This window comes from Podarcis liolepis, assembly GCF_965112155.1.
Source record: "Podarcis liolepis genome assembly, chromosome: 10".
Taxonomy (NCBI): domain Eukaryota; kingdom Metazoa; phylum Chordata; class Lepidosauria; order Squamata; family Lacertidae; genus Podarcis; species Podarcis liolepis.
The window spans coordinates 57,180,556-57,656,144 of record NC_139562.1 but is presented as its reverse complement, the minus strand read 5'-3'; the positions used below and the strand labels follow the sequence as shown (position 1 = coordinate 57,656,144).

At 43.1% G+C, this 475,589-nt stretch overlaps 11 protein-coding genes and 2 long non-coding RNA genes across 34 annotated transcripts in view; 8 read left to right on the top strand and 5 right to left on the bottom strand.

The window, feature by feature from the left end:
• Positions 1–23,818: 23,818 nt before the first annotated feature.
• Positions 23,819–258,083, bottom strand: LOC310687942. 2 transcript variants are annotated; one of them, XR_014516663.1, is made up of 6 exons: positions 257,976–258,068; positions 256,212–256,329; positions 247,168–247,205; positions 246,575–246,676; positions 244,317–246,104; positions 23,819–23,850 (listed from the first exon to the last, which is right to left on the bottom strand). It is a non-coding gene; the product is annotated as an uncharacterized lncRNA (long non-coding RNA). The 2 variants fall into 2 exon arrangements; XR_014516662.1 differs by lacking the exons at positions 23,819–23,850; positions 244,317–246,104; positions 246,575–246,676; positions 247,168–247,205 and adding an exon at positions 254,642–256,124 and having other exon boundaries at positions 256,212–256,317; positions 257,961–258,083.
• On the top strand, positions 42,245–119,693 carry LRRK2 (leucine rich repeat kinase 2). 2 transcript variants are annotated; one of them, XM_083463189.1, is made up of 51 exons: positions 42,245–42,893; positions 43,060–43,145; positions 47,513–47,622; positions 54,429–54,517; positions 55,863–55,997; positions 58,628–58,762; positions 59,884–60,015; positions 61,095–61,214; positions 63,151–63,275; positions 64,176–64,255; positions 65,177–65,283; positions 66,079–66,208; positions 68,078–68,202; positions 71,057–71,184; positions 71,823–71,967; positions 72,586–72,725; positions 76,088–76,216; positions 76,340–76,510; positions 77,576–77,831; positions 79,152–79,340; positions 81,716–81,834; positions 82,643–82,712; positions 85,179–85,378; positions 85,495–85,745; positions 86,200–86,348; positions 87,305–87,398; positions 88,742–88,928; positions 90,059–90,240; positions 91,682–91,911; positions 93,169–93,296; positions 93,929–94,147; positions 95,404–95,605; positions 97,067–97,155; positions 97,275–97,462; positions 97,689–97,843; positions 98,625–98,771; positions 98,882–99,073; positions 100,322–100,468; positions 100,867–100,967; positions 101,526–101,716; positions 101,956–102,116; positions 103,647–103,817; positions 104,984–105,084; positions 105,287–105,481; positions 107,648–107,841; positions 108,279–108,348; positions 109,197–109,381; positions 111,187–111,339; positions 111,944–112,152; positions 113,139–113,213; positions 114,762–119,693. In XM_083463189.1, the coding sequence occupies exons 1-51, from the start codon at positions 42,260–42,262 to the stop codon at positions 114,881–114,883; spliced, it is 8,043 nt and encodes a 2,680-aa protein (XP_083319315.1). In that variant the 5' UTR covers positions 42,245–42,259; the 3' UTR covers positions 114,884–119,693. The 2 variants fall into 2 exon arrangements, with proteins under 2 accessions (XP_083319315.1, XP_083319316.1); XM_083463190.1 differs by lacking the exon at positions 47,513–47,622 and having other exon boundaries at positions 42,605–42,893.
• Positions 115,287–133,648, top strand: LOC310687914 (mucin-6-like; the record flags this gene model as incomplete). Of its 3 annotated transcripts, none has more annotated exons than XM_083463866.1 (5): positions 115,287–115,466; positions 122,008–122,164; positions 131,293–131,310; positions 132,112–132,149; positions 133,495–133,622. In XM_083463866.1, 5 exons carry the CDS (start codon positions 115,287–115,289, stop codon positions 133,507–133,509), a joined length of 408 nt encoding a protein of 135 aa, XP_083319992.1. The 3 variants fall into 3 exon arrangements, with proteins under 3 accessions (XP_083319992.1, XP_083319993.1, XP_083319994.1); XM_083463868.1 differs by lacking the exon at positions 115,287–115,466 and adding an exon at positions 121,371–121,616; XM_083463867.1 differs by lacking the exon at positions 122,008–122,164 and having other exon boundaries at positions 133,495–133,648.
• On the bottom strand, positions 132,905–133,608 carry LOC310687982. Its single transcript, XR_014516708.1, has 2 exons — positions 133,505–133,608; positions 132,905–133,033 (listed from the first exon to the last, which is right to left on the bottom strand). It is a non-coding gene; the product is annotated as an uncharacterized lncRNA (long non-coding RNA).
• On the bottom strand, positions 138,161–172,103 carry ERGIC2 (ERGIC and golgi 2). Its single transcript, XM_083463737.1, has 15 exons — positions 171,752–172,103; positions 167,094–167,166; positions 165,120–165,265; positions 160,452–160,560; positions 156,639–156,685; positions 155,367–155,437; positions 154,626–154,666; positions 152,710–152,811; positions 151,459–151,554; positions 148,963–149,018; positions 145,437–145,535; positions 144,113–144,210; positions 143,096–143,258; positions 141,199–141,278; positions 138,161–138,772 (listed from the first exon to the last, which is right to left on the bottom strand). The coding sequence occupies exons 3-15, from the start codon at positions 165,223–165,225 to the stop codon at positions 138,707–138,709; spliced, it is 1,134 nt and encodes a 377-aa protein (XP_083319863.1). The 5' UTR covers positions 165,226–165,265; positions 167,094–167,166; positions 171,752–172,103; the 3' UTR covers positions 138,161–138,706.
• On the top strand, positions 171,841–241,429 carry LAMB4 (laminin subunit beta 4). Of its 5 annotated transcripts, XM_083463238.1 has the most exons (37): positions 171,841–172,164; positions 177,624–177,718; positions 178,824–178,906; positions 183,885–184,003; positions 189,279–189,439; positions 194,310–194,442; positions 195,886–195,959; positions 198,637–198,825; positions 199,413–199,476; positions 200,431–200,645; positions 202,322–202,442; positions 203,361–203,549; positions 205,478–205,657; positions 206,674–206,783; positions 208,734–208,813; positions 209,102–209,252; positions 210,921–211,052; positions 212,500–212,685; positions 213,208–213,329; positions 214,667–214,787; positions 215,188–215,365; positions 216,549–216,692; positions 217,133–217,364; positions 219,638–219,795; positions 220,581–220,805; positions 223,175–223,395; positions 224,690–224,786; positions 226,068–226,443; positions 229,556–229,716; positions 232,110–232,315; positions 233,685–233,888; positions 234,427–234,571; positions 235,224–235,431; positions 236,632–236,770; positions 238,191–238,367; positions 239,452–239,605; positions 241,187–241,429. In XM_083463238.1, exons 4-37 carry the CDS (start codon positions 183,958–183,960, stop codon positions 241,324–241,326), a joined length of 5,439 nt encoding a protein of 1,812 aa, XP_083319364.1. In that variant the 5' UTR covers positions 171,841–172,164; positions 177,624–177,718; positions 178,824–178,906; positions 183,885–183,957; the 3' UTR covers positions 241,327–241,429. The 5 variants fall into 5 exon arrangements, with proteins under 5 accessions (XP_083319364.1, XP_083319365.1, XP_083319366.1 ...); XM_083463239.1 differs by lacking the exons at positions 171,841–172,164; positions 178,824–178,906 and adding an exon at positions 177,455–177,504 and having other exon boundaries at positions 177,624–177,758; XM_083463237.1 differs by lacking the exons at positions 171,841–172,164; positions 177,624–177,718 and having other exon boundaries at positions 178,706–178,906.
• LAMB1 (laminin subunit beta 1) lies at positions 256,062–313,128 on the top strand. Of its 4 annotated transcripts, XM_083463244.1 has the most exons (34): positions 256,062–256,147; positions 256,235–256,333; positions 260,962–261,134; positions 266,616–266,751; positions 268,955–269,028; positions 271,234–271,422; positions 271,507–271,570; positions 273,165–273,367; positions 274,014–274,134; positions 274,374–274,562; positions 275,091–275,270; positions 276,596–276,708; positions 277,466–277,545; positions 280,111–280,246; positions 281,583–281,741; positions 282,966–283,093; positions 283,260–283,380; positions 284,158–284,362; positions 284,818–284,961; positions 285,240–285,471; positions 286,483–286,646; positions 287,390–287,614; positions 289,805–290,022; positions 292,169–292,265; positions 298,561–298,930; positions 302,030–302,214; positions 302,530–302,771; positions 304,614–304,817; positions 305,229–305,373; positions 306,921–307,128; positions 307,354–307,495; positions 310,253–310,429; positions 311,860–312,019; positions 312,363–313,128. In XM_083463244.1, exons 2-34 carry the CDS (start codon positions 256,297–256,299, stop codon positions 312,494–312,496), a joined length of 5,355 nt encoding a protein of 1,784 aa, XP_083319370.1. In that variant the 5' UTR covers positions 256,062–256,147; positions 256,235–256,296; the 3' UTR covers positions 312,497–313,128. The 4 variants fall into 4 exon arrangements, with proteins under 4 accessions (XP_083319370.1, XP_083319371.1, XP_083319368.1 ...); XM_083463245.1 differs by lacking the exons at positions 256,062–256,147; positions 256,235–256,333 and adding an exon at positions 257,924–258,038; XM_083463242.1 differs by lacking the exons at positions 256,062–256,147; positions 256,235–256,333 and adding an exon at positions 258,915–259,017.
• DLD (dihydrolipoamide dehydrogenase) lies at positions 312,949–332,581 on the bottom strand. Of its 2 annotated transcripts, XR_014516606.1 has the most exons (15): positions 332,202–332,581; positions 329,153–329,228; positions 328,084–328,163; positions 326,692–326,760; positions 324,346–324,415; positions 323,065–323,165; positions 322,055–322,198; positions 320,789–320,890; positions 319,798–319,988; positions 318,075–318,245; positions 317,605–317,794; positions 315,735–315,872; positions 314,498–314,587; positions 313,514–314,320; positions 312,949–313,427 (listed from the first exon to the last, which is right to left on the bottom strand). XR_014516606.1 is itself a non-coding variant. In XM_083463619.1 (14 exons), the coding sequence occupies exons 1-14, from the start codon at positions 332,238–332,240 to the stop codon at positions 314,255–314,257; spliced, it is 1,527 nt and encodes a 508-aa protein (XP_083319745.1). In that variant the 5' UTR covers positions 332,241–332,581; the 3' UTR covers positions 312,949–314,254. The 2 variants fall into 2 exon arrangements, 1 of the variants encoding a protein (XP_083319745.1); XM_083463619.1 differs by having other exon boundaries at positions 312,949–314,320.
• Positions 332,582–369,840: 37,259 nt separating this feature from the next.
• On the top strand, positions 369,841–395,896 carry SLC26A3 (solute carrier family 26 member 3). Of its 2 annotated transcripts, XM_083463455.1 has the most exons (21): positions 369,841–369,969; positions 370,054–370,247; positions 372,434–372,573; positions 372,831–372,941; positions 374,269–374,432; positions 376,067–376,231; positions 376,955–377,107; positions 378,888–378,970; positions 380,933–381,080; positions 381,243–381,356; positions 381,449–381,526; positions 382,652–382,747; positions 384,464–384,570; positions 386,655–386,724; positions 386,815–386,907; positions 387,783–387,878; positions 389,632–389,865; positions 390,858–390,912; positions 392,557–392,705; positions 393,724–393,786; positions 394,438–395,896. In XM_083463455.1, exons 2-21 carry the CDS (start codon positions 370,117–370,119, stop codon positions 394,459–394,461), a joined length of 2,274 nt encoding a protein of 757 aa, XP_083319581.1. In that variant the 5' UTR covers positions 369,841–369,969; positions 370,054–370,116; the 3' UTR covers positions 394,462–395,896. The 2 variants fall into 2 exon arrangements, with proteins under 2 accessions (XP_083319581.1, XP_083319582.1); XM_083463456.1 differs by lacking the exons at positions 369,841–369,969; positions 370,054–370,247 and adding an exon at positions 372,146–372,315.
• Positions 380,469–426,587, top strand: DUS4L (dihydrouridine synthase 4 like). Of its 7 annotated transcripts, none has more exons than XM_083463720.1 (7): positions 380,469–380,562; positions 415,058–415,188; positions 418,282–418,403; positions 419,592–419,709; positions 423,544–423,666; positions 424,031–424,257; positions 426,159–426,587. In XM_083463720.1, the coding sequence occupies exons 2-7, from the start codon at positions 415,058–415,060 to the stop codon at positions 426,407–426,409; spliced, it is 972 nt and encodes a 323-aa protein (XP_083319846.1). In that variant the 5' UTR covers positions 380,469–380,562; the 3' UTR covers positions 426,410–426,587. The 7 variants fall into 7 exon arrangements, with proteins under 7 accessions (XP_083319846.1, XP_083319841.1, XP_083319847.1 ...); XM_083463715.1 differs by lacking the exon at positions 380,469–380,562 and adding an exon at positions 411,302–411,667; XM_083463721.1 differs by lacking the exon at positions 380,469–380,562 and adding an exon at positions 411,698–411,716.
• Positions 400,360–412,179, bottom strand: CBLL1 (Cbl proto-oncogene like 1). 2 transcript variants are annotated; one of them, XM_083463588.1, is made up of 6 exons: positions 411,990–412,179; positions 406,294–406,458; positions 404,960–405,060; positions 404,076–404,159; positions 402,423–402,496; positions 400,360–401,843 (listed from the first exon to the last, which is right to left on the bottom strand). In XM_083463588.1, the coding sequence occupies exons 1-6, from the start codon at positions 412,174–412,176 to the stop codon at positions 400,805–400,807; spliced, it is 1,650 nt and encodes a 549-aa protein (XP_083319714.1). In that variant the 5' UTR covers positions 412,177–412,179; the 3' UTR covers positions 400,360–400,804. The 2 variants fall into 2 exon arrangements, with proteins under 2 accessions (XP_083319714.1, XP_083319715.1); XM_083463589.1 differs by having other exon boundaries at positions 404,960–405,057.
• A 1,169-nt stretch (positions 426,588–427,756) lies between the features above and the next one.
• On the top strand, positions 427,757–448,653 carry BCAP29 (B cell receptor associated protein 29). 2 transcript variants are annotated; one of them, XM_083463661.1, is made up of 8 exons: positions 427,757–428,397; positions 428,889–428,996; positions 432,154–432,254; positions 433,109–433,259; positions 435,576–435,708; positions 438,282–438,378; positions 445,627–445,727; positions 447,085–448,653. In XM_083463661.1, the coding sequence occupies exons 1-8, from the start codon at positions 427,772–427,774 to the stop codon at positions 447,121–447,123; spliced, it is 1,356 nt and encodes a 451-aa protein (XP_083319787.1). In that variant the 5' UTR covers positions 427,757–427,771; the 3' UTR covers positions 447,124–448,653. The 2 variants fall into 2 exon arrangements, with proteins under 2 accessions (XP_083319787.1, XP_083319788.1); XM_083463662.1 differs by having other exon boundaries at positions 427,784–428,371; positions 447,085–448,141.
• Positions 448,654–453,444: 4,791 nt separating this feature from the next.
• SLC26A4 (solute carrier family 26 member 4) overlaps positions 453,445–475,589 on the top strand; it is a 27,091-nt gene continuing 4,946 nt past the window's right edge. Inside the window, exons 1-18 of the mRNA XM_083463454.1 lie at positions 453,445–453,681; positions 454,530–454,703; positions 454,866–455,005; positions 455,399–455,509; positions 457,105–457,289; positions 458,604–458,768; positions 460,247–460,399; positions 460,940–461,022; positions 462,133–462,280; positions 464,218–464,331; positions 465,460–465,537; positions 465,740–465,835; positions 467,614–467,720; positions 469,994–470,063; positions 470,737–470,829; positions 471,610–471,705; positions 473,631–473,861; positions 474,544–474,598. Coding sequence (XP_083319580.1) covers positions 454,543–454,703; positions 454,866–455,005; positions 455,399–455,509; positions 457,105–457,289; positions 458,604–458,768; positions 460,247–460,399; positions 460,940–461,022; positions 462,133–462,280; positions 464,218–464,331; positions 465,460–465,537; positions 465,740–465,835; positions 467,614–467,720; positions 469,994–470,063; positions 470,737–470,829; positions 471,610–471,705; positions 473,631–473,861; positions 474,544–474,598 — 2,086 coding nt within the window. The 5' untranslated portion in view covers positions 453,445–453,681; positions 454,530–454,542. The remainder of the gene's footprint in view (positions 453,682–454,529; positions 454,704–454,865; positions 455,006–455,398; positions 455,510–457,104; positions 457,290–458,603; positions 458,769–460,246; positions 460,400–460,939; positions 461,023–462,132; positions 462,281–464,217; positions 464,332–465,459; positions 465,538–465,739; positions 465,836–467,613; positions 467,721–469,993; positions 470,064–470,736; positions 470,830–471,609; positions 471,706–473,630; positions 473,862–474,543; positions 474,599–475,589) is intronic.

Genomic DNA, 475,589 nt, shown 5'->3' with positions numbered 1-475,589 from the left:
TGGGCCCTATTGTCAATCATTTCCTCCTGCATCTTTTATAATAATCCAGAACTGTTATGTCCAAAATTCACCATTAAAGTACAAGTGATATTCCAATCCAGGGGTCAGCAAACTTTTTCAGCAGGGGGCCGGTCCACTGTCCCTCAGACCTTGCGGGGGGCCAGACTATATTTTGAATTGCTCAATGAACGCATTCTGTGCCCCACAAATAACCCAGAGATGCATTTAAAAAGGACACATTCTGCTCATGTAAAAACTCGCTGATTCCCGGACCGTCCAGATTGAGAAGGCGATTGGGCCGGATCTGCAAAGCTGCCAATGTTTCCCTTTTTTAAAGGAAAATTCCCTTATTCCAAATAGGATTCCTCACAAGAAAAGGGAAAAGTTGACAGCTATGCGGATCCAGCCCCCAGGCCTTAGTTTGCCTACCCATGTTCCAATCCTACTAATGATTTTAACTGTTTACAATGGTCTTTTAAGATAAGTTACCAATTTCCCCCATTCCTTGTTAAAATTTTGGTCTTCCTGATTTCTGATTCTTCTCGTCATTTGGGCCATTTCAGCATAATCCATCAACTTGATGTGCCATTCTTCTCTGGTTCTTCTTCTCTTTCCATCTCTGGGCCAATAACATCTGTGCAGCCGTGGTTGCATACATAAATAGTCTTTTCTGCTCCCATGGGATTTCGGCACCTAGAATTCCTAAAAGGAAGACTTTGGGTTCTCGGCCTTTTGGCTAAGATCAAGTATAATGTGTGTGTGTGAAGACTTTGGGTTGGTTTTTTTTTAAGAAAAGGTTATTTTAAACATTTTTTTCAACTCGTGTCACATTTTGAAGCATTCATCCCACACCCTCCCAACATTTCTCCCACGAAAATACGGATGTCCTATTCCATCGTCATCGTCATCATCATTTATTTTATTTATACCCCACTCATCCAACTGAGTTGCCCCAGGCCATTGTAGTCGGCTTCCAATGTATATTAAAGACATCATAAACATTGAAATCTTCCCCATGCAGGGCTGCCTTCAGATGTCTTCTAAAGGTTGTGTATAGTTCCTTATCTCCTTGGCTTGGTGGTTGCATAACTCCATATGCTCCAACATTTCTTTGATGAAAATAGGGATGTCCTCTTCAATAATAATAATAATAATAAATAATAATAAGTGCTATTTTTCTAGAGAAAGAGGTGCTGGAACTCACCATTAGCACCCCCCTTGTTCTCTTATAATGACAATAGTGCACATGATCTGAGAGATGTTGGGACAGAGTTCCAGTGAGTTCCAGCTGAAAAAAGCCCTAATAATAATAATAATAATAATAATAGTAATATTTATACCCCACCCATCTGACTGGGTTGCCCCAGCCACTCTAGGTGGCTTCCAATATATATATATAAACATAATAAACATAATAAAACATTAAATATGTTTTTAAAAGCTTTCCTATACAGGGCTGCCTTCAGATGTCTTCTAAAAGTTGCATAGTTACTTATCTGGAAAACAGGGACGTGGGAGGGGCTGTCATTCTGATCTGCTTGTGCAAATCGTACATGGAGGATCATAGAATTGTAGAGTTGGAAGGGGCTATGAGGGTCATCTTGTCCAAACCCATGCAATCCAGGAATCTTTTGCCCAACGGGGGGCTTGAACCCATGACACCCGGGTTAAGTGTCTCAACCTCTGCCAACTGAGCTATGCAGGCCTTAGGATAGTCTATGTCTGGTCTTTATTGAGTATCTGCTCTGATTTGTTTCCTGGAAGGCTTATACAACCATGAGGTGTCATCCTGATTTCGTTGTGGGTTGCTGATTGATTATTTTTTTAAAAATCTTCATTCCACACTTTTGGGTGTGTTTCCCCTTCGCTATGCTAACCCTAAAAAGCCACTTTTGTTGAAGTTTGCTAATGCAACAGAGCACTTTGATCTACTAACTGTGCAACCCTAAATTTCTGGTATGTGCTGGAATCCCTCCCGTAAAATAGTGGCTCCAAAGTGAAGTAAAATGTTAAAGAAGGGCTTATAGAAGACCGTTAAGTCTGAAATTACCTAGCTGCGCTAGGGACAACAGCTTGAACCACCCAAATGAAGACTGCAATTACTATTGAGTAAATATGAACAGGATCAGGCTGTAAAATGGCAATCCCATTCACGTTGAGTCGTTTGTGGCAAATCTCACTGAGTACAGGAATTGCAGTAGGACAGGGATAGGAGACTTGTGGGCCTTCAGACACAGTATTTCCAACTGCAGATTCAGATACAGTATTTCCAACATCACACACACTGCTTGGGCCTGTTGCGAGTTGCAATGCAACAACATCTGGGGGGCTGTAGGTACGCCATCCCTGCAGTAGAAAATTTGTTCCATGGCACACTCTCTTGGAATTCAGTAAGACTTGCTTTTGAGTAGATTTTTGTTTTGTTTTATATATATATATATATATATATATATATATATATATATATATATATATAGTGGTACCTCGGGTTAAGTACTTAATTCGTTCCGGAGGTCCGTTCTTAACCTGAAACTGTTCTTAACCTGAAGCACCACTTTAGCTAATGGGCCTCCTGCTGCCGCCGCGCCACCAGAGCACGATTTCTGTTCTCATCCTGAAGCAAAGTTCTTAATCTGAAGCACTATTTCTGGGTTAGCGGAGTCTGTAACCTGAAGCGTATGTAACCTGAAGCTTATATAACCTGAGGTACCACTGTATTCATATAGCACACCTTCACAAAGCGTCACGGCAGTGCACAACAGCACAAAACATTTTTCAAGCAGTTTGAAGCGATGGTTAAAATGGCTGGCTGCTCAAGGGACGTTTTAAACAATTGCATAGGCTCGTTGACATAAAAAAAGTCTTTAAGAGACTCCTGAAAGTCAAAAGTGAGGATATACAGTTAGGCCTCAGATTTTAGAACCCCAAACTCTTTAAATGTGGGGGTGGAAGTCTTGTGTAAAACTCCAGTGGATGCAACTCACTGGGTGGGTGGATCTTCCCTTAACAATAAGAAAGTTTCTTTCTTTCTTTCTTTCTTTCTTTCTTTCTTTCTTTCTTTCTTTCTTTCTTTCCTCTTCTTCCTCCCTTCCCCATCCCTATGGTTGCTTCCAGATGGGGGCTTAATTCTGCAAACAAGTCATTCAGATATAGAAAACAAGCTGTTGGCAACAGTTATTTTAAAAAAAACAACAACAACTTTGTTTTTCTCTGCAGAAAGGGTAAATCCTGATTAAACGAGAAAAAATATGGCATTTTAACACCAATGACATGCGGGTGCAATAGAACTTTCTTCTGAATAGAGAATTGCTGGGTTAAAATATAAGGCAAATGACATTGGTTCTACTTAACTGGTTTTGAACCTGTCTAGCTGGTTTTCTCTCATGTAGCCAAACTCCCCCCCCCCCAACTCATTAGCTTGGAAGCTAAGCATGCAAATGGCCCATGGGCAGGATTTTTTCAGTGGGAAAGAGGACAATTTCTAACTCATTTTCTTAGGAGGGTTGCAAAAATGCTCCTTATTTTTATAACAACGGATTAAACCAGCAAAGCCCCAGCTGAGTGTCTTTTCATTTAAAATTGCTTCTGCTTCATCCAGCTCTGTTAAACAAACCTTCCAGGTTCACATTCAGACATTTTAAATTGGATGGCTTATGAAAGCATGTTTGATATACGCCCTAGTCTTAAAATTAACAGGATGCTAAGAAAATAAAGAGGCCAGTCAGTGAAAATTTTAAAATAATAGATCTCTTTGTTTCCCAAAAAACTTTTTCAAATCTTCATTCTGCAATAAAAATATAGTAATGAAATAATATGGAATAAAATATGGAGCAGGATGAAATACAACCCAGTTGTGTGGATGTAAATCTCAGAATGCTCAATGGGACTTATTCCTAAGAAAGTATGCATATTATCTATCAATCTAAGCGCCACCTCTGTACGGGGCACAGCTGGGACACTCCAGGTAGTGCATAGATGGGACTCTGGAAATGTTAATGCATTTAAGGAACAATAGACAAAAGGGAAACAACATAGAATGAGGGGGGACAGAGGCAGGAGTAAACAAAAGAAGATGCAATGACATTCTGAGGGTTTAAATTATATTTCCGCAACTCTATGAAAGTAGTACGGATAGGATCACTATGCCTCCTAGTGGTTGAAAACATTAGGCTTAACAAAGGGGGAAAATATACAGTAGTCTAAGGCTTGGTCCTATTTTTGCCAGAACAAGGCTTTTAGTTTTGTTGGGTTTTTAAATAACAAAACTGTTATCTCTGATGAGTATATCCCTGATTCTTATATACACAGGACAGTTCACTCAGCTCAACATGTTTTCTGAACGCATTGCAAGGGACAAGTATTCCCAGGTTCTGTGGTGTACCAGATTCCAATGCCTGTTTATTCAGAAGCAAGTCCTCTTGATTTCACTGGGATTCTTCTTCTTCTTTGGCGATCCCTCATAACCGAGTAAGATTGTCTTCCATAAACACGGTTTTAACAATGAGTCCGTAAGTGACTGTGGAGGCCAATTCTGGATCCACACGTCCTTCCATAGTGGGGACATTGGTTTCCGGGCAGAAATTGGTCACGGTGTGGATTTGCCAAGCGTGCCTTCCTCTTAGAACATTTCTCCCTTGTGTCCTGAGTTTGAGCATCTTCAAAGTCCATGACACCTTTGGTAAAGGCTGTTCTCCAGTTGGAGCACTTGCAGGCCAGTGTTTTCCAGTTGTTGGTGTTTATCCTACATTTTTAAAGATTTGCTTTGAGAGAGTCTTTAAACCTCTTTTGTTGACCGCCAGCATTACGCTTTCCATTTTTAAGTTCGGAATAGAGTGGTTGCTTTGGAAGATGATAATCAGGCATCCGCACAACATGACCAGTCCAATGAAGTTGATGTTGAAGAATCATTGCTTCAATACTGGTGATCTTTGCTTCTTCCAGTACACTGGTAATTAGTTTGCCTGTCTTCCCAAGTAATGTGTAAAATTTTTCGGAGACATCATTGATGGAATCTTTTGAGCAGTTGGAGATGGAGTTTATAAGTGGTCCATGTTTCATAAGCATACAGTAAGGTTGGTAGTACAATAGCTTTGTAAACAAGCATTTTGTTTCCCTGCAAATGCCCTGGTCCTCAAACACTCCGCACTTCAATCTGGAGAAAGCCGCACTTGCCGAGCTCAGGTGATGCTGGATTTCGGCATTAATCCATACTACCCTGAACATGCCATGTCTGATCTTGGGGACTTATTCCCAGCTAAGTAGGAATACACATTTCACTTGCCTCCTGGTTACGTAAGTTATCACTGTAGTATTGCGTGAGCTTATAAGGAAGTAGACGGCTTATTCATCAGATGGCAAATATATGGCCGAACCTGTTATGTATTCAGTGGCCTGTGTTTGCCTGAGCTTGAGTCTGGACTAAGGATTCTGAGCCCCCGTGTTCTGATTCAATACATGATATCCAATCACAGAACAATTCAGGATTGGGGTCTCTGCCATTGGCCCTTAAACTCAGAATTATGATTCGCAGCTTGGAAGTTTAGATAGCCAATCACGTCAGGAGTGGGAGTGGCCTCAGGCCTTCAGAAATGTATATAAGCAGTTGCTTTGCCCCTGTTGTCTAGTTCTGTTAGCTCAAAAAAGGTTCTCGCTGTTATCACTGTGTCTTGCCTCATGGGAACCCACCTACACCTCATAACCTATCATGGTAGATGTTTAAGAACATAAGAAGAACCCGATGGATCAGGCTAATGGTCCAATTAGTCCAGCATCCTGTTTTTACAACCAGATACCTATGGGAAGCTCAAAAGTAGTACTAGGGAAAGTGTGTTCTCTTCATGGAGAGCACGTGTTGCGGTGGGGTCTAGCAAGACACCCCCTCTAGGTTTCTGGGTGGAACCGTTTGGGTGGCCATGATTGTGATTGGGCCAAATTGGTTTGTTGGGGAGATTTTGATGTTACCATTTAGAGGGTTGGCGCAAAGGTTATATATTCTTGGCACACAGGTTTTTTCAGTCTCTTTTGCTGCGTGCATCGGATCGGCCGCCCACCCACGCTCGCTAATTTAGGGCATAGCTGTCAAGTGTCCCTTATTTGAAGGGACAGTCCCTTATTCCAGCGCCATGTCCCGCTGCTGTCCCTTATTGATGGATGTCCCTTAAATGATGTCCCTTAAATTTCAAAGGAAGCAACTCCTCTCCCTCCCTGCCTGCCAGCCAGGGAGGAGGGAGGCTCCAACTGTGTTGCTTGGCTGTGTTGCTCACCCAATAAGAAGTCTGGGGGGTGGAGCTTGCATGCCTTGTGTGTGGCTAGTTAATGCAAGCTGAGGGGTTTTTTGAATGCTGGACGCCATTTTGTTGCATGTGCTGCTGCAAACTTTGCACTGCAAAGCCAAGCCGGGGAGCCATCTTAAGTTGAGGCTGCATAGGCCTTGTGGTGCATGTGATTCAGATTCTATTCAGTTGAACCTCTGGTTACAAAGTTGGTTGGACAGTGTTCTCGAAGCTACCAGCATGAGTTTGACCAGACTGCAGGAGGACAGGAAGACTGGAGTGCCTGGAACAGGTGACGCTGCAGGTCCCTTATTTTGGCTGCTGGTCCCTTATTTTCAAGGCTGCTGGTCCCTTATTTTCAAATCTGTAAGTTGACAGCTATGATTTAGGGCTGTTGCGTTTAACCTTGCTATGCCTGTCATGGGGTCATCTGCTTTTGGGGCAGGGGCCTGGTAGGATTTTTGTCTATTTGGCAGATTGGCTGGTGCCATTTGGTTTTTGCCTACTGCATAGCAAATCATCACAACTTGTAAGGTTGCGGTTAGGCATTGGTTAAAATTTGGTTGGTGGAGGGGTAAGTGTTGGCTGTGCCTACCCCTCCAATGCTGCGGCTGCAAGGGAATTCCATTAAAGGAATCCAGGGTCTTGCCATGCTTTTGTCCGTATCCCCGGCAAGGGGCTAGGGCCTTGCAAACCCCTGGGAGCATGCGGGGAAGGGTGACAGTATGGTGCCCAGTCCCATTCTCTCCCCAATATTGTTTTGCCTTACTGACTTTCACTGGAATCTGGAAGTCAGTTCTGTCCCAGGGCAGGAACAGATAGTCTTAACCAATGCCTAAGCAACCACTCACATTAGGTATTTTAATAAAGTTGTGACCAAAATTATGCCAAAAACCTTAAACAAAAATTCTTTGTGAATTCTGATTCATTTAGGGGGTGGCTTGGGGACCTCTACACGCAAAAACAGCATTCTTCTCTTGTGATTCCCAGCAAATGGTATTCAGAGGCACACTGCCTCCATCATGGCCAGTAGTCGCTGATTGCCATATCCCCCACAATTAGTCTTATAGCTGCATATGTCAAGGCTACCTTCATTCATTTGATTAGCTTACAATGATTAAGATAAATGTAGAACCGTGCATGCGAATATCTTAATAAAAATCTTTAAATTCCAAGACTTAAGAGAGAGAAATCCCCATGCGTCTTGATTCCCAAAGTCAAAGGGTCTTGGGTTCCATCCAGTAGACTTTTGACACATGTTAGATAGCACAATTATAGCAAAACAGATCGCCCCACCGCTAGATTTGATAGCGGTCTGTAAAATCAAGATGATTGCTTAGAAGATGATGCTCACTGACTATGAGATTTGTTACATGTCTCTTAATCAGCTCTTGTGTCCAATTTTACATGGGGAGAATAGTTTGGGAGGAACTTTAACTGGGCAAGTGAGCGCCACTGTAATGCGATAACAGCAACAGCTTATCTCAGAGAAGACGACTTTCTTGTAACTGCACCCACAAGTTTCTAAACAGGTAAAAATGATTCCTTTTAAAATACGCAAGCTTTCTGCTAAACTAACAGTAATGATTTTATACTTCACAATTAGTGCCCCAATTAGTTGCTAATTAGGAGGAGGACTAATAGGCAGACATACTTTTAAAAGCCAATTAAAAAACAACAACAAAGCTCATTGCGGAAGCAATTCCAATGGCAGTAAAGGCTCTTTAGTCAAGGTTGCCTTAGCCAAGCAGGTATGCTGCAATCTCTGAAGTAGATTACAAAAGAAAGATAAACGCAGGCATTCCTCACTGAATTCTCTTCTCTGTTCATCCTCCACCGGATCAATGGATTTGTAATGGTGTTTTGGATGTGTTGGCCCAGAATATGGTCTCAAGGTACATGCGGCCACTGTTTTGCTGAAGTTAGGCGGTTCTGGTTAGTGCACAGATGTATAGATGTCTTTCCTGGAAACCACATATATGTTGCCTTGGGTTCGATGATGGAAGAAAGATCAGATATAAATGGCAGAAAATAAATACCGTATTTTTCGCCCTATAGGGCGCACTGGCCCATAGGGTGCACCTCGGTTTTTTGGGGGAAAATAAATAAATAAATAAATAAATAAATATTCCCCCCCCCCCCAGCCGCGGGGCTGGTGCGGGTGAAGCCCGAGCTTCCCCCGACCCCAGAGCAGGCTGCTATCCGCAAGCCAAGCAGACATCTGCGCGAAGCATGGGGCGCGCTCCGGGGCGCGCCCCGTGCTTCGGGCTGCTGCCCGCAAGCCTGCGAGCCCGCAGGAACTCCCGCCGGGCTCGCAAGGCTTGCGGATAGCTTCCTGAAGCCTGGAGAGCGAGAGGGGTTCGGTGCGCACCGACACACCTCGCTCTCCAGGCTTCAGCGAAAGCCTGCATTCGCCCCATAGGACGCACACACATTTCCCCTTCATTTCTGGAGGGGGGAACGTGCATCATATAGGGCGAAACATACGGTAAGTAAATAAATGGTGCTAATTGGCTCCTTGCAGTAGGGAAGGAAACAACGTAATCTGTGACAGCTCTTTATCTGCAAAGCTCTTCTCTGAATTGGAGGTTTTTACGGAGGGCAAATGTTTCCAGAAGCAATGTGTCCACGTAGTTTTTGTCTATTACTCTTTTAGCATTTCAACCAATAAAAAAGTAGATACTTACAAGGTTCCCCCCCCCCCCACTTGTGAAGGAATAGTCAATCAGCGATCGTTATAGCAGGATCATTGACTTAGAAAGACCGTAAGAAATTAATCTAAAGTAGATCCCATGAAACAATTTAGATTCTCAGTGTTTCTGTTAGTTCTTTAATCCTTTGTTTATGAGTTAGCATTGCTGAAGATCACAGGGTATATCATTGCTCATTTTTAATTTCCTAGATAGTGGTTTTTGTTATCTAGCGCTGAGAGACCATTATTTTAATCTCCGGAAGGCCCTCTGCCTCTATTCCAAAAATTCTAGTTCCTTTTTTTTTTTTTAAGCACAGTCTTTCAAAAGGATTAAAGCATGTCATTCCTACGAAGGTAAAAATAGTAATGTTTATTCTATTCAGCCGGCACCACAGGATTAGCAAACAATTTATTGCTGTTATTATACTTAACATCTCTAAAATAATAAAGTAATAAATATGAAAAACATGTCATGGATACCCACAGAGAGCTTTTCGTCTGTACATGTGGAAAACAGAGGGGATTGCATTTCAGAGCCATGGATTATTGTGATGATGTACAATAAAGGATAACACAAATCTGCATAATAGAATTTGATGGAACACTGACTTTTCAAAGGAAACCTTTTAGCACATTGCTTTTCAACCAGCCTTCAAGGAGAAGGGGGGGGAAGGCCATTCTTCCCTGTGGTGTGATACATACCTAGCCCTGTATTTCTAGAAAGAATTATTTTGTTGGATTTTAGGTTTTGAGCACATTTTGATTGGGTCGCGGTTTTTCTTCTTAGCAAACTGTATCTGATGGAAAGAATGGAAAGGGAAATAAAAAGTTAAGACTGAAGATTGTGTTGTTTTTTTAAAAAAAGTTTCTATCATGACAAGTAACATAGTAGAATGGCACTCTAATTTATGTGGACATCCCATTTTTACTGGCCCTTCCACTGTACTTTTTGCAGCAGCCTGAAACAAACTGGCAAAGCTTTACCTGACACAGATGAAAGAAGTGGGAAAAGTTTGTCCTAGTTTATATTTGTGTAGGATACTGTTGAAGGCATAAGAGCAGTGCCATCAAATGAATGAATGAATGACAAGTTTTGTCTGACTAGAGCAGGGGTCTGCAACCCGCGGCTCCGGAGCCGCATGTGGCTCTTTTACACATTTGCCGCGGCTCCGGGGCGGATACTAGCGAGGGGAGGAGGCGCATTGTGCGCCCCGAGACTCCCCACTGTGGCAGGCACTGTACTGGCTGTGATGTCGCATGGGGGCGGTGCGTGCGTTAGTCACGCACCGTCCCGACATCACCTTCCCGCCTGCTGTCAGATCGCGGCTCCGGAGATATATTTGTTTTAAATGTTGCAATGGTTTTGCAGCTCCCAGTTGTTGTTTTTCCTTCGGAAATGGGTCCAAGTGGCTCTTTTTGTCTTAAAGGTTGCAGACCCCTGGTCTAGAGGCTGCAATCCTATCTGTTATGTACTGAAGTTCTCACCCTAGGCCAGCAGGGGGATACTGTAGATAGTTTTCACTCAGGTCCACATATGCAAATAAGGAATGGAAAGTGACATTCAGTGATAGTTGCAGAAAATTGTTACTGTTGCCTTGTAGTTGAGCTCTATATAAGCAGGTTGGCTGAATCCTTCAGCTCAGTTCTGTTCTGGCCTGTGAATAAACAAGAGCTGTTTGAAGAATTGCTGTGTCGTCTGATACGTTCACCCACAACTTAACAATATCCACTTACCTGGGAGTAAGAATGTACAGGGTTCGACTAACAGTGTCCTTTTCTCAGGTGATCTGTTCCTGGGAATTAAAGCATGCAATGAAGGAGATTTTTATGGGATACAGCAAGTCACAGGAACAAGCAGGATGAGTAAAGAAGGCCTTGCTAGGTTCAGTAGTTAAGGCCGTAACAAGACATTTCTCCACCTCCCTTGGTTTTGGTGACACACTTTAAGGCTCAGTGCCACCTATGTAAGATGGGTGCAAGAATACCTCTTTAAAATATACCCCATCAATAATGGGCTGGTTAAACCAAGTATGGGACATGGCATCAGTGGTTAAACCAATGATAATATGGATGTAAGAGCGAAGAGAGAGAATATCTTTATAGGAAATTACCTTTATTTTTGACACAGTAAATGTTCATGGAAGCCATATGCTACCATTCAACCACTTTTTAAAAAAAATAAATAAATTGTTATTTGATTTTCAAAAATATAAACATACACCAAAAACCAATTCAGAATCCAAATATCGAGATTACTCTGAATCTCCTGGCTTCCATCCATCCCTTCCATGGCTCTTATTGATAATATTTTCAACTACATATCAATACTTCTCCAATTTTTTGTCTTTCTAAATTATCCATACATTCCGTTACATTACAAGTGTGGTTAAAATCCTGCCAATGTTTTAACTTGCTTACAATGATCTCGTATATAAATTATAAACTTTCCCCATTCTTTTTTTAAAGTTCTTGTCTTCTTGATTTCTGAGCTTCCCAGTTAATTTTGCCATTTCGGCATAGTCCATCAACTTGGTTTGCCATTCTTCTCTGGTTGGGGTTGTCTCTTACTTCCATCTCTGGTCTAAAAGTATCTGTGCGGCTGTTGTCACATACATGAACAGTCTTTTCTGGTCCTTTGGAATCTCAGTACCTATGATCCCTAATAAGAAAGCTGGTTTTTTAAACAAACGTTATTTTAAATATTTGTTTCATTTCATTATATATCATTCCCCAGAATTTTTTAATTACCGTATTTTTCGCTCTATAACACGCACCTGACCATAACACGCACATAGTTTTTAGAGGAGGAAAACAAAACAAAAATTCTGAATGAAACAGTGGATGTATCATTTTTGTGCTTCATGCTGTGGCCACAGACATGTGATTTGATGGTGAGTTTTTTGGTGCAGGCTGTAGCCATGGACATGCTATGTGATCTGATGGTGAATTTGGGGTGACCCAATGCAAAGATCCTGAGGATCCATGTGAATCCATGCTTTGTAACCACGTTTTTGTACCATTGCAGCCCCAGGCAACAGTGGGTGCGTGATTTTTTTGGTGCAGGCTGTAGTCATGGACATGCTATGTGATCTGATGGTGAATTTGGAGTGACCCAATGCAAAAATCCTGAGGATCCATGTGGATCCGTGCTTTGTAACCACTTTTTGCACCATTGCAGCCCCAGGCAACAGTGGGTCCACGTTTTTGCACCATTGCAGCCCCAGGCAACAGTGGGTGCGTGATTTTTTTTGGTGCAGGCTGTAGTCATGGACATGCTATGTGATCTGATGGTGAATTTCAAACCTGTTTTCCATAGCCTTTCCCACTATTCAACCACTTTCCCTCCTTGATCTTGTTTGCGGACATCAACGTTATAAGAATTATCCATTCCATAGCATTGCTGTGAGGTAAACACATTTTTGTCTGCCCTGCAGTGTGAAACCAAACCAATCGGTAGCCCCTCTTGCTTCTTTCCATCTTACAACTATAATAATTATGATTTTATTATTTATACCCCACCCCCTCTGACTGGGTTTCCCCAGCCACTCTGGGCGGCTCCTAGCAGAATAGTAAAATCAAGCATTCAGCTGTGTAAGATCCCATTGAAGGAGTGCTGAGAGGGAGCTAGATAGCTTCTGCTCTACTTGCTTAAGTTGCCATTTTCACTCTGAGGCACAATCTTCTGCTTGCTCCAGAATCGCAACAGCAGGAGATGGAACTGGGCTGCCTGTCTCACGAGAGTCTCCAGAGAAATACCACTTCTGCTTGGAAATACCAGAGAACGAGCATATGTCAGAATGACCTTTTATGTTCTTATGTGTCAAACAGAAAACTCCCGCCTGCACTGCAAATAGGCTTAGCCGAAAAGAACATGGTATTCCTCAGTGACCTCCACAGTCTGAAAAACAGTTATTTGTAAAGTTATCGTTTCAATAACCCACGAAATGTGCAGCAAACCGGTCTGTACGAGAAGCGCAAATGCAACAACAAGATAATTGAATACAAAAAGAAGCACCTAATTCAAAAGCCTGTCATTTAATAATCACTTAACAGCATAATCCTATTATGAATGTTCCAAAGAAAGTCCCATGAGATGCTGTTCAGGTTGCTAGAACAGTATCTGGAGCCGGAAAGTGGCTGAATGAGAGTCAGGAAACTGAAGATGAATCCACTCAAAATGGAGGCCTTGTTAATGGTAGGCAGTTCTCAAGTCCAAGAGTTGGGTTGACAGCCTGTTCTGGAGGTGTTGGGCTGCCCCTAAAGGAGAAGGCTCACGGCTTAGTGTGTCATGGGACGCGGGTGGCGCTGTGGTCTAAACCACTAAGCCCCTTGGGCTTGCCAATTGAAAGGTTGGCGGTTTGAATCCCCGTGATGGGGTGAGCTCCCGTTGCACTCCTGCCAACCTAGCAGTTTGAAAGCAAGCAAGTGCAAGTAGATAAATAGGTAACGCTGCAGTGGGAAGGTAAACGACATTTCTGTGTGGTCTGGTTTCCATCACGGTGTCCCGTTGCACCAGAAGCGGTTTAGTCATGCTGGCCACATGACCCGGAAAGGACAGTCTGGCTATGGTTGCAAACACTCTGGCAATCTCATGTTTAAGTCCGTTGCAGTGCATTCAGCATGGGCCTGCCCTTGAAGGCAGGTCTGAAAGCTGCAGCTGGTACAAAGTGCAGCTGCCAAGGTGTTGACTGGCACTACAAAATGGGGTCATATTTCACAAGTCTTACAAGAGCTGCTCTAGATGCCTGTTGGCTCCCAAGCCCAGTTTAAGGTGCTGACTAAGTCATATTGTTGTTGTTGTTTAGTCGTTTAGTCATGTACGACTATTCGTGACCCCATGGACCAGAGCACGCCAGGCACTCCTGTCTTCCACTGCCTCCCACAGTTTGGTCAAACTCATGCTGGTAGCTTCGAGAACACTGTCCAACCATCTCGTCCTCTGTCGTCCCCTTCTCCTTGTGCCCTCCATCTTTCCCAACATCAGGGTCTTTTCCAGGGAGTCTTCTCCAAAGTATTGGAGTCTCAGCTTCAGGATCTGTCCTTCCAGTGAGCATTCAGGGCTGATTTCCTTAAGAATGGATAAGTTTGATCTTCTTGTAGTCCATGGGGCTCTCAAGAGTCTCCTCCAGCACCATAATCCAAAAGCACACAGTATATACCCTAAATTATTTGTGACCCAAACATGTGAAAGAGCACCTCTCCCCATAGCTACCAACCTGTGCCTTAAGATCTGGGGGTGGAAGCCATGCTTGTCGTTCAACTGACAACTGCAGTTCACTGTGCAATAATGTGAAGCAGGGTCTTTTCTGTTGTGGCACCCTGGATCTCTTTGCCATTAGAGCTATGCTTCTCCCTTACCTTAACAGCTTTTTGACATTGAGACATTTTTCTTTCTGATTTTTTTTTGGGGGGGTGGCATTTAAAGAACTGATGTCTCTTTCTGCTGAGGTGCTGTTTTGCATTATAAATTATAAATTGCTTTTATAGTTTCAATACGTTGGCAAATGCGTTTGTTTGTTTGTAATGCTTTTATTTACTTTAAATAGCTATGTTTGATCTTTTGTATGCTGGTGTGCGTCACTCTGGAAACCTTTGGGTTGCGGGCAGTGTGTAAGTATGCATGTCTGTCCTGCATAAATAAATAACTTTCAGCGCCTTCTGTGAAATGAAGCATACTGTGATCTTCAAATTAAAATCTCATTAAGTAAAATCAACCAACGGATCATTTTAGCAGCAAGCAGCAAGTCTCACATTCTTTCTGTCAAATAGATGTCCCGTGAGTGACATATGGGTAAATGAAATCATTTGAGCTGGGTTTGCAGATGAAAGAGAACACGGGATTGAGCAAATTGAATCTCTCAGCTCCTCCAGACTGGAGTGGACACATACTGTATAGTTCCTTATCATTTACACATAAGCCTTCTCAGGGCAGACATTACCCTTTACTAGTATGTCACTGTGCTTCCTTTCCACATTAATAGTGGGTTGTGCCTGAATTGAGAAATGTTCCATTTCCAATGTTCCAGTCTTCACACTCTTAATGTACCCTCATGTTCCCCCACTCTGTAAATGTTGGGAATTATGGGTATGGGCACAGTGACAGTCCTCTTTCCCCTCCCCCTATTTAATGCCTAGTATATCGTCTACTGATTATATAGGAGCATAGGAGATTAGAAGAGGAGCTACATGTCTTCCTGAGCTATGGCAAACCTGGTTATCGTGGTGAAGTTTTGCCTGCAGTTGGACAACTGTCTTTCTCAGCCATCTCTCTCCTCTGAACTGAGCTTGCAAGCAGATACCTTGCACAGACAGAGGTGTCTCCCAAACCACACACCCAACCCCTTCCTATAAAAAGTGGGATGGTGTTTGTGCACGTGCCACACTATAAAATATCGAGGATCGTGGTCTAAACCCCCCTTTAAATCCATATCAACGAGAAGAAAAGAACTCACTCTGAAACTCACCTACAGGTGGTACCTAACACCAAGAAAACTAGCGCTCATACGCCCAGGAACCTCACCAAAATGCTGGAGAGGGTGCACCTCCACAGGCACATACCTCCACATGTGGTGGGAATGCCCCAAAATCCAACTATTCTGGACAACAGCCACACGAGAAATATGTAAAATAACTAAGCAATTATTAGACATCACCCCAGAATTGGCCCTACTAAACATCTTCCAAGACAACAATGCCCATTTACACCACAAAGAATTCAGAACCCACCTACTTTCAGCAGCCAGAAACACCATAACCAGACACTGGAGAGACTGTCAGGAGTAAGCATGGACCAATGGTACCAAATAGTATGGGAAACAGCCCTACTAGAAAAATTAACCAATAAACTGAAACTGACACGGGGACAAACAGAAGAAGACGCCTTTACCCCGGTATGGCTCCCCTTTATCACATACACAGCCCAACAAGACAACGACAATAATCCACCAACAGCATACAAATCAATATGGCTGATCCAAAACACCCACCCCCCCACCCCACTCACGCACGAAAACAAAGACCACCACAGCCAACCACAAATGAACAGCCACACCCTAGGCCAACCCCAACCTCTCTCACCACCAAAGGAACACAAGTGAACAGCACAAGCAACGCTGACACCAAACCCTACATACATTAAGCATAATAGGAACATCGCCCCCGACCCCACCCCCACCCATCTTCCCTCCCTCCACCCCCTTTTTTTCCCTCCCCCCCCCCCCATGTCTCAACAAATGAAATGGATTTGTAAAAATGTTACTTGGAAAAAATACGAGAGACATTACACTTACTTCTGTAAAACAAGAAAATCTTTAATAAATAATAAAAAAAAAAACAAAGGAAAGGGAGGTTTCCCACTATGAATGGCAACTCCCAACTTTCAAGCATAGCCTTTTGCATTACATTAAATTGCTACGGGTGATATAAACAGCTTGTCTGGCCAGCACTGCAGTGAAATAAATGTCTTTTTGCTGCCATAAAAAAAAAAAAATAGAGGATCCATGCCAGATGTTTCGCAAAGTCAGATTTTGGGTGTTACAAGAAAAAGCGGGGTTTTGAGTATACATTATTCCAGAATGCTAGCTGAAGAGCCCCAGGTTCTTCAGCAATGTGTGCGCTAAATGCTTTTGTGGAACAGCTCCAGTAGAAAATTCTGTCCAAATTAACCAAAAATCCAGTAGTGGGTTTGCATTGCTACAGAAAAATAATTGCACCAAGCCCTGTACAGCACATTTTGCTTTGCTAGAGCACAATATACTCTTTTGTAAGGATGTATCAAATAATCTACTGACATGCAATGTATTTAAAATCTACTCCAACCTTGTGACCGTTGGTTTAAGGAGTGGCTTTTATGTGGTAGAAGACCAGCTCTTTCATTTCGGTTGAATTTTTTACCCTTTTGAGCCTTGTGTGCTGCACAGTTTGTGGAAGATGATATTAGAAAAGAAAGCTAATCAGTAGGGCAGGCTACATCTGTGAGCATCACATGATGGTGACTGCTACAGTTGGCTTCTTCTGGAACAAGATGTTATTAAAAATCATTACTCCCAAGACCAGACTTGTTCATCATGCAGCTGCACTGGGGAAAAGATTATGCACGGAAGGATCTAATAAGATGTGCTCGATTAGATTACAAACGGAAAAATCCTTAAAAAGTTATTTTCACACACATTAAAAAAAAGTGATAATTGGAAAATCAGATGAGTTTCTTTTCAATATATTTCAAACATCTGGGTCTTGTCTGGGGCAATCCTATACGTGTTTCCTGCTACAATGGGGCAGGTGTAATGTAAGATAAAGGAGGGGCATGACTCACCTGCCTCTTTTGTCACACAAAACAGGCCATTCCATCCCCTTTGAGGTGCCTCTATCACAGGTAAATCCTGGAGACTAGAATTTATCCGTAATAACCTTCAGCAAATTTCCACAAAATATTCAGGCTGAGAAAAGTTTGCCTTCTTTCCGGCGGTGATTCACTATTGCATTCTTGGAAAAACTATTAATTGAAGCGATAATTGAAAAGACCTTTGCAGGAGAAAGCTGATGGCGGTGTGACAAGTCAGGCTGCCCCAGGATCAGTTACTCATCCAGCTGGCTGGGCAATTAATATCTCTGAATTATGGAGAACACCTAAGGAAGCTTTTGTAGAAAAACTGAGAGTTAAAGGAAACCTCTTTCCCCCCCATTACTGTCTGTGAAGATTAAATAAATCCAGATGAGTTCCCTACTGCATCCAGGGTATGACTTAAAGGAGAATAGTGAAAGGAACTCTTTTTCATGTTCCAAAACAAATAGTCATCTCTGTAGCCTGGAGCAGGAATGAGGAATGCTTTCTTCTCCAGCTTTGAGGGACAAGGCAAAAGGGAGAATGTACCATATGACACTGCCATTCATTGCACTTGTGATATTTCTTTTGTCCTCTGTTGAAGTAGAAGCAGATCTGTTAACCGAAAGGATTGCTTCCATTAACTTTGGGCACAGATATGAATTTATTTAATATTTAAAGATTGCTACGCTGCCCGCTCGCTTGCTCTCTTTTGCTTTTCGCTTTTTCACTACAGCCTCAAGGTGGCTGACTAAGAACAATAAATATAAAAATAAGAAAACGGCAGTATCAATAACTGGAAAACAACAGATAAAGCACAAAGTAAAAGGGAGGTATCCACCTAAATGGTTCCACTAGGGATCAGCCAACTTTTTCAGCAGGGGGCCAGTCCACTGTCCCTCAGACCTTGTGGGAGGCCGGACTATATTTGGGGGGGGGGGGGGATGAACGAATTTCTATGCCCCACAAACAACCCAGAGATGCATTTTAAATAAAAGCTGTATTGGAAGAATATGAAAGGAGCAACGCTGGAAAAGTGATAAAGCAAAATGTGGCACATTGCCTTAAGAGAAAAACTTACTCAGATGCTTTGCTTATTAGAAGAACAAAAACACTCTGACATCTTTACAGTGGACTGGTATGACTTTAGTGCACATATAAATAAGAAAGAATACAACAGAGGAGCGTCTTCACATTATGCAGAAGAAGTGTGGGACCTCTAAGTACCATTTGGGATGCCAGTTCTTGGCTTTGCTGGATAAAACTACTTTTCCAGACCAAAGAGAAAATAGGATAATAGAACTGTGAATGTACTTTTCTTCTGGTATTTATGTGTAATTTTAGTATACAGTCATACCTCGGGTTACATACACTTCAGGTTGCGTTTTTTCGGGTTACGGACCTGCCGAAACCTGGAAATACCAGAATGGGTTACTTTCAAGTTTAGGCTGTCGCTTCTGTCAGCAGAAGCGCCAAATCACAACGTGCGTGTACGCAGATGCACCGCTGCGGGTTGCAAACATGCATCCCGCACGGATCAGGTTCGCAACCTGAGTGTCCACTGTCCGTTAACTTTGTATTAAGTTTTTTTAATAAAATAAAATAAAATAAAGCATGTACTCAGTGGCGTAGCGTGGGGGGTGCAGGAGGGGCCGGCCGCACCGGGCGCAACATCGGGGGTTAGGGTTAGGGGGCGCAAATCCACGGGTTAGGGGGCGCAAATCCACGGGTTAGGGGGCGCAAATTACTTGCCTTGCCCCGGGTGCTGACAACCCACGCTACGCCACTGCATGTACTAACAGTCAAAAGGGGGGGGGGGAAGCACCTGAAAAATGCTAGAACTTTAAGTAAAGGTAATGGTAAAGGGACCCCTGACCGTTAGGTCCAGTCGTGGCCGACTCTGGGGTTGCGGCGCTCATCTCACTTTATTGGCCAAGAGAGCCGGCGTACAGCTTCCGGGTCATGTGGCCAGCATGACTAAGCCGCTTCTGGCAAACCAGAGCAGTGCACGGAAACGCCGTTTACCTTCCTGTTGGAGCGGTACCTATTTATCTATATGCACTTTGAAGTGCTTTCAAACTGCTAGGTTGGCAGGAGCAGGGACCGAGCAACGGGAGCTCACCCCATCGCGGGGATTCGAACCGCCAACCTTCTGATCGGCAAGCCCTAGGCTCTGTGGTTTAGACCACAGCGCCACCGCATGTATTAAAAAGGGGGGAAAGCATCTGAAAAATGCTAGAACTTTACGGATGTGCTAATGCTTCCAAGTTTGTCAACATAGGAGAATGCCCTCCCTTCAGATGTCAAGGACATTAAGAACTACATAGCTTTTAGAAGGCACCTATAATGGGAAGTTATTAATGTTTGATGCTTTATTATGTTTTATATATTCTCTAAGCCCCCCAGAATGGTTGGGGAAACCCAGCCAGATGGGCTGGGTATAAACAACAACAACAACAACAACAACAACAACAACAACAACAACAACAACATGATTATAACACACCAAGTAGCCTTGCCACTAAGATTGTGTGACCATCTGTAGTGACCTTGAAGTGTTCCTGCCGGTCAGAATCTTCCATGTATTTTGGAAAGTTGTTTTGTTTGTTCATTATGCATTTGGAAACTGCCAAGAAAATTGTTCCCTAGCTTGGGTCTCTTCTTTTGGAAAGAAGCTACTTCCCAGTAATTGGGATGATCTCATCGAGTTGAAGCACCTGTGTTCTCTGGGCTTCAAGGCCAGGGAGGAAGCCTACTAATTGGGGACTCATTTCTGTGGAAAAAAAGTCTGCCCAAGTGCCAGAAAGTGTTTTTTACAATAAAGCTAGCTTTCGCCTTTGTCTCTAACCTATTTCTATGCAACCCCTGGGAGATTATATTTTTTTGTGCCACAGATTGATTCTTACGCCCAACAGTCATTGACAACTGTATTTTAGATCTGTAGTTTTTGTGGGCCTTTCCGTCGCCTTACATGCGGCTATCTTTATTCGATTTTACTCCTTTCTTTAAAAATAAATCTATCTCATTTAAAACTGGCTTCCATTTTGGGTCAAGCCTTGGTACTGGGCCCACTTCTTCTAACTTCTTTATGATTTGTTACTGCGTAAGTTATTTACCTGAGTTTCAGGGAGACGCTAGCTCTTTTCTGGAATCTTAGGGGTGTCTGGTAAGGCCTGGGAGTCTCCTGTGTCAGGAGTTCAGCCTACACTCGAGTAGGACCCTGGCAGAGACACACGCCCGACTGGCATGTTCCCTCCCTCCGGGTCAATCATTCAGGAGCTTCATAAGCTTTCTTCAGCCCGAACATCACAGCGACCGATGCCAACCGACACCGGCACACTTAGGGGTCCACAGACTTTGTGCATAATGCGTGTGACAGACCTCAGCGACTCAACATATTGGCTAATCTACTTTATTTACATATAAACACACATAGAATACTGCAAGATGGCTCCCTCTCTCTCTAGCATCAGACAGCAAAGAGAAAAAGGACAATAGTCCCACTTCAGGAAACACAGTAACACACAAACATCCTGTCTCCATCACTTCCCACTCTGTGGAGTCAAAACATACACCGTCATGTGATGGAAAACAATCCCATGACTGCAATCGTGGAGCAGGAATTCTAACATCCTGGCCTAGGCTGATTTGAGGAGTAAGGGCAGTGTACTACCTTGCAATGTTGGTGCTAGACCCTGGACATTATATGGCAGCCAAATCACCAAGGTCTGAGTTTTAGGGGTTTGGGGACAGAGGGGCCTTTTGCAGCCCTCCCTGGAGATGTTGGGGGCTGAAACTGGAACCTTCTGTGTGCAAAACAGATGCTTTACCACTGAGCTATGGTATAAGTGTATCCCCATTCCAATTAATCTTTGATTAACATCTTTCCCCTGCAATCCCATACCGCTGTGCTGCGACTCTAAGCTCAGCAATCAAACGTTTTGTTTTTGGAAGCTCCATAATTGTTTCCCTAGTCTTCCATATCTCTCCGTTCCTGTCCACTTTTGCCCCCGACTGCATTGCGGCATCTACCGGAGAAGAAACCATGCTCTGACAGATGTTAAAATTGTTCGTTATTCCTGCTTTTAAAAACAACCTATTGTCTTTGTCGAAAGACAGATCTGCAAGGTAGTGGATGAGTTCATGAATCATACGCTGACAGTTAAGCAGGTAAGAAGCAAAGATAATGGCAAAAAAAGAGTCATGTGTCAGTCAACTCCCCTACAGATCATTTTTCAAACGCTGCTGCTGGCAGGGTTTGAGGGGTAGATGTCAGGATGGCTGCTTCAAACTTTAAAATGTTCCTCCAAGTCCCAATGGGGAAACCTTGCTTCAGTGCCTGCAAGAGCTGCCAAACCAATCCAGTTTGCAGAAAGTTATAATGAAAGCCACAAATCTTGTCGGGAAGATCTGGGACCCAACAGCCGACACTACATGCCTGCAAATCTTCCCGGTAAACAAGCCAACAGTTTTCAGACATGGTCTATGAAGACACTTACAAAAGGACAGCGAAACAGAAATGGAGAGGGAAGTGTTATCTGTACTGCTTTATTTAACATTTACAGCTTGCTGACAGCTAGAAGGTTAGGAACAAAGGCAGCCATGTTGGTTTATAAGGAGAAGGAAAATATTGGGCGTTTTTGGTTATGGACCTTCGCCTTTTATTAAATCAGTAATAGTTCTCAAGATCACCTTCAAGGCTTGTTCTTAAATTCCAGCCTACATATCACATTGACTAGATACTTCCTGTTTCTAGATAGATAGCATACATCCCAATTTGTTTGTAGGGAGATTTGTTGTTGTTGTTTAGTCGTGCCCGACTCTTCGTGACCCCATGGTCCAGAGCACGCCAGGCACTCCTGTCTTCCACTGCCTCCCGCAGTTTGGTCAAACTCATGCTGGTAGCTTCGAGAACACTGTCCAACCATCTCGTCCTCCGTCGTCCCCTTCTCCTTGTGCTCTCCATCTTTCCCAACATCAGGGTCTTTTCCAGGGAGTCTTCTCTTCTCATGAGGTGGCCAAAGTACTGTAGTCTCAGCTTCACTATCTGTCCTTCCAGTGAGCACTCAGGGCTGATTTCCTTAAGAATGGATAAGTTTGATCTTCTTGCAGTCCATGGGACTCTCAAGAGTCTCCTCCAGCACCATAATTCAAAAGCACCCATTCTTCGGCGATCAGCCTTCTTTATGGTCCAGCTCTCACTTCCATACATCACTACTGGGAAAACCATAGCTTTTACTATACGGACCTTTGTCGGCAAGGTGATGTCTCTGCTTTTTAAGATGCTGTCTAGGTTTGTCATTGCTTTTCTCCCAAGAAGCAGGCGTCTTTTAATTTTGTGACTGCTGTCACCATCTGCAGTGATCATGGAGCCCAAGGAAGTAAAATCTCTCACTGCCTCCATTTCTTCCCCTTCTATTTGCCAGGAGGTGATGGGCCCAGTGGCCATGATCTTAGGTTTTTTGATGTTGAGCTTCAGACCATATTTTGCGCTCTTCCCCTTCTATTTGCCAGGAAGTAGAGTTGGAAGGGTTCCTCTCCCCAGAATCATCTAGACCAGCCCCTGCAATGCAGCAATAAACAGTTGCCCCATGTGGGGTTCAAACCTGCAACCTTGGCATTATCAGCACCACACTCTAACCAATGGAGCTATCATTACATTCCTCCTTGGAAAATGACCAATGAGGCAAGATCTAAAGGCAGTTCAAAGTTCAAACACAGGCCAGGGATGGGGAACTTGCGGCCCTCCAGATTTTCTGGACTCCAGCTCCCAGCAGTCCTAGCCAGTGCAGTGAAGGATCATGGGAGTCGTTGTCTCCAGCAGCAGTTGGAGGCCCACAAGTAGACGGCTTAAGAAATCATGACATTGGTTGACAAGACATGGTCCCACTGCTCTGACTGGAACGGAAGGCTTGTAAATCTTCATAGACCCACACAGAACACAACCGCAGGCCATCTGTGCTGCTGGAAGTTTTGGTCTGCTAATATGCAGTAGATTATTTCTGAATACAGTGGACACTCAGGTTGCGAACGTGTCTGTGCATGCGCAGGCTGCGATTCAGCGCTTGTGCACACGCACAAAGCACGATTTAGCACTTCTGCGCATGTGCGACCGCCGAAACCCGGAAGTAACCCGTTCCGGTCCTTCCAGGTTCCAGCAAGTCCCTAACCTGAAAAAACGCAACCTGAAGCGTCTGTAACCCGAGGTATGACTGTATCCCTTTACTCCTCAGGAGTCCTTGTTCCTCAGGAGGGTAATTGGGCATCTGGTGGCTGGCTGAGTTTGTATCTTTAGTCATTTGATCTTCCTAAGGCTTCGTGGCTGCTTGACATCGGCCTTCGATTCCAAGAAGGGGTTATCTATGTCTTGAGGGGGACACATTTATTTGTACTGGATGGAAACTTAACTGCAGGGGTAGCCAAATTGGTGCATTTCTTATATTGTTGGGCTATGTAAAAATGTAAAAGACCCCTGGACGGTTAAGTCCAGTCAAAGGTGACGATGGGGTTGCAGCACTCATTTTGCTTTCAGGCCGAGGGAGCCGGCGTTTGTCCACAGACAGCTTTCCGGGTCATGTCACCAGCATGACTGAACCGCTTCTGGTGCAACGGAACACTATGACAGAAGCCAGAGTGCGCGGAAATGCTGCTTACCTTCCCGCCGCAGTGATACCTATTTATCTACTTGCACTGGTGTGCTTTTGAACTGCTAGGTTGGCAGGAGCTGGGACAGAGCAATGGGAGCTCACCCCATCGCAGGGATTTGAACCGCCGACCTGATTGCCAAGCCCAAGGGGGCTTAGTGGTTTAGACCACAGCGCCACCTGCGTCCCTACTATTGTTGGGCTACATCATCCCTGGCCCTTGGCCATGTTGTCTGGGGTTGATGAGAACTGGAATCCAACCATGTCTAGAGTGGATCACTTTGGCTACTCCTGGCAACCTAGCAGTTCAAATGCTTACCAGTGCGAGTAGATAAATAGGTACCACTGCGACGGGAAGGTAAATGACGTTTCCATGTGCTCTGGCACTTGTCACGGTGTTCTGTTGTGCCAGAAGTGGTTTAGTCATGCTGGGCACATGACCCAGGAAGCTGTCTGCGGTCAAACGCCAGCTCCCTCAACCTGAAAGCAGAGATGAGCACTGCACACAAAGGCAAATTCGACTGGACTTAACCGTCCAAGGGTCCTTTACCTTTATGTTGGATAAATGGAGTGACATCTTTTCACATGTCAAAAAAGAACAATTTGCTTAAGTGGGCAGGTGCTAAATCAACTTTCGCTTTATTTGAAGAAGAAAAAGGAAATCAGCTGATTCTCACTGCTCACTATGAGAGTGAACTCTGCCAAACACCCACGCCTTCAATCTGGTACAGAGGCTAAGGATAACTTGCTCTCCTCAGAAATCAGGCTAAATGCCTATAATTCAAAAAGGAGGGAAAGAAATAAAAATAGATGTTTAAAAATGGATATGCAGTAACAAAAAGGGGGGAATAGCCAAGGACCAAATAGGAGGACATTTTAGATGGCATATTAGAGAGAGTGAATGGAATGTGGGCTTTTAAATATCAATAAACACTAATTACACATTTGGCAGAAATTTCTTTTTTCCTAACATTTCCTAATAATGGAACTAACATCCTGCTTCAGCCAGACTGCCAGCCCATGGGATGCTAAGCAGGGTTTAGAGGTGACTGGCATTCATTTATTCATTCATTCATTTATTTGTATGCCGCTTTTCCACACACACAAATAATAATGCTCCAAGTGGCATGGGTTGACAGTTACTTGTGCTCAAAGAGGCTTACAACAAAGAAACAGGGGTCCATTTCAAGCAAACACTACAAATATGATTTCATAATACAGTGATACCTTACAACCATAATCCGTTCCGGAGGTCCGGTTGTAAACCAAAACAGTTTGTAACCCAAGGCACGCTTTCGCCAATGAGGCCACCCAAAAAAAAAAATTGGTTGTACAGTAATCCACGCACTTCAGGGTTTGACGTGGTTGTAATCCAAAACGGTTGGAATCCAGGGTACCACTGTGTAGCACAGAAGGAAAACGATAAAAAGAGAAGAAAAATGTTTCGGTCCCTAAAACCTTCTTAGCTTGTTTGTACCGACTGCTCTGAATATGAGAAGAGCCTCCCAGTGGCCAACCAGACACCTGCAGGAAACCTGCAAGCCAGATTGGAGCCCCAAAGCACTCTCCCCTCCCGCCATTTCTAATACCTGGTATTCAGAAGCAAACTATTGTCCAACAGTGGAAGGAGAACGTAGCCATCAGGGTTAGTAGCCAGTCTGAATTCAGCTTAATGAAATATCTCCTGTTCCCCATCAGCTGAGCTGCTGAAGTTACAGGACGATTATAAAAGTGTGAACAATTACAGTTGTGTTTGCTGTATTATAAGGAGAGATATAGGGATTGGTGGTGTTAATAGGAAAGGGTGCATCATCGTCACAATGGTAGCCAGCTATTCGTTTGTGTGGGTTGTGTGTGTGTGTTAATGTGAATGTGAATGAATGAGTGAGTGGGATGTGAGTAGCAGCCGAGGGTAAAATGCAATTAAAACCCTGGTTTCCTGGCCAATACAGTGGCCATGGGGGGTCCCACTGAATAAGATTCTTCTGAATCATAATTCCTACGCCTCTCCAAAATGGGGCTAGAGAGCACAGCACCCCCTCACTCAGGCTTTCATAAATGTGTAGTGTGGAAATTGGATTTGTGACTATCTGCTGAATCAGAATTTCAGTGGTGTCATGCTCCAAGACATTTCTCAATTGGGGGTTCGGGAGGTTGTGTGCCATACCTTTTTTTTTTGCTGAAGTACAAATACCAGCTATTAAATGTACAGTGGTACCTCGGGTTACAGACACTTCAGGTTACAGACGCTTCAGGTTACTGACTCCGCTAACCAGAAATAGTACCTCGGGTTAAGAACTTTGCTTCAGAATGAGAACAGAAATCGTGCAGCAGCGGCAGCAGGAGGCCCCATTAGCTAAAGTGGTGCTTCAGGTTAAGAACAGTTTCAGGTTAAGAACAGACCTCCGGAACAAATTAAGTTCTTAACCCGAGGTACCACTGTACTTCAGTGGGTGTCATGGCCCCCAGTGTCCAGCAGCAGTCAAAATTCTGAGTCGGGGGTCAGCTAAGGAGAGTTACAGGGCTCTGAACCTGCTGCTGGAGATGAGGAATGCAAGGCCCTAGAACATGGGTAGGCAAACTAAGGCCCGGGGGCCGGATCGGGCTCAATCGTTTTCTAAATCCGGCCCACAGATGGTCCGGGAATCAGCGTTTTTTTTACATGAGCAGAATGTGTCCTTTTATTTAAAATGCATCTCTAGATTATTTGTGGGGCATAGGAATTCGTTCTCCCCCCCCCTCAAAATATAGTCCGGCCCCCCACAACGTTTGAGGGACAGTGGACCGGCTCCCTGCTGAAAAAGTTTGCTGACGCCTGCCCTAGAAGAACCCCCTGGATCTATAGGGCCAGAGCCTGAACCATCACAGGCACTTTCCTCTGAGCCTGAGGAACTAACCCCCCACTCCTCCTGAGACCTCACCAGTCAGTGATGAAGGGAGGGCACCAGGCAGGAGGTTGAGGAGTAGAGAAGTCCCCAGCTCCGGGCACAGTAGTTACAAAAGGGTGGAAACTGGGAGATGTTTTATGAGCAAAAGAGGCTCAGTCTGCGCTCAACCTGTCTTGAAACAAGTTGCTCACCTGGAGCTATCTGTGGTGCTGAAATTTCTAAGCAACCTCAATAATAAAATAATCCAACTGCTGTAATGTGCAGAACAAGGATTATGCTGAGTTTACTAAGATTGCACTATAGCACTACTGGGATCACTGGGTTTATTTCTTTGCAATAAACAAACAAACGAATAAAAAATGCAGTCTTAGTAAACTGACTAGGTTGTACCCCACAAATTGTGATGATTGTATTGACTCTTGTTATAGAGCCCAGAAACTTGTTTCAGCTTACAAAACTGTTTCCTTCCCCAGAGACAATCTCAATATGGGAACATTGCACCAAATGCCATTAGTTCCGCCCCACCCCCCAGTGTGAATGTGTGGATCGTGCATGCGAAGGAGCGAATGGGATATGGGCACAAAGAAGGGATTGCAAAAGGAAAATCATATCTGCACACAGTGTGGAGCCAGTGTGGTGTAGTGGTTAAGAGCGGTAGTCTTGTAATCTGGGGAACCGGGTTCGCGTCTCCGCTCCTCCACATGCAGCTGCTGGGTGACCTTGGGCTAGTCACACTTCTCTGAAGTCTCTCAGCCCCACTCACCTCACAGAGTGTTTGTTGTGGGGGAGGAAGGGAAAGGAGAATGTTAGCTGCTTTGAGACTCCTTCGGGTAGTGATAAAGCGGAATATCAAATCCAAACTCTTCTTCGTCTTCAGGTCTGCAGCTATACAAAGATAGTGAACAAGTCAGACGCTAGGGGTCTGCAACCCGCGGCTCCGGAGCCGCATGTGGCTCTTTTACACCTTTGCTGCGGCTCCAGGGCGGATACTAGCGAGGGGAGGAGGCGCATTGTGCGCCCCGACACTCCACTGTGGCGGGCGCTGTACTGGCTGTGACGTCGCATGGGGGCGGTGCGTGCGTTAGTCACGCACCGTCCCGACGTCACCTTCCCGCCCGCTGTCAGATCGCGGCTCCGGAGATATATTTGTTTTAAATGTCGCAATGGTTTTGCGGCTCCCAGGTTTTTTTTCCTTCTGAAACGGGTCCAAGTGGCTCTTTTTGTCTTAAAGGTTGCAGATCCCTGCACTAGATCATAATATTGCATGTACTGTAGGATGTTATTGTCAGCTCACAGTCATAGTAAATGAGGAACTCACAAGGTTGCAGTCTTTAATAGTGTTATCTACCATTTCGGAGACCTCTTTTAAAAAGCATCTTTAAAAGACATCTTAAAAAGCAGAGACATCACCTTGCTAACAAATGTCCGTATAGTTAAAGCCATGGTTTTCCCAGTAGTGATGTATGGAAGTGAGAGCTGGACCATAAAGAAGGCTGATCGCCGAAGAATTGATGCTTTTGAATTATGGTGCTGGAGGAAACTTTTGAGAGTCCCATGGTCTGCAAGAAGATCAAATGCATCCATTCTTAAGGAAATCAGCCTGGAGTGCTCACTGGAAGGACAGATCCTGAAGCTGAGGCTCCAATACTTTGGCCACCTCATGCGAAGAGAAGACTCCCTGGAAAAGACCCTGATGTTGGGAAAGATGGAGGGCCCAAGGAGAAGGGGGCGACAGAGGACAAGATGGTTGGACAGTGTTCTCGAAGCTACCAGCATGAGTTTGACCAAACTGCGGGAGGCAGTGGAAGACAGGAGTGCCTGGCGTGCTCTGGTCCATGGGGTCACAAAGAGTTGGACACGACTAAACAACAACAACCATTTCAGATAGCGGGTGGATTATTCAATAGGGGCAGTCTGACTTAGGCCCTATCTGCACTACACATTTAAACTTGCCACTCGAAATAGTTATAGCTTCCCCCAAAGGATTCTAGGAACAGTAGTTTGTTAAGAGTGCTGAGAGTTGCTATGAGGCCCCTTGTCCCCTCCCAAAACTACAATGCCCCAAGTTCCCTGATAAACAGGGATTACGCCACTCTATAGCGGGGGGGAGAGATGCAGATGAAGGGCGGTATACAAATTTAATAAATAACAACAATAAATAATTTGTAGTTTACCACACAGAGGAGCTGCACACATACCCAGAACTTCAAAATAGGGAGTTTGATGGTGGAGGTGGAGGTGAGCAGGGCACAATTTTGGATGCAGAGAAATTCAGTGGAGCACGGCATTGTGAGATTTCTCTTGCACTGCTTCAAAAAGGCAACACTGCTTGTTTTCTTACGAGCCCTGGCTGATGTGCTTTTCTCATTGCAATTGATTTCCCAAGCTGGGGTGAACTTACCTAATGAAGTCATTATTCATGACTTCTAATGTTTATTACTTCTAATCTTCTGGTAATTCCAGGGTATTTAATGCATAGCAAAATAGATTTTCTTCTTCTATTTCTATGTAAGGAATTGATCTAAAGTTATTCACTCATTAAGCCTTCAAATAGGATAAACTTCAATGAAGAGAGAGTGGAGGGTGGGGAACACTACAGGTATATCGTGCTGGTAGGTTCTAAATATTATTAGAGTATAGGGATGTCCTACTTAAAATCTGGGAGACATCCACGTCTTGCCCTTACTAGGCTCTGAGCTCCCAAGGAAATGGTCTTTAATTGTGGCACCTCTTAATAGAATGGTGTTGCAGCAGATACGGTGCATTAAGGCCTACTAGAGGAATTAATGCAGCCTCATTGACACAAATGCACTATAGTACAGTACTTAGTCAACCAGGTTTTCAGGGGATGCGAAAACCAGTGGCATCTTGGTATGTGCTCATGAGTTCTTGAAACAGCACCATCATAGATTCTGTGACTGGGAAGGAGGTTCCACTCTGGTCCATAGCAGTCCCATTATATGTACCAGGTTCCCAGCTAGGTGAAATTCTAAATTCAAATACTGGGTGTTGGGCACATGGAACAGAGTAAAGATTCTAATAGTGCACCAACCATCCTGCCGCCTAACAGAATGTGTGATGGCCTGGGATTCAGACTCGGATGCTGAACCTGAGGAATCCCAGCCTGCACAGGATTCCCCGCCTCCAGAACCAGCTGAGCCGGGGGCGGGGCTTGAGCCTGAAGGGTCCTCACCTGTGCTGGATCCTCAGGTGCAGGCACCAGCTGAGTCTGCTCTGGCTCCTGAGGTGATGGAGGACCCATTGCCTGCAGATGCTCCACTCTCAGCCCCGTCAGGGGAAGGTGAGGTTGCCTCTGGGTCCGGTAATCCTCCAGCCTCTCCTGAGCTGCAGAGGCTCAGGGCAGAGAGGCGGAGGGAACTAAGTTCCTGCAGGAGGAGTGCTTGCCTCCAGGCCAGGAGAGGTGAGTCACCTGTGGACTGGGACCGCCCTATGCCTCGGGGCAGATAAATGCCAGCCAGCCCAGTCCCAGGTTGTGGGAGCAACATTGTTGGTAGCCTGTTCCTGCCTGCACCCTGTCCTGCTCTTCTGCCAGAGTTCCTGACCTCACCCGACTCCCTGCCTTGGACCCCGCTTCAGCTTTGACGGACAGCCTCCATACTGTACCCTCGACCTCGGACTGGACTCGGACCTCGCCGCACGGTTAGCCCTCAGGACCAGCACATTCTGCCTGTACTGGCTACAGTGGCCCCCGACACAGGTTTTCAACCTTTTAGGGTCCACGGCTCTCTTGACCAACTATGTTTTTTCCTGTGGCACCCCTGTGGGGCTCAGGAGCCCAGTTATGTCCCCCCTTGCCTGTAGAGCCGGCAGTCCCTCACCCCTTTTTCAAACACCCTTCCTTGTGGAGTGTTCCCTCAGCCTCCTCTCCTCTCCCTTCTCCTTCGGAGTCCTCTGGGCAGCCGCCGCTGCTGCTGCCCTTGGTCTCTGAGCTGCCCCTCTGCCCCAAAGAGAGCTGCTTCCTCACACTGCCCTACATGGGCCTGGGAAGCACCTCCAGGCCAGTCCCAGAGGCACCATTCGCCTGCGGAGCTTGTAGCCAGGGCTGCTGCAACAAACGGCTGTGCAAGCCTTTGGGTGGCAGAGATGCGAGAGGAAGTCAGAGGAGGGAGGAAAGGACAGAGGGACAGAGACCAGTGTTGCCCGCGGCACCCCTGACCATCATTCAAGGCACCCCAGGGTGCCATGGCACTCTGGTTGAAAGCCACTGGCCTAAGACATAGTGTTGATGACTCCCAGCCTTTTGTATTAGACTATTGAGGCTGCCTTGTTTGGGATCACAGAGGACTGCTGTTATGTACTGAAGTTCTCACCCTGGGCCAGCAGGGGGATACTGTAGATAGTTTTCACTCAGGTCCACATATGCAAATAAGGAATTGAAAGTGACGGTTCACTGTTGCCTTGTAGTGGAGCTCTATATAAGTAGGTTGGCTGAACCTTTCTGTTCAGTTCTGTTCTGGGCCTGTGAATAAACAAGAGCTGTTTGAAGAATTGCTGTGTCGTCTGATATGTTCACCCACAACTTAACAACTGCCACAAAAGCTATAGAGCTTTCTGAAAATGTTTTGGTCCTGCATGTATGCCTGATTTTGTTTTCTCTGCTGGGTGGTTTGGTGTGATCTGCACCTGGGGGCTATGTCCAGTGAACAAGAACCCAGGTGTATTAGACACCATAACCCTTTTATTTTGCTTTCACATATTGTAAGAAAGAGGGGATTGTCTTATCACTGACATTTGTAATCTGTTCTGAGAATTCTTTTTAGGTGAAGAATGAGACAAAGCATACTTTAAATAAATAAATACACTTGTACCTTGGGTTAAGAACTTAATTCATTCTGGAGGTCTGTTATTAATCTGAAACTGTTCTGAACTTGAGGTACCACTTTAGCTAATGGGGCCTCCCGCTGCCGTTCTCATCCTGAAGCAAAGTTCTTAACCCGAGGTACTATTTCTGGGTTAACGGAGTCTGTAACCTGAAGCGTATGTAAACTGAAGTGTCTGTAACCCAAGGTACATGCTGGAGGTGTAAAACAAAAACCAGATGCAGCGGAAATGTATGGAGACTTAAATTTTGGATAAGGCAATGATGCCATTTGGACAAATAGATTTTAAGGCAAAAGGTAAAGGACTGCTGTACAGTTGAGTCCAAAGTCAAAGGCGACTATGGGGTGGCGACGCTCATCTCTCTTTCAGGCTGAGGGAGCTTGCGTTTGTCCACAGACAGCTTACCGGGTCACATGGCCAGCATGACTAAACCGCTTCTGGCGCAACGGAACACTATGACAGAAACCAGAGTGCACAGAAACACCGTTTACCTTCCCGCCGTGGTGGCACCAATTTATCTACTTGCACTGGTGTGCTTTCAAACTGCTAGGTTGGCAGGAGCTGGGACAAAGCAATGAGAGGTCACTCCGTCGCGGGGATTTGAACCGCTGACCTTCTGATTGGTTTAGACCACAATAGGTTGAAATACACATAAACCTTTTGGTTGTGTATCCTGCCCCTTCTTGCCTCCTTTTGTTTGCACTTGAATGTTGTATTGAAGTGTTCAATTAACCATAGTTTCTCATTTACCAGTAATTGAAACCAGTAAACAATGGTCACCAGGTTCTAACTAAGCCAGGCTCTTTAACCACAGCTACCAATGTGCAAGAAATGATGTCAGTTATGTTAGGTTTGTTATTGGCTTAATCCTTGTGGTTTGTTTAGGGGTAACAAACCATGGCCCCAGGCTCAGACATAATGCTAAACCAGACCGTGGTTTGGCTCCCAGCAGCAGGAGGAGCAAAGCACTCACAATTTCAGCGGTGTGCACTAGCATGCTGCATATTCACCTATAAACCATAGTTTACCTAGTTTAACTAATGTTTGAAATGACGTATGGACGTACGTGTTTGTGTATGGGTTTCTAATGTTATCCAAGGATGTGTATTTATGCATATATATATATTTGTTGCGCATTTGTAGGTCACATTTTCTCTGATCTGTTGTACCCAAAATAAGTGATTAAGACAGAAATAAAACAAGTATAAAGCAAAAGCATCAAGCATCAAAAAGAACATAGACACAGCAGTAAATTGCAGATAAAAACAAATAAGCACAAATTAAAAGTCTTAGCAGCCTATCTGCCATACCCAAATAGGCTTCAAGTAAAAAAACCCAAACAAACAGAACAATAACTATATACTAAACACCCCCAAAGTCAAATAATTAGGGTGGACTTTTCATAGTGTTTCAGAGAATAGAACATAAACTGGATTTTCTTATATAAACTCAATATATTCTGTTCCAATATTAACAGACAAGCATCATGACGTATAGCAGGTGTCAGCAAACTTTTGGCCGGTCCACTGTATCTCAGACCTTGTAGGGGGCCGGACTATATTTCAAAGAAAAATAAATGAACGAATTCCTATGCCCCACAAAAAACCCAGAGATGCATTTTAAATAAAAGCACACATTCTACTCATGTAAAAACACACTGGTTCCTGGACCATCCATGGGCCGGATTTAGAAGGTGATTGGAACGGATCCAGCCCCTGGGCCTTAGTTTGCCTACCCATGACATATAGATTCCGCATTAAAAATATTGCACACATGAAACACTAGATGTCACTCTAAAGTAAGACATATTCATAGACACAATGAAGGAATCGTGTTAGCAGCAGCTTTTATATATATTTTTAAGAAAGATAATATATTTAATTACCTTTTCCAAATTAATTCTTTTGCAGCTAAAACACATTCTATTCTCTCTCTCTCACACACACACACTCTATCTATCTATCTATCTATCTATCTATCTATCATCTATCTATCTATCTATCTATCATCTATCTATCTAATTTTTTGGGGATGCGGGTGGCGCTGTGGTCTGAACCACAGAGCCTCTTGGGCTTGCCGATCGGAAGGTCAGCGGTTCGAATCCCCGCGACAGGGTGAGCTCCAGTTGCTTGGCCCCTGCTCCTGCCAACCTAGCAGTTTGAAAGCATGTCAAAATGCAAGTAGATAAATAGGTACCGCTCCGGCGGGAAGGTAAACAGCGTTTCCGTGCACTGCTCTGGTGCGCTGCTCTGGCTTAGTCATGCTGGCCACATGACCCAGAAGCTGTACGCCGGCTCCCTTGGCCAGTAAAGCAAGATGAGTGCCGCAATCCCAGAGTCGGTCATGACTGGACCTAATGGTCAGGGGTCCCTTTACCTTTACCTTGGGTTACAAACTTAATTTGGTCCGGAGGTCCATTCTTAACCCGACTGGACCTAACGGTCAGGGCTCCCTTTACCTTTACCTATCTAATTTTTAAATATCAAGTATAAAAGCACTCATAGTTCAAACTACAGTCTGATATATCCTGGTTTAATTTTTGAGGGCAAACATATTTGTGCTTGCTTGCTTGCTTGCTGAAGTGACCTAATTGCAGCACATTGTACAGTACAAGGATTGTTCCCAGCAAAATAAAACCTTGCATTACTGCTTCCCAAACATTCCGCAAGAAGTACTTAAACAAGCATCTTTATACGAATCATTGGCTTGAGTGCTGTAAAGTCATGTTTCTCTTCCAGCGCTTGGACAACTCACTGCATCAACAATCTGAAATATGTCACAGATAGATTTGGTCACAGTTTATGGCCTCTAATTGTGAAGCAAATTGTGAAACGAAGACAAGAGTTTCTTTGTGGAGGAAGCCTTATAAAATATGTGATAATGACAGAAGCAAAGTGTCCCACTTTTCAGAAATTAGAGGACGCCGCTTATGCAACAACGTTTGCACATTTAAGCAGTCATTAGCCATGTTTTCAGCTGAAAAAGAATCCCAAACTGCTAAATGCAGGTGGATTTCTCGCAATCAGATGTCTTTAAAGAGCAGATTCATGACTTGGGCTAAAACTGCATTGTAAAGAAATAATCCAGAACTTTACATGCATCATGTACTTTGCTCTTTTCAGGAAACCAAAGCAGGGAAAATAGTGGATTGTAAATGACCATATAGGTATTTTTTTGCAGGTGATTTCCTCTTATCTCATATTTTATGCTGCTAAATTTAGATCACTTTGTCACCAAAGTGTTACATTGCTCCCAGGTTTTGCAATCACATGCATACTATACCCTGGCTTTTGACACCTGAGGTGTGTGTTTTCAGGGGCCAACCTAATACTGTGGTTGTAATCTGTTTCAACTGTTTTTCATTCTGAAATTTAAATTGCTGTAACCCATCCTGGGACCTGCTGCGGAAGAATGGGACATGGGTGGCGCTGTGGGTTAAACCACAGAGCCTAGGGCTTGCCGATCAGAAGGTTGGCAGTTCGAATCCCCGCAACAGGGTGAGCTCCCATTGCTCGGTCCCTGCTTCCTGCTAACCTAGCAGTTTGAAAGCACGTCAAAGTGCAAGTAGATAAATAGGTACCGCTCCAGCGGGAAGGTCAACGGCGTTTCCGTACGCTGCTCTGGTTCGCCAGAAGCGGCTTAGTCATGCTGGCCACATGACCCAGAAGCTGCACGCTGGCTCCCTTGGCCAATAAAGCGAGATGAGCACCACAACCCCAGAGTCAGTCACGACTGGACCTAATGGTCAGGGGTCCCTTTACCTTTACCTTGGGTTACAAACTTAATTTGGTCCGGAGGTCCGTTCTTAACCCGAAACCGTTCTTAACCTGAGGTGTGTTTCGCTAATGGGGCCTCACGCTGCCACCACACCGCCGCACGATTTCCATTCTCATCATGGGGCAAATTTCGCAACCCGGGGTACTACTTCCAGGTTAGCGGAGTTTGTAACCTGAGGTGTTTGTAACCCAAGGTACCACTGTAATACATAAAATGACACCATCCCCCATAAAATTGTCTTTTATAAGAACCATAGAAGTAAATGGAGCCACACAAGAGCGCATTTACAGACCCTCCAAGTGTCCCTACTTTCCAGGGACAGTCCTGGATTTACAGAAGGCATCCTGGTTTCTGATTTGATCCTGGAATGTCCCGCTTTTCCTTAGGATGTCCCAATTTTCATTGGAGAATGCTGGAGTATATGGAGTTATGCAACCTAAGGAAGTTAGATTGGCCTCAACCAGAGCCAGGGCCTTCTCAACACTGGCCCCGGTCTGGTGGAACACTCTGCCTCATGAGACCAGGGCCCTGCAGGATCTGATTTCTTTCCGCAATGCCTGTAAGACAGAGTTATTCCGCCTGGCCTTTGGCTTGGAGCCAATTTGATTCCCTCCCTCCCTCTCTTTCTTTTCCTTTTCCCTCTCCTCCTGCGATGAGGCATTTTAATGAGGCATTTTAATATTTTAATGTTTCAATATTTTAATGTTGTATTTTAATTTTGTTTTAAGTTGTAATCATTCAACTTGTTTTTATTATTGCTTGTTAGCCACCCTGAGCCCGGCCTTGGCTGGGGAGGGCGGGGAATAAATAAATTATTATTATTATTATTATTATTATTATTAACCTCTGAGCCAATGAGATAAGTAACTATTCAACCTTTAGAGGACATCTGAAGGCAGCCATGTACAGTGGTACCTTTGGTTACAAACACCTTGGGGTACAGACTCTGCTAACCCGGAAGTAGTACCTCGGGTTAAGAACTTTGCCCCAGGATGGGAACAGAAATTGCATGCCAGCGGGAGACCCCATTAGCTAAAGTGGTACCTCAGGTTAAGAACGGTTTCAGGTTTAGAACAGACCTCCAGAACGAATTAAGTTCGTAACCAGAGGTACCACTGTATAGGGAAGTTTGTTTAATGTTTAGTGACGTTTATATATATATTGAAAGCCACCCAGAGTGACTGAGGCAACCTAGTGAGATGGGTGGGGTATAAATAATGAAATTATTATTCTAATTATGGAATAGGATGTCTCTGTTTCATTGGAGATATGTTGGAGAGTATGCATTTGTATTCTTGCACAGCTTCTATTACTTGCACAGGACAATTTTCCAGACAACTGTGCTTTTACTTGGAAGTACGGTAAGTCCTATTGAACTTAGTGGGCACCTGCTTCTGATAATAATAATAATAATTTATTATTTGTACCCCGCCCATCTGGCTGGGTTCCCCCAGCCACTCTGGGCGGCTTCCACAGAAACCAAAAATACAGTAAAATCACACATTTAAAACTTCCCTAAAGGACTGGGGTAAAGTGACAGAATGAGGTTTTATTAAAAAACTGGCAAAGTAATAATGTCATTGCAATTTTCTTGCGGGCAAGTATCCCAGCTTAATGTTTAGGACCATTGAGGCAATTATATAACAAACAGAGCTTTCATATTAAGAATTCCCCAATAGATTGGTCTTAAGATCAAAGTCAATAATATACAGACTCTTTGTTAAAAAACAAGCAAACCATTCTATGTAATATCTAGTCTATGGAGGAATATATTACAGAATATTAGCAGGCAAGCTCGTTCACATAAGAAAAATACAACAATAAGCCAACAATTTTTCTGTTCCCAAGTATAATCTCTTCCTCTTGATCATCAGATTCCTTGACTCCTGGACCATCTGACCACTTGAACTGCTGTTGTCCAATCCTAGGACTGGACCTGACACTGGATATAGACTCTGCCTGCAGGCAAGTGCACCTCTGACACTCTGTTGGTTGGCTGGTTGCCCACTCCCCTTAGCTTGCTCGTTGTTTCTTCAGCACGAAATTGTGACACATTACACTTTACCCAACCCGCAATAGCTCCTTCAAATCCCCAACACTGTTGCCAATCCTCATTCCCTACAATTTGCCAAAATTTCCCCACACTTTATCTATAAGTTCTCCCTCCTCTACGCAGATTGGCCCAGGCCCAAGATCTCATGGCCACTTAAGGAGAGGATGATGAAGGGCAGAAATTATTGGATGGATTTGCAGCTAGCTGACTGACTGAACCTAAAGAACGCTCACTAATGATTCCTCATCAACTTGGGGAAAATGGACCCATTGTTGTTCAATGTCTTTATAAATGACTTGGATGAAGGCATTGAGGGGATGCTCATCCAATCTGCAGATGACACCAAGATGGGAGGGTTAGCCAATGCCGTTGAAGACAGATGTCTCAACAGACATGCAAAAGAATGCACACCTGCACACACACACACACACACTGATTCAGGTGTGTTTTAAACTTTCACACAAATAAGGTATTGGGAACTAGTAACCAAATTAAGCGTTGTACTGATGATGATGATGATGATGATGATGATGATGATGATGATGATATTTATATACCCCACCCTTCACCCAAAAGATCACAGGCTGGTTCACAGCATAAAAATACAAAATGAGAATATAAAATATAAAATAAATGTTTACTTGTAGGTAAGTTGCACTGTGTTCAATGGAGTTTACTACCAGGTAAGTATGCATAAATGATTTCAACTTAAAGATCTGAAATCACAACTTTGAATATGAACAAGGCTTTGTCAGCAGCCTGGATGCTACGTTCTAAACCAGCTGAAACTTCCAAAGGCTTTTCAAAAGTCACCCCATGTATAATTAGTAGGTTCACCAACCCCTGGGAACAGGAGACTAAGAGTTATGCGCTGAAATGCATTGTAACTGTTAGAAGGCCCAGGAGAAAGGTATTTAAATATCATCCTACGATTCTGGAAAAGCAGAGAAGCTCAGTAACATCTACATAATGTGTTCCTTGTCTTCTTTCCTGAATGCACCCGTTGTCCAGCATAACTTGACTTCTCATAATTACATATAATTAAATAAAGTAAAATTAAGTGTGACTGGCAAGATAGAAGACTAGGGTAGTAGTGGGAAAATACATGGCCTCTGTATGTGCAAATGTGAAATTCATTTCAGAATATGTTGTTATTAGTGTGCAGCATAATGCGTACATTTGAATGGTGGCACAGGGGCGTAGGAAAGGGGGCGGGTCGCCCCAGGTGCCATCATGGGGGGGGGGGTGTGACAATTTATCAAGGAACAATTACTGCCCTACTAGGGTGGTTCATAAAAAACATTTTTTTGGAAATGCCTGCTCCGAAGGTCTTATCTTACTATAGATTATATAGCTATATATGAAATTTCATGCATATCAGTTAATATAGTGACCCTCCTCCATGAAAACAGCTGTTTACTTATCCGTTTTCCTATGTCGTGAAGGCTGAAATTTCAATTCAGTGGAGCAGGGTCGTGATATGCATGAAATTTCAGATAGCGACTTTGAGAGTATGTTGTCCCTTACTCATGAAAAAGAACAGAAACTAAATCTCAAACACCTTATCCCCTTTTGACATGCCCCTGATAGCCATACATAGATAATTAGCGGCTCTGATTTGCCTTTCCAGGGACGAGCAACAGCCAGCTGTGCTGTTGTCAGTGAAAATAACATTTCCCCATAATTTTTGCACTGTATTGCAGGCCCACTGTGCATGGAAAGAGGAACCACAATTCCTACAGCCTTTTCAACACAATGGGGACATTGATGAATCACTGTATTTTAATATTCTGCTGGAAGCCGCCCAGAGAGGCTGGGGAAACTCAGTCAGATGGGTGGGGTATAAATAAATAAATAAATAAAATTATTATTATTAAGACCATTATCTGAAGGAAGGCAGAAGGTAGGCTTTTTTTGGGGGGGGAGCAGGACCACATCCCCTCCTATTTGTATTCAACAATTGCTTAAAAAAAAAAAGGACAAGGGGGACACAGATTGTGCATACATTTGCATACATACATTTGCATGTGCATGTGCATACATTTGCATACATACATATATGCACATTTAGAAAATGTGCATACATTTGCATACATACATATATGCACATTTAGAAATAAATGCTATAATTTAAATAGTCAAGTACATATCTTGCATTTCTATCTGCTGTCTGGGTTTTGTTTGATTGGCAACTTCAAGACCTCTGTCTCTTTTTGGTCCTAAGCTGGGACTGGAAAGGCCTTTAAACCGAGAACATCTTTAAAAAGAGGATTGTCCTCTGTACAGTAGGACATCTGGCCACATTAAAACAGTTGTGTGTACAAATTTTATACCAAAATTTGCAGATGGTAGGGAAGAGGAGGTGATGTCATTCTGTACATAGGTGGGGAATAGCTGAACAAGCTATGGGTTTACAAGGATTGCTATGAGTCACATTTTACTGTGTCATGAGCCCTCTGATATATTTACCAGAAAACTCCTGGTATCTGCTACTGCTGAATGTTTAATGTGAAGTATTTGTTCTACTGATATGCCGACCTTAGAGCAAGCATAAAAAAGAAATCATGAGATGGATAGACACTGTCCACTGAAGACTGAACTCAGTCCCTTTTCTGGGGTAGTTCTTGTATAATGACATCAGAAAATGAAAAAGAGTAATGCAAGCAACTCTCTCTCGTGGAATGATATGTAATCTGATATCAAAGTGCAAAATAAATATTTATCCATCTAACACTCAGGATAGATGTATGTCAGACCCTCCAAATGTCCCTATTTTTCAGGGACAGTTCTGGATTTACAGAAGCCGCCCCAGTTTCTGATTTGATCCTGGAACGTCCCGCTTCTCCTTAGGACGTCCCTATTTTCACGGGAGAAATGTTGGAAGATATGGTAGGGCCTTTTGGCAGTTCCCTGTGCGAGAAGCAAAGTTACAGGGAACTAGGGAGAGGGCCTTCTCGGTGGTGGCACCCGCCCTGTGGAACGCCCTCCCATCAGATGTCAAGGAAATAAACAACTATCTGATTTTTAGAAGACATCTGAAGGCAACAATGTTTAGGGGAGTTTTTAATGTCTAATGTTTTACGATTTTTTAGGTGCTGTATGCTGCCCAGAGTGGCTTGGGAAAGCCAGCCAGATGGGTGGGGTATAAATAATAAAATTAGTATTTATTATTATTATTATTATTTTATTATTATTATTATGTTGAACTGGCCATGTCCTTCTTTGTACTACCGTCCAAAAAAACCACTTCCCCCAGCTTCATTCCCGTCAAGTTTTGCAACAGCCTACAATCATTTTAAGCTGGGGTTCCCAATGGTCGTCTTCCCCTCAGATAAGAGGCACTTGCTGACAATTTGGCACAAAATGGAAAGAAATCCCAGCAAAGGAAGACTGGATATAAAAACTTATGGAATATACAGAAATGGCGAAACTTACTGGAAAAATAAAAAAATCAAGATAACCAACTTTTTATAAAAGAATGGAAATGGTTTATTGAATATTTACAGATAAATTGCAAACTGATAAAAACATTGGCAGGACTATTGTAACAACCTGCAGTTTCATTAAGAGCGTATATGTAAAGCAGATAAATAAACGAGCAAATTAAAGGAATTTGGATATGCAGAAGGTATTAAAAAATAAATTTAAGGAACTGCAGAAAGAGGGGGAAGGAAGTCAAGCTTTGAAATGTTAGAATGATTGTAAAATTAATTAAATGTATAAATCTGAAAAGTGGAGAGAGAGAGAGAGAGAGAATTTGGCGCAAAAGACAGCCTTTTGGAGGAAAGGAAATTAATAATAATAGTACTAATATACAAGGAAGAATGAAGGCAGGGATACCCGCTATGACCGGGGATATTTTCCCCTCAGCTTGCTTTTGTCAACTCATTACCACACTAACGATAACTTATGTTGGAAATGTAAAGAGAAAGAAGGCACTTTTTTCATGTGTGGTGGACGTGTCCCAAGGTGAAAGACTTCTGGGAAAAGATTTATAATGATTTTTTTTATAAAGTTGAAAAATACATTTATTAAGAAACCAGAAGCCTTTCTGTTTGGAATAACAGGACTGGAATTGCCCAAGAAGGCTGTTAGACTGTTTTTGTATGCCACTACAGCAGCAATACTTTTATTAGCCAAAAATTGGAAATACCGACATTAGAAGAATGGCAGATGAAGATGCGACTTTTTGGAGCTGGCTGACCTGACTGGAAGAATCCGCGATCAGAAAGAGGAGGAAACACAAGAAGACTGGAAGAAATTTAAAGAATATTTAGTGAGATTCTGTAATATAATTAGGAAATCCCTAGAAGTAACAGATCCTAATCTAGGGATAGAAAGGGATAGAAAATCTAGGGATAGAAAAAGATGAATAATAAAGATTATCATGGATGACAATTGGAAGTAAGCTTAAGAAGTTTGTAATGAAAGAAGAAAGTGATGTTATAAATATGAAATTGGGAACTGCTAAATATGTAATAGGATGAAATCCAGATTGGAGGGTGTCGGGGAAGTCTTTTAGCAATATAAATACACCAGGGAATAAGAAAAAAAAATCTTCTTTTGTTTTGTGTGTTTTTATTAAGTTTTTATGTTGTGTCAAATGTAACATTTTTCTTTTGTGTTTTTGTCTGTGTTATAAGAGAAAACTAATATATATTTTTTTGGGGGGGACAAAACTCTGAGGCGGTCGGGCGCCTCGAAACCGCCTTTTCCTCCCGCCTTCACACAACCACGAACGCGCAACCGCCGCCTTCTCGAGACCGCCATGAGGTCGCCATTCCTGCCCTCAGGAGAGCCGCCTTTTTGGCGCGGGCGAGGGGCACTTCGCCGCCCCCATCCCCTCACCCCGAGTTGCCCAGCCATCTCCCTCCGTAAAAATCCCTTTCCTCGCTCCCTCGGTTTCGTTTTCGGCGCCTGCGGCTCCTCCCGCTTCCCTCCCCTTGACGAAAGCCAAGCCGCCAGGCGGGCCGAGCTGATTTCCCGCCTCTTTTTCCCTCCCCGCTTCGAGGCCGGCGGGGCAAACGTCCGCAACGAAAGCGCCATCTACGGGCATGGGGCGCGCACTGCCGGCTCCCTTCGCCGCCACCCCTCCTCCTCCTCCTCCTCCTCCGTCGCGGCCGAGCGGGCAGGAGGGAGCCTGCCGTGGGGCTGCGGGGTTTGTGAGGGGGGATCCCTCCGAGCTGCTCTCGCTGAGGGAAAGTTTGTGTCCGCCGAGGGAGACATGAGCGGAGGCGGCGGCCGGAGGGGGAGCGGCAGGAGCTGCCGGGGCGACGAGGAGGAGAGGGAAGCGGCTCTCCAGAAGCTCATCGTCCGCCTGAAGAATGTCCAGGAAGGGAAGCAGATCGACACCCTCGTCCAGATCCTGAGGGATCTCCTCGCCTTCGCCTCGTCGCCCAGCGGTAAACTCCGGAGAGCAGCCTTCGCGTTTCGGGGTTTTATTCTTGCTTGGCTTTCCGAGCTGTTGAGTAACGTGGCAATAACTTTTTCGCTCTCTCCCCCCCCCGGCATTTTCCTATTTCGTTTTTCCTTTTTATTTCTTTTCTCTCCCTCTTCGGTCTCGCTCAGGTCCTCCCTTGCTCGTCGGCAAGAACGTCCACGTGCCTCTGTTGTTGGTGCTGGCCTCGTACATGAGGGTGGCGAGCGTGCAGCAGGTAAATAAAGAACAGCACGTGTAAAAGAAGAACGGAAAATGCTTGCATGGGTGAAAAATGTGTGCGTTTTTTTAAAAATACTCGCTGGCAGCACTGAGATGATAAATTCAACGGTGTAGATCAGTTTTGAGGGATGCAACACTGAATGGTTTTGCGTGTGTAAAATATTCAGGGATTAATGAGAATGAGAAAGAGAAGAAGGGAAGCCGTTGGTTTAAGGTGGTTTAAAAGAATACAGTGGTACCTCGGGTTACATACGTTTCAGGTTACACACTCCGTTAACCCAGAAACATTGCTTCAGGTTAAGAACTTTGCTTCAGGATAAGGACAGAAATCGGGCTCCAGCGGCAGCAGGAGGCCCCATTAGCTAAAGTGGTGCTTCAGGTTAAGAACAGTTTCAGGTTAAGAACAGACCTCCGGAACGAATTAAGTACTTAACCCGAGGTACCACTGTATTCTACAAAGTAAAATAGAAAAACTTAATAAAATCCTACAAAATAAAAAATAAATAACTGTTGGGTCGCAGAATTGAGCACTTGGAAGGGGACCCCCCCCCACCGGTCATCTCGTCCAAGGCAGGAAGAAGCAGGTGGCCCAAATGGCAATCAGACCCCTTGGCTTTATCAGCGACATGCTCTAACCCACTGAGCTATCGGCTCCTCCTTTTTTATACTTCTCCCACCCCTCCTCCCAGCCCAGCACATAGAGAATTGTGGAGTCGGAACCACAAGGGTCGTCTAGTCCAACCCCCTGAGATGCAGGAATCTTTTGCTCGAACCCAGAACCCTGAGATTAAGAGAGTCGTGATCTACTCACTGAGCTATCCCAGCAGATGAAGAACAATTCGACTTTGTTTTCTCCAACCTCACTTTATTGCAGGGTGATGTCTACTGCAAAGTTTGATATGATATCAGGATATAGAAAGGGATGCCCAAATGGAAATCCTAGGTCCGAAGATGCTCTTTGTGGTGATTGGGGATGTCTTAACTCAATTTGTACCCATTTCTAAAGCAAATTTGGGTTCAGTTCATATCTCTCTGAAAGGCGCATGTGTGAGTTACTTGAAAATGGGGAAGCAAGAAAAAAACGTGCCATCCTGAAGACAAATTATTAGGCTCAACATAAGCATTCATCCTTAAGGGGCCCTAAGACTTGATGTTTCAGCTGCTAGTGCATGAGACTATTATGTCTACCCTTTGAAAATGAGAGTACTGCAAAAATAAGTGACTTGAATGTTCAAGTTCAGCCATCATTCCAGTTCCGTAAATCCAATTGACCTTGTCTTGAAGCTCTTCCCCTGGGGCATTTCTACCTTTTGTAAACCACCCTTTGATCCTTGAATGAAGGGCAATATAGAAATTTAATAAATAAAAATAATACATTTTAACAATTTGATGACTGGCAATGGTGTAACCCATGAAATTCTTGACATTATTTTCATGTTGGGAAAAATGTTAACTGTAAAATATGTGCTGCAGGTATAGACTTCAGCATGCTGTCTCATTTTGGTTAAGTTTAAAAGCAGCGCAAGTTGAAAAGAAATGAACCCATCTATTACTGGTATATGTCTTAAGATTTGCCCTGGATGTTCTAACAGGCTAGCTCACTTTAAAACAACAATGTGCAAAGTATTATTTGAAGGAGTTATTCAACTTTGCTTGATTTGCATGTATAATTTTATTTGAGATATGTAATTATAAGTATTTTCAAACAGCGTTCTTAGAAAACATGAATACAAAATAGTTAGAGACTAAATGTCAAGAAATTTACGTATCTTTTCCATCCGGCTGATATAAATGGTTTCTGCTTTAAGTGCACGACATATTGTATAATGAGCAGAGAATATCACACCTCAAGCAGTAATTTTAAATAAAGGAAACTGTTGGAATGCGAACCATACATTTTAAAAAGGAAATTATGTGGGTGTGTTTAGTTATAATAATATGAGTGTTTTTCAGGCAGAAATGAACAAGAAGGCAGCTGGCAGCCTCTATGTCCTATCAAGTCTGGTTCTGCTTTTGGGGGAGGATACCTGTGAAGATCTCTCCATGATTAAGTTATCATACACTCAAATAAGAAGTGATCCCCCCCCCCCCCCGTTCTGTTCAGGGTTTGATATGGATGCTTTGGACAAAGTTGATGATTATGGACTCTTTGCACTGCTGTGGCCTTTTTTCATCAGGGCAAATCAACATGCTAGTTTATTATTGGCTTCATGGCTGCAATACAAGCAGTGGCTTGTGCCGTAAAGCCAAATGTGCATCCTACACAATGCATTTCTGGAAATAAGCCATTTGCTTTGGTTTTATAAAATCTACCAAATCAAGTGGTTAAAGCTTTTCCTTCAAAGTGTGAGGGGAGGAGTTTTAAAGAATGTGGACGAGGAAATATTTGATCTTTGCACTCTTGGGGGGAAAAGTAGAATACAATGGACGCTTGGGTTGCAAACGTGATCCGTACGGGATGCACTTTCGCAACCCGGAGCATTGGTAATCTGCCTGAAATGGTAGATTCCATGATAATTCCTCCCATTTTGATTCTGCTGATTATTTGAAGTGGCTTTTAGTTATGTTGTCACTTGAGGAACAGGGCTGCCCTGAGGGCCCTTAAAATGAGCGCAAGGCATTTCTGGCAGCTCTTGTCTTTTCATGCTACTCTCCAAAAGCACTTGAAGCAACACTCCTAAGAGTGACTTTCCCCCTACTTACTAGTAGTTCCATGTTCAAAGCTTGGACTGTTGCTGGGTAGCAAAGCACCTGATGCTGCCGTCACTGCAAAGGATTGGATCAGGAGAGAAATAACAAGAAAAACTTGGGCCAATCTCATCATATTTTGTGCCTTGTTAACGTGTATGCTGCGTCCTATTAATTTGTTGGACTAGATGACCCTTGGGATCCCTTCCGACTGTACAATTCCATGATTCTAGGAAGTGAAAACCAATTTCAGATCCTCATGACAGTGTGTTTTATCTCTTGAAATTGACAGAAGGAGAAGTACCATATTTTTCGCTCCATAAGACACACTTTTTTCCTCCTAAAAAGTAAGGGGAAATGTGTGTGCGTCTTATGGAGCGAATGGCGCTTCGCAGAGAGGGAGAGCTGTGCAGCGCCCCTTCAGCGAAGCGGGAGGAGAAATGGAAGGGGCTCCGTTCTTTCGCTTTGCTGGAGAGGCGCTGCGCCGAGGAGATATTTTTTTTCTTGTTTTCCTCCTCTAAAAACTAGGTGCGTCTTCTAGAGCGAAAAATACGGTAATGTCCTTAGGTGATTTGCCTTTACTATCTTAATGCCTTTAGGGTAAACTAGAAGTTTATATTTCAGACCTCAGTTTCTGAATTTGACTAAATAAGTAATACAGTTAAAATGCAAATATGTACTTGTGTTGCGAATTGGTCACATGGCATGCATAAATTGGCAGGACGCCTCTGGAATCCTTTCAGATTACCACTTCGATGTTTACTCTGCAGAGATCTGACCTTTTAAGTGTGTATTATTCACAGCTGAAAGTATATTCCATGTAGTTTACCATTTAAATGGATATTCTTTGAACTGGAGTGATGTGGGCATTGCTTCCACATTGTCTGGACATGCAGTGCATTGATAACACATTAATACACAATGCCTATCTCACTATGTATGATGCATACATTATCAGTGAATTACCAAGCTGAAGTCTCTCTTATGGAAGCTTGAGTAGTGTTGGGAAATCCCTAAGCATGTGAATGAGGCTCCAAAGGTGTCTTGTGACAATAGCAGTAGCTGTCAACTTTTTTTGGACTGGCAGTTGGAATCAAATGCAGAATGAAAATACCCAAATTGTGCCATAGGAGGAAGTGTTTTTGTGTATGTGTATTTAAATAGCAATTGTGCATGTATATATGTGTGTGTGTGTGTGTGAGAGAGAGAGAGAGATAATATTTTTGAAGCAAAAAATCAATTAAAAATCCCCTCAAACCACTACAAGTTAAAAACTTGTAAACTAGTACAGTGGTACCTTGGGTTACATAGGCTTCAAGTTACAGACTCCGCTAACCCAGAAATAGTACCTCAGGTTAAGAACTTTGCTTCAGGATGAGAACAGAAATCATGCTCCGGCGGCGCGGCAGCAGCATGAGGCCCCATTAGCTAAAGTGGTGCTTCAGGTTAAGAACAGTTTCAGGTTAAGAACAGACCTACAGAACGATTTAAGTACTTAACCCGAGGTACCACTGTATCTCAATCTGAATAGTGTAATAGCATGTTTTGAAAGTTGGGCTAAATCTGCCATTGTAACAGTCCATCCTAAAAACTTTGTAGTTGTAAAGTCTTGTGATGGTGCAAAAAAGAGCTTGATGTGTGTTTTGAAAACTAGTTGTGTTTTTTGCTTTTAAGGTGGGATGGTCGCTTCTTTGCAAACTTATTGAAGTTTGCCCAGACACGCTTCATAACTTAGCAGCTCCTCAAGGTGTTGGGAAGGATTGGGAAGTGCTTGGTGTTCACCAGTAAGTACATTAATGTTATAAAAATAGTGTAATGTGTACAATTCAGTGTTTCCACAAAATGGAAATACATAGAAATTACTGTTATTACTGGAGAAATGTGATAGTCTTCTCTAAACCTTTGTTAACTATTTCAATTTCTGGGCAAAATCAAGCAAGCCTTACTTTTATCACAGTTTTGGGGCAAGAGTTGTGGGGGTTGGGGTCTTTTTTACCTAATAATTTCCCATTTGAGATTGTGGGGCTGTTCGCTAGGTTTGGAAAGAAACAAAATATGGAAAGAAATTCCTAGAGTGGTGTGCCATTTTAGCTTTCTAATGTATAAATGTATTGTTGTTTTTGGTTTGGTTTTATTCTTTTGTGGCAGGGTGACTTTAGTGTAAATGTTTATGTTATGTTTAAAAGCTGTTTATCACCTTGTGCATTTGTATTGTTTTAAAATATGTGTTTTGACAGAGTTCCCTGCAAGAATATTGATAACTTACACCAAAAACAAGTGAATAATAAATTGTCAATAACAGTTGGCAGAAGATTTGCTTCTTCTCCTTTGACTCAATAACCAAATGTATGAATCGTTCTCAGAAGAGAAGAAAGAACAGTTGTAAATATAATAAATTGGTGTTTAATTTTGCATGTTGTTAGTGTGGACCAGAATATAATATCTGATGTCAGGAATACCTGATTGTCTCAGCCTCACTATGTGAAAAACACAGGATTAGACATCTGCATTTTTTAATTTTCCACTGCCACCAATTCTCTCAGAATGTTTACAAAACCTGCTGGTAGCTAGTGTATTAAGTTTAGGTGTGAAGTGGATGCCAGCACTAGATATTTTAACTAAGATTGTTTTATTGAGTGGAAACTATGTACATAAGGAAGCAGCATTATTTATGTTAAGGTCTTAAAAGTTCTTGACAAGAGTTACTGTAGCCTCAAGACAATGTTGCTGACCCTAGCCTTTTAGTGGCTTTTACCTCAGGCCAAATTCCATTAACTTCCACCCTAGCCAATTACTCCCACAACCCAGTCTAGCTGCTGGAGACAGTCTGCCTCCTAAATTTCCTTCTCTGCTTGTACAGTGGTACCTCTAGTTGTAGACTTACTCCGTTTTGGGGTGCCGTTCGCACCCCAAAAAGTCCACAACTAGAGTGCCTCTTTCTGCACATGTGCGCGGCACGATTGAGCGCTTCTGTGCATGCACGTGGCGCACAGATTGCTTATGCGCATGTGCATGCCACGTTTGTAAGCTGAAAGTCCATAACAAGAGCGGAACACAACTTGAGGTACCACTGTACTGGCTGCTTGGACAGGTTAGGCCACTTGTGTAATCTCAGGAGAACTTTTCAGCCCAACTCAATCACCAGGTCTTTTTCAATCTTGACCACACAAATATTAACAACACACAAAGTATTAATATCCAGGCCTTAGCTATTCTCCTCAGTTTTTCTCTCTGCTCCCTCCTTCCTTTTTTATTATGAATTTATTTATGATTTTCAATTTTACACATTTCAATAATTTTATAATCATTTTAACATTTCAAAACTTGTCTTCCTTCCCCCTCTTTCTGCAGTTCCTTAAATTTATTTTTAATATTTTCAGCATATCCAAATTTACTCATTTGTTCATCTACTTTAAATATATACTTTTATAAAACTGCAGGTTATTACAATAATCCTGCCAATGTTCTTATCTGTTTACAATTTATTTGTAAATATTCAATAAACCATTTCCATTCTTTTATAAAAAAGTTGGTTATCTTGATTTCTTATTCTTCCGGTAAGTTTCGCCATTTCTGCATATTCCATAAATTTTTGTATTCATTCTTCCTTTGCTGGGACTTCTTCTTTCCATATCTGGGCAAGTAATGTTCTTGCCGCTGTAGTAGCGTACATAAATAAATTTCTATACAGTTTGGGCAGTTCTGTCCCTATAATCCCAAAAGGAAATTGCTCACTCCTTTCTCGTCAACTCCTTTCTGTTCCACCTCCTCAACTGCTTTTCCTTAACTGACAGTTGACTTCCCTGCGACATATAACTCCCAACTGACTGGACCTTCAGCCAGTCAGATTCTTCTCTTAACCACACCAGCCAGACTAAGAAGGTAAAGGACCCCTGCATGGTTAAGTCCAGTCAAAGGTGACTGTAGCGTTCTTCAGGCCCGAGGAAGCCTAAATTAACCTGATTCAGGACCCACTTAATAAAATCTGAGATTGGCTCCCTCTCTCCTCTGTTAGAACCAGTCACCAAAAACTGCTGCTACCCAAGGCTGTGGCATCTTAACACAAGGGGTCCTGCCCAGATGGAACCACTGTTCAGATTATATTCCCCTCCAGTTTATATCATTTTCCTTCCAACAAGCCATTGTACTGCTTATAGGATCTATGCATAAGCTTCAAAGAAGCAAATGGGTGGGGTATAAATATTTTATTACTATTATTAGGTTTCTTGCAGAGGAAATTGATTACAAATGTGTGAGGTTGGGTAAAGCTAATTTGGGCAACAACTTCTATAGCACAGAAGGGGCCTGGGTGGAAGGTTTGGAGAAGATGGGCTTTTTCTCATTACATTCTTAGTTTTTCCTAAGTGTCTCTAGCTTTTGATGAGTTTTTAGGGTGGTAATAAGTCCATCTTTCTTTCTTATGAGCTGAGTAAAAAATCATGGAAATGTGATATCAATGCTTATTTTGTCTATTGTGTATATTTGTATATTAGTATCAAGCGGATGACCTGGATATGCTAAAGGAAATCTTAAAAATGTACACGCAACAGCAGTGCTGTAAGATGATTAAAACTTTCAGAAAAATATCTGTCCCTTTTTAGAGAACAGAAACTTCTGTAACTGATGAATTTTTCATGAAAGCTTCTGCCATAATGAATGTGTTAGTCTTTAAGATGCCACAGGACTCTTGGATGTTTCTGTTGTAGAACTAGGCTAAATCTGCCCAGACAGCCTACCTTGTCCCTTGGGTCTGATGACTAATGTTGTGGTAAATAGTACCGTAACCATTTTCAAGGAGGAAAAAAAGTAAAGTCTCCTAGTTACTTTCTGAATATTTCAACATCTGTTTTGTCACAGAGCTTTCAGGAAGTAGGGGAGGTGAAAACATTTCACTTCTGTCTTTAAACAGCTTTTGAGGTTGTGAATACTGGGAGAGAGGTTTCCGCAATAAGTTTTACTGTTGATCTGTGTGTTTTTTACCCCACCTTCGTATTGGTAGCTGCTTCTTACTATATTAGTTCATAGGCTTACACATATTTCCTACTCCTAATTTTCATGACGTTTGTCCCTTGATAAACACAGAGTTGGAGTTACATGTGTGGAGTTCTGCCTATTAAATGGGGTGTTGCAGCATCTCGATTCTGCCTTCTTCCTGTACCCTTAAACAATCTGCCTTAGGTAGGTGGGTAACCATAGCAGCAAGTGAAATTATACTTGGGGATGAGGGGGGTTTGGCAAAAATCCCCCCTTCTGTTCACAGGGGCCTCTTCTGGGCTCAAGCCCTTTCATCGGCAGGAGGACACTTGGATCCAGCCAAAAATGTTTTGTAAGGTCACATAAATGTATACTTCTCCAGAAATCAAGAAGAAAATCCATCATTTGATAGACCTGTCAAACTGTAGCAGGTTAGCTCCTGTCCCCTCCTGCTGTTTCCAGCAAATGGTATTCAGACGCATACTAGCTACGGCCATGAAGGCAAAGCGTAACCATTGCGGCTGGTAGCCACTTATCTTCCATGAATTTCCCCAGTCCTTCTTAAAAATAATCAAACACTACTACTTTGGGAGTGAAATCTACAGTTTAACTCTGAATCTTCCAACACTCAGTTTCACTGGATAGCCCTGAGTTCAAGTGTTAATGAGAGGGAGAAAAACTTTTCTCAATCCATTTTCTCCACACCATGCATCATTTCATACAACTCTTTCTCCCCTTACTCACCTTTTCTCTAAACTAAAAAGCCGCAGATTTTGTAACCTTTCCTTATAAGGGAGTTGCTCCATTCTCTTGATCATTTTGGTTTCCTTTTCCCAAACCTTTTCCAGCTCTACAATACCCCTTTCTGAGGTGGGGTGATGAAAACCGTGCACAGTATTCAAAATGTGTTTACACCATATATTTGTATAATGGCTTTATGATACTGATGTTTTTATTTTCAGTTCCTTTCCTAATGATTCCTACCATGACACTTGCCTTTTTTGCAGCTTCCATGCACTGGCTCAACACCTTCATGGAGCTATATCTGACACTATACACTACAGTTCCAAGGTTTCACTAGTTTAGACCCCATGAGTGTTTGTGTGAAATCACAGTTTTTTTGTCCCAGTGTGCCAACACATTGAATTGCATTTGCCATTGAAGCGCATTGTCCATAAACCCTGTTTGGAGATATCCTTTTGGAACTCTTTACAATCTCTCTTCATTTTAACCACCCTGCATGATTTCGTATCATTGGCAAACTTGCCTATCTCAGTGGTCACCATTGACTCTAAATAATATACCGTTCTAAGCTGCATATGTGGCAGTACTTGAACACAGCATGTGCAACTGGGAAGATAAAAAATTCTGAAGATCGGTTGATCTTAAGGAATAACAATACAGTATATAATATAAAAGCAGATGTGACACATTAAGAAAATGGGGAACCCACCTGACACATTAAGGGAAGAATAAGATTGACAGCAAAGCCAGCTGTTCTCTGTGTGTTCGTGTTTATACACACATGTATAAACTGACACCAGGTAATTGCCTTGCTGCCTGCTAAAAATATTTTTGTTCAGTTCTATTTGATCCAAAAAATGACCACTGAGCATATACAGAGTAACTTTCATCACTAAGAATAGGTTGCCATTGTCATACTCTTAAAATTAATTATCTCCAGGGCAGACAGCAAGGATGTCACATAGATCTGAGCCGTCTTTCTTGTTAGAGATTAAGCACTGCTTGCCCTCCCTGGATTATATTCTGAGAGCAATCCATTTTTTCTCTTATGAAACTGACAGTGCTCCTACTTTCACTACTACCAAATGACATGAAAGAATTTCATATCTGACTATATCTTCTTATTTTTTTATCGCTGCACACAGTTGAATGTGGGATGAGTTGAAGGTATACAGCACTGCTACCTAAGACGTTGTATTCCATAGCCTGTGGAGCCATTCTAAAAGTTTGGAGGAAATTTGCCCTATCCCTTCATTTCTGCATATCTTTGAAGCTTATTTACATGCACTGAATGCAAAGCTAATAATTAGACCCTTTGGGGAAATATCACCCTGGTATGTGACAAGGTTTTAAGCTGATTTGAATCTTTCCTTGGAGTCTGTCAGTGCAGAGTTTAATGATACAAGGCGGTTGCACAGGAGACAGTTGTGCCTTGGAGTACCCTCTACAGCATAATAAATATTGACAATGCACCATGGCAGCTTAACAAGTATCACGCTTAATTAGTGTGTTAAGCTGAATCTTCCTTTCTAACTGTCTCAGACTTCTTCAACAACCGCTAAATCACTCTTCCTATAGTTAGTGCAAAAAGCTGAGGATGCTCTGTCTTATTGGCAGAAGTTCAACAGTGATTTGTAGTCATTGCAGAACCATGGATGTATCATGTAGAAGCTTTCAGCTGCATTACATTTCACCAGTGTACCATAAATATCTTACAAATACTTTGCTATATGAGCACCTCCATGCATTTGTATGTAAAGGGGCAGTGGTCAAGGTCATTTGGTCGTTGTTTGCCTATGAGCCTTGCTATATCCTCAGCAACAATGCCAGTCCCTTCAGCCAGAACTCATTTTGGTTCAAGTGTATGCACGGAGTGGGGAGAATACATAGCATCTTCCTCTGATAATCCAGGAGATCCTTATATATTTTATTACACTTGTATCCCATTCACATCCCCACCACCTCCAAGGACCTTAGGGCAGTTCTATCCCCTTTTCATTCTTGGAACGCTTTGAGGTAGGTTAGGCTGATTTGATAGTGCCTGGCCTAGGGCTTTTGAAATTCATGGCTGAGTATTTGAACTTTAGTCTCCCCAATCTAACACTCTAACCCAGGGCAGTCCAACACACAGTCCTCAAGCCCTTTTTTAGCAGCTCTTGGCAACATTTCATGCCCCTTACCCTCCTGTGAAGTGCTGGATTTTGGCAAGGAGGTGCAAGGGCTCTGACAGGGTCCTAGAGTCCTCCATCCTCTTTCCCTAAGCCTAGTTCGTGCTTTCTCAGCTTTGGGAAGGAAGTGGAAGGGTTCTAGGACCCTGTCAGAGCCTCACACCTCCTTCTCAAAGCCTGGCTCCTCACTTATCCAGCTTTGGAAAGGCAGTATGAGGGTGTGTGTGTCAAATTTTGACTGCGCTCCCCCCACCTCTGCACAACAAGGCAGTGTGCAGCCTGTGGGTTATGTGTCAAAGTATTTTTGGATCCCATTTGGTCTGAAAAGTTGGGCTGCCCTGCTTTAATCAATTTGGCTCCCTTTGATTATTTGGGTGATGTGAGAGGGTCCCTAGAGATCTGAATGCTCAGTATAGAGGCCAGATATTTGATGACAGCCACCTGATATAGATAGTGAGATTTGTGTACATCTGGATATTCATCCATGTCGTGATATTCATTCAGATTCCATTAGTTAGTTGTGTCTTTTGAAGCATATATCCATCTCAATTGGTAGTTATTCATTGTTGCACTCAACTAGAGCAACTAGAAGCATGTCATGTGATTTTTATTAACTGATGTGGAAGGAAAGTACTAGCTTTCTTGAAACCTAACTTGAGTGTTTTATTCTGGTATCAAGTTCATTTTTTCTGTTTCCACTTCAGGCACATTCTTAAGATGCTTAAAAACCACAATGTGAACATACACCTTTCAACAGTTGGCCTCAAAGCATTAAATATGCTTCTCTCTTCAGGTACTGCCTTTTTCAAATGTTACAATTGCTTAGGGTTAGAATACTGTACAGAATGCTGCCAGTCTTGCATTTACCTTAACCTTTTACCTTTACCTTACCTTTAACAATTGGTGCTGGTGGCTGTTTAATCTAGATTGCATTAGTTAATGCATAAGTACCTCCTATCCCAGGAGAAAAAAAGTGTGTATGTGTGCCATCAGTATCCTATTCCTGGATTGAGCAGGCAGCTGTTCTAGTGTGGCAGAAGCTGTTCAAACATAGAACCAGAAGCATAATTGAAAATGGCACAAAACTCTTCCATCATTCTCCAACAATTATCTGTGGAAGCAGGGAGGTAAGCAGCCACCCACTTTATGCTCTTAAGAGGGTGGGAGAGATTGATTGTTAAATCACATTTCGGCATGAAACGAAGGTGTCTCCCTTCCTAGTAAAAGGATTCAAATTATTTTACATCATGAGAATTCTGGTCCTCAAAGCAAGCATGTTACCTGTTACTTTGCTGAGGGACACAAGCTTTACTTGTATTTTTTGCACAGCGGTAACACAATCATGTTTTTTGCTTGGATCTTGCATTGCCTATTATCAAATTATATGGATGCAGAAAATGTGTAAAACGGCTGCTAACACTTTTACTTTTGAGGACATTGCCATTTTTTATGATAACGGTAATGGATTGACAGTAGGATTAAGGATTAATGCTGTTCTAGTACAATATTTATTTGGTAGTACGTAGGCATGGGGAAGAAATTCAATTCAGTTTGCGTGTAATGGTGAATTTATGTAATCCATATACAGTGCTGTAAAATAATTCACACTTCTCATAATTTTCCAATGCCAAGCATTATGCACAAAAGTGTGTATACCAGGTTAAAGTGTGTGTGTAATTGCATATGTTAGTGAAAATTACATACAAAATGCATTACAGTATGGGAAATTGCTTTACAAAAATATGTGTACAGGCAAAATTGCACACAAAAATGTGTTTATCAGGAGAAATGTGCACTAAAATGGTGATAAATTATCCTATTTTTGTTTTGAATCACAAACTGATGTGGAAATGTGGAGGACTGAATTTAAGATTGGAAGAATCTGACAAATTGCCCATTCCTAGTAGGAAGTCCCATCAAATGCAGTGGGTTGTACTTCCATTGTACATAAACATGCACCAGGTTGTTGTGTAATTTAGGCATGCAATCTACATGCATACCTGGGAGTAAGTCCCACTGAATCTTTGTGGCTTATTTTTGACAATCCAATTCTGAGATAATGTATTTTTAAAGTGGTTTGTGACTGCAGAAAAATAATAATTGGTAAACCTGCAACTTCCCTCCCCCCCCATTTGTAGATGTAATAACACTTCTTCTCTTGGAGGAAGGAACAGACGTATTTTTACTGATATTTGATGCCATGGACACATTTTCTGATAATGAGGAGATCCAGAAATACGGATGTAAAGCTTTGCACGTGCTTCTTGAAAAAGGTAAATCATAAGAACAGGTATTTTTGCTCTTCAAGTTCTTGGTGTTGCCTAATGAAACAGGAAATATGTTTGTGAAATAAGGTGTTCCGGAAGAAAATACTTTGTAGTTAAATTTTCAGCTGAATCATTTAAATTACCCATTTTCCAAGCACTATTTTGGAAAATAAAGTGACAGCAGTAGTTCTGGATGGGTAGCAATGATAACCTGCAATTGTAAGCTGCTGCTTAGAAGAAGAGTTGATTAGCCAAGGTTATATTGATTAAAGAAACCACCTCTTCCTAAGATTGACAGCCGCAGGACTGTGTGGATATCTGCATCATCACTGGTGCAGGGAGCTACAGACTGTCCAGTAAATAAGGACACATATCCCAGATCACTTGATGTTGAATTGGTACCTTTATAGGCTTTAATTAACCTGTCTGTCTACTGATTGGTGTCAAAGCAGATCCCACCATTCCTTTAAATACATTCCTTGCCCTGCCAAGCACTGGAAAACCCAAGGTATAAAAGAGGTGCTATGCAGTTGCCTTTAGTGCTCCTTTGCTTGTGTCTGGAAAACTTTGTGACTGCTGTGGCCAGCTGCAAATCTTCTGTGACACAGCAGCAGGAGTGGTAATGGCATATGGTCAATACACAAATGCTGTATCTGGATCACGGGCATCTCTTGGATCTTGTGGCAGAGCTTGGCCTGTTAAGCATCCACCCACAATTTTTGTGAATTTAACATTTAGTTAATAGCACCAAAAACTGATCAGTTCATGCCGAAAAATCTATTTTAACCTTGGAAATCCTCTTCTGAAAATGGTACAGTTTTGTTTTTTAAAAAAATCATTTTCTGTAAGCAGATCGAAGTCAAAAAACTTGTTTGATGCCAAAAAGGTGTTACACATTATTCTTTCCACAATTTGCCATGTACAGTAGGGATTTCAGAACTTCCTAGTAGACTTTTATTTTTAAAATCTAATTTTCTTTGGAGATTGTCTATCTACTATCCTTTAATTATACAACAGTCCAAAGACCTTTGTGTCTGACTTGTGTTTTGTTTGGAAGACGATAATAAAAAGAAAATTGTATAAAGTTGGTTCATCGGTAAGGACTGCAACTCAGCGGTAGAGTGCGTGCTTAGCACACACAAGGCCCCAGGTACAATATCCAGAATCTTTAGGTAGGTCTAGGAGGGACCTTGGTCTGAAAACGTGGAAAACCGCTTCTAATGCACAATACTGAGCTAGATGGACCAGTGGTCCGACTCCGTATATGGCAGTTTCCTGTGTTCTGTGTTCAAAAGCCTCCTGCATGCTGTTATGTGGAAAGTAAATAAAATAAAAAGTCACTTTTGTAGTTAATGGTCTTGTTTTTGTTCACCAGAGCTCATACCCAACAACTATTATTAGTATCAAGGCAATAGCTAGAGCTAGAAATAATTCCCTAGGGAGGGGAGTTGAAATACAGTGGAGTAAATACATTTGGTGTGTACAGGAAGAATCAGGCATTCATGAAAACTATATTTTGGACCAGACAGGAAATGGAAATGTGTCACTCTTCCTATTCCTTTTCCTCTCTATCCTGTACAAAATTCCTATTTTGCAGACATCCAGCACACATTTTTAACAAGGGAAAATAAATCTCTCCCTGCTGATCCACACCCCCCCAAAAAAAACCCCAAAACCTGTGACTTCCACTGCCTAGGAGATGTGCAGACTGTTCTCCTTTCCGGAGTTGGCACATCTCTCAGATGGAGGAGATGTAGAAGTATTTTTTGCTAAAACAGAACCAATGAAGAAGTTAGCAACAACCAGCTCACACACTCCCACCTTAGGATAAAGAGTGGGTAAGTAATCAAATAAAAATAAGCGCTCACACAAGTGGTCTGCTCACGTTAGTTGTGTAACATTGGAAGATTGAAATGACACAGGTGAATGGAGAAATCCATTCATAAAAGAGGAGATATCTTTACCAGTTCAGATGTGGAGGATCAGGATGGATGAAACTCGAAGTTGCAACAGAGAGGTCGCCAAGAAGGGAAGTGGGTGAAGATGAAATAGAGGAAGTTTGGATGCTAAAGCAGGTACAGTGGAACCTTGGTTCCCAAACGGCTTAGTTTTTCGAACAAATTGGTTCCCGAATGCCGCAAACTCGGAAGTAAGTGTTCTGGTTTGTGAACGTTTTTTGGAAGCCTAACATCTGATGGGGCTTCTGCGGATTCCGATTGGGTGCAGGAAGCTCCTGCAGCCAATTGGAAGCCGTGCCTTGGTTTTTGAATGGTTTCGGGAGTCAAACGGACTCCTGGAACGGATTAAGTTCGAGAACCAAGGTACCACTGTACTTCCTCTGGGCTTGGGAGTCTGTTTTATTTTTCTTAACAGGCTCATGTCTCCCTAGATTCACTCTTAATTTTTCTTCCCTATTGTTAACTCACCTGAATCATAATTCCTTCTATCATTTGCTCATTATACTTTAGAACAGTCAGGTTTGCTTTGGAAAGAAGAAGAAAGCATGGATAGTGGTCTGGTGCTGGTAGACTGCTCTTGTGTTGTCCCAGGTGTATCCTTAGTTTGCCTTCAGTGAATGAAAATTTACACATATATCAAAGAGCTTATGTCTTTACGTCTTTATTTTTAAAATTCAGTTCCAGAGGAGCAGCTGATTGAATTTGTTGAGGACAAAGATCACATGATCATACTGAATGTGCTCAAAAAATTCCCCAAAAAAGAAAACTTAGTACTCCTTGCCCTGTTGTCTTTACATTCATTGGCAGGACCACGTAAGTATTGTAGTTTTTAATATTCAGAGTGTGCATGGGGTGAGGGTGTGCCCTTAAGAATTAATCAGCAGTTCCTGTCTGGACTTGAAAATGAAGGGCAGTTCTTAAAAGAGAGTTCATTGGTGTGCTCTGATCTGTATTTGATGTCTGAAAATTATTTCTGAACTGAAAGGTGGGTGCTACCTTTGTTTTGGCACAATTCCTCAGTTTAAGAGCTGTACTGAAATTCACATCCCCTTTGTGAAACCATTTGTACTGCATGAAAACAAGAGTGAGTAGAGATTGACTATGTGCAAATTTCATAAAACTCCCATAAAAAATTTTGGGAGTGACTTGCCTTACTTTATATGAGGTTTATAGGAGGTTTCTTCTCATTCATCTTTTCACTTTCTTAAAAATAATTTTAAAAGGTTAGCTGCTGCTTGTAGCAGTGGCAGGGCTCCCCACAGCCTCCTGGTCATGTTTCCTGTACCATAGCGCTCATGAGTATAATACTTAATAGGTTTAATCATGCTAGCTATATGACCTGGAAAGTTGTTTGCGGACAAATGCTGGTTCCCCATAGTTAAATTCGACTGGACTTAGCCGTCCAGGGATCCTTTACCTTTACCTTTTACCTGTGTTCCTAATGTAGAGATTAAGCAGGCAAAGCTTTTCCTGGCCTGGAGATATGGAGTGAAAAATTGGAAGTATAGTAAAGCAGTGCATGAAACAGAGCTAAGCACAACTGGAAGGTTCAACACAACACACTGAGATTCTTTTTTGGGTGGGTGTCAGTCTTTGAAATAGTGGCTGCTGGCACTCTTTTCTGCTCAGCCCACAGCTGGCATGCCAAAGCTAAAGTGGAAAACATTTGAAAATAAAGGTTTCTCATAATTCTGTGTTGAACATTATAACAGTACATTGAAACTGTGTGTTTGCCTAAGATATTGTGAATGTTCTGTTCAGAATGCAGGGGGAAAAACCATGCTTGGTCTAGCAGTAGAAATACACAAGGTGATTTTGTTGTGCACTTCAGTCTTACAACAAATTAATATTCCCACCAGTCAATTTTAAAAGAACACGTGTGCATGAATCTTTCTTCTTCTCTCAAATAAGTTTATTCCTTCTGTTGTGTTCAGCTAGCAATGCAGAAATTCTTATGTCTGGAAATGTGAGGTGTTACAATGTCATTGTTGAAATGATGAAAGAGTTCCCCGACAATGAACCAATTCAGGAAGTGAGCTGCTGCTTGTTGCACAAACTTGCATTGGGTGAGAACATGATCCCCTTTATTTAACATGGGTGATATTTCTAGAGTAAACTGGATTTAACTATAGAGAAAAATAGTAGTAAAAAGGGTGCAGAAAGAGCTCCATGAATATAGAGGAGCTTCTGAAGCCCTTCTTTCTAAGAGAGCATGTTATGCTGGCTGACAATATTTCCTGAAGCTCATGGGACTTTGGGGGAGCAGCCTCCAGTGCAGCAAGAGAAACTGCAGTTGAAAATAAAGCTGTGAAACCCCAGTGAATGCACAGAAGCACTCACTAAAGATCCAAGGAGTTCTTTGGATCTTGGGCACTTCATAATCTGAAAAGGTCTCATTTGTTCAGGCCTTTTCTCTTCTGGGTATAGCTGCCTTAATCAAGGGAAGAACCCCCTTTTGTGTGAGAAGAAATTGAGGAGAGGCCTGCTCACAGTTGTGTGTTTAGATTTGCTGCCTCACCAGAAAAACAAAACGCCACATTATTTAATGTGTCAGATTGGTACTGCTTGGGAGGGATTTTCCCGGTAGAAGCATAGCTTTTGGTTTCAAGATTTGAATTTGACTCCTTGGGACTGTTTCCTTTTTAAAGCAGGGATATGGAACCTGTGGCCCTCCAGATGTTGGAGTCCAGCTCCTGTTAGTCCCAGCCAACATGATCAATGGTCAGGTTGTTCAGAAATATAGTCCAGTCACATCTGGAGGGCTACAGAGCCACAATTGCAAAACCAAAACCAATCTTAAACGCCTTTGAATAGTTGTGATTCCTCAGAAGGAACAGAAAGCAGGCAAGGGATTGGACAGAGCTATCTATTTGACCTTCCCTAAAGCAACAAGGTTTTCCCACTGCAGCCACTATCACCCCAGTTCATGTACCCCCACTTTTGCAACTATGTTCAGATAAAAACAACTCATAGTTGTTTCAAGAGGAGAATTTTGGGGCCATTGATTGAAAAATTGTATTTACTTTGCATGAATTTATATTTTCTTCTTCATATGACGGCCATTGCTGCACAGTATGTGTGTAAAATGCACGCATCCAGTGTTTGCATGCGACTCAGTTAGCTTTTTTTAATCTCTTGTATGCAGAAAACTTTTTCAATATCCTGGTATTGAATGATGTACATCAATTCATTGTAACAGCTGTTGGAAAATACCCTGCTAGTGCAAAGCTGCAGGCTGCAGGCCTCAGTTGCTTGGCGCTTCTCAGTAAGTAGCTGTATAAGTTAAAGAAATTATGTTTCTCAACGCTCCTACAACTTGCTGATAGAATATTTTTGTCATATGTGACTGCAAAATTGAAAGAACAACAGCTTGCTCAGTAAGGAAAATGGTAGACCAGTCTTCCCCAATATGCTGCCCTTTAGATTTTGTTGGACTAAAACTCCAATAATCTCTGACATTTGGCCAAGCAAATAGGAGTTGGAATCCAAAATATTTGGACAGCACCGGTTGGGGAAGACTGCTCTAAAGGACTCTATAAACACTTTGCTGGAACCCCTCTGCCCCAAATCACCATTGTGTTTTCCACTTTTCTGAATCGATGGCCACTTTCTTTGTATCCCCTTTGCAGCCCATTGATCACTTCTTGTTAGAGCTGATCAGCACGTTCTTGCTTGCTGCTGAAAGCAGCCACATCCTGTTGAATCATCCATGTTCTTCCTAAAGGATGGAGGGGCTCCTGACCCTCTTCCTCACAAAATATTGTTGAGGTCCCCATGTTTGAAGCTAATGGAGACTTCCAACATGATAGCTGTAATCCATGTAATTATCCCACAGGTTATGGATGGAGCAGGTATTGACCACAAGGAGGATGCTTTGGGCAATGTTGCTTTGGCACCTCATAACAGACTCTATCCAGACTCCTGATAGCTTCCTCATCTCCAGTCAGGTTACCAGGCAGGCCACCAACTTCCCTTGACTTCTTATGCATTCATGTCAGCAGCACAGGGGCTTTCCTTTCTCCCTGAAATTTTCCTCAACCTTTGCATTTTACAGCCTTTCTGTGTGCACCCATCCTATGAGGTGGATCATGTGCCATAGAGTTTCTGTTCTTGTATTTATTTTTCTACCGCTCTGTGTGTGCTCTCTTGCTGGTGAGACACAGAGAGGCCACACTGTGTTTGGGACTTTTAAAAAGGGAGAGGAGAATGGCCGTCTTCTGCTTACCCTGTCAAGAGGGCAACCGTTCCCATTCTGGCCTAAAACAACGCATGTAGCTGAAAACCTGTAGCAGAAAACCTGAGAAGGTTTAGTAAATGGTAAATCTCCAGAATTCTTCAAAAAAAAATTCTTTTTTAAAAAATGAGGAAGGCAGAAGCAAGAGAAGAATAAGCAGAGTGCTGGATAAAAATATATATGCAAATGATCATTTTGTTTGCCTGGAGGAGCAGGTTGTGAGCATTTCATATGCTTGTGGTTGCAGAGTTTGGCTTCTCGTGGTCAGATAGGAAGGTGTCTTTGCAAATGAGTGTCATCTCCTTTTAAGACAACATATTAGCTGTATTAAATAACCTCAAACCATCTTTGTTTGAGTGTAATAGTTTTAATCAGTTAAGACTAAGACAGCCAAGCAGCTAAATACTTGGAATAGAAGACAGACCTAACACATAGTCTTAGCAGTCATAAGCTTGCTTTTAATTTTAAAGCATCTTCTTCTGGCTGAAAGAAAAGCAAATTGTAGATAATAGGAACACACCATGGGACTGGCAGCTGCCTCACCTAGATCAAGTAAATCAATAAAAACACTTAACTAACTGAGGTTCTGCTCCCACCCTAACGTGAAGGCTGCCCCTCCTAACATGGAGCGTGCCCCCATCCCAAATCCTGGCCATGCACATGGAGCTCACAGTCTAAAGTTTTAATGAACACCATTCTGTATCAAAATGCCCATTAATACCAGTGATGGGGTTTCAGCTTTAACAGAATTCAGTTGTTGTCTTAAATTCTTGAGTCAAATGGTAGCTTGCTGAAGCTTCTGTTAAAATGCTTCTGCTATAAATATGTCATTGTGCTTTTGGTTTTCCTAATGATAAGCAGTTTTTTGATCATTGTGTTTCATCACCTTCAGTAGTCTGTTCTAGAGTGTGAAAACAAGGGAATATTCATATTTTCAAAATGCGAATAAATAACTTTTTCCCCCAAGCGGAAACAATATTTTTAAGCAGAGACTTGGAAGAGGAGGAGGTGGAGGAGAAAGAAAAAGAATTGTGTTGGCTGGAAGCCTGTTATAAAGCATTAAATTTGCATCGGAAGAATATAGATGTACAGGTAAGAAACTGCAGGTAAAGAATTGGGAAACATGAAAAGAGTCCTAAATGATGTGCTGTATATAAATTGCAACCAGAAGAAACAGCAATAAAATTGGGTAGAAATATTTTTCTTAAGCATTTATTTGCTGCCAGTAATGTATTGCATTTTTTTAATGTATTGCATTCTTAATTTTCAAATCATACCTTACAATCTTCAGTGTGTTTTGTTCTCAGAAGTGGTTGGTTTTTTTCACCGTTTCTCTGTTTTATTTCTTATTTCTCTGTTCTCATTTCTCTGTTCTCATCTTACTGGAGAGGAACTAAAGTTCAGGGACAGTAGTTAGCATAGTTGGACTTGGCTTTACTGTGGTTCAGAGAGCAGGGTCCAAGGGCTTGAAGTCTTGGGCTTGGGATGGAGGAGCTTAAATGCTATGGCTTCCTTGATCCCTAACCTCTTGCTGCTTGACAGTCTTGTTTGGTCCAGATTTTTAAGCAAGCAGATACATTTTGTACTTCCCAGACTAAACCAGGATAATACAGAAGGCCATTATATCAATTGTATCTGCTTGTCTTATTCTAATATATGATGTCATTCCTTCTAATTTAGCCACAAGCCATATTTTATTAAACTTCTCTGTTCATGTGAAGTATTGTATGCTGTGATCCACATGACATCAAAACTGACTTGGAAATTTTTTTACATTACAGATTAAGCTCACATCATTTATTAACAACAGTACAGTAATCTCCCTTGCGTCTCAGTTACAGCAGCCACTATGGTGAAATTGTCTTAGCACTTTAGATTGAAGTACATGCTGTGGCCATGAATTATATTGATTATTCTTCTTGGAATAGTTTGGAAAGGTTTAATTGAATTTATTGACCAAATAGTTTCTTTTGTTGTTCCTTCCTTCACTAGGAGGCTGCATGTTGGGCTTTGAACAATCTGCTTATGTACCAACGTAATCTTCATGAGAAGATTGGAGATGGAGACAAAAAGTTAGTAGCCGAATTGAATGCTTGGAAATGTGAACCACTAGATTTATAGCCCAAGATCTGTTTTTCCCCTCTTCAATATCATTTGTCTTAAGAATCTAAACTGGGAGAAGGAGACTGCCTTCTGGTGACACTGGCATTGTTGCTTCCTGAAAGAGGACGGCCTGCACCTAGCCGCTCCCTTAAATACAACCAGGGCCGTCGCCATCTTGGACCCTCCTCACCCGTAAGGTCCTGTGCGGCCAGAGGTAGCCTTTCCCCCGGCTGTGCAGGAAGACGACAGCCTCCCAGAACCAGCCGTGGCCAGTACTAGGGGTAAAACACGAAAGAACATAAGGGGAATCCCCATGGACTAGGGTTTGTGTGTAGAACTCTGTTTGGAATACTCTCGCCAGGGAGGTTTGTTTGGTGCCTTCATTATATATTTTTAGGTGCCAGGCAAAAACATTCCTCTTCAACCAGGCCTTTGGCTAATATTTTACAGTCCTTTTAATGTGTCTGTGGGAAAGGGGGGTATTGTTTTGCTGTTTTGTTTTACTTATTTACTTGTTTTTATCTTGTATTTTATTCTATGAACCACCCTGAGATCTTATGATGAAGGGCAGTATATAAATCGAATTAACAACAACAACAACTTAAACCTTACCGTTTCTATGTTTTCTGGCACAGTTTGTTCATTGTTAACCTTTGGAGCAGGGGTAGAACTGGTGATAACACTGACAAGTTAGATGAAAATCTGACTTTGTTAAATTATAAATAAAAATTACCCTTGTTGCTTTTAGTTCCTGACTGCTTTGGAATGGCACTTTGGCCCAAGATGCATGGTGACAACTTGATGCTAGAACAGAATAATAACATTTATTGGCATCTCTTTTTGCTGTAACAATGTTTGATTGTTATCGTATCCTTTTCTGTTTGCATTAGATTCCCAGCCCACAGAGAAATGATGCTATCCATGTTGATGCATAATTCTTCAAAAGAATTATTTCAAGCTGCTGCAAATGCCTTGGCAACTCTACTGGAGCAAAGTGGTAAGGGATTGCGTAACACTAAACCTGAGGATGGAGTGGAGCACAAAACCTGTCCTTGACGCTGAATTTGTCAGATATAAATTCCAGTGATAATTTAAGATTTAACTAGGACGACAAACAATTAACAATTTGGGGCTGTGAATATAATAGTTGGTTAGATTTTTTCACAAATTCTTTTAGATATGCAGTTCCCCAATATCCTCTGCTGTCAACCTGACACATTGCTCCCTCCAATAACAGAAAAGTAAGGAGAGAAAAAGGAAAGTAAAAAGAAGAAGAAAAAAGTATTTTAAAATGTTCCACCGCATGATATGTCATCAGTTCTGTTGGTCTCCAGGTGTTAGCCTGCAAACAGCTCCACAAACCCATTCCAAATCTCAGGCAATTGTGGGCTAGATCTGCACTAAGCCTGCAATCCAAATCACATCTACTCTGGAGTAAATCCCATTAAATTCAACAGGGATTACTCCCAGGTAAGTGATGTTGGGATTGCAGCCTAAATTGGTTGCACGTTATACCATTTATATCAATGGCACCAAAGTCCTGTTGATTTCAGTAGTGCACCTAACTTAGACTGCACATCCCTTACATACTTAACAGAGAGTCAGTTGGATTGAATTCAATAGAACACACATCTGAGTAGACTTAAATCAGGCTGCTCGTTTAGTCTGCATCCAACCTGAAGTAGATTGTTACACATGTCTATTACCTTTTGGGTAAAAATGAAAAAGTTAGGTAGGTGTTTGCAGCCAACATTCATGCTCTTTTTCATATAGTACCCTATTCGTCTTGTAGTAAATATTAGAACAGTTCTGCTGGCAAAAGGAATACACATGAATGTGCTGGAGATTATGAAGAAACACTCCAACTCCCCGGAAGTTGCAGAAAGTGCTTGCAAGCTGCTGAACCGTGCTTTCGAAGGAAGGTAACGAAATGTAGTTCTGCGATAGGTACACCCGAAATCAGAACCATGATTTTGCAAATGTATCATTATATCCTAGAGCAAGTTTAAATTTTGCATTTCATTCATTGGATTTGTATGCCACTTTTCCAGGAAAAGAAATCACGCTCAAGGCAGCTTACAACAAAGAAACAGGGATGCATTTCAAACATGCTAAAAATCAATTTCACATTAATACAGCAAAACAGTAGCAAATATATTAATACACCAAAAACACATTTTATACAATAAATATAAGAAGCTCACTTAAACATTAAGCATCCCATAGAAAACATAACAAGGGAGCTTCACAGTTTCACCTTAGTCCTAGAAACATTCCTCCCATGATGTTGCTGAGTGTCCCTCTCCTTCTGCAGCTTCTTATAAGGCTTCCAAGGGCAAGGTGTGTGGGAACTGGAAACACTCAAACCCTTGATGTTACTCACAGACACTCTCCTTGCTTTTAACCCACCCTCCGTTGACAAACAATCGCAGAGAGAGGCACAACAAAACAAAATAGTTGTGCATAATACAAAAACAGGAGCAAATACCAAATCAACACAACAACTAGTACAGCAAAACCATAGCAGATCCTAGTACTAATTGTGGCGATCATACAGGGTCCCCGGACATTTAACAGTCTATTGATCCCTGTGCCACCACTGTGATCACTTCCCTGCTGCCACCAACCAGTTACTCTCTGGTAAAACACTGAGTCCAGTCAGTTGTTAAAAGTGAACCAAAAAAACCAAGTTTATTTTACAAACATTAACAAGTTTATGGTTTCTCAGATAATTTTCCTGTCAGTATCTTAACTTTAGTCTCTTTACCTTCCTAATACCTTCTGACTGATTATCTCAACTGTTTGACTGACTCCTCTTAACAAATTCTCTCCCTCTCTCACACCAGACTAGCCCAACCCACAGACGTATCTTCCCTCTCTCGTCTAACACCAGACTGTCTTCTCAACCACTCTAACTCCCCTTAACAAATTCTCTCTGTGCTTAAACCTTATACACAGTTAACTCTGCCCCTTGGGTTCCCATTGGTTAGTCATTTTACAATTAGTTAACCCTTTCCCTATGAACCCAGTATGATGATGTCACACACCTAGGAGGGCAAACGCTACACTAATGCTCTACAAATGTCTGTGGAAAAACATTTCTTTCAAACATGTGGCAGATACTACTACATATCTCATGGGGAATGGCATTCCATTAGCAGGTGCCACCACTGAGAAGGCATCTCTCATGTTGCATCATAACAGATCTCTTATGCCTGAAACACAGGCAAGAGGGCCTCCATTGCTGATCTAAGTCAAGGGGCCTCCCACCAGCCACCCAGGTTGATGCTGGATTTTATCATATTTAGTAGCTACCCGTGGGTCTTGGGCACTGCTCCCCACATTACTGCACAATCTCACCATGTGACAGCCACTGCTATGTAATGATTATATGGCTTTTCAACATAGCTGCATGTAAGTAGTGAAATCAAGACAATGATGATGATGTTGAAGAATATGTGGTTTGCGTATTTCTTAGTCCAAGCAGGTTTCAAAGCACTATGTTAGGTGTGCCCAAAGCATGCCCAGTAGGATATTTGATTCCCTTTCATTGAGGACCAGATTGCCACATGGATGGCCTTAGAGTGGAGAGGGGCTGGTGTTCAAGAAAGACAAGATCACAGCCCTTTTCAGTATAAGGAAATAGGTGTGTATTATATTGGATCGTTGCCAGGATACATAAATAATATACAAAAATTTAGAACAGATTATGCAATATTTCATAATGTAAAAATGAATGGATATTTAATAAACAGATGTGTATTTGAGGATGTGGTTCGTTGATCCTGCAGTTTCCCCCCTCTGGATATAATGACAGAAGTGGCATCGAGAGTTGTAAAGGCTATGAGAAAGCATAAATCATCCCCATCTGTACAGCTGGAGGCACTAAGAGTTATTTTACATTTTATGACTTCAGGTAAGAAAATGCATGAAGAATATTTGCTTACATCATAATCTAAATGAGCAACTAGAAATAAGGAGTTAATGAGCCTGCTGCCTAGTCATTTTGCTGTATGGCTTCTCATGAAAGAGTGATGGAAATGAAAACTTAATCAGTTTCTGCTAATAGGAAGCCAAGTGATTTTATGTGGGGGAGGGGGACTTGTTGTAGGAAATATACAAAGTTTTATATGTTTAGGTCCCATTGGTTTATGTGAGAAAGGTTTAAGTATGTACTGTACTTAACTTTCCCATTGAAATTAACAGAAGTTACAGGTGTTTTGACTTTAGATGGATTCTGGTTGTAATATATACTTATTCAAAGTGAAAACATCAAACCAATACATATTAATTCACAAATGCAAATTAATCTATGATGTGTCACATACCTGTTTTAGTTCAAGTTGCAAAGACATACACTAAAAATACACACACCAAGACACAGGAAATTCTGGGTCTGTGGTTCTATATATATTTAGTGTAAGTGTCATTTCCACTTTTTCACCTGAAAGGGAAATACAAGTGTTTGTGTTTTGTTGCTTGCTTGTATGCCAATATTTGTCCAGGTTTGTGTGGGGCTTATGAGGTAGACATGTGAAAGTTGTTGACTGAGGATGTAAGGCTGAATTATGGGAGTGTTTGCAGAGCGTGGTGAGTGATTTGAGATTGGTTTAGACTAGAGTACTGATGTGTTTGGCACACTTGCAACAATCAGTCAAGTAATGGTGTGCTTGAGTGAGATTGAATGGAAAGTATCCTTAGTTGTCGTTAGATTAAGTTTTGTGTATTGCAGTACAGGAAACCGGGAATTTAATTGGACTGATTTGCTTAATAGTATGATTGATTAGTGTATGGTGGTTTGGAAAAGTGAGTTGATTTTCTTTTGCCTAACAGTCAATCATGTATGTCATTTAAAAAGATGGAACTTAGAGCTCCTAGTTCATTTCTCATTTGTAGTATTTTACATCCTGACATTTAGAGGATAATTTGTTTGGCTGTTTACTGAGATGCACTATATTTCTGTAGCCAATATTTATGTGCAATGTTTATTTTGATACTAAAGAAGATACTTTGTTAAGTTGCTAATTGTGTTTGAATAGAATAGAAAGATTATGCTGTAATCTCTCAGCATGTTTTTTGGAAGTGAGTTTCACTGAACACAGTGGGTTATTTATGAGTAAACATGTTTAGGATCAGGTTGTTTGGGTTAAAAAAAAATCCAAAATGAACTTGGTAACTATCTGGTATAGAAACCTGCAGCTTTTTCCATTTTGAAAATGGGAAATATTCAGTGGTAATTTATCCCTTGCAGTAGCTTATTTAGCCTGCATTTTTAGTATGGCATCTTTTCTCATGACTGAGTCATGAGAATGCTCTAAATAAAGTAATTTAATTTAACAGTCATTGATTTTGGCATATTACAGCCAGTGATGGGGTTTGCTTTCCTTTCCTTTATTCATTCAGTGTATGACTTGCTAGCTGAAGATCTGCTTTTTTAAAATGCTAACATTTTGTAGGGTATAGAATGTGTGAAATTGAACACTAATGATCTGATCTTGTGGGTGTTTATAGAGAATAAGATGCCACTGGTTTGAATGGGACTTGGGTCTGCAAAAGCATGTTTAGAACTAGGCGCACCTAAATCAGAAGTGAGGCTATCGTAATTTACATTCCAGGAAATAATAATAAATTTGTAATAAGTTGCTGAACTCCCTCCTCACAGAGTTGCATCTGGCACCTTCATTATATAGTTGACTTGCAACTTGTGCAAGTGTTAGGTTCTGAGGATTGTGTGTAAAGCTGAAGTTGTGTATAGCAAGAGGAACCGCAGAACCGCCACTATGTGGTCATCCCTGCCTTTCTGAAGCTGTTTAGAGACCAACTAAGTTTGTTCTGGTTATAAGCTTTCGTGTGCATCCACGTTTCTTCAGATATGTTTAACACTTCAGATACATTTAATACTGGTATCTGAAGAAGTGTGCATGCTCCCGGAAGCTTATACCCGGAACAAACATAGTTGGTCTCTAAGGTGCTACTGGACAATTTTTTAATATATTTTGACTGCGTCAGACTAACATGGCTACCTACCTGAATTTCTGAAGCTGGCACGCCGAACAGGCCTTGTCCCCCACATAAGACAAAGAGCCTTTAAGTTCTCTGTCTTGCTTTCTGGGCTCTGGAAGGTCTCATGCAAGCTCTCAAAAAAGACCTTCCCAGAGTCCAGTAAGTTAGCCATAGAGCTTTTAAGCTCTCCACCTTGTGTGTGTTTAATTTGTGCAGTTGCATGCCGGCCATCCACGATGCACATAAAGCATTAAACACAAGTTTAATGCAAGTTGCAAGTTGACTGTGCAGTTTTTGGTACGTGCTGAAAATGTACCTCTTTATTCTGGCTTTTGACACTTGAGGTCTATGTTTTAGGACCCTTCGTATTTCTGTGATTTAAGTTACTTTGAATTGTTTTTAATACTGTGTTTCAGTAGTTGTAAACCACCCTGGGACCTTAGGTTATTAGAATTATAATAATTATTTATAATAATACTGTGTATTGTCTTCCCCAGCATACCATAAGGCACTGATAGATTAACCTTCTTTTTTACTTTTGAAGATATCAGCAAAATAAAATAACAAATTGCAAAAATTGTTATATAAAAAGAGGGAGGGAGAAACAATCAAACAGCTGATTACTTGGTCTGTAGTCATACCCAGAGAAATTTAAAGTGAAAATATTGGGCTTTAGATTCATATATATAGATCTATATATCCTTGACTCATTTTAACTACGTATTTCTTTTTACAAGGAAAATATTTTGGGGTTTTTTATGTTACAGGCGTGCTGAAAAAGCAACCAAATAATTCTGACTTGGGAGATACAGAGTTGGCGCTAATGCTGAAAGTGATAAAAAACCAATGTTTGTTGCAAGGTGCTCACTCATTAGTCCTTGATGCTCTCAACACGGTATGACTCAATTTTTTCCTCCCATGGCAAATTCCCTCTAAATAATTTCAGTCTCGTATTCCTTTCAAATCAAGATTTCTTCTGTTTCTCTCTACTCAAGTTGGAATATTCAGTCCATATTTAAAGTGTGAAACATAAATTGTAGCCTTGTGTATTGAAATGTAGATTTATTCAACTACACGGCATAATTGTCATTTAATCATATCAGTCACTTATTTACCCTGGTTATTTGAAGTCCCTAATTTTCATCTGTCACTTGGAGCTCTCTGAGGACATGATCCAGAGCTTTAATGTACTGATGCACACATTTCTGGCAGTCCAAGCAGCATATCACCAACACACCCCAACCTCTGCAAGGAGACTGGATGCTGCCGGGCAGTTGTGCCAAGTAGTATTCCATCTCTTAGGCATGTCTAGATTTTGCCAGTGCTTGCCTTCCTGTGCTGGAGCTGAAGGGCATTAGTGCAGTGATGCAGTGGTTATGAATCTCAGTGAGCATTGAAGAAGTCTTCCAGAATAATAGATGTTTTTAAATGTAACATCTGATCCTGCATTAATTACAAAACTTAGTAGAAATAACTTAACAGTTTGTTTTTGCTTTTTCCATATAAGATAACCATACTTGTTTTTGTTTCTAGTTTATTGGAAATCCTGGTATTCAGAAATGTGGATTTCAGGTACTTTCTTCTGTTGTGGAATGTTCAGGTGCGCTAGAAATGTTGACACAGCAAGGAATGACAGATACCGTACTCCATACGCTACAGATGTATCCTGATGATCAAGGTACAAAGCAAGATGGGGCTAATTGCACTTAATTGCATCTTGCCTAACTTAACTGCAGCTAACAAGCAAACTGAAAGTACCATTCCACATTAGAAGTGGCCCTTAACAGCTGTGATTTCCTGGCACTTTGGAGCTTGAATGGAGCCTTAATATGCTTAATCAAAAGTTTTTTCCGCTGACCAGATTTAATTATATTTTTTTTAAAAAAAAGGGAATGGAGCAAGAGAGGAAGAAATATATTTATTAATAAGAAATCACACACCATTTAGAAGAAAAGAATTCACATTCAGCAGATGAGACACACACAGAGCCACATGGTTTGCCCCAAAATCTCCCTCCCACTTTCTTCTGAAAGGAACTCCTGTGTTTTCAAAGCTGCACCTCTACCCTGCAGCCACCTGCACATCCTCTGGAAGGTTGGAGACCCTCTGGAGCAGATATGGGAGGAATGTGGAACGAGAGGAAGGGGAACTCCCTTGGGTGTGCAGAGTTCCACTTGTAGAATGTTGTGTACCGCCCTCTGTGCAACAGGAGCAAATAGGAAAGACACTATTCTGTGTTCAATACCACGCATTTATTTCAATATTCCTGACCTTCCTTTCCCTTTTCTCTTTCTAGAAATACAGTGCTTAGGCTTAAGTCTTCTGGGATCCTTGATTACAAGAAAGATATTGTGCATTGCAATTATACAAGTTCTGGCGGCAATCTTGGTTTCTACTTTACGGCGCTTTAAGGAGGTTGTTGAAATACAGGCACATGTATGTAATGTGTCTGGTATAAAAATCCAGCACTTTTCTGTTTGGCTGGGAGGCTTCTTTGGGGAAGGTTGATTTCGGAGATGTATTTTCATACTAGGTTTTGAATGTAACCACTTTTAGTGGGCTATAATTCTGTGTCTCACTGCTGGTTTACTCATGACACTAGGTCATATCATCTCGAAACTTATTTTGTTTTAGATCTTACAGCTACATCTCAAATCCCTGTTGTAGCCCTTCTGATTATAACATGCTTATAGTTGTTTCATGCACAAGTTGAACCCACCTCTCTTTGTGATCACCACCCATTGCCCCTTTCCCTCAAAACTTTTTTGGCCATGTTCTTGTGTCTCTGAGAATATTGTTTCTCCTGAAATACTTTCAGTTGTGACTGTGAAACAGCTAAGACAGTTTCATATTTTACATGCCACACAAATGATTGCTGCTTCAAATGTTGGTTTAAATTTACAGTAATCTTGGTGATCTGCAATTTCCCATTACTATCTCTGTACCATAGAGAAGCATGTTTTCATGGCTCTCTTCCTGGGGTATATAGCCTCTCATTCACTGAAACGTATGGCATTTCCAAGAGCATGAAAACTGCATCATGAGAATTTTGTGCAAATGCAGAAAATTCATTAACCAAACTAAGTTACTTTTGTGGAAGTGGATGTATACCACAAGCATGTTTGCTTGAGAACAGGTTCCATAGATTCCAAGTGTTATCCATGCATGTGTGTACCAGAATTTAGGTCTTCTCCATGAGGGATTACCTAAAAATTGCCTTCTGGTGGTTGGCAAGTGGTACTAGAAAATGAAATGGAGGAGTGGTTGTATGTCTTGTCTTATTAAGACCATATTTTTTTAGAGCTGAGCCGAAATATCTCAGAAAGCATGTTGTTGACATTTCTTATCTCCCCCCTCTCTTATCCCCGCCCCCGAAAAAGCCATTGCTGTTTGGTTGTGGTTGTGGTTTCTCTTGTGAATGTTAATCTGCCCTCATTGTGGGTGTTGAATGACACCTGGTGGTTGAAGGCAAAATTGCTGTTCACAAGAAAGCTTCCAACCTCTCATGAGCTCTTAGTTTTGATTTTGTCTTCACCATTATCACTGATTTTCAATAGTTATCTGCATCTCCACTTCTTACATGCTTGCTTCCCTTGTTTGTGTGTTTGTTAGCCCTGCTTTGTCCTCTGTTGTTCCTTAATAAAAAAGAGGCCCTTTTTCCTCTGCTCTTTGCTCAGCATTGCCGCTTCAGACTGCTAATACTTCCCATCATTCCACTCCACGAGCTGGGAATCTCCCTCCTATTAAAAAACAAAAAACCTACAGCTGCTCAGCCACGAGGAAGGTAACACAAGATTCCTCCATTTCCCACAGGTCCCAAGAGTTATTGTCTCCCTTGCCAACATCGCAAGCCTTCACTGCAAGTAAAAAGTTGGGGAAATTGCAAGAGCAACTACTGTAATGCAGCCTTAGTGTCAGGATAGGACCTCAACGTCAGCTGCAGGAGGGGCTGGAAATGGTGGCATTTCAGTGGACCCCTCTAGCCCTTCTATTCAGTCCTTCACTTCTTTTGGGCTCAGGTACCAGGTGGACCACCTCCAGTGTGCTGGGCTCCTTGCACTTCAGCTTCCCTGAAATGCAGGAGGGAGGAAGAGATGGAGAAAGGGGGCTCCAGACCCACCTCACAAGACAAGGAATCCTCTCAGTGTCTAGCACACATACCTCAGAGGGTTCAAGAAGGACAAAGGGGGATAGCCCCTAAAAGAACTGAGGACTATTTTTACTGCCCAGACCTTTTCTGGGAATTTTTCAGGCTGCCAGGGAGCTCAGAGCATTTCAGATTCCTAACCCGACTTTATCAGTTATTACCCTGACCACTGCCTCCCAGCTTCCAATGCAGGGCCTGCCCTTTGCTCACCAGCTCCTAACCCTTCCCTTGCTGCAACAGCTTAAGGCAGTGGTTTTCAACCAGTGTGCCGTGGCCCCCTGGGGTGCCTTGAATGATGGTCAGGGATGCCGCGGGCAACACTGGCCTCTGTCCCCCTTTCCTTCCTTCCCTCCCTCCTCTGATGCCCTCTTACGTCTCGCCTCCCAAAGGCTTGCACAGCTGTTTGTTGCAGCAGCCCTGGCTACAAGCTCCCCAGGCGAATGGTGCCTCTGGGGCTGGGGTTGCCAGGAGCTGAGGTGGCCTTGGAGCAAGCAAGCAAGTGGGTGAGGGAGCGCAGCCAGCCAGTCCGCCAGCCCTTGCTGTTATGAATGGACAGACAAGTCCCAGGCTCCTGTGGGGCAGTGTGAAGAGGCAGCTCTCTTTGGGGCAAGGGGGGGGGCAGCTCAGAGACCAGGGCAGGGACTTCCAAGGGAGAGGAGAGGAGGCTGAGCAAACACTCCACAAGGGAGGGTGTTTGAGAAAGGGTGAGAGGCTGCCAGCTCTGCAGACAAGGGGTGACATAACTGGGCTCCTGAGCCCCACAAGGCTGCCTCAGAAAGAATGTAGTTGGTCAAGGGAGCCGTGGACTTATAAAGGTTGAAAACTTCTGGCTTAAGGAGGTTTTGCTGTCAGATTTCGCCACGGAGCTGGCTTCTCATCTTTCTCTGATTCCTGCACTGGCTGTTTGTTACTTATAACCCAGCTCTTCCTTCTTCTGTGTCTCAGCAGCAACCCACTTTGAACTCTGGTGAAATAGTCCCTCCAGTTTCTCTGCCCATAAAAAAGGTAGAGGATTTTGAGAGGCCATTTTACCCATCTTTAATTTTTCCTCCTATGCTGCCTGTTTACTGTTCAGTGTAGAGAAGATACCTAGCTGGAAAATATTTATTCTGTAGAAAGAGTAATCATACACATGGGTTTTTTTAATGTGTAAAAACTTTCATACTCCCCCTCTGTTGTTTATGGAAGCTGCAGTTTCATTTCTAATTTGCTAGAATTCTGATGTGAAAGATAACAACGTCTTTGACATGCCATGGTATTATTCTGTCTTGTCAGTGCAGGAATCTTCTGTTCATGTGCACCAAGGCTTACTGTTCAATTCTGCCCTGTGGCAAAATTGAACAATATGATCAAGGGCTCATCTAACATTTCCCTTTGCACTGTGCTTTCAAGCACAGGTCTGGGATTTCCTGATCTGTGTCCAAGTGGTTATTGCCATTTGCTCCAATTCAGCAGTAAAACACTCTTGACACGGACTTGGAAACTGCAGACCTGTGGCTAGAAATGTGGCACAAAAGGAATTGTGGATGAGTACCAAAATATTTTTGGTCCTATTTGTCATTTGGTCTGAAGGTTTGTTGTTTTCTTGAATGTGTTTAGCAATATATTATTGACTGTTGTCCTAACCATTTTGATTTCATTTTATCTGTAGGGATTTAATGTGATTATAAAAATACTTGACCTGTCACCTTGTTTTGCAAAGCTGTTAATACAGGAGTCATTTGATGCAGCCATTTTTTATCAGATGTCCATGTGTTTCACTGAGCAAAGAGACCAGCAGGTATCTCATCTTTCAGTCTTCTCTTTTCCTCTGACCTTCTCCCTGCTCCTTCCCCAGGACATTTAATACGACATGCTCCGGAAGATGTTCACCCAGTTTCAATTGCATGTCTTCTCAATTTAGTTTCAGAGTCTTTGTTGTAAATGCTTTGCTAAAATAGCTGACAATGATGATTTAAAAAACCTGATGTTGGAGAAAGCCTGTGCTGAGTATAACAGTATTATGGTTGAATGCTTACTCTTGCTGGGAGCTGATGTGAATAAGGAGACGAAGAAAAACTCTTTAATCTATCAAGTACGTATGTTAAAATATAATTTTTTGCATTGGTTTGAAATATGTATGCCTGGCCTTTTTAAGAAAAACATGCTGCAGAAAAAGCTGAAACACAGATGCATCTGACACCATACTGAATACACAAGAGAAAAGTGTGACCATTGACTAGAACACAGAATGGTGCTACACAGGCAGCAACAAGCTTGAAAAATCTAGAGAAACACTAGAGACAATGAACACGCATAGCTCACAACTCCATAATGTTCTGGTTTACTTTCCAGTTCATTCTCCTATTTGAGTGACTGCCTTTCATTTTTATAGAGGAGCACCATTGCATTACTCTTAAATGCACGATGGCTGGCTCAGCCATGGCCAGAAGGGTTTCCCAGAGGCTCTTGAACAGTAAAAACCTTACTACTGCATAGTCATGTGGGTTTTCTGGAAAATTACAGTAATTTTGCATAGTGAAGAAACTGAAAACTTCAAAACAGGCATGTTTGCCTAATACTAATTTGCATTATGAAATTAAAAATGTTGATGGAAAAATAAAACACTAAAAGCAGGGGTGCCAACTTGCTTCCCACATTGAGGAGGCGTGGTCATGTGACGTGTCACATGATGCTGCCTGGCAGGGGCAGGCTGCATGGAGGACGATCTCTGCACTTGCTCATCCCAGCCTCAGCCCAGGAGCCAGGCAGCGGCTGGGACGAGCAAGCGCAAAGGTCGCCCTCCGCGCTTGTCCCAGCCACCGCTGGGCTGCTGGGTGGAGGCTGGGGCTGAGGTACGTGGAGGGCACCTGGCGGCAGCAGGGGATAGCAGCCCCCTCAATATTGGGGGGCAGTGCCCCCTGCCAAAAGATATTGGGGGAATTGAAGCCCCCTTTGCCCCATATACCTGGTGCTGCTGCTAGAAAGAGAGTGAGAGAGAGAGAGAGAGAGAAAAAGAAAGAAAGAAAGAAAGAAAGAAAGAAAGAAAGAAAGAAAGAAAGAAAGAAAGAAAGAAAAGAATTGTAGGAACAGGAGACACTCTCACTAACTTGCCAAAATCATGTGCCATTTGCATTAATCATCTATTTCTCTTTCATAGATTTGTGAGAAAGGGAGCAATCCTAAGTTGGTAGAACTGCTATTAAACGGTGGTGCTCGAGAGCAGGATGTTCGGAGTGCTCTCACAATCAGCATCAAGAAGGGGGATAGCCAGGTCATTAGCTTGCTCTTAAAAAAGCTTAGTCTGGATTTGGCCAACAGCAGCATATGTCTCGGCGGTTTCTGCATTGGTAGAATTGAACCTTCCTGGCTGAGCCCCTTGTTTCCAAGTAAACAAGGATCCTTCAAGAAACAAAGTAAGTGGCTGTAGATGTTCATGTTAAAGTATGTATTGTGCTGTTGATACCTGCATGGCCCAACTACATGTAATTTCAGCTTGTTTAAAGCTAGTTCCTTCAATAAGCAGTGTAGGTCCCTGATTTTTCTTTGCCATTGAGTTCATCTGTACATATTGCTGGAACTCAAACATGATTTGTAACAGGCCATGTTTTACCTCCAAAGTTCTGCCCAATCCAAGTTTCCTGGCTTTTTATGTAGGAGGTTAATAGTTCCAGGTGTGTTCTTTATTCACTGTATTGTAGCAACACTGGTGCATTCTTTCACATTGCGCCGGTTCAGATAATCGTAACTTGACTTAGTAAGCCAATAGATGAACGAGCCTTTTGCCCATAAGACTGGGAGACAGTGGTTATCAAGTCTGGAACTAGCCAGAATATTGACTCAAGTTCAAATTGTGGTTTAATATTTGGGAAAGGGTCACTGCTGAGTGGCAGAACATCTGCTTTGTAAAAGGCCCCAGGTTCAGTCCTCAGCATCTCTAGGAAGGACTGGGAGAGACACCTGCCTGAAACCCTGAGAGTCACTGCTAATTGATGTAGACAACACTGAACTGATGGTCTGAGTCAGTTTGAACCAGCTTCCTATATTCCTATTCTGGAGTAGGGTGGGGCTTCAGGGAATCCGATCCCTCTCACGGGGATCTTACCAAGTCTTTTATTCAATATTCACGGAGAGAGGCTTTGAAAAGTGCCTCTCTTGCAGTAATGGCATTGCTCCGAGTAAAGTCCCACTCCCTCTGTCTCTCCTACGTATTGAACATCATCCCTACGTTGGCTGATCTGTGCTTTCTTCCCAAGAGCTTTCTGTTCTACAATCCATGCCTGCTGGGTTCTGGGAGAAGGGGGGTGGGTCTGGAATGCTTTCTAAAGACACTGAGTTTGTCAGCTGTCTCTCCCTTGGTGCTTTTTCTTCTTCTTCCTGCTCCTCTCCCAATACTTCCCAGCTTCTCCCATCTGCAGCCTCTGAACTATGACCTTCTGCAAACCACTGTTGTAAATCTATGCTGTCTTCCTCTTCTCTGGGAAGTGTGGGGGGGGCAGTCTCCACCATTCCTCCTCAGACCAGTCCCTGACAAGTAGTAACCATAATTTCTTGTTTGGGATTAAATGGTTAATTAGAGACTTCTTGGTTTAATCACAGTTCACACAAAGGGCAAAAGACCTGTGCATATCTCTGCTTATTAAGCTGAGATACAATTGTCCAAATGCAACTATTGTATATATACCCTGTCCAATGCTTCTAAAAAAATGCGAGTTTTTTTGTTTCCTACCCATTAGATGCAGGCTCTGCGCTGGCCAGAATGGTGCTTCGATACCAAAAGAAAAGCAGCTATGAGGACCAGTCAAGTTCTAGTTTTGAAGAAAATATTGATGAAAATATAAAGGAGCAGCTTGATGACTGGGAACTTCTTCCTGACCATTTAGTCGACAGTGTTTTCTGCTTGAGTGATGGTATAGATAGTGAAGGTATATTTGCTAGATTAAATGAAGGATTTGCCACTCCATTACAATCTTTTATCCAAATACTTTTTATTGGTTTTCATGTGAATACAAGAACAACATATAACTACAGTAACTTGTCCAGTGGTTTATTCTTATTAAGTTTCATATGCAGTACACAAGCAATACCTTTATTTATGCATTGTCAGTTCAAGTATCCTCTCCACAGAGATTCTTGTGTTGTGGGTGGAATAAATGTATCTTCTGTCTCATTTATAAAAGAAAAAAATGGAAGCCAAGTCTCACACAAAGTGTCTTATCTTTGAAGTGCCTTTAATTACACTTCTGTGGTGAGTAAGGCATTCTGATAGAGGCACATTCCAAATATTATTTACCCAGGTTTCAATGGGGATTTCTATAGGTTATTTCCAGTATCGGGCTATTGTTAATCGAGCTGCTGATAACAGAAAAACATACTAAGTCCCTGCATTTAAGGTTATTATTTAAATTTGAGTCTAAAGATAACAAGGCAAGAGCTGAATTAGGTGGAAGGGATTGCTGTGTAATTTTGGAAATAATGTGGAACATGTATTTTCCAAAAGGAGTATACCAACGTGCAACTCCACCATGCATGAAAATATGAGCCTATCTCTCTGCAGCCTTTCCAGCATAGGGGAGAGATTGTAGTGATTATTTTGGCTAGACATGATGGAGTCCAGTGCCAGTGAAATATAATTTTAAGAGAAGCCTCCTGCAAACTCCATTACAATCTTAGCCTTCAATTTGTAGCCTTAACCTGACCTGTTTGACTGTTTGGCACAAGTGTACCTAGCTACCCTGTATACAGGGGTCTTGCATAGGGCTAAGGCTCCTACGGCTCCTAGGAAGGGACGTGGGTGGTGCTGTGGTCTAAACCACTGAACCTCTTGAGCATGCCGATCAGAAGGTCAGCGGTTCGAATCCCTGCGACGGGTGAGCTCCCATTGCTCGGTCCCAGCTCCTGCCAACCTAGCAGTTCGAAAGCACGTCAAAGTGCAAGTAGATAAATAGGTACCACTCCGGCAGGAAGGTAAACCGCGTTTCCATGCGCTGCTCTGATTTTGGTGTTCCGTTGCGCCAGAAGCAGCTTAGTCATGCTGGCCACATGACCTAGAAAAACTGCGGACAACCACCATCTCCCTCGGCTTGTAAAGCGAGATGAGCGCCGCAACCCCAGAGTCGTCTGTGACTGGACTTAACTGTCAGGGGACCTTTACCTTTACCTTTAAGGCTCCTAGTGCTACACCCTCCCTTCTTTGACCATGTTCTATGAACACAGTCCCTTGTATTCGCATTTATTTTTTATTTGTTGAAATAAAAATTAATTTAAAAGCACAGATGATTTCTATGTATGCACACATATACACACATGTACACCTGAGTTGAATGTGCAATGTAGAGGAATGGGGGGGGCGGAAGGTGGGTAAGAATTATGCTTCTGTAGAAAATAAAAAAGGAATGACTGTTCGGATGGAAAGATAAATGAACTGGACTTGTCGCTTGTGCACCTCTTTATTTTGTTTGACCTTATAATGCTGATGCTGGCAGAACTGAATCCCACCAGAGAAAAGTTGCTAAAATATAAAGTCACATCCAACGTTTAGTATTTGAAATGGTGATCACAAGTCAAATTGCCCTGCATGAGATGGAATGGAACGGATGGTAGGAAAGGGTATCTAGAAAGTGACAGCAGCATGGAAAATCATGAAGTTAAAGACTGTTAAAAGGAAGCTTTTTGAGAGGCACTGAAAGGTAGTAGATTCTACTGCTGAGCAACCATTTTATCAGTAAACCATTAAGAAAAAAACAGCAAGAGAAATCACTCTAATTAGGATGTAGTCAAAGAAAGGGCACGGGAAAAGAATAGGTTGCAAAGGAAAACAGTACAGTTGTACCTTGGTTCTCGAACGTAATCTGTTCCAGGAGTCTGTTCAACTTCTGAAACATTTGAAAACCAAGGCTCGGCTTCCGATTGGCTGCAGGAGCTTCCTGCACTCAAGCAGAAGCTACGTCGGACATTCGGCTTCCAAAAAAGTTCGAAAACCAGAACACTTCTTGGTTTTCGGCGTTTGGGAGCCAAAATGTACAAGTACCAAGGTGTTTGAGAACCAAGGTATGACTGTACAGAGAAATAGTGTCTGCTGTATGTGTAAATGTTAACATTTATTATTATTTTTTATTATTTTATATCCTGCCCTTCCTCCCAAAGGTGTCCAGGGTGGCAAGTATCAGTTCCTGCTCCTAGGGTTGTGCTGGTGGCATTTCTGGCATGTAGGCTTCTATTTGTTTGAATTCTTGGTTTCAGTTTATATAGCCATTCTTGCAATCTTATTTAACCCCCCCCTTTTTTTTTTTTGCCTCAGGGAGTGAAAACTCAATTATCGTGAAGAAGAAATCCAACTCCTTGGCTGTTGCAGACGTCCACAAAGACAGGGCTTTGCAGATGTGTTCTCAGACCCTGAAAAGGAATTCCAAGTCTGTGGTAAGAAAAATAATCAAATGGGTGTAAAGTCACATTAGATGGTTTATGTTGTAAGCCGCCCTGCAGTTTTTTTGATGAAGGGCAGTATGTAAACTGAAGGAATGAATGAATGAATGAATGAATGAATGAATGAATGAATGAATAAAAGGTGTATCTGTAAGTGGTAAAGGGACTTCTTTAGCTTTTTGTCTCTTGACTCCTTGTCTGGGGAAAGGGCAGGATATAAACAAATATCATCATCTACATACATAGCAGAAAGAAATGCAATAACTATAGCATAACAGTGCATTGCAGCTGTGCAATTTGTATAAGAAATAGCTCCTGGACCACATATCCTTCTTAAAGCACCTTTGTCCACAGTGCTAATCACATCAAACAATCTGCACTGATTTCTCATATGCTCATTAAGTGCACACGGGGCAGTATTCAACTAAAATAATTGTGGGAACACAAGGAACACCACAGGCGCAACAGGAATGACCTCTCTGTCCACCCACGTTCACCCCATGCCATTCCCAAATCTGCTCTAGAGGGTTGGAGGTGGTCAGTTAATGGGTTAATTCTCCACAAGTCAGCAGAAATTACTCATTTCCCGCAGTACACCTGCAGGTATCTTGTGATTCTCTTATCTGGAAAGTAACTTTCTATATAAAAGGGCTCAGGTTACAGCATACTGTGTGTTTCTGAAACTTAGGTTGCTTTGTTAATGCTGGTACTGCAAACAAAGCATAATAATTTGATCATTCACTCTTTTTAAATGCATCTAAATGTTCATAACTGCAACATTTAAGCTTTTGGTGTTTTCCAGGGACCTGGGTCACATCACGAACCATTTAAGAATCCAAGAAGAGGGCAAATGTCTTCTGAAGAATCGCACAGTAAGTGTATATCCACAGTAGGTTTTTAATTAAAGAAGTTTACATCATTCTGTATTCACTTAAATTCTACATACAGTTAAATTCTACATACAGTTACACATAAGAATATGTGTTTAAACATCTAAGAAGTAGATTACATAGTACAAACTGGTATAGTAAAGGTAAAGGGACCCCTGACCATTAGGTCCAGTCGTGACTGACTCTGGGGTTGCGGCGCTCATCGCGCTTTATTGGCTGAGGGAGCTGGCGTACAGCTTCCGGGTCATGTGGCCATCATGACTAAGCTGCTTCTGGCAAACCAGAGCAGCGCACGGAAACGCCGTTTACCTTCCCGCCGGAGCGATACCTATTTATCTACTTGCACTTTTGACGTGCTTTCGAACTGCTAGGTTCGCAGGAGCAGGGACCGAGCAACGGGAGCTCACCCCGTTGCGGGGATTTGAACCGCTGACCTTCTGATCAGCAAGTCCTAGGCTCTGTGGTTTAACCCACAGCGCCACCCGCGTCCCTTACAAACTGGTATAGAATTGTGCAATTGGAGAAATAAAATGCCCACCTAATTAAATTTCTTGCTACATCAGTGGGTACAGTCCCATCAACACATTGTATGCCCAAGTCTTCTACATGCCTAGAGAAAGTAGTTGTAAAGAACTATGCTTGTAAAGAACCGGATCTCTGGCCTGAAGCAAAATTCCTTCTTCATGCAAAATAAAGTAATACAGCCAAGATCTTGAGCATATGTAAAAACATTTGTGCATTTCCTCATACCTTGAACAGCATCATAGTATAGCTTGTACGTATTAAAGCTGCAAGAAAGAGAATAAGCATTGAATACGTGGAAGCTGTCAAGTTGTTTTTGGTCCGGCTAGCCTAGTGTTGTCTGCTCTGGCTGGCAGAAACTGAGGTTTCTGGAGGTGATATTTCTAACTCTACTTCCTGAGATCCTTTAGGTGAAGATAGGAGCATTTGAACCTGGGACTGTCTAGCTGTAACGCATGTACCTGGTTTATCTATAAAATATTTGTATACCAATTTGTCATTAAAAAAATCAAAGGGGTTTTGCAGCAGTAGAAACATAAAATCATACAGGAAAAACTATAAGAAAAATCAGACATCAGTTAACCATTCTTGATTGCCTGTCTAAGCCTGGTGCAATAGAAAATTTTTCAGCAAGCATTTAAAAGTTGGCACAGAAGGCCGCCTGAGCTATTTTATTTCTCCGCACCCCCTGAAGATGGAGGGGAAAGTTTCCTTATTTATTTATTTATTTAATTTAATTTTTAGTTTTTTTATTTGTTTTCCAAAAATGTCCGTTGCACAAAAAATACAGTGAAGCAAAAATTATATACACCTGGCTATCCTGAAGCTTACCATTCCAGAGCCTCACAAATAAAAACCATATTTCTATAAATTTATTTGACTGTTGTTCCTTACTCATTCTTCTGTAAGGTTAATTTAAATAAGATAACTATTTTCCATATTCTGCTAAAGCTGTTTGGTAACACTGGGACTGTACTCTTTTTCCCAATTTGCTGCTATACAAATCCTAGTGGTGATAAGAAGATTAATAACCATTTCCAAGTTAACGTAAATAATTAAGTCTTTTAAATATCCCAGTAATTATACCTTTGGATCTAGTGGTAATAAGTAACCAGTCATTTTCCTAATCAGACTTTGAATTGTAATCCAGAAAGTCGGAATTATAGGGCATTTCCAGAATATATACAAAAGAATGTCTGTTCTGCTTTACACCTCCAAAAACGACTCTACTGACAAATAAATCTTGCTTACTCTGTATGGTATTAAATGCCATTGATACTGAATTTTAGGAAATTTTCTCTGATATCAATCTGTGTAGTATCTTGTTTCACATCTGTTGAAATTCTCAGATATTTCTGTCTTAGATTTCTTACCCTTTTCATCATAAAGGTACCTAATTTCCCCCCAAGTAGAAATCAGCGTATTACAAATGTTCCAGCTGCGCAGTCATTTCAGCTTGCCAGATGGAACAATTGGCCTTCTCCCTCTGAATACTGTAATGGGGGTTCCCCTCCCCAGAGCCAGGGGGTCCAGGGCACAAGGGGAGGAGAGGGGGGGAAAGCCCCGTTACATGAAGGAAACCTTGCTCAGGCTTCTGCTTGATGAGCCATGTTAGGTGAATCCCGCTCAAAATACGTATTTTGCCTATGCTCGTTATATTGACATTTTGGTGACACTATGGCAGAGAAATGTATCTCTGCAAATACATTTCCATGTAAATCTATTTGTTTTCCTCTTTACTTCCATCCAAAATGGTAGATCCCGATGGTTAGCATTTTGAGGCAATTTCTCAACCATGTGGCAAACCAGTCAGGAAGTTCTTAAGTGTTCATAACTGCTGGTCAAAAAGAAATGTCATTTATACTGTAGCAAGCATTTCCTGATAAAGCTAATGTTTCTGCATTCATTCATTCATTTATAAAATAGACACCCCAAATCGATTGGACAGTTCCTCTTCGTCAATCCCTGACAGGGAATTTATTAAGTCACTTGATCTTTCATCAAATGAGCTGGAGAATATAGATAGCATCAGTCAAAGCTCTTGCTTAACTACTCATTTGGAACATCTTGAGAAATTAGAGCTTCATCAAAATGCCCTTCCATGCATTTCTGAACAATTGTGTGAGGTGAGTCTAACAGTGCTGGAATATATATTTATGCCATACTATCAACGTATTTACTGTATCATAAAGTAGTTTAAAGTGCCCACTAAAAAGATCCAATTCATCCTTCTTTCTTTCAGAGCTTGAAGTGTTTAACTTATCTGGATCTGCACAGTAACCGTTTTAAATCGTTTCCTCCATACCTGTGGAAAATGCCTCATATAGCACATCTTGATATCTCCCGCAATGAGATTGGTCCTTCCTTAATTTTGGATTCAAAGATTGCCTGTCCATCTCTAAAGCTACTGAATTTATCATACAACCAATTGTCATGCATTCCCGAATTTCTCTCCAATGTTGCACAAAACCTGGAGCACCTTATATTAGAAGGGTAAGAACAGGTCATGGTGATTTTGATAGATGGTTCTCAAGGGTTGTTGGCAGCAGTGAATTGAAAGATGAGGAAAGGACATGTAGGTCCCTCCATATGTTGTTGGATTACAACTCCCAGCATCTCTGACCATTGGAGACCAACATTTACAGGCTCACCCCTGCCCTACACAAAGGTTCTGTGGCTGTGTATGTCCCAGTTCATCATTTTATGAAACCCTATTAACCTCTCCGCTGCCACCCAGCCATACAGAAGGAGGAGTGGGAGCATGGGAGCCTGAGGTTTCCTCTGGCTCATTCCTCCACATAATGTTAAACTATGATTTAGCATGACATGCAAATGTGGCCAATGCACTGCAGCCCAAAGTGTGGGCTGCAGACCTCTAGCATCTTTCCATATGCATCTTTTTTGTGTATGCTACTTATAACTCTTATTTGGTTTTCTGTTTTCCTAGTAACAAGCTTTCAAGTGTGTGCTCACCGTTATGTTTGAAGGAACTGAAAGTGTTAAACATTAGTAAGAATGCTGTATCCTTCTTGGCTGAGAATTTTCTAAAAGACTGTTTGAAGCTGGAGACACTCAATGCTGGGATGAATTCACTCGGTGAGTGTATGAAGTGGCACAGTATTATGGCTGTGAGGCATGGGAGCAAGTGAAGTGGGGTGCGTAGGAGGAGAAGGAAAATGATGTAGTTAATATTTGTGGTATTGTTTGCTGTCTACTGCAGTGTATTTATAAGACTAGTACTGTCATGAGTCACTTTTAGTGTATATAAGTCCTTGGTTTTTGTATTGTATGTTTTTTTTAAAGGTGTTCGTCGCCTTGGATGCCTTTAGGCAGAGTGGTGACTGGGAAATACTATAAATTAAATATAAAACCAACCTGAAAAATAGAAAGCTTTAGTAATTGCTATGCCACTGTGAAAGGCCTTACTTTCAAGTATTGCTCTTAAAAGGAGAAAGCCATGATTTTCGCAAACGTGTGAACAATAAATGGGGGGGGGGGTTGTGCTTATACATCTGCACCCAAAAGAGAAATGTCTTGTTAGAAGTGGCCCTAATGTTGCCATTATTACAAGATGGGAAATTGAGGTTGAGAGATGATGACCTGCACAAAGCCGCTTGTCAAATTCATGACTTAGATGTGATTTTTAGTCCCATGCCATCTTTACATGTCTTTTCCAGGCTGATTAATTTTATAGCGCAAAACATCCATAGCTGCTGCTAATTTGTGCATTAGGATCCAGACATCTTCCAAATTCATGTCCAGTCCTGATGAGGCAGAACCCATGGGCGGATCAGGGAAATGGAGATCAGACAAATAGCCTGAGGCAGAGGATGTTGAAGCACGAAGTGTTAGGAAAGCAAAACAGTAGACGTCTCTTATTTCAGTGGTTGGCATCTGTCTGTCTCAGGAGACAATAAGAGTGTGCCTTCGGGGCTGAAGTCAAACTGTTGGTTATAGTTAGATTATATGATAACTGCCTTCCTATATTGTGTGTGTTATTTAACAATTTTACTAACTGGTAATGTAATTGCTTTTCTTTTTTCTGTTTTTAGAGGCCACACCTGATTTGCCGCCTAACATAACTACATTGAAATTATCTCAGAATAATTTTTCTAGTATTCCAGAAGCAATTCTTCTTCTCCCACAGTAAGTTTCTACAGTATTTCCCTTTCTGAATAATTGCATTCTCGTGTAGCCAGTGCAGAGATTTAAGGATCAGCAACATGTGTTGCTGCCCCACTAAAACAGCCCCTCACTGGCTTTCTGCATCAGCTGCAGAAACCAAACAGTCTTTGAAGTTAGCCCCACATACAGCACATTGCAATGCTCCAATTGTGAAGTTGCTACAGCATGGGCTGCTGAAACCACACCATCCTGCTCAAGCAGTGGCTGTAGCTGGTGAAGCAGCCATGCTGGGCAAAGGCACTTCTCAAGACTGAATCCACCTGGCACTCTAGTAACAGGGTGGAACTGAGGAGTGTCCCCAAGCTACACTCCTGTTCCTTCAACAAAAGCGCAATTCCATCCAGTTTCCCTAAATTCTAGACCTCAGAACCATGCACCCACAGCATCTCCATCTTTTCAGGATTCAGGCTCACTTTACTGGCCCCATCACTGCCTCCAGACAGCACCTGCACAGTCTCGATCCTGATTCAGATGGAATGGAGAGACAAAGCTGGGGGGGGGGTGTCATCAGCATATTGGTTACAGTGTGCTCCAAAACCCAAAATAAAGTCTTTCAGAGGTTTCATATAGCTATTAATTAGCATTGCTTCCTTAGGGGCAAAGCCCTTTTGGGAGAATGTAAGGTGGTCTTCCAAGTCAAACTGTCCCACGATCATCCAGGTTCTGCTTATGCATAGACTTTGGAAATTCAACTGTCTGTATTCAAAAGACTTAACATGTATGTTGCTTCAAAACTGCATTTTCTGTCTCTATCTTGAAGCTGAATGTCCAGCAACTCTGTCATAGTTCGGCTATATTAAGTCTTTCATAGACTGTCCTATGACTTTCTTAGTTTAAGAATGTCTGAGGATCAAAGCAGTCCTAGTCCATCTATCTGATGGAGACCACGATGAGTGTTCTAACAGATGCCACTTAGGCCTTATTAGTACAGTGGTGCCTCGCAAGACGAAATTAATTCATTCTGCGAGTTTTTTCGTCTTGCGAATTTTTCGTCTTGCGAAGCACGGTTTCCCATAGGAATGCGGTTTTAAGAAAAAGAAAACAAACTTGCAAGACGTTTTCGTCTTGCGAAGCAAGCCCATAGGGAAATTCGTCTTGCGGAGCAACTCAAAAAATGAAAAATTCTTTCGTCTTGCGAGGTACCACTGTATAGAAACAGAGATAAACAGGCATCCACTGGCTTAATCTTCAACACGGTGGGTAAAATAAATATGCCTGTTCCAGGATAATAATTTTTTTTAGTGTATAGTTCTTTGAAATAATCTTCTCATAACAAGTTTGCATATTCCTCATTTTCTTTTTAGTCTGAGATCAGTGGATTTAAGCAACAATAAGATTACAACTCTGCCTGGGCCAGTTCATTGGAAAACATCTAATTTAAGGGAGTTGCTGTTTAATCATAATCAAATAAGCATCCTGGATCTGAATACAAAAGCTTTCTTGTGGTCTCGGCTCGAAAAGCTTCACCTCTCCCACAACAACTTAAAAGAGGTAAGCTGTGAGCTTCACTATTAATAGGGTGGTTGCTTTTAAGAATGATATTCTTACTTTACCACAGCACAGTTCTATAAAAACACACACACACAACTGTTTGATGGGGACAAGGTTTTTCCTATGATTTCTTGCCGTTGTTGCTTTATTTTCAAAATTACTCTTTCAACACCAATTTCTTTGGATGCCTGAGTAGCAAGGTGGCTTTATCACTAAACAACTGCGTAGGGTAGTACTTCTGCCACAGAAGCCAATGGGGAAAATTATGCTGTGGAGGAATCACAAGAAGACAAAGGAAGAGCCACAAACTTGATAGTATAAGTATGCAAGGAAGGCTGAGGCAACAGGCAAAAGTCTCCCCAAAAACAGTTTAAACAGGATCAGGCTGTATTTCATTATGCCAACAGCTGTGTGTGATGGATGGACAGTGGCGCACTAATAAGACCCAGTAGTTGTCCTGGAAGGGGTCAGTTTACTGGCCTAGTTATGAGAAAAGAGTTATAGAAAGCTCTGCTTAAGCTTAGCAAGCCAGTGAACACAGTCAGTTTGGTGAGACTCTTAAGAGGAGGGAAGGAGAGGGACATCTGCTCAAAGATCCTCAAATGGTGAGGAGTGCAACTTTGATTAATCATTTGCTCCTTTTCAGAACCCTGTGTGTGTGTGTGTGTGTGTGTGTGTGTGTGTAGGTATGTGTAGATTCATATTTCTTTGGTCCATCAATGTTTTCAGAGGGATCACTAAGAATGAGTCACTAGGTCCAGGATCTGTAGGGTGATGTCTGAGCAGAAACAGAACACCATTTTTAAATAGCTCTCCAAGGGTATTAGCATGCCTAAAATCAGTTTTGCAAAGGAGTAATACAGCATTTCTATAGAAGGATGCATTGCTACTGGAGAAAAATGATTTATTCTAAATTAATCATTTGTTCCAAATTGCAAGCTATCCACTGTAGATAAAATATGTTGTCTATGTTGCAGATATTGTAGAATAGTAAATGAAACAAGGGATTTGCTATATTAATTATTATTTGTTCATTTTAGCTGTTGACATGCTTGATGTTGCACAGATAAATTACTCTATCCCTCCCCACAAGAAGGATTTTTGTTAATATGCTTCCTCTCTCTCTCTAGATTCCTCCTCAGATTGGGTTCCTTGAAAACTTAACATCTTTCGATGTAAGTTACAATCCAGAATTAAGAAGCTTTCCTGATGAAATGGGAAAGTTATCCAGAATATGGGACCTTCCTTTGGAAGGATTAAATCTTAACTTTGACTTCAAGTATGTGGGATGGAAAGCCAGAGACATTATAAGGTTAGTTATCTCAACATTCTTATGGGTGGGTGTGTATTGACTGTTTAAAAACAAAACAAAACAATACCAACAGTATACCTATCAATTCAATTAAATTTGTATGTTTAAAAAATGGACAAATTGTTCAAAACAGGAAGGCTGAAGTGGCAAATCTGTAAGAATAAATTTGGCTGCTTTTTTGTTAATGTTTTAGAATTTGCTGGTATCAACAGGATCTGTCTTAACAGGTAAAACTGCTAAGCTGCAGAACAAAACTATGCAATTGGAATAAATAAAAAATACGGACAATTTTTTACATAAGTAAAACTTTGTGGGATCATGGGCTTTCTGATGCTCTCCCTGCCCCCATGATGGTCACTGGCTTTAAACAAATAACTGAACTGAGCTGAGCTGAAATGTAATGTAATTAGTCTTAACAAATGGTTAATTGAAACAAGCCATAGAATCACAGAATTGTAGAGTTGGGACCCTGAGTGTCATCTACTCCAACCCTCTGGAGCAATGCAGGAATCTCAACTAGATCGTACATGACAGATGGCCATCCAACCTCTGCTTGAAAACCTCCAAGGAAGGAGAGTCCACAACTTCCCAAGGGAGACAGTTCCACTATCAAACAGCTTTTACTGTCAGAAAGTCATAGAATCATAGAATCATAGAGTTGGAAGAGACCACAAGGGCCATCGAGTCCAACCCCCTGCCAAGCAGGAAACAAGTCATTCCAGATGTTTAGTCAGAATCTCCTTTCTTGTAACTTGAATCCATGAGTTTGAAGTTGGCTTTTTTCAACTAACTATAGGTAAGATTAGCCACAGGTTGTCGACGTTCAAACAAAACACTACTTTGTAGTTGGTCTGAAATGAAAACTTTTGGTCACAACCTCCTGCTGCTCTGATGGGGAGTGCAGGAGTATACAAGTCTGTGACTTCTCTGCCTCCTTCTCATAGCAATAAACTATACATAATGCTGGGACGCGGGTGGCGCTGTGAGTAAAACCTCAGCGCCTAGGACTTGCCGATCGTCAGGTCGGCGGTTCGAATCCCCGCGGCGGGGTGCGCTCCAGTCGTTCGGTCCCAGCGCCTGCCAACCTAGCAGTTCGAAAGCACCCCCGGGTGCAAGTAGATAAATAGGGACCGCTTACTAGCGGGAAGGTAAACGGCGTTCCGTGTGCTGCGCTGGCTCACCAGATGCAGCTTGTCACGCTGGCCACGTGACCCGGAAGTGTTTGCGGACAGCTCTGGCTCCCGGCCTCTAGAGTGAGATGAGCACACAACCCTAGAGTCTGTCAAGACCGGCCTGTACGGGCAGGGGTACCTTTACCTTTATACATAATGCTAATATTAATGTTTTGCAACTTGATCTGCATGGTTCATATGTCTTTATATATGAAGGAGTGTTTTTTTTAATTACAATTTTCTTACAAAGGTTCCCTCCCTTACTCAAGGTTTCTTCAACAGCGTTTAAAGAAAGCTGTCCCTTATAACCGGATGAAGCTCATGATAGTTGGAAATACAGGCAGCGGTAAAACTACACTGTTACAACAATTAATGAAATGCAAGCGACAAGACATGGAAATTCCGAATGCGACAGTTGGCATTGATGTGATTGACTGGAGGGTTACAGTGAAGAGTAAAACAAAGAAAGAGCTTGAATTAAGTGTGTGGGATTTCGGAGGTATCTTGTCGTATTTACATTTAACATCAAACTTGGCTTATGCACAGTGGGGAGATGGAATCACAGCTACTTCCTTATCAGTTGTGCCCCCATTACATGTTTTTTTAAGGTCCAGTTGTGTAGTCTTAAATGGCATAGTTGTTGTTTCCTATATTTTATGTAGATTAATAACTGCATGGCCTTAGTCTGTTTGGTGCAGACCTATGCACACGGCAGCCTATGAGAGTGAACAGACCTGGCCAGTGGCTGGTGTAAGTCTCAGTATAAATGTGTGTTATGAACTTCCAGCCTTGTCCAAATCCAGCTTGCAATGATTCATCAAAACAATCTTAGGTTACATAGTAAATATTGGGTGGCTCATAACATTTTAGCAGTGTGAAAATACAAGTGGTCACTGAACGTTTGTAATGAAAGTGCGTTGTCAGCCTTGATAGGTAAGGTGTTCGGTCTGGTTTAGTAGTCATAGGAATAGAGATAATTGCTAGGTTTCAAAGACTTAAGCATGCAGACGCAAGAGAATTGTGCACAACCTGCAGCCTGCTTGCTTATTTATTTATTTATTCGATTTATATACCACCCTTCATTCAAGGATCACAGGGTGGTTTACAGTATAAAAAGACAAAAAACATAGCACAATGAAAAACAAAAATACCTCCCTCACCCCTGGACACACACACACACACACACACACACACACACACATAGTTTAAAAGGCCTTAGATTGTTTAAAAATCTCAGCGAAAAGGAATGTTTTCACCTAACACCTAATGAAAGCAACCAGGCAAACCTCCCTGGGGAGAGCATTCCACAAACAGGAAGCGACTGCAAAAAAGCCCATTCTGGAGTTGCCACCCTCTGGACCTTTCCCTTTACGTAGTTCATTTTGTAGCAAAATGTATAATATCCTTCCAATATTAAAAGTAGTGGAAATTGTTGCAGAGAAGAAAGAAACTGGATCCTGTCAAATCTGGGCATAAGAATATGAATACTGCTTCCAAATTTCAGGGTTCTTGGGAGTGTGGTTACCTAATTCGGACTCTCCTGGTGTGTTTGTGGGGAGCTTTTCAGAACAAGGTGCCTCTCAAGCTGTGCAATGCTATTTTTTTCTTAGCCTAAGAAGATTTGAACTCTGGGGTTTTTCTGTAAGAACTGGAGGTTGTGCAGATTACAGTATAGGAATGTTATTGTGGTTTTCTGTGACCTAGAGGAGAGAGAAAAAGCAAGTGCATAACACACAAAAATGATGTTGTTATTTAGGCCAGGAGGAATTCTACAGTGCTCACCCCCACTTTATGACCCAGAGAGCTCTGTACCTTACTGTTTATGACCTTAGCAAAGGAGAGGCTGAAGTGGATGCTATGAAGCCGTGGCTGTTTAATATCAAGGTAACTTTATCATACTGGAGGTACCCCCAGTAAGGTGGATCCAAAGTTTGTTGAAAACACATTTGTGTGCTCAGGCTTTTCCTGACAGTGTTATTGGCCTGTTGTTTTTTCTTCATATTTTATTTAGAGTTTATTAAATTATAAATTTAATAGATATAGTAACAATAACATGTTTTGTACTATGCTCATAAAATGTTATGTAAGATCATAGGTGGACAAATTTTCTATATTCGTTTTTCAAGTCTGCATATAGCATTACGTAATGTCCCAGTTTGCACATAATGCTAAGCCAAACCATGATTTAGCTCAAACAATCAAGATTCCAGACCAAAGTTCATGGTTGGGCAGTGCTCTTCTCCTAATCTACCTGAGGCTAAGTCTTGGTTTGGTTTAGCATTATGTCCAATCCTGGGCTAATAGTTTGTCTCGGTTCAGAGAAACCATAAACCTAGAACAAACCTAGAACTGGTGCAGTGACTGTTGAATGTCCAAACTATATGTGATGCACTTTATGGGAAATTTACTCCAAGGTGTAGGGGCAATGACTGACTCAGCAAAACCATCCTAAAAGCTGTATATTATGTACTGGATGAGAATCTTAATCAAGCACTGTAATTATATGTTCTTTGCAGGCCCGAGCTTCATCTTCACCTGTGATTCTCATTGGTACTCATTTAGACATCTCTAATGACAAACAGCGTAGAGCTTGTGTCAACAAAATTACCAAGGAACTGATGAATCAGAGGGGATTTCCAGCAATCCGAGATTACCATTTTGTGAATGCTACTGAAGAGTCTGATGCTATGATGAGACTTAGAAAAACTATAATAAAGGAGAGTCTGAATTTCAAAGTAAGCCATGCCATTCATATAGATACACGTTCACATGCAGGAAAGTTTACTGTAGCACTTTGTTCTTTAAGGCTTGCAAAGTTGAATCAAAGCTTATGGTGCCATTAATCGGAACTACTACACAATCTGCAGTATGGTATCTCCTTAATGAGCCAGTGTGGTGTAGTGGTTAAGAGTAGTAGACTCATAATCTGGTGAACCAGGTTCGCTTCCTGGCTCCTCCACAAGCAGCTGTTGTGGGGGAGGAAGGGAAATGAGATTGTTAGCCGCTTTGAGACTCCTTAGGGTAGCGATAAAGCGGATATCAGATCCAAACTCTTCTCTTCTAATGTGCAAAAAACATTTTACCAATCCTTATATCATAACCTTACAACAAAAAGTAGTTCATAAGTTATTCTCATTGCATAGACAGTGACTGTAAAGGAGAAGGGAGAAGAGATTTGGAACTAGAAGTCAAGTATTATGCACAGTGTCATGTGAATTGTAAGTCGAGAACAGTAGAAATAAGTCAGATGGATTTGTACATTTCTATGTCTTAAAACACACTCTCTTGTTTTCTCTTAAGATTTGTTGTGGTTGTTTTTGCTTGCCTTTTCCCCAGAGTGGGATTCAAGGTGGCTTGCACAAATTATCATGAAAAAATACAAAAAGGTAAAAAGATAAAAAAAGACAATAGTTTAAAAGTAATTAAATTCTAATAGAATGAAAACAATATGAAAACAAATCTATTAAAATACTGGTAATAAAAATAGCACAGCACTTTTAAAAGCACTCTCCTTAAAAAGTGTCAGTTCCAAATGGCCTGTTGGAATAAAACTGTCTTCACCTGCTAGCAGAAGGGCAATGAGTTTTGGCAGTGAAATAATAGAAGGAAATCTCCTTCCTCCACTGTCTTAGCACTCTGCTTTGACTGAGCCAGCACTGCTGAGGTCAGTAGCATTGGGAAAACCACCCCCTGCTCTGACAGAGTACAAGAGCAGGAGGTGAAGAACTTCCCATCTTCTTCCACCACAGCAGCTGCCCAGGCTACTGAATGGGCAGAGTGGAGGCCGGCCAGCCAGGATTTGGAGTTCCATTTCCCATGACATCTTGGTTGTGATGGGATCCAGTTTGGCCTAGAAATGGGCTCAGACTTGACCAAACTGTCCCCCAAGTTTTGGGATAAATCATTTAGCTTTCCAAACCTGAGTAGGGAGGTTTGACCAATCACTAAGGAATTCATAAAAAGGTCTAGACAAAGCATGTTTGTTCTACAGATCGGAGACCAGCCCGTTGTTGGGCAGCTAATCCCAGACAGCTACTTGGAACTTCAGAAGAGAATTTTAGAGGAATGCAAAAATGTTCCAGCTGAATTTCCTGTGATTGACCACAAGCGGTTGTTAGAATTGGTGCAAGAAAACCAATTGCAGTTGGATGAAAATGAGCTCCCACATGCTGTTCACTTTCTGAATGAATCAGGTAACATGCATCATCAAAATATGTTGTTCTTAGCTTTTGCATCCTTTCCACCCTCCCTCCCCCTCCATTTTTTCTTACAGCTGGATTCCTATAGACTCATACCCTTAACTAGGAGAGAGACGACCCTGAGGAAGGTATTTGTAGGGAGAATAGATAGGCAAGAAAAAAGGTAAAGATGCCACCCATCATTGCTCCTCTGCAAATGCCTCTCCTTGCATTTTAGCAAGTAGAAATGTGTTTAGGAAATGTATTTGCTGCAACAATGTATATTTCTTCCTTCGCTCTAGCATAGTTTTGGTGCGTGAGACTATTTTCAAGGGAATTTTTAAATGATTGGAAGCCCCTTGCTTACCTGCAGTACTGCCCCAAGATTTTAAACAATCTATCCATGTCTGAAAATGTACTACAGTGGAACCTCGGGTTATGTACCATCCTCCTTATGAACGCTTTGGGTAATGAGCTCCACAAACCTGGAAGTAGATGCTCCTGGTAGTGAACTTTGACCCAGGATGCGAACGGAAGTCGTGCACGGTGGCAGCAGAAGGCCCTATTAGCAAAAGCGTGCCTCAGATTGAGAACGGTTTCGGGTTAAGAACAGACCTCCGGAACAAATTAAGTTCGTAACCGGAGGTACCACTGTATGTACCTTTCTGTTTGTTTATTTCTGCTAAGAATAGCACACCCCACGTATAAAAGTTTTGATATTGATCTGAAGTAGAATATCTTAATTCTCCTCTAAAATAAATAGACAACTGCTGAGATTCGTATTGTTGCATTAGTGAAAATTGCTTTGCAAAAATGGGTATATTGGGAGAAATTTGCACTAAAATGCTGGTGAATCTTATTGAAGATCTTTTGAAGAAAATAAAATCACAAGCTGATGTGGAAATGTGAAGAAGTGAACATAAGATTGGAAAAAATAGAAAATGAAACTGACAGATTTCCCCATCCCTAATCCAAATGCACTGTTCCATCAAAATTGTCTTCTTCCTTTAAGATTCAGTGGAGTCTTGCTCTTGGCCATTTTGGGTCCAGCCTACCATAAGAACCAAGCAGTGCTAATATCTACAAGTACAATATGTGTTGATTAAAATACAGTGGTGCCTCGCAAGACGAAATTAATTTGTTCCGCGAGTTTTTTCGTCTTGCGGTTTTTTTCGTCTTGCGAAGCACGGTGTCGGAAAAGTTTTGGAAAAGCTTCAAAAATCACAAAAGTCTTCAAAAACCTCAAAAAAGGCTACCACACCGCATGCTATGAGTTGCTCCTCGAAGTCAAGTCGCAACTGTATTAACGGTTTTAAGAAAAAGGAAACAAACTTGCAAGACGTTTCCGTCTTGTGAAGCAAGCCCATAGGGAAAATCGTCTTGTGAAGCAACTCAAAAAACCAAAAACCCTTTCGTTTTGCGAATTTTCCGTCTTGCGAGGTACAACTGTATTAATTTGTGCTGCTCTTCACCCAGGTGTTCTGCTCCATTTTCAAGATCCGGCACTTCAGCTAAGTGACTTGTATTTTGTGGACCCTAAATGGCTATGTAAAATCATGGCACAGGTGAGTTTTCAGATGTTTTCTTTTTTTGTGACCAACTGAGTACACATCGACCTCTTGCCTTCCTGCTTCAGGCCCCACTTTTTTTTTCAAGAACTCTGAGTTTTGTTTCTTTTCCCTAGATCTTGACAGTGAAGGTCGAAGGCTTTCCTAAGTACCCAAAGGGAATCATAAAGCGTACCGATGTAGAGAACTTCCTGCTAAAGAAAAGCAAATTTCCTAAGGTTTACATGTGTAAATACTTCAGGCTTCTGGAGAAGTTTCAGATAGCACTGCCACTAGGAGAAGATCAGCTCCTTGTTCCAAGCAGGTAAACAAAAGGCTTGAAAGCAGGTGCTGTGTTAAGGAAATGTAGTGTTAGAACTTCATGACTTGTTTTATCTTTGGTCTTTTTAGACTTGCCCACTAATCAGAACTATGAAGAACACCTGAGAAAGAGACTCATTGCACATTCTGGCTACTTCTAACCCCTGCTTTCAGTCTATAGAAAAAAATAAAATCAGAAATGTTAAAAACAACTTTACTTTTTCTTCCAGCTTGTCAGACAATAGGCCTGTGATAGAGTTACCACACTGTGAAAACTCTGAAATTATCATAAGGCTGTATGAAATGCCCTATTTTCCCATGGGATTCTGGTCCAGGCTAATCAACAGGTTGCTTGAAGTGTCACCGTTTATTCTTTCAGGAAGAGGTACATTAATTTTCACATGGCTCCATTATTGTTCTCCTTGGCTAAAACGTGATTAAACATAGGGAGTCTTGGGTGGGAGAGGGGACAGTATCCCAATGCAATGTTGAAAGTAAGTCAGAACTCTTAATACTGAAATTGCAGGCTTCTTTTTGTTTCCTTTAAAAAAAATCTGTTGGGGTTTTTATATTTTCTGTTTGATTTCTAATATTTTTACATGGCATTAGTAAGGGGAAGTGACCATAGCCTATACAGAAGGCCCCAGATTCAATCCCTAGGATCTCTATTTAACAGAAATGCCTCTGCTGCTGGAAAATTGATGCCAAGTCAGGAATAAACAATAAGGAATTAAATGGTAGTCGGATCCAGTATAAATTAGTATTCTGAACTAGTATAAATCAGATTCCTGATACAGTAGTATGTTATTTACAAAATTACAAATTGGGGTGGGCACAGGGGAGGAAAGGTTGAAATAAATAATGGAGCTACTTCTTTTGCTTACTAATTTTTATTGTGTTATAGTTGAACCCTAGCCTTTGCTGAATCAATATTTCATTATTTCAGTTTATCTTTCTCAACTGATCCATCACATGTTATATATGCTCTGAGGCCATACTAACATGCAAATATGCAGTTACCTACGTGTTTATGCTTTGCACTTTCACGCAGTGATATAAAATCATGGCAATATATAGCTAAGAGGTGGTGTGCTTTGTCAGATAACCTGTGTAGACTTACAGCAGGAAAATAGTCTTTGCAAAGCTATTTTTTTCTTTCTCTGCAGAACGAGCTCTTCGTCCTAACAGGATGTACTGGAGGCAAGGCATATATCTGAACTGGTCACCTGAAGCCTATTGCCTGGTTGAATCAGCAGTTTTTGAAAACAACCCAAACAGTTTCCTCAAAATTACTGTGCCTTCTTGCAGAAAAGGTTAAACTTACATCAGAGTGAATATTTGGGGGAGGAGAATGCTGTTGGGTTTGCACTTTGTAGCTGTAGCACACCATGGTCCGAATAACATTTTCTTGACTCTCATTCAGGTTGCATCCTCTTGGGGCAAGTTGTTGATCACATTGATTCTCTTATGGAAGAATGGTTTCCGGGTTTGCTAGAAGTGGATGTTTGTGGTGAAGGAGAAACACTCTTGAAAAAATGGGCTTTGTATAGTTTTGAGGATGGTGAGGAGCACCAGCAAATATTACTTGATGACCTTCTGAAAAAAGCAGAAGAAGGTATCTAGTGCTTTAACAAAGCTATCCTGAAATACATTTTCAGTGTGCAAATAAATGTATGTCTGTTCTCATCAATATACTCGTATTTTTGGGACCACCAAGGATCCCTATTTGGTCATGAGACTGTTTTCCCCAAGTCCCACCAAGATGCCCCACACCTGACATCGTTTGATATCAGGCATGGCGTTTACGCAGCCATGTCTGCAAAAGAACTATTGTGAGCATAACAGTGCACTCCCAGTTGTTCCTCTGCAAGCAAAGCTTGCATTTGGTGCCAAATACAAGGCCCACTGTGATTGGTTCCAATCAGGAGCCTCCCAAGTGCAGCCAATCCGTCAGTGGCACAACTTGGTTGTTGTACTGAATCTAAATTCAGCACTGAATGCAAACACCGCTGAGATCGGCTGCACTCAGGAACTCCTAGGATCAACTTCATCCTGGATGGTAAACTCCAAACAGCTTCTGTTAACTGCCAGTACAAATATAATACATACTGCAGCTCTGGATATCATTAGATTTATCACTTCTGTGGTTTCTGTATGCTTCTATTCAGCTCCCAGTACAATGATGCATTACACAAATACATATATCTACAGCTATAAGCCAAGGTTTTGCACCTTCCAAAATAACAGAAGTTTCACAGTGGTAATAAGCAGTTTGATTTGATCTTTCAAGTTACAGAAACCCTCTGTCCAGAGGACCTTGAACAACAGATCAGTGTTTTCATTGGATGCTTCACAACAAATGATGCCATTTAACCTCTTTAAATACATGGCATTTATTATTCAAAGGTACATAGGATTTTATATGTATCCTAATACATATATGCATGGAATAATAGATATCATGAGTATTTGCAGGGGCCAGGTCCTGAGCGCAGTGAGGAGTTGCAGAACCAGGCCTTTGCTGTGTGTGTTTTGGGGGAGTCTGGTGCAGCCTGGCAGGTGTGGCCAGATCAGGAGATGCATTTTCCCCTGGCTCTTTGCCACAACAACATGGTTTATTTCCAGCTGTTGCCAGTTCCTACTTTTGTTCCTGATCCAGTTCCTGATCCTACTTCAGCATTCCTAGCCTTGCTCCAGTTCCTTCTCCTTCTCCAGTTTCTGCCCTCCATTGAACTTCTTAGCATTGTTATCATCTATAGCCTGGTCCCGGCGTGTCGGGTCTGGACTGCTGCCGCCAACGACCCGGACCGTGACAATCTGTTCATTCAATCTTTTGTATTTCTGTTTCTCTTTATCCATATAGGTGACCTCTTGGTGAATCCAGATCAGCCAAAATGTACTATTGCAATTGCCCGAATTGCTCCAGACCTGATACTGGCAGATTTACCTAGAAATATAATGTTGAAAAATGAGGAACTAGTATTTTGCCAAACACCAGAATTTCTTCTAGGTAACTATTATTGTTGCTATAGCTGTGAGACTGCCAGCTTGTATAATTTTCCAAATTGGTATACATTCCTTGAATCAAGAGGGGCATACTTATATGAGAGTAGGCCTATTGGCACTGAACACCCTGATTACCCTAGTACATAACATTTTAACATTTATCCATTTTATTCTGAGTTGACTGAAATAGATTAACTGTGCAAATTAATTGATAAATTATATGAAGCCTAATTTAACTTGTTCATTGACCAGTTCTTGAGAAGTATAGGGAGCACCTATATTGTAGAACATACAAAAAGGAATTCGTTGTACTGTATATTTTAAAGAACGGGCCCTGGCAAATTTGGGGTGGATTACAGTCTATATATTTTTAACATTGTGTTCTGTTTTCTTCCGTGAAAGGTGATGGTGGATTTGGATCTGTATACCGTGCTTCTTACAGTGGAAATGAGGCAGCTGTAAAGGTTTTTAATAAGCACACATCTCTTAGACTTCTAAGACAAGTAAGTCTTTGAAGAGCTTGTTTCAGAGAAGCACTCTTTCTAAAGGTTTCAGCAGCTTAAAAGAAGAAAAACTCACTTTCTAAATATTTTGAACCACTTTTTGAATGCTTTGAGGGACTGGGTGAACAATTTAAATCCAGATAAGACAGTAGTACTGCTAGTTGGGGAAACTGGTTATCCGCAGGTTTTTGTATCCCAGGGTTATTTTTGTGTTTTTGTATTTTTTATGTTTATATTTTAACTGCTTGTGCTTGGCCACCTTGGATTTCCTCTGTAAAAGAAATGGGGGCTATTAATATTTGAATTACCTTAACTTTTAAGAATTTGTGTTTCTGGCTATAGGGAAGTTATTACATGTTAACACAACAACTTGTCGTATAACATTGGCAAAGTAGAGATTTAGAAGCCCTTCCCAAATTGTTTTCTGACACTTTGTGCATACAAGATAGAGTTGGCTCCAATAATCTGTTTGACCTCCCACCCACCTGAGCACAGAACTGCCACTGAAAAACAAGTGCTTGTGCTTCTGGTGTTTCATTTTCATTTTGCTGTTTCTAGGAACTTGCAGTGCTTTGCCATCTTCATCACCCTAGTTTAGTGCTCTTGCTGGCTGCAGCAGTGCGTCCCCGAATGCTTGTCATGGAATTGGCACCAAAAGGGTCTCTAGATCGATTGCTGCAACAAGACAATGCCAGTCTAACCAGAACACTCCAGCACAGGATAGCTTTACATGTAGCCGATGGCTTAAGGTAAAACTATCTTAAAGTTTGTTTCAGCACAAAAAAATCAAAATGGATTTTTTCCCATTGTAATACATGTTTCTGAATATTCTATTTCTGCTAAGTAATATTCACTTATACTAATGGATTTCCTAAATTTGATAAATCTGAAGTGTTGTGCACTCTGTTCACATATGACTAGATGTTTTGAAGCTGCCTGGCACTACTACTAATTTTCAATATTTCCAATACATATATTTTTCTCACAGGTATCTGCATTCAGCAATGATCATCTACCGTGATCTAAAGCCCCACAATGTGCTTCTCTTTACACTGTATCCCAATTCAGCGGTCATTGCAAAGATTGCCGATTATGGTATCGCCCAGTATTGCTGTAGAATGGGGATAAAAACATCTGAGGGCACACCAGGTATGAAGGTCTTCATATTTAATCAAATCAAGGTATCACATGAGTCTCTTGTAGTGTAACAAGGTTAACATCATGACTCATTTGAGAAATGTAATTTAGAAGAACTAAATTTTCCAAAGCCAGTGACCAGCCTTACTCTCCCCATCCTAAGGGGAAATGGTTTTAAAGTAAATGATTACTCTCTTCCATTTGGGAACACAGGGTTAACTCCTCCTTCCTAGAACCCTGTCAGGGTCCTGCAGGTAGTGATGGCAATTTTTCATCTTCATAAGCCTTTCCTTGAACATACGCAATTGCTTCTTTTCCTATGTCTCTGTAAAACCACTGAGCAGGACTGTTTAGGGATACAGAATAAGATGTTTCAACATGCATTATTTTAATAAGATGGCTTGCAGTGCAATCCTAGTCACGTCTACTCATAAATAAGTTCCATTGGGTTAAATGGTGCTTACTCTGGTAAATCCACTCCACTTCCCAGTGGGGAGGAGTTGCGGTGGACCGCGTGGTCACCCACTCCCCACCAGGGGTGGGGGACTTTGTCCCCCATTGCCTGGGGATCCTGGCCAAGTCAGCCCGGCCAGCCAATCCGCTGGCCGGGGGGGCGTGGCGTGGCCAGGGCTGTTTAAATGGAGGAGCAAGCCAGAGGACTTCCACTTTGGCTCGCTTCCTCGATCACCCACCCTCCCTCCCTATTTTGCCAGGGGGAGCTTGAGTTGGTTCGCATTGACAGGGCTCCCGCTACTGGTGGCTTACCCTTACTGGACTTCCTGCACAATGGGCAGGAATCAGATATAGTCAGGTCCAATCAATGCCTAAGCCAATACCACTCACATTCTGTAATTCAATAAAGTCGTGGCCAAAATTTGCCCAATAACATAAACCTAATATCCGTGTCCTTGTGTGAGTTATTTCCAACGAGGGGGTGGCTGCGGGGTCTCAACACGCAAGTAGTGGTGGGGTTGCATCTTAAAACAGGCATATAATCTTTATAAAATATGCTTTGCACACAGAAGGTCCCATGTTTAATTCCAAGCGTATCCAGATTTGGCTGGGTCCTGGGAGAATCCCCTGACTTGAGAGCCATTCAGTGTAAACACTACTGAGCTAGATAGACTAATTGTCTGACTCGGTATAAGTCAGATCTCCATATTGCATACAGCCTCTCAAGGCCAAAAGTTTCACTTTACCTTTTTGGGGTTGTTGCTTGTTGACGCATAGCCAGCTTGGACTTTGAGTAGATGTATGAAAGCCTGTGTATAAAGTCTTTCAGTGACTTTCTTATTCTCCTTTGCATATTATGCTTCTGTGGAAAGAGAGACAGACAGAGTGTAAGAGATGGTTTTTCTTATTAACGTTCATGATTGCTTTCTGGAAGCTCTCGGGTCTTTTTAGGCCCTAAATAGTTGTTGCTCGTGTGAAGTTTCTTATGTCACTCAACATAACTTGAGATTCCTAAATTAAAACAACAAATACAGCAACAGCAGAATGGCAAGAAGCATAACAATTAATGACTTGGGTGTTATTTTTTAGGCTTCAGAGCACCAGAAGTTGCAAGAGGAAATGTTATTTACAATCAGCAAGCTGATGTTTATTCATTTGGCTTGCTCCTGTATGACATTTTAACAGCTGGTGGGAGAATATTAGAAGGCATGAAATTTCCTAATGAATTTGATGACTTAGCTATCCATGGAAAATTGCCAGGTATGTTTACTTCTCCTAGTGTTCAATACAGTGGTTGTTGCATGAGTAGTAGACAGTACTGAAAGCCAAAAAGGCAGAAGAGGAAAGGTTTGGAATAAAGATATCAAGTGGCCTAGAAACTGAAGGCACTGCAAACATTCGGTGCACAGTGTTCCATTAAAACCAACAGAAATTCAGGGCAGCTAATATTATCTGGCTCAACCACTTCCATGTAAGTTTACAGAATACATTGTGCCTCCTTAGTTATGTTGATATACTCAGGTTGTTCACTGGTGGTTTATTTTTCATTATTTAATGTCCTCATATAAGATGGTATGTGTAGGACATTATGTGTACAGTGGTACCTTGGGTTAAGTACTTAATTCGTTCCGGAGGTCCGTTCTTAACCTGAAACTGTTCTTAACCTGAAGCACCACTTTAGCTAATAGGGCCTCCCGCTGCTGCTGCGTCCCCAGAGCACAATTTCTGTTCTCATCCTGAAGCAAAGTTCTTAACCTGAAGAACTATTTCTGGGTTAGCAGAGTCTGTAACCTGAAGCGTATGTAACCCGAGGTACCACTGTATTATGTGTGCACACAATTCTGCATGGGTGGGGGTGGTCCATTCTAACATTAAAGCAAGGTTAAGGAAATACTTGTGTAAGCAGCAAATAGTTACATTGAAGAGAACAAGGTTACAAAACAGTATTAAATAACAGTGTACCATCTGCTGCTTGGAGTTCATGAGGACCAATATTTTAAAATTTGTAATTTGTTTAATTCTCTGTGTCTTGATGCTGAGAGTAAATTTTGGGCTCTTCTGTGAAAGAAACAAGACTTAGCAAAAAACCTTGTCTTATACACAGAAAAATAAGGTACTTATGGGAGGGATGTACATTCTTTTCAAACCCATTTTGACTGAAGGAATTCTTGCAGTAAGCAAGAATTTAAAAGCAATTGATTTTACTATAAAAAGGTAAAGGACCCTTGGACAGTTAAGTCCAGTCAAAGGTGACTATGGGGTTGTGGCACTCATCTCATTTTCAGGCCGAGAGAGCTGGTGTTTGTCCACAGAAAGCTTTCCGGGTCATGTAACTAAACGGCTTCTGGTGCGCAGAGGACTGTATACTTAACACTGGTCTGTGTAGTTCCTTTTCTTCATCTGAAACTCAAAAACTTAAATTCTAGATCCTGTCAAAGAATATAGCTGCACCCCCTGGCCAGAAGTTGAAGATTTAATTAAGAAGTGTTTGAAAGAAAATCCTCAGGAAAGACCTACATCTGCTCAGGTAGGCATTTGCTGTGGGTTATGTGTTCATAAGTGGAAAAGACCATCTGATCTGCTGTATAAATGAATGTGTCATTAAATGCCTTTCTAAACAATACAGTATATGCAGTATTGGCAGTTCATTTTATTACTGTGGTGTAAGGAACATAATGTATAAGAAGGAGCCATTACTCACTGTTGCTACTAATGTGCTATTTCTGCAGGTTTATGATATTTTGAACTCGGCAGAACTTGTCTGCTTGATGAGATACATCTCAGTACCCTCTCCTTTTGGAGCAGATTGCATGGTTGCTGCAAATCCAAGTTGTAAGAAGACAGGAATCTGGATAGGTAGCGGAAACTTAGAAGCAGCACAGATCTCATTTATTGATTTAAATTCAGATGGACACAGGTGTCAGGTAGGTGTAAAAGCTGGTTCTTAATGCAAATGCTTCAGTCCTGGTAGATGCAATACTTATATAATAAACTTCATACCTTAGTAGAATCTCAAAGGGCAGTTAATTCAGCATATATATATATTTGCAGGCCATAGAAAGGTTTGTTTTGTTTTGCATTTTGTAATGGAGATTTCTTTTACATCTCAGATCTATCAGTCTCATAATAGCATTCAATTACATACTCAATGGGTGTTGTTGTTTAGTCGTTTAGTCGTGTCCGACTCTTCGTGACCCCATGAACCAGAGCACGCCAGGCACTCAATGGGTAGAGGAACAATAATTGTTACCATAGCTGTTACAGTTTTCAATGTTAGCCTAGCAACAGTGAGTCCTATCTTTTAAACCTCTTTATGTGTCAATAAGTGCTATAATCTTACGGGCATATAAAACATTAAATAAAAATGTATGGAAGGAACCCTGACTAATAATAATAATAATAATAATAATAATAATAATAATAATAATAATAAATGCAACCTTGAGAGGTTTGGTTGTTTTTTTAAATTGTTGAGAGAGAAAAAGAGGACAGCCCAAATGAGATAATAGGAGGCAGGCTCAATATGTCTCTTCGCTGGAAAGAAGTCACAGCCCTGAACTGGAACAAGGGTTCTGGTTCAAAATAAAAGAACAAGTCTTCCAGGACCACAGTCAGCAATCATGCAGGAGAGCCTAGTACAGTGGTACCTCGGGTTACATACGCTTCAGGATACATACGCTTCAGGTTACAGACTCCGCTAACCCAGAAATATTATCTCAAGTTAAGAACTTTGCTTCAGAATGAGAACAGAAATCGTGTGGTGGTGGCGCGGCAGCAGCGGGAGGCCCCATTAGCTAAAGTGGTGCTTCAGGTTAAGAATGGACCTCCGGAATGAATTAAATACTTAACCTGAGGTACCACTGTATTCAGGTGGTAGGCTTTTCAAGCTGCTGGGACTTGGCCAATGGAAGCTGTGCAGGGCTTTCTTGGTCCTCAGAGGAGATGGAAGTCTATTAGCCTTCATAGATAAAGGTACAGTCATACATCGGGATAAATACGCTTCAGGATAAGTATTTTCGGGTTGCATTCCACGACGACCCAGAAGTAACGGAGCGTGTTACTTCTGGGTTTCGCCGCTCGCGCATGCGCAGACGGTCAAAATGACGTTGTGCGCAGAAAGCCACTCCCGACATAAGGGGGGTTTGCGGGCTCACGCCCCCATGTACATCCTCGCGGGGCGGGCGGCAGCCCCGCGGGACTCAGGGATTCCTGGGTCTCATTAATATTCATTATTCGCTCCGCCAGCCAATCGGCTGGCGGTGGGGGCAGGCTTACTAGGTGGCATTTAAGGTCGGGGCAGCCCGTGCTCGCCCCTTTCTTTCTTTTCAGCAGCTGCGGTTTCCCACCCACCCACCCTCTAGGTTTGCATTTGGACTTTGCTATGGGCTTTGGCTGGTCGCCGCAAGAGGCCTGGTAGGAGTTTTTCCATTTGGCTAATTGGCTGTATTTTGGAAGCCACTTGGTTTTTTCGCCTACCTCATAGCAAAACGTCACAACACCTTTGGTTTTGGCGGTTAGGCATTGGCAAGGGTATTATTATGCAAATGAGTTGGGGGGGAGGAACGCCATCACCTCCCCCAAATGATGAAGGGTAGTTCGTTAAAGGACTCCAGGGGGCGTTGCCTCGTCCAAAACCTATGGAGGCTAGGGCCTAAAGCGCGCTCCCGAGCGGTAACCCCTCGGGGAGCACCTAGGGATGTGCATCTCGGGGGCTCCCCCTGTTGGTTCTTAACTCTTCCCGGTTTTATACCGGTTAGTCTGATAGGGCCAGGTTCATTACTACTATGAGTACAGGAAGGGCAGCAGGGAACTGGTCACTTAATCTTTGCTCCTTAATGTACTGCTGCTTACAAAAGTGTAATATTCAGAGAAAGGGAAAGTGCACCCGACCAGCTGTCCTTAGAGAAAAAGAAGCATTTACATGTTCCATAGCCCCACAGTAGCTACTAATTTTGGAAAGATAAAGTAGTCAGTCGAATGGAGCTTTTTCTTGAATTCAAGGGAATTGGTAAAATAAAAAGATAATAATAAGATTAATGTGTTTATGTAATTGTGTCCAGATGTTTACTATATATATTGTTCCCCACCAGGAAATTGCAGATAACAGAGTATTGTGTATGGCCTTGGTAACTCTTTCTGCAGAGAAGGAGAACTGGATTGTAGCAGGAACTCATTCTGGTTGTTTGTGGGTCTTTCACGCAGAAGAGGAGATGCCCAGGCACCAACTTCAGAAGATGTCAGATTCTGTCACATGTCTTTACTGCTACTCTTATGCAAAGCAAAAGTACGGTTGTATCTAAGTATACATGAAATTTCATAATTATTAATTATTGATTAATTATTAATTATTGCATAATTATTAATTAGAAAAGTACAAAAAAGTCCACCCAGAAATAATTTTACATACCTTTGCATCTCATACCTACATATTCAAATGGCTTAAATGGGTTGTTGTGAGAATTATTATCACCTTTGTGCAGGTGTCTAATTGCAATATTACCTGAAGGGTAGATTTTTTAAAAATGAAGTTGAATGCTTTTGATTTGTGCTTCCAGTCATAATACCACACATGTATATTGGTGCATCTCACTAAAAATTATGCTTGTGTAGTAGTTCATTTAGTAAGCAGTGAACGGTTATTTCTATAAGAATCATGCAGTGCTTTAGTAAGATATATATAATCAGTTTATTTCAATGATATAATTCCCTGTTTCATTTCAGCAAACAGAACTATTTTTGTGCTGGTACAGCTGATGGACAGCTAGCGGTTTTTAAAGACACAGCAGTAAAGGTACATCTATGACACTATCTTCCATTAATTATGTAGCAATGAAACACATACCTAGTTTTTGATGCACTTCCCCCTTTTCATTTGTGTTGAAAGGTTAGAGGTCTTTCTAAAACTCTTTGACAGCAGATGTTATTGAAATATCACTGAATAGGGAAGCCACATAAAGGCCCCTTTCACACATCATGGTAAGCCATAGCCTGAAACAAATTATGGGTTACCACAAATGAGCAGTGGGATTTTGCACAATGATCAAATCATGGCTAACCTGCTCCTCTCTTTCCTTATAAATATAGTAAACTGTACAAACGGCTCAGGAATTTTAATCAAAATCCATTTTATAAACAATGTTAAATTCATTTGTAGCATTACAGAAGAATTGTGGATCATACTCAATGAGTTTCATTCCTTCACTAGTCATGTTTACCTCTTTAACAATTGTGTCTCCTCATATTTTCTCATTTTCCATAATGCTTATGAATGCATCTTCGTTTATATTTAAGTTGTTTATGCTTAGAACTTTTAGATTTTGTATATCCCAGTATTTTTTTTAATGTAATTATTTTTAGGTTTCAAACAGATTTTATATATGTATATAGTTTTAATTTTATCAGTGTTTAATTGTTTTTAATGATTGTTCCCCCTATATTTTTAGCATTTCTTAATTTTATTTGTAAGCTTCTTTGAGTACCCCCAGGGAAAAAGGCAGGATATTTTGTTGCTGTTGTTGTTGTTAGTATTGAATGACCATGCAACAACAACAACATGTAAAGTTATTTATATCAGCAGGGACTGGTGTTTTATTCATGCCTGGAGATTTTTCTCACCGATGTTTTTTGCTATACTTCCAGTGCAAAGATGCTGCACCTTTGAAGATTTTACAACTTGGAACCCGCAGCACCCCACTTATGTGCTTAAGAGAATCTGTTTATTCATGTGAAAAAAATACAATCTGGGGAGGCTGTGGAACAAAGATTATATCATTTTCTAATGACTTCTGCGTCCAAAAAATCATTGAGACAAAAACAAGCCAAATGTAAGTTCATTTGTTTTAATTTTCACTACATGCCTTTGTCTCTTTTGGTTGTGTTCTTTAAAATACATCATTTATTCTTTAAGTATCTTGCTTATCTTTTTGCCTGGTACAGTGGTGCCTCAGAAGACGAAATTAATTCGTTCCGCAAGTTTTTTCTTCTTGCGAGTTTTTCGTCTTGCGAAGCACGGTTTCCCATAGGAATGCATTGAAAATCAATCAATGCGTTCCTATGGAGACCGTCCGGGGACAGAGGCTGTCCCCTGACTGAGGTTCAGGGAGTCCCAAGTACTTTCACACTTGCATAAACGTTGCACACCTTTGTCAGATGTATTTTTCCATTTATTTCTATTATGCTGATCCATGTGTATTTCTTATAAACGCCCTGGAATACATTTTTGTGCGAACTCCCACTGATTTTTTCCTTGTGAACTTTGGACGCCCAGAAGCTGGTCTGAACAAATCCATGGATGTCATGGAGGTAGTCTTAAGTGACATCAATTTGCAATAAATCAAGCCCTCATTGAGCATATATAAACACTTGCACATTATCTGCACGTATCTACATCAGAGGCGGCCATGTGATGCCTTCCAGATGTTGTTGAACTCTCATTGGCCCCAGCCAGCATTTTCAGTGTGCAAGAATTATAGGAGTTGTATACCCTTCAACTTACAGATACTAGGCTGGGTATAGAACCGTGGTTCCCAATGTGGGGCACACACCCCACAACAGGGCAATTTGATTTTTAAGGGGGGCAATTTAAGAATGTGTTATTAACAGTTAATGTCCTTCTATGCTTCCTCCACGTGAATAGGAGTTCACTTTTTGAATAATAATAATAATTATACATCACAGGGTAACATCAGGGTTTTAGAGATACTTAGGTGTGGCATGGCCAATAAAAGGTTGAGAACCACTGGTATAGAACATGAAATACACCACAACAGAACAATGAAATTCAGAGCAAAGTCAGCTCAAAAAGCAGAGGAGGCTAAACAACCATCAGCTAAACCAGGGGTCTGCAACCTTTAAGACAAAAAGAGCCACTTGGACCCATTTCCGAAGAAAAAAAACCTGGGAGCCGCAAACATGCGCGCCGCTGCCCTCCGATCTGACAGCGGGCGGGAAGGTGACGTCGGGACGGTGCGTGACTAACGCACGCACTGCCCCCATGCGACGTCACAGCCAGTACAGTGCCCGCCACAGTGGAGAGTGTCGGGGCGCACAATGCGCCTCCTCCCCTCGCTAGTATCCGCCCCGGAGCTGCGGCAAAGATGTAAAAGAGCCACATGCGGCTCCGGAGCCGCGGGTTGCTGACCCCTGAGCTAAACCAACAACTATTGGGGGGGGGGATTAATTTGGCACTAGAGTGATGACAATATTGATGCCAGTCAGACTTGTGGGAGGAGGGCATTCCACAGCTGAAGGCTCTTAGTTTGGACACGCATTAAATTCAAACACGTAGCCACTGAGGATAGCTCTGAATATTGGCCAGTACCCAGAGATTTCTGTGTAGGAGCAGAAAGTACTTACCTGTGTGAGCTGGTGCTGGGGAAGGGAAGTATCCTCTCCCACTGTGGCACACATTTTTTTGAAGGGTACCTCGACGCCTAGGAGCAGATTTTCAGGGGAGGTGAACAGCTCTGGATATGGAACTTCTGCAGGTAGAATCTAGGTTATTGCAGGGATGGGGGGAGTCCACCAAGCTTTTCAGAGGTGTCTATTGTAAACTTCCCATCTTTGCAAACACATGTTATATGTTCTGTACTATCGTATGTCAATCTGTTTTTTCTTTTCTGCCCCTCAGATTATGCCACAGGGCTCACAGTGATGCCAATATCATTTCAATAGCAGTAGACAAATCCATCTACTTGGCGAAGAAAAATAGCTATTTTGTGGAAGTTTGGGATAAAAAGACAGAGAAGCTTTGTGAACTAATCGACTGCATGCATTTTCTAAAGTGAGTGTTTGATATTTTGTGTACAGCTGTCACAGAGAAGTCAGGGATATCATGGGTGGTTAAGCTGATTTTAAAAATGTGTTCCACAAGCAAAGCTTTAATAGTAAAAAATAAATAACAAGGCTTCCAGAAAACCTGTTTGTTCTGATTGCACAGAGGTTATACAGTGTGGTAGTTATCTGATACATTCCTATGCTTTCCCCCATCATTTTTCTTACTGTAATATATTTGCCCATTTAAAGTGGATTTGTAGCTCAAGAGTGCGGTAGAGATTTTACTATGTAATACAATGCACAAACTTTTCTTGTAGGTTTATTATGAAGGCACACTTTATTGCAAGAAGCACATATGTTGGCAACTACTCAAACTGGGCAGTTGTTCTCACAGGCAGGAAGTGACCAGAGATTGCTAGGTGTCTGCTTTTAGTATTCTAAATGATAGTGCAAAGAGAATAGGAAGTCGGTGTAGCTTAAAGCATTTCTGTCCTTCTTTCCATTAAACAAATGGCCGCTTAATGAGATGCTTATGTGAAAATATACGGGAAACGAAAGCAAAGGCATGACCCATTGCAACTTTAACATACAATGGTATCATATTGTTTTAGAGAGGAGGTGCCAAACCTGAATAAAGAATCAAAACAAGAAGTTGCTATTTTGGGAAGAGTGAAGAGCATCTGCCTGCAGAAGAATACAGCCCTTTGGATTGGCACAGGGGGAGGACATATCTTACTGCTTGACCTCTCAACTCGTCGGCCCATAAGAATAATAAGGGATTTCTGTGATTCTGTTAGATTCATGATGACAGCCCAGTTAGGTAAGTGAAGGCTTCACAGGAAATCATCATGGTCCCAGGAATGAAATGTATTTATGTATGGCTTATCCTTTGCTTCCTTCAAGGAACCGAGCACACATGTTTACCATTTTCATTTTTACTTTACACACATATGCGTGCAGTTTTTAACATCTGATCCATGACCATTTTGAACCATTTCGAAAGTAGTGCAGCACATCTACCCTCGTATACCTTTTTCACTAACCTCCGTTATTAAAATTAATGTGTGTTAGTTGAGCAAGACCACTTTGCTTGTGGGAAACGCATCTGCAGTCTCCAGTTCCCAAGTTAGATATTCATAAAGACCTTTTTCATTGCTCTACACACATGGTTCTTACAGTGTCATACTATACATGTCTATTCAAAAGTAAGTATTGTTTTCAGTGGAATTTACTCCCGGGTAAGTGTTTAGGCTCAAAACGTAAAGTCTAAACATTAACTGCAGTTGGTAAGGCTTACTATGGCTTGCTGCATGAGCTAAAAGTCGAGTTCCGAAGTCTCCTCCTCTTGTTTGTAAAAACTTGAGTATGGAATTTAGAGCAATAGTACTATTTGTCATAATTCTACAATACGTGCTGTAGTTTATTTTTGCCCTCTGCACTTTCTTGATTGTTTATTTTCTTGGCAGCCTTCCTCAAGTGCAGCCTTAAATTATAATACTTTGTCAAAGTACAGGGCCTGAATCTAAAGAAGCCTCAGTTTGCTTCTACTTACACAAAGAAACTTTCCTGCTTTCCTCCAAAAGCCCCTGTCAAAGGTTTGGGGGTGGCATTAGAGACTACAGTCAAAGGGATAGGACAATCCCTGCCGCTGCTGCCAATGCACGCATTGAGATACTTTCCATTTGCACACAGAGGGTGGGGCTGGATCCAAGCCGATGTACTTTTAATACTGAAACTGTTTCGTTACTAATTAAAGTTTAACTTTGGATACTGGATTATATCTTACTTTTGTTTGTTTGGTAAAAGGGAGCCTGAAGAACGTAGTTCTGGTGTTGGGCTACTGCCATAAAGGTGAAAGCAAAGACAGCGAATACGCCACAGGTAAGGATTACTGCCTTCTGTATTAAACATTTTAAAGGGAATCTGTACAGCTTTTGTGAGATCATGCCATGATAATATTTTTCACCGCTGTTTATTCACTCTTCTGCTCCTGCTGACTCTTGGCAAGTTTATGTTACACGGCGTCAATCATACACAACAGAATGCGATAATACACAATAGAAAGCCCCACATAGTCTTTCCGGGGACCATTTCTGTCTACCCAAAGTTTTAATATGCCACATAGCATGCTGATTAACTAGGAGTGCAGACCTTTGCAGACTTATTTCCAGGTAAGCGTGTAGGATTGCAGTTTACTGCTTAACTTATTGACTAAAGCATTCTGATGGATAGCTATTGTCCACCAGTCAAAGACCAAGGTCCAGTTCAGATGTAATGGGAAACCTTGGTTTTCTGTTGTGAAGCACAATTGTGCAGGGTTCTTCATACATGTTTCACTGCTCTTCAGTGAATCAAAAAAGGGGATCTAAAGCTCTCACTTCTGCTTTGAAACTTATCTCTGTTCTTGATTATGTCCAAATTCAGGCTTTGTTTATAAAAGGCACAGAACAGGAGACTGTGGTTTTCCATTATGTTTGAATCAGGCGTAAATAACCACATACAGTATAAAGTGCCCTTGTGAGGCTGTAGGTCCATCCAGCCCAGAACTCGGCAAATTCCTTCACAGAATAACCTGATACGCACCTCTTGGACTAGCGCAGATCAGAACTTGGCTTTGCCCTTGTCTGAATATTGTGATGCAGTTCATGTAAGCATGCAAGATGCTCATTTAAATAATTGCTTTGAGAAGATTTTAATTTAAATGTTCACAAATTAATGCAAAAATCAAATGGAATTGTGGGTAAAAGCACGCAAAAGTGATTCAGGCCATAAATGCAGAGTTGCCCATTACTGCTCCCAGGCCTCAGGAGGCAGAGGTCTTTCCTACCTTCTGCATGCAACCACGTAAAAGGCTGGATCTGCCTGGTTAAAAGTCAGGACTTTTCTCATGTGAGGCAACCATGATTAGTATTTCACTTACAGATACCATAGAACTCTGAGATCAGGAATCCCACTCACGTGTGGGTCTCATATATGCAAGATTTTCCTTTCTTAACCAGACTGATGAAAAATAAGCTTGGAGATAAATTCTGCTGCCATTATGGCTAGCTTGTCCCTTTCTCACACTTGGGCTACATGGGAACTGTGGTTTACCTATCACAGAGCTACATTTCCCAGCACCCTTTGCAAACGACTGTATCCAGGAATTTTTGCAGAACTGAGGCTGGGTACACACCGTACATTTAAAGCACATATTGCTAGCCATTAACAATGCAATCCTATGCCTGTCTACTCAGAAGTAATCTTATTGAGTTCGATGGCACTTTCCCCCCAGTTGTGTGCATAGGATTTCTGCCCAAGTGACTGCTTCAGCTCCTATTTCTAAAGTTTCTAAAGTCCTATTTCTAAGTTGCCCAACAGCTGGAAAAATGCTTGAGATATATTTCCTGATTAATATCTTCAACCATATTTGCCTCAATTTGTTCACAGGAATACAGTCATGTTTGACTATATGGGACATTAATCTGCCACATGAAGTGCAAAACCTGAGAAAACATATTGAGCTGAGACAAGAGTTAGCAGAAAAAATGAAGAGCATTTCTTTGGATTAACTGGCTATGAAAACACGTATCTCACTGGGCTCATACAGGAGGTTTCTGTTCTAGCTCCATTGAAATATGCAATGTAAATATTTCTCAGGATGCATCAGCATCAGTTTTGTTGAAAATATAGAGAATATTATTGACTGGGCAGTGCCTTAATTTTCCAGTGGTGAAAGGTACGTAGGAAACCCAGCTGTAACATGTAACCTGAACTCCTTTCATCTGGTTTTCAATGTCTTTTATACCACTCCACGTTTAGAGTAATTCCACTATCCCATGCTGTATTTATGTATGTATATTTAATCAAGCAATATTTTTATACTTTGTAACTTTTTGAAGCATTATGATATAAATAAAGGCATGTTATAGAGCAGGGGTCGGCAACCTAAGGCCCTTGGGCCAAAAGTGGCCCATGGGGTCATTTTACCGGCCCACGAGCCACCCCCGAGCCAAGCTACCTGCTTGGCGAGTCCTTGCACGCTACGCTAAACTGGCGCGGCGCGGAGACTCACTTTGGCGACGCCGGAAATCACAGATGCCAGTGCCGGAAATCGCTGTCGGAATAACTTCATTGGACACAACCACATGCCAGGTCAGCACTAAGTCCAACTGAATTAAATGGAATTTACTCTATGGTAAATGGGGGCTAGATTACAGCCCAGCTTTGGTCCCGTTGAGATCAATTCAACTTACATAATCCTGTTTGCATCCAACCTGTTTAAAGCACTTTAGATTGCTATTGTTGTGAATGTAATTATGATTTCATGGCGTCATTTCAGTTTGTGGGGCATTGTATCCAATGGAATGGGTGTTCACTCTGTCGTGAGACACTAGACAAGAGCAGACCTGCGGGAAGTTGGCTGGACTCCCTCGGTTTTTCCTCTTGTCTAGACACACACAGTACGTTCTCCTGACTCAGCTAAGTTTTTTACTAGATTATGAACCACCTTTTTTCTTTAGATTTCCTTTAACGTTGTTTTTGTTCTACAGTTTTTGTTCTACAGTTCTTTGTCCGCACATTGTGTTTTTCCCCACGAAAAAAGAAAACCCTTTCCATTGCTCTTTAGGTTTGGTCATCCCACTTATTTGCTTATTTAAAAACAGTTTGGCCACCTCCTCCCAGTTTGCTGTTTTGACACTGGCAACGGAGGGAGCGTTCCTATTACATCCCTGCCGGTTCGCTTTGGCAGAGACATAGTGCCTGCCCCTTGTCCTTATCTTCCTGGTCGGTGGTTGTCACAAGGAGAGTGTGTGCAGCTTCTGTTTTCCCCCATTCCAGGTCCACAGCGTGGCAAATGGAGTGTGTGGTGTGGTGTGAAGCTTTTGCCTGCCTTTTCTCCTGGTCCACGGTGTGGCAAATGGAGTTGAGTATTTATTTGGTGAAAAATTGAGTCTGTCTCTGTGTGTGCGCACGTGCACGCACGGACGCCTCTTTGCTGTCTTAATGGCTGCTATGGAGGACACTTGTGGCTTAAGCCGCCCACCTCTGAAGCAAAGCAAAAACTGAAGCACTTAATGTCCTATAAAGCCAGAGGACGTGCTAAGACTGCTCCCACAGCTCTTCCAATGAAGCGTCTTTCTTCCATAATTTTACCCCAGTCCCAGGCTCACAATACAGAGCAGGCGTCAGCTCCTAAAAGTGCTTCCACTCAGTTGAATGCTCAGACTATACCACCACCTGCTGATTTTATTACAGAAATTTCCGGGGAAGGGGGAAGTAGGCAGGTGTTTTTTTTCTCTTTAGGGACTCCGTCAGTACTTTCTGCTTGGTGAATCCGGAAAAATGAGGGAGTCCAGCCGACTTCCCACAAGTCTTTGCTCCAGTCTAGTGTCTCCATTGGATGCAACGCCCCCCCTCTCAAAACGATACTTCAGATGAGATCAATTGTTCTTTCTCTGTTGAATGCCAGTAGCATATTCCTGTCAGGATGCTCCTTCCCCTTTCCCACATTCTCCCTTGGCAAAATTGTATTTAATTCTGATATTCCAGGAGATGTTCTGTTTGCCCTTTCACACCATTCACCTTTCCCTTCTAACAAGCTGGAATTATAGTGGGAATGTAATTATAGTGGGAATGTAAAGCAAGGTGATTTAAGGCGGTTGCTGATGACCCGAAGGGGTTTGATTAGGACCCTCTTCACATGACAGAGGCAGGAGAGAAAAAAACTCCATCAACGGGGTGATGGCTCCTTACAGGATGAGTAAGTTACCACTCCAATGTGTCCAGAATCTTAACTTTACTACTGTGTTCTACAAGGTCATGTCTACTTTAGGTTTGGCTTCGCAAAAAGACAAATCTGCTGAGGCCTCAACTACTAGTGATATTTCTTTACTGACTGATAGCCGATAACAGGCCATTTAAAGAGGGTGACTAAGACTGAGCTGGGTGTTCCTTTGCAGTTTAGAAAGGGCACCAATTTGGCAGATAAGATTTATTTTCTGGAGACTGATTTCACGGCTTATATTAAGACTCTTCCTGTGGACTGTCCGGATGCCATTCTTTCCTCTTGCAATTTATTGCCTCAGGAAGTTGATGCTCAACTGAAGGATATGACAGATAGGCATTTGGATTTTGCCTTGCGTAAGGTGCATGAGGCCACAGCATTGTCTATGCAGGTGGCTTGCCCAGCTGCCTTTTGTGCAAGGGCATGCATGGTTTGGTTGGAGGACTTGCTGCAAAATCCACCGCAGGATATTGTGAGGCTGAGGCAGACCTTAAATAAATCACTGAAGGCGCAAGCCTTTATGGCTCATGCTACCTTGGGTGTGCCTCAGTTTTCTGCCAGGGCAATGTTGGCTCAAGTCGAGGCACGCCAAACTTTGTGGTTAAAAAATTGGTGGGCGGATGCAGCATCAGAAGTCAATTTGGCCACTGTCCCATTTGTGAGGGGAGTCACTGGTTTGGGGATGGGTCCCTGAAGGATGTGCTTATTGCATCTAAAGATAAAAGAAAGGTGCTGATGACAGTGGCGAAGCAAGCTGATCGGGTGACTGCGACGGCACGCGTGCCCTGTGCTCGGGGGTGCGGGCACCCACCCACATGGGCACCGCGGGGCCACTGAGGAGTCTGCCTGCCTCTTCCCACTCAGCGCGGAGCGTGCGGGCGCCCAAGCCACCGCGTCACTCCCAGGAGGGGCGTGTGGCTCAGGTGCGCTGCAGGCCCCGCGGTGAATGCCACCCACCATTTTGTCACCCCCCTCAGTGGGGACACCTGGGGCAGACCGCACCTACTGCACCCGCCTTGCTACGCCCCTGGCTGATGAGTCAGAAGGAGCATAGGAGGTATGCCAGGCGTTACTCCCCAGTCCTTTTGCACCTTTCGTAACCAATTCTGGCAAAGGGACTTTAGGTTTAGACCACAGAGGTTTAAGCCTAGATTCTATTTTTTTATTATTATCAAGTTCTTTTTTGCATACATCCATATACATTTTCCATCCTTAATTTGAACTATACCTAGGAATAAACAGTTATGAAAGAAATAAAGAAAAAATTACGTAGCCACTAGATTTTATGCTAGACAGGGTTCCCAGTGTTTCCCAAGCGCTGCTGGTTCCAAGTCCCCCAAGAACCATAACCAATGGTGGGACAGCCAGCCAAGTGAGGGGTTGACTGCAAAAAATTATTTGTGCTTGGGTGGAGGAGGCAAAAAAAACTGCTTGGGGTGGCTGGGTGGAATGGAACAGAAGATAGTTTAATAAAAATGCTAGTTTTGAGGGCTGGCAATGAGGGGTTGTGGCCTTCTCTTTTGATGTCCTAGGATGGTGAGTTCTTATTTCTGACTTACAAGACCAGTGCTTTAGGTTATTTAAGCTATTGGGCTGGTTATCATTTAAGGAGTTTGTTTTTTATTATAATGGCTATAGGTATGAGGAGAAGAAAGATTGTGAAGTAGAATGTTGAAACTAATTGGCCGATAATAATGAATGGGTGTTCTCCGGGTTGGCCCCCAATTTATGTTAAAATGGTGATGTCTGGGGTTAAAAGTCAGAATAGTATCTGGGACAGTGGATGCTAGCAGTAGGTGTGTTGTTTTGATAGATGAGTTATTGGCATAATAAGTAGGATGAGGATTGAAAATGACTAGGACACCACCCAGTTTGTTAGGGACTGAGTGAAGAATGGCACTGGATTGGGTAATTTCTCACCACGTGACTGAGGTAGGAGCAAAGAATTGTGGGAGGGAGGCTGAATCTCCTCAGTTTTTTCCCCCTGCCTTGATGGAGCAGGTCGTCGTCATCGTCGTCCCCCCCCCCCCCAGCATAAAACTTAATGCAAGTCCCCCATCCAGCTTCATTCCATCTCCAATTCCAAAGCACCCAGAGAGTTGAGCAGCAGTTGAGGCTTGCATGCCTCACCTACTAAACATGGGGGCCATTGGTACCCTCCCAGCAGAGCAGTGATATCAAGGACTTTACTCAATCTTTGTGGTTCCAAACAAAAGGCCACAAGAAGTGGAGGCCAGTGTTGGATCTCAAATTCCCCAATCGCTGGATAGTTTACAAGAAGTTCAGGATGCGCCCCATTCGACTCATCAGCAACCTATTAAAGCGCCACTTCGGGTAAGACCAATTGTCCTTTCTCATATAATGTCTTATACTTTTAAACTTCTTTTCTCTTTAAATAAAATAATGTGCTACCATTTTCTGTTTTTTGTCTATTTGTAATGTTATGGCTACATGCAGATTCAGGATTGTGAAGTTCTCTGCTTTAACACATTCTTGTTGATATACCACAAATTTTCTGTGTATATACGAATGTATAATTTGCAGACTGTACAGGACCTTTATGTAATAAAAATAAACATATTTTTTAACTTTCACACAAATTTCATTTTACAAGTCTTTTGACAGATGCTACACATAACTGTAAGCTGAGTGAAGTTTTCTGTTGAAATCAAATTGTTTTTAGTAGTAATTAATCAGTTACATTAATGAGATAATGTATGTGTATATCACTTGAAATACGTGTAAAATTTTATTCATTACGTATGATGTATCTGAAATGAGGTGAATTGGAGCAATCAAATTACGATGCCAGTAATCCCCTCCCCCAAATAAGATCAGGACCTCCACAAAGCCACACATACAGCTGCTTCCTTTGGGGAACTCTGATGATGGAAGCACAGACAGGAAGCCTTGCTTCTCCCCTAAACTGCTCTCATCACAGATTCTTTTACAGATTTATAAACTGCCTTACAGCTAGAAGCTGCTGGCATGGCATACAGGAAGATAAAATACAAAAGATTAAACTCCAGTCAAGTAATATACAAAATGTATATGTTAGGGTAAAGTGTGCCTAAAACACATAAATTAGTGAAAATAGCATATGCAAAATGGCCTACTGACTGTATTCTAATTATCTTGGCAAATGTGCACAAGTCCCTTTGAAACTATCAAAAGCTCCTATGAAAGGGCTTCAGGAATTTGGAAGGTACTACAGGGCTGGCCAATATGGTTCTCTCCAGATATAGCCCCTCATTGGCCGTGCTGGCCAGGCTAATGGGGGTTGGAGTCAAAATATCTGGAGGGCACTGTGTTGACTACATGTATTGGATACAGAGGGTCTTTGCTTTAATTCTCAACATCTCCCGCTAAAATTTTTGTTGTAGGTCAAGCAACGATTACATCAAACATTTAAAGAAGTTGCTGGACCGTATTGATCTAACTACCCACAAGCAAGCTTCATGTGATCACACAGAGGTTCAGTACTTTAAAAAGTGCTCTCCTGGCAAGGACAAGTTCTGGAAAGTGACAGACCCATGTTCTGGTTGGCATTTTTATTCTGTACTTGTTATTGGACTTCCTAGATTGTCGATGCTCAAATAATGACAGGAGCAAAGGGACACTGGTAATAGCATTTTGCCAACTTGTGACAGAACAGTGATGAATCAGAAGCAGCTGTGTACTCATTGAGATTGTCCCAAGAAGTAACAGCGCCAACCTTACAGGTTCTAGTTGAACTTTGTGGGGGAGTTTCTATTATAATGGAGCCAAACTGGAAGGTAAGCACAATGTAGATAATTTAAACACTTAACTATTTTTACGTAAGAATTTTGTTTAACAGTAAATTGTGCTTGATCATATCTCTGGCAATAATAATGCAAGCAGAACCCTGCTTCTTATATTGTTACATCAACTTCTTACATCATCTTCATTAGTGTTATTACCCCAACAACATATGTAACCTATACCTATACCTCAACCTCGACCCTTCAGATGTTTTGAGAATACAATTCCCATCCTGACCATTGGTCCTGCTAGCTAGGGATCATGGGAGTTGTAGGCCAAAAACATCTGGAGGGCCGAGGTTGAGGAAGCCTGCTATAGATTCTTATTTATACCTCAGGAGCAGACCAGAAGAGAGCAGTTCCCTCTCTGGTCCACACAGAGGGCCTGCCCCCAAGGAAACCTACTGGTGTGGCCAATTCCCTCCCGGGATAGGGCCCGGGATGCAGGCCAAGCCTACGAGGTGCCTCACCATATCTTTCTGCTTGCAATACCGAGACAACTATGTGGCCTTTGTGGAAATCGCAATGGAAATCTTCAGGACGAATTCACCACTAGGCATGGTTCACTAGCCACCAGACCAATGGAGTTTGGCAACAGTTGAAAGACAAGCTTTGCATGTTGGGACGCAATAGCCGAGACGTGCCCATGCGATGCAAATGCATACTGCAAAGAGTGGGCTGAGAAAAAAATGCAGAATTACTAGAGGCTGTGGGTTCGGAGCCTGCCACAGCCAGGTAGGCCTTTGGAAAGAAGATTTGCTCAACACTTTTATGCATAAAATCCCTGACAATACTTTGGGGTGGTTTAGACAATAGCCTCGTAAGGCCCTATATGAGGCAGCCGCTATGTTTCAGTCTAACCTACCTCACAAGCATAATAGTAGTAGTAGTAAGCATAGTAGTAGTAGTAGTAGTAAATAATAATAATAATAATAATAATAATAATAATAATAATAATAATAATTTTTATTATTTATACCCCACCCAATCTGGCTTGGTCATATGGTGGAGAGCAGACACATTCCCAACGCCATGCCGGGCAGCGGATCTTGGCGCCTGGCTAAGCAGTGGAACCGCAGACCTGCACCCTAACAATAATGGTAGTTCAACAACACCTTCTCCTTAGGTTGACCCCACTCCATTTCACAAGGCTTGCATCGAAGAAGCTTGCGCTTGCACCATGGAAGGGAAGTACCTTGGGCTCTGTACTGCTGTTGCGATGTACGCAGAGGCATGTGCAGCAACTGGCATCTGTGTACAGTGGCGTACCCCAGAACTTTGCCGTAAGTGAAACATCTACTAATTCACACGAACTGTTTCAGATAGTGTTTCAGACAGGGCTGGTGAGCTTGTCTCTCTCCAAATGTTATTGGGATGCAGTTCCCATCATCCCTGACCATTGGCTATCGGAGCTGAAGTGCATCAGCATCTAGAGGACCACAAGTTCCCCATCCCTGCGCTAAATAATCTCTGCTTCTCTTAAAACAGGGTGGGCCTTAAAGTGCATGCCCAGAGGTCAAGGCAAGGGTGGATTCAGCTGTAGCACCCATCAGTTGGTGGCTGGGGAAAGCAAAGCCATCCATCAGAGTCCCCTTGGCTGGCAAGCAGCAGTCCTCCAGAGACAAAATCATAAACCTGTAACACAGACTGGGGAAACATGAGACATATATCTGCTTAATATGGCCATTTTGGGAAGCACCAAAAACAAAAGGCGGAGATAAAGGGGAACAGGGGCTTTAAAAAACACTGAAATTGGTTTGGAAGTTACTAGAGTGTACAGATTCTGAGGCCTCATTCACAGCATGCATTTAAAGCTCCAGGATACCACTTTACAACAGTCACAGCTCCACAAAAATAATTCTAGGACCTGTAGTTTGTTAAGGGTGCTGAGAGTTGTTAGGAGACCCCTATACTCTCCCCCCCACCCCCCACAGAGCTACAATTCCCTAGGAGGAGGGATTGATGATTAAACCACTCTGGGACCAGTTGCCTGAATGTCCTTTATACCTTCTCCATCCCGGTTTTTAGCTTTATCACAGAAATTCTACCCAGCAAAGACAGTTTTAGTTTTTCCCAACTTAACATATCCTTTTTGATTTCCACCCACGTCATAACAAAATTATTTTGAAACAACATACAATTCATATTTGTCATAGTAATACCTAAATACTCTATTTTTTATACTTTTAAATCCAGAGTCTTTTGCTCTGCTATATTCTTTTTGGTTTTCTAATGGTTAACCTTAAAACCTGCTGGCATGCCAGATCCATTTATCCAAAAATCTTCCTGTCCAATCTTCTTTATTTTCCAGACCATGTGTCGCCTCTCATTGCTTATAAACTATTGTCATGTCTATAGTCTGGTATCAACACAGTTCACAATGTTGGAAATTTATGTTCATTCCTCTCGTAGTCTGTAATCCATTTTAGAAAAGGAATTTCAAGCATTACACAAACATCCAGGTTTTCTTTATAGACCTCACTTGAGATCCTTTTATTTCTTTAAACCAAATGGGATAAGTGTTAAGTCCTTGCAGATTTTAAATAATAAAAATAAAATTAATAATAATAAGTTCCCCTCCCCTCTTCTCTCCATTTTCAATCACGGCAGGACATTCAGATTTCATCCCTCCATCTCGATAGTCTCATTCAGATTGCAGCTCACTGTCCACATTTCCTCTAGAGGCGCCTTTAAGTTTGATCCAATATATCAAGAGGTGAAGGAGCTTTGCCTCTTGCAATGGCAGCCGTGGAGCCTGCCTCAGCGGCGCAGGGCTTGAGACCAGCAGGAGCAGGCACAAAGACGTCCACAGGTGCCTTATCCCCCGACTGCCTTCAGGGGTTTTTAGAGGGTTTAACAACCTCAGGTAACCCTCTCCCCTCTGTCTGAGTCTGGTCCCAGAAGGGAGAGACGTTGCCATGGCAGAGACCAGAACCGGAGACCCTACAGAACTTCAATAATGATGTACCCTGGAAGAGAACGGAAATGAGAAACTGAATTAACAGCCTCTCTCAAGAAAGCCCTCTAAACAATACCCAAACCCAAGGGTCCAACCACCTCAGCTTTTGTAGCTGGAGTCAGTCAGGGCCCTGCCTACTGAGGCGAAGTGAAAAATGCCTGCAAGGCACAGCAAGAAGGCCTGGGAGGTCTTTCTCGGGCATGAACCATAAGGCTACTAAGTGAAAAGTCCCCAAGGTGCGGAGATTCGTTTATCTTCCTTAGGTGCTGGCCAAACACGGGGCCGGTGTCATTGGGCTATTGCCTTCTGCAGAGGAAAGAGAAAGCTGGATGAGACGCCTTTGGTGAAACTGCAAAACCCACCATTGACAGGTGCAAGGGAGCCCACAAGCAGGCCCAAGCCAGGAAAGACTGGCCTCCCTCAGGCTTGGGCCCCATCCCTTGCCCCAGAGGACCTCCATGGGCCCTGCAGCCTCCTGAAGGGCAGAGGTGGAAGGGCAGCACCAGGGAAGAGGGCAGGACATGCCTCTGGCATCATCCTGACACCCCAAGATCCCATGCCACTGCAGAATTGGGGGCAAAGACCTCTTTTGTTTCCCCTACTACTAACCTCAAGATCAGGAAAAGTCCTGAAGAGTTTTGTCACCACTGCAAGAAGAGAAGGACATGGGGACAGGTTAGTTCGTCCTTTTGCAGCTTCCCAGATTGTTGCAATAATCTTCTCCTTGATTTCCCTGCTTCTACGCTCCTCCTACAGGGGTGGCAAACCCCAGGCCTTGGGGGCCAGACTTGGCCTGCAGCCCCCCGAATGCGGCTCACAAGAGAATGTGGCCCTCTAGCTGACCACTGCCCCCTAGCCCTGTCCTATCAGCTGCCTCGGCCTCCTGCCAGATCCAGCAGTCTGGCTCTTTCGACTTTTTTTCTTACTAGCTCCCCCCCCCACACAAATCCTATACCCTGAGCTGCCCCCCTAGCCTATTCCTGCCCTGCCCTTCCCAAAATGGTGTCTGTGGGGGGGAGGTGCTTCCTCACCTGGAGTCACAGGAGGCTCCTTGTGGTGCAGCGGGGCCACTTTATTGCTCCTTTTGACCTGAAGGAAGCTTCTCATTCGCCTGAGCCTAGAAGATGTGATGCAGAACAGAAATACATTTAGCCTAATAGAGAATTCCCAATAGGGGTCACCCCTATTCATGGAGGACGAGGGGAGTATCTACGGTTATGATCTGAAATAGCTATAATGAAACGAGCATTAGACAAAGGGAGGGTCGGGTGGGTGAAGCTCTGGAGCCAATCACATGGTTGCTGCCAGCTCCGCCTCCTATTTAAGCAGTCTGGCCCCGCCTCCCTGCAGGGCTGATTGGCTAACTGAGGTTTGGTGGGAACCTCCAAAGACTAGCACAGGGAGGTAGGCCAGCCCAACCAGCTGATGGGTCCCAAGTGGGCCGAGGTGCTGTGCGCGGTCCCTTTAAGGAAGGTGTGAGCGCTCACTGCGTGCCCAGGCGGAGACCCCAGCCCCCAGAGACCCACCAGAAGGAAAGATGACTCGTGACAACGTGTTCTGGAATAAAAAATTGGCCACAAATTTATTAAACCTTTCAGATGTAGGAAGACCTTGGCTTAGGCACTGGGCGTGTCTCCCTCCCAGCCCCCCAGCCGGGGGAAACGGGCTCCTCAGGGTGAATGAGATATGGGAGGAAGCACAGCAAGGTGTTGGTGTATGCTGGCAGCCCACCCCCATATCCCTGCAACGCAGGGGAGTTCACTGACAACCTTTCAGTGTATGGCCAGTAACTCCCATATACAAACCCCTTTAAGAGTTTGGACCCTGGAATCGCCACCACGGGGGGTGTCACCACTTCAGCCCCCCCCCCCAATTTAGGGAAGAGAGACTCAAGGATTCTGCAGGCAGTGCAGCTGTCCCATGCAGGGACCGAGCCTGCAACCTTGGCATTATCAGCACCACGTGATAATAAACCTATGGGAATAATTCTGGGGAGAAGGAGATGGGGCAAAGAATAGGATGGCGCCCCACAAACTTACCATTCTGTCCTGCCTTCCTCCTGGATTTCTGGAATTGACCGCATTGTTGCTGTTGCTGTTGCCTCCGCCTCCTATTTAAACAGTCCCTGCCTCTCCTAAACCAAAGCCTCTCCTAAATCTCCTTCTGCACTCCCACCTCTCTCTCTGTCTCTCCTCACTATCCCACAATGGACACCTGTAGTTGGTGGCTTTTAAGGGAGAAGCAGGAGATGTCACAAAGGAGGGCAGGTCATTGTTCCCATGGCAACCCACCCACCTTGACCCTGGGCCAAACTCCTCCCCCCTCCCATGTTTCTTCAGAACTTGGGAAGCACCTGCTGTTCCGTCTGCAGGTGAATCTTCTCTTTTGGAGTTCATGTTTATATATCAGATCATTCTTCATTCAGTCCCATTTCCAAAGGGAGACAATCCCAACATCCCTTGAAATGCAGTAGAAGATGCCCAAGTCTAGGGGTGTCCATAGCACAGGATTAGACAATCTGCTTTGCATTATCACCATCCTCATAGATAATCCTGGATGACATCTCCAGGTGGGGCAGGGAATGTTCCCTGTCTGAAACCGAGGAGAGCTGATCATTGTAGGCGATGCTGAGGTGGATGGGTGGATTCTGGCCTCTGTAATGAAGCAATAGGCAAAGGGTCCTGAAGCAGAGCAAGCTGGGGGGGGGGCATCTGTCAGGGACTCTTCACTGTGATTCCTGCATTGCAGGGGGTTGGGCTAGATGGCCTTTGGTGTGGCCCCCAGCTCCACGATTCTGTAATTTGAGGTTTGTACTCTGTCCTGGGTCCTGGTATATTTATGCGGCATCACTTTTCTATGTGCCTGCTTCAGTCCTTGGAGACCTAGTTCATTCACCCTTCAAAAGCATGTCTTTAATGTGGTACCTTGTCGAAGGTGCACACCTCATTCCTGGCATTTATCAACCCTGTGCACACCACAAACACATTTCTACTACAAACAACAACAACAACATAAACAAGCAGCAAACAACCAATCCTGCATTGAACATATATAATTTTCATTAAATTTTCTGTTTTGCAATTTAGAATATTCATTTAAACAACCTTAAAATAGCAATGACTTCCCTTCTTTTCTTTCCATGGTTCATTTTGCATAGCATAAATCCCTGCATATTTACATAAACTAAACTTCAGTATTCCATTACTGTATTACATCCAGCAAAACTTATTTACATTGTTGAATTTATCTTAAAGCTGCCAACGTTTTCAAGTATACACAATTTCCCCCCATATATTCAATAAACATTGTCCAATCTTTTTTAAACATATGTTCTTCTTGTTCTTTTATTCTATATGTTAGGTCTGCAAACTGTGCATATTCCAGCAGTTGAAGTTGCCATTCTTTCGTTAGATGTTAGCCCTGCCCTATAAATCTGTTGATTAGAATTCCGTTCCTCAATTTAAAAAACAACCTTGTTTATTTCCCCCCATTGTGTTCCCTGGGTGTAACCAGTGTGTGGTGATCTTGTGGGAGTGGCCCAAAGGGCCACAATAAATGTGATAATGTGTTCCCCTGTAAATCCTTGAGTGTGCTTCTAATAGAGAAATTATGGTAGCCTGTTACTTTATGAAACTGATGATTTTTCAACATGTGCCACTCTCGTTGGGGGCAGAGATACAGCTAATATGTACGGTAAATCACAAAGATACAGCACAAAGCTAGAACATAAGTTGCTCCATGATGCAAATGGCTGCACATGACACAGGTTCCCAACATGCGTACTAACACAATGTATTCCTGCAAGGTCATCGCAGAACACGGTGGGAATCCGAGCTTAGTCAGCAGAAACAGCCAGTGCTTATGCATATGATTGATCTATCAACTTAAATGAGGTAATGAAGTACAATTGGTGGAAACTGAATTGTTTTGTTTGAAACTTTATAAATACCACTGCCCGATCCACTGGGCGGGGTTGCAACTTTTGCAAAGCTATCCCATTGTAACCTATTGCTTTGCAATAAGCAATGTTGGACTTCTACCCCCCAGTCTCCTGAGTTTTCTTTACTAGCATGACACAGGAGATAAGGCATTTTTTGCTTACAACAATGTGTGTGTGTGTGTGTTCACCTGCATGCACTTGTGTGAGTTTATCTGGACCTGTTCCCTAAAAGAGGCACCCCAAGATCAGGGTTTTGAGACTCGAGAGCTTTTCCACAAGGAAGTTTTGATGTCATAGTAGGGTTATCCCCACGTACCTCTTTGGGCAGATCTTGATGTGGTTGGTGGGGAGTCCTAAGGCAGCTTTGATTTTGTGCAGATGGTTATGCTTTCAGCCCCATGGTGGAGACATGTGGCGCATCTGCTCATGCATCTTAGTAATGTGAAGTGCTTTTACTGCACCGTATTTTTCGCTCTATAAGACGCACCCGACCATAAGACGCACCTAGTTCTAGAGGAGGAGAACAAGAAAAAAAATGTTCTCTCCCTCTCTGCTCAGCGCCTCTCTAGCAAAGTGGCAGGAGAAACAGAAGGGGCTCCGTTTCTCCTGCCACTTCGCTGGAGAGGCACTGCACAGAGAGAGAGAGCTGTGCAGCACCCCTTTAGCGAAGCGGGAGGAGAAATGGAAGGGGCTCCGTTTTTCCTGCCGCTTTGCTGAAGGGGCGCTGTGCAGAGAGGGAAAGCTGCGCAGCGGCTCTCCACCAAAGCGAAGCCAGGAGAGCAAGAGGGATTGATCCCTCTTGCTCTCCTGGCTTCAGCGAAAGCAGCGCGAAGCCTCCTGAGCACAGCGGGAGCACTCCCGCTGCGCTCAGGAGGCTTCGGGCGGCTATCCCGGAAGCCAGGAGAGCAAGAGGGATCGGTGCGCACCAATCCCTCTTGCCCTCCTGGTTTCAGTGAAAGGTGCACAGCCTGCATTCGCCCCATAAGACGCACACACATTTCCCCTTACTTTTTAGGAGGGGGAAAGTGTGTCTTAATAGAGCGAAAAATACAGTAATTCGAGCCATTTTATTATGTGTCATGATTTATTAATATTTTTTTGTTAAATTGCTTTGGTTTTATAAAGAAAAGCAGGATATAATGTTTTAAATTAATAAGATAAGTCTTCTCTCTGCAGTCACCATCCCACTTAATTTCAGATTGTTGGGGAGTGGCGGGGAAGGGAGACCCAGAGGAGAAGCTCAGAGGGTAGATGCAAGGTTTTTCGGGCATGTTCATGCAGTAAAATGAAGCCTTTTAGGAATCCAGGTCCCAAAATATAGAATCGTAGAGCTGGAAAGGGCAGGAATCTTGACTAGATCACATATGACAGATGGCCACCCAACCTCTGCTTAAACGCTAGAAGGAGAGACCATCACCTTCTAAGAGACTCTGTTGAACAGCTCTTACTGTTGGAAAGTTCAGTCGGAATGTAGCAGAGATGGAGGACTCTCATCGTTGGCCGTGGTGTTTGGGGCTTCTGGGAGTTGGAGTCCAGCAACATCTGGAAGGCCACAGGGTCCCTACCCCTTGTACGCAAGCACCATTTGAAATGTGCCTGAAAATAGACCAGTAGAAAAATCTTCAGAGACAACAAAAAAATAGACTAGTAGCCAGTAGCTCCCTGCAACAATTTAGAGCTTGCCAGTGCTTGGGCAGCAGTGGCCAGACTTTCTCTATTCAAGAAGGTACTGCTATTATCTCAGTTATAACTTACTGTTTCTTGATCACCGTTCAGTTTCCCCTCTCAAAGTATAAAGGTAAAGGGACCCCTGACCGTTCAGTCCAGTTGTGGCCGACTCTGGGGTTGCGGCGCTCATCTCGCTTTACTGGCCGAGGGAGCCGGTGAACAGCTTCCGGTTCATGTGGCCAGCATGACTAAACCACTTCCGGCGCACCAGAGCAGCTCACGGAAACACCGTTTACCTTCCTGCTGGAGCAGTACTTATTTATCTACTTGCACTTTGACGTGCTTTCGAACAGCTAGGTTGGCAGGAGCAGGGACCGAGCAACGGGAGCTCACTCCATCACAGGATTCGAACTGCCGACCTTCTGATTGGCAATCCCTAGGCTCTGTGGTTTAGACCACAGCGCCACCCACATATAGCTCATAACTACCGTATTTTTCGCTCTATAACACGCACCTGACCATAACACGCACATCGTTTTTAGAGGAGGAAAACAAGGGAAAAAATATTCTGAATGAAACAGTGGACGTATCATTTTTGTGCTTCATGCTGTGGCCACAGACATGTGATCTGATGGTGAATTTGGGGTGACCCAATGCAGAAATCCTGAGAATCCCTGTGGATCCATGCTTTGTAACCACGTTTTTGCACCATTGCAGCCCCAGGCAACAGTGGGTGCGTGATTTTTTTTTTGGGGGGGGGGGGACAGGCTGTAGCCATGGACATGCTATGTGCTCTGATGGTGAATTTTGGCTGACCCAATGCAAAGATCCTGAGGATCCATGTGGATCCATGCTTTGTAACCACGTTTTTGCACCATTGCAGCCCCAGGCAACAATGGGTGTGTGATTTTGGGGGGGCAGGCTGTAGCCATGGACATGCTGTGTGCTCTGATGGTGAATTTGGGGTGACCCAATGCAAAGATCCTGAGGATCCATGTGGATCCATGCTTTGTAACCACATTTTAAGTGGGGAGGGAAGGAAAAACACAGAAGGCTAAGAATGCAGGAGAGGGCTATAACGTGAGGAAAGGAAGGCAAAAGTTTCCCCCCACCCACCCACCCACCCAAGCCAGCCAGCGTGCGCTCTCTCTCTCTCTCTCTCCCTCCCACCAGCATGACAGAAGAAAGCATTTTATCTGCATTAAGAACTATTTAGCAGCGAAACCTAAGCTTTGCCATCCCTTAAGAGGTACAGACACTGTAATCTTCCAGATCGCATGAATTTACAGGCAAAACACTGTTTAAGGATTTCATCCTTTTAAATGGAAGAAAGCATATTTGAATGCTGTGTGTCTCCAAAAACAAAAAGTAGGAAGTCAAATCAGAATTTTAAGCCGAACCTGTAATCTCTCTTCCCTTTACAAACATTGTTCCCTCCGGAGCAGGGACAGGATAGAGCGACGCTCTGCTCTCCTCTCTACTTGCCTGGAGGGGAGGGGCTTTCCCTGCTCTTTGTTCGGACGCTCTGCTTTCCTCTCTACTTGCCTGGAGGGGAGGGGCTTTCCCTGCTCTTTGTTCCGTTTGAGCAAACACAGCAACGAAACAGAGCAGGGTGGGCAGTAAGACCCTGAGGCAGAATGAAGGAAAACTGCCACTTCCTGTCTCACGGAGCTCCCTTCTCCCTGAAGCGCGGTTTGATTTTTGCCTCATTTTTCGGCTCCAGGGAGCACACGTTCGCTCCATAACACGCACAGACATTTCCCCTTCCTTTTTAGGAGCAAAAATCTGCGTGTTATAGAGCGAAAAATACGGTAATTTGCTTTTGCTTTTCCCTTTTCGTACAGAATGCCCTACAGTTCCAGGTATGTTTCCTTCTTCTTTGTTCCATATGTGACAAGAAGTAAGAGTTTTAAAGGAAGACCAATTAGAAGAAGCAATGCAGAAAACTGAATGCAGAGCTGGAGCTATGGGGGGGTTAGCCTTTTTTTGCCCCAGGTGAAGTCTCCAGAGGGGCACCATTGAGGCTCGCAGCCTGTGAGTGTGTGTATGCAAATGTGGGGTGGGTAGGTGCCAATCTGGGTCTTTGAACCGGGTGAAATAAAGGCAGATTTCACCCCTGCTTAATGAGAGATCTTCAGATGGAGGCTGGCTGTAGCATCTCCTTAGAGGAGAGGATTATTAATTCTTGGTGATGCAGATTTATAGTATACTGGTAGATTATACAGAGGAGACTCATAGGCATAGCCTAGGGGAGGGGTAAGCCCCCTCAATCAAGTAAGTAAAAAAAATTAAATGCTTCAGTAACTGAGGTTCTAATTTAAAGCCTGCCCCCACCCAATATATGCATGTATAAATTTATATGTATGTATAAATATATCTGCATTTATTACATTGCAAATAAGATTTTACCAACCCATTTAAGAGGTAAGAACTGCAATCTCTCACACACTTACCTGGGAATCATCCCAGGGGCTAACTTCAGAGCAAACCTAGAGAGAATTGGATAGCAAATAGCCTGAAGTGGATTGGGCAGGGCCCAAGGCGCATTTTGTAGGAATAGCAAGCCTCCCAGTTTATCAGCAATGCCCATTACTATTGGAGAAATGTACAGAATGTGCTTGCAGCAGCTAAATAATGAGATCTCTATATATTTGTTTTTTCAGTACCAACCTCATGTCGGTTTCAAAATAAATACTACCAGGTGAGCTGAATTTTCTCTCTCACAGCGAGAGTTCTGAATAAAAGCTTTCATTCCTGACCCTGTCGCTTGGACACACAGCAAGCACTTAATACAAGGCAATGTTCTTTTTTGTTAGCATTCAGGGTTGAAGGCCATTTTCTAGAATCATGAGGCAAACAAATTGCCTGTAGCTGGGGATGGGAGATAATTTTGATCACCATTAAAAGCTGCTCCTGCGGTATAAGCATAATGAAGCTGTGATCCAAATTGTGATTCGAAACTGCAGTTGTAAGAATCACAATTTTGAGAGAACAGGATCAGCTGAATTAAATCGTGCTGAATCGGGCTTTGGGGCCCACAGTTTTGCTTGGAGGCAACGCCAACATTGCTACCTTTCGTTATTTGGGTTTTCCAGATTGGGGAAACGTTTACTTCCCACTTTTCTTCTTAAAACCTAGCCTATCCAATAAATACAAAGAAACTACTGTACCTTGAGGCTCATAGTCCTTTATTTCTTGTGCAAGTTTAAAATACTCTTTGGGCATTTTCTAGAAGCAGGAGAGAAAACCCTTTTGTGATAAATCAGATAAAATCACAGTACAAGAGCAACAGTTATTTTATTTTGTGCTTTGTTGGAAGCCGCCCAGAGTGGCTGGGGAAACCCAGCCAGATGGGTGGGGTATAAATATTAAATTATTATTATTATTATTAGTTCAAAAACTTAGCTCTTTACTGATGCTCTTTCACGTCGTCCAATGCTTCAGCCGTGTTTACCATCCTTGCTAGGTGTAAATGAAGGTAACCCGGTTCCTGTGAAGGGAACAGTTAATGCAGACGGCTGCAAAGGCCAAATCCTGATGGCAAAGTGTGTTGGGGAATGCCAAAATAAGTTGACTTTGGTGCTTCTTCATAGACATCTAGAATAAGCTGCATACGTTGTATTGAACAGGGGAGGTGAAGTTACCGTAGATTGTGGTGAACAATTCTGCTAGACAATCACATAGTAGAATGTAGTGATTTTTCCCCAGCCATTTCCGCAGCACATGGTCCTCTCGATTCAGCATGCGAAAGGCAACACGGCTGCAGTGACACTTGGACCATGGTGTTCACAGGGGACGCACTGAACAATTTGGCTGCTTCCATTGATAGGGATCGGGGTGCCCAGTACATACAGCTAGAGCTGGAATGGGGCCAGTCTTTTTCATCTTTGCAGCTGTGGCTTTAAGGAATTTCCCCAAACACTAGAAAGTGCTAGAAAGTGCTTTAAAAACACAGGTTCGAACCCTTCAGCACTGTTCAATTTTAAAAAGAGTATTTTTATTATCAGCTCATCACATTTTTCTCTCCTGTTTTATTCTTGTTTCAGGTATGGGGACGTTGACCGTAAATTGCTGAACAGGTGTCCTTGCTGCAAGGCGAAGAAGCATATCGACAATACGTGCCCCACAGGAAAAATAGCACAGTATAAATGTCGGCACACAAATGTTGCCAGCAGCTGCCAGATTTGTGGTGGTCACTAAAGTAATCATATTTTAAATGGTTTCTTGTCCACCCTTGCTCCGTACTCTCAAACATTAATAAAATGTGGTTTTGAGATTTCCTATGTAACCACAGCCAGTGGTTTCAAGAATTGATACAATTAAGACAATGCCTCAATCTTCATAAAATTCCACAATACATGTTTTCGTAGTTATCTTCTGAAATGGAAAAATAAATTCTATTTTGAAATAGCTGTTCCCAGTTTTGTGTTGGTTTGGCGACTATTTGCACCACTAAACAGATGTGCTGTACAATCTTTCCATTGTTGTGACTGAAACAAGTTGCATCGTCAGTCTAACTTACGGTTGGATCAGGGTTTCCCAAACTTGGGTCTCCAGCTGATTTTGGACTAGAGTTCCCACCATCCCTGACCACTGGTCCTGCTAGCTTGGGATGATGGGAGTTGTAGTACAAAAACAACTGCAGACCCAAGTTTGGGAAACCCTGGGCTGGATGAAAGCATGATCCTGAAATATATTACCCAACTACTCATCTGAAAAGAAGTCCTGTGAAATATGTTTAGAGGAGGAAGTGTGATACAGTAAGCAGGAGGTTTCTCAAAGAAAGCTGGAAGATCACCTTGATAAATAAGCACCTTGCAGACCTCAAAATGAAGCCACCTGAAACCTTCTGAAAGTTTATACACAGACCATTTTCAGAAGCTTGTATCTCTAAACTTGGCCCTGTTTGTCAAGAACCAACAGCTGTTAGTTTGCATTCAATTTGCAAGTAAATGAAAGTAGTTCATTTCCTGCAGATGAATCTCAAACTGGAGAGCAGTCAACAAACAAAATAAGTTCCTCGGGCAAAAATTACCGTAAGTCTGGAATCTTAAGAATCCCGTTTCTGCAGGATTGCTTTCTTGCTGGAAAACAATTCCGTTAGAAAACTCCCCTCCTGCGCAGACAGCATGCAGTGCAGGAGCTGCTGATGGTATTTCCTATCATTTTGGGTCTTTGATGAATACACAGGCTACTTTCCACATAGAGAAAGCCTTAGGAGTTTAACTGGTTTAAATTATTTTTTCTAAAATACGAAAGCAGGAGAACATTTCGCACGCTTGTTCCTTGCAGCCATCAAGAAAACTCTTTAACTATGCTGAAGGTCAGTGGAGTAAGTCACCCTATATAACCTGTATTTGCTCCATAGCACTTCTGTAATTCTGACCATTAACAGTGTTATTAGAATATTTGGGGGGAGGGGGAAGGATTAAGGCTGCAAAGGAAAATGCAAGATAAAAGTGAATGGTTATGGGCAACTTCCAAATTAAATCATACTCAGAGGAGAACTACAGGCTGTATCTAACTAACTCGTTCCATCAGTAAAGGATTTACATAAAAAAAAATCTGCTTTCTCGGGGTGGGGAGGGAAAACCCCATAACAGATTAAGGGGGTTGGTTCATGGGGGTGGGACTCCACTGCACAAGCAGAAATCCTCACGCTGACCAGATTGGTTGGATATTGCCCATTGAAATTGACCACAGTCCAAAGATGTCTATGGTTCTACACTTGCGTATGAGATCACTTTATGACTTGCTCTATGACACCTGCTCCAGATGATGCCTTTCTCCTTTTGACTGCCAATATAGAGCCTAGGTCTTGCCGATCAGAAGGTCGTGGTTCGAATCCCCGTGACGAGCTGAGCTCCCGCTGCTCACTCCCTGCTCCTGCCAACCTAGCAGTTCGAAAGCACATCAAAGGGCAAGTAGATAAATAGGTACCGCTCTAGCAGGAAGGTAAACGGCGTTTCCGTGCACTGCTCTGGTTCTCCAGAAGTGGCTTAGTCATGCTGGCCACATGACCCGGAAGCTGTTCACCGGCTCCCTTGGCCAATAAAGCGAGATGAGCGCCGCAACCCCAGAGTTGGCCATGACTGGACTTAATGGTCAGGGGTCCCTTTACCTTTATATAAAATACATTATTATACTGCTGCCAACACAGCTGGTCTGCTCTCTTCTGCTTCTAACCAGAGTGCCTCTTACATGCATTTATGTAAGAATGGGTTAAGAACCTCTGAACCTGTGTGTGCTACCTGCGGCCCCCCAGGTGTAGCTGGGCTCCCAGCTGGCATCATCCATGGACACTGGCTTTGATGGTTGGGGCCAAAGGAAGCCAAAGTCCAACAGCAACCCCCGGGGGGCCACAGGTTCAGCATCCATGAACTCACTATAGACAGCCTTCAGGAAGTCATTCAACATGACAATACCTTATTCCCAGGGACAAGAGCAGGTGTGATGACATAGCAATGCTGCCAAAGAAGGCTTCTCAATGGCCTTAATGGTGTTGTTCTTCCTATGGATCAGAGTGATGCTGCCAATCTCTATACCAGGGTTTTCCAAACATTGGTCTCCAGCTCCTTTTGGACTACACTTCCCATCATTCCTGACCACTGGTCCTGCTAGCAAGGAATGATGGGAGTTGTAGTCCAAGAACAGCTGGAGACTCAGGTCTGGGAAAGCCTGCTCTACACCATGGCTTCACAAAACAGATAAAAAGACTCAGAAGACGGCCATAATTCCAAGCATGGAGGAATCAGTTGCAATCCGGAAGCTATTTCAGGCGGTCATTTCTCAGGCAAACGTAGGGCATGTTCCATCCTTTGTTCATCAAATGTCATTCTGACAATGTGGTTATCATTTTAGAATACTTTCAACACACTATTAAATCCTTATCACCTTCATCTTCACGAGGAGCCTGAAGGTCGGTCAGTTTTATTCCCATTTTACAGATGGGCAAACTTGGGAAGATAGACCAGTTTTAGCGAAGTTATGGTTGGGGGTGGCGTCAACCCAACTTTCCCAGCTCAAAGACCATCTTAGCCACATTGTTAAGCAACATCTACTTCAATAAACACCAGACACTTTTCCATCACTCAGGACTTCTTCCCGTTTTTTCACCTCGGCATCAAACCCATTGAAAATGGCGTCTGCAAGGCAGCATTCTACCCAGCAGCTGTCTGAATGCAATTTCCCGTGTGGTTTGACAATCGGGATGAGAAACACACACATACCCCATGTACCCCAGTCTTTGGCTATCTGCTTGGAGTTCCCGATAGTAGTACTGTCGTGGAAAGAGGCTTTCAATAGCTACCATCATATTCAGTGCTATCTGATTTTCCTTATACTTGAGCATCTAACTGTTATAAGAATTTTAAGGTCTCAAATATAGAAAAAATACTCATAAATGCACACATATCTAAATATATAAATCATGTATCTGAAATAGTACAGGAGAGCAATCCTGAAGCCATTTTGACTCTCCCAATGACCTCAAATATTCCTCCGCAGCAAGGGAGGCAAATGGAGAAAGGCTTCCCATTGTCTTTTTGCTTACAAATCCTGTCTTTGTGTATGAATAGGGTGAGCCTGGGACCTGGATTCAGGAACTAAAGTATTAACCATCACAAAAGAATGACCAGGCTGCCCGGTAATGCAACCAGGGACCATTATCAGGTATCCTGGCAGACAGGATTTCTGCTGCAGACCACCTCCTATGTTGTATATATGATGATTTTGGGGTGGTCAAAAGTTTTTTAAAGGTTCCAACACCCTTTTGTTCAGGGTCTCTCCCTCCTTGGAAGGAGGGGAGGGAAATCTGTTGCAAGAGAAAAATTAATATCTGCCTTGCTTTCCACTGGATCCTGCCTCCATCCATTCTTCTCTGACCAATCACGGACTAAGGGGAAACAAGAGTCCCATTGGAGAGTTCAGCAGCAAAAGCCAAACTCCAATTTTTACATCAAAACTCTGACTGGTCTTTCCACTTTGGCCTGTCTATCTAATATGGTCCCTTTCGGCCCATTGATATTCAAGTAGCACCAAGCATTGCACATTAAATTTATATCCTAATTTCTGCAATGCAAGGGATGCTTTTGAGAGCGTTCCACCTTTCCTTTCTTTTCTCTTCATCAAGTTCTTCAAATAAGTCTTTGGGAAATAAATATTAGCCAGCTGAAGTCCTAGGGCCCTGAATGAGAACCTGTCATATTCATTGTTTAAGTTCAATGCAGGTATATGTACCGATCTCAGGTCATGGGACCACAACCTAGCAACATTTATGTTGGGAATAAGCCCCACTGAATTCACTGGGACTGCAACTGTCAAGCATTCAGTATGCCTAAATGCATCGGTTTTTCCGAGTAGGCTCCATTCTGATGTTTTCTGTAATTACGTTGAACACTTATAAACGTCTGTACATTCAGGAGAACTTGCATCTAACGTGCAGGCATGTGAAATGCTTTAAACGTGCCCCAAATCTCCAGAAATTTCCCAGATTCGAATAACCCCCACCAGCTCCTTTTGCATTCGCCCCTCCACAGGCCCCAGCAAAATGAAGCCCCCGTTCTTCGAGACAACCTGTGAAATTATGAAGAGGCAGCATGACTTTCTGTCTTATCTGTTTTCCCTCTAGAAGCGAGGGGCTTGTTTTCCCAACACCGTTTGTTTCAAGCGAGAGCCGCCCCATTTAAAAAACTGCACCCACTCTCGGTAGTATGTTTCAAATTGCTTCCTTTCATGTGTTTGATTTCCATATTCCAATTATAGCAGTTAAAATACACCTTATGTTACCTGCTGCTGTTTTCTTTTCTAAAAAAACAACCCATAATGAAACTTCAATTCTGAAGCTTAGTTCTGTTAATTATCCTGCTACACTGTATATTGAAAAATACACATTTCACACGTCTGCGCATAGTTTTGGTCAGAAATAGGCAAAACCTGGAATCTAGAGTGCTGTACGTTGATATTTCAAGGCCCAAATTCTGTTTATGTGGAGGAGTCGAGTCCTGCTGTGAACTACAGACACATCCACAGTCTTGCTCATTCCGGAAGATTCCATGGCCTCTTTCTGAATTCTTAAAAGGACAGACAAGTCACACAGATATGGTTGGTTGCTTGCTTTTTCCTTTTTTTTCCCCTTTTCAAAGGCTTGATTATTTCTGCTGCCCATTAGCACGGTCTTAACATATTGCACAATGTTTCGTTATAAAAATGTCTTCTGCGTCAGGCAGAAAGAAAGGGCGAGAGTTTCTGAAGGAGATGTTACTGCATAGCGTCTTCTGTCAGCAGAGGTACGTGGTTGTTTAGGTGGCCATCTTGGACTGGGACCTACAAAGGAGAAAGCGAAGCAGGAAAAAAAGTCACTTTATTCGTTTTATCTGTTTTTCATTTACTGCCGCCCGCTTCCTCGCATCCGCCTAAGATTTTTAGACAAATAAACCCCATAAAGCCAATGGGGAACTCAGTTTGGGAACACTGGTGTGAGCATCTGCTTGGACCCAGTGTTGCAACAGGACCTCACTCAGGAGCAGGCAGTGACATGAGGCGTAGGGGATTTTCTGTATTTATTTCACAAGATTTATAGACCACCCGGTTGTAATAAAACTTCAACACACTTCACAAAAGTATTGTTAAAAAAAATAAAAATCTCTTGGGGGGAAAAAGTTCTCTGAAGCTTTCCTTTTAGGAATTCTAGGTGCCAAAATTTAACAGATCAGAAAAGACTATTTATGTACGCAGCCACTGCTGCTCAGATGTTATTGGCCCAGAGATGGAAAGATGACAGAGTCCCAACCAGAGAAGAATGGCAGATCAAGTTGATGGACTATGCTGAATTGGCAAAAATGACCAGAAGAATGAGGAAGACCAAAATTTTAATCAGGAATGGGGGAAATATATAATTTACCTTAAAAACCACTGTAAACAATTAAAATTATTAGTAGGATTGGAATAACACTTGAAGCTTTATGTTGAATTTGGGGTATAATGGAGTTTTAATAGATTTGGATTAATGGACAAGATGCAGGAGAAAAAGGTTAATATAAGGACCCACAAAGGGGAGGAGGGAAGCTCAGGAGATTATTCGGAATTCCCTTTCTATGTTGGCTGTTTGATAATTGTTTGTAAATTTTTTAAATCTGAAAAATAAATTATTATTTTTTTTGAGAAGTTCTCCGAATAGCCAAGTTTCTGGAGTAAACTTCATATTTTGATGCCAGGATTGTTCTCTCCGTGGACTAAAATTCAACTGTGCCTCAAGTTTTTAGCCAATAATTAAATATTTGCTGGAAAATCTTTATGGACCAGACAAGACTCCCTTTCCAGCTGCAAATGCCAGATCAGATCCAAAGAACATTTTGCCCAATTTTTCATTTCATTGGGTTCAGCATAAGGATCATCTGCCTTCCCTAGAGCCCATGGGTCATAAAGTACCAATGAACCAACAAAAATATATATATGGGAGTATCCCCCCCCAGTTGGTACCAATGATTGTTCCAAAGAAAGTGTGTTGGGTAGCAGATCTGCAAACATCAAAACCAGATTCCGCAAGTTTCACAACCAGAAGAGCAAGTGTATCCCTGGATCTTCCTTTCTGGTAGAGAGGAGTTATGATTCTCTCTATTGGTTCCTTTTGCCAGATCTGGAGGATGGCGGCAATTAAAATTCCCTGTTTAGGGAAGTTTTTAATGTTTAATGCTGCGTTGTGTTTTCCCCAGAGTGGCTGGGGAATCTGGGCGGGGTATAAATAATAAATTATTATTATTATTATTGTTGTTGTTGACAAAAGCAGGACTATGACGAGAAGAACTGAACAGAATACAGCTTCATGGGAGATTTTTGGAGATCAGCCTCTTTTGACAGAGATGGCTGGACAATACCATATTTTTCGCCCTATAGGACGCACCGGCCCATAGGACGCACTTATTTGGGGGGGGGAATAAAGGGGGGGAATTATTCCCCCCCCCCAGCCCCAAAGAGCAAAGAAGCCATGACAGCAAGCGGGATGGATCCCGCTCGCTTTCCTGGCTTCGTTTTTAGCCTTGGGGCTGGGGGTCCGGGAGCGAAGGCGAGGTTGCGCGCAACCTTGCCATCGCTCTCGGAGCTTGCGGGTGGGGGAAGTCCGAGCTTCCCCCAACCCCAGCCCCCAGAACAGGTCTGAGAGCGATGGAGAAGCTGCGCGCAAACTCGCCATCGCTCTGGGAGCTTGCCGGGCTGGGGGGATAGCTTCCTGAAGCCTGGATTCACCCCATAGGACGCACACACATTTCCCCTTCATTTTTGGAGGGGGAAAAGTGCGTCCTATAGAGCGAAAAATACGGTACTTCAAATAATGAGGAGTGTTATTGCTCTGCAGAATTCCTAATCTCCATCCCAGGACTACTATTATCACCTGCTCTAAAATCCTCCTCCAAAAGTAATCTCAGTTTTTCTGACTCCTTGGTCTAGGCTAGCATTCTCAGTGGCTTTATAAAATGAAATATTGGAAGCGGAAGTGCACTCAATAAGCATACACAAACAGCTGCATAATCTGGCTTCCTTGAGCAACTTTGTAGCCTGTCTGAGTTTAAATTAGTTTATAATGGTCTGGATCACGTCCCCATTGACTTTTAATTCCACTGGGCTGCTAGTAATGGCAAGTGTGTGTTCTATTATTCTCAGCCCCAAGGACGCCATCTATTATTATTATTTTTTAATTCTTTGGCATGCAAAACACACATTTAAGCACTGAGAGCCGTTCCTCAGAATACACTTACAGATGTAGATTTATGAGAGCCCAGTCTGAAACGACAGCAGATGATTTCCACTATGAATCCCCCAATGCCGTGTAAAATTCCTGCAAAAGGGAGAACAATTTGGACGTATGGAAATGCTGCTCTTTCATTATTGACGTAGCTTTGCAATCAGTCATAAAATGAGAACCATTTCGTACGTTCAGCTACCGGCTACACACACAACAGGGAATGGAAACCCATCCTAACGGGCACGCCTCGTGTTAAGGTACCATTTGGCAAACATGATAATAACCAGAATACCTATATTGTCAATGTACAACCTGTGTACAAAGAAATTAACCAAGCCCCCCCCACTCGATCTCATTGCACTCTGTGTGCTTGTCGCACAACACCCCAACCCTGAAAGTCAGTTGCACTATATTATTTTCCGTTCAGCAGCCTAACAGCCCAAGGATAGAAACTGTTTTTTAGCCCGTTGATACGACTGACTATACTTCTATATCTCCTGCCCGAGGGCAGAAGATTAAAGAGGTGCTGGCCGGGGTGTGTATCGTCCCTGAGAATTTTTCTCGCTCTCCTAAGGCAACGATCCCTTGCGATGTCATTTAGCGGCCTCAGGGGACATGATATCATGTGCTGTGTTCACCACCCTCTGTAAAGACTTTCTGTCCATGGCTTTCAAGCCAACGTACCACACTGTGATACAACATGAGAGGACACTTTCTATTGTGGCCCGGTAGAAGGAGGTCATCAATTGCTGTTTGACATTGTTCTTTCGCAAGACCCTGAGAAAATGGAGTCTCTGTTGGGCCTTCCTAACCTCTGTTGGGCCTTCACTTGTTTTTCCAAGTGAGGTCTTCACTAAGTTAAACTCCCAGGAATTTAAAGGAAGAGACTCACTCCACACTCACACTCTATGACCACACTCACACTCAGATGTTGCTAAACTCCCATCATCCTGGGCCACCGGATAAACCTAAGCTGATTTAGGTTTAGGCTGATGGAGTTGGGAATCTGATGATATTTGGAGGGCCACAGCTGCATTTCAGGTACACATTTAAAACATGTACACCTGAATATGCAGCATGTGAGAGTCCTGAAATTCTCCCGTGGTTAAGGAGTGTGGCTGTTCTTCCATGTGATGATGATGATGATGATGATTTGTACCCCGCCCATCTGGCTAGGTTTCCCCAGCCACTCTGGGCGGCTTCCAACAGAATAATAAAATACAATACAGTGGTACCTCGGGTTAAGTACTTAATTTGTTCCGGAGGTCCATTCTTAACCTGAAATTGTTCTTAACCTGAAGCACCATTTTAGCTAATGGGGCCTGCCCTGTTGCTGCCACGCCGCCGGAGCCCGATTTCTGTTCTTATCCTGAAGCAAAGTTCTTAACCTGAAGCACTATTTCTGGGTTAGCGGAGTGTGTAACCTGAAACATATGTAACCTGAAGCGTATGTAACCCGAGGTACCACTGTAGCCTATTAAACATTAAAAGCTTCCCTAAACAGGGCTGCCTTCAGACGTCTTCTAAAAGTCTGGTAGTTGTTTTTCTCTTTAACATCTGGTGGGAGGGTGTTCCACAGGGCGGGTGCCACTACTGAGAAGGCCCTCTGCCTTGTTCCCTGTAGCTTTGCTTCTCGCAGTGAGGGAACCGCCAGAAGGCCCTCGGTGCTGGACCTCAGCGTCTGGGCAGAACGATGGGGGTGGAGACACTCCAATACCACTGATTTAAAAGCAGTGACATGGTCGTCAGCAGGGTGGGAGTTTGGGAACAAATAACAAGAAGGAGGAAAGAGAGGGAGAACCTACTCTTGTTTATGCCATGGAGGGAGGGAAACAGTTCAAAGAGCAAAAGGAGGAAACAGGCCCTTGATATACTTAATGAAATTCTTGCAACATAATCTGAGTTTGTACCTGTCGTTGAAAAGATTCCTCCAATGATGCCACAAAGCCTCACTAAAAACTGCCAAAAGGGCATGTGTTCTTCTGTCACCGTCACCATAAGGGAACTGATGTCGTATTTCATGAAAATCCCGGACACTCCATGACTGCCTGCTGCGTGGTTTATCACTCTTTCCTAGCAACAGGGGGGAAAGCCGGACACAATTTAGCAACTTTAGATTGTGCGCAAGCAAAGACGGAGTATCTCGCCTGTACAAGACAGGAAAACAGAGCTTGTGAGCATCTTCTTGGCAACAGTGAGGTGGCACTGAAATGAAATGTTATTTAGTGAGGGTGGCAAAACTCCAACCTTGTTGGCACCAATCAGGCAAGCAATCGCTCATTTTATTTGCACACCTCCTTTCCAAAGTTAAAACTGTGCTGAAGGCAGCTTACAACACACACAAAAATTACATAATTTAAGCGTAACAAATGTAGCATTTGTCAATGATAATTCGTTTGCTGTTTTAATAAATAAAACAGAGAAAAACACACAACAAAATTGAACAATTTCTACATCAAACGTAAGATCTAGAATAAAGATACAAAATAATTAGTATCAGTAAATAACACTCCAGCCCAAGAGTCTGTTCAACAGCCTCAGCTTTTGTAGTTGGAGTCAGTCCGGGCCCCACCCTCCCAGGCCAGGAGGAAAAGGCCTGCAAAGCAGGGAGCAGGTCTTCCAGCACTAACAGCCAAGATGGTCTCTTGCCTCAGTTTTGCTCAGAGAAGACTCACCGAAATTAACAAGCATGACTGAATTGGCTCCATTAATTTCAGTGGGTCTTCTCTGAGTAAAATACAGTTGACTACCACCCTTCAATAGCATTTAAAGCTTTAGGGAGAGCTTGAATTCGTGAATTTTTGGAAAAAGAAAATCAGGTCACAATATAACGAGAGAGAGATTTTATTGATACATTTTTTAAAAAAACAAGATTTATATACGGCTTACACCGGCATTCCCCAAGTTATCGTCCCGCACAGACTTACCCTTTCTGTTACTGAAAACTGATGGGTTTCCGCTGCGATTTTATACGTATGAAGTTTCGTTGGCACAACAGTGATAAAGTACTGGAACATCTGGTTGTCTAAAAGGCAAAAAAAAGGTACCTATTGAAAGAAGACTCCCCATTTGGGAAAGAAACAGTCGGCACAAACGTGATTCGAGGTGGGTCGCAGTGTTTTAAAAACAAGCAAAAACTTTCATAAAGGCAACCAGTTTGAACCGTAGCCCAATACTGTGGTTTGCAACATACAGGCACGGCCCCTCACAGGTCTGTATTTTCAGAAGATCTGAAGAATCATAAGAGTTGGAAGGAAGCAGCCCTGCTAGATTAGACCGCAAGCTGATGTAGCTTGGATGCCTCTGGGTACCAGCTTCTGGAAATCACAAGCTGGGTAGATGCTTGGGGGCTGGTTGGCCACTGTGACAACAGGATGCTGGAATATCGTGGGCCTTTGGCTGGATCCAGGAGAGATCTTCTTGCACAACATCCTATTCTCACAATGGTAAACCAGAAGCCTATTGGAAGCCCTACTGGGTCCCCCTTAACCCGTGGTTCCCAACGTGGGGCACACACCCCACGGGGGGCAATTTGATTTTTAAGGGGGGCAATTTGAGAATGTTTAGACCAAGTTAATGGCCTTCCTCCATGTGAAAAGGAGTTCACTTTTTGAATAATAAGAATTATATTTCACGGGTGGGGGGGATCAGGATTTTAGAGATTAGGTGGGAACCACTGGCCTAAACCCATCATGATTAAAAGTATTGGGTTATTTGCTAAATAAATTTATATGTGTGGTTTTTTTGTATCTCTCTCTCTCTCTCTCTCTCTCTCTCTCTCTCTCTCTCTCACACACACACACACACAAAATATACTTCTGAATCAGTAAAAGGCTCACCCAGAATTTAAATACACGTTAGTCTTTATACAAAATTATAATACTTGCATTGTAGGGCTTCTTTGAATGGGATAAAAAAAACACAACCTCATACATAAGTGTCAAAATTGTACTGTTAAAGTTTAAGTGAAGATGGATTTTTAACGACTGAAAGATAGGCAAGAAAATCAAGCTTGCAGTAGGAAATAAAAACTGTAAAGTAAGGTTGAACGGAACTTTTTTTTACTTTTTAAACCTGCCTTTCAATATTATTCAGGGCAGTTTACAGCCCATACAACTGAGGAAGATACCCCCTCCCCTCCAAAAAAATCACATTCTACTAAGAATTCGGGGAACATAAATAATGTAAGAAGACATTGCTAAAAATAGAACAACATGAAAGATACTTTTCTGTGAGGTGAGTGACACTTACGATCTGATGCAATCTTTTCAGTGCCATCTAAAGGATTGATAACCCCCGTGATGAGCTCCCCAAAAGACAAGTGATCTATCCTGTGGGAGAAGTTGTACGCTGAAAAACAGAACAGAACAAAAGCCGCAGAGTTAGCAGCGCTGCTTAGCTTCCCCCAATACCGGTCGTTCTGTTTCAAGTTATGCAGTCCCTGAGAATTTCACTCTAAGCCAAACAACTTCTAACAGCTAACTTCAAGCAAGTAAGCCGTCTAACTACCTTTTAAAAGCATATTTTAAAAAGGTTTCTTTAAACCCCCAAAGCCCCGCACAAAGCAACGAACCTGGAGTCAAAACACAGAGCTCAAGCATGTGCAGTCTTCCAGAATGCAAAAATGGATGCAAATATTTACGCTAACGTCAGACTGCTTATAAGGAAAGAAAGGATTTGTCACAGACTTACCGTAAGCAGGATGCTCAAATAAAGAACAACTAAACAACATGGCAGTCATTGTGTTTCAGAATATTATATGGCTCAGTTCAGTCTGAAACCGTGGATGAGAGCCAACACACTGAAGCTCAGTCCAGATAGAACTGAGGCGCTGTTAGGGGGTGGTTCCCTAGACCAGATGGGTGGGAGATCGCCTGCTCTTGATGGGATTACACTTCCTCTGAAGGAGCAGGTTCATAGCTTGGGGTCCTCCTGGATCCTCTGTTGTCGCTCAAGGCTCAGGTGGCCTCAGTGGCCCAGAGTGCCTTCCATCAGCTTTGGCTGTTGACCCAGCTACGCCCCTACCTGGGCTGGGATAGTCTAACTACTGTTGTCTATGCTCTGGGAACCTCAAGGTTAGATTACTGCAATGCGTTATACGTAGGGCTGCCTCTGAAGATGGTTCAGAAACTTCGGCTGGTGCAGAATTCAGTGGCCAGGTTGCTCACAGTTTGAGCATATTACACCGATCCTGGTCCAACTGCACTGGCTACCAATTAGTTTCCGGGTCCAATTCAAAGTGCTGGTTTTGACCTATAAAGCCTTAAATGGCTCAGGACCGCAATACCCCAAGAACCGCCTCTTCCCATAAGAACCCACCTGGAGCCTGAGATCATCTTCTGAGGCCCTTCTTTGTGTGCTTCCTCCTCGAGAGGTCCGGAGGGTGGCAACACAAGAACGGGGCCTTCTCTGCAGTGGCTCCCCGTCTGTGGAATGCTCTCCCCAGGGAATTTTGCCTGGCGCCTTCATTGTACACCTTTAGGCACCAGGCAAAAACGTTCATTTTTAACCAGGCCTTTGGTTGATCTTATTGACATCCTATGTCCTTTTAAAATGTGACTCTTTTCTGGGGGGGTGTTTATTGGGTTGCTGTTTTTATTTGCATTACAGTAGACCTGGGTTTAAGAAAACCAAATGTTTACGAAAACCAAATGTTTAAGTAAACCAAATGTTTACAAACCATTTGGTTTACTAACTCCACAAAACCGGAAGTAGTGTCCCAGTTTGCAAACTTTACCTCGGTCTTAGAATGGAATCCGAATGGTGGAAGGGCACCAGCAGCGGGAGGCCTCATTAGGGAAAGCGTGCCTCAGTTTAAGAAGGGTTTTGGTTTAAGAATGGACTTCTGGAACAGAGTAAGTTCGTAAACCAAGGCACCACTGTATATATTTTGTGGTTTTATATTTCAGTTTTATTCTGTGAACTGCCCTGAGACCTCTGGGTATAGGGCAGCACATAAACTCAATAAATAATAACTTAATAAATAACAATAAATAAATAATAATAACCAGGTCTTTCCACCCACAGATCCCTCTTGTTCCCCTTACAAAATTTCAATCTTATGGATCGCTGTTATTAAAACAGGTAAAGGGGTTCACCTGGTTTCATTTTAATCTGAATGCCAATGACCACACAGAAGATGGAAGTTGGGTAGGGGAATTATTAATGGAAGGAAATTACTAATTGATTACAACCATATATGGAATGCAAGAGGGATTCAACAAGAACTTACAATTTTCCTTACGGAGTGCTTGAAAGAATAGACTCTGTGAAATACTGGGATGATTTGTAACATTGCCAGCTAAAGAGAGCTCTAGTTCTGATTTATGATGGCTTTGGTGAGACGCCAGCTCATTAGAAGAAACAAGGAGATAAACACTGAAAGTAAGCCATAAGTCGCGGCCTGACTTCTTTCTGCTTTCGGTCTCAGAGAGGCAAAATGAAGCTGTGACAAAATGAGCTTTCGAAGGAGGGGCCATGTTGAATAAAATTGACTGATCACAACATGAAAGAAATGAAGAAGGTAAACAAATACCGTATTTTTCGCTCTATAAGACACACTGGACCATAAGACGCATGAAGATGCACAGTGATCCCTCTTGATGTTCTGGCTTCTGGGATAGCTGTGCAACCTGTATTTGCTCCATAAGACGCACACACGTTTCCCCTTACTTTTGGGGAGGGAAAAAGTGAGTCTTATAGAGCAAAAAATACGGTATTTCACACAGCTACAGGATATAAATCCCCTCTGCAAGTTAATGGATTTGGATTTATTAAATACGATCGAAAGTCATCACATCAGTGGCTGCTAGAACAAAGGATTAAGATCGGAATTGTGGAACTTGGATTAAGAAAATTGGCGCAAGATCAAGAAATAACATCAACTCCTGATAGCCGGAACACAGGAAGCCATCCAAAAATGTTTAATTCGGAACTGTTTAATTGGCTCCTTTGATTGTATTGTGATTTGATATGATTTGGCATTGTATTAATGTGGCCTCCATTGGATTGTTATTAATGTAAAATTAATTTTAAAATAAGAAGAAGTTGGGTAGGGAGTGGGCAAGGGACAGATTTATCCATGAAAGAAGGGAGGGAGAGGTGTTCATCATCATACACAATGACCCCCCCCAAGCCAATACAGTGGTACCTTGGATCTCAAACGCCTTGGTACTCAAACAACTTGGAACCCAAACACTGCAAATCCGGAAGTGTTCTGGTTTGCGAACTGTTTTTGGAAGCCGAACGTGCTCTGGTTTGAGTGCCACACTTCTGTTTTGAGTGTTACGCTGAGGTCTCTCTATTTTTGCTATTTATTTTGCATTTTTGTGGCTTTTTTGTTTTGTTTCTGTCACTGAGTGGAACCCAGTTCAGCTACTGATTGTGTGACTGCGGTCCATTGTTTATTGCTTTCATTTTATGGATCAATGGTCTCGTTGGATAGTAAAATTCATGTTAAATTGCTGTTTTAGGGGTTGTTTTTAAAAGTCTGGAACGGATTAATCCATTTTGCATTACTTTCTATGGGAAAGCGCGCCTTGGTTTTGGAACGGACTTCTGGAACGGATTAAGTTTGGGAACCAAGGTACCACTATGTCTGTTCCACAAAACCTGGTGTCAGCGGTAGGTCTGAACTGGTCTGAAAGAAGCGGGCAGAGCTCTTTGAATGTGCCACATCACAGATGGAATATTTCAAAACGTTTTTCTTCCAGACGTATTTGCCCGAAACATCTCATAACTAACAATCTATGCACGCAAGATCACAAAAGGGACTCACATTCATGGCTCACAAGGGCTGCCAAGTGCGCATGGCCTCTTGGGTGTGGAATTGCCCTAAGGAAAGAGAGAAAAAGAGGGGGGAGGGAACAAAGTTTCAGAATCAAAAGGATGCGATAAGAAGGACAAACTTCAATAGGCAGAGCAAAGCACCACTTACAAGGGGACACAGCCATTTGGAGACAGCACACCTGGAGATCGTGAGAATGGCTACCCCTGGTGTATACAGAAGAGCAGCAGGCAACCAAAGACCTAACATTGCTCAGTGGAGCCCTGAAATAAGTCTATGTTCTGGGGCCAAGGCAGTTTTGTCTAGCATTCAAATGCATGGCAAAACTGCTGACAGATGCCATCAATGTAATTCAGTGTAAGCATTTTAGGAATCTGGTAAATGAAATCTTCACTGTGCCTGGCTTGTTAGTGGACATACTGCATACTGGCTACTCTTAATCGTGAGCAACCAAAACTTGAGACAGAAAAAAACCCTTTAAAGCCGCATGAGCTGAATGCAGCTTTTTCTCTCTCTACCCAGTGTCAAAATTAATAATAATAATAATAAATAATATATTTGTACCCTGCCCATCTGGCTGGGTTTCCCCAGCCACTCTGGGCGGCTTCCACAAAAAAACAAAAATACACTAAGATATCACACATTAAAAACTTCCCTGAACAAGGCTGCCTTAAGATGTTTATCTCTTTGACAAAGAGTTTGGATTTGATATCCCGCTTTATCACTACCCGAAGGAGTCTCAAAGCGGCTAACATTCTCCTTTCCCTTCCTCCCCCACAACAAACACTCTGTGAGGTGAGTGGGGCTGAGAGACTTCAAAGAAGTGTGACTAGCCCAAGGTCACCCAGCAGCTGCAGGTGGAGGAGCGGGGAAGCGAACCTGGTTCACCAGATTACGAGACTACCGCTCTTAACCACTACACCACACTGGCTCTCTGATGGTAGGGCGTTCCACAGGGCGGGTACCACTACCGAGAAGGCCCTCTGCCTGGTTCCCTATAGCTTTGCTTCTCGCAATGAGGGAACCGCCAGAAGGCCCTCAGTGCTGGACCTCAGCGTCCGGGCAGAACGATGGGGGTGGAGATGCTCCTTCAGGTATACTGGGCTGAAGCCCTCTCCGGAGGGTCATGTCCCTGCCCACCCATCCCCAAAACAGGGAGGGTTGTGTTGTGTGGGGCCACACCAGCAGAGTTCTTGCTGATGCAATATCCCTTTGCCCAATTTCCGGTGATTCACAAACTTGAGCCTCATATGGCACAGCCCACACCGTGCACAGGGTCTGAAGGAGAGATCCCATCAGATGTCAAGGAAATAAACAACTACCTGACTTTTAGAAGACATCTGAAGGCATCCCTGTATGGGGAAATTTTTATTGACTAATGTTTTACAATTTTTAATGTGGTGCCGTTGTGGGTTAAACCACAGAGCCTAGGGCCTGCCGATCAGAAGGTCAGTGGTTCGAATCCCGGCGACGGGGTGAGCTCCCGTTGCTCGGTCCCTGCTCCTGCCAACCTAGCAGTTCGAAAGCACGTCAAAGTGCAAGTAGATAAACTGGCGGGAAGGTAAACAGCGTTTCTGTGCGCTGCTCTGGTTAGCCAGAAGCGGCTTAGTCATGCTGGCCACATGACTCGGAAGCTGTACGCCGACTCCCTTGGCCAGTAAAGCAAGATGAGCGCCGCAACCCCAGAGTCGGTCACGACTGGACCTAATGGTCAGGGGTCCCTTTACCTTTACCTTTAAACCGCCCAGAGTGGCTGGGGAAACCCAGCCAGATGGGCGAGGTATAATATTATTATTATATCAGTTGCCTGAGCTGCCCTCTGCCAACACAACCACTGGATACAACCCTAACGCTAAAGGTCTGAGAAAAAGAACAAGCATGTGACTTAAGATTCCTTGGTGACAGGTTAAACAGAAAGTTAGGAAATCAGCATAGCACTTTGGCAGTCGTTCTGTCAGCTTGCCCAACAGAATGATCCACTCCCCACGGCGTACTGTTCTGGAGGTTTTCCAGACCCCACCGAGCCAATTTTTTTTTTGGGGGGGGGTGTCCTGTAGTGCTAGTGAAGTCCTTGCCCATGTTTTCGCAAGCAGGACCAGTTTGCTGACTCCCATCCCAAGGGGTTCACAGGTAGAGGGAGATATTCAAAACGTTTAATCTTGAGAGGAGAAAAATCCCAAAGGGCTTTTAAAAAAAATCAAAAGCAGTGTTATAAAAAAAGGGGATGGGAATCACCTCAGGGTCATGGATTTGAGCCCCACGTTGGGCGAAAGATTCTTGCATTGAGGGGCTGGACAAAATGAGGAAGGACACAATCATAGCTCGTGGTCCAAGTCTAAAAAATCTATGATTCTATGAATTTGCTTCAAGGTAGACATGCGTATGATCTCACTGCTGATCTGTCCATCATAAAGTGAAGCCCCCAACATGCCGATAACGGAGGGAGGAGTTGGTTTGTAGTGTTTTCAGTAAATGAAATGAACATACTTGCCCACAGTTATGTGAAAGTTCCCTGCGACTTTATTAACATACAGCTGCCCGTGAATTCTGCAGGCATCTGGAGGTTGGAATGACTTGTCCTCCCTGATGGAAGAAGGAAAACGAGTTACAGCCACGGATAGCGTTACTTTTCACGCACCGCGGGCATTTCTGTGTCACCAGTTACGCTATTTGCAGAACTGGGCAAACAAACAGCAGAAGAAGCCAAAAGTTGAGCTCCTCAGAAGCCCAGAAGTCATTGTTGACTTCAGCCTATGACAGGAAGAAAGGAAAGGGCATGCTTGATTTCAGAAGCAAAAAGAGACACAGCGCTAACAAGGGCAACATCCAGGAAGAATGTCCTTACAGGCCTGAGCTATTTTGGAATGCATGTCAGAACTGTCAAATCACTCCCTTTCCTTGCCCCTTAAGTTCCTCAAAAAACGCATTTAAGAGCCATTAGTTTCACTGGAACTTGCTGATGAGCAAGCGTAGCATTGTTTTCTGTGGGGAGGAGACTATAGAAGTGAGTAACCTGCAGATCAGTATGACGATCTTAAACACACCTTGAGGGCAATGGCATTTACCTCTGAAGAAACACGCATAAGACCACATGTATATACCATATTTTTCGCTCTATAGGACTCACTTTTTCCCCTCCAAAAATTGAGGGGAAAGGTGTGTGCGTCCTATGGGGCGAAAGCAGACTCCTTGGCTTGAGCAATAGCAACGCTAAGCCTCTGAAGCGCAGAGGGAGCACTCCCTCCGTGCTCCAAAGGCTTCACGTTGCTTTCGCTGAAGCCTGGAGAGCGAGAGGCATTGGTGCGCACTGACCCCTCTCGCTCTCCAGGCTTCAGGGATAGCCGCGCACAGCCCCTCCAGCAGGGAGAGGCTGCACGTGGCTATGGCTTCTTTAGCCCCACGCAGCCTCTCCCGGCAGGGAGAGGTTGCGTGGGGCTAAAGAGGAAGCCAAAACAGCGAGCGGGATCCATCCCGCTGGCTGCCTTGGCTTGTGCCATAGCCGCGCGCAACCCCTCCGGCAGGGAGAGGCTGCAGGCAGCCTGTACGCTGCTCTTTGGGGCTGGGGGGGGGGGGAAATAATATTTTTTTTCTTGATTCCCCCCCCCTAAAAACTAGGTGCACCCTATGGTCCGGTGCGCCCTATGGAGCAAAAAATACGGCAATTGTTATTATTTTTAATTCCCCTGAATATAGTAAATGCTTGAAGCAAAGGATGAACTGCGAACCGCAAACGTTTACCTTGGTGGTAGTGCCGTCGAGGCACTTTTTAGAGCACTTTTAAATATTATGTCTTGGAGGGAGTGTTCTTCCTGCAGCCTGCTCTGAATTATCTGCAGCATCCTGCAATTCAGATGGATAACGGAGAAAGAATTCAGCCGCGTAAAAGCAGGGTTGGGAAACCCATGGCCTTCCAGATGTTATTTGATGCCCAGCACACATCATCCTTGAGCCCAAGCACATCTGGAGGACAACAGGTTCCCCACTCCATGTGTGACATGGACACAATAAAGCTGTACAGGATTTAGTCATCTATACACAAACACGCACAAGATACTGGCTACTCTTATCTGCGAGCGACAACAATTTGAGACAGGGAAAAAACCTTTAAAGTTGCACCCAAATGTCATACAGTGAGGGAAAGAAGTATTTGACCCCCTGCTAAATTTTCCCTCTGACAAAGAAATGACCAGTCCGTAATTTTAATGGGACGTTTATTGTAGCTGTGAGAGACAGAATCTCTGACTTTTGTCTTCTGGGGTTCTGGGGGTTTTTCCTGTTGTTATTCTGTCTCTCGCAGCTACAATTAACCTACCATTAAAATTACGGACTGGTCATTTTTTCGTCAGAGGGCAAACGGGCAAACTTAGCAGGGGATCAAATACTTCTTTCCCTCCCTGTATGAGCAGAAGGCAGCTTTCTCTCTCCACCCAGTCTCAAAAAAGCCTCTCTACTTTGCACGTCAAAGTGCAAGTAGATAAATAGGTACCGCTCCGGCAGGAAGGTAAACGGTGTTTCCGTGCGCTGCTCTGGTTCACCAGAAGTGGCTTAGTCAGTCATGCTGGCCACATGACCCGGAAGCTGTACGCCAGCTCCCCCGCCAATAAAGTGAGATGAGCGCCGCAACCCCAGAGTCGGTCACGACTGGACCTAGTGGTCAGGGGTCCCTTTACCTTTAAGAGGGTCGTGTTCCAGCCCGCTCATCCCCAAAGCAGTGTGGCGTGGGGCTACGCCAGCATAGTTTTTGCTGACACAATATCCCTTCGCCCAGTTTTGGATGATTCCCAGACTTGAGTCCCATATGGCACAGCACCGTGCAAAGACGGTCTCAGCACCACTGTATGTTAATGCAGGAGCAAGGGAGCGCCTAAAAAACTCAGTGCCTGGAGGCAGGCAGTCAAGTCAAGTCAAAATGATCACTGGGAGGAGCGCAGAGAGAAGAAACGCAGTGGTGCATCTGCAGTGGCACAACTGGACGCCTTCATCTGAACCCAGCTGCAGCAAAACATGTCTCTCCTGTATCTGTCTCTACAGCCACAGAAGGCGCTGCAACCTTCCAACAGCTTGACCTCACCCCCAAAGGCACACTCTTCCAAAACAGATGGAGGCCAAGGAACCGGGGGATTGGAGACCAGCACTTTGTATTGTGCTCTGATGCAAACTGGTAGCCAGTACAGCTGCTTAAGAACCAGTGGGATGCGCTCCACCAGACTGGTTCCAGTCCACAGCTGTCTACTGAACTAAGCCAAGTTTCCGAGCTGTTTTTGAAAGGCAGCCCCACAAACAATGCGCTGCAGTAGTCCAGGGATGAGAGACCTTTGACCCCAAATATGTTGCAGGACTCCAAGTCCCATCAGCCCCAGTCATCGCAGCCACGGGTCAAGGAGCATGGGAGTTACTGCCCAGCAAAATCCGGAGGGACGCAGGTTTTCCCAACCAGGCAGTAGATCGATCTATGACGACTGCAGCCAGCTCCATTTGCAGAAATTACACAGCAAATGGACTTGAACTGCAGAAGGCCCCTAAGGGCATTGTGAGCCATTAGCTGTTTATTTTTATTTCTTAGTTTTAAGTGGAAACTGTGTGTGTCAAATTTAAACACCCACCCTTATTCGGCCTGCTTACATGCACTGTATTGCACCTGTATTATTTCTTACCTTTGCCACTCTCTTTGCAAAGGACTGAGTTCAAATATTACCTGCAAAGGAAAAGTTCAACATTCAGTAAAGCGTTCTGTAAACCAAGCAAAAATTAAAGAATGCTGTGTTAATTTCACACGCCGTGTAAATATCTTAATTTTCAAACAGCAACAAGAAAGATTTAAAAAGAGATAGTCACAGATTTGAAACTGGTTTTGTATCCCTCACATTACTAGATTTTATGAATTAAAAAAAAATAAAAATTAAGAAATGGAAAATGTTCAGCCCCACAGCAATGATTAATCCTCAAATTAAACTAAGCTTATGTTAATGCATGAACTTGCCTTCAAGCCTTGCTATTCTTGGCATTCCTCACCTCCCCCACCCCCCAGTCTAAAATCTGGACTACAATATCCTTGGAACAGGGACTTTTATGGTACTTGGTAAGGCAGTGTTTCTTAAACTCAAGTCCCTCGCTGTCGTTGGACTACAATGCCCATCATCCCTGACCACTGGTCCTGCTAGCTAGGGATCATGGGAGTTGTAGTCCAAGGATAGCAGGGGGAACCCTGCACATTCTCTAAGGTTCATCCATCTTGTTTTACACACCTAAACCTTGTGCACAGGGCCTCTTCAAACTGTGGATCTTTGCCTAGGCTCATTAAAATGAAAAGTAGTTTTCTATGCCCCTCTACCTTTGAATAGAATGTACATTTATGAATAGATTCTACATTTATGAATGGAATGGAGCGAACTTACTGGCTCGTAAACTAATCCATCCGCAGAGGATACCATTGTTTCTGCCAGATCTAGAACGTCGGCCCCGATATCTGTCGCAAAAAAAGTTCAAATGTTAAGGCAGACAGGTAAGAATAAAAACAGGCCTGTAAAACTGGCATATCTAACTGCTCTTTTTCTAACGGTTTGTCTTGAAAAATGTCGTGTTTTCTTCCTTCTGCCTCTTAAGGAGATCTCAGTTTGTCACAGCGACCTTTGGCGCCGCACACGTGAAAAAAGATTGTGCAATGGTGAGTTTTTTGAGCCGCCCAATTGCAGCACCTTAAGTGACCCGTTTCTTCCTAATGAGGACTTTGGAAATGTCACAGTCCTTCCATGACAGCAAAGCCTTGCGTGGTTTGTTGCTGCAGACTGCTGTCAGCACGTCTGATAAGTAAAAAAGGACAAACAAATTTTACAATGCCTTAGTTCAGGAGAAGGCTGCCGCAAAGTATATGGGCATTATTTCAGCTCATTTTGCTTTATATTAGCTCCAATGTGCAATTCTATTTTTCTTTTTCTTACAGTAAGAAAAGAATGAATGCTCCCCCCCCCCTAAAGACAGAAGTGGGTTGATTATTTCCCCTTTCCCTCTTCCAAGTAAAAAACATAATCGTTAGAGGCAACAGAAAAAAACCCACAAATGTCTTATTATCTAAAGTTTTATGTGATGCAAAGCTCATCCAGCTTAGCAAAGTTGAACTTAGTCCAGAGCATTAGTAAATGAGGATTTATACCAGAGAAAAATCAGAAAAATCAGGTTTACTTTGTGAATTAAAGAATGTCTGCACTTAGAAATATGGAAAGCACTTGCTCTGAGCAGATTTACCACATTAAGTTTGTTTTATAGAAAAATGGGGTAGTGTAATAAAGTACTAGAAAATGTAAATCCACACATTTTATTATAATCCATTCCAGTAAAACTTTACAGATATTATTATGTAGATCAAGAAAGCTATATATAATATATTTCCATTATTATCATTTATTATATTTTCAACATCACTTCTTTTGGATTACTACTGAATAAAAAGGAAAAAGGAAAAAAAATATGTGTGTGTGTATTTAAAAAAGAAATTATTGCTAAAATTAACATCCCCGTGCCATGAGGTAAATGATCACACAGTCCCGGGGACACAATTTTTTGGCATCAACTCTTGTTTTTGTGGGTAATAGATAGTGCCCTCCTATTACTGTAACAAAAACAGTAATTTCAAACTGAAAAAATTAACAGCATTGCATTAGAATACTTACACTGACACTTCATTGCGACAGTAATGTCTATATTGATTCTTAATTTGCTAGGGGGGAAAAAGAAGACACAGCATGTCAATTTCACTAAAGCTACGTGAGATTGCTGTAGAATACAGTCATACCTTGGTTGTTGAACGGAATCCGTTCAACTTCTGAAAACGTTCGACACAAAGGCGGGGCTTCCGATTGGCTGCAGAAGCTTCCTGCACGCAATCGGAAGCCGTGTCGGACGTTCGGGTTCCAAAGAATGTTCGCAAACTGGAACACTCACTCGGTGGTGTTCGGGAGCCAGAATATTTGACTCTCAAGGCGTTTGGGATCCAAGGTACAACTGTAATTCCTATGGCATACAGTGGCTCACAAGCTTCATAAGAGACAGCAGATCATTTGTATCTGAACTACGAGTGTATACCGTGAATTCTGAGCCAGAAGGCTAAAGGCAGATTTAGAGAGGCATTTGCCACATTGCAAAAGAATGGTGGGTGTCACCTCTTAACTTCTGGAACAATAAAATAAAATAAAATAAAATAAAATAAAATAAAATAAAATAAAATAAAATAAAATAAAATAAAATAAAATAAAATAAAATAAAATAAAATAAAATAAAATAAAATAAAATAAAATAAAATAAAATAAAATAAAAATAATAATAATTTATACCCAGCCCATCTGGCTGGGTTTCCCCAGCCACTCTGGGAGGTTTCCGACAAAAGATTAAAAATACATTAAAACATCAGTCATTAAAAACGTCCTTAAATAGGGCTGCCTTCAGATTTCTTTGACATCTGATGGGAGGGCATTCCACAGGGCAGGCGCCACCACCGAGAAGGCCCTCTGCCTGGTTCCCTGTAACTTCACTTCTTGCATATTTGGCCTTCCTCAGTTTGCACATAACGCTGCATGGAAACCATGAGCTAAGTCCCTAATCTCCCAAATCACAGTTTGTAGGATTCAAATAATTATGTTTGGGCTATCTCTCACATGACTGCTGCCCCAGAAGTGCAGTGAACATCTCATGACCGCAAAGTATTGTATTCCTGCTCCTCTTTCAAATTGCTGTTTGTGGATCCCGAGTAAAGAACATTCTGCTTGGTGCTCTATCTATGTCCAGTTAAAATGCCGATCATTTTGTACTCGAGGCCAATGACTACTGCAAAATCTCACCTTGGCAAAGCATTTCTTCTCGCAGAAAGCCTCAATTAAGCTATCTGAACGGGAATGCTTATAATTTGCTTCACTTCTGCTTGCGTTCACACCCACAAGAGGAAGTAAGGAAAGGAACCAAGATTGCATTTCTATTTAAAGCAAGACGTAACGTCTCTACGTACAAATCAGCACCAGATAAAAGTGGTTGTATCTGCGAGTTGAACAGACCCGTCTGAAGAAATCGGAAGAAACTCCTACAAAAGTACCTACATTCAGTGACTTCCGTGTGCGTAATACTGTGAACTATCACAGTGCTTCTTAAAAGGTTGGAAGGAAAATAATAATAATAATAATAATAATAATAATAATAATAATAATAATAATAATAATATCTTTATTGTCATTGCCCCCTCTCGGGGACAACGAAATTACTTGGCTGCTCCATCCACCCAGGTAGGGCACTCCACACAAAATCAAAACAACTATAAAAACACTAATTAAAACAATACAGTATAATACAGCAAGGAAGATTAGATGACTTTCAAAGTCCAGGCTTCCCATTCAGGGCCGAGATCGCTCTGGAGAAAGATATGCAGAGCCTCGGATAAGGTGGAAAGGCAGAAACACTCAAAATACTCTTTTTCTTTTATATAAGGAACAGGAAGTTGAAGCAACTCAACAGATTTAGGAAGGAGCCCCCACATTTAACTGGTCAAACATGACAAGATAGTTCACCTGGGACTTCTTACCAAGGGGTACAGCATCTCAAAATTTCCAGGCACCTCCTGCTCATTAGACTGCTGCTGACATCAGCCAATTATCTCCATGACAACAAAGCAAGGAGCCAAAATGCACAACAGCTATTATTTGCCAAAGCATTAAGATCACATCAGCTTCAAACAGAGAGGCAAGACGCTGATGACTCCCCAAAGCGATGCACAGCAGGCAGACACATGCTCTGATCTGAATATTATTATTATTTCTCAGCCATGTTTAAGAGACTGGGAGCAAGTCGCGGATTGTATGCTCTCTTCCCATCGATTACGAATTCGTTGCAAGCTTTAACCACTGTTATAGCGCTGAGATTAACTGTGGTTAAGATGAACTTGGGTTGGGCCATAAAGAAGAATTGAAGTCAGGGCTTCAAACAGCTCAAAAATCACGGTAAATAGCGAGCCCCAGACTTATAGCAGATTAAAAACCCTGGACGGAATGAAAAGGTGTTCAGCTGATTGAAAATGGCATGAAAAGTGTTGGGGGGGGGATAATTTTATAACCAGGATGCCACCACTGAAAGGACTCTTTCCCCAGTGGTTACCAAGTGGAAAACTCCCCAAAATAGGCCCCAATGAAGCCTTAAACTGGGGGTGCCCAAACTTTTTTCAAAGAGAGCCAGATCTGATGAAGTGAACAAGCATGAGGGCCGACCACAGTTGTTGAGCTTTTTTTTACAACTTTATCCCAAAATTATTGTTGAGCAGGGGCATGATTTATTTAATGATGGTTATTGAAGGATGGTTGTTAGCCGCCCTGAGCTCTTCTGTGAGGAAAGGAGATATATACTGGTTTTATATTTTGATTTTGTCCTGTGAACCACCCTGAGACCTCTGGGTATAGGGCGGTATAGAAATTCAATCAATCAATCAAAATAATAATAGGTAAATAAAGATGAAGTCTTGTGGGAAAGGGAAAGGAGACTTCACCCTTGAGGGGAATGACTGCACAATCCTGCAGGCCATTTTTAACTCTTAACCATAAAGGTAAAGGGACCCCTGACCATTAGGTCCAGTCGTGGCTGACTCTGGGGTTGCGGCGCTCATCTCGCTTTATTGGCTGAGGGAGCTGGCGTCCAGCTTCCGGGTCATGTGGCCAGCATGACTAAGCTGCTTCTGGCGAACCAGAGCAGCACACGGAAACGCCGTTTACCTTTCCGCCAGAGCGGTACCTATTTATCTACTTGCACTTTGACGTGCTTTCGAACTGCTAGGTTGGCAACAGGAGCTCCCCCCGTCGCGGGGATTCAAACCACCGACCTTCCGATCGGCAAGTCCTAGGCTCTGTGATTTAACCCACAGCGCCACCCGTGTCCCTGCACTCTTAACCATGGCCAGCATCAAATGGATAACTGCAAGAACATGCAAATCCAATGGTGTCAGACTTTTAAATACTATGTGCCCAACCAGCATGGCAGCTGATTCTGAAAGGCAGGAAAGCACATTAATTCCTACAGGATGTGACCAGCAACCTCATGGGCTTAGGTGATGGATTTGATCACAAGCTCAAGGACAACGTTCACATTAGAAGTAACCAAATCAATCGTCATGTGATTTCTTCCTACAGACATTACTGAGAAGGCATGGAGTTCAGCCACACAGTAATGGTTCTCGTGCTGCCAGAATAACATGAATTATCCCCAGGTAACTGGTCACATCTGTTGGACTCTGACTAAATGCCATGCTTCCTCTCCTCAATTCTTCTTGCCCCAGGAGATAGGTAATAATTTTGTTTTTCAGCTTCTCAAGCAGCTGGGCGTTGCTGTTACCAGGGCACCCTGGATTCAAAGGGAAATCTGAAAGCTATTGCCTGAGGGCAGCCAAGATGTTTTTAGGAAGCGTAAAACAGCATGCCATCCGCACAGGTTTGAAAAGCAAATGAGCGAAAAATTACCTTGTAAAATCTTTATCTACTTCATATTCATATTTCATCCAGGTGTCTCGATAGACCATAAACTCCATTATGGTTAAGAGAGCCATCGTTGTAAATGCTATTAAAGAAACTGGGAAGAAAGAAAGAAAGAAAGAGCTAGCATAAATACAATAGCCATTAAATTTGCAAGGAGAAAAAAGGTAATGTGGAACACACTTTCTACTAAACACATGAATATATTAAGTGATGCAGTTTGAAAAGTTTCTCCCTACTCTGCTTCAGGACAGTAATGCAAACTCAGGAAAAATTACTCTGCTCCTAGAAGCTGTCCGCATGCGACAGCAGCCACACCCCAAGAACAGCTTCGACTGGGCGACTAAACCAGGAGAGAGAGACCCTTGCATGCAAATACAGACTCTGGTGGATTGAGCAGACGAAGCCAGCAGTGGGTCCAGCAGTCAGGAAGACAGTTTCTGCATGTGCCATCGAGGGAAATGAGAGTCAGACTGGCCTCGGAAAACTGGGAAAGTAGCCCATCTAGGAGAAAGAAAACTCTGATCCTACACCTCTGCTGCCTTATGGGATATCTTCAGGAGGAAGAAACCCTACACAAATCCAGAGTGGAGATCCTAAGACGGCCGGATGGCGCCTTGCAAGCTTCCTTCTGGCAACTCTTGGAGCTAAGCTGGTGCCAAATGTCTTGCTCTGCTTTCCTTCGGCCCACATCAGCGAGGCCACGAAGGGTCTTGTCTAGGCAGCCCAGGACCTCCAGACACGCTGCCCAACCTTGTGTCCCCGAATTCATCTCCCCTTTCCCATTCTTCAGTGTGATTGATCAGTTCTCACGATGCCCCTCACAGGACATGGAAGGGGAGCGCTTAGGCGAATGTCACAATCGTTATTCCTAAAAGGCAATGGTCTACACAAGCAACAAGAACAAAAAAGAGCCTTGCTGAATCAGAGCACAGGCCTATCTGGCCCAGGCATCCTGTTCCAATTTCTCGCAGTGGCCAACCAAACGATTACGGGAAGCCTGCGAGCGCAAATACACAACTTGCAAATTCTATATCTGAGAAATCATAAAAATGGGTGAAGGGGTTGATCTGTGGTAGGAAAGAGCACACCATCTTCAGTAAAAGAAGCCCAATGAGTTCTTGCAATGCAAAAACCCGGAAAAGGTCTGCCAAAAAAAGAGAGAGGAGGAATGCCTTTTGTACCAATTACAGGTTTTAAAAAGCAAATTCTCAACCTTTTTTCTTTTTGCTCCTAATGAGCAAAGAGCACACATGAAAAGCACCAGAAAAGGACTAGAGGCCACTCTGTAGCACAATGTGTTCAGTTCAGGTATTCAGAAAGGAGCCTTTTCATTAAGGCTGAGTAATCATTCGGGCAAGCAAAACGTAACAATGCTAATCGTTCAAAAAGAAATCCAAGGCTGTGCACACTTCTTGGGGAGCAAGTCCTATGGCACAACCCCCCAAAATTCTGTGGGGAGGGAGGTATAATTTGGGGACTTTGGAGTCATAGCCTGCCTGTGCAAGAGGGCGAAAAAGGCAGCCACAAATAGTGTTTCTGTTCATTTAACGCCGCTGGCAAATCCCCTCAGTTGTATCCCAGAAACTGCTACGTAGGTGAATTAGCAACTAGCTATTTATCAAGGCCAGCCCCAACATCAGGTACGGTTTGGAAACCTGTCTCAGGTGGTAGATTTTGAGATATGATGAAAGGGAAGCAAATGGCAAATCATTTATTCATTATTAAATGGCGGAGTGCCATTTGGATTCTCTATCCTGGGCATGGAAATCCCTTGGGGCTGTTCCCAAGTGCACTATCTCCTTTTGCTAGAGTCGCTGGTCTTTCCAATCAGTGCATTAAAAAACAGAATCCAACCCTTGGAATCAGAATTCACTAAGAGGTTAAAGGAGAAACAGGAGCTGAACTCCGTGAGTTTCAGGATAATTCCAGGTGGGTACTGAAGCTGACTTCTGAGTAAAGGATTTAAACATAAAAAGTGGACCTCAGATTACCTTCAAGATGCTATATGCCATGCCAATGAAGTCATTCCTGTACAGGAACTTAATCCATTCCTGGAGTCAATTCAACTCCCAAAACTGTTCGAAAAGCAAGGCTCGGCTTCTGATTGGCTGCAGGAGCTTCCTGCACTCAACTGGAAGCTACGGAAACTGCGTTGGATATTCGGCTTCTGAAAAACGTTCGCAAACCGGAAAACTCACTTCGGGGTTTGTGGAGTTTGGGAGCCGATTTGCTTGGGAACCAAGCTGTTTGAGTACCAAGGTACCACTGTACACAAAAAACAGGGCCTTCACGCATGGCCACACTGAAGTATTTTCTGCACACAGCTAGTCCTTTTCTGTGTTTCCTCCCTGGTGGAGGAAAGCCTGAGAATCGCAAGCATTGGAACGCACCCTGAAAGTCATCTATCCTAACCCTCTGTGCACAATGCAAGATGCAGATATTGGCAGCCCTGACTGATCAGTGTCTCTGCTGCAACTCCTCCAGCGACAGAGAGGCAACCATCCCCCACGGTGGCCTGCTCCCACTGTCAAACATCTGGCTTCCTGACAGGAGGTTTCTCCTGATATTCAGCCAAGATCTGCTCCCCTGCAATTTCCAACCATTTGTTCTTGTCTTTCTCCTTCCCTCTGGAACAACAGAGAACAAGACCGCTCCACCTTCTGCATATCTGAAGATCATGATGTCTCGCTTTAATCACCTCTTCTCCGGGCTAAACATACCCACTCCTCGTCATAAAGTAAAGGGACCCCTGACCGTTAGGTCCAGTCGTGACTGACTCAGGTTGTGGCGCTCATCTTGCTTTATTGGCCGAGGGAGCCGGCGTACAGCTTCTGGGTCATGTGGCCAGCATGACTAAGCCGCTTCTGGCGAACCAGAGCAGCGCATGGAAACGCCGTTGACCTTCCCGCTGGAGGGGTACCTATTTATCTACTTGCACTTTGATGTGCTTTTGAACTGCTAGGTTGGCAGGAGCAGGGACTGAGCAATGGGCACTCGCCCCGTCGCGGGGATTCGAACCGCCAACCTTCTGATCGACAAGTCCTAGGCTCTGTGGTTTAACCCACAGTGCCACCCGTGTCCTCGTCATACTTGGCTTCTAAATCCTTCCCCCTTCTGGTCAGATTCCTCTGGACCCGATTCTCTTTGTCAGTGACAATCAACCTCCAAGCCACCCAAGACCTGTGCCATTCTGAACACTGCTACCAACAACAACACTTGGAGGAAGCAGCATTTTTTACATTAAGGTGCTACATTTAAAACACCATTACTGTATAATAATAATAATAATAATAATAATTTAAAAAAATATTTATATCCTGCCCTCCCCAGCCGAAGCCAGGCTCAGAGTGGCTAGCAACAGTAAAATAATACATCATTCTAAAATCAGTTCATTATAAAATCAGTTCAAATCAGATTAATGGCAACCATTGGGCTAGAGTTCTGTGAGGATTGCCAAAGGAGGGGGTCAGGCTGTGTCCTGGCCAAAGGCCTGGTGGAACAGCTCTGTCTTGCAGGCCCTGAGGAAAGATGTCAAGTCCCGCAGGGCCCTAGTCTCTTGTGACAGAGCGTTCCACCAGATCGGAGCTGCGGCCGAAAAAGCCCTGGCTCTGGTTGAGGCCAGCCTAACCTCCCTGTGGCCCGGGACCTCCAAAATGTTTTTGTTTGAAGACCGTAAGGTCCTCTGTGGGACATACCAGGAGAGGTGGTCCCGTAGGTACGAGGGTCCTAGGCTGTATAGGGCTTTAAAGCCTTTTCATCCAAGAGTGTTGACCCAAATTTGTAGGGTTATTTACCCAAATCAGGGGTCCTCCAGAGAATGAGAGTCATGAGAACTTCTGACTCTAGTCAACATGGGGTAGACAGGGGCGTACAAAGTGGGGGGGCAGAGGGGTACCACTCGTGTGTGTGTGTGTGTGTGTGTGTGTGTGTGTGTGTGTGTGTGTGACAAGATGGCTCCTGCCTCCCCCCAGCTGCAGAGTGTCCAAGGGCACGCGCAGTCAGTATGGGCGCTGCGCATACAGAGTGCCTCTCGCATGGCGACCGCACGGGATGCCACACATGAGCAGTCCGTATGGACGTCGTGTGTGTGTCACCGGGTGGTTTGCTCTGCCCCTTGGCGTCCTGCCCTCCACCACTGGGGGTAGAAGAAGAGATTTATACACAAATTTATTGTTGATAACATGATGGACAGATATGTAAGGATATATACAATTTTATCATATGAAGAGAAAATATGTGCAGTGAAATCAGGGAGAGGAGCTGAGGGAAGTCCTTGGTGGGGGGGGGAGGAAATAAAGGGGGGAAATTATGTAGGTGATTATATGGTTTGATAATTTGTTATGTGGAAATCGAGCAATAAAAAATATTTTTTTAAAAAAAGAAGAGGAGGGAGAAAATTGGGTGCAGTTCCGAATAGAACCAATTTGGGCTGTGGGGCCTCCATTACCTTTCTCAAACCATATTAAAACTATATTGGCAAGTTTCTTTAATGTGAAGTTTGAAAATCACTGTGCGACAGCTTGCTCTTCTAAATATTTGTATCCTTTTTTATTATGCTAATGCAGCTTGCTAGAGCAAATGATTCAACAGCGGCCCACCTTTGGTTGAACATAATTCTTAAAAATGGAAATTAAATCTGCCAGCAGGGCTTACCTGTTCCTCCAGTTGCCGTGGTCTCTATGTAGCTTTCAGGGACTTTTGGGAAGGCATCCAATTCCTTCATTAAATTCAAAGTCTTCTTCCGATTCAGTCGCCTCATCTTCAGCTGATTCCTCAACGCCTTCCTTCATATATTCACTCTGTATTTAAGAGAGGAAAGTCCAATGGTAACAAAATTGTAATTTAAAAAAAAACCGCTCCTTCTGAGCTTCTCAACATTCCCTACCGCAACTGAAATGAGGTGGCCAAGATGAGCACAAAACTCTCCGGGATTTAATAACCCCAGTTCTATAAAATTACTGAAGTGAAAAGGCACCCTGCCCTAGGATATCAGGCATCAGCATTAACGGTTATTTTCTTGGTTGGCTAAAGCAACTATCAACATTTGCAGCGTGAAATTAAATCAAGATTAAGTCTCTTTTTGAGGCACACGCCAACCTCACGCTTTTTAAAATCTCCTGCCAATGTCACTAATCTCTGTTTCACTTGAGAGTCCATGGCCCTTTTAGTCATAAGAATGGCTATGGAGACTTAACATTTTATGGGTCAGCAAAAAGGCATCATGTGACCTAGCCCAATAATACACAACTTAAGATCCTGGAAACAGATGCTGTTATTTAAATATTCCCACAACTCTGTTGACCTTGAGATACTCAACAAGCTCTTGTGATTTTCTTGCTGCTTATAAGTGACACCATGACTACAAATAATAACTGTGAGTGCAAATCAGGAAAAACGGAATTTGTGTGTCAACGTTAACTAAAAAAAGTTTCCTCTTCAAGTGTAAACAGATACCTGGAGCTATTTTGCTCTGACAGCCACTTTTGTGGAATCATTCATGGAAGTTGCAGTTTTCTTTTTCCCTGCCAGTTATGCTGACCTTTTTCAGTTATGCCAACCTTGACATCTAATGCATATGGCAGAATAATATTGAACCTAGTGCACGTACTAGGAATTTGTCCCTACAGCTAGGCTTCTTCCCAAGTGTGGTGCCTGTCTGGGGGAAAACAACCCCTAGAGGATTGGCTGCGGATTAACAGCAATCACAGCAGAAAGGTTAAACACTGCTTTTCCCCACCTGCTCGAGCATTCATGTTACCAAGCAAAGATGGATTTAGCAACACTTGCTAACCAAGATCAGCCTTGCTCAAGTTCAGATGCTTTTAGCCTGCATTCAAAAATTCGCCAGGCGCATTTCGCACCTGGCTATTGGCCACTTGCGACCATGCGGCGCATGCCTGGGGTTCCTTCAGTCTTGACTGTTTTCACATACTAATAACCCATTCCTGTAGAATTCTATCCGTTATATTTTATCTGCACAGAACGATTTTCAGGAACCAAAAAGTTGCACTGAAAAATACAACTTTCAAGCCATCTGACCCCAAAATGACAACCAGGCATTACATTTTGGCAACTGTAACCCCAGTTTAAGGAGCCATTTGGCACCTAGCTTATATATCTGAGCTTCTAACACTGCTTCTGGCAATTCCCCTCCACCATCTCTGACCATTGAACATGCTGGCTATTGCTGGTGGGAGTCAGAATTCAACCAAGGACATCAGGTAGGGGGTGGCTGTCCAAGGTAACACATGGCTGTGGCCAGAAGATTATATCCTGGCAAGAATATTTAAATGGTATTTATTTTTTTAACATAGCTTGCATTCAGGCAGTTATGAAACAGCTATGAAGTCTCCCACATTATGCTGTTTTAGATTTCACAACCTAAAAAGCTTTTAAAATACAAAGCGTACATGAATTATGTAAATTCCACTACTATTTGCTTTCCTCATTTGCAGTTACCAAGCTGGGCTTAAAATCATTTTGCTGGAAGTTTCCCTGGAAATTCAAACACATTAAAACTCAAACACAATTCCATTTGTGAAAGCACAGTTTTAGAAAGAAAGAAAGAAAGAAAGAAAGAAAGAAAGAAAGAAAGAAAGAAGGAATCTAGCAAATGAACGATCTTACCTTGGCCTTCAGTTCCTCTTGCAGTCGTTATTTGTATTGCAGAGGTCGTGCAACAGGACAATGAGCAGAGATGCTGAAAGGAAGAGACTACAGTCATGAAAGGTGTTTCAAATGCACCTAAACTCTCAGGGAGATGCTCTGTTTCCATCGCCCCATTGCATTTTGGAAACTTAATTCTCTTTGACAGCAGAGCCACTGGAACTGGAAAGGTGCTGCAACTTATTTGGGCACCTGGTAATGCTGAAATTGATTGGAGTCAGAGAAGGATAAATAATTCATAACCAGGTTTGGAGGGAAATGAAGCAGGTCAAAATAAGATAAGATAAAAAAATTTAAAAAAATAATTTTTATTTATACCCCGCCCTCCCTGGCCAAAACTGGGTTCAGAGTGGCTAACATCAAATGTATAACACATAACATAAAATCAGGCAATCAGTTAAAATATATCCTAAAATCAGATCAGCACCAGAATAAAATCCAATCAGATGGCCACCCACAAATTAGAGTTGGGGACCTTAAATGCTCAAAAAGCACAAAGGTGGGCACTAAAGTATTTAATAAATGGACAACGCAAAGTGAGAGAAAGGGAAGAGGCTAACTAAGACGCAGAATAGCTGAGATCTTTCATATTTTGAAATCCACTATATTGGCAGGGTTCTGATTACACTGGAAGACTATCTGCAATGAAATGCTTTTATATAGATGAAATGGACTCCCATGTGGTTGTTTGGTACGGAGTTTTGTAGCGATCACACAGGGTCCCCGGACATTTGACGGTCTATTGATCCCTGTGCCACCACTGTGCTCGCTTCCCCGCTGCCACTCTCGGGTACACACGGAGTCCAGACAGTTGTTAAAATTAAATCAAATAAACTAGTTTATTTTGTAAGCATTAACAAGTATGGTTTCTCAGTTAATTTTCTTGCCAGTTTCTTATGCTTAGTCTCTTTACCTTCCTAATACCTTCTGACTGATTATCTCAACTGTTTGGCTGACTCCTCTTAACAGATTCTCTCACTCTCTGGCATCAGACTAGCCCAACCCAAAGACTTATCTTCCCTCTCCCTTCTCTAACTCTAGACTGACTTCTTAACTCTAACTCCTCCCTTTGGGTTCCTATAGGTTAGTCATTTTACCATTAGTTAACCCTTTCCTTATGAACCCAGTATGATGTCACACACCTAGGAGGGCAAACGCACAAGCGGCAAGGGGAAAAAATCACTGATCAATCCACAGTGCACCTATAATCATGAATTACAAAGCTCTCGCCTTCCCAAGCATCATTTTTAGTGCAGGATGGAACAGAATCCATCCTGGCACCAAATACACTACAAATTCTCCAGTGTTACCAAATCCCTGCTATTTATCTAATGGGCATTAGTACAAGTCTCCAGAGCCTGTCTTCTCATGCAAGTGGAAGTCCTTAACTCACAGAGGGTTTGAGACTCACCAGGTACCCTCACCTGGTTTAGCCGATCCCGGGGTGTGACCGCTGTTGCATGCGGACAGGTTCTAGGAGCCACAGGTGAGAGCTGAGGGTCCCCTGCCAGAGGCATTACCCCTCTTAAACCTGAATCCTAGATACTGCAGGGACTAAGTGGCTTTAAAAGGGGGCAGAAATCAAGCATCATTCTAAGTAAGTTTTGATTAGCTGGACTCGTTGACCACATGACACCGCTTTGCCAAGCTTAACAGAAACATACATGTAAGAAGCCAGTAGACCTGTTATTAGAGAAAGGCTCTGATCCAATTAAAAGTTAGTCATGGCTTTCATTAAAAGCAATGGGATTTAAATTGGCTGTGACTCACATGCTCCACTGGGACACAATGGTGGCTAACTTTAGCAGGCCAAAGAGGTTTATTCCGTAGCCTTTCTCCTTCCTGTTCTTTCGAAGCAAACGGAGATCAGATCACAGATCAGAGAGTTCTCAAGGGAGTGTAATTCATGCCCTCTCACACATTTCCTGCAAAGCATTAAATCGCGTGCTAGTTTCCACTGCCCCGCTGCAAGGCGACACTTGGCTCCATAACTCACCCTTAGTTCCACTACAGCAGGACCCACAGGTAGCACAGAGCTGGAGAACAGATCTATGCAGTTGAGGGCTGAGCCAAGGACACAGGTGGTGGCAATGGCTCTGTCACCCTAGCACAGGGCCAGGAAACCAGCACTGCGGGACTCCGATTCCCATCAGCCCCGGATAGCCTGCCCAATGGTCAGGGATGATGGGATCTGAACTCCAGCAACATCTGGAAGATCACAGGTTCCCCATCCCCATCCAAGCATAAGCATGCGCCCCCAAGAAGCTACAGCAAGACTTAGATGCTAGCGTCCTGCAGCCAAGTTCAGGACAGGAATCAACGCTTGCAACCATTGTTGCATCAGAAGCATCCGCTGGCCCTATAGAAGGTGGAATTAGGCTGCAAATTTCTACCAAGCACAGGGACTCTCTTCCTACCTCTGGAAAGCATTTGTGAAAGAAGCAATTTCCATGCAGTGAATTCAAAAAGGCAGTAAGCAATGTTATAATGGATTGAGGGCAGGCTATACTACTGTGCTAATGTGCCCAACCATAATTACAATGTGAGTCAGTTAAGATAAACAGTTCTGGACATTAACTTTTCAACGTCAAACAGGAATCCTGTTCTGCAACCATCTTACCTGTCTCCCCCCACAAAACACACTCCTCTGCCACGGCAGCCTATCAGCAGCTGCCAAATTATCTTTAGCCACCTATCAGACAAAGCCAGATAGGAGGAAATGTGCCTGTCACAGGAACCCAGGAATTCTTTTTTCATTCCTCTCTCTCTCTCTCTCTCTCTCTCTCTCTCTCTCTCATCTATTTCTCAGCACTCTACCTAAGACTCCAATATTTAACAAGAGACCAACTCGCTACTCCTTTAGCAAGCAAAGTATTATTGCAATCTGTCAAGTAACCAAGGCAACAGGTTTCATTATCGGACAAATCTGAAGTCTGTTTGCACCCGAACTCAATGCAAGTGACTCCCAAAGTAATGTGTACATGGGATTACATTGCAAATCCAGTGGATGGACACTGAAATATATTTACATTATATATATACACACACAAATACACATACACACATTACATATCTGTTCTAAAGACCAGATTGCAAACCCATTTCTTGCAAGAAGTGTAGCCTCCACATGTTGCTTCAATAGCAGAAATGAATACTGTGATTTAAAAGACATTAACATCCCCCGGCAGACATCCTTTTATATGGTATTGGGTACTGATTCGGGCAAAGAATATAACGGAATGATGAAAGAATGAATCAAAGGGGAAGCCACTAGGAATAGCAAATTTGCATATCAGGAAAATAAACACTTTTAAGAGGAGAGAGAGGCAAGAATCAGGAGAGAAGTTTATAAAAACTCTCAAACTCATAAAAACTGCAAACATTCCAGGCGAGATTGAAGTGTATATGAACAGTTCATCGGCCACATCTTTATACTCTCAGAAATCCTAACGGTTATTAAAACAACAGGGAAAGGACAAGTGCCCTCGAGGAATTTTCATAAATGATGACCTACAATTGTGAATGTGAATTAAATCAGTTATTATGGGGGAGAAGAATTAAAAGGAATTTTCACACAGGGCACTTTTTGACTCCCTTACACCGTCCCTACACACACACACACAAACACACACACACACACACACACACGAATAGTATTAATGCAAGATAGAAGCTTGGCAGGGGGTTGTTTCCTGCTTGGCAGGGGGTTGGACTCGATGGCCCTTGTGGTCTCTTCCAACTCTATGATTCTATGATTCTAAGCCATTTACATTTTAGGATTTATGTTTGACTTTACAAACCAGTTTATAAGGTATTTTCACAGACTGAGATTTAGAACAGGTCTGGGGTCATATGCAGCGCTGTGGATCCACTGGCCCAAGAGTCCTTTTGCTAGCGCAAGTCTCTTTTTCAATGTTGTGCGTTAAGAGAAATGCAGCGCAGCAGGTCTGGTGGAGGAGCCTATGCACAAGAACATGGGCGTAGCCAGTATTTTTGATAGAGGAAGACAACCTCAGATTTGTCTTGTTTTGCATTGATTTAGTTGACTCCCCTCCCCCCACCACCTATGCCCACGCACCAGAGCATATGCCAGTGGAGATGTTGCAAAGCTGCCTTCCCATTTCCTAGACAAGTTCTACACGCGAGATCCACTTTCTCAAAATGCCCCACTAGTAATGGAACAAGTCCAGCGCTGACTAACTGAAAGAAACCGTGGTTAATACGCGGCAGGCTTCGCACTAGAGTCTTTTTCGCACCCCATCCATCACAGGACACCGTTCGCACACAGCACAGGCCAGGAAGGAGTTGCTCCCGGTCTCTAACATGTCAAACCCTGTACACGCTGCTTGCTTGCGCGTCCCCACGTTCCAGTTGCTCCCGGTCTCTAACATGTCAAACCCTGTGACAAGCTGCTTGCGTGCGCGTCCCCACGTCCTAGATTCGAAACCCGCTTCGGCGGCGACGCGATCCCGAAAGCCCTTTCCGTTCTGATCCGCAGGAGCGGCATTCACACGTGCGGAAAGAGGCGCGACCGGCGTCACGTGTGAAAGCGTCACGGGGCAAAATATTTAAGAGTCGAGGAAGCCACGAACATGGGGAAGGAGGAAGGAGAGATGTACCTCGATTCCCCTGCTTAGGGGGGTGGGGTGTCAGCGCGCCTCGGCGGGAGCGAGGGGCATCCAGGTGGGCGAAAACGGAGCGGGAGCTCGGCGATCGCGGCGAGTCAGGCGCCCGTTCCCTCTCCGCCTCCCGCGCTCAGCTTCCCCGCAGCATCTCCACCCGGTCCAGAGCGAGCCCGGCGGCACCGGCACCTCCTGCCCGTCTTCGACGGCGATCGGGGCGGCAGAGGCAGCAGGTGAAGCGCCCGGCAGCTCCGGCGAAGGCGGCGATGCCAGCCAGCCGGACCGATTCGGAAGCGGCTCAGGGCACCGCCGGTCGCCCCGCCCGCGCTCACCGGAAGCAGCGCGCCCGGAGGGGGAAAGAAGCCGGATCGGAAGTGGGCGCCTCTCTAGCCTCTACCCGAGGCTCTATGGTAAGATTCCGCGCCCTCGTCCGGCTCGTTTTTTGAAACGCGCGGCAGTCCGCGGCGCAAGAGTCTTTCCTCCCGGAACCAGCAGGGGTCGCTGGCGGCCTGCGTGCGCAGCCCAGTGCGCCGGGAGAGAAATGTTTCCTGTGGCGCAATAGATCAGCGCGTTTCGGTTGTTCATCAGAAGGTTGAGGGTTCAAGCCCGACCAAGGATGCCTGTGGGCAAAGTTGGACGAAGATGATCCTTCCAGTTCTATGATTCCCCTCAGGGCAGGGATTTCCCCCTATGCTTTTAGCAGTTCTTATTTTTATCTTTTATTTTTATCCGTCAGCCACCTTGAGACAGGCTGGGGGAAAGGCGAGGTATATATACACAGTATATATTTATATACATATTATATATATATATTTGTGTGTGTGTGCGCGCGCATATATATATACATTATATTGGCAGTTTGTCATTCAGGAAGAGGAAGAGTCATGTCTTCACTTATTCCTTCTGAAGATAAGGCTGTAACATTAGCAGCTGTGTGGAGAGGACGTGAGCCTAGAGCCTGCAAAATGTCAAAAATTGCAATTTTTAAAGCGCATGGGACTCAGAGTCCCATGGGAAGTTGGGCAGCAAAAGCCAAAGCCCAATTTTTACAATACAACATCATCGTATTCCATGTTATTAGGTCAACTTAGAACTTAGAAAGCCCTTGAAAAGTAGCATGTTTGGGAAGTATTGTGATAGGAAAGTCGCTATTGTCTTCTACAAGGGTGCAGATTCACCGTTGACTGTAGAGGTGACACCGCAAGAGCATGCACACAAAGCTTGCCACAGACTTCACTCCTGACATGACTTTTGTAGGCCGAAAATGTCACTTCTTGCTCAGCACAGAAGCTAATGCAACACGTTCCCGAAATGCATATTGCTGGTAAGATAGAGGGAAAGGAGGATTTTTCCTCTCTCCACCCTTGATGTTTCTGCTGCCGGTATGTTGATGTGATAGGAATTTTGAAGTCTTAGATATATGGTAATGTTCATAAGTGTTCATAACCAAGCACATACAGTGGTGCCTCGCAAGACGAAAATAATCCGTTCCGCGAGTCTCTTCGTCTAGCGGTTTTTTCGTCTTGCGAAGCAACCCTATTAGCGGATTAGCGCTATTAGCGGTTTAGCGGCTATTAAAGGCTTAGCGGCTATTAAAGGCTTAGCAGATTAGCGGCTAAAAGGCTATTAGCGGCTTAGAAAAAGGGGGGAAAGCGGGGGGAAATCGGAACACTGGCAAGACGTTTTCGTCTTGCAAAGCAAGCCCATAGGGAAAATCGTCTTGCGAAGCAGCTCAAAAACGGAAAACCCTTTCGTCTAGCGGGTTTTCCGTCTTGCGAGGCATTCGTCTTGCGGGGCACCACTGTACATAGATCAGCACAGGAAGACCGAACTGGAACCATTTTGATTCCTAAACTGAGCAAATGTTTTCTCTGTAAGGTCAAAGTGGGAAACCTCCCCATTGTCTTTTCCCTCACAAATCCTGTCTTAAGGGCATGTCTGTGTTTGAATAGGGTGTGAGCCTGTGACCTGGCCCAGGAACTAAGTATTTATCATTACAAAAGACTGGCCAGGCTACCCAGGAAATCCAATCAAGTAACCTGCCAGACAGGAGATAAACAACAACAGGAGAAAAACAATATTAAAATTTCTGTTTTAGACCGCCTTTTCTGTGATGTAGGTGTGATGTATCTGAGGGGTGGTCTTAGGTTACACCCCTTCTGTGATGTATGTATGATGTTTCTGGGGGTGGTCTTGATCTACAGGGTGGCAATTTCAAAAGTCTTTATAAGGCCTTGCGTGCCATTTTTCTGGGTCCTCCTCCTTTCCTGCGTGTGAGGGGAGCACCCTGTTGCAACAGATCAATCAAGAACAAGCTTACTAGCTGCTTTTGCTTCTCAATATTCTCTGATTGGCCTCTGTTATTTTCTCCTACCAATAGGGAATCTATGTAAGGACTCTATATGGGCTCCTGGATACCCCATAAGGGAAAAGGGTGATTTTTGTTTAAAACATCAACACTTCACAGTGTTATAAGAAAAATACCTCTAATTTCCTTACGGGGTATCTAAAGCCCATATACAGTCCCTCGGGAGATCTCTATTGGTCGGAGAGAAAGCAAAGGCCAACCAGAGTATATTGAAAGCCAAGTGGCTAGTAAGCCTGAGCTTTATTAAAGGAAATGAACTGTTGCAACAGGGTCCCCACTCACCACACGCAGGAGGGAGGAGAACCCCGAAGAAGGGTGCGCAAGCCCCTATAAAGACTTTTGAAATTGCCCACCCCGTAGCTCACGACTACCCCCCCCCAAAAAAAAACATCATACATACATCACAGAAGGAGGTGGTCTCCCACAGAAATGTGAGTGTGTTGCTTCTCTCCTGTCTGCCAGGATACCTGACAATGCCTTTCTTGGCTGCATTTTCTGGGTAGCCTGGCCAATCCTTTGAGATGGCAAATACTTTAGTTCCTGAATCTCTTACGCATATTGATAGTGTGCTCAGCTTAACAGATACTTGCCTGGCTGTATTTGCAGGGAGGTGTAAGCCCCTACAGTCCAAAGACAACTGGAAAGCTTTTCCCATTTCCTTCCTCCTTGCAGAGAAAAAATTGAGGTCCATTTGGGAAAGTCAAAATGGCTTCAGGATTGTTCCCCTGTAGTGTATCAGACATGTGCTTTATATACTTACGTATTTGTTTGCCTTCTGCATTTATAAACATTTATTCTATTTTGGAGACCTTAGAATTCTTATAACAACAGCCTCGTTGACAAATCAGTTAAGCCCCAGGATTTGGCATTTAATCCAGTTTAATATCCATGACCTAAGTGGGACTAAAGTTAACAGTTTAATCACCAAACTCTCTTAACTCTTGGTATTGATGTAAGATTAGGAGGGGATTGAGGGGAGTTAATGGGGCCAGAATGACTTCATTTTATATAGTCCTTGCATGGTTGTGGGGCTTCCTGCTGAAATCCTGTAACTTTTCATATCACAAATCATGGAAGATGAGGTCATTAGCCGGAAAGGCCCAATTCAAACTCTTAGCCATTTAGAATAATCAAATTGGAAGGGACCACTTCTCCACCGCCGCAGGTAGAACCTTATTGGCACAAAGGTGGAGAACAAGGATAGTAACCACTAAGGAAGAATGGCAGCGTAAAATGTTCAAATATGCTGAACTGGCTGGTCTGACGAACAGGATAAGAGAAAACGAAGATAAGGATTAAAAGGAGGAATGGAAAATGTTTATGGAATATTTTGAGAACCAGTATAAACAAATGCTTAGCAGGTCTCGAGTAAATCCAGCAGAGTTGAAATAGATAGAGTTTTTAAATAGATAACAAATTGGTTAATGATTAAAAAAAGATGTGGATTATTCGGAATGGTTGAAAAGCAAAGGGACCAGGAAAAGGGTGGAAGGGAAGTCATATGGTCTATGTACACATGCTGTATTTGGTACGAAGTTGTAAGTGGGTTGTAAGGGGGTTATGCTCTCTGTTCCTGTTTTGAAAATGCAAATAAATAAATAAATAAATAAATAAATAAATAGGGAAGGACCAAGAGGGTCATCTAGTCCAACCCCCTGTGATGCTCAAACCCACAACTTTGAGATTAAGAGTTGCATGCTACACCGACCGAGCCATCCCTTAGTGTCTATAATGTTCTGGTGGAAGGGGGTGGGGTTGTCTCACATTTGTTGTGCTTTGTTGCAAGAGCACCTCTCAAATGTTGCACACTGAGGAAGCATCACAGAATAACTAAGAAACTGCAAGGATGCGTAGCTGGACCATATAAATCCACCCTCGATGCTCTACTGTTGTGTCAATTACATGTTGCAGAATATACTGTTCGATTTTTGTTTATGCCACTGTGCAGTTTTTGGAGTCACAAGACTCTGTTTACATTCCAGACTGTTGGAAGTCTCACGGGAGATGGGAGACGGATGTTGTTGTTACTGGTTTCCTGTTTCTTTGTCTCAGTTGGTCTCTGTCTCTCACAGAGAGAAGATGTATATTCTTTTCTGTCTGCGTAGTTAGAAATAAAACGTAGCAATGTAGCTCATATTTTTCTCGTCCTTCTGCTGCTGTATGGGTACTCTGTGGAATGGGAATGTGCCTGGAGCCTCATCAAAGGCTTAGGTTGTTAATCACTGTCGAAGGAGATTCCGAAGACTTGACTGGAGGAGGAGGAGCTATCTCAGCTCGGTCGTGCAGAGTTCCGACATATACTAGCTAAAGATGCCCAAAGCCAGGCATCCTCAAACTTGGCCCTCCAGATGTTTTGGGACTACAACTCTCATCATCCCTAGCTAACAGGACCAGTGGGCAGGGATGATAGGAATTGTAGACCCAAAACATCTGGAGGGCCGAGTTTGGGGGTGCCTGCCCAAAGCTAACAATGTTTTGAGGGTGCTTGGTGTCCCCTGGAAATCTGCTTTGGGGCAGTGTCATTGGCTTTCAGCCTGATAGTGTCTACCTATGCTCAATTTGTATTTGTGTGAATGAATTTAAATAATACAATAATCCTCCACTGACCTCCTTCCAGTGGAAACCAAACCTGGGCAAGCTCTGCACCCCCTGGAAATTTTCAACATTCAGAGAAGCAGGGTGCATATAAGGTTATTTACTGTTTTACTGTAGCTGAATGCAGAAAAAGGTGTCATCCACAAACCATCTGGGGTGAGGAATAGCCGGTGGGGCAAGCTTTATGGGTTGCCTAAGTGGACTAATTTTAAACCAATGGTTTCACAGTTATGTCCTGTCTCTCCATTTTGGTAGCCTTTAAAATACCTTTGAGATTTTCATCAAAAGCACCCGCTCTCAACTTTTTACTAATTTCAGGTGCCTCTTCCTGGTAGGGTTAGCCGGCACTTGGCAAAGCCCCACGCTCTTTGCTGGGGCACAGTCATTCAATAAATGGAGACTATTCCATGTTATTATTTTTTAATAGTAAAACCCCCCAAAAACTACTGGACCCTGGAACAGTAAACCTCCGTTTCCTGACAATTTTACAAATAAATTTATCATCTGCAGAAATCTCTTCTTTCTAATGTGAAAGGTCTTGTCCTTAAATATCTCCACCTGCGCAAATTGGCTGAGTGTGGCTTGTTCCAGCAGGTCATACGGAGTATATTTGCCTGTACAAATGTTCTCTAAGCATGTTGACTCCTGTATACCAGGTGTGAAATCGCTTTGGAAATCTTCAAAGGGGATTTCATGCTCCTTTTCTCAGTATGAAACATTTCATTTGCTCAGTTAGAAGGAGGTGCAATAATCAAGAGACCTGACACAATACTACATATTTTTTTAAGTATTGCCATTTCTTAGCATTGTTTATTGAAACCCCTGCAAAAATGTAATGCTGATTGAATGACATTGGTTTTGCTGTAGAACAAAATTGCTTAAAATGCAATTTGTTGTTTTCCACAGAATCCGCAATATCTATGGGGCCTATGGAGTATGGATTTCACTTCTCTCTACATGCAATTTACACAGCAATTGAGACTTCTCCATGTGCAGTAGAGGTGAGGAAACACAGAGCACGTAAGAATGCAAGGACACAGAGTAAGTTTGATGACACTATAGAGATGGAGAATTTGACACAGGACTGCCAAGATGGTACCATCCTAAGATGTTGTTGGGACTACAGTTCTGTTGCCTCTTCGGTGTGACAGGTCACAATTGTGCCAGTCTGGTTGCCTCTTGAGTTATTTGGCACCCAGCTTGGCACAAAGATTCCCAAGGTGGAGGTGGTGGTCTTTGTCTATGTTCGGACATTGGGCGCCATTTTGAATCAAGATGGCAGACTGAAATTTGACTTTGGTGTGATAGTTACAAAAAAGGCTGCAGGAGGTGGGGGTTGGGGGGTTTTCACCTACGTTTGGTTGCCAACAGATGCACTGAGCATCAGTGTGTGTGTGCGCGTGCGTGCGTGCATGCATGCATGCATATGTGTGCACAATCACAGCCCCTCCACTCACAAATTACACTACCCATTTAAAAATCACAGATTTTTGGGTTTCTTGGAATTCCCAGGCAGCACCAGGAACTTTCTGCTAGTCTAATATAGTAGATGCATAATCTACTATAGGTTTTGGAAAGCTTTTTGTTTGTTCACTAAGCATTTGGACACCTCTTAAAGAGATTTTTATAAAAATAATAACCAAAGTCTGCATGATGATTCCTGAGATCAAGGAGCAGATTTTAATCTAGGTCAATTAGATGCCGTTTTGAGTCCCAATGACGGTCTGAACCTTTCAAAGCGCTCTGATTTTAACCACTGATTTCAAAACACATTTTTTTAAATTTCTTAAAATTCATGAGCAATGCCGGGTTTGAGGCCGTTAGTGAATAATATGCTATAAATCTATTAGTGCTGTTCTGAGAACCTTAATTCACATGCTTCAATGGCGTTTCCCCCTAATTACTTCTATAACCAAGTGAAAGTAATGACACCTCCCACTTTACCTACAGATGAATCTAATGCCGTCTTCAATACATACATCTGCTTTTGCCAAAAAAATCCAGGCAGGATAGCTTAACAAATCACCTCTTTGGCAGGTTTTAGACTAGCTCTCATTTTCATCTACACCCAGGTGCCTGAGGGGAAAACACTTTTCTTTCTTTTAGCTCTATCGGAGACTTACGACTTTACTTCCCTGCCTTCATTTTGCCGTACCTGTTTCTACAATCGCTTATAATTCAAAGACCAGGTAAGACATTTTGTAAGCTTCAATGTTCTTCCTGAGTTGTTGGAATATGGGATGTCTGCATTAAGCCAGTTAAGCTAAGCTTCTCCTATAAGGAGAGAGAACACTTTAATGACCACTAGCTTGTGCTGTGTTCTAAGTATTGTTAGACATACAAGAATCTTAATGTCAAATGTCGGCTTAAGATTGCGAGATAGCAGAAACCTATTGTTACAGCTGACATACCAAGCTTTCTAATGTTGCCACGTTGTTCAGTTGTGGTCCTGTGTGTTGGGGCTTTGGTACTTTGCAACGATACTTCCTTTGGATTTCCAGCTTATGAGGGGAATCTTTGCTATGTTTCAGTATTACTAGCCGCAACAGCTGTAAACTTTCTTTAGAAATGGTGCTATGAGGACTCTTCAACCAAAATGATTCAAAACTTAATATTGTAGAGCAGGCGTCTTCAACCTTTTCAGACCCAGAACCCACTTTAAACCCAAACATGCCTTTGGGGACCTGTTTCTTAAACTTTTACCATATATTTGAATGGTGAGTAGTGGTTCCGTTGTGATCCACTTTGCATCAGACAAGATCCACTTGTGGGTTCTGGCCCACCATTTGAAGACCAGTGTTGTAGAGATCTCATTATTTTGTCGAATGTAATTTTGCCATTAGTGCTCAGTGGTTCTGTGATAGTGAAAAGTCTAGTATAACGTTCTCATGTTTTCTATTAATAATTATCCTCCCACCACAAAAAAAATAAAAGAAACATTGGAAGAAAGTATTATATTCTTAGCACCCATCCTGTCCACTTATCTGAGCAAGGATGCTCCTTTCTGAATCAATTGGAATCAATTCCTCATCTTAGCAAAAAAAATTTCATAGTTACTTTCTTGTGATGGTCCTTATTTCTTTCCACTGAAAAATACAACATGTTTCCTGGAAGAATCTTTTGCTTCCTTTTGAACAAAGTTAACATGTTTATTAATGTGCCAGGAACTCCCAAGAGCTACATATAAACTTGCAGAAGAAGCTGGAGTTCAGTTAGAAATGCCTTTATCCATCACATGCGACTTTGACAGGGGTCATTTTGCATTTTTCTCTTTGTGTGGTGCAGATGTATTGTATCACTGTAATTAATAGCACTTCTTTTCCTTTAGTATTGCCGTTCTAGGCTTGAGACCTCAAGCATTTGCATGGTTGCCCATCAGAACAACTTCTCCATTTGTTTCAATATGTAATAATGAATATTTTGTGTGTGACTTTCTTCCCCTCGCTTGAAATTTATTGACATCCATTCTGCTTTTAAGAGATCTTTGAACACTTTCTTTTTTAATAATATTTTTTATTAAAATTTCTGTTTCACAATTTCAAATAAGCATTTTACAAACTTTAAAATACGCAATGACTTCCCTTCTTTTCTTTCCATGGTTCATTTTACATATTCTACATCCTTGCATGTTTTAGTATAACCATTCAAATCAATTTTCCACTTTTACATCCATCAATAATTCTTTACTCTGTTGAATTTATCTTAACGCTGCCAGCGTTTTCAGCTGTACACAGTCATTTTCCATATACTCAATAAATGTTTTCCAATCTTCTTTAAACGTATGTTCTTCTTGCTCTCTTCTTCTATATGTTAAATCTGCAAGTTGTGCATATTCTGTCAACTTAAGTTGCTAGTGCTCTTTAGTTGGGACCGCGCTCACTTTCCACATCCTTGAACACTTTCATGCCTGGAATGGGATGATTTTCTAGTAAGATTAAATAATAAGACTATTTTACTATTAAATTTAAGAGATCTGCATGTTGAAAGAACTAGCCTCTTCCTTGGGTTCACGGTTATATTTGTAAATGGCGAGACAAGTGATTTGGTGTCATTGTGTGAAATGTCATGTGACATGCCACCAATGGCCGCGGCATCCACTAGTCATGTGCCTAATGGGTGTTGCCTAGGGAGCTGTGACCTACAGCAGGGCCTTCTCCGTGGTGGGATCCCAATGATGGAACTCCCTCCCTGGTCAGCTGTGTTTGTCCCCATCTCAATCATCTGAAGACATTTCTGTTCACATTTGGTGCTGAAAGACAATGGTTTCCTGCTAGCTTAGAACCACTGCGCTTGGATATATTGCTGTGTTAAAATGTGTTTTTAAGCGTTTTAAAGTTTCGTAATGCTTTTAATTGGGTTGGATGGCAAGTCGTGGGTTTAGGAAGGGTGGGGCAGACATTTACGTAATTATAATGTAGCAGCTTCATGAGACTTTCAGGGATAACTCACTGTTTGTGTGTGCAGAATAATTTCCTTTCCAACAGTGCAGAAATCCATCTATGCCCATGCAATATAAACCTCTGTGGGAGAAAAAGCAGGAACAGTGTGGAAACGAAACATGATGTGTTATTATTACCGTATTTTTTGCACCATAACACTCACTTTTTTCCTCCTAAAAAGTACAGTGGTACCCCGCAAGACGAACGCCTCGCAAGACGGAAAACCCGCTAGACGAAAGGGTTTTCCGTTTTGGAGGCGCTTCGCAAAACGAATTTCCCTATGGGCTTGCTTCGCAAGACGAAAGCCCATAGGGAAATCTCCGGGACAGCGGGGAAGCGCAGCGTGTCTTCCCCGCTGTCCTCGGACCTCCTCCGAAGCCTGGCAGCGGGGCGGGGACACCTCTTCCTGCCGCCAGGCTTCGGAAGGATGCTCCGAAGCTAAAGAAGCTAAAGCAGCCTGCCGCGACCCTCTCCCGGCTGGAGAAGTGACGCACGCCTATGGCAGGAGCCTCCATAGGCGCCCGTCACCTCTCCAGCCGGGAGAGCGCGCGCGGGGCTAAAGAAGCCATAGCCCCGCGACCCTCTCCCAGCTGGAGAAGTGACGCGTGACTATGGCAGCAGCCTCTGAAGGATGCACCGAAGCCTGGCGTGGGGGGGGGGGGCGGAGAGACCTTCTCCCCGCGCCAGCCTTCGGATGGCTGTCCTGAAGACTTGGGGTGGGAGAAGGGTTTTCCTTCCCACCGCCAACATTCAGAATGCTGTTCTGAATGTTGGCGGTGGGGAGGAAAAACCCTCCTCCCACGCAAGCCCCGGGAACAGAGGGAAAGCGCAGCGCGCCTTCCCCTCTGTTCCCGTACCTGTGCTGAAGGCTTGCAGTGGGGAGAAAAGCCCTTCTCCGCACCGCCAGCCTGGCAAGCGGTTTCCCTAGGAACGCATTAATTGATTTTCAATGCATTCCTATGGGAAACCGTGCTTCGCAAGACGAAAAACTCGCAAGAAGAAAAAACTTGCGGAACGAATTAATTTTGTCTTGCGAGGCACCACTGTAATGGGAAATGTCTGTGCGTGTTATGGAGGGAATGCCTACGGGTGGCATGCTTACGGATTTTCCTCCTCTAAAAACTACGTGCGTGTTATGGTCGGGTGCGTGTTATAGAGCGAAAAATACGGTACTTCTTTTTATTTATGTCCTGTAATTTATACACTGCTTGATTTAAGAAAAAATCAAAGCAGATGACAAAGATTTTGCAGGCACAAAATCAATGTATTAACCCAGCTCCTATCTGACTATGGGACTGACTGTTGAGCAGCAGTTTAGCTAGGTACTTAAAAGATTTCGGGCATAAACATAAGTCTGCACAAAATTAATCTACAGTGGTACCTCAGGTTACATACACTTCAGGTTACATACGCTTCAGTTTACAGACTCCGCTAACCCAGAAATAGTACCTCGGGTTAAGAACTTTGCTTCAGGATGAGAACAGAAATCGTGCTCCGGCGGCGCAGCAGCAGCAGCAGGAGGCCCCATTAGCTTAAGTGGTGCTGATGGTTAAGAACAGTTTCAGGTTAAGAACGGACCTCCGGAACGAATTAAGTACTTAACCCGAGGTACCACTGTATATGTTTATTATACGTACAATTATATGTTTGCTATCATTTAAAAGAAAAATAATAATTACTATTACTTAAACAACTGCTGGGGACGCGGGTGGCGCTGTGGGTAAAACCTCAGTGCCTAGGACTTGCTGATCAGAAGGTTGGCGGTTCGAATCCCCGTGGCGGGGTGAGCTCCCGTTGTTCGGTCCCAGCTCCTGCCCACTTAGCGGTTCGAAAGCACCCCTAAGTGCAAGTAGATAAATAGGTACCTCTTTATAGCTGGAAGGTAAACGGTGTTTCCATGTGCGGCGCTGGTGCTGGCTCGCCAGCTGCAGCTTCGTCATGCTGGCCACGTGACCCGGAAGTGTCTTCGGATGGCGCCGGCTCCCGGCCTCTTGAGCGAGATGAGCGCACAACCCTAGAGTCGGACACGACTGGCCTGTACGGGCAGGGGTACCTTTACTAAACAACTGCTAGGGGACGCGCGACCACAGAGTCTAGGACTTGCCAATCAGAAGGTCGGCAGTTCGAATCCCCGCAACGGAGTGAGCTCCCGTTGCTCAGTCCCTTCTCCTGCCAACCTAGCAGTTTGAAAGCACGTCAGAGTGCAAGTAGATAAATAGGTACCGCTCCAGCGGGAAGGTAAACAGCGTTTCCGTGCGCTGCTCTGGTTCGCCAGAAGCAACTTAGTCATGCTGGCCACATGACCCGGAAGCTGTACGCCGGCTCTCTCGGCCAATAAAGCGAGATGAGCGCCGCAACCCCAGAGTCGGACACGACTGGACCTAATGGTTAGGTGTCCCTTTACCTTTAAACCACTGCTAACTCCCGGTTTGAGGACCCTGGTCCTCTCCCCCCGCCCCCAAGCAATTTTTTTCTGGTCCTCCAAGAGCCTACCAATTTCGGTAATAGCAACAAACAGTGGTGGGAGGAATTAAAACAGACAGAGCACTGGGATGGAACAAAACTCGGTTCCGGCACTTCTCAGGTGGGTGCCCTTGCCATTCTGAGAAATCAAGGGAGGCGTTCATGGTGAGTTCCAGCACCTCGTTTTCTAGAAAAGCAGCGCTGATTTTGAACACATGATAATAATGTTGGGAAGCCTTAAACATACTAACGTTTTTCATTTCAGGTCCCACTACCGATGCTCAGGCAAAGGGTGACGTCACACGGACAACGGTCGGTTTTTAGTCTAGATCTGAAAGATGCCCACCAAGAAATGGCTTCCGCTGGCCATCCTTTTCAAACTCGGTAAGTTCAAGGACTTTAAATACGCTCCTTCATTTCCCCTGTTATCTCTCCATTTGCAGCTCCTTCGGGACGTGGGTGACCAGCCCGCATCATGGATGCCACTAGTCAGTCAGTCAGTTTTATTGCACGTAGCCAAAGGCTGCCGCAATGTACACAGAATCATTCAACAATTAAAAGAAAATATGCTGGATTCATACAATAAACTTGAAACATTTATATTATCAAGACATTACCTACAGTACCTTAATATACAGGTTAAGACATTAAACAATAAAATTTATAGGCTAAAATTGTCACATGGCCACTAATACATTAAAAAATAATGTTAATTAATACAATGTGTAATTATATTCGGAGTTTGGTGATGAAGATAGAATATAGCTTGATGTAGATAGGGTCAAATAAATTCATCTCCTTTACAGTTGGTGACTATCTTGGCTATATAATTTGCTCTAATTTTCCTAGCGGCAAAGAGTTCTACACGCCAGGTCACATACTTATCTGTGTCTGCGAGGAGATCTAAAATCATCCCAGCGCTTGAGCCACTGCTCTTTACCAGGAAGTCACCTCCCTGCCACTTTGCCCCTGCCCCTCTCCTTCCTGGTAAGCAGCAGCAGCGACTCAGACACTGGGAGGTCAGGTGAGCGCTGATCCCCCCACCGTGCTTTAACTTATTGATGGCTGCCACAGTGGACATGGGGAGCAGCGCTTTGTGGCACAACTGAACAGGGTCAGGAGAACTCTTGGACCTGGCTATGCTGAGGTCTTGCCTGTCTATCCCACACTGTGTCGTTGCCCGTTCCCTGACGCAGTAGCCCAGATAAGCTCCATACTTTGGTCCTGTGGCGCACACTTACCCAAAATGGTACTGTTCACTACTCACTTTTGAATTTTACTTCAGTCATACCTCATGTTACGTTTGCTTCATGATACGTTTTTTCAGGTTGCGTCCTGTGGCGACCTGGAAGTACTAGAAGGGGTTACTTCTGGGTTTCGCCGCTCGCGCATGCGCATACGTGCAAAATGACATCACGCGCATGCGCAGAAACGGCGAGTCGCAACTCGCACATGCGCAGAAGTGCCGCCGCTGGTTTTCTTCTGCTCATGTTGTGAACGGGCCTCTGGAACGGATCCCGTTCACAACCAGAGGTACCACTGTCTGTAGTTTCTTTTTGTCAATCCTCTAATAGTTATTACAGAAAACAATTTTTCAGACTGGTTACGGGATCCTTTTTTTCAAGCCCTAGAGGTCTGCAGCCAAAGATTTGGCTGCTTATTTCAGTCTCCTCTCACCTCATACTGCTTTCTTGGTATTCGTGTCCCCTCAGCTTCCTTGCATAGTTTACTTGCCTCTCAAGTGATCCCTGGGTCTGGAATGAGGGTCAGGCATTGCCTTCGCCTCAACTATGTTCTTTGTCCTACGCTAGGGATGGGCAAATCTATCCAGTTTCTCTCAGTTCTTCTTTTTTCCCCGATTTTAAATTTAGTTCTCCACATTTCCTCATCTGTTTGCTATTTAAAAAAGAGAGGAAGTGAAGAAAAAGTCATCAAGAGATTTAATCAGCATTTTAGTGCAAATGTCTCCTAAAATGCACATTTTTCTATGAAACTTTGCCTAATATACACATTTTTTGCAAACCAGCTTTCCTTAATACGATGCATCATACATAATTTTCACAAACAGATGCATTTTGTACACACTTTACCCTGGGTACAGTGGTACCTCGGGTTACAAACACTTCAGGTTACAGACTCCGCTAACCCAGAAATAGTACCTCGAGTTAAGAACTTTGCTTCAGGATGAGAACAGAAATCGTGCAGCAGCGGTGCAGCGGTAGCAGGAGGCCCCATTAGCTAAAGTGGTACTTCAGGTTAAGAACAGTTTCAGGTTAAGAACGGACCTCCGGAACGAATTAAGTTCTTAACCAGAGGTACCACTGTATATGCATTTTTGTACAAATTAATTGGCTGGAGAATCGCATTGCAAAATTCAAAGGTGTGTGGATTTCAAAATATAGTTCTGTTTTAGTTAACATATTGTTTTAGACGGTGCAAATTACCGGTAGGTAGGTTTGCCTTGCGGGATGCGGGTGGCGCTGTGGGTTAAACCACAGAGCCTAGGACTTGCCGATTAGAAGGTCGGCGGTTCGAATCCCCGCGACGGGGTGAGCTCCCGTTGCTCAGTCCCTGCTCCTGCCAACCTAGCAGTTTGAAAGCACGTCAAAGTGCAAGTAGATAAATAGGTACTGCTCTGGCGGGAAGGTAAACGGCGTTCGCCAGAAGCGGCTTAGTCATGCTGGCCACATGACCCCGAAGCTGTACGCCGGCTCCCTTGGCCAATAAAGCGAGATGAGCGCTGCAACCCCAGAGTCGGTCACGACTGGACCTAATGGTCAGGGGTCCCTTTACCTTTACCTTAGGTTTGCCTTGAAATGCAAGCTGCATAAAATTTCTCTCCTAGCTCTGCATAGAACTGAGCCAGCTTCTATCTGTCTTGCTCCGTTCATCCTTTCCATTCCATACCCTGGGTTTCATTTCTTGTTATGTGTAACAGAATCCTTTTTCAAAAAGAATATTAATGTTTAGGGGCTGCCCACTGTATTGTTTCAGTTCTGTTGCACCTATCCTCTTTGCAGTAATAATATCCTTGTGCTAAAAAATTGAGCAACTATTGTGAGACAGATGAGGCTGCCTGGCATTAGAACTGGCCTTAGATGGATAAAAAGCAGGAAAGTGGACTTGCCTCCCAGATAGACATGCAATGGGAAAGAGTGTTGACTTTTAGAAGTGTGTCTTGAGAAGTAAACAAAATAATTGGCAGCTTCCGTGCTTATCTCATCATAAGCGTGGAGCAGGTGTTTCTAAAACTGTATGAAAAACATCTCTAGATTTCCTTGCAACCTGTACAAACTTCTAAGACACTCACATGCCCCATCATAACAAGTTGAGCCAAGAAGCACCTAAGAAGAAGTCTGCAAGGGCCCCAGACCTGTTCAGTGTTTCAGCTGAGAACATGTTTCAACAAGCAAAATCCCTGAAAGGAAAGTTAGCTCAGTGGAAGAAAAATGCTCAAAGTCATTTCAGGCAAGGTCTTTGTCCAAAGCAACTAGATTCCATTTTTCTGGGCTCTCCCAACTTCGATCAGTGTTTGGAAAATGTGGCTATTTATGGGGTTCAGTTAGAACCGATTGAAGCCTTAGGAATGGTGGGCTTGCCGTCAAGTTGTTGTCATGCCATTTATTACATTTCACATCTCCGGAAATCTAACGGTTGAGGTTTGTTTATTCTCCTCCTCGTTGAAGATCAGAGCCCAGACTTCATTGTAGACTTCACTTCCCATTAGCTGGGGATGTTTTGAAGTTGAAGGATAACAACATCTGAAGGGCTACAGGTTCTTCATTCCTGTCCTACATAATGATAAATCAGGCATGGGTGGAGGGGTTATTTAGAAAGATCAGAAGGCAGAGGGTAACACATACTTGCATGTTTTAGCTACCTTATAGGGAAGACCGTATCAGATTAATTCCATGCACATTTGTTTGTTTGTTTGTTTGTTTGTTTGTTTGCTTGCTTGCTTGCTTGCTTGCTTGTTTTATACTCCATCTTTCTCCCAGTGCAGGACCCAAGATGGCTCACAGCATGAGCTAAGCACAGATATAGCTACAAAACATACTGTATTTTTCGCTCTATAAGACGAACTTTTTCCCCTCCAAAAATTAAGGGGAAATGTGCGTGTGTCTTATGGAGCGAATGCAGGCTCCATGGCTTCAGCGATAGCAACGTGAAGCCTCTGAAGCGCAGTGGGAGCGCTCCCGCCGCGCTACGGAAGCTTGGCGTTGCTTTCGCTGAAGCCTGGAGAGCTAGAGGGGTTGGTGCGCACCGACCCCTCTCGCTCTCCAGGCTTCAGGGATAGCCGCGCGTAGCCCCTCTGCACGCAGCCCCTCCCTCTCTGCGCAGCGCCCCTTCAGCGAAGCAGGAGGAGAAATGGAAGGGACTCCGTTTCTCCTTCTGCTTCGCTGAAGGGGGCTGCGCAGAGAGGGAGAGAATTTGTTTTTCTTGTTCTCCTCCTCTAAAACAAGGTGCGTCCTATGGTCGGGTGCATCCTATAGAGCGAACAATACGGTACCTATCAGTTATACATATTAAAGCACATGTAAAGTACTAAACTGTAGCTTATAACTGTATTTTTCTATAAGATACCCCCATGTATAAGACACCCACCCCCCCAATTTTAGGGGACTCAATTTTAAGAAAATGAGGGGAGATGGCCCAGAGTTGTTGAGCTTCTCCCCCCATGTAGCTGCGGGCAGGAAACACTCCCTAGATCATTTCCTGCTCACTGCAGCATTGGGGGAAGTTGCGCTCCTGCCAACTGGCTGGCTGGCAGGCGTACCGCTTCTCCCCCCATTCCACTATCCGTGTATTGGACGACCCCAGTTTTTGGACATGATTTTTGGTCAAAAAACCTCGTTCCAATACATGGAAAAATACGGTATTTCTCTCCATAGGAGACTGAACGTTTGAGTTTTGTTTGGAGATAAAAAACATTTCCTAGTGCCCTTCACAGATTGCTGAAGGCTAAAAAGAAGCACACTAAATGTGTTTGGCACCTCCCCACACAAAAAGTCCCCTCGAGATTTCATAGAATCATAAAGTTGGAAGGGACCCACAAGGCTAATCTAGTCAAAATGCCTGCAGTGCAGGAATCTTAGCTAAAGCATCCATGACAGTTGACCATTCAACCTCTGCTTAAAACCTTCAAGCAAGGAAAGTCCACAACCTCCTGAGGGAAAACGTTCCACTGTCGAACAGCTCTTACTATCAGAAAGTTCTTCCTTTTCATTTTCATTTTTTTTTATTTTGACAAAGTAATAAGAATAAATAAAAAAGAATAAAATGTGTACCCAACTCCCGAGACCCTTCCACTGTAACTATCCAACCTCCCGAAATGTCAACACCTCTTTGAAAGTGCTTTAAAGGTACCCTGGGTGTGTAGACTTTGAGGCTTTCTTCTTATTTCTTTGAGATTCCAACGCGGAGACCAAGAGCTATCAGACTGATGATCTTATTTCCCATAGCCTAAAGCCATGTGCTTTGAAAGGTGGATTCTCAACAACTGCACACAAGCAGCTCCTTGACGGCTAGCGGCTGCCCGGAGAGGAAATTATCATAAAGACGTGTGCCAGCCTGGCAGGCCCTTTCCTTCGCTCCTTGCTGTCATATAAGTGCCAGTCCAAATAACATTTACTATGCTTCATCTTTCTTTTGTGGACAGCCCTGCTGACAGACTTCGTGCTTGGCCAGAATCCCTGTGAAAATGGTTTCTGTCACCAGCCTGTTGGAGATCTACTTGTGGGTCGCGGTGACAGCCTAACAGCTTCATCCACGTGCGGACTGTTTGAGCCTCAAAAATACTGCATTATCGGCTACCTGGAGGTGAGTTTATTTTATATATCGCTCCAACGTTTCAACGGGAAATAGCCCTAGAGCAGGCTTCCTCAACCTCGGCCCTCCAGGTGTTTTGAGACTACAATTCCCATCATCCCTGACCACTGGTCCTGCTAGCTAGGGATCATGGGAGTTGTAGGCCAAAAACATCTGGAGGGCCGAGTTTGAGGAAGTCTGCCCTAGAGAGTCTGTAACATCCAGCCAGAGTCCTCTTCCAGTTTACGCCTTCTTTAGGGGAGCTTCTTGAGTTTGGTCGGGAAACCACAACTTCCACAACCTGCCTGACAACCTGTCTTGTCTTGTCCGGTTTGTTTCAATGCTTTGTTCGCCTAGATGGAGAATGGTGTGTGTGTGTGTGTGTGAACCTTTGTGCGGCTGGGATGTAGCTGTTTGTGCAGAGGAGTCACCCAGTTTTGCATCTGAGCCCCTCCCCATCCCCCAGCGCCATGTGTCCTGCTGTTCCAAAGACTATCTACGATGACATTGCGGCTCACTGGCTGAAAACTGTCCCCGGTCTCAGCTGCACAGCAAATGATTTTTGGAAGGGGGAAGCTTTTCTAAAGTGAGTTTGATTGGGAAAATGCTCACTGCTTCCACAACCTGCCTGACAACCTGTCTTGTCTTGTCCAGTTTGTTTCGATGCTTTGTTGAAATCCCTATTTATGTTTGCATTATTCAGAAGTACACAACGTTGTGACCAAAAACTGCTGAAGTGGTTTGGAATAAATACAGTGGTGCCCCGCAAGACGAATGCCTCGCAAGACGGAAAACCCGCTAGACGAAAGGGTTTTCCGTTTTTGAGCTGCTTCGCAAGACGAATTTCCCTATGGGCTTGCTTCGCAAGACGAAAACGTCTTGCGAGTGTTCCGATTTTTTTTTGCTTCCCCCCTTTTTCTAAGACGCTAATCTGCTAATAGCCTTTTAGCCGCAAACCCTTAAAAGCCGCTAATCCGCTAATAGCGCTAATCCGCTAAGCCGCTAATAGGTTGCTTCGCAAGACGAAAAAACCGCTAGACGAAGAGACTCATGGAACGGATTATTTTCGTCTTGCGAGGCACCACTGTACTTGCAGAGTTTTCTTCGAAGTGAAATGCTCCATCTACAGCGCTGAACTTGCATATGCATAGAGCTTCTGGATCAGGGGTGTTGGAAACTTACAATTTCTGCTAGATTAAAACCCTGTATTGATTTTCCCCCTTCAGCGTGGTTAAAAGAGCAAAAGAAAACAAACCATTTGCAGGAGGACTTGCGAGCTCAGGAATCAATGCTACCTGGTAAACTTTGCTAAGCAGGCATGCAGATGCTTGTCACATTACCTTTTGCTTAGAAGGAGGTAGCACCAGGTAATACCTGTCTACGCACACCTGCAGGGACTCCACCTTTTGCAAATGCTCATTTGGTGTCTCAGTCCTATAAATAGGACTGAAAACCGAATGGTGCTAAAAATGCAAGAGGCAGTTGCTACACATCTCATGCCCGGGTTGTGCCTACAGTACTCGTAGCTGTGTGCTAATGTTTGTTTTCAACGCACTGAGTTTTATGTCCACACAGAACACAACAGCCCATGGGAACATATGCTGTGCACACATATTACCTAAATTAACCTGAGAAGGGAGGCAGGGGGGAAGAGCACCAATAGCTCTTTGAAGTGTGATTTCCTCCCCTAATGATAATTAGTAGCAAACCTACTAATGATCAATTCATTGGACGACTGTCAGCATATTTGCTGTCAGAAACTGCGATGTCTCAAGTGCGGCCAATTTAACTGATGGGCGGTAGGCTCAGAACAGAGGAAACGTCGTACTATTTCATGCTAGTGTATCATTAACATACAGAATTTACTACTGCAAGATGTGGAGATGGCCAGTAGCTTACACAGCTTTTAAAAAGGGCTAGATAAATTCATTGCAGGGAAGACTTTCGTGGACTGTTAGTCATGGACCTTTTCTGACAGGAGATGGAGTCTAGCAATAGCCAATAGTTCCCCATCCCTGGTTTAGACAGAAGAACCGAAACTAAGGCTGAATTTAAATTAATGCACCTGAGGCCTGAATAAGGGTGACCATACTTAGAGTTAGCCAAACTGCCAGATATAATAAGACAAAAACCAAAAAGTGTAGTGAAAAAGGAATGGGAGTGCCTAAACGAATACCTTAAAAGACAAGGTTTGAGGACAGAAATCTGGCTGAGTCTGCAATAACCTTGTGAAGTGAGAGGATAAGAAAGAGGGATATATATTTAGATGATAAGGAAAACAGGAAGATACAAAGAAGGGTAAAGGAAGGTGCTGTGGGATTGGTGGAAGCCAACGATTGTTTTCCTTTCTAGTGTTTATACTATTAATTTGTAAGATTTGGATTTGTTTTTCATAGGTTTGTTTTTGTGCATTGTTGTTTTTCGTTTTTTGTTTTCTGTTGTGTGGAAAATACTAATAAAATTTACTTTAAAATAATAATAATAATAAGAGTGACCAGTTGCAAATGAGGACAGGATTCCTGCACCCTTAATATCTGTGCTGAAGCAGTAATTTAAGCAGGTGTGGGTTGCTCACCTCTTTTGTATCTAGCCAGCCTAGGCCTGACACACACGAACAAACTGTTGAATACTTTGATTATATGCAAACCTTGAAATATATTCACTGGGCTCCAAAGCTCCATACAGCAGGGGTAGGGCAATTTGGCACCCGCCAGGTGTTTTGGACTACACTTCCCATCAGCCCCAGTTAGCATGGCCAGCGGCCAGGAATGATGGGGATTGTAGTCCATGACATCTAGAGAGTACCATGTTGGCTTCCCCTGCCATAAAGACTCCACGGGCCACGCAGGATCCTATATAGTCTGTTCCCTTTAATACCGGATAATTTTCAGCATAATCATGAAAACCACTAAATCAGAACCATACTCGTAAATATGTTATTGGTGCTTGCATGATTAAAACAATTATCTAGGAGGCATTTTGACAATCAAAGCCTAAACTTGTTAAAGAGGCTTTCCGCCCATTCATCCCAGAATAATCCATACATTTAAATTTTGCTGCATCACATTAATCATCCTTGAATGCTTTTAATTTGTCATAAAGGAATTTCTTCCCTAAACTCTGCCTGACTTCAAGGCAAGTGGCTTCCTACGCAGTCCGACACTCAATCATTTGTCACCACTTTAAACTTTTAACTCTTTCCAAAAAAAGAGAAAGAGAGAAAGTTGAGATAAGAATAGTTGATCTTATGATATATCCTTAGGTCTCCTGTTTGGACTAGGAGCACTGAAGGGTTGTTGGTTTTTAATCATCCTCAGCTACAATACAGTGGTACCTCGGGTTACATACGCTTCAGGTTACATACGCTTCAGGTTACAGACTCCGCTAACCCAGAAATAGAACTTTGCTTCAGGATGAGAACAGAAATCGTGCTCCAGCGGTAGCGGGAGGCCCCATTAGCTAAAGTGATTCCTTAGGTTAAAAATGGCTTCAGGTTAAGAACTGACCTCCGGAACGAATTAAGTACTTAACCCGAGGTACCACTGTATAGGCATCTCCCCTGCCCCTTTCAATATAACAAGTTGTAATCAAGGCTCAGGGACGCGGGTGGCGCTGTGGGTTAAACCACAGACCCTAGGGCTTGCCGATCAGAAGGTCGGTGGTTTGAATCCCCGTGACGGGGTGAGCTCCCGTTGCTCGGTCCCTGCTCCTGCCAACCTAGCAGTTCGAAAGCACATCAAAGTGCAAGTAGATAAATAGGTACCGCTCCGGCGGGAAGGTAAACAGCGTTTCCGTGCGCTGCTCTGGTTCGCCAGAAGCGGCTTGGTCATGCTGGCCACATGACCTGGAAGCTGACCCTCGGCCAATAAAGCGAGATGAGCGCCGCAACCCCAGAGTCGTCTGTGACTGGACCTAACCGTCAGGGGTCCCTTTACCTTTTAATCTGGGCTCAGGCTTCCTGTCTGAGGTCAAGTATAACTGAGGCTGTTGCTGTTTGCAGCCTGATCTGATGCATGCTTATTCAGAAATATTAAGCCCTATTGGTTTCAGTGGTGTACACGCTTAAGTGGGCATAGGACTGTAGCTTTAAGCGTATTCAGTACTAAGCCCCACTGTATACAATGGAAATTTCCCTATGAACTCCAAGCAACAAATTTCAGTATTTCCTACACTGTTTGGCAGCAGATAAATATCCCTGGCTAAGCTACTTCCCTCTGTACAGGCCGATGCACAGAAATCAGTAGTGGAGAAAGGAGAATTAGTGAACAAGGACCGGTCTAATCTCTTATCTGGGCTTCAGTGCCCCCTTCTTTCACTTGGGGGGGTTGTTGGTCAGATTTATCCCTTTCATTTTTCGAGAAGGCAGATTAGCCTCATCCATCCCAAACACTTAAAGCAACCTCTTGCCTCTGTTTGCAATCTAGGAAGCCCGCTATGTACGGTCCAGCTCCCCATTCCTTCCTTCATTGCTCCAAGGATCTCCAATGCTCAGAGCTAACTTAGATGCTTCCCAGTTCTCGGAATAGCATCTCAACAATGTCAGTACAGTGGTGCCTCGGGTTACATACGCTTCAGGTTACAGACTCCGCTAACCCAGAAATAGTACCTTGGGTTAAGAACTTTGCTTCAGGATGAGAACAGAAGTCATGCTCCGGCAGCGCAGCGGCAGCAGGAGGCCCTATTAGCTAAAGTGGTGCTTCAGGTTAAGAACAGTTTCAGGTTAAGAACGGACCTCCGGAACAAATTAAGTACTTAACCCGAGGTACCACTGTAGTTGGTGTTGCTTGCTGTCTAATCCTGTACTGCTGCTTCAGTTGTCCGCTGGGCACGAGTTACTGGTAGCCATAATAACCATTCATCTTGCCCACCATTCTTTTTCTAGGATGAGCAGAAATGTTTCACCTGTGATTCCAGATACCCGTATAATCCAGTTTTCCAGGCTGAGAGTCACTTAATTGAAAACGTTATCACCACTTTGGAGCCAGATCGAAAGAAGTGGTGGCAGTCTGAAAACGGTGAGTGGCTTTTCATTCATGTTCGTTTCTTAGTCTAATTTGAATTTACTGCAACCTCCAGCCGCATTATAGAGGGGGGGTTCAAAATGGAGGGGTTAATATCGTGAACGGGTCATTCAGATATTGCAAACAAGTAATTGGAAGCAGGTTTTTTAAAAACATCTCCCCCACCACCACCACGGAAGGGGTAACTCTTGATTAAAGCTGAAGGGAGACTCCCATGTTTATGCTCAAAATGAGTGAATATTAAAAAGAAACCTTGCATATGTGAGCATAAACTCACCATAAACACCTGGCTGGAAACAGCCAGAGGTCATTTCCAGATGACTTGTTTATGGAGCATTCATCCTGATTTGTTTGCACAAAGTTTTGCAAGGAGGTTATTCTACACCAGCTGTTTATTGAGCATTTATTCTGAATTCTTTCTAGGTTGCAGGATGTTGCCTTAAATAGTTATCCCACGCTACCCAGTGCATTTTCACATCACTTTCCTTGCTGCAAAAAAGTCAGGTTGTCGGGGAGGGGGGTGGCAGTAGGTTTGTTGCTAGGTGAGTGCCAAATCCATTTAAACTGCTCGCCCACATTATGAGAGCAGCGACCAGAATCTCAGTGAAGCAGAACTTTCCTGCTATCTCTACTTACATTACAGGGAATTTTAGATAAGAACATTAGCAGGATTATTGTAATAACCTGCAGTTTTATAAGCAGATGAAGAAATGATTAAGTTAATTTGGAATATGCAGAAAATATAAAAAAATAAATTTAAGGAACCGCAGAAAGAGGGGGAAGGAAGTCGAGTTTTGAAATGTTAACATGATTGTAAAATTATTGAAATGTATAAAATTGAAAATCATAAATATGATCAGAGCAGCCTTCTGCCCATAGTGGCATGGCTGCCATGTTTGGTTCCAGCCCCACTCCTCCCAATGTCCTGATGTCACACGTGCAGTGGTACCTCGGGTTACAAACACTTCAGGTTACAGACTCTGCTAACCTGGAAGTAGTACCTCGGGTTAAGAACGTTACCTCAGGATGAGAACAGAAATCACGCCGCAGTGGTGCGGTGGCAGCAGGAGACCCCATTAGCTAAAGTGGTACCTCAGGTTAAGAATGGTTTCAGGTTAAGAACGGACCTCTGGAACGAATTAAGTTTGTAACCAGAGATACCACTGTACAACGTCAGGTTCCCCTATCATCCTCATAAGCTGGTGCCTCTGTAGGGTTACAACAGTGGAGAGTTATTTTGCCCTCACTTCCTGCTCCTGAGCTTCCTATGCACATCTGGTTGGTCGTGTGAAAAACAAGATTGTGGACCAAGGTAGGCTTTTGGTCTGATCCAGCCGTGTTCCACCTAATGTTCTTTCGTACAGTTTGCCATATCGTACACTCATCAGATAAAATAGATAATTCGTACTACTTAACGCTTTTTTCATTCTATTTCAGGTGTTGACCATGTCAGCATCAGGCTGGATTTAGAAAATCTGTTTCAGTTCAGCCACCTTATCCTGACTTTCAAGGTACCCTGCACATAACTACATAATCGTGTAATATTTAAATTGATTTATAGACTAGTGACTTTCATTAAACCATGGAAAACCTTTGGAAAATCAAGCCGTCTGAATTGTTGACTAGGAAATGTGTCCAAGGAGTTCCACAGATGTGCAATGTATGTTGTTGTTTAATGTGCTATCTGTGTGTTGTGGCTAAAGTAAAAAGGTAAAGGGACCCCTGACCATTAGGTCCAGTCGAGGCCGACTCTGGGGTTGCGGCGCTCATCTCGCTTTACTGGCCGAGGGAGCCGGCGTACAGCTTCCGAGTCATGTGGCCAGCATGACTAAGCCGCTTCTGGCAAACAGGAGCAGCGCACGGAAACACCGTTTACCTTCCCGCCGGAGCAGTACCTATTTATCTACATGCACTTTGACGTGCTTTCGAACTGCTAGGTTGGCAGGAGCAGGGACCGAGCAACGGGAGCTCACCCCGTTGCGGGGATTCAAACCGCTGACCTTCTGATCGGCAAATCCTAGGCTCTGTGGTTTAACCCACTGCACCACCCGCGTCCTGTGGCTAAAGTACTTGTGTACTCACCCACCCATCAAGCTCCCAGGGTGATTTGGGGACAATCACTACTTCTGAGCTTAGACTACATCAGAGTGTTGTTTTAGGATAAGGATAACCCTTGCATATGTTGTCCTTTAGAGTTTAAGTAACAGTCAGATGGAAGCATTGGTTATTACATGAAGGATTGGCTATTATGTGATAGATATTAGACTTCAAATCTTCGTACTTTGTTAATCTTTATGAGGAAGTCATCTGGAGGTTTGGGTTGAAATGTCATCAGTATGCAGATGACACTCAACTTTGCATTTGTTTTCCATCTCCTCATCCTAAAGAGGCGGTTGAACTTCTGGATTGGCACCTTGAGGCAAGTTTGGGTTGGAAACTGCGATTAATCCAGATAAGATAGAAGTGCTGTGGGTGGGGAAAACCCAGATGAAGGCTTGTTATGAGGATCAAATTTGCATTTTAGCAGTGTTGTTGAGCTCAAGGCTACCAGGCAACAGCAATAGCTGGGTTGGTTTTTATCAGCTTCAGCTGCCTTGCCTTCCCTTCTCGAGAGAAAATGGACGGTGTCTCAGTTATCCACACACTAGTGATAGCCAGGCCTTACTACTACAATGTGCTCTGCGTGGGGCAGTGTTAGAAACTGAGATGTTAAAGCTAGGAGCTAAACAGCACCTTAAACCAAGGTTGTGGGTGCAACAATGGAATGTGTAGGCACACTTTTTAAAATATATAACAAGAATACAGTGCTGAAAATGAATGAACTGCAGCTAAAATATTATGGTCATTTTTCAAATGGTCTAGTCCTTCCCCTGCCCACCCCACTAATATTCTTAAGTGGGTCTCTTCTCCAGTCTTTGGAGAGTAGCTGGAAGTGGGGAGGCAGAAAAGGGTCCTTTTTCCTTTCCACTCTGCAGTTTTAATAGGAAATCTTAGGCTCCTTATGGAACATATTATATCTATATTGGACCAATCCCAATGGTTACAATGGCATTTCCAGACCTAATTTAAAGTGCCGGTGATGAACTTCAAAGCCCTGAAGAGTTTGGGACCCAGTTATTTAAAGAACTGTTTAAATCAGCCAACCCATGCCTTAAGATCTGCTTCATAGACCTGACAACAAAGAAAATTAGGCTGGCAGGCACATGGAATAGGGCCTTTTCGCTGTTCAAACCAGAGAAGCCCATCCCTCAATCCTTACAAGTATTGTGAAGACACAACTTTTTCTCATGGCATTCAGTGGTGAACTGTAACCTGAGATGTCGAAATAGTGTTGTGATCTTGGTTCATATGTTTAAATTACACTGGACTACACCCGCTCGCTTTGCTGGCTTTTATTGGTATTATGAAATAGATGTTTTAAGTGGCTTTGAATTCTGTTTTTATTGGTTATGTTTTGATGTGTATTTTGTAACACAGTTTTGCGAAGAATGTCTATTGAGAAGCAGGTAATGCTTAAACAAAGAAACAAATGAAAACCTTGATGAGTTCCAACCATGGGCAGTCTATGGCAAGCCAGTCATGTGCATCCACTGATGATGATGATGATTATTATTATTATGCCATTGTAAATATTAATATTAATATTAATAATAAAGTTATTTATATCCCGCCCTCTCCAGCCAAAGCCGGGCTCAGAGCAGCTAACAACAGTAAAATGCTACAACATTCTAAAATCATTTCATTATAAAATTATTTCAAATCAGATTAATGACAACCATCGGGCTAGAGTTCTGTGAGGCTTGCCATTTCAGTGGCTTTTCATCATAGCAGCAATAAATAGGAATTTTATAACTTTTATAAAACACATTATTTAAGAGAGTCACTTTCACTAACATGAAACCATTGTTAACACAACTGGGAATTTAAAATTAACATAACGCTTAGATAATTTGAGTTTGGACATGGAGCTGAGGAACGAAAATCTATCGCTGGGCTTCGCTATCATTTAGCGAATGCTTGAGAAACATCTGTAGTGTCACGTCAGAATCTGAATCCTGCCCAAGACAAGCTCACTATAAATGAGAACACATCTGGGAGTCCACAGATGCGGGTTTCCCCTGGTGCCACTGAGGACTGAAGTGGTCATTATAGTGGGAGTGATCTGAATGAAGTTCTCTCTCTTCACAGACATTTCGGCCTGCAGCAATGTTGGTGGAGCGCTCCACAGATTATGGTCAAACCTGGAAAGTGTTTAGATATTTTGCGCAAGACTGTGCTACTTCTTTCCCTAATATTCCTTCGAGGCCAGCCACCACTGTTGGAGATGTTGTTTGCGACTCAAGATATTCGGATATCGAGCCCTCCACTGAAGGGGAGGTATGCCTGTTCTTTGAGTTCATTTCATCGTAAGGATTTAGTCTTAATGTTGATTTCGGCTTCAGTGGTGTAGTCCTTAGCTATGCATTTCTTATGTAAGAACATATTCCAGTTACCGTCTTTTTCTGTGTATAAGACGATATTTTTTCCTTAGAAATAATAGGCAAAAATTGCGGGTTGTATTATACACGGATAGCAGAGGGGGGACAGGCGATTGGTGGCAGCAACCAGCAGGAGATTGGGAGCGGCGACTGGGCGTGTGATTGGTTGCTGCTGCAAGGCCTGCTGGCGATTTGCTGTGGCTGTGGCAGTTGGGCGTTGATTTTCGGCAGCTAGTGTGCAGACGATTGGTGGCCACGGCAATGTGATTTTCACTGGCGGGCATGCTGTAGAGTGATTGGCGGCTCAATAACTCTGGGCAATCTCCCCCCCCCCCAAAAAAAACTGAACAACTCTCCCTAAGTTTTTTTGTTGCTGTCCCAAAAAATAGGGGTCATCTTATACATGGGGGCATGTTATACACGGGAAAATACGGTAAGTCATTTACTTTTACAATGACAGTATAAATCTTCATTGCATTTCTACAGGTTGTTTTTAAAGCTCTGGATCCCAGCTTTGAAATAGAAGATCCCTACGCCTCATACATCCAAGGTAGTTTGGAGTTTCATAATGCCTTTAAAAATTCTTTTGCTTTCATGCAAAATACTAATGCAGAAATAGCCAAGATCCAGATATTGATGGTCTCAAACTCTGATCTCCCCTGACCACTGGCTAGGCTGCCTGGGGCTGATAGGAGTTGGAGTCCAACAACATCTGGAATAATACCACCTTGGCTACCCCTAAATGTATACTGTCATGGCAGTCTGCTGCCTTCAGCGAAGATTGGCATGTTTACGTCTATGGTAGAGCTACTATACTTGGGTATTTTAAGTGGAAAGGGCCAAAGCTCAGTAGCAAAGGTTGCTTTACACTGGGTGTGATGAACCTTTAACCTTCCAGATGTTGCTAAACTACAACTCCCATCATCCCTGGCCATTGGTCATGCTTGCTGTGGCTGATGGGAGTTGTAGTTTAGCAACAAGCGGGCCAAATTTTCCCTACATCTGCTTTACACATAGAAAGTACCAAGTTGAATTTTGTGATGGAGCAAGGTAGAGAAGACTGGAGGGCCATGGCCATCTGAACTATTCAATCTTTGACATGATGGGGACAAATGTCTGACTTGGTATATAAGGCAGCATTGTATGTTCACATTGTTAGCAAATTGCATAAATAAAACACAGTTCAGAGAGAAAAGGAAAAACCCCACTTTATTGCACAAAACTGAACAAAAACGGCATAGAACTTGAGGAGAAAGAAGCAGAGAGGTTTCGCCTTTCTCAGTTCAGACCTTGTACATAGCAGGGAAACATCCAATCAGAACATGTGCTAGCTCAGCAAAGCCCATGCCACTCTACCTGGTTGCTAAGCAACACCCCGTCTCTACCCTCTAATAACAGAATTAACCCTTTAGTCATACCCTGAATGATCTCTGCTGTTGTGCTTGAATTGCATCAACCCAATGTTGAGGCCAACTAACCAATTATTTCTTGTCCTTGCTCACAGAGCTCATTACCTTAACAAACCTGAGAATAAACTTTACTAAGCTTCACACGCTTGGCGATACTTTACTCGGACAAAAGCGGCGTGATCCTCTGGAAAAATACTACTATGCGCTTTACGAGATGATAGTTCGCGGAAGCTGTTTTTGCAATGGTCACGCCAGCTACTGTGGCCCAGTGCAAAATCTGAGGGGTGATGTTTTTCATGAGCCTGGAATGGTACGTCACAAATCTTCTAATTCTTGACCCTTTATTAGAGGCAAAAAAAATCCAGCTTCTGTAAGGTACTGCAGAGATATTCCTAAGAGTAATTAGATCATATTTGGCTAATAGCAGGGAAATGCCACAGCTGTAATTATGTGGATATAATGCAGTTAATAGCCAGTGCTGTGTGAGGACTTGAATTGTTTATAGATCAATGCAATAATTCTTAACTTGCCTAGAATAGCTTGTATAAGAAAGAGCGAGGGAAGTGACCAGTGATTTAAAAATGTAAAAATTATTCCTCTACAAATGCAACCTGCAGCAAAATGTTCCTGCGTGAAGTGCTCCTGTTCATGGTGCCAGCCAGCCAGTCACTAATGCCCTCTCCCAACATATTCCATTCCATTAATTATGTTTTTCTGTTCCCTTCTCTAACACTACCACTAAAAGTAAGGTTGTGTCTGCACTATTCCTTTGAAGCACGTTGAAAGCCTATATCTCTACTCCCCCACCCCCTGCCAAATTCTGAACACTATAATTTTACCCCTCACAGAGTTACAGTTCCAGCAACCCATAAAATACTACAGTGCCCAGAATCCTTTGAGGGAGAAAATGTGCTTTGAATATGGTTTAAAAGCATAGCATGTAGGAAGCATAAATCAGCATTCTGTGGGCCCTGATCATGCTTGGTTTTCATTGGACTGTTTTGGGGTCATCCCCCAACACCACCATTTTGTACTTCTATAAACCTCAGGGGGGTTTCTCCAACCTTGCTGATAATGACCATTTTTTGTATGTGTTGATGGTCAGGTCGGATCAGAAGAATCTTTATTTTCATCAGCCACTAGCCATAGCAATAAAGTAAAAAAAAAAAAATGTACTGAAGATAGAGGTAGAAACTTAACTATACAAAATACATTTTGGAGGTTTACATCAATAAGGTGAGCAGTTCCCCTTTTAGCTGCCAGAACTGAGAGCTGACTGTGATCCAGCAGAGATCTTGGAATTCCCCAGTTATCATGTGAGTGTAGATTGGACTGATTATCTTCGGAAAATGTTGCTTTTATAAAAAAGACGATAAAGATTTGGATAAGAATCAGTGAACAGTATTTAACAAACATAATCCACAAGGTTCTTCACCCTGGGAAACCTTCCATTTTTGTGGGCGAGAAAATTGGTGCAAATCCTTGTGGATGTCTCAGAGCACTGCTGCTAAATTGCCAAGATCATGTCGCTTGGATAGATGTCTCTTGCTCAGAAGATGTGCTGTGCAACACTGGAACACTTCTGTTGAAGCCTATCTGAAGGACCATATCTTTCAGAAAAAAACTCAACAACTTTTGGGGGGGTAAAATAATTTAAAAAACTCAACTTCTATCCTTAAAAAAGGTCAACAACTTTGTTCGGCCCTCACGGCCCTTCACTTCATCAAATCTGGCCCTCTTTGAAAAAAGTTTGGGCACCACTGAGCTAGTCCAACCCCCTCAATGTAGGCACATGCAGCTGTCCCATTCGGGGATCGAACCTGCAGCCTTGGTGTTCTCAGCACCACTCTCTAACCAACTGAGCTATGCACACCCAGTTAATTTCTGCAGGACATGGACAAGAGACATTTCTGTTGAATCACATCCCAGGAAAGAAAAGCACGGATGATAACTGTGTGTTTTAAATTTGTTGTTGACATGCTGCAGGTCCATGGGAGCTGCCTCTGCGAGCACAACACAGACGGCTTGTCCTGTGAGAGGTGCAAAGATTTCTACAACGATGCTCCCTGGAGGCCAGCAGAAGGATCGCAGGAAAATGCTTGCCAAAGTACCTCAAAGTGATTTACTTCGTTGTTATCAGTCTTGCGAATAGCAATCGGCCATCGCCGTGCGGTGCTTGGAAGTGCTGTGCATTGATAGGCTGAACTCTCTGTTGAAAGTGCCTTTCCACTTAAGAGCTATCCACGGTTCCTCATGCAAAGTTATTGAAGCTAGAGTAATAATAATAATAATAATAATAATAATAATAATAATAAGGCAGTCAGCAGGCAGATAGGGTCTCAGCCTATGTACCAGATGGAGCTGGTAAACAGCTGCCCTGGGCACAGATTTGACCTGTGCCTCCATGGACAGCTGTGAGTCCAAAATGACTCCCAGGCTGCACACCTGGTCCTTCAGGGGCACAGTTACCCCATTCAGGACCAGGGAATCCTCCATACCTGCCCACCTCCTGTCCCCCAAAAACAGTACTTCTGTCTTGTCAGGATTCAACCTCAATCTGTTAGCCGCCATCCATCCTCCAACCGCCTCCAGACACTCACACAGGACCTTCACCGCCTTCACTGGTTCTGATTTAAAAGAGAGGTAGAGCTGGGTATCATCCGCATACTGATGAACACCCAGCCCAAACCCCCTGGTGATCTCTCCCAGCGGCTGCATGTAAATGTTGAAAAGCATGGGGGAGAGGATGGAACCCTGAGGCACCCCACAAGTGAGAGCCCAGGGGTCTGAACACTCATCCCCCACCACCACTTTCTGAACACGGCCCAGGAGGAAGGAGCAGAACCACTGTATGACAGTGCTCCCAGCTCCCAGAGACGGTCCAGAAGGATGTTATGGTCAATGGTAGAATTCAGAGTCTGTTTTTCATATACTTGGATGAACATACCGTTAAGGGATTGGATTCACGGTGTCCCTATTCCTGTCTACATCATACATATGCCTCTGTTTTTGTCTTCTGTTTCAGAGTGTGAGTGCAATGGTCATTCTGAAAGCTGCCACTTTGATATGGCCGTGTACCTTTCTAATAACCGCATCAGTGGCGGGGTATGCGAAGATTGTCTGCATAATACCATGGGGCAGCACTGTGATCGCTGCAAGCTTTTCTTTTATCAAGACCCAGAGAGGACAATTTCGGACCCTCGTGCATGTATCCGTAAGTGTATGACCTTCCCTAGATGATGACCCATAGAACTGGATTCAGGTCTCAGTTAGTCGAATGCCATTCCTACCGAAAGCAACGATTTACTCGTCCCATTGATCTTGATGGGATCTAAATTCAGGATGCACAGTCTGGATCCAACTCATGTCATTTGCTTAGGTAAAGGGACCCCTGACCATTAGGTCCAGTTGTGGCCGACTCTGGGGTTGCGGCGCTCATCTCGCTTTATTGGTGGGGGAGCTGGCTTACAGCTTCCGGGTCATTTGGCCAGCAAGACTAAGCTGCTTCTGGCGAACCAGAGCAGCGCACGGAAACGCCATTTACCCTCGCGCCGGAGCGGTACCTATTTATCTACTTGCACTTTGATGTGCTTTCGAACTGCTAGGTTGGCAGGAGCAGGGACCGAGCAACGGGAGCTCACCCCGTCGCGGGGATTCGAACCGCCAACCTTCTGATCAGCAAGTCCTAGGCTCTGTGGTTTAACCCACAGCGCCACCTGCGTCCCAAATCAAGTATTTCGTATCGGTGATCCAAGATGCTAAGCAACAGGGGCCCAGACCAGCAAGTTGTACACGAGCTGATTTAGAAAATGTGGGAAATCTGACCTAGATTAGGAATGATCAGGCACATATGCAATGGGAAACACCTCTGCTCTTAAAGACCTTTTAAGATGCAGAGTACCAAAAAATGAATAGGACAACATCCCTTCTAGCCATGAGTGGCCAACGCTAGTGGAAAAATTCTAGAGTGGGGCATGGCTCCATCATAACACAGTTCCTTCTGGTTGCCCCATATTTCTAGTGCCGCTTCTGCAGTGGAGAGCCTTTTCTGCCATTTGTGTTACGAAGAGTTGCGATCTTCCAGGGTTCTTGAGAGCCAGTGTGGTGTAGTGGTTGAGAGCGGTAGTCTTGTAATCTGGGGAACCGGATTCGTGTCTCCGCTCCTCCACATGCAGCTGCTGGGTGACCTTGGGCCAGTCACACTTCCTTGAAGTCTCTCAGCCCCTCTCACCTCACAGAGTGTTTGTTGTGGAGGAGGAAGGGAAAGGAGAATGTTAGCCGCTTTGAGACTCCTTAAAGGGAGTAAAAGGCGGGATATCAAATCCAAACTCTTCTTATTCTTCTTTGTTGCACATGGATCCTCCATAAATAGAAAAGGCTCCCCGCTACAGAACACAGGTAAACTGGAAGGAGCTGTGTGATGGAAGAAGCTAAAGATGCATTCTCATCCCATCTCTGTACTTATATTGCTCCTTTGTGGCTGTATAGCCTGAATAGGGCTCCTCTTTCCTTAAGGCAACAAGGTAGGCCCTAAACATGGCCCATGTATTTCATTCCACACTCAAATCTTTTTTTCTGGCAAATTATCCCTGTTTCATCGTATTCATCCTGTTTGGATTTGGACGTCTGACTCCACAGGAGTATAAAAATGTGTACAATTTGCACTACTTGTTTCGTATTCTCTTACAGTCAAGGAGTCGACTGCTCTGTGATACAGTGGTACCTCAGGTTACATAGGCTTCAGGTTACATACGCTTCAGGTTACAGACTCCGCTAACCCTGAAATAGTGCTTCAGGTTAAGAACTTTGCTTCAGGATGAGAACAGAAATCGTGCTTCAGTGGCGCAGCGGCAGCAGGAGGCCCCATTAGCTAACGTGGTGCTTCAGGTTAAAAACAGTTTCAGATTAAGCACGGACCTCCGGAACGAATTAAGTACTTAACCTGAGGTACCACTGTATTAGTTTCAGACCCTTTCCCTAGGCAAACGTATATTAAATTTGAGCTTTTCACTAAAAGGGTATAGGGGTGAGCTTAGCCGTATCAAGGCTGACTATTGCAATGACTCGCGAACATTTCCGGCCTGTGAATGCTTCCATTTAACTGCTTTCCACTAACATCTGTGACTGCCTATCTGTCCATAGCTTGTGAATGTGACCCTGAAGGTACATTGTACAATGGGCTGTGTGAGGATCGTACAGACCCATTTCTTGGAACCACTGCTGGCCAATGCCACTGCAAGGAAAACGTCGAAGGAGTTCATTGCGACAAGTGCAAGCCAAACTACTATGGGCTGAGTGGAAGTGATCCCCTGGGCTGTCAGCGTATGTTTTTCTTTCTTTCTTTCTTTCTTTCTTTCTTTCTTTCTTTCTTTCTTTCTTTCTTTCTTTCTTTCTTTCTCTCTCTTCCTCCTCCCCATTAAAAGCTTTGATTATCAGAACACACCTGCCTTAAAACTGTGGCTCAGTCTGTACGTCACATGAAGCCGTAGTTTGAAACAAACCTTGGTTCAAGGTGCTTGCAAATGCAAGTATGCTGGTGAACACTGCTCTAAAGTTCGCGTGGTATTCCTCCCCTGCTCCTGCAGCAGAAACGCAAACTGCAAGCCCAGGTCAAGGCAATGTGAGAAGCCAGACTCTTGCTCAGTGGCGTAGCGTGGGTTGTCAGCACCTGGGGCAAGGCAAGTAATTTGCGCCTCCTAACCCGTGGATTTGCGCCCCCTAACCTGTGGATTTGCGCCCCCTAACCCTAACCCCCAGATGTTGTGCCTGGTGCGGCCGCCCCCCCCCGCCCCCCCACACTACGCCACTGCTCTTGCTTGTTTCATTGTGGTGTAGCAGGAGCACCACATGAACACACTAGTATGCAGCTCGTTCGCATTAAACTATGGCTTGCTGCAAACTATGGTTTAACCAGGCCATAATCATTTCATTCGTTCAGTACTGCAACCAAGGGATTGTAGAACTTTTTTTCCCCTTAAAGCAAACGCTGTATTATAAAACTCAGAGGAAATGAAGGGGGGAAAGGATCTTTTACATCCCCTAGCTGGGCATTTTACCCTAGTTGCCAATTGCAAAAGTGTCAGATATGCATAACAAATGGAAGTCCATTGTATTCCATGGCTTTTTCAAAACTACATATTGTTATGCACACCCGTTTCTTGAGTGGTAAGAGAGGTCAGGTGTCCTGCCAGCACATCCCTTGGGATTTGTGTCCTTTGAATGAAGGTTGCTGGAGGCAGAGGGTGTTTTCCGCCTTAGGTTTATTTCTACTGAGGGCTCATCCCTGCTGCCTGTGAAGGGAGCCTCACGGAGATGGTGATTCTTTTGTGTCCTTTCAGCCTGCAGCTGCAACCCTTCAGGAAGCTTGTCTTTCCCTGCTTGCGACCCAGTGACTGGAGAGTGTCTGTGCCAGCGGTTTGCCACTGGGCAACATTGCGAGGAATGCCCTGTAGGTACCTGTGAGAGGTTCGGAGACAGATACTGCAGTATTCTGCGTTGACAAAAGTTCCCGTGGGTTTGTCTTTTACCTTTTGAAAAATCTCTTCCGCTGTGGAAGTGATGAAGCAAAGGTCAAAGTGGCAATCCGTGGTATTCAGCTGAGAATTCTTTGTCTTTTACAAATTGCTAAGGAAACAGGGATCAGAGTTAGTGTACTGCCATAGGGAGAACCCAAGAAACATGGCTTGCTGCTAGGTTACAGGCCCAGGAAAAGCCCATATGGGTTTTGGACGTGCCACTTTTGGAGAGGGTGGGAGTCCGTTCTAGGACTGAAAGCAGGGAAATTCAACCCAACTCTTTACTTAGCCTGTTTCCATTTTTGAAGCAAGTGCCGCCCACCTGCACCCCTTTCCATGTTAATCTGTTCATACGCTCAATGTTCCTTAGCAGGTGTAGGGGACCTACCATATTTTTCGCTCCATAAGACGCACCTGACCATAAGACGCACCTAGTTTTTAGAGGAAAACAAGAAAAAAAATTGTTCTGAATGAAACAGTGGGTGCGTGATTTTTGTGGTTCATGCTGTGGCCATAGACATGTGCTCTGACGCTGAGTTTGGGGTAGCCCAATGCAAAAATCCTGAGAATCCATGTGGATCCGTGCTTTGTAACCACGTTTTTGCACCACTGCGGCCCCAGGCAACAGTGGGTGCGTGATTCTTTTGGTGCAGGTTGTAGCCATGGACATGCTATGTGATCTGATGGTGAACTTGGGGTGACCCAATACAAAAATCCTGAGAATCCATGTGGATCTGTGCTTTGTAACCACGTTTTTGCACCACTGCGGCCCCAGGCAACAGTGGGTGCGTGATTCTTTTGGTGCAGGTTGTAGCCATGGACATGCTATGTGATCTGATGGTGAACTTGGGGTGACCCAATACAAAAATCCTGAGAATCCATGTGGATCTGTGCTTTGTAACCACGTTTTTGCACCACCGCGGCCCCAGGCAACAGTGGGTGCGTGATTCTTTTGGTGCAGGTTGTAGCCATGGACATGCTATGTGATCTGATGGTGAACTTGGGGTGACCCAATACAAAAATCCTGAGAATCCATGTGGATCTGTGCTTTGTAACCACGTTTTTGCACCACCGCGGCCCCAGGCAACAGTGGGTGCGTGATTCTTTTGGTGCAGGTTGTAGCCATGGACATGCTATGTGCTCTGATGGTGAACTTGGGGTGACCCAATACAAAAATCCTGAGAATCCATGTGGATCTGTGCTTTGTAACCACGTTTTTGCACCACCGCGGCCCCAGGCAACAATGGGTGCGTGATTTTTTTGGTGCAGGCTGTAGCCATGGACACTCGTGTAAGCGGCTCCTCTTCTCTCCTGCTTTGTCCTTTAAAGCAAGCAGGCTCTCCTTATCTCCCGCCTCCCCAGCTCAGCGAGCTGAAAAGCTTTGCTGCTATTCAGCCAGCTGAGTGGGGAACGAAGGAGGGAAAGAGAGCATGCTCACTTTAAAGCAGCCAACCGGACAGGAGCCGCTTACACTCGTGTAAGCAGCTCCTCTCCTGCTTTGCTGCTTGAAAGCGAGCGACAGAGGAGGGAAGGAAGGGGAACCATGGATTCTCCTTGCAACTGCAGCGGATCCCCCCCGCCATCTGTAGGCATTCGCTCCATAAGACGCACAGACATTTCCCCTTACTTTTTAGGAGAAAAAAGTGCATCCTATGGAGCGAAAAATACGATATGACTCTCCAGATATTGCTGGACTTCATTTTCCATCTTTCAGCCCTATTGGCCATACTGGCTGGAGCTTATGGAAGTTGGAGCCCGATGAGATCTGAAGGGCCACATGTTCTCCATCCCCGGAGAATGGGATGGAATCAAAAGGTTCAGTAAGTAAAACGGTTTTTAATATCAAATGGGGTTAACTGGTTTCCATTTTTATTTTACTGCAGCAAGGATACTGGGGCCTTGGGAGCAATCTACACGGATGTTCTCCCTGTGGCTGTGACATTGGCGGTGCCCACAGTAACTTGTAAGTCTGTGAATTCCCATTTCAAATGCTTCATTTAGCATCTAAGAAATGTTGCGCCACAAACTCCCACTGAAAGTGGTGCAGATTTTTGCCCTTCTTTCCTTTGCCATTAGAGTCATTGGAAATGGCAAGAGTGGATTTATGGATTGGATTCAAGCATCAGTGCAACAGGCTACTAGCTGTATTGGGGAGACTCTACAAACAAAGAAAGAATGTATTGTGATGTATAGCATCTGTCCATGGTTGTGCAGTTTTTGTACTATTTCGTTTTCCTCTCTTTTCTGCTAGGTGCGCACCTACTAATGGTCAGTGTGAGTGCCTTCCCAACATCGTGGGCCGTCAGTGTTCTGAGCCAGCCCCAGGCTACTTCTTCTTACCTTTGGACTATTATATATATGAAGCCGAAGACTCAATGCCACTCCCAGGATCTTCACCTTTGGTATTTTATTTGGCATTACTTCCCATATTCATATACATAGAGGACGTGGGTGGCGCTGTGGTCTAAACTACTGTTGGGCTTGCTGATCAGAAGGTCGGCAGTTTGAATGCCTGCGATGGAGTGAGCTCCCATTGCTTGGTCCCTGCTGCTCCCGACCTAGCATTTCGAAAGCACACCAGTGCAAGTAGATAAATAGGTACTGCTCTGGTGGGAAGGTAAACGGCGTTTCCGTGCGCTGCTCTGGTTTTGGTGTTCTGTTGCGCCAGAAGCGACTTAGTCATGCTGGCCACATGACCCGGAAAAACTGTCTGCAGACAAGCGCCGGCTCCCTCGGCCTGTAAAGCGACATGAGCGCCCAACCCCAGAGTCATCCGCGACTGGACTTAACTGTCAGGGGTCCTTTCCCTTTCCCTTTCCCATATTCAAAGTGCAGTTGTGGTAATATAGATCAAACCTAAAGAGGGGAGTCAGAGCAGAAACAGAAGTGAGAGAGGAAGAATGAAAGATGTTGATCGAATGGCAGTATATTTTAATTTATATTATTTACAATATTTATAGACAATGTTACCGCAAAAATCCGTCCGTGTATGGGATGTAGTAAGATGTACTTTTAAGCACGGTTGTGTTTCTGTTAGTTAGTTAGTTAGTTAGTTAGTTAGTTAGTTAGTTAGTCTCTTTATCTTGTCCCGGGCAACCCAAAGTGACTTACAACCAACCAAACAGACAGACAGACAGAAAACCTCACACAAGATACATTAAAACCAAGGTAAAAGGAAGTACATTAGAAACATCCCACACACTTCTAAATGGTCATAGATAGGTAAAGGCCAAAGACCTGATTACAGAGGAGAGTTTTTGCCTGATGCCTAAATATAAATGATGTTGCCACCATGCAAGCCTCCTTGAGGAGTGTTCTACAAATGGGGAGCCACTGAAGAAAAGGCCCTGTTCTCATGTTACCACCCTCCAGACCTTTTGAGGGGGCACATGAATAAGGGCCTGAGAGAATGATCACAGGGTCAATTCACATGGAGGTCCTTGAGGTACTGCAGTCCTGACCATTTAAGGCTTTATGGGTCAATACCAGCTCTCTGAACTGGGCATAAAAACTAATTGGCAGCCAGCGCGGTTGGGCCAGGATTGGTGTTATATGCTCAAATTGTCTTGCCCTGGTGAGCAACCTGTATGCTGGAATCTGGCAGTGGACAGAAGGTAGATCTGGATCTACTGGTAAATCTCTGGGTGATTGGCAATAAATAGTCAAGTATTACTATTTTCTTTTACTCCCAATTGTTTAACAATAGAAACAGCACAATTATCCACCCAGCACCACGGCCCTAAAGTTATAAAACTTCATAGCTAATCAATAGTTGTGCCCACTTCTTAATTTTCTCTTTTTATTCCCTTCCTTAATTAACATGATTACAGTTTAAGAATTAGAAGCTTGATTTTCTTGGATTTAGATCCCCACCCCAAGTTAAGCAGAGTTCTCTTTGTGTGTAGGATAGTAGTACAAAGTTCCTTGACATGGAGAATAATATATGGTTTAGACTATTAATTATGCAGATTCATTACTTTCCTAGTTGTCCATTGTTTGATTGTGTTTGTGTGTCAACTAAAAAACCAAAGAAAACCAGCATTTTGACACTTAAAACACCTGTTTATAAGGTTCAGCCCACAGCTTTACCATGGTGTGATGTCTATTTTCGGCAACAAGGTTATGATTTCAAAATTGAAAATGGAAAGATCGTATTGAACAGAAACAAGAAACGAGGCATAAGAAAAGCAGCCGTTGGACAGGTAACACGAATGTCCCATTAATTGGTTTGTAAGGGATTTCAAGGAAGGGAAACCCATCTCTTAAAAGTGTGGGGTAGGATCCTTGGAGAACTGTAATATATGTGCCTTATTTGAGTCACTTCACATTATCTGTAGCTTCTGGCTTGTGCAAAACAATGAGTAACCTTTTAGGTTATTGGTGAGATGATTTGAGAATTTACTGACGCTTGGTTTGTATGTATAAAGTTCCACATTCAATCCCTGGATCTCTGGTAGGAGGACTAGGAGCCTGTAGATCTTTCAGTATTGTGAGTCAAGATTGACATTTTTTGATTAGATGGACCATTGGTCTGATTTGTGTACATAATTTTCTCATATTTTGCAGTCTTCATGAATGGGACATTCCTCTAATCCATCCCAATCCTATGCAATTATTCCCCCTCCCCACCAATAAAGGCTTCAGAATGCTGTTAACATTTCCAAAAGATTTAAGATATCTCAAAGAAATGTAATTAATCTGGTCATAATGCACTGACATGTTGGCCTGAAATACTCAGATATCAAGGGTGTAAAGTAAAATTTAAAAAACTATTTATGTTCTGCATAGTTCACACATATTCCTGATTATGTGTTAGTCTGCTGAGATATAAGAAATATTGCTGATAACCTGGATGGAGATAGTAGCCAGGTTTCTGCAACACTCAATGAGTACAGTCGTACCTTGTATCCCAAACACCTTGGTACTTGGACGTTTTGGCTCCCGAACGCCGCAAACCCGGAAGTGAGTGTTCCAGTTTGCAAACATCCTTTGGAACCCGAACATCGGCCAGGGCTGCTGCGGCTTCCAATTGGCTGCAAGAACTTCCTGCAGCCAATCAGAAGCTGTGCCTTGGTTTCTGAACATTTTGAAAGTCGAATGGACTTCTGGAACAGATTCCATTCGACTTCCAAGGTACAAGTGTATTTGTGAATGTTATATAGCACTAACTTAACTGTTAGATGCTGGGGGGGGGGGTTTAATGAGTGGTATTTATTTGTGGCTGGATCTACATTGATCTTCTAGAACGTTATATTTAATAATGCTTAAAACGTGTAATGCAGTTTCTCAATGGTGGTGGCTTACTGCTCTGCAACACCCTCTGGTGTCACATTTTAATAACATATTTTTAACGTTATAAACTAAGAGTGTAGATCCGCCCTGATTGTAAGTAAGAAGGCCCTAGTAGCCTAACTTCAATTATTCATACTACTGTTGAACTTGAAGCTGGCTTAACTCATCTTCCCTTTTCACAAAGGACTTATGGGACTGGCAGGGACCTTCTACTCAAGAGTAGGCTTTGAAGAGGGGAAATTCAAGAGTTCATGGCTACCCTGGCTAAGGGTGTGTGTTGCTCTACACCTAGCAAGACAGGATTCATTTTGTTTCCTGAATAAATGTGATATTTAAAACGCAAATCTATCCTTTCAGGATTCAATTCTGTTTGGCAGGAACCCTGCTCTGGATGTTGTTATTAGAGAGTCTGTTCCTGGAAAACCTGTGACATGGTCAGGGCCGGGTTTTGCACGAGTTCGGAATGGAGCGGGGTTAAGATTTACCGTCAACAACATCCCTTTCCTGATGGATTTTAATATCATCATTCGCTATGAGCCAGAGGTAATTCTTACACTTTTTCCACGGCGGTTTCAACTCGTATTCAAATCCTCAAAAAAAGAGCAAAGACTTCAAAGTAAAGCAAAATATGGACCATACGTATCAAAATTGTGTATGTGGAATATATTGAACAAAACCGCACAAAAATTATCCTGATCTTCAAATTTATCTTTGTCGTGTTAATAGTCACCACTACATGACTTTCCCTCATTAGTTTTGTGGTGCGAACATTTCTCAACATATGAAAATTGTAGAACCGTAGATGCAGACACTGCATAATGCCCAAATCTTAGGATCTGCGTTTGTATGGATGCCATGTATGTGTATTGCAGAAGCGGATTGTCACCGACTATTTATAAGTGTAAATTTCTGGTGGAACAAGAGCATTTATGCAACTCTTGTTGGATTTCCTTCTTCCCTGGTCAATTAAACTCACAATGTTCTTGTTTATAGGCACGGAAAGAATCAAGCATGTTTCAACTTTGTATGAAAACCAACTTATTTTTTTTCTTCCCAAACACATAGACTTTAGAAGACTGGATAGCAAGCATTGCTGTAAAGACTTCAGGTTCTAGAGGAAGCGAACACTGTGAGAAAACAGCAGCCCTGCAAGAACCACACTCACTTGCTCTACCATATACATCAAGGTTTGTATATTGCGTGGACAGGAGGAGTCCCCCCGATCCCAGGCGACCCCTAAGCAGAATAATGACTCAAGACAACGTGCTATGGGATTAAAATTGGCCACAACTTTATTAAGTTTCAGATGTAGGGAGACCTTGGCTCAGGCATTGGGCGTTTATCCTTTCCAGTCCCCAGCCGGGGATCTGGGAGACATCAGGGTTATCCAAAATGTGTGGGGATTGGGATGGCTCTGGAGAACATCTGTTCAAGCAGAGAGCCCGCCTCCCGTTTCACCGCCGTCACAGGGGAGAGCAATGACTACCTATTGGTGTATGCCTCCCCTCAAACAACCCCTTTAACGAGGAACCCTGGGATCACTGCCGCAAGGGGGGCGTGGGTCACCGCTTCATGCCCCCCCCCCATTTAGGAAGATAAAGGATTCCGCCCAAGGCCTGAAATCACCACCCGAGACCACAAAATCGTGGTCTCACCACCAAGACTACCTACACCTGAAAAGGCCCTTTGCCATCCAACATCCATTCCAAAAGGCCATGCCTAATGTCACCTTGCCAACAAAGGTCCGTATAGTTAAAGCTATGGTTTTCCCAGTACTGATGTATGGAAGTGAGAGCTGGACCATAAAGAAGGCTGATCGCTGAAGAATTGATGCTTTTGAATTATGGTGCTGGAGGAGACTCTTGAGAGTCCCATGGACTGCAAGAAGATCAAACCTATCCATTCTGAAGGAAATCAGCCCTGAGAGTGATCACTGGAAGGACAGAGCCTGAAGCTGAGGCTCCAGTACTTTGGACACCTCATGAGAAGAGAGGACTCCCTGGAAAAGACCCTGGTGCTGGGAAAGATGGAGGGCACAAGGAGAAGGGGACGACAGAGGACAAGATGGTTGGACACTGTTCTGGAAGCTACCAGCATGAGTTTGACCAAACTGCGGGAGGCAGTGGAAGACAGAAGTGCCTGGCATGCTCTGGTCCATGGGGTCACGAAGAGTCAGACACGACTAAAGGACTAAACAACAACAAATGTCGAGTTCCTTCCTGTAGATTTGGATGCTGGGATGCTTCAAGATCCAGGGGGGCTACGCGCGACCATGCAAAAGGCACCCCCCATTTGATGTGGGGAGCGGTCATTATCTGTTTGTTTCTTCAAAGAAGATATATTGGGGGAGAAACCCAAGGAGAGGCCATCCTTTCCCCTTATGTCTTCCAACACTTGGTCATTTCTGTTCTGTTACTGTTCTGTTACTCATGCACACGAATAGCTCCACCAAATGAGCATCATAAAACCTTGGGGGAAAGAATGACAGAATTCTTTAATTTGTTTTGACTTTTCAATTAAACAGAATGGAGCTGCTACCTACTGCTGTATGCTTTGAACCAGGAACAGAATATTTTGTAGATGTCTATTTTTCCAAGTCTTCTGCCTCTGATCCAGGGACCCGGTCATCCATATTGGTTGATTCAGTAAGTATCTGTGCTGCGTAGCAACTTTTATTTTGTGTTTGATCACATTTTCTTGGGACGTTGGTTGGTTCATCCATCTGTTTGCCCGTTCCCTTATTTATATCCTACCTGTCAGGTGGCCAGCAACCGCCATTACAGACATTAATCAATAAAACGGATAGGGCATCCGTGATTTTGTAGGCTGTGTGCCTTTAAGACAGCGGGGAGTGTAAGTGACTAAAGGAAGGCAGACTGGAAAAGGAAGGAGGAAGCAATTCAAGGTTGCTTAGGCCAATAATAACAACTCTAGTGTAAAAATATATTATTAATCCAATTCAGCTGTTAAAAGGGATCCCCCTGCCCTGAACTATACTTCTCTATGCAGTTGTTTAAAACTTCTTTGCTTTTGTCAATTTTGAAGCTTGGACTTATTCCTAGAATCAGTTCAGTGGAAAACTTTTGCGACAAATCTGATTTAGAAGAGTACCAGCAGTATCACTGCATTGAAATAGCTTCAGAAATTGGACCGCATATCCTACCAGAAGCATGTGAAAAACTAATAGCAAGTCTGTCTGCCCGTATTCACAATGGAGCGGTTTGTAAGTATCTATACCACTGGCTGCTTTTTCATGCTGCCAATGTTTTCCAAGGAGAAGCAAAAGTGAAAGTAACTTTTGTTGTTCTGACTTTTTAAAATAAACTTAAAAATTTAAGAGGCACTAAAACTGTTTTCCATGCCATTGAAAGATGTTTGCAAATTTCAACAGCCTGTTTCTTGCTCGGTAGGATACCACAGTATATAGCAGAGGTTTTTTTAATGTACTGGCTTTTGCTTTGACCATTTGCTGATTCCTTTCACAAAGCATGAGGTTTGCAGTACAAAACAGTACAACATGATTGCAAAGGTTTGGCACCAGTTTGGAGGGAATCAGACAATCTTGGGTTTTGGAGGGATACCTGTGGCCTGTGGTCACTTAGGGTTTTACTTTTGGGGGTTTGTGCATGGTTTGTGATACAAAACGATTGCAAAACTTTGCCTCCAGTTTGGAGTGAATCAGACAATGTTTGGTTTGGGGCTGGGAGACCTGTGGCCACTAGTTTGAGTATCAATCACTCAGTTTGGTGGGAAATGCACAATGTGGGGTTTGCAGTACAAAACTATTGCAAAAGTTTGGCGTGAATCGGACAATGTTGGGAGTTAGGGGTTAACCTCGGTTTGAATTGTCCACTACTCAGTTTGGAGGGGACAGTGCAAAATGAGTACAAAACTTTGGCACCAGTTTGGAGGGGACCCCAAATTTCAGGGTTCATAGTAAATAAAGCTGAAGTGAGAGGTGGAGGCAGTGTCACAGGCTGGTCTTCAAGGCTAGAGAGGCATCTTCCATCCCTGCCATCCATTAAGGTCACCAGGGGAAGCAGTGCTAAGGATGCCAACACCTTGCACAGTGAGATCAACATGGAAAAGGAGCAAGATCTTTACAGTAGCAGCTTCTGCCTTTGCTTCCCAATCTGATAAAGCTCAGCATTGGCTATTCCTACTTGTTAATCGAAGCAAGCCAAAAAGAAACCACTCCATAGCATGTTTTTTAAAATACATTTTCACCTTATCTTGGCTGGCTTTCCTGCTATTTGTTTTTTTTAAATATTCAGGTTTTGTTGTCGGTATTTTACCTTTTGATTTACTACCCTGAGGAAGAGGAGAATGCAAATAATTTAAATTAATAAATGCAGAGTTTGGTTGCAATCATCTGTTTGTATGAGAAAGCATGTTTCTGTTAAAAGCCTGCAGGTGCCATCCACAAGGGTCAATAAACTCTAACTGCGAGAAGCTTGGAGGTCAATGTCAATGCAAACCGAATGTCATGGGGCGCTGTTGTGATAAATGCTCAGCCGGAAGCCATAGTTTTGGGTCTCAAGGTTGTCTTTGTAAGTACTGGTTGCCACTTGCTTTCAGTTGTGTGTGTGTGTGTGTGTGTGTGTGTGTGTGTGTGTGTGTCTGTGTGTGTGTGTTTTAAATTTTAAGCTATTTAAGAAAAACAACGTTTAAGACATGTGGGCAGTCTTTTGTTTTCCTTGAACCTGGGAAACCCAAACTGAAATCTCTTGATGAATGTGAACACTCTGGGTTGTCTTAGGCAAGTCATTATTTCACATCAAACATTCCTCATCTGTAAAATGGGGATAAGGCTGATTGGTCTTGCATTGCCCTCTATGAGAATGGGTATGGACTGTTGATCATATGGTCAACAAAGAGCAAGAGACTTCTATCTATACAGAGATCGTGGTCATGTCACATTGAGGGCTTTATATTAAGATAACGCAAGGATTTGTCATTTAAGTATCATCTCTGCTTCTTTTCCATCAAGCATGTGACTGCCATCCTCAAGGATCCGTGAGTGCTCTGTGTGACCAGGTGACAGGGCAATGTTTATGCCGGCCAGAAACAGACGGCCGACGGTGCAGTCAATGCCTGGCTGGGTATTTTGGATTTCCCCATTGTCGGCCTTGCCCTTGCAATGGCTTTGCGGAACTGTGTGACGCTCAGACTGGAGCATGCTTGGACTGCAGAGGGTTTACAGCAGGAGCCAACTGTGAAAGGTATGGGTGGGTGGACACTGAGAAGATGCAAATTTAATGCACATCTTTAAGTGGCAGGGATAGAAAATAGATGGGGGTTTTGGTTGGGGGGCAAATAATTTTTATGGGTGGACTTGATGCCCATAGGGGTGCAGACCAACTTCACATTCCCCAGCTTTTGTGCTGCCATTGTGCATGCACACATTTATTTTTTATGTGTAAATGCACACATATTTTTTATATTTATTTATTGAATTTATGTGCCGCCCTATACCCAGAGGTCTCAGGGCATTTCACAGAACAAGATCAACATATAAAACCACAATATGTATAATCAAAATCAAAACAGCAACCTAATAACAACTTCAAAAGAGCCACGTTTTAAAAGGGCATAGGATTTCAATCAGATCAACCAAAGGCCTGGTTAAAAAGGAACGTTTTTGCCTGGTGCCTAAAGGTGTCTAATGAAGGCGCCAGGTGAAATTCCCTGGGGAGAGCATTCCACAGACGGGGAGCCACTGCAGAGAAGGCCCTGTTCTCGTGTTGCCACCCTCTGGACCTCTCGAGGAGGAGGCACACAAAGAACGGCCTCAGAAGATGATCTCAGGCCCCGGGTGGGTTCATATGGAAAGAGGCGGTTCTTGGGGTATTGCTGTCCTGAGCCATTTAAGGCTTTATAGTTCAAAACCAGCACTTTGAATTGGGCCCAGAAACTAATTGGTAGCCAGTGCAGTTGGACCAGGATCGGTGTAATATGCTCAAACCGTCTTGCTCCAGTGAGCAACCTGGCCGCTGAATTCTGCACCAGCTGAAGTTTCTGAACCATCTTCAGAGGCAGCCCTACGTATAACACATTGCAGTAATCTAACCTTGAGGTTCCCAGAGCATAGACAACAGTAGTTAGACTATCCCTGCCCAGATAGGGGCGTAGCTGAGCCACATGCTCACACATAGGCAGTGGGTCCACTCCATCAGTTACGTCAGTGATGCCACAGCCACAAAACGAGGAAAGGTGAACTGTTGCTGGGGTTTCTTATGGAAAGACTCTCCTCCTGCAAAGAGGGGAGGGGTTGTGGGCGGGATCCGATCTCTGCCTCAAGCAGGGGGCGTTAGCCCCCTGCCACCCACTCACCTGGCTGGCGCACCACGCCCATGGGCAAGCACCCAACCAGGTGCCTTGGAAGGGGCGTGGACGGCAGCTTAACTTGCTGCTGCACCAGCCACGCGGCCTCACTTTTCGCCGTCCCGTCGTGAGTCACCCACCCTCCACTCCCTGAGAGCTCAGGGTTTCAGTTTTCTCTTGGCCTTGCTATGGACCTTAGGTTTGTCGCCCTGGTTGTCTGGGGGGCCTGGTAGGAATTTTTCCATTTGGCATTAGGCTTTGTGGTTTTTTCGCCTACCTCGTAGCAATCGTCACAGCTTTTGTGGTATTGGTGGGTAGGTTAGGCATTGGAATAATGTGTTTGTGGTGTGTCGAAGGGCTAGGTGTGGCCATCGCCTATGCCTTCAATTTTTGGGTATTCCGTTAAAGGAATCTGGCGGTCGTGTAATCTGTCCGATGCCTGCTTGGTGGGAGGCCATGGCACGACCCTCGGTGACATCAGGGGAGAGCTTATAGTTGGATTAGCATCAACAGGCTCCACCTACTGGTGAATAAACCCCCCTTTTAGACTCACCCCTCTCCGAGTGGGTGGAGTCAACTGACGTGATCCAATGCCTAAGCCAATACCTTTTCACTTGCTGTAATCAATAAAGTTGTGGCCTTTTCTTGCCCATTAACCTTATATCACGTGTCCGTGTGTTTTCATTCCACTACGCGGGGATCGGGTCCTCGAACCACAATAGAAACCCTGCGTGCTACTTTCAGGTTCAGAGGCCGTATGAATCATAGCAAGAGAGGGCTGGTTGCAATCTTACCAGACGGTTGGCCACTCTGAGAAAAGAATACTGGGCTAGGTTTGCCTTTTGGCAAAATCCAAAAGAGCTCTCTCTTCTTATGTTCTTGCCTTCTTCTGATGCCATTTTGAAATAGGTTCATAAGAACGTAAGAAGGGCGTGCTGGACCCAGCCAATGGGCCATGTAGTCCAGAATTCCTGTTTTCACCGTGGCCAACCAGATGCCAATGGGAAATCCGTAAGCAGGATACGAGCGCAAGGGAACTCTCCCATCCTGTGGTTTCCAGCAACTAGTATTCAGAAGCATTACTGCCTCAAACCTTGGAAGAAGATTATAGCCATGATGGCGAGGAGCCTTCAATAGCCTTATTCTCCATATTCACTGTTCTTTTTGGCAGATGTGTAGATGGTTATTATGGAAACCCTCTCAAAGGAGAGCCATGTCGTCCATGCATGTGCCCAGACGCTCCAACAAGCAGTAGGTACTTTGCCCATTCCTGTTACCAAGATCCTTGGACTTTGCTATTAGTCTGCAACTGTCTTGTGGGCTATTCAGGTAGGAAACATGACATCTTCTATGAGTTTCACAATTTCTGTTTTATGTTGTCAGAGACGGAGGAAATTCACAATCCATTCTAACTTTGTCTATTAGTCTGTATCCCCCTTAAAAAAAAAAAAGTTTGCGTTGTGGGATATAGGGTAGGAGGACATGGTTTGACCCAAACTCCCAAAATACAGGCTGAATTGGGAGGCCTGGTGGACCACAGGCTAAAGGTTCCCAAGTACTGATGGAGGAACTAAACAGATGCAATATTCAGTGAAGTTTCTAGGTTTGGGGGCAGTGACATTTAAGACTGCAGTCCTATACAACTCTTGCTGAACTCACTTCTGAGTTCAGCATAGGAATGCATGGTTAAGTTCCTTCCAAGTATGGTAGTGGAGAACCCATTTTTAAAAGTTTGAGGAAACACTAGCACAAGTATTTCCAAATATTTATTATTTGTGTGTCTTTGTGGGTTTGTTTTATTTTAACAAACTTTAATATACCACTCGATTGTTTAAAAAAACCCTCTGAGCAATTTACAACAATATAAAACAAAATATTGTTTTTTAAAAAATTCAAAAGATGATTGAAATCAATAGTAACTAAACAATAAAACACATGTAACTTCTATATGTCTGGATAGAACTAACCTATATTTATTTATTTATCTGTTTAACTCTTAACAGTTAGGGTTCTTTATATTTATATTATGGAATCTGCTGGTGTAATGTTATTTCTGGAAAGGTGAGCCGTGTCTGACTGTCACCAGCAATTGTGTGTGAATTTTGGTTTGTTAGGTGATCGGTGTGATGAATGCCCCGGTGGGTTCTACAGGAATCCAAATGCAGTAGCCAGCCAGTGTCTTCCATGCTCCTGTAATAATAACATTGACGTGGCAGATCCAGACTCCTGCAACAAGGATACTGGGGAGTGTTTGAAATGCTTGCACAACACCCATGGACCAAGCTGCGAGTTCTGTAAACCAGGTTACTTTGGATCAGCATTCCTTCAAAACTGTAGAAGTAAGCAAACAACTTTTATAGATTACAAATCAAGGACTGAGCACATAAAGGAAAAGAAAATAGGTGTGGCTAGAATGAATTATGCACGTTAATGAAAGCATAATGGATTCTCCTTAGTAGCATGATCTATTCTGGCTACAATATTATTGCATAAGGTGGAATGTTTGGGAGTAGAGCAATTGATGGCAAGATGAAAGAAGGTTACACAGTTGGCTAAAGGTGTTCTAGGACCAATGCTGATAGGGAGAGTCAAAAGGCACGTACAGAGAATTCAGTTTTGAAAATACCATAATTTTCGCTCCATAAGACACACTTTTTTCTTCCTACAAAGTAAGGGGAAATGTCTGTGCGTCTTATGGAGCGCATGCGTGGTCCCTGGAGCCGAATTGCCCAGGGGCGAAAAGCAGATCATGCTTTTTATATATATATATATATAAAGAGGGAAGTGTATGTTGAAACAAAGCTGCTGATCACAAGTGATCGGAAGCAGGATAAGGGAAACTAGCAATAAAGGAGGCTGCCTGGGAGGGGAGAGGTAAAGACAGCAAACTTGCAAGGAGAGGAGACAGGAAGACTAAATCAATGAGAAGAGAAATTAGAAGAAAAGGAGGAGCAAAAAGCTGCTCCAGCTAAGGAAAAGACACTAAGGCAAACAAGAGGGAAGGGAGTGTTGAAAGGAAGCAGCTGATCGTTAAGCGATCGGGAGGGAGATAAGGGACGCTAGCGATAAAGGAGGCTGCCTGGGAGTGGGGAGGTAAAAGAACATGGATCCTCAGGATTTTTACATTGGGTCACCCCAAATTCATCATCAGATCACATAGCATGTACATGGCTATAGCCTACACCCAAAAAAACACGCATCCACTGTTTTGTGGGGCCAAAATGGCGCAAAAACGTGCTTACAAAGCACGAACCCACATGGATCCTCAGGATTTTTGCATTGGGCTACCCCAAACTCACCGTCAAATCACATGTCTGTGGCCACAGCATGAACCACAAAAATCACGCACCCACTGTTTCGTTCAGAATATTTTTTTTCTTGTTTTCCTCCTCTAAAAACTAGGTGCGTCTTATGGTCAGGTGCATCTTATGGAGTGAAAAATATGGTACCTGGTTTACACATGCACCTGTGAGCTTAAGGCACCATCCCTAACCTACTTCGACGTGACAGGATAGGCACTTTCATGCCAGTTTCTAATATACTTCACAGAATTGTAGAGTTGGAAGGGACCAAGGGTCATCTAGTCCACCCCCCCAGAAATACATGAATTCTGACTATAGCCATCCCTGGGTGTGCTCAAGCAACCAACATTCTGGTTAATAGCCAGATGCACTGACCCACAGCGCCACGGGAACAAATTTGTCTGTTATGGAGGGAGCACTATTACAACGAAAGTGACAGATATATAAGAAATACAGGACAGGAAGACTCCGAGATGAAGCCTGTTGACCTGGTTCATGCCTAGTTGACAGACTGGATAGTGATGACAACAAAGGACACAGAGGGAACCCTGGGAAAGACAGTTTCAGAGAATTTCAGTCTTGGACATATTGCAGCTGAGGTGGTAATGAGACACACAAGGGTAAATGTTTGAGATGCAGATGTGGATTCAGGATTGAGCAGAGGGGAAGGGGTTTTGGTCAAGGACAGAAGATGCAGGAGTGCTATTCTGAGGTAGAGAAAACAGCAGAGGGACCAAAAACTGAACCCCAAGGAACTCCACTAGAAAGGGATGAAAGCAGAGGGGAACATGTTCCTGATGGAAGTAATGAACAAAGAACTACTAGACAGACAGGAAGAAAACAAGCTGAGAACAGAGGTCACGGCCTAGGACCCTCGTGCCCACAGGACCGCCTCTTCCGGTATGCCCCATGGAGGTCCTTAAGGTCCATATATAGCAACACCCTAGAGGTCCCGGGCCCTAAGGAAGTCAGATTAGCCTCAACCAGAACCAGGGCCTTTTCAACACTGGCTCCGGCCCGGTGGAACGCTCTGCCTCATGAGACCAGGGCCCTGCGGGATCTGATTTCTTTCCGCAGGGCCTATAAGACAAGAGTTGTTCCGCCTGGCCTTTGGCTTAGAATCAATTTGATTCCCTCCCCCTCTTTCTTTTTTCCTTCCTCCTCCTGTGAAGAGGCTGTATTTTAATGTTGATTTTTATGTTGTATTTTAATCAACTTGTTTTTATTATTGATTGTTAGCCACCCTGAGCCCGGTCTTGGCTGGGGAGGGCAGGGTATAAATAAAATTTATTATTATTATTACAGATAAATTGATGTTTACAATGTAAGGTAACTTAAATTCCTGGTAGAACATTCCTTTTTTAATATAAAGGGAATATTTCCATAACTAACTGTTCTCTTTACAGAATGTGACTGCAATCCTTTGGGTGTGGACCCAGTGAAATGCCCATCTGGAAATGGCTTTTGCATGTGTGATCAGATGACGGGAATATGCCCTTGCTTGCCTCATGTGGTAGGCGCCAAGTGTGATCAGTGTGCTGCTGGCTACTGGAATATGATCCAAGGAACCGGATGTCGCATCTGTGACTGCAATCCAAGACATTCCCAGAACAACTTATGTGATCAGGCAAGGCTACTGAGCTGAGTCTCCATTTATAAATTATAATGTCGCTAAATTTTAATGCCTGTCTTAAGGATTTCCTCTTACCCACTGTTTCTCAAACAGTGGGCCAGGATAGGGTTACCAGACGTCCCCATTTCCCAGGGACAGTCCCTGGATTTGCAAATAAATCCCCGGACAAATTCCAACCCCAGAATGTCCCCGGATTTCATCTCATGTCCCCGGGAAATGCAGCAGCGGCAGTCTCAGCTGCCCAGAGCAGTTGGCTCTGGCTGGCTTCAGGAGCTGCTCAGAAGTCCCCATATGATGGTGCTGCAGGGGCTCTTAAGATGGAGCTTCTGGGCTGCCTCCACCTTCCCTGACCCCAGCAACTAAGCTGTGAAGGGAGGCTTCATGCTGCCTATCGGAGCAGCTTCCCAACTGCTACTTGCGTGCAAGCAGGAGCGGGGCAGGGATGTCTCAGGTAGGCAACACTAATGTCTCACATCATATGTAACTGATATATAGAAAAGACTTTGCAACCTGAGAAAAGAGACAATGCACATACCGTATTTTTCGCCCCATAGGACGCACCTAGTTTTTTGGGGGGAAATAAAGGGGGGGAATTATCCCCCCCCCAGGTGCGGGGCTGGGGCGGGGGAAGCCCGAGCTTCCCCCGACCCCAGCCCCCAGAACAGGCTGCTATCCGCAAGCCGTGGGAGAGCCGCGCGGCTCTCCCATGGCTAGCGGAGAGCTGCGCGAAGCCCAAAGCTTGGGGCATGCTGAGCTCAGCACGCCCCAAACTTCTGGGTGCCGGCAAGCTCTCCGCTAGCCGTGGGAGAGCTGCGTCTCCCACGGCTAGCAGATAGCTTCCTGAAGCCTGGAGAGTTAGAGGGGTCAGTGCGCACCGACCCCCCTCGCTCTCCAGGCTTCAGCGAAAGCCTGCATTCGCCCCATAGGATGCACACACATTTCCCCTTCATTTTTGGAGGGGAAAAAGTGCGTCCTATAGGGCGAAAAATACGGTACTTTTGTAAACAAAGAAAATATTTTTTAAAAAATTTAAAAACCTGCCCTTTAAGACAGTAATCTGAAAACACACACATTCTGAAAAGAAACTATTCTTGCTTTGTTGATGGAAATGCAAAAATAAGAGCAATTTTTAAGGTTTTTTTCAGAGCTAGAGATCAGAAAAAACCCTGGAAAAGAAGTGCTCACATACATATGAGTTGGCAGTTTAAGTAGCATGGGGGGGGGGGGGAATTGCAAAGAAGGCAGGGAGTCCATTAAGCCCGTTTCTCACGGTAGACTCTTTTTGCAGCTCACAGGTCAATGTCCGTGTAAAGTGGGCTATACTGGAAGACGTTGCGACACATGCGATGAAAATTATTTTGGTGATTCTCAAATCCATTGTTTCTGTAAGTACTGTAGTAGTATGTAGCAGAAATCCTAACATTCTTTTAATTGAAAACAGAATATTTGTACCCCTCAGATTTGAACAATCATTGCATTGTTTTAGATGTTTATAGATGTCTTTCTTTTATTTTTAATTGTATTATTTAGTTGTTTTGATATTTGCCTCCTTTGCCTCCTTTCGGAGGAAGTGTGAGATATAAATTATCATTATTATTAATGTCTAGAAACTCTTTTTTGGGGCAAGCGAATGAGTGGATTGTAATGCAAGCTGCAGATGAAATTGATTATCTCAATTCCTTCCAATCTTGCTTCCACATAAGGAATGGTCTCAGGGAACCTTCAGACTGGAGTACTGTATTGCACTCCAGAAGGGACTGTCCATGAAAATCATTCAGAAATGACAAACAGTACAACATGCTTATACGTACTACGTATTTTTATTCCATCATGCTAGTTTTGTGTGATCTGTACTGGTGGACCTTTAAGGCCTTAAACAGCTTGGGACCTGGGTACATTAAGAACTTCTTTCTTCTGTATATTGGTTTTTAAAATCTGATTATTTATTTGCTAGTTTACTCTGATTTTTTAATAATTATTCTGATGACTATTTTAGAATTTGTATTGTTCTTTTAGGGTTTTTTATGTTAATGTTTTGACTTTCTGATTGAGTTTAGCTCTAGAGATTGCATTTTTATATTGTCAGATTTTGATGAGTAAACTGGGCTGAGTTTCCTCAAAAAATTAGGCAGGATATACATTAAATGAATGAATGAATGAATGACCTTATTCTGTTTCTATCCTATTTCTCTAACATGTAACTTATACATTTCAATTGCGGGTATTTATTTTAAGGTTTGGGTGAAATTGTTTTATTGTGTATTTTAATTATGCATGTTTACCTTGGATCATGAGCGCCTTGGTACTCGGATGTTTTGGCTCCTGAACACCGCAAACCCGGAAGTGAGTGTTCCATTTTGCGAATGTTCTTTGGAACCCGAACATCCAATGGGGCTTCCGATTGGCTGCAGGAGCTTCCTGCAGCCAATCAGAAGCCACACCTTGGTTTCCAAACATTTTGGAAGTCGAACAGACTTCCGGAACGGATTCCATTCGTCTTCCAAGGTATGACTGTATATTTTTTTGAAATCTGTTCTGCATGTACAAACTGCTTAGAAACCATCTTGGAAATTAAGTGGCATATAAATGTACTGTAATTATAATTGTAATAACTTCATTCGTCAATTATCAGCAGTTATAACATATTGTGCTTTCACCCCCGCCAGCGTGTAAGTGTAGCACGGACGGCACTCTGACACCCGGGTGTGATAAAGACACTGGAGCCTGCAACTGCCGTGTTGGGGTCACTGGAAGATTCTGTGACCAATGTGCTCGGGGCTACATCCAGGAATTTCCTTCCTGCCGCCGCTGCCATGTTTGTTTTGATCAGTGGGATAACGCCATTACTTCCCTGTCTCAGAAAATCCAAATATTAATGAGGTTTGCCGCAACGCTGGGAGATAAGACACAGACAATGCCTGGCTGTGATGTAGACCTCAAAGGCCATGAAGATACAATTTCTGAAATAGAAAGAATCCTAAAAAGCCCCACCCTCTTGCCAGAGGTGCTGTTGAGCATGAAGAAGGAGCATGACTACATTCGGTGAGATGCGTTTCCTTAGACAGGAGTTGCTCATTTGTTCATCATTTAACAGATATTTATTTAAGCATAATCTCAGGTCTCAGGCTGGGGAGAAGCTACTGAAAGCTTGGGGTCCAAATTCAGCTCCCTAAGATGTTGCACATCTTGTTCCTCCTCCAAAAAAACAATGGTACCTCAGGTTAAGTACTTAATTCGTTCCAGAGGTCTGTACTTAACCTGAAACTGTTCTTAACCTGAAGCACCACTTTAGCTAATGGGGCTTCCTGCTGCCGCCGCGCCGTCAGAGCACGATTTCTCATCCTGAAGCAAAGTTCTTAACCTGAAGCACTGTTTCTGGGTTAGCGGAATCTGTAACCTGAAGTGTATGTAACCTGAGGTACCACTGTACTCAGTTCAGCTGCTTTCAACCATGCTAAGGCATAAAAGGGGCGTCTTAATTCACCCTCCTGTAGCATGAACAATAACAAAATCTCCAGCAGGGTCCTTTGCTTGTCTTTTTACATCAGTTGCTCTTTTTTTTCAAAAGCTAAGGTACAGGGAAACGGGAATGAGCAACTGAGGGACCTAGAGGAAGAACTCTGCCAAAGTTTCTCTTTTGACCAGGCCTCAGCACCCACGGGACGCAGGTGGTGCTGTGGTCTAAACCACTGAGCCTCTTGGGCTTGCTGATCAGAAGGTCGGCGGTTCGAATCCCCGCGACAGGGTGAGCTCCCGTTGTTCGGTCCCAGCTCCTGCTAACCTAGCAGTTCAAAAGCACGCCCAAAAGTGCAAGTAGATAAATAGGTACCACTCGGGCAGGAAGGTAAATGGCGTTTCCGTGCGCTGCTCTGGTTTCGGTGTTCCATTGCGCCAGAAGCGGCTTAGTCATGCTGGCCACATGACCCGGACTGTTTGCAGACAAATGCCGACTCCCTTGGCCTGTAAAGCGAGATGAGAGTCGCAACCCCAGAGTCGTCTGCAACTGGACCTAACAGTCAGGGGTCCCTTTACCTTTACCTTACTGGGTGCTGTAAAGGTAAAGTAAAGGTAAAGGACCCCTAACCGTTAAGTCCAGTCGCGAACGACTCCGGGGTTGCGACGCTCATCTTGCTTTTACTGGCTGAGGGAGCCGGCGTACAGCTTCCGGGTCATGTGGCCAGCATGACTAACTAAGCCACTTCTGGCAAACCAGAGCAGTGCGCGGAAACGCTGTTTACGTTCCCGCCGGAGTGTTACCTATTTATCTACTTGCAGTTTGACGTGCTTTCGAACTGCTATGTTGGCAGGAGCAGGGACCGAGCAACAGGAGCTCACCCTGTCGCAGGGATTCGAACCGCAGACCTTCTGATCAGCAAGCCCAAGAGGCCCAGTGGTTTAAAAAAACTTCAGGGAAGTTTTTAATGTGTGACATTTTAGTGTATTTTTGGTCTTTGTTGGAAGCCGCCCAGAGTGGACCACAGCGCCACCCACGTCCCTTATATGGTAGGCTAAAATGCTAGGCCCCATAGGGCCCACTGCAGCTGAAAGTGGCCTTTCTTTACATTAATAAGAACATCTTTGCTGGCCCAGTGCTCTGACGAAAGCACTGGGCAAAGCAGCCGCAGCACCTGCCATCATCTTTATTTCCCCAGAATGCATCTAGGCCTTGACATGAGCTAAGCGTGATAATACATAACCTCAGATGACCTTTTTCAGGGTCAATTTTGTATTTTCACGTTCATTGTAACTGGGGTAGGGCTGACCCAAAGACCAGAAGAGTAAAATAAATAAAAACATTATTTTTCACAAAATGAAGGAAAGATGCTCCAGAAATACCAATTCATTTGTGGTATACCTGGAACATCAAATGGTGGAAGACTGACATAAAAGTTTTATGGGGTTCCCCCACCCCCACCAGTGCTGCTTTTAATTCCACCTGTCAACAGAGGATGTCACATTTCCAGAAAGAGACCTATAAATATTTGGGGCTTGCCTCCAATCTTAGGGTAGCTGTGGTGCCACAAACTGGCATTTCCTTTACGTTTAGCATGTGCTGCCTTTCCAACTGATCCTATGAATTTTTTTAGTCTGGGATACATCACTTGGAAATATTGCCAAAGTGAATTAGACAGCTATTGCTTAAATTGAATGTGCAATAGGGAAAAAGGAGGAACTCGATTCAGTTTTTTGCATTTAAAGCTGAATCGATCAAATTTGCAATTCCCAAAACAATACTAGAAACTGAAACATGGCCATCCTTTGAAATTTGCGCTTTCCTGAATTTTGCGGCGCAGTTCTCCAACCAATACATATATTAGGGGAAATTGTGCCTAAAAATGAATATATTCGTGAAAATAACATGCATGCACCATATTAGGCAAAATTGCTCAACAAATTTGCACATCTGTCAAAACTGCATATAAGAATGTGTTTATTAGGAGAAATTAACACTAAAAGTTTCACGAGGAATTATTTTTAAACCGCAGATTGCTGCAGAAATGTAGAGAGCTGAATTTAAGATAAATGAGAAGATAAGTCAAAATAAAAAAATTCCTTCCAGTAGCACCTTAAAGACCAACTAAGTTAGTTCTTGGTATGAGCTTTCGTGTGCAGATACTGAAGAAGTGTGCATGCACACGAAAGCTCATACCAAGAACTAACTTAGTTGGTCTTTAAGGTGCTACTGGAAGGAATTTTTTTATTTTGACTATGGCAGACCAACACGGCTACCTATCTACTACTGAGAAGATAAGATAAATGAGAAACTGAGAAGACTGAAACCGACAGATGCTTCCATCCCTAATGTCATAGCCATGTCAATGTAGATATTTAATCTGCCAAATACAGAAAGTACAAAAAAGAATGTCACTCCTCAAAACAAGCTAAAGTGATGTGCATCTAGATTCAGTAAAAGAAAATTTAGAATTTAGGAGTTTGAAGGGAACTTGGAAACCATCTAGTGCAGCTGCCTCCCTGCTCAAAGCAGGAATCCTGTCCAAAAACTGTTGGGTTCAAGATGCTGTGATTTCCCAGGAATATAGTCAAGACTAGTAAAAGCCCATTAGTGTACTAGGTTAGGATGCTAAGTTTAGGCAAAGTGCGGTTCTTAACCCTAAATCTTAGGGGGCTGCTGATCTGTTGTTGTTCTTTTTAGACAAAAGGTTTTGGAAATGTATCGGCAACCTGACTTTCTGGACCAGTTCCCTGACCTCAGCAGTATGATAGAAGGCATTAGGAAAGATGCTGACCATCTGTCTGAAACCCTGCAAAAGATGTCTGAGCTGCATCAAAGGAATAATTACATGCACCTCCAAGGTAGGAAGGGCCAATAATTAAACTTTATTAAATTACATGGGGGTGGGGGGAACATCGCCACAATCCCTTGTAGTGCAGAGGTTTCAGACCTTCGGAATTTATATTTAAATTGAAACACTTAATTTATCAAGGTGAAAACTCGGTTACTAGTCCTCTTGAGCAGCTTGAACGTCCCATAGCGATATAGTTTCAGTCCTTCCAAATTTAACCAAGTTGCGTTGTTTCAGAAAGCAAACTAAATCTGAGAAGTCTGTCTGGGTCCTGTGATCCCAAGAATGCTCAGGCCCCTCTGCAGCTCATGTTTAATTTATTTTCTTTTTTAACGTGCATGTTAATTGCACTCATGCAATTAATGTCAATCCAGTTTAGTCCTTTGTAAACCCGTTTAACCGAAGCGCAAAGGAGGAGCCGTGCAATGCAATCATATGCATAGTTGCTTAGAAGTAGGACCCACTGTAAGCGGGGACGCCGGTGGCGCCTAGGGCTTGCCGATCAGAAGGTTGGTGGTTTGAATCCCCATGGCGGGATGAGCTCCTGTTTCTCGGTCCCTGTTCCTGCCAACCCAGCAGTTCGAAAGCACGTCAAAGTGCAAGTAAATAGGTACCGCTCCAGCGGGAAGGTAAATGGTGTTTCCGTATGCTGCTCTGGTTCACCAGAAGCGGCTTAGTCATGCTGGCCACATGACCCAGAAGCTCCCTCGGCCAGTAAAGCGAGATGAATGCCGCAACCCCAGAGTCATCCGCGAGTGGACCTAACAGTCAGGGGTCCCTTTACCTTTACCTTAGGACCCACTGTGTTCAGTGTGGGTTCCTTCTCGGAAACTGGGCACTGGACTGCACCCTTCATTGCAAGTGAATTCCTTTGAAAGCAAAAGAAGTCAGCAGCTCTGGGTGTATTCCACTTGACCACAACTGGAACTGGGGTGTGTGGGTGGGAAACCCATGTAAGCTTCTGTTTCCCCTGAAGAGTTTTGGTCGAAAGCAAGTAAGAGTCTCAGATTATTCTGTCATTCCCACAGAAGTGGGAAAGACGTGTGATGATCATGCACATCAATTTCTGTTTCACCGTGAGTGCAGCACCAGGCATGGATGCAAACAATGCTCTGGTTTCTACGTTTGACTACTGTATAAACTAAATGCTAAATCGGGGTCAGCAAACTTTTTCAGCAGGGGGCTGGTCCACTGTCCCTCAGACCTTGGGGGGGGCAGACTATATTTTTTTTGGGGGGGGGGAAATGAACGAATTCCTATGCCCCACAAAAAACCCAGAGATGCATTTTAAATAAAAGGACACATTCTGCTCATGTAAAAACATGCTGATTCTCGGACCGTCCATGGGCCGGATGTAAAAGACGATTAGGCCGGATCCGGCCGCTGGGCTTTAGTTTGCCTACATATGTGTTAAATGCATCTAGTTTAAATGCATCACTTGAAGTTGTGTGTGCATGGCTGTGTACACACTCCCATTTACTTTGCATCCACCACCAGTTTCAGAAGCAGTGTACACAATCCACATCTATCCTGCCATTTTTTATTGAAATACTATGTTTTGATGCATTCTTCTCTGAATTGAGGGAGGGGGGAGAAGCATGACCTAGCTATGTTTTAAGCAGATAAAGTGTACAAAAGCATATGTGTGTGTTTGACTCTCAATGGCTATTGTAAAGGGACCCCTGACCATTAGGTCCAGTTGTGACAGACTCTGGGGTTGCGGCGCTCATCTCGCTTTATTGGCTGAGGGAGCCGGCGTACAGCTTCCGGGTCATGTGGCCAGCATGACTAAGCCGCTTCTGGCGAACCAGAGCAGCGCATGGAAACGCTGTTTACCTTCCCACCGGAGTGGTGCCTATTTATCTACTTGCACTTTGATGAGCTTTCAAACTGCTAGATTGGCAGGAGCTGGGACCGAGCAACAGGAGCTCACCCCATTGCAGGGATTCGAACCACTGGCCTTCTGATCGGCAAGTCCTAGGCTCTGTGATTTAACCCACAGTGCCACCCGCATCCCACATGGCTATTGTAGGACCCCTTTTTTGTCAGAACCGTGGTGCAAGGGAAAGTGGATTAACTCTTTCCTCCTCCTGCCACAGAATTGGGAAAATTATCTTTCTGAAGCTGCTATTACCCCCGGAGTAAGAATTTCCATGAATGCCAGTGCAAACTTCCATCTCTGGGCTGATAGCAGCTTTGGGTAGGGGCTGGATGATTTTCATCAGACCTGTGATAGAGGAGGAAAGAGTTTAAACTCCCTCCTCACATACCATGATCCTGGCAACAGGACACCTCACACACCCTGAGTTGGGATCTCAAAGAGGAGAGCCCATTTATTTCAGTGGGTCCCATCTTCAATATATGAAGTGAAACAAGGCAAAGTAACGTTGTCATTTGATTCAGATTCCCTCAACAAAATAAATAACTATTACCAAATAACGTTGTCGGCCGGAGAGAGAATCAGTGGCTCAAAGTCTGTCCTAACACACGGAGGAAAAACCAGGAGTAATACATTTCGCATGTTAGATGATTTAGTTTCAAAAGAAAGTGCTGCATTGGGGCAGCTGAAGTTGTTCAACACTTCAGATATTCAACATCTAAATGAAAAGGTAAGTCTTAGTTCCTTGCGGGAAGTATAACTTTACTGCTCATAATGAATAATTCAGCCAACACAGCATGGCTGGTGAGACATCATATGTATTTGTTTTATTGTGTAAATTGCCCTGAAAAAATATATATTCTTAGCCAGTTTGGAAGGCTTTGACCCGATAAAGAGGGGCATAGATTGTGAAAACGAACAAAGACAACCTGTAAACCACAGCCGCAGAACTCTGCATTTTTGCTTGAAAGTGAACCCCATTAAACCCCAACAAGTCATATTCTGTAGTAAATGTGGTTCATATTGATATGTATAAATAAGAAACATGCTTCTTCACAGTTACTACTGGGAATGCATGTCTGGTGTGAACAGGGTTTAACGTCTGCAAGAGAAGAAAATGCTTTTATCATTGCATCCAGTGTTCTGGAGTGCCATAGAAACTTTTTAAAGGGTTCCTTATTGGAAACATTAGTAATGCTGTCCTTAGAGACTTTGGGAGGAATTCAACATCACAGTCTTTCCGATTGTTCTGTCAGTGCAAACATTTCTGCTTGCAAGACTGAATTATCACCCCTCCCCTCTACCAATGCACTCTTCTGCGGGTTCTCCTGACCCTCCAGAGCAGATTGGGGAGAGGTGTGCGGAGCACACAGTGGGGAGAAGGGGAAAGGGAAAGTCCTGTTGCACTGGCTTCCGCAAGCATGCTAGGTTAGTTGAATCCGGGCCTATGGGTTGTATCCAACACTCGTCCTAGAACGATTGAAATGAATGGTCGTAAATTAGTCATGTCTGTTAACTTCAATGGGTCTACAATGGGCATTTACCACCACACAGCTTCTGCTGCAGGGGAAACTTGGTTGTGTTCCAAAGTGTGTTCTCAGGGCCAAGTTAAATGTGACACTTCTTCTCTTTTCTTTTGCAAAATGCAGCTGCACAGCAAATCTCAATTCACATTAGATTACAGTGAGGCACAACAGGCCTAGTTAGTGCATTGTGCACACCCTGAAAGTTGTTGAGCTTTTCTCTACAAAAACACAGTTTTTGTTGTTGACTTGTCTAAGATCCAGGACAAAGCGCCTCCTTGCAGAAGTTCCCGCCCAGATGTCAATTCCGCCTTTGAAGTTCCGGGAAAATCCTGATATATGGCAGCCCTCCCTAATCCATACCTCAGATTGCTTTGCAAATCAGTGTGGGGAGGGTTCTCTCAAGGTAGAAAGTTTTTGAAAAACCATTAATTTAAAAGAAGGCTTCATATTTCACCTTTCTGAGGTAGATGAAGAGCATACAAATGTAATGTTTTCGAGCTCTCTTCTAGCATATTTCGTTAATCTCATGTTGTATTATTGCTTCCTTCAACCAGTACATTTGTTTCGATGCAGATATGTGGGTTACCAGGAAACTTTCCTTGCGGTGTGTCAGATTGTGGTGGGGCTTTATGCCGAGATAGCCGGGGAAACAGACATTGTGGCGGCCCAAATTGTAATGGAGCACTCCCTCTTTCTACAAATGCTATCAGAGAAGGACGTCAGACAGTCCTGTTGTTAAATAACTTGACCAACCAAATGCAAGGATCTGAAGAGAAGGTACCGCATGTAACAGCAATCTTGTGTGTTTCAATGTAAACTTATTGAACATAGCACATTTGAGCTACGAAAGGTTTTTACAAAATTCTATTTTTCCCCCAAGATATGCCAGTATCTTATTATATCTACAGTATTGAAATGTAGGTTTTTGTATGTTACTACATTTTCGTTTTGCTATCTTATTATGACTTTGTTTTCGTAGTGTTTGTTTGAAATGCATCCCTGTTTCTTTGTTGTAAGCCGCTTCTGAGCATGGTTGTTTTTTGTGGGAAAATGGCATACAAATAAAATGAATGAATGAACGACCCAACCCTTAGGCTCCTTAAGTATGGCTTAGAGAGTTCCAGATTCAGATGGGCCCAGAAGTTACAAAAACAAATGGTGTTATTACACCCAATGGAACCATCTTATCAGTTAGGGATGTCAGATGTAGAAACAGGTTTAGGAAATACAAATTTGCTTTGTCAGGGAAAGTTAAACTTTAAAGAGATCAGTTCATTATTTAAATATATGTCTATATATGTATCTACACTCACAGATTGAAAGCGTAAGGAAAATGACTGGGGATACCAAAAAGAAAGCCTCGCTGATGGCTGAAGAGCTGGAGAAAAATAAAGGTCAAATAGAAAGGGAAAGAGAAAGCATCAAATTGCTCATCAAGAGATTGAAGAACTTTCTCGTAGGCAAGTATGCTCAAAACCCATTTTTTGATCCACCTGTCTTAGATATATCTGTTGTTGTTGTTCGTTTAGTCATGTCTGGCTCTTCGTGACCCCATGGACCAGAGCACGCCAGGCACTCCTGTCTTCCACTGCCTCCCACAGTTTGGTCAAACTCATGCTGGTAGCTTTGAGAACACTGTCCAACCATCTCATCCTCTGTCGTCCCCTTCTCCTTGTGTCCTCCATCTTTCCCAACATCAGGGTCTTTTCCAGGGAGTCTTTTCTTTTCATGAGGTGGCCAAAGTCTTGGAGCCTCAGCTTCAGGATCTGTCCTTCCAGTGAGCACTCAGGACTGATTTCCTTCAGAATGGATAGGTTTGATCTTCTTGCAGTCCATGGGACTCTCAAGAGTCTCCTCCAGCACCATAATTCAAAAGCATCAATTCTTTGGCGATCAGCCTTCCTTATGGTCCAGCTCTCACTTCCATACATCACTACTGGGAAAACCATAGCTTTAACTATACGGACCTTTGTTGGCAAGGTGATGTCTCTGCTTTTTAAGATGCTGTCTAGGTTTGTCATTGCTTTTCTCCCAAGATATATCTGTATATTCATATTATATGTTAGACCAAGGATATTGGGACTTAAACAGTTCTTTCTCCACTTTTCCAAGAGGAGAGTGCCCCACCAGAAGACATAGAGAAAGTTGCAAACTATGTCCTGGGCCTCCAGTTGCCAGGGTCTCCCCAAGAGCTAAGCATGGTGCTCGACAAACTCAAGAGCCTCATGGCACACTGCGAGGTCTCCCCGACAGAGGTGAATGGGTTAAGTAAGCAAATGGAAGAAGCACAGGGACTATTGGCGAAAGCACAAGAAGCTGAGTAAGTACAAGATTGTCTGTCTTTACAGTCCTGCCATTGGGTGGGAGAGATTGGATGTGGCTGAGCAACTGCTACGCAAAGCCATGCTGACTGCTTCCAGGCTGAATCGGAGATGAAGGATGAGATATACTCGGAGTCAAGAGTGGATTTCATGCTCTTTATTCAGCTCATAGTGGTGAGGAGGAATGCAAGTTCCCCCAAAGTATCTGCTTTATATACATTATTTACACAATGGGCTGCACGTGATTGGCTAATTCCGGAATTCTACTGTAGGCCAATCAGGTTGTGGATTCACTTCCATCTGGAGCTGGATTGGGTGGCTCCTGCCAACCAATCATACTGCTGCATTGTTCTAGGACCAATCAGACTGCTGCATTCGGAATCCTATTGTTCTAGGACCAATCAGACTGCTGCATTTTGGATCCTATTGTTCTAGGACCAATCAGACTGCTGCATTTTGGATCCTATTCAACTCAGTACATAACAAAGGAGTAGCTTTTTCTCAATTGTCCCTTTCCCCATTCCACGTCCCCACTGACTGTAAGGGGAGGGAAATTAGCTATGCCAGCTCCAGGCCTGACATACTTTCAGTTCTGATTCACGGGAATATCAGAGGAACAAGAGTGTTTTAGAACCTGTAAATCCAAAGGAGCCCCATCCTGCACCCTCAATATGCCCATGGAAGACCCTGCTTCAGGTCCTACCACCAGTGGTACATGTACTCCAGTGAGTTTTCCACTGGTATATTGTGTGGTCCTTCGTGGACATAAATGCTGCGCTTATGACCCAGTCAGTAGAACAGCATTCAGGCCACCCCCAACAATCTCTCAGGTAGCCTTTAGCTAACTTTTGGACCATTGTGTTGTGTTTGTGATTTGGAAACTATCCCTAAATCATAGAAAATTGTATATCTGTCTGCCTTTGTTTTACATTCTGAAGTGCATTTTCAGCCCCACAATGAACCGATGTGAACTAAGTCATCTAAACATTCTATAAATATACTCTTATACTAATGTTCTTGCCTCTCTCTTTCATCCTCTATTTTTATTGTAAGCTCCTTGGGGCAAAAACCTATTGTTTGTTAGAGCTCCATGTGAGTGTGAGTGTGTGTGTGTGTGTTGCATATCCATATCTAACCGTCTATCTATATCTCAGTGCCGTTTTTATACTTCTGAAGATCTGGGTTTTTTTATTACTTAGGAAAGTAGCAAAAGGTCTCCCAACACCTGATGAATTGATAAGCAGCTTGAAAGACATTGAAAATATTCAACGGCAAACCAGAGATGACTTTGCAAAGTTAAATGGATCAATAGAAGAAACTAAAACAAAAATCGCAAAGGTATCCTCTTTACAGTTAACTTTCATCAGAGACTTTTCAAAAGCGAGTAAGAGAATGTGCCAACAAGAGAATTTCACTAACATTTATTTTCTTAGGCTTCCAGTTCTTCATTCAGTTGGCTTCAACCCATTATCAAAGCAGTCTGTGGGTTTTTCTTTTTAATGTTATTGATGTTATTGCATCAATGTATTCCTATCAGCTTCTGCAAATAACAAAATTGCTCTTGTTCTTTTTGCCATGTGTTTTCACATATTTCTGTCTTAAAGGGGGGAGGGCAGAATGAAGCTGCCAAGTATTTTCCGCTTTCAAAAGACTCCCTTTATCACAGTTATTTCTCTGAACTTTGAACATCAGCATAGTAGTGGGGTGGACCAGGCGCCAACTCCCACATGGCTCCTGTTGATTAAGCCCTACCATTCCCATTTTGGAGCTTATTCCTGTCTCAACTTTGTGGGCCATATCAGTCAGGTGGGTGGGAATAGCCTGGTGGAATGAGTTGCTTAGATAACAATGTTCCTTCCCAAACTGGTCCTGACAGAGGAAAATAATTTTTTATACCAGGACAGTTTTATATGTGCTCCTCCATAAGTCTGTTCTATCCCATTTCTACATAAATCTGTGATTTTTGTATTTTAAAAATCCTTCACCAGCAGGTACCAGGTTGGGTTATAACAATTTTAAAATGCATTTTTTAAAAAGCATGCCAGCTTTTAGGATACATCCCCCCATGCCCTGGTAATTTATTTATTAACTTGCTAACTTGATTTGCTATTTAAATAATGTACCTCTGTCAGGAAACTGACATCAGAGCAACAGGCGAAGGAGAGGCTCTCCGATTCTGCAGGGGAAGGTACAAGCACTAGGGGGAGACGCAGCTTGATGGAGGGGGAAGGAAATCAGCGTAACACCAAAGATCCAGGAGAGCAAATGGGAGAAGAGGTGGAAGGGCTCCGGGATTCTTCCTTGGAAGTCAGTGAGGAGAGCCCAGGCACCCCGCTACCCACGCCCTCCTTGCGCAGGAGACTCCCGCGCAATGAGAGGCGGAGACGATTGGGAGTCAAACAACTCTTATGCTGGCAACGGTTTAAGAAACGCCCACAGACAGATTCTGCGAGCAACTGAGGCAGCCACGCTGAGATGGGCTGTGCAGTCAGGACGGTTTAACCCAGGCAGCCAAGCTCCAAAAGGGGACAGTTTACGCACGAGTAACTCCAAACCACTACAACCTCCCATCCACACTATAGAGTATAGCTATGGAATCCTTGCTTAGTCTGTTTTGTGCATCTGAAGGAGCAGACCCATTGAAATTACTGGGCCTAAGTAACTGAAGCCCATTGATTTCAGTTGGTCTCCTCTAAAATTGTCTTGTTGGGTAATGAGTTACAAGCATCCCGTTGATTACATGATGGTTCTTCTGCAGGCTGCGGACCAAATGAACAAGACGGATGATGAATTAGTGGACTTTTCAGAAAAGCAGTCAGAGCTGGAAGATGAAATCGCTTCCTTGAAGACAAAATTGCAGATGAGCAGGGGCCAAGTCACCAATGCTAAATCAGAGGCCGAAAAAGCACAGAATCAAGCTGTAGCGACTAATAAGGTAATGCTGTAAGCTCACAATTTAGGCAGGGGTTATGTTCTGAAAATCCCACCTAAAGAATACCCAAAATTGAAATCACTGGGCCTTCACACTGGCAACTGTGTAAAAAAAACAACAGACAAATGCTACAGTTAAAGGCACTGAATTACTCTACATGCAGATCACCAGCGAACCTAGGCTGAAGGAAATTTAAAAAGTCAATGACCTCAGCCTGTTGCAAATTTCTGATATCACGAGTTCAACACAAGCATTGTCTCAGTATGGGATTGACTAGAATCAACCATATCATGACATGTCAAATGGAGTGGCTCATTTTGCGGCTAAAATGGGGGATTGACATCTCAATTGGCCTTAAGCCTTATTTATTGTCCTATCTCTAACACCATTTTGGTTTGTTGCAAATAAAATATTTTAATCAATTCATGAAGTAGGCAAATATACCATTGGGTCAAGCAACCCTTGTATAATCCCTGGTGGGAATAAATAAGTGCAAAAGCCGGGATACCATATTTGAGTAGAGTACAACCAATCACATGCTATAATAATCTCAACCTCTTATCATCGTGGCAGAGAACAGGAAAGGGAGAGAATCTACACCTGCCAGGGGCCTTGCAAGCAAGCCAGGACCCCTGCAAGAATAAAATGTTAGCTGTGTGCCATTAATCCACTTTAATTTCATTCAGATTCTGATTGACCTGAGATCTTTACTCTCTTTGTTGGAATTCACAAGAATAAAACTCAGAAGGGTATTCTGCTTTGTTTTTTGTTTTGAATGTATGTATAATGACAGCATTAATGAAAAATGAAGATGAAAGTCAAATAGGATAGTGGGACTCTCCCTCTTTCTTAACATGTTGGATTACTTACTGAGATTTATTTATTTATTTTTACTGCCAGAAATAGTATGTTTATTTTTCTTCCATAGTGGTATTTTTTCTTCAGTGACAACGTTTATTTTTTGGCCATAAAAATTGTTACTTGATTAAACCTTTAAAAAGCAAGCAAGAAAAACCAGACAACTAAATTTCGTAGCAGAGGTATAAAAAACAACAACACTTTTCATTGGGAAATATTGTCGTTACAGGAATTTGCTAATCTTAAAAAAGAATATGCCAGTTTACAAGAAAAGCTCAAAGCCAAAGGCCTTCCTTTGGAAACCTTAGAGAAACTGAATCGGTTGAGAAATGAGGCTGAGAAACTGGCTAAAGAGACTGAAAAGAAAATGAAAAGAATAGCAGGTATATATATTGCATTTACATATCCACTCAAGGATTCTTGCATGTTCCTCAGTGAATTATCGGGGGACCCTCAATGAGAATATCAGTAATGATGCAAAAACATCCCAGAATATAGCTTGTCTTCCACCACTGGTCTTTTCCTACAATACACGGCCACAGGGAATGTTCTGGGTCAGGGGTAGGGAGACTCCACGCTTGTGCAATATATTGAGATGCACCAATACGAGCCAGGTACAAAATAGTGGCTCAGTGGAAAAAGCCAATTACAGTGGTACCTTGGTTTAAGAACAGCTTAGTTTATGAACAACTTGGATTAAGTTTGTGAACTTTGCCTTAGAAGCAGAACATGTTCCGCTTCCTGTTGAGTGTGTTCCATTTGTAAATTGAGTCCCCCGCTGCTATGGGAAAGCACACCTTGGTTTAAGAACCCTTTGGTTTAAGAACGGACTTCTGGAACGGATTAAGTTCATAAACCAAAGTACCACTGTACTTACTGTTAGAATTTCTGCTCCTTGATTGCAGTCATGGGATTTTTGTCTATTACATGACGGTGTATGTTTTGAAGGGACGCGGGTGGGCGCTGTGGGTAAAAGCCTCAGCGCCTAGGACTTGCCGATCGAAAGGTTGGCGGTTCGAATCCCCGCGGCGGGGTGCGCTCCCGTCGCTCGGTCCCAGCGCCTGCCAACCTAGCAGTTCGAAAGCACTTCCGGGTGCAAGTAGATAAATAGGGACCGCTTACTAGCGGGAAGGTAAACGGCGTTCTGTGTGCTGCACTGGCTCGCCAGATGCAGCTTGTCACGCTGGCCCCGTGACCCGGAAGTGTCTGCGGACAGCGTGGCTCCCGGCCTATAGAGTGAGATGAGCGCACAACCCTAGAGTCTGTCAAGACTGGCCCGTACGGGCAGGGGTACCTTTACCTTTTACCTATATGTTTTGACTTCACAGAGTGGGAAGTGACGGAGACAAGGTGTTTGTGTTACTGTGTTCCGTGAAGTGGGACTATTGTCCTTTCTCTCTTTGCTGTCTGGTGCTAGAGAGAGTGGGAGCCATGTTGCAGTGCTCCTTGTGTTATATGTAAATAAAGTAGATTAGCCAAAATGCTGAGTTGCTGAGGTCTGTTAACGCAACTGCACAAACTCTGCAGATCCCTAAGTGTGCCAATGTCTGTTGGCATCGGTCGCTGTGATGTTCGGGCTGAAGAAAGCTTTTGAAGCTCCCGAACGAAAGACCAGGAGGGAGAGAACATGCCAGTCTTCTTATGTCCTCAGATCAGAGTTTCTGCTAACCACGGGAGGGAAGCGGGTGTGGAAGACAGGACTACGAAATGAAAAGGAACTATAGCTGCATTATTCCGCCTCCCTCCTTGCACCAGGAGATTTAAAGGCCCATATCTGGTGTCTGGGTTGCAAGATGGCAGCCCTAATGCAGAGGTTCCTTGACTGCCAAGCCAAAATGAAAAAGAGGTCTTTCAAAGGAGAAAGTTTGGAAACTCACAGTTTTTTGGGGGGGGGCAGTGATTTACAAGGATTTTACTTACTTAATTGTACGTAACCACCTGATGTTTTCTTTTTTTAATTTCAGATTTGGAAAATAAGATACAGGATCTGAACCGGATTAAACAAAACAAGGCTGATCAGCTGAGACAACTGGAAGATCAAGTCACAGCTATCAAAGATGAGATTATGCAGCAGTCAAATAAATACGCTATTTGCAAAAGTTAATGAGTCTAATAATCTAACAATAGAACTGTAAATGAACAAAGAGCTTTCCACGACCACTTTGTAATGATGAACAGTTTATAAATTGTATAATTATAACATCTAAGGTGATGTTGTGTGGTTTTCTGTGCTAGTCCTTGACCTTTATGGGGATCGGTACTTTGCAGGGATGAGGTACACTACAGTATATGGATTGCTTTGCTGCTACACCAGGCACCCCCAAACTCGGCTCTCCAGATATTTTGGGACTACAACTCCCATCATCCCCATCTAACAGGACCAGTGGTCAGGAATGATAGGAATTGTAGTCCCAAAACATCTGGAGGGCAGAGTTTGGGGATGCCTGTGCTACACCGTTATTTAGAAACTTAAGGATAATTTTCTTCTCACACACTAGGTGGCAGCAGGAAACTATTTAAATTTTTCATCTAGGAATGACTTAAAAGCATATTATTATTTCCTTTTTTAAAAAGTAAATTACCACAGAAGAGGAGCCTGGTGTATCAGGCCACTGGCAAAACTAGTACTGCATCTGTTCTCACAGTGGCCAATCAGATGCCCGTGAGATGCCTGCAAGCTGGACATAAGCTCAACAGCATATTAGCAATTTAGGACAATTCACTCTTTTAGCAGAAATTAATGGCATAGTAGGCAAGAAATGAAGCAGAGTGCTACTTGTAAAAGGACACGGGTGGCGCTGTGGATTAAACCACAGAGCCTAGGACTTGCCGATCAGAAGGTTGGCGGTTCGAATCCCAGCAACGGGGTGAGCACCCGTTTCTCAGTCCCTGCTCCTGCCAACCTAGCAGTTCGAAAGCATGTCAAAGTGCAAGTAGATAAAAAAGTACCACTCCGGTGGGAAGGTAAACAGCGTTTCCGTGCGCTGCTCTGGTTTGCCAGAAGCGGCTTAGTCATGCTGGCCACATGACCCGGAAGCTGTACGCCGGCTCCCTCGGCCAGTAAAGCGAGATGAGCGTCGCAACCCCAGAGTCGGTCACGACTGGACCTAATGGTCAGGGGTTCCTTTACCTTTACCTTAGGCAAGAAATGAAGCAGAGTGCTACTTGTAAAAGTATTTTAACTGTTTAAGCCCCACATCAAGCATGGCAAATCATCCAGATGTTGATGAACTACATATCCCATCATTCATGGCTGTTGGCTATGGTGGAAAAGGCAGGTGGGAGTTGGGTCAACCTCTGCCCTACAGCATGTCCAGTTGTGCATTCAGTACCAAGATCAGTTAACAGCAGAAGCGGAGCAATAGTCATCAAATGGAAACTATAGCAGCATTTTATGAATTGTCAGCTGACCTTAGCTACATGCAAGGAAATGGCTAATTTAGCCCATCCCAATGGGCTAGATTCTCCTGTCCATTTATTCACCCATGTAGGGATGGCCAGACATTCATCCAATATTGAAATTCTGATGGCATGTGCTCCATCACCTGTAGGAAGTGGTTTATAACTTGAGCATGCATCTTGCATGCTTGATATTTGCTGATTTCCTTCCATCTATCTTTGTTCTGGTGTGATTTGATTATGCTAATCTGGTATGTCATACATAAATCGGGCAATGTCATGCATACGAGTGGTAGCCTATGTGGCACCCTCTAGAGGCTGTGAACTACAACACTCATTATTCTTGAGCGTTGGCCCTGCTACCTGGGGTTGAGGGGGTTGTAGTCCACAATATCTGTTGGGTACCTGATATAGACAGATTACACATGCAATCCAAATTACACTTCGCTTCAAATGGCCAGAGTGGGTTATGAGGATGCCATGCCTAAACTCCACAACATGTGATTTTTTTAATCACATTGAGTAACATGTAAAACAGCCCATCAGCTCTCATGCTCATACAGCAGTACCTCAGGTTACATACACTTCAGGTTGCATACACTTCAGGTTACAGACTCCGCTAACCCAGAAATAGTGCTTCAGGTTAAGAACTTTGCTTCAGGATAAGAACAGAAATCGTGCTCCGGCGGCGCAGCAGCAGCAGGAGGCCCATTAGCTAAAGTTGTGCTTCAGGTTAAGAACAGTTTCAGGTTAAGTACGGACCTCCGGAACGAATTAAGTACTTAACCCGAGGTACCACTGTACTTAGACAATTATCCTTTCTTTGTTTCCAAATGCCTCATTGCTTGGAATACAGTCAGCCATACTACAAAGGCTACCACTATCTGAAATTCACCCACAACTGAAAACAGATGTATTTCCAGCTCAAGGGATGAGAAAACTCATCTGCACCACATACTAATGCTGACAGCTAGGGCTTCTGTTTAGCTGCACCTAATAGTGACAAATGTTTTTCTAATAAATCTGCCATTTAATCTAGTACAATGTCTTAAAACGGCATTTAGAATCATAGAATCATAGAGTTGGAATAGACCACAAGGGCCATCGAGTCCAACCCCCTGCCAAGCACTTTGGAAAGAGTACACAGTATATTTTAAGTTAATACTGTATTGCAGAAGACTCAAAACACCAACAGCGATTGAGTTTCTATTTGAGAGTAAGAAGATATGGTTATGGACTCTCCTTCCTGGAGGTTCTTAAGCAGAGGTTGGATAGACACCTGTCATGGTACTCAATGGAATTAGATTCATCTTGTCATTGAGACGTTAATTTTCCCATGGAAGCCAATTTTGCTTTTAATAACTGCACCTGACCTAACCCAAAACCAATTCACAAATCATGGTTGGGCTAGAAACACAGGAAACCAAGCTATTGCATGTCAGTTTTTTTTGTATGTATAACCTAATATTGTCTAGTCTGATTTGCAGTGGTCACCAGGGTCTTATGCAGAGGCTTTTCACATCAGCCGCTCCTACCTTATTCCTAGAGGTGCCAGGGACTGAAACCCAGAGCTCATACAACTCAAGCATGGGTTAGGAAAAGGTAAAGGGACCCCTGACCGTTAGGTCCAGTTGTGGCTGACTCTGGGGTTGCAGCGCTCATCTCGCTTTATTGGCCGAGGGGGCCAGCGTACACCTTCCGGGTCTTGTGGCCAGCATGACTAAGCTGCTTCTGGCAAACCAGAGCAGCACACGGAAACGCCGTTTACCTTCCCGCTGGAGCGGTACCTATTTATCTACTTGTACTTTGACATGCTTTCAAACTGCTAGGTTGGCTGGAGCAGGGACTGAGCAACGGAAGCTCACCCCGTCACGGGGATTCGAACTGCCGACCTTCTGATCGGCAAGTCCTAGGCTCTGTGGTTTAACCCACAGCACCACCTGCGTCCCTCAAGCATGGGTTGCCAGTTGGCAAAATGATGCTTCTGTAAGGTAACTGTCTTGTCCTTTGCTATTGTGTAGAAATTCACTGCAAATGCACTCTTCTCGATGAGGCCTGGGAATTCTGCACAGAGTAGCAACTAACTGCAGCCACACTACGCCACCATGACTGTTCTCCACAAATAGCCTCTTGTGGCCTTTCAATGCATCTGGAAATGGCATCTTCCAGTTGCTTCTGAAACTATAGATATCCTTTTAAAACCCAGAAACAAAACTGATTAAAACCAACCCCAAAGTTAAGCTTTTTTTCTTCTCAACTCAGAATAATTTATGTCACTGAGAGGTTGGAATTTCCTGTGGGATGGGAAATCTGTGTCCTGTTCTGCCTCTTGTTCTGACTTGGCTGATAATTTGAAATCATTACCATAGCTTTAGACTTGTTTAAAAAATTGCCCCATTGACAGTAATGGTTTCCAGCCGACAGATTTTGTTCATAGATTATCAAATCACCAGATGTAGAATTCAGGAGGTTACAACAGTTTCTTTCCTCCAACTACAAGCTATAACACTGGGAATGTTGTCTGAAACATTCCTAAATAGCTAGTAAGCCAAGAGTTTGATCCAGAAAAGATAAAACGCTCACAGCACAGCATGGTGGTTTTATGAGCTGAGATAGTATTATTTGTCTCATCTAAAGTCAGAGAAGGGAATTTATAGCAGGCATGGGCATACATTAAATTAAATGTAAAAGTATTCTAATTATATGTCCCCCAGGGCAATGGACAGACAATATGCATTTGTTGTGAAGGCAGTGGAACAAAAGAATTGATTACATCTAATAAAGAATTCTCAGCACAGGAATGCAAAATATGTGTGGTTTCAACTTTGCTGCATTTCCCCCTATTTAAAAATATTAGTCTACAAGGATCCCTTACAAGCTACACATTTGGACAGTAATACAAGACCAGCCATGCTTTGCAGTTCTATCTACATGCAACACATTTACTGACATACCTATTCAGAACTGAGTCTTACTTAATTCAATGGGACTTACTTCCAGCTAAATGGGGCTAAGATTGCAGCCTTAAATTACTGATTAAATCAATTAAAGCTATGGTTGATGGACAAATTTGAATCAGTGGGGTTGTGAATTAAGGTCACATGTTTATTCTGTATGGCTATTTTGTTTCTAGTGTTACTATAATAAACAAGAAATTATTAACTTTACAGACACAAGCAGAGAGTGCCTAGCACTGCCTAGGAATTTTTAGAACCCCCAAAATATTGAGATGTTTTAAAATGGATAGTGTGCTTTGTGAGTTTGGGCCCATCACACTACATATCACTTGAAGTCACACTAAAATCCCTTTTTGGTCTGCCATCTTGATTCAAAATGGCACCTGGCACCCAAACATCAGTAAAGACCCTCCCACCCCCACATTGGAAACCCTCCTGCTAAGTTTGGGAAAAATATTCAGGAGGTGGCCAAACCTGTGCCAAAAATCAGCTGCAATAAGGCCCCAGTCATGTTTTGGTCAGCCATCTTGATTCAAAATGGTGCCTGGCGAGACCAGGGAGAAGAGTCGGTGGAAGAAGATTGGAAAAAGTTCAAAGATTATCTACAGAAATACTAACTAAGTTAGTTCTTGGTATGAGCTTTCGTGTGCAGACCAACACGGCTACCTATCTACTACAGAAATACTGTAAAATTAATGAATGTTAGAATGATGTTGGATAGAAACTAAGTGGTCTTTAGCTGTAATGCTATAAGAGAATATGAGAAAATGGTTATTAATAGGTAAAAATTTAATGTTAAAATATTTTAAAATTGAAGATTAAGATGAATGAAGAGGGGAGGGATTTGCTGAATTAACAATTTGAACTGGAATACAGAAAAGGGAGGCGTGAAAGATATGTGACGGAAAGACTGAATTGTTTTTAACTATTTTTATTTATTTTTTCTTTTTATTTTGTATTTTTTTGAAAATCTCAATAAATATCTTATAAAAAAACAAAAAATCAAAATGGTGTCTGGCACCCAAACATTGATATAGACGTCCACCTCAGGAACCCCTATGCCAATTTTGGTGACAATATGTCAAGAGGCGGCCAAACCTATGTAGAATATTGGTTAAGAGACCTTAAAAAAAGTTTGTATATCTTTCTGTGAGCAAGCAAGTGGAGGAAAAATGTTAACTTGGTCAATTATTTTTAGCTAGAACACTTTTAAAGGGCAAGTTTTTCTTTTGAGATGATGACTTTCACGTTTCCAGTTAATTGGAGGAAAGTGAGATTGAAACTCTCCTAGTTTTTAGGCTCTTTATGAAACTTCTGTATGCTTTGATGGAGTGGCATTTACTCGTATGGAAACAAAAGTAAGTTAACTAGACTAAATGGTAGCAAATAAGGAATACATTGCAACAGAAGAATGAAATTGCCATGGTTGTTTCTTAGGTTTGTTAGGGAAGGGATGTAGTCAGGTATAAAATTACAAGCCTAATTTGCCTAATTCCCAAGGACACTGAATGACAGTTAAGAAACCTTGGGGTTTCTGTTTTGTTTTAAAGGATTTTAAAGACTTGAGATGCAATATTATAGATACTTACCTGGAAGTAAGTCCTGTCGATCTAAGCAGATCTTACTTCTAAAAAGACATGCATAGGATTAAACGTAATTCAACCCATAGTGTCATGCATTCTAATAACTTATATGCAGGAAAAAATTGACAAGCAGTAAAAGGCTTGTCATGTGAAGTGAAGAATGTATTGTCTTCCAAGCACTGGACTTGACAACCATATGTCAGGAGTGCTCTGACGGTGTTTCCTGCTTGCAGGGGGTTGGACTCGATGGCCCTTGTGGTCTCTTCCAACTCTATGATTCTATGATTCTATGACTGGGGTGCATTGGGTCAGATTATATGCTCTTCATTAGACTGAGTTGATCAGGGAGAAAAATATACTGTGTGGCTCAGCTGTTCGTGTCATGGCTGAATTTGCTGTGCTGTGATAGGCAGTCGGATCAGCACCCAGATCTCTTCATGTTGTTTTACCTATCAAACTAGGTTCTTCATATTCCAGCCAATGAAACAAGGAAAATCAGAGTGTTAAGGTAAAGGTAAAGGACCCCTGACAGTTACGTAAGTCCAGTCACGAACGACTCTGGGGTTGCGGTGCTCATCTCGCTTTACTGGCCGAGGGGGCCGACGTTTGTCTGCAGACAGTTTTTCCGGGTCATGTGGCCAGCACGAATAAGCCGCTTCTGGCAAACCAGAGCAGTGCACGAAAACGCCGTTTACCTTCCCGCCGGAGTGGTACCTATTTATCTACTTGCACTTTGATGTTCTTTCGAACTGCTAGGTTGGCAGGAGCTGGGACTGAACAACGGGAGCTCACCCTGTTGCGGGGATTCGAACCGCGGACCTTCCGATCGGCAAGCCTTAGGCTCAGTGGTTTAGACCACAGCACTACCCACGTCCCTTAATATCCCAGCTGATGAAACGAGAAAAATTAGAGTGTTGCTTAGAATGCATTCTAAGTATAGTACAGTGGTACCTCGGGTTACAAACGCTTTGGGTTACAAACACTTTAGGTTACAGACTCCGCTAACCTGGTAGTACTTTGGGTTGAGAACTTTACTTCAGGATAAGAACAGAAATCGCACAGCGGCGGTGGAGGGGCAGCAGGAGGCCCCATTAGTTAAAGTGGTACCTCAGGTTAAGAACAGTTTCCGGTTAAGAATGGACCTCCGGAACGAATTAAGTTCTTAACCAGAGGTACCACTGTATATTTTTACAGTTATATTATAACCCTAACTCTTAAATAGGGCCAATCTATTCAAGTGCAACGTACTTTTTTGATAGTAGCAGCAGTGATGATGATGACTGTTCCTCCCTTGCCATACTCCTACCATGTTCTGTGGCTAATACGAGTTATGAACCTGCAAAGAGGCAATTCTCACAAGAGCGAAAACAGATTGGTCTCAAAATGTAGGCATGTCCTGGCTTAGTTTCGCCCTGTATGTTCAGACTTTACCTTGGGGCACATAGGCCATTTTCACCACTGATACTACTCCCCTCACAATCAGTTTCCTTCCGTTTCCCTGCTGTTTTCCTCCACAGGTCAAGTACTCTCTTTCTTGAGATCACCTTGTTAAAGAGAGAGTAAACAACAGCCTGGCTATCCGCCTCTCCTCTCCATGGAAGCAAGGCTGTGTGCTGGTTGGATCCAAAGCTATTTCTTCTTTCAGTAAGTGCAGATGGGATATCTTGCCTTTAAATTAGGGCTTTCTGGATCAGGTTAGCCATATTGATTTGTATGCTGTTGGTGGATTATTGTCATTGTCTTGTTGGGCTGTGTAAGTGATAAAGGGGAGCCATACCAGGGTAAAGGCGTCTTCTTCTGTTTGTCCCCGTGTCAGTTTCAGTTTACAGTGGTACCTCGGGTTAAGTACTTAATTCGTTCCGGAGGTCCGTACTTAACCTGAAACTGTTCTTAACCTGAAGCACCACTTTAGCTAATGGGGCCTCCTGCTGCTGCCGCGCCGCCGGAGCACGATTTCTGTTCTCATCCTGAAGCAAAGTTCTTAACTCAAGGTACTATTTCTGGGTTAGCAGAGTCTGTAACCTGAAGTGTATGTAACCTGAGGTACCACTGTATTGGTTAATTTTTCTAGTAGGGCTGTTTCCCATACTATTTGGTACCATTGGTCCATGCTTACTCCTGACAGGTCTCTCCAGTGCCTGGTTATGGTGTTTCTGGCTGCTGAACATAGGTGGGTTATGAGTGCTTTGTGGTGTAAATGGGCATTGTTGTCTTGGAAGATACATACCGTAGTTTGTAAAAATGTTACATGGAAAAAATACGAGAGACATTCCACATACCTCTGTAAAACAAAAAAATCTTTAATAAAATAATAATAATTAGGGCTTTCTGAATTATCCTTCAGAAGCCTAAAATATTGTGAAGGCACACTTTGAACAGATTGTCTGGATAAGCCAAGGTACGTAGACGTACGTATGTGTGTGTGTGTGTGTGTGTGTGTGTGTGTGACTGCAAGCTTTGTTCTATAAAACATTCTCATGCCCTTTCAGGTGACCTCATGCTTCTGAGACCTCCTGGACTGTATTTTAAACACCTGGTGTCAGCTATCTTGGAGTTCTTTCACACGCAATAACTCTCAGAATTCACAACCTATATTTATTATTTTCTCAATTATAAATCTTTCCCCTCCCTCTTAATTTCCAGAAAGCCTCAATAGTCACAGCAGGAGGGGAATGCTTTCATCTTGCATAACGCTTTACCTACCAACATTTATTTACCAGCGGACCACTTTTCCCTCGGTAATACCCTAACCTCGCTGCCTAATGATTAAACCCATATGCCTCTTTCTGGAGCCTGGGGAGCTTAATAATTAGGTCAGGGGAGTGGGAGGAAAAGTTGAGGAGTGGTTTGCTAGACCCCACTCCTACCCCTCACCCTACGCCTGCAATGCCGTTCCCAGATTGATTGATGAGGCAGCAAGAACTTTTAAACATTGCGATAATAAATTCCCTCTCCCAATCACGTCTCCTCCTGCCCCCACGCAAAGTGCAGGGAAAAGAAGAAAACATGTGCAATACTCTGGAAGGATTTCCAGCAACGCTGTTCAAAGCAGCTTGTGTTTACATTCAGATCTCTAAAACATGAATGTTTGGGTATTCCGAAGTGGGTGGATGTGCCCCCTAATCCACCTCAACATCTAAATCTCTCCGCTACCTGTGACAAACCAGCTGCCATATTTGTCCCGGGCAGCATTATTCGGAGTATATTTCAGGCTTTCTTTGTCACTGGTGTTTATGTATAAATTATTGGGATGGTGCTCAGCACCAGAGCATATGCTTTGCACCAAAAGGTGCCAAGTTTGTTGCAGGAACCCCCCCCCCAATCATTCAGTTTGTACAAACACAACACACACACACACCCATTCACAAATGACATATGCGACGTTTCTGTTATAAATTCATAGTAAATCAACCGTACATCGGATTTACACCGGTCCACTTTTATTTTGCTCCATGAAGGAAGGACTATCAAAGGGGGACGGTTTGATACAGGACGGCCATAATCCCTTAAGCGTACCAACACGTACTCAGGAGCCCTGCCCAGTTGGCATGGCAACCTTGATGGTCCCAGACAGAAGACCATCAAGGACACAACGGACTTGCATATGGGAGTGGATTCAACACGGACTGGAACAAAGGACAATGATCAGATCTTCCCTCTGGGGGCCGGAAACTGCCAACTCCCCTTTGTCCTCTGGAAATGACTCATGGTGAGGGGGAAAGGAGGAACCAGCCAGGTGACAAGATACTCAGGTTACTTCCACAACCCCTCCCTCAACCCCTCCTTTTTGTGATGTTTCAATGATGTAATGATGTAGTTGTGATGTAGTTCTAGGGGTGTAGCTTGGGGGATTAGTCGCTAATAAAAGTTGGGGTCTTCTTTTGTTCGGGACTTCCATCTTGCTTCATCTTGTTGTGGGTGGGAGTCCTGTCACGACAGTTTTCAATAAAGGCCAAGCCTACAGGCTGCTGTTTTGCTCCAAATTGTCCTGGTTGGTGTCTTTGTCCTTTTGTCCAAGGGAGCCCTCAGATTCCTCAGTTAACAAATTCAATCCCTGACATCTCCAGGCAAGGCAGAGAGAGAATTTTGCCTGACACCTTGGATAGCCACTGCCAGTTGGCATTGATCAAGGAGAAGTAACCTGTGGTCCTTCAGTTGTTATGGCATTTGACCTCTCAGCAGCCCCAACAAGCATGGACAAGAGTTAGGGCTGATGGGGGTTGTAGTTCCACAACATCTGGGAAGCCGGAGCTTCTCCATCACTGGTGTAGGCCATACTGACTGGACTAGAGTACCTCTGACTGCATAGAAGGCTGCTTTCTATGTTTTGTCCAGCAATCTTTACAGCAGTTGCCTAATTTTGTGAACCCAACTAGTGATAACAGTCTGTAGTTTTGTGAAAATAGACTCTGTGTGTTAACATTTATGCCGTATCTTAAAAACAAAAAAATTATTGTTTTTGTACAGCCTACTTCATCAGATCATCTGACCAACTGCACTGCCATCCACAGAAGCTAGTTCTTGTTCTAGTTTTTAATGTGCCACAAGACTTTTACTTTTTCTGCAGACTCTGGAAGCTGCATACAGAGTTGCTGTACGTACTAAGCTAGCTGCAACTTTATTGGCTTGACATGTTGCTCCATGCATCATAGCGACTCTTATCTGTGGACTAATATGCAAACTATGCAAGAAAGATATTGGTGGTTGTGACAGACTCCAGTTGGTGGGCCCCATACAACTATGTCTCAGTTGGGTTTTAAAGATAGGGAGTCTGAAACAGTGTGGTTTCAAGTCTTGAAGCACCATGTGTCACCCAAAAAGATTACCACCACTCAGGCCCAGTTCCCGGCTGGGAACAGAAAGCTAGATTATTAGGGACACAACTAAGCTGGAAACCTTCTGACTTTCCACTTTGTATGTACAAGCAGCCTTCACTCATGTGACTGCAATCTGAAGTAGCATTGTCCAGACACATGTTTTCCACCCTAGCTGCTCTTTGTGCAAATAAAGCCTCAGTTAGGTTAGATGTGAGACAAAATGAGGCTGTTCTCTCACCGTTAGAAATGTTTCTAACCCAATTTATACTTCTAATTCATAATTTTATCAAATTTATTTTTATAGTCTGGATATACAGTGGTACCTCGGGTTACATACGCTTCAGATTACATATGCTTCAGGTTACAGACTCTGCTAACCCACAAATAGTACCTCTGGTTAAGAACTTTGCTTCAGGATGAGAACAGAAATCGCACAGCAGCGGCACGGCGGCAGCAGGAGGCCCCATTAGCTAAAGTGGTGCTTCAGGTTAAGAACAGTTTCAGGTTAAGAATGGACCTCCGGAATGAATTAAGTACTTAACCCGAGGTACCACTGTATAGACACTGCCTTCTTGTATCACTGTGTATTTGCATAATCAAATAAAAGTGTTTTTTCCTAGGAGTTCACATATTTTGACTGAGTGACAAGTCATCAGATGCAAACAGTGAGTGGTGTAGGAGAATTCCAGTAAATTTTTTAAAAAATCCTCTGTGTTAAATCATACTCTAATGCTGCAACCCTATGCAAGTTTACCAAGAAGGCCTTATTGTAGTCAATGGCACTTACTCCCAAGTATAGAATTATAGAATTGTAGAGTCAGAAGGGACCCCAACGGTCATCTGGTCCAACATGCTTCAAATGCAGGAATCTCAACTAAAGCTTCCATGACAAATGGCCATCCAGTCTCTGGATCCTTTTCACATGTACATGTCTCTCACAATTGCACACACATGTAGGACGCGGGTGGTGCTGTGGGTTAAACCCACAGAGCCTAGGACTTGCCAATCAGAAGGTCGGCAGTTCGAATCCCCACAACGGGGTGAGCTCCTGTTGCTCAGTCCCTGCTCCTGCCAACGTAGCAGTTCGAAAGCACGTCAAAGTGCAAGTAGATAAATAGGTACCACTCCGGCGGGAAGGTAAACGCCGTTTCCGTGTGCTGCTCTGGTTCACCAGAAGTGGCTTAGTCATGCTGGCCACATGACCCAGAAGCTGTACGCTGGCTCCCTCGGCCAGTAAAGTGAGATGAGCACCGCAACCCCAGAGTCGTTCACGACTGGACCTAATGGTCAGGGGTCCCTTTACCTTTACCTTTATTGGACAAGCATGAAATGATTGTTGCCTGTACAATAAAACATAATGTGTTTGCTGCTTTTAATCCTCTTCACAACCCTTTCAAATTGTTTCCAGCCCATTCCGGAGAAGCCCCAGATTCAGTTGTTCACAGGCACACCCAGGGACCACCTGAATTGAACTCAGTGGTTGTGGACCAGTTTGGGAAGCCCTGACTTAAAGGGTTAAGTAGCCTTGGCTCCCTGTGAGTTTTAAGAGCCTCCAGCCGTTTCCTCATGACTCACCTCTCTCAAATGTGGGTGGCCTAATCAGTGGGTGGCTGCCCTTCCCCCCAGGCTATAAACATCTCCAGGACATAAACTGTATCCAACAGTGCTTTGGGGTGGTGGTGGTGGTGTTGCATTCTCTTGCCATGGGCAGAAGGGGGGGGGGCGGGAAGGGAAGAGATGCTAAATCAGGTTTTCTAAGCAAGATGTTGGCAAGTCTACAAGCTCACACATTGCCTAAACTGTGGTTACAAAAATGGTAGGGTTGCAAATTTCAAGATATTGATCAGCACAATAATCAGTTAAAGATTTAATAAGGAGTACACACCAGCTAAGTGGCCATATCAGTTGATTTCTGGGACGTTGTGTCCCAGGTTGTTTTTCACAAACAGCATTAAAAGTCACACACAGAGTGAAGGTAGCTGTGTTGACCCATAAGCAAGATGCTAAAGACCATAATAGGGCAATACCTTTGTATGATATTTTGGTTGGCATAATAAAGGTATTTCCCCAGTAATATAGAATATGGAACATTAAATGCACCTTTCAGACTTTTTTGTCATTTGTGCTTGCATGGAAATTACTGGGGCACAGTTCTGAATGTGAAAAAATACAGTTTAACTCAATTGAAGGCTGTATAAAAGGTAGGTTTCTACTGACAAGAAGAGACAAGGGTTGCGTTACCAACAAATTTGTTGAAATACACCTTATTCATGATTAGATAATCTGCCATGTATTCAAGATAAAGGTATTAGCTACAACACATTATGGAATTTTTTTTGTGCTGGACAGGACTAGAATACTAGAATCTTATGCCTTTCCTACCTCAGCACCCCACACATCAACCCAATAATCCACAATACTGCCTGAGACAAACACAGAACAGATCATAAACCTTCAGCTTAATGCCTAGAGATGTTAAGGTCAATGTTGCACATAATTCTACAAAGCACCCTGTGATTTTAAAAAAACAACAACCCATAGTCCTCAGAGACCAAGCCATTCAATCAATGAAACAGGTGCTCTACTTCATCATCAATTTGGTCCAAACTAATTGTGAATGAAAAGTTCAAAAACTCAAACCTTCAGGACAACATAGAGATGGGTAAGATGAGATAAAACTTTATTTGCATTAGCCAATGGCTATAACAACAGTAAAATATATTTTATAAGGAACAGTTAAAATGTCCGTCTTCAGAACTTCTTCAGGTTGGATGTCAAAAAACAAAACAAAACATGGATGGCATGATATTGGAGCCCAAAACTCTGCAGTTCGTTACAGACTTGACATGAAGTACATAGGAGGTAATAAGTATACTCAGCCTACAATACACACCTGGAAGTAGGTCCCATTGAATTCAGTGGGACTTACTGTTGAGTAAAGATGGGTAGGTTAGTGCTGTGAGTTATTGTCACTTATAACATACCTCAGGGGGTAGCTAGACTTCAGCCTTACAGGAGCAACATTGCCTTTTACTAGAACCCTGAGTTCCACCAACAAGATCCAGGTGCAAAATATTTAGAATTAAAGAATTCTCAGCCTAGAAACTGGTTCTGAGTACCAGAACTAAACTGAATAGCAATTTTCCAATTCTTCCACACAAAAATACACTCTTTGTTACATCATGCATTTTCCCCATGCCTGGTCTTCAAATCACCAATGTAACTTGAGAAAAGGGTTTGTTTTGTTGTTGCCTTTGTTAAACAGGGTGAAAAATCCTTGCTTGTCTACTTCAAATCACCCAGAGATCTACCAGTAGATCACCACTAGGTCTACTCACCAGTAGATCTACTCACCCCTGCCATTGATAGTTACTATAGACAACTATGACTTACATGGAACCCAAAACATTTTGTCTATCAATAGCTTTCACATATATTTGGTAAGAGGAAACAGCTTGTTTCACTTGTCTCAGTAAACTACTACTAACACAGAGGGGGTTTTTTTTGGGGTGGGTGGGAATCAGGGGTTGAAACTGCATCATTTAAGGAAATTTCTGACGGAATTGTTAACATTTTAAAATGCTTCTAGGTCCCAGTCGGTGTGGAATACAAAACCATATTTGATCCAAGTAAATCCAGAAGTTTTGTGACTAGTATTTCATTTAGTCACAGCATCCCTGCGAGGTAGGTTAGGCGGAGAGCAGCAAGTGACCCAGGGGCGCCAAGTGAGTGGGAATTTGAAACCTGGTCCTCCTAAGTCATGCTCCCAAACGCTAACTGATAACCCAAAACTCACATTGCCTTCTAGAGTTCTGGAGGTCCTGTTTTAGCAACCTATGAAGCAACCGATGAGCATACCAAAGTCAAGTCCCGAGTCTAAATATTTGCAGCAGAAATAACCTGAAGGCGCTAAGCTCTTTGCCCGACTGTAAAGTAAACAACTGTCATACTGGTGCTTCGGCGCGGAGACAAAGGACAGAAGTTCCTGTGCAACCCTCGAGGGTCTCTTTGCAGGAGCTCTCCCGAAAGTTGCCCTGCCCGGATTGCAGCCTCCCCGACCCTCCCTCTAGCGCCTGCGTAGTGGAGCCTCCCTCTCTCTAGGGCAAGCGGAGATTCCTTTCTCCCAGTGTCAGATTTGCATCCCGGCTGGAAGGAAGGAGCAGAAAAGGGTAAGGAGATAAAACAGCATGCCTTGCTGCCTTTGCTGTGGGAGATAAAAACCCTGCAACTTACTCTTTTTCCTCTCCCTTTTGCAGAAAGAAAGGTGAAGTCCGGGTGGCTGTTTTGTTCTCTTTTCTTTCCTGGCAGAAGTAATGAGATGGGGCTTCTCCGGGTGCTTCTTTGCTGTTTCCTAGGTAATTAAACATTATTGTTTAATGTTGTTATGAACTGCCTTCTTGTTTTAAGCGGTCGGTGTGTATTCCCTGTTCCCCAAGCTGAGAAGAACTTTGTTAGTCCCGGAGCAGAACTTTTGTTTTTCATTCAAACCATCCCGTTTTAACAAATTTCAGATGTGCGGCAGCAACAAAAGGGGCTGCAGCACGAACTTTTGCAAGCGATGGCATTTGCCCAAGTAACTTAGAAAACTCCCTTGTTGCAATTTAACCATCACCCCCCTCCTCTCGTTTCTCGCTGCCCTTATCTCTTCCCCTTCCTCTCCCTAGAGATTGCAAGCTCATTGCGGGCATAGACCGGTTTTCTAGCTACATCCGCCTTTATGTTACTCATGTCTTACGAACGATCAAGCGGGCTGCTTCCTCCGAAAGTTCCTTGCAGCTGTAAGGATGCGCTGGAAGTTGGGGCATTTGCATGCCTAAGGCTGCAATCCTGCGCCCACTTACATGGGAGCAAGCCAGACTTACTTTCGAGGAAGTGCGCGTGGGATCGGCTGGCAATCAAAGAGTTGGAGAGTTGGAAGGGACCCTAAGGGTCATGTAGTCCAACCGCCTGCAATGTAGGAATGCACGTTGATGTGGGAGTACATTTTACGGAAGTGGGTTTACTTCCGCGTAAACCTGCATAGGATGAGGCTGCAAATAGGCTCGGGATGTAAGGCTGAAGTTCCAACTCCCACCTGGGAGTAAGTCCCATTGAATCCACTAGGGCAGGCACCCCCAAACCCGGCCCTCCAGATGTTTTGGGACTACAATTCCCATCATCGCTGACCACGGGTCCTGTTAGCTAGGGATGATGGGAATTGTAGTCCCAAAACATCTGGAGGGCCGAGTTTGGGGTGTGTGCCTGCGCTGGGGCTTACTTCCCATAGGATGGCACTGTATAAGGCTTCGATCCTGTGCGCATTCTTCATGGTGCAAGTCCCATCGAACACAGTGACATTTACTTCCGAGTAAACGGGCATCGGGCTGCGCTTTACATAAGTCAATACTATGTTACGATTTTTTTTTGCCTGCATTTTCGCAGTGACTCATAGCCCACTCCGTCCTGAAAGATGCTAAGAACCGATTTTTAAAGTAGCCTGTGAACAATTCAGGCAAACTCAGACCTTTAAAAGAATCCCCACAGCCCCAACGGACACGCTGATAGAGACAGATCCACACGTCTGGGGAGTGCAGAAAAGTCCCCAGTTGTTTTTATTTTGATTATACATTTTGTGGTTTTATATTTTGATTTTATTCTGTGAACCGGTAAGGGAGAGTGTGTGTAACCCAACCCGGTTTATGCCGCGATTCCTATACATCCCAGGCTGTAAACCCCATTGAAAGCAAATTGGGTCGCGTTCCTTGAGCATCAGCTTGCTTCGTTAGCTTGCAGCCGTGTAGACAAGCGCGAAGCCTGGGAATCCAAAACCCCGCTGAACTCAGTAAGGAGGACGACGCCCGTGGGCGCGCTCGTGAGAATGGCGCGACACCCGAGTCGCGGGGAAACGCAACCGCCTTGTCTGCTGCTCAAGCCCTCTGTTAGCAAAGTGAAATGATGCCCTGGAACCGCTTCAGCCTCCATAAACCCTGCGCGCGCGCACACCCACCCACCCCATACCATAGCGCGTTCCTAGTCAGGTCTACTCGGAAGCAAGGCCCGCCGCGTCGTGCTTGCTCCCAGGTAAGCGCCAAGAGGCCTTGGCTTTCCGCTCCGCCTTCTTCGCGCTCTTCCTCGCCGCCGCCGCCGCCCCTGGTTTGCGTGTGCTCAGCTCCCCAGAGGGAGAAGCGGCCCGGCGTGGATTTGGGAAGAGTCGTCGCCTGGCGCCATATGGCTTTCCTTGCCCGCTTGTTCTCCGCCGCTAGAGAGTCTCCGTCGCGGCCGCGTCGCTGGGCGAGGAGGGGAGGGAATGGCGCCGGCTCCGTGAGGGGGAAATTGGCGGGAACTTGTTCCCCCTCAGCCAGGTTCCCCTCAGCCTCGTGGCTCCCTCCGAAGCCTTCAGACGTGGCCTCCTCTTTGGAGCACGCTTCGCCTCACGACCCTCCAGTTAACATATTCATATTCCTATCCCACTCCTTCCTCCAAGGTGGCCTCCATATCGTCCTCAGGACAACCCTGTGACTTTGGTCATGGTGTGTCCAGAGCGAGGACAAAAATGTGGAGCCCTCCAAATATTTCTGATTTCTTATTCAGGATGGTGCAGGCGGTTTTACACACACACTGCATTGAGCAGAGAGGGCACAATATGGAGACCATCCCGTTTGGGGGGCACCAAGTTTTGGCCTTGCACAGTGTTGCAAAAGATGGCCAAACTTCTTTTCGCAAAAGTTCCTTTGGGAATGGAGTTTGTTGAAGCACCTCGCCTCCTGCGCATGCTCTCAAGGGCGCTGTTTATGCGCCCCTTTGGCTCACACCCAGTGCTGGCGAAGTGTTGCCTGTGGGGCAGGTTAGGAAGAGAGATGGCGGCTGCGCCAAGGCCACCAAGTGAGATTCATGACGGAAAGGGGATTTGAACCCAGGTCCTGGTTCGGTTTTTTTTTAACAACCACACAGACTCTCGAAAGTTAGTCTCATTGGGACTGCAGCCTTTATGGGTTGCGCATGTGCAAGCTTGGTACAACTGCGCCAGTGGCTAGGATTCAGTCTAAAAACAGAACCCTATGTACATTTACACAGAAGTATATTCATTTCACGTACATCTCATTGTTCATCCAAGGCTCAAGGCAGCATACAAGCTTCCTTCTATTTTTCAAACAAGAGATTGAAGAAAGAATCCCTGGCCTAAGGCCCCTTGGTCCCATCCACACCAGCCATATTACTTTAACAGTAATGGTTTCCCCCAAAGAATCCTGGGAATTTTGTGTTTATCTTCTCACAGAACTGCCATTTTTAGCGCCCTTAACAAACAGCAGTTCTCGGGATTCTTTTTTTATTTTTTTGAGGGGGGAGGGTTATTGGGTTGTTGTTTTTATTTTGATTATATATTTTGTGGTTTTATATTTTGATTTTGTTCTGTGAACCTCCCTGAGACCTCGGGGTATAGGGGGGTATATAAATTCAGTAATTAATAATAACAATGCTTTGAATGTGGATGTACCCTGGTCAGCTTCATTTGAATCGGGGTCTCATCGGTCCCAGCCTGACGCACTAATCCAATGGTAGCTAACAAGGGATCCACCAGATCGCTTGGACCACAACTCTCATCATCCTGGTGGGAACTGTAGTCCACAAATCCAGAGGGCACCTGGTTGGCTGCCCCTTTTGTAACCATTTTTCTACACTGGTATTCTATCATACTGCCTTCTTTGTTCTTATTTCTAGGTAAAAAATGGGAGGCAGTGTAAAATTGTGCCTGCTGTCTTTTTCCCCAGTATCACTGAATGCTTTAAACTGAAGGGGGAAATGGTAGTTAATAACAAATGCTTGTCACCTTTTGCTCATCCTGTACTAAGTTTAAATAACTCAGTGGGTAGATAACCATTCTCCCCTATAAGTGTTTGGGCTCCTTTTCTATTTAATTTTTATGGTAACGTGCATGTGTCGTGGATGGGAAATGGAAGGAATTGTGGTCTGGATGCTCCACCACAGATGCATTTCACAAGTTACTGCATCTTGCACAAATAACTTTCTGAAGTATTTTCAGTGGTGCACTCAACTGAGGCCTCACTGTGAAGTGAATCACTTTGATTTCTCTTTCATCACCTGGGTGTCCCATTTGTGGCAACCTAAATGAAAAAAATAAACAAACCTAAACCACAGCTCTCCCCAGACAGGAATGAGACAGAGTTGTGTGATTTGTCCTGTGCTGCTGAGGGGCCCCTATATTTTCAATAAATCTGGTTTGGTTTTTTTGCTACTTGCCCAGCTTAAATAACCATAGAATCCAGATTCCTTTTATTCTAATCTGGGACAGGAATCGGTGGCTATCGCCTGCTTACTTGCAAGTTCACAAGAGCATTGACAGAGATTGCTTATTCTTCAGCAAGAAAATGATTTGGCACAACTACGTAGGGTTTAGTGTCTATCCCTTATTATTGTTAGCATCAACACATTTATGAAATTGCCATCTGGCAATTACCGTGTGTGTAAGGTGATGCTTACACACGGGGTAATTGCCAGACGGCAATTTTATAAATTTGTTGATTTATGAAATGTGTTGATTTAAGGGATGTGGGTGGCGCTGTGGGTTAAACCACAGAGCCTAGGACTTGCCGATCAGATGGTCGGCGGTTCGAATCGCCGCAACAGGGTGAGCACCTGTTGCTCGGTCCCTACTCCTGCCAACCTAGCAGTTCAAAAGCACGTCAAAGTGCAAGTAGATAAATAGGTACCACTCTGGTGGGAAGGTAAACGGCATTTCCATGCGCTGCTCTGGTTCGCCAGAAGCGGCTTAGTCATGCTGGCCGCATGACCCAGAAGCTGTATGCCAGCTCCCTCGGCCAATAAAGCGAGATGAGCGCTGCAACCCCAGAGCCTGTCACGACTGGACCAAATGGTCAGGGGACCCTTTACCTTTAAGGTGATGCTAATCATGGCATCCACCACTGAAACATCTCTTCCAAATGCTGATCTGCTCCTGGCCCTTGCTTCTCCTTCCCATTTTTAGGCCTTTGGACCATTGTAGTAGCTCAGGAACCAGAATTCAGCTACGGATGTGCGGAGGGGAGCTGCTATCCAGCCACAGGAGACTTGCTGATTGGCCGGGCTGACAAGCTAACTGTCACGTCCACATGTGGGCTTCCAAAGCCTGAACCATACTGCATTGTGAGCCACCTCCAGGTAAGTTTTTGCAGAAGAAGACTGTCTCAGAGCAAAGGGGAATTTGGTTGAGTGTAGTTGAAGGGCAATTGATCATAACAGTCCTGGGTCTTCCTCTCTCTCCCCCCTTAGCTGACCAAGCAGCCCCACACCCTCTCTAGATAAGTAGAAACATCTGGTGCTGTCCAGAGCTTTGAGAGGAAGCAGACACCATCCCCCTGGCTCAGATTTGTTTGTACAGTTGCATGTGTCCTGCTGTTTCCTGCTCTTGTTTGTTTTTGCTCCCTGAATGCACCAAACCACCTTCTCCCAGGATCATTAGGAGCGTGAGCCCTTCTTTCCCGCAGTCCTAGCTGTGACACCAACAAAAATTCTTAGCTCAAACTTCTGGGAATCCTGTCCAAAAACGCAGATAAACCCCAAGGCTCTTAGTTTTAACAAAATATCTATGTCACTGGGCATGTCTGCATGGGAAGTTACCCCATTTCTGATTCAGCTTTTTTTAGTGCTGAAGTGAAGTCACATCAGGAAGAAGCAAATGATGTGGGTGGGCTATCCCATTCTTTAATTGTGTTTCAAGTAATTTGGATAATGGTGGCCTAAGATATTTTGATGCCCCAAAGTTAAACAAAAAACAAAATACCATCACCAACATCAACAGTCTTATACTTAAAAGCCAAGTGTGCACTGCAGACAGAGTAGCTACTGTTTGGGAAAGTCAGTTATTGCCTCCTTGAATGGATAGATCTCACTATCTATGGATCAAGACCACCGGTCAGAACTCGGGCTGCGTTCCTATATGCACTTGCAAGGGAGTAAATCCCATAGAACACATTAGGATTACTCTTGATTAAATATTCATAGGAGTGTGCTGTCTACTTGCACTGAGATTAGTATTGGGACCACACTGATGTTAATGGCTACTAATTTCCCTCAAACTAGCATTTATAGTTCATATTCTGCATACTGATAAGATGGTTCTTATAACTAGCCATTACTTGTGGGGGGGGGGGTGGCATTTCCGCATCAGTGTCAAATTTCTCTTCTGTAGTTCAGGTCACAATTAAGCAGGTCTTAATTCCCAATGCATTATAAGTACATGCAAAATTTCAGCTGAAGTTACTTGTTCTTAAACTATAATTGTTTATAGACTAGGAATGTTAATGGTTTATGTGATTGTGGTGTAATGTGTCCAGATATATTAATAAAAACATTCTGCTGATTGCACTACCCCCAGCATGATATATGAGAGCTGTCTAGACTACTTCCTTCATTTACAGTCTCTGGAAAGATATATAGCTAAAATTCTAGCAATTTCAGTGCGGTTGTAGATATAGACTAAGGAAATACAGTTAAGCAAACAAGGTCTTTTCCCAGAACATTTTTCAGATAGAAAACAAATTTTGTCAAAAAGAAAATGAAATATGAAATATGAATTATGGGGAAAAGCAATATCCAGTTTTGGAAGACTCAACCCTTAGAGGTGATGGTGAAAATGTTTCTGGTTATCCAGGTGAGAACAGGGCAATGAGCATATGGAAAGTAAAGATATCTATTTGAAGAAACCAATAATTGTAAGAGGAAGTTATAAACAAAAAGGGAGTTGGTGTATTGGTGATTATATTTAATACTAGAAGCCTACAAGCCAATCTGGGGAAGAGGGAGCGCTCAGGTTGAAAAGAGAACATGGATAATACTGAGTATATGAGAATCATGTTATCGTGAGATAAAGAAAGAAATTGGGAATAATCGAGACAGAAAGAGTTTGCAGTAATGAGGGACTTTAAAAACCTTCACAGTGACCATGCAAAATAGATGTTCATGTTGCAAGAAAAAGGCAAACTTTCTGGATAGCACAAATAGCTGTGCCTTGGAATGTACTATAATGGCATCTGGTGCTCCCTCAAAGGTTGGCTACAAGTCTACCCACTCTGCCATTCCACTCCCACCAGCAGAATATAGCTAGTCAGGGGGCACAGCCCACAGAAAATACGTTAATCTAAGATTTATAGCTATTGGTCATGCTTATAAATTCCTTGCCATCCACACATGATATTAGGCCACCACAGAGCAACACAATGCAGACTGCAACTGTACCACAATCAGCAAAAAAGGAATTAACTTGTCTTGAGAGCAGATAACTCAAGGAAAAAATGTCACTCAATACAGAATTATATGCACATAGTTAAATATGCAGGCTATATCCTAGAAAACATTCACACATTTTAGTGATAGAGAACATCAGATGGGATAGTGGTTTTCTTATAACCACCTGGATAAGTTTATGACAGTGTTGAGACTCATGGCATTTGGCCCATCACTTTTAATAGAGAGAAGTGCAGTTAGGAAACTAACTGGGTCAGATGCATTCTTATGGGTCTGGTTTGTCAACAAAAAGACTAACGTGTTCTCCTACCCAATCAATACCTTTTTGCTGCTGCCCCTGCATTCACCATAAATTTTTGTCTAGGGCATTTATACTGTATTGACAGCACTGCAATGCAATATGCCACATTGGTTTCCATAGCCGATTGTTGACAGTGACATCAGTGTTCCTTCAGGAGAATCCCTCCAAACCATCCTAACATAACTGCAGAGGAGAGGCTAATCATTAATGCAAACTGATTACCCTCCAGTCTCCAGCGAATAACTGGATCATAAAATCTGTCTCACCGCATAACTAAAACCAGCAGACAGTAATTTGGACAGGACCCATCACCACATCGGAAGCACAGCAGTGGCGACACTATGACACCCTGTTCAAGGCCAAAATTTGCCCCTCCCCCTGTCTTCACACTGCCTTCCCAAAGGTGAGTAGGCGCATGGCTTTGGGAAGGAGACAGGGGGACCCTAGGACCCTTTCAGAGCCTTATGCCTCCTTCCCAAATATATATCTTTAATATTCAGATTTATTGTGTTTCTAGTTGTATCTCTTTTAATTTATGCTAATGCACTGAGAGAAAGGTGGGACATAAAATAAAATTTAAAAGTAGTGCTTATTCAGAATTATACACTTTTAAATACATTCTAAGATGCTGCTATGGATCTATAACCATGTGCAATTAGGTCATTCTGTAAGAGACACTGAGTCAGACTGACAATGTCAAGGCATCCAGGAATGAAGTATCACTCTGGTAGACTAGACTGCACAGTATCTTGCAAATGACAGTTTCATGCTAGGCAGAAAAAGCTCGAGCCAGTAAAATCACTTCAAAGCAAACACAGACTTCAAAGCAATCAAACCATTTAGATTATTCTACAACTTTGTTCTACAATTATTCTACAACTTAGCATGTTTGTCTTTACTTCTGCTCTCTGAGTACATTCACATGTAAAGCTAAACCATGGTTTTCCACTATGCAGACAAGCCTTAAAGCTCTGGCAAGGTGGCAGAGTACCAAGCTCACCCCCTTCCCCCTCTCTTCTTCCCACACGTCTGGGAGAAGGAACATTTCAGTTCCTTTGAATCTCAGCTTAGTGCTATGAATGCAGCATAAATTCTGCTTTAAATTCTGATCAATTTCAAGATAAGCCAGCTTCAATCCATGTGTTATAAAGCTGATTTATTAAACTAGCCATATTTTGTTTTAAACCGGGATGCTAAGCCAAGATTTAAAGAAACCAAAACGGATAACAATCTCAGCAGGAAGGAGCCAGGCGTTTTGCTTCAAATCACTGAGGCTCATCAGTGTAGTGCTAAGCCAGCCAGGTAGCCAACAGGCTGCCCTTCAGATATTTTGGTCTCAAACTCCTACAACAGCCTCAGTAAGCAGCACGGCCAATGGTCAAGGAAGATGGGAGTTGTTATCCACAACACCTGGAAGTCAGCATGTTGACGGCCCCTGCACTAAACCACAGTTTAGCATTACAGTGGTACCTCGGGTTAAGTATTTAATTCGTTCCGGAGGTCCGTACTTAACCTGAAACTGTTCTTAACCTGAAGCACCACTTTCGCTAATGGGGCCTCCTGCTGCCGCCACACCACCGGAGCACGATTTCTGTTCTCATCCTGAAGCAAAGTTCTTAACCTGAAGCACTGTTTCTGGGTTAGCGGAGTCTGTAACCTGAAGCGTATGTAACCTGAAGTGTATGTAACCCAAGGTACCACTGTACATGTGAACAATCCCTTTGCCTTCCAAGAGACCCATGTGTTCTAATAAGCATGGCAGACTGAACCAAGTAACTACTGGATTTTATATTTTCGAAACTGGGGAAACAACCCATTATCTTTTCTTTATCTTGATAGCCCTTAGAGTGCCTCCTGTGATCTGTCTTGCACCTGGTGAGGCTAATCTAAAGACATATATCCAACTTATCCTGCAGTTCTTCTTTGACTATTAGAAGCTACAAAATTTGGGCCAACGACATGCCCACCTTTTCCTCTGCCCTCCTCTACCCCCTTTTTAATTAACATTCTGTTCTGTTCTGTTCAAAAACTCTCTCATAACTTTATGGTGTTTTTGCTAGACCCTAATAAAGGCAGTCACATCTTGTGGCTTTTGGATCCCTCCCCAACCTACCTTCAAAGCAATCAATCCCTGGAGTCTCTCAAGTGACTCAGTGATGCTGAACAAGACATTCAGAGATTGCTCCTCCATCACCCCTCCCCCAAGTTAAAGGCACAGATAAGTACAATAGTATGAAGCAACCATCCATTGTGCTAGAGCATAGTGACTGTCCATGTAAAAGACAGAGGCATGCAAGGGTATTTATCTTTAGTCCGATGCATATCCTAGCATCAGGCTCAGACAGTAGCAGAAGTGAGATAAGAGAACAATAAAAGACAAATATGTTGGGTCGACTGAATGCCTGTTTCCAGAAATGCTTGCAGGAGTTGCATGCAAATAGCTCAGATAAATATGCTATAAATATTTTTTTATAACCATTTTGAGCCCCCAGCAAGTTGAACTTAATGTGAAGCCTTCCTTTGATGTGACCCTAGACTTTATTCTGAATGGTGCTCAGGATCTGGTGCAAGTGTTGTCAGATGGATTTTGAGACGTGACCACAATGCTATCAAATGCAACATATATGTCAGTGACAAAATCCCCAGAGAGTTCCAACGTTTGATTTCAAAAGCAGAAATGAGATCAAAAGAAAGTCAGAAGCAAGAGTTAGAATGATAAAATATATTCAGGAAACTTGCAGGTTCATTAAAACCCTAGTAAGAGAAGCTCAGATAGAATTAATACCATCGATTAGGAAAGGTTCCAAAAAATCCAAGAGCATGTCAAAAGGCAAGATGGGGATTTCCAAAAATGGAAGTCTTGCCCATACAAAACACAAGCTCTGGTTAAACAAATACAAGACAAGATGAAAAATGGCCAAAGTTACCCTCTGTCTTTGAATAAGGCGTCGTATTCAAGTCAGAAGAGGAGTACTGCTGCCCCTCCCTTTCATGTGCTGCTGTTGACTGTAAGGATAAGTGCAGCATAGTTGTGAATTGGGTGGTTGGTGGTATTTAGGGACTTCTGCAAGATTGATCTGTCTTGTTTGTTTCAGGAGGATAAAAAGTGTTTCACCTGCTCTTCACGGGACCCATTCCATGAGACACTCAATCCTGACAGCCATCGTATTGAAAATGTGGTCACTACCTTTGCTCCAAACCGTCTCAAGTTATGGTGGCAGTCAGAAAATGGTAAGCTGTTTATGTGGGAAGAATTTCCCCAACACTTAGTTGGTTGCCCTCAGTTGATCTTAAAACGTTGCTTTGTATTCAGAATCATCTATACAGCTGTTTGCCTTGTAATTACTTCTGCTTCATAGTTTCAGTCTTTTGAACATGGTTTTTTTTTTGTATGTGTGTGTGTAAAACTATACCCTTTAATTATAGGTTGCTGTTTTTTCAGGCAATGTCTCAAAATGCTTGAAAGGCAGGAATTAATAGTTCCAATTATCTAGTTATTTTAAATAGGAGAAATTTTCACATATTGCCCTCAATCTTTTTCTCCTTTAAGATCAGAATGAGGCATATGAGAAAATGTTTCATCAGGAATAATCCTAGGCAATTCCGTGATTGGTTGTGAAACTCCTACAATTTTAGTTTACACAGAGTTTCTTTCATGAACAAATACAAGTGTATTATTGATTTCAGTGATACTTACTTATAAGTAAGTACTCTTTAGAAAAACTCTTCCTTAGATTACAGAGAAAAAAAATCATTAAGAATTAAGTAACTTGAGCTCTCTATCTTCAGTATTTTCCATTTGGTATTCTAAACAGCCGTCATGTAATTTTATTGTACTAAACTTGGCAGCAGCAGCGCATAAATGTTTCAGCATAAAAGTTCACACAAGTATCCCTCAGAAATAAATAACACATGGTTCTTCTTGCCTGGTTTGTTTGTTGTTGTGGGGGTTTTTTGCATTAGACCAGGCTCCAGTAAGGTCATTTATAATGATTCATAGTTCAATGGAAATTATTGTTGTCTAAAATGTTGAGAGCACAGTTCTTTCCTTTCTTCTTGTGTCTGTCTCCTGTACTTAAAAGGATTCACAGGCTTACATTTTATGGCAGAGGGACATCAAACTTCTGCCATTGGCTGAGAAAAACTTGAAACTTATTTAGGCTTAGTAAGCTGCAAGCAGCAGCCTCTCCTGACATGGTGTGGCTACGTTGGCTGAAGGCGGCACCATAAAGGGGAAGGCAGAGGCAAGTAAATCAGACAAACCAATCCTTCCTTCTCAGTGCTATGCCCAAGTGGGCACATTATACCCTGTTTTCCCCAGCTGCCTCTATGAAAGAATCCTTTAACATTTCGGACTTTTAACTGGCCCGACCTATTCCATGCACTGGGAAGAATGGAATGTCACTTGAGTGACAGGGTGAATGACAAGGCCTCAGACCACATTTTTCCAGAAGAAACAAGGTGTTAACTGGGGTCTTCCTCTGTGTGCTCCCTCAGAGAGAGATTTAGAAGGTGGTGATAAGGGAAGAGGGCCTTTTCAGTTGTAACTCCTTGGTTGTCAAATATTCGTCCCAGTGAGACCTACCTGTGCCAGATATTTGACAAGTTTAAGATGACTTGGTTGTGTGTTGATGCTGGGGTTTTTTTTTTGCTGAAGTTTTTGAAACTGTTTTATTGCAGCTGTTTTACATACTGCTTTTTTATTATTCTAGCAGGCATTTTAACTGAAATCTGATTTTACAGTTTTAACTAATTTCTACCTTTTCTGTATAGTATTTCTTGTGCACTGCTTAGAGACAACTATAGTTAAGTGGTATATAAACTTCCTACTAAATAAATAAATCAAGCAAGCAAGCCTTTCTGGCCATAGCAATGAACTTTGGTATGCCATAGTTAGTTACTGCTGTTTAATCATATAAAGCATTCTATACCAAGTTTAGTATTCTGTGGTTTCAGGCACAGCATTCTAATGTTACTATGGAAAAGGGGTTCTGAAGTGATGTCTAAAAAGCACATTACATATTCCATTGATGCTGTGTGAGAATTTTTTTTAAAATGATGGTGTTCTTCACAGTTTTATTCAGGTCTCCCATTGATTTTTATACAGCTTGTTTCCAAACAACTGAGCTTAAGGATAAGAACACTATGTAGAATTTGTCCCTGGTTTCCTTTTGACTCTGTGAATGTTCCCAAATATAAACGCTAGAGATCTTTTAAAAATAAAACCCTGTGATTTTTTAATTTCTACAACAAATAGCTGATTAGTACTTTGTTGTTATGTTACTCTATATTGCACCCTTTCACAGAGAACAAAAACAAAAAACAAACTGGCTTTTTTGTAACCAAACACATACCCCCAGGAAAAAAAATGATGAAATTAGACTTTTGACAAATGTTCTTGTTTACTGTGCAACTTCCTCTCTTGGTTTTGTAGGAGTAGAAAATGTAACCATCCAGTTGGATCTGGAAGCCGAATTCCATTTCACTCATCTCATTATGACCTTCAAGGTAAAGAATCCATAACATTCTCGCAAATCACAAATGACCCTTGTGTAATCTGGTACTGGTCATGGAAGGCAGTTAACTAGCTGCTTGAGAATAAAATGCATAGCACCCCATGTTTTGAGGAGATCTTTTAAAAAGGATTTTAAAAGCTATTAAAACTGGAATGCAAGAGGTAAGATAAACCACATCAGTTTTACGATACAGGCTAATTGGCTTCTTCTGCATTCTTAGGTAAGTCTTTAAATAAATTCCAAACACTCAGAAAGGAAAAACAAAGATTAGGACTGCAATCCTGATTCCTCTAGCCCCACTGAATTTTGTAAAACTTACTACTGAAAGGTCATGGTTAGGATTGCAGTCTTACTGTTGCTTTTTCATCTGTGCCCTCTGCAGCAGTAATCAGTAGCTGGTCTATCACTAATTTTTTGTTGATAAAGTTGAGGGTTCTGTAGGATGTTTTGTCCACATAGCCTTCTCTGTTCTCCTTATAGTTGTATCAGATCCAAACCGGGGAATGTGATTCTTTAAGACAACAAAATTATTGGCTTTAGAATTCTCTCAAATTTGGCAGCTGAAATAATCTCCAGGAAAAAAAGAACATCTGTATACAAAGTTCTTTTGTTTCCTTCTGAACAGATGTCTTGGCAGGGCAGATGCGCCCATATGGTTTAAAATATATTTCATTGGGGAGGTACACAATAGTTTGACTCTCCTGAGATGTGCATTCAGAAAATCTGTGCTGGGATTACATTTAATGCATTGCTTATGTGAAAATAATTTAGACGCTTAATTTCATACCAAGTGAGCAGTACCTAATAATAATCAGTACCTGCACCCAAGAAGCACCATATATGTTTGTACAGTATAGCATTTGTAATCAATTGAATACCCGACTTTTAACTGATATAATCAATCTCTTCCATTTTCCCCATCTTTATCAAAGCATCAATACAGGTGCCTTTCTATGAACACACATAACTGCCTAATATTTGGTCAGGCCACTGGACTGTATAAACCAGCAGTCCTCAACCATGGAGCCAAGGGGTACATCAGGAAATCCAAGAAACACTCATGACTATCACAGAACACCTATTTCATTTAAGATAAATTGGCAATACTCAGAGCGCCCCCCCCCCCCCCGAGCAGTCAAAACACTCCCTGAAACAAACAAACTGCAGGCAGGGCTTTTTTCAGCTGGAACTCACCAGAAATGAGGTCCAGCAACTCTTTATTGCATTCTGGCACCTCTTTGGTGCTGTTCCCCTGCATGGCACTCTGGGCTGTGTGACAGAGGCGGCGGGCAACAGGTTGAGATATATTCCTGTTCCTGTGGCGGTGGGGTGAGCAGGTAAAGAAGAAATGTCCCACCCCCATAAAAGGCTCAACAACTTATTCGGGTGGGTGCTCCCCCTGAAAAAAGCTACACAAGTTCCAACACCTCTTTTTCTATATAAAAAAAACCCCTACATCCAAAAAACCTCCTCAAAATGCAAAAAAAAAATGAATAAAAACGCTTAGGAGGCGTGGGGGCATTGGTGAGAGCCTTAGGAGGAGGTTTTCTGAAGGCACCACACTGGGGCAACTGGGTCCAAACCAAGTGACTCTTAAGATATGAAGCAGACATATTTCTCAGCCCTGCTACCTGCTATCTAGAAATACCAGAGATTAAATATTGTGCCCACAAAGCATTGCTGTACTGCTGAGCAATGGTCCTTATTATGTTAGTCTGGTTGATAACCCATACTGATCTATTTGTGGCAAAATAAACTGCAACGCAGCCTTATTGCTACTGATACATTTGCTCGCGCTGTGACTTCATGAGTCCTCCATCCATCAAGCAACACCATTCCTATACAATCTGGGGATTTAGCTGGTGCAGCTGTGCCTTTTTCTGGTACAGCCTGGACGAATGAATGAATATCACTATTAACACGCTCCTTGGCCCATGAGGGGGCCTTGACCTGTTGGAGCACCTGCAATTACAAGAGGCTTATTGTTGTTTAAAAGCATATTCTGTAGACTGACGTGCATAGGCCACACAGATCTGAGCATAATCAGTGCAAGAAGAAGCAGCGGCAGAAAAGTCAAATAAACGTTCAGGAAATTGTAAATGATACTGGAAAATTATTTCAACTATTTGATGAACATTGTTCCAAATAATTTGTAGCTTAACATTCATTAAAATCTATTCTTCTTCTTGATTCTTAGACGTTTCGCCCAGCTGCAATGCTGATTGAAAGATCCTCAGATTTTGGGAAAACTTGGCAAGTATATAGATACTTTGCCTATGACTGTGAGACTTCATTCCCAGGTGTTTACAATGGACCAATGAAGAAAGTAGATGACATAATTTGTGATTCCCGTTACTCTGATATTGAACCTTCAACTGAGGGAGAGGTTCGTAGTTTTATCTACAATTGATCTGCCTTACTAGTGAGGCTGTATCTCTGTGACGCTGATGAATCCTCATGTTTGTTTCAGGTAATTTATCGTGCTCTGGACCCTGCTTTTAGAATAGAGGACCCATATAGCCCAAGAATTCAAAGTAAGTATGCAAGCTTCTTATCTTCCTATACATTTTTAGGATTGCGCTTGTACTGCATTAAATGCTTTACAATAATTACCTTACATGTCAGCCTTGTGTGGTGAAGTCCTCTTCACTTTTTGCAGACAGAGAAAGAAGGGTGAGAAATAGTTACTTATTCAAGGTTATTCAGTAATTCTTTCACCAAGCTGGCAGATCGTAGGTTCCTTGCGTACTCATGTTTTAATACTACTTGCACTGATTGCACAACCTCTTAGTCTTGAAAGTTAAAAAGAATTACAAGTTGTTGTTACAGAATATGGAAAAACTTGCATCCTTGTACTGGCTTGTTGGAGCCAGTATGTTTCAACAATTCAGAGCCCAGGTTTGTTTCAGATGGATTTCAAGTGAGCTTGGAAATGTATGTGTTTGCAAGACTGGAGTGCCTGAAGAATTTTCATTAACACCAACCTGTGATCCCCACTAGGATCAAAGGCGCTCTTAAACATGCATGCCTAGAAGCTGATGAAAGGGTTAGGCTGAAATGTCCTCAGGTGTCCCATCACAAACAACAGTGGTGATGAACATACGGAAATTTTAAATGACTCAATAGAGCTAAGTCTATTTAAATCAATATTTCAGCTACATAAATTCCTGCTTCATTTCAGCATATACTATTAATGAGTGACATTTACAAGAAACCTGCTGATGAACAATCATCATACATTTAAATGTATTTATTTAATAGGGCATACTTCCTTTCCTATCGCAGAGCTTCAGGTTGATTAAAATCAGGCTAGGCCCAGGGCATGGATTTAAGGTTCATGATACAGTAACTTTGCAAAAGCTGAGCAGGACCAAGTCTGCTCAGCGACTGAATGGAAGACTGGATGAGAACCCTACTTATGCGTCTTTGGTGTCCGTGATGGAAGAAAGGCAGGGTATAGATGTAATAGAATAGATTTAACATTGGAAAACAGTTCTTTAATAATAATACTTTGAATTTGTATAGTGCTTAAACTTAGTTGCCTTAGCCTAAGTGTATTTTCAGGAAAACTTCTTGCTGGTATATTTATTTTATTTTAACGAATTTCCACCTCACTATTTAGCCAAAAGAGGCTCCCAGGAAAGCTTATACACTAAAAACAAGATAGACCCTGCTTCTAAATGGTACAAAACAAAAGGAAAATGGATTGGGGGCGTGGAGAAAGAAATGAGCACACACAGGCACCAGATATTCATTACAGCATCTTCTAGTGATCAGCTGGGATGGAAACAGTTAATTGAGAAGAGGTCCCCAATGGTTGCTGGTGTCTTTTAAGTTGCACCAGTTGTTGCATCCCCCAACTCATAACTGCTTGGTGGAATGGCTTGCAGTTGGGGGAATGGGAGGAGATAAATATGTGCAACTCCCATCATCCCTGACTGCTGGTCCTGTTAGCTAGGGATGATGGGAGTTGTAGTCCAACAACAGCTGGGGACCCAAGTTTGAGAAACGCTTTGTTAGACTCATAAGTTTTTCATAATAAATGTTCTCTTGTCTCTTGCAACGAAACTAAATTTCTTTTTTAAAAAAACAACAACACCCTTACTTTATTTATCTTTGGCTTTTCAGATATGTTAAAAATCACAAATTTAAGAATCAAATTTACGAAACTGCACACACTGGGAGACAACCTTCTGGATTCAAGAATGGAAATCAGAGAAAAATATTATTATGCCATTTATGACATGGTGGTCCGTGGAAATTGCTTCTGTTATGGACATGCCAGTGAGTGCGCACCGGTGCATGGATATGATGAAGAGGTGGAAGGAATGGTAAATCTTTATATATTTTTCATAACAAGCAGTGTTAAGGTCAGATAGGTTACAATTCTGCCACTCAGACTCTAAGAGGTTCCCCCCTTGAGGAGAGCTACCAATGTAAACAAAGGTAACGAAACTAGATTTTCTGTCAATTTAAATTATTGTTGAAGGTCAAAGTAAATGAGACATCAGTAGCCATGGATAAGGGGGAGGTTTAGCACAACCGTGTCCCAGTCCCTGAAAAGCTTGGATGTAGAACAGCTCTAAAACTTGTATATAGCTACTTGGTATAAACTCTGGATTAAACAAACTGAGCTGTCACAATCTAATTTGGCCCTAGAGCCAAATTAGCATCTCATCTTAAGGGTGTTCTGTAGTTCCTTTTTACATTAGACAGGTGAGAAAGGAGCCACTGCTGCCCTGGCAGTCAACATCTTCCGAGTCAAAGATGAAGTAACTTGTTCTTCTTGTTGTTCCATTATTTCCAAGCCACTGGATTTTTGTAAAAAAGTCCCTAGAAATTCTTGCAACAATCAAAGACTACTATTTCTTTATATGAACCCTTAGTCAATGAGAGGAAATGAGCATTGCTTTTATTTTCAATATATTGTGTCTTTGTATGTATGTTCCAATCTCTCTCTCTTTCTTTAAATGAAAGGTCCATGGTCACTGCATGTGCAGGCACAACACCAAAGGCCTAAACTGTGAACAGTGCTTGGACTTTTACCATGACTTGCCATGGCGACCTGCCGAGGGTCGCAACAGCAATGCGTGCAAAAGTAGGTGTGACAAATTTAAATTCTGCTTTGTAAAATCTATGGTACTAATGTCTGATGAGCCTTTCATGAGAAACTGTGCTCTCTGTCTTATAAATGGCACAGATTACCCAACTTTTAACCGATTTTGCTAATAAAAATACTCAACTGCTGCTGCACTCCTTTCTAAATAAGTTAATGTAGTTGTTTTAGTTTTAAAAATGGATTGTCGCTTAGAATTAGTTTGTTTATCTTTATCCTAGAATGCAATTGCAACGAACACTCTGCACAGTGCCACTTTGACATGGCCGTGTACATGGCAACTGGAAATACCAGCGGTGGAGTGTGTGATGACTGTCAGCACAACACGGTGGGGCGTAATTGTGAGCAGTGCAAACCCTTCTACTTCCAGCATCCAGAGAAAGATATTCGGGACCCCAACATTTGTGAACGTAAGTACATTGTCCTCAAAGTGTAGACAAAGACAAAGTGTAGACAAAGACAGCCTGTTGAGATAAATGAGAATTCCTCTGTCATTTAATATACAAGTGTGATTCTGAAATAATGAATAAAACTTTGTAGTTCTTTTTTATCCTAAAATGTACAAATGGAAGACTTACTGCATGTTCCAGAAACATTGTGGGTTATATCTGATGTAGGCCACAGTCAGAGTAAATCCACTGAAATTAATGGGCATGGCTAATTTAAGTCCATTCATTTCATTGGGTCTACTCTGAATATGACCACTTATGTGTACTGATTTGTAATAGCAGAGGCTCCTGTATTCAAAGTGGTATAGCATAAGATTTTGGCTAAATGGGAAAGCTAGTTGCCATTTGGTGGGGCACAGCAGCTTCAGACAGTGGGAGGCTTTGATGACAGAATTTTCGGGAAATGGAATTGGTGTTGTATTTGGCTATAATATATGCTTCCTGCCTAGTAGCTATGATTACATAGTAAAGAGCTGCTATTTCTTTTAGCATGCAACTGTGATCCAATTGGCTCCCAGGATGGCGGGGTATGTGATCGCTACACTGACTACTCAACTGGCCTTATTGCTGGACAGTGCCGTTGCAAATTATACGTGGAAGGGGAGCGCTGTGATTTCTGCAAGGAAGGATTCTATGGATTAAGTTCCGATAATCCACTTGGTTGTCTGTGTAAGTAAAACAAAAAGAAACCACTTTGTAGTTTTGAACAAGAGGAGTGTTGCTAATGCTGCACCTCACTGATTAACTGAATCTTATTAAGTTTAGAGCTATATTTTTTATTTGTAAATACATTGCCTGCCCTGCCCGCCATTGTGTGTGTGTGTGTGTGTGTGTGTGTGTGTGTGTGTTTTACTGACATAGAGGATCAGGAAGGTATAAATTCATATTATCTTGCATTGTTTACTTTCCTGGCCTTTCCTGTACGTTCAAATTTAATTTTGGTGTGGGGATACAAGGGCTGTTTTTTGTTTTTATTTGTTTTGTTTTCCAAGCAACAGAAGTCTCTTATCCTGTTCCTTGCACACCGGAGGGGGAAACCCATCACCTTTCAGTATTCTGGCCAACAAGTGCAAAGGTGCTGGGATGGTCTATAAGCACATGAGCATTTGGGGGCAGAGAGTTGTATTAAATTTAAGTGACTCACTTTAAATATATCAGACTTCTTGCAGTTTGCTTTTTACTAGGTTATATTTAATTACAATGCCCTTATAAATGATTGCTTAGCAGTGCTGGCTCTAGAACTTCGAGGACCCCACAGCACCCATATTTGGAGTCCTAACCTGGAAGAGGCGGATGATGCATACCCTCAAACAGGTTGCCACAGAAAACCAGGATGTGTATCTACTGTAACACACTCCCATGCGAGTTACCTGACCTGGATGAGATCATACCCCATGTCTTTTGAGGCTGAGGCCCCTGCGAAACAGGAAATCCCGATTTAATTGGGGCAGTTGAGGGGTATGTGCTTGCAGACTGAGAATTCTCCTAGGCTTCAGCCAACCATATTGAATACTCTGTGCAAGGTTAACACTGTTAGGGTGATGGGCCATTTTTCTGGTCCTGGGGACCTGGGAAATTGCCAGTCTTGCCACACTGTGGAGCCAGCTGTGAGCCTTAGAAAACGCCACAAAATTTCTAACTGTAGGATTTCAATTTATGGTATACGCTTCTACTTCACAGCTTTTGTTTTGTTGTTTGTGCTGTTTTTTATCACTGACTGTAGGTTATGCTGACTGGTTTTTTGTTTTTGTTATGTATTGTTCAGTATGACCTTTGGTCAACAGGCAATACATCTGTCTCCTTGGCTTTACTTATACACAGGATGGTGTGTGAATGTGTTTTTGTGAGCTGGGTAAGAGAGAAAAGCCATTTGTCAGTAAGTCTGCAGTGAAAATGAGGGATAGTGTTGATGTAAATATTTGTATTCAATGCTGTGCAAATTTATAACTTAAACAACTGTATCCTGATTTATTTACTTACACTTCCTAATATAGCTTGTGAATGTAATCCTTTGGGCACAATTCCTGGAGGGAATCCTTGTGACTCAGAGAGAGGAAGCTGCTATTGTAAACGTCTTGTTACGGGAAGACGTTGTGATCAATGTCTGGTAAGTCGCCTTGCTTAAAAGAACAGAGCTTTTATTGTGTGTGCGCGCATGTTTGTTGTTTTTTTAAAAAACCCTTTCCAAATAAGGCGACAAGTGTCATTTGTCTGGTAAGCTTCATTTAAAAACTTCAAAATAATCAAACTGATTTGCACTACCAAGCTCCTCTACTCAAATGCCTAAAGGGCATTCTCGATACTTCATGGTGCAGTGTTTAAATTCAAAAAAGTTGCATACATTTGTTTTGGAATGCCAAATTATTAGGCCTGGGACATCCTGCTTCGGTCTCAGCTGCCTGTTATATCACATGGGCAGCCAAAGGTGCTAGGCTTGCCCCTCACGCACAGGCTCTCTGTAACACCAAAACACCAAAGCCAATAACAGTGATTGGGGCTGTGACCCCTCTGCTTGCAGTGTCCCATCCTCATGTCAGAGCTGGTCAGCAGCTTCCTGGCTATGACTACTGCTTCCTGAACTTCCTTCAGGATTGCACACTTGGTTCTCCTCCCCCAGTCATTTATTCTCACAACATCCCTGTGAGGTAGGTTATGGTGAGAGTTTGTGACTTAACAGCTGAGCAGATAGTTGAACCTGGCTCTTGCCAGTCTTAGCCACTACCCCACGTAGCAGATAGTTCTGCCATTACTCATTGGTGTTAGCCTTGGACATGTCCACCTTTTTGCACAACCTTGAGCTTGAACTATGCTTGAGTTTCGCAACATCCTGTTATACCAGTAACAGTCTCAATCTTCCCTTGCAGCCTGAGCACTGGGGCTTGAGCAATGATATGGATGGTTGCCGACCGTGTGATTGTGACCAAGGAGGGGCGCTGAACAATAAGTAAGTCTCAAAAGAAGCAATGTGCCGTATTTTTCGCTCCATAAGAGGCACCTAGTTTTTAGAGGAAAACAAGGGAAAAAATTATTCTGAATGAAACAGTGGGTGCGTGATTTTTGTGGTTCATGCTGTGGCCACAGACATGTGATTTGATGGTGAGTTTGGGGTAGCCCAATGCAAAAATCCTGAGAAACCATGTGATCCGTGCTTTGTAACCACGTTTTTGCACCATTGCGGCCCCACGCAACAGTAGGTGCGTGATTTTTTTGATGCAGGCTGTAGCCATGGACATGCTGTGTGATCTGATGGTGAATTTAGGGTGACCCAATGCATTGACTTTTACCTCCCCCCTCCCATGCAGCTTCCTTTATGGCTAGCGTCCCTTATCTCTCTCCCGATCCCACTGATCAGCTGCTTCCTTTCAACACTCCCTTCCCGCTTGTTTGCCTTAGTGTCTTTTCCTTAGCTGGAGCAGTTTTTTTTGTCCTCCTTTTATTCTAATTTCTCTTCTCATTGATTTAGTCCTGTCTCCTCTCCTTGCAAGTTTGCTGTCTTTACCTCCCCCCTCCCCGGCAGCCTCCTTTATTGCTAGTGTCCCTTATCTCACTTCCGATCACTTGCAATCAAGGGCTTTGTTTCAACACCCACTTCCCTCTTTCAAAAAAAAAGAGAAAAAAAGCATGATCTGCTTTTCGCCCCTGGGCAATTTGGCTCCAAGGACCATGCATTCGCTCCATAAGACACACAGACATGTCCCCTTACTTTTTAGGAAGAAAAAAGTGTGTCTTATGGAGCGAAAAAATACGGTACTTGGTTTTTCTTTTCTTTTCAGAAGCACCTGATTCAACTGCAACTTACCTCTGTTTTTAAAAACAATAATGATAATAATAAAAACAACACTTACTGTTTACATAGTGAATTTCAAGTATTTAAAGCATTTCACCATTGTTAGCTCAGTAATTCTTACAACAGCCCTGTATAGTACATTGATAATTTTATCACTATTTCGCAGATAGGAGAGGGGCAGGGCATGGATCCAAATTTAGTCATATTTTGAGTAGCGTAACTCTTGCCTAGGTCATGGCTAACTTAAATTCCATAAATTTCAGTAGGTCTTCTCTAAGTATGGCTGAATACAATCTGCCAGTGGCCGAGTCGCCTAGCCAGGATGTTTCCCAGCTGCATCTCTAGATAGTTAGATAATCATTTAAAGCTTTCCTGTTTAGTTACTCACTTCTACATGTGTTGAATGGAAAGGAGGAAGAATGCATGAGCCGAAGATCTGATTGCACTTAAATAAACCTCAAGGGCCAAGTAAATGGCCTGTTTTTTTCTTAATTTTGTTCAGTTAGTTAGTTTACACTTGGGAAATAACTATTGCACAATCAAATTACATCAACACAAATCTTTCTGTCATTTCAAACTTACTTGCCAATCTGTCTGAAGTAATCACAAAGAAGATAATTCCAGCAGGCTCATGTTTGTACCCCTGTTGTTGGCCCCTAGTTATTTGTTTTCCCATGCAAGTATCAGATGTCCTCAGAAGTACTATTAAAATTGTTTGATAGAACCACGAAGCTGCCTACCCTTTGAATGTTAATGACACTGATTGCAAAACCATCTGAAAGTGGGTGTTGCCCACTAGCAGAAGTCAAGCCAATTCGCTTTTCCTTTTTGTCTCCCAAGAGAATGGGCTCATTCATCCTGAAGATTCTCCTTTAAAACGGCTGCAGTTGAGATGCCTATTCTTACAAGCCTGTTTTCTATTTTTACAACAGCCTGTCAAGAAGGATAGAGGGCCTTATTCCAAAAAGTTTCGAACTGCAGTTTTATCCAGCATAGATCATGGTGTCTTGATACAGCACCTGAAATGCACATCTGGGTTGGAATACTAACTTGTGATTTTGAATGTTGAAAAAATACATGGGAAGCAAAACAGAGGATGGACTTGTTGTTCAACTATAGGGTACTTTCCATAGTTAAAATCTATCTGGGATAAATACAGAAATTTCACAGGAAGGAACAATGTTTAATTACAACAGTTTTTCCCCATGGAATTTTCCCCTCTGCCATAATTTGTATTCTGCCCCCAAAGTTTTAAGCGGACTCATATGCAAGAAAATGCACTTGTATTTGAGTCTAAACATCTGTGCCAGCGTATCTCCCTGTGTCGTCCAAACAGTGGTGGGACTTAGCAGTACAATTTGTGATGGTTTATAGAATCATATAATTGTAGATGGTTGGACAGTGTTCTCAAAGCCACAAACATGAGTCTGACCAAACTGCGGGAGGCAGTGGAAGATAGGAGTGCCTGGCGTGCTCTGGTCCATGGGGTCACGAAGAGTCGGACACGACTAAACAACAACAACATAATTGTAGAATTGGATGGTACTTTGAATGAGAGCCATCTAGTCCAACTCCCTGCAATTCAGGTTGTATTGCTACAGTGTCAGTGTCAGTCTCAACCCTAATTTACTTTTGTGCATTGAATGGTTATAGGTTCTTTTAAATTTGTCTGTCTGTATTTGCTTTTAGAAGATTGCAATATAAATGCATTATCTTTTTCAGCTGCTCGAGTGAATCTGGTCAGTGTCAATGCAGGCCTCATATGATTGGCCGCCAGTGCAACGAAGTGGAACCGGGGTATTTTTTCATTTCTTTAGATCATTATGTCTATGAGGCTGAGGAAGGCATCTTTGGCCCTGTGAGTACCTACTCAGTTAAACTTCCACAGGCCCTTTTCTAATGCTCTGATGTTTCCATGTACGGTAATCTGTTCTGTTTCTAGCCTGTTGGTTTTACACTATACCTACTGAGGGATGCGGGTGGTCTAAACCACCAAGCCTCTTGGGCTTGCTAATTGGAAAATTGGTGGTTCAAATCCCCACAACGGGGTGAGCTCCCGTTGCTTGGTCCCAGCTCCTGCCAACATAGCAGTTTGAAAGCACGCCAGTGGAAGTAGATAAATAGGTACTGCTGCGGCGGGAAGGTAAACAGCATTTCTGTGCAGTCTGGCTTCTGTCATGGGGTTCTGTTGTGCCAGAAGCGGTTTAGTCATGCTGGCCACATGACCCAGAAAGCTGTCTGTGGGCAAACTTCAGCTCCCTCAGCCTGAAAGTGAAATGAGCGCCACACCCCATAGTCACCTTTGAACTAGACTTAACCGTCCAGGGGTCTTTTACCTTTACTTTTTTTTCCAAACATGGTCTGAAATAAACATGAGCTGTCTTAGGTGATCTGTTTAGGAAAGACAGTGTGAAAATAAAAGTAAATAAATACAAGTGTGGTAACAGGCCACTAGAGAGTTGGCCACTGGACCTTGATGGTTATGAGTTTTAGCAGTCTACACTGAGAAGGTATATGGGCCAGGGTCTGCTTAGAGGCAGGTTCATCTAGAACACTGGCCTTCAGCTGGTAGGTTCTAACTCACAACTGGTTCATACCAGCAGCCATCTTGAATGACCATGTTTTGGACAGAGGGAGAGAAGGAAAAAGGTACAGAGAGCAAGGGTGGGAAGATGGGTCTAAACAGAGTAAAGGTTAGTATAAGATTTTTTAAAAAGTAAATATTAAAGCATAATTATGTGTCTATCGAAGTTGAAGATCACTTGCTAAGTCTAACTTCTTGTTTAGGAAGCTCATTCCATTTATGTTAGGTAAGGTATCTCCCTGAAACCATCAGCTGAAGATTCCTGCCTTTAGTTATTTCATAAACATTAGGCATTTCTGTTTTCTCTACAGTTATATTATGCCTGATAAAGATGTTAATAGTACAAGTGATTTTTACACTTCACATCTCATTACGCTAAACAGAAGTGAATTTGTGCAGTATACTTTATCTCAATGAAGTGGCCTATGTAAATGTAGGAGAAGATGTAAACAAAAAACATTTGTCAGCAAATAGGAATAGGAAGCAAGAAGAAATTAAGGTCAAAATAACCTGTAGTGCTACTCTTCTACTGTGTCTTTCCCTTCAATTCTTTGAAAGTGCATGTGCCAACTTAAAATAATATGTAATAACACCTGATTCTGTTCCACAGGGAGTGAGCATAGTTGAACGTCAGTATTCCCAGGATCGCATACCTTCATGGACTGGAATAGGATTTGTGAGAGTTCCTGAAGGAGCATTCCTGGAATTCTACATAGACAATATTCCTTACTCTATGGAGTATGAAGTTCTGATTCGCTATGAACCACAGGTAAATACCAACCCTAGACCCATGCTCTTTCATAGTGTTGAATCTGAGTGATGGAGTTTTCAAGAAGGTTTAAAGCCTGCCTATATAGGTTGATGTGGCTTGCTTTTCTTTTGCCTTAAGGTCACGCAGATATTCCAGTGGCTATTTTAACAGCACTAGGCACAATAATCTCTCAAGTGTTCATCATTAACAATAGACCTCTGCACACATGGTGAAAGTGACTGTTCCTCTTGTTCCTATTTTGCATAAACATTCCAAATTTGCATATATTTAGCATTTTTATTTGTATATTCTGCAGGTAGTTGTATGGTGTTATGAGCAGAAAGATGAGTAAATAAACAGCAGTTGTGGTGTATGAGTAAGGGAAAGGAGTCAAGTGCATATAATCATGCAGAGTTCAGAAATGCTGGAGCATAGAATTTATTTTCTTTTCTTTTTAGATTTATCTAAGAAACTATGAGGGCTGAAACATTATTTTATTTCCCCCCTCTCCCCCCCCAAAGTCTAAGATGTTCCTCCTCCTATTTGCAGAGGTTCAGAAAATGTCCAGACCTATTTATAGATCATTAACTATAGATTATTAATGGTAGATTATTAAACATTTAAAGGGGATGCGGGTGGCGCTGTGGTCTAAACCACTGAGCCTCTTGGGCTTGCTGATCAGAAGGTTGGCAGTGATGGGGTGAGCTCCTGTTGCTCGGTCCAAGCTCCTGCCAACCTAACAGTTCGAAAGCATGCGAAAGTGCAAGTAGATAAATAGATACCGCTCCGGCGGGAAGGTAAACAGCGTTTCTGTGCGCTACTCTGGTTTCGCCAGAAGTGGCTTAGTCATGCTGGCCACATGACCCGGGAAAACTATCTGTGGACAAACGTCAGCTCCCTCAGCCTGTAAAGCAAGATGAGCACTGCAACCCCAGTCGTCTGCTACTGGACTTAACTGTCAGGGGTCCTTTACCGTTTTAACTGCCATTCATACTGGATAAAATCTGGTAATTGTTTGCTATAGGTAGCAGAGATAGCTACAAGTAGCAACCTTGCACGTTTACTCAGAAGTGTATTCCACTGTCCAATGAGAATTCCTTCAATGTATTTACAGCAGCTTACCATGGTTGCTAATACAGTCCCAATTCCTGCATCAGGAGAAAAAGATGGTTCATCTCCATGGAGAGAACTTTGATTACTTCTCAGCAAAGAAAATATGTTAACATGTGCCAATTTTTCCAGTTACCAGATCAATGGGAGAAAGCTGTCATCACTGTATTTCGCCCAGACAGGATTCCAACCAGCAGCAGATGTGGCAATACAGTTCCTGATGATGACAACCAGGACGTATCGTTATCTCCTGGTTCAAGGTGAGTATCACAACAGAAGGATAAACAAAGGAGCAATGAAGACATGATGGGAGGCAGAGGGAGAATCAACAATCTCACTCTAATCATTTGTTGTTTTAACATCCCATTGTTTTATCTCCAATGCACTCTTCTCTATATGAACGTTGTGTCCGTCCTGGTCTTGCAGATACGTAGTCCTTCCACATCCAATATGCTTTGAAAAGGGTCTGAATTACACGGTTCGTCTGGAGCTGCCACAGTACTCCCATGATACGGAAGTGGAAAATCCATACACACTCATAGATTCTGTAAGTGCATGTTTAAATAAAAATCTGTTTACATAGTTTGCAATTTTACCCAGTTAAATAAAACTACATGCATTGTGCTTCCTCTCCACGAGCACAGAATTTTAGCACAAGTAGACTGCAAGCAGGGGCAGCCTTGAGAGAAGCAGTGTGAATGGATTCCTCCTCATGAGAGAAGGAAAGGCTCAGTGGCAATGGCTGTGATTTATTATGGTGTGCCTGGAACACTGCGTGCCTTGCTGAGTGCCAGCAGGTGAAAAGGGCAGGAGAATCAGTTCCATTGCACTTCGCTCAGAAAGCTGTGAGCATAGAAAGGGATGGATTGTGCTTCCCCTTCCTCCACCTGTAACTTTCCCTAAGAACATCTTGTGTGTCAGGGGAAACTTTGGGAACTGTCGCCAACAGTGTTGGTTGAGGGAGGGAAAGCAAAACACCCTGCTGCTTATGTAGTTACTCTTTTGTGCCCCTAAACCAGTGGTGGTCAAACTTGGCCCACCAGCTGTTTTTGGACTACAACTCCCATCATCCCTAGCTAACAGGCCCAGTGGCCAGGGATGATGGGCATTGTAGTCCCAAAACAGCTGGAGGGCCAAGTTTGGCCACCACTGGCCTAAACACTCCTTGGAAAGCATTTTTAGGTGACACTGTGCATATTAATGATCAACCATCTAATTTTTTAAACTATTGTAGATTTCTTTTTCTAACAATATCGCGTGGCACTGTACAAGGTTCGGCTACAGATCTAAATAGTAATTTTGCCATGTTAAAATCAACCCACAGCTTGTTCTCATGCCTTTTTGCAAATCCCTGGACATATTCTCAGTTGGAGGCAGAGGTGATGATGTGATGACTAACAGTGCCTGGGAAGCCTTTCAGAGATACCGGTGCCTGGAGAACAGCAGGAGTGTTGTTAAAACACCCATGACTGATGTTTGCAGGAATATCATTTTTAGCATCTCAGCCTTGCTGCATGAGACAGCATTAGGTAAGTAGATGTAACTGATTATTGAACTGAATTTCACAAAGTGCGATTGGGGTTAACTAGGAGGAAAAGGCAGGAGCCATGTTTACTACCAAAATAGGTAGCCATCCAGATGTTGTTGGACTCCATTATTCCGGCTTGCATGTCCAGTGGATAAGGGGAGTGGTAGTCCAACACCACTCGCAGGGCAACAGGTTTCCCAGCCCCTGTTAAACTTAGCATCTGAACAACCCCATTGATAGAAGACAGGACCCTGGATAAATATATATAAGTGATTCATAAATGAAATTATTATCATCATCTTAATCAGAAATAATATTTAATATCTGTCCAATCAGGTTTACACAGATCATTCCTTTACTAACCCATTGGCACCTTGCATAATACTATTGCTGCCAAGATGGCCCACACTTGTGCATTTGCCACTCCTGCAAAACCTGTGTCTTTCCCTCTTTCAGCTTGCCAGTGTGACCCACAAGGCTCATTAAGCTCTGTTTGTGACCCTAATGGAGGCCATTGCCAGTGCCGGCCAAATGTTGTTGGAAGAAGATGCGACAGATGTGCTCCAGGCACTTTTGGATTCGGACCTAGTGGATGCAAACGTACGTTGCTGCTTTATTCTAATCAAAATGTCATATGTTGCTGTTGTTTAACCCTTACCCAGTAAGTTTGATTGAAAGGAAGAAGGAAAATCCCTTGAGCCCCTTTGTTTCAGTATACATCTGTAAGAATCCATTAAGAAAATAAAACCTTCACTCTCCAAATATTTTATTTTTAAGTAATTTGAGGCTTCATGTCCTAGTGTCATCATAACCTCATGAATGTAAGCAATGTATCCAGTTTCAGTATCATTCAAGATTGATACCTATGTTCTTTTTAGCTTGTGAGTGTCATGTCCAAGCGTCAGTTAATGCTTTCTGCCACCCGGAGACTGGTCAGTGCCACTGTTTCCATGGAATATATGGCCGTCAGTGTGACAGATGCTTGCCTGGTTACTGGGGATTTCCAAGCTGCCAGCCCTGCCAGTGCAATGGTCATGCGGATGATTGTGACCCGTACAGCGGACAGTGTTTTAATTGCCGTGATCATACCTCTGGCCACAACTGTGAAAGGTATGCCTTCTTTTTGGATTAACTGGGATAGTCGTTAAATGATATATTACTTTTCAAGCAAGAATTTATCATGCTGCCCTCTGAAATGCTGAGTTCAAACCCATTTACTTAGGCTGCACTTATTTGCAGGATATTTTGTAGATCAGATGCACTGATCTCCACTCCTACTCCTACCACTACTCATTTCAAAATGATTCCTGCCTGTTTAATGGCTGTGAATCTTGAGCACGCACACACTTTAATTGGCACCTGTTGTATAGTTTTCCAGCTTGGCCACTCTGCCTCAATTGCCTCTTCCTTTTTAATTTTTTTTTACTCACAGAGAACTTAATTTTGCTTACACAGGTCCAAAGACTGCTCTAGGACTAGCACAGTTATTTCTAGAGCCATCTGGAGTTTGGGGAAGGGGGGAAAGACAGCAAAGTAACCATTTGCAAGATCTTAGAAACGGAGCTCTTCTAAACTCTCAAAACTTTCAGCAGTGCACATTCGCTTGTGAACTGAAGTGTATGTTTATGTGATACATGAAATAAATGGGTTTGGTTTGGCACTCCTTCCACTAACATCAAGGAAGAGCCAAGGAAAACATATGTAAAATAGTGATTTTACAGATTATGGTGGGCTGCAAAAAACCTGCTGAACTGTGTGCTATGGACTGTCACCAGCCCATATCAGATATGCAAATATATGTGTGGCAATGAAGGGCAGCTCGCTCAGGGTGAGAGACTGGGAGAAGAGAGAGGTGCTCCCAGGTAAGAGCTGGGAGGGCTCACCTTTTTCTGTGTGGGATAAAAGTTAAGGTATGTCTGTGAGAGAGGATCTTGTATTCTTCTTTCGCTTTTCTTCTTTTCAGTCTTTTTCTTTTTCTTTGTGTAGATTAGTTTGTGGGTTTTTTTGTATTGTGAGAATGTTTAATGAAACTTTACTATAAAAATAATAATAAAAGATATGCAAATATATGTGTTCTATTCCTTGGGCATGCTTAACAGACTTTTATATTGTAAAATTAAGATGCCTTGGTGGTTATTATGGAGATCCTGTCCTGGGATCTGGGGATCACTGCCGTCCTTGTCCTTGTCCAGATGGGCCAGAAAGTGGCCGCCAGTTTGCCTCTGGCTGTTATCAAGAACGTTCTACTCTGCAGGTGGTGTGTGTCTGCGAGACAGGATATAAAGGTAAAATACTTTGTGAAACCAAGTATAGTGAATGCTATTAAATTGAAGCCGTTTCAATGAGCATACATATTTTGATTATCACAAAGTGTCATATTTTACACTTACAATTATTATTATTGTTATTTTATTAAATTAGTTGTTAGGAATGTTTCACATGTTAGTAATAATAATTCTACCATCAACAAATGTGCCATCCACATAAGTGATGCATTATAAATGATATGTGATGCTTTGTGCACCAAAGGCAGTGGCAGACTTTTGGGTCTCAAATTTGAGCAGCACCCTGTGTGACACCAAAATTTGGCAGACCCACCCACTTAATTTCCCTCCATTCTTCATCACAGTTCTTGGTGACTCCGATGCTCCACCCCCAGTGCAACCAAATTGGTCATGTTCCCCTAAATCTGCCTCTGTTAAAGAGAAACTTTGAAACATTTTGAATGGAGCACAGACATTGCAACATATTAGGTTTCAAAATCTACACAAAAGCCAGATTCTCAACAAAGCCTAAGTAATATTCTCTCTTTTGGCATGTGAATTGATAGTGGCGAATCTATCTGAAATCTTTCTGATGGTTTTCTTGTTTGTTGTGTGTTAAGTTTCTCCAGACAAACTTCCATCCTGCATCTTAGCACATACCTTGATCTTTTCCTCCCCTTTATCATGCTTTCTTTTGTAGCTAATGTTTATGTTTGAGTGAGCTGAAGAGATTTCTTCTTCCTTTGATTTGGTTTGTTGAGCAGGGAGCAGATGTGGCGAGTGTGCTTCTGGTTTCTTTGGAAACCCTGAGGATGTTGGTGGAATTTGCCAGCCCTGCCAGTGCAACAACAACATTGACTCAACTGATCCGGAGGCCTGCGACAAGAAGACTGGATTGTGCCTGAAGTGCTTGTATCACACAGAGGGTGAAAACTGCCAACTGTGTAAACACGGTTATTATGGCCGGGCTGTTCAGCAGGACTGTAGAAGTAAGTAGGGGAAGGTCTCTGCTGCTGACCTTTGCAAGCATCACTTTGTCTTCTTTTAAGCACTAAGGTATTATTTTGGTGCACTGGGAATTTGCAGATTGGGAGCATAATCCTTCATTAAAGGTCAACAGATAACTCAAACCTAGTTTGCATGGGGCACTTAAGTGAAGAAGAACTCCAAGCCTGATCTTGAAAAGATGAGGCTTTTGTGTGAGAGAAGGTTTTCTTGTTAGCTTTCATTGTTTTCTTCTTATCAGGAGAAAAGCCCAGGCCATTTCCTGCAGCCCCTCAGGCTTTGGAGGAAGAAGAGGGGATTGTCTTTTGTTTACAGAGACATTCCTGGTAAAGAGTAGAAGTGGATTTCTGAAAAGTCATAGGGGGAGGGGAGAGAATATGCACCGTAACAAGCAACAATATTCAGAAATCCTCTTCTTCTACTCTTTGTTTTTCTGTTATATTTTATGCATCAGGCAGTAGTGAATAACCTCAGCTGATAGGTATAGAACTATATGTGTTAAGAAAAAGGCTTAAAAGTGTGTGTGTTAAAAGTTTTATGCTGTGAAGTATGACCTAGAAACTAGCAGTGTTTTAATGTTTAGATGACTGCCCCATCCCAAAGACTTCAGGTACACTTCCATATCTATTAATCTTTTCAAAACAATCTCCTGAAGTAGATCGGTATCATTTCCATTTTAAACTTTGGGAATATACCATGAGAAATTGTTGCTTGCTCTGTGCCTGCTTATGAGTCCATGGCTGATGCAGTATTTTAATGCAAATCTCATAGTTCCTACCAGGTGGATAGTGGTTGTTTTGCTCCCCAAGAATGAAAGGCCTAAAGAGAGTGAGTTTGTTGGATCAGGCGATGTTCACAAATGAGAGAAGCTGAGCTTTTGAATAATGCAGAACTCTCCTCTAGGTAGTTGTGAGGATTCATTGAGATAATTAAATTTTGAAACCCGACTTCAGCAACTTCATTTTGCTTTGACATGTAGAGAGCAAGTGGGGGATCTGTAGGAAATGACTCACAGATGCTGCTTATATTCTTGTGTCTGGAGCAGGGAAATGGCAGCTGCACATTTCTGGCTCTCTGCTGGAGACATTTATGCTTGGTGGGCCTCTTTTTCTCCAAACCTCCTCCCCCCATACTAGGAGCTCATTTTCACATTTTCACACCATTATATATAGCGGCCCACGAAACTCTCACCCTTCCTATAATCTTTTGGAAATATAAAAGTGGCTATAGAGAAATAAATCTAGTTTTACCTTGTTCTGCTGGGGTTGAGTTGTCCCAGCAAGACAGTAACTGTGGTGTGGGTCTGGCCGGCAGCCTCTGCCCCTCAATCCCTTTCCCCCATGTGGAAGTTAGGTTGAGAAAAATGATCCTATTTGCACCAAAGGGAAGTTTTCCTCCCCCGAAACTGGTTCTTGCAGATGTTTATTGTTTTTCTTCTTAGAATGAAGCAATCCTGACTAAAGCTATCCACTTATGCCAGGCATGTCCAAAGTCCATTGCAGGGGCCTAATTCAGCCTGCCGGTCAGTTTAATCTGGCTCATGTGGCAGTTTATTTCCTGGGGTAAAATCCTAAAAAACCTCAACAACTTCCAATTCTTAAAAAAAGGGTCAACAACTTTGGTTGGCCCTCTGGTCAGCCCTTCACTTCATCAAATCTGGCCCTCTTTGAAAAAAATTTGGACACCACTGACTTATGCCAATGGGAGCTTTTCTCTAAGCCTAATTGCTGAGGGAAGTGGTTGCTCTTTTTCCATGATGGTAGCAGGGAAGGATTCATCCTCCCTTCCCTGCACTCAGAAAAATTATGCTTTGGGGGTTGGGAGCAGGCAAGATCCCACTGCTGCCAATGGGAGCTTTGTTGCCATGCCTGATTGCCACACAAGGCACTAGCTGATAACCCTTCTTTTCCCATGAACTCTTATTTTGACAAAATACCACCCCCATGTGAAGGAAATGCAAAAGAGAGGAGGCAACCTTTCCTACCACTGGCTTTGGCCTTGCCCACCCTGATTGCACAGCCTGAAAGAGATTGTCCCCAGGGAATGTGACCCTTGATATCTCACAAAGCTTCTCCAAATCTGCTACAATACCTTCTTACATGTCACAGTTTGATAACATATTAATCACCCAAGTGTACTGCAACACGTTACATTGTCTGCTCTTTCACCCCCAGAGTGTGTCTGCAACTACCTGGGAACAGTGCGTGAGCATTGCAACAGCACTGAAGAATGTCAGTGTGAGAAAGAAACTGGCCAATGCCAATGCCTTCCTAATGTGATTGGACAGAACTGTGACCACTGTGCCCCCAATACTTGGAGGTTGGCTAGTGGGACAGGGTGTGAACCATGTGGCTGCGATTCTGAACGTTCCTTTGGCTCATCTTGTAACGAGGTAAGAAAAGACGATTGCTGTGGAGTCAGACCATTCAGGGCTAGCTCTGCTCTCCCACCTCTGCTACTACTACTATGACTACTACTCCTACTAATATTTTATTTATACCCTGCCCATGTGGCTGGGCTGCCCCAGCCACTCTGGGTGGCTTCCAACACATAAAAACATAGTAAAACATCAAACATTAATAGTAACAATCTGATCTGTTATAAAAGTCACAATAACTTTGAAATAAACAACTTATATCAAACAAAGCAAAATTCAACAATACATCAGAATCTAATAGTAAACAGTAAAATTAAACTCAGCACACTCTCACATTTGAGAAGTTTAATAGCAGCAAGAACATATGATGTTGATAATGGTAAGAATATGAGATAACAATAATAGTATGAGATCTAATGGTAGTGTTGGCAGTTTTATCTAATTTTTTATTGCGTTTGCTTAAACTTGTGTTCTGCCTTGATATTTCATCTGAATAGAGGGTGTAGAAATGCGTTTAGGAATTAAATAAATTCACATGCCACAGGGATTTTAAATAATCCAACAGAAAGCAACTCTGTGCATACTGAGCTCTGTGAGTTTTGTATGTACCAGTTTTGTTTGTTGTCTTAATATTGAGGAGCATTCAAATGCATGTTCTTGCAAAAGTCACACTATTTGAGTACAGTGGATGACTACTGTATCACAGTGCTTGGCAGTATGACAAATTGCTTTGTATTAGTGTTGAGAGAGAATTTCCAACAGGTTATTTTGGCCAGTGGCCCTGTGGGCTGTTTGCTTTAGCTTGACTTGCCTGCTTACATAAATCTATAGCTGCTTGTTCTGCTGGCATCATTTGTACATGGTGCCTGCTGCCTGCAAAATCCTGTTTGGACCTGACTTAATTTACCAGGGCAATCAGAGTCTGGTACATAAGATTGTCATGCTCTGGGACATGGCAATCAGCTGTGAGTGGTGCTGAAAAGTTACATCAAGGATAATGGTTAAAATTTAATATCCCATCAGATGTGATGATGCTTTAGATGTTTCTTGAAGAGCTATTGCTGCAGCAATAGCTACAATGCAGACTAGCTATGACTTGTAGTAAAAACCCATTCATTTCACTAATTCATTCATAATCACCTGATGATTTCCATAGAAGGTTGCATTAACAGTTGAAAACATTTCTCTACAGAGTTAGTGTGCCACACATTTGCACTTGGTATACAGTACTAGGAAGCAGCAGCCAACTGATCTGCTAACTCATGTTATATGCAGCAAAATACACACGTGTAATTGTCACACATAATGGGTTGCTCCCTAATTCTTACATGAAACCAAGAAGCTTGCTGATATTTCAAGTTCCTTTTCTCTTTATTAATGTGACATTCAACCTGATTTTTCTATTTACTGAGCCTTTGCAAGTATTCAGAGACCACAAAGGGTAATAACGGGAAGAGCATGCACTCAGCTCTATGTTGGTGTGATATATTATGTATATTTGTGTATTAATTAATATGAACCATTGTAATTCCTTTGAAAATCTGATGAACTGTTAATAGTAAAGGACCTAATACAGCTACTTGAAAGTGTTCTTCACCATAAGCTTGAAACCCTGCAAGTAACTGATATGAAGTCGGAAACAGTGGAATCTATTGTTTAGCCAACTTCTGTTATTGTAAAGATACGAAAGTTACAGAGAATGCTTGGTGTGGGAGACCCATATTTTCAAAAGGAATTGCAACCGAGGGAGAAGAATTTAAATTGACACTGTGGTACTGGAAAGGGCTTAATCCTTTCTCCTGTTCCACTTTTCCAAAGGAATATGTCTTTGTGTGATCTTTGACCTACAGTCTCAGCTGCAAGGGGAACATCCTTTCTTGGGGAAACAGTGCAAGAAGTATTGGTTTTCTGAGTAGCCTCTTCCCAAGCTGCTATTGACTCTTAACAAAACTAACTGAGATCCTATTTAAGGATCTCCAGAGTCATGTGTACTATGTCCATAATTCTGATAGGTGGCCAGTTAACATTTTTAGCTCTTTTGACACTTAATGTATCATATTGACAGATGGCTCTAGTGGCCTAATAAAGTCCCTGTGGCTTGTTCACTTTGTGAAATGCACCCTGTTCAGCTTATTTTTGTTGCATTTGTTTGAATTAACAGTTTACTGGGCAGTGCCAGTGCATGCCAGGATTTGGAGGGCGCACATGCAACGAGTGCCAGGAGTTTTTCTGGGGTGATCCTGGTGTGGACTGCCAAGGTGAGCACATTACTTTCATTGTTCCACGTGCATTATTAGCCTTTTGAAGGAGCACTTCTGTTTGTGAAATCTGCATGCGTTTCCCATATTGTAGCTTCTGCTGCGGTTGGGAGCCTAGGGATAATTGCTGATAGCTTGCCCTGTGCCTATGCGTGTAGAAAGGAAACAAAGCAGCATTCATATTGGCTCCCTCATGCTATGTTGCAAGGAATTAGATACACGAGAGAACTATGATTCTATAGTGCATTCATTAGCCTCTTCATGTTGCAATGTTTGTTACTATACAGCACTTAAAAAAGAAGCTCACTGATCTTAGCTGGCTTTTTTTAATGCTATTTTTGTGAAGCTAAATTTAATTCTAGTAAGAGTTTGGTTTTGAAGTGGATTTTTGCAGCTTTGTAACAGAAATGGCAGACTGGCTTTAGATGATAGAGATTTAGATGTTCATTTTCTAGTTTCTAGTAGTTGGGTTTTTTCATATTGTTAACAAAAATAATGTGAAAAGAGTATTTTCAGTTTTCCATATGGGGAGAATAGTGTCTTCTCGTTTTGGTTCTGTAAGAAAAGCACAGCATAGAATAAAAGGGGAGCAGCACCTAGGTGTATAAATAAATTAAGAACTCATTTACTGAGGCATGTTTTGTAAATATGCCTGGTCACTTCAGTTGCTATCCAAACCAGAACACCATACATTTAGAACACATTTAATGCCACTTAAAGCACATGACTTATGCCAAAGAACTCTGGGCACTGTAGTTCACCCTTAACAGAGCTACAATTCCCAGCACCCTTAACAAAATACAGTTCCCATCATTCTTTGGGGAAAGCCTCTTAGGCTGTCACATTTTGCCATTAACTATGGTGGTTGCCTCACCGCAAAAAGGGAACTGAAGAGCTGGAAAGGGTTCAGAAAAGGGCAGTCAAAATGATCAAGGGGTTGGAAAGGTTCCAACTTTGGGGTCTTTTTTGTTTGCAGAAAAGGTAAGTAAGAGGGGGTATGATAGGTTAAGGTAAAGCTACCCCTGCCCGTACGGGCCAGTCTTGACAGACTCTAGGGTTGTGCGCTCATCTCACTCTATAGGCCGGGAGCCAGCGCTGTCCACAGACACTTCCGGGTCACGTGGCCAGCGTGACAAGCTGCATCTGGTGAGCCAGCGCAGCACACGGAACGCCGTTTACCTTCCTGCTAGTAAGCGGTCCCTATTTATCTACTTGCACCTAGGGGTGCTTTCAAACTGCTAGGTTGGCAGGCGCTGGGACCGAACGACGGGAGCACACCCCACCGCGGGGATTCGAACCGCCGACCATGTGATCGGCAAGTCCTAGGCGCTGAGGTTTTACCCACAGCGCCACCCGCGTCCCATAGGGGGCATGATAGAAGTGTATAAAATTATGCACAGTCTTGAGAAAGGGGATAGAGAAAAGCTTTTCTGCCTCTCTCATAAAACTTGAACCCTGGAGTACCCAATTAAGCTGAGATTCAGGACAGACTGAATATTGTTCTCCATACAGTGTATAGTTAAACTATGGAATTTGCTCTTAGAAGAGGTAGTGATGGCTACCAACTTGAATTACTTTAAGAGGAGGATTAGACAAATTCATGGAGCGTAAAGGCTCTGAATGGCTACAAGCCACAACGGCTATGTTCTGCTTCCCCTGTTGGAGGCAATATGCCTCTGCTGAATAGAGACGGCAAGTCTAGTAACTGCAGACGATTGCACTCAGGTCCTTGTGAGCTTCCCATACACATCTGGTTGTTTACTGGGAGAAGAGAGTGCTGACCCAGATGGTCCTCTAGCGTGATCCTACAGGGTGCTTCTTATTTTCTTAATTTCTGAAAATATCAGATCTAGTTGTATTCAATGGATTTCAAACCAATTCTTGCCTAAGTGTGTATATGAGAGAAAGGTATCTGGGTATCTGCATTTAAAAATTGGTTCAGCTGAATAAAAAGGCCCCAATAACTTCATTTTTTTGGCATCAAGCATATAAAGGATTAGCCATTACACAGGGGGGAAATTGTGTTTAATGGATAGGCTGGAATCAGATCAGAATTCTATTATCTTTCGAGACTAAATGACTTTGTTATAAGAGTCCAAATCCTACTGAATCCCCCAGATTTCCTCTATCTGGAAGAGCATGCCTAAGAGACAAAAATACTGGTGAGCTTGGGATTTAGCATTAAAATAGGGCTTATTGCCAGGAGCTTTTGGAGTATTGTTTTAAATTAAAATGCAGTTGTGCTTGTTTTAACTCAACACAACTGCTAATATTTGCATTGTATGTATTATTGAATAAAAACCTCAAGAACAGGAAGAAGAGATGGGGGGAAGTTTTGTACTTATTGTACAAAATAGTAGTTACTGAAGGTAGGATTTCTGAAATTTTCAGAAGTTTCCCAAAGGTGTACTTAAGGTAGGTGCAGGTCTGTTTCTATGAAACAGGTTTAGAAAACATGTAAAGACTTGCAAAACTCTAAAGCATCCCATCAACTGAGACCTGGCTCACAGGTAATCACAGGCTGGTTCACAGGTATTGTTTCTGTGACCTTCCAAGGTTATCTCAGGTTTCCAAGCCTGGTTTGAAAGGCAAGAACAAACCATAGATTGTTAGTTCAGGTGTAATGACAAACTATGGTTTGCCTGGACTAGGAAGTAACTGACCCTGAACATACAAGGAGGAATACGGCATTTAATTCTAGATTTTATAAGCTATGACTTGAAGGGTAGCAAACATTCAGCATAAACTATATTCTAGCTTGAATGCTGTTCAAATTTGTTTACATGTGAGGATATACAGCATTAGGTAAAAGAAACTGAAGCATACATAGTTTAATTTTACTGATACTTCAGTTCAGACCTATGTTTAAGCCAATATATATACTATGTAAGCCATCACCAACCTGATGTCCTCCAGATGTTTTGGACTACAACTCCCATAAGCCCCAGACAGCCAGATGTCTTTCCAGTGTGTTTTTTGTCCTCCATTGGGAAAATATGATGGGCATTTTTATATATAAAAAACCCCTAATTATTTTGCATAAATTTCATAGACTACAAGTTGTCTGTGTGCTACAGGGTTTGTCATATCTAAATGAGAAAAAACCAAGGGGGATTTTGCACTTTGGTAGGTAAGATAAGAGACTTGCAATGTCTTCATCATGTTCTATGGAACTTGGGTGTCCTAGAGATCCCGTTCAATAAGAGTTTTCTAGCTACATACATTGTAATTGTGGAATGTATGAGATTTGGCTTCTTTACATTTCTTATTAGGATTGTCTACTCCAGGCATCCAGATGTGCTACCTAGGGATTTGCACTGACGTTGTTGTTTTTTTTAAAAAAACATTCCTCTATTCCACATGTGTATTGTTCTAATCAAGTACTGGATGATCCAGCAACAGTTAGTGTTCCCAAGTGTGTCCAGCACTAGGAAGTTCGTATGGGAATTTTCCAAGTACATGCTATCCTGATTTGATCCTCTAAAGAGGTTTCTGAGGAGTATGGAATAGCTTTTTAGTGTTTATTCAATAGTCAAAAATAAAAACAAGAGAAAAATTGGGGCCCCTGAAGAACTGTAGCACACAGAAATTAGGTAGGAAATCGGATTGCACTTGATTCACTGCTAGTCATATAGGACTCACTTTTATTTATATATTTACTTATATTTTACTATTACATTTATATACCACCTTTATCTTCCAAGGAGTTCTCCTTCCCATTTCATCCTCAACCCTGTGAGGTAGGTCAGGCTAAGAGATGGTGACTGGCCCAAGGTCACTCACTCAATGAGCTTTCATGGTTGATTGAGGATTCGAACCCTGGCCCAACACTCTAACCATTACACCAGGGAAATGCCATTGTTAGGTTCTTTAGGGGCACTGGATCATTTACAGAGCTCTGTACCAGGTTGATTGGTTATCTTGACAGGTTTATTTTGACATATAAGCGGAAGAGGGATCAAATTATTTATCACTTTTAATTCTTCTGTAGTTACCTGTTCATACATGGCATTAAATTATGGTTCCAGTAGTAGATAGGTAGCCGTGTTGGTCTGCCATAGTCAAAATAAAAAAATTCCTTCCAGTAGCACCTTAAAGACCAACTAAGTTAGTTCTTGGTATGAGCTTTCGTGTGCATGCACACTTCTTCAGATACACACCTCTCAGTGTATCTGAAGAAGTGTGCATGCACACGAAAGCTCATACCAAGAACTAACTTAGTTGGTCTTTAAGGTGCTACTGGAAGGAATTTTTTTACATTAAATTATGGTTTATTCAACTACACACACACACACACACACACACACACACACACACACACACGTATGTATTAAAAGTTCTGTATTATCCTTGTTACAACTGGAATTTGGTCTTTTCGTATACCATAAATGAACATGCAATTTTGTGTTCTGTTTATTATATTCATAAAAATGCCTCTGAATCACCGGCATTTGAGGGGAAATCCCAATTCCTTCAAGGAAAAGATAAATATAAATGCCCATTCATTTCAGTGTGATCAGGATCGTGTGCTCAAAAGTGAAACAAAAAATAACTTGACATGCTAAAATGGATTGAATGTGTAATGTGATATTATCTTGGGATCTTCAAGAGAAGGCAGCCATATACTGGTGGGCTTCTGTTTTCGTTACACCCATGTAAGGAATCCGAATAATTCACCATTATCCAGATAGTCTAATTTCCCACAAAGTAATAATAGTTTACTGGTGGTGGAAAGGGTTAAGTGCCTCCTTTCCCCTTCAATCTTCAAAGAGGAATGAGTTGCCGGAGGGGGTTTAAGAGGGGGTTTATGTTCCATTGCAATTCACTGTGGGAATGCTGAAGTCTCTTTGATGGAAATAAAACCCCTTGTGTTGGCTTATAATTCTGAGAACAAAAAGGCCATTTTGTTAAATTGCACCAACATAAGTTGAACAGCAGGACAACACATTTTTTTTGTATCCTATGTATTGAATTCCTCTCTACAAGAAAGCTGGTTTTGTTTATGGTAACTTGTTCTTTTAAATGGTTTTTAAGAAACTTGGCCAAGAGATGTGAATATTTAAACAACAGTATGTGCCCAAAGTATTAGCCCAACCCGAAGCTTCCCTTTCTTACATGTTCTTATGGGAAGTTTGAATATTTGTGGAAGAAACCTTGACAATAGGCCACAACATCCAGACAATACCTTACAGGATTCCTGATTGATGGATCATTTGCATATGTTAAATTTGTAAAGCCTTTTTGAAGGATGTGCATTTTCCTATGGGCTTTACATTGCTAGGGGTCAAACTCCTGTCATTTTGGATGCTGGCAGCATGTGCCTTTTTAAAATCATTTCATTTCACCTGCAGCTGTGATGGAAAGGATTCTCCCAACTGTCTCATCCCTTGTTAAAATGAAGCTTTTCAACACTGGTAGCTTCTAGTTTTCTTGCCCTGCTTGGCTATTTGGGGTCGACTAATGGAAAGCGCCAACTACCTATTGATTGTAAATTCTATTTCTGCTACACTAATAAGCGCGGTCCAGAGCCATTCATATCCATGGGAGTTTTGTCATTGACCTTAGTGGGATGTAAAGTGCATTCATACTGCAGACTGTTGGTCTTCAGACTGGTGGGATGGGACCTGCTGGTGAGTCATGGGTTGATTTAAAGTGGGTCACAACAGTAGCCATACAACATACCCTCATGCAAATATATTTCAATAAATTAAGAAACATGGCTCCAAGGTCTGAAAATCTTGCAGACTACTGGTTTTTAGACTATAGTACAAATACTTTTGATGAGAAATAAAACAGCTAAACTTAACCAGTACTGCACTTTAAACCCCTGTGGATTATCTCTGACCCACAAGTGGGGAGCAGAAGCAAGAAAGGGAGGAGAATTGGGAGTGTCAGGAACAGGGAAGCACTCCCTTGTGTCAGTTCACTAATTCACATTTAATTTGCACGCATTTCACTTCTATTCCAACCTTCCTCCAAGGAATTCAGGGCAGCAAACATGAGCCTCACAGCAACTTTCTGGAGCAGGACAGGCTAAGGTGTAAGACAGGCTTCAGTAGGGACTTTATGGTTGGATAGAGATTTGAATGCAGATCTCACTGGTGTTGGCATGCACAGCTATGGAGTGTGATCTGTACATTCACCCAACAAATAGATGGATAATCCCCGAGCTGCAGGAGTAGCAATTTTTCAGGAGAATTGGCATGGTTTGTTCATTTGTAAAACCGCTGCCATATTTGGTGGTTCCCCGCCCTTTGTTTGTGGTGTGTCTCCATTTATTTTTGTCTCTTTGCAGCTTGTGACTGTGATCAACGTGGCATCCAGACCCCACAATGCAACCGCACGACTGGGCAATGCATCTGCAACGCAGGGGTTGAGGGAACCCGTTGCGATAAGTGCACCCGAGGCTACTCCGGCACTTTCCCAGACTGTGCACCATGTCACCAGTGTTTTGCTCTTTGGGATGTCATCATTAGTGAGCTGACTAACAGGACACAGAGATTCCTGGAAAGAGCGAAAGCCCTGAAAATCACAGGGCTCAGTGGTCCTTACCGGCAGACACTCAGCTCTGTGGAGGAAAAACTGAATGAGATTAAAAGTATCATTGCTCAAAATCCTGCTGCTGAACCTCTTAAGAACATTGGAAATCTATTTGAGGAAGCAGAGTAAGTGTGGCATAAAACACAAATAGTCTTCTTTCGCATTTGCTCAGACATGGGGAGTGGGGATCTCATCATTCTGCAATTTTAATTAGACTTGTAAGCAGAAAGTAAAGAAAAAGAAGGTTGGAACTGTGCCTTACAGTGATTATGGAAAATTTGAAGGAAACTGTGAAACAGCTTTTCAATTAACAAGGTGGCACACCTGTTCGTTCCTTATCTTCTCCCTGAGTATAGGATAGAGACTTCCGTTAAAATGAAGGAATGTGGGATGAGAAATGATGTGCTTGAAATGTTCAGCCTCTAGCAAATTGCTCCTTCCTGTCCCTCCTTTCAGTCTAAGGAAGGGAAACTGCAAGACTGATTTGGTTTCTTGATATCACCAGTTGTTTTTGTAGCCTTAATGACAGTCGAGCAATTAAAGTAGCTTAACTGTATTAGGCAACTTAATTGGGTACAAATTAGGTGACTTAACTGTACCAACCTCTGTTAATGGATGATCATACAATCCTTTCAGGTTTTTAGTTTAACCTAACAGCTTGTGCAGTTTCCCCTGCAGAACTTGGTCCTGCATAAGAAAAACCAAAATACATTACCCCTTTTAGTACTTTGTATGCATTCGGCACCGACCATTTCCCTTGGAGCGCTGTGCAATAATTTCCCCCCACTGCAGATAATAATTTAAGAATTAAGCACTGTTGAACATGTTTAGACATAATTTATACCCACCCTGATTTGTACTTTGATCAGTTGCGAAGACCTGTTGTATATGGATGCCAAAAGAGAGGAACTGCAGTTTCAAAATCTCAGGCTTGGCAGACGACCACAGCACAATCTTGCCCAAGTGTTGTCTCGCAAGGGCTTTCAGTACCTTTTGTTTTCTGGCACTGTTATTCTTCAGGTGGTGCCAAATTATAAGCAACTCCTGTATGGATTAGCCTGTGTGAATCAACTTTCCCCCAGTATTATCAGTGTGGTCTTGCTTTGGTTTACTCGCCTACCCTGTTTGTGAGTTTTGCTTGCCATCATATAGATCTTACTACTGGATCTTCTTTATTTTTCAGTTATGCAGTTTTAAGGCACACACAGAGAAATTTCCCAAGAAAATATCCCGGAGAGTTAAAAATGCAAAAACAAAACAATTGCCATGCCCTAACAACTCCTTAATTCACATGCATCTTTGAAGAAAGAGTTCACTACATTCTCCCTTCCTTGCTAAACTGTTGTTGCATTTTTAAAGCTATAATAAGCAGCAGCATTTGAACACTAGTTTTCTACATTCAGTTTTCATTTGCAGAACAAATCAATCTCAAACGATGCATGATGGAAAGAAGTGTTCTTAATTCAGGGCCTAACTCTGACTACTTGCCCCTGTTGATTCCACCCTAGGAACAAAAGAAGTCATGCTAGATCAGGTCAGAGGGCCATCTGGTCCTAGTTCTCACAATGGCCAACCAGGTGCCTACTGTTTTTAATATTCAGTTGGAAGCCGCCCAGAGTGGCTGGGGAAACCCAGCCAGATGGGCGGGGTATAAATAATAAATTATTATTATTATTATTATTATTATTATTATTATTATTATTATTATTATTATTATTATTATTGGAAGACTGTAAGTAGGAATTGAGTTGAACAGCACTCTCCCCACCTGGTATTACCAGCAATTGGTATATGAAGGCATACTCCCTTGGCCACTGGAAGTACCGTATTTTTCGCTCTATAGGACGCACCTTGTTTTGGAGGGGGAGAACAAGAAAAAAAATTATCTCCCTCTCTGCTCAGCGCCCCTTCAACGAAGCGGCAGGAGAAACGGAGCCCCTTCCATTTCTCCTCCCGCTTCGCTGAAGGGGCGCCGCACAGCTCTCCCTCTCTGCTGAAGCCGGGAGAGTCTTGCTCTCCCGGCTTCAGCAAAAGGAACCCAAAGCCTTCGGAGCGCAGTGCGAGGTCCCGCCGTGCTCCAAAGGCTTCAGGCAGCTATCCCTGAAGCCTGGAGAACGAGAGGGGTCGGTGCGCACCGACCCCTCTCGCTTTCCAGGCTTCAGCGAAAGCAACGCGTAGCCTCCAGAGCGCGGAGGGAGCGCTCCCACTGCGCTTTGGAGGCTTTGCGTTGCTATCGCTGAAGCCAAGGAGCCTGCATTTGCTCCATAGGACGCACACACATTTCCCCTTAATTTTTGGAGGGGGAAAAGTGTGCCCTGTGGAGCGAAAAATATGGTATAATATAGCCATCATGTTGCCCTACCCTAAAAATTCCTACTGAGCTTTTGCATAAAACATTTTCCACAGGCATTTTCCACATGTGAGGGTTAGGGAAAGTGGGTTCTGTTCCCTGCTGTATGTGCATTTGGTGTAACTGAGGACTACAGAAGAACACAAATGCTGGGACAGTCGTTATAGTAGGGTTAAGGAGAATTTCCCCTTTTTAAAGCAAGATACCTTGCACAAATACATTAATATCTCATTTCATTTGTTCAGAGGTTGAGTCCATGCAGATAATGCGCATGCCCAAGGACTAATTCTCTAGGCTTGGCAACTTCCCTCAAAATGTTGTTTATGTTCATTATGATGAGTCCTACTTTGTGTTAAACGTGGAGGAAGTCTACAGCACAGCCAGCTTCCATTTTGTCTCATATTTTACGGAATAAAATAATCTATTATGCATTGACCCTCCCACCCCTTAATCATAACTAGTTCGTCTGGGAAAGAGTCTGGGAAAAATAAATTAACAACCATTTGTTAACTATGTGGGATACAAAAGAAATTATGTATGGATTCTATGAGCCAATGCTATGACCTATGCAGTTGGCAAAGTTCAAGCACATTACAGCAGACTTCTGGAATCCAGATTGAGTTAAATCTCACACAAAACAGCTGTTCTCTGAGCTCTTTGCTGCTTTCTGCTTATAAAATGTGATTTTGTTTTTAAGCCACAAATTCTGATTAATGAGTATTTTGAGTAGGGAAGTTGTAACAAACTCATTAACCACATTCTTGGGGTGAAAAGGAAGGAATTAACCTATCATTTGGATTTATTTATATTTTAAATTCAAGGCCAGTAGGTTTTTGTTTTGTAACAATAAATGTTGGTTCTGTTTGGTTCACAGGAAGTTAACAGCAGATGTTACAGAAAAGATAGCTGAAGTAGAAGAAAAAGTATCGAAGGTGGCCTCTGAAAGCAATACCACAGACACTCAACTGAGCGCCCTGGAGGCAGATGCAAAGAGCCTAGACAATGTTGTGAAAGAACTTGCAGAGCAACTAGAATTCATAAAAATATCTGATGTTCGGGGTCAGTGTTTGTATGCTTGTGTTTTGGGAATAAGTTTAATTAGGGGGGAGGAATCCAACCAAAATTAAGTGCTTTGAACTATCATTTATTTCAGAGCAACAAAATTAAGTTTGTGCTTAATATGCCCAGTCAATTATATGTGCTTAACGATGGCTGTAGCATGCCTTTCATTTTCTTGGAAGAGCACGCAGAGATCTTGGGTCTGTTGACTTCCAGGGCAATTACACCCAGTGTATTGTGTACATGCTTCTCATGTTACAATTTCAAATGAGGCCAGCCAGAATACTCAATAATCATCACATTGGATTTTTACAGGAGCCTTGGACAGCATCACCCAGTATTTCCAGAGGTCCCTGGATGCTGAAAGGAGAGCCAATGCCTCAACTCTTCTTCCTGGTAGTGTAGTAGAGCAGTCAGCTGAGATGCGCCTAGAGGTGGAGAGCTTGATGAATGAGACTGAGGCCAGCTTCAAGGCTAAGCAAGAAGAGCAGTCACGCCTCTTGGATGAACTTGCAGGCAAGCTCCAAAGTCTGGATCTTGCAGAAGTGTCTGAGAAGGTAAAGTGCAGAGCCTTTGGTAAAAGGGCCAGTGACTGCAGAAAAGGGCCAGAGAATGGTCATAAAACAAGAGGAGCTAAAAGACAGGAGCAGCGTTGAATATGCTGCATGTAAATGGAAAAGTGTGAGAGCTGCAGTTGGGCACATTGCAATGGATTACAGAGGCTAATGTGCTCTTTTACAGATACATTACAAATGAGGCACATATATAGAAAACTAAAGCCCTATTTAGGCAGTCACCTTCATGTATGGCGTAACAGGGAGAGGGGGGCTATTCTGTGTGGGGTGGTGGGCATTTCAAATTCCTGATCCCATCCACCCATGTATTGGGTGCTGAAGTGTGGAAGGGGGCAATAAAATCCCTCCTGCATAACAAGAGAACATAAATGAGAAGAGGGTCTAACCGGGCAGCCACTTTCTGGAACAAAAAAGGATGAGAATTCCACACCTTTGGACCATTCAGTAATGATTGGAACAAAGTTTTAAAAAAGAAGGGACCAATGTTTTCCACAAGAAGGGAGTTTTGGGTTACAGCCACTGGCTTGAGAATATCTAATAAAAGTTCATTTTTTTCAGTTACTGGAAGTTAGTAAGGACATAAGATGAGTCTGTTGGTTCAGGCCAATGACCCATCTAGGCCAGATCCTGTTCTCAGTGGCTGACCAGATGCATGTGCAAGTTGAACATGAGTGCAACAGCTGAAATCTGACCACCTGGTAATCAGAAGCACAGTACCTCTAACAGAGGTAGAACATGGCTATTATGGCTGCTAGCAACTGATAGCCTTGCCCTCCATGAATTTGCCTGATCCTCTTTTAAAGCCATCCAGTTTGAGGACCATCTTTGCCTCCTGTGGCGCAAGTTCCACAGTTTAGCTGTGTGTTGAGTGAAGAAGTACTTGCTTTTATCTGTTCTGAATCTTCCAGTGTTCAGCTTCATAGGATGTTCAGTGTTATGAGCGGGCGAGAATGCCTTTTCTTTACTCACTTTCTCCATGCTATGCAGAATTTCTTAAAATTCTCTAAACTCAAAAGTCCGAAGAAGCTGCAACCTTTCCTCATCGTCATTCCACCCTTAATCATTTTGGTTTCCCTTTTCTGAATGATTTGGAACTCTACAATATCATTTTCTTGAGACTGCGCACTGTACCTGACAAGATAGCTAACCTAGGTAAATGGAGAGACACTTAATGCTCTGTCTAGCAACCTCACCCACCCACCCTGGTTTTAAGAAAATGCTAACCTTTCACTTTTGTTCATTCTTTTCTTGGGGTTGCCCAAAGGCAACTGCTGTTGTCAACATTCTGCTGTCAGTTATAATTAAAAGTAACATACTGTAGGCATAAGGTGGGCTAATCACTTCCCTAAAGCAAACTAGTGTGGCCAAGGTACCGCTCTCCCAAGGTAGAATAATTTCATGCTAACCCCTTCTCCTTTTCAAATGGGAATACTAAACTGTATCGAAATCTGATAGCCATGAAAGAAAACTGCACATGCAAATCCTGGTTACGTGCGTCTCAAAGGCCAATACAAACACTGAGGGGGCATAATTTTTCACTGCCCGAGCTGGAGCAGTGCCCCTATGAGGAAAGGTCACCATGCTTGGGGCTTTTGTGTTTAGAAAAACAGGCCAGTACAGAAAGGAGCATCATAGAGGCGAAGAGAGTAGCAGGAGAATAAACATTTTCTAACAGCCTTTGTGTTCTCGATGGGGCTCTGGAAATTTGTCAAGCCGCAACTAATAGGATAGGGCTTTAGGGAGCTGGCTCGGAAATTTGTTTGGAAAGGGTGATAACCTCACCGCCACCCCACTCTTTCCTCTGTCTAATCCTGTCTGCTGCAGACGTGCGGAACTCCCCTCGGGTCTTCCTGTGCTGATTCAGAATGTGGTGGCCTGAGCTGCCGCACAGAAGATGGAAAAAGGAAATGTGGAGGACCAGGCTGTGATGGGTTGGTCACTGTGGCCCACAATACCTGGCAGAAGGCGATGGATTTCGACAGAGACATACTCAGCGCTTTGGCAGAAGTTGAACAGCTCTCCAGAATGGTGATTTTATTATTGACTGTTGTTTTTAAAAGGTAGATCAACCAGAATGAATTTTAGAATAGTAATAAAAAGCTTAATCAGTAGATTGGGCAGGTCTGGACAATTGCAAACAAAACTTCTCCCCAAAATAATTGGTTCTTTACAGTTTGCATGATCCTGCTAAGTACCCTCATTAAAGAAAAAGGTCTGGCTTAAGTAGAGATTCCGATGAGTACTACACAAAGCATCTTGGGCTGTTTAAAATATTGTTGTGTTTACATCAATTTAAGAATGTTCTCTAACTTTTATGAGAACCGCTCTCACACAGCTTCAATGCTGACGAATTGCTTTCTCAATGTCTCTTCTTCTTATCCCTGAGCATTTTTAAAGATGGTCAGAAATAGAAAATAATGGCCCATTTATTTCACTTAGGTCTCAGAGGCAAAACAGAGAGCAGACGAAGCAAAACAGAATGCACAAGAGGTTCTCCTAAAAACCAACGCCACCAAAGAGCAAGTGGACCGGAGCAACAAGGATCTGCGGAATCTTATTAAGCAAATCAGGGAATTTCTGATGAGTAGGTCTTGTTTTAATATGGTTAGCTTGCTGTTTTGGGACTGTTGTGAATAAGCGCTTCCTCTTCTTAACCTAGTATTTTAATTATGCACATTTATTCAATTGCATGTACTTATATGAGACATTCCAAAGTCATGCGTAAACAAAAGGGTTTTCACTTTGTGCCTAGATTAAATCATTGCAACAGTTTTCTGGGGGGAATCCCATAGTATCTTTCCCATTCAAGCACCTCTCTCTTCCTTGGGACTATGTCCTCCTTTCCTAAGTTCCCATGCTTCCCTGTTGCTGCTGGACAGGCAGACCAAGCCTGCTTTGGGTGTGTTTCTACTTCCTTCATTTATGTCTCTCCTGCCTGTTCTAGCCAATAGCTTTATGACTGCCCCATCCAATTCTGGCATCAGGGCAGCTCAGCTAATCACTGGTAGTGACTTCACTTCTCCCACTCCAACCCTTACTGTGTTACCATACAAAAGTGTACTGATGATTTGAACATCCTCTGAAGGCAGGAAACTGCGATGGGGCAACACGAAGAACTGCTTTTCCTCACATTCCACGATCAGTACAGTTAGTGCTGAAGTGACTTTATTCATGGTACTTTGTGCGCTGAGAACCTGGATCAAAGTATTTGGGTTTTTCTAGGAGGAAAGTAGTTTGCAGAGTACAGATATAAATCCACCCACAAAGATTTAACTAGTGGCAACAAAGAGCAGTAAGATCATTATTCTTTGAAGAAGTTGGAATACGCTTTTAACAGCATCCAGCATCCTTTTAACAGCATCCTTTTAACAGCATCCAAGATTCCTGGCCCAGAACATGTGGAACAGCTTATATAACTGCTTCAGCTCATCACACCAGCCTGATTAGCTGCGTAGCATCACTCCTGTACAGGCAAAAAAATGGCTATGCAACACGATAGACGTTCACTTTTAGTGGAGATATATATATATATATATATATATATATATATATATATATATATATATATGCATATGCAGAAACAGGATTTTTATCTGCTCCATGCAGTGTTCCATGCACATACACTCTCTCTCTTGACTTCTTCATCCATATAAGTCATAGAATGCATGAACACCTTTTGTTATATAAGCTACAATGTTATATCAATTGATCAGAGATTGAAGTAAGTTGAATGCAGGATGGAACGACCTGCATAATTTTAACTCTCCATATTACTCAAAAGTAATTTTGTCAATGACAGAAAGTTCATTACATTTGCTATGATACATTATTGATCAAAATCCACCACATGCCTGAGGCCATCATTTATTTTTGATGTTACTTCCATCTGCCATTGCCCTTTGGCAAGAATTCCTTCCCAATACTCAACTGCCTGATCAGATGCGAGATTCTTAAGACGTCTTAGAAATTCATCAAAGCTAAAGCACTTCCAAAGAGTGTGGACTTTTATACCTTTTTTATTATTATAAAAAAGTGCCACCTGGCCCCTGTTTTTTCTTGGCTTTATAGGAAATAAAACGTGATGAGGAAGGGAGCCATCTCACTCACTGTTTCTGTTTACCATTTCAACAGAAGACAGTGCTGATCTGGACAGCATTGAGGCAGTTGCTAACGAAGTGCTCAACATGGAGATGCCCAGCACACCTGAGCAGTTGCAAACACTTGCAGATAATATTCGTGAACGGGTGGAGAGCCTTTCGGATGTTGAGACTGTCCTACAGCAGAGTGCCGGAGACATAGCAAGGGCAAAAACGCTGTTAGATGAAGCTAAAAAAGCCAGGTACCTATTTTTTACTCCCCCTTGCTCTGAAACAGGTTGTCTTTTTTACCTTTCAGTGGAATCCTAGAAGACTATATTTGTGCCCTGAAAAGTGTTCAGTATTTAATAAGCATGTTGAGAAACTGGGAGTAAGTTTAGCCTGTTGCATATTCTTTGAAAAGGCCAACCCAAAAGAATCCTTTTTAAGGAGAGTCTGTCCTTTTGTAATTAATTTCCATTCCACAGTAAAAGTGCAACAGATGTCAAAGTCACTGCAGACATGGTGAAAGAAGCTCTGGAAGAAGCCGAAAAAGCCCAAGATGCAGCTGAAAAGGCCATCAAACTAGCAGATGAAGACATACAAGGAACACAAGACCTACTTACCTCTGTGAGTTTCAATCACCTAAATCTGCTTTTGGAAGTAGAGTTATGGCCATGTATGTTCTCATGCTGTCCTACTTTTGTACAGGATACACAATAATCTTATCTTCTGGTTCATTCTATTATCACCTAATACTATCTGTTCCTTAAATCAGTGTTTCAATATAGCTAGGCTTTGTCTAGAAAAGTACAGAAACTGAGAAAACAAAAACAGTTGATGGCTGATTTGGGGTGGGATGAACAAGAAGCGAAAAATCCGTTCACCACCCTTTGTACAAAAGCAGTGGAGGTAGAATGGAAGAAAGCCTTTGTTACTAATGTACTGGCCCTGTTACATGCTCAGTCAGATACCGTACCACAAGCATTAGTCACTTGCATCCAGGTTGTTTGTCTTGCTGCCTCTATAATCTGATCTTCCTTTCATACCATAGCAGAGGAAATGCAAAGGTGGTCAGAAGGGGTTCCAAGGGGCTCCTGTGTCAGTTATCTGTGTTGGCAGTCGGGTCCAGAAACAGAAAAGGCAATCAGTAGGAAAGAAATCAGTGAAAAACAGTGGCAACCAATTTAGCACATTGGTTGAACAATTATGACTAGCCCATCTGCACCCTGAATTAAGATTGCAATTCAGCCTTTTACCCCATATGATGATGGTCTCAACATAGCAAGCAAACTTTCAATGCTCCCCTTATATCAGGTTGTACATCACAGCTGTTGGTTTAGGCAGGGAGTTGCTGGAAATATTAGGGATGCGGGTGGCACTGTGGGTTAAACCACAGAGCCTAGGGCTTGCCAATCAGAAGGTCGGCGGTTCGAATCCCTGCGATGGGGTGAGCTCCCTTTGCTCGGTCCCTGCTCCTGCCAACCTAGCAGTTCAAAAGCATGAAGTGCAAGTAGATAAATAGGTACCGCTCCGGTGGGAAGGTAAATGGCATTTCTGTGCGCTGCTCTGGTATGCCAGAAGCGGCTTAGTCATGCTAGCCACATGACCCAGAAGCTGTATGCCAGCTCCCTCGGCCAGTAAAGTGATATGAGCGCTGCAACCCCAGAGTCATCTGCGACTGGACCTAATGGTCAGTCCTTTTGCTGGAAATAGGGCATTTTTAAAACCATGACAGCAGCAAAACAACTCTCTGCCCCTTAAATTACTCTGCTGAAATAGAGAAAGCTTGGGTAACAGAGAGTGGATTTTTGTCTGGAAGGATTGGTGAGCTGTAGTCTCAAACATTTTTAATTCTTAGTGTGCCTTTTGCCCCAGGCTGATTGAGATACCTTGGGCTTATAGTAAAATAAAAACTGTAGGTCCTGCAAGCGTGGTGCCTGCCTGCCCTGCCTAGATGACAATTGCACTTAGGCCTGTCTTGGTACTACTTCTTTCATCCAGCTAGGCCAGAGCTTTCCAAACTTTTCATGTTGGTGAGACACTTTTTCGACATGCATCACTTCTCAACATAGTAATTCAGTTTTACTAGGGAACACAAGCTTAAACTAACCCCTTTCCAGCCCCGGGAGGAGCGTTAATGTGACACACCTACACACTGCAGTCGACACACTTAATGTGTTGTGACACAGAGTTTGGAAAGCTCTGAACTAGATAGACCTTGGTGATATATGGCAGATTGGTAGCCATGCCCTTGCTCAAATCATAGGAGATCTCTTTTTTCTTAGTAAACTGGATTTAGTAATTAGCCGAATGAGTGATTTACTACTGAATTTTATTTGGGACACTGTTAACAGGCAGCAAAGCAACCATCTACATTCCCTTCCCCTGAAACCCCTCCTTCCTCCAATTGTTTTGCTCGCAATTCAGTGCGCCAAAAGGTAGCACAGCAACTTAACTCAATAGGGTTTAAGCATCTAACTGTAGTTAGTTCAAAGACTGTAATGAAGGGGATCACAGCTCAACAGTAGAGTATCTGCTTTGCATGCAGACGATCCCAACTTCTATTCCCAAGCAGTGTCTCGTGGAAGTGTACTGTATAGAACAGGCATAGGCAAACTCAGCCCTCCAGATGTTTTGGGACTACAACTCCCATCATCCCTGACCACTAGTCCTGTTAGCTAGGGATTATGGGAGTTGTAGTCCCAAAAACATATGGAGGGCCGAGTTTGCCTATGCCTGGTATAGAACAACAAAATAATTACAGTGGTGCCTCGCAAGACGAAAAGAATCCGTTCTGTGATTCTCTTCGTCTAGCGGTTTTTTCGTCTTGCGAAGCAAGCCCATTGACGGATTAGCGCTATTAGCGGCTTTTAGCGGCTTATCTGCTGATCAGATCAGCTAATAAGCGGCTTAGAAAAAGGGGGGGAGGGGGAAAAACCAGCAGGAACTCGCAAGACATTGTCGTCTTGCGAAGCAAGCCCATAGGAGATTCGTTTTGCGAAGCACCTCCAAAACGGAAAACTCTTTCATCTAGCGAGTTTTCCGTCTTGCGAGGCATTCGTCTTGCGGGGCACCACTGCATTGGACAGGCTACCCTTGTCTTCCCTCATTTTTGCATGAAGACCACAACCACCTCTTCCCACTGGGCCGGAGAAAAACTATCAGCTGTATAGCAGCAACATCCCAGGTCAGTGGAAAGGAAAGGAAGGCAAGTGTCACCTCATGCAGTTGATGAAAGCTGGGGGAAAGAGGAGGAAAAGCATAAGCCTGCCAGAACACAGAGATTTAAACGCTTGGAAAACTTTGTAAGCTGAACAAGTATGTCGTTAAAGTACTGTGGTTTGGGAAGAAATTTGTGCATCATGTTCTCATTTGCAATGCTAGATTGAATCTGAAACTGCAGCTTCGGAAGAAACTCTGAACAACGCCACTCTGCGCATTGCTGAGCTAGAGAAGAACGTGGAAGTGCTTCGACAAAAGACTGCTACAAACATAGAGGACATTAGAGCAGCTGAAGAAACTGTTGCGACTGTGAATCAAAGTACCACAGATACCAAAAGAGTAAGGCTCTCCATTTGAAATTACTTTCTATGTTCTCAAGAAACAAAGGCATTTTCTTAGGTACCAGCTTGTGTTGTCTGGTTTGCCCTTGGATTTGTAAGTAAAATCAGGCCTGGCCAAAGAAACTATCAAAGCAGTTTGGCCATAACACAATGCAAACCATCGGACTGTAAAAAGCATGTGCCATTTTAACTGTTGTGTGACGTGCATCTCACTATCCCGTGGAACTGAATGAGGTTTTCTTGAGGCAGGAATCTGACATTCCATTTTCAGTGGTGGTTAAAAGTGCTTCACATCTTGAGAGCACACATAACTTTATGCAGCGGTGAGCTATGGATTCTTGCTTGCATGGCTATTGGGACTGTGTAGTTCCTGGGGCAGGGAGCTAGCTAAACCAGGCACAACTCAGTGAGTGTATGGGTGATGTAAGACAGTAGTAAAGAAGCTTCACTTTGTAGGCTTAATTAGGCCCACTAGGCCTATTTGACTGAAGCCAGGCCCACTGTTCAGCACCTTACTTTCTGTAACAGCAGGCTCAGAACTGTGCAGTCCCTGGTACCAATTGCATTCGGCACTTTTCTGATGCCCTGCGGCAACAAAATAAGGTGCTAAAATTGAAAAAGGCATTGAATTAGAGCTACGGAGAAAGTATTGGAACCGTGGACTACGCTCTCAATTCTTCATTTGAAGGTGTACCACTTGATAAGTCACCCACCTGTCCAAGTTGACTCTGGAGTTTGGGCACAGCCCCATTTTGGGATCTGAGGCAAAGCACTATATGGTGTTCCCCTTTCCCGTCAAGGAAGAGGTGGTAATGAAGATCTACATCAGGAACAAGGGAATAGATAATGGAAAGATCTTCTGCCACTATGGATCCTGATGTCTGAGGCTGTCACCTCACCTTGCCTCATGGGGCCTGAGGATGGGGCAGTTCTGGATCAGTCTCACCCGCTGGATCCAGCGCCTCACACCAATGTAATGCAATGGCTTATGAAAACACCTGCTTGCAGGATTGAATAGTAGTTTATTTCTATTTAAAAACATTGTCAAACATTGTCTGTTGAAGGAAGTATTGTTCCATTCTTAAAATTGGAAGTCAGCTGCTGTCAATAAGGGAGCAGGACCTTTATTTTCATTTCCAAAAAGAGTACGGACACTAGTGCATGTATCTACTCCAGCTGTGACCCATTTTTAAAGGCTGGGAACAACAAACCACAGTTCTTTTTCTTCTCATGGGGTAAAGAGAGTAGAAGGGAAGGGATGCTTTGAACGATACTGAAAGAGAGGTCCATTTCCATGGACTCCACTCAGGATGTGTGTGGTCTCTGCTCAGTAGATCCTTGTTATGAGTGAAAGTAGGACGCCAAACAAAGAATGTGTTCCATTTCTGTGTTCTGAGTAATACTGCCACCTTGTGTCTCAAATCGCAGGTACTAGATAACGATGTGGACGACAAGTATAGAACAGTAGAAAGCTTAATTGCCAAGAAATCAAGCGAGTCTGCAGCTGCCAGGAAGAAAGCAGAGGCACTACAGAATGAAGCTAAAACACTGCTAGAACAAGCAAACAGCAAACTTCAGCAGCTCAAGGGTAAAGTCTAATATGGAAAAAGGGGTTGAAAATTTCTTTAAAACAGCCATATGTTCTCAGTTACAGCTGAGCACTCCTTCCCCACCTCCTAAGCCCATTTCCGCAGCGCCGTGACGTAAAACATCATCATCATCAAATACAGCTGTTTCTCCTTTTTATTGGAAGCCTCTCACATTCTGTAAAGCCAAATAACTGAGTACAATGGGGTTTGACTTCTTTCCAATTCCACCTTTACTTTAGCTTTCAAACTACCCAACATGTAGTGTCTACTGTTGGAATAACCTGACTCTTCTCTCTCTCTCTCTCTCTCTCCCCCCCCCCCTCGTTTTTTCTTTCTTTGCAGAATTGGAAAACACATATGAAAAGAATCAAAGAATTCTGGAAGACAAAGCCAAGCAAGTGGTGCAGCTGGAAGAAACAGTCCGCAGCCTCTTGCAGGCCATCAGCCAAAAAGTCGCTGTTTACAGCACTTGCTAGTAACTGATTGGAAAATGGAACCAGAAAAAAAACAACCCTTTGGAAAGGGAACGTGTAAATCCAAAGAGAGAGAAGTCTTAAACTGACATACATTCTTTTCATAACTTAAGACCTCATAATTTGACTAAATACCAGCTTTAATATCTTAAAACCAAAGACTTTCTCTTTTACTTAATAAACAGTACTTTTGTAACAAAGCATATGATTCATTTAACCAGTGTTACATTCATTATCCTGAAATGGTATTTTAACCCTTTTAAGTACTCTAATAATAAAACCTTAGATGGGAAGTTAATTTCAATTTAAAGAGTTCTGCTTAAGAGTTTATGAATGCAGCTCCAGGACTTCCTCTGCTATGTAAACAGATGTTAGGAAAGTGAAACGCTAAGTTCATAAAATAAAGCCACAGAGGACCAAACATTTGCAGAATCAGAGTGAGGGAAAAAGACACCTGAAACAAGACAGAAACATAATTTATTTCATTGTGTTTTGACTGTCACTGTGTCAGGTGCTTGCTTGCCTTAGCACTCCCTGGAACAGGTGCTAATTTTTGCCTGCAAGACATGAGTTTTGATATTATGTATTTGTACTCTTTGGAAAACAGTAGAAAATAAAATACCCTTTTTACATTAGCTGGGGTGTCTGCATGAGTTAAAGGGTGTGTGTGAACCTTTAGGCCCGTAAGATCCCTGAACCAGTGCCATCCAGGAAGCAAATTCGAGGTTTTTTTTCTGATCTCCCTCTTGTTTGAACAGATTCATTCCCCCACTATTTCTAACAAAGGAAGAACGCCACCATAAAAATGAGCATGAATTATTTTTATGCAACTCTAGGGACAAGAAAAGGGATCCTCCACCACAATAGAGGTCATGAAACCCAGTATGTGAAGCGCAGGCATAGGGAAAGAAGCAGGGAAACTGCATCATGGATTCTATTACCTGGATTCAGCTGTGCATATAAGCAGAAAGGAAGGAGACTGCTGCTTGCACACCCCATGTCAGAACATTGTGAGAGGACAATGGCGCTAAAGCCAAAAATGTTGGCCTGCTTGTCCAACAGCTTTGTACGAACTCTTCCACTTGCCTTCCACACAGTGTATTTTTTTTATATACCAATTTTTGTTTCTCCAAAAGAACTTGATTTTCTTTCAATAAGTTTCACAAAAACGGAGGTGTGTTTCCATTTTAAAAAAATGTCTCGATACAAATGGCTGTTCACAGAGCAAAACCAGCCGTACTCATTTTGTCCTACATATCAAGAAGAGCCGAGACAAAGACTAGCCTTGGTTAAAAAATAACTTTTAAAAGATTGTGACGCGTTGAAACCTATTGCTATCCCTCTCACTGAAATTACCACGACAGCATTGTGCAAAGGTGACAGTGGCTTATTTTAAGTATCATGATATTACAGTATCAGTTCCTCAGCAATGACAGAACAGCAACACTGGATAGTATCAACAATTATATTTTGCCCAAGAACATGATGGACTATTTTTAAGCACGCTACAACCTTCAGCTGTCATTGCTGTAGCTTGTCTTCTGCAGAAACCTAGAATGTACAAACAAGCAAATATACTTAATGTACAGCTGTTGGGTGATTTCCCAACCCCAAATCTGTTTAAATAGCTGTTGAATCTGTTGAAAAGAAAAGTTCACTTAGTTAAGTCCCAGAAGTTTTCAAATGACTCAGCTTTTCACAAAGCCTCCTGTCAGTTTTCAAAGGAAAATATGCTTTGTGCGTTAACTGTATGCTTTTGCTTTAGAAATTGATCGCTTTGCCAAATGATGCTGCTAGGTTGGCTTCCCTGAAGGCTTCAGACACAGTCTGTTGAGAACAAAAGAAAGTAATTAGGAAAAGTTAATAGGGGGTCATGAAGAGTCGGACACAACTAAACAACAATGGGGGGGAAAGAGTAATGGTGGGGGAGAACCTTGCAATTATCTGGATCTTCAATTAACCCACAGACAGACAAAAATGACTAGACAGCTCACACCAACTTACTGGATGTGCGTGGCAAACTCTGGCAACATCTTCACATGATGCTCCATATTCCATTGCAAGCGCAGCTTCATTAATCATTTCTCCAGCACCCTGGAGGGGGGGAAATTATTATGATACCAGTAATAAATGTACGAGAAAAAATTTAAAGCAGAGGTACAGAGAACTATAAATAGAGCTCTGTGTATTCTGTGCTTTTACAAAGATTATCAAAATTTGGTGTCAAATCTGATCTGCGTTAAATGCTTAAGGTAAGCAACTATACACCTAGCAAAGGCTTAGGGCTATCAATGAAATCTTCATTAAATTATGCAAGTACTGATTAAAAAAAACCACAAGATTTACACATTATACATGTGCATATTTCATCAGCTGCCATCTTTGAAGAGTTATTACCTTGTGAGAGAAAGCAACTGGGGAACACCACTTCTAAGAGGCCATTGGCTTCTTATATTTGTATGTAATAGTATCATAAATCTGGGTTTGGGTGCCTGTTTGCATGCTTTCAAGCATAGCTTCATAGTTATAAGGACTCAAGACATGCTATTTAAAAAACACCACCCCCATGAAAGTTGAGACGCTCAGGATGTTTAAAGTTGTGCATAAGACCAAATTATATGCTTTTATCACTGCACACAGAGTGCTCTGAACGCAGTGTGCATGATGGGGGTTTTCATGTTCTGGTTTGCTTTTGTTTTTAAAGAATTGCATTCTGCTGGCGAATGCTATGACTGTCAAAAACCTCAGACTGAGAAGCATAGAGTAAGAGAAAAATCATACAACACAAAACTGTGGCCAAGTCCACTGTGCCGCACTTGGTAGTGGCACATGGTAATAGCACACCATGACTGGGGATTTGGGAGCCAGCATGTGAAAAGCCTTAAGTCTGCAATCCAAAAAAAAATCAAATTCTGCAGTGCACTAAGTTATGCAAGGAGGCATGTGTTTATTTAAAATGCCCATGAATCCATCATTTGTTGTGGCATTCTTAGGTTATCTTCTTGAATTATGGAAGGAAAAGGTACACAGAACACCCAAGAGGCATGTAAGAAGAGCAACTGAGCTGCGGTAAACAAAACAGTCTTGGGGATATAAACATTTTTCTGAAGTTTTAACAAGCCACCAGCAAATGCTTAGAGGCCAGAAGTATACATGGTTGCATATTATGAACTCCTGACCACCAGAACCAAATACATTCAAGATTCTGAAGCGCTACGTGCAGATTCCGCATAGTACTCACTGCTCCTAAAATATGCGCTCCCAGCATCCTGTCTGTCGTTTTGTGACTTAGCATCTTCACCAAGCCGTCTGTGTCAGCGTTGGTCTTAGCTCGGCTGTTGGCAGCAAAAGGAAACTTGCCAATCTTGTATTCTACCCCCTAGAAAGCAAAAGACAGATCTGAGAAGCTGGACATTATCTCCTGCACCTGGCAGAAAAACTAAAGTATGACTTCTCTGGCAGTTCGCTGCATCTGAGCTCCGAAAGGCCAAGTTAGGGAGGGGATGCTCACATCCTGCTCCACACAAAAGTATTTCCTACATAGAAAACTAGGTGTCCAGGAGAGGGTTTCATCCTAGCCGCCTCCCAAACACAAATGTTTTGTGTGGAGAAGCATTCAGTCCTGGAGTTGCAACCCTGCCATCAGATGTGGTGCAGCCCAGTTTACATTTCTGTGAGTTCCAAAGAAGACATGACCATTATAGATCCATGTACAGAAACTGCTGCAATTGCTAAAGAATATGGAGTGGGGAGTGGACACTTGATTTAAGGCAGTGGCGCTCTCAAAACAGCCCCTTTCTCCAAATTGTTTTCTCCTCACTGAGGCTGCTGTAGCAGAACCTTACAGAAAAGCACTTGCTACTTGGGGACAAAAGGCAGGAAAACTGAAGAGCACTCAGAAGACACGTATGACACCACGTATGGTATGTAACATTCAGAACTGCAGCAGCATTGTTTCCAACATCCATGGGGTTCTCACTTCCGCAAGCTTTTAACAGTGGTTTGTTTCTGGGAGCAGGACTGAACGACATCTATGATTCCTAGCACCTGGCTTTGTGGACTCATGGCTGCTCTATAGCTATCTAAAACAATAACAATAAAATCATGAAAGGCTCCCTCTTCTCTCCGCTATAAACAGAAACACTGATATTCAAGCACATAGTTGCTACTGCCAGATCCATTCTTCTACCCTTTGCTTCAAAAGAAATGCAAGTCCAGTTTGCACATCACATTTAGCTATGGCTAGCTTAGTGTTAACACACAAGCATTCAGGTACTCACAGTAAAAAAATAATAATCACATTGCTCCACTCCTCCCCCCAGCTGTTCTGGTGCAGTGTTACTTGGCACTAAGCCATGGTTTGGTTTAGCTTTATGTCGGGACCCAAGTTGGTGGTTTGCCTCCCCTGAACGAACCATGGTTTAATGCAAAAGTTAAAAATAGATTTGAAAAGAAGACAGCACCTCAAATGATCCAAACAAAAAAGGAGAGCAGTGCTAACTGCTGCTGAACTCCAATGCCCTTTTAAAACATGTTGTAGAAAAGGGGGGGGGCATTGGGTTCTTTTTGTCTTTGGTTTTTTTAATGTTTTTATGTTGTGATTTTATGTGGCCAGACCTGGGGGAGGTATACAAATTTGATAGACAGATAATAATAATAATTCTTTAGTGAAGCTCAAAGCAGTTGAAAGCAAAAAATACATTCAGGAGTCTGAAAAGTTCTTAAAATTCATGGGTTGTCTGGAGCAAGAGCCTGGGATTTGGATGGTATTCTAAGCCAGCCTTTCTCAACCTGTTGGTCCCCAGATGTTGTTGAACTACAACTCCCATCACCCCTAGCTAGCAAGGCCAGAGCTCAGGGATGATGGGAGTTGTAGTCCAACAACATCTGGGGACCCACAGGTTGAGAACCACTGTTCTAAGCTAAGCTATGGTTTAGCTCTGGGCAGCAGGACTACTGGGTGAGAAGTAAACTGGCCGAGACGTTTGCAGCAAGTACCTGCACAATCATTAAGTTCATGCTTAGCTGTGGTTTGGCTTAGTGACACAAGCAAACCAGGGCATAGACACACTGCTCTACTATGAGCAGACAGAAGAAACTCCGAATAGTACCTCTTCTTTCAGCTGTTCCTCCGATTTTCCAATCCAGGCAACTTCAGGATGTGTGTAAATGACGGAGGGCACACAGTTGTAGTCAATGTGAACTGCACCTCCAGCGATTCCTTCAACACACAAAATACCTTCATCTTCCGCTTTGTGAGCAAGCATCGGTCCAGCAACTACATCGCCAATAGCATAGATGCTGCCAAGGAAAGAAAAACAGGTAGATAGACATAAAAACATGCACTGTAACAGCAGCGTTTGACCCACTGTCCTGAATATACATGGAAGAGGCTAAAAATAAAATAAAAAATACAACAAAGAGCCAAATCTCTAATCTAATTTGAAACTTTTCATTTTTTAAGGTAAGTTTTTATACCCATCTTGCTAATACAACTGAACCTTAAATTTAAACTCAAAGTACCAACTCAGAAAAAAACAATTTCCAACAGCCCAACAACCCATCTGATTACTTCACTTACTTTGGGACTTTGGTTTGGAATCTGTTGTTGATCGGGATTCTTCCCCTATTATCTAGTTCAATACCCACATCTTCCAGGCCAAGATTCTTAGTGAATGGGCGCCGCCCGATACAAACCAGAAGTACGTCACAAGTGATCACTTCTGCCTTGCCACCAGCAGCAGCTTCAATTCTGGGGAGAAAGGAGTAGGAGAGTGCTCATGAATGGAGAAGCAACGTACTATTAGTACACGTGCTGTCACTGAATCCTGATCACTCCTTTTTATCTAACAGTTATGGGTCGTTACACGGATAATATGTCAAGGCCCTGCAAAACTACAGCAAATTATAGTTAAGCCATACTAAATTTACACATTTTTACATTCATGTCACAGTAAGTGACTACGGCAGTTCTCCAACAAACAGCTTAAACAAAAGAAATGTTATAATCATCTCATAACTGTCACAACACCAACATGTCTATAATGAATAGGTGGGATTGTCTCTTAACCCCCCTCTGAATTGTTTCGACTGCGCATTGTCCAGCTCTTTTCTGAATCTTGCCAGCTGTGGCACAAACAATACAATCAAACTGCATAGGAATTTTGTGAAATGCATAGAGTCTACACATCAAGAGAGTAACAAATGCAAGTTTAAACTTTGTGGTTTTTATCCAGCCACTTTAATTCTGAAGGATAAAAAATGCAACTCATGTAAGATTTTGAACATGTGAACAGGATGCCAATGCCTATTACATTAGAAACATTTCAATTTGTGCAGTGTAAGAGGCATAGGTAACTGTCATTATCCAAGATTAGCAGCTCCAAGAGGACTTGTCTGTGTTGTGTGTTTTTTTAAAGCATAAACTAATGGATTGCATCACCTATGTCAGCGGTAGCTCTGCAGATGTTGGACTCCCAACATCCATCAACCCCATCCAGCCTAGCCAATGGTCAGCAGGGATGCCTGGCCATGAGGAAGGGTGAAGCAGTCGCCTCAGGCAGTGTGGGCACCACCTGCAGAGAAACACCACTGCTTCCAATGAGACTGCAGCAAAATCTCATGAGATCTCACTGGAACCTGTCACTTTGCATTGCAGGTTATGGAGGCTTTGGCACCAGCAGCACGTGAAAATTGAAACCCAACACAACACATAAGACGGCACCACGCTGGGTAACACTGAAAAAAAATCAATGGACCAGAATAACTTCAGTGGGTCTACTCCCTGAGCGTGACTCAGACAGATACAACCCAGTATATTTGATTCTACAATATACACTTTCCATGCCGATAGCTACAATTCTGTAAACATGTTTCCAGAGATGAAAATATATTTGAAATAGCCTAAGAATCAGTCTCATACACAGTAATACCTCCGTGAATGTCCGCCTTGTCTAGCATCCATTCTGGTGAATGTCCACGGCAAACCCGGAAGTACTGGAACGGGTTACTTCCGGGTTTGCCGCTTGCGCATGCGCAGAAGCGCTAAATTGTGCTTTGTGCATAAGCACAAACCGCTCTGTGCACGTTCGCAGATGTGGTGCTTTGCCATGCGTCCTTTTCAGCTAGCGGCCGGGGCTCCAGAACGGATCCCGGCTGCAAAACGAGGTACGACCGTATATAGATGCCAGTAATTCCACCACTCCTTTGATCCCAAGTCTGATCTGGGGCTAATTCAGGTTTTATAAAGAGAAGACAACCTGTTTCTTTAAGTTACATATTTACATAGTTGCATACATACTTACGAAACATCAATCTTTCCATCGGGTCTCTTGGTAGCACCGGTAACTTTAGTATTCAGTTTAAATTTAAAGCCTTGCTTCTGGAGAATACGCTGGAAGTTCTTAGATATCTCCATATCAATACCCAATCCACCTACATGGCCCAAGAACTCCACAGCTGTCACATCTGCACCGAGACGCTGCCAGACTGAACCCTGCGATGTAAACAAGCCCATTTTTACTTTATTTTTAAAAAATTCATTTGACTAATGGCAACCATGGAAGATTAAACTCCACCAGAAATCTTTAAACAGCCCGGGAATGTTTTGTAACCTTTTGCACAACGCCTGCTACACTTCCATGACAATTTCACTGACTGATAAATTTCCTTAACTGGGAACACAATAAACCAGGAATGGGGAACCTGTGATCCTCCAGAGGTTATTGGATTGTAACTCCCATCATCTGAGTCCATTGGCCATGCTAGCTGGGCCTGATGGGAATTGGGCGGGGTACAAATAATAAATTACAATTACAACATCTTCTGGAGGGTAACTTCCCCAATAGGTCTTGGAATAACAGCAGATTTTTTTATCGAAATTCAAAGGCTTCCAGTCCTGCAGAAGCCCTGCTATATCAGCCCTGTGCTCCACGTGTTCGATCGTGCAAGCATGCAAGGCTGCAAACCAGAACAGCCTGGAAATAAAGCCTGGATGGCGTGGCACCTCCACGTGCCAGTGGCTAGAGAGCGGCTGCCATTTGCACAATTGTTCCCATATGGAAAACTATTTCTGCAATTGCAAGAATCGTAACAGCCGTATAAGCAGCCCCCATAGAAGAGCACTGGTTTATTCAACCCATGTTTCCTTAGTACCTTGATTGGTTTGCGTGACTCCCGACAGCCCAATAGACCCCTACAGGCAACTGCATGAGGCCCAGAAATATGTTTTCGCATGTCAACTGGGAATATTGACAGATGCTGAAAAAAATTAAAAGGAGGTAGAGCACTTCTTACCAGTTCCACACCAATGACTCCTGCACCAATGACCACCATTTTTTCAGGGACTTGCTTCAAAGAAAGAGCCCCCGTGGATGATACAACCGTATCCTCATCAATCTAAACAAAAGAAAAATAATTTCCCCCAAATATGAGACTTTTGCATACAAGCATACACTGTGTATAAAATGCCAACATTTTTTTCAAGGTTGTATGTAAGACAACAGCCATACCACTATTAACACACCCAATTTCCTCTGATCCCAGAAGTGAATATTTAACAGCTACCACACCATGGGGTGTTTAGCCTATTTGTAATTGCAAACGGGATTTGTTGCACAATATATATTTGAGCTAGTTTGCATGTTGCAAACACCTCTGGCCATAAGCAAGAAAAGTTTGACCTGGCCTAATTATGGTTTCTCTGAACTTAACCAGGGTTTAATTCAGGGCAGCAAACCACCATTTGAAACCATGTTTTGCTGCTGGCTTACAAATCTTGGCTTCCTATCAAGTGTGGTTTGCTATTACATTTGAACTCAGAAGCCTAGCTTTAACCCTTGTTGGTTTGGTGCACTATTCTTGCCATTCAACTAGTTACATCAGCACAGGACAGAAGCAGCTAGAAAATGAAACCATTCTCCAGACCAAGCAACTCTCAATGGCACTTTTCCAGAAATGATCCTCCTCATTCTGGATTGTATACAACGTTAGTCACACAGAGGAGACCCCCTGAATGGAATGGGCAGAACTAACTTGGGCCTTTTAATTTCAATGGACTTAAGTGGATACAACTCTTTGCCTAGCAACAGGCTCCCTTCATCACACAAGCCCTCCTGTCTACCTTTGCTGTGGCTGTGCAAGGTGAAGGGACCTCAGCCTCAGATACATGCAACTCAAGTCCTAGCAAACTAGCATGATTCTTACACCTATGGAAGGTAACATAAATAACACTGGAAACAGAAGCAACAAAGACTACTAATGTTCCTATTTGACAGCCCTGTCACTGGAAAATTATAACTTGTTACTGCAACATATTAAAAGACCAAACAATGGCACCTGAGAGCTATCTGCTGCAGGGGTAGAAAAGGGTTAAGAATTTCTGATCCCAATACAATGTTAGGCATGTATCTGATTGAGGGCAGGGAGAGGGAGGGAGATTTCTTGACTCAGGGCATGCCAAGCACAGCTGAAAATTTGGGTTTGCTGGCCCGTTTTTGCAGTCAATCAATGGCAAGTAAGCAGTGAGCACACCAGTAAAAAAGTTTAAAAATCAAGTCATACCGTAATTCCCGGGAAAGGTGTTACTTCTGAGCCAGTGGCTATGAGGATGTTCTTTGTATTAATGACCTGAGTGCTGCCGTCATCTTTCGTTGCGGTGACCTGGTTTTTGCCAGTTATTTTTCCAAACCCAGAAACATGTGTCACCTTCAAAAAAGAAAGCTCTTGTTAAACAAAATTAACTAAGAAACATTTCAGGTTGCAGCAATGCTATTCTTTACCCTGTTTAAAAGGAGGCACTGAAATCTGATACACAGAGGCTGATGGAGTAAAAAGCTTTTTGTATTTTTTGTGACACAGGGCACACATGAGATGTTTCAGCTTTTTATTGTGGCACACACTAGTGTTTCTAATCTAAGCAAACAACTCTTTAAGTTTCCGTGCATTTAATGAGTACAACTTTATCCTATCAGCATGCGGGTCCCAGTGATTCCCAAGAACACCCAAGAGGACGCCAGCCAGCCACCTGCTTTTAAAAGTGTGAAGAAAGTATATAAATCAGTATCTTCACTTTGAAAAGAAGCTTGGCCTACATATGAAGCAGATTAGATGGCTGGCAAGCCTTTAAAGAACGGGGGAAACTGTAAACAGCACACATATTGATGGAGCTTCCACCTTCAGCAGTTGCTGGTGGATACGAAGCCCATGATATCCTAACCAAGTCAAGAAAACTTCATTCTGTGGTTCTTCGGGGATGTATTTGACCATGCTCAGACTATATATCTGAGCAAAAGGAGTTAATTATTGCTCTGGCTTCTCTCGCCAAGAACTATCAGTTTAGATTTGAAGATGGGATTAAAACCACTAATCTTTGGGGCAATAGCCAACGTGAATCACCCTCAGGCAACATCCATCAATTTCAATGGGTCCACTCCCTGTAAATTGGGCTGCCGTCCTGGCAACCATTTATAGAAAAGTGGCAACTTACACCAGCATCAACTTCTAAAGTGACTAAGAAATGGCCAGGAATAGCGCAAGCAGTAAACTGCTTTTGGTTCAGAGTCCAGACATACCTTGTTCTGTTTAAACAAGTGAGCAATTCCCCCTGTTAAGGCCTTGACTGCACCACTTTTCTGCTCCATCATCTTCTCTAAATTCAATTTGAGTCCTGTAACTATATAAATATGTGCAAACATAACAAAGTCTTTATTTTTGCAGACCTAAGCACATGGCAAAGTTCTTACAGTTCTATTAGATGCACTATTATTCCAAGCTTTTAGTGGAAGATGTATCCTTTATGCTGCTGGTGATATCTTAATTGCTTTTTTACTGATAGACTATTCTGTAACATTTTGGACTTAGTAATTTTAATTTGTTTTACTTTTCATTTGTTAACTACCTTGAAACCACTATTAAAAGGGGGGAATACAAATGTCTTGAATAATAAAACAATGTTCAGTTTATTTATCATTTCAATTTATTCATTTAAAAGGTGTCTCTGATTTTTCTTAAATAAAGCCCTCCTCCCCTTTCCTTCACATAGGAGAGCACGCCTCTTCTAAGAAGATGCCTGTTGCAAGAAACGTTTAAAATGTTAGGGTTATTTCTGTGAATTCAGAAGACAGGTTAATACATACAGCATGGCATGGTGACTAAAAGAAAAAGAAGCAGACCTATAAAATTGGCTTAAATACATATTTTCTAATGATTTAAGTTTGCTTAGATCAGAATCAAGACCATAGCCATGGAATAACCTGACTCTTTCAGGCTGCTTCCCTGAATTTTTAGCTTTCATTTAGAACAAAACTGAAAGGCAAGGCTTCAAAAGCCAAAGAACATTCTGCTTTTTCATGCAGAGGGTGGAAGAGCATTGCTTATTCTCCCACCTGCTCTAAATCAAGCAGTGATTTATCAAATCCCACCCACAGGAGCAGCTTGGGGAACGGAACACAGGGCTGCACCAGGAAGCACGTGAAAGCCCTGCTGTGCGCAAGGAATGTTAAGCACAATTCTTTCTATCAAAATTTAAGTCTTTTGCCCTTTCCTCTACAGAAAAGAGCAACTCGCGGACAATATTCTACCCAGTAGCTTAGACCAAAGTAATGTACAGGTTTCCAGCTAAGTATTGGCCTGGCAAGTTTCTGGGGATATATAATTTTAATTTAATTAACATTATTTAATGCACTGCATCCTGTTAAATATGCAGAGTAGACTCCCTATATTTAGGGCTTTACACTATCTTAAGAGGATGCAGCCGTCTAACCCAATATCCAATCCCGTAAATTATCTCACTATGCACCAGCACAGCAGAACCAGGATATTTGGAATGTCAACAGATGGTATTTCATACTAACCCTCGATTCCTCTACTAGCAAAGTCTTTTCCATGGGCCAAATGATACAGGTGTGAATTGTTCAGCAAGGCCTGTAACATAAAACAAAATTAAACTAAGCATGTGATTTCCACAGGGGATATTGTACTAAAAGATTACTGAAGTTCAGGAGTGGCTAACCTGCAGCCTTCCAGATATCGTTGGACTGACTGGGGCTGATGGGAGTTGGAGTCCAATTGGATGAGCATGGGTTAAGTCACCCTTGCTATAGTGTGACATCCCTACTATTTATCCTAAGATCAGAATGAAGTAATTTCACATTGCTTTTCAGGAAAACGCTACCATGTTCAGCACTTGATGCCTGCAGTATCAAGTGAATGAATGAATGGAAGTCTGAATGGACTACATAAGTTTCCACAAAGAACTTCCTAATCAATTCACATTATCTCAAATGCAATGTTATTCAAGGGAGTCAGTTCACGCAATCAGCTGCTTGTCATGAAGTAATCAAGTGACATAGGTGCATGTGTGAACCAATGCTCCAATGATACATCTTTGTAACTTTCGTGGGTCGGCAAACTAAGGTCTGCGGGCCGGATCAGGCCCAACTGCCTTCTAGATCCGGCCCGTGGACGGTCTGGGAATGCAGGCAGCCGGCATAGCGTGCACACGATGGTTTTTGCAACTCAGCCAGCCTCGGGGGTCAAATGAGGCGGACAGCTGCTCGAGACAAGCCCCTTTTCCGTTCGTCACGCCCGCACAGCAATCTTTTCTTCCGGGGTGGGGGGTGGGGAAGAGGGAAAAGGAGCCACAGTTTGGATTTCCACCATGGAGCTGCCAGTGACTGACTTCAGGAAGGGCAGTTATGGCGGCAGGGGCTCAGAGGTGCCTCGGGAGCGGCGCTCGCCGGTGTCTGTGGCGGCGGTGCCTCCTGCCGGAGGAAGCGGGGAGAGCCTCAGTGGCTGCACTCCGAAGCAGTTCTGTGCCCTGCTGGGGAGGCCACGCATTAGCTACATGGAAAAGTAAACAGCCACTGCCTCGTCTTCCCTCACGTGGGGAAAAGAACATTTTTGCTTGAGCGGCGCTGGCCTGACTTAGCGTAGCCAACGGCTTTTCCCTTGACCCACGCATGCGCACACGCTCTCCAGAGCTGACAGGAATGGTGCGCTTACCTCAGCCCCCACTATGAGAGAAATAATAACTGTCAACACGTAAAACACAAAGGAAGCAGTGTGGGTGTATGAGGGAACACCAAAAAATACACACATTTGGGCAATGTTTGGGTTGGTCCCAATAAGGGTTTTTGCCAAAAATGCAGGTCATAATCATGGAAACATATAGTGCAGCCCCCCACAAGGTCTGAGGGACAGTGGACCAGCCCCCTGCTGAAAAAGTTTGCTGACCCCTGAGCTGGACACTTAAAAGCAACTCACTTTCACAAAATCATCAGGAATTACCGTATTTTTCGCACCATAGGACGCACCGGACAATAGGACGCACCTTGTTTTAGAGGGGGGAGAACAAGAAAAAAAAATTATCCCCCTCTCTGCCCAGTGCCCCTTCAGCGAAGCGGCAGGAGGCACTGCGCAGAGAGAGGGAGAATTTTCCCCCTTTTGTTTTCCCGCTCTAAAACAAGGTGCCGTTTAAGGTGCGTTCAGGCAGCTACCTTGGAAGCCTGTTTAGGAGTTCTTGTTGCTGTTATTGATATTGAATTTTTTTGTATTTTTATTTTTAGATCTTCTATTAATTATGTGGATTTTTTTCAGTTCAGCTGTGTACAGGGCCATTTTTGGCATATGCAGCGCTGAGGTGCAAAAAACTGCCCAGCGCCCCCATTTGGGAGGGGGAGGCCAAAGTTGTTGAGCTTTTTTTAGGGGGGCAGCTGCGCCAATCCAGCCACGCAGGAGGGCGGAGCTGACTGGCTACCTCAGTGCCCGCAGCAGAAAAGCCTGCAACGTTCCAAGGGGCTCTGCTCCGCTTGGTGGTGGCGGCTGTCGACTGGCCTGGCTCTTCAATCCCGGACTCCAAATCTCAGCCCTGGACTCTCGCCCTGTCGCCCCTGAGAGTTTATGGCCCTGTCGCCCCTGAGAGTTTATGGGTTTATGGGTAAGCCAGCCATGGCTGTGTACTTTTTGAAGAGCTTTATTTATTTATGACTACTTCTGTTATGCTTGTGATTATATAAATCTTTTCTTGGCTTTAACTATGGAAAGGCAGCATACAAATAAAATGATGATGACAACGATTTGATTAAGTATTTTCCCACCATGAAGCTGATGAGCCCCAGTAGAACTTCTGTGCAAAAATGAATGTAGATGTTCCTCCAATCTAGATACAGCACAAGGTGAGAACTAAAAACTGTACCTACCTTAGAAGGTATGCATCCCACATTCAGACAGGTTCCTCCTAGTGTTGCATTCTTCTCCACACAGACAGTCTAAGAATTAAAAGGAAAAGGAATTTTCATAAAACAGTCTCCCCTCCATAGATCAAATAGGCCACAATGGGTTCCTACACTTTTATTTTCAAACAATTCATTCTTTTTCCTTTCTTTTTTTTTGAATACTCCTATAAGCATTTTTTCTAATAGCAAAACATTCATTTTGTTAGACAGCTCCCATTGTTCCTAACTAATGGCTATTCTGACCAGGGCTGATCAGAGTTGGATTGCAACAACATCTAGCGACTCATAAGTTCTCCATCACTGCTAGAGAGAAACAGAGCATCACAGATCTCCTTCTGAAGAAATGTCTGATATAACCTTATCTGATTCAAAGACACCATTATTGTCTACTACACTGGTACCTCGGGTTAAGTACTTAATTCGTTCTGGAGGTCCGTTCTTAACCTGAAACGGTTCTTAACCTGAAGCACCACTTTAGCTAATGGGGCCTCCTGCTGCTGCTGCGCTGCCGGAGCACAATTTCTGTTCTCATCCTGAAGCAAAGTTATTAACCCAAGGTACTACTTCTGGGTTAGCGGAGTCTGTAACCTGAAGCGTATGTAACCCAAGGTACCACTGTACATAATAAAAGCCACATCTCTATATGAAAGAGACACACTGCTGAAGAGTTTATTCTTAAAGCTTTTATTTCAAAATCAGCCTGCTATAATGTGTATTCTCTATTTATTAGATGTATCTGGCATATTTAGCCTCCTAGCTGTGCCAAGTGAAGTCTGCACATTACCTTTCCAATGTGACGCAGCTTTTGTTCAACAAACAACTCTTTCCCCCAAGTTTGTATAGCAGGTTCTTTAGACTGCAGGCAATTCAGAAGATCACAAGGGATCCTGCTGGATCAGGCAAATATCCCATCTAGTTGAGCTTTCTCACAGTGGCCAACCAGATGCTGATGGGAAACCCGTAAGACCCAAAAGCGCTCTCCCCTTTCCAGTTTCCAGTAGCTGGTATTCAAAAGCATACTGCTTCTAACAGGTAGTCTTGCCCTCAATGAAATTGCCCAATCCAGGCATAAGCAAACTCAGACCTCCAGATGTTTTGGGACTACAACTCCCATCATCCCTAGCTAACAGGACCAGTGGTCAGGGATGATGGGAGTTGTAGTCCCAAAGCATCTGGAGGACCGAGTTTGCCTATGCCTGGAATCCTCTTTTAAAGCCATCCAATTTGCATCTTCAAGATACAGACGGCAAAGCTACAAATGGTCGTCTTCCTTTTGACTTAATTGCAAGAACCACAACTGCAAGATTATCTGTGCCACGGCTACATTATGCGATTCTTCTCATCCTGTTTCCTTACCTTAAAGCCAAGTTGAGCAGCTTTGATTGCTGCAACATACCCTCCAGGGCCAGATCCAATGACAGTAACATCGGCATCAACTGACAGAAAAAGATGTCAGATGTTTATAAGATGTGGAAGATGTAAGAAAATATTTTACATTAAAAAAATTTCCAGTCAAATATTTCAGACAGAAAAAGAGATCACACAGGGTTGTGCGATCCATTGAAGCAGATCCACTGAAATCAACGAACATGACTAAGTCCCTTTTCTTCAGTGGGTCTGCCCAGAGTATCTTTCTTGGATACAATCCCTCTACATATTCTTTAAAATGGGAGAAAGAAAGCAATGCAATACTTTCCATTTAAAAAGAAGAAAGTTTCTGAACATGTACCAGTGCTGCATTAATTTTGATTGGAATGCAATCAAAGTCCATTTGCATGTGTTCCAATGCAATTAATTGCACATACTTAAGAGATGTGTGAGGACATTTACATGATTACATATTTATTAAAATTATTTATATACTGGCTTAAAACCAGAAGTTACCAAGACAGTGTACAACATAATAATGCAAGATAGTCCACTAAAAGATATTTCAGTAAAAAAAAGCCTACAGGAACAATAACAACTGATACAACAATCCAAGTAAGCAATCTGACCGATCAGTCTTCCATGGCTACAGAATTGTTATTTATCATCATCTTTTTTATTATAGCTAAAATCACAAAAATACATTGGTAAGCTTGAAGTATTGTAACACAATGTTTGTGGTATCTCAGCTGTATTTTCCTTTTAAATACATGGAAAAGGGGCCTGATCCTTTCCAGTCACTACTTCCATGTATCTTGAAGGAAAACATTTTTTTTTTTTTGCTCTTCTGGAATCTGCATTGCTACCACAAAAAATGTGGATAAGCAATCTTCATGTGTTGGTCAGGCAACGATGCAACTTTTCACAATGTAGTAACATCTTAATAATCCTGAGGAACATCACATAGGCAGAAATGGCGAAACAATGACCCAAAATATTTAAATGTACAGTTTGATGTGGCTATTGAATGTAATGTTTAAAGTTACATAATATTTACCTTGGTCAGCATAGGTTCTTAAAGGCACTACAGAAATGCCTTGTAAGCCAGGCTGGATCCGGTTAAAATGGCTTCTCTGATTTGAAAAACAAGAAGAAATAAATTTATGTTCTCCATTAAGGATAGTTTATGTATTAAAGAAACAAACAAATTGTTACAGGATTAACTAAACTCATTCAAATTCAAAATTCATTTTAAAACCTTCACTTGTACTCCCACTTTAGTTCCTAAGGAATCATACTTTCTATGGGTCATTTCCTTCTTCAGATCCTCAATATCTGTATTTATCATTTGAAACAACTAGGGGGGGTGGGGGGTGGAAATTATCACAGTGTATTGGTAAAAACCCTGCCTCACTTGTGTGATTTCTGCACACTAAGGAACACTTTTGTTTACTATGCATCATTAGCTGCTGGAGTTCGAAAAATAAATGTTGGGAAAGTTCCACTGAAATCTATTTTAATGAGCACCTATTCTGAACACTGCCTTTCACTGCTGATAGGAAGTGGCAAAGTCTATGTACAGATAAATCCACAAGTCAACACTTCCTCACTTCTTTTTGACCTCTGACTTATTAGAAAATACAAAGACTGATAACTTTTGAACACCAAAGGTCTCTGTGGAGCATGCAAAAGGCCTCGCAGACCGCCTGGCATCTCTTATCATACTCTCTAGTGCAGAACAGCTAACAAAATATGTCCTTTATTTCAGAATACGACAGAAGAAGAGTCTCTTCTTTTTGAATTCTCCTCCTGGAAAAGTCAAAGGAATAAGCCTCTCTACCAGGCTCAGACACAGATGCCATAAAAAGAAACAAGTAATGCAAAGTAGAATTAAGTAGATCAAAGGATTGCCAAGTCAAAGGGGGCTTCTTGTTTTTTTTAAAAAGAGATGGTAAGAAAAAATTTGCAGGAAGCTGCTGCAATCCCCCTCTTTACCAGCCCATGTTTCTTGCTTAGGTTTGCTACAACCACATACAAAGATGCCAAGCCCATTCACCACCCACGAGCACAGGCAGCATGGCTTGGTGGTCAAAACAGTAGCAGAGTCCTCCTTGCCTCTCTCAAACTACCCTGACACCTTCTCCTCAGCTAAGGGGGAACTTAAAACCCACCCCAGCAGAGAGAGAAGCAGCAGCATATACCGTATCTTTCACTCCGTAAGACACACTTTTTTCCTCTTAAAAACTAAGGGGAAATGTCTGTGCGTCTTATGGAGCGAATGTGGGGTCCCTGGAGCTAAATTGCCGGAGTGCGGCACGCTCCTGAGCCACTCCTTGGGGCTGGCGGGGGAAACCCGGGCTTCCCCAGTCAGCCAGCCCTGACAAGCGCTCCCTCTAGCTGTTCTAGCTTCTGCCTTAGCGGCGTGAAGCCTCCGCAGGGCAGCGGGGAGCCTTCATCCCGCTGCCCTGCGGAGGCTTCTCGCGGCTATCCCTGGCTTTTGTGGGAGGTGGGGGAAGGGACAGAGCACGTGGCTCTGTCCCTTCTCCCACCTCCCGCAAAAGTCCCCAAGAGCCGTGCTCCCTTTAAAGAGCGTGCGGCTCTTGCAGGAGGTAGGGGGAAAGCCAGGAGGGCAAGAGGGATCGGTGCGCACCGATCCCGCTTGCTCTCCTGGCTTCAGGGATAGCCCCGCAAAGCCTCCTGAGCGAAGAGGGAGGAGCGTTCCCTCTTAGCTCAGGGTGCTTTGCGTTGCTTTCTTATTTCTTGTTTTCCTCCCCTAAAAACTAAGAGCATCTTATGGTCTGGTGCATCTAATAGAGCGAAAAATACGGTATACTGCAGCCTACACTAGATGCAAGGTGCAATACACCTGCTGGGATAGCTCAATTCCAACGCTGCAATTCTATGAAATGGCCACCACAGCACTAACAGCTGTTGGGCTTTTGAAGTTTTGTGGCCTTCTCTCCTCTGCCCTGCCCCAACGCTCCATGTGCATAACAAGCTGGAAAGGGCAGCTTCGTCTTCTTGTTGAAATCCATCTGTCTCGGGAGGCAATTGAGTTGTGCATCTTTGGGGGTGAAATTAAACCAGTGGGACAGTTGCAGAGTTTTGTTGCTGCTCTGGAGCAGATGACAGCGTACCGTTGTTGTGCTGCTGCAGCAGCAATAAAAACTTCATAGCGGCGAATAAAACTTCTTATTCCTGCCCCAATAAAACAGCAAAGCGAAGCAGGGTCCAGTATGGTTTCAAACTGGATTTTTTTTTGGGGGGGGGGGGAGCTGCAAGTTGAGATTCTTACATTGCAGAGAATAGGATTTAGATGACCCTCCAGATCTCTTGCAACTCTACGATTCCATGATAAAGGAACACACAAAAATTATCTTACACCAAACAGTGTTTGGTCTGGGATGGCTAAATTGGTAGAGCAAGTGATGCTCCAGCTCAGGGCTCCAGTTCGAGCCCCACGTTGGGCAAAAGATTCCTGTAGTGCAGGGGGTTGGACTAGATGCTATGCCCTTTTAAAATGTGGCTCTTTGGGGGCTGTTACTGGGTTGTTGTTTTTATTTTGATTATATCTGTTGTGGCTTTATCTGTTGACCTTGTTCTGTGAACCGCCCTGAGACCTTCGGGTAGAGGGCGGTATATAAATTCACTGAATAAAATAAAATAAAAATAGATGACCCCCGTGGTCCCTTTTCCAACTCTGCAATTCAGACCATACGGGCTGATCACCGCCTAAAGCACAGCTCTTTCTTCGGCCTCAGGGCGCCCCACGTCGCCGCACTACGACCACCGGCCTCGGGGGCGGCGGGGAGGCTGTAGCCCCGACGGGACTCCCAAGGGGGGAGCACAGCGGCCTCCTCAGCGGGCGGCCGATTCCCCCTCACAGCCGCTACCTGGAGGGGCTTCCCGCCCGCGAAGCATGTGCTCCGCCTCGGAGCTTCCCCTGTTGAACAGCTGCCTGCCAGAGGCGCCAAGACCCGACCGGGCCCAAGGTCGGAGCGCGGCCTCGCCGGGGCGTCGCCTGAGCTCCCGCCCGCCCGCCCTCTCGCCCGAGGCAGCGGTGAGGCCCGCCACTCCTCCCCGCCCGCCCGCCTCCGGGCCGCTACCTGGGCGAGAGCGCAGTAGACGCGGCTCCAGCTCTGCATGTCGGCCTCGTTCGGGCAGCGTCGCCGCCGCCTCAGCGCCAAGCACCTTCAAGGTTCGCCCTTCTCCGCCCGGCGCTCTCCGAGGCGGCTACGGCGACGAGTCGCGCAGGCGCGCGGCGGGGAAGCGAAGCAGGCCTCCGCGCGAATGCCAGGTCTCGGGAAAGGGCACGCCGAGCGTGCCCCCCCCCCTAGCGGAGGAGGTCTCCGAGTGCAGCAGAAGTCCGCGCAGGCGCAGGAGGGGAACGTGAAGCCTCGCGCAGACGGCAGGTCCCGGAAAAGGGCACGCAGCGTACCCACCCACCCCTAGCGGAGGAAGTCTCTTAGCGCAACCCCGGCGCGAGTAGGGGAAGCGAAGCCGGCCTCTCGCGAACGCCAGGTCCCGGGAAAGGGCACGCAGCGTGCCCCACCCTCCTAGCAGAGGACGACGCCTAGCGCGGTAGAGGCTCGCGCAGGCGCAAGGAGGGAATGTGAAGCCTGCCCCGCGCGAAGGGCAGCCCCCGCGGCGATAAGGCGCCTGGGATGCTGAGTGGGCCTTGCGCCTCCGAGGGTCCCAGGGAGCGCCTGGGAAGGGACAATGTGGTTTAAGCGCGCGGCTCTGCACTTACATTTCAAGACGGATAGCCGTGTCAGCTTGTTGGCAGCGGGAAGAAAACAAAAGCGAGTCGAGGTTAACACATGTATTAGTCACGTGTGGAAGGAGTCGAGGCATGCTTGCGCCCAGCAGCAGGAAACAAGTTTGGGTCCCTGGGCAATTAAGATACTAATTAAAATCTACTGTGGCTTCAAGGCTGAACCCTTTCTTCAGGAATATTGCACTTACTGTGCGAGTAATAACTTCCTAGTAAACACAGCTGCCAATGACTAACTGACCACTTAAGATACGAGGGAAAACACATCAAACACTGTACTCCCAATTCACAGTCAAATACCTGAATAAACAGAAATATTTTAGCCTGGCAGCTTAAAGCAAACAATGATGGTATCAGGCATACTGGGGAGAGCATCGCACAAATGGAAAGCCATCTCTGAGGCGGCCCATTCTCATGTTGCCACTCTCTGCACCTCCCTTAGAGATGGCCCACTGAGAAAGACCTCTGATAACAAACAGAGGCTGGATCTACATTGATCTGATAACCTTTTTTAAAAAAAAAAGTTTTATAAAGTTTAAAAGGAGTCTCCCATTGTAACTGGCTCGCCACAGAGCTGTCTGGTGTCACGTTTTAATAACGCATTTATAACGTTTTAAATTACGAGTGTGGATTAGTCCACAGTGTCCAAGTAGGTTCGTACGAGGAAAGGCAGCCCTTGCGGGATTGAGGTCCTGAACATTAAGCTTTGTAGCTTAAAATTAACACATCAAACTGAGAGCAGAAACTCAAGGATAAGCAGACCTCATATCATTGCCTATTACCAACCACACACTTCAAAACTCCAAATGAACCACTCAGCATAAAAAGCAAGGGGGTTAAAATTATGAATACAACAAATGTGATTTTGTAAGAGACCTCAAAATATCCACCTTTTCATACATGGAGGAACTCTCCTCAAAGAGCGAAATAGATTTTCCAGTACTCATCTTTTAGTTAGCTCAACATGACAGAGTCTTCCATAAGGTGGCAGCATATGCCAATTTGCAATATTCTTACTATTCCCTTCCTCAGCTTTTAACAGCCAGAGACAAATTAGAATGCTGTGATTTAGTGGTCGGCAGGATATAAGGAAAAATACATAGGGATGGCAACCCTATTGATTCCAGTAGTTCGTGAAGACACTTTATTAATCAAGAATTAATCCTGACTCAGTTCTGGCATAAGGCTTTATAGGTTAAAACCAGTACTTTCAATTGAACCCAGAAATGAATTGATAGACAGTACAGTTATGCAAGAATCAATGCTATGCATTCAGATCGCCTCACCCCAGTCAGCAATTTTGCCACTCAATTCTACACTACCGACCTTGAATAGGATATGGTATAACTCAACACCAAAACCCAGCGTACCATCCGAGAGAGAGAGAGACTGCTAGTCTCCATGAGACTACCATATTTCCTTAGCCCCACGTCATGCATAGTTAATGTTCCCAAGGACGAACTTTGGCGATAGGAAACTAGAGAGAAAAGGCTCTTTACACAGAACAGCCTGGCTTCACGATGTACGTGGCACGAGTGCACATTGCTGACACTTCTCTGTTTAGAACCCTAATAAGTCCATTGCCTTGAGACCCCAGAGACAAACTAAACAGTTATTTGTGCCCACTGTCAGGTCTATCCCTTGGTGGCTCCCCAAATAGGGCTGGCTCCTCGCTTGACTGGCGGTGATGTAGCACTTCAGATATCCGGTGACACAGAGGTGGACTGTTCCCTAGACAACCCACTTGGTCCTTGCCCAGAATCCAAATCTTCGCTGCCAGGGCCTTTCCCAGGATCAGGCTCCGCTCACAGTTCCTGAGCCCTGCACCCCAGCATGCTAGGACCTTCCCCTGGGTTGGACTCCTCCAACTCCCCAAGCTCCTCCATTCCTTGTCTTCTGACCACATCTCTATGGGGCTCCGTACAGATTTCAAACATGCCTCTCAGAATGCTTTTGAGCCTCGTCTGTGCTAGTGGAATGCACACATGGAAGATGGAAGTGCAGTTTTAAAGGCCGTTGTAATAGGTGTCTTAATTCTATCAGATGACCAGGCATGAAAGTTGATTTTTCAACTGCATCACAAACTCCCTCTGTCACTACATGCATTCTAACTGAAGCACATTTTGATCTGTGTATAGTTAGGGATGACTCTCCCCCCCCCCCCCACGTTTTCCCCTTTCCTTCCTGCAGAGAAGTGTGGAGGAAACCCACAGCAGATTTCCTTCACCTTTCTTCTTCTCTGCTGCCTATTAAAACCGTCTCAGCTGTCAGAACTTCATTCATCCCCTACTGCTACTGGTATTCCAAGGTGGTGGTCAGTTGTGGGTTGGGGTTTTTCTTCAAAACAGCATGTACAAGTGTGTCTGGCAATTGTGCATCAGTGCAAGTATATATGGCAATACTAGAAAAGGCACTACTGAAGCTGATAAGGTTTTCCAATCTCCTTGTGAGTTTTCCTGGAAAGCCACATTTAGGTGAGGGGCACAGTAAGGAAATGCAGTTGGTCAGGTTGATACCTGTGAGGTTGCATCAAAGTAATATGGGCCAACATCCAGTTGGGTAGGTGGGGAAGGACTTTTTATTTAAATTGGGAAGGGGGGTCCCCACGTTAGCTGGAGGAGAGCATGGTGACATTTAAAGTGGCCAAAGTGTCATGGTAAGCTCTGAATGGTAGTAATCCAGATTCCCAAGCGATCGCTGAAATGTTTTCAAATGCACCTGCGATTTTTGGATCAAGCATCCTCTTACATCATCATCAATCCTTTTATTGGCATCACATACAAACATCCAAAACAAATCAATACAGAATTACCACTTCCCCAGTGGCACAAAACATTTGCTAAAAGAAAGGAGGCAGAGCAGTCTATCGTCACATCTCTTGGTCTCCAGGGAGATCAGACGTCTGCAGTGTATTTTGACGACAAAAAACCAAATAGAGATATTTAACTTGGTGAGCTCCTGATCATTCCCCAGTAATAGAAAATGTATGACCTCTGACTCTGGTTTCCATTTGGGGATACAGAGTTGATCTAGAAATTGCTGTCGGAGATCAGCATATAGTTTACAATTAAGAACTGTATGTGTAAGGGTTTCCAGCAGGTGGTCTTCACATGGGCAAGTTCTTTCTCCTTCCACCCTGCCTTAGAACCTTCCCCAAAGGAGGTTGGATGGATTTGAATTAAACCTGGCCAGCGAAAATGCCCTTCTTTCTTGAGGGTTAAGCAGAAATTCAAGGTAATTGTGGTTAGTTTCATGTGCCCAAGAAAGTTGAAAATAAAGTGGGGAACATGTTTTCTCTGCTGCTACTGTTAGTTCTTGGCGTTCAATATCCCACAACCTAGTTTTATATTACAGTATAGCCTTGGCAGATGGTAGGGACATCACAAAAGTTCCACTGACAGCCCGAGTTGCTGTACCTTCTTGTTAAACTGTTGTAGCCCTGGGGAAAGAAAGGGGTCTAACAAAATTTCGCTGAGGAGAGGATCTTTATCTGATGTAAGGCACAAGGGTGCATAGGGTACACAGCATGGGACAGCAAAAAACTTAAAAAGGAAACCTGCCTGCACTCGTTCTACCAACTGGGTAAATCCTGGCAGCCAGACTGGAATTCCATAGAGCAATTGAGCTATTATTTTGGTGTTGAAGACCTTGAGGGCAGAGGGGATATGCAAATTACCTCTTGTTATGAAAAAACGCATTATGGCCTGCATAGACATCTTACTGGCATTCACCGCTGTTGCACGGTACAAGGACCATAGAAGCCTATGATGGAATGTAATTCCCAGATAGTTGAATTTGAATACCTGCTGGATAGGTTTTCCACCAAATACCCAGCTATAGCTCTTGCGCGAATTCCCCAAAACCATTATTTTGCTTTTGTCAAAGTTCATGCACAATTTCATTCTGGACAGATAGTCAATACAGGAGTTTAACAATAGCTTTAAACCAATTCTTGTCCGTGAAAGCAAAATCATATCATCTGCGTATAGGAGGATGGGAATGCTCAATGCATTGAGTTTGGGGCCAGTGCTGAGTCAGACTTTATGATGCCGAATCACTGCTGTTGAGTCATAAACATACCTTTCATAGAACAGTGCATACAGGATTTTAGTGCAACAACAGTGGGAACGGTATGGATATAAATGACTTTTCAACTCTGCTGCTCCTAAATTAGATTTTAAGAGCTAGCTCTCCTGGTATAATTCCACTTCCATCCTTCTGTGTAGCCTCAGGTTTATAATTTGTTCCACCACGGATACACACCCATCCTTGAGTGGTTTGTGTAGGCCAAATTGTCATGTAAGAGTAGAGGCTGAGTTGACCTGTGCAAACATTGGCATGCGCCGATGAAATGTTTGTGCAATTTCTTCAGCCACTTTACAGATTCACCTACATTTACCAACCCCATTTTTCAACCCACCTTTGGGCACCCTTCGTAGGCGAAGACTCAAACTACCTACATGAGAGCCAGTGTGGTGTAGTGGTTAAGAGCGGTGGACTCGTAATCTGGTGAACCGGGTTTGCTTCCCTGCTCCTCCACATGCAGCTGCTGGGTGACCTTGAGCTAGTCACACTTCTCTGAACTCTCTCACCCCACTCACCTCACAGAGTGTTGTGGGGGAGGAAGGGAAAGGAGAATGTTAGCCGCTTTGAGACTCCTTCGGGTAGTGATAAAGCGGGATATCAAATCCAAACTCTTCTTCTTCTACATGTAATTATAGCCCACAGCCCCTTTACAGGACAAACATCCAGGGCCGTCTTAAGCATATCCGGTGCCGTGGTGCAAAGATCCCTATGGTACCCCCCTCTTCCTACAGTTGTAGACCTTTTTTTAGGGCTGGAGGAAGCGGGCAGAAGCTAGAGGGCAGCTCCTCTGGCAGAGAAGAGGCGGAGGCTGGACACAGCGCCTCCCGGCTCAGCTGGTCGCTTCGTGCCACGGTGGCCATGGCAGGCAGCACACCGAGCAAGGCGCCCCGCAGAATTCAGCACCTGCAGGCTAAAAGGGAAAAAACTGAGCCGACACTCGGCGGGAGCAGCACACGCACCCTCTGTTGTGGAAACCATGTAATAAGTAGTTTGGGCCGTGCTAAAGCAATCATATAAGGGATTCCCTACATGCTTAATGTCATGGACTGGCTGGATGCAGAGAAGTGGTTGGAGGAACCAGCTGGGGAACCACCCAGGGAAGAAGAAGGCTCAGAGCCCTGGGAGTGAGACAACAATGAGAGATCAGAGGGTGAAGACTGGGAAGTAGAGGTGTTGGAAGCTGAAGAGATAACAGGGCTTAAGTGATCTGGGAGAGTCTGTGGCAGAGAGAAGTTCAGAATCAGAGGCAGAAGCTGAAGCAAGGAGGGTGGGAGGAGAGAGACCAAGAGGCAGAGATGAGTCAGGCTGGTGAAGATTCACAGGTGTCTCCCCTTTCTGCTGAGACAAGCTTCTTTGTCTCCCAGAACCAGAAGAGGCATGAAAAGGATGGAGGAGACATTAGCTGTGTGTAGACACAGTCTCCGATTGCTTCGGGGAAACCCCCTGCAGACAAGGAGATTAGGCAGCTGTGGGAAGGCAGGGACCTTCGGTTCCAGCAACTGCTTTTTGAGGGCAAGACCTACCAGAGATGAGTTGCTCTGCTCATTCGGCCTGATGCTTCTGTGTCACTCATGTGTTTCCTAATAAAGAGTTAATTCCAACTTGCATGGTGTGATTCACTGCTGGCTCACTTCTGACACTTCTGATATATTTATCCCACATTGTGACCAAGCCCACTTAGACAAAGACTGGGCAATACCCACTGAATGGTCAATATTTTATGGGAGGAATTCAAGCACATGCTGGGAAGCTGGGTTTACACAACGGAAGTGGATTAAAGCGCTCTGTTGCCCTAGTGGAACAAATCCATATTTATTTTTATTCCATTTTTTAAAAATTGATTTTTTGGCAGGTAGGAAAGTGACACAGAAATACATTGCAAAGTATGGACAGAGCAAATGCTTAACAGGAAGATGAATGTACACCCCAGGATGGATGCTCGTTTTCATCAGACAAATCCGAACAAGTGCTCAAGAAGGCCTGGGCATGGTCTAACCTGTTGTTTTTTTGTCCATGGAGTTTTCTTGGCAGGGATACTGGAGTGGTTTGCCAGTTCCTGCTCTGGGTGGGTCACGTTTAGTCAAAACTCTCCACTATGACCTGTCTGACTTGGGTGGCCCTGCATGAAAGACCCTGATGTTGGGAAAGATAGAGGGCACAAGGAGAAGGGGACGACAGAGGACGAGATGGTTGGACAGTGTTCTCGAAGCTACTAACATGAGTTTGACCAAATTGCGGGAGGCAGTGGAAGACAGGAGTGCCTGGCGGTCACAAAGAGTTGGACATGACTAAACGACTAAACAACAACATGGTCTAACCTCTGTATAAGGTTTGTGCAAATGAAGCAGGAAGAATGCTTAATAAGCAAGTCATCTGAAGGAGCCCAGAGAATAATGCTACTAAGTTTAACACACCCTATCTAGCATAGTCCACAGTGAGGGTACAACTGAATTCCTACACGGTGTCGTCTGCTTTTCCTTTCCTGTTTCTTCTCCCTTTGAACCTGAGCTGATCTTGAAGTGAAAGGCAAGGCAGTGTGCAGGAATCCACTGGAATGTAGCCATCGAGGGACATTCCTTTCACCCAAACAATAAGCAGGAAGGGTCACAAACATAATAGCTGCTGTTAACCTTGCAAGCCGTGCTACAGTAACACGCTTGCAAGGTTTACCAGGGAACCGATGTTAATGATTATCTCTCAGCAGGCCGGATCGCGGCCGCTCTGTACTTAAGTTGCACCACGGTGCCTACCTTCAACCAGCTTTCCGCAGCCACCAAGAGCATCATTACGTGACATATTAATGGTGGCGTGGGATGGGAGAGGAATGGAAAGTTTGGGGGCAGCCTGACTTGATCTTTGCAGGTGGGATGCTCAGGCCTTCTTTGGATGAGACATTTGCATGGGTGGAACCAGCGGGCTGGAAAAGGCAGGTGGGAATTCAGGATCCAAACAGAAGCCACGTTCTCCATGTACGCATAATGCAGCAGAGGGACTTCTCCCATAAACAACTTCTGTTATTAGAGTATATTATATTAAATCTGGCTCCCTGCTTACTCGATCGGTAGGAAGATCCAGGAACAGCTGCCACAGGGTCCGTTTCCTTGGAAAGAAAGACTCCGGGAAACTTAGGGTGTAATATCTGTTTATTTACAACTACAGCCATTGAACATGGAGGAGCAGGCAAATATTGAAATCCAGCAGCAATCCACTTCTTCTCCCTCCCTGGCAAAAAAGAACTGTGTCCCGTCCCCCCCAGCTGCAATCCAAGGCCCAACTAGTTTTTCTCTACGTGCTCCTGCATAGGCCAGGTGTATGTGCCCAGGAAAGAGCAGCTATCACAAGTCACTGAAGAAACACCTTCAAACTCGGGGGTGGGTTTGTTTTTTTCCACCCAGCTCATGGGCCACATTCCCTCTGGGTAACCTTCTAGGAGCAACACGAGCAGGTCCAGAGGATCAGAATGGTCAAGGCTAGAGGCCAAGAGGGAGTGGAGCAATGGAGGAGGTTCTTACGTTTGCACAGTAGCCTCCATCAGAAGTTTCCACACAGACAAACACACGACTTGGTTCTCCATCTAGGCAAGCAAGACGCATGATCACAGTTCGAGAAAACATCCCAGCCAAGCAAAAGCAGTTCAGGAGGTGCAAAGCACGGCCAGTCAAGATATGGTGGGGCCAGGAAGAATCTTGAAGGTGGATCGAGAGGGTCACATTTAGTCATTTGGGTCCACTGAATCTGTTGAGAAAAGTCGGCATTACTTAAATCCCAATATAATACAGCAGTACTGAATGGAGAGAGGGCACAATTGCATCATCTAACAGGATGTGTGCATGGCGATATTATGCTTTTATTGGCCCATTTGTGGGTGGCATAGGATCATCAAGGTTGGCACAATATCTGATTAGTGGCCACTAATAGAGTTTCCAGGAATGCTGACGGCGTGTCTACTGTTCTCGTACCATTTATATATTTTTCTACTTGTATGTTATTCTTCTATTTATTTTTATTTATTAAATTTGTATACTGCCCTCCATCTGAAGGTGATAGGGTGTCAGGATGCTGTCAGCGGCTCCCGGCTGGTTGCCCAGGAAAGTATACAGGCAAGGAAAAGTTTCTTACTGTCCTTTTTTATTTCAATATGTACAGAGAGAGGCTATAGAACCCAGCCTCTTGGGTAATGGTGTTGTCTTGAGTTAATCTCCACACACCCCCGTCTCTCCCACTTCCTCATTCATCACGTCTACGGGTGCTGCTATGTGCCCTCTGTCTTTGAGCTCTTTGCTCTCCTACTTTTAAGGCTCGCCGGGTTCTGGGAGACGGAAGGTGTGGAATGCTTTATAATGACAATGTGTCAGCCAGCTGCCGTTCCAGTTCTGCCTCCTCCTCTTCCTCTCCTATTATTTTCCAACTTTTCCCCTTATCTGCCTCTGAGCTGTAACCTTCTGCAAACAGTGGCGTAGCGTGGGGGGTGCAGGGGGGGCCGGCCGCACCGGGCGCAACATCTGGGGGTTAGGGTTAGGGGGCGCAAATCCACGGGTTAGGGGGCGCAAATTACTTGCCTTGCCCCGGGTGCTGGCAACCCACGCTACGCCACTGCCTGCAAACCACTGTTGTAAATCTATACTGTCTTCCTTTTCCTCGTCCCTGGAAGGATCAGGATGGGGAGGCCATTTCCACCATTCCTCCTCTGCCAAGTCCATGACATCGGGCGGCTCACAATATAAAAATGAGAACACAAAACTCATGTTACGTCTGCTTCATTTTACGTTCTTTCAGGTTATGTCCCACAGCGACCCGGAAGTACCGGAAAGGGTTGCTTCTGGGTTTCACCGCTCACGCATGTGCAGAAGCGCAAAATGATGTCACACGCATGCGCAGAAGTGACGAATCGCAACCCGCACGTGCGCAGTCACGCCGCTGCGGGTTGCGCTCTTTTCATGTTGTGAACAGGCCTCCGGAACGGATCCCGTTCGCAACCAGAGGTACCACTGTAGATAATAAAACAAAAGCAAGCCAATAACCCCTGTCCCACGCAGAATGGCCAGGTGATAGAGAAATGTTTCCCCGTGGTGCCTGAAGAGATGTAATGAAGGCGCCAGGCGAGCCTCCCTTGGGAGAGCATTCCAGAAATGGGGAGCCACCACAAAAAAGGCCCTTTCTTGTGTTGCCGCCCTCCGGACTTTTGTGGATGAGGCACACAAAGAAGGGCGTCAGATGATGATCTCAGGGTCCAGATCGGTTAATGTGGGGAGTGTTCCAATTTCGAATTTAGAGCCGTGCGGGTGGATACAGAATGCTGGGTGCCATGGGGCAATCATCATCATCTAAAAACCTTTCTTTATATGGGTACCTAAGGAGAGGATCCATAAAAAGGCAACTATATGAAAACGACTTGGCTGTCCTGCTGGTATATCTTTGGGTCTAGCTTAATGTGAGTGTGGGTTATTTCTTACTCCGTTTATTCACACACCCCAGTCAGAGACCATCCTTATTACGTCTCCTGCTGCAAAGGAAAGCCAATCACCTTGAGATCATTCCATGAAAAGTGCTACAGAAAATGTTGTGACCATTCTTAAGGCTCTAGAAAAAAGCTATTTATTGTGAAACATTAACTGTGGCCTATTGGCACATAAGTTTAAATAATGCCTTAAATTTACCTAGGTAAATGCTGGATTTGCTAAGGAAACCATGCCTGCTGATTCCCAACATTTAATAGTTTCAAGGAGTACAACGGTCTTCTAACACACCTTGTTACAGAGAAACCACATTTTCCCAGCAAAAAAACCCAACATTTTCACCCAAACTCCAATAGTTTGTCACAGAGGGGGGAAACAGCTTTACAATTTTATATACATATTAATATTTTACCCCATTTTCTTAGCCCAAAGGAACCCCTTCTCTTTTGCACTTTATAGGTGAGAGTGTTACTCACCTGATCTCTGATCACCTGCATCACTGCCACATACTGGGATGAAGGGAAGGCCAGTTGGTTGGCACAGTGCAAACGCACTGGTGGGCGTGTCAGATTTGCCTCACCCCTTCCTTTCTCCATCCTGGTATGCAGCAACAATGTGAGTGACCAGAGGTTAGCTGAACGCTGCTGTCCCATCTTGCCGTCTCTGCTACGTGATTGTCGTGGGCATCTATTGGCTAGTGCCTATGAGGAGAAGCACACTTGCTCTGCACGAAGAACTCATTTTTTCTTGCAATTTTTGTCCCATTATAATGCAACTGTATTCCACACAGCTCCACGCAGTTATGGTAACTGAGAGGGAAAACACAGTTCCCCAAAGTATTGTACTCAGTGCTGGAAAATGTGATTATCCTACAACCTTGGCAGAAAGATACTTAGATATGTCCCGATGAAAAGCAAGCGACAACTGATTACTACGCAGAACGCAGCTGGTAAATAGACAGGGAAGGGAGGGAAAGCGTTGGCAGATTATCTTGGAAAGTATTGCTCAGTGTATCAAAGTATATCAGTATTAAAGGTTTATTAACTTTCGTCTAGCTAATAAAAAGATTGCTCTGCTATGTTCTGTCGGATACTACGCAATCTTCAATAATGTTCCTTCCACTTAGAACTGGCTTATTTCCAAGGATCTATGCAGTCAGTAGTATTACAGGCCCAAGGGAGTTTGGACTTGCATTTCTTGAATGGCAGCACGCTGCAATGCCACACACAGCAACACTCACCTTTTCAGAGGCAGATTGTGGACTGTTTCCTTCCCCGGAAGCTCACACAACATTTACTCGGATCTAGGGATAGACAAATCTAGCCATTTCGGTTCTTCGAGCTTCTGCTTTCCCCAATCTTAAATCCACTTCTTCATATTTCTGCAACAATTTGCTATTTTTAAAATATATATATATTTAAAAGAAATGCCATGAAAATTAATTAGTATTTTTGTGCAAATTTCTCCTGATGAAACTTTTTTTATTCAGTTTTGATTTGATTTCGCACATTTCTGGAAGCAGTTTCCCCATACCTAACGCATTTCTGCACATTACTTTCACCTATATATGCATTTATCTGCACCCTTCACAGCATCAGATGCATTTTTGTACACATTATTGGCTGGAAAACTGCGTTGCAAAAATTTGGAGAAGTGCACATTTCGAAAGGTGGCTGTGCTTTGGTTTGCACGGTGTTCCAAAAAGTATGAATTTGGGAAGTTTCACCTTTCAGTGCAAACTGAACAGAATTTCTCCTCCACCCCTACCTTTCCCTTCGAAATTATAGGAAGGCTTTGAAATATACTCGGAGTCGAGAGTGGATTTCATGCTCTTTACTCAGCTCATAGTGGTGAGGAGGAATGTAAGTTCCCCCACAATAGCTGCTTTATATACATTATTTACACAATGGGCCCCACGTGATTGGCTAATTCTGGGGTTCTCCTGTAGGCCAATCAGGTTGTGGATTCACTTCCACCTTGAGCTGGATTGGGCGGCTCCTGCGGACCAATCATACTGCTGCATTGTTCTAGGACCAATCAGACTCTTGCATTCTGAATCCTATTGTTCTAGGACCAATCAGACTGCTGCATTTTGGATCCTATTTAACTCAGTACATAACAGGCTTTATATGCCAGCTTCACTGTAGCCTTCATTTGGTTCAGGAATTTTACTTCCAGCATAAACAGGACTCAATTTTTGCACTTACACAGACACACACACCACTTTTAATTGTTCCCCAAGACATGGAAGGGAGGAAAAAGGAAAACCAGGCCATTTCAGGATTGAATCAGAAACCAGGACAGCTTCTGTAATTCCGGGACTGTCCCTGGAAAATCAGGACACTTTGAGGGTATGGAGTCACAAATAAGGGCCAGACTACAGGTAACATTCCCTTTGCATCTAAGGTAGGATTGCCATATTTCAAAAGTGAATATCTGGATTTCCCTGGACATTTCCCCTATTTCCGCTTGGACACTGTTTCCGACGACCAAATTCTGGACCTATGGAGACCCTGATAAGGGCAGGGGTTTTTTTTAAAAGTGCAAAGCTGCAAGGGATGAAGCAACTGATAATTGATGAGATCAGATAAGGAACTAACACATGCATTGGAGTTGCCAGTGGTGTATTTCCTCCCAATGCAAACTACCTTCCAAACAGGGGTATTTGCCAGTCCTTCCCCACATATATATAACTGATGCAATTTGCACTTTCTTTGTAAAAAAAAGTGCATTATCCTACATAGTTTATAGAACAGCGTGACAACAGTTGACTAGTACTTTTACGAAGTATTTCACCTAAATCACACACAGGGTCACATGTAGCAGCCACACTTGACAACATGGGTTCTGTCTGCGTTTTTTAAAAAACGCAAGACTGCGTTTTTACAAGACTTTAACAGTGCATAAACTTCAGATTGCACACGTGTAGCCAGGCCCGTGCAGAGCTTGTCTGAGGGAAAAAGTCTAGTTAGAATAATCTTGAACAAAAAGGTCCTCCTCCCCGGCCAGCTTAGCTCTCCTAGGCTTGGGGCAAATGTCCTTGGCTGCCCCTGCTGCTCCTTGCAGGGGCCTGGTATAGCAATTTAAATTTAAACCCAGAGCATTTTGAGGCAGGATTCAACCACATACCAGCAAATGGAGGTTGCACGATTTAAGTTGATTTGGAGGTCTAACTGCTATGATGACCATGTGTCAAACTTTACACTGAAGAATTTGAAAGAAGACGACGAAGCGTTTGGACTTGATATCCCACCTTTCACTCCCCTTAAGGAGTCTCAAAGCGGCTAACAATCTCCTTTTCCCCACAACAAACACTCTGTGAGGTGAGTGAGGCTGAGAGACTTCAGAGAAGTGTGACTGGCCCAAGGTCACCCAGCAGCTGCATGTGGAGGAGCGGAGACGCGAACCCAGTTCACCAGATTACGAGTCCACTGCTCTTAACCACTACACCACGCTGGCTACAACAAAGAACCATAAAAGAGGAGAATAGGTTCCTTAACATTGCCTGCTTAGCACCTGAACAGCAGACTGAGTTGACACGTGGTCAGGCTTCCTGCCTATAGCAAGATGAACGGTGTTAAAAATGCAATTAAATTGTAGTAACTGTTTTAAAATTTGCTTCCTTTCTTTTAAAAGTAGAACATATTTAAATATTTGTATGTATATATATATTCTTCTTTTTTGCTGCCACTTTACTCACTGCACTACTGATAGGACTGTACCACTTCAGACCGCAGTTGGAGAATTCAATGTCTGAAGGCTCCTTCACATTTTTTTAAAAAAAGGCTTATTCCTGATATGGTACTTTGTACCTGCAGGTGAAGGTAAAGAGACCCCTGACCATTAGGTCCAGTTGTGGCCAACTCTGGGGTTGCAGCACTCATCTCGCTTTATTGGCCGAAGGAGCCGGCGTAAAGGTTCCAGGTCATGTGGCCAGCATGACTAAGTCGCTTCTGGCGAACCAGAGCAGCGCACAGAAACATTGTTTACCTTCCCACCGGAGGGGTACCTATTTATCTACTTGCACTTTTACATGCTTTCGAACTGCTAGGTTGGCAGGAGCAGGAACCAAGCAACGGGAGCTCACACTGTTGCAGGGATTCGAACCACCAACCTTCTGATCGGCAAGTCCTAGGCTCTGTGGCTTAACCCACAGCGCCACCCGCGTCCCTGTACTTGCAGGTAGTCTTTTCTTAAACACACACACACACACACACACACACACACACACATGAGGGAACATGTCAGGATATGGCTATTTTTCTAGAAAAGGGGGTTCTGGAATTCACCATGAATGCCTTCCGTGTTCTCTTAGAATATCAATGGCGCCCACCTGAGAGGGGCCGGAACTGAGTTCCGGCTGAAAAAAAGCTCTAGTCCCACACTTGCGTTCTGAAGTATCACCCAGCCATAGTTATGGCACACAACCAATGCTGATCAAGTGTTTCAGATCTCAGATCCATAGGATTCAAAGCGGTGGCAGGAAATCAGAATGCCTGAGACATGCCTTGATGTTAGACAAGTCTAATCCCAGACATACTCCTCAGCCAAATGCCCACTCATAGTTTCATCCCCTCAGCGGAAACGGTTTTTGGCAAGAGCATCAGTGCTCTGAATGTATGAGGCCAGAAAGAGCCGTGTCCCAATGGTACGTGATCAAAGGCCTGCTCTTTCCTCTATTTCATAGGATGTCACACAAGGTCACAAAGGTCCCAGAATTCTTGGAGAAATGTTGAGATGCTTCCTTTTTGTGTGTTGGCGTTTCAAACAACAACCCCAAGGATTATGCCAGTAAAAATAAATGTGACTATGAATTAAGAAAGCAGCTTTGTGATCATCCACTACTACAGAGCAGAGGCCAGGCTACGGTTAGTCCAATGTTATTTCTCCTCGGCGACTCTATCAAAAGTGTGGCCGAGTTGCTAGAAGTCCTGATTTCACGCACAAAATGCCCTCTTTTGTGTTTGGCCATGTAATAAAATGCACGTATAAAATGCACGTATTTCTATGGAACTATGTGATGCTGTGCTTTGGGGCCAACACTATTACGGAATGAAATGCTTCCATACCCTGGGCTCCCTTTTTGGAGAAAAGAGTTATTCCAAGATGAAAAGAGCAGGCTATCTCTGGAATAAAGGATGTGGCCTACAAGGACTCTCAGGGAGACAGCCCTCCCTTGCCTATGTTGGACTGAAAAGGTCTAAGTTTGATGTGTACCAAGCTGTACAGACAGCCCCCCTGCCCCTAGATCTGGTGTCACAGAACTGATCTTGGTTTTCATCACTTGGTCTTTTAACTACCACATTTTTCGCTCCATAAGATGCACGTTTTTCCTTCTAAAAAGTAAGGGGAAATGTGTGTGCGTCTTATGGAGCAAATGGTGCTGCGCAGCTCTCCCTCTCTGCGCAGCGCCTCTTCAGCAAAGCGGGAGGAGAAATAGAAGGGGCTCCGTTTTCTCCTCCCGCTTCGCTGGAGAGATGCTGTGCAGAGAGGGAGAGCTGCGCAGCGCCTCTTCAGTGCTGAAGAGGCTCTGTGCAGAGAGGGCCACCTTAACCTCACTGGGTTGTTGTGAGGTTGTTGTGTGATAGCCCTTGTTTAGCCCCCTGAGCAACCTGACAAACAGACAGGAGAACATTATTCTTCTTTTCCCTCTTCAGTCAGTCTTAGATTCCATCACTGCCCAAACCATATTCCTCTGTCTCTCCAAACGGCCAGATGATCCCATTTTTTTTCTGGGGCTTTCTGTGAGAGAATGAAATCCAAGCACTAATGCCTGTTAAAATGCTTCTACTGTTCACTTGCAAAATCAAGCTTTTGAAAAGAGGCTCTACAGAAATAAAAGATTCAGAATATTTTTTTCTTGTTTTCCTCCTCTAAAAACTTTGTGCGTCTTATGGTCGGGTGCGTCTTATACAGCGAAAAATACGGTATATCTGTCCGGCTCCTAGAAGAGGATTGTGTGCATGAACACCATTTATAGGGTTGGGTTGTTGTTATTTAAAACACACACACACACCAATTTTTAAATACAAGATAATATTTTTCTCGATACCTAAGAAGTGCCCAAAATATGCAGCATCCCTTTCTCTGTATATTGATGGAAGCTTCTGTTTCACAGTCTTGCTCGCCCACACATTGCCACCACGTTTGATATCTAACTGGAGAGCCCACAATGAACTATTCCACCTGTATCCTCCGCAGTGTAGAATCATAGAATTGTAGCATTGGAAAGGGCCACAGGGGTCATCTAGTCCAACCCTCTGCAATGAAGGAATCTTTCATCCAACGTAGGGCTCAAACCCACGACCCTGGGCATTTCATGCTTCACCAACTGAGCTGTCTAATTTGGCTAAATGTAGCTTGACAGCATTCCTGCTCTGGGGTCTAAATAGTGAAATCTGTCAATTTCAGTTTCTATTTTATGCAGTATTAAATCTGATCCCCCACATTTCCACACCAGCTTGCTATGATGTTTTTTTTTGAAGTCCTCGTGAAAATTCTAATGTGAATTTCTCCCGAGTATATGAATTTCTGTATGTAGTATTTTTTCCCGAACGTGCACATTTTTTTTTGCAAAGCAGCTATGATGCATTTTGTATGTAGTTCTCACGAATATATTTACCCGAGGATATTTTATTTGGCACTGTAAAATTCTTCTTTTTTTGCCATTCATCTTTATTGGTTTCTTTTGACAAACATTCACAAAATCACGTTGTAACCTCTCAATTCTCCTGTAACTAAACATGTGATTCTAAAACATAATAAAGAAAACGAAATATATACTTATTCATTTGATTCATTTGTACTCCATTTGCACTTGACTTCCCTCCCCTTCTTTCTTGGGTCCTCTATTTTACTTAGTTAAATGCCCCTTATAACACATCTATATATTTGATAACCTATTTTCCCACTATATTTTAATATTTTTTTCTTACAAGAGTTATTCTAAACCAGTCAAAAAATTTACTTCTCAATAATGATCTTTCAGATATTGTTTAAATATATTCCAATCATTTTTGTATTTTTGTTTTGATTGATTTCTTATCTGCTCTGTCAGATAAGACACTAAAATTCAGAGGCACGCACATTTTGAAGGATGGTGGTGTTTTGGTTCACATACTGTTTTGGAAACTGGAAGTTAGCCTTTCATGCAAACTGAGCTGAATTTGTCACCCATCTCTATTCCCAGATATATTTTTTTTCTACATACCTGTGAGTTCCTTAGGGACGCGGGTGGCGCTGTGGGTTAAACCACAGAGCCTAGGACTTGCCGATGAGAAGGTCGGCAGTTCGAATCCCCGTGATGGGGTGAGCTCCCGTTCCTCGGTCCCTGCTCCTGCCAACCTAGCAGTTCAAAAGCACATCAAAGTGCAAGTATAGTGGTACCTCGGGTTAAGTACTTAATTCGTTCCCAAGGTCCGTTCTTAACCTGAAACTGCTCTTAACCTGAAGACCACTTTAGCTAATGGGGCCTCCTGCTGCCGCCGCGCCACCAGAGCACGATTTCTGTTCTCATCCTGAAGCAAAGTTCTTAACCTGAAGCACTATTTCTGGGTTAGCAGAGTCTGTAACCTGAAGCATATGTAACCTGAAGTGTATGTAACCCGAGGTACCACTGTAGATAAATAGGGACCACTCCGGCGGGAAGGTAAACGGCGTTTCTGTGCACTGCTCTGGTTCGCCAGAAGCGGCTTAGTCATGCTGGCCACATGACCCGGAAAAACTGTCTGCGGACAAACGCCAGCTCCCTTGGCCTATAGAGCGAGATGAGCACGCAACCATAGAGTTGGTCACGACTGGACCTAATGATCAGCGGTCCCCTTTACCCTTACCTATGGGTTCCTTTGGGTAGGCAGATTCACCCCATGTTGCTCTCCTTCTGGTTAGAATGGATTGGAACCATGAACTATATTATTAGAGGGAATAGTATCTTTTAAAACAAGACCTGGGCCCTTTGTTCTTTTCAGTGTTTCCCTTCTCATGCTAAATTTAGCTCATGGACTTTCCCCTTATTTTCCTCTACTCTTAACTAATGCAAGCCATCATCAAGATAAAGTAAAGTCATGTTTTTTTCTCACTTACATTGGCCAGTAAGAAGTGCCTCTTCAGTTTACAATTAGCAGCCGTGGGAATGAAACTCAGCACTGCTCCAAGGGTTAAACCAACCAGCTCCATGAACATTTTGCATAATTCTAGTGCCATCCATAAGGCTGTGAACAGAAAACAGCAGATACTTAGGGAAGCAGAAATTTCCATGCCATCCCGGCTTGGTCACAATGAGTGGCATTCCTGTTTGGCTATTGTTCAAATTTTGCCGAAATTTTTTTGGAAGCGAAACTTAAGTCGGGTTTGGGGTATGCATCTGACTTTGAAAGAATACGTGAACCAGAATGTGATGTTCAAAGATGTCCCTCTTCTGTTTTCTGCACTTTTTATTCACGCAGCTTGCACATTATTTCCTACTCAGAATAATTCCATCTAGGAATTTTATAATTGCATCATTGTCCTGGGGAAAACATACTGCATTACTGATACTATTGCTATAAAGTGGGGGCTTTATAACTTATGGAAAAGCATGGTAGTTTTGATGAGCCATGGGAAATAAAACCCTGTACAACAACGCCATACAAAGCAAACAACATTCACGCTACCTCTCTGTCAAATCGGAACCAGTGAAGGTGGTGAAGGTCCTGTGTGAGTGTCTGGAGGCGGTTGGAGGATGGATGGCGGCTAACAGATTGAGGTTGAATCCTGACAAGACAGAAGTACTGTTTTTGGGGGACAGGAGGCAGGCGGGTGTGGAGGACTCCCGGGTCCTGAATGGGGTAACTGTGCCCCTGAAGGACCAGGTGCGCAGCCTGGGAGTCATCCTGGACTCACAGCTGTCCATGGAGGTGCAGGTCAATTCTGTGTCCAGGGCAGCTCCATCTGGTACGCAGGCTGAGACCCTACCTGCCTCGCCAGAGTGGTGCATGCTCTAGTTACCTCTCGCTTGGACTACTGCAATGCGCTCTATGTGGGGCTACCTTTGAAGGTGACTCGGAAACTACAACTAATTCAGAATGCGGCAGCTAGACTGGTGACTGGGAGCGGCTGCAGAGACCATATAACACTGGTCTTGAAAGACCTACATTGGCTCCCAGTACATTTCTGAGCACAATTCAAAGTGTTGGTGCTGACCTTTAAAGCCCTAAACAGCCTCAGCCCAGTATACCTGAAGGAGCGTCTCCACCCCCATCGTTCAGCCCGGACGCTGAGGTCCAGTGCCGATGGCCTTCTGATGGTTCCCTCGCTGCGAGAAGCCAAGTTACAGGGAACCAGGCAGAGGGCTTCTCGGTAGTGGCACCCGCCCTGTGGAACACCCTCCCACCAGATGTCAAAGAGAAAAATAACTACCAAACTTTTAGAAGACATCTGAAGGCAGCCCTGTTTAGGGAAGCTTTTAATGTTTAATAGGTTATTGTATTTTAGTGTTTTGTTGGAAGTCACCCAGAGTACAGTGGTGCCTCGCAAGACGAAATTAATTCATTCCGCGAGTTTTTTCGTCTAGTGAATTTTTCGTCTTGCGAAGCACGAAATCCCATAGGAATGCATTGAAATTCAATTAATGCGTTCCTATGGTCAAAAAAAGTCCAAACAAAGCCAAATTTGGTACAACAAGAGTTTATTAAGTGCTCTTTAAAGTCACACATACTGTAAAGAGCATTTCAAAAATTGAAGGAACAATAAATTAAGTTTCTAAACATGACAGAAAAACATTTAAAAATCAACAAAGTGTACAGTACATTTTCTAAGACTCTGGGGGACAACTCGAAGAAGGTTCCTCTTCCACACTTTGCTTCTTGCTGAAGAACCCCCTCCTCAACTGTTCCCCCAGCCACCCACCACACAGAAATTCAAATCCAGAATTTTTTAAAAAAAACAGCAGAGTGGCCCAATGGTCACAGAAAATCATAAAAATGCAGAAAAAAAACCACACAAGCTTCCAGATTCTTGCAAACCCCTCCTCAACTGTTCCCCCAGCCACCCACCACACAGAAATTCAAATCCAGATTTTTTTTTTTAAAAAAAAGCAGAGTGGCCCAATGGTCACAGAAAATCATAAAAATGCAGAAAAAAACACACAAGCTTCCAGATTCTTGCAAACCCCTCCTCAACACCAAGTCCTTGAATTCCAAACACCCCAACCCAAAATCCAAAACCCCCCAAAAAAGTTTTAAAAGTTTAAAATAAGTTTTGGAAAAGCTTCAAAAATCACCAAAGTCTTCAAAAACCTCAAAAAAGGATACCACACCGCGTTCTATTAGTTGCTCCTCGAAGTCAAGTCGCAACTGTATTAACGGTGTTAAGAAAAAGGAAACAAACTTGCAAGACATTTTCGTTTTTCGTCTTGCGAAGCAAGCCCATAGGGAAATTCGTCTTGCGAAGCAGCTCAAAAAACGGAAAACCCTTTCGTCTAGCGAGTTTTCCGTCTTGCGAGGCATTCGTCTTGCGGGGCACCACTGTATTATCATCATCATCATCATCATCATCATATGTCCACATGACTTAAACATTATTTCCCCCCCAGGCAATTCATACTTATGATGACGTCCTGTGAAAGTTCTACGCCAGTCAACCTCATCTGGTTGCAATACATTTTATTGGAAAAGTCAGATTGAAGCAGCCTTTGAGGATGGGGAGAAGCAGGCTTTTCATAGCTTTCATTCTGCAAAGCAAGCAGAAACAGACAGGGAAATGAGTGCAGATAAGGAGACCAGTGAGAAGATATTGAGAAATATGTTCACACACCATAAATAACCTCCCAGAGAAACCTTTGGCATGATCTCTCCAGCCCAACAGGTAAAGTCATTTCCTCTGGATGGCCACTGTTCGATGCAGAATCAGATGTGTGCATGCTCACTGAAATCAATAGGATTAAGGGAATCTAAATGCATTGGCCCGTAACCCAAATGCTAATAATAATAATAATAATAATAATAATAATAATAATAATAATAATAATTGTTCCCTGTGGGTTGCATTGCCCCTAAGTTTATAAACAGTCCTTTGTTAGGAATGCAGTAAATTACACCTGGAAATCTTAACTGTTAATACATGTCATGTTTTATTTTAGTAAACACATATCTCTATCCATTATGACATATGTACCTGTGTTTCATTTTAGTAAATAAAAGATACATCAATGTTTCTACTAGAAGAACATCTGAAATCAGGATTCAGTAGTGTACTACACTGTGTAGAAGAAACATTCGCTCTTCATTTCAGAATGTGCTCACAACACATTCCAGCAACTATCCATTTGCTCAGTCACTGGTGATTATTTCATGAATTGATTTTCTTCTTAATAGGTTTTCTGTTTCCTGTATTATAACAAATGTTTATTTGTCCTTGCTTCAGCTTAAATTACTTACAAAGTGATTATAATAAATGATGATGCCTTTTAACTAGTTATTAATGGGCTGGAACAGGAAATGTCCAGCATTTTGTGAAACATAAAGAAGTCAAACCACAAAGAAACTGTGGTTGCAATGTTGGCAAAACCCAACATGTGAATGCAAGGTTGCCCAGAGAATTCTACTGAATTTGAAAGGTGGGGGTAATAATAGGATTAGTTTAAAGGATGCTGTAGAACATTACATTTGCCCTATTAAAATTCACTTTGTTAGCTTGGGCCCAGTTCTCCAATCTGTTAAGGTTATCTTGAATCCCAATTCTGCCTTCAGCGTCATTGGCTACCTCTCCCAGTCTGGTGTCATCTGCAAATTTGATGCGTATCCCCTCATTTCTTTCGTCCAAGTTGTTTATATAGATGTTGAACAGGCCTACCCTACCAATGACCTCCACCCACTTTCCAACTTTGCAAATACAGAGCCTATGCAAGTACAAGCTAGATACAACCCGTAGACTCTGTATTGGCAATCAGGAACCCTGTAAAAAAAGTAAGGTTGCTGATCATGCAGAGGCTGCGTGCGTAGAAGTTGGGTTGTGGGTCTGGCACAGATTCTTCTACCAAGACTAGTCTGTCAGAGACACAACCCAACTCTCACACACAACTGCTGGGTGGAAACGTAAAGATTTACAAGGAAAGTAAAAAGAAAGGAGCTAAAAACCCTCATCAATAGTAAAATAAACTTGTCTTCTTGATGGTTTTATAATGCAAACACATTCTAATCTAAACTCGAACCAAAATTGCAGCCTTCGAGTGTTTATTACATTCCATCATGTTATAAAATGAACTAAAATCCCCGCAAGACAATGGGATGGGCCTGTTTTGTTACTACCGTTGTCTGGAAATTTCCATGGCGAGAGAGCAGACACTGGAATGTCAAGGCTTCATCATATAGCTGCAAAAGGCTCTTCTATTACTGTGTCCCACCCACATATGCCCCTCATATTTCTAAGGAACTGGGCCAGATTTGCAGGTCAAACCAAGGGCAGAAGATGAATAGCAGTGTAGACGGGAACACAGCAATTATTAACCCTGAATCTAGGTGTGTGGTTGGGCAGCTTTGGCACACATTGCAGGGGCATGGAAGCTCTCCACAGCATTTGAGGATGAAGCTGAGAGTGAATTGCTGGTGGAGAAAACAAGCAGGCCCGTGGTTGTCCTCACATGTTTGCCACTGAGCCAAGGTGTGGTAATGCAGGGGTGAAGAACTTCTGGCCCAACAACAACAACAATTTGGCCTGCTCTGCTGCTTCTTCTTCTTCTTTGGCAATCACTCATAGTTAAATAAGGTTGTCTTTCATGAACACGGTCTTAACAGTGAGTCCGTAATTGACTGTGGAGGCCAATTCTGGAACCACACATCCTTCCATAGTGGGGACATAGGCATAGCTGTCAACTTTTCCCTTTTCTTGCAAGGAATCCTATTCGGAATAAGGGAATTCCCTTAAAAAAAGGGAAACGTTGACAGCTATGGACATAGGTTACTGGGTGGGAGTTGATCATGGTGAGGGTTTTCCAAGTGTGCCTTCCTCTTAGCACGTTTCTCCCTTTCGTCCTGAGTTTGAGTGTCTTATAAGCCCATGACACCTTTGGTAAAGGCTGTTCTCCAACTGGAGTGCTCGCAGGCAAGTGTTTCCCAGTTGTCAGTGTTTATTCTGCATTTTTTAAGATTTGCCTTGAGACAGTCTTTAAGCCTCTTTTGTTGACCGCCCGCATTACACTTTCCACTTTTAAGTTTGGAATAGCGTGTTGCTTTGGAAGACGATCATCAGGCATTCGCACAACATGACCAGTCCAACGAAGCTGATGTTGAAGAACCATTGCTTTGACATCATTGCCTGCCCTGCTAACCTGCTGCCTTAATGTGCAGTAACACGACCTAGTCTCCAATTGCCACGGAAATGCCAGGACCTTCACAAAAACCCTTCAGCCATCACTGCTTGCCTCTTTGTCACGCAATGTCCCGGATTCCCAATTGCAAGCTTCTTTAAGCTGCTTTTAAAAGGGCTATGGGTAAAATTGCAGCTAGCTTGCAAGAGTCTGTAAAAGTGAGGGGAAACGTTCCTGCGTGATATAGGAAAAGCGTTATCCTCTGCCTGCTTTACGTGCCCAGAAGCAATGTGATCGGACATGGGGAGGGAGTCCAGGGAGAGTCCATACTGGGTGGCATGGAAGCCTATAAGGGACAAAAAAAGAAAGGAAAAGAAAAGGGAGCTCTGGCCAGCAGGGTACCTAGCCGCTTGGGTGCCCAGTACGGCGTGTATGTCCTACAGCTGGGGGTGGGGCAAGCTGCCCATGGTGGCGGGGTGAGCCAAGGCATGGTGCGCTGTGTGGAGCCTCTCCACAGCCTCCCCCTCAGCTGTAGGGCGGCTGAGGCGGTTGGCAGACGCAAGCCCAAGGCTGCTCAAAAAAGCAGTGTGGAGCTTGCAGGCAGCCTGCCCCCCGCCTCCCCCTCAGGAGAGACGTGTGGCTCAGGCACACTGCAGGCCACCCAGTGCCACCCGCCTTACCTAGCTACCAGTGGCGTAGGAAAGGGGGTGTGGTGGATGCGGGAGTTATTCTTTTTTTAAAAAAAGTATTGTGAGTCCAATTTTTTTATTTTATTTTAAAAACAAATATTTTTGCCATTTTGTCACCTCCCCTCAGTGATGACGCCCGGGGCGGTCGGCACTCACTGCACCCCCTTCCTACGCCACTGGTTCTGGCCAACTTTATGGGTAAAGGTAAAGGGATCCCTGCCCATTAGGTCCAGTCGTGGACAACTCTGGGGTTGCGGCGCTCATCTCACTTTTTTTGGCCATGGGAGCCGGTGTACAGCTTCTGGGTCATGTGGCCAGCATGACTAAGCCGCTTCTGGCGAACCAGAGCAGCGCACGGAAACGCCGTTTACCTTCCCGATGGAGTGGTACCTATTTATCTACTTGCACTTTGACGTGTTTTTGAACTGCTAGGTTGGCAGGAGCAGGGACCGAGCAACGGGAGCTCACCCCGTCACGGGGATTCAAACTGCCGACCTTCTGATCGGCAAGTCCTAGACCCACAGCGTCACCCGCATCCAACTCTATGGGTAGAGGTGGCAAAATGCTTTCTGTGACCCTGAGAGAAGTGAACCCAAAAAGTTGTGTTTGCACAGTACAACTTGTACCACATTAAAAAGCAGGGACTGCATCTGCTATAGCTTGACCTGAGGTGGTTTTAGGATAACATGACTGGTTTGACCACACTGGGTGCTGTGCTGCTTGGGGGGGGGGGTGGCGTGGCCACAACAATGCTGAGGAATGGGACATGAGAGACGGGTGGGCACCAAATTTTAGTGTCATACAGGGCACCACTGAAACCTGAGAGCCCAAAGTCTGCCACTGGCTTTTTACAAGATACAAAAATATGTGATGGGATTTGAGAATTTAACATATGCACATGAAGAATGGCACTTGTTTGTCTGAATAACTCCATCTCTGCCTTTGCCTTCTGTTTTTATCTATTACCCTGGCACTGAAAAGTTGCACTTATTACATGTGTAATGAATATGCAAGGAAGTAACACATCAAAAGAGTGGTTTTCTGAAGACTACCCAATTGCCCTTGCGAAGAAACAGCCATTTGTTTCACTTGGAAACCCAACATTCTTATCTGATCTACTACACTGGCTACTGCAAAAGGTAATAAATTACCAGGGGAACCTATGAATCACTTGGTTCATTGGGGTTCAGGGGTCTGTTTCTGCTATGCTTAAGTACACAGATTGGCAGCCTTGTGCCTCTGCATATTTGTTGATGGTAGGAATGGAGGAGCAATTTGATTTAATTTGTGTTTAAAGGCACATTCTGAAAAAAATGAAAAGATTCTTTCAAAATTCTCACTTATCCAGCCAAGTAAGGAAATGCACACACCAAGGTAAAGTGTGCATATAAATGCATATATTAGCGACAATCTCACACAAGCATGCCTTATTTTAGGGGGAAATGTGCACGCAAGTCAAAACTGCATACAGTGGTACCTCGGGTTAAGTACTTAATTCATTCCAGAGGTCCGTTCTTAACCTGAAACTGTACTTAACCTGAAACAGCACTTTAGCTAATGGGGCCTCCTGCTGCTGCTGTGCCACCAGAGCATAATTTCTGTTCTCATCCTGAAGCAAAGTTCTTAACCTGAAGCACTATTTCTGGGTTAGCGGAGTCCGTAACCTGAAGCGTATGTAACCGAGGTACCACTGTACAAGGAATTCACACTAAAATGCCGATACATTTTAATTGTTGCAGAACTGAGAGAGAACTGAGTTTACGATTGGAAAAAAATGAGAAACACACAGAACCGAAACGGACACATTCATTCTTTCCCGGGCGATGGAAAATAAAATATAAACAATTTAGGAGGATCTTGCCCAAGTGGCGTGGAAAGAAATCCACAAAAAGAAAAGTTTGGAAACTTTTACTTTTGGGCCCTGGACAGGCCAGTCAAGATTCATTTACTAATTTGGCCATAGTTATAAGAGTTGGCATAACAGAAACATTACACGTTGCCCACCAGGCAGGTTTGAATTGCCCTAAACTGAGAATCCCTTAAGCCTATATTATCTTCTTCATAGAATCAAAGATTTGTAGAATTGGAAGGGACCATGGCTTGGTCAACGGTTTTCAGTGGTGTTAGTGGGATCGCTGAGTGAATCCCATCTACCCCAAACCCCTTTCCCCCTTTTCTCACCCTCTCTGTGGGATTTCTTCTTTATTTTATTTTGTATATGTGCAAAAGTCACTACACGGAAAATGGTTCAAAATCAGATAGAATCTCTTAATATAACTTTAAATAAACATAATTTCAGAACATAGGATTGCTGTCCAACTAAGTTAGTTGAACTCAGATCTTATTTTAATCATGGGGACAAGTTAGCAATGTAAGTCCAAGGGTACGTTTTCTCATACGTGGTGGACTTGTAAAAGAATATTGAGAATTGATATATAATGACTTGGAAAAAATGTTTTAAAGTACCTTTCCAAAAAAAATCCAGAGTCTTTTTTGTAGGGGATAATTCAGAGGGAAATTACCAGGTGTCAAAAAAGACCATTTATATATGCTACTACTGTGGCCCGTTTTCCAAAAATGGAAAACAAGCAAGGTGCCAACCAAAGAAGAATGGCAACTTAAACTGATGGAATACATGCAGCTTGCAGATTTAACATATAGAATAAGAGAACAAGAAGAATGTAGGTTTAAAGAAGAAAATGTTTACTGAATATATGTGTGAAAATTGTGTTTGTTTAAAAAAGCTGGTAGCCTTAAGGTAAATTCAGCAGTATAAATCAGTTTTGATGGATGTAACAATGGATTACTGAATGGTTTATTTCATGTAAAATATGCAGGGGTGTATGGTATGCAAAATGAACCATGGAAAGAGAAGAAGGGAAGCCATTGATTTAAGGTTGTTTAAATGAATATTTTGAAATGTAAATTAGAAAATGTAATAGAAATTATATATATAAATAAAAAAGCAATGTAAGTCCAATTTCTTTCAGTGGGAACTAACTGCAATTAATTTAGTCTGGATCTAGTATCATCACTTAGCGTTTGCAGTAATGTGACTTTAAGAAGGAAGACGCCATTGTACTTTGTGTTGGAGAAATGAATTAGGGGTGGCCTTCAACAAAGTATTGCTCAGAGCAGACCCGCTGAAATTAAAGGACACGGCAAAGTTTAGTTTACTCCTTTCAATAGATCTGTTCTCTGTATAAATTTTAGTTGAAAACCACGCTATGTTACTTTCCCAAAGAGTTGACAACTACACCAAAAACAAAAAACCATGCCAAAAATTTGAACAGGTCCAGTTCCCACTGCTACACCACATTGGTTCACACAAATGGTGGGTGAATTACCAGTCAATTGGTGAGTGGGGGGGGGGGGGAGATTGGGTGTTAAAGGAAGTGTTATTTCATGCACAGGTGCGCAAATTGGCAGCAGGAACTTGTTCTCCGTTGCAATTAGATCGTGTCCCTGAATGGTAGTTATTGATGATCTTTGCTAGGTGCCAGAAGCATTCCAGGTAAAGTTGAATGTTCTCCGCTCTATGAATGTTTTTGCACCTGCTGGCTATTTCAGTTTTTTTTAAAGCTGGCACACTGATAGCCAATTCTATCTGTTGGGATCACGGTGCCTGAACCCAAAGCTCTTGCTGCTTCCTCTCTTACATAACGTACCCTTCAACCCAAAGATTCCTAGGAGAGTGCACAGGATTACACTCAAACACCACAGAGCAAACTTTCCATAAAACCATAAAACCAAGAAATGAAAGTTAAAAGAGCAGCAAGAGCCAAGTCATGACTCCTGTCATTTCCAAATGCCCATAAGGGAAAAAAAAGGCTTAATTCCAGCTAAACTCTACTCAAAGTAGACCTGCTAAAAAATAATGGACCTAAGTTAGTCTTATGGAAGTCAGCCCTGAGTGCTCACTGGAAGGACAGATCCTGAAGCTGAGGCTCCAAGACTTTGGCCACCTCATGAGAAGAGAAGACTCCCTGGAAAAGACCCTGATGTTGGGAAAGATGGAGGGCACAAGGAGAAGGGGGCGACAGAGGACGAGATGGTTGGACAGTGTTCTCGAAGCTACCAGCATGAGTTTGACCAAACTGCGGGAGGCAGTGGAAGACAGGAGTGCCTGGTGTGCTCTGGTCCAGGGGGTCACGAAGAATCGGACACGACTAAACGACTAAACAACAACAACAAAGTTTGTCATGTCCATTAATTTTAATGTCTTTAGCCTGAGCATGACTAATACTGAATGCAACCAAATGGGATTCAGTGCTGTGCCAGGGGGGTTCTGTTGGTGCAATTGGACTTCCTTTCCTCCACCCTGTGCCCCCTCAATCTTCTCCAGATGATTCCCCAACCCTCCAGAGCTGTTTTTGAGTGTGTGCAGGAGGCTGGAGGGGACAGGAAAAGAAGTTCCATTGCACACCAGCTGAGCGTTGGAGACGGCCCCATGTCTTAACTTGATGTTGAAAAGCTGGTAACAACGGAGACAACTGCATCTCCGATGGGAGAGAATTCAACATCCAGGTGCCACCACAGAGAAGGCCCTGCTCCACATTGTCATACAATGAACCATGGCTGACCTTGGGCCAATCACTATCTTGTAGCCTAAACTAACTCACAGTGTTGTGATGATAAAATGGCACCAGCTCCTTGGAGCAAAGGTGGAATAGAAATCTAATAAAAATCAAATGTAGTCCCAGGCAGATGCTGAAATTTTGTAATCTGATTTAACTAACTGTGGACTAGGAAACAAGATTCAGCAATCCATAAACTGGCATCTTTAGTAAAACAATCCCTTTATCCTTACAGGAAGTGAGGGCCTCTTCTTTCACAACATTTATGGTTGTCCCTATTAGTGGCCTTCTGCTCCCTTGTTGTTCTAACGCAATTTAGGCTGGGATATACCATTACCGCCATTCTTAAGCAGAATTTGTAACCTATGCAAACCAATGTTAGGCAATCACCAAGAAAACGTGGAAGCAATTGGCATGAGAGGGTTCCTTATCATCCTTATTGATCACGGGCTCAAAGGTCAAGGCCACAATGAAGTCTTCCTACCCTGTAAAAGTTAATGGAAGTTAGCTATTAAAGTTGTATGTGATTGTGCTTTCCACAGCTATATAAAAGGAGGCATTTTAAATGGACAGTCACCTTTTCTGACTCGTCTCTGCCTTCCTCCTATCTACATGCTTCCTCCCAGCTTCACTGAAGAATCCCTCAGGTAAGATACAGACAGAAATCTGCTTTACACACATAGAGGCTATGTAAACTTTAGCAGATTGGCAAGTGTGTTTAAATAATCAGAAGCCTGGGTAAACTGATGCACTGATTTTTTTAGATTTGCACGGACACCAACTCCCAAACCACACACAGTTAGCTCTGTGCGGCTATTGGGTTTAGACTGCTGCTGGTTTGATTATGTTGTTGTTTCAATTTGGGGCTTGCATTTCCCAAAGCAGAGCTGTGCCAGCCTTCGAGGCAAACTCAGAATGTGCATAGGGTGCCCACAATTCAGGGACATGGGCCTCAAAGATGTCAATGGAGAAAGCACTACTGCACTTCTTGGAAGAGGTTCACAAAGGTAGCTTGGCCAGTCTTTAGTTGGGTGATATCTATAGATCCCTGTATACCCTGGGAAACCATCTAAAACTTTCTAATCCCAATCGACCGCCCGGGATATAGGCACGTTGTAATGGCAGACGAGATAGTCAAATGAAAATGAGGAAAGGTGGGAAGTATTGCTTCAAATCCTTGATTGTGAAGGCTGCAATCCTGTACAATGGTACCTCAGGTTAAGAACTTAATTAGTTCTGGAGGTCTGTTCTTAACCTGAAACTGTTCTTAACCTGAAGCACCACTTTAGCTAATGGGGCCTCCTGCTGTCGCCGTGCCACCAGAGCACAATTTCTGTTCTCATCCTGAACCAAAGTTCTTAACCCGAGGTAATATTTCTGGGTTAGCGGAGGCTGTAACCTGAAGTGTATGTAACCTGAGGTACCACTGTATTCGCTTTCCTGGGAATAAGCCCCATTGAACTCTGTTCAAGGTGCCAGGGCTGGCCCAGGATGTTTTGCTGCTTGAGGCAAAATGCCCCACCAGCACCATCTCTGCTGTGGCCATGCCATGCCCCTGCTGCCATGGGCATGCCCTACTGCCACTGCGGACACATCCTGCCACAGCAGAATCAGGGCAGCTGTGGTGGAAGTGCACATATGTTGAGGTGGCGGCCATGGGGAGCAGCGTGCTCCTCAGGCCCAGATCGGCCGCCTGAGGTGACGGCTTCAAATTGCCTCATGGGTGGGCCAGCCCAGTCAGGTGTTGCTGTTCAACATACTACAAATCAGAAAGGGCAGCAAAACTTTTAACTGGACTGGGGGACGAGAGAAAGAGAGGAGGAAAAGGCCCTTGAACCAGCCCTGTCTCAAACAGAGCCCTGTGGCACAGACGCATGGCTTCTTTAACTTAAGGGGATTTTCAGAAGTAAAGATGTTCTGATCAAAGCAGCAGGGAGAGAGGGACCCATTAATCCCCACATGTGGTGCCACAGTAGGATGAGGGAGGACAAGTCATCACACTCTCACCCACACATCCATTGCTGAACCCCTGTGGTTGTGTGAAGGAGCTATGCATGCTAATTGTAATTCAATCATAAACTGGAAATTGAAATAAGGACGTAAGCCTAAGCATGCTTACTTTTGAAAGTTAATTCCATCAGACTCAGTAGGACTTACTTTAGGGAAAATATGTGCAGGGAACATGCTAATAAACAGAATAACTGAAAAGAAGTGAGGGAACGGTGCTTTAAAATAATTAACAAACTACAAGGAGCTTTTGTGGTTCTCTCCCCTTTTCGAAGTTGAAACTGGAGCTAAGCAAACAGGTACATTGAGCAAAAGTGTTGTGTAAGGACACAGCACTAAATAGTTTTTGGTTACAACATTTTTGTTGTTGGGGGGGGGAACAAGGATGCAAGCAGAAAAGAGTAAAGATGTTTAAAGAACTTAGAATTTGTGGGTGAAAATCTAAGGAACACGTTTCCAAGGCCTAAGTTAAACCAGGATAAGAACAGGGAACAAATGTTCAATGTTTTCAATGCCTTTGTATCAGGTGTAGTAACAATTATTAAACAACAAAACAACAACACCAGAACTGGCTTATGAATATAAAGCACAATTATACTGGAATAAATATATAACTTCATAAACCTACTAGACAATGAACTAACTAAAGTGCAATGTGCATAACCAAGCCTGGAGATACTCATAAACATAGAATGAACCAATGTCTCTCTCGTTGCTATATCGATTATGCATGTAGTAAGTACTGTATTTTTCGCTCCATAGGGCGCACCTAGTTTTTAGGGGGGGGGGAATCAAGAAAAAAAATCTTATTTTCCCCCCAGCCCCAAAGAGCAGCATACAGGCTAAAGAGGCCATAGCCCAGTGCAGCCTCTCCTTGGCAGAGGGGTTGCGCGCAGCTATGGCACAAGCCAAGGCAGCCAGTGGGATCCATCTCACTGGCTGTTTTGGCTTCCTCTTTAGCCCCACGCAACGGGGCTAAAGAGGAAGCCATAGCCATGTGCAGCCTCTCCCTGCTGGAGGGGCTGTGTGGGGCTATCCCTGAAGCCTGGAGAGTGAGAGGGGTCTTGCCTAGACACCGACGCCTCTCGCTCTCCAGGCTTCAGCGAAAGCAACACGAAGCCTTTGGAGCGGGGAGGGAGTGCTCCCTCTGAGCTTTGGAGGCTTAGTGTTGCTATCACTGAAGTCAAGGAGCCTGCATTCGCTCCATAGGACGCACACACATTTCCCCTCAATTTTTCCAGGGGAAAAAGTGTGTCCTATAGAGCGAAAAATACAGTATGTAATAACACGCTGGAACAAATAAGATGTTCTTCAAGTAGTCGTTCACTGGAAGCACAAAGCCATGAACATAGGAACAGTTGCCAGAAAGCCTTCTTTAAGTAGTCATTAGCAGGAAGCGCAATGCCAAATGATCAGTTGAAGCCAAATTGATGAGACCTGTTCTCCGGATATTATCCAGGTTTCGCAGCAAGCTTCATCAGTCGATAATGCTAAATAATACAGAATGGCATTCCAGTTACAATAAATGAACGACCACAAACTACATGCAATACCCATCCCATGTTGTGTCTTACCTAATCACTCAACACGGTTCGCTCAAGACAAAATACTCACAGGCACAGCAATTGTAATACCAAACATTTAAATACATTACAGGTGCATAGAATCAATCATCACATTCATACATGGTTAAAGGTACAGTAACACTTCTCTGTTATTGCTAAACCAACAAAGGCACAAAAATTGATTATATATAACAACCAAGGTCAAATTCGGTATTCAAACCTTTTGGAAACAAGGTTCCTAGTTGAAATATTAATTTGTACTCTTTTTGTAGCAAGGCTCTTCGTACATCAACAGATCTAAAAGGTAGTTTTTTAAAGGTCCACAGAATGAAAAAAACACCTCAGGTCATTTTCAGTATGAGCCTCTTGCTGGAAATGCTGGACTAACGGGGCATCTAGACAAGCATTGTGTATTTTGGACCTATGTTCAGAAATTCTAGTCCTGATTGGACGGGTAGTACTACCTACATATAGAAGCCCACAAGCACAACGGATACAGTACACTCAGTTTTTTGTAGAACAATTTGTAAACTGTTGCAAAACAATCTTTCGCCCATTTATTGTGTTGCTAAATGATTTCACGGCAACACAAATCTGCAACATGTGCAATGACCGCATCTATAATGCCCTTTCAGCGTTGTACGTGGGTCATCATTATGGTATTCAAGTAGATCAGTGTGGGAAAGAACGTCCCTAAACAATCTAGTATGCCTTTTGCCTAAAATAGGCACATTTTCACAGCCTGGAATATTGTCCTTTATATTCACAAGCCAGTTCTGTTGTTGTTCTTTTGTTGTTCAATGCCTTTGGGTCATTCCATCTCTCACGCCAAGGGTTCTTGATATTGTGAGATGTTGGGACATGAATAAGGAGTCTTGAGTAGCTGACAGTGTGCAGAAAAGTCTCCGCTCTGCCCATGAGGATCATGAAAAATCCCACACATTCAGAAAGAGATGCAATGGGATGTGATCCGTCGTCTTGAAAAGTTATTTGTTTTGAACGTTGCCCAGACACACCTCTCGCTCAAAACCCCTAGGGTTTATCCCCAAAGCTCTATCAGTTAATAGAAAGTCAAGAGAAAGACTTTAGTTTAGAACATATTTTGGGTTCCAAATATTTGCCCCATGTTTGTATTTTTTACTTTCCATCTTGAGGACAAGTCTGAATGCACAAAGCTCCCTTATACCAAGTCCCAGAATGAGAACAGCTAATGCTCAGTGTTAGAACAGGTAGGTAGCAGTGTTGGTCTGATGCAGTTGAAATATATATATATATATATATGCTTTCGTAGATTTTCACGGGTACAGGAATGCAGGTTTTGGTGTCTTCGGGTGTCTTCCCGTGTAAGAGTTGGGGTGTCTAGGCGACGTTTCGACGAGGTCTCACTCGTCATCTTCAGGCTGGTGCTTTCGGCTTCTTGTTACTGGAACAGAGCAGGATCTCAGTGTTTGAGTTCCTATAAATACTGTTGAGGGGGTGTGGTATATAGCCTCCAACGTTCTGGGCAGAGGGGAAGTTCTTGACAGCCATTCAAAACAAATACAATCCCCCCGAATACATCCTGGACCTGACCAACCACTGCCTAACCAACACGTACTTCATCCACAATGGACAAAGATACAAACAGATAGAAGGAGCACCTATGGGATCACCCCTCTCACCGGTCATCGCAAATTTGTACATGGAACACTTTGAAACCAATGCTTTAGACAAGTCAGAACACAAACCCAAACTTTGGCTCAGATATGTTGACGACACCTTTGTAATTTGGCCACACGGGAAAGAAAAACTAGATAGCTTCCTCACACATCTCAACAGCCTACACCCCAAAATACAATTCACTATGGAAATAGAAGCCAACAACCAACTTCCCTTCCTTGACGTCCTAATCTACAAAAAACCTGATGGCTCCTTAGGACACACTATCTACCGGAAAAAAACACACACCAACCGCTACTTACATGCACAATCACACCACCACCCTGCACAAATAAACTCCGTAGCCAAGACTCTCATCTCTAGAACCAAACGCCTGGCTGACAAAGACCACTTGACAACTGAGTTACAGAATCTCTCAAATGTGTTAATCGCCAATGGATACCAGCAAAACAGGGTTACGAAGCTAATCCAAAAAGAAACACCCCCCAAAAACCAAGACACAGAAGAAAACAATGGCATGGCCCTCCTTCCTTATATCAAGGGCACTACAGATAAAATTAGCAAAATCCTCCATAAACACAATATCAAAACAGCCTTTTGCACCAACCAAAAAATAGCCAATATCCTCAGAAACCCCAAAGATAAAATCCAGTTGGAAAACCAAGGGGTCTATGAAATACCCTGCAAAGTCTGCCCAGCCACGTACATTGGACAAACAAACAGACGAATAAATGCACGTATCGCAGAACACAAGAATGCCGTCAAAAAAGAAGAAAAAACCTCCTCTCTTTTCCAACACATGAAAGAAACAGGACACGAAATTAATTTTGCAGATTCCAAATTGCTCTTTAACATGGAACATCACCACAAGAGAATAATCATGGAAGCCATCGAGATAGAGAAACACCCCCACAACATGAACAAGCGTGACGACACGTCCCGCCTGCCAGACATCTGGAAATTAGCCCTCCCCACAAAAACCGACACCAGAACCAGAGGCACACAGAACGCCATCACCAATCAACCACACCAGACCCAAACCCAGACCCTCTCCACAGATAAATTACAGACTCCATCCAGTAGCCAAACCATAGTGGCACCTCCGGATGCTGCACCCCTCTGCAATCCCTACACAGATCTGGCTGGCACAGGGCACAAAACCACAGCTCGCCCCTATACACGAAGCCAAGCCAGAGCACAACTAAGTGCAGTACAGCCATCTTCTCAGAAAAACTCTTCACAAGCTCAAGAGGTCAAGACACGAAAGCTTTAGCAACTAATCCACACTTAATGACCCACCTAAGTGGTACTCAGAATATCACTCAAGAAATCACTCAAGATATCCCTCAAGTAATTAAGGAACAAAAGAAGAAAAGACACACTAACCTGGGAACTTCCCCTCTGCCCAGAACGTTGGAGGCTATATACCACACCCCCTCAACAGTATTTATAGGAACTCAAACACTGAGATCCTGCTCTGTTCCAGTAACAAGAAGCCGAAAGCACCAGCCTGAAGATGACGAGTGAGACCTCGTCGAAACGTCGCCTAGACACCCCAACTCTTACACGGGAAGACACCCGAAGACACCAAAACCTGCATATATATATATATATATATATATATATATATATATATATATTGTCCAGTAGCACCTTAGAACCAACTAAGTTTGTTTTTGGTATGAGCTTTCGTGTGCATGCACAGCCTGGCAGCTGCTCTCCAAGGTCTCAAGATATTTCCCAGCCCAGTGACCCCAAATCCTTAAAACTACACTAGGTGCCTTCTGCATGCAAACAGCATGCTTTTGCTGAGGAGTAGACCCTCTCCATACCTAATCGTTCAACAAGTATGCTTTTTAAGCCAAACCATCTCATTCCTGGAGAAGTTAAAGTAGAAAGTATCAGAAAAAGAGACCTAGGATTTATCCTAGATAGGCCCTTCATATCAGTTTGGAGAAGGATGCTCTAAAACATCTAACATCATAGAAATAACTTTTTGAAAATCTTTTGATGTTTCCAAAATGTTTTCGTGTAAGTGCCGCGTCCTTGGTCCTTTATTTTGGAGTAGTCCTGTTGAAGTGACTGTCACGGTTGATGTATGCCCCACGGAGGAACTTAAGGTCCATAAATAGCAACACCCTAGAGGTCCCAGGCCCTAAGTTAGATTAGCCTCAACCAGAGCCAGGGCCTTTTCAACACTGGCTCTGGCCTGGTGGAACACTCTGTCTCATGAGACCAGGGCCCTGCAGGATCTGATTTTTTTCGCTGGGCCTGTAAGACAGAGTTGTTCCGCCTGGCCTTTGGCTTGGAGCCAATTTGATTCCCTCCCCCTCTTTCTTTTTTCCTTCCTCCTCCTGTGAAGAGGCTGCATTTTAATGTTTTAATGTTGTATTTTAATCTTGCTTTTTTAAGTTGTATTTTAATCAACTTGTTTTTATTATTGGTTGTTAGCTGCCCTGAGCCTGGTCTTGGCTGGGGAGGGTGGGGTATAAATAAAAATTATTATTATTATTATTATTATTATCATCATCATCATCATCATCATTATCATTATGTATTGCAAGATGCCCTGCATAATAAGATGGGTCCAGTGCTTTTTTCTGGGGGTACGCATACCCCTAAACATTTTGTGAATCTAAGTTTGGCCTCATTGAGGGGCAGTATTTCAATATGAGTAGGAAAATGAGAGTACCCCTAAACATTTTTTAAAGAAAAAAAAAGCATTGGAGGGTCCCTTCTCTTCATTGGGCATTAATGAATTAGGATAATTTCCTTCTTTCTGCTAATAGTCTCACCAAAGGATGGAATTGCAGGACTGCCACTTAAGTAATCATGAAACGGTATTTATTTTTGTTGTTGTTTAGTTGTTTAGTCATGCCCGACTCTTCATGACTCCCTGGACCAGAGCACTTCAGGCACTCCTGTCTTCCACTGCCTCCCGCAGTTTGGTCAAACTCATGCTGGTAGCTTCGAGAACACTATCCAACCATCTCGTCCTCTGTCGTCCCCTTCTCCTTGTTATAACATCCCTTAAATGTTAGTGTTCCATTTCCCCACCATATAAAAGAGCCAGTGTTGTGTAAAATGGTCAAGAAGGTGGCTTCTACATGGGCTGTGGAGGAAAGTGAGGGGCAGATGGGGCTCATTCACCTGGGAAGGGAGCCCATCTAGGAGAAGGAAAACTTCTTAATACATCTAAATACATCTAAAAGCTAGAAGCAACACAAATATTTAGAATGATCACTTTAAAACAGAAGCAATTGAGAAGAACTAATAACTATTGTAAAGCCAGAGTATTAAGGACAGGCCATAATAATAAATTACTGGAACAAGTCAAAATCCCCCCAATTATAACTAATAGGTTTCTTCCTCATGTCTGGGAATTCTCAGTTTACAGAGAATGAACCTTTGGCTGTTGCTTACTGTAAATCTCAATATGACTCCAAACTCACCCACAAACCAAGTTTCAGGTTCCAAAATTTGCTGAAGTGTAAAAACAATGAAAGCCAATAGTGTTCCCTTTTCTCGTGATTATTACAGGAAACATTAAAGAAACACACACACACACACACACACACACACACACATCCTGGCCATTTCAAATTCCAAACTTTTGGCTCCTTTATAAGCAGCCTGCCTCCTTTATTTTTGAGCTTTCCTTTTAGGGGCAAGGGACTGCCCCAGAGATCCACCACTTTGCAGTGTGAAGAGGAAGGAGGAAGCAGGCCATTGAGAAAAATATAACGCCTCAATACTGTTCCGTTTGATCTTCAAAGGTGGTAATGCTTAATTTAGAGTTCACTCATCTGTGGGCTTCGTAATACTAAGCTATTTTAAAAGCACACTCTGTTATTTGATTTCAGGGCTTTACGGGATTAACGCTAAGGAGGACTCCAAAAGCTCGTAAGGGAGCGTTTTCTGGAAACATGGTGGAACCAGTTGGCAACCAGTATGTTGTGGCTCGGCCACTGTACTCAGACCTGGCATTTGATGAAGAGCATCAGAAAGTGCCCAGATACCATAAAAACTTTGTGGACCATCTCAGATTATGCTTTAGGTAAGAGATGTTCTTTTGTAAACATGGATAAAAATAATACTAATGGTGCCATGGGGTAATTATTCAGGATTTTCTACTATTATTCAGATTTTTCAGCTGGTTTCCGAAAAGATTTCCAATCATTTGTTTCCCACTGGGTCCTGCATATAGCATTCTGGCATGTTAAAGGAGAAAACAAGAAAGAACCACCAGCTTGAAGGACTCGTCTTAATTCTCTGAGTAGTTCAATGCACAAGGGACGCGGGTGGAGCTGTGGGTTAAACCACAGAGCCTAGGACTTGCTGATCAGAAGGTTGGCGGTTTGAATCCCCGCGACGGGGTGAGCTCCCGTTGCTCAGTCCCTGCTCCTGCCAACCTAGCAGCTCGAAAGCACGTCAAAGTGCAAGTAGATAAATAGCTACTGCTCAGGTGGGAAGGTAAACGGCGCTTCCGTGCGCTGCTCTGGTTCGCCAGAAGCGGCTTAGTCATGCTGGCCACATGACCCAGAAGCTGTATGCTGGCTTCCTCGGCCAATAAAGCGAGATGAGTGCCGCAACCCCAGAGTCGGCCACGACTGGACCTAATGGTCAGGGGTCCCTTTACCTTTACCTAGTTCAATGCACATAACCAAACTGCTACTCAAATCAATCCCGTTCGCATAATGCTCTGTGACCCATCCAAACAAGGAGGCAAGACCAATCCTGAAGAGTGCGGGAGACAATACAGTGGTACCTCTGGTTAAGAACTTAATTTGTTCTGGAGATCCATTCTTAACCTGAAACTGTTCTTAACCTGAGGTACCACTTTAGCAAATGGGGCCTCCTGCCGCCGCTGCCACTGCGCGATTTCTATTCTCATCCTGAAGCAAAGTTCTTAACCCGAGGTACTATTTCTGGGTTAGCGGAGTCTGTAACCTGAAGTGTCTGTAACCTGAAGCGTCTATAACCCAAGGTACCACTATATAATATTATCCCTACATGTCAAGGCTGGCCCAGGACCTTTTGCCACCTGAGATGAAAGACAAGAGATTTCCACTACATTTCCTTGTTCAGAAGCTGGCTGGGCTGGCGGCTGAATCTTCGGCTGTGTACATGTTGCCAGTTACTCTAGCTGCACTGCCGGTGCATGTAGACACAGTGTTGCCCAGAGCTAACCTGTAGTTTCTTAAATGCTGCTGTGCTGCTTGATGCTTTTTCTCTCAAACCAGCATCAGTCTGAAAGGAACCCTCAAGCCACATTCATTTCACAGCTAAGCAGAGGTGTGTACGTTTGATTTAGCTGTTGCCCATGGGCAGATGGCAACGCAGAAGGAGCCGTCAGAAAATCAAGATCAAAAAACCAAGATCAAGCGAGCTATTGGCCCCTTCTGCGCTATCAGAAGTTTCTGTCCTCCCTGAGCATTCCTTATCGTAAACCACTCTGGAAATATTTGAACCAGAGAACAACCTAGGAGGGTTTTAAGAGATCAACAAACAAGTAGGCCCCAAACCTAATGCACTGGTATCGTGTTAAGAATGTGTTGCCGAATAATACCACAATAAAGCACCAGTCTATGGGGCCATAACAATGCAATTCTAACCATAGTATGTAAGACATCCTGAGTTCAAGGAGGCTTACTCCCTCCCAGGTAAGTGGGTTTGGGCTTGCAGAGCCTCCAAGTGTCCCTGTTTTCCAGGGACAGTCCCGGATTTACAGAAGCTATCCTGGTTTCTGATTTGATCCTGAAATGTCCCGCTTTTCTTTAGGACTTTTGTATTTTTATCAGAGAAATGTTTGAGGGTAGGAAGTTATGTGACCCCGGAGCCAAGGGGATAAGTAACTATACAACCTTTTGAAGACATCTGAAGGCAGCCCTGTATAGTTAATGTTTAATGGTTTATCATGTTTTTAAATATGTTGGAAGCCATCCAGAGTGGCTGGGGCAACCCAGTCAAATGGGCAGGGTATAAATAATAAATGTTGTTGTTGTTGAATTAGACGTTCCTATTTTCATCAGAAAAATGATGAAGGGCATAATTTACTGTCTTCAAAACAAAGTTTGGGTATTTGCAGGTTCTTTGCTTCTGCTTAGAGTTTCCTGATGAAAAAGGTATCGTCGTCTTGGTAGCAAACATTTTTTCCGTTATATACATTCTCATCCTTTTATTAGACCCAGCTGATGACACCAGTAGTTTAACTTTTGCATGATTCAGTCATTCTCTTTTCAGCTGCACTCCACAGAAAGCAAAGAAAGTAGCTTTTAATTTGTTTCCTGTCATCTCCTGGCTACCTGCCTACCGCTTCAAAGACTGGATTCTCAGCGACATTGTTTCGGGAATTAGCACGGGGCTCGTTGCTGTTCTACAAGGTAAATATTTTCAGTTCTTTCATAAATAGCACATCATTTATTTTCATATTAGAGGTTCCTCTATATCATTGGTTGGGAATCCATGGCTCTCCAGATGTTCAGCTCGACTACATCTCCCATCATCCCTGACCACTGACCATGCTGGTGAGGGGTTATGGGAGTCCAACAGGTTCTGGAAGGTAGCCAACTGCTCACCTCTTCCCTACATGCAATCATATTCTCCAAGGTGATACACTTTTTCTTCTTTCTAATTTTAGGTCTAGCATTTGCTTTGCTGGTAAACATTCCTCCAGGCTATGGACTCTATGCAGCCTTTTTCCCAGTGATTATATATTTTTTCTTCGGCTCTTCCAGACATATATCGGTTGGTAAGTTGAACGGCATTCCAAGGGACCTTGGCACGGTGCCACCTTCTCCAAGATTTTAATTCACCTTACCTAGACTTCTTCCAATAGAACATACTGTAGCTACGCATCACTTGTAAGAATGGCTGCTCCAGTACATTGTGTGATAAGGGAGCCAATAGTGCTACTGGCACAACACCATAAAACAAGATGCTATACCTCCATGGTGATATTTTGATAGAATCACATGCAGATATGTCAGCATAAATATTTAGGAACAGGGTGATTTCAGTGGGTATCGCAGAAAGAAACATGGAACAGGTAAAGAATAGGACCGTAATTCAGAGTTATGTGCAAGGAGCCGATAATGTTCCATCTACTTTCATGATGGGAAATATTCCATGTCTACAAAGCATTTCCTACCACTTAAGGGGAGAGCTCCTTTTCTCATGGAGCATGCGCACGAGAAAGGCGCTCTCATGTACCCTAGATCACTTAGTCAGAGGTGATTTGACTAAAGGCCTGCTCACACAGAGGCCTACGTAAGTCGGTCCCATTGATGTGATCTGTCCACTACATGTATGTGTAAACACACACACACACACACAGAGAGAGAGAGAGAGAGAGAGAGAGAGAGAGAGAGAGAGGCATTTGCTTCCAGTCACAATGCAGTGGATTTTTATCAACAACCTTGTTATGGAATCATAGAAGTGGAGGGGGCCTCGTGAGCCATCTAGTCCAACTTCCCGCTTAATGAAAGAAATCTTGAAGCAGAGAATCCTTTAAAAATGGCTGTCGAGCCTCTGCTGGAAGACCTTCAGTGGAGGAGAGCCCACCATTCCTCTAGGTCAGTGTTTCCCAAACTTGGGCCGCCATCTGTTTTTGGACTACAGTCCCCATCATCCCTGACCACTGGTCCTGCTAGCTAGGGATGATGGGAGTTGTAGTCCAAAACAGCTGGAGACCCAAGTTTGGGAAACACTGCTCTAGGTCAAGGGTGGGGAACCTTTGCCCTCCAGATGTTGCTGGACTACAACTCACAGCATCCCTGACTATTGGCCACGTTGGCTGGGCTTGATGGGAGTTGGAGTCAACAGCACCTTGGTGACCCAACAGCTCCCCATCTCTGTTTGAGGTAATCGGCTTCGTTGTTGAACCATCAAAAGGTTACCCAGAAAACAAAATTCAGGATGAAGAACATGGTGTGATCTGAATGGCTGAGGAACACCTTAACGAATGGAGGGGGATTCTAATCCTATTTACTCTGTGCTCACACACTTAAGAGTGCATGGCGCAAGTTTCTCTTATTGATAGGATATTTTAAGCTGAAGCTCTTACAATGTCCACACAGGTCCTTTTCCTGTCCTGAGCTTGATGGTAGGAGGCGCCGTTATACGAATAGTCCCAGATCCAGTGAGTAACAGCACGCTAGCAAACAGTACATTGATGGATGAGATAAATCAGAAGAGAGTCGTGGTGGCCGCATCGGTGACTATGCTTGCGGGCATCTTTCAGGTAAGTATTTCCAAGCAATATCTGTAACTCTTGTCTTCATCTGTTTATCCATCCCTGATGCTCCAGTCCATTCAAGCATTAGATCATGCCACAAAATCACTCCATAGTGTCCTGTGAGAAGGAAGTAAGCACACTGATGAAAAGGGCCAGAGACACAGGTCACTCTAATGCCCAGATGCTCCCTTTGCACCTTACACGAGTCAGTTCATGGGCCGTTGTTCCAATGGATGGAAAGGTTATGGACCATAATACTTTATATGGTTATGGACCATAATACTTTAAGGACCACCTCTCCCCATCTGAACCAGCCTGAACTCTGAGGTCTTCATCAGAAGTTCTTCTTCACATGCCTCACCCAAGGGAGGTGCGGAGGGTGACCATATGAGAACAGGTCTTTTCAATGGTGGCCTCTCCATTTGCGGAATGATATTCCCAAGTAGACTCGCCTGGCACCATCCTTGTCCGTCTTTAGGCACCAGGCTAAGAATTTTGTTTTGTTTTGTTTACCTGGGTCTTTGGTTAATTAGGTTGCCTCCAAAGGTAGTGCTTATCTTTTAGCGAGCAGGGGGACAGGACTTGTTCTTAGTAATATTTTACTGGGTGAGCGTTTTATGTCTTTTGTATTGCTTTGACACTTTTTCTGGTTTTAAGTTCCCAGCATGCAGTTGGACCAGGGATCAGGGAGGGAGCATTTCAGTGTGATTGTGAAGCCACCACAGGGTGTTCTCATGGCACCTAGCCCAACATGAGGGAGTGTGATGATGTAAGAAAATGTACATGAAGAGCGCTTTTTAAAAAGCCCGGTTTATAGATACTAAGCAGTAATATCAGGAGACTAGCAAGAAGGACACTGACAAACTGGAACGTGTCCAGAGGAGGGCAACCAAAATGGTCAAAGGCCTGGAAACGATGCCTTATGAGGAACGGCTAAGGGAGCTGGGCATGTTTAGCCTGGAGAAGAGGAGGTTAAGGGGTGATATGATAGCCATGTTCAAATATATAAAAGGATGTCACATAGAGGAGGGAGAAAGGTTGTTTTCTGCTGCTCCAGAGAAGCGGACACGGAGCAATGGATCCAAACTACAAGAAAGAAGATTCCACCTAAACATTAGGAAGAACTTCCTGACAGTAAGAGCTGTTCGACAGTGGAATTTGCTGCCAAGGAGTGTGGTGGAGTCTCCTACTTTGGAGGTCTTTAAGCAGAGGCTTGACAACCATATGTCAGGAGTGCTCTGATGGTGTTTCCTGCTTGGCAGGGGGTTGGACTCGATGGCCCTTGTGGTCTCTTCCAACTCTATGATTCTATGATTCTAAGATTGCTGTTTCTTTTCTGTTCTCCCCCTCCCCCCCAATTCTTAAGACCTTTATTAAGAGATGCTTGCCGTTTGACTTGAAAAAATCAGGTGTATATTTCATACAAATTATAAATGAGGTTCTTAAAAATCCAAACTCACCAGATATGAAACAATTTAAAAACCTTTAAAGGTGTATTGAGAAAAAAACAGGCCTTTAAAAAACATGTTTGTCGCTGCAAAAAGGAGACCACTTTAGGTAAAAATAATAAAAATCCCATAATGTTTCTTTTCTGTTCTGCTCCCATAAAAGCAGCGTTTGTTTCTTTATGTCTCTTCCAGCTGCTGTTGGGTGTGTTGAGAGTCGGCTTCATTGTTATCTATTTATCCCAATCGTTGATAAGCGGATTCACAACAGCTGCAGCCATCCATGTTGTTGTGTCCCAACTGAAATTCATCTTTCAGCTGACGGTTCCTGGATATAATATACCTTTGGGAATTATATGGGTAAGTGTTTCTGACCCGCACCTGATTATTCCTCAGGAGCGCCACCACTTTCTCTAGCTATTGTGAGGTATTTGAGAAGTAATCACAAGAAATTCTTTTAAATACCCTGGTGACTTTTTGCAGTTAAAAAACTTGTCTCCAGCCCTTGCAAGCTCCTTTTTGCTTAGCCTGTGGGTTAAACCACAGAGCCTAGAATTTGGCAATCAGAAGGTCAGCAGTTCGAATCCCCGCGACAGGATGAGCTCCCGTTGCTCAGTCCCTGCTCCTGCTCACCTAGCAGTTCAAAAGCACCCCCAAGTGCAAGTAGATAAATAGGTACCGCTCCGGTGGGAAGGTAAACGGCGTTTCCGTGTGCTGCTCTGGTTTGCCAGAAGCGGCTTCGTCATGCTGGCCACATAACCCGGAAGCTGTACGCCGGCTCCCTCTGGCAATAAGGCGAGATGAGCACCGCAACCCCAGAGTTGGTCACGACTAGACCTAACGGTCAGGGTCCCCAGCCCAACGTTTGCAATATCAATTTATATATTATATACAGTTTCCTCCAAGCAGCTCAGTGCAGTATTCTTTATTCCTCCTTCCACCGCTTATAAGTGATGGACTCTGAGGCATCCAGTATCATTACTACCTTAGTAGTGCTTGAAACAAGATGTACAATTGCTAAAGTAAATTACCGTAACCCTTTCCTGCATAATGGTTGTTGTTGTTTTCTTGTGTGTGCAACAGACGCTGAAAGGTATATTCGAGCAGATTACAAAAACGAACATTGCAGACCTTGTCACTTCGCTGATCATCTTGGTCATCGTGTTTTTCGTGAAAGAATTGAATGAACGTTACAAAACCAAGCTCCCAGCACCTATCCCCATTGAACTCATTGTGGTAATTGTTTATCTCTCTCTGTTTTTGTTGTTTTTTTAAAAGGAGGGGGAACCAAGAGTTATTTATTTGTTTGTTTACACCAGGGGTCAGCAATCTTTTTCAGCCGGGGGCTGGTCCACTGTCCCTCAGACCTTGTGAGGGGCTGGACTATATTTTGGGGGTGAAATCAAGAATGAATTCCTATGCTCCACAAATAACCCAGAGATGCATTTTAAATAAAAGGACACATTCTACTCATGTAAAAACATGTTGATTCCCGGACCATCTGTGGGCCAGATTTAGAAGGCGATTGGGCCAGATCCGGCCCCTGGGCCTTAGTTTGCCAACCCATGGTTTACACAGCTGGTCCTACATACTGATACAAACCATTACACTTCTGTTCAGCTTGAGGAAAATAAAATTGTTATACAAAAAGAAAGAAAGAAAAAGAGAGCCACCTATAATCCTCTTCAGTTGGTGTTTTCCTGGTGTATCAGGTTGTCTTTTATGAGGAAATACAGCTCATTTAAACTTGCATCACATTATAGTTAACAAGATGGGTGGCGCTGTGGTCTAAACCACAGAGCCTAGGGCTTGCTGATCGGAAGGTTGGCAATCCAAATCCTCGTGACCGGATGAGCTCCCATTGTTCGGTCCCAGCTCCAGCCCACCTAGCAGTTTGAAAGCACATCAAGTTTGGAAGAAGAAGAGTTTGGTACCACTCTGGCAGGAAAGGTAAATGGCGTTTCTGTGCGCTGCTCTGGTTTCACCAGAAGTGGCTTAGTCATGCTGACCCTGAAACTGTCTGCGGACAAACGTTGGCTCCCTCGGCCAGTAAAGCGAGATGAGTGCCGCAACCCCAGAGTCTTCCGCGACTGGACCTAACGGTCAGGAGTACCTTTACCTTTATAGTTAACAAGATAGGTTTAGCAAACTATGGGCACAGCAGAAGCCCTGTGCAAGGACTTCTGTTTGTACAACAAAGCTTATCCCACTGTCCTCTCCAAACAACCCAAAATTGCCACAGGGGGCTTGAGATGCTCAAAACAGATGGAATGTTTGTCATGGTGCGACACTGAATTCCGCCGTGTGTTACAATATTTTTGACAAGGTCACCGCAAAAACGATGCCAAACTGTTCTTATTGTGATGGACTACAACAAGGTGCCAGCCCCCTTTCCCATTTCGATATATTTCAATATAGCCTGGGCTTGTTTGGCCATTTTAATGAACAATTTTTTTCTGGAGCCTCAGGTGTAATCAGCTAATATAAATGTAAGTAGCTAAGATAAATATGACAATATGGAGGCAAGTATTATGGCAAAGGTTTAGCAAATGGAAGATATGTCCACTCGCTAGCTGAGAAACACCTTGCTGAAATCTTATGCCGGCTACTTTGCTTCTTTCCTTTTTTTAAAAAAAAGATATTTATTAGAGTTTCCAATTTTTTACAAACAAAAAGAAAAAAACAAACATAAGAATATTAAAAACACATAAATTTCACAACTTATTTTCTCATAACTTATTTCCCCGACCTCCCCATACCTCCCCTTCTTGTATGTCCAGTTTAGATTATTTATACAGCAAATCCTTATCTCAAAGCATTACAGCTTAAAAAGAGGGGGAAAAACAAAGAAAAAAAGAAACACCTTATTTTCTCTCCAACATCTTAAATTATTATAACTTTAAATTTTTACTTACAAAAATAAAGTCATTTTATCATAATTACAGCTTGAAACCACTTAATTTCAATCCAACATCATTCAACATCCTTTAATTTTCTTTAATTTGCTTCTTTCCAGACTGTCATCGCAACTGGGTTATCCTATGGTTTCGATTTCAAAGGGAAATTCCAGGTAGACACTGTTGGAAAGCTTGAAAAGGGGTAAGTACTCCCTATTCTTGAATACATAGGCGCCGACTCCATGGGGCCTGAGGGGGCCCGAGCCCCCTCAAAAATTCGTTCGGGGGGCTCTGCCCCCCCAATAATCTCGGGCGCCCCTCCAGCAGAGCGCCGCCGCCGGTTTGGACCACACCATGTTTCAGTGAAGGGGAGGAGGAAAAGGAAAAAAAGAGCTTTAGAAGGAGATCGCTCTGCACTCTCCCCCCCCCCATCATCATCATCATCATCATCACACCCCACGGCCATCCCCTTTTCTCCTCCTCCAGCCACTGTCTCTCCTCCCCTTCTGTTTCCATTCGAAACGTCAAAGAAGAAATTGCTAGGTGGAAAACACGCACCACCATCTGACCCGACCGTGCAGCCAATCAGGAATCCGCTCGGCGTTTTTGTTTGTTTTAAACGGGGCTGCAGCTGAAGCCACTTCGCTTTTGGCCCGCTGCGCTGCCGGGGAACAGGCGCGCGTGGCGCAGAGGGAGCGGGCGGCTTCTTTTCGGCCCAGTTCCTCAGTAGCGGAACTGGGTTCCACACAGTCACAAAAACGAAACAAAAAAGCCTGCAAAAACAAAAACGCAAAATAAATAGCAAAAAAGGACAGACCTCAGTGTAACACTCAAAATGGAAGCGTGGCACTCAAATCAGAAGCCTAACACTCAAAATAGAAGTGTGGCACTCAAAACGGAGCACGTTCGGCTTCTGAAAAAAGTTCGCAAACTGGAACACTTACTGCAGTGTTTGGGTTCCAAGTTGTTTGAGTACCAAGGCATTTGAGAACCAAGGTACCACTCTATACTGTTATCTCACAGGGCCCGATTCTCTGCTTTCCTCTTCTCTGTTGCTCCCTGGGTCCATCTTGTTTTCTGACCCAAACTACTGTTTCTATTATTTCTTTTCACACGGAGACTGAAGTATATCCACCTTAGCAGGGGGTGGAAGGAAAGAGACAAAGGGAAGTGTTGCTTCAGGACCTTCCAGTTATTTCTTGAAAAGTCAATAACAAAAGCCAGCCTTGGGGAGGAGGAGAGGGGAGAGCCATTATTATCACAGTGTAGAACGTATCTGCTGCTGTTGTTTCCAATCCTGGTGGTGCTGGTTCATGGTGGGGGTGGCTGTGAGAGCCAGTGTGGTGTAGTGGTTAAGAGCGGTAGTCACGTAATCTGGGTAACCGGGTTCGCGTCTCCGCTCCTCCACATGCAGCTGCTGGGTGACCTTGGGCCAGTCACACTTCTGTGAAGTCTCTCAGCCCCACTCACCTCATAGAGTGTTTGTTGTGGGGGAGGAAGGGAAAGGAGAATGTTAGCCGCTTTGAGACTCCTTAAAGGGAGTGAAAGGCGGGATATCAAATCCAAACTCTTCTTCTTCTTCTTCTTCAGGCTCATTGACCTGCATTAAAAAGGTAAAGGGACCCCTGACCATTAGGTCCAGTCGTGACCGACTCTGGGGTTGCAGCGCTCATCTCGCTTTATTGGCTGAGGGAGCCGGCGTACAGCTTCCGGGTCATGTGGCCAGCATGACTAAGCTGCTTCTGGCAAACCAGAGCAGCGCACGGAAACGCTGTTTACCTTCCCGCCAAAGCAGTACCTATTTATCTACTTGCACTTTGACGTGCTTTCGAACTGCTAGGTTGGCAGGAGCAGGGACCGAGCAACAGGAGCTCACCCTGTCACAGGGATTCGAACCACCGACCTTCTGATCAGCAAGTCCTAGGCTCTGTGGTTTAACCCACAGTGCCACCCGCGTCCCAGCTTGACCTGCATTAAGAGACAGCAAAAATGGAGTTAATTCACTCTGTCCTGTCGATATTAAAGTCAGTCACACTTGCAAACACTGTGGATTGTGCTGTGTGTGATACACACACATGGAGGCAGCACATCACATCTTTCTTAACATGCTACAAAGGTTATTTATGCCCTGCTTTTTTAACCCCCCCCCGACCTTTGCTTTCAGGTTTCAGGCTCCTTTTTCGCCAGATGTAGGTATCTTTGAAAGCTGTGTGGGTGACGGTTTCGCGATCGCAATCGTTGGCTTTGCTGTGGCCTTTTCCGTGGCGAAGGTGTATTCCATAAAGCACGATTATCCCATCGATGCTAACCAGGTAAGTGATTGCTGCAGATGCCAGTTCTACATTTAAAGAACCTAGGACACTGAGAGGAATGTGAATACTTTTGAATAAAATAAATAAATTGCTAGAGAAAGAAGGCTTACAGAATGCCTTGTCTGGTCATAATATATAAATATCCTTTTGGTGTTTTTGAAGGAATTAATCGCCTTTGGAATAGGCAATGTCTTTGGCGGTGCGTTCAAAGGTTTTGCTGCAAGCACTTCGCTGTCCAGGTCGGGTGTGCAAGAAAGCACGGGAGGCAAAACACAAGTAGGTATTGGATAAGACGAGATCCTGCACTAACTGAATTTGAGAAAGCAGTATTCTAGGATGCAGACTGACAACGGGCTTTTCTCATGCAGATTGCTGGACTCCTCTCAGCTGTCATTGTCTTGATTGTCATCTTGGCCATAGGTCATCTTTTGGAACCATTGCAGAAGGTACAGACTTCTATGTGAATAATAGCCATTCAACAAATAATGCCATTCTTTCCAATGGGACGGAACAAAAACTGTAGCATCGCCAGTGGAACCTAACGCCATGCTTGCCAGATATTCCCCAGATCTACATAGAGTCATTTTCTGTGCAAGGAATTACCTGGCAGCAGGAAAGCAAGGCTCCAAAATGGCCCACATTTTTTCACTTCCTGAGCTAGAGAATAAAAACAACGCCCCACTTCCCAATAACAATGGTAATAGTAAAAATAACAGGCAATTTGCCATGTCTCGATGCCCCAAATTTGTTCTGCCTAACAGTATAGGTGTTTCTGTTGGGGTCTACATGGTTTACTTGACACCTACACCATACATTTAAATCAAATTTATATCGCTTTACTGGTCATGGCTCCCTCTCCACCCCCCGTCGGGAATCTTAGAGACTGTAGTTTACTCCTTGCAGAGCTACAAATCCCAGCACCCCAAACAAACTGAAGTTCCCAGAATTCTTTGGGAAATGAACTTTAAATCTCTGGTGTGGATGGAACAACTAGTCTCATCACAGGGTTTTAGAGAGAATCAAGGCCCTTCTATAGAATAATTAAGTGTGTAAGAAGGCCTCTCATCTCCATTTTTTTTTAAAAAAAGTATTGTTGGGTTATTTTGAGCTTGCTTAATATTTTAGCACTTTCCTCATCGTGGGCAAGTGGGGGGGGGGGGAAGGTATATTTGGTGCCACTATTTTTCCCCTCATGGTGAATATTTCATGTTGCAGTATATGCATTACACACAGCGAAGTTTGACACCATAGTGGTGGCAGGAAGCAAGGAAGAAACGGGAGAGAAGCAGCAACACCCTGGGAATCACAGCATTTTAGTACACACAGTACTATTCCCCCCCCCCATCTGACCTTAAACATGGGTCTCAGCTATACAGCTGCAAATATAACATTTTAAATGCATTTTAAGTGCATTACACAAATGTGACACTAGGTGGCGATGGTGAGCTTATGACAAATTCCAAATATTTTTCGAAAAAGTTTTTTTTTTAAAAAAAAAGCAATTTCACAGCGTTTTTTAAAATATGTGTCTAGATTCCACCATGAAGTGCGTTTTGTTTTTTCATTGACAGTCAGTCCTCGCAGCTTTGGCTCTGGGAAATTTAAAAGGAATGCTTATGCAGTTCAAGGAGATCAAGATTTTGTGGGGCAAGGACAGATACGACTGCGTAAGTATCCGTAACAACAGAAACCTCGCTGAGAAAGACTCTTGAAATCTCTCCTTTAAAACTGATTGTGAAAGGTGTTCATTCAGAAAATTGTTGCCATTTGAGTTTCGCCAGACAGAACAAGGAATTCTGACATGGGCGGGGGGGAGAGGCATGAATGTTGTGAGGATCCTATGCCCTTTTAAAATGTGGGTTATTGGGTTGTTGTTTTTATTTTGATTATGTATTTTGTGGTTTTATCTTTTGATTTTATTCTGTGAAACGCCCTTGAGACCTCCGGGCATAGGGCGGTGTAATAATAATAATAATAATAATAATAATAATAATAATAATAATAATAATAATGTGCACTCATTGGCTCCCTTGTAGCGAGCTTTGTTTTATATTTGTTGGGAGAAATGCTTCACAAATCCATAGCACCCACTTAATGTAATTGCACTTAGTCAATAGAATTGGAACGCATTCATGATATGTACCGTATTTTTTGCGCCATAAGACACACCTGACCATAAGACGCACCTAGTTTTTAGAGGAGGAAAGGGGGAAAGCCCTGCTTTTTTGAGGATCAGTTCACAGTTGTGCAGCTTCTTTTGCAAAGGAAAAAAGCCCCCTTTTTTTGAGGATCAGCTCAAAGTTGTTGAGCTTACTTTGCAAAGGGGGGAAATCCTGTTTTTATGGGGTTCAACTCACAGTTCTGCAACTTCTTTAGGAAAGGAAAGAGAGCTGTTTCTACAGTTTCCAGACAGATAATCTAATCAGCCAGTCACATGGCGCAGTGGAAACAAACAGCCTCCGTCTGCAGAACATTCAACAATGGAGGCCTGGGCAAGGGGGCGGAGCCAGAAAGGGAGCCAGCGATCGACCGCGCATTCGCTCCACAACACGCACAGACATTTCCCCTTATTTTTTAGGAGAAAAGTGTGTCTTATAGAGCGAAAAATATGGCATTCCACAGTAAGAGCAATACAGTGGTGCCTCGCAAGACAAAAAGAATCCGTTCCGTGATTCTCTTCGTCTAGCGGTTTTTTCGTCTTGCGAAGCAAGCCCATTGATGGATTAGAGGATTAGCGCTATTAGCGGCTTTTAGCGGCTTTTAGCGGCTTATCAGCTTATCGGATCAGCTGATAAGCGGCTTAGCGGCTTAGAAAAGGGGGGGAGGGGGAAAAAACCCACAGGAACTCGCAAGACATTTTCGTCTTGCGAAGCAAGCCCATAGGAGATTCGTTTTGCGAAGCACCTCCAAAACGGAAAACCCTTTCGTCTAGCGAGTTTTCCGTCTTGCGAGGCATTCGTCTTGCGGGGCACCACTGTAGTTTTCAAAAGGCCTATCTATAAGAAGGCCAAGCTCAGCATGCATATAAAACCTGCACTATCACAGAGGCAGCTGAACAATCCATACGCTCCAAAACCCGAGAGAAGCGTTTTGGTCACATCAACACCATACATTGGAAGTGTATTTAATGAACAACAGTTCCCAGAATGCCTTTGGGGGAAACCATGTGTTTTAAGGTGGCACGGGTGGCGCTGTGGTCTAAACCACTGAGCCTCTCGGGCTTGCCGATCAGAAGGTCGGCGGTTCGAATCCCCGCGACGGGGTGAGCTCCCGTTGCTCGGTCCCAGCTCCTGCCAACCTAGCAGTTCGAAAGCACGTCAGAGTGCAAGTAGATAAATGTGTCCATGATACCTGATTGTTCAATATCTATCTATGTTTCTCAGCTTATCTGGATCGTGACCTTCCTTGCTGGCATCTTGCTGGGTCTGGATCTTGGGTTGGCAGCTGGAGTAGGATTCGAACTCCTCACTGTTATATTCCGTGCACAATTGTGAGTCCATCTTCCTAACTTGTCAGATTCATGTAATAATTATTAATTTAAAAATAATAATTAAAAATGCAATCCATACAGTTAAATGGTTAAAAAAAAAGATTAACGGCCAGAAGACAGAGGCATAGCGTGATGGGGGTGCCATGGCCCCAGGCGCAATTTTGAGAGGGGGCGCACACAGCGGTGTAGCGTGAGTTGTCAACACCCGGGGCAAGGCAAGTAATTTGCGCCCCCTAACCCGGGGTGAGGCAAGTAATTTGCGCCCCCCCCTAACCCCTAACCTGCCGATCTGAGGCGAGTTGCCGCTGGCGCTGCCGCCCAAACGACGCCGCTTGCCCGGAGGAGGAGGGGGGCAGAGAGGCGAGGAAAATGCAACATGGCCCAGCAGCTGCAGCAGCAGCGGCGGAGGCGGGGCTGTGAGGAGGGGCTGCCTGGCGCGTCCTCCGCGGCCCTGACGCGCGGGGACTGCGACGAGCGCTGAGAGCCGCTGCCTGCCGGATGCCTTCAGCCCGGGCGCGCACACAGCTCGTCGGTTCTGCGAGACATGGGGCTCTGTTACAGTCTGCGCCCGAGGCTCTTTGGCGACTCCGGAGGCAGCGAGCGCGCCCCCAGATGTTGCGCCCGGTGCGGCCGGCCCCCCTTGCACCCCCCATGCTACGCCACTGGGCGTACATTAGCGCCCCCACGGCAGGCTCCTTCATCGCAACCTGGCTCTGCGGCAGAAGGAACTATGCCTTAGCTGCGGGGCTTGTGCCTGACACCGCTGCTCCCCCCATTTTTTATGCAAGTTGGCACCCCTGCATCACAGCAAACATTTTCGTAGAGTAAAATGCTGCAGGATGTATTGAGTGTCTACCAAACTTCCATACTGCTGCAATCCTATGTACATTAACTTGAGAATATAAGTCCCATTGGACTTTCTGAGCATTAGACTTGGTCAAACGTAAACATGTATCCGTTTCATACCAGTATATCCTAGCTGACTCCCCTCCCCAGAAAAATCCAGAAATTTATAATTTGATGAGGCTATGGAGAACTTACTGCTAGAAAGAGAACGACACCCCCTTACAGAATTGCAGCTATCAGGGCTTCGTAGGGCAAGGAAATTACTTTGCTAAAGCCTCTCCTCCTCCCGGAAGGAAGGGGTTGTGATCTGGAGCTGTTCCCATACTTCACAGGGGGTGTTCCGGCCCCTGCTTGCCTTCATTGCTGCCGCGCCACGCTCCCCAGTCAGTCTTCCAATCGGAGGGAAGCTCGGGGGCGGGGTTTAGCCGCTCAAATGCGGCCGCGGCAGCTCTTTCCCCCCATTGCGCTGCCAGGTTTCAATGGGTCACCCACCCACCCTTCCCTTTAGTTCATCGCTTCATGCTTGACCTTGCTATGGACCTCTGGTTGGTCGCCTTGGTTGCCCAAGGGGGCTGGTAGGAGTTTTTACCCAATTGGCAAATTGGCACTGGCCACTTGTTTTTTCGCCTACCTCGTAGCAAATCGTCACAACTTTCTGGTATTGGCAGTTAGGCATTGGAATATGTGGTTGGTGTATGGAAGGGCAGAGTGTGACCATCGCCTGCCCCTTCACTTTACGGGGATTCCCTTAAAGGAATCCGGCGGTCGTGGATCCTGTCCGATGCTCTGCTGGTGGCTAGGGCCATGGCACGACCCCTGGTGACATCAGGGGAGAACTTTCGGTTGTATTTGCATCAACAGGCTCCTCCCACTGGTGGTTAACCCTTGTTAGACTCACCCCTCCCTGAGGGGGTGGAGTCAAGCTCTGCTGTTTATCCATTGCCTATGCCAATACCTCTCACATGCTGTAATCAATAAAGTTGTGGCCTTTTCTAGCCAATTAATACTGTGTCCTTGTGTCTTTCTTATCCCCAAGCCGGGGGAGGGGGGGGCGGGCTCTCGAATCACAAGTTGGTTTAAACTTAACAATACCATTCTATACATGGGGAACCTATGGCCCTACAGTTGTTGGACTACAAGTCCCATCAAAGGCGTTCATCTTTATTGAAATGGAAGTCTGATGAATACCCCTTACGGTGTGTTAGTCAACTCATTTGATTTTTCTATTTGTTTTTCAGTCCAAAATGCACAGTTTTGGCTAATGTTGGAAGAAGCGACATCTACAGAAACAGGAAGGATTATAGAGATGTAAGAACCTGATTCTTGGTTGCAGCAGTTGGTGTCTGCCTGTTGATTGTGAAACGATGTGCTAAACTAATATGCGTATTTTTGACCTAGATATATGAGCCAGAGGGAGTGAAAATTTTCAGATGCCCATCCCCAATCTTCTTTGCTAATATTGAATTCTTCAAGGACAAATTGATTGCAGCGGTAAGCATATTGTCATAGATTTGGGGAGGAGACCCCCTGAAATGCTAGAAATTAATAAATGGTAGTGCAAATTTGGAAGTAAGTGTTCCGGTTTGCGAACATTTTTTGGAAGCTGAACGTCTGACGCAGCTTCTGCTTGAGTGCAGGAAGCTCCTGCAGCCAATCAGAAGTCACGCCTTGGTTTTTGAATGGTTTGGGGAGTTGAATGGACTCCCGGAACAGATTAATTCCAAGAACCATGGTACCACTGTATTTGGGATGTGAAGGGAGAAATACAAGCTGCAGAGGAATTCCTGGAATAGCCTATGCAAGACGACCTGGCCATGCCAGGGCCATTAAGAAACAAGACAGGGCCATTGAGGACCATTGGCAATGCAAGAGAACTCTTTCCCCCTTGCTCTGAGGTGTGAACAGAGACTGGGAATTTGGAAGGTTGCCAGGGTAACTGGGTGAATAAGTCATATTTCTTAAATCTACAATAGTCTCCGCTGTGTTTCAATTCTCCAAAAGAACACAGACCCTGGGTGAGTGCCCAGAACCCCTAAGAATCTTGGAGACAGTGGGTGATAATTCCTTAACAGAAATTATTTTTCATGTAATATTGGATACTGGACAGTGAACCAAAGGCTAGATCTACGCAGCTATTAAAAAACGCTCTGAAAACGCTATGCAAAAAACGGTTGGAAAGCTCACAACCGAAAAAAGCATTGAGTCGCGATTTCAGCTGTACGGTTCCGTCTGGTGTCACAGTGTTATAACGCATTTATAACGCTGTATTTTGACTAATGTAGCTGAGTACAAGGTGCATGTAACACTCAGAACTTACAAGAGCGGTGAATTTAACAAGCTAAACCAAATCAAACCAAATGTTTCAGGTTGGGTTCAAGCCACTGAGGGTGCTACGCAAGCGCAACAAAGCCCTGAGGAAAATCAGAAGGATGCTGAAGAAAGGCGAGCTTCAAGTCACACCTGTAAGTATCCTGCATTCATTCAATAGTGCAGACCTCTCACGGAATTTACAAGGGTCTCATCCCAGTCAACAAACCTTGCAGGAGTCTGAAGATCATTTTTTGAAAGTCAATGGGGCTAGTGGGTGCTCACAAATATTGTTGTTGTTTAGTTGTTTAGTTGTGTCCGACTCTTCGTGACCCCCTGGACCAGAGCACGCCAGGCACTCCTGACTTCCACTGCCTCCCGCAGTCTGGTCAAACTCATGCTGGTAGCTTCGACAACACTATCCAACCATCTCATCCTCTGTCGTCCCCTTCTCCTTGTGCCCTCCGTCTTTCCCAACATCAGGGTCTTTTCCAGAGAGTCTTCTCTTCTCATGAGGTATCCAAAATACTGGAGCCTCAGCTTCAGGATCTGCCCTTCCAGTGAGCACTCAGGGCTGATTTCCTTCAGAATGGAGATGTTTGATCTTCTTGCAGTCCATGGGACTCTCAAGAGTCTCCTCCAGCACCATAATTCAAAAGCATCCATTCTTCGGTGATCAGCCTTCTTTATGATCCAGCTCTCACTTCCATTCATCACTACTGGGAAAGCAAATATTACATATACTCCAAATATTACATATACTCAAAACAAGTAGGCATTAGCAGTAGTCTTAGGTGTAAGACACATGCCAGGCTGCCATCAAGTGATACAATGTTCAGCAATGCCATTTTACCATAAGAGACGGAAAGCGGCAGTTTTTAGAGCCTTCCTGAGATCATAAAAAGCTGGCAGTTGAGGAAAGTTTTTGAATAAAAACTAAGATTTCTTTTAAAAAAAACAAGCAAACCCTAAAATCTCTTGGACTGGGGTGTGCAACATTTTCTCTCTCCAGGATCACGTTCCTTCATGAATAATCTATTTGGGGTTGCTCTAGCTCCTGGGTAGGCAAACTAAGGTCCAGGGGCCGGATCTGGCCCAATCGCCTTCTAAATCCGGCCGGTGGATGGTCTGGGAACCAGCGTGTTTTTACAAGAGTAGAATGTGTCCTTTTATTTAAAATGCATCTCTGGGTTATTTGTGGGGCATAGGAATTCGTTCATTATTATTATTATTATTTCCAAAATATAGTCCAGCCCCCCACAAGGTCTGAGGGACAGTGGACCGGCCCCCTGCTGAAAAGGTTTCCTGACCCCTGCTCTAGGTTTACTAATCTGGAACGTAGACCAATTGTCTACTACTCTGAAAAAGTATGCCAGTTTGTTCTCAGCTGGTGGGAAAATGTACTTTTACTAAGTCATATGACCAGGAAAAAATGTTTATACACACACACATATATATATATACACACATATATATATACACACACACTCAAATAAAATACTGCCAGCTGTTCTGAAACTATGTAGGAGGTTGGTGGAGGGACATTAAAAAAAACCCAGGGAAAACAAGGAGGAAATGAATGAACAGGAAGGAAGGAACTCTTAAGTGACTGAAGAAAAGACCAGCTTTAGGAGGCATTGGGAGCGGCATAAAATGAAGTTTGGGACTTAGAGCCTAGGAATCACAAAAAAATATTGCCTGAAGTAGCCCTATGCTTTCTCTTTCTCACTTACGTTCTTCTAAGATTTACAAACCATTACTATCTTAAAGAATTTCTCTCTCATTCCTGTTTCCCCCTGCCCAGCAACTTATAGGTAAACAGGTTACCTGTAGAAATGGCAGTCTAGTGTACTAAGTTATCTTTTCATTAATAATTGGAATTCTGATCATTTTCTTCCTTTGATACAGAAAGGCTTGATTTGCACTGTTAATGGCATAAGCGACTCTGACGAAGAGCTGGACAACAACAGAATTGAAGAACTGGACCAGCCCACATATACCAGCGACTTGCCAGTTCAGATAGACTGGAACTCAGACCTTCCTCCCAACATCATGGTTCCGAAAATCGACACACACAGCGTCATCCTTGATTTCTCGGCTGTGTCGTTTCTTGATGTTTCTGCTTTGAGAGTCCTTGGACAGGTAATTGTCCTCCGTACATCTTCCAGCCAACAAGTGTAAAGCTAATTATTCATTCATTTTATTACATTTGTGTCTCAGATTTACTCTAAGAACCCCAAAGCACAGTGTACATTGCTTTTTTCTGTACCCCTTTTTGTAATGCGCACTACAAACCTGTGAGATAAGTTAGACTGATAAATGGCGAACAACTGAATTTAGTCCAAGTAACAATTTCAACCTCAGCTTCCCAAATCCTAGTCTGACGTTATACCACGCTGGAACAAAATACATGTTTATTCTGCACAGCTCATTCAGTGGACAAAAACCTGTAACCCTAAAGAGCCACAGAACAGGCATGTTTTAGAAATCCATTGATTGTTTGCATTCTTCAGGACATGTCAGATCTCACCATGCGGCAAGAGGGAGTGAAAAACCAGGCATATGAAAGTGACGGGCAAAAGTTGACTTTACTGTGTCAAACACAAAATCCAACCGAAAATGACTACAGTGTACCTTGGAAGTCGAACAGAATCTGTTCCGGAAGTCCATTCGACTTCCAAAATGTTTGAAAACCAAAGCACAGCTTCCTATTGGCTGCAGGAGCTTCCTGCAGCCAATCGGAAGCCACTTAAGCCCCATCAGACATTCGGATTCTGAAAGAACATTTGAAAACCGGAACACTCACTTCTGGGTTTCAATAGTTCGGGAGCCAATTTGTTCGGGAGCCAAGGCGTTTGAGATTCAAGGTACGACTGTATACTGCACCAATAAGACACGGCATGGATATATTACTTCGGTGTGTTCAAACCACATTGCGCATGTTATTTCATTAATCCTGTATGGAAAGCCAGAATTACCATCCAAATATTGCCGAAAGGAATGGGAGAGTGGGGAGGAACTCTGAAGTTTGGAAGTGGTGACTTGCTTACAGTCACCTAGTAAGCTTGTGACAGAAGCAAGCTTTTAACAGTTAATCCTGCCGTCAACCTATCTGTAAATTTCTCATTTAACAGACTTTGAAAGAATTTGTCCGGATTGATGTGGATGTATATATTGTGGGAGCACACGGTAAGTTGACCCCGTTCTATTTTTGATTATTTAAAGAACAGCAGTGGCATGCTCAAAGTTTGTTTCTTATCTTAAGTCTGTCCCTAAAATGCTAAAAGTACTTACTTACGCATGATTCCCAGAAATTTCAGTGGCACTTTTTCTTCATTTGTACGAGTGATGAACACAGTGTAGCCTGGCACCCCAATCTTAAATATAGTTACCCAGAAATAGATCTCAGCTACTTACAGTAGGCAGTTAGAACAATTTCCTCAGAGGCTATCTGAGGATGAGGCTATTTGGCGCTGTGGGTTAAACCATAGAGCCTAGGGCATGCTGATCGGAATGTCGGCGGTTCGAATCCCTGCGATGGGGTGAACTCCCATTGCTCAGTCCCAGCTCCTGCCAACCTAGCAGTTTGAAAACACGTCAAAGTGCAAGTAGATAAATAGGTACCACTTCAGCGGGAAGGTGAACAGTGTTTCCGTGCGCTGCTCTGGTTTCGCCAGAAGCAGCTTAGTCATGCTGGCCACGTGACCCGGAAAAACTATCTGCGGACAAACGTCTGCTCCCTCGGCCAGTAAAGCGAGGTGAGTGCCGCAACCCCAAAGTTGTTCTCGACTGGACAACTGTCAGGGGTCCTTTACCTTTACCCTTTTTAATCTATATTTTAAGCTTTAGGGTCACATGGAATACTCTTGCTTTGTACCAAATGGCATCAACGTTAAACCAAGGTCCTGTGGAGTTTGGGGTGATGTTGCCTGACGTAGAAAGGCAGAGCACAGCTAACAATGAGCAATTAAAACTGAGTCTTCTAGTTGCTCATATGAGTAAGCCTGACCTTTTGCAATGATGAGAGATACCAGCTGATCTGCTCTGGCCTGATAGTGTAAAGAGATTTCCTTGCTGTGGAGGCTTATCTACCTAGAGCTTCTTAGGCAGAGCAAGATGGGTGCATCCCTGCCTATCATCTCTCCGGTTGCCAGTTCCAAAATCTACTGCCAGCTTGACACCTGACAATCAGTGTCAGGTGCTGGGTTTGCCCCTCTGTTTGTTTCAAAGCGAAACATTTATGAAAGTGACGAGTTGGGAAGCCCGCGACCAAGTTCCTGAATCTGAAATAAAATATTGAAAGACCTACATTGGCTCCCAGTACGTTTCCGAGCACAATTCAAAGTGTTGGTGCTGACCTTTAAAGCCCTAAACGGCCTCGGTCCAGTATACCTGAAGGAGCGTCTCCACCCCCATCATTCTGCCCGGACACTGAGGTCCAGTGCCGAGGGCCTTCTGGCGGTTCCCTTGCTGTGAGAAGCCAAGTTACAGGGAACCAGGCAGAGGGCCTTCTTGGTAGTGGCACCCGCCCTTTGGAACGCCCTCCCACCAGATGTCAAAGAGAAAAATAACTACCAAACTTTTAGAAGACATCTAAAGGCAGCCCTGTTTAGGGAAGCTTTTAATGTTTAATAGGTTATTGTATTTTAGTGTTTTGTTGGAAGCCGCCCAGAGTGGCTGGAGAGACCCAGCCAGATGGGTATAAATAATAATGTATTATTATTATTATTATTATTATTATTATTATTATTATTATTAATTTGAATGTTGTGCTTGAGATTTTTTACTAACCTTTTTTCCTGGTTTGGAAACCTGTTTTCTTTCCCCCTCCAGACGGCGTTCTGGATAAACTGGAAAGATGTGGATTTTTTGATGATGAAATTAAGCCGTCCATGTTTTTCCTCACCATCCATGATGCAGTTTTATACATATTGCTAAAAAAGGACCTTGAGCTCAGCACACCAAAGTACAAACCCAATATGGTAAGAAAAAGGCTGCAGTAACTGATCTCCACTTGGGCAAACGTCTTACCTTTTGTTCATATTAGAAACCACAGCTGTACATTTGCATATAGGTAGGTTTCTAAGACTACCCCTCCATCCATAGTAACTTGGCCTGGAGACAGATTTAGTTGAAATAAAAGTAATTCCTGTTGTGAGTAGAATCTCAAACTGAATTACAGTACTGAGGTCAGTTTGGCAAAACTACGAACAAACTGATACTTTAAATGCTGTGTTGGCTAGGGCTGGTAGGGTGAAAAGCAGGGAGGCCAACAGTAGGTGGCACTGTAGGCAGAGCCAATTCATTCTATGTTTTGCCCCCATGTTCCTCCCTGCTGAATTTTACAAGGGACAGCACAGAGACAAATGAGTTTGAACCTAAGCCGTCTCCTGGACCAGATATAAAGAAGGCAGGAAGGGACTGCCTGAGTGCAGACTAAAGGTGGTGGGCAGTGGCCGACTTGGGCTTTAAAATTTCAGTGACGCCCTGTGCCACACCAAAACTTAGTGCCCCCTCCACCTCCCACCTCCCATTGTTTGTCATTGTTGAGGTGCCCTTTGTGGCACCCTCTTGGCTTGGCAGGTGAACCGGTTGCGCTCCCTTAAACCCGCCTATGTGGTGTGGCAGCACCCCACTTGCCCTAATGGACCAGTGCCCACTACTAAGGCTGGGCGATATCTGGTTTTCAACATCGCGATATATATCACCAGATAAACATTGCGATATGCCTATATATCGCAATGTCTGGAATAAGGGTGGAGCTACGCAGAGCAAGATGGCTTCCTGGTTTTCCCCGCATTGTGATTTTTCCATAGCCCACAAACGTCATGATTCACGATATATTGCCAGGTCAAAAATCAAGAAACTGATACCACAATATGGACTTCAAACCGATTTTGGATGATGTATTGATATATCGCTCAACCCTACCAGCTACTTAAAGGAAAGAAGAGAAACCCATATCCCTCACTAACTCTTAACACGTCTATTCCGTTACAGGAAAAAGAAGACAAGGATCATTATGTAATCAATACGAATGGACTACGCAGTCGGGAGCTCATGGTAAGGGACACTTCCCTACCCAATTTTTTAAATCATCAGTAAAGATAGTAGCATGGGGGGGGGGCTATTGCCCTGAAACCGATCTGCTAAAAGAAAGAAGTGAAGTCCCTTTTACAGGAAGGTAGAACTGAGGCCCCAATAGGCATGGTCAGTTTAAGTATGCAATGCAAGTAGATAAATAGGTACCGCTCCAGCGGGAAGGTAAACGGTGTTTCCGTGCGCTGTTCTGGTTTGCCAGAAGCGGCTTAGTCATGCTGGCCACATGACCCAGAAGCTGTACGCCGGCTCCCTCGGCCAATAAAGCGAGATGAGCGCCGCAACCCCAGAGTCCGGCCACAACTGGACCTAATGGTCAGGGGTCCCTTTGCCTTTACCTTATGCCTTCCATTTGACTGGCTCCATCAATATTGCTATACCTTATGGCAGCGACAAATTAAGCAGTGGCTGCGTATCTAGTCAACAGAAGACACAACTGCATAGTGACGGTCAACTCCTAACATAACTTGAAATTTTGGGAGACTGCTGGGGAAGGCGTTTTTTACTTTCTTTTTGATATTAATATTTATTCGTCTTTTTCTCCCAAAAGGCAAACTCAAAAGCAACTTGCAAAAGCTGAGAGCCATTTTTAATTTGCTTCTTTCCACCCCACAGGCACCATCAGAAACAAAATTCTAATTGTCATACCCACTGATGAGCAGGAAACCAATTGTTGGGAGTATAAAACCGCTGGAAAAACATCTAGGCATTGTCGCTGTTGGGGGAACCAGTTCAATCTTGGAGGAAACCGCTTTATACTATGGGTGTGTATCTATATGCCAATATTAATTCTGATTTGACTCTTCCCACCCTTGTGCTAATGTAACCAGAACTGTACCACTGAGACACAAGAGAGAAGTACTGGCTGACAAAGGACGCACAGGTACAAAAAGTCTGAAGATAAAAAAAACCCAGCTCCTTGATGGCTAAGGGGCACAGAAAGTTGAGAGGGGGGAATTGACAACTTAGTCAGGTGGCTGGAACAGGAAGACAGAAAAATGTGGAGTAGAATCACCTCATTGTCTGCAAGTGCTATTTTTCTAGAAAAATGAGGTGCCGGAAAACACCATGAACACCTCTTCTTCCCTTATACAGTGGATGCTCAGGTTGCGAACGTGATCCGTGAGGGAAGCACGTTCGTAACCCGCAGCAGCGTGTCTGTGCATGTGCGGGTCGCAATTCAGCGCTTCTGCGCATGTGCCGAAACCCGGAGGTAACCTGTTCTGGTACTTCCGGGTTCGGAGCAGTGTGCAACCCGAAATCACACAACCTGAAGCTTCTGTAAGCCAAGGTATGACTGTAATGGCAATGGCACCCATCTGAGAGATGCTGGAACTGAGTTCCGGCGAGTTCCGGCTGAAAAACTAGGTGACTTCCTAGTTCACACTGGTAATATGTTTTTCAGTGTCCCAGTGGCCAGAAGAGAAAATTACGCATATAAATCAATGGAGAAACATCTAAAAATCAACGTAGCTAGGACTGAGCAGTGGGTGGGGTGGTTCACCCACCCCACCCCACAACAAAACCCCACCCCATGCAGGGGAAAGGGGGGGATACTTGAAACAGGGGAACTAAGCATACCCATAGCTGTCAACATTTCCCTTGTCTTGCGAGGAATCCTATTCGGAATAAGGGAATTCCGCTTTAAAAAAGGGAAACGTTGGCAGCTATGAGCATACCCCGTGGGCATGGATGGAGGAGGGGGGTTGCAATAACCAAGGGTGTGTATTTGTGTGAATGGAGTCATGTAGCTGGAGCCCTGAACAGAAGCACTCCTCACGGCAACATTTTGTATATGTATACTATCAAAAAAAGCCACACTTGTAAATGTATAAAATGAAAAAGTGGAAGTTTGATATTATAAAATACTGAATTGTCAATCTGCCATCTCAAAAGTTCAATGTAAATTCAGCACCAGCTCATAGAACATGTATATCTGTAAATAATTCAAAGATAAATTGTACAGTCAAGAGTGTAAAATTGTTTGTATGACAGTTCAAAATATTTTCCATTTTATACTGTCTTCTGTTTTATCTTGTATATGTGACCTACATAAAGTTTTTTTTTTAAAGGCTTTCAGGACTCTTAATTTTTTATCTATTGCTTTTTCAACTATGTTTAAAATAGTGTGTATTTTTACACTAGCGTAGATTCAAGAGCATTTTACAAAGAATGCCATTCCTGTTTTGAATAGTTAACTTTTCAAAACTTCTGCAGTCTAATATACAGCATCGGATACAAATCCAGTTACTTAAGTTTCCAAATGGGGAAAACAAACAATTGACACACCTCAGTTATATAATAACACACCTGACCTTTATTGTTAGTTAACGAGTATTCCCAAATCCTAACTCCCCACTGACAAAGACTGTTGTTTCGATGTAAGTCTTAAAAGAAACTGAGAAAATCATGGGTTCCTACTAAACTTTTAATATGCAATAGGAGCCAAACCAGAAGCACAGTCCTATGAAAAGATTTACCAAAAAAGCCCAGTGTGTAACAAAGTACCGTATTTTTCAGTGTATAAGACTACACCCCCCAAAAAAATATAATGTCAAAAATTAAGGGGCGTCTTATATGTGGGCCAACTCCCCCCATTTTCTTAAAACTGAGTCCCCAAAAATAGGGGACAGAAAAATACGGCATATTGGATTGTATGTGTTTAATGCCCTTATTCCACTGCAATAGCTATTATTCCACGCTGCTTAAAAAACAGCTTCAAAACAGGCAGTAAATATGATGACAGCTTAATGTTTCTATCCCTGTCACATTTTCCTTCCAGGGGTGAGAAATTCTAAGAATGTGGAACTTAAGCAAGTGTCATTTCTTTTGTTAGATCACTGGGGTCTTATTGGGCTTTGGAACGGTTGGGCATAGGTGGAGGCAGAGAGTAGCTCTCCTAACAGCCAAACCCACATAAAACCTTAAAGAACGTAAGAGGTTTTTGGATTGGACCAATCTTCCCCGGCATCTGCTTTCATGGTAGCCTACCAGATGCCTGGGATGCGGGTGGCGCTGTGGGTTAAACCACAGAGTTTAGGACTTGCCTATCAGAAGGTCGCGGTTCGAATCCCTGCGATGGGGTGAGCTCCCGTTGCTCGGTCCCTGCTCCTGCCAACCTAGCAGTTCCAAAGCACGTCAAAGTGCAAGTAGATAAATAGGTACCGCTCCGGCGGGAAGGTAAACGGCATTTCCACGCGCTGCTCTGGTTAGCCAGAAGTGGCTTAGTCATGCTGGCCACATGACCCGGAAGCTGTACGCCGGCTCCCTCGGCCAATAAAGTGAGATGAGCGCCGCAACCCCAGAGTCGGCCGTGACTGGACCTTATGGTCAGGGGTCCCTTTATCCTTTACCTTACCAGATGCCTAAGCAAAGGCCAAATTCAGGCCCTGAGCACAACAGCACTCTCCCAGCTTGTGAGTCACAGCAACACACATTCAGAGGCATACTGTTTCTGACAGTAGACATACACATGGATAGTATCATCAGAAAGAGTCCCCTGCAAAAGGCACTTTCCAGAGCTTGCGGAGTCCCAAACTCGGCTCTCTCTGCATCTTTCTATCCTCAGAAACTTCATCGAAACACATCAGCACAAAGGTTTAAAAAAGAATCTGAAAGTGAGTAAGGATTTATACGGAAAGAGAATAAGGGTTTAAACATCATACTCATTTGCAAGCATTCCCCTCTGCCCCACATTATTGTAATTGAGGGAAGGGCAAAACCGTCAAACACATGCAAGCCAAAAGCAGATGTGCATTTTCGTAATCTGAGCACCACTGAATTTGCTAGTTTTATCTGTTATTACTCGGATGAGAGTATTTTTCCGTGTATAAGACACCCCCCATGTATAAGACGACCCCTATTTTTTTAAACCCAAAATTAAGAAATTTTGGGGGTTGGGGGAGGTCACTTCTGCCAATCACTCACCCGCCCGCCCCTGCCGATTGCACACCTCACCACAGCTACCAATTGTCTGCCCACTAGCCGCCACCAACAGCCCACCCGCCCAATTGTCACAGCCAATCGCAGCCACCAATAGCCTGCCCAATTGCCGCAGCCAATCACCAGCAGGCTTTGCCGCAGCCACCAATCACTCGCCCAATCACCACTGCCAATCTCCTGCTTGCTGCTGCCATTAATCACACATCCCCGCTCTGTATTCCCTATCCGTGTATAAGACGACGCCCAATTTTTGCCTTTTTTATAGCAAAAAGCATGGTCTTATTCACAGAAAAATATGGTATGTATCTCCATTCAGGGTCACAATTCATTCCACACACCATAAACAATAAATGATCTTGTGGCATTGTAAAAGACTCATACACCTATTATACCATATGCATTTATGAACTAGAGTCTAGCCCGAAACAGCCTGTGCCATAATAAAAACACCAGTCTTTTCAAGTGTCACAGCAATCTTGCTGCTGCTACAGCCAACAAACATGGCTATGGAAACTTGTGACAATATTATGGTGCCCCCAACTACCTCTGAATCACGATGGATGATTAGAAAAGTGACAGATGCAGTTATGAAAGTTACCCAAAAATTATAGCTTTACAGAGATTATTATCATTAAAAGAGAACAACCAACTGAAATTACGAATGGAAAAAGCAGAACACAGTATTAAATATTTACAGCTACCGTAAAAACCCTACACCACAAAACTGGAATAGGCAAGTGTCATTATCTACACGCCAACATGAATTTCAGATCCCCATCCAGCTGAGTAATGCAAACCACTGGAGTACATGGTATATGGCAGGCATAGGCAAACTCGGCCCTCCAGATGTTTTGGGACTACAATTCCCATCATCCCTAGCTAACAGGACCAGTGGTCAGGGATGATGGGAATTGTAGTCTCAAAAACATCTGGAGGGCTGAGGTTGCCTATGCCTGGTATATGGCAACTGAGCCCACACACTATTAAGAGGTCAGTGGAAACATAAATAGAACAACCGCTTAACTGCAGTTAAGAAATCAAAAGCAGGCTCTCTCCTCTTTTTCCACCACAAATCCCTCCCATTCATAAAAAGTTGGGTGATGAATTGGCACCAACTGCAGTGAACAGCCAACAAGGCTCTCTTCCGACAAGTTTGTTGTACGGCTTCAAACGCAGCTAAAATCCCGATTACTCTTGAATCACAGGTGCTGGTACCCAACGGAGGCTGGTCCACGAGTGTGAATGGGGTGGTCTCCTCTGCATCAGCATGGCCTCAGCTACTCACTTTCTTACTTAGAATCAGTCCAAGGGGTGACACCACCCGTCCGCTTCCTCTTGCTTAGGCTTGGTGCTGCCCTTATAGAATTCAGCAGCGAGGAGCATGGCCTCTGCCTGCCATTGCCTCTGGCTCCACTGACTGCTGGTTTCCTTGCCTTCAGTCCCAAAAGACACCACTGCTGGTGCCTAAGTAACAACGAAGCGTTGTGAAGACGGTCAGGGGAATTTCGTAATAGATGGGAGATCTCCTGATTTATAACACCGGTAGACAGATTGCCTGTTTTCTCTGTACATGCCCCAAGTAAATGTGTGAAGTGTGAAAGATCTCCAGTCTACCAGAATTCTTTTTATCATTAGCCGAAAGTACTTTACAGTGCAATCCTGTACTTCTATTCACAAGTCTAAGGTGTATTCCCAGCTATTTACAGGATTGCAGCCATGCAGTACAATCTTAGGCATGTTTACACAGAAGTAGCACTCCCGTTTATTTTTTTAGAAAACGCACTCCCCCCCTAAAAAATGCATATAGCAACACAGCCTGACAGTGTGGTGTTCCTCCTATCAGCAGAACTGCGTTCCAGTTCCTAAGCACTGTTATTTATCTGCATAAACCTGCTTCCACGTTGCGTATTACATGGTGCTAAACGTATTTACCACCACATCAAATATAGCCAATCGCAGTTAACAGTTGCCTCTATAATGCACACAGTGGAAAACACTAGTTTTCTGAACGTGCAATTTACATTTCGGGCAGTATATGAAATATTCTGCATGTTAAAAGTTTAACATAGGAAGTGGCCCTTAGTTTATAAACCTTTCAATGATGTCCATAAGGAATATTCTCCATAAAGCAAAACCAATTTTTGATTTCTTTAACATGTAACAAGTGAATTTGTGATTCCAACACTAACATGACTTTAAAATGAATTACCCATAAATGGCATTGGCACTATGAGTTTCAAATAAACAGAAAACCTTAGGCTGTATAGTCATTGCTGTAAGGTCAATGTTATCGCCTGAAAACTGAAGCACTAAAATTGATAAAGGGATGTTTTGGAATATTTAACAAGTCTGAGGTTTTAAAGTGAAAATTTTTAAGACCTTCATGAGACTCAAAATGTCTGTGCCTGCTTAGCAAAAGATATTAACTCAATGAAAGGTCTGTTTTAACTGTTATTTTTTCTCACACTTCGAAAAGACTACAAATTTCCTACGTGAAAATGCCATCATGCTTGCATGAAAAACAGTAACGCCAAATTCATTATTTCTTACTCCCCACTCCACCCCAACATTTAAAATTCATGCAAAAAAGCAAACTTTTTTGGACCATATTTTAAATTTAATTATACACAGGTTGACAAAAAAAAAGGAAACGTATCACAAATAAAACTAACCATCAGATTTAACAAAAATACCTTCAAGTGGTACAGTAAGTGTTCGGCTGTTTGGGAAATATTACAAATGTTCATTTCTGGGGTACTTCAACCGGACTATGGGTACAACGTCTGTTAAAATGTCACTGTCAACTACAGAGCCATACAGCACTACAGTATATCAGTCGTCAAAGAGTCCTACGGTCAAGGTTTCAAAAATTTACCTTAAGAATTAAGTCCCCAGAGTTTTACAGTCACATTTTAAAACTTTTTTATTTCTTCAAATAAATGAAGCAGAACAGAAAAAAAGAGCGCTCTCCATTAAAAGGCTGCTGTTTAGAAAGTTACCCTTCCTATGTCTTACTTCTTAGTTCAAATTACTATTAATATCATTGATAGTATGGCCTGTATCTGGCTTGATCAGGATGGTGTGGTCCGGAAAGCTGAGCTTGAGAAGGCGGGCCTTGCATCCGCGGTGGTGGCGGCGGCCCCCGTGGAGCCGGCCACATGCCTGGACTCATCCCCCCCGGCTGAGTGAATGGGGGGCTGAGAGTTCCTTGGTCTTCACTGAACTTTGGCAAAGCGTTCGGGTTGTAGTGATGGGGAGGGGGAGCGTTTACATTGACCGGCGGGCCGCCGTGCTGAGGAGGGGGCGGTCCCGGTGGAGGATGATTCATATATGGTGGCAGCTGGGCAATGATGTGTCCGGGGGGAGGAGTGATGGGTGGAGGAGCGGAGGTCATGGGCGGAGGCGGAGCTTGGCTATACACCAGGTGAGGAGTGCCTCCGGCCTGGGGAGGGTGTTGCATGGGGTGGCTGATGGGCGGCGGCGGGGGAGGGGGAGGGGCGTAATGCTGCTGGGGCGGCATGATATGGTGGGGGTGGGACACCACTTGCTGGCCCTGGTACTCGGGGTGGTGGTGAGCAGGTGTGGGGGCCGGGGGCGGCGGTTCTCGAGCGCCGGAATTCGAATCGTCTTGGATGGGGACCGTGATCAGATTGCTGTGTTTCCTGGTCGAGATGCGGAAGGTGTCCTGGCTGACCGAGCGAGGGGGCGGGGGAGCCATGGACATCTCCGCCGGGGAGGCCCGGATGTCTTCGTGAGGCTGGTTGTAATGCTCGTGAGGGACGTGCTGCAGCGGGGGTGGCATCAGGATATGCTGCTTCGGTGGGATGTGGCTGAGGTGGTGCTTATCGGGAGGCAGGATGAAGCGCTCCGGGATTTCGGCAGGAGGAGGAGCGATCGGAGGGTGGACGGGTTCCAGCGGGGGCCGCGCGACTGGCTTGCCAGCTCTCATGTGGCGGTGGTTGATGTGAGCCTGCAAGTCCCTCTGGGATAAATAGGTTCTCTTGCAACCTTGCACAATGCTACACATGAAGAGAGACCCCCGGACACACTGCTCAATTCGCTGCACGGATTCGTTACAGCTATATCGGGGGGGGGGGGACAAAAAAGCGGTTTGCAGGCATTACTACGAGTTGTACAAGTTCATAAACAAACAATCATGGGGGACAGGGCGGACAAGATTAGCTGCTTCGTATTGTAATAGCTTATGTATACCTTGGGATAATATTCTGAACACAATCGTTCTCCGTTAATATCAATTTAAAATTTGTGGCAGGGATAGCGCCCTTGATTAGAAAGAAAGCACACTGAATTTTGCAATGTAAAGTTTAGAGCTGAACCCAGCCAGATGGGTGGGGTATAAATAGTAATAATAATAATAATAATAATAATAATAATAATAATAATAATCCCTTAATCTTGCTGCAGACTACTGTGTTGCCTATCTAATATAATTGGTGGATACAACTCCTTTTGTCATGGGCCACTACAGATCCTGTCCAACTTACCAGCCTCTTCCTTCCTCTCATCCCCAGTCAAGAGCTGAGTTACATGTTAACTCTTAGTGAGGGAACACATAAAGTCGCATACAACTGATCACCAGAAAAAAGGAGCAGTGTATTTCCCCAACCCACAAAAACACACTCCTCAGTTTAACTTACCCTGGGCACATCTTGTCACCTTTTTTCTCATGCAAAATAGCACAATCATAGCAGAAAACATGCTTGCAGGGTATCTAAAAAACCAGGAAAGAAAACCACATGAGCAAATCAATGCTTTGCAAACTCTTCACTTTTAAATAGGATTCCATCCAATGCTTTGTTCAGAATAGATTCTTACCCAGCTACCAGGACTGTAAGATGTTTTGCACACTAATAAGCAAATAACAGCAAGAATACTCCAAAGCATGTTGCTGAGAATAAAATTCTTACATTTAAAATGTCCACGAAGCTGCAGAGAAATTAGATGCCTAGTGGTGCTGTATTTCATACACTTCCTTATTACATAGGCTTCCCTTTCCATCTGCTGGACACTCTTTGGTTCTGCAAGTGTCTCCCAATTAAAATACATAACCACAATGTTAGGAATCTGGATTGTTCCATGTACAAATGGGTTGCAAACTAAAACATCCAAAATCCAGTACTAGGATTTAATTTTAACAACCCAGTTCTGAGAGCAATCTGAGCTTCTTCAAAGCTAACGACAAACTTCCATTAACTTGGGTACTCTATAGTTGGAGGAAACTGTCCACACCTAAACTACAATAAAAAAACCTGATATGGGGGGGTCAAATCCCCACTCAGCCATGATCCTCTCTAGGTGCTCTTGGGCCAGTCACTATCTCTCAGCCTAACCGACCTTGCAGTTCTTGTGAGAATAAAACAGAGTAGGAAGGAATAATGGAGGAAAGGCAGGATACAAATGGAATACAAAATAAGAGACGAACGAAACCAACGACAATTCTACATTCAGTTTGCTAAACTGGAAGAGCTTTCACCAAAAAAAAAGCAAACTGAAATCATATGTACAGTGGTGCCCCGCAAGACGAATGCCTCGCAAGACGGAAAACCCGCTAGACGAAAGGGTTTTCCGTTTTGGAGGTGCTTCGCAAAACGAATTTCCTATGGGCTTGCTTCGCAAGACGGAAATGTCTTGCGAGTTCCTGCAGGGTTCCCCCCCCTTTTCCCAGGCCGCTAAGCCGCTTATCAGCTGATCCTAAGCCGCTTAACAGCTGATCTGCTAAGCCGCTAATCAGCTGATCAGCTAATCAGCTGATCCGCTAAACCGCTAATGGGCTTGCTTCGCAAGACGAAAAAAACGCAAGACGAAGAGACTCGCGGAACAGATTCTTTTCGTCTTGCGAGGCACCACTGTATAGGCCAGTGTTTTGGAAAACACACTATTGAAAAAGAACATCAAAATATTTTTTCCATGATATTTTTCAATAAACACCATATCAAATTTAATTTAACAGGGTTCTGCATGATACAAAAGCAAGAGTGATTTTACAGCTCATCAGACAGGTGACTCAACTTACGCTGTGATTACATTCTAGGGATAGCGCCTACAGCCAAAATCACGTATAGTCCAAACACACTGGCTTCAATGGTGGCTGGGATTGTCAAAGATTACCTGCTCCCCCCACCCAATTGTCTGCCCCTTTGCATATTTTAAAATTTTTGCCAAGCACGTAAAGCTGAATGCACACAAGTTAAATGAGCATATATTGTAAGTTAGCTGCATTGAGAAGACATGGCTATCCATATGACATAGCTGTACGATTGTGTTGAGTTGATCAATATAGTTCTGCTTACCATGCGTCCATACATTTTGATTGGCAGCCCACACTTGTCACAGAAATGGACTGGAGTATCATCCTTTTCTCCTAGTAAATTTATCTGTCAAAATGGCAAGCATCGTATTTCATCAGCTGATTATCACAATACACTTGCATATTTTAAATGCATAGAAATCGACAAAAATCCTGGGTACGTTTTTCTGGAAGGTATAAGCCCACTTTCTCTCCCCGCCCCCCATAACTTTTGTGAAGAGGACAAAAATTTCTATTCAGTTGTATTAAGTAATAGCAACAGATTAGGCACTATACGGTACAGTGATACCTTGGTTCTCAAACGCCTTGGTACTCAAACAACTTGGAACCTGAACACAGCAAACCTGGAAGTAAGTGTTCCGGTTTGCGAACTTTTTTCAGAAGCTGAACAAAGCTGAACATGATTTGAGTATTAAACTTCCATTTTGAGTGTTACGCTGAGGTCTGTCTGTTTTTGCTATTTATTTGGGGTTTTTGTTTTTGCTGCTTTTTTTGTTTGTGTTTGTGACTGTGTGGAACCCAGTTCAGCTACTGATTGATTTGATTATGTGACTGCAGTACATTGTTTATTGCCTTCATTTTATGGATCAATGGTCTCGTTAGATAGCAAAATTCACGTTAAATGGCTGTTTTAGGCGTTGTTTTTAAAAATCTGGAACGGATTAATCCGTTTTGCATTACTTTCTATGGGAAAGCACACCTTGGTTTTGGAATGCTTTGGTTTTGGAATGGACATCCGGAACGGATTAAGTTTGAGAACCAAGGTACCACTGTATTAAAAAATAAATCCCTGTTTAAAAACAACATTTTGACTTTATAATTTTTAAATCAGAATGCATTTCGGAACTACGGAGTCAATTACTGAACCTTGAAGTCCCAGAAGAGGTGTCCGGGAAATCTTCTTTGATTACTAAACACATCACCACCTTTGCATTCATATCGTTCTTCTTCGTTGTAGTCAAATTCTTCTGTGGAGGAAAAAACCAAAAATTTAGATCAACCTTGCTGGTTACTGGTTGTGGGTGGGGGGTTTTAGCTAGACTCACACTGACACATAATGCCATTTTGTCATATGCTGAAAGGTTTAGGACAGATAGAAGAAAGTGCATCACACGGCACATAGTCAAGCTATGGCTCTCGTTCCCCCAGGAGGCTGTGATGGCCACCAACGTGAATGGCTTTAAAAAGAGCATTGTACAAATTCACGGAGAAGAGGACTATCAATGGCCTCTAGCCATGTTGGCCATGCTCCAACTCCACCATTGGAGGCAGGAATACTTCTGAATACCAGTTTCTGGGAACCACGTGAAGAGAGGGTGCTCTTGGGCTCGTGTTTTGCTCCCAGGTTTCCCAAAGGCATGTGTTTGGCCACAGTGAAAACAGGATGCTGGACTAGACAGGCCTTTGGTCTGATCCAGAAGGTTGTTCTTTTTGTTGGGAAGGGCACAACAGATTGGATAATGACGAGCAAGCAGGGTGGATAAAAATCAATGATATTTTTTTTGAAAAAAATCGATTTTTTAAAATTTAAATTGGATTTTTTAAAATTTAAATTGGATTTTTACAATAAAAAGCTTTTGGAGGAAAAATCCTTCTACAGATAGTTTTCTATTTAAGTTACATTACAGTCCAAGGGCTATTCATCAGGAAATAAGGATTTGTTTTAAGTTTTTCATGTGTGCTAAAACTCAAGTCTAGGTTTTTTAAAAAAATTGTTTAACCACATCAGTTAACAAACATGGATGCATATGCTATAATGTTATTGTTTTAGTTAAATGAATTGTTTAAATTGTTATTAAGGAAATGATTATTTTTCTCCTTCCAATCAAGTACAGCAGAAAAGTTGTCCAAATATAGTTAAACCTCATGATAATTTCATAATAATCTATGTATTTCTAATTGTACAACCAAAACAGTAGTTTTTGATATAACTGTAAAAACTACTCTGAAAATTTATTATTCCAAAAATGAAACCTTCATCTGGTTGTAAATATTAAGATTATGCAAGCAAGAAAGAGTCTTTCTGTAAAAAAATGATTTAAATCAAGTCTTACTGACTAGTGATTTAAATCAAATCCACCTTGCTTTTGCCCCATGGACCCTTCAGCTTATCTTTTGCAAACTGCCAATTCTGAAATACCTTTTATAAATGGCAAAAGCTGCTAAAGCCTTTTGGAATTATGATACAGCTTCTCTCTTACCTTCTTCACCAGCCTTTGATGGCAACCTATTCATACTTCTCGCAGGACGAGGTGGCGTAGGTTTAGCTTTGTTTGTTTGCTTAGAGATTAGCTTTATAGGGATGCGTCGACGAACATCAAGACCTCCCAATGATCCGGAACTATTTGTACCTTGCAAATCATTGTCTATGTAAAAAAGAAGCAGAAGATATGTATCTGTTCTGATTTATCCAAATGCTAAAAAGAATTTTTACCCCTTCAAATTGACCCAATATTCACAGATGAGCACAGTTTTCAAAGAGTTTCTACAGAATAACAGGCTATAAAAACAATGTAAAATTATTATTAACCAGCTCTCTCTGACACTAGACTCTCTCCTGAAGAACGGATTTATGTTTAATAGTACTAAAAAATGTATTCGCCTGGTGCTTCTGTATGAATGATTACAATAGCAAGTGACAAAATCATGCTTTAATAGATTACCTTTTGCAAACAGCAACCACAATAGCTAAGTCAAACTAAAGCATTTATTTGTAGTGTGGCATAGCCAAAAAAAGGCCCAAATCAGACAAAACTCACCACATGGCAAACATATTCCGAGAGTGTACTACTTCAGACTACAAAGGGAAAACAATCTGTTTGAAAGTTCACACGCACAAAACTCTCTACATATTAAAAATGGCAAGGAATAGACTATAACTCCACCCTGTGATGCAGTTTTCTACTTTTTAAAAAAAGTTTGAAGCATTCCATTCCATTTCCCCAATCCCACACCTCACCCTGAAGGCGGGGGGAAGCCCAGATGTGATAAGATTGAGAAACAGTGAACATCTGGTTTGTAATTGATCAAAAAAGATTTGCTCAAATACTGTCAATTTAAGGTCAAATAATTATACAGCATTAACTTTACTGGAAGGGACGCGGGTGGCGCTGTGGGTTAAACCACAGAGCCTAGGACTTGCCAATCAGAAGGTCGGCAGTTCGAATCCCTGCGAGGGGGTGAGCTCCCGTTGCTCGGTCCCTGCTCCTGCCAACCTAGCAGTTCGAAAGCACTTCAAAGTGCAAGTAGATAAATAGGTACCGCTCTAGCGGGAAGGTAAACAGCGTTTCCGTGTGCTGCTCTGGTTCGCCAGAAGCGGCTTAGCCATGCTGGCCACATGACCCAGAAGCTGTACGCCGGCTCCCCCGGCCAGTAAAGTGAGATGAGCGACGCAACCCCAGTCGGTCACGACTGGACCTAATGGCTATAAATTCAAATAAATGAATGAATATAAACAGGTAAATAGAACCATTTCTGAATATCCTCTCATGAAGAACTCTGCATTTTGCAAACCATTGCTTTTAAGAAAGGTTAGCATAACAAAGTTGTTAGGTCAGATCTCCTCAAAACTCAAGTTTTCTGTGACACCTTTAGCTTAACAAACCTGGTTCCCTGTCAGATGTTTGCTGTGGCCAATGGGGAGTTGTAATCCAAAACATCTGGAAGGTGCCAAGTTAGTCCTAATTCCCAAATGAGATAAAGTTGAAGTAAATGTGACTGCATTCCTCCCTGGTTACTCTGGCCTCTTATCCCATCTCTCCTTGCTGTCTGCCATGCTGTAGAACAGGCTTCCTCAAACTCAGCCCTCCAGCTGTTTTTGAGATTACAATTCTCATCATCCCTGACCACTGGTCCTGCTAGTTAGGAATCATGGGAGCTGTAGGCCAAAAACATCTGGGGGGGGGGCAAGGTTGAGGAAGCCTGCTGTAGACTATGAACTGCTTGGGAAGGGACCAGTCTTTTCTTGCACAATACATGACTGATAAAAACTGAAGTGACGCTTTTCATTTTTCCAGCTTCATTAGCTGAAAGAACTCCGCAAATTAGTAGGACTGCTTCTCTTCTTCACCCTCTGAAAGATGCAATCTTACTTTCAAAGAGGATTTCCTGTACTTTTCACCTGTACCTCTCTAGACTCAATTCGGAAGCAGCTCAGTGGTTTCAACAGCAAGGAAAACAGGAAGAATCTTTGGAGCAGTTACCGCATCATCACAAATCAAACTAACAGAAGGCTCATCCAGACTTCCTTTTTGTGCCCCATTTCTAGGCCACACTTTAAAGCTCGATGTCTGAGTACTTTCTCCATTAACACCTGCTCTTTGCTGCTGCATCAGAGCAAACAGCAATCCACAGAAAATCCAAAATACTCCAATTCAGTGTTAAAGAGTGGGTTTTCCTGGGGGTAATGGCAGGGCAAAATAAACAAATAATTGCTTGGCTACAGACTGAGAAAGCACAGACTTGTGCCTAGAAAGCAAAGGGCAATAGGTAAATGTGAATAAGCCCAAAGTTATTCAAATCTAGAGTGCATAATGAGGAATCATCTCATCAGACACGCAGTCTATTCTGTTTGTTAATTCAGTCCTATGTACAAAATAAAGCTAAACTCTGATACTAGAAACTATATATACATGTAAAGGTGTTGAAGAAACTAATAATTGCCTGCAAATTAGGCCACTTACAGTACAATTCTAGCCATGTATGCTCAGAAGTAAATCCTACTTAATTCAAGTGGGGTTGCTCCTAGGTAAGTAGGGTGAGGATTACAACCAAGTATTGTTATTATTTGGCTCCAAGTAAAAAGAGCAAAACATACGGAAAAATTCAATGAAGGGTTAGCATTTCTCATCTCTCTCACTGTATAATGAAGTAACTGGAAATCAACCCAAGGTTACACATCTGAGACTCTATAATTCTATCTAAAACTTTGAATTCTATTAAAAACTTTGACGTGCTTTCGAACTGCTAAGTTGGCAGGATCTAAACTGCACCTGCTTCTAAATAATTATTTTGTTCCTTTGTTATAATAGATCCCAATCCATATCAGATGTGTTTCACTGCAAGTGTTTCAAACTACAACTGATCCATAGTTTAAGCCCACAGCAAATGTTCCTAATTTTTTTTAATTATTGCATATTTATTCTACCCTTCCTCCCAGGAGTTCTGGGTGGCCGTCCCCTCCTTTACTACATTCCCACAACAGCTGTGTGAGCTAGGTACAGGTAAAAGAGAATGGCCAGGAGTCACTCAGTGTGCTTCATAGGTAAAAGGGGATTTGACCAGGGTCTCCCTGGTCTTAGCCCATCTTTACACATAAGCTGACAGTGACATATTCAGAAATCTTATAACTCTGTGATGGATTCAGCTTTGTCCCCAGCCAGCATGACTAATGGTCAGGGATGATAGGGGTTGTAGTACAGCAGCGTATGGAGGAGCAGAGACTCCTCAGCTGCTTTTAATAAATTCCAATATGGCAAACAAAATCAGTAGACCTATGAAAAGATGCAGGCTTTAAAAGGGCATGAGCAGGTAAGTGTTTCACAAACTTGATTCTCCAGCTGTTTTTGGACTACAACTCCCAGCATCCCTAGGTAGAAAGATGAGTGGTCAGGGATGATGGGAACTGTAGCCCAAAAGCAGCCGGATAAATGCTGCAGTAGATCAATAGCTACCAACGTTTACACATTTTACTTCATGAGAGATAAAATGAGTTTCTATCAATACACTCTATCTAGTAAAGATGCTTAAACCCTGCCTTGTTTTGTTTGCGTTTTTTGTTTTAAAGCAGCAAGAATTTTTAAAATAATTTTATTAGCTTTCAATTACAATCCAGTTACAACAATACCAATTTATAATACAATTATTAATATGAATCGTTCAAATACCAAATTATACGATTTAGATAAAGTGGCTCTCCGTGTGCTGGATTTGATGGTTTGCTTTATTTCTGTGTTCCAAAATCTTACTCATTTCCATTACCTTCTGGTCACCATAATAATCCCTTTTACAACAACTGCGACATTAATAACTCCTATTTGTGTTGAATGATTTATGCTTTAAAGCAGCATGATTCAATCAACAACAACAAAAGCAAGCTTAGCTCATTAAGCAACAGGGACACTTTTGCAGGCTGCCCCTGTCCGATTCAAGCTGTTGCTTCCCAAACTCCTGTACTACCAACTCCAGATAGTACTTCTAACTCATGGGGTGGGGTGGGGAATCAGAGGAAGCCATGTTTGCCCTGCTGTGCAATTCCAACCAGGCATTTCACCACAAAACCCTTAACCAGTAACACCCCCCCAAAAAAACCCTGCTAACCTTTGGTTGATCTATTTAACATCCTTTTAAAATGTGGCTCTTTTCTTGGGGGGGGGGTGTTGTTTATTGGGTTGTTGCTTTTATTCCGATTATATATGTTGTGAAATTTTCTGTGAACCACCCTGAGACCTTTGGGTATTGGGAGGTATATAAACTCCATAAATTATTATCATTATTTTCAGAGTCATGTTCGACCCACATGTAGCGGGGAGTGTGGTGATGGTGGGGAGACGGGCTACTACTTCCATTTGCACGTACAGAAAACGGGCCACCCAGGGCCGGATTTAGGTTTGATGAGGCACTAAGCTACTGAAGGTAATGGGGCCCTTTATATGTCCAGCTGTCCTTTGTCAACAACAAATTGTTGCTTTTTTGTGTTGAATATATGCTATATGGTAACTTATGGACCTAATAGGTATCTTAAGCCATTTGCACACAACAAAATATGTATTTTATCAAAATTTAGGACTTCCGCTTTGCCGATGATTGCTCTCGGATGCTCGTCTCGGAGTTCTGAGGGGTGAGCACTCACCAAAGGGGTGAAAGAGGGGGCTTGCTAGGCTTCACAACCCCCAAAAGGTCCAGAAGGCCTTCCTGCATCTAAAAGGACACACTGTGGAGTTGGAGGGGTCTCCGGAGTTGAAGGAGACCACAGATGCCCAAAACAGCGTTCCCTCCCCACGGAGAGAAAGCCTGACTTCGGGAGTGACCCTGCAGCAGAAGCTCCAAAGAAAATAGGCGTCTGGTATTTGCAAGCACGGTCGGTCCCCGGAAAAAGCTATCAAAACATAGGTAATTAAGCATAAATCATATGGCAGCCAGATGCTTCTTTGGGCTGGAAAGCTGTACAAAGTTTATTTGCTTTTTATCTTATATTTTGGAAATGCACATTCAGTGGTTTTTTCCTTTAATTTTTTCGGGGCCCCTAAGAGAATGCGGCCCCTAAGCTATCGCTTGTTTAGCTGATTCTTAAATCCGGCATTGGGGCCAGCGGGGAAGCCCCTTTCCTTGATGCTTTGCATGCGGAAGGAGGAAACCTGCTTCGCGGGGCGCCTGCCCTGCTATAGAGGGAGCGAAAGGGGAGCCACCCCAGTTAGGAGGAGGCCAGCAAAGGGCAGCCTTAAAGCCCCGCTCCCTCCAGAGGCGGCCCAAGGCGGCGCCTCGCAAAGCTTGTCAAGAAGACGCGAAACGGGCAGGTCAGCAGCACCCCCGCCCGCCCCGTCGGAGGACGGCGGCCCGACATGGGCCTACTTGGGAGTGAGGGCCGCGAGACTTCGCCTCTGAGGGGAGCGGGGCCTACTTGGGAGTGAGGGCCGCGAGCCTTCGCCTCTGAGGGGAGCGGGCGGCCTAGCGCAGTCTGACGGCCCCCCGCGGCCCAGGCAGCGCCAGGCCTCGCGTTTCGAACCGCTCCGCCCTCCCGCTCGAAACAAGGCCGCGGCCCTCGAGGCCCCGCCGCCCTCCTCCGGCTACCGGTTCCGCGTCGGGGCGGAGACGGAGCGGGAGGCCGCCGCCGGGCGGGCGGGGAAGCTGCGAGGCTCCCGCTTCGCCCGCCCGGTCCTCCGCCCGCTCCCCAACTCACCATTGTGGTCCATGGTTCGGTGTAAGGTACTCTGGGACAGGAAGTCGCCTCCGAGCCACAGGATGGGCGGGACCGGAAGCGCGGGAGGCGGCGGGGGACGTAGAGGTGCGAAAGCAGAGGCGAAACCGTTCGCCGGAGGGGCCGTTTCCTGGTTCCTTCGGGCGGAAATGTCCATCGGCAGTGCCATATAGGGAGCGAGGGAACGGAATGCGGTTCAGGATTTGAACTCTGAGCAGTGGAAGGAATAAGAGAGGGGAAAGATAGGGTGCTGCAAAGGGGGGGAGAGAAAACACCATGGCAAATGGGACAGGAAGTCGACAAAACAGGAGAAAGATCTTATTATGGATGGGAATGTATATGTGAAATTTGTGGAAATTTAATAGATATATCTGGGGAAAAGAAAGCGACGGAAAAAAGCACTTTTAGTGCAAGCTGTGACTGGGTAGCAGTCGGGCGTCTCCTTCAAGAAGAAGTTTGCTGCAGAGGCAGGATGGATGTTTGCGCTCCCTTGGTAATGTGCTGCATACGAAACTTGAAAAGTATGCGCCGCTGGACAAGCTGCTGTATTTATATTGTATTTAAATGAAATGAATGAATTGGAAAGTGAAAATAATGCGGCAGCGGGCGTTGCTTCTAATGCGGCTTGAGCCCTTCTAAAAATTGCCCTGCAGATGTCAACAGGGCATCCTTGCCGTGGCTGTGTCTCAGCGAAGGAGGCTTCACCCTGCAGCTCTTGAATAGGAATATCGGGTGAGCATGGCTCGGTTTTTCCAGCCCAGCGTCGCCGCCCTTCAGTCTCGCTCCAAACTCCAGCCTAATAATCCTTGCGGTCCGTTGTGTGCAGAATTCAGATATTTCCACTTTTTTTTTTTTTTTTTTTGCTTTTTAACCCGAACAGTTTATCAACAAGATGCTTTTACGCCCTGCTTGCCCACGGGACCCGAAGCGACGCGGCTTCGCGTCTCCGCCCTATCACCGCCGTACGATGTCCCTGTTTAGACTAGGGCTGCTCTCGCTTTCGAAGGAACCCAACATTCGCAGACCTTGCGTAACTCTAAAATATTGGTAAGTCTAAGGCCGGCCCCGCTGAGACGCCTCACATAAGCTCTAACTGGGGATCTCCCGTAGATATACCAAAGGCTAGACGTATATACTACTTCGGTCCTGACTTGACTTTGCTGCTTCGTTATATTTAACGCTACCTCCGCCCTAAACCCGATCGGTAACTTTCCGCGGTAACTCCCAATGCAAAAGGAGAGAGAGAAAAAAATGTCGAGGTAATAAAGGAGCAGCTCCTTAAAAAAACAAAAACGGAAATCGAGGCTGTTTGCTCCCTCTCTACTTTTCTTGTTTCTATAGTCTCCCTTTTCGTTTCGTTCAGGACGCTCGCCTTCTCTTCCCGCTAAAACCGGCTGCTCTCCGGCCCTACGGAAGGGCGGAAGGGCCAGAAGGGTCAAGGTAGCGTTCCGTAGTGTTCTTCCACGGCTTGGAGGCTCGGGGAAGAATCCGCCGTCACATCCCCAAAGGAGCTTCTCGCAGGCTTTTTCTTTTTTTGCCTCTGCTGACGTCCTGGTTCTTTTTCCGTCATCTTTCTTTGCTGCTCAGGACGTTTCTTCTGTTATTTAGGGGAGAAGCTGTGTTTTGAGCAAGCGTTTGCTCATCATTCTCACCCACCCCCATGAATGGTTAGGGCTATTGAAAGGCTCCTAAAGGTAAAGGGTCCCCTGGCCATTAGGTCCAGTCATGACCGACTCTGGGGTTGCGGCGCTCATCTCGCTTTATTGGTAGAGGGAGCTTCCGGGTCATGCATGACTAAGCCGCTTCTGGCGAACCAGAGCAGCGCACATTTACCTTCCCGCCGGAAGGTACTTATTTATCTACTTGCACTTTGATGTGCTTTTGAACTGCTAGGTTGGCAGGAGCAGGGACAGAGCAACAGGAGCTTACCCCGTTGTGGGGATTCGAACCACTGACCTTCTGATCGGCAAGCCCTAGGCTCTGTGGTTTAACCCACAGCACCTAGTCGTACAATTTGTGGCGATTTCAGAGTCTCATCCATTAAAAGCAGCCTCAGCAAGTTGACAAGGGCACTGTGGCTTCTTAGGGCCGGCCCCACCCTGAGGCAAGGTGGGGGAACCTCCTCGGGCAGCAGAATCCACGGGGGCAGCAGATCCTGATGTAGATCACAGAATCATAGAATTGGAAGGGAAACCCAGACCAGTGGGTGGGTTGTGGTGGTGATCATCTTGTCCAACCCCCCTGCGATGCAGGAATCTTTTTTGTCCAATTGCCTAACGTGGGACTCGAACTCGCAAGCCTGAGATTGAGTCTCAAGCTCCACTGACTGATTTATCCCAGGAACCCTTTCTATCCCTCATCCCTTTGTTCCTGGAGTGGATCTTCACTCACCGCTTCTTCTCTGGCAAGGAGAGGGGGCACTATTTTGTGGTTCGCCTCAGTTGCCAAAATTGTCTTGGGCTGGCCCTGTGTGGCGAACCAACGCTATTTTGGCATGAGCTTTCAAGGAGTGGAGCCCTTCATCAGAATAAAAAGAGAGTGTGGTGCTTGAATTGGTCTGTAGTACGCGAAGGCTTATGTGCAATAAAATGTATTAGCTTTTAAAAGTACTTTGGTTTTGCTGCAACTGACCAACATAGTAGGCCCTCTGAAATTTCAGCCATTGAGACCAATCCGTTGAAACATGCAGCTCTGTTGAATCAGGATGTAAGGTTGTCAGTTCTGTTAGCCAGTTTTGGTATTTTTCGGTGAGGAACGACTTCAGATATGTATGCAAATAGTTTTTGTTTTTGTTTTTTTAAAAAAGCAACTTTGTGGTGAGGGCTCATTGGGGCAAAATCCCTTCTGAATATAGCCTGGCTTATTTTGACACTGCTATGAAGCTGTAAAATATGTTTTAAGTGTTTTATTGAGCTTGAAGTTACTGTAGCTATTGATCAAAGGGGATTTAAAAAAAAAACAACCAATTGTTTGCAATTAATAGGATAATGCTGCAAGCTTAGCAATATTAAAAGTGTTTGCTTTTTTCTCAGTTGTTTTTTGTTTTGCAGATGTGGCCCGATAATTTTTATGTGAGTAGTCAGTCCAGAGAAATCCTTCAATGTCCGCTAAGAAATCCAGTTGATTTGTTTCACTCTGAGACTATTGTGAAAATATGTGCTCCTATGGTTAGATATTCAAAGTAAGTGCCATTTTCAGATTGCTTCCTATTCCCATATTTTCGTGGGCTGTAATAAACAATCCCATCCAAGAAAATTGTACTTAAATTGTACTTAAATTAACTCTATCTGTTGATGGATGGCCATCCTGACTCGGCCCCAGACACACTGACCGGATGTTTGGAAGCTGTGGCTGGATGGTTACGTGGGAGCCGGTTGAAGCTAAATCCTTCGAAGACAGAGGTCCTGTGGCTAGGACGGGGCGATATGGGATTGGGGGGGGGGGCAACTCCCATCTCTTGCGGGGGCGCAATTAGTGCCAGCACCGTCCGTTAACAGTTTGGGTGTAATCTTCGACACCTCCCTTTCCATGAAGGCGCAGATTGCAGCTATAACAAAGGCGGCATTTTTCCATCTCCGCCAAGCTAAGCAGTTGGCTCCTTACCTCTCTCGCCCTGACCTAGCCACTGTGATCCACGCGACGGTCACCTCCAGACTGGATTATTGTAACTCGCTCTACGTGGGGCTGCCCTTGAGACTGACCCAGAAACTCCAGCGGGTGCAGAATGCTGCAGCGAGACTCCTTACGAGGTCTTCGCTGCGAGATCACATTCACCCGGTGCTACACCAGCTGCACTGGCTCCCGGTGGAGTACAGGATCAGGTTTAAGGTGCTGGTTTTAACCTTTAAAGCCCTATACGGCCTAGGATCCTCGTACCTACGGGACCGCCTCTCCTGGTATGCCCCACAGAGAAACTTACGGTCTTCAAATAAAAACATCTTGGAGGTCCCAGGCCACAGAGAAGTTAGGCTGGCCTCAACTAGAGCCAGGGCTTTTTCGGCTGTGGCTCCGATCTGGTGGAACACTCTGTCACAAGAGACCAGGGCCCTGCGGGACTTGACATCTTTCCGCAGGGCCTGCAAAACAGAGCTGTTCCACCAGGCCTTTGGCCAGGGCACAGCCTGACTCCCTCCCTCAGCAATCTTCGCGGAGCTCTGGCCCAATGGTTGCCAGTGGCCTGAATTAATTAATTTTATAATGAATGATTTTAGAGTGTTGTTTATGTTATACTTTTATACTGTTTTATTGTTGTTAGCCGCCCTGAGCCCGGCTTCGGCTGGGGAGGGCGGGATATAAATAAAATTTATTATTATTATTATTAGCTGTGAGTACACACACAGCTTTATTGCGGTCCATAGTCCCAAAGTACACAGTACAGCAATGGAATATAGCAACAGTTATTGAGGTATAAGAGCGGTCTTGCTAGCCAGCAGAGGAGCTCTAGCTTTCACTTAGCTGTGAGTACTTCGTTCTGTTTGTTACTCACATTTTATCAAGGCTTTGAGCCAATGGGTCTACTTTGATGTGAACGCTAAGGACTGCAGCAACTAATTCAAGCAGGTGAGCAGTGACAGCAGCAGCAATGGGTTGCTAGAGTGGCTGAAGCAACTGTCAAAATTGATAATTTCTAAACATTGCTAGAGGCTTCTATACACATGGAGGCCGATTCACAGTCTCCTCTAGAACTTTATCAACAAAGAAATATGTGTTAAGTATTTTGCAGTTGCCTGCAGGATATTTCCAATTTTGACAATTTGATGGGAATGTACTTTTTAATCAGAACTGTGCTGCACAGATGAAACTGAATGGTCATCTAATCTCTCTTTCCTTTAATATGGCAGCAGCTAATGCAGGAAAGACAGCTGAACTTGGTTATCAGAATGATGTCAAATAGTTGCCTCCCTTTCTTAGAAGTACAGTGGTACCTTGGTACTTGAACGGCTTGGATCCCGAACAAATCGGCTCTCAAAAGTCGCAAACCCGGAAGTAAGTGTTCCGGTTTGCAAATGCTTTTCGGAAGCCAAACGTCCAACGTGGCTTCGCTTGAGTGCAGAAAGCTCCTGCAGCCAATCAGAAGCCATGCCTTGTTTTTGAACGGTTTCGGGAGTCAAATGGACACTCAGAATGGATTAAGTTTGAGAACCAAGGGACGACTGTACAGTTCCTGTTGTGACAGTTGCTAACCTGGAGGGACTACAGTGGTACCTCGGGTTACAGACACTTCAGTTTAGAGACTCTGCTAACCCGGAAGTAGTACCTCAGGTTGAGAACTTTACCTCAGGATGAGAATGGAAAGCACGTGGCGGCGGCATGGCAGCAGCGGGAGGACCCATTCCCTAAAGTGGTACCTCAGGTTAGGAACGGTTTCAGGTTAAGAATGGACCTCCAGAACGAATTACCGTATTTTTCGCTCTATAACACGCACCAGACCATAACACGCACATAGTTTTTAGAGGAGGAAAACAAGAAAAAAATATTCTAAATGAAATAGTGGATATATGATTTTTGTGGTTCATGCTGTGGCCACAGACATGTGATCTGACAGTGAGTTTGGAGTAGCCCAATGCAAAAATCCTGAGGATCCATGTGGATCCATGCTTTGTAACCACGGAGGAGGGAAGGAAGGGGAACCATGGATCCTCTGCTCACGACTGTAGCAGACCCCCCACCCCACCCGCAGGCATTCGCTCCATAACACGCACAGACATTTCCCCTTATTTTCTAGGAGGAAAAAAGTGAGTGTTATGGTGCAAAAATATGGTAAGTTCTTAACCTGAGGTACTACTGTATAGTTTTTGGCTGGAGCTGAGTCCAGGCATGATGGATGGGTGATTCGCTCTTAGCTCTTTTTGTGCTATCAGCTCAGCTGGCTGGGCTGGAAGGTACTCAGAACACTTGCCCAGGAATAGCCTAATTAATTTTTTATATTTTTGAGAAATCACATAAAATAAATGTTCCAGTTGCCACACAATGAAACGTAATGTGCCTCAGCCTGTTGAATCATTTGAACATATAAACACAACTGCTAACTCCACAATACACGGTTTGAGAATGGCATTATCTTAGCTCCCCCCCCCCCCCCTTTTGGCCACTTATGGAAAAAGAGCGTTTGAAAGCCATTTTAAAAATTCATTCTCTTTATATGAGAAGTGATTCTGTTGCACTTAGTGTTGTTCGGAACAAAACACCAAAATGACATACATTTTGTTTACCCAAAAAGTGTTTTCATTAAAATTAGTACGATTTGTTTCTCAGATCTTTCGGTGTTTTTCAGATTGCCTTTCAGAACGTTAGTCCGGAAATACGACTGTGATTTATGCTACACTCCAATGATTGTTGCAGCTGATTTTGTCAGATCTGTAAAAGCTAGACACAGTGAATTTACTACAAACCAAGGTATTGTGTTTGCATTTCTTCAGATTCATTAGATAAAATGCAAGGGCCACTTGGGGCCCTTTTTGATGCTCCTTAAGCTAGGGGTCTGTATAAAGTCCTATGAAATTACTTTTATTTAAGCTAAAGTCCTGTATACAATGAGCACTAAGACTGAGTTCTGAGTAAACATGCATAGGATTGCAGCATCACCAGAACATCTGGGTTCCCACCTTAGTTCCGTGAAACTCCAGACATAACTATGTTTTGGAAATCACAAATTCTAACTGCCATGCAATAATTGATAAAAAGCATTTTACTACCACACACATGGTGCTCCAGCCCATGGCATGTTGTTCCTCTACCAGAAGCAGTATTCTGTGGCACTAGGACAGTGGAGTCTGTACCCTACATATGTTTGCATTTTTATGAGGCTTGACTGCTTCAGTAAGGACATGGAATTATAGATGGTTGTTCTGGCATAGCAGGGAACTTTTGTGGATAATGTTTCCAGCTTCTCCCTCCCTACTTTCTTCACTTATTTATTATTATTACAGTGGTACCTCGGGTTACATACGCTTCAGGTTACAGACTCCGCTAACCCAGAAATAGTGCTTCAGGTTAAGAACTTTGCTTCAGGATGAGAACAGAAATTGTGCTCCGGTGGCGCGGCAGCAGCAAGAGGCCCCATTAGCTAAAGTGGTGCTTCAGGTTAAGAACAGTTTCAGGTTAAGTACAGACCTCCGGAACGAATTAAGTACTTAACCCGAGGTACCACTGTATTATGAAAAATTATCAAGACTTCATGATTTACATCCTAAGATAATTGAAATAAATTTGTGGAAGGAAAGTTTTCCATTTTCTCCCCCTCTTACAGCCACCTGCACCTCCTGAACACTTTCCCAGAGGGTCGTCCTGATCAAAGTAGCATGTGGGGGGCAGGCCCCATTCCTGCAGAAGGGAAGAATTGCCCAATTTTGACCTGAACCCTGCCCACTTTTGAGTGATTTCTCCCTCTCTCAGCAGATCCCCATCCCATATTGTTCAAGATCGTCCCTGACCCTTTGGTGGCTGGCAGAGCTGGGGTGTGTGAGAAAAGTTTTCCTCCCATGAATATCCTTAAATTAACCCTTAAATCTTAGAATCAGACCCAATACATTGTATGTGTATATGTGGTGTGTTTTTCATTATTATGAAATGTCATTTTATCAGGTGATCGCCCTCTGATCGTTCAGTTTGCCGCTAAAGATGCACACGTTCTAGCAGAAGCTGCTTGTATCATCAGTCCCTTTGCCGATGGCGTAGATGTAAATTGTGGCTGTCCGCAGAGGTAAAATTTTAAGAAACTCGGCGAGCAATGAGTAAACTGCACATTTTAACTTTTTTATATTTCAGGTATTTATATCCTGCATTTCTAGACATAAACAATTAAAATATAAAACACAAGAAAAAACATCTCATTGCTATTACAAAATGTTAAAAGAGCAGTCCAAAAACAATACACAGCCTAGCATCATTTGCATAAAATGCATTAAAATGCAGATTTGAACAATAAAGGTACAGTGTAAACTGGTAGAGCTGCAAAAATAGAGCTACCACTGAACAGGCCTGCCAGCCTAATAGATCTTAACTGTGTGCCTACAAGCAGGGTCTCTGAGGCCAACTGTTCTGGTCCCTTGGGATAACCAAGAGCCGAGGTCCGAGTCCAGTCCGAGGTTGAAGTCTGTAAAAGCTGAAGCTGGGTGCAGGGCAGGGAGTCTGGAGAGGTCAGGAGCGCAGGCTGGAAAGCAGGACAGGGTTCAGGCAGGAATTGGCAACCTACAAAGTTGCTCCCGCAACTTGGGACTGGGGCTGGCTGGCTTTTATCTGCCCCGAGGTATAGGGCGGCCCCGATCCTCAGGTGACTCGCCTCTCCTGGCCTGGAGGCGAGCACTCCTCCTGCGGGAACTTAGTTCCCTCCGCCTCTCTGCCCTGAACCTCTGTAGCTCAGGAGAGGCTGGAGGGTTACCGGACCCAGAGGCAACCTCACCTTCCCCTGACGGGGCTGAGAGTGGAGCACCTGGGGGGGCCACCAGGTGGCGCATTGGAAGATGGCCGACAATAACATCTCTCCGACCCACAGGAGGTAATAAAGAGGCTGCTATGGGATGTATGCAGTCTTCCTACCCCCCCCCCAAGGATATGGGGGGGACAGACTTGCCAGCGACGTCCATAATGCACCCCCGGATTCGAAAGAAGGGGGTGCAGGACATTTGGCATCAGCCCTCGATGGGTTCGGCGCTTTCTGACGCTGTCTCCAATCAGTGCCCTGGTTCGCTTCAGCTCGAAAATATAATTGGAAATATATAATTGGAATGAAGCTGAAGCACTTACATCAAGCAAAGTTCGAGAGATAAGGCTGCTGATTAATGCATCTCTGTGTTTGGAGCAATGGGAGGAGACAAATAAATCAAGCGATGAACCACCATTATGAGACTGGTATGTGCGGAGCGAAAAAAGAGGGGGGGTGGAAGAAAAAACTTTTATTTTCTTTGCCTCATGTTAGTATTTATAAACCTCCACCCCAGAGAGACGAATCGTCGCCTTTTACTAATCGCAAGCAAGAATTTAAGAGCTGTGTGGAGTGAATTATTGATTGAAGAGAGGACTGGTAAATATGGAGTGCGGAGGAAAAATTCTATGACACAGTTTTTAATGGCGTCTTGCTAAGACAGGCTTGTCAAAGAAAGACGAGGGGAGGAGGACCAGGGTCATTTGAATGTAAATGATGGATTGAATGTGATAACCTGGCAGAGCCCCTTTGTGATATATGTGGCAAGCTTGGGAAAATTAATAGGACAGACCGAGGATAAATTTTTTTGAAGAAAGGGAAGAATGGCGGCTGTCCTTACGAGATACGACTTTTGGAGTGTGCAAAATCCACGCAGATGTTGTTTGTTCTTAACCTGCTTGCGAAGACTATCAGAGATTGCAAAGAAAGGAATACATGATAACACGAAGATGAATAAGTAATAGACTATCTGCACAGATCTGGATAGAACCGTATGATAAAAGCAGTAACAGAAGTGATGCTTTGATTCTCGTTTGGAGCTTAATGTAAGGGTACCCCCAACAAAATTTAAAAATCTGGCTGTATAATTTGGAAGTAATATGATTTGGAAATAATGTGATTGGATTGGCCTGTTAATAAAAATTATGTTTTAAAAAAAGAGTGGAGCACCTGCAGGCAATGGGTCCTCCATCACCTCAGGAGCCAGAGCAGACTCAGCTGGTGCCTGCACCTGAGGATCCAGCACAGGTGAGGACCCTTCAGGCTCAAGCCCCAGCCCCGGCTCAGCTGGTTCCGGAGGTGGGGAATCCTGTGCAGGCTGGGATTCCTCAGGTTCAGAATCTGAATCCGAATCCCAGGCCATCACACCAACAGGTTTGCATAGGTGCAGGCAACCCTCTGAATAATCTGGCTTCAAATTATATAACTTTTTATGAATGCACAATTAATGTAATTGGGTGATGATTTAACTTCAGGAAGAGCATTTCTGTGTCAACGTTTGACTGAAACCAACCATTAAATAGAGGCTAACTATAAACTTGGGTGCCCTGCTCGGCATAGTTCATAGCTTCTCTGAGTTCTTCAAGCCCCTTCGCCACGGCAAGGCAGTGATCTATGAAGGGATCTCCATTCTCCATTCTGAAACCTCTCCATTCTGAAGGAAATCAGCCCTGAGCGCTCACTGGAAGGACAGATCGTGAAGCTGAGGCTCCAAGACTTTGGCCACCTCATGAGAAGAGAAGACTCCCTGGAAAAGACCCTGATGTTGGGAAAGATGGAGGGCACAAGGAGGAGGGGACGACAGAGAATGAGATGGTTGGATGGTGTTCTTGAAGCTACCAGCATGAGTTTGATCAAACTGCGGGAGGCAGTGGAGGACAGAAGTGCCTGGCGTGCTCTAGTCCATGGGGTCACGAAGAGTCGGACACGACTAAACAACAACAACAACAACTATAAACTTAAGAGGTTGTATCCAACATGCCATTCAACTTGACAGTAAGGTTTATACCAGCAAAGCAGGTAGGGAAGCAATTTTGGGTGAACCCCCCCCCCCAATAATATCCCTAACCCTTAAATCTGCTCTAGATGGTTGAGGGACACTTGTGAGCTGATAGGTGAAGCTGTAAAGGGGAATCACTGGAGATAGCTTCGCTCCCCATCCTGTAACAGAGGCCAAGCAACTTTGTTAGATACAACCACTGAATATGTGCAGAATCCTGGCTGCTTTCCATGGGTGTTTGCAGACTGGATTTTTTCCCAGAGGAGGCAAAGTCAAATACTTCCGATAAATAAACATGGCATGGTAACTAGTGTTAGAGACCACTTCTGAAGCTCTACTGACTGACATGAGGTCTGGGTAGATTTGACCTCTGAGAAACTTGTATTTCTCAGTGGGTAGATAAGCAGTCCATTTATAGCTGGACCTGGTGTGTAGATAATGTTTTTCAGGCAATGCTGGAATCTTCAGGTCCTTCTCTGTCTCTGTTCAACTCCTCCAACCTTCAAGGTTGGGTTGCATCAGAATCTCAGAAAATATCTTACTAAATATACAGAATATGGCAAGTGCTTTGTTTTAATATAGGGTTTAAACTAGTGTTGCCATATTTCAAAAAGTAAAAACCAGGACAAGCGAAAAGGTGTTGAGCTTTGAGGTTTTTTTAGGAAGACCCCAAAATTGTTGAGCTCCCCCCCCCAAAAAAAAATCATAAAAATTGTTGAGCTTGTTTTAGGAAACCTCCCAAATTGCTGCGCTTTTTTAAGGGAAACCCAAAATTCGTTAGACGAACCCCAAAGTTGTTGAGCTTTCTTTTACAAAAGCACCAGAAAACCAACAATTTTTCAATTGACTTGTCTAAGATCCAGGACAAAGCACTGCCTTTCGGAAATTCCCCAGGACGTCAATTCTGCCTCTGAAATCCCAATAATGTCCAGGAGTATCCAGAAGTATGGCAGCCCTAGTTTAATCCTTCTATAACAAAGGAAACGTGTTAGAATATTAGTCTGGATTTCCTGAAACCCTCATGTCATTATTTTGCTTCCTCACAAAAATGAGAAAAGGAAAAATTAAGCCATCTATTCTAATATGCAAACATTATTTTGCTATTTCAATTCAAGGTGGGCTATGGCAGAAGGTTTTGGTGCTTGCTTAATAAACAAACCAGAACTGGTGCAAGAGATGGTGAGGCTGGTAAGAAATCAAGTGGAAAACCCCATGTTTTCAGTATCTATTAAGATAAGGTAAGTTTTGATACCACCTACATAAAAAAATACATTAAAAGTGTAATTGACCAAGTGTAGAGGAAGTTCCTTACTTGTCACTCAGCCAAACTTACCTCTCAGGACTTTTGTCAGGGTAAAATGAAAGGGGGGAGTGTTATTTCATTAATTTATTAATTACCTTTCACCTAAGTCTCAAGTCACTCTAAAAGCAAACAAGAACAACTAAAATAGGTTAAAAACATTTAATTAATGAGTTGAAATATAATTCTTAAATTTTTGAACATTCCCCATTTGTTCCTTGGTTCTCAACTCTGTGCCATTTTTCCATGCCATTCAGACAATACATGCTGAATTTTGATGTTTTTGTTACTTGTAATGCTAGGATTCATGATGACCTAAAGAGAACTGTAGACCTGTGTCAAAAAGCGGAAGCAGCTGGAGTGTCCTGGATTACAGTCCATGGGAGAAATGTAGAAGAAAGACACCAGCCAGTACACTATGATGCAATTAAAATAATTAAACAAAGTATGTCTATACCGGTTATAGCTAATGGTGACATTAAATCTTTAAAAGATGTGAAGGACGTTCATCAAAAAACAGGAACAGATGGTAAGAACAACTTGTGGGCTCATTTGGGCTCTGCCCTCTCAATAAATGGGAAATATATGTGTATATTTTATCCCTGGCATTAAACTTGAATTGTTTGCAAGAAAAGAGTTAAGATGGAAGGTAGTTTTAATGGATTGGTTCACTTAGTATCTATTAAGCAATGTTTCTAAAGCTACAGTCCTACGCCCACTTACCTGGGAGGAAGTCCCACTGAAAACTACGGAATTTACTTGCAAGTAAACAGGCGTAGGATGGCACTGTTAAACTACAATTCTAAGCAGAGTTACTGAGGTGTAAACGCCATTGAACTTGGGAGCAGTTACTTCCAAGTAAACATGCATAAGATTTCACTGTAATAATAATAATAATAATTAATAATAATAATTTTTATTTATACCCCGCCCTCCCCAGCCAAGGCCGGGCTCAGAGTGGCTTACAAGCAATAATAAAAACAAGTTGAATGATTACAACTTAAAAACAAAATTAAAATACAACATTAAAATATTGAAACATTAAAATATTAAAATGTAGCCTCATCACAGGAGAAGAAGGAAAAGAAAAAAGAAAGAGAGGGAGGGAGGGAATCAAATTGGCTCCAAGCCAAAGGCCAGGCGGAACAACTCTGTCTTACAGGCCCTGCGGAAAGAAATCAGATCCTGCAGGGCCCTGGTCTCATGAGACAGAGCGTTCCACCAGGCCGGAGCCAGTGTTGATAAGGCCCTGGCTCTGGTTGAAGCTAATCTAACATCCTTAGGGCCCGGGACCACTAGGGTGTTGCTATTTATGGACCTTAAGGTCCTCCGTGGGGCATACCAGGAGAGGCGGTCCCGTAGGTACGAGGGTCCTAGTCCGTGGAGGGCTTTAAAGGTCAAAAGCAGCACCTTAAATCTGACCCTGTACTCCACCGGGAGCCAGTGCAGCTTGAAAAGCACTGGGTAAATATGCTCCCAAGGCAGGGACCCCGTGAGGAGTCTCGCTGCAGCATTCTGCACCCGCTGAAGTTTCTGGGACAGCTTCAAGGGCAGCCCCGCGTAGAGCGAATTACAGTAGTCAAGCCTGGAGATGACCGTCACATGGATCACTGTAAGAAAAGTAAATGCGTGAATACATAAAAGTGTAGCATACAGGGAGGTCAAAAAGTAAATATGTGAACTAGAACAGAGTGGCTAAACATAAAATATGCATATATCAACTGTAGCAGATGGAAAGGTTATCTGGCAGCCGTGTGGGAAAGTGATCTTGCGACAGAGATTATCGCTTTATTTTTCACTGCGAAAGAACTGAGGACAAAATTAACTTTAGGTCAGAGTTATAAGTATGTTAATAAGTGCGGTTGTAATTGAAAGCAAAAAAAAAATCTGTGTTCACAGTATTTCTAAATTGGACCGATGTGGGGCTGAAATATATTTAGATGACCTAGGACTTAATTTGGCTCTGTACAGAGTTAGTACATGTTGGAGACTCAAAGTGCCTTACAAAAATTTCCACTGTGTTGCAATACAGTCTTATGCATGTTTACTTAGAAGTAACTCCCACTGTTTTCAATAGAAATTGCTCACAGGTAAGTGTTTGAAGGGAGTGCAGCTGTAATATCTGAAGAAGCAGTCCCTTTTACTTATTCATCTCCCAAATTACATCCTCTCTTCCCATTTCCAGTCTGTTCCATCTTTCCTTTGTTCTTACTTTCTTTCCCTCCCTCCCTCCCATTTAGACGTATAACCAAAGCCTTTTGTTAAGCCCTGCTGACAAAAATGCCACTGTCATATTATTAGACTTGCAACTTCTAAGGGGATCTGATTTAACTAAACTCCCATGGTAATGTGTCCAACACAGGGCCTTTAAACAAATAAGATAAATTATGTGCAGTTTTATTTTATTGTTTGTATTCCTTTCCATGCTAGGTATCATGGTTGCTAGGGGGCTTTTAGCCAATCCTGCCATGTTTGCAGGCTATGAAGAAACGCCTCTGCGGTGCCTGCAAGACTGGGTCGATATTGCTCTTGAACATGGGACTCCTTTTGCATGCTTTCACCACCATTTGATGTACATGCTGGAAAGGATTACTTCAAAGCAAGAAAAGAAAGTTTTCAATGTTTTATCAAGTACATCGGCTGTTTTAGACTACCTTAGAAATAACTATGGTGTGCACTAACTTTAAAATATAAAGACTTCAATTTCATTGTTCTACAATGGGACGTTAAACTCAGAATATTTTATTTTTCTATATGAAAAATGTTTTTGTCTCTGAATTCTTACAATCCCTCAGATGAATGTATTTACAATGTTTTAACATGTTCTTAAAAATAAAGCTGTACAAATGTCACATTGGACGCAGTCGTGCCTGAAATTATTAAGGTCCATGCAATATCACTTCACATTGACATTCGTTTCAATAGGGTGTACTCGAGACCTGTAGCTAATAGCCAATTTAAAATCTGCAGTGATCATTTAGTTACATATAGTTCCTTCAAAGTGATATCTGTAAGATTTTTGGAATCAAGCACTCCTTTGGTGTCCTACGTGTATCTGACATGGTATACATGTGGCTTATTAAACAATGGAATAAAAAACGGTTGAAAAATACATTTTACTAAGAGATTTGAAAAAAGATGGTACATTTAAGTGATCTGAGGAGTTTCAATGAGAAAGGATAAGGATAGAGATAACTGCCCTCCTGGCTGATAGATCTGTACCAGGGCAGTCATGGTGGTATGAGACCCAGGCCTTCTCTATATATCCGAGACATACAACTTTTTAACCCAGGAAAATCTCAAAAGTCGGGGGTCGTCTTATACGGCGAGTATATCCCAAACTCTATATTTTAACTGGACTTACATCATAGGAGCCTACACAACACAAAACACTGTTGCTGTATGTAGGTTTTCTTTTGTTTTTTATCTTATCTTATATTTTGGAAATGTACATCCAGTTTTTCCCCCTTTAATTTTTTTAGGGGTCCCCAAGAGTGTGGGGCCCTATGCCAGGCTTCCTCAACCTCGGCCCTCCAGATGTTTTCAAACTACAATTCCCATCATCCCTGACCACTGGTCCTGCTAGCTAGGGATCATGGGAGTTGTAGGCCAAAAACATCTGGAGGGCCGCAGGTTGAAGAATCCTGCCCTAAGCTATAGCTTGTTTAGCTTATACGTAAATCTGGCACTGTATAGGGCGCTATATAAATTCAATCAATAAGTAAAATAAATAAGAATAGCCGGCGAATGCAGAGGCTGTAACTTTTAACCCAGTCATCCCCAAACTCGGCCCTCCAGATGTTTTGGGGCTACAATTCCCAACATCCCTGACCTTTTTATGAACGGGTGGGATTTGTGGTGGAAAAAGAGGAGAGAGCCTGCTTTTGATTTAACTACAGTTAAGCAATTGTCCTATTTATGTTTCCACTAATAGCTTGTGGGCTCAGTTGCCATATACCAGGCATAGGCAAACTCAGCCCTCCAGATGTTTTGAGACTACAGTTCCCATCATCCCTGACCACTGGTCCTGTTAGCTAGGGGTGATGGGAGTTGTAGTCCCAAAACATCTGGAGGGCCGATTTGGGGATGCCTGTTTTAAACCGTGCCTCCCTTGCACCAAGAAAACTAGCAGGCCAGGGAGGGGCGGAGGGAGCTCCTACCACCTCCCTGGGCCTGCTGCTTTTCTCCTGGCAAGGGAGGCCCGCTCGCTTTCCGCCACGGAGCGGGAAGCCGTGTTCTCCTCACGCCACACCGAGCGGGGTCCGCCTCGGTCCCCTCACACACAGCCCGCCTTCCCCGCCGGGTTCGGGCCTCCTCTCGAGCGACAGCGCCGCCGGGGCTTCGAGCGTCGGCGAGGCCTCCCATTCGCTGCCAGGCCCGCGCTCCCCGCCTTCTCCCCACCCGGCTGTTGGGGCTCCGCCGCTCGACCCGCCCGGCCTCCTGCAGCCGCGGCTCCCTTTCCCCTCCCTTCGGCCCGCCGTTTCCGCCGCCGTCGACGACTCGCGTGTGGCGGGCAGAAAGCGCTCGCGGAGCTGCGGGTCGAGGCCGCAGGACCCCGGAGGACGCCTCGCCCCCTTCGGGTGATGAAGGCAGGAGGGAAAAGCCGCAGCAGCAGCAGCAGCAGCGCCTCTTTGGAAAGCGGGGTAAAAGAGAGGAAAGTTAACCCGGGGTCCGTCCTCCCCCCCCCCCGCCTAACGGCTGCAGAGGCTTCCCCTCAGAAATGGTGGCGGAGGGGAATTTTGAAGCGTGAAAGGGCCATGAGTATTGTGTACCCCGGGGTGGGGAAGGGGCGTGTTGTACCCCGAGGTGCGTGTGAGGAGAACGAAATCTCTCCCCGACACGTATCTGTGGCAGTTACGGCGTGACAGAATCGGGTTCATCCCTTGTACTCCGGTCGACAAACTCGGGGGCGGCAATGGGGTCGTTTGAACGCGGACTGCAGGGCTTCCCCATATCCCATAGATCGCTCTCTTTGGGGAGAGGGGGCCGGGCCCCTTTTATTTTATTTTATTTTATTTTTTATTATTTTCCCGAACGTTGAACTGTCACGCCGGAAGCCCTTGTTTGTGTTGGGGGTCACATTAATCCGAAGCTCTTCAGCCTGCCTTGTCTGTTTTGAAACCATGGTGATCTCTAACCGAGGGTTTTCCGTCTCTGCAGATCCCTCACAGATAAGATGACTTTCCAGTGGACAGCTGTTGCAGCCTTTCTCTATGCCGAAATAGCAATATTACTCTTGCTCTGCCTCCCGATTATTTCTCCTCTGAGGTAAGGATATTGCCGCAGGGGAAATGACCGCCGTTTCATCAGAAAATAAATGGAAAGAGAAAGTACAGATTGGATTGCAACATTGGCAGCGGGGTTTAGGACTGCCTTTTGCAAATTATTTTGTGCTATAAGCCTACAGGTTCCATTCTTCGGTATTTATAAGAGCGTTTAAAAAGCTGACTTGATACTTACATTGTTTGCTCCAGGGGCCAATATGTATTCACAGGTTGCCCCCCCCTTTTCATCTTTGAGTAACAGACAAAATAGCTGTGCTGAATCTCCCCAAAGCAATAAATAAAATAAGCTGAACTACTTCCAGTGAGATGAATGCCTGCTGGTGATAAGACAATCAAAATGGCAACTTTAAAAACTCTTTATTTATTATTACCTTTATTTATTATATTACCTTTGTTAAGTTTTTTTTCATAATTTCGTGTGTTTGGGTGGTTTTTTTGTTTTTTTGTTTGTTTATATTTTTTTAATTCTACCTCTGATGCTGCTCCCACAATAATCTTAACAAAAGCATATAATAGGCATTGAAAATTTGTAAGATTTAGAACTCCATCGGTCACACGGTAATAACGTTAATGCCATTGTTTTGCTGACGATGCTCAGAGGAGCTTTTTACAAGTGTGGTCCTTGATCAGAATTAATATTGCATTGACAACAGTAATTGATAGTGGTCCATTGCCAGTGGTGACGTATTAGAATCTTTGGTCATGGTAGCAGTGTTCTTCTTTGCATCACAGTAATTAGAATACAAATACTGTGCTGTTTGCTTGTATATATTTTCTGAAGAGAATCTATATAATAGTAACATAATAAAAAATAATAATTAATTCCTCGCCCATCTGGCTGGGTTACCCCAGCCACTCTGGGCGGCTTCCAACACATAAAAATGTAATAAAACATCAAACATTAATAGTAACAATCTGATCCGATATAAAAGTAACAATAATTTTAAAATAAACAACTTATATCAAACAAAGCAACATTCAGCAATACATCAGAATCTAATAGTAAACAGTAAAATTAAACACCAATAAATAATAATTAAACAGTTCACAGTTATCAACCACAATAAAGAATTACCAATCTACAATCAATAAAAATAACAGCAAATCACAATGCATAAAATACTACAAAACTGTGTAAAACAGGCACCCCCAAACTTGGCACTCCAGATGTTTTGGGACTACAACTCCTTTCACCCCTAGCTAACAGGACCAGTTGTCAGGGATGTTGGGAATTGTAGTCCCAAAACATCTGGAGGGCCGGGTTTGGGGATGCCTGGTGTAAAAGGATCAAATTGGGAAACAAAGACACACAACTTTGGGCTGCCACAAATTCTTAGCACAGGCGGAACTTTCTTAACTCTCCTTGACAAGTTGCCAGCTGACCAAACACTATAATCATCTTAGATTCCCTAAGTAAGTTACATCATCAACATTAATAAAGGGTTGTGTATATGAAAACTAAGATAAAGCAAAGATAATTCACATGGAATTTTGACTATGCCTCATAGTCTAAAGCTGGATCAGAAGTGGTCTCATTAAGTTGAATGGGGCTTATTCCTAGGAGAAATTGCAACCTCAGATTTCTAAAGGGGTTTTCAAAGCTCAGCAGCCTCTCTTTTTGCCACCAGTATCCTAAGACTTAGGAAGGAACACTGATTGGGATTTGAAGATCAGTATTATTTATTATTATGATTTATTTATTAGCATTTATCAGTCACTTTATACAAAAGAAAAGTGTCAAAGCAACTTGACAGGATAAATAAAACAAATAAAAGCAAATTTTTAAAAGCCAAGAAAAGAGGCATTACATGCATCCTAACCTAATCAGACTATCTATAAAATGTTGGTATGTTCACAGCAGTGGTCATCAACCTTCATTCTTAACTGCTTGTTGCTGATTAAGAGCTGCTTTTCCTCCTAGTCATCCAGAGTTAGGCAATATAAAGCCTGCTTCTCAGATTCTTTAGTATAATTTTAGCTTTGTTTAAAAAAACAGTTTTTGCTAAAAGTGACTAGATGCAATAAAGGACAAGGGCACTGTACCTATATCAATGCCACCAGTTGAAGGTTTGATTATGCATGTTACTGTGATAGTTTTACTAACAAGATAATTGAAGGTGTGATTTAAATACACACATAAAGGGATTTTCGTCTTCAGAATAAGGCTTTAAGAGGATCTGAAAGCAGCAAATTAGTCTCATTAAACCTGGATGCTAAAGATACCTAGTCTATCTCATTAGAAGCAAGCAGCCTTGGCAGGTCTAGACTCTGAATTCCATAAGTTATACCTGTTACCATCATTGTAGCTGTAATGTGATGAACAAAGTGATTTTCTCTCTGTCAGTTCTTGGAGATACAGGAACCTTCTCAGGGCTTGGGCCCAGTAATACTGTCTGTACTATATTGCAGAATTTTTGTGTACTGTATACTTGCAACTACAGAGAAATTGCATTTTCATTTCAAGCTGTACAGTACGATTGCATATTGTGTGAAATTAACTTGCACAATTTCAGCCTTATGCAGTTGAAAGCTGGCCAGCTGAAATCCCACAAATTAATTACACAGAAGGCAGACATCTTAAAACGCCTTTGCACTGGGTTTTCTCAGCATGGAAAGAGCTTTTAAGCTTGCTTTCTTGCTTACCGGGTTCTGTAATGCTCTCATGAAATCCTGGACAGTCCTGCAAGATCTTGTATGAATACCCCAGAATGTCTGTGAGAGCATCCTAGAGCCTGGTAAGCAAGGCAGAGAGATTATGATAATGATGTTTTATTAACTTTTTATACCACCCTTCATCCAACAATCACAGGGCAGTTTACAATATAAAATACATGCCACAATAACAAACAAAAACAACACCCCACCTCCCGTTTAAAAGTTCTCTGTCTTTCTTGGATGGTGAGGATGGTCATGTGGGGGCGGTTCCAAGGGGGTGGTTTGAGTATACAGTACATATTTTTCCATATATGTGCCCCCCCCCCGAAGCATAACCCCCAGGCAAGATGCCATTGTACTGTACTGTAATTTTAAAAGGTGCTGAAAAATTATTCAGTGGATTATAGTGTGCACTTCAAAAATGCTTACATAGTAGTCTTTTTACAAATGAAGCTTCTTTCAAACACTGCAATTTTGTTTTACAGATGGGAGAAGGTTTTTATGATCTCTGTGTGGAGCAGAATTAAAAACTACTGGAACAAGGGGTTCCTTACAATTATAGTTCTGTTAATTGTTTTATTTCTGGGTGAGTTGCATATCTCTCTTGTTTGTATTAGTATTCATATGCATGTAAGTGAACCAACAAAGTTAATGTGTTTGAGGGATTATTATATTTACTGTGAGTTATCTTTGCTGTGAATAGTTTGAGAAACCAAACAAAAAAGTTAGTGTTACACTTTTTGAATCTGAGGCTGTAACAAGCCATGTTCTGCTAGCATGTTAGCAGATAACAAAACAGAATTCAGATTTGGTATGGGAAACCCAGTGAACACTTGTGGCAGGAAGTGATTTTGAAGTAATCAGTAGGCGGCGCTATTTCTCTTTGGACTAATGCTTGAACTAAAAGGAAAACAGTTGCGCAGTGAAGTTTCTGGGAATTTTACTGAGCTCTGTCATCACTGAATTTGTTTTCTTGGAGGAAGGGAAATAGCATTGCATTTTTAAGCTACTACTAAATATGGAATTGAATGTGTTCCCTGATGATTACAAAGTTAGCTGTATCTTGTAGCTTGTGGTTTTTAAGTGCTATATATTAAACATCTGTTAAGAAAAGCCATCCTTTTAAAATATAAGGAACATTACTATTTTATAAAATTGCTTAATCATAAAGCTTGCTGTAAGTTATAGATTATTTCCGTGGTCATTACTTGATAAACAGTCAAAGTCCTTGCTCTGTGCCCACAGAAAGTGACAAATCTACTTCCAGAGGGATTCCCACTGCCAGTAGCCAGAACAGGGCAGCTATACTAATAAAAGTTAAAGAAGTTTTATCGGGGGGGGGGGACAAAAGCTTTTTGATGCAGAAGCATTATGTACAATAATTGATAAAAGAAGGCAACGGAAAACAAATGCAAGTAACTCTCTCTTTTTTACTCGTAGATGCTGTAAGAGAGGTGAGGAAATACTCAAATGTTAACTTAAGTGACAAAACTGCACATACAAGTGCCAATGCATTGGATCACATTCAAATGAAACTTTTTCGGTCACAACGAAATCTTTATATCTCAGGATTCTCTCTGTTTCTTTGGCTGTAAGTATAGTTATGTACTACTTAGTAATTCTCTTTTGTGCCTCTTGTAAGAAACTTGGTCCAAAATGGGGAAAAAAGCATGACTCAAACCCCAGGTTTGTAAAAATAATAATAATATGCAAGTTGGGTGAGCGAAAATGGAGGGTAATGGTAATTTATTCATGTTTGAGAAGGACAGATTTACTAATGGAAGTAAATAATTAAAAAGGATATATTAAAGTGAATATGAGGAAATGAATATGACTCCCCCAAATGCTGTATTCTGAATTAATACATTCCTCTCACTGAATTGTACTACAGTGGTACCTCGGGTTACATATGCTTTAGGTTACATACACTTCAGGTTACAGACTCCGCTAACCCAGAAATATTACCTCGGGTTAACAACTTTGCTTCAGGATGAGAACAGAAATTGCGGCGGCGATGCAGCGGCAGCAGGAGGCCCCATTAGCTAAAATGGTGCTTCAGGTTAAGAACAGTTTCAGGTTAAGAACGGACCTCCGGAACGAATTAAGTACGTAACCAGAGGTACCACTGTATTTCAGAAGACAGATGGTAGTATCGGTTGTTTCAAAACACTGCCTCTTGCATCATAATTTTTCTGCAGATGAAAGGCTTGCTAATAAGGTTCTCATATGTACCTCCCATGGTACTGTGATCCTGTTTGTTTGAATAGGATTGTATTCTAAAATCCTATTCTGAAGCTGGATGACTCTAGGATTTAACACAACAGATATTCTGATAGAATACCCCAAATGCACAGGTAGAACATTAGCAAAGCAGCCAGAATCGGTTAGAGTCTCGAGTTGGACATGGGCAGTATAGAAGTTTAGGGCTGCCTTATGTCCTGGACGAGGGGTCTGCAAGGTTTATCTTGCCTGGGCCAGATAGGTCCCATGGAGATCCCTCTGTGGGCCAGATTGCATGCGTGCCCGCAATTTTCTGCGTATGTGCAGACACAATTTTTGGTGCCACAGAAGCGAGTTCGGGGGCAGCTCTTGGTCCGGTCAAACAACCTCTGCAGGCCGCTTCTGGCCCATGGCCCTTAGGTTGCTGACCCCTGTCCTGGACATTACCGGGATTTCAAAGGATGTGATGCCTGGGGGGATTTCCGGAAGGCAAAAGTTTGTCCTGGATCTTTGGCAAGTTAACTGAGGAATCAACACTATATTGTATGTCGCAAGCATGGGAAACCCATAGGTTGAATGTGGGCCACAGGCAGATTGTATCTGGCCTCCAGTTCTTGCAGTCATAACCTGATGGTTCAGTAGGGAGGAGAAAGGGCTTTGCCTTTGTGCAATTGCAGCTTGTTCCTCTGCAAGTAGATCAAAGCAATGTCTCTGCAGACTTGCATTCCTCTCAAGTATAGGAAAAGTAGTACAGAAAATTTCATGCAATTTTCAGGCTGCAATTGCATTTTAAATAGCTATAAAACAGGGCTTGGAGTTCAGCAGTACATTGACCTTATTTGCACTCTTCAGGGATTACTGTTGAGATTCTACCTCGCACACAGTCAGGCCCAAGAAAGGTTGTTGGAGAACTTTGTTTTTTCCCCAAACATCACTTTTTAAGCCTGTGAGGAAAGTAAAAGGTGAAACTCTAGTGGAGCTACTAAGAATTAAACATATGCATCTATTGTAATGAAAAAATAGCGCTTTTTTGCATGTGATTTTGTGTGGGTGGAATAGTTACTGATAGTTTTTCTCTGGGGTAAGGTGACACTGCTCCTGAAAAAGGTTCCTCACTCATTCTGTACTCCTGCAGTCTATGGCCATGATATGTCAGTTCTGGGCTGTTCTGGCATTTCCTTGTTTGCTTCTCCTTTCTCCACATACTAAGTTCATTCCGTTGGCATAACTGGCGTATCTCTTTCCCTGAGCACAATGTGAGTACGTATAGGATTTCTATGCTCTCTGATTTAACTGCAACTAGTGAAACTAAAACTACCTTTACTGCTGCGGAGTTCAGACACTAAACCAGGGGAAAGAATGGTGGCTAATGAGATGTATTTTTAACATTGTCAGAAACTATTTTTATTTTCTGAATAACGGTGGCTATGTGGCAATAACGGGGGCTCACATCTAGTGTTTAGATAAAATGACTTCAAAGCACCTGGCCAATCTAGGTCCTGGTTCAGCTGCAAGTTGTAATAGCATCTTAAAAAATAAAGCAGTTCATGTTTCACATAACAGAGCATCTTTTCTCAGCATTTAAAGTAAAAAGTTATTGAAGACTTAAAAAAAATATTATAACACGACTTATACATTGATACTGTATTCTTTTCTAATGGGTTCATGGCTTTTCTGGTTTCCACAGTGTACTGAGACGTACCATTTCCCTTATCACTTCATTGGCAAAAAAGATGGGAGACCAGAAAGCTCTAGAAATGGAAGTAGAAAATATCAACAAAGTTGCCAAGAAGTGCTTGGAAGAGAATGAAAAACTTCAAGTATGTTTCACAGTTGAATGGGTTGTGTCTTGTTTTTAAGTGCATTTTACCGCTTTGACCTGGTTCGCATGCTGCTCTAAGCTAAGCGTGGATGCGTGTGTATGAGGGTTCCTGGAGAGGAGAAAGGGACTGCGTTGATCCGTCTGTAGTGCTGCTGATGTGAGCTAAGCCATGGTTTGGCTTAGCATGTCACCTGACTGCAGGTTGTGGTTTGTCCTACTTCAGACAAGCCACTTCAGGTAAACCAATGACAACTCGTAGTTTGGCCATCTTATTAAGCATGTGTGTGTGTTTTTAAGAAAGTCACACTAGCCTTGTAAATTAGACCTGGGTGCTATCCAGCCCCCTGCCCCCATGACAATAACAATTTGTCCTAAAGCCATAAAGCAAACATTTTGCAGTATTGACGTGATATTGTTTAATCATCCGTCACCTTTCTGTATAGATACTGAAAGGCTTGTTTGGAATTTTTGTAATATATTTTGCACAGTAATTTTCAAGACCCTCAGACCTCATGGATTTTTTTTAGAGAGCTCACACTAAAATCCACATCTCTATCACTTTTCAAGCAATATAAAAGTGGAACAAAGTGTTTTTAGTTCCCTCAGCAGCTCAGAATCTGTTTGGCGCTGCTTCCTCATAGGCCTGGTCTAGAGGAACATGATGCTAGAATACACTGAGTCACTTCAGGTGAGGGATTCCAGTTCTGCGCTTGTTTTCTTTGTACAGAGATTTCTTAATACAGGGAATCATTTAAAAATATCTGATCTTCAGAATTTGATCAACTCATTCTCCCCCACTCCCTCCTCAGTGTCTCTCATATTCTGAGGTGGTCACGTTCATCTGCTGCATGTGTAAACCAAGAGTGATTCTACACTAGGTGTTTGTTGTGGAATTGCTTTGTTTGCTTGCTCTTTATGGGTCATCTGCATGTTGTTCCCATCAGAATCATCCTCCAGTGTTTCCTCTGTGCTTCTTCTGTCTTTTTCAACCTGCACAAAATCAATTTGGGGGAGGGGAGAGCACAACAGTAGCTTAATCTCTGCAGCTAATAGATTGTCTTAGCATTAGTTTTGAGACGTGCTGGGTTAAGGTTAGGGTTAGTGTGATTAAGTAAGTTGTCCCACCCTTAATTCCCACCAGTAGTGTGGATGGATGGACACACACACACACAGTTCTATACCCTTCTGAAGTATAGAAAGTCAGTTGTAATTCTTCATCTAGTTTACAGTGGAATTACGACGAGTGGGTGCCGTTAGGAACTGCTAATCTGGAAGCACCCCAAGCCTTAATTTCACATGGGTAAAGACACATTGTCACTGTCATCGCTATAATCATGTTTCATTTTGGTAGCACAGAAAATATTAACAAATAGATGGCAGGAAGAGTGTTACATACTTGGGCTGTGAGCCTGTTCACCTCATCCTACACATGATCTGTGTTCATACATACAGATTAAACATGGAGATAGAAACTTTGATAGTCAGTTGTTTAGGATGGAGGGAGTAAAAAAGGCTCTGGATTCAGATCCCCGTCACCATAAAATGTAGCTGTCAAAGTCAGCCATTGAATCAGCTCTGCTTGCACAGTCTCATTCCATCAAGCAAGACTATACATGGGAAACACAAATGCAACCACCCAGAGTGGCTTGGGAAACTCAGCCAGATGGGTGGGGTATGAATAATAAAATTATGATGATTATTGTTGCGTGTGCAGTATCCAGTTTTGTAGGAGAAACACATTTATGAAATGCATATGAATCCTCATGGCTTTTTACAGCATATGTAAAATGGTCCAGGGGTGAGATCCAACATAGTTAAAATGAATGTCCAGTCATGCAGTAAGGCATATCCTTCCTCTTCACTCCCTATGCACATCCAAAACTTGCACTGGAAGGTTGGGGGAGCTTCCAGTTTAGATTGGGGGGAATGGGGGGGTGGAGAAGCCCAAAGTCCTAGTACTCAAGCAGCTGAACATCTTTGCACGTTGTCCAGATTCCCTGCTTGAAAGAGCTCTTAATTGAAAGTTACAGTGGCAATTAAATGGAGGCTCAAAAAGGCAAGGCCAAAAAGAGATGAATGTGTCAAATATATTTAAAGTGTCAAATTGAACAAAATGAAGAAGAAGCCAAACCTTTTGACTTACTAATTATAAAGATTTTAACATAACATATCTGTAACTGTAAGTTAGTAATTAATGCTTTTCTTCATGTATTTTTTGTTAAGGCATATGTAAATACATTATTCTAGAAATTGGGTCAGTCTCTAATATTTTGAATTGATAGGAAGTCCATAGCAGCAAAGGCCGTTATTCGGGATCAGGTAAAGGTTAATACAGAAGCATTCATAGCACTAGGGAAAATCAAATGAGAACCTTTGTTTATAAAATGATGGGTCTAGGGGAGCAGAAAGTGTGTTATGCAAATTACTTTGTTTCTTCCAAATCACCATTGAAAAAAAGTAGGTTTGGCTCTGATTTTTATTGCACCTGTTTCAATTTTTCTTATTGTTACAATTACTTTGAAACAGTAATTGTAATCAGGAAAAGTAACTAATAATTTTTCCTTTTACCAGTCAATGAAAGCTAAATGTGACATGGGAGAAGTGTCCGATGAAGAGCTACAGGAAGAAGTGAAAAAGCTGAAAGACGAATTAAAGAAAACTTCACATGGTACTTTTTGCCATTTCACACTGCTTTATCTTGTGGTTTTCTATGTTGAAAGCCCCCAAAAGAGGGTTTTGACCATAAAAGATGGTATAAAAGGTTCTTTGTCAGTAAAGTGCTGGGTGATGGCTCAGATTTGTGCCATGCAGGAGCAGAAGAAAACCAATAACAGAAAAACCAAAGACATAAAGATTGGGCCTGAGGTCAGTTCTTTGTGCTAGTATGAAGAAATTACTTTAAAAATGTACAACATAAGAAACTGTCTGAAGTTATGAACTGAAAGTCACATTTCTTTAAGAGGAACAGAAGAGACCCAAAATTGTTCTCCTCCTCTCGTAACAAGACCCCCCCCCCTCACTTATTGTTTGCTTCTGTGTTTGACTTGGGCTGTCTTGATGAAACAACACTGAGATAAGGCAGATTTTTTCCTGGTCGTGTGTGTTAGTTCTGGATCTTGCAAGATCTGTTACCCTTCTGTATATTTACTAGGCTGAAATGAAGGTCTTGTATAGCATTGCTCCTGACCTTGTGAAGCCCAGACAACTAAAATGTACTTCTTTGGCTGTGTGCAGAACATTGCATAACCATTATGTATTTTAAAGCAAACTTACAAATGCATGCATTTCAAAATCCTAGCTGGAACAACTCTCTATCCTAGTTTATACTGACTTTAGTGAACACTTTCGAACCCACTGAGAATTTTTGCCAGTTAGCATGAGTGAGTCCAAATATTTAATTGTGAGGTTGATTCATTCAGGAAACTCAAAAAATTTTTTTTTAAATACTACCAGCCCTGCAAGTTATAAATACATAGTGAATCTATCAGCTGAATACAGATTATTGTATCCAGATTTTGGAGGCTTTTAAAATAATGCTGCCATCACATTTTTATTCTATACGGAAAGAGTTTCCAAGTGAAACTAAAGCTGCAGTTCCATCCATAGAATTCTGAAAGTGCCCAAGAGCACTATTGAAATTCAGTGGACCCATGGCCAGGAATCTCAGTTAAACAAAGCATTTTCTTTGTGAGAAATTGTGCATCTTCTGTGGATTTTATATCCAGAACTACAATTTTGTGCTTAAAACATTAAAGCCTTAGTAAGTAAAACGGTTTATTGATTGTGCAGAGAGGAGTGCAATATAGTTAAAAATGCATAAGAATTCCATTAGAATTAAAGGGAGGGTGACCCATCTTTAAAATTAAAAATCCATAAAACCCATGGAGCCACCCCCAGTCTCCTTAATTGCAGCAGCACACCATTGAGAGCATCCAGCAAAAGCTCAGGCAAACAGATCAGTCTTTATCTGGCCCTGTAATAATAAAAGCATCAATACCAAGTGTACTTCTAGGGGGAGGGCATTCCAAATTCAGTGTGCCGCCATGAATCACCTCTTAGTGTACTCTTCCAAAAGGTGTGACAACAACCACAGCTTCCCCTGAAACTAAGGAAATCTGGATAGGCAGATACAGGGAGAAGAATTCCTTCAGGTATTTGGCTCCCAAGTTGTTAAAGGTAGTTATTGCCAGTACCCCGAATTCAGCCTTGAAATATATGGGTAGCCAATGCAGATCTTTCAGAATCAGTGTGAAAGTGATTCTAACTACCTGCTCTGGTCAGCATTCTGGCAGCCATGTCCTGTACTAAATGTAGCTTCTGAATCATTTTCAAGGAGAATTAGAACTGGGTGTCACCAGCGTAGCATTGGCACATTTCTTCCAATCCCCTGACGGCATCCCGTAGTAGCTTTTATAGACGTTGATCATGGGGGACAAGATGGAACCTATGAGACCCCAAACTACAACTGCCTTAGAGGCTCCACAGGTCACCCAATGCTAATTTCTGGAATCTGTCCTGTAGGTAGAAATGGAACTCTGTATCACTGCACCCTCAGTTTCTAACCCATAGAGCCAATCCCGTAAGATACCATGGTTGATGGTAACAAAAGCCACTGAGGAAGATCAAGGAAAATCGACAGGGTATCTTCCCTCTGTCCCAATGAAAAGCACCTGTCAGGGTGACCAAGGTCATCTCAGGGCTAGAAGTGAGCCTAACCCGGATTGAAATAGGTCTAGTTATTTCACTTCTTCTAAGGGCACCTGGTGCTGTCTGCCTGTCACCCTCTTAAGCATCTTACCCAAGAAGGGGGTGTTAAAAAGAGCCTAAAAACAGATTAAAACTTGCATCTACTTTCTAAACATATGACTAGACTTGTATAAACAAACAAACAAACAAAATGTAGGTGGCAAAAAGAGTACGGTGAAGTCTCCTGTCTCATATAAATTGGCAGGGAGTTCCAAAATGTAGGTGCTGCCACTAAAAGATCAAGTTCTTACAAATGCAGAACAGGTATTATGTGGCACTTGTAACACTGCCAGCTCCTCCAGTCAAGGTGGTCAGACGATGTTGTCCCTCCCTGATAGACACGCAAACTTAATTACTAGATAATCATGTAAGCATGAGAGCTGTTATGATTTGTTATGATTAGGAACTCCATCTGCACTTTAGACAATTCTGAATTCAAACACCTTTGGCAAGTCATTGTTCTCTCAGTCCATCATCCCTATCTGCAATATGGGAATAATGTTGGTCCATTGGGATTTTATAAAGGTTGCCGATGTGTGCAGTTAAGCCCCTGAAATATGTGATAAAAATGCTTAATAGCAGCAGTATTGATGCCTGTGTTCATTTATAAATATTTGCAACACACAATGGTATACCTGTTTAATTATGAGTTTTAATTACATGCCTCTATGTATCGGGTGTTCTCAAAAAAAGATGACATTTCAAATGAGGAGGGAAAAGTAACGTTTACACAATGTTTGCTGGCTCTTATAAACAGACATAGCTTGTATACAAAATAAATGTAATAACATTGTTCTCCTTGATGAACTCTTTGCTATAGAGTTTTTCTCTGTTCATTCAGGCAGCTATGCAGCAAGTTAACCTATAATGTTGCAACAACAAAGTCATTTTTATGATCAAAATTGGAAGTAGCTTTGTAAAATTCGACACTAGAACTGACACAAGAGAGGGAAAATATTGATGTTCCCGAATGTGTTCAGTTTTTTAACTGACATTTTCCTAAAGAACCAATGACAGGCAGTTGTCTTATTTAAAGTTTAAAAATAGGCTCTTAAATTCAGATTTAAAGGATTGAATTATGTTCTGCTGGCACAACAAGACTTTTATCTTCTCTCTGCCCCAATCCCTCCAACTGCTCTCAAAATGTGCACCTAACCATTTCCAGCTGATTTTGAGGGTACGCAGGTGGGTTGCACAGTTATGTTGCAGAGTTTCAGCATCAGAGATGACCCACCCCAAATAATTTAAAGTCATTTTATAAAAGTTGACAAACTTGCTTATTTACTTTATGAATAGGGGGCATAGAAAGGTTACATATGGACTGCAGTTTGTTCTTTCTCACTGAGCCAATGATAAAGAATCATGTAAAACTTTTGTTGCTTTGATTCCAGACTTCTCCAGTAGCTCTAAATCATCTAAGAGGTGTCCCATATATAGCAGCAGGTATAATAATAAAAACAACAACAACAACAACAATAATAGTAATACGTTGCCCATCTGATTAGGTTTCCCCAAACACTCTGGGCGGCTTCCAACAAATTAAAACACAATACGACATCAAACATTAGCTTCACCAAACAGGTGTCAGCTAAAAGTCAGATATTTATTTCCTTTACTTCTGATGGAAGGGAGTTGCACTACTGAGAAGGCCCTCCGCCTGGTTCACTGTAACCTCATTTCTCTCAGTGAGGGAACTTCCAGAAGGCCCTTGGAGGTAGATCTCAGTGTCCGGGCTGAATGATGGGTATCATGCCCTATTCTCAAAATGACTGGGAATTAATCTAAAGCTACTCATAAGGCTTCTGTTTGTCATATAAACATGCCATGGGAATATATAACCATATCTTACATTTTACTGAGCTTGCAACCATGAGCCTCTTGGCAGGCAATAAATCCATGAAAGAGGATGGACAGACATTGAAACAGCATGTGCCTCAGGGAAGGGCAAGTGTCAGATATGGGATCTTGTTAAAGCTCAGGGTGGAAAGTGTGTGGTTGGGGTGAGTAGAAACTGGCAGATGACAGGAGAAAAGCATGGGCTGGAGGTTGGAGGTTGGAGAAAGAGGGGGGCAAGCAGAAGACAGCTTGGGGAGAGGAGATTTTCCCACAGTCTATTGATGGCCCATTTAGTGCATAGGGAATTTATTAACTAAAGCCTGGGCTGTGGGCCTCTGGTTTCTCTGTAGTGTGTTAGGTTATACATTCTTTCATGAACATGTATTATATGTAAACCCAGCATTACATGTAAAATGCCAAGTCCATTCACTCTTTATATATAAGCAGAATTGTGCTTTGGCATCCTAAAGATTCATGTCAGTGTCTTAATAGTCTTACAGTAGTTGGCAACTAAATTGCCAACATTGCCTCTGCATCAGATAGCCGAAACATTTTTATTCATTCCTTTTATGCCAAAAGAGCTTGGGGCGATGTACAAAATATCTACAATAAAGAGGTACAGTAGCCAACATACTTGAAAATATTTATAAAATTCAGAACCATTAAAACACAGCAGAGCCATCTCCAGTGGTACCTCAGGTTACATATGCTTCAGGTTACATACGCTTCAGGTTACAGACTCCGCTATCCCAGAAATAATGCTTCAGGTTCAGAACTTTGCTTCAGGATGAGAACAGAAATCGTGCTCCAGCGGCGCAGCAGGAGGCCCCATTAGCTAAAGTGGTGCTTCAGGTTAAGAACAGTTTCAGGTTAAGAACGGACCTCCGGAACGAATTAAGTACTTAACCCGAGGTACCACTGTATTTGTAAAATGCCAGAGTAAAAAAAACCCACCAACTAACATCTGATCATAATAAAGCAAGCAACACAAACATATCCCAGGAGAAGGGGCTTCCAGAATTGGAAGGCCTTGTTGTGCATCCCTGTATGGTGAATCCTTGGGGGTTAGGGCATAAGCAGAGCCCCCTGCTGATTTTAATGCTTGTCTTGGCTTATTTTATAGAAGTCGATTCTGTAGATATATAAGCCCTGTAATATATACACTTTAGAAGCCTTGAACCAGCCCCAGTAGCACACAGATGGCCATTGCAGTGCTTCTCAGATTGTTCTTATGTGTTCCCATCTGACTGAGCAGCTTCATTCTGCAACTTCCAGGCAGTCTTCAAGGGCAGCCCCAGATACAACGCATTGCAGTAACCCAAATGTAAGGTTGCTAGAGCTTGGGTTACTGATTCCAGACTATCCCAGTCCAGGAATGGCCCATAGCTGGTGAACCAACACTAGCAAGCAGTAGGCACTCCTAGTTTGAGTTTGAAAATAAGTTTTTCCTATACCCGGGTAAAATCCTTAGACATTCGGCTGGGCTATTTGTACAGCTCACATGCATTTGTAACGCATGCTTGTCTTTTGAACTACATTGGCAAATGCTTATTATAGGGTATATGTGGTAATAAGCACTCTGTTACAGGTAGCAAAAATATTTCACCTTCAAGGGACCTACAGCTCACTGCTGACTTTAGGGTGCAGTGTTCCAGGCACTGCTGAACAACTTACTTTTGTTTCGACTGAAGCTTAATGCAAGTTCTACTGAAGTGCATCTATTTTACTCTGCTAAATGTGGCTTGGGACAAATAACCTTTTCATAGCATGTAAAAAGCTGTTCAAATACGCCACTCAGATGCAGTAAAATGAAAACCCAGCCTTTTGGCAACTTCAGGGCAATTCTACCCCATTTCAGTGAGTAGGTCCGCAGAAGGTTGCTTCCTATTTCTAAGGACATTGAGAACAGAAAAATCTAACTGAAATGGTGTCATTATGTTGTCCGTGGTATATTTGAAGAGAACGGAACGCCAGTATTAAATTTGTTGTATTTTTGTGTGTATAACCATTTTGTACACTTAAACACTATTTTATGTTATGTTTCATTGGAATATTAGGATATAGGGTGAAGTGAGCCTAGCATAATGCCATGGGCTGGCTGGATGCTGGTGGAAGACACCAGCTGAGGAACCCCCAAGGGGCACCCCAGGGGAAGAAGGCTCAGAGCCAGGGAAGTGGTGGTGGGGCAATGAGGAGCAGTTAGAGGGAGCAGACTGGGAGGTGTTGGAAGCTATAGAGGTAACAGGGCGAAGCGGAGATTGGAGTGGAATGGGGCCAGGAGACAGACGGGCAGGCTACTGAAGAAGCTAGGGAATCTGAACTGCTCACAATCTGGTATCATTGGAAAACAGCCCTTGAAAAAAAATATTCCATGCAATTTTATACAGGCATTGTAGTGCTTACCTGCCCACCCACATCCCACGAACTCCCCCAGAATGTCATCTTACAGCTCTGAGTCTAGACTGAGGAAGGTTTTCCGTATGCTGGACCTTGACATTCTTCTGCTAAGAAGACCTCACCCATCCTGTCACAAGTGTATTTTTGTCAAAACATAGCAACAATGCAATAAATGTTTTTCTGTGCTCACCTTCAACTATCTCCAGATATCTTGGTTATGATTAAAGACAGGATTGTTTTTAGTTACAACTAGAGCACCTTGCCAGTCCTTCATAAAACACTCAGTAATTAGTTACTGTTGGATCAAGTTACCGAAAAATGGATTTTGCAATCTAATATAATGGCAACTTCTTTAACATGAATAAATGCTATAGAGCCAATTACTTTTATTATTTTTTTAACCTTCAATTGCTTCTAAGATTTACACCACCTTGTGATATATTCTAAAAATAGGAGGATAATGTTCTTAATAGTACTTTTTATAATGTATTATAAAATAGGAAGGCTTTGATGTATTAAATCATACATTGTAATCTTGCACCACCAAAACCATACTATTATAACAGAACTTGCAGCAATGCTTTACTATCTCATCTGTTCCCTATGCCACTTTCCTTTCAGTACCTGAAGCTCCTTTTTCCTTCCACCAGCACACAGGTCTCTAGACATGACGTTTTTCTCTTCCAAGCTGACCTTTCACATTTTTCACACAAACTTCAGCATTCTGCTGTATCCCCCTTATGCAGTTAGTATGTGTAAAAGCAGCTCACCCATTGGCAAGGATTTCCTGGCATGCGGCAGTCATTTGTTATCCTGTTATATAGCACTGTAATCTTAAAAAAAAACAAAAAACAAACCAGGTATCATTTAATGCACAAGTATTTTGTCCTAATGCTGTTATTCATGTGTTGAATAATACTACTCCTGTGTTGTGCAGCTCTCAGCAAGGCCAAAGATGACTTTTCTACAACTCAGAAGCGGTGTGAAGGCCTTAGAAAAGAATATGACCAACTTACAAAAGAATACAAGAGAATGCAGGTAAGGTGGTAGAAGCAGTTGATTTGCTCGAGCAAGACTTCCTGGAATTAGACTAGCCATGTTGTGTGTGTTGAATCCAAAAGAAAATTTATCAGACAACAATCTTTAATTCTGTGTACGTCTGGACAATGTTCTTTCAGAATAATGAGAATACTTAACTCTTAAGTTTTCCCAGAACAGTTGTTGAACTGGAACCTACTTTGTTTTAAAACAAACGTGAATTATTTCATCAATAATATTGTATGTTCCTTGAATAGTAGCACAGAGGAAGAGGAAGAAACTCAAAAAGGGGGTTTCCCCTTCTTTAAAAAGATTCTGAATTTGGTTCACATGTCACAGTAAACCATAAGCCATCATGGTTTACAATACGCTCACATGGGGAGGAAACAAGCAACAGTATGCCTAAACCATTTCTTTATTTTGTTAATTTATAATTTGCCTTTCACATGTGTCTCAAGACAGTTTAGAAACATACCATGAAAACTGCTGAAAATAATTATGAAATCAGTACAAAAGTCAACTAGAGATAGGTTTAAACCTCAAGATCATGGTTTGCTTCACTCCCAGCAAGCCATGATCTTTGCCAAGGTTTGCTCTCAGCTTACTAATCATGCCTTGATTCCTGGTTCCAACATAATGTTAAACCAGGGGTTGTGTTTTGTTTCTTCTGCCCGCTAGTTGGGAGGAACAAAACAGCCCAGATAGGAATATTCACAATAAACAACTTAGTTGAGCAAAACCATCAATTGTAGCTACTAGGGTACTTTTTACAAGGCTAATTGCACTGGCGGAGAGGCAATTTTGTGACACCTTTATGCTGACAATGCTCCTTCATACTGCAGTAAGACTTGAAAAAGCCTTCTATTGGAGCCAGTAGAAGGCTTCTTTGAAGCTTAATTTTTGAGGAGACAATTTTCAGAGGGGATGGTCACAGCTGGAGAGCTTAGCCTCCCCTTCTTCATTGCAGCCCCCCTCCTCTGCCACACTTAGGCTTGAATGAAATATTTTATTGGCTAGAGTAGAGAGCTTTTCCTATCCCAAGCCATTGTTGGGAGTTTATATCTTCCTCAAGATTGCAGCCATTTTCAAACCTTTTTTTAAGGTGGGGAGATGGAGAGGGAGACTGTGCATGTGTGAGAGTTTTCACGTGTGTGTGTGTGTGTGTGTGTGTGTGTGTGTGTGCGTGCTTGCAGTGGAGGATGAGTGGTGCCCACAACAGTTTCTTAGGTTTCCAAACATGCCAGGGATTGGCAGCCTATAGTGTACACATTAACTCTGTGGTCATCCTGATGCACAAGTTACCCTGTATAAAGATAGCTTCACTCCTTTTCTCACATGTGTCTCCTTACCTTTACAGTGTTCTTCAGGTGGAAAACATGATAAGAAAGGCCAGTAAATGCAGCACATGGACATCGTTAATACACGTGCATCAACATGAACCGTCTCTTGTTCCTGTCTTTGCTCTCCTAAGCTTTGTAAAAACAAGGTCTATTTTCTTGAAAGGGAAATGCTCTGCGTTCGTAGCTGAAACGCTAGGTTGCCAAACATACTTTATTTTGCAATGGAAATAGTGGCTAGGATCCAAAGACCTACTTTACTTGTGTCAAAGGCGCAGTGGAAGTTTTGCTTTGATTTTTGTTCTTGTTCTTATTTGAATGGCAGATTCCCATGGCATGTCACACAAACTCCATTAAGCTGCAAAAGAGATTTGCCATGTCTCATGGAGGGCTGGTGTTCAAGAAATACAAGTCCATACCTCCTTTGAGCACACAGCTTTATTTGTGTGGTTATTTGGATGCAGACCAGTAAGTGGTGTGCTGTCAGTATACTGTGAAGAATCTTTTTACGCCTATAAGGAAAATGTAAAGCAGTTTAGAATGGAAATTTCCATTAACCACTGTTCAGCTTCTATCCACTGTTTTACACTGAAACTGAAAAAGGTAGGAGATTGTACAACCGCCAGCTATAGTAATGTAGAAGAGGCTTTTTAAACTACATCAAACCATGATGCTAGAAGAATAAGCATAGTGAAACATGCTACATCCAGATAACTTGACAAACAGTAAAAAGAATTAAAATAAATTTTAAAGGACTTCACATTTAATTGCATAGTTATTTATAATTGAGAGTTTCTTCTTTCCCCATCTTTAGATTTTTACTATAGTATACTTTACTTCATGTATTCAAGAATTTGAACATGTTGTATTTTCTTTCTGCAGTGGGCGATACCCCTGAAAAACACATATATGTAACTTACAAAACAGGCTTTTTTGGTGATTACTTATTTGTGACATTGATTCTTTCTTAAAACCTTCATTATCTGCAACTGAAAGGTTTTATTTTTATTTTTTTACATTGGTTCCAGTATGCTGCTTGGATGTTGATTTGTTAATAAAAGAGATTGTTTAAGCTTGGTTTATCTTCCTACGTGTCTTAACTTGGAATTCATAAACAACAAACTGCTGTGTTTACTTTGCTCCTGTGACAGTGAAATAATTCCATAAGAATTAATTTGGGCAAAACTAGCCCAAATAAATACTATAGTACACTCTGTAAGGGAGGAATTGGTATTTTTAATTTATAAAAATCAAAGATTTAGAATGGTGCTTCTGTATACTAATACCAAAAAGTGCAACGGGTATGCAGAGTTTCATGTTTATATGCATCTGAGCTTGTTGGGGAGAATGTTGTTTGTGTAAGTAAATTTTGTGTTTTGTGTTTCTCTAGTTTCTTCAGCATATGAGAGAAAATTGAAATCTGTTGCATTTGAGCTACTGATTCTCTCTTGAAACCTGCGCCCAAATGTTTGCTGTTCAAATACCATTCTGATGCACTCCAATAAGCTGATCTTGCAAATTCTGGGGACTGTACTGAACACCAAATTTTTATTGCAAAACTTAGTAAAGGCACTGCCAAGTTATGACAATACGTTTGTTGAGTTCTTGCATTAAAGATCTTGCCTACTCCACATGACCTGTAGTGGTGATATATTGCTGTGACAATATATATTTTCTGTGACAACTGCTAGTCTGAAGGATGAGGATACAACCTGAGGATCTGGTTAGATATGGTCCCCCTCACAGTGAAATTTGCCTACCACTGTGTTTTTATGTGCAGTACTTGAAATCTCAACCAGTGGAAAGTGCATTTGTTTGGGATTTTATGGAACTTCCATTTGTGCTAGCTCTTGTCCTTTCCCCACCAATTCCCCGTGCTACTCTTTGAAGTAATATGGAACAACACAATCCCACTGTGTCTTGCACACCTGAAATCAGGGGAGCAGGGGATTATCTACAAGGTCTTGTCCACGGGTGCAAACATCAATGAGTGGAGGCCGAGCAAACTGATATATGATGAGACAAGATGGTCCCAGACAAGAAGAATGACCACAAACACAAGATAATAGTTTATCCAAATACTTTGTCTTTAGTGGTTTTATTGTATGCACAGTGGCACAGACTCCATTTAAGTTAACTGCAACTGCACAAGTAATTCCAATAAATATAAAGGAAAATGGCTTATAAAAAGTTCCTGGTCAATTTTTGTGTGTGTGTTTGTGCACACACATATATATATTAGTTGCTCTCCCATTCATCTGTCTGTCGCAAAGGGATTGGTTTCTTTAAAAGTCAGTTTTCTCCTCCCAGTAGGGACATGAATTGCTGTACTGATATTTCCCTCTCTTATGGGGCCCTCAGTAGTTATATCACATGAATGCAGTGGTTAAAAAACCTCTCAGGAACTGTACAAAAATGTACAAACTGAGATGGATGTACACCAGAAGGATAGTTTACATAAGTGTGGCTATGGAGTTGTTTCTTTGACTCAGCAGGAGTTCTTAAAACTTTACACCCAGTTCTTTTCTATTCGCAGATTACTTTTATTTTTAAATAAAAGAATTTCTATTCACAGTTGAAAGACCAGCCTTTTATCTTTTTCTGGTTTCCTTCATCTCTGGCCCTTTTCTCTTAGGGAAGGGAGACCTCTGTTCCTCACCTCCTGAGCCTCTGCCTCAGCCCCAAGGCTGCAGCATGCCTGGGGGACAGAGCAGATGAGGAGGCACTGGGTGGACTATTGGTGGTCCTCAGTCTACCGTTTGAGAAACGCTGTCCCATCTCCTGAAAAAGATACTATTCTGATGTTAGCAGCAGGTGATACAAAAGTCGGCTGTGGTGATAAATAGGTAGTAGCTTTCCTATCCATGTGAAGGACATCGTACAAATGTGCTAGTAAACATCGTAGTTGATCACATATTTGAAACAAACAAAAAAACAGCACCACAGACAATACCTTCTGTAGGTGAACAGGCAGAAAAAAACTGAAAAAACTCAGAATGAAAAAAACACTTTTAGAAGAAGAGAGAAGAGAATGACAAGCTTAAGTTTATGACAATTCACTCTATTTTTATTGAACACAGTAAGAACCTGCTATTTAAAAAAACACAAAGTTTTACATAAGTTGTGAATTGAAGTAATGAGTAAATTTTCTCATCTATAAATGAATTGTAGGATCTAATTTAGAATCAAATTATTATATATTTGTACACATGGAAGTATGTTGATATCTTTGTCTACGTATAATCAGTTTATGTATGAACTGCACCAGTATGCAGCTGACACCCGACCCTATTTCTCCATGTCAACCAAACTAATATAAACAAAAACAAAAAAGAGGGAGGGAGAATAATACAAAGTCCTCTTTCACAGGTTTATTTATTGTCCCACACAGAGAAAGGTGAACCCTCCCAGCTCTCACCTGGGAGCTTCCCTTTCTTCTTCCACCTTCCCACCCTGGGAGATCTTCCTTGTCTCTCACACAGGTCCTTTATCAACTAACCATCACCTGCATGTTAACTCCTGAGTAGAGGACCATTCAATATACGTACAACAGTCTGAAGCAGAACCGAAACAAAAACAGCAGAAGGAAGAAACAGAAGAGGAAAAGGCAAGAGAGCAAAGAAATAAGAATATTAAAGGAAATAGTAAAGGAATTAAAAGTAAAATAAATACTAAAAATGAGTAAAAAGGACTTCCCACTATCTGCCAGCTATATCTACAAGGATTCTTCCAAACAGATGTTAAATCCAGAGTAAACTCCAGCTGTTCCTCTCCTAAGTGATGTTTTTTCCAGTCTTCATTCATCCGGGCATCTCAACTTCATTAATTCCAAACAGAAAGTCCAAAAGAGGTTATCTGGTTAGTATAAACATGAACAACTGTCCAATATTAAGAAACATGCTCTGTTCTTTATGTTGTTGCACTCCTCTGGAAGAAGCATGTGTGTAGCAAGGGTTCTCCTGAATTCCACCTTGTCACTAGAGATGCAAGAATTTCCAGTGACATAGAGTGCCTTTTCCTATCTGTAGCTGGTTTTCAAGCCACACCTGTTCCTAGACAGGGATAGTTTGGCCACAGTAATTCGTACTCTGATAACTTCCCATTATTGTAATGTTCTGCATGTATATATTTATTACAACAAAACTCAAATTCTACTACTGTTGGGACAGTTCCTATCTATATTTACATTTATCCACCTGGTTCAGCCAGCAGATTCGTTAATATACCACATAAGGAACAAATAAAGTAAAGATGCAGAGTGTCCACTTATTTTTACTAATAGGGTCACTGCCAACTGAAAAGAAGCATTGACAACCCTGGGAAACTGCAAGAGCTGGGGAAATATTATTCCCATGCACAATTTATGCAGGGCACTTTGTGAGTCCCTTTCTGCCAAGGATCTGTTAAGCATGCAACTGCAAAATGGCTCAACTTTGTGCTCCAACTTCTATACTAATTAAGAATACTAGTTCACGCACATGGAATAATTGTTAAATTTGGGCTTTGAGTCATAGTCGTAGTGTGGAGAGCCAAACTGGAAAGGCTACCATAACAGAAAATACGCAGGAGTAGAAATGGTGACTGTTTTGGGACCAAATGTAGGGTTGGGATTTTCCAGTTTCAAATGCCACAGTTCCAGTAACTACAAGCCTACCTTCTACAGTATTTCTGCAATGACAAAGCGTGGCGTCTATTTGATACATAGTAAAACACTAACTGCAATGTGCAACTTACATATATATATATATATATATATATATATATATATATATATATTGCTAACACATAAAACTGCTGATTTATACAACTGGTATCCAGTTTTTCCTTTAGCAAAAGTCTAAGTAACTAATAGCTATTATAGTTCCTGTTATCATATGCCTTGTATATGATAAAAAGAGAAAGGAAAAGGAGCCCATGCACTTGAAGAAAAATATAAACAAACATGAGGACAAGGATACATTAGCATACACAAAATATTGGTGTTTTGAAGGCAACAACCTCCTGATTCTCTCAGCATATTAATTAGGGTATGCATGCATCCCAGTTCCTTATTCCTTTCTATATACATTGGCAATTATTGGCACAAAGGCAGTAGGCTAGTGTTTCTTGGGTGAAACTGAAGATTTTGGGCTGGATGCTTTGCTAGGGTTTTTCATAGAGGAAACACATTCGCGGTGCCAGTGTATAATGTGAAGCACTTGGAAGCTTAATTTGGGGGTGCACGCTCAGTTCCTTGTTATTTCCCCCCCCATACGTTGACTATTACTGAATGGGGTAATATACTTGACGATGTCATGCACCCAAAGCAAGCATTGGGCCAGTTGTGCTGCTAGGGTACCCCAAAACTACAATCTCCTCCTTGTTGCATCCGTGATATGAGCTGGCCCAAAGGTTTTTGTGGTGTGCCCCCTTCTCCTAGTTCCTTACTCAATTCTACATAGTCACTAGGGGAGCCACATTTGGCAGGCTGTTGGGCCAAAATGAAGTGGCGCAGGGATTTTCATAGAGGACTCCCTCCTAGACTTGCGGGTGTCTGATTTGCGGTGGCTCAAAACTTAAGGTGGGGTGTGCACCCGCTTCTTAGTGGCAAAGCAGATTTTGGATTTTGACTGAAGAGCCTTATTGTGGACCTCAAAGGGGACATGAATATATATGGCACTACTAAGAGTATCTTAAGATGTTCCTGAGCTCCACATTATGCCTGCTAAGGCCAGGACCTTTAAAGAATTGGCATTTAGGTTCCTGCTTAAAACTCCCCAATTCACTCACACTTTCTATCAGGAGGTGATCCCAGGGGTGCCACATTGAATAAAATATGGGGCCTCAGGTAATCCACATAGTCACATGATGTGGCAAAATGTCCATGAATTTTGGGGCCCCTGATTCCCTCAATTTGGGGGGGGGGTAAAGGGACCTTGGCCCCTAGGAGTTGGTTCCTATGGATCCAGCTATCTCAATGTATTAATCCGACCTAGTGATCTGTGATGTGTTTTGTTCTTATTTTATGAACAAACTTTTGTTGTTGATTTTACGCTGTTCGCTGCCTTGGTTTTTTTAAACTTGGTGGCACAGCTTTTTTATTTTTGCAAATGAATGAATGAATGAATGAATATGGGCCAGCCCAGAGCTTAACTTTGGAACGCATCAGGAGCAGAGAAAGTCATGTCCCTGAAACTGCTCCTTCAGCTCCGCTTCACAGGTTCATGGGGTTGAGAATGGGAAACAGGTAACGGGAGGGAGGCAACCTGTCACATCGGCTCTGTTTGCCTGTAAATAAAGGCTACGCGGCTGAGGCTGGGCTGGCTATATAAATGCTGCGGGCGGGTCCCACGCCTTGGCCAAAGCTGGGGCTCTGGGGGCGAGCGCAGGTGAGGAGAAGGAGGTGCGCTCGCGTATTTCTTTCAAAGGCACGAAGAAGAAGAAGAAGAAGAAGAAGAAGAAGAAGAAGAAGAAGAAGAAGAAGAAGAAGAAGAAGAAGAAGAAGAAGAAGAAGTTGTTCTGAGGTTCTTCGGCGCTTCAGGACCCGGACAGCGGCGCTGCCTTGGCGCGCGCAGAGGCGAAGAGGCAGCTACCTGTGGCGAGCGGTGGGAACGGAGCGCGCGGGAGCAGCTGACGCGGTTAGCGCGGATTTGGCGGGACGCGAAGGGGAGCGAAGGGAGCGCGCGGGGCGGAGGCCGGGGTGGTCTGCGGTTGGACTACAACTCCCGTCATACCCAGCTAGCGAAAGCAGCGGTCAGGGATGATGGGAACTGTAGTCCCAAAGCAGCTGGAGACTCCAGTTAGGGGGAGACGGGGCTAGGCTAGACTGTGGCGCACGGAGAGGGAGGGAGGCTAGCGCAGGCTGACACGCAAGAAAGGGGCTGGAGAGATGAGAGAGAGAGAGAGAGAGAGAGAGAGAGAGAGAGAGAGAGAGAGAAAGAAAGAAAGGGAGGGAGGGAGGGAGGGGTGGGGGAGCTTATATCCTAAGTAGACAAAACAGAATTTCCTTCCCCCCTGGCCCTTTCCTTAAAGGAAGAGGCGCCAGAATATCGTCAGAATGGCTCACCCGTGTCTCTCCATGTGGCGAAGTTGCTCAGGCTGTTCTCCCCACACACACAGAGGCGCAGAATGTTCTGGCTTTTAGGAAAGAAAATAAGAAGAAGCAGAGGCCTTAGTGATCAGATTGAGGAGTTCTTTTTTGGGGGGTCTTTTTGGGGGGGTGTCAGACAGCATTCAGAGCAAAATAATGGGGCTCCCTTGACCAGAAGGGAGAAGCTGGTTGGAGGCTCCCTGAAGAGGAGCAGGAGCCGGCCATCTCTGAAGCTCCATCCCCTGGAAGATGCTTGTGTTGCCAGAGGCCGGCTTCACCTGGCTCTTCCAGGTGTGGGCGAAGTTCGCAGGGCATGCTGTCCTTGATGGCTGGCTGCCTCTGGAGACCGTGTGCTTAGGGGACGCTGTCCTTCTCCTTCATTGTTTCCACCTGTAGGCAGGGCAGGGACATGGCCGCAGGTGGTGGTGGTGGAGGCGATGGAGCCCTCCCGGATCTCAGTCGCTATGTGGTGTCCCGGCCCGTGTACAATGAGCCTACCTTTCAAGAGGAGAATGAGAGGAAATTGGTGGTGCCCAAAACACTCCGGGAACGAGTCCAGAAAACGTGCAGGTGACTGACCGGCTGCCATACATCACGGTTTGGTGGCGGGGGGCAGGGGCAGGTGACACCTAAAAACTGAAAGAATCCTGGATCGAAGGAGGGTGGGCATGGCAGGGGAGCAGGTGCATTTCACAGTACGACTCGAGCAATTTAACATTTTGTCCTTGGCAGCTGTTCAAGAAGAAAAGCCATTCAGGTAACCAAGACCTTGTTCCCTATTTTGGAATGGCTGCCTAAGTACAGAGTGAAGGAATGGCTCATCAGCGATATAATTTCCGGTGTCAGTACTGGACTTGTGGCTACTTTACAAGGTAAGAGAGATCCAGTCTTTCTCCTACTATTATTACAGGGTGAGGGGGATGGGGATCAGAATGTGATGAAGTTGCCTAAACTCTGTCTTGCAGTTGTGGGTCACTGCCCTGATTTACTTAACCATTTTTAAAAGACTCGTCAGCAATCTGGAAAAGTTCAGGGCTGCAACTTCATTTGGAGCAAAATAAGTTAGGATCCAGCTGAAAATCTGGCTAACTTGGAAATCGTGGGCTGCAAAACACGAACAGCTCCTATTTGTACATGGAACTTTGTTTAAGATGTGGAATACAGACGTCAATAATGCCTGTGTAGAAAGGTACTACTTGATGTAGATATCAAAAGAGTCTATTGTAAGATTAGTCAATACAATACTTTATTTTCTATCATTTCAGGCTTGGCATATGCACTACTGGTTGCAGTTCCTGTCGGATATGGTCTCTACTCTGCTTTTTTCCCCATCCTGACATACTTCTTCTTGGGAACATCAAGACACATCTCAGTTGGTAATTATATATTTCTCATGTTACTATCGGCCAACTATTAATTACAGAATGTCAAACTTATTCAAATGTATTGGAATATCTCAGACAGTAGTTTTAGTGGAACCAGTTTAGTAATATACTTTTATGGTGGCATCCTCTTATTGTGTTTGAGTAGACTTTTATACTTATCCATATTTTTCCACAAAGTGTAGAATTGCAAGGGACCACAAGGGTCATCTAGTCCAACCCCCAAAATGCAGAAATATTTTTGCCCAATATGGGGCTCGAACCTACAAACCTCAGATTGAGAGTCTCATGTGCTACCAACTGAGCTATCTTTCTGCCATGACTACTGGAAATTGCTTTGATGCCTACATTATATGTATGTAATCTCTTATTTTGTTAGTACTGTTCCTTAGCAGAGCTATTTACAAGACATCAGGTTCAATGCCAGTTTTGATTCACTTAGGCTCACACAGGTCCAAATGCAATAGTTAAGCACTTTAAACTCAGCATGATGACTTCAACATATTAACTGCTAATTCTATATGACAGACAGCTGTGACAATAATGCAGAAAATATAGACACTCAAGGACTCTAGTTTATGATGTGTATGACAATCTGGATCTAAAATCATTTTTTTCTGTGGTAGTTTTGGGTGATAGACAATGTTAGCCATTCTCCGAGTAATAATAATAATAATAATAATAATAATAATAATAATAATAATAATAATTTATTATTTGTACTCCGCCCATCTGGCTGGGTTTCCCCAGCCACTCTGGGCGGCTTCCAACAAAGATTAGAAATACATTAAAATGTCACACATTAAAAACTTCCCTGAACAGGACTGCCTTCAGATGTCTTCTGAATGTCAGGTAGTTGTTTATCTCTTTAACATCTGATGGGAGGGTGTTCAACAGGGTGGGCGCCACTACCGAGAAGGCCCTCTGCCTGGTTCCCTGTAGCTTTGCTTCTCGCAATGAGGGAACTGCCGGAAGGCCCTCGGCGCTGAATCTCAGCGTCCGGGCAGAGCGATGCGGGTGGAGACGCTCCTTCAGGTATACTGAGTAGACCCATTGAAATCAATTGACAACTCGAGTCCATTAATTTCAAGGGGTCTGCTCTGTGTATGGCTAACACTGAGCAGCACCCTGATTGTTTAAACTGACAAAACATCATCATTTATTATTTATACCCTGCCCATCTGGCTGGGTTTCCCCAGCCACTCTGGGCCGCTCCCATACACATACAGCATTAAACATTAAAACATTAAACATTAAAAACTTCCCTAAACAGGGCTGCCTTCAGATGTCTTTTAAAAGTAGGATAGTTGCTTATTTCCTTGGCATCTGATGGGAGGGCATTCCACAGGGCAAGCGCCACTACTGAGAAGGCCCTCTGCCTGGTTCCCTGTAATTCCGCTTCTCGTGAGAAAATCGCCAGAAGGCCCTCAGCTCTGGATCTCATGAAACAGTGGTTTTATTATTGCTTTGGATGTTTAGTATAATTTAGTGCTTCTACATTTTAAGCTAATTTTGTTTTTTTATTGTTAGCCGTTTGAAGCACGCTGTTAAGAAATGCTGTGTAAAATATATAAAATTATTCCCAACAGGACCTTTCCCAGTGGTCAGTTTGATGGTGGGCTCAGTAGTACTGAGCATGGCGCCTGACGAAAAATTCCACATGGTCAGCAGCAACATGACAGGGCTGAACCAAACAGTTATAGATATCGCATCAAGAGATGCCGAGAGAGTGATTATTGCCAGCACCATCACTTTTTTGGTTGGCATTCTCCAGGTAAAGCGGATTGGATAAAACTGTCTCAAATGTTGCTGCTTTTATACTTTATGAAAGAACTGATGAATAGAAGAAACAGCTTCATGCTAAACACTCACTATTTTCCTCAACTAGAGCCAAAATGTACTCAAATAATAAAGTAGAATGCAAGTTTGCTTGCCTCACATTTATTGTTCTGCACAGTTTGGGAATGCCAAGCATTTGTATCCTTTTATGTCATGGGATTCGCAGGTGGCGCTGTGGGTTAAACCACAGAGCCTAGGACTTGCCAGTCAGAAGGTCGGTGCTTCGAATCTCCGTGACGGGGTGAACTCCCGTTGCTCGGTCCCTGCTCCTGCCAACCTAGCAGTTCAAAAGCACGTCAAAGTGCAAGTAGATAAATAGGTACCACTCCGGCGGGAAGGTAAACGGCGTTTCTGTGCGCTGCTCTGGTTCACCAGAAGCGGCTTAGTCATGCTGGCCACATGACCCGGAAGCTGTACGCCGGCTCCCTTGGCCAATAAAGCGAGATGAGCACCGCAACCCCAGAGTCGGTCACAACTAGACCTAATGGTCAGGGGTCCCTTTACCTTTACCTATGTCATGGGATTAAAGCCTTGCATTTTGTATCTTGTTTCCTGCAGCCAGGAAAAAAATGGCTTTTTAGTCTTCTTGCATTTCAGTACGATCATTTTAAAGGTTGGAAAGCCAGACCATTAAAAGAGAAAAGAACTATTGAAAATCTATTTAAAAACAACAAGCAAGGCCTTCATGTAAATCCATACAGCTGGTCATCCTGGTAATTACCGTACTTTTAAGTCCTAAACAAGTTGAGACCAGGATACATGGAGGAATCTTTTCACCAGCTTGGCCATGTACTGAGATGATAATTGGAGGCTCTCCTCTGGGTGACCCAATGGGCAGAGGGGCAGTGGGTTAAAACTGGGAGCAGGGCCTTCTCAGTTGTGGCACCCCATTTTGGGGAGTCTCTCTGCCTGGTACCCACTTGATTGTCTTTGGTGCCACGTGAAAATCTTGATATTTTCCTAGACTTTCAATTTTTAAATGGTGAGAACATTCTATGCTGCAGGTTTATTTATTGTTTTATTTTATTTTTTGCTGTTTCTTTAGTGCTCATCCTTACTGTTTTTATACAACAAAATACAAATAAATAAATAAATTGCATAAACTGGAGCTAAGAGATTAAAACAGACAAAAGAAGAGTCTTGATCATTCTATGTTAGGTGGCTAAATCCTGAATTTTGTTAAAATCGTGGGCTATTCTAATGCTTTCTAACTGTTCATAAAACTATTCCGTGCTTCTTCTTTTTCCAGCTAGTGTTCGGATTTCTTCAGATTGGTTTTATTGTGAGATATCTTGCTGATCCACTGGTCGGGGGTTTTACAACTGCTGCAGCCTTTCAAGTGTTCGTTTCACAGCTGAAGATAGTCTTAAATGTCCCAACCCAAAACTACAATGGGGTCCTTTCCATAATCTATGTAAGTGTGTGTCTTGCTGAGCTGGGGGTTGCGCTTGGCCTGATGGAACGGCTGCTATAGATGACTGTTGAGGGAGGAGACTGTTGGAGCTAGCGTTTCAGCCAAGTGGATGTTAATTTAGCCATTAGATCATTGTATGCATTTATATACAAGTGGAGCCGGCAACAAAATGCTGCAGCGTGGAGTTCTTCAGCCAGCCATATCTTCTTTCAGGGTGCTCCACTACATTCCTCCTCCCTCCCGTTTTCTATGCCTCCTGCAACAGCTAGTCATCATTCTGTGACCAGTGTGCCTACTCATTCCTCCTTGGCTGTTTTGGACTTAGTTTTGGTTTTCCTCCCTTGAGTTTTCCCTTGAATATTTTTTCTTCTACTTCAGACTTTAGGATTTCCCAAACATGTTGATATGTTTTTGGCTACACAGCCATTTGTTTTTTTTTTTTTTTTTGGACCTGGGTTTGCTGTTACCTGATACAAGTGGGACTTGCAGCACAATGTTGCATTTTGGAGCACTTGTCTTTGGGATTCTGGTCAACCTGCCATGCCCGCTTTGCCCCCTGCCAGCTGAGCATGCTCAGTCCTCATTGAACAGTTTTATGGGGTTCTCCATCTTACATTCCCCCCTCCTAATTTTCTTTTGTACTTCTGCAAGCCTTGGGCTTCCCCGCAATACACTGGTACCTCGGGTTAAGTACTTAATTCGTTCCGGAGGTCCATACTTAACCTGAAACTGTTCTTAACCTGAAGCACCACTTTAGCTAATGGGGCCTCCTGCTGCCGCCGCGCCGCCGGAGCCCGATTTCTGTTCTCATCCTGAAGCAAAGTTCTTAACCTGAAGCACTATTTCTGGCTTAGTGGAGTGTGTAACCTGGAGCGTATGTAACCCGAGGTACCACTGTACTGTGATACCACTTGCTTGTGCTTTGGTCTCACTCATACACAAATACTGTAATGAGTTTGCTATTCGTATATAAGGTGATAAACACACTCATACAAACACAAGAGATTCACAACACAATCACATACTTGTCTTCTAAGAAGTACATCTAACTGAGTTCAAGGAGTCTTACTCCCAGGTATAGGGTTGCAGCCTTGGCTCTTGTATTTTTTTAGTATTTGCAGCTGTAGATACTAGTAGCTGACAGATATTAGTTTCTGAGCTTTCCTCAACCTGTAATCGTTCTTGTGTCTTGGGTCCCATCTGCACTATTTCATTGAGGGTGGTATAATACCACAGTCATGGCTTTCCCTTATAAAAATATTGGTGGCCCTAGTTTGTTCAGGATACTGAGAAATGTTAGGCGATCCCTGTTTCTCTTACAGAGTTCACAGAGCGGTTTGACAACCAATCACTCTTCCCAGTAAAGTCATAACTGGTAATATACAGCTTTAAGTGAATAGTGCAGATGGGACCTTAGATGAGAATGTGGTTTATTCAAACTGAATGGCAGCGTTTCACATTGTCTTTTTTATTTTTAGACCCTTATTGATATATTTAAAAATATTGGACAAACCAACATTGCCGACCTCATTGCTGGCCTGCTGACCATCGTTATTTGTATGGTAGTCAAGGAAATAAACGATCGATTCAGACACAAGATCCCTGTTCCTATTCCTATAGAAGTGATTGTGGTAAGCCAACTACTTTAAGCTCAAGGGATTTGATTGACAGGAGAAGAATATCTGTTTTCTCTGTTCGTAGTGTCGCAATCCACCCCAATCTCCAAGCGGTGTGAGATTCCAAGGGTCCCAAGTGCTTACCCAGGGTTTGCGTTTACTTCGGGAATGAGGCACAGTGGAGACTGCAGTGTCTTTATGATATATGGTTTATTTGCACATTAACACCCCTAAAGGGTCTTGGTTCTCCCATAGCTGCAGCCTTGGATTCAAAAAGAAATCAGACATTGTTCTCAAACGTTTCTCTGACTCTCTCTCCAGCTCACGGAGGGGGCCCCACCCATTTGCCACCGAGCACCGAGCACCGTAATCCCCTTAATCCACTGTAATGGCTCATCACCCAGGCTATCGCCTTGTCAGGAAGCTAGCTAGGCTATTCCAAGAATTAGAAGCCTTGATTAACACTTGCTGGATCCAGGGATGAGAGTGGTCTGGCAGTCAGTGTAACACCCTGAACTCATAACAACAACATGATGTTATTTCTTTTTATTCTAGACAATAGTCGCCGCTGGCATTTCGTATGGTGTTGACCTGGAGAAAAAGTACAATGCAGGCATTGTTAAATCTATTCCTAGCGGGTGAGTGCAGATTGTTCATTCGGTGGTCAGCTACATTTCAAGGACACACTAATGGCTCAGTTTTTAATAGTAACTGTATAGCCACTTCATACATAATTTTGTATCTACATAGAATCATGGAATTGTAGAGTTGTAAGGGACCCTGAGGATCATCTAGCCCAAGCATCCCCAAACTCGACCCTCCAGATGTTTTGGGGCTACAATTCCCACCATCCCTGAGCTCAGGTCCTGTTAGCTAGGGATGATGGGAGTTGTAGTCCCAAAACATCTGGAGGGCCGAGCTGAGGGATGCCTGATCTAGCCTTTTCAATGCAGAAACATGCAGCTGTCCCAGACAGGGATCAAACCTGCAACCTTGGCATTATTAGCACCACACCCAAACCAGCTGACACAGATGTACTCAAATGTAGGGGAGGGGGAAACAGCTCAGTCATGTATCAAGTGAAAGTGGAGTCAATTTGACTACATCATGTGCTAAACTCCAGCTGGTAGAATTGCACAATGAATATATACATATGGTGAAACAAAACCAGGTCCAATCTTCACATCCCCTCCCCTGCTCTGTGTATGGTTAAATATTAGAAGTAGCTGTAAGAGAAAATGCAGAGGCTGGGGTGTTGGGGCGGGAAAAAGGAGCAGCTTGGCAAATAAATTGTTAAGGTTTCCACCCAATGTGAATCCAAGACATGTTTGGTGTATTTGGCTGGATGGAGAGAATAACATTATTAGATAGTTGTGCTTGTTGGCTACACAGGTGCATATAATTCAGGCAGTAGGGTAAACACATGGAGGCATGGCTGTGGGATAGACAAGTGCCATTACTGCAAGCACATTTACTATGAACAGTTGGTAATGCATTTTATCCGAAGGACTTTCATGTTACAAGTGGCTATTGCCTTTTGGGGCTCTCCAACTAAATGAAGAATATACAACGTATTTTGCAACAAATAATTTTGCAAGTAAATATTGTCTGTTTACTGCAGGGAGAAGCACCAATGGGTTACATCCCCACTTCCCTAAATTGTTTCATTATAGAGTTGAAAAATGCCATCATAATAATTTGTTAGTCATAGTTGTCATACATATATTTCCCTCCTTTTTTATATATAGGTTTTTGCCTCCCGAACCTCCAGCGGTCAGCATGTTTGGAGACATGATAGCATCTGCCTTTTCCATTGCCATTGTTGCTTATGCAATAGCTGTGTCCGTGGGCAAAGTCTATGCAACCAAATACGACTATGCTATTGATGGAAATCAGGTATGTGAAACCAAAGTACCTTACTTTTCATAAACTGTGACGCGAAAGCTGAATCTTATTTATGGAGAGGAGTACACTTATTTTTCAGCCATTGTGGTGGTGATTATAGGTGAAGTAACTTAGTGGTTCTATTAGGAAAATAAGTAATTCAATTGTCAGATTTAAATGAGCAGTAGACTATTTCTCATAAGGCGTGCCGGATTCTGCCTCACTTTGTGGGTGCCCGGCGCACACCTATGACATCACGTGCATGGCATGTGTGTGATGTCACGCAGCAGGAAGAGGCCCAATGGGACCCACAGCAGCCTCTGGAAGGCCCAATGGGATCCATCACAGCTTCAGGAAGGTCCCAACAAAATTTTGTGTATGCCCAGGCACCCAGGACTCCCCCACAGATGGCACCAGTGTTTCTCATCAAGGGTGGAACTAGATCTGAGAGCAACATGGAATTGGTACCAATAACAGACCCATGTTGAGCCCTTCCCCAACTCTGTATTATTTGTCCAATCTTCTTTAGAAGTCAGCCAAGTCCGTGACCATCTCTGCCTCCTGTGGGATAGAGTTCCACAGGAGAACTATTTGCTGCATGATGAAGTACATTATTTTCCCTGATCCCCAAATCTTCCAACATTCAGCTTTATTCAATATCCATGAATTCTAGTGCCATGAAGGAGGGATAACCTCTTTTTCTATCCACTTTTCCATGCCATGTATAACTTCATAAACTTCAGTCATGTCACCTCTTAGTCGTATTTTCTCTAAACTAAAAAAAAAACAAAAAACGCTGCATCATTTCCTCACGGAGAATTGCTCCACCCATTGATCATTTTGGTTGCCCTGTCATTTTATGCAATTCACTTTCCCATTAGCTGCTAGGAAGAAGTATTTCTTTCTCCATATATATATTTTTTAGATATTCTGCTTGAACCAGATTTCTAATGGAGCATTTATCTTTGCTATCTTTTTTGAGAAGTAAGTAAGAATGCATATCTGAGATGGTATGAAGGCTATTTCTATGGCAATATTCAATATATTGTATCTGGAACTAGGTGAAGTACAAATTAAACAATTGTAATTGCCAAGCATATTTTTTTTTCTTAAGGCAATTAGGTTTTTTTTTATTCTTCTTCCCATTGTTTCTTCTTTAACAGCTGTGTCTTTACATTTATATGTCTGTTTCCAGGAACAGCTATGCATAAGCCTACAGAGCTCTGCCATTGGTCAAGTCCTAAAAAGGAACTTGTTCCATAATTCCACACTATTTTATTTTATTTTATTAAAGATTTTCTTGATTTACAAAAGTGTGTGCAATCTCTCTCTCTCGTATTCCCGCCCCCATGTAACGTTTTTACAAATCAGTTTCATTTGTTGTGACATTAGGAAGAAAAGGGGGAAAGAGGTGGAGGGAGATGGGATGGGGTGGGGTGGCAATGTTTCTATTTTACTTACTATATGTGGGGTTTGGTGTCAGCGTTGCTTGTGCAGGTTCTCTCTTGTTCACTTGTGTTCCTTTGGTGGTGAGAGAGGTTGGGGTTGGCCTAGGGTGTGGTTGTTCGTTTGTGGTTGGCTGTGGTGGTCTTTGTTTTCATGTGTGAGTGGGGTGGGTGGGTGTTTTGGATCAGGTTAGCCATATTGATTTGTACGCTGTTGGATAATTCCACGCTATTAAGAAAAATTACTGCACCTCAAATGTACCATAAAAGTTCAGCTACAACTTCATTTGATTCAGTTTTGAAATTGGATTCCCAATTTACAGTTCAAAATAATATTTATGTGTAGGAGCACTGGCAGAGGAAGAGGAGTGCAGGGGGAACGCACCGCCCCCGCCTGTTCTCTGCCCCCGGTGCTGGAGCATGGAGCTCTGCCACTGTGTAGGAGAAAGCTTTTTTTTTCTAGGAAAAATATTGTTTTAACACCAAGATCTTCTAACCTTCTAGGAATTTATTGCCTTTGGGATCAGCAATATTTTTTCAGGGGCCTTCTCTTGCTTCGTTGCCACCACTGCTCTGTCCCGCACAGCAGTCCAAGAAAGCACTGGTGGGAAAACCCAGGTAATTCCGCTCGATGAGAATAAACAATAAAGACAATTCTAATCCATGTATTGCTTAGCGCACAGTGATTGTTCGAAATCTCATTGTTAGTGATTTTGTGGGTAGCGTTTCTGAACGGAAAGCCAAACGTTTCATTGACATCCTGGACACCAGCTTCCCTGACATAAAACTAAGGGGGCACATTAAGAGAAGACTATAGTACCTGAATGGTATTACCTTAACTTGCATGCAATAGGAACTCCATAGATAAATAAATAAATAATATCCCTGAGCCCAGATTAAATACAGTGATGTTGGGAGTGGGGGCAGTCATCTGAATGCTTTGTTGATCACTCAGGTATTAAGTGAGCATGTAGCTTAAGGGGGTTTCAAATGAAAGTTTGCGGGGCCCGTCTCAAGTAGGAACCTGGGTTTTTTGGAGGACACTGGTGGCGCTGTGGGTTAAACCACAGAGCCTAGGACTTGCCGATCAGAAGGTCGGCAGTTCGAATCTCCGTGATGGGGTGAGCTCCCATTGCTCGGTCCCTGCTCCTGCCCACCTAGCAGTTCAAAAGCACGTCAAAGTGCAAGTAGATAAATAGCTACCGCTCCAGTGGGAAGGTAAACGGTGTTTTCATGCGCTGCTCTGGTTCGCCAGAAGTGGCTTAGTCATGCTGACCACATGACCCGGAAGCTGTACGCCAGCTCCCCTGGCCAATAAAGCGAGATGAGCGTCGCAACCCCAGAGTCGGTCACGACTGGACCTAATGGTCAGGGGTCCCTTTACCTTTACCTAATCAGATGACCGCAAGTTCACATTCACAGTCAGTCAGTAGTACTTTAAAAAGAAAGCAGCTGCAGCTAGGAAGGACTTTAAAATGCATACAAGACTCTGCTGTTGCATTTGGCATACCCCTATGAAAGAAAGTTTAAAAACATCCACTTTTTTAAAAAAAATACCACTATACCACTTAGGTAAAAACTTGCTTATGGTAACTGAATTGCTTTTGAACTTGTCCCTGTGCTCCCCCACCAAACAACAACAACCCACAATCTATAATAAGAATAAATAGCCTACTAAAGCCTGTTATACAAAAAACATACATTATAGAAACTCTATTTCCTTATTATCTAAAACATCTTTTTCAGATTGCTGGAATAATCTCAGCTGGAATCGTACTGATTGCCATTGTAGCCTTGGGGAAACTGCTTGAACCTTTGCAGAAGGTATTTTATTATTGCACTTGTCATCACACCGTTTTTGGGTGCATAAACTTAAGTAATGTTTTAGTCCTCTTCCTGATAAACAGAAAGCATTCCCCTGCTATCTTCCTGTTCCTGCTCACACACAAAGACTAACATGCAAATACACATACTGCCCGTGTTTTCCTTGAACAATACAGGTTAATGTGTCTTTCTTTCTTTGCAGTCTGTGTTGGCAGCTGTGGTCATTGCCAACTTGAAAGGGATGTTCATGCAAATATTTGATGTACCCCGTTTGTGGAGGCAGAGCAAGGCAGATGCTGTGAGTTCTTTAACGTGTGAACCATCAACTCATATTTTGAATTAAATGCTTACCCTTTGCTTTTCATTTTAATTCACAATAAATAAATAATTGAGAATCTCAAGTCATTGTGGGGTGGGGGTGGGAATAATGTCCTGCATAGAACAAACGCACCAATGTGCAGTGCTGGATCCCCTGGTTACTATGTCAGGTTTCCAAATCATTGAGGGTTCAGGAGACAAACAATTCCCTGTGGCTTCTTCCTCTGATGTTTGTACATAGACCTAGTTCTCACTGGTGTGGTACAGCAGTACTTGAGCTGCATCCACCTCAGGAGGCAGCAGTGGGGCATTTTGCCTCAGGTGTCAAAACACCTTGGGCCACCCCAAGGCCCAATCCACTGAAGCAAAGGCCTCCCCTATGAGATTGCCAAGACAATGATAGGCTAAGCCAAGCATGCATCGCCAATGGCTGTACACACGCCATGCATTTAAAGCACTTCCCTCTCCTGCAAAGAATGATGGAAACTGTAGTTCATCTCTCGAAGAGCTACAATTCCCAGTTATCCTTAACAAAATACAGTTCACAGGATTATTTGGTGGGGGCAGTGCTGTCCTTTAAATGTATGGTGTGTAAACAGCTAAAGACAAAACCAGCTTTAGGTACAAGCAATCGGTTTGAGTAAAACAAAAACAAAACTCATCCAGTGTAGACAAGGTAAGTTTCAGGATCAGAGATCTAGAAACTGGTGTTGCTCCAGCAACTGGGAAGCTCAGTGTACGGGCTGATATAGCCTGGCCTCCCACTGCTGCTGGGGCTTAAGGCTGTTCTGAAATCTGTTCCTCTTAGAGAGCACCCTTCTTAATAAGGAGACCTTAGCTGCACAGTGACTTTTGACAGTGGCTTGAATGCTTGGATTTCTCTGCTCTAAAGGGTTGTGAGGGGTGGCTTGACCTCTACCTCAGACCCCACCGGGGACATTTTTGCACTTGGGTAGGACTGCCATATGTCCAGAATTTCCTGAACATAGCTGGGAGTCATCTGCCCAAAACGGTGCCCTGGAGGAATTTTCAAAAAACAACTAAAATGTCCAGGAAACCCCAGGTGTATGGCAGTCCATATTGGAAGTGTTGATTTTTTGGCAATTTTCCTAAAAAAATAGGGGGGAGATTTTGCAAAAAAAATCTGACAAAGTGAGGGTGCATTACCGGAGTGTCACTATTTGAAATATGGCAACCCTACACTTGGGTTGGAATCCATCCTGAGGGTCCGTCAAGAAGATCCTTTAGAGGAAGTTCCGGACAGATTCCTTCAGGACTGGTGATGGCAGACTCTGTTAGATCCCTCAAGTATTCAGTCAATTGAAGGTCCAATTTATCCTCCAATGAGTCATTGTCTGGCTACAAGTCAAGACTGGGCATGGCACTGGGAGATTCACATGACTCCTTTGTATAAAACAAAATTCACTATACACAGAAAAACAACCAATTAGTAAGAAGGCTAGATTAGAATCCTTTCTGCATGGTTGATTTCTGTATGGAGGGATATATTATTGTTGTTGTTGTTGTTGTTGTTGTTATTATTATTATTATTATTATTATTATTATTATTATTATTATTAGAAGCATGGTTTGCATATTCTCTCTGAAATAACACTCCCTGCCATGCCTGTGGGATTTCCTCCCATGTGAGATTTCCTCCCCCAGCTGCTTCCTCACATCTTTACATTTCTCTGCTCTACAAAAGTCTACTTTCGGTGGTTGGCTGAAATCACCATTTTCTTGTGTTTTCTTTTCCAGATGATCTGGGTTTTCACATGTATAGCGTCCATCATTCTGGGACTAGATTTGGGGTTACTTGCTGGTCTGGTGTTTGCACTGCTGACGGTTGTCCTGAGAGTTCAATTGTAAGTAACTATTATATAGGCAGGGGCAGTTTCTGCCATTGCACTCCCAAGAAGACAAGTAAATAAATGAATACAAAAGAAGAAGAGTGACACAAGTTACTATTGTTCTGCTATTGCAAGCAAACAGTGTCACTAGTTTTAAAATTGGAAAATGAAAATGAAATACAAATCACGCCGCACAAATCACGCCCCATAGCCCGTTACGAATGAGAAAATAGAAAATGCATAAATAGATATGATAATTTGGAATAGTGCAGACAGAACTAGGCCAACAGGCTGTAAATAGTTTGAGTCAAAACCACAGTAAGCTCCTGAAAGAAAGCATAGACAGATCTGTTCTGTTCTGGTACCGCTGTTGACATTTGGTCTTCTTTGAAGTGCTCCTAGAGGCTACAATGATAATCGTAGAGAAAAACGCTGAAGAACTTTTACATTCTAAAGAGATGACCCACTGTGATGCATAACAGATTCATTTTAGTACCAGAAATCTTTGTATCAGGGCAAGGCAGTGTGGTGGTGAGGTTGGGGCAGCGTAGCTGCATTGGCAAAGCCAGTTCAGAACTCCAGCGGTGTTGCACAGCTCTGTCCTTGCTGCCACCCTGCCTCATCCTGGTGATGCTACTGCTGTTGAGAGGGCAGCAGCCCTGCACTGTTCCATTGCATTGGCTGCTCTTGTTTAAGAATTCCTGTTGTTAACATATTCTGCTCATGACATAGAGCAGGTGTTGTGGCTCAAACTCCTATCACCCCTCATTGTTGACTATGCTGCCTGGAAACTCGAGTCCAGCAACACCTGTTAGGACCACAAGTTCCCCATCTCCAATGTAAATGAAGGAAGATTAGGTGGAGTATTTGGGGGACTGGACTGAATTTAAAGCACTTCGTGCTTAGGCTAGCTCAAAGAAAGTTCAGGGGGTGTCAAAGGAATGGAAGTCAACAATTAGTTCAATTGCTTTGACACACACTTTAGAAACTTGAAGTGGCTCTATTGTTTTGGAGGATGCCGGGGAAAGTATTATTTGAGATAAAGACTGAGAATTATGGTAAAATTAAGAGTTAATTGTTAAAGGATGCTGAACTTGGATGTCTGAGTTGTCAGTGTGGATCGTGTTGGATCCCACCACAGAGCTCAGGAAGGCATACTTCCTTCATGGCAAAAATTATACTGTCCAGTTAATTGATAACTTATTATTACGTAAATACCAGTGGTTTAATGTTCTCCTAAGGGGCACAGAAACATGACACCACTTCTCATTTTAGAATTACAAGTTGCATATTTTTCAGCTAGGCAGATGGCTGTAATGGATGCTTTAAACCAGGCTTCTCAATGTGGTGCTTCCAGGTACTGTTGGACTACAACTCCCATCATCCCAGACCATTGGCTTGCACTGGTTTGGACTGGGCAGGTTGGAGTTCAAGCTGGAGGGTACCAGGTTGTGGGGAATTGTTTTGAAAAAACTCTGAGCTGTGTAAATAAAGCAAAGTATTAGGGCACAGTTTATGCATTTTGCAGAATCAAAGTCACCTTTCTGTATCTTTGGGAAGATTTATCTGTTTTTCTACTTTTAGATGATGTTGAGGATTTTTGTTTTTTAATACTTCTCTACTGCAACAAATTGCATTTTAAGTTGTTTCAAACTGTTTTAATATTGACTTTTATTTGTTGCAACCTGACCTGGGATCTTGGGGTGAATCATTTGTAAAAATAATAACAACAAAGAAAATTTGTGTGTCTTTGAGAAGGGTATAAATCCTTTTTTTTATGGGTTAGCATTCAAACACCTATCCAAAGTGGAAGAATCTAGGGAAAGTGTTACCACTTGATTTTGCTGGAGGTGTAAACTGGGGCAAAAAAAAAAAGACTCAAGAAACATGGGTGCTGCTCTACGTGTTTTGTGCAAACAAATTGGATCATGATCACAGAAGATCAATGCCCTGGTTGAGCTTTAATTCTAAAGTGTTTCATGATCCTCCCTCATAGCTGGCTGTAAAGTAAGACAACGTGGTAGTCCACAAACAACAAGGAAGCCAGAATAGTTGTCCTCATAAAATCAGGTTTAAGAACCATTCCACTACTAAAATAAGTAAGTCCTTGTCAATTCACATGTAAGGAGTTTTTTTTTAATACTTTCCATGTCTTGCTATCTAGTTTACAGATTAAGTAATTAATAGCAGTTCAGCCAATGTTTACTTGCAACAAACTGTTCTGTATAATACATTAATTTAACATTAGGTTATGTACTTTGATCAATGTTTTGTTTTGCTTTTGTCAGTCCTTCCTGGGGTAGCCTTGGCAGCATTCCTGGCACAGACCTATATAAGAACATCAAAGAATACAAAAATGTAAGACTTTCTAACAAGTTAATATTTCATCAGATTATTATTTTTTTAGAGTTGCTTGGAGGTTTACTAGTCTTTATCCTGCAGTGATAGGATGGCAATTGTTCGATTGTTCAAGTATTATAGTGAGGAAGGGAAGTCTTGCTGGATGGGGTAGGAATGCAGTGATCCATCTAGCTAGCTGAAGTAAGGGCATTGTTGCAAAAGATGAAGTGGTATTGCTTGCATCAACTTTTTTTTGCACCATGATTTGTGATTTGAGTGGAGAAACGTCTAGATTCCCCGCCTAAAGAGTTGCGGGGGGTGCCCTCATTCTTCAAATATTTAGAATCCTTCTTCTGCAATAAAGTACACTTTTTTGTACCAGCAACTGTGATGGAATGGCCAACCCATCCCCTAAATGGACCCATCCCCCAAGTTTCTGGTAACCTTTCAGTGGTTAAAACTGCTCCTGATGACTTTGCAACAGACCTCTGAGAAGAGATCTGTGGTATTCCAGGAGCCCATGTAGACAGAGGTGAAAGGTAGGCTGACAGGGAAGTAATAATGTTAACAGAATGGTTAAAAGGGATCAAAAGGGGAAAGGAGTCAATTTAGCAGCCCGGCACTAGCAGAGTGGCAGAAAAACCCACACAAATCCATGCTCATTTCAACTGAAAAATGGTTTCTGTAACAGGTTGTTGAACCAGAAGGAGTGAAGATTCTCAAATTTTCAAGTCCAATATTTTATGCTAACATTGATGGCTTGAGAAGCAGCATCAAATCCACTGTGAGTAGCCTGTGATATTTCTGAACACTTCCTATGTGCAGCAGCCACAATCCAAGTATGGATGCAGGAGAATTTCATTTGGCCTGCATCTTAAGCAAAATGACCTGATTCACACATCTCAGACTAATGTAGCGATTAACACTTAATTATCCTTCAGACTTCACGCACCTGTGAATTTATATGATATAGTTCTCAGCTCAAAGATGTACCAAAATGCATATTTTGTATCTTTACTATAGATCTCATTGTGACTATCTTTGTTAATGTATGTATGTATGTATGTATGTATGTATGTATGTATAAGACAATCCATTTTTATTCAAAAAATATAATTTCTTACTCATTTTTTTACTCAAATACATGGAAAAATATGATGTGTATTATTTAAATATGAACTTCCATACAGATTTCTTTTTTTTAAAAATCCACAGATTAATGTGGAAGTGAATTGACTTTTGAATAACTACTTGCAAAACTGACACAGACCAGAAATAGTGATTTGTCCATCTCTAAAAACAAGACAGGGCAGAATCACCAGGGACAGTCTGAAGAAACAGGATGTGTTAAATTTGCTGAAGCTAAGCAGGTCTGATCTAGTCAGTGTCTCGATTATGCATACTGCTTTGAATTCCATAATGGAAGAAAGGTGGGATAGCAATGGAATTTTTTTAAAGACAATGCCCATTGATTTCAATGGATTGTGGCCAGTGTTTTTCCCCCCTCTCAGCTTACCATTAACACAAATAATAGAATATATTTGTTCAATTCTGCTTTCTGCAGGTGGGATTTGATGCCATGCGGGTCTATAACAAGAGGCTAAAGGCTCTGAGGAAGATACAGAAGCTAATCAAGAAGGGAAAACTGAAAGCGACCAAAGTAAAGTATCATTATTCCCTCTTTACTCCATGGTTCAAACATAAACAACGGGCCTGAAATATAAGCGCTGGTTTTGTATCTGCCTCCCTATTTTGTTTATGTAGCAAGAATGCAGCAAGAAATTACCGTATTTTTTGCTCTATAAGACTCACTTTTTCCCTCCTAAAAAGTAAGGGTTCAATGTGTGTGTGTCTTATGGAGCGAATGCAAGGCTGCGCATCTATCCCAGAAGCCAGAACAGCAAGAGGGATTGCTGCTTTTGCTGCGCAGTGATCCCTCTTGCTGTTCTGGCTTCTGAGATTCAGAATATTTTTTTTCTTGTTTTCCTCCTCCAAAAACAAGGTGCGTCTTGTGGTCTGGTGCGTCTTATAGAGCGAAAAATACGGTACTAATATTTGTAACAGGAAGCAGGAAATCTAAATGGGAGGTGATGGATCAGAAATTTGATCTTGCCAGGAAGATGCTCTGTGACTAGCATAACCTATGCTAGTGTTTTCTGTTGGTATAAAAATGGAGTGTCGTCTGAGAGAGACCAACTCTGTTACCAAATACATTTTCTGGACAACATCTACTCACTACGCTTTTCTTGAGCAGAAAAACAGGGAGTTCTGGCGGAATGAACAGAGACAGAGGGGCAGGCAGACAGACAGAGAGCATTGCTACAGTGCTACAAGAGCTGGAGCAAGCAAATCAGGCAACCAGGTTAAATTAGAGAATCTAGGATCAGAGCTAGAAGGTAACTCGGCCTATGCATGTCTGCTCCCAGATATGTGAGCATAGGATAACAGTGTTAGACACATATGTAGGTAGCCCGGATCCTCAAGACCCAACTAACTGAGCTGTGGATAGTGTTCAAATAGAAGAGCAGGTCCCTTTTCTAACCTGGCAAGTGAGAGGATCAGCAACCTCAACTTTACTGGCTGGTTCAAGAGTGGAATCTGGTCAATAAATAAAAATAAACAAATAAACCCTTATTGTCACTACACCACCTGTGTACAGTGAAATTAAACGAGCCCCCCACCCCCCCATACAATGCAATGGGTCTGTAGTCATTTAGGCAGTTAATTGCTGTTTTCTTTGGCACTGGGACACCATGTCCCACTTGATGGTCACTTGATGGTCATATAGAATAAGTTGCTGAGAGTTTATAGGCTGGTAGGCAGGAGCCGTGATACTTGATTTTTCTACCTCATAGCGGGCGAAGAAGATGTTCATCATCAGCCTTAACCGTGTTCCTTGTATTGCCTTTGTAGTTGGTTAGATGCTGCAGTCCCTGCCACACTTGTTTCGTGTTGTAATCGGCTAGGCAATTCTCCACTTTAAGCTTATATTGTTGTTTTGCTGCCTTAATGCCTTTCCTGAGCTTTGTTCTTGCCTCTCTGTACTGTATATGTTCAATGACAATTCGTTAACTGATGAAATAGAGTCAGGATTGTGCTCATCTACCTGTGCATAGTGGAGACTGGAATACAGTGAAGGATCTACGTTCCTGAGAATTTCAACGTTTATATCTCCATTTTTTTTTTCTGGGCACAGAATTTGATGCTAGCTTGTTTGTGTAAATAACAGGTTGTTTCTGACTATGTCATGCTTAGAGGGGGCCCACTGGAATCAATGAATTTAAGTCAATGAAGACTAACTTATGTTGGAAACAGCCCAATGATTTGTTTTCCTTTTTTTCTGGCATGCAGTATAGCAAATGTAATTCTTTTATGCAATTGTGTGTATGATGTGTGCCTATAAACACAATATGACAGTTAAATAATTGTGGCTTCAATATTGAGTCCCAATGCCCATTCGGGTCATATATAAAGAAAACCTGAAAGACAGTTTAAAATATTTTATTAGGGTGGGGGGAGTCTACAGTTTTGTTTGTTAATCAAAATTTTGCTGGATATACTATGATTTTTTTTTTTATAAATCAGAATGGTATCATCAGCGATTCTGGTAGGACTAATGAAGCATTTGAATTTGATGAGGACCCAGAAGATCCTGAAGACCTTGATGTTCCAACTAGAGAAGTAGAAATCCAGGTGGACTGGAATGCAGAACTCCCTGTCAAAGTCAATGTTCCCAAAGTGTCTCTTCACAGTTTGATTTTCGACTTTGGAGCTGTGTCTTTCATGGATGTAGTAGCAGTGAGAGTTATGAAAACAGTAAGAATATTTTATCATCTTACTAAAAAAAAAAAGTTTTAAAGAACATAATAATTTGAATTTATGGGATTGCTAGACCATTCTGTGATTCATGTGCAATATGTTGGTTTTTCTTGCTGAAATGGTTGGTGCTCCTGTTGACCTGTGGAATGGTGAGATGCGCTAATAGCGCAATTGCTCCCGAGTGCCCTTTCTGTTGCTGTGGAGTATTTAGTTGCCTTAATCACTGCATGGGATGAAACAGATAGTGGTGGTGATGGTGTCAAAGAAAGCAATCATACATTTTATTAAAATTGTAAATAGCAGGTGTGTGGGGACTGAACCTCAATTTGTAACTATGAGAAGGAGTGAGGGGCTTAAACTCTTTGTTCCCCACTCTAACGTTGATCCACAGTAACTGTCTCCTTCCACCTGCAATTTGCAATGGAGGAAAAGCTCTCCTTTCCAGTTGAGGTATGGTCCCCACACCTGCTGTTTACTTTCTGAAAGACCATTCATACAGTTGTGAATTGGGCACACAATTCAACAAGTCCTAATTGCCTGCGTGGCCCTAATAGAGCCATATTTTGTTCTACACTAACTGTGGGCTGAAATGTGGGGTCAATCAGTTCTAGAAACAGGCTACTTACAGAAAATGTCCTTGAGAATACATTTAAGATAACCCCAACCTTTTTCTTTTCAGATTGTCAAAGAATTTGAAAGGATTGATGTGAGAGTGTACATCGCATCACATTTAGGTAAACAGATATCAATCCATTTGCTAATAATGGACTGCGTTCATTCAGAGTAGCAAACAAAGTGCAGAGCCTGCATAGCAGAGTGCATGCTTTGCATGCACCATCATTGGCCTAGCAATTCCTGGTAGAAAGGACTGGTTTAGACAGGACTCATATGGCAAGGCTGGGAAGGTTCTCTGCCTGAGGCCACTGAATACTTCTGACAGTTGGAGTAAGTAGTGGACTAGTTGGACCAAAAGCTTGACTTGGTTGAAGGCAGATTCACATTCATATAATAGAGAGGTGTGGGTTTCTTCATGATTCTGCATACCGTATTTTTCAGTCTATAAGACGCTCCCATGTATAAGACACCTTATTTTTGCAGCAACAACCAACCGCCAGTCCACCCTCAGCACTATCCGTGTATAAGACGGCCCCTAATTTTTGACATTTTTTGGGGGGGGACCTAGGCTTATACACAGAAAAATATGGTAATTACTGAGTATTTTGCAGACCTAGTTGGAGTGAACAGCATTTTAATGATAAACCAACAGAAGGGAAACAAGGAGACAGCCTCTACTAGGGACTGCTGCATTGCTAGCTTGGAAAGGGATATTTTCACTCTCAGAACCAAATTAGACATGAAGTCTGGACATCTGTGACTGGATCTCCTGTTGTTTTGAAAAGATTGCTAACAGCCACCAGTTTGTGGGGAGAGGCAGAATCCAACCAGGACCATGGCAGTGAGAAATGACCAGGGATACTTCTGATGTTTTCCTGATTAAAATAATCTTCAAACTGCTATTTACCAAAGGGTACTCACCATGGGACAAATAGCAGATACACTGACTATCGTACAAGGGGATCTGCAGCCCCATGCAGATCTTGCACACGATGTCTGCAGCCTATCATGACTGTTGGAAAGGGAGCGGTGTCAGAGGCACATACATGTTTGGTGGAAATGCCTGATACTAATTGAATTTTGGAACTTAATTACTAAGCTCATTGGGGA

Excerpts from the sequence above, each read along its gene's own strand:
- LAMB4 (XM_083463238.1), top strand. The coding sequence starts at position 183,958 with ATGCCCACCAAGAAATGGCTTCCGCTGGCCATCCTTTTCAAACTCG. Across the intron at positions 219,796-220,580 it reads CTGTCTTGTGGGCTATTCAG|GTGATCGGTGTGATGAATGC; the intron begins GTAGGAAACATG and ends TTGGTTTGTTAG. Across the intron at positions 233,889-234,426 it reads TGCAAGGATCTGAAGAGAAG|ATTGAAAGCGTAAGGAAAAT; the intron begins GTACCGCATGTA and ends CTACACTCACAG.
- DUS4L (XM_083463715.1), top strand. The coding sequence starts at position 411,422 with ATGCTTTGCATGCGGAAGGAGGAAACCTGCTTCGCGGGGCGCCTGCCC. Across the intron at positions 418,404-419,591 it reads TGAATTTACTACAAACCAAG|GTGATCGCCCTCTGATCGTT; the intron begins GTATTGTGTTTG and ends TCATTTTATCAG. Across the intron at positions 424,258-426,158 it reads TCAAAAAACAGGAACAGATG|GTATCATGGTTGCTAGGGGG; the intron begins GTAAGAACAACT and ends TTTCCATGCTAG.
- ERGIC2 (XM_083463737.1), bottom strand. The coding sequence starts at position 165,225 with ATGAGGCGACTGAATCGGAAGAAGACTTTGAATTTAATGAAGGAATTG. Across the intron at positions 151,555-152,709 it reads TCGACGGCACTACCACCAAG|GGAGGACAAGTCATTCCAAC; the intron begins GTAAACGTTTGC and ends TTCTTCCATCAG. Across the intron at positions 145,536-148,962 it reads AGCCCTTGTGAGCCATGAAT|CGTACAACTTCTCCCACAGG; the intron begins GTGAGTCCCTTT and ends TCTGTTTTTCAG.
- BCAP29 (XM_083463661.1), top strand. The coding sequence starts at position 427,772 with ATGGGAGTTGTAGTCCCAAAACATCTGGAGGGCCGATTTGGGGATGCC. Across the intron at positions 433,260-435,575 it reads TTCTCTCTGTTTCTTTGGCT|TGTACTGAGACGTACCATTT; the intron begins GTAAGTATAGTT and ends TGGTTTCCACAG. Across the intron at positions 435,709-438,281 it reads AAGAGAATGAAAAACTTCAA|TCAATGAAAGCTAAATGTGA; the intron begins GTATGTTTCACA and ends TCCTTTTACCAG.
- SLC26A3 (XM_083463455.1), top strand. The coding sequence starts at position 370,117 with ATGGTGGAACCAGTTGGCAACCAGTATGTTGTGGCTCGGCCACTGTAC. Across the intron at positions 372,942-374,268 it reads TTCCAGACATATATCGGTTG|GTCCTTTTCCTGTCCTGAGC; the intron begins GTAAGTTGAACG and ends ATGTCCACACAG. Across the intron at positions 374,433-376,066 it reads TGCTTGCGGGCATCTTTCAG|CTGCTGTTGGGTGTGTTGAG; the intron begins GTAAGTATTTCC and ends TGTCTCTTCCAG.
- DLD (XM_083463619.1), bottom strand. The coding sequence starts at position 332,240 with ATGCAGAGCTGGAGCCGCGTCTACTGCGCTCTCGCCCAG. Across the intron at positions 323,166-324,345 it reads TGCTAGTAGAGGAATCGAGG|TTACAGGACTCAAATTGAAT; the intron begins GTTAGTATGAAA and ends ATATTTATATAG. Across the intron at positions 320,891-322,054 it reads CACCTTTCCCGGGAATTACG|ATTGATGAGGATACGGTTGT; the intron begins GTATGACTTGAT and ends TCTTTTGTTTAG.
- LRRK2 (XM_083463189.1), top strand. The coding sequence starts at position 42,260 with ATGAGGTCGCCATTCCTGCCCTCAGGAGAGCCGCCTTTTTGGCGCGGG. Across the intron at positions 43,146-47,512 it reads GGGTGGCGAGCGTGCAGCAG|GTGGGATGGTCGCTTCTTTG; the intron begins GTAAATAAAGAA and ends TTTGCTTTTAAG. Across the intron at positions 85,379-85,494 it reads TTTCTGAACAATTGTGTGAG|AGCTTGAAGTGTTTAACTTA; the intron begins GTGAGTCTAACA and ends TCTTTCTTTCAG.
- CBLL1 (XM_083463588.1), bottom strand. The coding sequence starts at position 412,176 with ATGGCACTGCCGATGGACATTTCCGCCCGAAGGAACCAGGAAACGGCC. Across the intron at positions 404,160-404,959 it reads ACCTCTTCTGGGACTTCAAG|ATAAATTTACTAGGAGAAAA; the intron begins GTTCAGTAATTG and ends CCATTTTGACAG. Across the intron at positions 402,497-404,075 it reads TCAAAATGTATGGACGCATG|ATACCCTGCAAGCATGTTTT; the intron begins GTAAGCAGAACT and ends CTGGTTTTTTAG.
- LAMB1 (XM_083463242.1), top strand. The coding sequence starts at position 258,957 with ATGTGCAAGCTTGGTACAACTGCGCCAGTGGCTAGGATTCAGTCTAAA. Across the intron at positions 292,266-298,560 it reads TCCTGGTGTGGACTGCCAAG|CTTGTGACTGTGATCAACGT; the intron begins GTGAGCACATTA and ends GTCTCTTTGCAG. Across the intron at positions 312,020-312,362 it reads CAAACTTCAGCAGCTCAAGG|AATTGGAAAACACATATGAA; the intron begins GTAAAGTCTAAT and ends CTTTCTTTGCAG.